Consider the following 576,716-nt stretch of genomic DNA (forward strand, 5'->3'; position numbering starts at 1 on the left):
TGGTCATTTTTAGTAACTGTTTGGTAAATTAACTTGTTAGCAGAGTGAGGCTGTCTGACGATCTGGGGGCACTTTAATGTCATCAGAAAGCCTTTAATATAGGAGTGTAATCTTAATTCCTCATTCAGAGAGTAGCTGTGTTTGGCTCTGTCATGTGCATTACATCAACCTGAGCCCGGCTCTGTTCCAGCCAAACAATCATTTGGATTAATTGTCAAAGAAAATCTCCCATATAGAAGCATGACAGGACTCCCGCCTGCCTGTGTGTGTGTGTGTGTGTGTGTGCCTGTTTGTATGTATATGTGTACTCCGGCGGTAACGCACCAGTTATTTTTCTCTCTGTCACAAATGTGAGGACTTGAGTGGAGTGTGTGAGTTGTGTTTGAAAGGTGGTAAACCTGCTGAGGCTCTTTAATTTCCCCCCTCTTCACCGGCATGAGGGATGGTTCAAAGGGTGACTCTCTGACAGGGCATGTGATCGCTCCTCCGTCCTTTATCTGCCTCCCCACATTAGCACGTAAATGAGGCTGCACTTTGGGTTTTGGGAGCTGAAGCGTGCTCAGTGTAAACAGGAGTTGTACTGTTATCGTTATTGGACAGATTTCTGACATCCTAACACCTCCATTTCATTAACATTCAAAAGGGCTGGGATTTTGACACTGCCTCTGTTTATACAGATTTCTGAATACTTTGCAGCAGGGATTGTGTACAAAATACTGTATCTCCACTGTTGAGTTGAGCTACACACTTCCATATTGGCAACCCTAAACATTGTGGTGCAGACGGATGATTTGGGGGTTTAGGTGCTAATGTTTCTTTACTATATCGCCACTTAAGAGGCTGTAGTCAGACTCTAAAGACAGTTTGGATGAAATGATGACAGGGAAAGAGCTTTTAGCCTAAAATGGATCCAATATTGTATGTCTAATTAGCTACAGTGCCATATTTCAATGCGGCTTGCATATCGGTGTTGATGTGTATGCTAGAGTGTGTTCTCAGGCCTACAGTGGGGTGACTGCAGGGTCCTGAAACTCCATTGTGATTCGAGCAGAGCTTATCGCATGGGAGAGAACTGGCAGCCTCTTAAAAGGTATTATATGTGCTCTCGTTCTCCTTCCCTCTGTCTGACAGGAGCCCTTGGGATGAAAGGGAAAAGCAGTGGAAAAAGAGACATCGGTTCCCGACATGGGGAAGTCTTTGTTTCTATTCTCTCCATCCCAAGTCTCTCCAGGAATCCTAATTTCCACCATTCACCTACCTATCGGCAGATAAAAGCTGGTTGAAGGGGGGGATTTCCTCAATTGAGACAGCTTGTAACCAGTCTGCATAAGGGGGGGAGCCGCACAAAGCTCTGGAGTGAGAGGAGGTTGGAGCACAGATTTCAAATCGCTTTGAATTCGAACACACTGGTGAGCGAGTTGTTCTAAAGGACATTTTCACAGAGGCTGATCTGAAACCTGGCTGGGAATCTCCTGAGCCCAGAGTTTGGATAAGAACGGTGACACACGACATGAGAATCTCCACCGATCCTGAATATTCCCAAAGAAGCGGAAAAAAAGCGGAGACGTCGTCGTCGTCGACACCGGGTTGTTAGAGGCTGAGCGCGCCACAGCCTTGTTTCCCCATTATGTTGGTTTCTTGAAACCACTCTTATTAAGGCTGTTTTCTTTTTTGGGGGGATGGTCCTTAGATGGTGATGTCCAAGTTCAGGCAATGCCAGGCCTGGCAGCTGACGTCCTTAATGCGGCTGCTTGGCATTAGAATGAGGGAGGGTAAAGTCCATGCCAGTCTCTGGGGAGTGGGAGGTGTTAACTTCTAATGGCTTTCTCTGCCACAGCTCTGACATCTGCAGGGCTCCCAGCAAAAGAGAGTGAGGCCTTTTTGAAAAATTAATGGAGCTGAATGCATCTCACAGCAAGGAGAGGGCTGGATTAATCAGCACATTAAGGGCTAGCTCCGGATTGGAAATAATTATTGGAGCTGACAAGGTGCAGAGGTGCCAGTGCCAGCTCCTTTCAGGAATGCATTTTAAAAAGCAGTTTAAAAAGCCTTCAGATGTTGGCATTATCTTGCGTGACCAAATTAGGAGCAAATGAGAAAAGTTTATCTGGCATTTTGGAGTATTGAAAGAGCTTAGGCTTTATAAATTATACAGTGTGTGTTTGTGTGTGTGTCAGCGTGTGTGTGTGTGCACGCAAAAAGGGTGCAGATGTGTTTTCTGCAAGTGGGGGGAAGGGATGCAGGCAATGAGAATTATGGGTAAATCCTTTTTCACCAAAAAGAAAAAAAAACATAGGTTTCAGATTAAAAGTGGGTGGTTTGTTTTTTTTCTTTTTTCTAGAGGGACTGCACAAAACTTTAAGGGGGATTAATATAAATGGGTGCTTGAAACTATCATACTGTTTGTGCAAATGAAAAGTGGATGTCTTAACACCCTGAAAGAGCCCAGACGGTAAACTGATTACTGTTGACCACCCATGAAAAGCATGAAGAAGGGGGAGAAGAGAAATGATTTAATAAGCGCCATGTTTTTCTGCCTTTCAGAAATAATCCGCTATAATTTTTCCAGGGGAAGTGATTGGGCGTGCGTTACAGTCATCATTAATATTCTCTACGTTTCAGACATCATTTGGCAGATAATAGCAGCTCCCATCGTGAACAGAATCAAGGTGATGCAAGCCAAATCCAAGATATTTCTGCCAAAATATAAATTATTGCGTTTGTTTTTCATTCGTGGACGTTTGTGCAGAGTAAATCTTCTTATATTTTTTTTTTAAAGGGGCGATTAGTTGAAGTTGTAATGTTGCATTCAGTGGAAATCAGGACTGTCGTGATAAGAATCTGACACCTGTCAGTGAGCATTGGTGAAAATCTAAATCCTCGTGTGATAAATTGTTGTTTTTATCAGATTGCTGCAAGAGTTTCACCAGCTGGACAAAACAACAAATTATTTACAGACGAGCTAACACAAAGCTAATTACATTTAGCTCCGCGGCCGCACCTTGTGGCTCCTATGTATTCGACACATTTTAAACAATGTTAGGAACGGTCAGTGATCTGAGTCTTTCTTTGGACTGTTCTGCATTACATGAATACGGCTCTGCCCTGAAAGCAAACAGAATACGACCAAATGGATTAACAGTAATAATGTTTACATCTTCACGGCGATATGAAGACAACACCTTTGAAGAGAGGCGGTCCACAACATCAAAAGAAACTCGGTGAGGAATGCCAAATGTTTGGCCGACCGTTTGATCTTTAAAGCCCCCCCCCTCCTCTCGATCAGATATGTAACCTTGGATAGAGATCTCCATTATGGCTGTTATTCTCTTTTAACTGCGGCCACTCTCCAGGTAATGGCGACGTACTCAATGACAAATTGGAGGGGGCTGAGTGGCAGCTATCACCTTTACAATCTCTGTTCCAGCGCAACGAGAGAGTCGCAAACTTCAGGCAGCAGCACAAACTTTAACACTGTGAATGAGCGATTACCTCAGCCCGGTTGTCGATGTAATTCTGTTGTCTCCTCCGTCCTCGCCGGTGTAATTACACAAAGCATGACTAAAGTCAAACCCCAGAAAATAGGTGGATTTGCAGATGCAATCAGGGTTGTGATATACTCAATTCAAGGGATACAAATTTGATTTAACTATTTCCAGGGGTGATGTATGGAAAAAGATATTTACTGAAAAGACACGTAAATTGAAAAAATAAATGGGAAAGAGATCATCTTAATTACCTTGAAATTAGACTCATATTCCATGGTGCTGATATCAGAAATTGACATAGGTGAGAGATTTCAGTTGTTTATCCACCAGTTGAGTTGGTGATTGCCATAGATTGCATATTACAGTTTGTATTTTCATACAGCGTGTCAGTGAAATTGTGTTTGTTTCAAGATGTAGTAGATTATCAAACCAAAGGTGTGGAAGAATTACACAACAGTATTGCTTAATATTGAATATCCAAATCGTTTCCAACATAAATGTGTGTGTCCGTCTGTGTGTGTCTGTGTGTGCGTGTGCAGCCTGTGGGTGTGATGGTTAAGCTTTTTTACATTCATGAAATCCAACAGGATATTTACCACCTGTAAATGCTTACATTTACGTGAACCTCTAATTTCCCCAAATCCATGTGTGTATGATTGTATTTCTGAGACCGCACCTCGGCTCCCATGCAGCGCCTCGGGGGCCGAGGCAGAGTCTGCTGCACTCCGTAACACCGAAACCACTGAAACTAAAGCAAACCCGGACTCACGCCTTGTCTCTTTATTACGGTACTTATAAAGAATCACAGTGGAAGTGCTCGGACTGCTTCGGCACAGACGGATCAGATCCCCTGTTTACAGGTGGTGTCTGTGTCGAGGTGTTTAACTGTGTTCAAATTGAGTCTGAAATAAGTCAAATCAAATGAAAGTCTGTCTGTCTGTCAGTGGGAGCCTGATGCTTCCAGAAATGAATTATACCTTAAGGAAATGACAAACTTCACAAAAGTGGGCGTTTCAGAAAGAAGTGGAGCTTGTCATTACTGCCTCTCCCACCTATTACCCCCCCACCCCCACCCACCTCCTCCTCCACCACCACCACCACCACCTCTGTCTACAGAGCAACTCATCTCTGCCCCGCGGCCGCAGCCTCAGGCGCGGCATTCTGGGTAGCGTTTGAACACACCTCTGTCTCCTCTGTTCAAAAGCTGCAAAAGATCCAGGGAATATTTATGAATCCCTTTTGATATATGTATTTTTGCATATTGTAGAGTCTTGTTTCTTTTTCTCCTACTTCATCTACACTTAAAACAAAAGGCCGTCGTCTTTCAGTTAAAGTGTCCTCGGCCCCGTGTTTACACATCACCTGCAGTGGTCCGCCTCCATCCTCCACTAGGTAACATCCCAGACCCAAAAAGGTTATCCGTAGCAGAGGAAATAGGGAATAACAACACAATTGCAGACATTTAAGGGCTATTATCTATAGTGGAGTGAGTGAGAAAATAGTTTTAATGATATTCAGCCACTTTTACACCATCTACATTGCAGTTCTCAGCTTTAATAATGCCCCTCTAACTCAGTCGCATCTCCTCTTCTGTGATCGCAAGTCTTGTTTTTTGAACATTTATTTTTATGTTAAAAAAGAAAAATGACAAAAAGGTGTATGTGCATGCAAACAGCAAAAAAAAAAAAAATCAGTGTGATCCTCATAATAGCCTGCAATTAAACTTTCTTCAAGCTGCCAAAAGAGATTTCATGAAGGTCAAGGGTCCTAGACTGGCAGCATGGGTGCCGCGAGGGTGCTGATGGTACAGTATGGTGGCGAGCAGAGCTGTGATAAAGGGCAGCTGCCAGCGATTTAATGAGGGAGCAGGGGATGCGGCCCCCCACCACAACTCATCGCCACTTAATGGCACCACTAATCCCTGCAGAGACGGTGCAGTACACACAATTGGTCTGCCCTCCATGTGGCAGAAAAAAAAAAATATCCCAGCAACACTTTCTCACACCCAGCATCACCAGTTAGCTGTTCACAGTCACTAAGAAATGGTTTCCCTCTTTCAAAGAAACATTGACAGAAGAAAAACAGGATGAGCCCTTTTTTTTTCTTTCAGGTGGAGGAAAAAAAAAAAAAAAAACACGGAACGTTGTTTCTCGCCGAACGCCGCCGCTTCATCCAGTTTATAACCTCAAGAAGTGTCTTGCTTGGTGTAAAGGGCCAGAGGGTGTAAAGATCTACCCATTATTTTTCACCGCAAGACTCTCCGGTGTTTGACTTGCTGTTGGCCACATGCTGCTAAACTACGGTGGCGACCAAAGCGCTAGCGTCAAGGGTTAAGACGGATCCATCACTGGCCTTTGGTTTCTTTAAAGCCACCTTAAATGAAATGTGAAATGTGATCTATGAGCTGCCGGTTCACTTGTTTTTCACAACACTGTGCTATTATAAAGAGGATGGTTCCACGACCTGTTAGCCGTGCCAGCAGTCCTGCCCCTACATCTATTCAACAAGAGCCGTCGCTAAAACACCAGCGCGTGGTGCGCGCGTACGGACCGGGGGGAACTCCTGGAGTTCACTCATCAAACACGGTGATTCCTGCTTTGTTTATATATGGCACCAGCAATTTCCCCCCTGTCTATATTTGAACAGATTCTCATTAGAATAGCCGAGAGAGAAGAAGAAAAAGAAGCGGGGAGTATGTGGCGCCGCTCGACCGCACGTCCAACACACATCGCCCTCCTCAAAACTCTTCGCAGTTGCACAGGCGAACACATGGAAATTGATTTGCAAGTGAAATTCGAAAGCATGAAAATCCAAACCACACTCCACAAAAACATTCCACATATGAGCTCGGTGGTCTTGGACGAAGAGGGAGCGCTCGCTCGCTCGCTCGCTCGCACCGTCACAGATCCGCAGAGGTATCGGCTGTAATGCGTCCAGCAGGAACGTCAAAGCAAAAAGCAAAAAAAAAAAAAAAAGCGTGTTTCACTTTGTAAAACATCTCAGGATGTTAACATGAGCGCGTGCGATTAACATGACTCATTTAGAGTATACGCATGTAGAACACAATCAATTTCATTCCCAGCTGGAAGCTCGCCTTGTTTTCTGCAGAGAGAGATACTTATTCCCCTTGTCTGGATAATAATTTACAGATTTGCTGTCTCACAGAATACACTCATTCTTCGACTTAAGTTGATACTTTAGTCTCAGTGGGACTCCAGGGCAGCGGAAACAAAATCTTTATGATTCTCTTACTCCTCCATATGTTTTTGTTTATGAGCAGCTACCTCTGCCTGGGAATTCACCCCGTCATGTTGTGACACCGAGGGCATATTCCTCATAGTTGGGAGGGATATGCCCATACATGTGGTGCTGCTGCCCACCTGCCCCACACAAGCAACCCCCTCAACCCCCCCCCCCCCCCCACAGTCTATACGCATAACGCACACGCTCACACAATCCCTCCCTCAGCACTCGCGTCCAGATGTGCCGTGCTCCCGGCGTGGTCTGAGCTGCCAGATGAGGAAAGAGCATTACCCTGGCAAAGAGCAGGAAAGGCCAGATGAAACAGACAGAGGAGGAGGAGGAGGGGATTAATGCTCTCCTACCATATTTATTGGGAACCTTGTGTTTGCAGCCGCTCGCCACATTCTGCATAACAGGGCCCATTACGCATTAACAAACTGGCTCCTTAATAAAGAACAGACGCCGTTCTAATCCAACAAAAATTCATCCCGCACCTGCTTGGAGAAAGTGTTTCTAACTTTGACACCATCCCGAGATGAGACGGTGCGTCGACTCCTCGCAGCAGTAAATAATGAGTGTTTATGGTATCATGGAGGCAGAGCTCACCACTCTGGATCTCCGGTGTTTTTTTTACGGCGCAAAGGGGGAAAAGCAAGGAGCTGAACAAACATCTTGGCCTTTTATAAGTTAAAAACAAAAAAAAGCTCTCGATGGCACTGATGAATCTTTATCATGCATGAAAGGAGGATGCAGGGCCAAAGAGGGCAAACCTCAAGGGGTGGTGTTTCATATTTCTCTCCAAGAGGATTATGGGGTTGGGAGGTGGGGGGGGGTGTTTGTACACAGACACTTCTAAAAATCCAAAAAAATCAGGCTACAGTGAATCAAATGTGGAGTGGTGGAGAGATGTTTCTTTCTTTTGTTTTGTAGCGATATTGTAATTGGTTCGCAGAAAAGAAAAAAAAAGAGAAGAAAATATGAGGCCCAGACTGTCTGAGGACACAACACAACTCAATTCACAGCTGCTTTACAGACAGACATGTGTCATTACATTATTTCTCACCCTCAAAATATGCAGTTAATTTGCATTTGGAAAAGATTTAGTGGTGAAAAGACAAATCAATGTAATCTTTATCCCCTGGCAGGGAAGGGAGTGCATGTGATGAGCCACCAGTGGAAACAGAAATGGACTTGAAGCTCTCGCCGCTGTTGCCCCCATCATCTTTGACAAATGGAGCAGCGATAGAAAGGCCTCTTTGAGTGAGTTGTAACTTTCGGCAGCCCCTCGCAGGTGTGGGTGATCTTTCATCCTCCCAGCCCTCCTCCTCCTCCTCCCTCTCCTCCCTCCTCCCCCTCCCTCACTCCTCCTCCTCCTCCTCGGCGTCCTATCTCTGGCCTCCATCAAAAGTGAACGTGCTGCCCCAGGTTCAGATTAACTCCACTCTGACAGACCAAAGGCCTCCCCCCTCCTCCTGCCCCTTTCCACCTCAACTCACACATATCCTACAACAGGGGAAATTAGGGCTAGTTTAGCAGATCTTACAGCACCACTAAACGCCGCCCCAGATCGCTCACTGATTGCTTGGCTCAATCCATTGTGTCCCCCTCACCACCTCCACTCCCCTTCGCTTATCTTTGCCTTTGGCCAAAAGCAGCTTCTCTACTCTGAACCCACCTCCCCACACACACACATACACACACACACACACAATCCTCCCTCCAGCTTGTCCAGAGAAAATATATAACTAACTTATTGTGAACAGTCTCTTAGCGGGGTCAATAGATAATATCAGTTCACAATGTTGCCATGTCACAATGTTTGCTTTGTGGTTTTCCAGAAAAACATACTCAGAGTTAATGTTTCTTTTAATTGTGGATAAAAACAGTCGCGTTTATGACAAAACTGTGAGAGCTCCTTTTAGAGGTTATTATCCCCGCTTCATCCCAGTAGGAACCTGGACCTTGGATCCCTCTGAGCTCATCGGTTATACCCAAACCCTGGATAGACAGGAGGGATGTGGCAGCTCAATTCTTCAAATTAAATCTCACAAGACGTGTATCATTTAAAGGCTTCTTTAAGTATTACTCTTTGCAGCAATTATGGATGATCAACCTTTGTGGCAGAATGCTTAAACGCCTGTGGTTGGGTGAGCCCTGTCATTTGTCTCTCTTGTCAGTTTCCTGTTTTCCTGAGCAACTCCCCTGACCTGGCTGGCAGGCCCGCCTGCCCCCAAGACCACTTTCCCTTTCCTCATTCTGCGTCGGGCCGGCAGGGAAGAAGAAGAAGAAGAAGAGAGAGGGAGGAAGGGAGGAAGGGAGGGGAAGAGGTAAGGGTGAAAGAAGAAGGAGGGGTTGGGGTGGGGGGGTCTAACTTAATCTGGCCCACTGCTCAGGTCAGTGAGCTGCTTACCGGGTCTATCCAAACATAGGGGCTTGTTTTGCTAAAGCTGTGGAAAGAAGAAGTACCCTCTTAAATCAATGCTTTACTTAGAGCTGTGCACATGCAAGGTTGTTATGCGTGAAACCACAGGAGGCAGAGCTGGCACACAACCAGCAGCGTGCTCCTCTCCTTCGTACTCCCCTCACCATGAAGGCAAAGAAAAAAGAAAACTCTCCTCTGTCCACGGCCAAAAACTTTTTCAACATCACAGGCTGTATTGCTTTTTTTTTTTTTTTTTACAGCACAGCTGAAGTCTGTGCAACAATTTCCCTACGACCGCTGTGGTGCACTAAAATGCAGCAGCCTTTACATGTAGGCCTTACACAGCGTGTGCTCTTCCTATGACAAAGGAGAATTGCTCTGTAAAACGCATCCAGCTGTGTGTACTTATCCTTTTTCTCTTGACATATTTTCACCAAAACGTCCAGCCCTGATCTAATCATGATGCTGCAGAGAGAGAGAGAGAGAGAGCGGACTCACAGCTCACATGTATATGTTTGTTGTGCGCAGGCTGGAGCAGTTTGACTTTTTTTTTTTTTTTTTTTTTTTTACTCCTGCTCTCTTCAGGTATCATATGATCTAAAGAGGAATGTAGAAATCAGCCAGATTTATTGTTCCTCTTTGACTGAGCGTTTGCGAAGGGGAAGGAGAGAAATGTTTCCTCCAGCTTGAGGAGGCATTTAAAGCATCTTTGAAGTAGCTGTAAGCAGGGCAGGGCACTAAACTGCCTTGTTACAGAGAAGACCAGATGCATTGCACACCACAGAGGTGAATTGTCATTGAGATTGCATTTTTATGAGCGGCCCGAAGGCGCTCCTCTCAAACGGACGCGAGGTTCTTTTTGCTCTCAGCGAGGCGGGGCGTCGCGAAGTCATGGTGTCTGAGGAGGAATTCACTTTATGTTGTGTTTCTTCTGCAGTTACAACTCAAACACCTGTGCCAGGTATGTTCCCCTCCAAAAAAAAACAGCACATTTAGCGCGGCAGCTAACGTGAACACAGCATACAGGTTACCTGGGGCTTCAGACAAACATGGCCACTGGTAAAAGGCTCTTGTTGTGACTGTAAACAAAGGCTCTAATTCACCATAATGGTTCTGTGGGTCCAGTGCTCTGGGAGATGCAATGGCCAGTCTCAGTAGCTTAATTATCTTTCTAATTTGTATTAGCACTGGCTATCCTCTCAGGGATAATTATGTATCTAGTGTGTGAGCGAGCTTAATGAGGTTAACTTAAGTCTTTACATGGAATAAAGGTTCAGTCACCTTATAGAAGAAAAAAAAAAAAAGCTCTCCTGCTGCTGATTATGGTGTTTTTTTCCTCCTCCTCCTATGGACATGAAGTGTGGTGAGTCCCTCTGGAGTGCAGAGGTAAAGTGAACTTATTCCCAGTGGTCACACAAAGCGAAGGAGACACTTAGAAGTTAGTTTGTGGTTGTGGTGGAGGGACGGTCGGTTTAATCAGTAGAGAATAGCAGCTCGCGCTGACCTGCTGTAGATAAAAATCAAAGAATGTTCCTATCAGATCAATATAACCCCCACCCCACCCTCCTCTTTTCCCTCCTCTGACATTTTCAAGAAATCTCAGCACTTCTACCAGCCGAAAGTCGCTGTGCACCCGAGTGAATCATGTTTAGCAGGTATTGATAAGGCTGATAAGAGCTCTAGCTTTCCTCTCGATATCATCTGAATTCCCAAAGTCCTGTGATCATGTGCCATTTCCCTCTCAGTGGATGATATACTGCGCAGCCCTGGTGAAAAAAAAGAAAATAAGACTACATATTTTCTCTTATGACTAAGTGTAAATCCACAGCTAAAGAGCCCTCATTTATTTGCAGCACCCCTCCCATTTCTGCTTGCTCAGTACTTAGCTGTTTTTTACTGCAGGTTAGGAAGGGAAACCATCTTATCTGTGACTGGGGGGATTTATTAGTGCGAAAAAGATAATTGCTATTCATAGGCCACTGGGGGCTGATTTACAACCACTAATATTTTGGATTCCTAGAGCCGTTTTTCATCTTTTTTATCTCCAGCCCTGCCTGCAGCGTGGAGGGGAGAGAGGTCATGATGGACGGTGAGGGATGGGCGGAGCGAAAAAAAAAAAAAAAAAAGCCTCCACTCGGAGCAATTTGGCCGAAGACTAATGTGTGAGGAAGCAGCCTACATTAAAAGGCCTCGTCCACGTAGGTCTGCCTGGAGCTGACAAACACCTGTTCTACTTAACCTGTAATGAGTCCACAACACAGATCCGTCTTGTCCGCTCTGTGTCTGTGAGAGCCACGCTGAGAAAACAAAAAGAAAATGGCAATAAAGGGGAAAAAATCTGGAACGATATTGCTTCAAAATCTCTTCCATTATGTTTGACCATATTAAAAAAGAAAAAAAGATCTGGAATGACCACATCAAAAGCTATAAATTGAACATTACTCGTTTGCTGTTTCCCCCCTCTGGCCTTTAACTCGCAAAACTGGCTTGTGACTTTACAGTGAAAACATGACTTGTCCTCATAAAGGTCATACCTTGGTTATGTTGATTATATTACCTGAGAGACAGGTAGCATTTTTTTTATTTTTTTTTTATAGAGTTTGGGAAGAGTTGGTTGCAGGCGAAACAGGAAATGAAGAGTTTTGGGCCTGTCTGTCCACGCTGATCCTCCAGCTAACCGGGAGGCAGCAGGGGCTTGAGTGCAAGCACTCAGATGTGAGGTCATGGGTTCAAAGCCCAGGTGTTGTGCCTTGCAGCAGGACACTTCCCAGTCTAAACAGTGTAAATGATTTTAGAGAATGTAGAGGTTAACCCGAGATCAAAGAGATCCACCTCTGAAGAGGCTCCTTCTACTGTATCTGTCAAAGACATCGGTTTGTCAACACACTAATCTGTGTCCTGTCTGGTGGCTCTGCTCTTTTGTTTTTACTGTGCTCGATATTAGCCTCTGAATACGGCAGATTATTGTAAATTGAAGTAAATCACACTACTGTTCTGGTGAGCAAATTCAATTCAAGATAAGTTCAATTTAAAGTTAAACAGTTATCATTCAATTTTCAATTTGTTGTCCAAATGAGATGAGCACGTCGGTGGATGTAAACTGTGATATTACAGCGGAAGAGAACAAAAAAAAAAAAAAGGAAAAAAAAGCACGCTGCCGGAGAACCCCAGCTACTTCCTTTTGATTCCCATTTCATTGATTTAATTTCTCATCCTTAAGAGATGTCACTTTGTCTGGAAATGTATTCATCCTGCATATGCGTCTCTTAATAACGCTAATCTTTCTGCCAGAGCAGAAATCTCATGGAGGGATAATCTGAGATAAATATAGTTAATTGAGGCCAGGTGAACTTTCTTTATCAGCAGCGCAGTCAACCAATCTGAAGTAAATGTGATAATTAGAACGGAGATGTCTTCACCGAGAACAGAGCGCGGTCCTGTCCCGCAGCCATTTCCCTCAAATTATATCTGATTTCACAACACATCAGAAATCTATATCAAATTAGTGGGCTAACGAACGCAGTAATGTTTCCCATAGACATGAGTAAACACGATAATCTGGAAGCAATAGGAAAGAAATACATCTGCTGCAATTGTCTCTCAGCTCGTATGTGTTTATTGAACGACTCCAAAACCCTAACCATGAATTATTCTAATACAACTAATGCAGCAAACAGGATCGTAATGGAGTGAAAAACGAGCGCTCCTCCCTCCTTCCACTTTGCTGGGGAGGTATGAAAGGGTGCTCTCTTTGGCCATACATGCAGCCTGTGCTCCGCTGAGCCTGACCACCATTAACACCCCTGAGGAACCATGTCCTAATTACTCATTCAGCTTGACAGAATCTCCTTAATTACAAACTTCATTAGCCTGCAGGACTTTGTTTTTCTCCAGAAAAGGAGGGAGCAGGGGACAGCTCGGGCCAAGGTGCAGAGGAGGCGAGGGGTAGGTGCTTTAGCACCTTATTCCTCCATGCATTTCTTTTTTCTCTCTCGTTTTTTTCACAGGAGATGTTAAGACCTCAGTCAGAGATCTAATTAGATTCACAGTGAGAATCAGACACCTTTTAACTAGCCTCTGGAGTCCCTCTAAAAGGACAGTGAGATCCAGGCTAAGAGAGGCACAGAGAATTAAATGGACCTACTACTGCCTTTCATGTGTGAAGTGGTCTGACTTGCCATGTCCTCACCTCCAAATACAAAATAACCTGCAGCACTTACACACCCTGCTGCCATTATACCTCACTTATAAACACATAGGACAGGCGGTGGGGGGAGGGGAGGACAAAGGCTGCGACAAGACCATGTGCAACGGCAATTGGACTTGAAAAGACATATTGCAATTACCTCGTTTATATATATATATATTTATATATATTTCATACGCAGTGTTGCACCTGATTCTTCTCACCGCTGCTCCATTTATCTGACGAGAGCGTTGTGAAGATCACCGCGCATCACATGGCTTCACAGTCGCGTCACATGTGTTACTTTGCGTTTAAAGTTCATGTATTCACACCACATGTAATTATATGGTAAAATGGACTGCACTTATATAGCGCCTTTGTAGTCCAGCATCCACTCAGAGCTGCTTCGCCACGTCCGTCTCATTCGCCAGCGTTCAAAAAACACCAACGGCATCCGAGGCGGGGGGTTCGGCGTCTTGCTCAAGGACACTTCAGCGGGAGCAGGGGATCAAACCGGGAACCAGAACGATTACTGGACGGGCCGCTCCTGCCTCCTGAGCCACGACGCCCACCTTAAGCAATTATATGGTAGACGGCGCTGCGGCTGGAGAAGTAATCATTTCACCTTAAGCTTACATAAACCCAAGAAGTTATGCTTGTTATTAATTAGAGGCTCTTGGAAACTCCACTTGAAATGGTTAGACAATGTTAGCATCCCTCTCCTCCAATGGCTAAGCTCTGCAATGTGCAGCAAGAACATTATGAGTGAATGAGAGTGAATGATTAGCAAGTATAATTTGGGTTTGTTTCTCTGCTGAAGGTGCTAAGGTGTTCATTGTCCCATAATACATGTCACAACCTGAATTACTGCTACCAATCATTTACACCGTCTGTCAAGCAGTGCTCCAAGTCTCTCTCTCTCACACACATACACAGACAGCCCACGTTTCTGCTCAGAGCAAACAGCTAAATGTCGTCTCCTCTGCTTCTAAATGCTTAAACATGTCAGTGTTTAGATGTCATACACATCAGCGCTGTGTTTTTTCCCTCTCTCTCCCCCCACTGTAACACATTTTGAACACATGGCTGCATTTTCTTTTATACAAACTTGCACCGTCAATAGAAACCAGTGACAAACGTTGGACCTCCTCTTCCTTTTTTCTTTTTTTTTCAACCCTCACATTCTGCGTATTACTTCCACGTTTTGCATCCAGCTTGTGCTTTTTTGTCGCAGCTGGAGTTGGAGCTTTCAGTCCTCGGGCTGATGAGACCAAAACCACTTTTCTTTTAGTATTTATGCTGAGCATCCAGTCAAAATGTTCTTAGCCACAACCCGGGACATCGCAGCAGCTTTTTTTTTTCCAGCAGGAAGAGCAGAGACACCCACCAGCTTCCCCCCAAAATGCGTATGCACACATAACTGGAGACACACACTCACACACACATCCCCCCACAGAAAATATTGTTTGTGAATATTAGTCATGTTAAAACCAACTTCAAGCGTCTGTTAGGCGGCTGGCGGCGGGGTATTATGACAGCACTGACCAGAGAATTGGCTCAGCTCGGCATCGATGCCACAAATAACTTGAGTGTTGTATGAAAAGCTAATGAGAGCTGGCGTGAGAGTTTGGTCAGCGTTCATGAGGACGCTGCACGAGGCTGAGCAGGAACTCAGAGTGTCAAGAAATCCCTGCTGGTGTGTAATGGACGTTGTCTCTTGTAAATGTACAAGTTAATTGTCAATCTCATGTTTGTACAAAATAGAAATGATTTAAACCGCTGGTCACTTATAAATACGTATGTATCTGTTATTATTTTTAAATAGTTCCATTCGACTCACAGGCTACTTCTCCTTTTTTTATCATACTTTTTAAAATATGTCCTGTCAACACATATTCACATTATCCCCAGAGTTATTCATCCTATGTTGATTATTATTATTATTTCACAATCTAATGAAATGTATGATTTAAGGGGGATGAAAATAGCAGAGTAGCACAACTTATTGATATATACATATACATATATACATACAGTGTTGCCCATAAAGTTAGAATGAAATATTTTTAAACCTCTTCTCATGAAATTGTGATATTCTTGATAGATAAAGTTATTATCTTCTCAAAACTTTATTGATAAGTCTCTTCCAAACATATCACTGTGAACATAAAACCACTATTACCTTGTGTATTCAGGCTTAAACAGAATCATTCCAACTTTATAGGCAACTGTGTATGTTATTATTATACAGGTGTTGCACTGCTTTTTATTAGCTCTCTTGTTGAGTTTTGTTTTATTTTGAAGGCCCATCTGGTACCTTAGGCTAATACTTTGTTTCTGTTATCATACTGTTTGTCATCAGTCCATGCACGACGTCCCTATAAAACTAAACATTCAGATGAACATGTGCAGACAGTCCACTGCTGCTTTACATATGTTCACTGTTTTTATTGGGGCAAAGACTGCAGGTTGATGTCACCTGTCAGTAACTTGTAGTTAATTACACACAAACATTCATGTAACGAATAGTTTTAAAACAAGAACTAATTGAATGTTTGGGTCACATCATTTAAACTAATGCAAGCAACATGTCGTTCTAATAATACGTTTAGTGGGGGAAAAAACCATTCCAAGAACAAAATAATGAGGATACACACACTGATCAGCCATGACATGAAACAGGTGATTGGTTTTCATGTTGTGACTGATCTGTGTGTTTTTCTTTTTTGACTGAAGCTGTGGAAAATAATTGAAAATACAAATTAAGTTTCAAATTAAATGCCTAATGATTCAGAATGAACAACAGGCCATGGACGTACACCAGTCGGCCGCAACAATGGAACAATAAAAGCCGTTTTAATGTGGTGGCTGATCGGCGTACATGAGGCTATAAATACGTATTATTCACTCATGTGGGGTTTGTTTTACTTTAATGCTTCAATTTTTCATCACCAATCTATTTTAAAGCTCTTAATGAAAAATCCAAAGATGTAAAATTGCATTTGAAATGTGTGTCACAAGCAGAGTTGACTCACATGTTGAAACAGAATAAGGAAAAGTGATGCACCATCCATTATCCCAGTGCACACAGGCTGCTGTCCAACACGTCCACCGCCACTATTTTATGCCGCCTCTCTTTTCTTTTCCAGACTCTAAGCACTCCACTGCTGTCAGGCTCAGCCAACAGAAACCTGATAGTTGATGTTTTTTGGGGGGCAGATTTTTTTTTCTCTTTTTTCTCCCTCCCAGCGACCAAGAGGGGGAGACATAGTGAAAAGTTCAGTACGGGTGCAGAGCAGGGACAAGAAGAACAGGTGCCCACAGTTTCACCTGTCTGCTCAATAACCCAAACAGCAGCGGCCATGGTATGGTATTCCAGTGGAGCTGCGTAATCGCCGACACATTTGCAGCAGGAACGGCAGAAGGGGAAAAAAGTGGAGCGAGGCCCGATCTGTAGACGGGGGGGGGGAGTTCAGTTCATTGGACACTAAACATGAACAGGAGAATTAGTTCGACACAAGAGCAGAGCAGCTTCACCGACGAGCAGCAGGTTGTTTAAGATCTGCTGTTATTGTGAACCAGTACCACGTCCAGATAGACCATATCAGTGCTGATGATGTGGGAGGGGACTCGCAGGTCAAGAGACACAAAATAGTTCAGCAGGCACATGTGATATATTTAGTGAGGCCATTGTTTGTTTTATTTAGGGAGCGAATTGAGGATTTTCCAAACTGCGGGGCCCCTGAGGTATTTTATCAGGTGTACAGTCCACCATATGTTACACATTAGTGCGCTGAGGGGAATGCTGGTTGCAGATACAACCTATAAAAAAAAAAGTTTGCAGTTTTGGACCTTCAGAGCAGCAGAGGACAGGGGGGTCGACAGTTGCTCTTTTCAGAGCTTGGTGGATATGTGGGAAACACTTATATGCAAATGAAACTGCATCACATTACAGCCCAAATTCCCCCTCTATCAGTAAAGAAAATAAACCGTAGGAATCCACGGCATCTGGGCGAGAGAGCGCGTGCAGGAACATCGGCGCGTTGAAAATAGATGTTTACTGCTAAAAGCCAATGGAAATGATAAGTGAGAAAACAGCTAATAATAAAGGGCTGCAAACTTTTCCTCCTGAACTGAGCCGTGCCTGTGCAGGAGCGGTCACGGCCTCGCAGCGGGCCGGGGCGGTGGGTCGGGGGGGTGGGCCGGGTTCAGGCAGATGCTGGAGGTGTCTGCGGACTGTGTGTGTGTGTGCACGGCATTGTGGGATGGAGGCCAGAGGAGAAGCCTGACAGAGGGAGAAAGAGGCGTCTGTGCAGGTGGAAAGAAGTTGGGGTTTCACTGTTTTCTGAGTCGCCCGCCTCACTATGAATATTCCAGCGTGAGACGGCCATTTGTCATTTTGTCGGCCTGTGACATCTGTGTGTGTGTGTTTGTGTGTGTGTGTGTGTGTGTGTGTGTGTGTGTGTGTGTGTGTGTGTGTGTGTGTGTGTGTGGTGACCTCAGTGACCTCAGCGATCAACAGCTAATGAAGCACCCAGAGCCTACTGAGTGGAGCTGTGCATGGGTCTGTCAGAGAGCAGCTTGTAATGTGGCTCTTGGCTTCGCTCATCTATTAACAATCACATTTTGGTGCCAGGCTTGTTTGTATGTGTGTGTGTGTTTGTATGTGTTTGTATGTGTGTGTGTGTTACTCTGCTCTAAATTCATTAATAGTGATGGGGAATTTAAAAAAAGGACAGTTACAATGGCAAAATAAAGTATTACACATAAATGTAACTTCACATTTTACTGCAGCGATTTGTCATTAAACTCATCATTCTAGTTAATATATTGCCTATAATCTATTGCCCGGTCCAATTCAGTTACGAGTTAAACGCAGACGATTGGAGTCATTGAACGCAGCAGGCCCGACGAGGAGACGATTGTCAGTGTGCGTAATCCTACACTTAAACGCACCATGCTCTTTAAAACCATCTGAATTAGAAATTGATTCTTATCCGCAAACAACAAAACGAACGTGCCATTATAAGTGTCCTGGCGCGTGCGCAGTGGAGGAAGTCAGTTAGTGCTGACTGGACCCGATGGTAAATATAAAAATCGCTGCATTTGGAGAAAAAAAAAAACATAACATAATCATGAGCGCGCATCGCTGCAGCACACGCCTCCTCCCTCGTTATCAATAATAAAGAGAGAAACTGAATCCGAGGCTCGGATGTTTAATTTATTATTATGTAAGCTATTTGAAGGCTGATTGTATGGTAATTGCTCATTAGTCTTGTATATTTATCGCTGCACCTTATGTCAAGGCCAAGGGAGCTGTGTAGGCTCCGGTCTCCCGTTTCAGGGATCGGTTTCAGGGGGCGGGCTTGTGGAGCAGGACAGATCAGGTGTGTGTCGGGGGGTCCGGCCCACAGGTGGCCGCCCACAGACAGGTAGAGAGAGGAGAGAGAGGAGAGATAGAGAGATGAGGCCTCGGACAAACCAGCCTAAGCCCCCTTTTCAGGAGCCACTTCTCCCGATCAATTATTGACTTTGAGGGCTAATGCGGAGCCTGTCTTCCGCCTGCTCCCTCCCTCAGCCTGCTCACATTAGTGGTGTCAGCGGACCTAATTATACCTACTAATTGCAGATTAGAGGTTTTGGGTCAGTGGGGTCACTTGATAGGACCGACTACTCTTTTCAATGACGGATAATCATTTCAGTTGCAGGCTAAATGTTTAATGCAGCGCGGCTTCCGTCCAAAAAAGAAAAAAAATGTTCAAAACCGGCTCGGTCGTGAAAATTGAAGGGAAAAATAATCGTGTTTATTAATCAAAAAAAAAAAAAAAAAGACTGTCGTGATGCATCATGCAGAGTTTGGACGGAGAGAGCTGAAGTTTAGATAAGAGGGTCAGCAAAGGTCCTCCACAGCTGGCCCTGAACGCACCACAGGAGCGACTGGAGGAAGGATCTGATATATGAGGGCCCACTTCACATCATAACACACACACACATACACACACACACGCTGTTTGAATTCTGTCCAAACCAATTATATTCATGTGACCTTAGTCTCAAATTGCGCCTGATCGTCCTTTAATAGGATGTGAAGAGACGAGCGCGCGGAATTTTTAAGACGCAAAGAATTAATGTAAATATCACAGCAGGCACGCGCAGTGTCATTTATTTCATTATTAGCATAATATTATTATTTATTTATTATTATTATTTCGATTATTTAGAACCGTCCTAATTTTGATAAGTTCTAAATCAAATAAATTACACCTATCTGCAATTCTTATTAGCATTATAATAATCATTATTTAAAATATAGTGACGTCAGTGTGCTTCCATTTGAAATTGTTTGCAGTAGTTTAATATTCAGTACTTTAATATCCAGTCTTTATGACACCGGTCTTTTACATTTCTATATTAGATTTTTCCTTTTTTTGTATCTTAATCTGTGCGCAAAAAAAAATATTTCATATAATTTCTTCCAATAAGCAGTGACCGTCCATGGTTTTAAAGAGGAGTCTGTCCAGGTTGAAATCAAACGCATGTGAATGCATCAGACTGTGCAGGCTCTAATGAGAAGCCCGTCCTGTCTCCTGTGTGTCCATACAGGCGCACAGAGGGGGGGAGAATGCGCCAAATTTGTTTGCGGCGGATCAAGGCTCACCGCCTCCACTGCACTTTCTTTATCTTAATTCCAACTTGAAAAGATATAATTATCTAGTTTGAACAGGACTGCTATCAAATCCTTCTTTATAGGCAGGGAAGGGAAAAGCTCGAGTGGATTGTGAAGCTCTGAGCCGCTCGGTGTTGCCCGAGATAGGAGTAATGAAGTTGTGGAGTCCGGAGATACAAAGGGCATTAACCTCATTAGCATGAAACCTTTTCTTCTAACTATTGTGGGACCCTTTCAGTCCTCTAATCCCCCCTATTTCAAAGCTGGGTTTGTAATAAAGCTTTTAGGTTTTTTTTTTTTTTTTTCAAAGCTAATGGTATTCTCTAAAGATTTTTATTGCTGTTATAATCTATGGGCCGATTAAGAATTCCCTATATGCCCCCTCCCTAAATCTAAAGCACAAAAAAACAGCTCTCTCTCTCTCTCTCTCTCTCTCTCTCTTTTTTTTTTTTTTTTTTTTACTTTATGAAACAATTAAACAAACACGTGCACCTTGCACCAGAAAACACTCAAGTTGTGTTTGTCGTGGCGTGCAGCAGGAAAAAAAAAAGAAAAAGACAAAAATCATAATCCAGTTTAAATTTGTCTGATTTAAAACTGAGCTGCATTGTTTTTTTTGCTGTTGGTTTGTTTGTTTGTGCGTAAATAGAGAAGCACTTCCTGCTGCACAGAGCATGTTTGTGCAGCGTGGAGCCTACAGCAGCTCCTACAGCTCCTACAGCCCCTCTGCCTCAGCCCTGCAGCAGCAGCAGCAGCAGCAGCAGCACCAGCAGCAGCAGCAGCAGTGATGGAGCCTACAAGACAAGATTTTAAACAAAGATCCCATTTTGCGGCGCACTGCAACCTTCCCTTATCGCGTCGTGAGGGGTAGTCAGATTGTACTAAATTATGTCCAACCAAGCCCCCCCTCCCCTCCGGATCCGTGGATTAAGAGATTAAAGTGGACCACTGGGCAATGCACACCCCCCCTCCTCCTCCCTCCTCTCACACACCCCATCCCACCCCACCCCATATTACTCGCATGATAATTGCCCAAACTGATTTGCACCTTCACAAAAGCTCGCAGAGAGTCTTTGTAGCCGGAGCGGAGCAGAGGCTGCAGCCGCCGTCCACTCCACTCCACAGGGACACGGAGGACAGGACAGACAGGACAGCGCTGCCTGCATGTGTCCAGTGTCTGAGACATTAGTGGAGGCCTCATCCCTCCCTGTGTAATCACAAGTCTATACTTTTACTGCGCGCAACATATTGATAAAACTTTATTGACAAAATATTGACAATTACATACTTCTTGGAAGTATACTTTGTGTTAAAATTGTAGCAAACTTAACACAAACACAAAAATTATTTACATTCTGTAAAAGAGGGTTTTTTAACAGAAACATTAACTTTTAGCATTTCTGTACATGGAATACGCTCAGTGCTTGAAGTTTTTTTTTTTTCTTTTTGTTGGTTTTTATTTTTCATCAATTCTTGATTTTTAGTCCTTCGTGGCAACTTTGAGTGGAGGGTCAGGTCCTGACAGAGGCTGCGTGGGGCCACAGCGACACATTGTAAAGCTTTAGGTTAGAGGAATGTCCTGATGCCTTCGCTTTAACTCCTGTACCTGTCTGTGGTCAGATTTCACTTTTTTTAGAAAGAGGAAATTTTTTTTTTCTTCAATCGAAATTCACTTTTTGTTTCTCTTTTCTTTAAAAAACACTAGAACGCAGCACCGCTACTTCATATGTTTTCACAATCACTTTTACACGAGAATCATTAATTAAAGACTGCACACTTTGTAAAAAGGAAGAAGCACGACATCTCTCAGTTTTGAAAATAGAGTTAAAAACAAAATTGAATTTTTTTTTTCTTGGTTTGAGGAAAAAAAAAAAAAAACTTGTCAAATTAAAACAACTACCAGGAAAAAACTATACCATGCAATTCAAGTTTTACAAAAAAGCTGTTTGGTGTTTTGGTATCTGGAGTGGAAACGTTTTTTTTTTTTTTCATTTAAAAGAAAAAAAAAACTTCTGTGCAAACGTCCAATATGGATTGGAGAGAAAAAGAATAGGTTGGTGGTGGGGGGGTTGTAGTGGTGGTCGGTTGGTGCAGGTAGATGGACTGAGACACTGTCAGTCACATTTCCCCGGGTCGTTTGGATTGACAGACCCGCTGGTGACAGCAGGGCCACCGGGCGGGTTTCTCTCACCCTCAGCTGCCGATCTCCGGAGATCTGAAATGTGACATTGGCTTTTTACCCTCTCATTGTCTCTACACGGCTCCTTTATCCATGTCCTCCTTCACACAGACGCTCATATAGTCTCTGTTGTTGTTGCTGTTGTTTTTAATCGTCCGAGGTGACATCGATTTCCTCCGGACTCGACTGTTTAGTCGCCAGTCTCCACCGGTTTATGTGATGCGATCCTTTCTTCTTCTGCTGAGACTCCGAGCCCTCCTCCTCCAACTTCTGCCGCTTGAACTTCGTCCTCCGGTTCTGAAACCACACTTTTACCTGCAGGAGGGGGGGAAAGGAAGAAAAGAAAAGAAAGGAAAAAAAGAAACTGGATCAGTGTCACCAGATAAAACGGGATTGGCCAGTGCGTAAAAGGCGCACATTGTTTGGAGAGCAGGGCTGAACACAGGCTGCAGCGGTGCAGAGGAAATAAAAAGAGACAGTGTGACCTGCAGTTGATCATCACAGAGCAAACAAATATCAATCAAACTATAATCAATAACATTCTCGGGAAGAAAAACATAAATACACATATTTAATTAATGCAATTATGACTGTTACTCCAATAGCCTGTATAATATTAACTTATGGCAGAAATGGTGAACTCAGCTCACGAGGTCAGTTTGGTTGTTTAAAAATAAAACGGTGCAGTGGTAACCCATGGCATCCCATAATATGCTTTTTAAAAAATTAAAAAAACGAAACAAACTGAAGGCAAAGAGCCGTAATTAACTAAAACACGTTTTATTTACAGTCCCACAAACACGTGATCGTGTAGAAACTTTTGTCGCCTCACATAAAGTAGGTCAGAGGATTTTTTTTTTTTTTGTATTATTATTTATAAAAAATCACAATAGCAGCAGCTATTTGTACCCGCGTGCACGTGCTTAAATGGAATAAATGGATGTAATCCATGTGACATATTGAACATCTATTTTCACGCGCTGTCTCCTGAATGGACTCCGGCTCCGTGGGGAGTTAACAACATCTTAAATCGATAAATTGTCTTGCTCGTGCTTTTGTCGCCCTTCAGCCTCTTTAACCGTGAACTGGGAGGCCGAGGTGCGTTTAATCAGCCACAAGCGGGTTAATTGAAGGAGGTGACGCTTCATTTCTCCCTTCAGCTCCTCCAAAAGGCCCCGGCGACCTGAAGCAGCCGCGGCGGACAAAAGGCAGCGGGGGCTGACGGGCTGCGGCAGCATCTTAAATATGGCAGGAGGATCCACTGAACCCGCCTCGCTCTTTTGTATCGTCTCTCCCATAAAATGGTTAACTGGTTAATTTGCCCTCCATTTTGAAAGGCAACATTCTCCCCCCAAAACAAAGTAATTCAACCCCTCCTGAAATGAGGTTAGGCCTGCACAATGACGGTGGAGCGGCTCCAGCACAAAGCCTCCGTCCTCGTCTGACAACACGCATCCACAGAGCTGCTATGGACTAACTAGTGTGTGTGCGTGCGCGTGTGTGATTATTTTTTAAATGATGGTTTTTCACACGACGCAGGTCCTCTTTGTTTTCGTGCGTCACTATCCGAGCGGCCGCGGGTTAAACGGCTCCTGACGCACGGTGCCACGTCCAGGGAGAAAACTACTACACCGCATGTATACATATATAGGCCTGTGTGTGTGAGAGAGAGTGTGTGTTTATGTCTGCAATCCACTGCACCAGCCATGATGTGAGAAATACATGTTTATGATAGCAATAAAAAATAACACTGAAAAGTCCAAGGTGGCCTGAACATCACACAACAGCCTGAGAAGCAGCAGTGGAATTAAAAAAAATAACAATCAAAGAATGGAAATGTGAGCAGCGCTGCTGCTGCTGCTGCGTTCAGGGGAAATAAGGAGAAGCAGCGTTTCTTACCTGAGTTTCTGTGAGGCTAAGGCTGTGGGCGAGCTGTTTTCTCTCTGCTCCCACCACGTAATGGTTTTTCTCAAACGCGTGTTCAAGCCGCAGGAGTTGCGAAGGTGAAAATGCTGTCCGGATTCTTTTGGGCTTTCTGGCCAGCGCGTTGTGCAAAAGGAAACTCTCTGGACTCGTTTCATTTCCTGGAGACGAGCACAAAACGAGGGTCTGTCAGGATCTCCTGTCTCTCTCTTCATTCTTTTATATAAATCAACATTTCCACAACAAACAGCAAACAGCAGGCCTGCGCACTGCCATCACACCCTGTGACTGTCTGAGGACCAGACTGTAAATAAAGGGAGGGGGGGTGAGGGGTGGGGGGGTCATCTGTCTATATTTCACTTATTGATTATGGTAGATTTCTGCTTCTAACATTAGTGCAGTGCAGGCAGCGCGTTAAGGAGAGAAAACAAAGCAGAGGTTTAATCCTGGGCCTAATTCAATTAGCTCCAAACAACAGGCTTTGTAAACAAAATGACAGGTAAAATCCAGACAGCATCAGGAGCGTTCAATAAACAACAGCTGGATACTAAAAGAAAAATTAATTTACAACACACTCCTGTAAAATGTCATGAATAAACTTCAATTTATCAGAAAAAAACAAACAAATAATAATTAAGAAATACAACAAAATGAGCAAATAAGGCATAAAATAATCTAGTAATTTTCTAAGGGTCCAAACAGCTCGAATGACGAGTCCGTTCAATTAATACAATTAAAATGAGCCCAGATGTGAATTAACAATAGAACCGTCCACCTCACTTCATTCTCTCTTTAAAATAAAAATGTGTCTGTACAGTCAACAAATTAAACTGATGAGCAGCAAAAATACATTATTTTCATTTTTATGCATAAACATGTCTGATTGTCACTGGTCTATTTTTTTTTTTTTTTTTTTAGCTCAGACACAACAGACTCTCAGAGAACAGCCCTGTCTTTCCTCTGTATTATTCTACTGTTTTATAAATGTCAGAGTTAAAGCAGTTCTCCTGTCTGAGTGAAATAATCCCTGAAATCAGTGTGTTTCGGCCTGAGTCGCTGCTGCTGCTGCTGCTTCACACAGTTTTAATTGCAGCAGCTCTGAGCTGATGGACACAGACACAGTCTGCCTCCACTCTGCTGCCGCTCCGTGCGTAAAAGTGAACCAAGCACTCCGATCGCTTACCTTGAAATCTGTGTCCCAAGTACCTATATCTGTGTAATAACCAGGGGTAGAAAGTGGAGGGGTCCCTTTGCTGGCTGGCGAAAAGAGGGTGCGGACTGTGTGAGGAGGAAAGCGGATGAGCGCCCAGCGCGTGCGGCGGGGGCACCGAATGCACCGGGACGGCGGAGTTCTGCTGATGAGAGACCGCCTCGGCGAACACCAAGTCCGGGTTAGAGTAGACGCCCCTGCCGCCGGAGTGAAAGCCGTTGAGGAAGGGGTTCATCTGGCCGGAGTTTGCATAGCTGAGAGCCGCTGGCCGGATGGGCTCCTCGGAGCGGGACACCGGTATAGGATTATCCTTCGCCACTAAAGACTCTATAGTAAAACACCTCTTGGGTGTAGGTTGAAACATGGTCTGATAGTCCAGATTCCCCAGTTTAAGTTAAAGTCGTCGTGTGCGCTCTCGCTCAAAAAATACTCCACACCCAAGAAAGAGCGAAAGTTTGTACGCAGTAAATAAGTTGGGAAAAAAGGCGGCAGCGCCGAGAAAGGCCAAATAAAAAGTGGTCGGCTACTCCCAGACTAATCCATGGATGTGATCGTTTTCCTCGCCAGGTTCGTGCAGGCAGATTTGTTAGTTCATGAGCCTAATTAGCGCTGCAGTCCCATAAACAGCTTCCTCTGAAAGCTGTAATGGCATGGTGATTGGTCGCTGCCGCTGCTGCTCGCCTTAAGGTGGAGAAGGGGAAGACGCTTAAAAAGTGCGTCAATGGGAAGCAGGGGCGCGGAGAGGCGGACTCGAACGCGCAACACGGAACGGATTCGTCCAGAGAGGAGCCCCCCGCGCGCGCGCGTACACACGTACACACACAGATAGGCTACACACAAACACACACGTACACACACACACACACACACACACACACACGCGCACATATCTCCAGGACATTTAACAGACTGAAGCAGTATAGGCTAGAAAAGCTCAAGGTAGCTGCTTATTTGTATTTAAGGCCTATGACAGGTTCAAACTGATTTATACACACATATATACATATACTTATATTTAGATATTTACATTTATATATATATATAGTGTGTGTGTGTGTGTGTGTTGGTACCAGCAAGTGATTATTTTTAATGATGCACAACAATGTTGCGCAAACACCAGCTCAGCTCCATTAAAGTGTGTTTGCAGCTCTCTCGGGCCTGGTTCGGTTCTGCTCCGGCTGCTCCTCTCTCTGGATTTCTGTGGGAGGAAAAAAAAAGCTCCTTGTTTCGTTTTGTGCTCGGCTTCATTCGTCTGCAGCTTCTATCGGGTGGTTCAAGTTAAACAGTGATGGATGAGATGTCTGGGAGACACTAGAGACACAAACAAGCTTGAGCACAAAAAAAAAGAGAAAAGATTTAGAGCTTTGACGCAGCGTGAGGACTGACAGAGTCTCCAGAACTCCCTGACACCTTCAGCCGCTGTGTGTCACACCTGTCCGCGGCTAAACGCTCAGGTGTGCCGCCGGAGCCGCCTGTCAGCCCCCGCTCTGTGTGTGGATCGGTGAGTGGGAGCAGCTGCAGCCGTGGCCGCTCACCGTGGGGCCTGCTGCCTGCTACAGGAGCCAGAGGTCCACCATCCACTCACTGCGACCTGACGCCGAGGCGGCTCAGAGACGATCAGCTGCTCCTCTGGCTCTCAGCTGCTGCTCCACAAGTTCCACTGCTTCATCACTGATGTCTCACTTTATTTTTGTTTTTTTTGTTTTGAGGGAAAGTTCACATGAGGCGATTTGAACTGTAGATGCAGGACATTATTGAATTTTACAATGTGAATACTCTCAAAACGCATTCAAAATGTATTATTATTATTATTATTATTATTATTATTTAATGATTCATAATGGCGTTATTATTATTTATTATTAATGTTGTTATTATTATTATGCTTATCATTGTTATTATTATATTCAATCATGTTAAGTAATAATAGGCTAATAATAATGTTATAATTGTGAATGTTATTGTCGTCGCTGGCTGGTAGGCAGCTATAGGATAAAACATGTCTGTGTTCTCTTATGGACCACGTCAGCTTTTATTGTGGCGGGTAGATTAAGGCTATGGAATAAAATACAAGCGAAATAATAACAGGAGCTCATCAGTGTGTCACCAACAGCTGTACAACAATACGCACCGCTTTCTGACGTTTAAAACATGTCTGAATGCAGTCTATAGGCTTTGAGTTTTATTCTTTTTTATTATGAATAATATTATTATCGCTGCGAGGAATCATTACGAGTTTTATTTGAACTTATTTAGTTCAGTGGAAATAGTCTTTTATTTTGTAATGCCAAATAATGAACGTCAGTTAGTGTCTTGTCCTATAATAAATATTATCATAATCATTATCATTATTCTTATTCTATTTATTTTTGTTGTAAATCGCAGTTATGTTACAGATATCTGTAGTGAGAAAAACATATTTTCTAGGAAATTATTTCTGATTGGATGAGGATTTGTTTTGTCATCATCATCATCATCATCAGTGTTATTATTTTGAGTCCCTGCAGCAGAGTGATGCTGGTTTGCTAATTGACAACACTGACCACTGTGTCCATGTTAATATTTGAGCCCTTGAGTTTTACACCGAGTTAAATAACTGCTCATCATGGACACGGACCAACAGGCTCTGGCTGCTCTCTCCGGTGCTCTGCTCCTCTACACGGTGCTTCATCGACCTCTAGCGGCGGCACCACGGCACCGGCACGCACTGTCCCAGGGGCTGGGGGTCAGAGCCGCTTCAGGGGGAGACCCAGCACGTCCTCAACAAACAAAATGTGGAACTATTTAGTTCAGAGCTTCTCAATGTGGGTGGGGTCTTTGAGAGGGCTCCAGCATGAAGGGGGATAATTAATTCTCGCTATTTCATCCACAAAACAATGACAGAAGGTCGTGACTGTTTGGATCATGAGGAATCTTTAGAGATGGCCCTCGAGGTCTAGATCGGGTCAGTTTAAAGGCCCCTGATGAAAAATTAGGGAAAGTAAGCACTGATTTAGTTTCACTGGAGCTGATACAAGCAACTCACACCACACACAGTCAGAGTTATCCAGAGTTCACTCAGACTTATCTGGATGCAGCATGTTGGTCGAGTGCCCCACCCTTACACCTCAAAGTTAATGACACAATTACACATCCACAGAAAGTGTCTCTGGCATGCACACCGTCCTGGGTCCCCTAAGGGCCCCTCCCAACCAGGGAGCCACTGTCTTAAAACAATGTTAAATGGTGATGATGTGGTGGTACGGACGAGTTGAGTCAGAGGTGGTGAGCAAACATCTTTATTAATAAAGGCTTTACCTGTACACATGCAATCTGCTTAGAGAACGCTGATTGCTGCAAGATAGAAGCACACTGGATACTGAGTGGGATCAATTGAATACTCTAATACACATCAAAATGGAAATGTCCACTATGGCCATAACAAGCAGCATCTGAAACATTAGATGAAGAGCAGAGATCAATGTAGCACATGACAAATGCCGTTACAAGAGATGGAGATCTGCGTCTTAATATAATATCTATGCAAAGGTTAATTATTGAAAAGAGGCAGTTGGTGATACACTGAGTTTGCATTGAATGTTGGAGCAGGTTCATTGGTTATCGGTTGAAATCGGTTTCGCTTCATCGTTTAAACCTGAAACACTCCTAACCACTGGGGGCAGTCATGTTTCCATGAATGATCTGCATTAGGACTAAGTGCACACAAGTTCATTGGCCGATGGTGTTTGAGGAGGTGGAGCCTCCGGTTCAGAACTGCTCAAAGTAAAGATAAAACAAATCCCAGGAAAGCTACGGTCTACAAAGATTTCATTCAAAAGAACAACGCAGATGAGTATCATGAGCTTGGAGCCAATATTTTATCACTGTGGCTGAATGATACTTTATTAATTAATTTTTTTTTTTATCCCAAAACCAATTTGTCATCATCTGAGCCAATTAAGATGTGGAGGCTGTTGCTCAGCGGCGGACGGTGGTCCAGCCGTCGTCATCTGTCTCCTCCTTCTTGGGGCGGCGAGGCACCTCAGTACGCCAACCACCCTTCTCCCCTTCGCCCTCGCGCTCCTTCTCCCGCTCTCTGGGCTGTTCCCGCACCTCCCGCTTCTCTTCGCCTGCTCGACGCCAAGAGCCTCCTGAGGAAACAAAGAAGCTCGTTAGAAACACGTTGACTTTACAAGCACGACTTCAGTTTGCTGGTTTTTCCTGGCACCTGCTGCAGCAGTGAGTGAGCTGGTGAACGCTGACCTCTGCTGGCCGGGGGGGAAATGACAGACAGGAAGACTGATACCTGCTGCCATGTTTGGATCCGACTCTCGCTACCCTGAGTGTCGGCCTCAGTCTTATTACTGAAGTTTTTGTTCAGTCATTCAGCTGCATGTCACTGAAGTCTTTATCAGCTTTTAATCAAGTTTCTATTCTGCGTTGTCGTTGTCGTTTCTAGACCCTGCTCTGCTCACCTTCTTCAGGCTCTCTGGGTGGGGGTCTGTTTTCACGGTCATCTCTTGGGGTATCTCTTGGGGTATCTCTCGGGGTATCTCTTTCGCGGCGTTCAGGGCGGCGTTCCTCACGATCGCGGCGATCTTCGCGGTCGTCCTCTTTGCGAGAGTCTCTCCAGCCGCTTCCTCCTTCCTCTGCACCCGCTCTCCTCCAGTTGTTTCCCTCCTCTCTGTGAAAGACACAGACACACATTAACCACCGTCTCCTGACAAGGACAGGAGACTCTCCGTACATAGGTCTTCTCTCCGGCGCACCTGGGTGGTGGACGACGGTCTCTCTGTCTTTCCTCTCCTTCACCATCATCGTCATCATCCTCGCGGCCGCCGCGGGGAGGTCCCCAGCTGTCCTCTCGGGCCTTCTCGCGTTCACGCCAGCCACCTGCAACAGACACATTCGCTCATCATCCTGTCCGACATTGAGCTCCATCGCTTCACCAGCCGATGAATGGCTACAGGCTTACCAGGTCTGCCCAGGGGTTTCCATGGTTTCGCATCATCACCACCACGGCGTGGCCCATCATCCATACCTCTCCTTCCACCTCTGTCGTCATCTCCTCCTCTCCTGGGGCCCCAGTCGTCATCAGCCCCGCGTCTGGGAACCCTGTCCTCCATGCCTCTGCGAGGACCATCATCGAAGCCACGGCGAGGAGCGCGGTCATCATCGAAGCCACGGCGAGGAGCACGGTCGTCGTCAAAGCCACGCCTGGAGCCACGGTCGTCGTCAAAGCCACGCCTGGGAGCGCGGTCGTCGTCAAAGCCACGCCTGGGACCGCGGTCGTCATCTCCACCCCTCCTCATTGGACGGTCATCATCAAAGCCTCTACGTGGACCACGGTCATCATCCATCCCTCTGCGCGGAGGACGGTCATCATCAGCAGCGCGGCGTGGGGCTCTGTCATCTGCTCCCCTGCGGGGGGCTTCTCCTCGCCTGAAGGCCGGATCCTTCTCCTCTCCGTCCTCGGTGCCCTCCTGTCTCCAGTCCCTGGAGGGAGAGAGCGAGCACAGGTATCGTTACAGTGACCGTTTTAATGGAGTCGATAATAAAATACAGCACGAGGCCGAGTTGCCAACACACACCTGTCAGGTACGGGACGACGCCATTCTGAGTCGCCTCCCTCGGTGCGCTTCCTCCATCCTCCTCCTCCCCCCTCCTCCTTCTCAGGCCAGTCCTGAGGAGGCAACACATCATTACATCAGGATCATTTAGAGATTGGTGGACGACGTTATCCGTTCTTACCACTAATGTCAAATGTGAGGTTACCCTGATTAAAAGCTTTGCACTTTTTATGTTAAATGTTTTAACTTCAAGTCCGTTTCTCTGCACTAAAATCAAATGTACAGTATTTAAAGGGATAGTTCAACATTTTAGCAAATTTCCCAATTGCCATAATCCCTACAGTCAATGGGGGGTAGGTACATTACCTTTATTGTCAGTGCATGTTGTTTTGAGATCTGCGGGGCAGAGATGCGAGCTGCTCAGTGAACACAATGGAGGTGAATGGTACAGGTCCCCTGTCCCTCATCAAACTCATCAAATACACAATCATATCGTGGTGAATGTGCAGGTCACAACTTGTCCACGAGAGTGTTTAGCGAGTTGTTGGATTGTGTATTTGATGAGGGACAGGGGACCTGTACCATTCACCTCCATTGTGTTCACTGAGCAGCTTGCGTCTCTGCCCCGCAGATCTCAAAACAACACGCACCTATAATTAAAGGTAATGAACCTATGCCTATGACTATCAGGATTATGGCAATAGACGAAATTGCCAAAATGATGAACTATCCCTTTAATGACACAATAACTTGGTGTCTGATAGACGGGCTCCATTGTTGCACAACATTTATAAACTAAACATTTAAATTCTTCCAGTCTGGAGGTTCACTCTCATTTCATTTCCCCTTGAAAACCATATATCAATTGACTGTGACCCTTTAATTAAAAGCAGACTCACTTCTGCCTTGGAGGACGACCTCTCCTCTGGTGGGCCCTTCCTCTCCTCCTCACGGCGGCGCTCTCGCTCCTCGATCTCCTGCTGACGAGCTCGCTGCTTGCGTTCCTGCTCCTCCAGCTTGCGCAGACGCTCCTGGTACTCCCTCTCCTCCTCCTCCCTCTGCTCTTGTTCCACGCGTTCACGCTCCTCGCGCTCTGTAACGAAAGGAAGAAAATAATGAGCCATGTTCGAAACCATGGTGTCTCTGTCAGAGTGAGAGCTGCAACGTTTCTGCTCCGATTAAAAAAAAAAGAAAGCAGGGTACAGCTCACCTGGAGTAGCTGCCACAATCAGAAAATAACAAAAACACTCTCCTACATGTAACACCATCTTCTCTTTATTCACTTCATGTACCATGTGAAAGCCCTTTAACCAAATGAAAATGTATTGCTGGGCAGCAAACTCCACTTCCCTCTGTAGTGCTAAAGTCCCTGACAACAACTATTCAAACCACCGCCAACATTCCCACCACAGTTTCCTTCATTTCCTTGTTGGTTGTAAATGTCTGTTTTCTGTGGCACATGCGATGCTGCTCCTCTTTCATCGTGACAGCTCCTGTGTCCCAGTGCACATGTGCAAACTGAAATTTATTACCTTTCTTCAGCTGCTCCTCGTGGATACGCTGAGCCTCCTCCTCTTTGTTGCGGTAGAAGGTGTTGCGCCTGTCCTCTTTGCGCTGTCTCTTCCTTTCTTCCATACGCTTCTTCCTCTCCTCCACCAGACGCTCCTGGAAGGCTTTCAGTTTTTCCTTGGGGGACAGAACAGGCAACATGAAACCACTGCTCCAGCAGTAAACACTCAGCTTTACTTGATGGAGGGGCTGAGAGGTCCTACCTCGTAAATGAAGCTACGAGCAGCCGTGATTTTAGACAAAAAGTTTTCTTTGTCCTCCATCATCCTGGACATGCGCTTCTTGTGCTCCAGAGCCTTTTCACGTTCAACTTTCATGTTACTGATCTACAACAAAAGGGGAAAATAAATTATAAATAAATTGAAAGTAAATTCTTTCACTGCATACTCATTTAAAAGGCTTGAATTCCCTTGATTTGTGTGTTTACATACCCTCTCCTCCTCCTGGAGCTCCCACAGTTCCATGTCCTTGACACGCTGCTCCTCATACGCCTGTTTGATGAGCGGAATCTCCTCGAGTCGTTTGGCTCTCTCAAAGTAGTCAATCTGGAGAGTGATGAAAGTCGGTGTCATATTCAAATTCCCATCTTGGTAAGAGATGTTCAACAATGTCATCTCACTCAGTTACCTTCTTCTCCTGGTTCTTCAAACGCTCCTGAAGTTCCTTCTTCTCCTTCTCCAGCTGCTCCACCTGCTTGGCCATGATGAAGTCAGGATCCAGCTCCTCCAGGTCCTGAACAAAACACACTTGTTAGTCTCATCACTACGGCCTATTTCTGCAACAGGGAGTTCAACCGAAGTTTATTTTGGCTGCATTCCTACCTCGATATCAATATCCTTGAAGGCCTTGGCTCCGAGTTCGGTCTTCTTGATCTGCTCCAGTCGTTCACGGACCGTCTTCTTCTTGATTTGTTCATGCTCCTGCATGATGCGCTCCTTCTCCCTCTCTTTGGCCTCTTGGCGCAGACGCTCCTCCTCAGCCTTGCGGACCTTCTGCATCTCCGCTTCCCGCTGCTCCAGCTCTTCCTTTTCACGCTGAATGTTCAGGCTCTCCAGGCGCTCCTTACGCTCTTCAATGGTCTGTCTACGAGCCAGGATACGCTGGTGATCCTTGCGGGAATTTTTCTGATAGGCAGCAATGGCCAGTTGGCTCTGCTCGTCACGCTCTTGCTGATGAAGGAGGAGAGAAAAAAAAACATAAAAATGAAGTTAAGAGTAGAAGAATAATTCAGAATGCTTTCCAGGATTTTAATAAGCACAGCTATACATACATGTGCTAGTTAATAACGTAATAACTTGACCAGGTGGTTCTGGTCTCTGTGCGTCTACACACAGTTAGCAGCTGACTCACCAGGATGGAGGCAGGCCTGATGACATGGATGGCCTTGGCCAAAGAAGCAGACATGGCAGTCAGCTGGTTCCTTATCTGCGCTGAGGGCATGTTCTGCAGGAAAGGACCAACTGGAGCGTCCTCTTTGGTCGAGTAGTTCAGGTCCGAGCCGAAGCTCAGAGTCCGAGAGCTGTGGTCAATTCGCACCTAGAAGATAAAAAAGAAACATTAGACACTTTTTACTCCATCTTTGTTACTTTAACAACATTATTGTTGGACAATCAATGGTTTTTAATCATAGCAACTCCTCGTGTTGACTTTACCTGTAGATCACAGTGACGGGCAGCATCCACAATGGAGCGCTCCAGCTGGAAGGCATCCACAAAAGGAACCAGGGAGGCCAGACGGCTGAACTCGATGCTTTGATAGATCTGTGCCACCTAAATTAACAGATATAGGACCATTTGGATAATGATTTAGCGCTGTTACAGAGTAGATGGGATTTTGTAGAGCAGCCCAGGAAAACTGAAAAGTAAAAATACAAACCTGTTGCAGAAGCCTCAGGATGGTGTTGCTCTGCAGGTGAGGAACATACTGCTGGAGATCAGACTCCTTCTCAGCCTGGTCTCTCACCCAGTTCAACACCTGGTGGGAGAGTATGTGTTAATGTACAACCGACATGGGTAGCTTCTTTAAATGTAATTCAATGGATGTTACAAACTAAACACTATGTACTTCTTCATTATCAAGTGTGTCTGACAGAGGATGCTCAAGTCTTTTACCTTGGTCACTCTTCCGCTCAGCTTCAGAGGATGAAAGTCCACCTCCAGCCAGTTGTACAGTTCTTTCACTTCAGGTACGACGTACTGCAGCAAGTTAAATCTCACCTAGAATGAAGACATGAAAACATACATTTGTCAATCATCAAATATTCTTATCAGTAGTTTCACAAGGTCTAGTAACATCAAACATTTAATTTGTTTTTGGTATTTATTCAAAAACAATGTTCAAGGCAGTCTTGAAACCTACAACATTCAAAAGCTCCTTTATCGTGCTCATTATGTACCATGTCATTGATGAGGCTCTGGCGAGTTGGTGGAGACTGGAGGCCCAGGAGCGTTGCCAGCCTGCGGTGTTTCTCCACAATGATGCCATCCATGTCCAGCAGCCGAGCAATGTCAGTACGCTCAGGGGTGATGGGGATGGACAGTGTGGCCAGGAGGACTCTGGTGGACATCCTGAAGATGGAAAACATTATTGGTCATTTCATCCCAACCAGAGTTAACAAATGTACACGTCTCTACAGGTAATAATTAAGATACCTCTGCATCTCATCTTGGGTCAGATTCTTGCGCATCTCCCTGGACAGGTGGTAGAGCCGGTGGAGGGTGCAGGAGTGGAAAAGAGCATTCCCAGATTTCCAGAACACAGTGGACACCTTGTTGTAGTAGTTGGCCATCAGCTGGGGCTTAGGAGGCTTCTTGGAAAGAGCAAACAGGCCATGGATGTCCTCAACCGCCTTGAAGGCTTCCTGGAAATGATAAAAAGACTCACGTCAGTGCCACCATGCATCACCAATTTAAATAAGCAAAAAGAACAGAAAAGTAGGGACGCTGACCTGGAGCTAAATATTCTGTTGATTTTCATTAATAACATGTGATCAGTAGATAAGAATTGAAGCTTCTGATCGCTTGTGATTAATAGTGTAGAGTCTGTGGGTGAGAGAAGCGCTGTGTGCTGTGTAGTTCCGACTCCCACCTTGTTCAAGTCTTTATAAATAAACCATGCTGGCCGTGTAGCACATTTACAAAGAGTGTGAGACTGATTGTATGCCATCTGAATGCATACCAAGACTGATCTGTACCAGCCATGAATCAGCTGATCGTAAGAGTATCATAAATGTGTTCAACTATTCTACAAGTCTAGGACTAAATTAGAGAGACTAAAACATTCAAACACAACCATCTTCTAAAAGTTTTAAGCGTTGGCTGGACAGACCTGCCAGAGCTCCATGCTTATGGCGCTGTCCAACTGCACCAGACGTGTCTCCAGGTGCATAGACTGGCTCTCGGGGTTGTTCAGGTTGATGGCGGTGCTCTGGTTGTGGTGGCGCTGGATCTGCCCCAGATGCATACGCAGGTTGTCACACAGCTTGCGGAACTCAGCCTTGCGGGTGTACTGGAGGCAGAACTTGAATGCTGCAGAAAAGATTAACAGACATAATTAACATAATTTAGTGTGCTGTAATCAATTTATAATTCAGAGTAAATACATTTCTTATTTAATCATGCTATTGTATAATTTTCCCAGAATGAGGTAGATATTACATTAAAGTTAAAGATGCATGTGTAATAATCCCTTTTTTTGATTAAGGTGCCACTTTTTCAGCCCCGTGTCACATTTTACATAATCTAATAACATTTTCCTGCATGATAATATTTGTGAAAGCAACTCGTGCATAAATATGAAATCAGACGATGAGAAAAAACAAAGGAAAACTTCACTTAATACACTGAGCGTGAGTAACTACCTTGCTGGGCGATGTCATGGTACAGACGCTCCACCTTGGAGTTGTTTCGGAGCAGGTCCAGGCACTGGCGGTAGGACTCCCACAGAAACTTCACCCATGGAGTGAGCAGCAGGCGATCGGTACGATCCTGAGTGTCCTCTCCACTCACAGCGCTCAGCAGCACGCTAAGGTAACAGCACACACATTAACACTTTACCACAATACTAAAAGTGCATCACAATAAATTTGAATATCATGGAAAAGTTTATTTATGTCAATAATTCAATTAAAAAAGTTAAACTAATACATTATATAGATCCATTACACACAGAAAGAAAACATTTCACGTCTTTATTTAATTTATTTTCATTGTAATGATTATGGCTTACATTTAATGAAGACGAAATTTTAGAATCTCAAAAAAAATTGAATGTTACAAAAGACCAATTAAAAAAAGCATTTTTAATATGGAAATGTTGGCCCTCTGAAATACGTTGATCTATCAATACTTGGTTGGGGCTGTTTGACTTGAACTACTGCAATTTGACTTTTTCATGATAGTCTAATTTATTGAGATACACCTGTATTTGTCACCTATTGCAACTTGTGATTGGTCACCCAATTATTCAATTCAACAATGAGTTTGACTTGTAAAACAGATTAAAGACCGTCCACCAGCAGCAGCTGAATTTCTGAATGACTTTGTGGTCCTCACCTCTCAGGGGTCTGGATGTTGTCCAGATCCTCGATGTCCAGGACCATCTGCTGGGACTCCCCCTTGGCAGTTTCAGTCTTCTCCTCTGCCAGCTTCAGGTAAGCCCTAACCACATCCTCCAGAGACTTGATGTTCACCTGAGAGCAGAAGCAGCTGGTTACACTTGAACTCCCAAACAACTATCTGATTTATACAAACATCCCAGATTTCTCCTCACACACCTGTTGACAGATGTTCTTGTACTGGTAGAGACCCTCCTTGGCCAGGTGACTCTTGCGTAGATCCACGCAGAGCTCCAGGTACTTGAGCATGATGGGCTCGTGGATCTTCTGCCATGTTCGATGTTTTTTGCTCTTGATGACATCGTACAAAACGTCCAAAGCAGGCTGCTTCTTGCCAACCTCCAAAAACTCTGTATGAACACATTAATAAGACACAAGTCAGAGATTACACACACACACACACACACACACACACACACACACACACATGTATTACAGAGCCGTTAGCAGCTCGCACCGTCACAGATCGTTGTTAGCTAATTCACTTGACACAGTTAGGCCCGGGATGGTGTTTGATGATCGTTACATTGACACAGCTGTTCATTTGACAGATGCGAACAGACAATGTAAATATCGCTACAATACAATCAAACTGAGTAACGCTCAGCTAGTAGACGGCCGCGTCTCTGAAATGTATCTAATCATGTAAGTTACGTGTGTCGGTGCCACGAAAATGGCCTACCCGGCTAGCTAGTACTACAGCTAGCTGAGAGAAAGCGACACGGCAGCCCCGCCATTGAAGCCAGTGTTAGCAGCTAGCCGGGTTAGCTGCCCCGCCAGGCGACGAGCCAGTCGGCGGCTAACGGTGCAGCTAACCGTTAGCATCGGCGTGAGACCGTCCGTGAACGGCGCCGCCGGCTCGGTACCGTTACTCACCGTTGGCTCGCTTCAGAGCGTTCTCCGGCCGCTGGAAGTAGGCCGGCATGTTGGTAGCGTGCTAGGGAAACTCCAACTGGGCTGACTAGGGTGATTTTGACAAATTTCACCAGTCCATCCAAGCCACGCACTCACCCACGGCAACGGTGCTGGCTGAGAAAGGAAGAACCTCGTGAGCGGCCTAGCTAGGGTTGCCAGTTGCGTCTCGCGCCATCCCTCTATCCAAAAAGTTGAGCGCAAGGATACGTAGGGCTGTCTGTGGCTACAACAGTACATCATCATCATTATCATCATCATCACGCCACGTTTACACCTGAGAAGAACAACTGCAGACTGTTGTGTAACATCTGTATGAGTTTATGTGCTTGAAGTATCTGACCTACTTTTTGCTGGGGCAACTATCCATTATTATTATTATTATTATTATTAAATATACAGTATAGACTAAATAGTCTATGGAATATAAGTTATTATGTTTATATGATATCATAGAACTACTCTGAATATCCTTATCTTATAAGATAATTGGGAATAAATGTAGCATTACAGAACGAAACCCCAAAACATATACCTCTCAAAATGGGGCTTTTTAACAAACCTGGCAACTCTGGGTGGATAAAGTTCCCGTATGCGCCCCAGGGATGGTGCGTTCAAGTACGAACGTAAGGTGCAGGTTTGATGCATAACTACACGGTCAAAACAATTCTTTACAACTATTGAAAACAGCAATTCAGCAGACTTGAATTGTGCTTTGGGGAAGTTTCCTTAGTTGTAAATGGCCATGGCATTAAATGGAAACACATTCTTTTACAAACTTAAAAGAGTCTTTCTGTGGTATTTTGACGGTCAGTTACACGGGAGATGGAGAGAAGTGAATCACGTAACACAATTTACGCTTTGTTGAAGAGGGTGTTTTCTTGTATAAATCTCCATATCGGTGCCATTGAACGCAGCACCAGCCCTGGAGTATCGCCAGCTGTGATTGGCTGTGAGCAGCGCTGTCTCCTCCCGCACAAACCTCCAGTCCCGGAAGAAGGAAGAGGTTTCGCCGAGCAGGGAGAGTGTGTTGACAGCAGGACCCACACACACCCAGGCCACTGACCGGTGTCAACTCATCCTCTGCCTCCCTCAGACTGTCCGGGATCGGGTTTGACTTCTGGACGCTGCAGGAGCCGTCGAGGTACTTCACGGCCCCGGCAGAGTGCAGGGAGGAAGGTGGTCGGTGGCTTCGGACTGTCCAGTTAACTTGTGTTTGTGAACTCCTCCAGGTATGGGATATGGCTGCAACTGAGACGCAGCTGATGTTAAGCGTCGGACTGATCGGTAAGTTTTCGGCTCTCGTGTGTTTTTCTCGGCTCTCGGCGGGTTTGGAAACAAATCTGCCGCCCGAGACTTCCTGCAGGAGAATCACATGATGACAGTGTGACCCATCATTGGTTTATTGCTCCTGCATGTTTGGCCTCTGTGTGGATGAAGGGGCTGCTTAAAAAGCATCACACAGACCCTATGTGATGGGGATTTGGTCCCTCATACTGGGAGCAGATAGTTGATGTCGGTGTTATCTTGTCCGTGCAGAGAAAGATGTGAATGGAGACACGCTGTGGGTGTGGTGTTATCCCTCTGTGGGCTCGGACCTGAGACAAGTCCTGCTCAGCAAGTGCTGCCTGACCCAGGATGGCCGGGACTTCCACACCTTTGTGTTTGGCCAGTTCTGTCGGACCTGGTACTACATCACCACAGTGGAGGTTCAGGAGCCTACAGCTCTAAACAAGGTACAGCATCCTTAATGTATCATTTGTTTCCCCTATCTATCTATCTATCTATCTATCTATCTATCTATCTATCTATCTATCTATCTATCTATCTATCTATCGATAAGCAAATATGGTGTACTCACTTCACAACAACATAAAGCAGCAAATCCTTCATTTGATATGTTGGGACAAGCAATTCTTTGGTGTCATTCTTTGATAAATTACTTTAATAGCTACTTAATTAACAGTGGACTAATGGAGGGTTGTCTCTCTTTAAGGTCACTCATTTTTCAATAGTCGTCACAGCTAAAGACTTCAACCCTGAGAAGTACGCTGCCCTGAGCAGAATCCTCTGCAGGTAACGGAGTCGTTTATGACTGACACATGAACACTGTACTGGGGGACAGTGCCTTTTTAGTCATGCGCTGTGGTTTCCATCTGTTATTCAGGATGTACATCAAACACGGCAGCCCGGTGAAGATGATGGAGGCTTACATCACCGTTCTCACCAAAGGAATTTGTCAGAGTGATGAAAACGGCTCGTTCCTCATCAAAGACTACGATGTTCGGAAGGCGTACCTGGCCGGTTCAGTCAAAGGTAGACGCCTCAGCTGTACGGAGGAACAGTGTCTTGTAGTTTGGACACTGTTGCCTGATTTCACTTGAATCCTGAATGCTGTAGATGATCAGATTTATTGTTATACCAAAACTGAGACAAATTGATCTGTGACGATTTTGGAATCGCTTCAGTCATTTTCAACCAGTATAATACTGCTGATTAACTAACTAATGAGCAGCTTTTGAGATGCAAATACTTCCTGCTGTCTCTCTTAATATACAGAAGTAACTGGACATCTTTTGGTTTGGAACATGAAATCAGCTCACATCAGAGTTTCACATTTCAAATACTTAATAATTATTTATTAATCAAAGAACTAATCAGCAGATGAACTGACAGTAAAAAGCCTGATATTATATTCCCATAGCTGAGGCTTGTGAATGTCGACTATCACTTAAGTCACAGATTATTTCTAAAATGTCTCACTGTCTTAAATAATTGCAATCAAAAAATCAACGCATTGTCATTTTAGCTTCAAATAAGTCCAGGATTAGTTTCTATCCAAATAGCTGTGATTCATTTCCTGGCAGTCAAACAACTGAATTGTTTAAATGTGTCAAACCATCAACCATCGGATTAACATTTGCTAAATCCATTTTAACATGGAGATAGTGAGCAACCTTTTGTTTTTATTTTGTAATATATAAATTAGAAAATTCAGCCAATGAGTTTTCTCTCCTCTTTGCCTGTGGTGTCGATGGTTTTACCATCTGACGCTGAGAGAAAAACGACTGAAAGTGCTTCATAAAATTTTAAAACTCAGAACACAACCCAGATTCCTTGAGAGATGAAAGTGGGTCGTCTGGTTGACTTCCATGTCTCCGCTCTGTCTCAGATGTGGTGTCTCAGTTCGGTATGGAGACCATCATCCTCTACACTGCTCTCATGCTGAAGAGGAGGATCGTCGTCCATCACCCTCGTATTGAAGCGCTGTTGGAGTTCACACGGTAAAAACTGAGACTTGATTTCAAAATATTAGGGTTCAGATCTTTATTATAATTTGTTGGTAGAGATTAATATCACAGCTCTTCACCCGTCTCCCTCCAGAGTGCTTCCGGCTCTGACGTGGCACAGGAAAGACTGGTCCATCCTGCACCCGTACGTTCACCTGACAGACACTGAGCTGGAGGACTTGAAGAAATGCCCCGGTGAGGCCGCCTCCTGCTTTATTTACCCCGTTCAACAGAAAAACCGCAGCGGAGAGCCTTCTCCTCGCGCCGCCATCTGCACTGTGATCTCACTGTGGGGAAATGAATTATTCATGCTCTGTTATGTTTGTTGTCTCCACAGGGTATGTAGCAGGATTTGTAGATCCAGAAGTGAGCAACAGATCAGACTTGTTTGATGTGTACGTGAACCTCCCTGACAGTGTCATCACAATATCCCAGAGCGCCAAAGGTACAGCGTGTAGAAAGAGACAGCCATACACTTCTAGGAGCGACAGGGCGGGACCGGGTTTCTCTCAGACTCACTCCTCTGCTTCCCTTCCACAGAGGCCATGGCCATGGGGAAGTTACACAAGGACATCGGCCTCCTCATCGTCCAGTCTGCGGAGGACGTCGAGAGGTCGGACGGTCAGGTGATCAAGGTGAGGACACGCCCCCAACGCCAGCACTGTCTGGTCCTGTCCCATTTCTCCACACTTGGACGTGCACTTGGTTAACACACACACTTTGGTGGCATTTTGCTATGTGGGATGTACATTTGCTTATAGTGTGAAAGCACGTATTAAAGAGATACTTCACACAAAATCAATAATTCACCAATTTTCTACTCACCGTCATGCCAATGAAGGGTTTGGAGACCTTTCAGAGTTATCAAAACGCTTTTGGAGCTCCAGGGGGGGTCCGACTGGCTGGCAATGGATTTTCATATAATGGCGGCGGATAGAGCTCACTTTTGAATCGTCCAAAACACACACTATGAAACCTTCAAATACCTCCATACTGCTCGTCTGCACTGACCCAAGTGTCCTGAAGCCACCACATGAAAAAGTTGTTTTAATGACTCCAAAAGTTCTCCAAACCCTTTGTTGGTATGACAGTGAGTAGAAAATTGGTGAATTATCTGATTTTGGGTGAAGTATCCCTTTAAGTAACCAAGTTTGCGGGGATATTTAAAAGCAGTCGGGACATACTTGACAAGTGCGGCCTTTCATCTGAGTGCCACTGCGCACAGTAGAGCGCAACTCTATTGAATGTTAGAGTGAGAATTTGTTAAATTATATGAAGTATTTGAAGGTTCGGCATCTTCTTGTCAACAAAGTGGAACCGCTCTGCATGCACAACTGGGTACACTGGGAGCTGGCACGAACCTAAACCAGCCAGATTTGTAATTCAGAACGTGACCAAGCTTTGAGCAGACTCCATCAGGAGTCTCTGCTCACATATTTTCATCTGTTCTCGTAAGGAACTCCATCATGACAGAAGAAACAGTGCAGCACCAGTTTTAATAAACAGTGTTGCTGTATCACAGTCTCATCTACTCAAAAAGTGTCGCTATGCGCAAGATTCAAATCATAAATGTGGAAGCCAAACTCCGTAAGTAAAAAACAAACAAACATAGGATTAAACAGCATGATGTAAAAACATAGCAAGTCATAATTAATAAAGAAAATGCCATAATTATATTATAAAAGGTCAAAATTATGAGATGTAAAAGTAAACTTATAAGTAAAGACAAAAAACTTGAAATAGAAAAATATGAGATAAAAGAATATATAATATGAGATTAAAAAGCTATAGTTTGATAATTTGAGATAGAAAGTAGAATTTATTTCGGTGGCATTTCCCAAACATGGCTTGTGCCTCCTTGTGATGGCAGACTCCACCAGCTGGTGCATTGTGGGATTTATATTTGGCTAAATGCTGCTCAAATGTGGTCTTAATGAAATTCTGGGTAAAGTGCAAATCAAGAGCACTGCACTTGGAGAAATGGGACACAATTGCACACTTAGACTAAGCACATGAATGTACACACCAAGTGCACATAACAGGACAGGGCCTCGTTGTCTCGACTCTAACGTGACGTCCACACTTTGCTCCGCAGGACATCTCTGTGAAGACCAAGGAGATCCTCGCCAACCTGGTCGCCCTGGCCGACGAGTGCGAAGGCTCTAAGATCACTCTGGAGGGTTTACAGCAGCGTCACTTCCCTCCAGCCACCGAGAACTTCCTCTTTCAATTGGCAGCTGCCGAGCAACTGCTGAGGATATGAACTGGTTTTCAGACTCTGTGCCGTCAGCAGCTGTGGGCGCCGACCGGGCTGCTCCCTTCACGTTGGAATAATCACCGTTCTCTGAAAGGCTTGTGCACAAGACGCTCTCTCGTGACCCAGGAAAGCGTCACTAGCATCCAATTTCAGCTTACTCTGTTGTGCTAATGAGACGCTACTCATCTTGTACCAATACGAGGGCGTGTGACGATATTTGATATTTTTCTTTTTACCGGTAAATCCCACGGAAAGACTGAAACAAACAAGTGTTGGAGTCTGTGGAGTCAGAGCCTGAGTAGAGTTTCTTCCTGCTCCGGCTGAAATGTTTTGAGTGAGTCGCCTAAAACACAGTCCTGCTGCTGTTAATACTCACTGCAGATAGTCTCCAACAAATCTGCTGTTTACTACTGCCTGAGTAGTGTTAGAAAAAACATGATTTATAATAAATTCAACTTAATATGTGACTTGATTTCCAGTGAATCGGTGAGTTTGGGTTGAAGCACCACGTCACAGCATTGATTTTGGTCTTTTCATGGTTTTTATTGACAAAAAGATAAATACATGACAATGATAGCCTTATCCTTTAACATTAGAGCTTGTGGACAATAAGCAGCTGCCGTATTTGTCTCACACGTTGTAAAATTGATAACAAATAAGCCGGTGCTTTTTCAAGCTGGTACGTCCACATGTTAGCCTCCACTCCTCAGTGCACAGCTGCACTAACTTTGTTCTCGGTCTGAATTGACTCACTGTTAAGAGTCAGACCCAGATGTTTGTGTGGTAACAGCAGCTGGAAACGACTCAGATGTGATAGAAACTTGTAATTGAGTTAGATGATAGAAACTGCGTTGTACGTGGTGATGAGATCTTAACCGCACAACATGTGGGTCTTTTTAAACTGTTTGTATTTTACTAATGACTTCAGTGTCACACGACTGAAATATAAACTAATTGTGTTATCAGGGTTTGTTTTTTTAAAACAGTGTTTATAAAACAATCAAACAAGCAAAAAACTAAAAAGTTACTCATCAACCTGCAGCTGATCAAATAATGCCTGATGCCTCTGTTCCATAGTGATTTATTTTGCATTATGCAGCTCTGTCCATTCAGGTTTTTTTGTTTTTTTTAATAAGTAATGTTGTTTCACTGTCCAATGCATTTTCCACCACGTTACCAAAAGGTTGTCTCTGACAGTGCAATACATAGAAATGCTCTTGTAAGATTTAAAACTAAATGTATTTTCATGAATTGACATAATGTTTCCTATCTACAAAAATATCTATAATATTCCAATTAAATAAATTTATCAGAAACTATCTTCAGGTTCCTGGGAATGTTTTTTTAAACCAAATATTCCACGTGAAACTCTGAGAAAACGCTGCATTTCATTTTTGGATTGTGTATTTTCATGCCCGGTGTTAATTTGTTATCTATGTGTGACGGCTCCTCAGAGTCCTCTGTGATAGAATAACTGTCCGTCCACGGCCACAGCCTGTAGCTCCTCCTCCAACTGTTCCCTCTTTATCTGTAAAACAAGGTCCGTGTCAGTTGAGTTCATTGCTATGGAAACAAACATCACAGCAGAGCGGAGGATCCTGGACCTTACCGTCCCGAGTTGTGGAAAGAGGCTGAACGACACGGGGATCATCAGGCCCAGAACAAATGCTACGCTCATGTGACGGAGGGGAGCGACCAGCAAAGAGTTCCTCTGGAAAAGTTTCATTCTGTGGAGAAAAACCCAGGTTTGACCAGCAGGTGTGATTTGGTTCAGTTGAACAGAACTAAATCTTAAACTAACTTACCTCTTTAAAAGCAAAACCAGCAGATTAGGAACAGCGGCGGTCGTTCCAAACAGCGCCGCTCTGGACAACCCAGTTTCCCACACAGCCTGAGGGAAAAAGAAAAACGATGAAACACTCCCAGTTTTCAATCAGAAGATTTATTTTTTCGTTTATTTTGTTCACCTTCTCTCCTGCAGCTTTAGACATGCCGACAGGATTTCCATTGGAATCAAACACTTGGATCCCTGTCTCTGACTCTTCACTTCTCACAGTGGACACGTTGAAGAAGGCCAGAGCAGCTGAAGACAAGAATACAACATGTTGGTGTAAAAAGTCACATTTATCACTTCTGTGTCCTCCTTGATGACTTATTGTTCAATCATAGGGAAAGTTAAAGCAGAAGTGAGTGATCCGGTCGTTTTCGCTAATGCTGCGTTCCAGGCAGGCTTTTGAAATCATAAATTACAGCTTCAAGTCACAACTTACGACTTTGTAGCGTTCCAGGCAACCCACTCGTGTTTTTCCGACCTGTTTTACCGGTGAAAGTCACTATAACGGCCACTCGTAACTTCCGACCGGTGAACTCGTACCAGATCGAACTGGTACCACTTCACGGTCGGAAAAATACGAGTTTCCTTGAACCCACCATAACAGTCCTCGTCGCTACGTCACCACATTCACGGCGTTCCTTGGCTGCACACACAGCCCTGCATGCCGTTCTCTCTCCTCATTGGATAAAAACTGTAGGATACGATAAATGTTTTCTCCTCGACTCAGAGCAGAGCAGAGGGACTGAGAGACCCGTGTTTCAGTCCAAACACTCTATGTAAGTGATTGCTGTCGGAAGATATAACTATTTAAGACTTATATTAACACAAATATATCACTCACTTCTGCTTTAAGCATTTTAAATCCAGAATAATGACCCAACCTGAGAGTGGGATTGGTAATATGGACCTGAAGAAGGTCTGGACCGGTGGACTCCTGACACCAAGTCGGTTAATGAAAATCTGAGGCAGGGCCTGAAACAGAGGACGTGTTAGGAAGAGTGCAGCTGAAACGTGACAGTCAGCGGTGAAGAGTTGGCAGCATCAGCACACACACACACACACCCCGGCACATGTGGAGTAGGACACTGTTCCAACGATCAGCAGCAGCTGCTTCATAGACGTCCTCTTCCCCTGGTGGTCAGAGATAAAGACAGACAGAGAGGGAGGACGTCACACCACAGGCGCAAGATTAATGGAGGACACAAGGACATGGGTCCTGTCCAGGGGAGACATTAGGATCTTATCACTTAGTATCTCTGTCGTGTCACTTTGTCGTTACCTGCTCCGATGAGGAGTTTCTGTTTGTGTGGTTGAAGCCAGCGTAGTAGCTCTGCAGCAAAAACTGAAAGGATGATTTTGGTATCATTAATATAATAGTTCATAGTGTTATTGACATGTGGTATGTTTTTATCAATATGATCAATAACAGGTCTCACCTGCCAGAACAGAGCTGGTTTGACTGTGCTATGAGGTACAAGGCTGGCAACCACCTGAAAGAATGAAGATTTTAACAACAATAGTATAAATAATATCAATAATAAAGTGTAATTGAATGTTATCATACTGTATTATTATAAATATTTATTGGATATTGATTCACATTGAGTCACATACCAATGGTGCCGATACTGGCAATAAAGCTATAATGAAAAAGAAAAAAAGCAGGGGTGTCAGGATGTATTTTTCAGGTTGTTTCACTCACAGACACACATACACACACAAGTTATAAAAATCTAATTTGGGATGTTTAAAGATTTATTTCAGTGCTTCTAGAGTTGCAACTAAACCCACAAAGCAGCCGCAGCAGCAGATTTCTTATCATAACTAATTAAATGAATTATAGTTTGACTTTGATTTTTAAATATTGTTAATACTATTAGTTCACTCACTGCCACTAAGGTTTCTCTTAGATCACAATTATGTACTCATTTAAATTACATGGTATTGATATTTTATACTGCCTAAAGAAGGCTTAGTGAAAGTTAACCTCTCTCCGTACCTGGGGGGCGGAAAGCTAGTGGAAGAACAGCTCCAGAATCAGCGTGGACGGACGCCTGAACACACAGAGACAATCAGAAGCTCATCCAAACACAACTGTTGTTTCACTGAATCAAAGGCAGCAGTCGTTGGATAAAAAGATACAGTGATATTTGCAGGGGAAGTTCCAGAAATCATGATTGCAAAGATTTTGCTGTTGTTTTTATATTTTCAATGTTTGATTGAGCACTTACAAGAGCGAGAGTCGGACGAGGGCCATCCTAGACAGGGAGGAATAAACAGGTCTAAATTCAATCTGGAGAGAAGCTTCTAAATCAGCTGACAAGTAAAAAACATCATCTGACCTTTTCACTTTTCTCCCCAGCTCCAAGAAGAGAGTGGGATGTCTGTATTTCAGCCTGAGGAAAAGCAGCAGCAGCATTGGTCAGGCATCAGACATGTTCCTCTGGTGACCCAGTGTCACAACACTGCAGTGTCTGCTACTTACATCAGAGGAGAGCAGCACAGTCGGCTCAAGCAGATTGAACCAGATCTGAACTCGGCTGAGAAAAGACTGAGAGACAAGGCGCAGGTCGACAACCACAGAGGAAGATCTGAGTTATAAACATTCATTCATTTACAGCTCAGATTCATTTTAAGTTATTAGATGTGATAGATTAAGTCCTCTTTCTTCACTCATCAGGATGCTGTGCAGCTCACTCACCTGTCCCTGGCTTTTCCAGTACAGCAGATTAGGATCCATCACAACAACCGACACATTCACCAAGATTAGATTATAAATATATAGATTAAATATGTCAAAATCTCACCACTACACTTCACATGGATCTCATGCTTTTGAGGTCAAGTTCTATTTAGAAACTACTTCCGTGTTTAACCACGTGTTCAGTTGTAGGCGGGTTTGTGCTACATTCATGTACATAGGATTTTTTTTACGCTGCAATGAATGGTTTGTAATTTTTTGACCAAAAATAAATAAAGTAAAAACAACAAAAACTGACGTATATATGCAGTGCTCCAATAACCTTTTAGTAATTGGACATTTTGTTATTCTGTGTTTTTATTTATTTTTATTTTAACCTGACAAAAATTCCCCGTGCAGATCGTGACACCTGAAGGTAGCAGCTCGTCACAGCTTGTTTTGTTTTTGGATTAAAATTTACACAGTAACAGATCTCTACCAGTGTTCACATGCATAAAGTCAAGTTGACAGTTCAACATACGAGTTAATATTTTGTATTGATATATTTTAAAGAGATTTGCGTGGAACACGTGCGTAAATGACGCAATAATCTTATCCAACAGCCCTCCTCTGACATAATCCAAGATGGCAGCCACCATGGGAAGACTACTTAGGACCTCTGTAAGTACAACTTCATACAACACTTTCTCCGATGCAGTGTAGAGTATTTATTGTTGTTTAATAAACATGGATGGACCGGTCCCGATAGCTTGTATTGATGAATGATTGGCTCGCGCACCGAGGCGCTGTCGTGTCGTCAGTGTCGCACATTGAATTGAACTGAACTGAAGCTGCGACACCGACCTGTGGTCACTGTGGGTCACTGGAAACACTGTCACACTGACAGGAGCTTCGTTATAATATACAGATGTGTTTTAAGTTTTTATTTTTTTCATTTAAATGTAGTTTCATGTTATTATGTAACTTTTAATGGGGAAAAAAAAAACCCAACTCTGCTTCTGTGTTCACACTGATGTGAAAAAGAAAAAACGGGTTGTTTATTTAAATTTGTGTCTAGCAGAGACACAATGCACCATTCACGTTGTAATACTGTGGCAGGGGACACAGCAGGAAAAACACAGGTGATTTCAATTAAATCACTAATTGAACGGGAAACTCCACACAGTAGGCCTCAGTCAGGAAACTTATGGTGCGTTCCAGGCAGGCTTTTGTAAGTCACGACTTCAAGTCACCATTACGAAACTCGGTGTTTTATATTTATGTTTTATATTTATGTCTTGATGTGTGAGTTTTGTGTGAAATGTCTTTTAATACTAAAATTACTTAAGTTAATTTGCACATTTCAAAAAAATATCAAATGGGTCATTCCATGAAATCGGTAACTTTTGCGTCCCCAAGAAGTAATCAGTCATAAAATTATAACAACAAATTAATATGTAATTTAAAAATATAACATTACGTCTTCTCTCCTTACTATATAACATCAAATTTAAGTCAATTAAATATAATTTTAAATAATTAAAATTACTTTTATGCTGATGAGGGTGAGGTTTTTGGCCTGTCCCTCACTGTTGTTGTTGTATGTCAACAGGACTTTTAATATGTAAAATGTTGGCAAAATGTTAAAATGTTCATATATTGTTTCAAGTATGATATTATTGCAAAACAGTGTTTTTGGTAATAATATATATTAATTATTATAAATATTTACCAATTTATCGGTGTCCCCTGATTTTATGTCAACCCTGTTACCCTAACCAAAAAACCCTAGAAAAACAAAGTTATATCCCAGATTTGACATGATTGACAGGAGGTTGCATCATCTCTTACCCAGGATGCTAACAGCTCAGTAACAAGTAACTTTCTCTCATCTCTGATGTGCTATTTTTTGATGTTTTTTCAAGGGTGGACCGGGGGGGACAAGCATACAACGTCAACCCTGTTACCACTTTTTAACATATAACATAACATATAACATATAACATATAAATCTAAACAATTTTCTATTTCTCATAATATAATCAATATCTACAGGTAATTACCTTTCAAAGTACACAGTTTGCCCTTTAGCTAGCATTTATTTCAGCTAGAAATGGGCAAATTAGCTTGAAATAGTCAACCCTGTTACCTTTGCAGTGCAGACAATAGAATGTGTGTCCTGTCATCTGTTACTCTTGTCAACCCTGTTACCATAACTTCAACCCTGTTGTCATTAATTTGATAAAAATGTTTTAAAAAATTGAATTTCAACTGTTACCATTATAATTAGAACTATATAGACTATATATAGAAAATATTCTCAATAATCTCTAATTAGAAATACTGTATATTGTAAAGTTTATGTCGGTAACAGGGTTGACAAGATTAGGAAAACATTAAAACTGTAATAAAATATTAAATTCCACAGCCTGAGATGGCACAACATAATTTCTTGTCATTTTAAACTTTCTTTGATTCCTGGCTACTTAAAAAATTAAATATAGTTTAAATTTTAACTTTTCAAAGTTGAAAAGTTACCGATTTCATGGAATGACCAAAATAATAACTTTGAATTTGAACTCAGCCTTAGAGTGGGGCTGTGGTCTGTGAAATAAATTAAGACAAACGTGCTGCAGACAGGTCTGCTCTGGAGGAGATGGGTTAAAGATTGGTAGATGGATTGGTTGTATTCGACATGTTCCAGGAGGAAAAGCTCAGGTGTAAGAAATCCAGTCAGTGATGTGTGGATGTAGCTGTTTGAGTGTCAGGGTCACGGTGCTGTGATGAGGGACAGGGCCGTTGTGTTATCAGTAACATCTGTCTTTTCTTCTGTTATGTGTCAACGTGCTGCAGCTTGTTCAGTCACACAGTTGTGACACAGATCTTTTGTATTTTTGTCCTTTTTTTTATCTTTGAAAAACCCACATCAGAAAACAGCCCGTGCACATACAGGCTCAGACAGAGCGTATTGTTACAGTGTGTTTGTGCTGTGACTGACTTTTGAACCCTAGAGAGCAGTGCAGTATCACTTATATTGGAGCTTCACTTCTCACATGTGTAAAGTGGAAAGATGGTGACTTGTCATGTGGAGACTGTGGACACGACGGGACTGCAGAGGTCAAACCACCTCAGAGCCTGTCGTCATTCTGTTGATGATCAGTGTTGATGAGGTGGAGGGTTCAAATATTTAGAAACCTTTTTGATTGCACTATTTTTTTTTAAATCAATGCAGAACATGTATCTAATCAGGGAGCTGGTGTCTTTTTTTTTTCTTTTTTTTTTTTTTATTGGCAACCAGAGAGTCAGAAATAATAAATCACGATCAAATTAATCATAATAATTACCAATATACATTTTTCAATTTTTATAAATTAAAAAGTGAGAGGAAAGGAAAACAAAACAAAAACATAACACGATGAAAAACATCAAAAACTAAACAAGCAGGGGAGCTGGTGTCTTTGATGATAAAGTGAAAGTACTTAAGAGACTAAAATTTTAATACGTGCACAAGGTCTCAGAACAATTACAGACTTACTGAACTGTTGTGACAGATGCAGGTGGAACAGAGGATCAGCAAAACTGACATGAATTATGCTTTTGCATACACAAAGTTTTTTTGTTTTTTTTTAATTATTATTAAATTGCATTTCTTCAGTGATATTCAGTTTGTTTTCAGTGTCACCATCATGATTAGACAAAGAATCCCACTTATTGAAAGCATGTCATTAATTTGTGACCCAGCCTGGTTCAGCCTGTTGACAGATGTTTACTGTCTCGTCTGCAGCTCAAAGCACAGCCGCACATTTGTAAAGATCCTCTAACCAGCTCAGCCTTGAACATCTTGCACCTCGTGACCTTTGCTCACTAGACTCTGAAGTGGCAGCAGTCAAAGTAAACCATTTAAAATAATAAAGGACATTTTTCTTTTCATGGAGGATGAATTTGAATCCTTCAAACACGGGGGAGTAAATATCCTTGAATTCATATCTCAGCTTTTAAACTGCAGCAGATTTTTAACCGTTTCAGTCTCCAGTCTCGAAGACACAGGTAGTTTCCCCTTTGAAAATAAGTGTGATTAAATTAACCAACCATGTGAATTGCTGCTCCTTCAGGCCGGAGTTGCAGCTGCTGGGCTGAGAGTCACAGCAGCCTGTCAGCATGGAGCAGTGAGAGCTGCCGGCGCTGCTGCACTACAGAGAGCCAGCCTCTCCACCAGTGAGTACCAGTGAAATAAATATCACAGCATGAATAATACATGTCACAATAAGGTGAAAACACACAGTCACCTGGTGAGTGTCTGTTTTGAATGTCACTCTAAATCATTAGTCCTTTGATTTGAAATTTGTAGTTTTCAGTCATTTTCCACGGCCTCATGGTTCGACTCCAACAGAACACACAGATCAGCCACAACATGTAAACCACCCACCTGTTTCAATGTTAAACCTGATCTGTATATGTGTAATGTGAGAAAAAAAATCATGTTCAACATTTTTTGTTTGTTTCTTTTCATGTGTCAGAATAATTCAGAGCACAGAAATCTGTCTGCAGATCACACCACTGATCACTGTGTTACTGACTACATGTCTCCTCAGTGTCAATAGCTGGCTGTTAGAATTTGACTGATATGCTGAATATGGTTTTCAATTAAAAATGAGAATTTACAGTTACACAAACTGGCTCAAACGTGAAGAAAACATATGAATAAACAGTGCCTGACTTTTCTATCAGGCTCTTGCAGATGGACCCCTGCCGTCACTCAGCCTGCTCCTGACTTTAAGGCCACAGCTGTCCACAACGGGGAGTTTAAGGAGATGAGCCTTGCTGATTTCAAGGGCAAATACCTGGTCCTGTTCTTCTACCCTCTGGATTTGTGAGTCGGGATTCTGTTGTGACAATCAAGTGAATAATGTTGACTTTCCTAAGCTTTAGATTGGATATACATCAATGTGATGTGTGTTAATGTGTGTCTGCAGCACCTTCGTCTGCCCGACAGAGATCATCTCATTCAGCGACAAGGCCAGCGAGTTCCACGACGTCAACTGTGAGGTGGTGGGTGTGTCTGTGGACTCCCACTTCACCCACTTGGCGTGGATCAACACCCCACGCAAGGTATACATCCTCATTCAATCATTACCCAGGAACACACACACAGTGCAAGGTTCAGTCTTTGAAGTGAGCCATGAATTAAACTTTATTAAAATAGAGATCCTGCCAGCAGCATGTTCCTCTGGTGTCTCCTCACTGCTTCCTAATGCTGAAATAAATGCTAAATGTTCATTTTGTCAGACTGGAGGTTTGGGCCACATCCACATCCCGCTGCTGGCAGACCTCACCAAGCAGATCTCCAGAGACTATGGGGTGCTGCTGGAGGGTCCGGGCATCGCACTGAGGTAGGTCCCTGATGTGCTCCATCAGGAAACTGCCATGGGAATTCAACACATGTCAGAGTTTAATCTAATATAATGTTTTTGTTGGACCAGACAAACAAACCATAAAGTACTTGCCACTTTACTACTACCTCCACGACTGCTGCTGTCTCTACTCACCATCTGAGACAAATAGACAGTTTATGCTCTTTTTCTCATGCTTCTACAGGACTGTTTAAGTTTTGTCAAAAGCCAATATTCTGCTTGTTGTTAAATCGTATTTGCCAACCATGTCTCTGTCCAGTCCAGATGTTGCCATAAGAGCTTTTTCTGGACTTCCATGGTGGCTGTGTAATAATCGTACAGTCACAGCCTCAGCAGCAGGACTGTATTTTGAAGGATTTTGTTAAAACCACTTTTTCTGATATGAGCACAGTGCAATGATTAGGTAGCTACAGTTTTGAGAGGATCCAGGCATGGGCTTCATTGAGATAATGTATATGTAATTACATTTCTTGGTACAGTAAGAATATTTTTGTGAAGCAAGTCAGTGAAAATAGAGAATGAGTAGGAGTAGGCGAAAAAATTGTTGGACTTTTTCAAATGTCTACTGCTTCAGCATACAGTACTTTCACCTAGAGACGCCATTTAAACCTTAAAATGTAGACACAAGTCTCATCTATTGATGTAGTATTCCCTGTTGGTTGTAGGTTGTGTAGTTTTTGATCAATCACTGATTATGATCATTTTTAAAGAAATGTTGAGATTATAATGGGTTCAGGCTAGAATGGGAGAAGTTGTTTTTCTCTTTACGCTGCTCCCAGCCACAAATTACACTCTATATGATTTTTCCACAGTTGTACACAAACCTATTATCTTTCTCACAATGGGCTTGAAAAAAAAACCCAGATCGACTTACAGAATTTGATTTATGAGCCAGTCCCACCCTGCCAATTAACTCGCATGGGTTTCCAAAATATTCAGCCTACTCTAGAAACACCAAAAACATGTCCATGTGTTCAGGAAGGCCTCTGTCCACTCAGCCAGCTTCTTTTTCTGATAGGATCTACTGTTGTGTCACAATAAACCCAAATGTGAGACCATCACAGAGGTAGAAAATCCCTGCCTCTACCTGGGGTCTGTCTATCGTCGTGGTAACCCCCTCATATTGCCTTGGCAACCTCTGAGCTACAAGTACAAGTGCAATCACCATGGCAACCTCTGAGGGCAGGCTGACACACAGGTGTTTTAGACAGACAGAAATAAGGTTAGGGAGCCGTCATGAAACGTCAGCCGTTAGCTAAATGTTGGCAGTTTGGCAACATTTCAGTTTTTGCAAGTTTAAAACATGCCTGGTGAGAGACAGCCACTCACTGTCAGCTGACACCACCACATCAGGTGAGTGAGGACATAGGCTACTGTCCTGTACCTGACATACAGTAGCCAATAGCACGCTGAGCAGGTACTCACTCACTTGGCTGTAGGTCATGTACCTAAACACCAAATACCTGCTGTAAAGTATGTAGGCTACATACACACAAACACATGCTACACACCGTATATGGCGGCTCCATAATGCCAGTGTTCAGAGAGAGATGATCACATGTCTGTACAATATGTGACTCTTGATCAGGCCGTGGGTTTGATTCCCAGGTTGACCCTGTACGCTGTACAATGATGGAGCCACAGACTGAAGCCTCGGTTGTTTGCTCTCTCTCTGTTCTTGTGCATATTAATTAGCCTGTCAATGATTTTATACATTTGAGGGAAAATTTTAAACATCCTTTTTACAATGTCTGTGTCTGTCTTTGATTTGTCTTTATTTTAAAGGTAATTGATAAAGATGTGTGTTATAATGTTTTTGTTACGCCCGTCCTTCAGGGGTCTGTTCCTCATTGATCCAACCGGTGTGGTGAAGCACATGAGTGTGAACGACCTCCCAGTGGGCCGCTGCGTAGAAGAAACCCTTCGCCTGGTGAAGGCGTTCCAGTTTGTGGAGACCCACGGTGAGGTGTGTCCGGCCAGCTGGACCCCCGAGTCCCCGACGGTGAGTTCACTGGACACTTTTCAATCCCTACACATCTTCATGATCACACCTGCCTCAATGTATTTCACAGAAGTCATTCAGTGGAGTGTGTAGAAACTGCTGTGCTCCAGCTACATCAGTCATCTGAGGCAGAGCAGACCTCATCATGTAACTGTTTTGTTTTTCAGATCAAACCGACCCCAGAAGGATCCAAGGAGTACTTTGAAAAAGTCAACTGACAGTTCACATCGCTCCCAGCTACAACAGCACAAACCTAAAAATAAATGAAACACTCTTAGTACATCAAAGTTGTATTTACTCAAGCACTGCTTAATACATCAATAAAGCTATTCTTCATAAATGGCTTTTTTATGAGCAGGACTGTGTGGTGTTCATATTGTAAGCAGAGGTTCAAGCTACTTGACCTGACACTCATTCACGGCTCCAAGTGATTCACTGAATCACCTCGGCTTCCTCGACTCTCAAGAGGAGTGAGGTCATGTTTGATGGCTCTTTGGTATGAAGGATGGGGATAGAGTTGTACTTAACGAGAAACATTCCTTTTAATCACTGTGCCCAAATATCATCCACCAATAAACCTGAGCAGGAGCCAACAGGGGGAGACTTCATCACTTGGCTGAGCAATGTAGATCAGAAATGAGCAGATCCATAATATCTACTACAGACTGTAAACTGTACAGATACAGTGTCTTATTAAATCAGCTTCAAATATTTACCCTCAAAGTCCAAACCACACTTAACAACCCCTGTACATAAACATGTTTATTTTCTCTTTTTACAGCAAGTTAATATGCAGGTTCAAAATGTCTGATCAGACATTGGTACACAACATGAGGTGCCAAAATCAACTTCAGTGGGGGAGAACTGGAAGTTAGAAAAAAAAGGCATTGCCACTTCTCATACAAGTAGGGTACGTACTGTATTTACACAAAATGGAAAAAAGCATTTGAAACACTCCGCAGCACTGTGGTTATGAAAACATCTAGTTTTTAAGTGTACATAAACTTCACTTTGTACAGTGTTTGCAGAAACAAAGCAATTGCCTCATTCCTTCTGACATTCACAAATGATGTTTCAGGTTAGGCAACAGAAAGAACATGAAGGGAAATGGCTTACCAGGAGATGTAGAGCCTTTTAAAGCTTTAAATAATATATGAAATCAAAAAAAGAAGAGTGTCCATAAGCAGATCTACCGATCATCAAAAATGTACCTCTACATTTCGAGACTGAGAAGATGCTCACAATCAGAGCCAAAGAAAAAAAAAAAAAAGATGACAACGCTGACTGAAGTGAGAACTTGATGATCAGATGGTTTGGTGAAAACTTCATGCAATTTCAGGCAAGATGTAACAGCGCCACCAGCCCCACCCCAAGCACCAAACAAAGAAAAAAAACAAACCTTTTTTTGTTGTTTTGAACTGAATGATTCATTTAAAAAAAAACACCCTGTAGTAAATCTGTACAACGAAAATACATTTGGGATCTACATCTAAAGGTACATTATTAAGGTTATATACACTGCCCCCCATCCATATATTATCTTTACAAGTAGACTTCATTCAAACCCAAACATTAAGAAAACATAAGACTAACCGGGAAATGGGATCACATCAAACATCCATTTAAAAATCGGGTCTTACTGCACCTCAACCATTGATCAGTCCCTCTGTTCTCATCTGCACAGTAAACTACAGCAGGACTAAAATCATCAACTGGATGGATTGCTACTGTAACAGGGAATTAAGAATCGTTGAAATGGGGGGGAATGATTCTCGAGTGACAACAGCTTTCCATATCATTTTGCAGTGGAAGTAGATCTGAACAAACTACTGTGTAATAACGATAATAATTCGAGTGACTTCAAGAATACAAAATAGAAATCAAGTCAGAACACGGGCACAAACCCAACTCTCCAATATTCTGACACAATAGAACAAAGGCTTTCAATACACTTAGGCCTCTTCACTGAAGAGAGCTACACTATACCATCAATAAACATTTATGTTCTCTGGTCTCAGGTGGGACTGGGTTGGAAAAGAGAAGCCATGTCAGCCATAAACATTTGCCCCAACGTTGGTTTGAAAGCAACTGATAAAAACAGAACCTTGTGTTTTGATATCTCTCGCCTGATTCGCTCTTGTTCACTTTGAGTCGCTGTGTTTGAATTCATTCAGAAAAATGGAAAAAACTACATGTGAGATTCTCACAATCTCTTTGCAAGAAAGAAAAGTAATAAAGGATGACTTGTGCCCGCCGTCGTAGGCAAATCCGTTAATTCCCTGTGTTTCTGATTCGCCCATTAGTCAGTCAATTTTCACATTTGTGTAGATCTTCCTCACGAAGGCACTTGTTCCCATGTATCCGACGGCACCTGCAAGACAAATGTGTGGCGTGAGTTTCCCCATTGGTTGGACCGGCAACTCTCACAGCGCTCTCACTCTGCAGGTAAATCCATCACAGGGCGAGATGATTGCTAGAGGAAGCCTCAGTGAGGGCGAGCAGAGCACAGCACATCCTACATCTTCAGAATGAGAAGTCAGACACTCAACCAACCCAGAGGGCAGCTACTGCAGATTAGAGAGAGACTCCACAGAAGGAGCTTTAAGGTACATGGCTGACAGCCTTGGCTCATTATTCTTCAGCATGAAGGATGAGTCGGGCTCGCAGCTACTGAGGAAAAGTCTATACGAGTGCGGTTAAAGCTAAAGAGCTGACGAGGAGGCTGAAGAGCCACTTGTACGAACATATTCACTCTTCTGAGACATGTACGTGTGCATTGCCACATCCATCTTTATTTTTTTTTTGCAGCTAGAATTTACACCCACTCCTCCTGCAGGACTAATGGACAGATCTGTGGACACACGTGGACTGTGAGTCAGGATGCAGAGCTCGTTGCCCACTGAACCCTGGCTCACTGTTGTGAACTGGTCAATGAATAAACTATAGACTGCTTTGGATAATAATATTATACTGATATGACTTTATCTATACCTGTCTGAAATAATGTGATGCCTAACGCCTTACAGTACCACTGTCTCCAAACAGTCAAGTTGAAGTTTACACATTTAAGTTTGTAGGAATTTGATTTACAGAAAACTGTATTGTTGCTGCGACAACAACATGTTTCAATATTTGACCTCTGGCCTTTTGGATTTTTTACAATTTTTTTTATCCGAGACGTCTGCGTGAGGTTTTTTCATAAATTCTTGACGTGTGGCTAAAACTGTTGTTGCTGGTCAGTGACCTGGATTCATCCTGGATGGACCAATTACAATTTGTTGGTTTAAGGTCAAAGGTCAAGGCCACTGTGTCTGACCAAAACACAAATCTGGCCATAACTCAAGATTTTCTGTCAGATTTGGTGTATTAAGTCTTAGTACCTTTTATTATTAGATTCCTTTGATGTTTTTCTATATACGGAGGCTGTGTTTGTTTCACCAAGTGGTTTTTACCTTTGTGTATTTTAAGACGGAATCATTCATATAAAAACAAGTCCAGACAGATATGATGTAAACTGTAACTCGATAGACTGGTGGAGATAATTGTTTAAAGATGTTAATGAACATTGGACTGAACACAGTGCTGCATTAACATCGCCTAAGCTAATAGGTGCTACTCCTCCAGTTAAACAGGTATTATAATTGCACACTGGTATGAATGTTCTCATGTCTTTGCATCAGGTTCAGTCTCTGTAATCTCTTAGTTTCCTGTTCAATAACTGATCACACTGACAGATGTTAAAGTATCTTATTTTGTCGGTGAACAATCAAACTAACAGATGGACTTGTGGCAAAACAAATAATGACTTCTCAGAGAGTTTCTTCAGTGTCAGAGCTACAGTGTGTAAATGGACTCACCGCACATGATTCCCAGGGCAGTGCTGAACACGGCCATGTAACCAAAGTAGAAGGACGTCTGGAACAGCCCGTACATCCTGAGACACATCAGCATGAAACCACATGTCAGAAATGGATCCCACTCTTCCCACTCTTCTGACATAAATATTAAAATGTTTTTGCCAGTGTGTGTGTGTGTGTGTGTGTGTGTGTGTGTGTGTGTGTGTGTGTGTGTGTGGTAATGGAGGAAGGAGACTCACTTAGTTTTGAAGAAATAGTAGTAAAAGGAGTACATGTAAACATAAACAGCAGTGGATGCAGCAGAGAGGAAGCTTGTCCATTGCCTGCAAAAGAGGGACACAGAGAAGTGTATGAACTTCATGACTGTCATTTGCGCGATCTGTACGAAACAAGTTGTTATTGTACCGGGCGATGAACTCACCATCTGTAATCCTCAGCGTTGAGCAGGAAGTATGTACACACGATGGTGACGCACACAGTCACGATGCACAGGATGACCAGGACCAGCATCATGAAGCCGTACACGTAGTAGATTTTGTAGGCCCAGAAAGATGTGAAGATGAAGTACCTGAAGAGGGAGGACAGTGAACGTGTCAGCTACGAAGCCAGTTTAGTGGGTTAGCGAGCTATGTTGAGTCTAAAGCCAGGCTTCCTTGTACTACAAAGGTGGCTCTCTTTTAACCTGGCTAGATCAACATGCTTTCAGAGTTTCATCTTCATCTTCAGCTATAAAAGCGCAGCTGTTTCACAATTTAACTCATTTAGAGCTGGCGTCACCTTTACTTTGAAAGTCCAGTGGAGCTGGATCAGAATCCAGCATTTGCACAGAGGGAGAGATCGCACTGTTCAGCTACTGACTTGTTGAGCTGAGCGTCATTAGGTCATTATATTAGGATATGTAGCTTTTATATACATTCTATGGAGACCACTGAAAAAAGTTGCGTTTAGCTCACTTGGTAGAGCTGCTGCTCCATGTTGAGGCGACAGTCCTCAATGCAGGTTCGAATCCCGCATCGGGCAGCCCTTTCCTGCATGTCATTCCCCCCCTCTACCTCCCCATTTCCTGTCTCTCTCTCGACTGCGCTATCAGTTAAAGGCAATAAAAAGCCCCAAAAATATACTTTAAAAAAATAATAATAATGATTTCACTCTGATGTGGTGTGTCTACGCTATTCACTGTACAGAGACAACATGAGATTTGCTTGTAGAGCACCTAAAAAACCCACTGTAACCTATTTTGATACGCACACCCAACCTTGCTTTCAATAAAACACATGCATTCTATAATCAAAAGTTAAAATAGGCTATATGAAAACAACATAAAAAACTATTTAAAAATGACAGTTGTTGTTGGAAAATGCTTCATATTTAAAAGTAGCGCAATGTTCAGCTGTCAGAAATTAAAAGCAGCCTCCTCTCTTCATATTTGCAGCGACACTGTTGCTTTTGGCTGTGATCAGGCTTTTTTGTATCGCTCATACTCTCTCGATTAAAACAATCTGCTCCTCTTGGCTGAGGCTGTTGTCACTCCATTTTTTGAAAGTAGAATCATATGAAGCCAAATGCCTCCTTTGATGTGAACGCGCACAGAGCATAAAGCTGAGAACCGGACTTAACAAGCCAAGTTGATAACCACCGTCGTAGTACTGTGTTAACTCTGACCGGGGCTTGAGGTTTTGTTGAGCTGGAACATGAACACAAAGCCTGGCTATGTTGAGCCTCCTTCGTAGTACAGGCCTCATGTTGCAGAGATCAGCTTACAGCGTGCAAATCCACCAGTGTCACTGCGAGCACTTACATTTCAATGAAGATGGAGCCGAACGGAAGGATTCCTCCGAGGCAGACGATGACAGCGGGCTCCATGAACCTGAGCGATCACAAAGATTCAACATGTCAGTATGATTTTATACATTCAAAGTGTTTACATCAGACTCCCTCCTCCGGGGGCGCGGATACATGACTCGTTGTGTTATGCTAGTGGAAAAAGAAAAGGCAGACACACACAGAGTGTAAATTCAAGCAAAGTCTGACAGTGGCCTTAAGTCACATCTACCATTTCCTGCTGGCAGCCGGCCACAGTGTTTGGCAGAAGGTTGTAAATGTTAATACACTCGCAGCTTATTGCTTCGCTATTTGTCATTACTCAAAGAGTTTGTGCAGACAGCAAGAAACCTCTTGTGCTTCAGACCTGACATGCAACACTTGAACACGGTCCCTACAAACACATTGGATTCATTTTGCTCCCTCGCTGCCACTGCCCGGCCATTACGCTTCCCTTTTGCAGCAGTAAATACACTGTACGCCAAGATGCTCGAATGGAAACTATTACTTAATCAACATGCTTTGAGCATATTGACATTAATTTGTGTCATTTATTTTTTTTACACCTCACATTATTGTAAACTGTAGAATTTGTAGAATCTGTCTTGTCTATGACAGTGGTTCTCAAACTTTTTTTTTTTTTTTTTTTACATCAAGGACCCCTAAATTGAAACAAATTAGACCACAGACCCCCATTGGACAAAATTTTGAAGCAAACACCAGAAATACACAAATATGTGTTCCAAGACTGAATAATGACGTGACTTGACTGACTCCAAACTGAGCCGCCTGTGGACCACACCTACCATTTCTTCTCTGGGATGGGTCGCGGCACGGCGTTCACTCGGCAGGGGAAGTTTGGCTGCCCCGACAAATTCCTCCCCAAAATTGTTCCCACGAGGTTTAGCGGCAGAATGACAAAGAAGCAAATACAGCAAACGGCGACCTACGGGACAGACAAGCAGAAATGATTGATATTCAGCTGGGAGGTCTGTGTTTACAGCCAACATCCAGAGTGTTTCCCCCCCACCACCGCCCCCGTCATTTATCTCAGCTGTCCCTCTGTTGTGTCACAGGGATGTTTTATCATCAGCTCAGTGTCTTTTAATAAACTGTGGAAACTGTCGGGAGGTGCTGGATCTCCTGGGAGCCAGATTATTGTTGTGATGCTCTTGATCCAGAGGTAGGTACACACACCAAAAACAATGCACGCCAAATTAGAGGGAAAACAAATACAGACAGGCTGGTGATTGTTATCAGGCGACCTTCAGGTTTGGCCAGAACAAATTAAAACAGTCCCAGGCGAAAACTGGCAGCAGTTGACTCAGGACGTTCAGAACTGTTGTTTTTAGGGGGATGCTGTTGTGTCAGACTCACCATGGTACCGAACGGGATGGCTCTGGAGGCGTGGTAGTAGATAGCGATGAAGTTAATGAAGAAGGCGGTCCCGCACACCATGGCTGGGATCAAGAAGGCCCCGATGAACATTTGTTTAATCCATCTTCTGCCTGTTGTAAGTGAAACAAACCACACAGCGTTACGTATCAAGGAAAGCAGACAAAGAGAACGATAGATACACAAGGTTTTTATTTTTTTTATTACCTCCTTGTTTTGCATACAAACTTCCCCCAAAGTAGCCATTGACAGGGGAGGTTGCAGCGTACACAAAAATGGCTGTGCTCAGCATGGATCCTCTCCTGCAGAGAAAAATAATGGAAGTGAGGTCCCTTCTCCCTCAGAGTCTGGTCCTTAGCAGACTGTTCATATTTCCAGTGTTTTCTCTGATTTGAACATCATTTTATGTTTTTAAACAAACATTTCAACCTCAACTTTTCATTTTTACAGACACAGACTTCTGTCTTTGTGAGGAGACTGAACGGATGGGACACACTTGTTTGTGACTTTTGAAATTAAAAATCAGTGAACACCAAGCATTCATAGATGTATTAACATAGATAAGTACAAGACAACATCCATTGCAAGTGAGAGCGTGCTGAGCTCTCAGGGTCACCACAGCCAGCTGAAGTCACAAGGACCAGCAATAATGTCTCTGCTCTGAAAGGACAACAGTCCTGCTCAGTCCTGGCAGTAACACGCATCTCAGGTGATCCAGTCACAACAGCTACGAGGACGTCATTCCACGCCTGACATTAGAAATGCATCTCCACGTGCGTCTCGTAGGAAACACTTGCGATTGGATCTCACTTGCCTCTTTATATGCAAATAAACATGTAGGCTATGCGTTGTTTCCAGTCAGAGTGACTATGACAGATGTACAATGTTTTTTGAAAGAGAGAGAGAGAAAGGGGAAAGCGAGGCAAGGACAAGCAGAGGAAATATTTGCACTGCTCAGTGCTCACAGCTCTACAATAAAATAAGGTTTTACTCATTAGGAATTACACGAGCTTCGCATGTGGTCTGAGTGACTGGATCTCAAATGTGTCCTTAAATGCGTCTTGGGTGTGTTCACACCTGAACTTAACACTGAACACAAGTGATCACTTGTAATAAACATTAATACCACATCACAACAGGGCGAATAACTCGAACTGGTCCTCACAAAGATAGAAGCACAAGTACACATCAACACACATTTTCTGTCCCTCCTGGCGTCTTCTAGGGACCAAACCAATCTGTGGTTAAAACACTAAACATTGATGTGTGTGACTTCTTCATATTTTATCCGGACATTTACCACAATCCTCCTAAATCTGATTATTGAGCTTTACTTTCAACAGTTTCACTTAACACACCCATATGTGGGGAATCAAATTGAGCACTGAGATGGTAGATAAAGATAATTCAGAGAAGACAAAATATCTAACCCCACCCAACAATTATAATTTTAAGTTTGCTGCCAGTTACTCACTCTGTGTACAGATCCTCAACCATAGCGACGAGGATGACGATGAGGGAGACGGAGAAGATCTGGCAGCCAGAGCCGATGAGGGAAGAGAAGATCAGCGGGTGGCTTGACGGCCGGAACACATCGCCATGTACCTGTTTCCACCCGTACTCATCTCCCAGGTCTCTGTCCTGTTGGTGCAGTGGTATCAGAATATATGAGGGAAAAGATCTATATTGATCTTATATTGAGAGAAAAAACGCTGATGACTAAACTTAGAAGATAAATCTTCTTTACTCTCCCGCACGCTCCAAAATCGTTGTGAGAAAACAAAAACTTACCATGTCATCCATTTCCTCCTCTTTGCTGTATCTGGCGTAATCCTTTCGTAGTGTCCTCATCAGAATCATGGATACCAGACCCACCAAGAAAATGACCATCATGAAGGAGTTGAAGATGGAGAACCAGTGAATCTAGAAGAAAAACATAACAGTTACTATTTTTAAAAAAATCAATAACCGGTTCAACACAGGGTCAGGAAACAAGCTTTTCCATCCACAGGCTGTAGCTCCCTCTGGCACAAAGGCAGCAACAGCTACCCAATTAACTGTGAGTTACCAGGTCAGTAACACTGTACCTGAAATGCAACAAGGCTCGACCTGAAACCTCTGAAACATCACACACAGGTGTGCTGTTTCCACATGCCAGTGGTTTCTTCCTGGCTGACACGATATAACACAAATATCTAGAAGCCAGTTGTTTAACATCCAGCTCACCCTGTGCTGGAAGAAGGATGGGTCGAGGTACTTGTCGAATCTGTCCTCAAACTTCACATCTGACTTCTTCCACTTCACCTGTGACAGAAAAATTGATTCAGGTTCATATCAAAGACATAAGATGAGCTATGACCTGAAACAAAGGGACCATTCAGTACTCACAGAGTAAGACATCGCAATTCTTGTGTTGGGCACAAGCCTGACTTTCCCCTCGCTGGTCAGATTTACATCAACGATTCTGTTGCCGTTGAAGCCAATCTCCAGTTTCTTGTACGTCCACAGGTAATGATCTTCTCCATTTTCATCTGCCTCGCCAACAATACCTTTAAAAAAAGAAAAAGAAAAAAGCAAGTTAGAGAGCAGGTCCTTACAGGAATGGTCATGTAGGCAGGTACAAACACAGAGCCTTTGGTTTCATGAAATTTATAATCAAAACAAATAATCAGGATGTGTAAATGCCAAATAAAAGGTCACTTACTACACTGCTCATTAATTTTCTAACAGCATCATTTATATTCATCTGTTATACACAGCTTTAAGGCTTCAACCCTTGTCAAAGTTTGTCCCGGTGGGCCACGGTAAGCAATCTCTTACTCTAAAGCAAATCACTTTGCAAAGCAATCACTCTGAATCAACTCCCAACTGGCTGCCCATTATTCTAGTTTGCACAAAAACCTGCAAATTTATACCTCTCCTTCTTCACTACATGGTTACTTGAAAAAAAGACTGTCAATACAAAGATTTTGTGTTGTTCTCTTGTGGCAGCATGTACCGTAAAAGAAGCGGCCACTTAAAAAAAAAACAAGCGGCTAAAGAGAGGGTTTTCCACAAAGCCCGAAATCTAGTCCTGCCTCTGCTACTGAATATCACTCTGTCTGTTATAGCATTGGTGACGAGTGGAGTAAAATGCGTTTCTGGTGGCATACATTAGGAACACCTTGCTGAGATTGATTGAGTCCTAATAGAAAAGGACGGCAATAAACCCTCATTTCATGAAGGTTACACTGTAATTTTTAGTTTTACAGATGTTAACTCAATTGTATGGTTATTTTTGGGGCTACAGCTTATGGTGTTGTTTAACCGTAGTGCATATTGTGCTTATAAGGCGTTTCTATTGTTTCGTCCACTACATTTACATCAGTGAGGGTGGGCTAATAACAGATAAACCTCTCTTTGAAATTCAATATCATTGATCAGAACTACAAATACATTAGTCTCTGTAGTTTACCAACCACAGGAAGGTGGGCTGAGCCTAATTTAAAACAATGTAGTAGAGAGTGCTACAAAGTGTGATGTGGTCAGAAGGCAATGAACAAGAGATCTGCTGCTACTGAGCTCCGGGTTTCCTATGATAGGCCCAGTTAAGCATGTCACTGCCTCATACCTGAAGCTCATTGGTTCAGTGATGACGCTGACAACCCGGACATGAGGTTAAAGTCTATATTTATCTATGATCATTAAGGTATAAGCAGGTAACATAACAAGGGGAGCTGTCTGTGTAAATGTGCGTGCCCCACCTACCGCCTACAACAGAAGTTTACAGAGTTACGTTTGAGCAAATGTAGGAGCGGCACTGCAGGAGAAAACTGCTACTAAGTCTGTGAGAGATCATACTCACAGCTTCTTATAGTGATAGTCTCAAGAAGGGTCTAATGACAGTGACTCATTAATAACCTGCTTAATCTGGAACAACAGAGGAGCACTCACTGCCAAGGTTGGCATCAGAGCTCCTTTACACATGTGACTGTACCAACTCTACAAGTTGTAGAATTGGTATTGGTCACAGAATTGAAGGTGTTACCGCCATGTCAAGATGATGTCATAATGTATCAATACTTTTTTAATAGCGAAGAAAGTCCATCAGAAATACAAGTTATTCTAACTATCTATTTATAGTGGTTTCTCAGCAGTATAACAACCAGATGAGGTGACTCAATTGAGAATGAATCTGAAGATAACCACAGAGTACTTTGGTTTTTAAAGGACTCTGAGCAAAAAATATGCTGAATATGCTGGATTCATAGTGACTGAAGGCCTTTCAGTAAGCTGTCTGACACATGATATAGTGTATTGTCTACTCTCAGCCCTAGTAGGTTGGCCAAGGATGAATGGACACACCCACCCACAGATAAGAACTAGTTAAACGTGTCCAATATTAAATAAACAGATAGACAACTTTGATACACAAGACACCACTGTCACCGCAAACATTTGTAACTCGGAGATTAGCTATCTAAATATATAATAAAGAGACGGGAAGATACAGATACTGTATTTGTTTTTCTTTAGAAGTAAATGAAGCATCTCTTACCCCAGATGGGCAGGTCGTCTATGTACATTTGGTACCAGTAGTGATTCTTTATGGCATAGACGAAGGCGTCCCGCTTGGCCTTGTCCAGGTCAATTTCACAGTAAGTTGTCTGCATGGCTTCCTCTGCGTGGATTGAGAACACAACATTGTCTCCGTTAGATTACGACAACATGGCGTGCAGAGGAGGAGACATTCAGACATTCATGTGTGCTCAACAGGTGAAAGTCAGAGTAGAATACCTTTGAACTTTATGTCCAGGCCACTGAACTCCAGCTCCACTCCCTGCAGAGCTTCACCAAGTGTTTCATGGTAATGACTGATGGTCTTCTTCGAGCCCGCGCAGAAGGGCAAAGAGAAGTACTTGTATGTCTCCTGTCGGTTGTGGTAAGGCCCAACTGTGTTCATCCATAAAACTACCTCCTCCTTCTCTGTGTACTGCAAAAGGAAAATCAGGGGCTCCTAAGTGAAAGTCCAGGAATGCAACACCAGTTCTGCTGGTCTTACTGGTTTCCTATAGTGGTATATGGAAATAGCCTTCAACTTGAAAATAACGTTGCTACCTACGGTTTCACACCCACATTAGTAAAAACACAGCAACAGCAACATTTTGCATTTAGACAATTATGACTTTGAAACAAACATTGTTATCACATTCATACTTCTGCTGGTAAATGAGTATTCAAATTCATTCAAAGAGATTGAAATGCAACAGTTTTAATCATCACTGCATCAATGTAACACCTCAGAAAGTGTGATGGTTAGCTGCGCTGCAGTATGTTTGGTTGCAGCCAAAGAAGTTCACTTCAATGCTGTAATGCTATCCGTTGCAGCCAATTTAAACAGCTATTACGCATGAGATAGCTGGTGTATGTGAACAACACAATGTCACCCGGCTCATTAGGTGGTTAACCAAATATAACCGGGACGTCTGGCTCTCACCAAAGACAGAAAGACAGAGGAAACACCGACAGGCCCTGGCGTTTAACCGGTGTTTCGACATTAATGCATCGTCGGCTGATAAATCAGCTATCGCATTCGTGACTTCGGGTCTAAATCGTTTTAAAGGATTTCTTCCAGGCTACAATGTGTGCATGTTATTTACGCTGGTGGTTTTATATTCGTTAAACTAACTAAAGCGAGAGCCTAACTTCAGTGCAGTTTCCGCCGGTGAAGAGCAGTGTGGAAGACGTGCTAGCTGGCTGGCTAGCTAGCAGGCAAACGTTAGCCGTAAGCACATAGGCCGATAAGTGGTGACAAGTTAGCCAGCTAATTGAATACCCGTGTGTTTGGAAGCTCACCGAGTGTCAATAAAAGACCCCACAGGCCCGACCTGGCACCGTGTCATGTCTCTAACTGTGTTTTCTCGTGTGCTGCTAGCCGCCGCAGCTACAGTTAGCAGGTTACACAGAGCACAAACGTCCATTATTTCCAAGGCTCCCCCTTCTCAATCGGCCTCTCAAAGGCTGTCTTACCGTGTGTTCATGTTCGTCTGCGTCGACAGGTAATAACGAGCCCAATATAGCGAGATATACCGCCGCTGCCACCTTCCACCGGGAAGATCCCATTATTTCTGGACAAAGTAAGCAGAAAGATTTGGGATGTTAGCTTTGCAGGGCTATCCCACCTTCTTCCTGGTTGTATGACAGAGGCAATTTTTAGGGATGCTCTCTCGTACGCATATGGCGTAAGCGCTTTCATGACCGCTCACCGCTCGCACACGGGATTGGCCGGATCGGATCACGTGGCCCGAAGAGTCCAGTCGGCGCGGAAAGCGGTGAATGAAACGGTGAATAAAGAAACTCTGTCAGCGCATCGTCCGCAACCTTCAGCCACGTCATCCGACTGCCAAGACCGGAGCTTCGGCTCAGCTCTGACAGAGCTGCTGCATGAAACACGATCCCCGCGCAACACAAACGGCCCTATTCACTGTCTGATGAGTCTCCGAATGGCCACAAAGTTATCTCCACAATATCTCACTTCTCATGCACTGACATGTGTAGTTCTGTGCATTGACAACCAAGCCAGTCTTCCATTTTCTGGAAGGATCTCAGTTTCATGACCCCCTGAGTAGCCTATCATACTTTCAACCTCAGGTTAAGACTTCACATGAAAGTCTCACAGATGGCTATTTAGAAAGCATACTTATGAAACCGCTGGAGGTTTCACTTTGTAATTCATTAACAAAGTCGACTGTAGAATAAAATGGCATGTAGTCTTTTAAAGACAATGCAATACTTCAGTTTTCTGACTCTTTGGATATATCATTCTACAAAAATCAAGTTAGTGTCAGTATCCAGTAAATAAATGTACAGGTGTATCAGTGCAAAAATGAAATCAGAAGGCATCATTGAAGGTTATATCATCCGTTGTTCTGGAAAGAACAAATAATAGACTATGCTTTAATTACCATTTAAAGGTAGAAGATGTTTATTAAGACAAAAAATGAAAAAATCAGCCAAAGATTTCCTTATACAGAAGAAAACAGGCTTGTCAACAAGTGACTCCATCAATATTTGTTGTATACATACAATGTGTGTTCATGGAAGAACACAAAATCTTCAAGGCAACGTTAAAAGTGCATTAATTAATCTTAGCTATTTTATAGTCAATCTATTAATGTGATGTGCGTTTTCATGTAGCACAAAATGCAAGACTGACATGAAATGTTTATAAACTGCAATAACATATGAACTGAGATTCTGTAAACTTGTCTGAATGAATTACAGTATATTCTATAGATGAGCTACAGAAAAAACACACTAACAAGTTCAGAGGACAAATGCTTTCAGGATGTTCTCCTTGTAATACTCTGAAATGTTTATGACACCCAGACATGTGAAACCAAGGATTAACAAACTCATCATGTAATGTAAATGAGCATTGCCCCCAGCCAACAACTCCCAGCAGAGGGCACCTACTGTAGCAATGTCGCTCATCTTTTAAAAAGAAATTCAATCAGTTTTTTAAATTATAAAAAGTTATCTCTGGTTCTGTTCGGAATAAATTACCATTTACAATTTACAGATCTAAAACCCAGCAGGTAACAAGAAATTCATCTTAACAGATTTAAAAACAAAGTTTGCCATCTTTTAGCCTGCACGGCTTTAGCATTTGTTCTTATAATAAAAGATGTTCAATACAAACCTTATGCACCTCAGATACACAAAACACATTTGCAGCAGTTAAGACAAAGTAAAACACTGAAATTAAAATCAGCCTGTGAGGTGTGGCACGCTTTCCAGCTTCAGTCATCTCTCTCACATTACAAAGACATCACAAACTTCCTGCAGAGGAGAAATCACAAGTTTAAATGTATATGTTTAGGTAACAAAGCAGGATATTTGACAGACAGAGTTACATAATCATAAGTATTATGTTTGAAATGTTTTCTTACTTTATGATGTCAGGCAGATGGGGGTCTCTGTATAAGCCGTTGTGCAGGTAGCCCAGAGAACCGTCAAAAGACACCAGCTTGACTCGCTCTGCATTCTGGGCGCGCACTGCTACCTCATACATCTGGGAGAGAAAGGCAAAGAAATTTCAGGCCTGCTTAAACAAAAAGTTATCCTCGAGAGGACATCTAATCAGGTAGAGCTGTAAAGAAAATGCTGCCTCAGTTTACACTGGATTAGGTGCACCTCTGTTACCTGCTGAGCAACCTGAATGGGAACCAAGTGATCGTCCTCTGAATGAAGAAAAAGTATTGGGCTTCTCATTTTCTTCAGACTGCAGAAACACAAAAAGACAAATGACATCACTGTATTGTACTGCTAGTAACAGCATTTATTACTGGTCAGTAGTAATCAATTTTTATTAAAACCTACTTTTCTTCAGTAGGAAAGACAACCTTGTTTTCTGCCCATGGCTCTGGGAAAAAGTACCCACTGCCAGGAAATGTCCAGTAATACTTCAAACAGAAAGACACAAGACATTGTTTGCAGTGTAGCCTCAGCCACATGAAATAAACAAATCCAATATCATAAATGGTTAAGTTAGATGAGTCTACCCAAGTAAAAGGATGAACTGGAATGCGTTGTCGAGCACTATTGAATGCACCTTCCAGGATCACACCATCAAAAGTCACACCTGGAGGTAAGAGGAAATAGTTGTTATTTTCAGATCTTGGAATTATTTCCTCTTATTTCTATTTGGCCAATTTCACCAGTGTAAAAACCTACCATGTTCAATCAGTTTCACTGCAGTGTTCGTGGCCACCCTGCACAGAGGTAACAACAGACACATCTTCACTTCCTCCATTGTGTGTACAAAAACAGTTATTAACAATAATTGTATTATTTTCTCTCTAGACGATTTAATGTAGCTGAAGGCTAATTTCAACATTTCCTGTCATAAAATGTCAGTATGTACTCACTGCTGTCAGTTGTATAATATAGCTGAAAATTACATCATTTATTATGCGAACATGAATAAAAAAAAGTAGCTAATTACAACTATTCTAATACCTGTAAGTGATTTTTCATTTACAGTACTTATTCTACAGACTGTATTATTGACTATGGTGAGATCAGTTTGCAGTTTGTGTCAGAATCTGGTTCTAACACACTGTGATTTTGTTTTACCATGTACATCCGTGTATTTGCATGCTCCCATTGTTAGCCATGCCATTGATAATATGTAAAACAAGTCTGTAGACCAGACTAGAAAAAGTGACATTAAAGTTCACCATTTCAAAAAACAATTAAAACAGTTTCAGAGTTTGCACAGAGATATAACACAGTTAAACCATGGTTACTTAGGTCTCATGAAGCCATATCAAAAATGGCTTTTTCCTGTTTACAATAAAGAATATTTTCCGAGTTAATAATAATAATTTCAATGAGACCTCAGCTTTTGATGGACCTGAGTCATTTTACTTGTGTAGGAGTGTGTCTACTTCAGTAAAATGTCACAGATAGGAAGTTGTTTCATGCTCACCCAGTGCCAAGAGAGTGTCCCCAGATAACGACCAGACTGTTTCCACTGCGTGCTTTGACCCAGTTGTACAAGTGGAGTACATCAGTGGTCAGGCCGGCCTCTGTCGGCTCCCCGGTGGAATCTCCAAAACCTGCCAAAGTTTCTCTTATCAGCTACAGCTCATTGTCAGATCACTGGGCTGCTTCACTCTGCCACAAGGTGGCAGTCACTCAGAGGAAAACCTGCTCTAGATTCTGACCTAAAGCTGAACTGCTGTCTTTTAACTGCTGTACAAAAAACAACTTATCAAGCACTACCGCCCAACTCTACAGCGATCATTTGCCTGCAAATGATATTAAATCAATGCGAGAAGGTTGTTTATTACAATCAATAAGAGGAGAAGAAGGAGATGTGGAAAACATGTTCAAAGGAAAAGTCATAAATCTTAATTTGCACCAACCTCTGTAGTCAGGCACCAGCACGTGGTAACCAAGTGCACTCAATACCTGTTGACACATAATGCTTATTTGTCATCAGAATGGCTGCTGAGACTTTCATATCTTTATTACACCGCCATAAGATTAATATGTTTGTGTTGGTGATCACTCACTTTTGCCACTCCAACCCGGTGATGGGCTGCCCTGTTGGAACGATTCATAAACAACACAAGTGCCAATAAATTAGCGTTTCTCCAAAACAATAAAAGAACAAATATGTGTAGTGGTGTGGAATTTCTACTCTTTGCTTCTCCAGCAGCCAAACATAATACCGATGCATTATTTATCATACCTGGTGCCTGTGTTCCCATGAAGATATATGAAAACTGGACTTCCGTCGCTTAAAGTGTTCTGGTACCATGCCAGGTCTTTCCCTTGTGCTTCTTTCCACTGACTTTCTGGGACAGTGTGCCTTGAACAGTTCAAAACAACAAACCACCTCAGAGACACAACTGATAATTAGATCATTAAAAAACAGGTATTGTCCTTCTCTTATAGCCTTATAACCTAAGCTTGAAAAAGGAGAAAAAAGTTGCCTAATACCCACCATACACCAAGGGAGATTCCTTCCTCTGATGTTAAGTACATGTTGATGGTGTGATTAAGGGAGAGATCAGCAGGTCGGCTGAGGTCAGCGAAAAACGGCAACCTGACTACAAACAAGAAAAGAGAAGAGGTGGGCTGCTTTCCTTTTTTTTATGCGCAACCCGAGGATTTACAGTACTTCCAGGAGACAGACAGGATATTCACTTACTTCTGTGAGTGTAAACAAGGTGCTGGATTAATTCTGGGAGTATTCTCAGCGAGATAGGCACCAAAATGAAAATAACAGAGGCTGCCAGTAAGCCTCTCTTCAACCACCATCGGGACCTGAAAGCAGGCAGAGACAGAAATAAAACAATGAGACTACTGACTATCTGATCATCATAATCAGATCTTGTCAGTCGAGGCTGAGAGCCCTCTAGGGGAGCTTGAACAACGACAATCTTCATATGGTCCCAAAGAGTATCTCAAATGTTTGTTCTAAATTTAACAATTAAGCCAAATAAGAAGCAACTACAGTGAAATGATTGACAGAGTAAAGACAGAATTATTTACCTACAATACTTAAATGCTCAGTTTAAATGCTGACATTAAAATAGCAAATTGGCCCATTGCCATAATCCATATACTGTAGTCATAGCAGTAGGTTCGTTACCTTTAATTGTCGGTGCAAGCTATTTTTAGAATGGCGGAGCAGAGCCGCGAGCTGCTCAGAGCTACACTACGGAGGCTCATGGGATTTCTTGGTTTCCCTCCAATCCATCAACTCCAAAACGCTCTCGCTCTTGTGCAGGTCACAAGTTGTGACCTGCACATTCACCACGCTATGAGATAACTCAATGTTACAAGATGGAGTTATGTATTTGATGAGTTTGATGAGGGAAACCAAGAAATCCCATTAGCCTCCATAACGTAGCTCCAAGCAGCTCACGGCTCTGCTCCGCCATTCTAAAAATAGCTTGCACCGACAAATAAAGGTAACGAACCTACTGCTATGACTATAGGGATTATGGCAATGGGCCAATTTGCCAAAATGTTGAACTATCCCTTTAACTCCTGTCCAATATAAACAAAAGTCATCATACCTAATCAACACCAGAAACAGGAAAAGTTTCACTGTTGACTTTTCTTTTCTCTCCTTTTACATCTGACCTCAACTCCACCTCTGTTTTATTTCAGCTGCAGACGATGAATCAGCAGCTCAGGTCAGTGTCATCAGGGGAGAGGAGGGTGATGGATTGTTGAGTGACTTTGTTGAACCACCTGTACCTGTAGCTGCGCGCAGGTAAAACTTCAGAAAAACAAGGCCCCTGGGACCGGGGGGTGCAGCCGATCTGTATGTGAATGCACACTCTCCCCTGTGTCGGCATGAACAGAGCAGCTCGCCACAGGTTGGACCAGTGTGTGTTTGCAGCATTAAGATGGAAACATTAATGTGGGAGAGTAGATTTTAATAACCTAATAAGAATAGCAGGCTGTCCTTGGAGTCAATCTTGGCTCCCTGAAGGCAACAGCAGAATAGAGGATGCTATTCAGACTATTGCTAATTAATGGACAATACATCCCACCCCCTCCATTAACACTCTAATCAGCCAGAAGAGCCCTTTTAGTCAAAGACTGATTTCTCCACGCTGCTGGAGGGGAACCATAAAGGAGGTCGTTTATTCCAGCAGCCATCAGACTGTCGCCTCATCCCTCAAGAGTTAATACTTAGACTTTAATGTTCACTCCCAAATCTATTCTACAAGAGAGTGAGAAACATCTTATATGAGACCTGTGATGAATGCACCGCTGCAGTGTGATGTAATGCAACCTGTGGTTTACTGGACAGCCTCAGGTTCACTGCAGAACTAAACAGGTGTCTGCTCCAAGTTACACTATAACTTCACATTTGCCCCATTAACAAACACTCTCAGTTACACATCACAGTAGTGTTGTAGTACTCGAGACCGGTCTTACCACATTTTCAAGGTCTTGGTCTTGTCTCGGTCTAGCTGGACTTGGGACTTTTTCTCACGACCAGTCAAGACAACAGCTGCAGTGACTTTTGTTTTAAACCACAAATGTGTCTCTGTCACTTGCTCACTTTGGTTCATTCGATAACTCTAAGATACAGTAATTCAATTGTTCTACCAAAGAGTATGCTTGTGTACCATCTGAAAAACTTGGTTGGTTCTGTGCTGTTCAAGTCAGTTTAATCCAAACTTTGTTTCAATTAAATATTGCATAGATTTTTATATAAAATCATAATTTATTTTTTGCTGTGGAATAGTATCAAGTCACAATTTTATTATCAGTACTGAAGAGAGTAATGGTCTTTAGTCTCGCATTGGTTTGGTCTTGGTCTTGACTACGTCATAGCAAAGTGTCACCCAGGTAACGTCACTATTAACGTTACTAATAACATTATAACGATTAAACAAAATGCTAAGATAACTAATATAATTTCAAGAGGTGTAACTTAAAAAGGAAGTTAGTGGTAAAACGGACACTAAATTCAGACCCATAATAACGTTACAACAAAATGATAATTGAAACACACGACTGCCCAGCTGTGTTTATTTTGACCGTTACAGCCGATGGTTTGACAGTTGGTCGGTCAGGTAACGTTAACGTTAACGTTAAGCTAGCTACCGTAACTTACTCAGTCTCTGGCTGCCCCTGGGCTGAGTCCTCAGCCCCGGCCCTCTGAGCTTCACTGGGCCCGGGGGATGGATCAGTCTGCCCGACGGCCCTTCTCTTCATCGTGCAGGTTATTGTAGTTCACAAGTAAAAACGTGATAACTGATAGATGAGCAGCAGGCTCCCTGATGATACTTGGTTAACGGCTAAAGTTTGACCAAAGTCCAGTTAAGTCAGGAGGGGGCGGTACCTGGAGTTTTTAAGGTGGCGCCGCTAAACTCACGTAAAGCACAATAGACGGTGCATATGACGCCACCTTAAACATCGTACACTGACAGTGCAATGATTTAATCATACAAATATACAGTGCAATACCTTCTGCTGTGATTATAATTAAGTTGTATTTATTTAAAATCAAGTATTTCATGAAAATGTATATATTTCTTTTCAAACATCATATATATATATTTAGAAAAAAAAATCAACAAATAAGACACATAGTACATAATAGATTAAAAACATTTAGAAACTTCTCAGCAACAATCACTGCCAGAGTGAGAGGACTGCTGTACCAGTGTCAGAGCCTGAGCATTTATAAGAGGTAGAGCTGTGGCTTATTAAAGGAGCAACCAGAGCAAATGAGTCACCGAAAAGGTTGATGAGTAGGAAAATTATATGAATCATATCCGATGGCCTATGAAGTCACCAGATCTCAACCAAATTGGGATTTTGGAGTGACGTGTTCGACAGCGCTGTCTAGCACCATCATCAAAATACCACATAAAACCACTTAACATTGGCATTTACTTCGCTTAATTTGTCATCCATCCATGTATTTTGTTCAGATTTTGTCTGGGAGACTTAGACACACACACTTCCACTACAGTCACACACACACACATACTGACCAACATGCTATTAGCAGCAACAACACACTGGGGTACACAGCAGCCACCTCATTTCACTCCTTCGATAAATGCACCATAGGTGAGCAATACATGACCAATTTTACTGCCAGACGTTGACAGATCATTTGAGCAGACACATACTTTATGTGCAACAACGTCACTCAGACAATAATAATTTCAGGTGACCAAGATGCCGAACATCACTATTTCTGATGAATTACACATCATCTGTCTCCTACATCAAATTATTACGTTTAGTGGCAAACCGTTATGTCTATAAGGATGCGTCACTTTGGGAGCATCCACTGAGCGTCTGGTAGCTCTTTTTTTTTTATTACAGGGAGCAATATGTTTCAGATCTCTGGGAACAGTAAGGTGTCGGAAATAAAGCGCAATATAAACCTCCATGGGGAAAAACAGTGAGAGAACTGTCTGGGAGGTTAACATGAGCAGTGATTAAAGCATCAAGCCTGACATGTTTTGGCTAAAACAACAGCAGCATGCTCATTTTATAATTTTGTTATGCAATTAATACTTCACTTCTACTTTGCTGCACAGATTTAAAAAAAATCACCATGGGAGAGAAATCCAGATATCTAATTATTTTTTCATCAAAAGAGGCTCTGATTGAATAAAATCTGAATAAAAAGGATACTTGAGAGGACAAAAGACACCAGGGCTGGCCGCCAAACTTCATCCATACAAACACTGCGCAGGGTAGAAACACTGCCACAGGGACAGATGATCTTTAGGACACGAAAATGCAGAAATGATTGCGACATCAAATATGTCGACAAAATAAATACAATGATGGATGGTGGTGCAGCTGACCACTTCAAGAACCCTCTGGGCCTGGCGTTAAGAGGGAGCCAACAGAGAGGACACTGGCTGTAGGGGAACCTGCTGGCAGCTGATGGGTCAGGTACACACCAAACGTCACCTAAAAATCCACAGAATAACAGGAGAAGAGGTTGTTCTTTTCATCCACATCCAAATCACAAACCTCGACCACCACACAAACACACACACACACACACACACACACACACACACACACACACACACACACACACAAATGTTTTTCACTGACCTTCCCACTGCGGTATGCAGACAGGGACATCAGTGGCTCTTTTGTTTTGATCCCAGTTTCCTGGTCTACTCCAACCATCTGGCACCTTCTACACTGACCTGCCACCTTTCCGTTAATCACACAGGGAGCACATTCATTTTTCAGAAATCCGCTTTTAATGCATCTGAAGATTTCATCATTTATCTCAAAGTGTCAGCTCACCACGAATTGAGTGTTGCCAATAATCAAGTGTGACCAATTATCTTCCTCAAATGGTTCTACTCCAGTGATGACTAAATTGGCTCGGAAGCGGCTAATGACATTCTGTGTGTCAAGGAGCTGATCGCCCTCAGAATAGTCTTGCCTGAGAAAAGGGAATGTGGAAATTGCATGTTAGTTTGCCACCCTGCGTAAATTATTTCCTGTAATGTAAATGACCAGGCGTCGACACATCCTGGTGTGTTTCTCCGGAGCATTGCTGATTTTGAATAACTCATTATGTGTTCGAACCTGCTGCTCATTTCTTTCTGAATGAGCTCCACGCTGGCACGGCTGATCATGAGATACTGAGCCTCATTCACCAGGGAGAGGGATGTGGAGGTGGCAGCTAGAAGGGAAAGACTTTATATTACTCCAGTGATTTATTTGTTTTCAGCAAAACATTCTGATCTCCCATTTGAACAATGTGTCTCCCCAAAGAGTCTACAAATTGAGTTTCTACTGTAATACAGATGGAGAAAAACTTCAGTAGATTTTATCATTGTTGATCAAAACGTTCCACAATCTAACATACATGAATTACAGGTGAGTGATGGTTGGCAAACTCCATCTGTCGAGGCAGATAGTGTAATTCACAATTCAACAATTTATTCATTGATTTTCGCTATTGTAACCACAAAGCATTACTTTCAGCAATGCTTTAGCCATTGTTTTACTATAGTAACCATTCAGCCATTAGCTGTAGGCATTTTTAAATTATTAAAGTTTCTAGTCACAAAGGGTCCATTGGATGATGGGAACTGCTGCTGTAAGTCATATATTATATCACACTACCTGATATAGTTTCTACCCTGAATTTTTCCTTTTCTTCTCCATAACAAAGCAAGGCTTTCAAAATAGTAACTTGCAAAGGCAGAAAAAGATTATTTCTAAATTCCAAGTTGCCACTGAAAGGGAAGGCAAGGTCACCTCATCGCCATAGAAGGTGTCAGTCTGACCTTGCATTGCTAAAACAGTGAACTCCAGGGAAAAAGGAAGAAGAGCCCACAAAACAGGTACAATACCTTCACTAGGCCTCTTCTTGTCTCGGGTGAAATAAGGACTTTGTCTTATCAAGCGGCATGGCTGTCCAAGGAAGTCTGAGAGCCATGATGCAGCCTCATCCCCACAGTCGACAGTTTCCACCCTGTGGGGAGGAGGAGGATTATATTCAGGAGGCCCTGGGGGAAATCTACTGAGTTTGATGTTGCTTACTATTTGGTGCGACATCTAATCCAAGAATCACTGGATGAACAGTTTTTTTTTTTCTCCTGTGACTCGTCATGTGGGTATCCGTCAGAGAACATTAATGTCATTTCTTGGTCATTGTTTGTTTGCTTTTTCATTTTAAAATGGTAAAAAGAAAAGAAAAGAAGAAAAAACAGGATTCCAATGAAATTGAGAGAGCGAGGCCACATAAAGTCATCCACTGTAGAAATATATAGTGTCAACAACAATAGAGTGAGAGAAGGCATTGATATGTGTGAAAAATATGGAACAAATGATATGTGTGACAGTATTTCCTGCAGCTGCTACTTTTAGATGTTTTAACATTGCCGGCTCACCTGTCACCACAAACTTTACTCTGACACACCCGGTAGCTTGGATGCTTTTGAGTGTTGTTTTCCAAGGGAACAGAAATGGTATCCATCCCTGCAGGGCCACAGAAATAAAATCATTTCACAAAGAGAATTCAGAGCAGGAAAAAAAAAATGAGTGACTGGAATTTTGTTTGGTTAAGTGGTGTTTTTATTTTCAGTGTGCCACTGTCAGACTGCCTGACCTGATGCCTGCAGGAGCAATTTGTTTGAGGGCAGGTGGACTTGTGGGCGAATGAGACATAAACGTGTCTCTCTCTTCTGACTCAGGCACACGCCGTTTCCATTCACCACCATCCAGCCTCTGTCATATAGTAAACCCAGCGGTCCCACTGGCCAGTCGTGGACCTGCATGAAGAGCAGCACAGAGTCGAAATCAAAACAGAGAGAGGGAACAAAACAGAAGAGGCAGAGACACAGAACCGAGATGGAGAGATAGTGTTGTGTTGTGCTCAAACCTCATATGCTGCACATGATTTGATGGGATATATGTAGATATTGGTGAGAGTATAAGCCTCCCCGTGGCTGTTTGGGTTTTGCTGCCCAAATCCGTTCAGTGATGCTGCTGTGGGTTTCCTCTCATCTACTTTACATATTTCTCCATTAGTCTTTTTGATACGAGGATCCTCATTTGAGCCCTGCGGTGCCGTAATTGTTGTTTTAAGCATCTGCAGCCTCTCTTGGTCCACTGTGAGGGGTTTCTCTACAAAGCACTCTGCAACAAAGTTCAGGAACTTTTGACAGTCTTCAAATGTCGACATGTAGCCAAAGGACACACGAACAGATCCGGTCGGCTGGCCGTCCACCAGGTCGATGCTGTCTCCACAGACGTGGCCGGCCTTGAAGAGGAGGAGACAATTTTTGTATTTTACCTATCCATGCCCTTAACAGACTCTGACATTTTTCCTATCCCTTGATCTCATACCTGCAGGTTTCTCTTCATCTGCTGATTGGTGAGCCCGAGAAAGGACTGACAGGCCCCGGTGTTGCAAAAGCAGCCAGTGCGCACGTGAATATTGTAGAGACAGGCCATTCTGTCCACCTGAGGAAAACACGGTAATTGCCAGAATATTCAAAAGCGCTGCCTATGCATAAACATGCAGTGATGAAACTCTTGTGAAATAGAAATAAGTCCTTGAATGTACCTGAGAATACCCAATTATGTGTCCATGAGAATCCATGAGATTGAAGTTTAGGATTGGCCCCTGTGTGCCTGGACTCTCAAACTGGCCTTCAGTGTAGATTTGAGCCACTGGTCGCCTGTTGCCATGGCAAAGACTTGACAGCAGCATGTAAGTGTAGCGTGCCAAGCCGAACGTGTGCTGTTGGATGTTGTGCATGCCCCCTGAAGGCAGAAAGGGATAAAGATGAGGATGCTGTTGATGTTCACCTGAAGCAGCGTATCACTACAAACAACATGTGCATTATGACTCTAAAAGAGGTTCTGAAAGTTTTTCTATGAATCGGCATGCTGTTAAAATACCTGTGATCTTATGAAGAGCATCAAAACTGTGATTTAGAGCAATAATGTCCAAGAAAGAGACAGTCCCATCTTCAAATCTGTATCAGGGAGAGAGGAAACACTGCATTTTTAGAATAAGGTTGCAGGAGCTATAAAGCATCTGTGAGCTCAGAGAATATCTAGGATTTGGCAGGCTTGTACAGTACTTCACCTGTCAGAAATGTTTGCTGAATGCACATAATAATCTTCCCCAGAAAGGTAAGCTGCTGCTGTGCCTCCTCCAAAATAAGTCTTTTTTAGTATGCCTGCTGCGGCGTTCCGGACAAGAAGGGCCCCCAGCCCTGTAGGGAAGCCAAACATCTTGTAGAAGGAGATGGGAATGAAATCAGCGGGGCAGTCCTGTAGGTTTAAAGGGGAGCAGCTGACATGAGAGGCAGCATCCAGCAGCACGAGCCAGCGGCCTCTGCGGTCACATGCTGGGTAAAGGCGTCTCGCCTGGATGCCTCTCACATGGCTAAGGGGATACTTCCTCCCAGAGAAGTTGCTCTGCGCCGGGTAGCAGAAGAGATGCGGTGTATGGCAAATAACATCTCCACCCCCAGCCACATCCTTTGCCCTGCTTTCCACCTCCTGCGGGGAGACAGGCAGCGCGACCACTCCTCGGCTAGAAGTCAGCCCTCTTATGCCGACTACAGAGGTATGGCAGTCAGTGAGATAGCAGAAGTGGCTCCCCTCCTCGCCTTCAGTCCGCCGCCTCCAGGGAAAGCTCTCGGCCACTAATTTGAGAGCGGCTGTACATCCAGAAGTGAAAATAACAGAGTACTCCTCAGGGGGGGCGTTAAAATGCTGCAATACCCTGTAAGAAAATGTTCCGTTTTTTTACACATTCAAACCATCAAAGTACCATTCAAAGTACTCACAGGGCCCATCACGAAGCCATGAATGGACTTTACCTGTATCTGACCCTCTCTATGGTGTCATGTGTCAGTCGACTGCTGGGGTTATGGCTGTGAGGGTTTCCTACAGGGGGCAATAACAAGACTTATTAAAATGCTCTCAATTTAATGGCTAAATGAAAATTAAGAGGGCACATAAAATAACACTTAATATGACTCTTCTCTCACCATAAACGTTCCTTGAGATGTCCAAGCTGTAGTCCCTGACCAGACACTCTGGGAACAGAGTAGTTCCCGCATGATCCAGATATGTTATTCCTGTTTACAGTATAAATAAAAACAGAAGAGAGAGAGAGAGAGAGCAGCCATTACAGCAGCTGTCAGCGGTCCTGTCCTGTCACTGTGTGCTCTGGGATGTTCACAATCGTTACCTTTAATCCGTGTGAACTCTTGCCGGATCACTTCCTCCAGGTCCGCCCCGTAGCCGTACTGACTCCAGACCTGCTGGAAACTTTCAAAAGTGCACAGTGTTTGGAAGTCCATCGATCACAGCGCACACCGCGGGACTGCTGCTCCTACAGACATTTCAACACAGAGACACACACGCATAGACACACACACAGCACCGTGAAGTCCTCATTGACATGTTGCTGGGTCCGAGTTTGAGTCTACTAGTCCCCGGTCCGTCTGGAGGAGGGGGCGGTCACACAGCCGTGTTGACAGGAGAGGTTGTAACTAAAGTCTCTGTCGGTGAGTGACTCTCAGCTGGGAGGAAACCACAGAGTCTGTTGCTCAATAGTCCAAACTCTGCTGCTAAAGTTAAAGCGTTACAGTCATGTGACAAGTTAGTGCCAGTGTTATCTTGTCTCCCCCTGCTGTCAAGCTAGCTGGCTAAAGTTATTTTAAATATTAGTAATCTACGGTGGCCCAGAGGGTTCAATTCAACGCAATATAACCTTTTCCAGTAAAAAGACAGACAGAAAGGTGCTATAAAGTCAGGAAAGTCATCACTTTGACAGCTCAACACAGGAACATAAAAAACAGCTAACGTTACGGACCATGCTAAAAACTAATGCTAAGCTAACCGTGCATATGTAGCTAATATCGACGTTATGATAAACCAAACAAACTGAACTTATTTTAAAACACCACTAACAGCCCCAGTTGGCTCCGTCAATTTTGTGTCCCTGAAAACACTTTTTTTTCAGGTTCATGTGTTGTCAAATTGCATACTTGAGCCCTCGGGCCACCACACTATGAAGAATTATTTCACTCTTCCTGAGGCTGTGGACATGTTGATAAAAATGCAAATATTGGTAATATTATTTATTTATTCCTGATAGCCTACTGTGCTGCACCTATGTATTCAGTCTAGTTGTGATCTTTAGCAATACACATATGACCACTCCAGATGAAAACTCATACAGAGTTTGCAAAGTTGCAAAATTGATTAGTGGAAATGTGACCCATATAATGTAGGCTACTATTAATATAATCTATACTAAATACTGATAGACTTACACACTGTGTTTGTAAATGTAATCTATTGCTATGTATAGTATTCTATATTGGTTTTGTCATGTCAATGTAGGCTAGTTGAACTCAAAATTCAACATTCCAAGTAATTATACCAACATGAACGTTTCAGTGGTCCTCATTTTAAAACCGCTGCTCCTGGTCCCAGAGTAAGTAAGTAGGTTAAAGAATGTACTTCATCATTAACTAGGCTAATTCATTAATTCACATTCAATGCTTTAAGTTACCATTGAAATCATACTGAAACCCTGTGAAGTTAGAAAAAAGGGAGGGGGTGGTGTCTACAGAAGTCTGAGAGACATTAAAAGCTAACAGCAGCTGGGGATTAAAGAAACAAATTATTATTATAACAATAAAGCGTTTGCAAATATAACCTTTCATCTAGGTTGTGTTTCCGAACCTGCTGTAACTACATCATCAAGCCTCAGTGATCACATCACACAGCAACCCCCTCTACTTGTAATCCACATTTATCCTCATTGACACACAAGGTACACCGAGGAGAAGTCTAAATTAGTATGGGTATTGTTCAACATCTTATTAAAAATATTGATTAGTTCACATTATTCCAGTATAATGGTTACTTAATGTCAAGCTGCTAGGCCTGCTGTGTTATTTAAGACATAATCAGATAATGATGAAAAAAGCACGAGTATACACTTGAATTTTACATTTACCACTCTTTAAAATTGGGTAAATAATTATAACTCATTTAGGATGCGGCTAATTTGAAATCTACCCTATGAACAGTAACAGTAGCTGATTACACCAACCAGTCTCAGTTATCCCATTACATATCATCCTTGACGCTTTAATCTCATCGACATACAGACTATGTGAAGGAGGGAAAATTAGTCACAAGTGATTGGCATAAAACGCATGATCATCTCATCAGCTCTGAAAGCAGAGACACAACAACAGTCACACACTGGTCAGATACCATGTCCCCAACGGCTTTGTCATGCTTCTTCTGACTCTGTTTGCATGTAGGACACAGAAAGACACACTGTTGTAGAAGTTTCATTATACTTTTATGAACTTTTATTGACCTTTATTCCATCACCTCAAATCCTAACGCGACCCAGTCTTAACCCTGAAAAATCTCTTTAAAGATGAAGAATACCCACACTTAAAGGGATTACCCTCATCTGTCTGTTTTCATGAAGACATCCAGCCATCTAAGTCACATAAATAAAACTTGGGAGTTGTATTGAAATTGTTGTTGAGATGTGAATGTAATGTGGCCGGCTGCTTAGATGTCTGATAGACAGCCATGAGGCTCACAGCAGCCATCATTGTCTCCGTGCAACGCACTGAATAGTAATTAAATATGCCACTTATGCTTCACTGATTCATTTCCTTCACAATTTCGAAGCTCAGCTGAATACATTTTTCAGTGCAGAAGGGCTGTATTGTATCCAGTATGGCCTCATTACGAGGGCAGAAGGGCTTGGTGTGGGGGAGGGCTGAGGCTGTGAGGGGAGGGGGGGGAGAAGCACCCCACGAAGACATTGTGTTTAACATCACTAAATAACTCAAACGCCACATTGTCCTTCCCAGCCCTCAATTAGTCGGGTTCCTTGTACAAAGCACCGATTTCATACAGGGCGATTTATTTTTAGAGAAAATCCGGCCCTGTGCAGGCAGGAAGCTCTCTGAAAATCTAATGAAGAACACAGCAGTCATGCAGAGTTGTTAGTCACAGAGCAACATTGGTTAACAAAGCTCCCCTTCAGTGTCTCCGTGTGTGTTTCTGATGACTGCAAAAGGCTAGACCTTCCCGGTTTTTTCTGTTGTGTTGGTGGCTGTAACTGTAGCTTGCTCTATCTCTGCTGGACAGTGTCCAGGCAAAGTGCCTCTCTGCCCTGCCCTCAGGCCTCTCCAGCTCGTGGATCTCCGTGCGGAGGAACACCTCTTTGGTGGCTGTGACAGGGAGAATTAGGCAAGAGATGCGGGTTCACTTGCCCTGCGTAGGGGCTTATCTTGGGCTAAGCTGAGGGACTAATAGCAAAGCCAGCCTCCGCTCCAGCCAGTCTGAGGGCACAGGGAGCCATCTGTCCACTCCGTGGATCACTAACAAAGGGGGCAAACATTGAAGACGGACCACAAAGTAAAAGGCTGTTCATTTTGGATATATCAGAAATAAAGAAGAGGAGCAAGTCTTCTGCATATAAGGTCAGTACTTCATACTAAACATGCATTACGGGCCTTTCGCTAAGAAAGAGATGGGTCAGACTGGTCAGCTTCTGTCCACTCTGTTGCTATACAGGACTGCAGAAATGTTGGGGTTTAGCCAGTTGGGAAGTTCAAGTGTAACTTTTAATACAACTTTCTTGTTTGCTTCTCTACGCTTAAAGGGAGCTGAACTAGGTGAGGCTCTGTTTTAATAAACCACTCCTGACTCCCATTAGGTTGAGTTCATTTGATCTGGTTGTTTTTCAGCAGTGTAGTAAATGCATTTTGTTGCGCTCGTAAATTCAGAGATCGGTTGGGCTAGAATTAATATTGCATTAAACCAGACATGTGATGAATCTCCAATACTGTAACCCTTGTGTTGAGGGAGGAATGCCATGCTGCAAGGCCCCATGCTTATAGTCTAATATGTGCTGCTTAGGCTTACAAATAGCTATAAATAGAATTAAATAAATAAATACATATGGATAGAACATTAGTTTAGATTTGAGAGGCAATTACATTTTTTTCTTTATGTCAAATATAAAATATTTGGCAATATATATATAGATTTTCTTAAATTAATGTCTGTTGAAATTCATTGCTCTTTAAGCACTATTGTATGTAATAATGTAAAATACAATAATCCTCAGTAGGTTAGAAATTCTTTGTGCCTCAAATTTGAATATATTTTCAAATGAAACTCCTCAAGTAATCCACTTAGACATTGTTCCCCAGTTCCCTCAAGGATTAATGCCCTGTTTTTTTATTGTCTGAAACACATTGCTGCCTGTCAGTGCTGTGGGAGCTGGGTTCCTGTAGATTATCTGTTTTATCATGTGCACTCTGTGGGTGCTGTTGTGCACCAGTGTTTTGTTCGGAAGTCTTGAGTGGGCGCTGACATGCTAGAGGTGACAGAAATAGGTCAAAAGGGTCTTAGCATTAACTAAACAAATCCTGGCCTATAGGATTAGACAGAGATGTTTCTGTTTATTTGATGTACTCACTGTAACTTTATAATGATACACGGGGAAAAGAATAGCTGTGGGTCTTGTTAGCGGAGAGACACTCTCCACTTATTCACAATATTGTCTGGATTAAGTCCTTCAGCTCAGTCTGGTATTATCAACACTGGAATGTGCTAGAACAATCTCTTATTGTAAACTCAGTTGATGGGAAGCCATGTTTTATTTACCCATGAGATGCTGCCACATGTCATGCGATAGCTACTGACAATTGTCCTATTATCAGAGTTAGCATTCTGGAGGCAAATTCACTCATTTTTGGTCTTTCGTGTGGAATGGCGGCAGAGAGTTTTTTATTTATTGATTTGTGTGAGTATGGAAGCTGGGGTATGTGGGAGGGTCAAAGGTCATGCATTAGTTCGAAATTTTGTGAAATAGGCTATGAGTGTTTTTACATCTTTCCCTCTGTCACTAGCCTTTATGCTAAGCTAAGCTAACTGGCTGCCTTTAGCTCCATTCTTTATGAGATTGGTATCTTTTTGTCTAACTCCCCCCCACGGAGGGGATGAGTGTATTTCCCACAATGCTGATAATAAAATATGTCATAGCATTAAAACCCTGGAGTTGGATTGAATTAAACTCTGGATTAACTGGAAATACGTCACACACACTCACCAATGGTGATCCGCCACCATGGTCCCTCCTCCCTTTGACATATAGGTTGGCCAAGGTTTCAGAAAGTAAATTTACCATTTGCATGGAGCCAACATGGTCAGCTGCTCAGTTGGTCCAAAATCCAAAGAGCCCTTTGATAAACTGCACTGTAGGCTATGTAATAAATGGTAAAAGCATAATCAGAATCATGATGATCGAATATAAACAAGGTAACCTTGGTCCTTTATATTTAAACTCCATAGGCCCCGTTGTCTATTATATGGTGCAGCTGCATAGCCTTTTTATGTTCTGCAAATACGACCAATTGGATACGCGGCCACAACAGAGCCGACATTGTGTGGTGTGCTGAGATATTAAGAGACAGTCACACACACATCACTTGATCTTCAGGCCTCCACGGCACCAGTGGCTTCCTTAGTATCTTATCTAATCCGAGGGAGTCACACAACTTGTATTTAGCCGGAACTAAAGACACCGTCCCATGTGAAGATTGCACCTACTGATAGGCTTATCTTCCCCCGCTCACAAGCACACGATCAGAAGACAAACAACAATGGTCTACAACTCTTCAGACAGCATCAGCCCACTGATAAATTCTTTAATAATATTTAAAAAAAAGACAATCGGCTCCTTTTAGCAGCATAAAAGCCACTGTTCCAACTTTGCAGTATTTTCCACTTTACATTTTCCATACTTAAAGTAATGATCCATAACATTTTCAAATAGAGATCTCTTTTATCGCCGCCGCTGCAGCAGCAGACTGATTTAACAATGATGATGCCTGCTCACATGAAAGCTTTTACACTTGCAGTGTCTGGTAGCTGTTTCCCAGGGAAGTCACATTGAGCATGGGAAATGATACATTTAACATTCACCGTGGTATGACTGTAAAATACAGAAGAAGAGCACTTAGCATGTCAAAGATAAGGCCGCAAGTTTATTTAAACTTTTGAATGAAATGCTTTCCACACGTAAGGCTTGGCTTCATCATAAAATTCATTAAAACACTCTTAGATCTTGTGGAGAACACCTCTTCAGCTTTACAGATAATATCCGTAACCACCTGAACTACAGGAAAACCACTTATAATGCACAGGGACCTGTCTAAAACGATTTCTTTCTCTTTGCAGAGTGTTTACTGTAAAAGCTCGGAGAACAGAGAGGATGTCTGACAAGGAGGAAATGGCTACAGATACGAGTCTCAACGTTACACTGACGCTGAGGCTGCTAATGCATGGAAAGGTAATTGACAGATGTGGTATTTGTAGTAATAGCCTAATCATCTGGTAATAGCATGCCGTTGCTGTTAAAAGGATTACATCCTGTTCTAAATGTGAAGAGCTGCTAACCGAAAATCTTGTGTGTTGCCACTTGTGTGTTCATGCGTTGTTATCTTTTCATTCACAGGAAGTCGGCAGCATAATTGGGAAGGTAGATTAATTTTACGATCCATCAGAATTTATTTATTCACGTCTGCTTTTCTTCTGGTTGTCTACTTTTCCTCTCCTCATAAACCTAATCAAGCCCCTTGTTTTATCATTTCTTACATGGTTCCAGAAAGGAGAAACAGTAAAGAAGATGAGAGAGGAGGTGAGAATTCACTTTGGCGTCCGTAATATGGAATCATATAGAATTTAATGTGCTCTGGCAGATCAATTACAACCAATCAAAGCTGGAAATATTGTGGGTGTGTGTTTCCAGAGTGGCGCTCGCATCAACATATCAGAGGGATCGTCTCCTGAGAGAATAGTCACGATCACAGGACCCACAGAGGGCATCTTCAGAGCTTTCTCCATGATCGCTCAGAAGTTTGAGGAGGTACAGCAGACACATTTACAAATAACTCTACTTCAATGTTAAAGGTCCCATATTTTACGATTTTCAGATGTTTTATATAAAGTTTTGATATTCATAAGAGGAATTATTTGGGGTTTCAAGGATTCAACTGTTTTTTGAATTAGCTAATGAAAATATAGCAGATTTCAGCTAAACGCTCAGAAACCAAATTGTGCAAAGTCCAACTGCGCTGGAGCAAGGCTGAGATTGGGGACTCCTTTTTTTTTTTTAAAGCTGTGATTACAGGCTGTATGAATTTCTATGTAGACTGAGGCTTTGATACTTTTACAGTATTAATATTGGACCTAAGCCTGATCTACAAACAAAAGAGACATGGAAATCTAATAATGAACTTTTAAATCACTATTAAAACTTGTTTTTCACAAGAATTTTTTGAAGTTCTTGTCTGAAGTCTGAGGGGCAGTGAATGCACATTTTACCAGTCTTGCAGAAAAAAAAAGACTTGTCAAATAAAGCTGATGTTCTTATAGACTGTGCTTTCAACAAACACAATATTTTTGAATCCCCCCTTAGGACATTACTGCAGCAATGACAAACAGCAATGTGACAAGCAAACCACCTGTGACACTTCGTCTGGTCTTCCCAGGGAGCCAGTGTGGTTCACTGATTGGCAAAGGAGGCTCAAAGATCAAAGAGATCAGAGAAGTAAGTGTCCTTTTCCTTTTTATTTCTTTAAAATTTTCTATCAGGAAGTTGTTTTGTTGCACCCAAGCAAGGACAGAAAACGTCCTCCGCAGGATGCTGACACCTCAACTTTCAAACACTCCGGTGAAACTTTTTGTATTCACCTCTGCGTTGAAATGCGTGTGTTTTTTCGGTCGCCGCTCATGAAAATCCCACTGATTATGCCTGTAAAGATCAGAGGGGGCTGAATACTCGTACTGAATGGACAATATTTGTGTGCACCTCTTCAAATATTGGAGCACACATTGCTATTTGGCTTGCAGCTGCTCCCTGCATGTCAAAATGTGTTTGGGGGTAATTTGTGGGTGCTTGAAACAGCATTTCAATTTGGGTGAGGGTGCGCTCTTTTCGACAATAAATAGCCTTTGTTTCTTCTGTTGTCTGGCGATGTTAAGACCACAGGCGCTCAGGTTCAGGTGGCAGGAGACATGCTGCCGGACTCTACGGAGAGAGCTGTCACAATCTCCGGCACTCCACAGGCCATCACTCAGTGTGTACGACACATCTGTTCTGTCATGCTGGAGGTAAGCACTGTCAGACAGCAGATCTTCACATTTAGCAGCTCTACTTCAGTGTCATGTGTGCCTTGTTTATTTAGGGTATTGTTAAAGGTATTCAGTTGCACATTTAGGATATTCAACCTGAGCAGAATAATGATTTAGCCAGCCACCTGGTATCCATCACTTAGAGCTTTAACTCTGTCAGCTGTCATCTCTCGGAGCTAACTATTTGAACAGTTTTTTCATTACTTTGATTTTGAGATTTGAATCTGAAGTTCAAAGTTACTTTTCAGCAAATGTATGTACATACAGTATCTTGTATGTAATGTATGTTACATGAATACCCTTACCGAACCCTGTCAGTACATGTTGATATTACATTAACACTAATGTTTGAGCACCAGTTGGGATACAACTAAATACAACTAAAATGGGTTCCTTTATATCTGCATCCTTTGTCCAATATACATTTTAAAAATAATGCTAAATCTACAATTTCCTATGTACATGTGTATTGACAGTTGTAGCAAATAGGCTCCTTGGTCCAAGGTTTCACTGACAGTGAATGGGATATAAAAAGATTGTACAAATGACATAAAAAAGCATATAAAATGCCTCAGTGCCAGAGTCCTAGCTGTTGCAGTGTATAAAATATTTCTTCCTTTTTGCTGTGTGTCTGTAGTCTCCACCGAAAGGGGCCACTATTCCCTACCGTCCCAAGGCCATACCTGCAGGAGCCCATGCAGTATTAGCACCACAGCACCCTGCACAAGTAAGTAGACACACAGGGGCTATTAAGATGTCATTTTAGCCTTTTAGTAAGAGGCATAACAATTGAATAGGCTCCTTATTGTGTGGGATCTCAGAGTCACACCACTAGAGGGACACATCTGTGTAATGTTGTGAGCAGAAAGATGAGGTAATGATGTTATTAAAAAGTATCAAGCCAAGCCGTAATGTGCCAGTGATATGAATAACAGCCATTTACATTAATAATCCCCCTGTAGTGTGAAATCTGAAAGATGTCGTGACTAAAGCTCATGTTTTCCATGAGCTGGCTAACCGCTGTCCTGAATTTGGCACAGTCTGTTCTGACCTATCAGACATCTGTTTATGTTATTGGATTTCTGGCCATGGTCAAAGAGGGGGAAAAAACAGCAGATGACATTTAGATAAAAATTCCATCAAATCCATACACATCAGAGCTATGGAAAAGAGAGCGATTTTAGGTTTTCAGAAATGCAGTCACTGCACTGAGGTTCCTCTTCACGCTCTGTGATGAACTCACATTTGAAGTGACATGTTTCAGCATGTCTGCATCGCTCAGTCACATCACCACGTCTCTTCTCTCACTCTGTCCAGGCCTTTGCGATTCCAGGGCAGTATGCTTTTGCGCATCAAGATGTAAGTATGTTTATTTGAGTGACTGACGTGAGCCCTATTGACCTACTCCTGCCCACTCCCTCCGAGCCACCACTACTCCCTCTGTGTACCCTACTCTGCAAAAATGAAACTTCAGTAATCTGTTGACATTACTAACTCTAACAAACGGTAGCAGCATGCATTGATTGAAATGAAACCTGAGATCTTAAAAGAGTTCATGATCAGTTGTAGCTCTGTAGCCTGAGAGATGTGACTGTATTTTCAGATGACTAGCTCGAGAAGCCGGCATGCGTTTTTCTGAAGGAAATGAATCTCTTCACACTGACACCATCTGTGATGTTTGTGAACTTCACGTTGGCTCTGTATTGTAGCTGTCAGCTCCTCTGAAATAATCCAGTTTGATTGGTTAGCTCTAACTTCCTTCCTACCCTGCAGTTGACCAAGCTTCACCAGTTGGCTATGCAGCATATCCCCCTCCCTTCCCTTGGGCAGAGCAACCCTACCTTCCCTGGTACGTACCCACGGCTCCCCAGGGAAGTCCATCTATCCCTCTGTCTTCACTCCTCTTTGAATCACACCATAAAAACATCCCTGTCACTTCAAAAAGAATCAAGGATGTCTCCATTGTTTCAGACTTGCTCACAGGTATTTGTAGAAGATGGCTCTTACACACATCATAAAGGACATGCTGTCTTTTACATTGATGTTTGAAATAAAATAAAAGAGAAAAGATTAATGAAAAGATAGTGTTGTTGTAAGGGTTAAGCCTACAAACGAGCTTATTATCAACAATCTTGGAAGTTAGAGACTGAAATATTCATTATCCAAAAGAGTAGGTGACAGATTGAAGCAGACTGTACGATTCAAGATAGGGAATACAAAAGGAAAAGCAAGAGTCTTGTCTGAGAGGGAAATGTGAAAAATGACAGAAAATATTTACATTTTAGTAAATATTTGATCATTTTTCACAATTTCTCACATCCTCCCAAAATTTCAGCTCCATTTGCCCCAGTTCCCTCTTCCAAAATAAAACAGATCCTAATCTCTTGACCCCCATCCTTCACCTCTGCAGCATTTCTCCTCCAAATCTAACATTGTCTTGGCCAGACCATCCCTGTCCTCAACCACCCCATCTACTCATATACCACAACTAACTAAGAACAAAACATTACAGCATTATGATTACATTGACTGGACTGGTGTGATAAAACTCATGAAACATGCTAATTTTTAATGGGAAACCTAGCTCATATTATGATAGTAATGTGTATAGAATGTGTGTAGGATATGCAAATCCAGCGTAGGAAGATTTCTCAGCCATATGTCATTTTCATGTCCCTAATTTAGCAGTGTATCTGTTGTAAACTAGACAAAGTAGGGCAGCTTGTCATGCCGTGAAAGTGGAAGCCATTAGCACCATACTGTTGTTAGCGTTCCTTGTCCTACTTTGCAGGATTGGATGCATCTGCCCCCACAAGTTCACAAGAGCTGGCAATACCTAATGATGTAAGTGCCACATTGTTTGTGTTCCTCCAGCACTAAAACTCACACTGATAATCCTCATGCCACTGACTTCATTAACACGTTCTAGGAGGACAGCTGTAATATGGAATTTATGGACATCAGTGTCTCCCTTAATAAGCTGCAAAGACAGATTTATACCGTTTCTCTAACTCAAATTATTTTGATGTTAGTATCATAGTGCTAGCAATGGCGGAACTAGCTTGTTGTAGCTTGAAAGAGACAAAAAAATTATATGTAGGCTACATGTAAGTGTTTCCAAGGCTTTATAGAAATCAACATAGCTATTCTATTTGAGCCTAAGGTAAAAATGTACTTTGGCCTTACGTAAGATTTGTTTAATAAATATGACTCACATTAGCATGTTTTACATTTATTTAGAATTACACATTCTTCTATGTAACCTCTGTCATAAAGTGATAGCACGATTAGCCTACTGTATGTCTGCATGGTAAATATCATGGTGGAGCCAGCAGTTTTCAGCATAACGTAACGTAATGCAACGCAACGCAGTTTTTGAATCCGCACTAAGACTGAAGTGTAAAAGCTATTAAAGGAGGGAGAGATGATGTGTTAACTTTTATACAAAGCTACCTACAGCATTTCCCCTTATTTCCAGTCTTTGTGCTAATATAAGCTAAGTGCCTGCTGGTGGCAACTTCATATTTAGTCTTTAGCCATGAGAGTGGCATTAATCTTCTCATTTAACTTTCAGCAAAAAAACAAAAAAAACAAACAGTTTTACAATAACAGGAAGCTAGCAGCATACACTATCTTCAGATTACACTCAATTTGATTTCATAATTACAGGATTGTTTCAGTAACATGGCTTTAATGCAATGCAATAGAAATATGGCAGTTCCTACCAGATGCTGCTTTGAAATCTAATTCCTGAAAAAACATGGAAACATGAACTTGTCTTGTTATTCATGTTTCTCCACTTCTAGTTTATTGGCTGCATAATTGGAAGACAAGGCAGCAAGATCAATGAGATTCGTCAAGTCTCTGGAGCTCACATCAAAATTGCGAGCGCCATTGATGGCTCAGCCATGCGCCAAGTCACGATCACGGGCTCACCAGCCAGCATCAGCGTGGCCCAGTACCTCATCAACGCCAGGTAAGACATTACGCAGGGCAGCCACGTCCAGCAGGTCTTCACATCACAGCCTGATGATAAGAAAACCAAACACCAAGCTATTGTATGAGGGCAGAGTTATTGTGCTCAGGGTGAGGCTGGATTTGTTCCATCTCACTGCTCCGTTCTCTTGACTGCATTAAAATCCTTATTGTCTCTGCTTTTTAACACATTCCTTCTTTGATTCTTATGTTTTCTCCTCTTTTTCACCTCCCTTCTCCTTTGTCTGGCCCATTCTTCCCTGTTTCATTTTTCACTCTCCTCTCTTTAACCCCTCACTGTCTCAACCCCCCCCCCCCCCCCTCCCCTTCCCTTCCTCTGAACATCACGACCTGCAGCTTAGAGATGGCTAAATACACCATGCAGGCCGTTTCCTCAGCGACCCCAGTTGACCTCAACATCAGCTTCTCTCAGTCTCCCACTGCCTCCACTGCTGCTACCTCTATGGCCGTCCTGGCGGCCACCAACCCAACCCCAACCACCATTAACGTCCACTCTCCTTCCACCTTATCAACCATCCAAAACCCACACTACGCCGTCCCCGTTTCCAGTCTTCTTGGCATGAAAACTCTCCCTGTCCTGGCTGTCCACCCAGCAGCCGCTTCCAGCCTAGCACAGGGTTTATCCCCTTATGCCGCAAAAATGTCAACCTCCGGCGTCAAAAAATCAGATCGGCAGAAGTTTGCTCCGTATTGATGTCTGCTTTTTTTTTAAAGTCTAGTCAGTGTAGCTGACTGGTAAGATACTATTAAAATGTCAATTTAACATGAAGGCTACACCTTACACCAGTGTGTGGAAGTTTTGCCAGTGTAGCACTTGTTTTCCATAAATCAGGAGGATATTAAAACGTGCTGAAAGGATGGGCGTATCAAAGCAAACATGTCCTCATTAATTAAACAGGCAGCAGAGGTGAATATTAACTCAGCGCATTATCTCACGGACATGCATAACAATTAATGTGGGTAACTCAGGCTTGTATTAGTATCTTAGAAAAACATATTTTTTCAAATGGATTCATGTCACAGAGCTTTATATGAAGACTTACACCACGAGATGTGTTTTCCATGATGCAAATAATGACTTAGTTTTCTATCTGTGTAACTAGTTTACAATCAGTTTTTGTTAGAGAATGCAAATAGAATTTTAAAACGTGGTGCTTTGTTGGCAGCAGGCTGGTAATTTGTTTGTCTTTTACAATAGAAGTCAGTATGTTAAGTATTTTTGCTCCACTCTTCTGTCATATTTTCCCCCTTTTCCTTCACTATAGGCTCTCATCAGTGCTAACAGGCTTGGGTGTCCTGTAGTAGCGCTGCACTGTTGCAGTTCTGATGGGATTATCCTAAAGCCACATTGGATTCTAGTGGATTTCACTCTACACATTAATCCTGTAGAGCGGGACCGGCCTAACTAACTCATTTATTGTTCCTGTACACCGACGTGTTTCTTGTTTATTCTCCAACCTAAATGAGTGGAGCGCTTCAACTTTCAGCATCTGAAATGGACGCTGAGCAATTACTGTACTGAATGATTTATTCATGTGTTTCTGGTGTGGATCTACTCCCCCCAAACAACGCAGATTTGTTATATTTGCTGATGAAATGACTTTGAAATAAATGGGACTTTTTATGAATGAAGATTTGTTGTTTTGTTCTAATTTTGTCGATGAAGGAAATTTCTTGCATTTTTTGCTTAATTCTCATATACAAACATCAGCTCTGAGGATAAATGCATTGTTTACACAATTGCTGGCTTTTTCACATCAGCAATTTCACAGAGAAAAATCTCCATAGTCCCAAAAACATTGGCAAAATGGTTAAACGTCCCATATTTTACTCTTCTCCTGTGTTTTATGGGACGTGTCGATCCATAAGAAGATACATTTGTGGTTTATATCTCCTCTTTGAGGCTTCTATCTGGACTTCTAGTAACAACAGGTCGTTGTCAGCAAATCAGAGCCAATTGATTGACCTGATAGGTGATGATTGCTTTGTTGTGACATCACAAAGTTACAGAATAGCTTGTTTCATGAACACAGGCTGTGCAATTCTCCATGGAGTATGGCCACTAAGCTACTGTCACATTAATAGCTATAGAAATGAGACATGGAAACATCACTTTATGGGACAAACAGAAAATCCATAACTGAATTCATAACAAACTGTGGAACATTTCTCCAAGTTGCCTGGCCTGTAGAAACCCAAAGACTAGACACAGCATAGTGTGAGACTCAAAGCAAAGCAAACAGATTTTTCTCAATATTCTGGTTGTATTTCTCCATTGAGAAAAATGTGGTCTTAACAGCATGTGCATGTAAAAACGTAAAAACAGCAGTGAAGCTGAAATACAGACAACAACAGTTGAAAGTTTGCAGCACACAGATGTATAGTGATTTTGGCAGGTGTACAAAGAAGGTCCTGTGCAGACAGGTTGGTGGTGTTGTGGATGTAGTTTGTTGATGACAGAGGGCACAAAGCTCCTGCCCAAACAAACTTTTCCCTTCTGTACTCTCCTGAAAAACAGAAGAAAACTTGGCCTAACCTCACAGTAAATATTCAACACAGGCTGTGGCAGAAATTCTCACAGGTCCAGAAAAAGAACGACTAAACTCCAGACGTCCACTCAAGCATACAGCTAATGGGCAGGTAGGGTACAGTCCAGTCACTGCTTGTACTCCCCTGTCCCGCTTTACCCCTGCCCCCTCTGTGAAGCTGACTTCACCACAATCCCCCCCAACCACCCTCCCCCCTCTCACTGTAAAAACCAGGAGGTGGGCACTTCTGTTCTGCCTGATCAGTGGAGTATGGGGTAGCCAGCCACGTGGGCCATTTCCACAGCAGGTCTGGAAATGCTGAAGTGGAGATAATCAATAGTTAATGGGGGCAGAAATGCAATGACAGTGAAGAATGACATTTCAACCTCGGGGAAAGTGTAGCAGCAGAGAACAGTGCTACATGTATGCTTATGTGTGTGCCCAGGGCAGTCATGAGTTCACAGCCAACCTCTAATGCTATATTAATGATTTCCTTTTTCAACCTGACACAGGCAGGAGTCAGGGTGCCATTTTGGGAGCGTGCTGCCATCCTGCAGTTTTGAAAAGCAATTTGGAGGTAAATAAGTAAATAAATACACAATTTTTGTAGGGGGGGTGCATAACTACTTGAAAGATTGTGGCAAATTGCGAGGCAGGGCTGTCTCTCAATCCCTGATGAAAAATCACTGCAATACTCCTCTAGGGACACCCTTGCATGACTTTGGTGACTGTTTTATCTTTTACGTTTTCCACAGGATTTCTACTATCCAATGTAAAGCCTAACTCTGTAGGGAACAGGCTTTGGCTATACCCACTGATTTTTTTTTGTACCAAAGTATATACTTATGCTTCTTTAATAGCAGTGAAGTCCTTAAAGCAGAAGTAAGTGATATATTTGTGTTAATATAAGTCTTAAATAGTTATATCTTCCAACAGCAATCACTTACATAGAGTGTTTGGACCGAAACACGGGTCTGTCAGTCACTCTCTGCTCTGAGCCGAGGAGAAAACATTTATCGTATCCTACAGTTTTTATCCAATGAGGAGAGAGAGCGGCATGCAGGGCTGTGTGTGCAGCCAAGGGACGCCGTGAATGTGGTGACGTAGGGACGAGGACTGTTATGGTGCGTTCAAGGCAGCCCGTAACTCGTGTTTTTCCGACCTGTGAAGTTGTACCAGTTCGATCTGGTACGAGTTCACGGGTCGGAAGTTACGAGTGGCCGTTATAGTGACTTTCACAGGTAAAACAGGTCGGAAAAACACGAGTGGGTTGCCTGGCACGCTACAAAGTCGTAAGTTGTGACTTGAAGCTGTAATTTACGGTTTCAAAAGCCGGCCTGGAACGCAGCATTAGCCAAAACGACCGGATCGCTTACTTCTGCTTTAATCAGCCGTGCTCTGGCTGCTTGTGTGAATGCAGGCCTGGAGACACTGATGCACTCAATATTGCTTTCTGTTCCTGTTCATTTGGGGTTTTAGCTCCCTGAGGGGAGTTTACATTCTAACTGTGGTGCAAGAGGTAAGGGCAGCAACACCACTTTATTAAATATAGCCTTGACCATTGCAAACAAAAGTCATACATTCAAAATTAACCAGGAAAGTAAAAGTAAAATGCACCTGAAGTGCGAAGGCAGAGAAAGTGCAGGCAAAGTGGTCTCTGTCAGAGTTATAATCTATATTATAACTGAATTACAATTACTGATGCATTAATATATAATGGAGCTGGGAAAGGTGGAGCTCATTCTAATTTATTTCATATATTATCGGGTGGTTTAATTTATTGCGTGATTATGCATCATATTTTATTTTCTCATTATTAAGTTCCTTACTATTCAGTGGTTGCTGAGTTCTGCACACTGCTCCAGACTCAGATATCTCAACAACTATACAGGATGAATTACTGTGACATTTTGAAAAGATTATTATGGTCTAAATATAACGAATAGTAATGACATTAAAGATCCCCTGATTTTTTTTTCATTTTTACAGCACCATAATCTGGTGGAAATTTGTCCAAATATGCTTTATGGCTGAGGTAAAGTAGACCTACATCATCAATGCCTGTGGCTATTTTTCATCACTGTTTTTTATGACACACATTTTTTGAATAGTTTATGTAAAAAAAAATAAAAGTTGGTGATTTATTATGTTTAGTTTACTAGTTCAATAATAATAAAAGAAATCGTACATAAAAGCATTTCTCTTCCTGGGAGTGAAGAGATGTCAACCTTCATTTCACTGAGTGAGACACAGAGTGTAATTGAACAGTAAATAGTTGGAATAAACTATGAACATTTCATAATTAAAACAAATGAGACCTTTTATTCACTTATGGTCAAAATGGTGGGCGGATGATGGATGCTGACAGTGTGTGTGACAGTGCGCACAATGAGTGTGTGTGTGTGTGTGTGTGTGTGTGTGTGTGTGTGTGTGTGTGTGTGTGTGTGTGTGTGTGTGTGTGTGTGTGTGTGTGTGTGTGTGTTTTAATATCCTTCTCTTTTACCTGAATACTCTGGGCTGCTCAGGAGCTGGCAGGTTGTCCAGTTTGACCACTGGCTCACCCAGTCTGCATGTTGAGATGCCCAGATCGCCCTTGATGAGTGTGTGTTTGGATGGTTCATGCATTGTGCAGCGCTTTGAGAGGTCGATGAGACCAGAAGAGTGCAATATAATTGCTGTCCATTTCCCATTTAGTATTGCACATCGAGTCTGGGTGTCACAAGGTTATGGTTTGATTCAGGGTCAGGGTGATGACGGATGAAACAAGTCTCTCTCTCTGTGTGTGTGTGTGTGTGTGTGTGTCTGTGTGTGTGTGTGTGTGTGTGTGTGTGTGTGTGTGTGTGTGTGTGTGTGTGTGGTGGGGGGGGGGGGGGGGGGGGGCTGCCGTGGGACTCGGTGTTCCTAAAATCCTGGCTCTGGCCCTGCACAGCCTTGTTGGACGTTACTCAGGTGGCCCGTAACACTGACACTTTTCTGGCTGCATTTTTAATTCCCCTGCTTGTATAATTCGCTTCGCTCTTTTCTCATTCGGCAACAAATTATCCAGGGAGCGCGCCGTGTCACCGAGACGACTTCCTAATTCGAGATAATGAAGTAAAGTCGTTAATCACAGCGGTGCGCGAACCTCGTGAACCGACCTGCGAATCATCCATTGGGCTAATTGACTGCCTGTTGTTCCCGTGCTTTGCTCCATCTAGTGGCCTCTCGGCTCAACGTGGCGTCGGGGCACTGCTGCCCCCCCCCTCCCCTCCCCTCCCATCCCTCTGCCTCCTCCTCCCCCTCCTCCTCCGGTTTATTAAATTATTTATTTCTGGTCACCGTGAGAAATAAAGTGCCAGTACAGAGCAGCAGCAACATCAGCAGCAGCAGCAGCAGCAGCAGCAGCGGCAGCAGCGCGGCAGTTGCGAACAGAGCCGGAGCGCTCTCACTCTGTGTGGCGATTAAAGTTGAGCTGATGACCTGCGAGCATCCTCCGAGGAAACTGTGCATTTGAGCGGCTTAACGAGCGTCAGTTTCCATCTCCTCACCACAGATCATTTGTTGCTGTCTTACTAGCTCCGCTGTCCAACAGTCCGAAGGCTGAGTGAAGCCGGCGCACTGACGGATACGGACAGACTCCCGAGGATCACAGGTGAATTATATCAGTGTTGCTGCGTGCGTGCGTGCGTGCGTGCGTGCATGTGAGTGTGTGTGGGAGTCTGCAGTGTTTTTTATTCGTGCGTTGTTGCACTAGATTGCTTGCACGCTCAGGTTTCTCATCAACTTTGGGAATGAGCTGCTTTTCGTGTGAGATTTCACTCACTCAAGGTTACAGTAAAGCCACTGTGTCTGGCTGGGAATTAAACAGCATCCATCACCTTGTGCCTTTGTGAGCTTGATGTGGGAAAACTAATGCAGAAAAAGGCTGTTGCACCTGTGGAAGCTGCACGTGAACCAGTGTTAAGTGAACTGTATTGGTGTCTGGATGCTATAAGAGGAGCGAGGACGGTCTAAGAGGCATCAGAGGGGATTTCAGAGGCTGCACAAAGACTCAGTCTGCTTACACACACTTGAGGATGCAACAACCAGTAAACACAGCCTCAAACAGTGGACCAGGCTGCCTAACACAGTATACAATGCATGCATCATTAAATTATTTCAGTTTTCTTGCAAAGTAGGAGCTTGCATGGTGACAGGGTGTTGAAAGAAAATGGTTTTCTCTTTGCTGCTTTTTTTTTTGGGGGGGGGGGGGATGTCTGTTGTTTTATCAGTCATAGAGAGACTGGTGATATTTATCCACACTTTTCTTTAAATGTCAATACATATCTGGGTGTGAGACACACAAGACTCAAAGAGGCTATATCATCATCATCATCACCACCACCACCACCACCATCACCATCATCTTTTCATCTTCTCTCCTCGCTGTAATGTGGTTTCTGCCTCAGACTTCTCCTGGCAGCCTTTGTTTAGGAGCGAATTCTCACCTTGCACATAATGTTAAGATTTTATGACAGTTTTGCAAGGGCCCTTGGTTTTGCATTTCATGTTTAGGCCAACTTTCTTTTGATTTGGGTCACTCGTAGGATTTACAGTCGGAGGATAAAATTCAATTAGACAGCCCTGCAGCAATCTTTACTCACTGGCAGATGGCTTAATACTTCTGGATCCTGCCTGAGTGTCCCTTATTGCTGTAACTGGATTTCATCATTTCAAGCTGTTTATGTGTATAAATATGAGTTTTTAAACGTGGCATCATTATTTCAATACTTTCTTTGCCCTGTCAGATCCAAGCCCACTAGCCTCCACTGTCTAAACATTTCACATCTCGTCCTCCGTGATCTGCTTTGTCATAAATTGAAGTAGACCTCAAAGTAAATTGTTGCACTCCCCCATGTGTTGTCGATGGCATGTTGGGATGCTGGAACGGTGTAAGTAGGAGAATATAATGTGCAATAAATGCAGGGCAAACAGCGGTGAGGGCATATTGTCAGTCTGAGTTAATTCCAGTCCTGAGGAGATGGTTTTCCTCTCAGTGACATCCAGTTTGATTTTTACAGAGGGACAACGCAGGAGTTGTTTTCTTCTCTCCAAGACAATGTGGATGTGATGTGTGCTTGTTTTTGGAGGTTCATTGTCGGACCCTGTACATCATGCACGGCCTTAAACAGAAATCAAAACACGAAGGGTGCTGTGAGCCTCGCTGCTGCTACATCAGTTTTTTTATTTGGATCAAATTGACAAATTTGCCTATTTATTCTTTTAAATGCAACTCCTTTATATGAAGAGCAAATGATAATTAGAAATAAACAAATAAACAAAAAGAAAAAACCATCCCAGCATGAGTGTGGAAAATTCCTGGAGATGAGAGCACTGCCACAGTACATTTGGCCCTATTTATAGCGTTATTGTGAGTGAAACAGCTATTAACCTCCCTGAAAGAAACCTGTCTGAGTGACATCAGACAAGACAGCAAGAGGCAGGACAACCTAAACACATCTGAAGCGCCTCACTGTTTATTTTTGAAGCCATGCCAATTCAATCTGTGTGAATAATAGTATCTTATTAGTCAAGGTGGAGCTAAAATCTGACTCTAAGCTCAGGTTGTTGTGTCATGACTTATGGGCTCTGTTCTCTCTGCTTGATAATGAAAATGACAATAATTTATGAGTCATAAATCAATGCGATGGTGAGCATCATTGAACCGTGAAGTAACAGCCAGGTCGAGTATTTGCTTGATTAATCATTGTTGCTGCACCTCAGTGGTCAAGTCGGCTGTGTTCAATGGCCTGAGATGTAAACAGAACTTTGGCCTTTGACGGACGGATTCATATCTACGGTGATGATAATGACTGAACCCGCTCCTGCTGCCAAACACTGAGGCTAATGTTGACTCCATTCTCCCCAGCACACGAAGCAACAGCAACATTTAAATGTCAGTGGAAAGTGGAAACGATTTTCTGTGTGCAGAAAATCAAGCTGTAGAGCTTCCTGAAGCAGGAACAGGTCACATTTAAGGAGGAGGGGAGGAGACTTCTAATGTATGGTCCAGTTTATATCACAGTCTGCCCAGTGAGGACAGCTGCTTTGTGACGTAAACTGTTACACTGGAAGTGGATTTTGTGCCAGAATCAAATATCAGTAAAACTCACTTCATTCATACTTAAATATACCAATTATTATTTATAGTTCTTACGCAGAAATATAAATCCACACTGAGTTCTGTGTTTGAAAGCATGAGGAAAAATACACAGTGGTAAAAATAAGTGTAAACTTTAATTGCCCATTTCAATTGGAGAACCATCGACACAGAGGTCAAGACTTTAATAATTGCTTTGTTCTCTTTAAATATTTCTTCTGACCTTTTTTTAAACCTCATCAAGAGAAGAGTGTCTGTCGCTTTTCTAAGGAGTCGTATAGGCTGTGCATGGAAAAATTTACATTAATTTACTTCCTCTTTTTGCCAAAAAAAGTCCAGTATATCTGATATATATATGTATAAAGACATTATTATTTAAGCTCAGTTATACTTTTATAACTCCAATAAGGGTTTTAACCACAGCTACAGAGCATATTAAAATATTTTTGCTACTGTTTGTTTTAGTATGTGTTATACTATTTATTGGTATCACAAGGGTTGGTCCTGGTCTATGAAGATGTTTTTTAATATTGTATTTCATGGAAATCAGCCGCCACAGCTATTGAGTCTCCCTGCTAGTTGACCTGTTAGACCAGAGGTCTGAACTGACAACTTTCACATCCCTGGTCTGGGCGCTAACTGACCAGACAGCAGGTCAGCTCAGTGGTGGTGGAGTTGGAAAAGGAAACTCACTTGATATCAACTTTGAATAAATGAGCCGCGTTTTATTTTATTTTATTTTTTTTGTAGTAATATATTCAAGAGTGTGTATTTGTGTGTGTGTGTGTGTGTGTGTGTGTGTGCGTGCGTGTGTGTGTGTGTGTGTGTAGTCATAATAAATCACCAGCTTATGTTTGCATCATTATTTATTCATTAAAAATCAATTTAAAACACATTTTGCAATACATTATAGCTACATGGAAGGCTTGGTTTCAGAGGAGTTATTTTGATGGCTGTTTACAGGTTTCTGTCCTGTTGATACAACTTTCTTGGTCAATGGTCACCAATTATGATGTAATACAAATTGGAAAGTGTTGCGTTTTAAAATTTGTAAAAGTTTTTCCATTCTATTTTTTTTTTATAATTGGAGGAGGACTTACATGCCATTTTAGCACTTTATGGGCCTTGATAATTGTTCTCACCATTTCAGTATTTGGAGCCATGCCGAGACCTGTCACCAGTCAAATAACAAGGAAACCACAATACCACTTAACTGTGCACAGTGGAAAAGGGTGACTGTTCTTCAAGACAAAAATATATATACAGCCATTTTCCCCAGCATTAATTAGTGTTTGTTTTCCAGAGATAATTATCTGGAGCTGACAAGTTTTAATTGAGAGTTTTTCCACTTACATAGCTAATTTTGTTTGCTCTGAAGTGGGTGTTCAGATGTGTCAGAAGTGTGAATGAACTCAGTGATTCTGGCTTATATAACATCTAGTATGCCGTTGATTGATGGCTGCAACTAGTAGTTAGTGTGAGGCTTCTGGGCTGTTTCAGATTACACCTGTGTAGAGTTTATGAGTGTGAGTGTGTCTTATTTGAGCAGTGCTGCTAAAAACACAGAGTTTCTATGTGAAGTCTAGGTCCTTAAAGAGATTTTACAGAACCATGGTTGTAGTTTATCACATACTATATGCTCATTACGCTCAAATTAATACAATTTGTCTGGTTAACAGTCCATAACACAAGATTTTACCTAATGCTTCAGAGATATAAATTATAGTAAGACATGGTATATGTGAGTATAGTTGTAGGTTCTTTTGGTGTTGTTGTTTTGTTTTTCTGCCAGAATGTCTTTTAAAGTATAGCAGTGAAACAAAAGAAACAACAACAACAACAACAACAACAAAAACAAAAACAAAACACAGAATCCTCTGCGGGGCTGTGGGCCAAAGATAAATCCATGACCTTTCACCAAATGGCTTATGCAACACCATCGATGTGAGGAAGTTGCTATCCTTTGAACTTGAGTGGTAAGAAGAAGTATCCACATTGGCATCTTGAAAGTGTTCACTGGGATGGGCCCATTATACCAAAAAGGACTTATTTGTGTTCCTGTCTAGCCTTTAAAATCCCATGACATTTGACACACATTATGCTGTGTGGCTGAGAATTAATTAGACAGACATTTAGAAACAATGTGATCTGTATTAAAGATGGCATTAAGATGCAATGAATGTAGCAAATGATTTAATTTGCACATCCAGAGAATAAACATGAGGTTCTAAAGAATAAAATGCACAGCTGGTGTTATTGTGTATTTTTCTTATTGTTAAAAGCCATGAAAGGACTACTATAACCAACACTTTGTCAAACCAACAAGTCGGTCTCTCTGTACTTTTCAAGTTTACTCTTACTGAAGACATAATTCTTGTAAAACAGGTCACATATTTTAGTTTTCAAGAGGGCTCTTTATTTCAAAGAAACAGCGGGATATTGCAGTTTCTAATGATTATTTAGCCAAACATGAGTAACTAGTGCATTTTTGAGTGGACTATTTTCAGTCATGGATTCATTCATCTGGTGTAGTGAATATTAAACACCAACATCTATCCAACACCAATGTAAGTTATTTGTTTAGCATTAAGTTGACTTATTGTTTTTTGGTGCTGTTCAGCACAGGCAATAAATGAACAGTAGCTTAAACATCAACAAGATATTTGAGCTAGATAATAGATAGCTTATTGTGCTAGCCTATTTCAGTTTGCATTACCCCTACTTTGTTATATGTCAATTTGTTTAAAGAATAAAACGTTACATTTATTTACAGCAGCAGAAGCGGGTTGGCATCCAGAGTGAAGTCTGTAGATAAATTTAGATAAAAAAAAAAAAAAAAATGCTAGAAAAATCTTTCCAAGTGGTAGCCTATTTGTAAATTTGAATGTGACTTTTAGCGTTAGCATTGAACAATGTTTAGAGAAGAATAAAATGTTCATCCTCAAACATCCTCAGAAGTGGAAGTATTGCTGGTACCTTTATTGTCACGTTCTGATCTGTAGCCACTGGCATTCCCTGAAGAAACAGCACTGCTGGGAGGATGTATTTTATAACCACCACTGTGAACACGATCATGGCTGAAACTCTTGTCAGCCAACCATGACCACCACCTGCTCTACATTCAAAGCCATGGTGGTGGTTAAAAGCACCGTTAAGTTTAGGGAAATAAAACACATTGTGTCTGACGTCGAACTTAACTCTGTTTAACACCAGGACACAAATTAACCCTATGTTGCAAACATAACTATCAAAAAGTGTAATAATGTGGGGTGCTGTGGGCCGCAGTGAGTTGAGCAGGCTATAGTCCTCACTGCAGTCGGCCCTGGATTGAATCCCGCATCGGGTGGCCCTTTACTGCATTTCATTCCCCCTCTATCTGCCTCCCCATTTCCTGTGTCTCTCAACTGTGCAAATACTTCACTGCAAGACTGGATATTCTGGCTGAAAATAAAAAAAATCTGTCAACATTTAACCAATATGTTAAGGATGTTTAGGATAAATTAACATGTCCTCATTATGTTCAGAAAATGTCCACTTAAGTTTCGCTCAAATTGTGTTTGCTGTTGCATCAAGTTGTATAGAAGATTCTAGGAGACAGGGTTCACTTCTCAGTATAGCTGTAGCCTACCACACACTGCACTGTAACTAACAACCCTGTTACATTTGGAAGTGACTCACCATAACCTACAGTGTGTGTGTGTTCACTGTAATGAGGGAAGGTGTTGCAAGTACACCGGTGTCTTACTGATGTGTTTTTGGACAATAATAGAGCTTCATGGCACAGGAGTAAGATGTATCAGGCCCTGATACAAAAAACACCTGTTACTGTACTAAGATCATGGTGTTGCTGCCTGGTTGTGATTTTCTTATTGAATCTGTTGACAGTGATAAAAATACATATCTATGGGCAGACTTTATCTTGTAATATGCTGCGGTGCCACGGCTAGTTTGTGCCCACTTGACAACCCACCTGAGAGCCACCCAGAGCTGCAGTCTGACGGAGAGCACGGCAGCGGTATCTGTGTGACAGCTCGTAACAGCTGTTAAGGTGGAGAGGTGAAGCTGAGAAAAGCCAAATGAGGTCCTTTTACTAATGAGGCTTGGTCTCATCTCTCTCCCTCTCTCCTTCTCTCCCTCTCTCAGCTGCAGCAACATTATCGGTATGCACCTCGTTCTGCTTCCTCTCAGTTCCACAGCAGCTCCGAGGATTCTGCCTCAAACATAGCAATTCGGCTAAAACACCGCTCAAATACCAGTGGTGTGCCAGAAGTCAATTTCAATCTTTTCTCCCTCAGAGTGGATCAGAATTCAGAAATATCAGAATGTATAAATCAAAACATAGAGAGGGACTTTGGCTCCGCAGTTGATTTTAAAGACTGATTTTATAGAATTAGTGGCCCAACATGACGTCTGCTCTGGCTCTGTATCACCACACGCCTAATCATGTTTGCTTCCTGTTTACTTAGTGCTCGGTTGCTTATCACCTCCTGTTTAGTGCCTCTAATTGCTCTGTTTGAAATTAGCCATGTTCATTGAAGTTGACAAATTAATCAATATGGTGAGCTACTCTTAACCAAGCCCAGACAGGACTTTACAGTTAATTGAAGTGTCAGTCAATACGACGTAATCTCACCTCCCTTTCAAAAGAAGCTATAAATGTCAACACAACTGAAGCCTGTTAAACGGAGCTCGGCGGCGACACCAAACATTTGGAGTGAGGGAAATGAATGGAAGTAGGCCACCACACGCAGCAAAGCATCATAGAAAGGCATTTGAATTTCAAGACGCCGCAGTAAATCAAGTTAAGCAAGAGAATAAAACAAAAACATTGACTAGGGCTTTTTCAAAAAATGTGCAGCCTCTGCAACGTCTGCTGTTGAGGCTGGGATTTCACTCGCTTGAGCTGCTGTATATTGACTCCTCAGAAGTGTAAAGAAAGTGATGTGCTTTTATTTTGATTAATGGAAAACAATGAGAAATTTATTGGACCTCCTTTACAGGAGGTTTTGATGCATATTCGGCTCATGGCAGAGGCTTCGGCAGATCTGACCACATCTTGAAATTGATACGGCCACTTCTGTCAGCTATAGTAAATTCATCTTCCCAGACTAGAATTATGTTCTATTTTCAGATCAATTTCTGGTTTCGTACAGTTGTCTGTGATTCATTTGAATAAAGCAGACATTGATCCCGGTGCTTTGTTCCGTAGAAGGAGCAGGAGTTTAAGAGTGTTAGATTCAGGTCCCTCTTTGGTGATTTTCCTCTTACTCTGTCACTGCTGTGACCAATTGATGCGGGGAAGTATTACAGTATGAAGCAGTATTGATTTCCTAACACAGCCCTATGAATAGTCCCTGTCCTGAGGATCCAATTCACTGCTCCTACAGCCCTGCGTCACACTCAGTGGGATGTTTGCTTGACATGATTGAACAGTGCTCTGAAGTGGCCTGAATTTCTCTCACCGTTCTACTAAATGAGACAAACGCCACACCCGGGATGGGAAGTGACAAAATACTGAGCACATAACCCCAGTTTAATTTTCTCTTTCCAGATGGACTGGCTCACACCTGAGATGTGAAGTGTGTTATGTGAGCCAAGGTGTTTTCCCACCTCGCTGGTGGTGGGGAGAGATGCTGCACTTCGTTGCCATGACAGCGGAAGTTCTCTTTGTTCTTGGGTTCCTGATGAGCGGCGCCCAGTGTAATCCCATAGCGACCTTACCAGTGAGCCGAGAACGTCTGGAAAGGGTGTTGACCCAAGCCAGGGAGGACAAACATCAGGACAAGCAGGCCCCCGAGGAGCTGCTGGGGTACGGCGCTCAGCAGCGGCCGGAGGAAATCAATACTTTGGGACCCAACAGGACCGTTGCGAGGCAGGCCAGGCCGGGCCTCGGCTCCGAGGCACAGGGATCTAAGGACGGGAAGTCCCAGGATCTATGGAGTGAACAGGACAGCCTGAACCAAATAGACGAGGGTCCCACCAGTGACGTCACCCTCTCCCTGGACGCTATCGACGAGTATGCCTACCCGGACTACAGGGGGAAAGGCTGCATGGACGAGAGCGGCTTTGTGTTTGCCATCGGAGAGCAGTTCACCCCGGGCCCCTCGACGTGCCCTTGCCTCTGCACGGACGAGGGCCCTCTGTGCAGCAAGCCAGAATGTCCCAAGGTTCACCCTCGCTGTATTAAAGTGGACACTAGCCAATGCTGCCCGCAGTGCAAGGAGAAAAAGAACTACTGCGAGTTCCGGGGCAAGATCTACGCCTCGCTTGAAGAGTTTAAGGTGAGCCCATTAACTGCATTCACTCATTTTTTGACATGCTCAAACTTGAAAGAAGTGCTGACAGAACACTCCTCGCCATTCAATGGAGTTTATCACAGACGCTACACAGAAACTAGTTACCTTGCCTTGCAGCATGCAAGCGAGCAGGCAGGCAGATTTATAATGGCAAAGGTCAGCACTTGTCTTTTTTTTCTCACACAACGCCGGCGTATTACCAGAGGCTGAATTTAGCAGTGCAGCTTCAGCAGAGTGTTTCCATATTCAGTCTGTTGATACACATGGTGGAATTAGAGTTATAGTAATGTTACAACTCGGCGGAGCATGATGCCACATGTGGGTGTTTGGTAAGACACTACTCACACACACACACACACACACACACACACACACACACACACACACACACACACACACACACACACACACACACACACACACACACACACACACACACACACACACACACACACACACACACACACACACACACACAGCCAAATCTCTAATGTTTCATCTTCTGACACTTCTCTGAAGAGCTCGACCCCAGGATTACACCACAACCGCGGCGTTATGTGTCTTATGAGATGGTACATTTAACAGTGCCTAAAGCCTCTCTGTATGGTGGTGAGTGTCTCAGCAGGAGGTTAGGGCTAATATGGAGTTTCTTCTTCTAACACATGGTGTTACTGACGGCTCTGTGTCAAGTCTTTTCTGTGGGAAATCTACAGGAATATATATTTCTCAAGCAGCATACGTCAGCCTTTGTACTGCAAGGTGGGGGCGTGGAGGGGGTGGGGGCAGCTTTGAAACTAAGCAACAGGCAGGTTTTACGCTTGATTGCTAAGTTCTGGAGCACTGTACTAAGTGCTGCCTCGCTCCATTTTTCAAAGTAGAGTGCTGTGCGGAGGCGCGAGCCTCTACTATCCGCAACAACACGGGTAGAATTAACCTTTGCTCTCTTGTTAAGACTAAAGGTGCACGGATTTATGCAAGCCTTGGCTAAATGAAGCCTTTGATCGGAAATGTAGGAACTGCGTATTCCAAACATATACAATCAGTCCCAGCCCTTGTCCCTCATTTATTCTATTTCAAGACACGCAGGAACACTTGGATAACCGACTTATTTCTATCTCTTCCTGTTCATGCAGAAAGAAAATGGGAAGCATCTTTCTTTTGTTTCCCATTCCTATTGATTTCTCCATATCGGCTGATTGGATAGTGGAGCTGTGGAGAGACAGAACAGTGGAAAAAGAGAGGCAGACACAGAGACACACAAAGAGCCAGAGACTAAGATAGCAAGAAATTAATTAAGCGGATAGTTTGTTTTCTCTCAACACAGTGTCTCCATGTGTGTATCTGTGTGTGAACTGTTTCTAAGGGTGTTAATTACTTATTTCTTCTCTCGTATCCAGGTGTCTCCATGTGAGAAGTGCCGGTGCGAGCCAAGCGGGGAGGTGCTGTGTTCGGTGGCAGCCTGCCCTCAGACGGAGTGCGTGGACCCAGAGTACGAGCCGGATCAGTGCTGTCCCATCTGCAAGAGCGGTGAGTAGAAGTCAAGAGGATTCCACTATAACCAGTCTGCTCGTGGTGGCTGCTGGGTACCTACGGCTCCACCATGGCGGCGTCAGTGTAAAGTGTATTTGATTTGCTCAAGGGCACCTCAGCAGGAGATACGAGGGCAAGGTAGCACAAATCATTTCGCTGACACAAAGAACGCAGCGTGCTGCACTGCAGTGTTTGCAGTCCGCTTCTATATCAGATTGCATATTTGTAACAATAGAAGTAATGAGATCCAAGTCACACCAACAAATGTGGTTAATTAGTCACGAGTTGTGGAAAAAGAAACATTTACTGGTGTCTTAATGTCATATAATTACTTAGTTTATCTGATGAGGGCTGCGGCGTATGTTCCAAATCCGTCAGTGCTGTCTGTTTGAGATTTGAGGTCTGCTCGGGTTTTTCGCTGTGAGGGGCCGTGAGCGTATGATCCTATTGGTTTGAGAGCTCTGGCCCATCTGAGAAGGAATTCAATGGCTCAGAGTCGATTATCTGAAGTTGTTTCGGATGATTCCAGACAGCATGTCCTAGATTATGTCCCCTTGTTTTCTTGGTGTGACTCTAATGCAACATGGCAATGTCAGCAACATTGCTTCCTTCAGCAAAAAGAATGATGACTTGCGATATGTATCTCTGACTTGGAATCTTAAAGCGGTGCAGGCTGTATGCTATAAACAAGAGCAAGCAATCTGCATGAAGAGAAAGAAAAGCATCACTGTGACAAGAGTCAAGATAGACAGTGCACTCCACATTAAAATGCTTCGTCTGTATGAGCCACTTATTAGACGACAGAGCAGCTAATATCGTTTTTGGGGTAAAACTGCAAGAGAGATGCTGTGATATTTCATGCTGTCTGTTCAAACAGAACATTTATACATTAAATGATGAGCACAAGATAATTAGAAATAAGAGATTGTTCGAGTGAAATTACAAAACCTGCTGCATTTGCATAGAAATTCCTCCGCAAAAGAAAGAAAATATATCAAGAGGATAATTCGACTGGATGAAATAAACAATATGTCCACACAACACCTACAGCACTTTCTTCACCATCTGCTTAGTTCATTATAATTACACCCAGAATATCACATTAGTATAATTCATGGATCATTTTAGGCTCATAAAACATTATAGACATAAGCATTTAAGTGTAATGAACGTTTGTGACTGGTTATCAATCAAAGGTTGTCCCACTCAAATTAAAACCCTGTCCAGAGATAACGAGTTGAAAACATTGGCAGTCATGAAGCGTTACATGCTCTATTAATATTTGCCTGCTGTAATCTTGGGGAATACACACTGGTCCTTTGTTCCCTTTTTGCTGTTCACCCACTTTTTATATATGCACATATTGATCATGCTGAGACTGCTTTGCGCCAAGTTTTGGGCAGTGCTCCATATTTCCCCCCTGTGCAATGCCCAGTGGACTTGCTGTGGGTTGCATTCGCAGTCACATCAGTCAAGGAGACAGATGTAGATACAGTGCAGTCCGTGCAGGGATGTGGCAGACTTGAGGAGAACATGCATCTGCAGTCAAAAGTCCCACCAAATCCACGGGCTCATTCAGCCGGTGAGGATTTTCAGTTTTAGGGCGGCATCAGTCCCTATTACCATAAGATTACCACACATTACCATTCTGCAAACAGAGCTCACTAAGTCTAAGAGGCTAAGTTACCTGACCACAACTAACACTCACAGTCTGCGCTAGAAATACTTGAATTATTCTACTCCCATGGGATTCTGTGGTTAAAGGGGCATTACGCTGACTTTACGCATTAAGATGAGTTTACTGACATTGAGCAGGAGGCTACTACTCAGCCTGTGAAACCCGTTGTGTGATGTCTTGTGTGGCTGCGGAAGAGCTGTCTAAACCTGTGCTATAAAGTTAGGGCCTGCACTTTGAAATCTGTCTGCTTTTATCAGTCAGACAGTCTTTAGTAAGAGTTGCAAAATGAGAGCAGCTGCCGGTTCCCACTTCAAATCTCTATTTTCAAGTTTTTCTTTTAATGATATCCTCAGTGTACCTCACCAAAGAAATGTGGAGCCTTCTGGGAAATGTAACAATACCATGGGGGTTGTGTTATGGCTATTAGTTTGAGTTATTTTATCATTGTTTCTAAGTGTGTTTTCTGTCAGTGTGGCATCGCAGATGGCTCTTAATACTATAACAACCATGAGCCTTGGCAACTGTTGCTGTGGTGGAGAAGCCAAGAACAGGCTCAAATCAAACTGGTCTTAAATTAAAAACACTTTGTTGTAGAGTGTTTGAACAAAATGCTCTGCCATAGGTTCCTAAGTTATATAAAAAAGGGGCCGAAATCAAAAAATAAATTAATTTAAAGCAGAAGTAAGCGATCCGGTCGTTTTGGCTAACTTCTTGTCAGCTGATGGAGTTAGCAGTCCCCGCCCTCGTCCCTACGTCACCACATTCATGCGCATCCCTTGGCTGCACACACAGCCCTTCATGCCGTTCTCTCTCCTCATTGGATAAAGGTTGTAGGATACAAGGAAGTATACAAGACGTTTTCTCCTCGGCTTACAGCAGAGCAGAGTGACTGACAGACCCGTGTTTCAGACCAAACACTCCATGTAAGTGATTGCTGTCGGAAGATATAACTATTTAAGTCCTATATTAACACAAACATTCCGCTTACTTCTGCTTTAAACTCCAAAATGGATTTCAAGTTTCTCAGCACCACAATCTTTGGTTTATTCTCACTTTTAGTGTTGTGCATCACACGATCACCAGATGTGGTCCAGTGAAGGGGCTGCATCCAGTTTTTTTTCTTCAAAAACAGTTTTAGAGGGATAGTGCAACATTTTGGCAAATTGGCCCATTGCCATAATCCCTATAGTTTTAGGAGTAGGTTCGTTACCTTTAATAGTCAGTGCAAGCTATTTTAGAATGGCAGAGTAGAGCGGCGAGCTGCTCAGAGCTACGCTACGGAGGCTAATGGGATTTCCTGGTTTCCCTCATCAAACTCATCAAATACACGACCCAACAACTCCAAAACGCTCTCGTGGACAAGTTGTAACCTGCACATTCACCACGCTATGAGATAATAACGGAAAGTTATGAGACAGAGTTGTTTTCGAGGTAAATTCATGCAAAGCAGCTGATGCGCAATTTGCCAAAATGTTGAACTATCCCTTAAACAGTTGCACCATTAGCTGTTCACCTGAACTAAACACTGGTTATGTACTATATTCTACAGGATCCAGCTGTTGGAGCCTTTGTCACACATTTCAGGGCTGTATATTGTACAGTATATTGAAGAGGGCTTTAGAGCAGAGTGCAGTCTTTTACTAGAATGACCAACAATCGTTTTAATTCTGTCTCATGAGCCTCCTCACATTTATGTAAATTAAAAACTAGATTTCTCCATTGCCCCTTTAGCTGGCTCCTGTTATTTCCTCTCACACATACACCTGCATGGCACTTAGCTATAATAAGGAGTGTGCTGCTACATCGTCATGCACCCTGTGTCAACTCGGTCTCAGCCGCTTTTGGAGTAATCAACAGGAGCACAGTGGTATTTAGAAAAAAGCAGAAATAGCCTTTAGCAGCATTTACGCCTGATTTGTGCAGCAGTCACTGGGTTTTTAAAGCTGCAGTAGGTGAGATTTTCACTTCAATAATAAATAATCCTTGTCATTTCTCTGCCTCCGCTTGGCTTTTCTCATATCCAGAATTACTGTGAATATCAGAGCTCAAACTTTTAATTGGATTTGAACATCTTTGTATCAGAATGTGTTTAACAATCTGCTCTTGGACAGGGAGTGTGTCTGGCTCTGATTTGATGAACAGAGCTGGCAGGCTGGTCAATGTGCAAACACGAGGTGTAAACAGGCTCTGCAATCACCAGACATCTTTGTGAGCGTCACCTTCCACCTGCTGGAGAAAATGGAGGTGTCTGTCAGGGTATAATACATCACATACATGACACTCTGAGGACTTAATTATCCATTCATTTCATGCAAAACACCTCAAGGTAAACAACAAGAAAAAAAACAGTCAGGACCTGGCAGAACCTCCTCCGCCTGACAGGGCAAAGAGACAGTGTATCTGTCCTCAGTGGACAGGATGCAGAAAATATATTTCATAAATAAAAGGTCCAACATTAATTCATATCTTGTAGGGGAGCGGGCCTTATGAATATGATGATGAATATTTTTATTATATACCACAGACTCTTATGAAATCACTTAATCATGCATACCCACAACATATTTAACCTAACTTAATGTAATCCACACCATGTAACCATGTTTTCCAGGTCACTGTAGTTTCCATGTCACTACTTGTTACTCATGTTTTTCACCAATTAAAAAAAGAAGTATGCAGGGGACGCCTTGTTAAACTATTAACCTAATGGAAGACACATGAAGGAGACACAAACATAAGTAAAAGAGACATCACCCTAAACCACACCACTGATCTTCCTTCAGCTTGTGTCAACATCAAAATGATTATACATTGAATTTCACTTTGTCTTTTATTCATGATGAGTCTTTGCCAGGGTTTTACAGACGCCGTGATTTAAATGATGAGGATCAATGATTGTCAACTCCCACCTCACCACTGTTGATCATGCAGCACTCAATATGAGACGGTGCCGCCGTGGTGACTCGCTGATGAAATACTGATGATGTAAAATAAGGTTACTGGAGGTCGTAGGAGAGTTCCTCCTCTTGTTCTGTTGTTTGTCTTGTCTACAGATGTTGTTTGAGGTGCAAGACAGATGTTAAGACCTCCCAGGAACTCAAAGTGCCACATCAAAGCTCAGCTCATTAATGGGAACGAATTAAATACTCAACCAGATGTGTCGTGCTCCCGTCAAAGGATAGTGTGTCATGGAGTTTAGGAGTGTGAACATAAAAGTAAGAGAAAAAAAAAACAAGAAAGCAGAGAAAAAGACAGAAAATGGAATAAATGAGCTGAAAGACTGAAGCAGCAATCTGTAGAGAAAAACTGAGCTGTATAGTAGCTTCTCATTCAACAAGTCATCCCTGCTGTCTTTTACCCTCATTTCCCAGCTAACAGTCCTCTTTACCATTTTTCTCACTATTGATATAAATCACAATGAAGTATTTCAATGTTTGATAAGTTCATCAATTATGCACAGGCATTATCTTGGCCTTTTCAGGCATGCAAAATCAATGCTTATGGCAGAGCACCCTGTCTCAGATGTGTTATTCAGCTTGTACGCAAGGAGACACTTGGGGAAGAGCCAGGGGAGGAAGATGAAAGTGAGAGGTATCGCTTACATCCACCGCAGACAGTTGTTCATGAATATCAAAGAACAGCTGTGAATGGAGGCAGGTTCTCATCATTTTTTACTCATTATCTTAAAGCAGTGGAACACATTGCAATTAAATAGTTTCATACCCCCTGAAGTTTGCGACTATCATTTGCTTGCCACCATAAAGTTTAATTAAACAATATTGATTCACCCAAAGAACACCTAGTCAATACAAGTCAAAGAGGAAAGATAGAAAAACATGTCCTCTACTTGAGTTTTTCTTTATCCTGCTTTCCTTGAAATGTTTATTCTCCTTCTTTGACATATAGGTGTAAAAGATATGGAAGTGTTTGTTAAATTATAAGCCAAGTTTTCTCTCTCTTGCAGCATCTGCTTTTGAAGAATGCTCAGGAAATAAAATAAAAAAAATCAATGCAGGAGAAGCCTCTCTCCTTGGCACCTCGGCCGTAGCTCCCTCCCTCTTGTCCTTTGCTCTTGCAGGGTATCGCCTTGGCAACGCATGAGGAAACAAGCGGTGCTCTTCAAGACTTGAACATTAGGGTCAACACTAATCTGGGGGGGATGTGATAAACAGTCTGAACTGGGGCCAAAATCACTTCAAATGGAGCAACACGAGACATGGTAGCCTGGTTGCCAAGAGGGATGCAGACTCATTTAAATTAAGAGAAGCATGATTCATAGAGCCTTTTAAGACGTGACAGGTTTTTTCTAAAGAGAAACACAATCATAAAAAAAAAACACGAATGAAAAGGAAGTTGTTTATATGAATGTGAAATGGTGTGATTGGTCCATCTGAAGCAGCCTCCATCTCACCCTGACAACACAGATAAGGAGTCGGTCCTGCCAATGAATACAAAAATTAGCGCCTGTTTTTTATTCTCTGACAGACTCTTTGCGAAGCCTCCCAGCCCTTAGTTACTGTTGCTACTCCTGTCAAGCTTTGCGACATTTCATGTAGCTTACACTAATGATGTTGCAAATTTACCAGTACTTATTCTTTCAAATAGTCGATCTTCAGTTTCAGCCTGAAAAGTCCATGTGTGGTGTGATAATAACACAGATCTGGGTTCTATATTCATATTGTGAAATTATCTAAGACTCAGTCTACAGAGAAATACACACACAGCCTGTAGGAACCTTAAAACCAACCATCAGGACTTCTGTGACTTTGTGATGTCACAACAGAGCAGATAAGCCCCGCCCACCTAGACCCAACATACTACCTGATGAAATTTATGTTGTCTAAAATATGCTATATTTGCTTGTAATCTGTTATATCTTCTATATCTTTCTGAGAGCATTCACAAAACACCCAGCCATGAATATGGTATCTTCTTACGGAATGACACTTTAAACACCTGAAGAGTGTAAAATATGGGACATTTTTTAAAAAGTAGGTTCTTAGTTTTAGATCTGTCACTCACAGGCTTCAGCTTGTTCAGAATGCCAACTGACTCTTTAATGTTTCCTTGGGTTGCTTTAAAAATTAAAACATAAACCCACCCAGATCTACTAATATTCAACACATGTAAGAGTTGAGTTACATCAAAGGACAGAGACGAGGTAGTGGTTGGATTTCACCGGGACAAGCGTCTCCTCAACAAAGCAGCACAGAAATTTCCGACTCCTTCCTTTTGAAGATTTCATGATTGCAGTCTGTTTCCATTTCAGTCATCATTTCATAATGCTAGAACCAGCCCAAGCTGTAATCCCATAGACACCTGTTTGAGTGTAGCATTTATTGTTACAGGACGATATTATTTTAGCGCATGTATTCTTAATGTGTTGCAATGTATTTTTCAATGTATTTTTCTTGAAGCTTGTGGAGATCCTAAGGATAACATCAGTTGTTCTCTCCAGCGGTGCATTAGTGAGCAGAGACTTAACACGAATCTGTGTCCATCTTCACAAAGGTGTGTGTATTGGTTGGTCCTAAATGCGATTGGCAGCATCAAAGGAGTATTGTGAAGGATATTCATTTCTTGCCACAGGTGCCAGAAGAGATGAAAGATTTTTTTTTTTATCACATAGTAAAAAGCTTCCAGTGGTGTCTATAATAGCACATAATGGAGGAACATGGACAAAGTCTTTGTTAATCTTGTGGAGGCCTTGTGCTCTTGCAGGCTTCATTTTACTCCAGTCTGTGATAGTAAACCCACCACGGTTTCTAAAGAGGTAAATCTGCAGCTCATGAAACTCTGTTGGTAGCATCTACAGTATAAATTTACATTCATCTTAGTATAAGTTGGACAAATATTCCATGTAATCAGATTTTCCTGTCAGATTTATTATTCCTTTGTCTGGTTGTGGAAAAACAAATGCATCAGGGAAATGGTTTTGAGTCTCAGTCCACTTTCAATCAGTAGCAGGATGCTTGTTGAAGACTAGAGCTCCAAATTAATTCTCATTGACTGTTACACTATGTACAATACCAGAGCATCTGAGTTAGGATGTGGTGGAGAGTCTATGCTTCATTACAAATGTTAAGATATCGGTCCCATTTCACCTGTTGATAAAAGATTATCCATGAACCTGCTGAATACGTGATTTGCTAACTAAAAATGTCCTATATCTAACTCCTATATCTTTCATGCTCTTTCAGACTATTTGACAAAGAAACTGCTGAAGTGAATGGAAACACTTAATTCATATATGAATTCGATCCAAAAACGTTGCAGACTATTATCTCCCAAAAACCCTTGACATGTGGCTGCTGCCAGAAACAGGAGCTTTTGGCTTCCTGTCATTACATGCACCAGATGCCCTTGTTACACAAAACTGACAGCCCCTGGTAAGATCATAAATAAGATCCTAAAATATTACATTCTCGTTAGTGACATGACTTGGAGAACTACTGAGGAAGTCAAGAGTCTATTTATTAGGGGATGTAACCCTCCACCTGAATGAATAACCAGACGGATTACACACAGCACAGATTCATTAGGAATAAAAGATGCATTCGTTCACAAACTGAACCAGGAGACATTTGAAGTTTAATTTTCACACCATAAAACAACAGTAGCTACATCATCAAACACATTACATTTTTATGTGCTTGGCAAACGCAAATACTTTGTATCCTTCCACACCTGCACTCACCAGCGTTGTTGGGTCAGCTGTTATCTGTAATGTCAATGTCGATGACGTTATAAACCAGCAAATTGGTCGGTGTGAGGCCAGAGGGCGACTGCTTCCCATGGGATAACAATTTGGCAGTGACATCATGATGGCTTCATCTGATTGGGTAATTATTCCCTTTTTTTTCATCAAGGCTTGCCAACTTCAACCTGGCCTCCTCTGAGACATGACATTTATCTGGAGAAGGCATTTACAGCTCATGGCCACTGTGGTTTCACGACATATGCACACATGATTTTAGAGAGGCAGCTGTTTGTCTGAGAATGAGAATTGGGAAGAGGAAGGACGGCAGCTACAGAGCAGAATATTTACTGAGCCTGAGACTCGTTATTAAAATGACAACTGCAGTCTGAAAAGCAGGGGACGTCTGGCTTCCCTCTGCCACACCACTGATGCTCATAAAGTCTGTTGTTTTGTAATATGGAACCATCTGCACTTTGGTGGAAAAACTGGGAAAGATCCTAAAAACGATCTCTCTCAGAAAATCAGAAAAATCTAAAATCTTAAAATGCAGAGAAACCATGTGACAGACAATCAACGTCATACAATTTGCAATAACACTGCAGATTTAAACCTTCCTTGAACAATGGCTTATGTTATGTTGTGAGCGCTGTTTGCTCATTTGTGCTGTTGCGGTTAAATCTCACGATCTGTGTGAGCTCATCAGCCTAATTGACATACCTGAGCAGACAGCTGGTGGCCCTGCTACATATCTGCTGCTGTTTCCTCGTCCCCTCTGACTGCTCCCGGTCATGGTTTTAAAGCAAAGCCTGAGAAACTGCCTGCTATTATATGGCTACATAAATTATATAATACAAAGGAAAAAGGCTGAGGTTAAAGCTGCATGTTCCTGAACCTGCAAAAACTAGATATACTGTTAAATGTATTTCCTACACCTTTGCTCTAGGTTATAGACAGACAACCCTCCAAACTACATAATCTAATAGACTATTGCTGCTATTAGAGCCTATGTTGCTAAATTACAATTGGCTAATCCCTGTTTGGGAGTATGTGTTTTAGGAATGGTTAATTAAACGAAACAGCACAATTATTTCTTCTTATCCTGTTCTCAGAACAACAAGTACGGCAACGACAACCAGCAATGAATTCAGTCTGTTGTTACATTTTACACATTGACTGTAATTCATGATGTAATCACGAATAATAATAACCAGGCCTAAGTGTGTGCTGATTTCATTTAAGCTGGAAAGCAAAAGTAGGACATTTTGCATCATTTAATAAATTCACAAAAGGTTAAAATGAGTTTTTCCCCATCTTTCACCCTTTCGAGTCACACCGCTACGGTTTATTATCTAAAGGCCATTTGCCCGTTGTGTTGTGGATGTAGTTATGTTAACAACAGAGAAAGGTCTCCAGAATGAAGGTAATGGTTTGTCACATTATGTCTTAACAATTAGAGTACCGCTGCGTCAATGAATGGTTTTGGGCTCTGCTCTGCTCGTTAGAGGTTATTTTCTAAATTTTCCCCTGAATAAAAGTCACTGTTAATGAGACATTCAAATTCATTTTTCACAACACAGATACATAGAGTAACAAAACAAATCAAATTAAACTCTATAGTGACGTCAAAGCTGTTTACGAGTTTTTAGTACTGTAAATGAAGGTCTTCCAGTAAAGAACCATCACCTGGACACCGCTGTGCAGACTGGCGAGGGGGTTTGTGGCTTTGTTCCTGTGAAGGACATCGGTTATGACAGTCGTGCTACTTGTGTGTGCAGCCGGGTTGTTCAGATGATCAGTGGGCGCAGTAGCTGGAGACAGCATATGCAAACAAACAGTCACATGAGGTGGCACTTTCATAAAAACAAAAGAAAAACCTGGCATGTGCAGCTTGTACTGTATGTGAGGCTGGTCATATCTGAAAGGCTGAACCCGCTTCACTTAAAATCTCTGCAACAAATTATTCATATTGTTCTTAAATCATAGTCCCCCCCCCCTTAAAAAAAAAAGAACGTTCTCCTGCTTCCTGGCTTCGGAAGGCAAGGTCATTTTTATTCTGCATTTATAATGCAAATGTACTCAAAAAATGCATTAAGATGAGTGATTTCTGCTATTCTTCTTTTTCCATTACCTTATAATGGAGCTCTGCAAGTTTATAACATTTCAGAATTAAGGGGTGTGATGATTGGGATGTGTCCTCGATTCCCCGTCTATTATCTAGGCGCTGCCACGGAGCCAAAGCCACAGGTGCTAATGGCTATCTTTTTCACACACTGCCCATGCCAACTTCTAACACGCTGTAGTGACAGTTTGAGTCCAACTGCTCATGCACATGCACAGTCCATTTGTTTCTGCCTCTTCGGGTGTCGCTGGAAAGCTCTTGTGAAGCCTGATGTGCCTATAAAAATCTCTTCCTGCCACCGAGAGCGAGAGGCAGAGAAAGACAGAGAGTGATGACAAGATGGGGATATATTATATTAATGAAGCAATGACAAAAAGGTGGGTGTGATATGAATGGCAGAATAATAGGGCCATGGCAATGAGTAAGCACAGTGGCGCCGAATCCATGCATAAATTAACACAAGCGAGTGTCATGCAACCGTGAATGTCTGGCTGACAGGCTGTGGTTTTAATCCCAGCTCCAGGAGGAAGTAGTTATGATTTATTTTGTAAAGTGCGTGATTATTTTTCACATTTTTCTCTACCAGGATATCCTTGACATATGCGTCTTTTATTCGACACACTGTGTTCTAAATGCTGCTAATGATGATGAATCAGTAGCGACAGCAGCGTGGGACATAGGATGAGTTGTTATTCAGATAGGGTGTGTGCGTGTGTGTGTGTTCATCTGAGGACTTATAAATGTGTTAGGGTTGACATTTTGACAGGCCTCGGCAAACTGTTCGCATTGATTGATGTGCCAGCACGCTCCTTCTGGTGTGCTGCCGTCCAATGAAATGCAGTGGCTGCAGCTGAAACACTCACCATTTATCAGGATCTTAATTATACAACAGAGTGGCTCAAGACCTTGTTAGTCTAAGGGAAATAGCCATTGTTATGCTACGCCTGATGTTGTGGAACAATTCCCTCAGTGTTTATATTTTGCCATGCAGCTTGAGAGATAATGGATGATTTATGAGGACTTTTTTTTTCCAGCCAGTGGTTGAAGAGAAAAGCTTTCCCATCACACCTAGTACCAAAGAACATATTTCTGTAGGTGACACAGGGAGCACGTTTATGTTTGCTATTGTGGGTTCAGCCACTGGATTTCTGGTGCACACAGTGTCACATGAAAGGAAGCAACAAAATAAGCCAGGCTCCAGTGGTGGCTCCTTTTTTTTTTATTGCAACTCTCTGGGCTACATACAGAGCTGTGGTTTTTTCTTTTTTTTCTTTTTTTTTACCTAACATCAACATTTTCATTAGTGAGCCAATTTCCTCTATAGTAATGAGAAAAATAACAGTCCCATAGCTGCTTAATTTTGTTGTTATGCTCAAATCCACTGTGCATTCCCACAGTGAAGTCCACTAAAATGTATGCTTTACTCCGTGGCTTAAGGAACAATCTAATGTGCACACCTCAAAGTGAGTCTAAATGAAAACAAAAATGCTTTGGTTGAAGGTTTGAATCCCAGAACGAGACAGTAGAGGATAGAAACTTGTCCCTCCAGACCCTGAGAATTCACTGTAATCACTGTAATCCCAGGATTCATGTCTTCCCTGATGGGAGCGCTACATAAACTGTAAGTGGCCGCCCGGTGGTTTGATAAGCAGATACAAAGCCGGCTGATAATTCATGGCACCTTTAAAGAGACCCCGGTGAAAACTCATTCACTCCATTAAATGTGATGAGTATCAGTGTCATCCTGAATAAATTCCTGTCACAACTGAACACTGACACCAGCAGCAGAAACCGGTTCATAAATCCTGACGCGAGTGTATCTATTATATTTCTGTGCCCCTTACATTCACATAACCAGAACGCCTATTTTGGGAAGGAATCAATGAAAGCCCAGATGTGAGAGCCCATTTTCCACTGAGAGAAATGAAATGAAGGGCAGCACATTCAGTCTCTTGTGTTCATTATCTTTTTTTTTTTTGGACTGACTGACTGTGTTCAAGCTCACTGAGATGTCATGAAACCCTTAAAGAAACGAAATAGGACGACTAACCATGCTGAACTCCACATGGAGATTTGGTCACTGCAGCAGATATGACATCTAAAAAGCAGCAATAAAAGAATAACTTAAGTCCTGTCCTACTTTCCAATAAGCTTGTGTCCCACTGGCCTTTGTTCCACGCTGTACTTTCATAGAAGTCTTGCAGTGTGGGTCCTCGACTAGAATAACAAACACTGAAGCCTTGTTATTGATGATTACAACATAACATTATAAAATGTGTATGATAACCTTTGTTGTTTCGTTGGCCAGTAGTAGCTGTAGTTTATCTTAGAGGAGCAGGAACAACGTGTTTGAGATTATCTTGTGGAAACACCAACAAAAGAAGCAGAGAAATTCACGGGGGATCAACCTAAACTACAAATCTAACCTGAATGGTTACTGTAGTTTTGTGTTCAGTGCTCAGCGTAATAGAAACAACCAGAACAAAGATAAAATGTCGAGCACTAACCTTTGGTAAAATTTAAAATTCAGAGAACAAGCTGAAATGGAAAACTTATTTGTGGCAGCAGATGCAGTGAGCTAACTAGCTTGTGAGCTAATTGGTGGGTCTAAAGGCTAATTAACAAGTTAACTGCGTATGCTGCACAATTCAAAATACATATTTTTTTTTAATATCTAAGTTTAGCTCCTATAAGCTAATTTGCCATGCTCAAACACATGGCAGCAAAATCCCAGAGTGTATAATTGGGCTAATTAGAGATTTACTTGTTCATATGAGGTGGTAATTTATGCACTTATCCAGGTTTATATATTCAAGGTTGTATCATAATAAATCACTCCTCTATTTACAACTCCCTATTAGAGGAGTGTGTCCAAAAACAACATTGCACACTGTTATTGATGAGTGTGCTGGTGCACTGTTTTTCTGTCTTGCAGCACAATGCATGATGGGATATATTGCTTGGCTGTTGGATACTGTGAGTCAAATTCTCACTATGCATCCAGACAGCACTAGAAAACTGTGAACTCTCTGTAGTGGAGTACAAACATCAAGTTTGTAGTATTGGTTACTAAGTGAATATGAAGGGAAAATGTGTTCCCCAGCATTTATTTAAATATTTGCAGTACTCCATTAATCTGGGTCAAACACATTGATTCACACCATGTATTGATATGCTGAGCATTAGCATATTTAAAATATGAAATGCTGATATTATCGTATGTTTTTATGATAATATTGTGAAGGCAAATGTTAAACCTTATGGATCTTCTGTTTATCAGGAAATGCAGTCGCCACATCCATCAAGTGTGATTGTTTCTTGTTGTGTGGTTTTTGTTCAGATACAGTAACAGACTCTCTCACTCTTATCTCACAAAGGAAAAACACAATAAATCATTAATGATGAACTTGACTTGATAGCATATTTATTTGAATATTTTTGTCTAACATAATAACATCATTGTCATGAATTCTCCACTATGAATTCTAACTATGTAACTTTATGCAAGAAAAACTTGTAATTCAGCTGTAATTCAAGTGCTGCTTATCCAGAAATATATTGTCACTGACTGGGTTTATAAGTAAAGACCATGACTTCCTATCAGCACAACGGTTGTTGCGGTTCATAAATCACCTGCGTCCAGACTGACAAGGGTGTCAGTCTGGACGCAATTCATGGAATTTTAAACTGATTGGGATCCTTCAGGCAGGACAAAAGGCATGTGACATTGAATTGTGTGTTCAGACCTCAAACTGCACTTTTACACACTGAACACTGTCCTTGCTGGATCTAGCACAATAAATGTATGCAGTCATGGGTCTATCAGTGGAAAATGTCACAGAGGAGTGCAACCTTAACGCGGGCGTTTCTTTACTCTTGTCTTCTCAGCTTCCTGTTACTACTCCAGCACCATCTGTGCTGTATCTGAGATTTTCAACAATGAATTAATTCACAGGAGCAAAACAAATCAGACATTTTCAGTGCTCAGAGCTGACCTCAATAACGTGACACAATGCCAACAGCACAAAGGAGACGTATTAAAAATATATTAAGTCAGTCTGAACCAGTTTTTCTTGTACCACCCACAGGGCCAAATTGCTACGCGGACACAGCAGTCATACCGGCCGGCAGAGAGGTGAAGATTGACGAGTGCACAATCTGCTACTGCACATACGAGGAGGGCACATGGCAGATTGAGCGTCAGGCCACCTGCAGTAAGAATGAGTGCCAGCGGAGCTAGAGACTGGCACGTCGAAGGGGGACATTGGCATGTAACACCAGTGCCAACCCACATGTAAACTCTCGGCCTTTCACACAGTCTACTGGACATCAGGGTCGGACAGCGGCCCTCCAGCATTTCACCATTTATACTCTAGTCACTCCTGCATTACAAAAAAAAATGCTTTTATGAAAGTTTATAATCCACACACAGAATATCTATTTATCTATGTATTAAATTATTTATGAATATATACATATAGGGGTCATTAATGCTGAACTAGTGAAAAATATTTTTTATAGCCTCTGTATTTTAATAAGCAATGTATTGGACCAGAGGTCAATAAAACAACAGAATGTATAGAACACACACAGCTGTCTTTGGAGGTGAAAACCTCAATGTCTCGACATGTGGTGTCATTCAACAAACCCTGACACCTGCCCCTCTACCACCAAAGTGCAGACTAGACTTTGTGCGATCAATGTCAGAGTGATGGGTAAAGATTTGCTGTGCAGGGCGATAAAGTGCAGAGTTAAAAACAAAATGAGAAACAGAGGGAAATTCAAGAGGACTTGACTGTTCCTGATTTCTTTTTTTCTTTTCTTTTTTTTGGATGTTCAAATGTGTTTTTGATTTGAAAGTGCTTTTTTGTATATCTCTTGGTACTGTGTGTTCATGTTTCAAATAAATGCCAATCTGTGCTCGGTAAATGCTTAAGTGATCCTTCTCAGCTGAAGATCTTCAGTGGTTAGTCTTTCGCTGAAAGGCTGGCGTTTTACATTTTCTGGCTTCTAATTGCATAAAATGTTCACCATTTCAATTGAATCATCAAATAACACCGAGATGGAAAGATCGACCCAGATCCTTCCCTCGGAATAAATGATTTGACATTTCCGTTATCACAGGTAACCTTTGAGTGTGACAAAGTCGAACAAATCAACTCTTTAGATGCAAGCATTTTTCTGTTTTGAAGTACCAGGATGAGCGCTGTTTGTAGGAAAGCTACAGGTAAATATTTAATGAGTTGTCAAGAGGGATATTAACTTATTTAGTAATGCTGTGGTTTCATTTCCAGTAGCTATATGCATAACAATATAAACAAGAGAGAATACAGACTCTGCATAGTTGCCTCTGGGTTTTTGACTCCATTAATAAAGACTGGACACTCCGAGGTCATTGATCCCAATTTGCTTGCAAAATTTAAAAACTAAAAGGTCATGTGGCTGGTGGCATATTTCCCCTGGTCTTACAACTTTAATTTGAGGATGAGGACTAATGAATGAGTTTATCTTGCAGAGCCGTGGGCCCTATTGACCAGCAGATCAAAAATGATGATTGATAATTAAAGCCCAGGTTGTGAGCGCTGAAGTGCAGGGTTGTGATAACTGGATGCAGATGTTGTGTTCCTGTTATCTTTTGCATTACCAGCATGGCGCTCTCTGTGTCACCCTTTGCAATGTGCTGGCCATGCCGCAAAACTCTTTGATCAACGGGATGCCAGACAACGATGCTGCATCTCCAGCAGTGAAACGTGCCTGTCAGCCAGCCGGCGGGATTGAGGTAAATAAGCCTAAATGCATGTACATGCTACGTGACAGGCTTCTCTCAGAGCAGCGGGGGAGTGGTGGCACAGATCTATTAAGGGTTTCTGGTCAGACTGTAAGGGTCGGTCTTCTCAAACCAGACTCATTCTTTTCAAGGAAAAAAAAGGACCTGTGCTTGTGCATACAAGTGATAAATGAATGTCCACCAATTCACATTTTTTATATGAAAAACTCATTTTCATATTCCTTCTTCTCCCCCACCCCCTCAGTTTTCTTCTGTTTAGAAGTATTACTGCTGTGTCATTGCTATATTCTCTCATTATACAAGCCAATACTCCATTACGGCTGGTTTTCCAAACAGCCCTATACCTGCTGTGGATCTGCCTGTTAAGTAAGGAATCTGACGCTATCTGTCATCCACATCTGCACAGTCCAGGTCATTAATGCTCACAATTGGCTTTAGATCAGTGCATATTCCAGCAGTTATTCAAGATCTCCTCTGTCTGTGATTGGACAGACGAGAGCCGTGATTAAGCCTGCCTATAAAGTCTACTCAATAGAAACGAGGCCGGGTCTTTTAGTTTGACATAAAACTCCCAGTAGTAGTAAACATCGAAAATCCTTCAAAGACAGGCCATTAATTGGGCACATCTGTTGGAGAGGCCCATGTGAGATTCCACTGCTCCCCAATCCTGCAACTATGTAATTAAGCTTCTGCCCTGTTGTGGACAATGTGTACTGCTGCACTGAGAGGAGATGAGTTCATATTAAAATAGGTGATGAAATTCATTATTCATTTATAGCAATCGGCCAGCTCTGTCATTTGAAATGAAAACATCATAAGCTTTGAGAAACCCTCCGGCCAAAAGAGGAAACTTTAAAGCACCATCAGCACGCAGTTTCACAGCAGGACCTCTATTAAGTTACAAACACGAAACCAAAGTGCTCCACAGCTTTCGGCCCGAAATGACAGATGAAAACTAAACTATACCCCTTTGTTAATGCCTGTAATACATGAATTAATGAATTAATGTAGTCCCATTTATCCTTATCCACGTTCCTTATCCAATTTAATCTTAAAGGAGTTATGTTAGTTTTTCTATTGCTACAGAGCTAATATTTGCATTTAAACCTGTTTACTCAACAGTATGGAGGGAAATTCAGAAGTTCAGCAAACATGACACCAAAAGCTGCCTGCAGCAGCAGAAAGTAACCTTCATGTTTGCTTCTGTTGCTGTTATTTTCATCTATCTTGTCGTCAGCATGCTATCCAGCTAGGCCCAGTCTGTTGGTCAGTCCTGTTCCAAAATCCAATTGCATTTGCTTTTGAAAAGTAGTGCTGCTCAGTTTTAATCAACCACATTTATCTGATGCCAGGAGACAGTTTAAAGGACACACTGAGTTTACAACTCACAAATACACAAAAAGAACAACCAGTCCAAGATAAACTATACACATTAAAACAATGACAGTGAGGATTAAATGAATGAATAACACCAGTGCAAAGGGGTTTATTATGTCTGGGTTCTAATAGTTAAATGTTTTACACCAGTGCAAAAAAGAAATGACAGAAAAAATAGAGTGTGAAACAAAAGCTGTGATATTATAATCAGAATGCTGATAAGATGTAATAATGACATGATAAAACTTCTGTACACTATTAACTCAACAGTGGCTGTTCATGCTAACATTGGCTAACTTACAGATAGCACCTTTAAACTTAAGCATGTTACTGTAGTAAATTTGGATGCAAGTTTAAGAGTTTTGCATCATCACAGATATTATTTGGAGCGAGATTGCTAGATTACCAGGGTTGATGTCTTCAACTCATTTCCTGATCTTTTACACCACAAACTTCTTAAGTTAAGTAACAGCCCTCTGTAAAACTCAAGACTGAGGTTTTGTGAAAACCAAGAACACACCAAGAACAGGAAGTGATAATTAGAAGAATGTTTGTTTCAGACTTGTAAAGATTCAAATATAATGTTTCTAAAATGGTAGTGTAGTAGTTTGCAGGCATTTGGACCATTATCAAGCTCAAACAAGACAAATAATTGATGTGAAATTACCTCACAACACATTACAGTATGATTTGGATGATTAAACGTGGTTCAGCAACATTAAACCTGAGGGTTGTTATTTTCAACATTCACAGGGTCATCTTCAAAGTCTAACAGCTAACAAAGCACAAACTCGCTGGATGAATGAAATGGCCTCATAACAGCTATCTAATATCACCTGTTAAAATTAAGTAGATGATATTATCGGAATCAATAATCATAACATCAAAAGCAGGTCATTTTAACCTTCATTATCTCAGAATCAAGGATTATAACACAGTCTGTGCTCTGATGTTCACACTTCATCCAAAGTCTGCTCAGCATAGTAATTAGAAATATGAATATATATTTTATAGTCATATTTCTTCACGGAGGAGGCTCTGAGGCGTCTGCTTTGTTTTATTATGTTCTCCAAAAAATATGAACTTATAATATACTATTGTTCTGTCTTGAGGCACAAACACATTCATGATTTTGCAAGGGCACACTAACCTAAAAACATGTTACTGAGTTGTAAGAAAGTTTGAGAGAAACAGAGACACAAAGTGTTGCTATAATAGTAACTCACTCCCACATCATCCTGCGTGTGTGTGTGTGCACGGTGCGGCGGTGCCAGTGGAGCAGCCAGAGTGGAAGTAACAGAGCTACAATCACAGATGTGCAGGTATTCCTCACTTTCCCCGATGGTCTAAAAAACTCGCTTTGGCTTCTATCTAACCTGTGCTGGGAGGCGTCTGCTTGTCTTCTCAGCTTCCTGTTACTGCTCCTATCTTCCCTTTCCTCGACTGCCCCTGGAACACATCCCACCAAAAGTAGGGACATCTGGTCAGCCTATTTTATTTTAATTTGTACCTCAGCCATTCCTACTTAACACCTGTGCATTTAAAAGTTAACCTAATAGAAACACTTAATGTAGTTAACCTTGAATTAGCACATTCTGAGACTTTTCAAGATGACGTCAGTCCACGAATCTGTCTTACATTTAAATAACACAGTGCTCAAAAACAGGATTTTAAATAGCTGACTTTACCCCCATGGCTGTCTTACTTTTATGGATATGTAGAATTATGGATTTCTCACACGTTCCTCCCTCTTTGGAAACTTTGACATTTTTTAGCAAATCATTTATTTAACGTTGCAATTAGTTTACTACACATGCTGCAGGGAGATACTGAGCAGAAAATTCCCAAGTTCTTCAAAAGCCACTTGATAAAGTATTTTAATAATACTGACTGAAATTTGTAATTTGTAATTTGCCTCATTGAATCTTTTGAAATTCTAATAAGTCTCCGCTCATTGTTTAATTAAATTATTATGTCATTTTCAATTTTCAAGAAATAGAAACACAAGCACTTTCACAAGCGTGGTAGGATTCACTATGAATGTTTTTGCAGCACTGACTGAACACTTCAGAGTTGAGAGTAAAAAGCTGCTATTTGAGTGAAGCTTTAGATCAAAACACTTCAGTGTCAACTTCAATCTAAAGTTTTGAAAGCACAGGTTTACTTTCATGATTTTTCATAGAAAATGTAAGCCTAAGTTAATGGCACTATCACTCTGCAGTCTAATGAAATGCATCAAACGCTTTGTGAGACAACGATATGACAGAGATGGAAATGCTCTACAATACAGGCAAGTAAAGAACGGTTCAAAGTGCTGACTACGTGTCTGCATCTACACTGAGCACTACATTAGGAGTTCACTTATCCATAACGCTGTAACGACCTACCTTCCCATTCATTAGCAGCGAGTAATTATGCCGGATTTTGCTCTTTATCGCACATCTATCTCTAGACATGAAGACCTAGATGACAGCTTAGGGTTATGAATATTTGATGTTGCATTTGCAGCATTTATTTCAATTTCTGAGGCAGAACTGAGCTTTTAACCGGGATTACTTTAAATAAAAGCCGGCTCGTTATCTGTTAGCGCATTTAAACTTCCTGGTTAATATGGGACTGTTATCAAAAGCGCAGTTCATTAGTAGATTTCCAATTCTTCTCTTCACAGAGCCGGGCCCTTTGAATTTCTGCTGTGAGAATACAGATTTTAAATACCAGCCCTCTGTTTCTCTCCTGGCGACTATTCGTCTGAATTCCTCTGTTGAGAACATTAATTTCACTGGACAGCTGCTAAATGTTGGTAAAATGCTTTGAGGATTCTATTTGCACCTTCTGAAATGATTTCTAAGCACATCACCTCAGATCCATTAAATCCAGCTTTGAATCTCTTGACAGTTCTGCGAGTGTTCCTTGGAGCCACATGTAACATTCCCATGTGATTACGACGCTCCTTGATCAATCTGAGTGAATCACTTCATGATTGAGCGCCTGAGTCTCCAGAGTCTGGAGCCTGAAATTGTCCTTTATAGATTTGGTATTATATCTCCAACACTCCTCCTCTGCCATTAACCAGACATTCACATTTTCAATTTCACCCCTCTGCCTTGTCTTGCCTCCAGATGAGGGTGATACTCACTGTTAAAGGCTTGAATTGTCTTGCCCATTCATACATCTGTGGAGCACATCTGACCCGGCGACAGATCTGGTTCGATTAACTACAGCTGAGTTTTAAGGAGACAGGATACCGGAGCCAAACAACTAACTTTGCTTTGGTGTTAAAAAGCGATTTTCAGCCTGGTAGAAAGCAAATCCCCTATTTTCTCTAAATGACACAGGGTGGATAGAGGACTTCAGCCTCAATCTGGCCCTATCCATCACAGGCTGTTATGGGCCAGGTAGGTGAGTGATAAGGCTTAGAGCATTTTGGAGGACAGCGTTTCAGCATTTCATCCACAACAGGCAGTCTACGTCAATGTGACCTGCTTGCTGAACACTTTTCAAGGGGGGGGGGGGTTCAATTCAGTGGAGGACTGCTGAGCCTGGCGCATCTGCATAAGTTGCTGTCAGACTGGAGATAGTATTGTGGATTGTTAGGTTATCATAAAGGAAGCAGCTTTTGTCTCAGCTCTGCAGAATACTAAGCTTCTTGTATTTCGCAATACAACTTTCATCCCCCCAGTATTTCTCTTTTGTTTTCCCTCTAGCTCGTGCATGGTAATTCATCATCCAGGTCCTGATACACACTGTGTGAGTGTCCAGCCAGTGTGTTAGCGTCTGGCTCACATGCTGCTCAGCTCTCTCCAGGGATATCTTTGTGTATGAAAAGTGAAAGGAGACCTCAATGCACACAACCCTGCGGAATTTGTTTTTTCCTCCATGTCCTCTCAGAGAACATGAAACACCCAACTTGGCAGAGAGGAAATGGAGGTTGAGGCTGTGGCTTCTTTACTATGTTTAAGTTTCAAAAGCAGGTAATTTCACTTTGGTCAAAGGGAATGGAAACAGCCGAGGTGGGCGCTGTGGTGTGTGGTTTAATAATGGAAACCGAGGTCTTCAGGGACAAGTCCATCTCTCTGAGCAACAGGGAAAGTCCATTACCCCCAGTGTTTCTATGCGTAATGCAACGTCTTATTCGTAATTGAAAATCAGAGGTGTGTTACTGCACACAGATCGGATCTAAAGCTGAGAAGTGGAGTGGTGTCCTGCGGTCGCTGTCAGACACCTCCAGACAGAGCCAGAAATATCTTTAAAAGTAGAAACGAACTAAAACCGAGCTTCTGTCTGACCATTTTTTGTTTTTTATCCGATGTGCCCATATCCCCGTGAGGTGAACCCTTCATCAACACCATCCTTCAGGATTTTAAAGTGGATGTTAAGTGACACGACAGAAAAGTGAATATTACAATTGTATCTATTTTTAGGTTGGTTTGCTGAAGTTTGCTTTCCTCGCTGCAACGTGGAGTGGCAGGAGCTCGACCCATAAATCATTTACACATACACTAGCTTTTGGCAGTTTAAGTGTTTATCCCTTACTTTTGCTCTCTACGCTACATATTCATCTATTTATTGCAGCCTTTTCAACTGTGTTTTACTTTACTATTTATCCATATATTGTAATGAATTGTGTCACCTTATCTTGTACAAATGTGAATAGTAACAGCTGAAAAAATAATGTCAATTTCATTGATAAAGGGATAAAAATATTTCATTATTTAAGAAGACCTTTTCAGAGATGAACCAGTTAACTTCAAGATTCTCTGCTATAATGAAGTCTTGACTTTTCTCCAACATGCTGTGCTGGAACAGATTGTGTTCCTACACACCTAAACATTGTCTGCTGGACAATGCTGCATTGCAGGAAGTAAGTAGTGCTGTCAGAGCGGCCAGACAAAGGCAACAGGCAGAGAAAGTCTGACTTGTTGGTCTGAGGTTGATCCTGCAGCGAGATGATGACCCCATAAACATACCTCCAGGCTGTGTCAGTGCTACCTGCCAGAAAAGAGCGAGACGGCGGCTTGGCATGATGGAGGAGCAGCGGGGACTCCTGACTCTGCAGACGAGCTGGTGTGAGATGAACTGGACAGGAGGTGAAAGCAAAGCAGCCGAGTGCAACATGTTTGCAGAAACTTCTGCAACGGTGAACTCTGTGAGTGAACTTTCTCCACAATATCTCCATGCAGGAACGAAAAGAGTTTGGCCGTTGTCCAAGTCACACATTTTTAATTAGATTAAAGTTCAACAAAAAGAATCCTTTTTTTATATGCTCTAAGCTTTAATCACAGAGTACACCCAGACTTTACACTACATACATTTTAATAACAACTGGAAAACTCAAGGTTCTCTAAAAGTCTTGACCAGTAAGTAATTACTTCAACTGTTGACTTTGGGCCAATTATTTCAAAGTTCATCCTGCACTTTTACAATAGCTGCCTGTTTTAAATTATCTTCTTGCTAACATGCTTTCACGCTGTCTCTTTGACAACACACAGCAATTTGTAATCCTGATTGGATGTTTATTTCCCCCCCCAGGAACCAGCATATGAATGTATATTTATACTCAAATCACACTTTCTATCGCTTTTAATTAGCTGAGATACAGCACAGTTGTTGCATGCATCCCGCGTCTCCAACAGCAGCTGGACTCCATGATTACATGTTGGTTAATGTGTTTCCATGCATGTTAAATGGTTTACAATGTTGGTTTTAAACTCTGACAAATAAGGCAAACCTTTGTCATTTCAGTCGTTTGCCTAATTGCCTGCTTGTTGATTATTCCTGAACAGCGTGTTTATTTGCATTTATCTTTGGATCATTATTTTTCCCTCTCATACTTAATGGTCTTCCATTTTCGGAAGCTCCTGGGTGTGCTTCCATGTAAACTAATTAATTACTGTAATGATGTGAGACCTGAAAAGGTGACTCACAGTACAGTGAGAGTTGTTTTCCCCTCCACTAGTTATTCCCTGTGCACCCACTGCCTTTCTATCCCAAAAGAGGACAGCGCCTGTTATTCCAACTTACACATGATTTACAGCTGCTTGTGTATCTGCTGTGGTCAACATATTCATCACTGAAAGTGACATTGCATTATGCTGACTCTCCCCTGGGGAATGTTAACATTAAACATCATGCTCATGCAGCATCATGATAGCCCAGAGGGTGCTTTGCGGGGGAAGAGTGTGTGTGAAAACTTCCATATTAAAAGCATTATAAAGAGCAGATTTTTCACTCCCACCTCCCTCATGAAAAATGTACAGCGGCATATTCATTACTTCATTGAGCTAACTGAGTGTGACAAGCGGAGAGCTGCAGCAACCGAGGGCAGGAAAGCAGCACTACAATAAAGCCTTTGGCCACTCTCTGAGGACATGGCTACCCCCGCTGCTCATGGGAGCTTTGTCTCTCCACTCTGTTTGGATTTTTCCAAATGGGTGAGAGTGCCGCACACAGCATGAGACAGAGTTCACTTCAGCCAATTTGCCCTCTAATCTAATGCATGCGTGGTCATCAGGCAGTAATCAATTCACTGCTTTTACAGTGTGATGAATATGACCCATGAGCTCTGACTTAGGGCCTTATGCTATAATACGGTCATGCATTTTCATCACTTTACAACACATACAGACAGAGGCGGCTGCATTAAGACACACATGGGGCTCTACACACGACATAAACTGTGTATCATGCACAAAGAAATATACCGGGTGTGACTTTTGAGATGTAGCCTCACACGTATCTGCAGGTGCATCGACGCCTTTATAATGTGAATAATTGCAAACATTAATAATTGTTGTGCTGTTTCCATTTATCTGTGTAATTTCTTGAAGTGCTGATTCCCTAACTGTTTGTGATGAATGATGCTGTCTGTCTGTCTGTGCTTTGGAGCGTCCTTTCTTCACTCTTGGATGATCCATTCCCTGTGCCTGGCAGCCATATCTCCTCCTGGCCCTGCCTGTCTGATCCCAGGGTGTCATCCTGGGTCACCCTCAGCGCTGTTGTCTGATTAACAAAAATAATGTCCTGCCCAGAGCAGCATCAGCCCATATTGTCTTCAGCCACAACACTCCACATGTGACTTTGCTGTGATGACCCTCCACAGCAGCCGCAGCCGCAGCGGCAGCAGCAGCAGCGGCGGCAGCAACAGTAGCTGCAGCAACAATGCCTCTTAATCCAGAGCAACAGTTTCTTTCAGATGAATGCAGCCTGCGCAAATTAGTTGCTGCTGCACTATAGCCCGGCACCATGGGCGAGATGTGAGATTTAAATAATTTCTGAGGCTGTGGAGGAGTCTAGAGAATGGCAGACAAGCTGAGTAATAACACAGGATTCAGCAACAAGGGCTGCTCCAATGGTAATGACTCCTCACTCCAGAAATATCTGGTTTCCTGCAAGAAATACAGTCGAGTTCAGTATTTCAACAACAACAACAAAAACCCTGGAGTAATTGGGATACAAAGCATGGAGGTTTTTTTTTCAAATTTTGGTATATGGAGGAATTTCGGAAATACAAATAATTAATGGACTCCAAATGCAATAAATCATGTGGACCTCTGGACCTATATAACATCATTTATTAGAATGACTTTTTACACTCAGCACAGCTCTCTTGAGACCTCATGAGATTGATGCAACAAATTCTGTGGTTTTTTTTGTTTTGTTTTTTTTCCATCTGGAGAGCGATTTCAAGAGGGGCCAACATCAGATCCTCACAAGTGTCATTCCTGCTCCTCTTTTGCGGAGGAACATTGTGTGGGAGTCGGGCATATTCACCACTCAGCTATCAGAATAACTCTAATTAGGCTATTTTTAACACATCCTTTTCAACACGCTCTTGGCTGTTTACATTTGCTAATGACAGCCTGAGTAAAAATCATCTATCAGTTAGCATCACCGTCATCATCACTAACACGCTACCATTAATTCTCTACCAAGAAAAATGCCACCTAACCAGGGCGTTTTCACTATTTATATAAACCATGCATGTGTAGCAGCAGTCTGCATATAGATTTATGGTGCCTATACATTTGCGCATTAGATTTCCGCCAGCTAATTAATAGGCACTGAGGCACATAGTATTTGGTGTTGTTTTTGCTCCAGTGACTTAAGACAGCTCTTTCATGCACCAGATTACACCCTTTGTAAAAACATTATTATTATTTTTTGCATCCATGATTTACATATTTTTCATTTAGTTTATTGTCAACCATAAAAACACAGTGTACATTTGAGGTTTCCCTGTCAACAAACACCACGCCTGCTTATGAAAATACCTTGTTTACCCAACATCCACAAAGAAAAGTCATTTTAATATTCCTGCAGGGGGTTGAAAGTGTGTCTGAGGTATTCAACACTGTGTTTATGGTCACCTTGTTGTATGGTAATGGTATTTTAAGCTCATAATGGATCACTATAATTTTACAACAAGGACTTATATTTTATGCTGTGATATTTGTTAGCTGTCATCTAATTCATAAGGGACCGAGCAGCATAGACGGGCTGTTTCGATTGTTGCCATCTGGCAATTTCAGGCTCCACTACTCCATCTAGTGGCCAGTTAGCTGAAAACCAGGAATCTGCAAACTTCTACACATAAAGCGTCGCTTTTTTCATTCTTGTTCTTTTTTTTTCATTTGAAGCAATCAACAATTTCTTAACGATCAGAGGAAGTAATGTAGCAATCTCTCTGGAGGGTCAGTCCGCTGAACCCTGAGGCGAGGCCAAGCCTCCTCATTATTATTTGCCACAAAAACCCATTTGTGAGGAGTAATATTCCAGAGACAATAGGCGCCTCTGACCACTGGCAAAACATTTATATTTGGTTACTGTTATAAATGAGTAGTGCAGGTTGCTGAGATGTAGCAGCTCAAAGGAGACATTATTAATCCTGAATGTTCCCCTGGGGTGAAACATTGTGTGTGGCGTCCAAAATAGATACCAAGGGATGATTATTAGATGTTCATTATTAAAGTATGGAATCACCGTTTGCACATAAATGTTGTCCTCAGTTATGAGTAGCTGCACACCTCCGCAGCCAGCAGGTCACGACCTCGCTGCATGTCAGTAATGTGAACAGCAGCCAACAAAGACAGTCTCTGGGCAACAGGCGCTCGCTGGATTATTATGCCTGACAGCAGATCTATGACCTGGTCTGTCTCCACCACACACAGACACACTCACATAGACATATACACATAGATACACACACTTTCTACATAGTTTCTCCACTAGCAACACTGATGGTGCATTTGGATCCTTCAAGCTTTTCACTTTTCATCAGGCAGCTGAACTCCAGCTTGAACTGGATTGATAAAAGAGGGAGACCTGCAAACTCTTTTTGTTACAGCCCAAAATTCATCTGATGACTGTGTATCCCCGAGTTTAGAGTACAAGAAACACACCTGCTAGTAACTTTGTGGCATGTGTCAAGAAGAAACACTTAAGTTCCCTACTGAGTATTTTCACTCCTTGATAATGAATGATGAACAAAGCATAATGAGCATGCGATGCAGATTAGACAGTTGAAGTTGATGTCAGACTGTTTCTGCTGCAGACTGGAGAGGAGTAGATTATGTCTGATGAGTCAGGCTGACTGAAATGTTCATTTATAATCATGGAATTATTCAACAGTGAGAGGATCATTGTTCTAATCAAAGACTTCACAGGTTTTAATTTTTATTTCCATTTCTGGTCCCAGCGACTGAGCATGTTATTCTGAGCTGCAGTGGTGAAGAGTAAAAGCATCATCACTGTCAGGAATCCTGTCACATTAAAGAATATGTTCAATTATATGCAGCTATAACACATGGAAAGACTCCAACAGCGAAATGATTTCACTAATTCGTGAAAAAAAAAGAAAAAAGAAAATCCCTCACTCACTTTATTATCACCACTTAATTAAGTCTTTTGTTCCCGTCAGAATCCTCTAGGAAAGAGGCTCAGTTTTTCCCAGTGATCTGATTGGTCAGTATCTTTATCCTCTGAGGTTAACCCAGGTCAGAAGTTCAGGTCAACCCAATTAGAAGTGAACCGCCGCTGTAGGACCGAAAAGCCAGAATTAAACCCAAAGTTATAACCTCAAATCCTGTTTTGCTGCACAGGCCTCAGGAGTGCTAGTTGGAATCTGCATCTCTAGGCAAAACACTGGGTAATTATTCTGCCATTTGCAGTCTGCTGTGTGCTTTTTACTTGATGGGTACTTGATACACAATTCACAGAGAGTGGGAGGAACGAGGGGTCAACAGGGACGCATGGCTGATTTTTGCTGCAGGGGCTCCTCAGGAATCTGGCATTGAGAGCAAGTACTACTGTACTGTGCGGAGTTGTAGTTCTTATAATTTTCCTTTATCCAAGAGAATATATCATTGTTCTGTCATCTTAAGGTTCAACTAGTCCTGTTAAAGTTCAGTCAGACTCACAGAGGACATTTGCCAAAGAAGTAGCACACTGCAGGCCCCCTGATAAACACACTTGTGTTCCCTATTGAAGTGCATTTCAAAAGATTGTTTAGTTAGGTAGCGTTCATACTCAATATTTGTACCCTGTAAACATAAACCCTGATAGATGTTTATTCGATTACATTTTTCCTTTTCTTTAACTCTTCAAGTATAAAAACACACACTGATTTATACATTCAATCTATAGGAGACAAAACAAACATTTGGCTGAAGTAAAGCTGGACTGCTTTCTGGTGGATGTCAGAACACATTTTAAATCTATGAACACACACCTCCCTTCAGGTATCACCACACATCAGCCAGCTGTTACGTGGGCAGATAGCCATTTTCAAAAACACAATCGAGCTTTATTATTTTGTTCCTCAGTCAGCTAATTGAGGTAATCATAATTACCTTGATATACATCATTGTGGTTTACAGCACTCACTTGCAGCTAAGAGTTTAAAGTGCTGTTTCAACAAATGGAGGCTTGATTGATGTCTGTATATAAGCAGCAGATATGTGGGAGGAGAGTGGTGAACAGTATGTTGTTTACTGATGCCTTATAACATCAAACTGTCTGATGGACTCATTCACTTAGGACGTCTGGACTTTTGTCCTTACTTTGGGGATGGTAATTCCAGTCTGCTGCTCAGTCAGTCCTCCACTTTAGTCCAGACTAAAATATCTCAACTTCGATGGAGTGGGTTGGTAGTATTAACTTTGGTTCAGACATTCATGATACCAAGAGGTCAAATCCTGTTGATTGGACTTAAATGTGTTGTCACAGAACAATCTCACATCTCTGTCTTGGAAACTGTTGGAGACAGCTGCTTTGGAAACAAATAAATACTGAACCATCTGTGTAACGCCATGTGTATGAAGCTGACTTTAACCCATCAGGTCAACGATAGAGAAGGAAAGTGGCGAAGAAAACTACAGTGGCCCTGCAGGCTCTGCAAGGTATCCAGAAAAACAACTTCACTAACATGTCAACACATGCACCATAAAAACTCACAACATGACATAAGTGTTTGTTTCTGGGGACACAAAAACGTGATGGACCCAGAAAAAAGATTAATTTTAGGCTAACAGTACGTATAAACAATAAAATCTGAATAATGTGACGTTACAATAAACCAAACAAACTCTGATATATGAGCTGTGTAATAACCCGATTCATGTGATATGACAGTGTTGACAATATTCAGAACTGCCTGCACAGTTTTCATCAGAGTATTTCAGATTAATAATACCACATCTTTTATTTTAATGGTCAGCATGTCAACACTGTCCAAAGTAAATGCATTTTCCTCCACAGCCAAGTGATTTCAGTGTAATGAACCTAAAGTACTGTATCTGCAAGTTCCACAGTTGCAGCTTGCCATTACGCGAAGTGCAGCTACTACAGTACATATGCAGCTGCTGCAGGTTAATCACAGCTTCACAGGTGTCAGACTATATTGATTTTACTGTACTACTGTCATTCATCTTTCTGTTGTTGTCTATTTGTGGTTGTGCATGGCAGATCACCATTCCTCTGTTCATGATACTACGGTTTGTGCTATTGTATGTGTCTGTTACAGGGTATGTGTCATGCTCTTGTCTACTACAATGAATAAAGTTTAAGTTGAAGATAGTTCTCTGTATTATCTAGGATCACCTATTTTTTGCCCCATGCACGCGTCATAAAAGACATGGCAACAGAGCGGTGGCCGGGGCTGACGTCAGAGCTGCAGACCTGTCCACCTGCTCTTTGAGTTCACCCGAAGAAAAACCCGTCTTTTGGAAAGGTGGGGCTCTTGAACAGACCCCTGGAAAACTTCTAGAAACTTCCCCTTGAAACAAAAGAAAACTTGGCCTTAGATTGCCCCCCTCCCCCCATGGAGGAGCCCCTGTCGATTTCTTTTCAGGTAGAAGAACATGTTGCACATACAGCACTAAATGAAAGTAACCCTTTGAATTGTGAAGATAAAACATTGACATAATGTTAGTGGTGCTGTTAGGAAAACACAGTTTGACTGATACTCGATGTTTTTCTCTGTTTCAAATTTATATACAACAGTTTCCTGGGGCAGGTGTGGAGTGTGTATTGACTCGAAAACACTGTTATTTTTGCTTGACTGCACCAAACACTCCACATTTAGCTTCAGATATATTTAGTTAACAAACTCCTCTAAGTGCAGCAGGAGATCGATAAATGTAATAAGTGAATAAAAGTTTAACTTAATCCACAGTGCACAGTCTTGGAGCTTATTTTGCATGAGAGACGTCACTTAAATCATTTTCACCACAGCTGTGTTGTAGTGTGATTTGGTGTTCTCACTTTAATGTAGAAGATAGGAGGGGTGTGTCATTATTTATTTATGTATGAGAGATGGAAACTCCTTTTCCCTATTTTACCCATGCGGCCCTGCTCTTATTTTATAGCCTATATTTTAATAAATTATACTGCCAGATTTCCTCAGTGGCTGTTTGTCTCAGATAACTTGAACTCATTATAAACTTTGAACTAGTAAAGGACAAAATGTTTTCTCCTACTTTCTCCACACTGTGCCCTGGAGTCAAAACAGTGTCAGTCTGTCTTTGGCTATGTGCAGCCATGACAACTTGCTGTGAGTAATTCTTATGAATATCAATGAATTATTTGAGAACAAAAATGGAGCTGATGGAATTACTGAGTCACGAGGCAAGCTTTAGTGATAAATGTATTAAAACAGACGTCCACTTGCTGTTACTACTCAGATCTAAAGGAGTTTTAATTTTTCTGCTGATGGTTGTCGAAACAATTAAACAAGTCGTCATTAAATACTGAGCAATCAGATCAGTTGCTTTCAATAGACTGTGAGTCTCAAAATTAGTTAAACACTGTAACAAGATGCCTGTGCTGTGTTCGGTGCAGTTGGTGTAGATAAAGTTACACGCTGCACTAAACATTAACATTTACATCCTCTGTTTCAGCCTGTTTTTATTGTTATCTTTTGTAATCTCCTCTCAGGTGGCTTTCACAATGAACGCGCTGATGCTGAGAGGCCTCCTGATGTCCAGGAGGAAAATAAAAGACCTCTGTCTCCTCCACCCCAGCAGTTTCCATTACCATCTTTTAGGGTGGAGGAGCAACTGTCCTGCTGCTCCTTCCCCTCCTTTCTACTCTGCTTCCTTTGCTACTCATTTTTAGGCTCTACATCTTTTCCCCCCTGCTTCCCTGCTTCCTGCTGCCCATGCACTCCCCCATTGCTGCTCCTCTTTCCACCACGCTAGTCCGGGAGGGGAGGGGCCAGGCCTAGAGCAAATCATGAACCTCGAATGAGAAGGCAATGTGAGAGCTGGGTCACTGTGCCCAGAGTAGGGGAACCAAGAACCTATAGGATCCTGACCTGAGAATGGAGCTTGCTGGTGCGTATATGGTGGCTGGACTTTGATCCACTGGGCCCAGTTGGCCCACATTATTTGGCTAAAAAGCCCAAAAGCTACATGGATCCGTCATTCTGAGGACTGACCTCCTGCAGTGCTGTGGGGATACTCACGACCAACACGGTGTTTGAGGGTTTCCCCGTGTAACAAGAGGGTTACCTCCATGTGGTTAAAGCAGAAGTAAGTGGTCCGGTCGTTTTCGCTAATGCTGCGTTCCAGGCAGGCTTTTGAAATCGTAAATTACAGCTTCAAGTCACAACTTACGACTTTGTAGCGTTCCAGGCAACCCACTCGTGTTTTTCCGACCTGTTTTACCGGTGAAAGTCACTATAACGGCCACTCGTAACTTCCGACCGGTGAACTCATACCAGATCGAACTGGTACGACTTCACGGTCGGAAAAATACGAGTTTCCTTGAACGCACCATAACAGTCCTCGTCCCTACGTCACCACGTCACCACATTCACGGCATCCCTTGGCTGCACACACAGCCCTGCATGCCGTTCTCTCTCCTCATTGGATAAAAACTGTAGGATACGATAAATGTTTTCTCTTCGGCTCAGAGCAGAGCAGAGGGACTGACAGACCCGTGTTTCGGTCCAAACACTCTATGTAAGTGATTGCTGTCGGAAGATATAACTATTTAAGACTTATATTAACACAAATATATCACTTACTTCTGCTTTAAGTGCCATGGAGGGGAAGCCTCTGACTGTTGTGTGAGCCTATACACACCAAACAACATGTACATTCATTGTTATCATTAATTATCTACTTTAGTAACAATTCTTACCAGAGTACAGTTAAAGCAGAAGTTAGTGATCCGGTCGTTTTGGCTAATGCTGCGTTCCAGGCAGGCTTTTGAAACCGTAAATTACAGCTTCAAGTCACGACTTACGACTTTGTAGCGTTCCAGGCAACCCACTCGTGTTTTTCCGACCTATTTTACCTGTGAAAGTCACTATAACGGCCACTCGTAACTTCCGACCCGTGAACTCGTACCAGATCGAACTGGTACGACTTCACAGGTCGGAAAAACACGAGTTACGGGCTGCCTTGAACGCACCATAACGTCTTGTCAGCCGATGGAGTTAGCAGCCCCCGCCCTCGTCCCTACGTCACCACATTCAGGCGCATCCCTTGGCTGCACACACAGCCCTTCATGCCGTTCTCTCTCCTCATTGGATAAAACTTGTAGGATACGAGAAAAGTTTTCTCCTCGGCTTACAGCAGAGCAGAGTGACTGAGAGACCCGTGTTTCGGTCCAAACACTCTATGTAAGTGATTTCTGTCGGAAGATAGAACTATTTAAGACTTATATTAACACAAAAATATCGCTTACTTCTGCTTTAATCATGAATTGCCTTTAATATTGGCTACAAACAGTGTTACACTTGTCAATAAATGTATTATCACTTTTGATTTTATTCCTCTGTCTCACTAACAATTTATTGCTCTGTCTTTGTGCCTCCTGACCTGCTTCTGTAAACTCTGGATGGAAAAGGTGAGTGTGAGTCCCTGTGTTAAAAGACTAAAATCACATTTTCTGGTCACCCGAAGGAAATTATTTGCTGCCTATAGCCTTAAAAGTACTTGAATCCTTGGATTTTAGTGTAGGCTAAGGTACAATTGTGAATCATCAGCAAAGAAGAGACAGATGAGGAGACTGTTTGAGATTTCAACCCATATCACCACAGTTTAAGATGAGTTAAAAGAACGTAATGATCCACAGTGTTGAATGCAGCAGTAGCATCTGATAAAAAACAGAATGGTATTCCCAGTGGGTGCCAATGGTTGATACTTAACTAAACATTTATCACTGAGATTATGATTTTTGAGAAACGGCATGTTTAAACCATGCAGGGACAGCGCCAGAGGCAAGAACTGATATAGAATGCTGAGCCTCATTAAGTCATCAGTATCCTTTATGACAGGGGAGGGCATAACGTCAGGGGGAGGCTGTGCATGACCATGTGCCTAGAAAGAAACTGCTTCAATAAATTAAGGGTAGCTGGGCCAGCAGTAATTCCTGTATTGCAAATTGCCATTATGATTTTAATTGACAGTTATTTCATTGTTTTTCTCATTACTATGTAATTGCTACATCATTAACAACCTGGTGACTGGAGGGATTACTGGATCGACGTTCTAGTTAAACTTGTGAGGATGGTCTCTGCATGAAAAGCACAAAAGATTGAAGCAGGAATTAAAAAAAAGTGTTAACAAACGACTAACAGAATTAGGGTTAATATATATACATTGTGCTTTTGCTTCTAATGGAGGCAAATCCATACTGTGCAGAAAATACTGCAAGTTGTATCTGATTCAATTTGGGACTGTTTGTTGTTTCTTAAGTTCATTATGACTAGCCTAGCATTAGCGCTCTTCCATTAGCTGCTTAGCTGCTCTGTGACTTACAGTGTGTAAACAGTGACACTAACCACATTCACAGACTTGATTGACTTTGTTGGGGATTTCAACTTAATTTCCCAAAGATCCCAAACGTAGATGGGGTTGGGGTTTTCTATGGAAAAAGGTCAGATTTAACCCCAGGAAATGTAGGTGCTAGGAGTCACCGTATAGGACTCATGGATGCTTTTTTGTCATCATACAGATGTGTTTTCTGGTGCTCTCCACAGTGGGGCACTTCCTCACTCTGAATGGTTGCCACTGGACTGCCTTCAACTTTGATGCCGACACTGGTCAAATCCTGGCGCCAACTGTTTGCTGCCAACAGACACTGGCTCACATAGAAAATGGCCGACTCCCAGGCACTTTAGACATTCTCAACGCTTTCCCCACGCAGATTTACAAGGGCTCGACCTGACAGCCGCAGGCATCAATGAACATCTATTATCCAGGAACGAGAGAGGCATTAATAAGCAAAAGCTTAAAATCAATTTTAATTTTCCTCTGAGGATGGCATCCCTTCTGAGCTGTTAAACATTTAAGATACTCTTCCACACCCCAGAGGTCAGAACAGATTGACATTTGATTGTTTCCTTTTCATGATGAGGCTAAACAAAGTTCACCTCCCACATTCATTGCCCACACACAGTGTCAGTTTGCTTGGAGGGTTGTTGAGAGTGAATAAGTTTGATTTTGTGCCCCAGTGATGTCATCAGGGAACAGTGTGTCCTCTTGTTGTGTTAATTACTGCTCAATGAAATCATGCAGATGAACTGTAGCTTCAGTTGAAGCCGCAGGGAAGGATAAGCTCTCTATTTAATAAGCTGTCTAGTATACTTTGTGCAACAACGGCGTCTGTTTAGGAATTCAAATTAAAGCACATATCTATTGAATCAAGTTAATCAAGTACACTCAAGGTACTTGCCTCAGATATGTAATGGCCAGTATTCCCCTTTCATTTGCAGGTGTTATGAGGAAATTGGTTGAAATACTGAGGTACCCGAAACATGCACCAGAAATAACCCTGGAAAAAACGGCTAACCCAGTGTGTGGGAAGCTTATTACATGAGCAAATGCCTGTGACTGAATGAGTGAATTACACCATTGATCAGCTGGTAAAATGTTGAGCTTTTGTCATTGTTGCACCTTCACAAAGATCTGTCTCGAATTGTATCACATCCTCAGCAGGTGTTAACAGTTGATCTAAAACAGTTTTCAAATGTAACTCATATTCTTATAGTGACCAGCACCTTCATCTACTTTGACTTCAGAAGGAAACATGTTGCTGTAGTGAGTGTATTGTCTCTCTCTTTCTGGTTGCCATGGTGTTTTCCTGTTTTATGCATTGACACGCTTTTCACATATGCTAATTTTCCTTAACTTTGTGGTTACTGATGGCTTCTCTCCCTCCCTCTGTCTTATGGCAAGTTATTCCCCTGCCTCCTTTAGTGATAATGGTGCATGTAATAAAAGTAGTTTGTTTGCCTAATGGAGACATGGTTCTGTGAATTGGAATTGTAACTCTGCTTCCTTGGCAGCTCCTGAACCATCAGGAAGCTGAACATGGCTGGATGTCTGCCTGTAACAAGAGGCACAGCCAGGCCTTGGCACTTTTTTTTCTTCGGCCCTTGATGCTCAGACACATCAACACATTACACTGTTGTTTTTCTCATGTTCTAGCTCTTATCAAATCACTATCCAGAGACTTTTGACTCTGATCCACAGCATTTTACATAATGAACGAGGGGACAGAGGCATATGGTTGCGTGGGTTGCCTTGTTGGTGATATGATAAGGTCACGGTGTCATTACATAGAAAATGTGCCTGCTTCACACCAGATTAGACTCTAGCCCTGGGCATAGCCCTAAAATCACAGCTCGGCCCACAGTCCATCCTTACCCTGGGTTTTTACCTTGTCTTGTTTGTTTTTTCTCCAGATGTCTGCTCTTTTGGTTCACACTCATTCCCACCATGTTGGAAATTTTTAATAGCTAATTACCCTGAAAAGAATATAAGATGGTGGAAAATAAATATTTTACACAGAACCAGTTAATTACTTCTGTGCTGAAATAATTAACCTCATGGATGGTTTTCAACAAAGTAATTTACTATTGAGACAGGTCAATCTAATTGAGTTACCTGAAAGTAATTACTGTAAACAGAAATAGCACACCGTTATTATCATTCAATGAATTTGTTTGACATTGTTTGTTTTTACAGTACTTTGTCTAATTCAAAACTCTGTTCCGCCTCAGGAATTTATTTACCATTGCTCTCCAAGACACAGACTCAGTGGACATAACAACTGATGTATTTGTCCATTTAATTCCATATTTCTGGCACCTTTTTACTCTTTTACTGCATCTCAGCCCTGTTGGAGTTGGAGCGTCAGGTGTGTTATATGCCAGCAGAATTATCTCAAGTCTCTAGCTTCAGGCAGAGATTAGCAGCCTGCTCGAGATCTGGTAAGGTCACTTCTTTGCAAAGCTGCAGTCGCAGATGTTTCAGTTTTTTAACTTGTAGTCTTCAGCACCAGTTGATGCTGACTCAAGCCAGAGTTAAACTTCTCTAGGCTGCATGTAGGCGAGAGGGCAAGAGGGTTGTTTGGATATGTTTGTACAGTTTGTCAGATTTCTCACAACTTCCTCTGCAGCCACAAAATGCTTTATTTGACTTTCTTCACAGTACTTCCTAAGTCCTGTTAACAGACTGTGATAGTATGTAAAATCAGTCCTATTTTGAAGAAGTGCAGTAGCGTCAGCATCTCTTTTTTGAAGGAATGGTAAATTGCCTTCACTTTAATAGTCTTATTGGGTATTTAAGGTGCTTAACACTACAAACCGCATTCACCTATTAATATACGCTGTATCTTCCATACATACATTGCTTTTATCTCTGTCACAAATCAGGAGCAATATGTATGGGGTTCAGCACGGACACTGGACAAGAGGAGCTGGGAATCAAACCACAACCTGGACCACCTGAGGTGAAATCCCTATTGTATTATTTGGGGGGTAACAATGCGAGAGTTGCAGGTTAAAGGGATATTTCAACATTTTGGCAAATTTGCTTATTGCCACGATCAAAAAGCCACTCATAGCCACAAATAATGCTCAGAACAGCACCAAACATCATCAACAGCACAAACAGGGTCCCATCCCATATTGAAAAGAGACGAAAACAACTCACCCACTCTCCTTCAGACTCCAGTTATACGTTATGCAGCAACTTTCTGCGTCCAGCATCGTCCAGAGTCCAGACACTGACAAAACACGTACGAGTCCGACTGGCAGCACAAACATTGAGTTTCAGTGGCCACTGCAGTGACCACAGCCTGACCACTTGATTTCCCCCAGCACCGGACTCCACCAGCAGCTCTCCCTCTTTCACTTTTCTTCTCCATTTCCTTCAGCTCATCTTCAGTAAATTGGTCTCAAACTGGGGATGCCTATCGAAATGAAACCAGTCGTCCTTGTTGTTGTCAAACTGCATAAACTCAGCCGTGCTGTCCTGCCGCGGCTGCGTTCCAAAAACAGGTTGAATTTCCCTCGCTCACTTGCCCTCAGCCCTTGCTATGACGTCACACAGAGGCCACTTGGAGAGTGGAGGGAAAGTGGGCGGGGGAGGAGTAGAAGAGGTAAACGGAACGCACCTGCCCTCGTTCACTAACAGCTGGGACAAACACTGGTCGACCACATGTCGTAGGTGTAGCGCTGTACTGCCTCTTAAAGGGGGGGTTTGGCCGGTTTATGGTGAAAATTCAATAGGCTACTCTATAATATCAATATAGCCTACTACTCTTTCTCTCTGTCTGTCACTGATGATGAGCTCTGCTTCATCATCAGACCAATCCTGATTAAAATTCCTTATTAAACTACACATCAACTCAGGCACAGCAACTATGTGAATATGAAACGTCAGATTAAAAAGGCTCCTTAGACACGTTTTTTTTTGTGACAAATAAGTTTGCCTATTATATATCTCTACTAGCCTACCACTTGTAAATTGTTTGTTCTGACATGTCACTGCGAAACTATTGAATTGAATATTTAACTGACCCCTTTCATTTATTTTCTTCTTTGGTGGTAAACACACAACTGGTGCTTGAGGTTCATTATCGCCACCGCATGGACGTATTTTTCGTGCACCACTGCAATGCATTGTGGGAGATATACAGCTCTGGAGTGACCATCGATGTTGACTTGATCACTCAGCCCTCAAGGGTCGATCTCACCAAGTTCACTTCAGCTGTTTGGAGAAATGGAACAGCCCTTATGATGGCGGCGGGGATTCCCCCGAGGGCAAGTGCTGAGGGCAAGTGAACGAGGGCGACTCAACCCGCTTTTGGAACGCAGTTACAGGCGGCCGGTCTCTTCCGGCATCAAACGTCGTCCTGATCTCGCGTGTGACGTCACGTCTAATCTCGCGCTTGTTTACGTGATTTTCTCCCGCAAATATCTAAAGTTAGAAATGCCACTCGATAATAACTTGTAAACTGATAGGCAAGATACATAGGAACTTTGGCTGCATCGAATGGAGTAGCTTAATGCACACACATTTTCATCCTTGAACTGCGGGATTTACTACTTCACTCGGTAACGTTAATCGCCTCCACGCCAGCTGACTACCTGTAACCATGGCAGTAACAAGCAGACATCACAGAAGGGACCACACGGCTGAGTTTATGGAGTTTGAGAACAACGACGGCCGGTTTCATTTCTATGGGCGCCCCTATCAGTTTGAGACCGAGTTTAAGACAAGCTGAAGGAAATTGAGGAGAAAGTGAAAGAGGGAGAGATGCGGTGGAGACTATGTGCTGGACCTGGGGGATTCAAGTGGTCAGTGGTCACTGCCTGCCAGTCGGACTCACTATGCTGGATATGGAAAGTTGCTGCATTCGTATAACTGGAGGAGAGTGGGTGAGTTGTTTTCGTCTCTTTTCAATAGAAACCAGGCAAAGCTAACAGATGTTTGATGCCTTGTATTATGTGCTGGGACCCTTTTTGTACTTTTGATGACGTTTGGTGCTGTTCTGAGCATTATTTGTGGCTATGAGTGGCTTTTTGATGGCGGTTTGCGCGTGGAGAAAAAGACTTGCTAAAGTTGCTACAACTAGAGAAGCTAGCGGTCAGCAGACTTCATTTCTTGAGGGGGGTCTAACTCGGTGTCATGGTGCGTTGGACCATGAGTTAGATTTACGCCGGAATATCCCTTTAAGGAGTAGGTTCATTACCTTAATTAGTAGGTTCAATACCTTTAATTGTCGGTGCAAGCTATTTTTAGATCGATGGGGCAGAGACGCTAGCTCAGCGAACTCAACGGAGTCTCATAGTAGGCTATTTGTACATTTGCATCATCAAACTAAATACACAATCCAACAACTCCAAAAACGCTCTCGTGAACAAGTTGTGACCTGCACATACTCAGAACTACTTTTGCTTTTGAAATCACTCCGCCCAGCAGCCATGCTGGAAATGTAGTTCTGGCTATGCATTTGCCTTGAAAACAACTCTGTCTTGTAATGTACTTCAGACCAACAATATCACCAGTCAGTGTGTGTTTATGTGGAAGACTAGAAGAGACTAAATCCTGTGTAAAGATAATTTTGTTCTATTGCTCTCCATGTCTGTTGGATCTGAGGGCAACACACTACACACAGCTTGCAATGATAAGAAAATCCCATCATTCACTGCATGTTTTCAACAACCAGCAACAACTCCACTTACATTTAATTAGAAATAAGTTTAATAGTGAACCACTGTGACCTCCACTCCTCCTTATCTCCAGCTAAAGTGGATGTCCAAGGTCAAGTCCAATTCCTCTGAACATGTGACCACAAATGTCTTGGTCCTTGACCTATCCTGATGTGTTCGCTCTCATGTATCTGCAGCGGCATAATCATCTCTGAGAACAGGGATAACACCGACAAAATGGATAAAGATCTTTAACTGGCGACCTTGAAGACGACCATCATGCTCCCAAACACCCACACCACAGTCAGAAGCACTTTTATCACTCTTTCTTTTTTACATGAAATATTTTGCACTTGATTCTTAGCTGAAGCTGCTTCCTTTGAAGTTGGTGATATTCAGCCTCATTGAACACACTCTGATATATTAAGTGTAAAAAACACAACCTTCCCTGGTTATACAGACAGACAGCCCTGCCGACGCTCAGCGCGCTGCTGATGCTGCAGTCTCTGTCCCTGCTCTCTCCAGTCCTGCATGCTCCGCTGGGCTCTGTCACTCCTCACAGTAACTTTTATGAAGCCACTTAAGCAGTAAAATAAATCATTACCTCAAGTTTGCCGCTGAGTGGGCCAATCTCTGAAGTGTCATATCAGTCATTAATTTGTTATTCAAGGATTCAGAGCAAACACTTTGTAATTTATCTTCTTTATGTTTTTTTCCTTTTTTTTCTTTCTTTTTGGAGTCTCTTTATATTCTGTTGTGTCCGCAGAGGTTTATTCTCTCCTGCCACCACTCATGTCCTCAATACACATCATTTTAACTGTGTTGAGGAAATAGGAGAAGAGTTATCACAAATGTCCACTGGAGGGCGATCTAATGCACTCCACTGACTTCTAGTTCTGCTCCATACAGATGTGCCCATATTTTACTGCTATTCCTTTGAAAAACACCATTGATAACAACAATTAAGTGGGTTATACTTGCACTTACTCTGATGAAGGAACACGTAATGAAAAAAAAACTGCAGTAATATAAACAAGAATACATGGTATCTGTGTATTTCATAGGAAATAAGAGAGAAACGAGATGATTGTAGCATGAAAAATGAGCATGAAAGATGATTTCAGCTATAAAATAAAACTAAACTTAACTAAAAATATTTCTTTCTGTCATCCTTCCTTAGTGCATGTTCCTTATTTGAGCAGTGTTACTTTGAAGCTGTGTAGGTGTTTGTTCTAGCTATTTGTGGATCTTGTAGTTTTTGGAACAGTGGGCAGGTGAAATTGGTCAGTTGGTAACAGTGAAACAATGGATGTAATTTCCAAAGACAGACAGGAAAGGGAAATCTTTGGAAAATTGGGAAGAAAATGACAAAGTTAATATGAGGGCAAATTAATTTAAAGGATATTTACCAATGGATCTCTGGTCTGTTCATTTAGAGTCTTAAAGTTTAAACACACAGCTCTTCTGAGATGAAGTCAGTTTACAGGACTGAAAGTGATACGTGTTTTAGAGCAAACATCCCTCCGCTCTGGGAGTGCTGGCTGTCTGTTAAGGAGGCAGAAACCTGTTTCCTAGTTGGGCCTCAGTTGAGCGAACTTTACCGGCTTTTGGAGCAGGCAACTCCAGATGGCTGAATCCAGAGCAGGTCGTGGTAATCGTGGTTTTTCACAACCCAGATCCATTTTCCTGGTGCCCAACACCCCCTGAGATCTGTTTCCTCTGCTGATTAGGCTGGCCGCCCATATTTTTTCCCCAAAACAGAGAAAAGACAAGCACTTGGATTGATTAACTGTCTGCTGCAACGGTCAGACGTCCTCGGGATTTCTGCTTGCCAGAACTCTCTCCTCACACAAGTGCTTAAGCCTTATGGGTATTTGTAGTCGTCTTAGTCACCAAACCTTTCACACAGTCTGATGTTTATTTCACCTAAAAATATTTAGAATCTAATGACTCATTATAATAATTACAAATTTTTATATGGAGGCAGCAGAGGGTCTTGTTAAAAGAGGTGACCACCACGACCCCTGTAACCTCTTCCTGAAACCTGCACTTCCTGTCTCACACACAAACACACAAGACATTATAGACAAAGCCGACGAGAAAGTTTTGAAGGAGTAGGCCTCCTTTTTATGCCATCCAATCTGTTTATATGAATACGTCTATAATGATGTGATGTCAGTGACTGATTCGGAGTGAGTTGGAGAATAATGAGATGCCCCATTATCATAATTTCCCTGATTTAGATGAGTGGTTTTCTAACTCTGGGTAGTGAGCGCTTGCATTGTCCTTTTAAACATTCACTCTCTCACCGACTCGCTCACTCGCCCACTGTGTGTGTGTATGTGTGTATGTTAGAGCTCACACACTCTGTTTCTGTCATGAAGGGCAATGGAAAGGATGAATCAACCAAATACTGAGGAAAATAGGGATTTTTCTGCATTAGTCTTACACATTTAAACCATGGTGACTGTATCAGATCCAATACTGTGGTATTAACCCAAGTTCATTTTCTCAGGAAGCGCCCTCACCACCACACATCACACAGAGCTGTTGCTGTGACTCTAATGCAGATCAACATTATTAAGTGTCTACCAGCTACAGCTTCATGTCTGTGGTTTGTGCACCCTCACGCTAAGACAGGAAATAGGGATGAGCTGGTTTTCCTGTTTCTCTTCATCTATAGTTTCTTTAGATTTACATTCACCAGGATTTATATTTAAATGTCATCACCACCACTCTAACCTATATCACTTTTATCTTACATTAACTGTCATTAAAATTGTACTGTGATGATTTATTATTGCCACTTCCAGAAAGCTAGAGGGAGAAAAAAGCAGAGATGAATACACCCTGAGGTTCTGTCTTTTTGGTAAACCTCCAAAAATATTGGACCATGCATACAAATATTCCACAATGCAACTTTTTTATTAGAGGACACTCAGAGCTATGAAGACACTGTGTGGCTGTTTTTGCAGGCTGTTTAGAACTCATTTAGCAAGTAAAGCAAAGATAATCCATTATATTACTTCTTGTCACTTCATTTTCATCGCACAGCACAGAAGCAAAATTTAAAATCCCCTCGAACCTGTTCCTCAGTGTTCCTTGGATTAAACACAACAGGATGAAGCTGTTGTCACTTATTATACTACACAATAAACACCCAGAGGATCTTAAATGTGCTGCAACTCTGGCTATTGTTCAAAATTGCCTGAAGACATTTATACACCTGTTCTTTTAACTGCTGCTTATCACTGTGACTCTTAACACATATTTTATGTTAATTGTTTTACAGTCTTTTATCTTTGTATTATTCTCTGCTCGGCCCTGAGTATATTCATGTGAAGCACTTGCCTGTGTATGAAATATACTATATAAATAAACTTACCCTTAAGAGACGTTCACACATAGGAGACCTTCGTTCTGGAGGTATTCATTTATATAGTGACCGATAACAGCTGGCTTATCCCAACACAGAGTGACATTGCAGAGGTTGTATCCTCACAGTGAGGCCATGAACGGTGGTGAACACATCCTCCAAGTCTCAACAGACCCAGGACACTTCCACAGGAAATGGAAGCTGATGGGTAACGTTAGCGAGCCGGTTACAGGAGAGCTTCGGTGTTATCAGGAGCTGTGTTTCTCCTCCTTGATGGACGCTATCAGTCTCTGAGTCTCCAGCTCCACCGTGGTGATATCAACCTTCTGCTAAGACAACCATCAAAATGACTCCTGAACTGTCAGGGTGATGGAGCATTACTAGGCTTTTAGACTTCAGAGTTGTGAACAGCACCAGCGTACACAGTATTTGACTGATCCTCTACACTGCAGTGAATCCATCCAGTATGCTCTTTGTGTTGGGTAAATATATAACTGAACTGCTCTTTTGGCGATTGACATCAGTTAATGAGCTGGACAACTTTCACCTGAAGCCGAAATTAAGAAAGTCAGCATTCATTATAAACCACAACCCAAATGAGACGGGGACCAGATTTAGCAGCAATTAACTAATTATGCCTCTGATCATTATTTCATCAATAGAGGAAGATGTTTTAGACACATAGAAAATATAGTTTGATAATTTGGGAAATAAGTTTTGCCAAGCATTAGATGAGACGATTGATACGACTCATTCAGAGCTGGAAGCCATAGCGAGCAGCTGGTTATCTGAGCTTACGGAGAGGCTGAAGCAGGGAACTAGCCCGCTCGGCCTTATTCAAAGAGTCACGACAGAAGACATCTAGATTAGCAGTCCTCAAACCAGGGTTGACATATTCTTCTTGACCAGACTGGAAATTAGTATCAAATGAATCAAATTGTCTGTGACAAACATGTTTACAGTTTGGTTCAGTAAGATAACTTTCGTCAATGTATGTAATTGTTATGGTATTTTGAAACCTAAATATTAAAAAAAAAAAGTAAAATTAAGGCATTAAACAAACTACCATGGTCACAACTTTAAAGCCTTTCAATCTACATGTGTGTTACTCCAGGAACAGACTGTCTGCTTCTAATGGGACATATCTCTGATTCTGCCACTGTCCCACATGCAGCTGCTATATGGTTTAAAAATACATAATATTTCATGTCATTTTCATATGCAGAACAACCCTTGATACAGACACCTACTGTATAGCAGAAGTTGTCTGTACGTTGCCGGGTACTACTGTATGACATCAACAGATTATTCCTCAGTCTATTTATACTGAGATACACGTGTAAAATTGGTGCAATGCTGAATTTCTGATCACATGACACAGTGACCATGCATGTACTCTGTAATTAAAACCAAAACCTCCTGGTCCTGGTCCTGGCCGTAAAGGTGGACAGGTGAGTAGATCAGTTTTCATGTTCAGCATAATTGTAAAGTCTCCTTCAGGCAGCTGTTGGCACCTTTTTAAGAGATGTAAAAGCTTAAAGAAATCAGGATTTTTATTTTATTTTGCAGAATAAAAGACAACATGTCTCGATCTGGTGTTAATCACTGATCAAAAATTCATTTTTCAAAAGTGTATTTACAGTAAATGAAACCCAAGCATTTAAGGTAACAGGAAATGCTAACATGCTAACTAAGGTTATAGGACTAATCTCTGCAGAACTCTGTTGTAGAGTCAGGGAGTTTTTTCACAAAATCAGCAGCCAGTGTATTTTGATCTTCTATAATGAAGAAGATAAAATACGTTTGCATCCTGCTTGTTGCCATCACAAACAATGTGTCCTCTCTCAGTTTATATTTTTTAGGTAATTCATATTTAGTTTCTTCCTGGAGTCCCTTAAATTCATAAACAATACTTCAATCTATGAAAACAGACAATACACACCCACAGCATTCTTACTCACAATTAGATAATTCATAACACAATCCCCTATGACTCACAACAATCAACACAAAACTACATAGAATTGCTTTGTCATTTCTTAATATAAGGAAACTTTCCACAGTTAAAAATGATAGATAAATAAAAGTGGGCTGACATAGAAACTATCTCCATTTCTATTTCAGAGAATTTAAAATTGTTATAAACAATAATTTCATAACATTTATGCTATTATACTATATATATGCTCTATAGCTATGCTCTATACTATATATAGATGCTCCTCCTTCTTGTGTAAACAAGTGCAATCTTAACCTTTTAAAGCATATTGTACTATTTTCTGATGCCAAATGAATTCTAATGAATTCCAGTCTCATTATCCTAGTTTAATGATTGGCCTATAGGACAAATACAATGGATCAAGCTGATAGTGGATTTTAAGAGCAGCTATACTGCTGGTTCACAAGGTAATTATTGCACGTTGTGACTTTAACATTTGAAGAGGACATCGAACTGTATTTTCCAAAACGTTAAGCTGTTGTTTCAAAAACAGGTATTGTCCCTAAGATGCTCATTGCTGTTGTGTGTGTAAGACCTATAACAGCGAGTACTCTGCCCATAGCAATCATAACTCTATTTGCTAAAAAAGCCCCCCACCCAACCGCCCCCACCGCCCCCCTCCCCGTCCTCCTCAGATTTTCCAGCCTGTGGTCTGAATCTCATCACCGGCTCCTTTTCAAAACAGCCTCACAAACATCATGATTGATTCAGCCACTATCCTCCAGGATCTCTCAATGCCTGCCTGGGCTGCAGATTAATTTCCTTTTCCTCATCTTAATTTTTACTCATCGCCGCTCTATAAAAAGGCTAAATGTCAAGCATGCCTGACTCCTTCTAGTGACACGTCTATTCCAGCAGATAATTACCATAAGGAAATTGATGCTTTAGTGTGCAGAGGGGAATTTAATTTACTCTGACATCCTCACAGCATAATGCATTCCTAAAGAAAGAGAGTTTTTCAGTTTGCAATTGACTTTTTAGATAAATTGGACTATTTAATGTGATTATCAGTCTTGAACGTCTTTGACTTATTAAGGTGTTGAAACCAATTAAGGGTTACATGCTGCTCATGCTTCCAAATGTGAAACAGTGAATACTGCTTAAAGATCCATGAAATAAGAACCAGCCAGAGCCCATTGTTCGCTAGTCGACCAGCCACGTTGCCTGATGATGTTTTGAGACTTGCCAGGTAATGATATTAATTACAGCAACATGGTTTGCTGCAGGTTGTGGATTAACCCGAGGGAGCACGGGGGTTGTGTGTGTAGTTTGATTTGGAGTTGTGGTTTGCAGCCCGTACATGAAATATAATCGTAAATGCTGCAGAATTGAGTAATCTTAGAGAAACTTTGAAGCTATCTGCAGAAATCCGCTTTAATTTGCAAGCATTTCCACATGACTAATAACAATTTACAGGCTTTGTAGAGCTCAGACATCAGGATGATTATCAACAACTCAGCCCGGGGTGAGTATTGATCCAACTTTTGCTGCAACTTCTCTAAAATCTTGTCTGAATCATTGTCCGTAGACAACACACAGAGAGCTGCTGTGTCACTGGAGAGGACAGTAAACAGTAGGGAAGACCCTCGTCATGACTGGACACCTCTGTGTTCGCTGATAGCGCCGAGTCACATCGCGGTCCCAGCATTCCCTCCGTGTGGCCTCAGGGGTGAACCCATCCTGCAGCTTCTCTTCACACCTGCAAGTGTCAGAGCAGTGCACCCTCACACTTTAGAGACGAAGCGGCGTCGGCCCGCGAGGCTTTGAGGAAGTCAGCGAGAGTTGCTGCAATCCATATTCTGGCCGTGAAGACACAGCAGGCCGCAGCGCTCCTGCCCAAAGTTCCTCCTTTTGCAACCAACTGCCTGAAAGTTGTGCTTCTTAGGAGATAAGAGCAGCCTCCCACGAAAGGTGACTCAGCAATCCAAAACACACACAGCCTCTCCTGAGATAAGGGCGCTGTGTGGGGCCTGATGACAGCGGGATACTGGGAAAAAACAGTCACAAGCAGAGAAAACACTGGAGTGTAACCAACCACCACTCATTCAAAGAAACTTGAGTGTATATAAACTCCACCAGCGAGGTGTAGAGAGGGAGCAGCATGAATACTCTCAATACTCTCAGCTTTAAGTTAAAATACAGTAATTATGGCAGCGATCCACTCCAGCGGGTACTTATATGAGGTAATAATGACAGGACGCATTTGAGAATGAGAGGTGACTTATTTTAGACAAACTAGAGGTGTAAGTCATTATTTATTTAGAATCTTCATCAATATTAATCCACAATTTATATTTCTTTTAATAAGTTCAGACAATATACAGGGCACCAATCATTGTCTGGATTCAACTACAATATTGCACAAGAAGCTGACAGTCAGATTGGCAGTGTGAGGAAATTGGAAAGTAGTTATTAAAGATTTTAAAGGGTCTGTATAGTGATATGTGGCCGCTGCTGTCTCAACACTATCAGTGTGAATGATGGGACATGAGAGGGAGCTGTGTTGTTGCAGCCTATCCAGAAATATGTAGACAGTCTTAGGCTTAGAGGGTTGACTCATTTAAATATGCTGTTGTGTATCACTTTCAAGTCACCTGTAAGCACTTTTTCACTCTCTAGTGTTAAAGCGTCACATTGATGGAAGCATCTGAAACTAAAATATCTCTGATGGGTTTGGACTCACAGTGTTGGTTTGTACACTCCTGCGCACAAAACCAGAGGGAAAACCACATTTCTGTGACATAGTGCATATCTGCACGACGATCATCTGCAGGACTGAGCCTCTGACTCAGGGAGGCTGCCCTCACTCTGCATACAGCCTCAACCATGAAGTCTAAAAGAGTAAAAAAAAATGTTTTGGAAAAAAAAAAATTAAAGATGCTCAGGTTCAGGTACTACAGGAACCTGATTGTGGACACCTGCTGATGTGAGCGGCTGGGACTGGAGGCTCTGACTCTAAAGGAGCAGTAAAGACTGTAGTGTGAGAGAGAGAAAAAACCCTCATTATATGGAGAAGAGAAGGGCTGTGTTAATTTCATGGACTGCTTCAGTGTGCCAGAACAGGTGACAGAAGGGGAGCTGTCCAATATGCAAGTGAGGAGTCCCCCTCATCAGCTTCCTCACCGAGAATGAAATAAATAAACAATGAACGGTCCACTCTCCTCGCGCGCCTCATCCCATCTCATGCATGGCTGCCAGTAATGGTCTACTGGGTGTCAGCTTTTATTGGCACGGCACAAAGCAAGTGCCAAGGGCTCGGTGACTCGACTCCCCGCTGCAGACTCGGCCTGTGGATAAAAGCAAGCAAAATGCCTCAGCCGAGCTCAGAGACATAGTCATGTTGGGCTGGAACGAGGAAGTGCAGTGGAGAGGGGAGGGACTCAGGGCGCAGCTCCATGGGGCCGCCGCGGCGCTGCGACCTTCTGCACATGGAGCCGGGGAGAGTTGGAAGAACTTCATACTGCAAACTCAAGGAATAGCAGGTAAAGTGACCTCCACCGCGCTTTTTCAGCTCCACACTCATCTCGAACCCCGGGTCGAGACCTGTAGACCCGGGGCAGCTCGCTCTACACTCTGATTTTACGGGAGACATTTGCACCTGACTGGAAAAAAAGAGACTCCTTGTAGTTTCGGTGCAGGTGCTGCAGCATCAGATCCCGCTTGGTGCGTGTAGTTTTCTGTTGATAAATGATATATAACGGGTTAGTGAGGTATTCATAATTAATTACAGAAAGATTTTTTTTTTTTTACCGCGTTATTTCTCTGTGAGTCATTTAAGAAAAAATAATGGGATGTTCCCCATTTTCCATGTGTCTTTTTCTTCTGGGAACACATGGATCATTTATTTCACAGTGGATTACACTTATATAAAAATACTTTTCTAATTTCTAACCTCTCTTATTAATTATCTACGTTTTGCGCTTTTGATTTCAAACTGTTTAACACATTTTTACCCTCCTGTCAAAGCACCTGTTGCAACAGATGTGCGCACTCAATTAACTCCACATAGTTTTTACATTTTAACATTATACGTCGCATTAAAAAACTTTTCATTTAATTTATCGAGGGCCAAAAAAATAAAAATAAAAAATAAAATTCCTCAAAGCGAATGTGAAAATATATCAGCGCTGCTTAAACAGGAAATCAGTACGCATCGACCAACGCTCCTTAACGTCTCAAATAAATCAATAATCGATAAATCTAATAGTTTTTCCATACCGTTCTACGCTTTGTTTTCACATGTTCGAGCCACAGTCTCAGATGTTTAACGTCTGAGCGTGTGAAGGTAGAAAACACACACACACGCACACACATGTAGGCAGGACTGAAGAAACTTTTTACACAGAGGTGGAAAGTTGCTCATCAACGCCCAGACGCACAAACTCTGGAGGAAATTAATTGTTTGCTTCGTGTTAATGCGGCTAAAACCTAAAGTTCCTGTTCTAGACTCTGTGTCTGTGTAGAAAAATAGGCAAAGTCCCACTGTGGTTTAAAGATATTAATCAGCTCAAGAATCAATTTAACGTTTTTAATGACAGTATCTCAACAGAAACTGTGTGTGTGGGTTTGTGGGGAAGTCATCTCATTTTAAAATGTGAGACAATGAGACTGTGTAGGTTAGTGTGTGTGTGTGTGTGTGTGTGTGCTTCATAAGAACATTTAAATCAACTGGTATTTTTGGATGAATTTGAACTATTTAAATGAATCATTTACTCAGTAATTTCACAAAAATCTGATTTAAATGCAACTGTTCGACAAAAAACTAACACTTCCTAGAAAAGTAAGTTTGATTCCAGACGTTAAAAAGTTGGAAATGGAGCCGAGTACCTGCACAAACAGGAGCTGCTCGTGGCTCAGTTGGAAGGAGAAGTGCTGAAAGTGCTGCAAATCTGTCTGCACATAGGCTATCTTTCTTGTCAGTAGAAACAGAAGTAGGAGGGAGGGGGGCAGAGGAAGACAGACAGTTATTAAAATGATTGTACTGTCTCTGTCTGAATAGCAGAGTAGTGAAGTGTGTCAGATGCAAATGAAGGAAACTTCTCCTCAGCGCACCTTTGCTCACCCCTCACCCCCTCGCCGGGGCTCCACGCAGCTCAGCCGCTCAACGCTATATATCTACCCACTTACACCCATACACTTCATGAATTACTGATGAGAATCTCCATGTGCACAGGAACAAAGGTGACCATGTAGCACTCTGCTTGGCAGTGTAGGACAATTTCTTCTCCAAATAGTTGATAAGAAGCTGCCACAGCTTCATCACTGCTCCTGTAAAACCTACGGCTGTGAGAATCATTCAGTTACTAATTCACATGTTTTCATTCTCCCTCAGTCACTTTGTTTAGTAACAGTCTGAAGGGAAAACTTTTATGAAGTACATTGTTCGTGGATGAAGTTGGAAACACTTCTTTCTATCTATCTATCTATCTATCTATCTATCTATCTATCTATCTATCTATCTATCTATCTATCTATCTATCTATCTATCTATCTATCTATCTATCTATCTATCTATCTATCTATCTATCTATCTATCTATCTATGTAGTACTGCATTTAAAGGCTGTAACATATGTTATTGCTGCCAAAATGAAAGTTATCAAAATTAGGAAAGTCTATAATTTTTTTTTATCGCCGGCCTCTTTAGTCTTAGGTCACATAGGCTTTTGTGTTTTAATATTAAATTATACATATTAAGATCAATAAATACATATTAAAGGTAAAAAAAAACAACAAAAAAAACACACTATGTTGCGTGCATAATTACAGTTTTAAAATGAGTAAAGTTTTTATTACATAAGTTTAATCTATTTCTAACAGAAACACTTAATATTTTTTTTGTTATTTTTCTATACTTCAGGGTCTCTGATAGGCTAGCCTACTGTTAATTTTAAACGTGTATAAAGTTTGCTGGTGTGCGTACACAGCAGAGTCTGAGCCTCCAGACTGAGCTGGTGTGGTCCTCAGTAATCTGTTAACGGTTTCGTTGTTTCTCATCTCCACCCTGCTCCCTGGTGTAGCTTCTGCGCTTCACTATGAGCAGACGCCTCTAACTCCCTCCCAACCCCCCACCTCCACCTCACACACACACACACACTCACACACACACATGCAAACACACACACACACACACACATAGGAGAAGGACCGAGAATTCTGTCAACCCACAAGCCTCTTCCTGCCTCTCCTCACTTGACGTACTCAGACCAAAACTTTTCCAGTCCCCCCTTCGCTCTGTGTCACACTCTCACAAGTCTTTTCTCTGACTTCCACCTCACTGGCTCAGAGGTTCCACCTGCCCCCAGTTCACACACACGCCAACACACCTGGTCACAACCAGGACATGAGCAATAATCCTGCTGATTTCATCATTTCAGTGTGACTGGATCACATGAAGGAGAAAAAGCTCACAGCTGGTTAGTTGGATGTATGTTTTGAGCAGTTCAGCACCTATGTTTGGTAATAACCCATCATGTAATACTTACTGTAGAGTCCCAGAGTCTAAAGATGGAGGTACCGTACAATTAAAAACGAGAGAGGAAGCATTTTTTAAAAACGTGACGGATAGTAAAATTAAAAGGGCATGAATGCAGCAGCACTTTCTCGAGCAGAATAGCTACTTCCTGAATATTCTACGTGCACCTTACTTTCCACATGCCTACGCAAGTGGGTTGTGGCTGAATGTAGGAACTCTCTTTTTTATTTCTGTCGAAGCCCCCCCACCAACACATCCGTGTTTCCCCTCTCAACCATCTGCCCAGAAAAAAAAAAAGGCACATGAGAATAAACCTCCCTCTGTACCCGACCTCCAAAACTCCAGATGCTGAGGAACGGCGCTGCGGAGTCAGAGCTCGGCGCAGTAACACGCGACACCCCTGTGTTGTGCTGAACAAATCATCTGCACCAGTGACCTTTGCCCCTCCCTCCCTCCCTCCTCTCCTCTCCCTTCCCCTTTGCCCTTGCATCCTGGGTGTCTCGCAGGCCGCCGAGCTCCTGACTTGACTCCGCAGAATATTGTGCGTTGCGACACAGCCGGCCCGGTCGCTTCCCACTATTTGTTCCAAATGTGTGGAGCCATCTGTCAGTAAAACAGGAAGGCCTAGGTTCCCCTTCTCCCTTGGGCTCGTTTCGCTATTTTCGGGAGCTTCACTTCTCCCTGTGTGGCTGCTTGGACTGGGCAGCGGCCCCACCGAGGGCTTCTTGAAGTGGCGGAGCTGGGGCTGAGGCTGTCGGGCCCATCTGCTGCAGGCTTGAGGGCCATCCATTATTAATGGGGCCACGAGCACTGGTGACTCCTCAGATATTCAGCCCTGGCCGGAGGATTGCTTCTGGACTCGGCTGCCTCGTCTTGCTTAAAAAAAAAAGAAAAAAATTAATAAATAAAAAGAACTTCTCTGTCCTTTGGCCTGCTTTTCTCTTTCTTTTCTTCTCTCTGCACCGTCCTGTTGCTTACTGACTTCTTGCCCTCCCTTTGCCATCCACTTCCCCGCCTGCATCTCCATCTCGCTCTCGCCTCTTCTCCGTTCATCTTCTTCTTCTCCTCTGACTTTCTCTCCCCCCCTTCTTTGTCTCTGATTGCGGCTTGCATGCGTCTGTGCTCAGGCCGCGGGCTCAGCGATGCATGCTCAGTAAATTAGAGAGAACACGAGCACCGATCAGCTGGGCACGGCAAACACCCGCATCCTCGGTGACCTGGGGGCCAGTTAATTTTCTGCTTAATTTTGCGGCAGTCAGTTTGCATTTTTGGATGATTACGTGGCAGGAAATTAACAATAAATAACAAATGTGGTCTGAAAGCTCATTCCCGGCGAAGTCTCGCTCACCAATGCTGGGCCCCATCAGCCGGAGCCGAGCCACTTTCCAAGCTCAGTCTCTCTGTCAGACTTGTAATGAAAATGTCTGTAATTCTTTGTAATGTAATGTGGGGGACAGTGGTGTGTGCGCGGCTGTGACAAGAGCGATCTCGCCGAGGTGACGGAGTCATGCCGAGAAGTACACCTTTTACTCCACTCTAGCTTTTTATAATGTTGTTTTCTCAGCCTGGACTTGATTAAACTTACACACAAATACATCTCCATCTCTCTCCCATTAGAGTACTTGCACCGCATGGAGACAGAGGAAGCCCAGGAAATGGCCCAGATGCCAGGTAAAAGACTTCAGCATGATTGAGCCATTGAGTGCGGAGAGTAGATACAATAGGCCCCGCAGACGGCCTCTCACACCCACCTGGGGGTAATTTTGCCTCTGCTGAATGAAACATGTCGAGGGGTTGCGTGGTGAGTGACGAGCGTTTGCTGGTGTGTGTGTGTGTGTGTGTGTGTGTGTGTATGTGTGTGTCTCCCCAGGCAGGGACAGCCCCCCTGCCAACGAAGCGTCCGAAGAGGCAGAGGAGGCCATGGCCGTCCCAGAGGACCTGTCAGCCGGCTCCGCCCACCAGCAGAACAACAGAGGGGACAAAGGTAACGAAACGAACGCACCCACGGCCCAGTCAGAACATCAGTGTGAATTAGTCTGAGCGTGTGAGAGCGCTGCATTATATCTAGAGAGTATCCCATGAAGCAGCAATGAAAGTGAGTCAAAAAACCACAGCGGTGGCTTTTCCCAGCACTAATGCATTCACTCCTAAAGCAAGTCAGAGTAAAACACTTACATGAAACTAGTGTCAGCATCAAAAGACTAACACACATATATTTAAAAAAGCATAAAACTGTTTTCATAATCCCATCCGTGCATATCCAGTGGGAGAAATTTGCCGTTCCAAATCCCCTGGAAAAATTAATTTAAAGCTGCAAAGAGACACATTTAGGTCATTGGCAGAAAAGGTAAAAAAAAAAGAAAAAAAAACTCTTTGATCCATGGTGTGTCGTTAATAAGCCGAATCTTAAGGAATAGCTAATGTGGCCTTGATTTGAGTTTGTGAACATCAAGCCAGGGAATATCATGGTGAAAATAAGGATGAAGCAGGCAGGAGGGGAGGGGGCTCACAGCAGTGTGTCAATTTATCTCCAGTCCTCCAACATGGGTAGCTCAGTCTTTATTGGTCATTTAAGACATGACATCAAAACCACACACACAGATACATACAAATAAATTAAGTATTTTGTTATGTATGAGATAAATCATTTCTTACTTTCAAGCACATTAATATGTCTAAACCGAATCCGAATTTACTGAATAAATTATTCAATCTGTATCCAAAACAACAAAGATATGAGAAATATAGAGTTATAAAACAAGTCTGAGGAAATTCTTGTAGACTTTACATCTTGTTTTCATCCTCACAAATGGTTTCACATGATGGTAAGGAAAGGAAACAAAAACAACAAACAAACCAACAAACAAGAGAAAATGCACGATAAGTCAAGTTGGACCATCCTATCAGTGTTTTTCCACTTATTCCGGATAACGGCAAAGATAAGCAACGCAGTCGAAAATAAAATATGAGAGGAAACTGAAATAGGATGTGTAAGAGTTTCCTAAGAAGAACTTGCCATCAGACAGTTTCAACACTCCAGGAGATAAAGAGTTCAGGAACAGGGCCAAGCTGAAGAGAGATCAGTGCATCGCTACACCACATAGGTCACACACCTGCACACATACACACACACACACACACACAGATCGAGAAACGCTCTGTTTGACTTCACAACTGTTGAGTTGTCATGCAGGAATATGTGAACACTTGGTGTGAAGCGGCGTTAGGCAGCGTGCGTGCGTGGTTTGGCCTCATCTCAGGCGACTGATGGACGTTTAGTACAATCTGGGAAAAAGGGAAACAGCAATAACAGACGATTAAATGTTTAACTTTCATTCGCGGCGGCAGGTAAAGACAGTAAAGAGGGCATGGCCAGCAGCGCGGACTGTTCAGCCCCTGCTCAGTGTGTGTGTGTGTGTGTGTGTGTGTGTGTGTGTGTGTGTGTGTGTGTGTACATGTGTCTATATAGGGAGAGAGTAAAAGAGCCCAAAGAGCGAAAGAAGGGAAGTGCAAGTATCTGGTACATCTATGCATCGCTGCCTCTGTGATAAAAGCCAGAATGAGTTATAATTATCACCCAGGATCATGTGCTGCTCAGTTCTCTGTAATGAAAAAGGCAAAAAGGCAGGGGGGTGGGGGGTGGGGGTGGGGGGGCTATATGTGGGACATGGGACCTCAAAGTATCGAGAGCTCTAAACCTCAAAACCTGGGTTGTTTCCTGTAGAAAATAAGTCTTCACAGCCCGGGATCGTCATTGTTGCTGCGCATTCACGATGTTGCAATCGGCACATACATGACTCCTGAAGCCTGAGCTTCATATGTCAGAGTGAACACACCGTTCTTCCACTTTCTTTCTTCTTCAAAAACAGTTACCGCTGCTGTTCAGTAGATTTGGATTAAGCACATTTCAGCGTCTTACGCGGCCCTCAACTGAAATAAAGTCACAAGATGGTCTTCACGACATCCCAGCTGAAGCATTTCTCTTTCACTTTCAGTGATTCAGACAGAGCCTTTGCTATTTCAGAGACATGAGACTGAGAGGGAGACTGAGCTGTCTAGTTCCCGAAAATATGGAGGCGAGTTTTTTTTTTCTTACTTTTTTTTTTTTTTTTTGTAAGTGTGAGGGGAAAAGCAGGCTGTTTTTGGTGTTCCTGCAAGTCGTGTTGAGTGTGCTGCTGGCGTGGTTTAACACATGTGGTTCCACTACCTTGCACATAGGGTTATTTTCAGGCAGTGAGAGCAGCACAAGTCAGTAACAGGAACCTCCAGCCGGCTCCCTGTGTCTCCCCACTGCACTAACTAACACTCAGACTCGCTCAGTAGCTGCTACTGATGCAGCTTCATTATTTTTATTTTTTTTAGGTTGCAGCTTTTTTAGAAAGGTATACCAGTATTTGTTTATCACCATCGTCCTCTTCCACCTGTAATCCGAGGATGAGATCCAGATCATCTGGTCATAACAATTTTATTGCGACCTGCTTGTTTGTCTACTGTGATCTGACAGTTGCTTCCCAAAAAGAGCTAATCAGGATGTGTGACCGTGACAAACATGACATAAAGTAAAAAGCCTTCTTCTTCCTACTCCCAGTTTAGTCACAACTTCCCCAAATCCATGAGAAGTGTTCATGGTTCCCTTCTGTCTGCTACAGCCGGCTGATAACCCGAGAGCCTCGCTGCTCAACAGATGTTTCAGGAACTGACGACTGCACATAAAGATACAGGTTTTTAGTGCATTGTTTCAACTCCTCACTTTTCTTAAATCATCCAGAATAAGCAAAACGGCTCATGTGCAGTGTGCATCACACCGCCGACAGTGGTTGATGAATGGATTTTCTTTCAGTGGCTGCAGCTCCACGTGCAGAGCAATGCCTCTCGGTAATACTAAGCAAGGCAAAAGTATGATTAAGCCTTTGTGTTGATTTACATAATTTTACAACTTTCCACTGACATTAGAAAGGTGCATAAGTTATCCAGAAAATGTGGCAGTCTCTGGTGTTGTGGCTAAAACCATGAATTAAATAAGGACGGTTGAAGTGGTGTGCTCTGTGTAGTTTTGCTTTCGAACTCTGTGATATGCAAATAGCCCCGAATCCGATCACTCGCCCTGAAAAGTCCCTATAGTTTAATTTTTTCTTTTCTGACACTGACATCACCATTAATGCACAACACTGAAAAACCTTGGTGGTTGAAGTGAGAGACTCATACACATGTTTTGCAGCATGTGCAACGTAAAATCTTCAAAAAGGAAGAAAAAAAAAGAAAAAGAGGATTTGGGCATAAGTGCAATTGTCTTTCACCTTTGGTGCAACAGCACACGTGCACGACTTAACTGCAGTTCACAAAATGTCACGATAGGTGTAAATATGTCCTATCAGCCAGGGGAGCACTGCTCTAGTTGCATGGAGATACGCTGTGTGTAGTAGCAAAATTATTTAGAAAAATAGTAAAACATTTTTTACAGAAAAAAAAAACAATGCTTAAAGTAAAAGATAAAAAATAATACGCAGTAGCAGGTAACAGAAACTGACAAACAGCTGAAGTAGCAAACTGAAGGCAATGAACAGGCAGGTAAAATAAATAATATTCAGTGTGTTTAATGTTTAAAATAGTGAGCTTAAAGTTAACTAGAGTTAACATGGAATATTATTAGACAGCTGAGGATAAATTAATTAAATATTTGGCTAAAGATAAAACATTAATAGTTCAAGTGTGCAGTCAAATTAAGGGAAAATGAATTTCCTAAAAGTCATATAGAAACAAAGCAAACCACTTGATTTCTTATGAGGACTGTGGGGACAACTAGGAAAACCACTGCCTCAATTTATATACGTTAATGCACGTATCAACAGAGCATGTGATTGCATAAGGGGTTTTGTTTTGACATTTGCTAGATTTCCGTTGCAATGCTTTGCTATCTGTGTTGCATTTTACATTTTAGTTGCACACGCAGCGTGCGGGATGACAGCCTGCGCCAAAACTCATCGTCATCATTTGCTCTTAAACAGAATTAGAAGCTTTTTTGTTGCTACACAGCGAGGCCTTTTCCTTCTCTTTGCGTGCCTGTGTTTGTCTTATCTCATCTGCTCGGCAGAAAAGACCAGAGAGAGGTCGTGTCCAAAAAAAGCTTGAGCAGATGAGGAGATTGTTTCTCCTGTGAGAGAAAATAAGAAAAAATCTTGTGTGGAGATGAATGATCAGATTATGCGACTTTGATCGGAAAAGCGGTGGTGAACATCAGCGTGTTAGTTGTGAGGCGATGCTCCTCCTCCTGCTTTCAGTGGGAAACCTCCTGTACATCAGGGGATTTAGCCTCAGTGAAAATGAGACCAAAAAAAAAAAAAAACAGCAAACAAACAAACAAAACTGTTTCAGTTACAGGCTGTTTTACAATTCCTTTCCCGTGCTTCCCTTTCTGTCACTTCTCCATAATTCTTGGTATTTCAGTTAGACAGGCCCTCTTTCTGAAGCTTCCCCTTTTCCATAGATTCCTATATTTCATGATTTCCACTTCTTCCTCTTCGGTTGTACAAACAGAGGTAGAGGCATGGGGAAATCAGGCTGCCACCATGACATGAAAACCACACTCTGGGACTTGCAAGATCAGTCAGTTCCCTTAAATGTTTCTAAAGTTCACTGGTGGGAAAACAAGGAGCTGGTATTTTAACACACAGGGGCACTTCTCTTTTCTGAGCACTTTGGGAACACCGCATTAGAGACAATGGATGCTTTTCCACATATCAGAGCTGCCACTCATCAGTCACACAGCCTTTACTTTCTGTTCTGCAAAAAACTGGAAGCGTCAAATGTAAGACAGATCACGACCCCTGTAAATGAACAAGATGGTGAATAGGCTCTCTGTGCATGTGTGTGTTCATCTGTGTGTGTGTGTGCGTGTGTTCATCGCACTCTGTTGCTCTGATGCACACCGCTGTCGTCCCTAGTTTCGCACTGCTTCCTGTGTCTCTGTTTCCTGTTTATCTTGCTGTCATTTGTTTCAGCAAAAAAAAAAAAAAAAAGTGTGATAGTGTGAGATGATGTGTGTGTTTCTTCATCTCTCATCACTGACGTCCTCACACAGTCGACACGCTGTTCCACCTGTGCATCCTTATGAAATCCGCTGCGATGCTTCGAGAGAAATAAGCTGCAGCAGCTGTGTACAGTTTTAAATGTGTCGGCTGTGGGACGATCTTATCTGATGCTTGGTGACTTGTCACAGGCCGAAAAAATGCCTGAAACAGGAGGAGGGGAAGGCTTTCGAAGTTTCGATGCAGCATCCTAGTTAAAACGTGAAATGTTGTGTTAAAGGAGGGCTGTCAGTACGAAGCTGTTGGTGTCCTAGTTTATATCACGGCGCAGTTTCAGTGCGGTTACGACAGAGGAAAGGAGGGGATGAAGAAAAGTATCCTGGCTGAAATACGTTGCTGAGTGAAGTCAGACAAAGACAGGACGTTAATGAGTTTCAAAGTTCAGTTTGAGAGCTGCAAATGATTGTTTGAAGTCTCTATAAAATGAGTCAGTAACCATGTAATTTATGAATAATGAATGAATAATACGTGTCTCATTCAAACAAAAGAAAGTGCAGGTGAGATAAAAACAAAACCAAAGTGTATCAAAGTATCTCATCAAAATAAAAGGCAGATAATAAGAGTAAGAACACATTTTAATCATAAAAGAATCACACAAGATTTAGAATAATTGTATATAACAATGATAATGACTATAAAGCAAAATGAAAAAAAAGGTTCATCTATATAGCAAAACAAATTCACATGCATTGTCACTTATTATTCTCATGTCACAGTATCAATCTTGCCCATCTTCAATATATAACATCATGAAAGAAAGCATGCTCGTATTCTAAACCGTGGCCCCCCCCCTTGCCCTCTTTTCCAGCCTGTAACATTAAAGTTGAGGCTCGCAGTGATGAGGAGAATGGGCTGGCCTGTGACATGAATGGCGTGGAGGAGGAAGAGTGTGCGGAAGACTTGCGCGTGATCGATGCCTCGGGGGCCAAGGTGAACGGCTCACAGCCGAGCCCCGAAGCCAAGGCCTTCTCCTCGGCCGGCGGTATCCGGCTGCCCAACGGGAAGCTCAAGTGCGATATCTGTGGGATAGTTTGCATTGGCCCCAATGTGTTGATGGTGCACAAGCGAAGCCACACTGGTAAGCCACCTGCAATACTTCTTGCCCTTCCTTTGCACCCATGTTCACTGTCAATATGAAATAGGTGTCTGTGCCTCCTCAATAGACTTAGAGCAGCTTATCTGGAAAACATGGAGATCTCAGATTTCACTATATTTTGACATTAACACAAACAGTCTCACAGTAGCAGCCCTGCCTACACATAACTATTAAACTTACTTGTAGGAATCCCACTGCAGAGCCTGCCCTTATATTTTCACACCTTCATACCCAGTTGTAGTTGGCTGTATGCATGTAGACCCTCCTATCGTGCGTGAAATAGACTCTGAGAATACCATTAGCATTCATTATTGTTCATCTAAATGACTCTGAATCACCACATGACAAGCAACAGCAACTGATCAAATTATTGTGCGATAAAGTAGCAGAGCCGATCTTGGTCGAAAAAAAAAAGATAGAGTCAGAGAAAAAAAAACACCCTCAGTTGAGAAACAGGATATCTGCTGCAATTAATGGGTATCTCCATAAAGTGACAATTATCTGGCTATTAAAAGTTTTTCAAATTTCAAAATTGATATTCTATTGTAATGAAGCCAAACCAGTGGTGGGGAACATTTTTGAAAAAGGCACTTAACTGTCAAGCTTTAGAAACTAATGAAACTCAAAATGGAAGAAAGGAACACTAGACTAATGTAAATGCAAAAGAAAGTACAATAAAGGATATAATGAAGTGCCTCCTATTTAAATAGAAAATATTCTGTGGTGAGTCTTTCCTCCTGAAATGCATTTTTAATGAATTTCCTTTTTTATATATTTTTGCTGCTTCACTGGTGACTCTTATTTTATGGGGGGCCTTTGAGAAAAAAAAAAAAAAAAGCCATATTAAAACGTTCTCACAGAATGCCACAACAGTCGGAGAGAGGCTGGATATTGGTTTATTCCAGAGGCGCTGATCAGGAAGACTGGCTCTCAACACAAAGTGTTTCCTTCGCTTTATTCAAATGAGGCTGAATTTGCATTGTGATGTGCCGCTCTTATTTTAGAGACGAAGAAGAGTAAAAAATGAGATTTTCAGATCAAATTGACCTAGGCAATGGTGCATTACGGAACTGGCAGGCTGAGTCTGAAAGGCTCTTGTTCGATCAGAGTGCCAGAAGTCGGTGGGGCAGGGGGAGCATGGAGAGATGGAGTGTCACTCTGCTGTGAAACCCTCCCACAGGCTGCTGGATGGCTCTCTGCCCCGGAGACGCTCCATCATCCAGCTTGTTCTGGCGCTCGGGATGCTTGTAATGCAGTGACCCCACATTCCCACAGCCGCAGCCTGCTTCATCTCCACGTAGACGAGACAAAGACTGCGCCTTTTATTGTTGTCAGAGCAGGGATCAAACATGGTGAGATTAGGGAGTACAGGAAAAAGCCTTAAGAGCATGAATGCAAAAAGAAAAAAAGAAAATTGGGTGCCAGTAAACAACATACGTTACTATTTTTCTGTTCTTTTTCTGTGTGCCATCTGCATCTTTACAGTACGGTGTGTGTCTGTTGTGTTTCTCGTCCCACAGGAGAACGTCCGTTCCAGTGCAGCCAGTGCGGCGCCTCCTTCACCCAGAAGGGAAACCTGCTGCGCCACATCAAGCTCCATTCAGGGGAGAAACCCTTCAAATGTCACCTGTGCAGCTACGCCTGTCGCAGGAGGGACGCCCTCACCGGCCATTTACGCACCCACTCGGGTGAGTACGTAAAGGTCACACACACACACACATACACAAACGTCTGCACTCATAGTAATTCGAGGAACACTGGGTGGAAGCCTTTACAAAAAAGCATGACATGTTCTGCAGTGCATACAGCGAGAGCCCAGGGCTATATAAGGGGAAGTTGACAGGGTGTAGATATGGTGTCACTTTTTTTTTTTTGCAAATGCTTTGCAGAAGTATGTGTTAATGAAATGTTTTGGGTGTAAACAGTACGGTTACAAAGCCTGCTCTGAATAGTTTAGCTGAAAAGTAAAAGGTTAAGGTGCTGAATTTAAGATTAATTTGCAGATTTCAAAGCATTAACAAACGACAATGCAAATGGAGGTTGCATGAGCAAGTTCACATGCACAGGTGACTGAACTGAATTAAATTAAACACAAAGGCTGCGTGGAATTGAAATCAAATAGTGACAGTACGATATTAACATCGGGGAGATTATTATTCCTCTTCTATCAACTCTAACCTTCCTTTTCCTAAAACAGAACTATTTTTTTGTTTTAAACAAATCCCATGAAAAGGCTTACAATAGTCCGTTTTGACTTCCCTACTTTAACACTCACCCCTGAGCTCATTGTTTCTATGTAAATCTTTGAAAGCAGGTCACAACAGCAGGTTTTTTTTTTAAAGGATCATTTCCTAAAACAGTCATGAACTGTAGATTTTAACCAACGCTGCATACTCATTTTGATCTGAGCATGGATGACACCCGCATGATCTATGTGGTAGAAATGACAGAGCCTGTGATAAGACATCGTGTCATGCAGCTGGACAAGAACGGAGCTCTGTGGCTCTGTGGGCTGAGCAGCAGAAATAGCTCTCATCCAGGGCTGTAGCTGGAGTTTCTGAGGTCAAGCCCTCACCAGGACCCCCACCTTTAGATTTTACTGCAAATTTAACCCAGCATTAGATTTGAGGGGGAATGATCAGTCCTTTTATTAGGGTATCATGAACAGTGTATTGTGTCTGTTCTATCTAGTTTGTTGACATGAAGATAAAAATAAAATGAACATTTTGGTCCAATGAAGGAATTGAGAATTAGAGTTATAAAATAACCCCATTGTTTTTGTGTTTGTAAAATCCCCTCAACTTGCTTCCCAAATTCCCCAAAAAATACATAAGGCCCAACCCTGTTCATGTCATCCCATGAAATATAAGAATCTTCTCATGAAGTTTATCCACTGGACTTTCCAGAGATCGTCTGAGGGCAGCGTGGGCGGGAAGGCCGGGGCTTTTCCGTGGGTGTCCTGTAGGTGTCGCTCTGAGCCCTGTTCATGCAAAACACCCAGTCTCTCTTCTAGTTATACAAATCAGAGTGGAAATGTAAAATCCATCACTTCCTCTGTTTTTCCATGGAAAGGCCTGTAGAACTATTGGGTGGCACATGATTGTGTAACTACTCTAAATGTATTTATTTATAAACTAAAGTGGGTTATCACTCAATATCAGTCAGTACACAGAATATTCCACTGCTCTATTTGCTGATAATGTGGTTTCTTTCTTTCTTTCTTTCTTTCTTTCTTTCTTTCTTTCTTTCTTTCTTTCTTTCTTTCTTTCTTTCTTTCTTTCTTTTCTTTTTTTTTTTTGCAGTTGGAAAACCCCATAAGTGTGCATACTGTGGGCGGAGCTATAAGCAGCGCAGTTCTCTTGAGGAGCACAAGGAGCGCTGTCACAACTACCTCCAGTGCATGGGGCTACAGAACAGCATCTACACAGGTTGGTGGCTCGTGAGACGCTCGCTGCGCTTTCATCCAAATCTGATGACCTACTTTACCCAGTGTGCAGGACTCTGTCTGCACGTGACAGCAGCGTACCATGCTGACAATGCTGCAGTTAGTCAACACCCCGACAAATCACATCAAATCCATGTCATTTCCATTTGGTTACAAGCTCCTATATAGCCTCTGCTTCCATGAATGAACTGAACACACTGTAGAAAGAAAAAATATATTCATGTATATTGTGTAATGCCTTGAAACACATCTACATTGATCTGTGAGCATGAACAGATACTATATTTACAGACCAAGTGCTTCACATGTGTCAGAATAGTCCACTCTGCTCTGTGAGGAAAGTACCATCAGGCATGTGTGACCATGCAGCAGTTCATCGCTTTAAAGGCAACAAACAAACAAACTACTTTGACTCTGAAATCTACTTTTCTGTCTTGCTTTCCAGTAGTAAAGGAAGAAAGCAACCAGAATGAGCAGAGGGAAGACATAAGCCAGACGGGATCTGACAGAGCCTTGGTGCTAGACAGACTAGCTAATAATGTAGCTAAACGTAAGAGCACTATGCCACAGAAGTTTGTGGGTAAGGGCTAAAATCTGCTTCCTTTGTGATACATGCAATGTTGCTACTTTATGCTGAAAAAAGACGTGTAATCGCTGCACCTATGAACGCTGCTGTGTGTTTTTGTGTTAATTTATTTGAGCATTTTACTTTGCTGCCTTGGCTCTGCAGAGTGCATGCACTGTATCAGGTTTTTGCACTTCAGCCTGATCAGGAACTGTTGTGTAATCTCTGTTAAGAGTTTGTTTTAATGTTTTTAATGTTTTGTTTCAATGTCCTGGATATTAAGTTTATTAGAATTAGGAGAAACCTCACTATAAATAAGGCGGAGATACATTTTCTAAATGCTGAGGGAAATGCTAGTTTAAATAGACCAGAAGGAACAAGGACAGTGAGTCATTTCAGACTCAGCTCAGTGTGAAGAGAGTGAAACCACAGAGTGTCAGTGAAGTATAACCTGCACACGTGTCTCCTGTATTCCAGGTGACAAACGTCTATCCGACCTCTCCTACGACGGCGGAGCAAGTGAGCTGATTCAGCCCCACGTCATCGACCAGGCCATCAACAGCGCCATCAGCTACCTGGGGGCCGAGTCGCTCCGGCCTCTGGTCCAGACCTCCCCGGCCTCCTCCTCCGATGTGGGCCTCGGCTCCTTGTTCCCTCTCCACAAGCCGGTGTCTGACGGCCACACGGGGGCGGGCCACAACCTGTCGGCCAAGGACAGTGCGGCGGAGAACCTGCTGCTGCTCTCCAACTCCAAGTCCGCCTCCAGCGAGAAGGACGGCTCGCCCAGCCACAGCGGCCAGGACTCCACCGACACCGAGAGCAACAACGAGGATCGTCCGGGCGGGGCGGCCCCCGGCCTCATCTACCTGACCAATCACATCACCTCGGGCGTGAGGAATGGCGTGCTCCCCCTAGTGAAGGAGGAGCAGCAGAGGCAGTTCGAGGCCATCCGGGCCAGCATGGAGATGGCCTCCGAGGGCTTCAAGGTGGTGACGGCGGACGGGGAGCAGGTGAGAGCGTACCGGTGCGAACACTGCCGCGTTCTCTTCCTGGACCACGTCATGTACACCATTCACATGGGCTGCCACGGCTTCAGAGACCCCTTCGAGTGCAACCTCTGCGGCCACCGGAGTCAAGACCGATACGAGTTCTCCTCTCACATAACACGAGGGGAGCATCGCTTCTGAGCCTCGCCACACATGTATATACACACAGATGCACACACACATACAGTTGTGCTCATAAGTTTACATACCCTGGAAGATTTTGTAACTGTATACCATTCTTTAAGGAAAACATGAGTGAGGCAAAACAGATTTCTCTTATTTTTAATGGGGTTCAAATTAAACAAAAAAAAATTGATCATAAGAGAGTCTGACCAACAAATTTTTGATGGTACCAGACCGTGGCTTGGTATCAACAGAACCCCTCAATTTCCACTTTTATGAGAGCTTGAACACGGCTGATTGGCATTCTCAAATCTCTGGATATCTTTTTATATCCTTTTTCTGTTTTATAAAGTTAAACAATCTTCTCCCTCAGGACTTTTGACAGTTATTTTGCTTTCCCCACGGCTCAGAATCCAGCAAAGTCAGTGCAGCAATGGATGAAATGTGCAGGTGTTTGTCAAGAGCCCAGAATCTCATTGACTTTTTAGAAACAGACACTAATACAAGCATCAAGTTACAGGCATGGACCGTTACCCTGAGTAGCCATTTAAACCAGTCTGTGTCAATCTGTGTGTTTATTATCAAGGTAAAACTTTGAGGGTATGTCAACTTTTGATCAGGGCCATTTAAGTGGTTGCACTTATCATTATGATTTAAAAAGATGAAACACAATTGTGTGATAGTAAATGGCTTTGCCCAGCCACTAACTCTGAATGGTTTTGTTGCATTATCAATTATATTTTCTGAAATATAGCCAGTATTTCACAAATTCTGCCAGGGTATGTAAACTTTTGAGCACAACTGTACATATACATACACACACACATACATACATTCATTTGTAAATATGGGGAAAAAAATCCCCACACACTCACTCTTACAGACGAGCACCTGAAACAATGCATAGAGAAACAAAATGTAAAATACACTGTTGATGTCTGAAAGTTGTGTTTTTTTATACAAAGTATGCATGTTTGTTGAGCACAGATAAATGTATACAGTTATTACAGATTCCAAATACCATCATCAAAATAAAGACCAGACTCATTTGTCTTTTTTTTTTTTTTGAGAAACAAAATATCGTCGAGTATGTCGACCCAGCTGAGGCACTGTGTCATGTATTAACAGTCGCCACATGTATAAAATGTATAAATGTGACTTTTCTTTTGGTAAATGAAGCAGCAACTTCTTTTTTCTATGTTTGAAATAGAGAGGATTTTCATCCATTCACTTAAACATTTCTGTAGTGAAGTGTCAGTAAAAGATTCTGCAGCTGTTTTTAGCGCAGGACCAAACCTACTTTAATGTCAGCAATCATTAAGAACGTAACAATCAGTGTAGATAACCTCACAAAGTTACAACCTGTTGTATTTGTATCAACCTACATATTATTTATATCACATTTACACTCCTGTCTGTTTTTTTGTATTTATTATAATGATTGTTGTTTGTCTGTAGGTTAGTTTTTTTTTTTGTTTTTTTTTTAGTTGCATCTTTTTCTGTTCAACTGTACTTGTGTACATGTATGTATTTGAGGTAAAAACATGACTGCTGCTCATTCTGGCCTTTTTGTTTTATACCTGATGGCTGAGAAATTCTTCACTCAAAATGAGCCATCTGAAGGGAGCTTTATGCTTGCAAAATATCAATAAAGGATATTTTATATATGCACAAAGTGTGTCATGTATTTTTTTGTCAGTGGTGATCGGATGTAGAAATAAGAGGAGGGCAGCTAAATTATTACTTTTTACCCTTATACTGTATTTACCTGCAGATATTTCCGAGCCAGTGCATGTTGTTAATAGTAGAGTTTTTCTTAACTGGATCGTATTATTTGAAAAGTAGAGTTTATCCAAAGTTTTACTGTATCACTTTCCCTTTTGAAGGAATATGGAGATTTGATTTGACGCTCTCAAACCTTCGGAAATAATTAAGTTTAGACGTCAGTCCTGCCTGTCAAGGAAGAGTCCAGACTGAGTGAATGACTGGCATTTGTGTTTTAACACAAAAACACTGAATTCACTCAAACAACATTTACAGTTAGAGAGTAATAAATAGACACCTCTCTATGTATTATAGTTAGTTAAATATGTAATTTATTCTGTGTTTTGGGAAAAATTCATTACGCTGTAAAACCATCATATTTTTAATTTACTGAGGGTGGGAGATAGCACACCAACATACCACAGTGGCAACTGTGTGCACAGAGACCACAGAGACCCTCATGTTACACACACACACACACACACCAGCCTGCTGACATATGCACACGTCCAGGACCTGAAGAGTCCGGCTGGTCCTCAGAGGAGCGAGCTGGGACAGAGAGGATCAGCCACTGGAGCAGAAGGCCCGGCCCGTCTGGAGAGGCCCAGTCAGAGCCGCCGTAGGAGCTCAGCGGCGATGTGCGGCGACAGCCTCGTCCAGATGGCTGCTGTGTGATTTAGCAGAAACGGGAAGCAGCTGTGGCCAGCGCCGAGTCCCCCACGCTTGACTGGGACCCAACAGGGGAGGGAGGACATTTGCATGAGAGGGATAATCTGGCCAACCAACTATGGCCCTGCCAGGATCCCAGATCTCACTTCCCCTTTCAGCCAGATGACTGAAACAGTCCTTAAAGAATCACACTCAACCAAATGCAATTGTCAACAGGATCCAAGAAGATGTCACTGTTTGGGGTTTTTCTTCTCTGTCCCTTCACATGACTGAATCTCATTATTGGACAAACACAGCCTTTGTGTTCAGGTGTATTAGTCATCATATAGTTCCACCACAGCAATTTTCCCTGTGGATTTCTCAGTTTGTGTGATTTAATATAAGTCAAAGGCCCGGAGAGGTTTTACAATAAAGAAAAAAAAAAAGAATTTAGATTTCACGGCAGAATTTTGTTTAATTCTATAACTCAGTTAATGAACACAGAGCTCCTCATATTGACCCATAGACGTTTCTGGCAAATTTTCTGTTATGACAGACAATGAAGTTTTCTGATTCTGATCTATTAATTAGTAATTCTTAGTAGCTTTTACGCTTTATAACATGTAACTCATGGTTGGTTGGTGACAGTAGCCTGCTGTATACCACCAGTCAAACTAACTCATCAAGTGCTGATAAGTCACTCACTAAAAACTGCAAACACACTCCGATCACATGTTGCACATGTAGTTTTCCAAAATAAAGTCACAGCTGACTGTGGATCACATGCTGTGTCATTTCCCTCATGTGCCAGAAGGAAATCTGATGTTAATGCATACATTACACAACTATGAAAACAAATAATTACAGGATGTAGTAGGCCCTATAGGCTAAATAAATGAAATGAGGATCAGTAGTTTATTATCAAGGTTTGACTTAATGAGATCTTGTAATGTTATATTCATTATTGTTAATTAGACTTTTACTTGGAGCTCCTTGAATACAGGATATTTATTTGTAATTGATTATCTTTATATTTTACACTTTTACAATAATTAAAGTGAGTATTTCTCTCAACGCTGTCTGCTCCTGACCTCTGAATAAAACACACAATATTCAAATCAGGCAACATTAAGCATTTCTAATAAATCACTATCTCCAGGTCAGTGTTTTGAATACCAAGAATTTAGGTGGTGAACGTGTTTTCTTTTTCACACTGAATGCACAGTGTGATGTGTCTGTCCGTGACCACGCGACAGCCCCAGATGTAACCACTGCTGTACAGCCACCATCAAATTGAGCTACAAGCTGACACCATATGGCTCAGTTCTCAGTGTGTACTCTATGGACTCTATGGATCTTGCCAGCACCAGAGGAATTCTGTGCATCTGTCCCGGTCCAGCTGTGAGGAGTCCCCGTGTTCGAAGACGACGGGGGGGCGGGGGTGTGCGACTCCTCTCACTGCTGGCTAATTCAACAAAGTTTCAATACAGTGGCCAACCGCGCACGTCTGAAATATTTATCAGGGACTTGACAAAAAGATGAAAAATAAATGAAAGTCTTTTTTCATGGTCTTCCAGATTTTCAAAGATTGTGTCATGAAATTTACATGAGAAGTTCATTTCATGTGTGTACAATCTGTAATGGTCCTCTTCAGTAATAGCGTGTGTGTGACCAGTGAGGCATACAACCAGAAAAACATCAACACTGTTGACCAGAACTAGTACTGGACAATAAAACAAGTTTCTTGTCCCGACAACCTCAGATATTAAGTGGAGCGACAGTTAAACATGTGAACTTCAGCACCAACTATGAACCCATGTGCATCATTACTGCAATTATGGAGCTCATAGTTGTTTTCTAATAGAAGGGATGTGTTGCAGTAACAGATTTTCCTGTTGAGTCCACTGCTGTCTTAATCACTAACAGGAAGGGAGGCTGAGCAAAAGTGAAGTTTTCAGGTTTCTTTAAGCAGAGACCCAGGATACTCTGTGTGTTGCCCAACTTCCAGGGACACGATTAGCACACAGCCTCAGGAGCATTTCAGCACAGCCAGACCTACAGCTAAATGTTGTAGAGACATGCAAAAATAAAACTCTTAACTGCGGATTAGATGAGAGAGAGGACGGAGTGTGGAGAGAGACTGGAGGCACTTAAATATTCATTTTATTAGGAAAGAAATCACAATTTTGCAAATATTATTCATTAATTGAAACAAACTAAAACATTGACACAGCTTATGTTATACAGATGATTAATTATGCTCAGTGTTCATCCTACAAGTATCATGCAGATGTTATTTAAACAGAGATCATTGTTTCATCTGGAACACAACATGGTGCCTGACGCAAATAACTATAACATTAATGTCTAAACAAAACAGTGCAGCTTTTGCAAACCTTTGAAAATTATATGAATGCATCGTGTAAATTTCTGACATTCATTTTTTTGTTCTCTCATCACAAAGATCTGTGTGAATAAAAATATCTACAACGAGGTCATAGCTGCATTTCAGATGTTTTCAGGGATGAAAAGTTTCAACAATCAAGTTGCAACAGATGGATCAAATAAGAAACACAGACTGGTTGTAAAGCAAGAGTCTACATGTGGATACAGTGGGGTGGACAAAATAACAGCAACACCTGCTCAGTTTGATGCAGATCCTTGCATTTAGAAAACCATCTCTGTGAAATCGGAGCGATGCTGTGTTTGTTTTATGAGCACCACAGAAAATATTTTTTATATTTTTTCTTCTCAAATCTCTTCAAAATAACATCCATAACATGAACAGAGGTAGAGGAATAACCAGGGCTGGGGGTGGGCTGAGTTTAACGGCCACATCCAAAAGTCTGGTTCCATTCTTCATACAGCTCCAGATCTTTGGACGAGACGCTGGGCCGCACCGTCCTCAGGGCCTCCTGGAAGTCGGCGTACAGGATCGGCCGCACCTGATCTGCAGTGATGGTGGCGATGTCGCTAAGCTGGATGCTGCGGATGGGCCCCAGCGCCGCCTCCCGACACAGCTGAGTCATGTCGGCGCCGGAGAAGCCCTGCGTCGCCGCCACCACGCTCTCCAGCTCCTGCTCCCTCAGCTGGTTCTTCTCTCGAGCCATGAGGTTGGACACGATCTGCTGTCGGGCGGCTGCTTCCGGCAGGGGGATGTACAGCCTCTTCGCCAGGCGTCGACGCGCGGCCTCGTCTATCTCCTGAGGCCGGTTGGTGGCGCCCACCACCAGGATGCGGTCCTCGGCCGCGGTGGCCGCCCCATCCAGCTGCACCAGGAACTCCGTCTTTATCCTGCGTGATGAGTCGTGCTCCCCGTCCGTCCTCTGCGACAACAGAGAGTCGATCTCGTCGATGAAAATGACAGCGGGCTGGTGGCACCGGGCGATGGCGAACAGGGCTCGCACCATTTTTTCTCCTTCGCCCACCCACTTGGATGTGAGCGACGAGGCGCTGATGCTGAAGAAGGTGGCACCTGATTGACAGGCGATACACTTTCCTATCAGAGTCTTACCGGTTCCCGGGGGCCCGAACAGCAGGATGCCTTTCGGCGGACCGCGGAGGCCGGTGAAGATGTCGGGTCGCAGCATGGGCCAAACCACGATTTCCTTTATGGTGGTCTTGGCAAACTCCAGACCTGCGATGTCGTCCCAGGCCACAGGAGGCCCGTGGTCCATGATCTCACTCATGATCAGCTCGATTATCTTCGGCTCAAAGTTTTTCAGGCGCTCGTCCAGGATCTGAGGCTCCTCGGCTCCACGGCTCGGCCGACCATCCTCCTCCTCCTGCCGCGGAATAGGTGACACGAATTTAGAGAACGTGCCTCGAGGCCTGTTGGCGCCCAGGGATTTTTTCATAGTCGCTGCCATCCCAGGGGGCTGGCCTCTCTGCGGCTGATGGGAATGTTTTTTATGCTGGTCGACGATGAACTGCTCACGAGCCGTTTTGAAATTGCGTCCAGCTCGCGGGTCAGCGGCTGCTTGGCCTCCGTATTGCCCCCTGCCATCGTCCCCTCCATCTGTGCTGTAGAAATTCTTCCGTTTAGATGGATTATTGGTGGGGAAGGAGGAGTGGTAGTTTTGTGTGCCACCTGCAGGGCCTGGGTTTCCCTGCGGAGGAACTGAGGGAGGATAACTAAACACAGACTGTGGTCGGGCTGGAGGTCGGGATAAAGAGTTTGGATTAACTGAGATCCCCTCGGAGCCTCTTGGCCACGCTGCAGAAATATTAGCAGAGGTACTGGCACTGTTGTTAATCTCCGTTTTAGGTTGTGGTGGTGCTTTAGGTCTAAACACTGGAGCCTCTGACCTGACTCCGGTGAAGGGAGCAGGCATGGGGCTGCTCTCCTGTCCCACAGATATGTTAACATCTGCTGGTGCCACAAGGGAGCCTCCTCCCCCCGTCTCGGCCTGAATCATCTTCTGCACGCAGGGCAGCTCCAGCACACTCTCCATTGTCAGGGATGACTCCCATTTGTCGCTGTAGTTCCTCTGACTGCGGGCCAGATGCAGTGCACTCTCTGCATAGTTGTTAAGCCCTGTGCGGGGGTCATCCGAGTCCAACACTGCGGCGTAGCGCTCCGTGTAGGTCCTGAGCAGGCTGGCCGTGCCGGCCTGAGAGAGCTGGGAGCTTGCCCATGCATACTGAATGGAGAGGATGTGGGCCCGGTAGGCATCGGCCGTCTGTTCAGGTGTACAGTTGCCAGATGAAATGTCAAAGGACCTCCTCTGCCATTCGTCCAGGTGTGCTCCACTCATGCCTGGCCTGCTCCAGCCTGGTGAAGGAGAGGGGACAAAAGTTATTAAAAATACATGACCTCAGTAAAAGCCAGGGCACACATCACTTCATCCCTAGCCCACACACACACAAACAAGTTACACCTTATTACATTCTTGGAAAACGTCAGATTGCTCTCTTCAAAGGCCGTGTATCTCCCTGTCAGACAATAAACTGAATGTATGAGGATATTCCTCTCCTCACTAAATGACACGAAAGTTCATTTTAATAGTTATGCAACTGTGTTAGAGGCAAGTTCACAATCACAGCGGCTGCAGTGTGTTTAAGTTAATTACTGAATCGACTGACAGGGGGAAGCCATCATTACATGCTGTGATAAAACCAGCCAGTGGACGGTGTTTACTGAAAATACACCGCATCACCACCACACAACAGGACACAATAGTGAGGACGAGGGGCGACACTTACTATCGGTGATATCCTCTTATCTGTCTCGATATTAGGCCTACACACAGTACGTGGGTGCTGTGCTATAAACACGCTGACACGCTCACTTGTTGACATAAACACGGTTGCCTTGTTTCTTCTCGCGGTTTTCGCTGTTCCCGCCACCTGTTCCTTCCTCAACAAGTACGACTTCCTGTCACGTCCCAATTCGTTCTTAGAAAACCTAAATGAGTTTCTCCGCTCCTCTTTCACCAAATGTAGACACGCACTCACACACTGGTCTGGCTGTAGCCGTGGGTCAACGATCAATGTCGACTTCTGGTGGAAAAGAAGAGAAGAATTAGAGACCACAGCTAGAGATCCTAACTTAATAGAAAGTATCGGAACTGGGCCCACAACCGGTCACAACTAGGGAGTGTTTCATTTATCCCCCCGGTTCGCCCAGAGGCCCGTCACTGCCTACTAATGTGTTATTATACTGCTTTATAGTCGATGTAAAAGTCATTTATTATTTAAAATAATTAATAATAAAGTTAACGGGAGTCTTCCTTTGAGTAAAAACATATTTCTTAAATTAAAACTTGTTTTCTCCGGGTTATGTTTTCGACACCGCTCGGGTCCTTACTGCTAACTTTGTAGTGAGGTCTACGTCGCCATCTTGTGGTCACACAGCACAAACAAACCTGAAACAAACGTAATGTTTAAATGTCCTCTCGAGTGCATTGCATTCTGGGTATTGTAGTGTGTATGTTGGCGAAATGTAATGGGACTCTAAATTTCAACTTCATCTATCTGTAAGCAATTGTACTTGTGCGTGAATTATATTCATATGTGTGTATTTATCTACTTATACCGTGGATGTGAAACAGTTAAATATCGATTATCCGTGGTGTCAGTGTAGCTGTAAACTACATTAACCATAACCGGTGGGGTTATGTTTGTGCCGTCGACAGTGGATGACAGCGGCCGCTAAGCTTCAAAGAATAAAGCACACGCCGCCGCTGGAAAAAACAGGCTGCGTTTGTGACATTGTGCAGCTAACGGGCTAGTCAATAAGCTGCCTCCTATATTACTCATTTATATCTCTGTCCCTGCGGAGGGATAGCGGGAAAGTTTCCTGGATAGCCGTCCTCGGTGCTCGCAGCCCGTTAGCTGTAGCTAAAGCGGAGACGGGATGTAAATTAATCCAGACGGGACCAGCCCCAGGAGCCGGCAGCAGCAGCAGCAGCAGTCAGTCAGTCACACCCTTGTCTGGGGACAGCGGAGGAGCCGTGACCGCTGGGCAACATGAAATTGATATTCTTCACATGTTATGCTCTTTTATACAAATCCGCGTTAGCCTCTGACTGCTGAGCTGGAGTTTGGGAGGAACCAGTGTGTGAGTTGACTGGGAAGTGTGGACTGGATATAACTGACTCATCATCATGGCACGGACAGAGGAGATAACCCTGCACAGTCTCTCTGCTGCAGTGCCAACCGGACAGCCCCACAACTAGCCAGACAGCTGAATTACTGACACATTCAGTCGTTTTCTTTTATTAGTATCGTTATTATTACTACAGTGTAACGCCTCGCAGGCACATCGGCATTATTATGACTGCCCCCATGTACACCTTTGTCACCCGGGACGACAACAGCACTGTTTATGCAGAAGTTTCCAAAATCTTGGTGTCGACAGGGAAATGGAAAAGACTGAAAAGAGACAATCCTAGATTCAACCTAATGCTCGGTGAGCGGAACAGACTGCCCTTTGGACGACTAGGTGAGTTAAGAGTATTTTCCTTATTATTCCGGTTGATGCTGACAGCCGACACAAAAGTCTGTATGTATGAGTGTGCTATATTTGGAGTCCGCCCACTCGGGATGAGGCAGCTGCCGTGACGGTGCAGGGATGCAACATCCAACATCCTGTGGAAAATTTGTGTCTTTTATGCAAAAGGCCTGCGTGATCACATCAGAGCAGATTTTAAACTGACCTCACTTGTACCCCACAGGTCATGAACCAGGGCTGGTGCAGCTGGTGAATTACTACAGAGGAGCAGACAAGCTTTGCAGGAAGGCGTCCTTGGTCAAGTATGCATCTGCCTTGCTAGAAGGAACAATCTATATGTTTGGTTTCCCCATCATTTATGTTACTAATGCACATATACATAATTTAAGGGGAATTGCATTAGCTGACCATTTTTCTTCTCCACCACCAGGCTAATAAAGACCAGTCCAGAGCTGTCCGACTCCTCTAACTGGTTCCCAGAGTCCTACATCATCTATCCCACTAACCTCAACACTCCGGTTGCTCCAGCAACAAATGGCATCAGCCATCTGAAGAACAACCCCAAGACGGATGAGCGGGAAGTTTTCCTGGCCTCTTACCACTCTAAAAAAGAGAGTGGGGAGGGTACTGTGTGGATAGCCAAGTCCTCTGCTGGAGCCAAAGGTATAAAAGCTATAAAATCCAAGATAGCAGTAAGCATGGGACATTTTCCCTTGCGTGTCTTTATTTTATTATGTAACTATATTTACTTGAATCACAGAGATAACATCCTTGTCTCTGAGCTCCTGAGCAACAATTTCAACAATGTGAGGTATGTGGTAACTTGACATATTTGTTTTAATTGCAACAGGTGCTGGTATTTTGATATCCCACGATGCTAATCAGCTGCTGGAGTACATTGATAATCAGGGACAGGTTCATGTCATTCAGAAATATCTGGAGAAACCTTTACTTCTGGAGCCGGGACACCGGAAGTTCGACATCAGGTGAGTCTTTGAAGTTGAATACGAACCTACAGAGTGCATGTCAGTCTTATCTAGATTTTGTAACTGTATGGTTTATGTCCTACTGATACTAGGAGCTGGGTACTAGTGGACCATCAGTACAACATCTATTTATACCGGGAGGGTGTACTGAGGACGTCCTCAGAGCCCTACAACAGCTCTGACCTCCAGGACATGACCAGCCACCTGACCAACCACTGCATCCAGAAGGAGCACTCCCAGAACTACGGACGATATGAGGAGGGGAACGAGATGTTCTTCGATGAGTTCAGGCTGTATCTGCTCAACACTCACAATGTCACCCTGGAGACCACCATATTACCTCAGATCAAGCAGATCATAAAGTAGGTCCTTAACGTTTTGTTCATTCATATTTCAGTAGCAGAAAAAGTAGTATATTCAACAAAATAAACCCCAACACGTACCATATATTTAATTTCTTTTATTTTTTATTTTATTGTTTATTTGACGAGGACAATGCATATTAATGAACAATTAGTGACATGCACATCACGTCATGTAAATGCCGGATTTAGCTCAAAGCTAATTTCCATCCGTAGTCCTCAAAGACGGACAGACATACCATACAAAAAGATAACAATAGGAAGCTACCTATAAGTATAAGAAAAAACATAGTATTAGCAGCAGTTACAACAATAAGAAAACAGATAGCAATCTGCATAAATATAAGAGAGGACTGAGAGTACTAGCAGCAGTTACAGCAGTAAAAAATAAGAAAACAGACAACAATGCCATGCAGCGCTGCATGCATTGTTATCTGCATAAATATAAGAGAAAACAGAATATTAGCAGCAGTTTCACTACAAGTTTGTAATAGGCCTCAACACACATGCTATATTTTCTTACTATATTCATTGGGGCCTTTCATTTCCCAGCCTCTTACCATTACCTGCATAACCCTGACACCAAGGCTTAGCCTTCAACCTGCCATTAAGCATCATGTGGTCCAGCATTTAGGTTCCCATAAAGCTCAGACCCCACAAGTGGGTGGTCTCCTGACTTTCAGACCCCATGAATATTGTAAAATAAGGCCCCAGACACACACACTGAGGTCTCAAACCAGGTTCTCCATAGCCTGAGATCACTGTCCGAACTCTGAACCACTTAGAACCACTCCAATGTACATTATACATGTAATGTGGTTAGTAAAAGGTCAGTTGGTCCTTTACCCTCGGTTAATAACATTTTACCGATCAGGCCATGGTTTATAAACCAAGACCCCCCATTACGAGTCAGCTTCCTGTATACATGTCACGTGGGTTTCTGCATGGCCACGCCTTTTTTAGGAGACTAGCAGCAGCCTTGAGTGTATTGACTCCAATGGGAAAATTGAACGTGAACACAGATTATCGTTGATTCTTTCGCCCCACCGTCACTTAAGTAAATTTTGGACTCATTTTTCACAAGACACATCTCTTCTGAACATTTTCAGACAGACACATCAGGTGAAAATGAACTTTGACCATACCCATTTAGGAGACAGGAAGTGTAACCATTTCTATCATTGGAGCAGCCTCTCATGGGGTATCTTCGTAAATAGAGTATCTTTGCTCAGGCTCAGGTGTACATTTGTTTTTTTTACCTTCAAAATGCTAACATTAGCATTATGGACATGTTAGCATAGCAAATACACAACAATATAAAAATTACAAAATTATAGGACTGTGTAATTAAAATAAAATGTACCACATCTTCTTCAGTTCATTGTTTATGCCAAGATAACAGACATGTGCAGTAATATGATGCTATTTAAATATTCTGAGTATTAATTAATTGTAGTGAACGTGAACAAGTTGTTCTGACAAGATGAGGTTTTGAGATAAGAAAAAAATAATAATCAAGAGACAGTTAAAAAAATTAATTTGATTACTTGATGGAACAAAAATTCTAATCAGCATCTCATCAGATCAGTCGAGGACGACTGTCTCGAAACTCTTTTAACACAGCTTCACCTGCTCACTCATATTAATGAAGTGTACCACAGTAGAAATATGGGAACATGCATCACAATAACACCAGTAACAGCACAATAACACCTCTGTCAAAGTGCATGATGGGAACAAAAAATCAGCAATAACTAAGCCCAGGAACCCGGATGTAATCGGCTGTATCATGTGTTTTGTGTGGAGTGAAGGTGTAGAAACTGATGTTACTCTGTGGTTTCACAGGAGCTGTCTGTCATGTATTGAGCCGGCAATCAGCACTAAGCACCTGTCCTACCAGAGCTTCCAGCTCTTTGGGTTTGATTTCATGGTGGACGAGAGCTTCAAAGTTTGGCTTATTGAGATCAACGGAGCTCCAGCCTGTGCACAGTCAGTAACGTCCTGCAAATCATTCATGTTTAAAATCTGTCTTTGTCTTCAATCCATGTCATTTGAACAAATCTGTATCCATCCCTAGGAAACTATACTCAGAGCTGTGTCAAGGTATCGTGGAAGTGGCCATTTCCAGTGTCTTCACCCTGAACAGCAGCAGTGACTCCTCATCTGCTTCCTCCTCTCCTTATTCCTCCTCGCCGTCCTCCACTTTCTCCACCAACTCCTGCTCCTCTCCCAAACTGAGGGGCCCTCTTCACGTGGGCCCTTTCACTCGACTGTAAGATCACGCACAAATACTTCCCCCACACATCTCATCCAAACTAGAAGCTTCCTCATGCTCTGTCTTCACTCCTAAACTACAACTGAGAAGTAGCACACGCCAGCAAGCCAAGCCTTTAACCGAAAAACCTTGCCTGTTCACGCCTGGAAAGGAGTCTCTCTTTACACGGAAACCACCGGACTGTAGGGACAATCTCTGCTCCCCCCTCCTCACCATTCATCTTATGAATAAGAGGCTGTCGACGAACTGGTCAACAAACTTAGTGGGAGTTTCTGAATGAGGACAGACGCGCTTCCATCTCAGCTCCACCGCCACCAGTTTTCTCCCCAAGCAGATTAATGGAGGTCTGAAGGATGCAGAGATGCTCCAAGTGAGACTGTAGTGCCTTACATTTCCAGCCACGCCCCCTTAAGAGGACTGCCAGTTAGCTTGCTCTGTTACGTGACTTGTACTTGTTCTATAAGCCTTTGCACTGTTGCTCAATGCGGTCATAACCCGTCCACAGGAGTTAGCATCAAACAGATCCGTTGATACTGGAGACTTTACGGAATTTATTTTCTCATCGAACAATGTTACTCCTCTTTTTTTTCATCACTTTTTATAGCTCACCTGCAGCCATCAGTCTCCATTCATTGGAATGAGGAATGCTAACAGTGATGAACAAGTTAAAGGGCCGACATGCTTTCACTTCTTTCTTATATATTAGCAGATACAGTATACTAACTCTCTGATGAGCTAAACAGTTAAGATGTCGAGGTTTTCCTTGAACAACAACATTCCTCTAACTCAATCATGTGGACACGACAAGTTATTAACACTGAGGGCAGCAGGGTGGTATAAGTGAGCAAAGAGACCACTGTCCTGCTCAAAAAAAAAATCTAGTTTACATCACTCCCAATAAGCTGTGTCCCTGACCTCTGACCTCTCTATAGCGGAGAGGCACAGACAAAACAACTCCCTCAGTGAGATCAGTGAATTGTTAGCTGACATTATTCTGCTCTCAAACAAATTCATCATGACGTTAAGTCGATCTGAGGTTTTATTTGTCATTTGAAGAGAGCATGTTCCTGTGACAGCATGTAGTCGTGTGCATCCTCATAAACGAAGCACCTTTTGGCCCCAGTCGCAGCGGCAGAGCTGCCCTCATGTTCCGTGTTTGATTTCCGGTTTATGAAAAGATAGACTTAATTGTAAAGTGTTGTCAATAAGTGTGTGGATTACGATTTTTGAATTGTCGAAAATGAAAGTAGAGTAGACTGTACAAAATGTGTTATCGTTTATTAAGAATACAAAGTGTGTTATCGATTGTTAAAACCAAGAACCCTGTGAAACAAAATTGACTCGACCCAATGAACATTTGTTTGAAAGAGCTGATGGAGACCAGAGGCACACACCGCTCTGCATCAGGCTTCTCGCTCTGGTCTTGTAAACATGCTGTGTGTTAAAGGTCTTCATCGAGTCACTGCTTCTTCTTCAGTTGCAATGCTTTCTCACTTTTGTTTCATGGGGTTTTATGAATATTTTTAGTTCTTCACTTTTATTTTCCACTGAATCTTTGTGAATAGCTGAGACCTGAGGTGTAACTGTCCAAGCTGACTTTATGTCACTGTTGATTTCTTTCTTTTTTCTTTTCTTTTTTTTCTAGAGAGGAGTGTTTAGATCTTCCTTAGATATGAAGCAGTCTGTTAGCACGCAGAGTAGTTGAACCTTTACTGTTGTGTATCCAGGGGCTCGTTTTAAACAGAGTAGGTCATTAGTCTCTCTCTCATCATGTTTGAATCCCTGCTGTTCCTCCTTATTTAACCTCAGTTGAAATGTGTGATGCTTTGAGATACATTAAGGGACACCATAAGAGCATTTATCTTTGTTTTTTAAATCACTGTGTATTTGTGTTTACAAGATGACTCTGAAGAACGAAGGACGTGTGAGTGGCTGAAGGTCAGAAAGACGAGAGGTTACAGGGCAGTTACTCCGAGTTGTTGTATTCCCAGTAACTAAGAACACACAGAGCCCTGTTGTAGCTGAAATTATGTTTGGAAAAGTTTGGAAAGATAATGTAGACAAGTAGGGAAAATGGATTTTTGGGGCATGATTGTGTTGGTTAATTGGTTACAATTGTTTGATAGCTGATTTTGGAAACGTCAATGGCAAACTGTCAGTATTTTTTAATGAAATATCTTGGGAAATGTCTTTACATCAAAGGGACGGGTGCCTTAGAGGGAATTGCATATTGATACAAAAAAAAAGTAAAAAAAAAAAAAAAAAAAGCAATGGACCTCCAGCATTTCAATGCACCTTCATATGTTTGTTGTACTGAAGTGAATTTGCTTCATTCATTTCTAGACCTCTTTTGAATCCAATGATGTCTTCAGAGTTTCTTTGCACATCTGGTTCATTTTATCATTGTTTTTTTTATCATGTTTCATAATTTTCCTCATCTTTACCAAAGATCAGATTCCTGCTGTAAAATGTTTTGTAGTCAAAATAATGTGGACATTATCGCATCAACCGGCCTATGGGATCTTAAAGCAAGTATCATATTCAGAGGGATGTCTGTACTGTGCTTTTGTTAGGTGATGTTTTACCCAAAATCTTGCATGAACATTTGTCTTTATCAGAAACAGTGTTGCTAGAGTAAAAAAAAAGACAATTATCAAGCCTCTGTCACGTGTGTATTTCTTAACTACATAGTCGACTTCCCACAGATCAAAGTGATTATCCATCCTCTCATTGAAGCCTGGTAAGACACAGAAACAAGAGTGTGTGACTGACGCATTTAAATGAAACGACTCAGTTCTACATGATTTAATACCATTTTCTTATCAAGAACATATATGCTAAACGTTTTGACATATTACAAATGTATGAAATTATGTTATCTGTAGAAAACTGTCCTTATACTCAGGCTACCTGGTTTCCCTGGCTCCTCGCTACAATCCAAAGACATGTACATTAGGACAATTGATGACTCTGATGTGTGTGAGGTTGTTTGTCTCTATATGTCAGCCCTGTGATTGGGGACCTGTCCATATACCCTGCTCTTGTTCAGTGTCAGCAGGGACTGGTTCCCAACCCCCTTGAGACCTGTGTTATCTAATGGGTGGATGCTAAGGCAAGGCAAGGCAAGGGAGGGATCCCTCACTCAGGACTGGTAGACGTGCAATGTTGTATAGTTACAGACAAGAACACACACAATCAGAGCTGAACTGAGACCTGCTCCAACTGAGACAAAGGGTGATTGTAGGAGAATGTCTGTTCGTTTACAACATGGTCATGGAAAAACAGCATGGAAATGGAATCAAGGCAGCTTCTGGTGAGCAGGCTAGGTCATATACGGCAGAGAGAGCAGACCAGTGATGGGAGCACTGGAGAGCAGGCTGGTCCATGAGCAGGCCAGGGTGTGCAGGCCGGTTTAACAGCAGGGGAAAGGAGGCAGATGGTGCAGAGGGATGGAGATCTGGAGAGATCTGTGGAAACACAGAGAGAGTGCACCAAGGCCAAACTACAAGGTGCAACAAATAATGACAGTTTGGAGAGGAGAGGAGTTGAGACTGTATCTCCCAGTCTTTGTCGCCCACCCTGCAGGTCATTATCAGTATCAGTGCAACAGTCAGCTGAAAAACAGATTACATAAATCAGCATTGGTACATTTTGATTTTGCATTCACTATGAGACGGATAGAGACACTGACTTATACCACCACCACCACCACCACCACCACCACAAGGTGGCAGCAGCGCCAGCAGCAGAGAGGCGACCTGCCACTGAAGCGCAGGGTGAAGAAGAGGAAGAATCTACTTCCTGTGTCACCATGCACATGTGGTAAACAAGCATATGTGTTCCCGGCGCTGCAAGCATGGACTACTCAACAAAGTGGAGTCATTTACCCAAAGCTCCGAGTCTGAAGAACCTGACACACGGAGGGTTTGGGACCCTGAAGGAGGACCAGCACGCCGCCGTCCAGGACCTGACCAAAGCCCACATCGAGTCGTTTGACCAGGCCGTGACTGAGGGACTGAGCCGCGTCGTACAGGTCTGGTAAACTCCTGCACTCACACAGTTAAGTTAGTGCAACTGTGTCTTGTGAGAAATACACCAAACTATGTATCAGTTAAACATCCTACACTGCTGAAACCCTCGTCTCTAAAGCTGATAACGTTAGTTGAAAACACAGCTAGTTTTTAGTTAGTTAGTTAGGTAGTTAATTAGTTTTAGACTTTGACACCCAAAGTACAGGAGTTCATGAGCAGAGTTTGCTGTTGGATAAATGAGTTAATATCAGTCAGTATCCTCGTCATCAGTAATACCAAACCAACTATGTGTATTTTTGCCCTTTGTTTGAAAAGTTAACTTACAACTATTTAGGAAATGCCTGTTATATCATATCTCATATTCAAACCTTCAGTAGACTTGAGTTATCACCTGTCTCCCTCTATTGCTCTCTAAAACTGCCCATGTCAGATCTACAGTGTGACCTTGGTGCTCACACTATGATGATGGAGGTGATTTCCTGTCTCTTTCATTTGCAGAGTGTTTCTGTTCACTAGTTTTTTTGTTTGTTTATTTTTGTATATAGAAAGTCGGGGTGTAAAACCATATATCCACTGAGATACTGTCATATGTCATGACATCATTTTGTATTGATTGGTTGAAGTACTTTATTGTTATTTTATCAATGGTTTAGATCAGGGGTCCTAAATGTTTTTCAGGCCCCCAAACTGATGGAGGGAGCAGAGACCCACTACTAGCTATATTTAAAAAAGAATTATGTGTCATTAAACTGGGCCCAGTACAGTATAAACGTAGCTTCAGTGCCATGTCATGTGTAAACATACCTTGTTATTTTGCATTGAATAATACACAAGTTCATATATTCATGTTTTTTCTAAGCGTGTAAAGGTACAGTGAGTAGAGGGACGTCCCTCTGACATTATAAACAGAGCCTATGACCCCCCTGCAGCATCTCCTGTTGAAGACCTCTGGTTTAGATGAATTCCTCTGTTCCGAAAACTATTATGATGAGGAACAATATGGCATTGTGTGTTCTTTATACCAAAGATAAACCGTTTTTGTTTATACTATGAGAGTGTTTCAAACCTCTCTAAAACCTAATCTATCAGCTCACTTGTAGTGTCCCAATATATCACTACATCATGTTTCATGTTGCCCGGCCACCCCCACCCTTGGGGATGTGTATCATATGGTCAAATTCATGCCAATTCACAGTCCTAATATTGAGATATGCCACATCTCTCCTCAGGCCATCCCTCCCCTGGAGTTCACCGTGAAAAATGACAGGATCAGTCTCGCTTTTGTGGATGCGACCATCTACAACCCAGTGGTGGCCAAAGGGAACATCTGCAAGGATACAAGGGTGTTTCCTGCAGAGTGCAGAGGCAGAAGATGCACATACAAAGGAAAAATTGTGGTAAGACTGAGATTCAGGTGCAACCTCATATTTTTTTTCCCTTCCACCTCTCACCTGACTTTTACTGTGTGACCTGGCTGTGGCTCAGGATGTAGAAAGATTCTCCATATGTCAGCGGTTTGATTCCTGGCTCCTGCAGTTCACATTTAGAACTGCCCATACAGAAGTAAAGTATAAGAATAAGTCCAAGAAGAAGTGTATTCCTTTTACCATTTACATGTAAACCACCAGCCAGTTCTGTACATACAGTACAAGTGGTAAACAACAGCTTCAATCAGTTGTGTATCTAAACAACATTTGAGAAAACAGAATAAGAGATTTACAGTTCTTTAACTTGGTCCTTTGTTTACCATCTCAGGCTGACATCAGCTGGGCCATCAATGGAGTCCCCAAAGGGATGATCAAACAGTCCCTTGGCCAGGTGCCGATCATGGTCAAGTCCAAGCTGTGCAACCTCCATGGTATGTCCCCCAAGGAGCTCGTCGAACACCACGAAGAAGCAGAGGTAAGACGCACATCTGTAACAGCTGCAAGACAAACAGAAACATTACATCCATGGTATTTTAACTCCTTCTCATATATTCACAGGAAATGGGAGGTTACTTCATTGTGAATGGAAATGAGAAGGTTATCCGCATGCTGATCATGCCGAGGAGGAACTATCCCATCGCCATGGCGAGACCTAAATGGAAGAGCAGGGGCCAGGGATACACTCAGTATGGTATGTACAGTATACATATCAGATCATGTATGGAAACAGTGAAAGTTTTACATACTGTACATGTGGGACATAACAAAAGTGGTTGTGTAATAATATGAGTCTTGGCTCATCATCCCTCTCTTTCTTCTTACAGGTATTTCTATGCGTTGTGTGAAGGAGGAGCACACAGCCATCAACATGAACCTTCATTATCTGGAAAATGGGACTGTGATGCTGAACTTCATCTACCAGAAAGAGCTCTTCTTCCTCCCACTAGGCTTCGCACTCAAGGTAGGGTTAGGGTTAATGTATTTAATGATTGAAGCGGTCTTCAGCAGGAACAGAAGGGCAGCAGAATACCTCAAGAAATTGGGTCACTGTGGGCCACTCATGGACACATTATATATCCTCACAGTCACCATCTTTCTCACTCTATCTATCTATCTATCTATCTATCTATCTGGAACATTTAATTTATTTCAGTTCAACTCAAATAGTGAAACTGTTATATGTAGATTCATTACACAGACAGACATAGTTCATGTCTTTATTTATTTTAATGACTATGGCTTAGATTTAATGAAAACCCCAAATTCAGTATCTCAGAAAATGTGATTATTGTGGAAGAGTTCACTATTCTAAACTAATGGTGTCATATTCCAACCAGCTAATAAATAATAATCAATTCTAAAGAACTCAAAACACCTGCAAAGGTTTCCTGGGCCTTTTAAATGGTCTTTAGTCTGGTTCAGTAGGCTGCACTATCATTGGGAAGACTACTGACCTGACATTTGTATTCTAATTTATTGAGATGTGACTGTCTTCTGAATAAAAGTCAACTAATTATTAGACATATCACTGAAAAGAATAATACAGATAAAATTTTGCGGCTCAGAAGGTGCTGTCTGATGACAGTACTACAGATCATTTTCTGTGCTGCTGTGTCCTCCAGGCCTTGGTGAACTTCACAGACTTCCAGATCTACCAGGAGCTGATCAAAGGCCGTGAGGACAATTCCTTCTACAAGAGCTGCGCGTCAGAGATGTTGCGCATCGTCTCAGAGGAGGACTGCCCCACCCGCGCCAAGGTGCTCAATTACCTCGGAGAGCGCTTCAGGGTTAAAATGAACCTTCCCGAGTGGTACACCAACGAGCAGTGCGCCAACTTCCTGCTGGAGTAAGTTGTTACGGCAGACGGCTGTGACGGCGTTATAAATGTGCAACCAGAAATGAAAGACGATTATGGCATCTATGGCAACATTTCCTAAAGCGAGTTGTGTTTCTGTTTTTATCAGCGAGTGCATCTGCATCCACCTGAAGTCAGACGTGGAGAAGTTCTATCTGCTTTGTCTGATGACGAGGAAGCTTTTCACGTTTGCCAAGCAGGAGTGTATGGAGGAGAACCCTGACAGCATCATGTGTCAGGAGGTGCTCACTCCCGGTCAGCTCTACCTCATGTTTATGAAGGCAAGTGTTTTCAGACCAACATTTAACAGTTGTTCCCAACCTTTTTTTTATGCTCATGACCCCGTTCTGACATCACAAATTTCTGGCGAGCCGTCAATCAAGATGCACCAGCTCAGATATTTTTATATGCTGCATTTTATTTTTATCTTTATATTCGAGAAAGTTGTTTAAGAGTGTGTGTGGTGTTTTCAATCATGATTTTAAAAAGAATAATAATTAGTTAAAAAGATATTTTTATCAGTCATTTTTTTTAAATCAAGTACTTGACATCTTTGTTTTTCTTTTGTCTTTGCTGCTGATCAGAATGAAGTAAACATTAAATGAGCAATAGATTTAATCCCAGAAATACATACAATTTTGCAGTGAGAAAGTCTATTTTTTCCACAAAACTTGAATCTCAGTGGGCATAGCTTTGTTTATTAATAATGATAATAATAATAGGTCTAATAATAAATGACTAAACATTGGATGTTTACACACTGTTTCTTCCTATAAATCTTCTTATAATTATTTTTTTCTTTGTGATTTAACCCATAAAATCTCATCACAGGAGAGACTGACTGCCTGGCTGGTGTCTGTGAAGTTGGCCTTTGACAAAAAAAGCAGCAAACTCATTGGTTTTCAGGCTGAAAACATAATGAAGATATTCAACCTGGGCACTGATTTGACCAGACCTTTTGAATACCTGCTGGCCACAGGGAACCTCAACTCCAAGACGGGTACGACCACATGAGCTGTGCATGTGAACCTGTTGTGGTGTGAAAAGGGAGTTGTTGATCTATTATAAAGCAAATCTGGTCCCCTCTGCCCCCCAGGTCTCGGTATGCTGCAGAGCACAGGCCTGTGCGTCGTGGCCGACAAGCTCAACTTCATCCGCTACCTGTCCCACTTCCGCTGCGTGCACAGAGGAGCAGCGTTCGCCAAGATGAGGACCACGTCTGTCCGTAAGCTGCTGCCTGAGTCCTGGGGCTTCCTGTGTCCCGTCCACACTCCGGACGGAGAGCCCTGCGGTCTGATGAACCACATGACAGCCAGCTGTGAGATAGTGGCACCGACTCTACCCACTGTATCAATGCCTGCTCTGCTCTGTTCTCTTGGTGAGCTCTTACTTTACTTTTGTTAAGCTGTGATGCAAAAATTACACTTTTTTTGAAAGGTTATGAATCACATCAGTGGACTTAGTGACGTGTTTTAAGGTGATTTCTGTCTCTGGTGCCTCAGGTGTTACTCCCATGGATGGAACTCCTGGTCTAGCCTATGCAGACTGCTACCCTGTTGTCCTGGATGGGGCTGTTGTCGGCTGGCTGGAGGCTGATTTAGCCCCGGTTGTGGTGGACTCACTGCGCAGGTTCAAGGTATGATAATAAAATATTTATATTACATTTGTGTGTGTGCTGGAAACTAACTTTTAAATCAAAGGGAGGCGATACAGGTCGACAAACACGCACCAGCAGACTCTTGCACAGTTTCTTTTCCCCCAAAGCCATTCAGTCTCTCAACAAATACACACAGTTATTCTTCAACTCCAGACTTATCCACTCATATCATGAATATATAACCACTTACAAGCACTATACCCCATGTAACCTGTCATGTTTGTGTTTGTTTCCTTATCTTCTATTAACCTACCTCGTTCTTTGTTTTTATGTTGAAGAGTGTTGTTATGAGTTTCCTGTTGTTATGATGTCTGATGATTGTATATGTGTATCCTAGAATACCACTGTAATGGGAAGTTGCCATTTCATTTTATTTTAAATGTAGTGACAATAAAGACATCGTATCTTTAATACCATTAGGTGCTGAGAGATAAGAAGATCCCTCCCTGGACTGAGATCGTTCTGGTTCCCAGAACAGGCAAGGCCAGCTTGTACCCAGGCCTGTTCCTCTTCACAACACCCACTCGCATGGTGCGGCCCGTGCGCAATTTAGCTCTTGGAAAGGAAGAGTTAATTGGGACTTTTGAACAAGTACGTAGTAAACTGCGATTTTACAAAGATATAATAATCAGACCTTTATCTGAAGCAGACAACTGAAAGGTTAATTTAATCACGTGCCTCTCGCTGCAGCTCTACATCAATGTGGGCATCTTGGAGGATGAGATCGAGCCGGGAGTGACCACACATCAGGAGCTTTTCCCTCACAGTATGTTGAGCGTGGTGGCTAACTTCATCCCCTACTCGGACCACAACCAGAGTCCTAGGAACATGTACCAGTGTCAGATGGGTAAGTCTGAGACCACCAGTAGTGACCCCACACTCACGGATGACCAGAGTCCTTACATAGTGTTTGTCAGAGATTTGACCTGTTGTCATTGCAGGTAAACAGACGATGGGTTTCCCCCTGCACTCGTTCATGGATCGCTCAGACAACAAGCTGTACCGCCTCCAGACCCCACAGAGCCCACTGGTCAGGCCCCACATGTACGACCACTACAACCTGGACAACTACCCCAGCGGCACAAACGCCATTGTGGCCGTCATATCTTATACAGGCTACGACATGGAAGACGCAATGGTACAGTAAACACAATATGTCATCCCCCCACCCACCTCCCACTAACAAGTCTTTAAAGGGATAGTTCAACATTTTGGCAAATTGACCCATTGCCATAATCCCTATAGTCATAGCAGTAGGTTTGTTACCTTTAATTGTCGGTGCAAGCTATTTTTAGAACAGCGGAGCAGAGCCACAAGCTGCTCAGAGCTATGCTACAGAGGCTAATGGGATTTCTTGGTTTCCCTCATCAAACTCATCAAATACACAATCCAACAACTCCAAAACGCTCTGGTGGACAAGTTGTGACCTGCACATTCACCACGCTATGAGATAATAACGGAACGTTACGAGACAGAGTTGTTTTCGAGGTAAATTCCAAGAAATCCTGTGAGCCTCTGTAGCGTAGCTTGAGCAGCTTGCGGCTCTGGTCCGCCGTTCTAAAAATAGCTTGCACCGACAATTAAAGGTAACAAACCTACTGCTATGACTATAGGGATTATGGCAATGGGCCAAAATGTTGAACTATCTCGACACTTTTCCTAGATTGTGAACAAGTCATCATGGGAGAGAGGCTTTGCTCATGGAAGCATCTACAAGACTGAGCTGGTGGATCTGGCAGACAAAGTGAGAGGAGAAGACAGCGTGGTGTTTGGGACCAAGTCAGGTGAGGTGAGTGGAAAACTGGACGCTGATGGGCTGCCCCACATCGGATCAACACTGAAGTATGGAGACCCGTTCTACAGCTATATCAACCTCAACACCGGCCAGACCTACACCACCTACTACAAGTAAGTGTCAATATTTGTGTTAATGTTCTTTATTCTTTGTCTGTGTCACTTTCTAATCATGAAATATTGATTTTGCTTTGATAATTATCTATGTAGAAAAATTCTATAACCACATTCAGAAATTAAATTCTGTGTGCTAACAAATGACACTCATTATGCCCCTCCTCTATTTTCTCCTAGGAACCAAGAGGCCTGTGTAGTCGACAACGTAAAGGTCTGCAGCAACGACACTGGCTCAGGCAACTTTAAACGCGTCTGCATCACCGTACGAATACCACGAAACCCCACCATCGGTGACAAGTTCGCCAGTCGCCACGGTCAGAAGGGCATCCTGAGCCGCCTGTGGCCGGCCGAGGACATGCCTTTCACGGAGAGCGGCATGTCTCCCGACATCCTGTTCAACCCTCACGGCTTTCCCTCCCGCATGACCATCGGGATGCTGATCGAGAGCATGGCCGGCAAGTCCGGCTCCCTGCACGGCCTCAGCCACGACGCCACGCCCTTCACCTTCTCCGAGGAGAGCTCCGCACTGGAATATTTTGGTAAAATGCTGCGGGCCGGCGGGTACAACTACTACGGCACGGAGCGGCTCTACAGCGGGATGAGCGGTCGGGAGCTAGAGGCAGACATCTTCATCGGCGTCGTCTACTACCAGCGTCTGCGTCACATGGTCTCTGACAAGTTTCAGGTGAGGACCACGGGGGCGCGAGACAAGGTGACCAACCAGCCCGTGGGAGGGAGGAACGTCCAGGGAGGCATCCGCTTCGGAGAGATGGAGCGGGACGCCCTGCTGGCACACGGCTCCTCCTTCCTGCTTCACGATCGACTCTTCAACTGCTCGGACCGATCGGTAGCTCAGGTGTGCGTCGACTGCGGCAGCCTCCTCTCCCCTCTGTTAGAGAAACCACCTCCCAACTGGTCGACCACACGCCATCGAAAAACAGTGTGCAGCCTGTGTGGCAAGAGCGACTCTATTGACTCGGTGTCGGTTCCTTATGTCTTCCGCTACTTTGTAGCCGAGCTCGCTGCGATGAACATCAAAGTCAAGTTAGATGTTAAATGAGGATACATGCTGTAAGTATGGCTGTGTAAATCAGAAGGACTGCATAAACTATGCATATTAACCATGCTGCAAAGGACAACTTGTACAGCCGTGATGTGTGTAAGAACCTGCTTTATTATCACAGAGATTGAGAATATGACAGATTAGCAGTATATGATGGAATGAATGTAGTGACTTGTTCTGAGGTGTGAAAATAACCCAAAGGTCTTTTGTATAGTCATTCTTAGTGTTGAATAAAAAACAATCTACTTTACCAGTGTTGTCTGCTGATTCTGATGGTGGGGGAAGTATTCAGATGTATTCTTTAGCAAGACCTTGAAGTATGAACTCCTGCTTTAAGATCCTAGTAACATCAGCCTTAACCACCAAAACAAGTACATTTACCTAGTAATTTTATAATGTGATTGGGTCATAACATGCTGTATGATAAAGATATGCTTTTGTAACATTACAAAATACAGAAATGTGGAAGAAAACTGTTATTAAAGTATGAAGATTTAAAAACAAGATCATTACAGTTGAGTTTGGCTTCAGTCTGTTTCTCTTCTTCGTGACTAACTTCTTTGTGACTATCGCTCCAGCTTTGGAGAAGACCCATGAAGTTTAGAGGGATTGTAAAAACCCCACCCTGAACTCAAATACGTAATGAAGCTTCATTTGGGGAGTCATGTGATTTTTAGCATGGTGAAGCGAGGCATAGAAACATCTTGCCGTGATACTTCTGCTTTGAAAGATCAATACTGTGTCGAACCATCTGTTTTAAGCAAAACATCTCTAGATTTAAGTATGTAAGATCACAAAACCTTACATTGAACAGTAAGTAGTGTGTAGAGGAATTAAAGGAACATTTCGCCCAATTGAAGGAGTTCAAGTGTGAAGAAGAGAATGGAAACGATTAAGTACAGTATTTAAGAAGATTTACTTTCCACCACTAAGTGAAGAGCTGAGTGTCCACTATTGAATTTCATTGTCCAAACTCCATGGAGATTGAAATTATAAAAACATATGAAATCTAGCGCAGAATAATTTAAAATAAAAACGTACCCCTGCTCAATAAGATATTTAAACATATACACGATTAAAAATGTCCACAAATCCCACATGAGATGCTCACAGGTCTCACAGTTGTCCTTACTCCAGCTGTGCCAGAACATGTGGCAGGTCTAACACAGTGGGAATGGTGTAGTGTGGTTTCACTGAGCCATCTGGCACAGGACATCCTGCACTGCTGATCCAAACTGTAGCCCGTACTCTGGCGTTCAGGCCCCCCTCAATGTCTGTGTCCAGAGAGTCTCCGACCATAATGCAGTCCTGGGCCTCCACCCCCAGCATGTTGAAACACAGTGTGAAGATGGAGAGGAAAGGTTTCTGCTCTGCGTGTTCTCCACCAATCACAACGGCATCGAAGAACTCCTCGCACCCGACCGCCTCCACTTTCTCCCTCTGGGTCTGAGTTTCCCCGTTGGTCAGCAACAGCAGCTTGTATCTGCTGCGTAGTTCTTTCAGGAGGTCGCTGATTGGAGGGGACAGGCTGAGAAGTTCCAGGCGACTGTTTTTCCACAGGTTGTAGCACTGAGCGGCCAGAGATGGTGGGGAGCCACTGCCCACGGCCTCCTGGATGCTCTCCTCCCAGTGACCCACTCGCACGTTGTCTATGGATCTGCCTGCTGCAGGGTCAAAACTCTCATGTAGTAGCTTCTGCTTGAACTTGTCACAAATGCTGCGGATGGTGTCGTCATCGATGCCCAGCGTTGTCTCCAAAAGTTCACTGGTCTGCAAGTCACACAATAGATCATAAAATTAATTTCACTATAACGGTTGTAAACAAATCAAACACAAGTGTGCACAAGAAAACTTTGACATGCCCCAGGCACAGCAATACACAGACTGGTGTAAATAATGTGATGAACAATGAATGGCTGAATTGTACCACAAAGTTTCAGTGGCAAGGCCCTGGTATGTGCATGGTGGATCAGAGCAGAGACGGTCTAACGCACAAACATGCCATTAATTCAGAAAACAATTTCATCAATTTGACAATGCATGTGAGCAAAACTCTGATGTACACTTCTGTTGTGTTGTCATGTTATAATACTGCTGAAATTGTTTTCTGGAGTTGCAGTAAGTTGAGCCCTCAGGGCCTCCGTAGTGACAGCTGCTTTGGTCCTTCAATGCTTTATTACGACTAGAGGCTGTTACGTAAACTGAATGGAGCAAATTCATGTGGTTAGTTAGTCTGTTAATTAGTTACACCGGTTACACCTGTGCATTTCCTGTTACCGCAAACCAATATGTCTGCTATAAAAACAGACACGACTTCCAACCCACAGATACAGATTAGAAGAACTTTAAATATGCTTTAAAGTCCCTCAAACATGAAATGGCACAACAGTAACAGTAAAGCGCCATTGTAAAGCAACCAAACGCTTGGTTTTGTATGAGAGTACAAACTAAGAGCGGCTAATGGGCTTTTGTTTGTAAAATAGAGGCGGAAGTTATAAACATGGACACCAACTTTTAACACTACACGAGGAGGAATTATCCACATTAATCACCTTCTGTATCGCTGCTCCACCTGCTCGACCTGTCTCTATCAGTGTGTTGTCCAAGTCAAACAGAATCGCCTTCACAGTTTGTCCGTCCATGGCCGGAGGAGCTCACTATCACCAAAGATATTCAATATGCTATCACTATCACTTGTCAAATCAGTCTTGCCGGTGGTTTGAACAGGAAGCACTGCCGGGTACACTGCATGCTGGGAGTTGTAGTTCTCATAAATAGCCAGTGTTTGAAAATTAAATACTCTAGGGGGCGCCAGTCGATAACAATACAGGGATTTTATTTTATTTCATTTTTATTTTTTTCAAACAGTTAGCCTACTCTCTTTGAGCTCAGGCCACTTGGTGTAGCTGGCTATAATAAATAACCAAAAATGTATGAAAACTATGAGAATATAAAAATTCAAAACGCAGACAATAAATTACAACATAATATGGGCATATGAATATGGGATCTAAGGGTGCTGGGATGTAGGAAAGAGGTTGATCTGTGTTTTTTTTCACACTTTCCCCACATTCACTTCATTCCTCTCATTTATAAAACAGACATTCATGTAAAACACATTATAGGCCTATGTAGGCTACTAGGCTAATTGTTTATACTTTGTACATACATTGAATAATAAATGCTAAATCTAAGGTAGATAATTAGATGCTAAATATAAATATTATATGTTAAATCTAGAAATGTTAAATGAAGGGCTGTAAAATGTATTGAATGGTTTGTTAAGAAAAGAAATTAACACCAAATCCGTTCAAAAAATAATTTCCAGGACTGAATTAATGCTTGGTGAATAGACTTTAAAATTAGAGACAGATTTGTAGATTTTGATACTACAGGACAGGTGAAGACTACAGTCAGGTGGAGCAGAATATTACACAAACACAGCTGATTATAACAGCACCCCCTTGTGGACACTGTGTCAGGTTCAGTGTCTGTGTAGTGGGTGAAATCTGCCAGTCTCTGTGTCTCTTTCTTTTTGCTGCAAGTGTCGTGTACAAAAAGTGAAAGATATCTTTTAACAGGGTCACCTACACTTTGATTAGATATGATGGAACAGCAAAATGGTGTATGTTTGCAGAGTCAGGTTGTTGTCAATCAAAACAAAGGTCACAGAGGTGCAACTTAAAAACAAGTTAACTGCTGCCTTATGTGCTTACAGTGGTTATGTAACATAAAATCAGTACAGTTTATAGATATGAAAGAAGAAACCCAGCTCCAGTACCTGGTGGGCTCTGTCCATGGTGCTGATACAACTTATATTAAACCCTATACAGATTACAGTGATAAAGTGTTCATCGATTGTACATTTAGTTTAAGTTTAGCCCATGAATGATGGATTTGAAGACTATGAATACAGTTTTGTGATGTATTTTGAATGTAGTTCGCTTCCACACATTCAACTCATTTTCCTCAGGTCTGGCACAATCACATATGCACAACATGTGTGACTGTATAAACTGAGTATTACAACTAAATGCCTTTATTCACCACGTTAATCTAAAAAATAATAATCAAAAAAGCCCCTACAGACTACACAGCCATGGGGTGGGACCAGGTTTAGGGAAAGAACAAAGCACATGATGTATACTCACTCCCCTTTACACTCAAAGCAGCATTTTAGGCCAGCTGCTATAACCACAAAATTAAGTCAGATTGTAAATGTTGTCAGATAGTGTTGAATTTAACAAGCACAGCACAACTCCTCATTTGTCACTAATTTTCTGCCTTAAAATGGGTTAAAATAACTTAAAGCGGCAAAAATCTCCTAGAAAACATTGATTTGACTTGTGAAGAACCTAAATTAATCATTTCCCTTGTGAATAAATAAATGTGTACATGTGAAAGTGTCTTCAAGTGGTTAGTCTAGGGTGATTGTTGTATCTCGCTCTGCTTCATGCTGCAGGCGACAGGCTTGTTCAGGGAAGCAACCACTCCTTTAACTGTGCTCTGCTATTTGCAGATTTTTTACATAATCAGAAGAAAGTTGCTCACAGAATGATGGAAACTGATAAAAAATTATAATATGAGTTGGTTTCACTGCCTCTGAAATGTGTGTGACCTGCCACCTCAGGTGTCACCAATCATTATGCAACATAACAGCTATTTCTTACCAGTTTAACTCCAACAGTGTCTGGTGATAGAGAGCAACCCTCTTGTTTTGCCTCTTTCTTTCTTTTTTTTTTTTTTTTAGCATTTCTTTTGTTGTCCTGGAGTTAGCATGCTAATAATGTATATACAGTGAGGGTAAGCCTTGTAAATAAAGAGCTATTGATGCCAATGTAGGCTATGCATAGCAAAACTCACAAAAGGTCTTTGTTATATCGTTAATACTGAGTTAAATTTAACATTTAGACTTAGCATTTAATGATAGGACTGAAACATGATACTACTCTGGTTTAACATTGACATTCAGATTTACACATATACATTGCATATACATATATTATATAAAAATTACTTTCTGTCTCAAATGTGCGACGGAATTTTCAAAATTTATCAGCTGGAATATTGTAATCCGGTTTAAGAAACATGTTGCCCAACATTTATATTCATTTTGTGAGCAGATGTGGCCCTCATGGAGCAGATGGCCTTATTTGACTCCTTTATTACGCTGGTGTTCAGGCATCACGCCTCATTTTCCATCATGAAAAGGTTTTCCATTCATTGGTGACTGAACTGTGAAAGCTGTTTCTATTACTCAGCAAAATTATTTTTAGAGAAGTAACAATCAAAATGAGCGTGAAACAATCAGTGTCATCACTTGTCAAATTAACTGGCCTACGTGACTCTTGACCATGGATATTGCCAATTTAAACACATATTCCGTGACACACACTCTTTCAAAATCAAAACATACCTCAACTCTTATGCAACCCGTCCTTTAACTCGCTCTCTCATCTGGCAATAAGCCAGAGGTTCACACGCAATAGTGTGCAGGCCTGTTGCATTACTGTACCAAACCAAATCAGAAATCACAACAATCCTTTCTCGCATTACCTGCAAGGATACTGGTTCCAGAGCAGGTGTTTGAGCCTCCAACAGAAGCCTGACCTAATTATCTCAATTACCTTTGACAAAATACGTCAAAGATAAACTATAAATCAAGGGATGGTGGGAGAGGCTTAACCTGCTATTATCTTTCAGAACAAACAACACTCGCTGCTTGCATGCAAACGAGGAATAAACTTGTTTAAATTAGAGACGTGCAGCCTTTTTTTGTAAACTTGCACTCACTCTCAGAGAGGGAAGAGAAACATAAACAGTGGATATGTGAAGAGCAAGCATACACGAGGAAGATGGAAATCCCCCTCTGATGTGCAGGAAAAGAAAAAAAGAAGAAAAAAATAGATGACTTCCCCGACAGTGCATGTGTGACTCCGCATGCATCTGAAGGACCGGTAGGGCCTGGTGTCTTTGTCTGCACGACACCATTCCTCTTTTATCTGTGTGGGTGGTCGTGCCAGTACATAGTCACACGCAGAGGCGCCGTTTGTGAACAGGCAAGGCAGGCAACTGCTTGGGGCCCCGAGCCATTAGGGGGCCCCCGAGGGACGGGGCCTGAGGGCAGTTTTATCGACAGAAATATCTCAAAATGCGCTACCCGCAGTGACCGCACCCCCCTCCCCGTATCGTCGTATAGCGTCGATTTGCAATGACATCTCAGTAGGAAACCCCCCTAACGGGGCCCCATGTCATTCTCCGGACCTGATCTCATCTAACGTCAACCTGTATGATGCACCAGCACCTTATCACCGGGAGTTTCTAAAGAAGCCGAGGGAAAAAGAAGAGCCCACCTGGGAGCAAGACGAGAAGAAAAAAGAGACTGAAGTAAAAATGAATGCAAGACAGTGGTGGTAAGTGGAGCAGAGTGTAACGTGAACAGTAAATAACTGTTATGCTAATAGTCTAATGTTAGCTTCAGACCAGTGGTGACCAGTTAGCGAGTGGGACTGCACTGGAGTGAGGGACTCGGTGCGTGCGGTTCTGGTGCTCCACTCGGATACGGTCGTTAACCCTCATAGCTCCCTAAGCTTTCTGAAGGGGTAGCGAGTTACCTTTAACTCTTTGACTGCCAGCCATTCTCACAGCAGCTTCCTCCAGCTTGCCAGGCTTTTTCCAGCTTTTTGACTGATTTCCGTAGACCCACCATATATTATGTACTGTTACTACATACACATTCAACCCATCAAAGGAAAGATGAGGGTCTCTAGTTTCCAGCAAAAAAAACTGTTTGTTTCTATCTTGTTCCAGTCTTGTGAAATTTGCGGTTGAATATAGGTTACTTTAGCCCAAAATGCCATTTTGGCACCAAAATCTTGAGAAAAAGAGGTTTTTGTGTCGGCTGTCATTTTCAGGTGAACCAGTACAATTGGCTCCTTTATATTTTGCTTTAGTGATGCCTCAACATCTGTACAGTTGTTCTCTTGTAAACAACAACTAAATCAACACTGACAAATGACTTTTGATGACAACAGACAAAATATTTAGCTACTGACACACACTACTGCAGCCTTTTTTCCTTCTTTTCTTTGAGTTACAACTTTTTCTTTCCTTTTTTTTAGTGTGTGTGCGTACGTGACGTGTGCATGTGCATGTACGTGTGCGTGTGTGTGTGTCTGTGTGTGTGTGTGTGTGTGTGTGTGTGTGCGCGTGTGCGCGGATCAGTTCGACAGGTTTTTGTAGCCGAAACACGGCGCTTTAGATCAGATCCAGCTTCCTCTGGTCAGCAGGCAGCGGTCTCACTCACTCTCTCTGTCTCTCACACACATCTACACACACACATCTACACACAGCCTACAGCTCTGGCTGACGTGCCCCCTGAACTCAGCCACAGACAGTCTTTGCTCACAACAGACACTCCCACCATCTTTACCTCTCCTCTCGTTACGTTCGCCGGCGCCGTCCGTTCCTCATCCACACTAGATCGGGGATTTTCAAGCTGCTATCTGAGTGATTTCTCGCAAAATCTGGCGACTTTCCAAACGCTCTTGACGACTAACGACGAGCGATCAACGGGGTTGTTGTTACTAACGTGTGTGCGTTGTATCACGGAGCTGCACGGAGCTTCAACGAGCTGCCGAGCCGCCATGAGCCCCGCCGCCGCCCCCGAAGCTCTCACCGGCGGCCAGAGTCACGGAGCGGCGCCGCTGCAGTCAGACACCCGCACCGCTCCGTGAGGGGGGAAAAACACGCCATATTTTTTATATCTCTCAATCCAAATGTGTTTTTCTGCACTTTATTTTGATGATACAAGTCTGATCTTCACAGAGGAGTAGGGCAAGACATTCAACATGGCGTTGCCATTAAAAAAACGCTAAGACGAGTTATCTCGTCTTTGGCAGACTACGCTTGGATTCGCTAAGACGAGATAACTCGTCTTTGGCAGTGAAAGAGTTAATGTTGTAACTTTTTTTCTATTAATGCAAATTGCATAAAACTTGGTCAAGATGTGTATTTAGGGTTGACCCATGATATTCTAGAAGATGGGTTGTCTAACTCATTTTCAAAGGTCTCTAAAAAAAATACACCTCATTTACTCCTTAGTGCCAATCCGTGCCACATTGACTTACATTGAAAACGACCTTTCTATAATCTAATGCCATCTCAGTATAAATTTTCAGAATAAAATTTTTTCACCTCACACACTTGCTCAACACTTCAATGGTGCAGTTTGAACTGTTTTCCATGACATAGAACAATTTTCTCAAAAAGGGCCATGCTTTTTATCTCAGTGACAAAAAAACCCATAGACTTCAATGTTATTTCAGCAAATCAGTGTCTTTCAAAACTTGAAAAATGCTCAAATGTTTATACCACATCCAATGAAGCAAAAAATATTTTTTCTTCTTTCATGTGAGGTTATTTGAGTGTGAAAGGGTCTCAAATTTGTAATTCTGGTGTTTGTTTGTTTTTCAAGCACTTTTATCAGTCAGATCACATGCATAAAAGACAGCTAATTATTTAGGTCAGTCTTTTGCAAGGGAATTTAGTTCCCTCTCTGTAATGCACTGCCATTCCAGTTCAAATTAGATTTTTTCCCAATTTTTTTTGCATTTTATCTTGAAACAACTTCTCATTGAGCTTTTTAAATTGTGGTTGCTATGATCTAATGTTTTTGCATACCCAGTAATGGCCTGCCACCTACAGGCCATTTTTGCGAAAAAAACAGGATTGGATTACAGAACTGATAAATCAGCTGTGTGTGTGTGTGCATACGTGAATGTGTGCGTGCACGTGTGCGTGTGTGTGTGGGTGTATATATGTGTGTGTGAGAGAGTGTTTTCGCGCGCGTGCGTGTGTCGTGCGTGCATTTCTGTGCGTTTAGGCTCCATGATAGGTCCTCTGCCTGTGTGTGTGTGTGTGTGTGTGTGTGTGTGTGTGTGTGTGTGTGTGTGTGTGTGTGTGTGTGTGTGTGTGTGTGTGCGCGCGCGCGCCCGTGTGCGCGTTCACACATTCAAGCTGTAAACAGCACACCTCCGAGCCGTGGTTGGCTCTCACAAAGCGGGGTGGAGTGGTGCCCTAGCCCGCGGACACTCTGGCTTCACGCCGGTGCCTAGTGGAAGTTATCCATCGTCACGGTGTATCTCCCAGGCAGCCCCGCCACCAGGCCGAGGAACGCCCGCTTCCCCTGCTCTCTCTCTGGGGGCGAAGCTCCTGGTGCTCCCCTCCCTGGAGCGGAAGATTCCCGCGAGGAGCAGCAGTCACTGTCCGACCAGCGCCTTCATTTCAACGGCGTCAGTCTGCTGCCAGCCCGCTGTCTCCGCTCGCCCTGGAGGTTAGTGTTGTTGACGTTTTTTTTTCGGATGTCCTCCGTGAAAAAAATATAAAGGCGTCCTCGTGGTCATTAACCTCCAGGGCGAGCGGAGGCACGCGGACTGGCAGCAGACTGACGCTGTTGTCTTCCGCTCGAGGGGGGAAAGCACAAGAGCCTCTCCCCGGAGAGAGAGCAGGGGAAGCGGGCGGTGCTCTGCCTGGCCGCGGTGGCGGGGCTGCCTGAGGGCTACACCGTAACAACGGATAACTTTTCCACAAGTCTGGGGCTGGGGGGCTGGGGCTGGGGGGCGAGCTGCTCTCGCGGAGGCTCGCGTGTGTCGGCACAATCAGGAGGAACCGGGCGACTCGTCCTCAGCAGCTCCGCGGGGAAAAGACCGAAATCCCCGGGGAGCTGCTGAGGAGGAGTCGGCCGGTCACCAGCTCCGTCTTCGGTTTCACCGACCACTCAGCAACCCTTTGCCGCGCCTGCGCTGCGGTTTCTCCGCTGGAAGAAGCCGCCGCAGCCCCCCCACCCGAGCCCTACTTCACACACACACACACACACACACACACACACACACACACACACACACACACACACACACACACACACACACACACACACACACACACACACACACACACACACACACACACAGTGCTTTTGCTAATGTTAAATAAATTGTAATTTCTTTATTTCTGCTGTAACACAAAAAATAAAGATGCAACAAAAAAAAAATTTATACCATTTTTTAACACTTCAGGGCTCTGATAATCATGCACAAAAAAATTTAATTTTGCATTAATCATATTTATTTTAACCTAATTTTCAGTTTTTGCAAGTTGGAGCATAGTGTAGGCAAACTGGAATTTAAAGGGTTAAAATTTTGAAACTGATTGATTTTTTGCTATTGGTGGTTAGGCCAGAAGTCAGTGATGACAGCCATAAAAATTTTTTTTAACTTTTTATTTTTAGATAACATTTACAGGCCATTAACTGACAGTGGCCAGTCCGTGCCCTTAAGAAGCTTAACGTAACTTTTTTTTAAAAACCGCTGTAACACAAAAAATAAAGATGCAACAAAAAACATTTTTATACCATTTTTTAACACTCCAGGGCTCTGATAATCATGCACAAAAAAATTAGATTTTGCATTAATCATATTTATTTTAACCTAATTTTCAGTTTTTGCAAGTTGGAGCATAGTGTAGGCAAACTGGAATTTAAAGGGTTAAAATTTTGAAACTGATTGATTTTTTGCTATTGGTGGTTAGGCCAGAAGTCAGTGATGACAGCCATAAAAAATTTTTTTTAACTTTTCATTTATAGATAACATTTACAGGCCATTAACTGACAGTGGCCAGTCCGTGCCCTTAAGAAGCTTAACGTAACTTTTTTTTAAAAACCGCTGTAACACAAAAAATAAAGATGCAACAAAAAACATTTTTATACCATTTTTTAACACTCCAGGGCTCTGATAATCATGCCCAAAAAAATTTGATTTTGCATTAATCATATTTATTTTAACCTAATTTTCAGTTTTTGCAAGTTGGAGCATAGTGTAGGCAAACTGGAATTTAAAGGGTTAAAATTTTGAAACTGATTGATTTTTTGCTATTGGTGGTTAGGCCAGAAGTCAGTGATGACAGCCATAAAAAAAAAATTGTAACTTTTCATTTATAGATAACATTTACAGGCCATTAACTGACAGTGGCCAGTCCGTGCCCTTAAGAAGCTTAACGTAACTTTTTCTTAAGGAGCTATGAGGGTTAAGTGACAAAAAAAAGAAGAAAAAAAAGAGCAAGATTAACTTAACGTTATCTGCTGGCCTCCTTGGCAGCAAGTAACAACACTATTAACTTGCTAGCTAGCAGGGTGACATATGTTACAGTATTGAAGTGAGTAGCCTATTATTATTATTATAATAATATGAAAGTGTAATCTATTGGTGCTATGAAAGCTATGCCCAAGGAAAACATTTAAAAATCACTCTCTTATCTCTCCTCAGGATTATTATTTAGGTTTCTGACAGCAGCAAATCAGAAGGACAAAGTGCCTCCTCCCAGTGCTGACAGTGAAAACTGTAAGTGTATATTGTTATAAAGAATCTTTAGAGGGCATGGTATATCAATTAAAGTAAAACTGTCTTTTGTTTTTTTGTCATATCAGTTGAACGTACACCTCCAGTGAGACAGCAACACCTGCCCATCATGAAGACGACATGTCACCAGCTTACACCATAACTGGACATTTGGAATAAAAAAAGTTTAAATTTCATAAATTTTTTGTTGGTGTTCGATTATTTATAAAATTATGGTGATAAACACTGGTTGGAGGGCCCCCTGGGGATTTTTGCTTAGGGCCCCAGCAGACTCTAAAATCGCCTCTGGTCACACGCTATCTCTCAGCTGGGCACAGATCCCCCGGAAAGGTCAATTATCAAAGTGTCGTTCCACCAAACACCTTACAGCCTCTTAACAGCTGGAAGGTAACACTTTGAATCTGCATTATTTTCCCGTTTGTTAAAGCACTTTAGCATCACCTTATATGTTTGTGTGACCTTCCCTCAGTTCTGTATAACTATGTTGAAGCTCTGCGGGTATGTGCATGGATACAGGGGACAGACTTTTGGATGGCCAAGTGTAAGTCAAAGGGCTATGTGAGCCTTTAGGCCATCCGACCAATTAGTAAATTACTTGGGATTCAGTTGACTGGGTTGCTCCTGTAGGTTTTAATTAAAGGCAGGAAAGCTTGAAGTGATAGTTCGGATTATTTGGGCACTTATCTGTAGTCAGTGTTTTACCTGTGGTAGACAGAGATTTAGTATGCCACTTTAAAATGCCCACAAAAATGGTGTCAGTTGAAGTGTAAGCTTTATTTTGGAACTTTGGAATCACTACACATGAGCACATACACTGTATTCCTCTGCAAATAAACTGTTTAAGTCAGAAACAGCCAAGCGTAGATGTGCTTGTGCACAGGAATTGGGAAGTTCAACGGCTGAGTTCCAGAGAAAAGCTTAGGAAGGAAGAGCAGTGAAAATATTCAAAATATAGCACACACAAATGGATGTTGACTTTTTTTGTGGCTACATTATGTTTTTTTTTGTTTTGTTTTTTGCAGACCCATTCCAGAGCAGCTCATCACTCAGCTTCTGTGCTGGTGCTCCAGCTGCAAGGTATAGGCTAGTTAATAACCTAACTAACTATACCTTGCTTAGGCCCATGTCAAATAACCTCAACTATCACTTTAAGAGAATGGAGCTCTCTGTTACATTGGTAAGAAACGAGCTGTACGTGACACTAGAAATGAGCAGGTCACTTACAAATCAAGATATGAGGATTCCCTCAGGTATAGCTCGTCATCCGTGCCATCCTTGACCGGGTGACACCAAATTCTTTATCTGCAGTCTTTAAGCTGTTCTCAAATATTGAACATTCTTCACATAATGAGAGATAAAGATCAAATATTCAGACGATGGAGCTGCGATAGAAACGGCAATAACTGGAACTCAGCTGTCCTTTCTTTGTCAAGATGCTCCCATCAAGCCTGGTTTCTGATACAAAGACAAACTCCAGCCACACACACGCACACACATAGATGTGAGATTTTATCGAGGCCAGGGGAATGTATGAACTACAGTCTAAATAGAGAAACACTGGTGTGCCTAATGGCACTTGTCATGGTAACAGGGGGAGTCTGGCAACCTGCACGTACACACAAACAAAAACAATCTGATCTGGGGCAGGATGGTGCCGCTTCAGCTGGTTATGTAATGCTGCATGATGAAGGAGCGATACGCTTTTCTGTAAAGCTTATATAAAGTGTATGTTAGAGGCCTTCAGAAACCTCTCGCTCACTGACACACCAGTGTCATCATGACACTATTACACCATGACTATCTGTTACTTCTCTCAGTGATGATTGCCCATACATTAAAATTAATTGAATGACTTTTCTTCAGTAGGCCTTTTGTGTGTGGAGCAGTATTATGCATCATCCGATGTATGCGTTCGCTGAATATTGTTGCACTTAAAAGACTAAACCAAGTTGTCTGGCAGCTTGCCAGAGCTCCCTGCATGCGTTGTGTGCTGATACACCTGAGTTCTCCTGACCGGCCACTGAACCAGTGCAGCAGCAGGGAGGGAGGCAAAGTATGTGTGGTCACTGGAGTAAAGCTGAGAGTAACTGGACCCTGGACCCCGAGGAATATTCAGAAGGAGAGTGTGTTAACTTGTACCACTTACACTGTGTTTGTTTTGGGTAAAGGTTGTTTTGGGTAAAGGTTGAGCCTCCTACGTACAGTACGAAGGTTAATTTTCCTCCATTGTGTAGCTCTGAGCAGCTCACGGCTCTGCTCCGCCGTTCTAAAAACAGGTTGCACAGGTTGGAAGTAAATCCAAGTGTGTATGAGTCAGTGTGACGGGAGCAGCATACTATATGTGTGCAACAGAAATGTCTGTTAAAATGAAAATGATTTATCTTTAATACTTTAAAAACAACAGTCTGTTGATGAGTTTCTTTTGTCATCTATCAGCCCCTTTTATCTTTATTACATGGAGATACATTGAGCGTTCAGTCTGAGATGAAAGCGATTTATGACTCAGAGTAAATTCATTTGGTCTAACTCATAAAGAAACTAAAGGAATCAGCAATAAAACATATTGTGTGAAGGTAACTTTCTTTTAGAGCTGACTCATCATGAGGTATGAGTAGCCTGGAGTAAATCAAAGTATGTGTGTGTGTGTGGGTGTGTGTGTAGCTTGCTAACCCACAGGAGTTACACAGATTCTACATCACACCACTGTATCCCAAAGGTGCAATTTTCAGGCTGACTGGACGAGCCTGAGATGGGACGTGCTGAGACAGGTGAGTGGATGAGGTGTACCAGAGGCTTTGATGCTTCTCCCTGACACACGCGAGGCAAACCACAACACAGACCCAACTCGCTGTTACCATGTCAGCAGCACTGTGAGAAGCAATGTCATTTCTTATCAAAACATATTATATGTCAGGCTGCTGAGAGCCAACCCGGTTGTGTTAACATGTGCAGAAGAAGGTTCGCTTCGAGGAACTGTCTCGGGTCCTGGTTTCACACTTTGGATTGACATGAATGATGAAACCAAAAAGCACATGAATGGAGGATGAAACAAAAAGTCCAGTTGACTGGTGGCCAACAAGCCGTCAGTGGAATTTTGTAAATGATCTGCGGCTCATACTTCCGTGTGAGATTTTGAAACTGACATCATGGGTTTGCACACAACATTTGGTTTGGAAAAACCCTGGAGGGACATTCAGAAAATTGAGACATTTCAATCAAGTGATAGCATCAAGTGTCAGATAATTACTCATACAAAGTTACAAAGCACCGCTCTCTTTTCACTTTGCTGCTTTTATGCTTTTCATATAAACTGAATAAACAAATAAAAGTTTATGAGCTTTCGACGTGTTACTGTGGATCCTCTAAATCTAAAAGTAGCCTTTTCATTGTCATTAATTAATCAAATAGTATAATATTTACTAACTGAAAAACTGTCTAGGTATTTGAAATGATTGTTCCTATTCAGAGGAAAGTGGAATAATCATTTTTTTCTGGAAAAAATGACACAAAACACCAACTGAAAACATCACAGAATTGATAAGTAATTACAAATCATGTCCATCTTTCTTCTATGGCCAAAAAGGAGAGAGAAAGATATTCTACCATTTTTCACAGATGATTTCTATCAGCTGCTATTTGTTTGAGCCATTTTGTTTGCTTTAAAAACTGTCAGATACTCTATTGGATATAAGTCAGGGTAGGGTACATACTTTGCCAGGTTATATTTGTTTCTTGTGTCTCTTCTATATATTCTTGTGTGATTTCTTTTTTTTGCAGTGTGTTTGGAGGTTATCTCTCCTGCTAAGTTTCTTCAGACTGGGAATCATCTTTACATTCAGAGTCACACAAACCCACAAACTTGTTTGTTTGTATGTCTGTCAAATGTTTTGTTGTTTTTGTTTGGGACCTAATTCCCTTGTCTTATCTATTTCGTCTTGTTCTTTTTCGTCAATGTGGTAGTCTATGTGCCCTAGTGTCTTTCCATGTGTTGTGTGTTGTCTTCCTTGTTTTTAAATCCATGTTGTCTACCATCAAACAGGACCACAATGGAAATAAGCCTTTGGGCTTTATTGTGTTTTAATCCTTTTGAACACTTGTTTAACGTTGTTCAATAAAGTTAAAAAAAAAAAAAAAAAAAAACTTCCACCAATAGGTATGGAAGTATATGTGCACCTTTATTGGCAATTGGCAATCCAATTGGCAAAATGGCAATTCAGTGTTTATTTTGTCATGTAATTTTAAAATGTTTTTGGCAATTGACAATTTAATGTACAAAGTGGCAATGCAATCTCCAATACAGTTTTGATAATCAGGAATTAAAACTGAATTATCAAATGTCATATGGCATATGGCACCATGGTGCACTCACTGTGGTTGTCCCTGGCTACACGCTGGACCCCATCTGATCCCAACACATCTATTTTGGTTTCATTTGACCAAAGAATGAGCTGCCAACATTCAACAGGCTTCTTGTATTGTGTATGTTGAGGACAACTTCACAGATGTAAACGTCCTTTGCTCCGACTGATCAGTCAAACATCAGATTTGCCAGAAGCGCAAACCGCCTATTTTCCAATAAAAGGTTGAGTCACATTTCTAAGGACAGCTTCTGTTATTAACTTTACGGCTCTTCCTATTCCTCCTCAATGCTGCAGCTGTTCTTCCCCTAATGCTCCAGTATGGTTTCTGTTTTCAGACGGTTCCTCGCCATGTGGAGTTTTTCTGCATTGGACACAATTGGGCCGAAGTTGAGGAAGCTGCAGAGCTCCCAGTTTTATTTTACGACCTTGTTTGTGAAATTAGCTTTAATTGGAAATCACAGGTGTGATCACATTTGTTTCATATGGGGGCTACACTTTCAATGGGATGTTACCTGTTTGTTTTTAATTGTACAAATAATCAAATGCAATACACAATTTAAATATGCAATTTTTGAATTTGTTTTGAATAACATTATGATATAACATTTCATTATAGTTATAGCACAGAGGTCTGAGAAGGGGAAAGGTCACTTGCCTAATACATGCAATGCTATTAAACTGGCTAAAATGGGAAACCTGTCTTTGTTCTAATGAGGTTGGTAGCCACTGGTCTTTTTTTTCTTCTTTTTTTTAACCCTACCATCTGCTCATGGTTAACACTTGATATTTCTGCAAATTTCACCTCAAGGATGTGAAAACAAACCCAATCAAGCCCCTTTCCTTATCCTCCCCTGATTGGATCATGATGTGTGACGCCAAAATTCAGGGAGTGAAGAGAACAGATGGTGTGTAGCTTCTGGTCTCTGACACTTTCCATTTGAAGGCTTTTTTCCCCCTTCGTCAGGGAGGAGTGTTGATGACATGACATGCCCCGTGTCAATGGCAGAGGTTTAAGAGAAGCTTCCAGATGGAGGGTCTGGTACTGACGTGGAGGAGACATGACTCCATATGGATTCTGTGTGTCATTCTTGCCTCTCCTTGTATGTGTGTTCACCGTGAGATCATCCACCTCCAACATACTGACCTCATTTGAGAGTCTAGAAGAAGAAAACTTTTTCTTTCTCCACAGGCTATGTCACATCAGATTTTTTTTCTGTTTATGTCTACTGATGCCAGTTCATATGAGTGTGATCTGAAATATTCTGCACCTACTTTAGATTTAAGGATTTTGTCTATTTTAGTCTTTAGTCGTAGTCTAAAATGGTCAAAAAAAGAAATGATGCTGATATAGTCAGTCTTACTGACCTTGATGTTCTCCATTTTAATGCCATAGCCTAACTGTCTTTGTTGTTCTGTATTAGTTTATACACCCATAAATGTGTATAACAATGACATAATGGTACAATTTACTATATGAAGCACAGTGGAGCATGGTCATCAGTAATGTGCTTGTGGTCATGATCATATACATCCATCACCCTAAAGGGAGTTGGAAAACTCTTTTTAGCAGTGAGTGTATGGCTTATGATATTACATAACAGGATCAAGAATATTTAGTTTCCATGGCAATGGCAGAAAGCATGCTCCAAACTATACTAACCAAGTAGGAGATGTATGACTTCAGCACACACAGTGAGGATAAAGCTGTTAGTGTGACTTGAGGATACTCTTACATCTAATGACTCAGTGTTACGCTGATGGGAGTGCTAGTGAATATTACATTCCACACTGAACATCCTGGGGGTCTTTTCTCAAGGCCTCATGAGAGATGAGGCAGGATGTCAGATACAGATAAGGGCTGGTGACAGACAGCCAAAAGGGAGACTGATAGTCAGACCCTTCTTTTATCTCACCTGGCTGAGAAGAAGGAGACCCCTGACCAGGCCCGCAGAGGCTCAAGGGGACCTTTGTAGTCAGAACAGCACGGCTGCAGAGATGGACAACAAAGAGGCTCTCTCTACAGGCCAGCAGCATCTTCTCATCAGAAACATGTGCTCCGAGGACAGCTACACCTGTGCCTCTCTGCTGTCTGTTCATGATGTGGGTGTTTATCTGCTCTTATACGGCTGAGGGAGATCAAATGATCAGCCCTGCCATGGCCCACTGAGTTTGCACATCACAATATGGTAATGATAATAAACTTACAGCCTGTGGTCCTCGAGCAGAGTATGTAACTATAGTCTTATAGGATGGCACAAAGTCTTGAGTGGGGTGGAAACATGATATAAAACAAATAGTTCAAAAAGTTACCTTTTCTGGAGAGTCATTACAGATGGATTGGAATGTTACTATGTTTTATAACAAAAATGTATCCATGTTATTATAGTGTACAATTTGACCATATGAGTCCTCTTAGTTTTAGCTTCTTTCAGCTTCTTGTTTTGGTTTTACTGTTCGGTTTTACTGGCTCAGCATCAGTGTCACCAAACTTTGTGAACAAATTTTTTTAATTCTGATTTTAGCTGTTTTTTTTAAACATATAGGTTGTTTTTTTGGGGGTTAAATGTTAAAGCAGAAGTAAGGGGAATATTTGTGTTAATATAAGTCTTAAATAGTTATATCTTCCAACAGCAATCACTTATATAGAGTGTTTGGTCTGAAACATGGGTCTGTCAGTCACTCTGCTCTGCTGTAAACCGAGGAGAAAACTTTCCTTGTATCCTACAACCTACAACAATTTATCCAATGAGGAGAGAGAACGGCATAAAGGGGCGGTCCTCTCTGTGTGTGCAGCCAAGGGATGCGCGTGAATGTGGTGACGTAGGGACGAGGGCGATGACTGCTAACTCCATCGGCTGAAAGGAAGTTAGCCAAAACGACCGGATCACTTACTTCTGCTTTAAATAAACTCTTTGGCTAACACAAGCGTTTTATGTTTTACATGCGTTCATTTAATTAGAACAAGTGCCTAAATGAGACTTCAGAGGTTGTTGGTGACTTAAACGTCATCACGTTGAACATGAAAACCACACAGACCCACCTTCGCAGTCTTACTGTTTAACAGGGAACGCTTAGACAGAGGAGATAACAGCAAAATCTCTACTCTACAGGTTGGAAGTTCAGCAGTGGGGACTTTGTAGTGCAGCTGTAGTGCAGTTCATTTGTTGCCTGACATGAGCTTTACTTCTGATTGCATTGAAACATTAAAAATCATAAAGGTTATCTTGCTGAACAAAATGTGTAAGTAGCATAATATTAAATTTGTTGATGTAATAGCCTATTAGTAAATAAGTGAGAAGAGTGGGGATGTTTTTTTTTTTTTAAACTTCAGTTAATTTACTTCAGTTTACAACTTTTGAGTTTATAAAAGTAAAACAAAACATTTCCTCTCCATGTGACTTAGTTTAGTCTAATTGTAAGTACTGTATAAACACAGACAACCTGCATCAACATTACCACTGATTTCTGAGAAGTTGTGCCACTGTTTGGTTTTAACCTGAGGACACATAAAGTACGTGTTAAAAAAATGATTTTCAGGACATTTTCCATGACTGAGCAATGGTGAGTAAGCTGATGATGATGTGTTGGGACATGGGTTTGTGAGGGCTGGTGTGGTGTAATAGTGAGCTGATGATAACCCAAGCTATGGTTACATTCCTGGAAGGATGTTAGTGACTCAAACTGGCTCGCACGAGGAACATTGTGTTTGGAGCACAGATAATTGTTGGGTCTTGTTGCCTAATCCTGCCACAGGATTATCATTCTCATGACATGTGTGCGTTATACAGTAAATATGTATGTTGTATCAGGTTGAACTACCACTCTGTCCTGCTGCGCTCCACCTGCAGTCTTCAGCATACCACAAAAACCAATGCGGGTTAATACTTACCTGTAGGCTGTCTTATTTATTAGGCCATTTAATCTTATTTTAGGCTTTAAGGTGATCTCGTTTTACTTGTTTTGACCTCAGTAGATGTATGATGAAGATAAATCCTGAGATTGTTTTTTTAACTTTAATTAGACACAACTGTGTTTTATCTAAACCTCCTCTGATTACTTTGATTAGGTGCAACTGTATCTGCTTCACAGCCTGCTCTCAGGTCAGCTCCAGCCACTCTGTTGATACAACCATCTACATGGATGCACATACATTTGAAACTTTGAAACCTGTTTCTTTCTTTCTTTTTTTTTTTTTCAAAATCCTAAATCCGAAACCAGGAAGCTGTAAATGGGTTTGATAAAAGGAGACAGACAAAATGGCACCATACTGTTGTTTACTGTACCTGTAATGACGCTGACTTTCCAGAACAACATCAAAGCAAGAAAACTGAGCCAACTGTGCAAACACAATGGCAGCCACCAGCGAATACATCAGCGTTAAAAATAGAAATGTGGCAATATCACGTACTTCTCAGGTAGACCATCAATTTTTTTTTTAAGGAAATAAGTCAGCTGGTACGTGAGGGTGGATGGGATGTGCAGACTGGGAACACAATGAGTTTTATTTTATCACATTACGGAGGAGGTTTATTCTTCCTTAGCAGGTTCCAGTTGAGGTGCGTTGTTTTATTCCCCAGGGTGGGACTGAGATCGCTTTAATACACCTAAATGCTTGTAAAAACACATGGTGATGACATTGTTGTATAAGGGTATAGAGTCACGTCGTACTCTACTGAGCCCCATTCAGATCTATTGGCCAACAAGATAATTTAGCTGTTTAATGAAAAAAACAATATACATGATATTGTAACACGTAGCCTAATTTACCTGCTGATTTAGTGCATTTTCCTTCCTTTTATCGAAGGAAGGAGAAAAGTAGCAGCTGTTGACATCAATTAGCAACGAGTAAACACATGAAAACAAAGGTCTGTCACTAAGTTGTATGGAAAGTGTTAAATTCAGCACACATATGTCAACACTGAGAGGGACTGGCAGGGCTTACACAACACAATGGGAGGCTGTCAGTGCCACCATCAGCAGTCCGGTAATTACCGAACACTTATTCCAGTTGTACTGTAAGAGGAGCCCGGGCTCGAGTATCACCAAAGAGGCCTTGATCAAAGAGATCACGCTTAAGTGGTGACTCTCAGTGAAGCAGCACAAATCTCAGCATTTGGAAATGAAATGAGGCTGGATTATGGTTAACCGTGGTGTAAACCCAGCACAGACAAAACACAAGTCAACAAATGTTTTTCCCAGGTAAAGAAGAAGCAGAAGGTAGCTAAAAAATAAATAAATAAAAAAACTACCTTGACAAGAGCTGGATTTGTGATTTATGATTAACAAAATCCAAGACGTCATCATGTCAGTCCAGTCTTCCTGATAATGTTGCATAATCCTACACTTGGGTGGATGGGTGTGTGGCTTCCGTTCAAACATGTATTCACTGTTTCTTTTGTTTATGGGACGTATTGGTGATTTGGGGGTAAATAAAGTAAAATCTGACTTGTTACACTTTTAAGATATTTTGTTTTATCTTCAGATATCAGGTCACGCTGGAGAGAAGTTCACCCTGTAATACCTTTGATTCTTTCAGTACACAATTTATATATTAAATATTAATAACAATATAATAATATTTAAAAGTAGGACTTTTACATCATAGTTAAACTGGTATAAACACAATTTCCCCCTAACTTTACTATATCACGTAATCGTAAATCCACTCTATCACGGCTCTGATATATTACAGCTGTATCGTAAATACACAGATGGCAGTCAACAAACCTCATGAATGAACTTCTCCATGCTGTGCCACCAGTCTTAAACTAACAATGATGACTGCTCATCTTATATAAATCTCATTTAAAATAACCCTTTGCCTGTGTTGTCATGTAGTCTTAAGGCAACATTCACCCTCAGTGTATTATTTGAATGCCTAAAATGTATGCATATAGTGTTACAAGGTGTGATTTGAAAGGTGACACTGTCTTATCCAGGCTTATATATCTCAGGCGCTGTGTTTCAGTGCTTAGTGTCGACAATAAACTGTAAAATAAAAGTGACTTTGATAATGAGCACACCATCAAGGTGTGTCTGTCAAGAGCCTGTCAAGAGTGTGTGAAAGGAATCAGTCACAGCACAGTGTTGCACAAGATCTTTACAACTCACCGTGTCTGTGAGTCTTTTAGATAAATGATGTGACAGTGCCATAAAAACACAGTTCCAGTCACATCCACCTCTACTTTCACTTTGCTGTGCAAGTGCTTCCTTGAGTCAGTGCAACGCTCTCCCTGTAAAAGATTCATCTCATTTTTCTGTTATGCTGTCACCCTCCCGAAACACCCCCCCCTCCAGCTCCGTCCCACTACGTTGGAGCTTTTCAACAAAATCTTGATATCCATGCCAGCTCACCATTTATCTGATGCAACAGACTCTAATAGCTACTTCTGAGAGATTCTTCATTCGATACTGCGCTGCGCTGCAAATCCTCCCCTCCCTCGCTCGATCTTTCCGTGAGAAGACGGTGCAGCAGAGAGTTGTCAGGGCAGAGCCACCACACGTGATGGTTGTACTATTACAATAACTCCTGACAGCTCATCTTACCACTGAACACCCTCATCTGCTCCCATTTACTGAGCAGCCAGGGTTCGGTCGTGAAAACAGGAAGCTGAATAACATCAACATCAACCACAACAATGCTACAAGTATGCATTTTGCAGTCTCTGCAAACCATCCAGTGGTGTATTGAACAGGCTAATATCTGTTGATGTAGAGCAATGCCTAATGTTTCCAGTGGGTGTGTTTACATCCATAAATGTGTGCCTGTGTGATTACAGAGCATCGCATGCTTCTGCCGCTACAACCCCGTCCATCCAGTTTGGGTTGTTCCATTCAGCCTGACACGCACTCTCCATTACCTGGTGACAAACAGGAATGTAAACTACAAAGAATGTCAGTGCAAAAAAAAAAAAGACAGAGTCAGACTGAACACCAACACTTTTATGAATGGAAAAAGCCTTACTCACATACCATTCATAAATCCACCTGAACCTACATGAATCGTGTGCCTGAATAAACTGAGTCTGGGCTGCACAGAGGGACAAATTCAACAAACTACAGAGCTGTGAATTCAATGCACCTCTCAAGCTAAGACACGTAGCCTGCTCTGCTCACACATACTGTATGAAGACTGAGTTGCAATGGCTATTTTCTTCCCTCCGCCCCGCTTATGCACTGCAAATCTACTTGCCAGCTGAATGTGTGTCCTGTCCATAGGAGCCAATCCAAACACGGAGAGGAAGCATATGTTCCTGTAGCTTGTAAAAGTTATCTGAGGCTGTCAGTGCACATCAAAGCCCTGCTGAGACAGAAGTAATCCAGAGTGACAGGCCAGCCTCTCACCTCTCAGCCAGAGCACCACAGCCATGACAGCACTATTTTTTTTTCCAATCTTAAGTCGGAGAAACAAAACAGTCCCACACGATCCGCACAGTGCTTTGTACACCTTGTTAGCACCTTGGCAACCACGGTGCCTGGCGTTAACCCTGGGATTGGATGTATGGGAAAGTTGCAGACAACTCCAAAAAATCACAGAACTATAAACGAAGGGTTGGATTTTCAGTTGATAGACCACAATGCATCGGGGCCGTGAGACCGTATTGTACAAACAGTGAGCAGTTGGCGGTCCGTCTGTCAATCCAGACAAGAGGAAAGGACCCAGTCCAACCACATGAAGAACTACCAACGCTGGGATCTAATTAGAGTTCAGTCTGAGTTATTAGAGCGTGTCGACCGTGGGACACACCCAAACTCAGGCTGAGGACATCTGACCACAATTAGACCTGTCAACTTTTGTGTTGTAGGTCAGTGGCGTGCACAGACTTTTTGAAGGGCAGGGGCAAAAGAAAAAAAGGGCACATACAGCGCATCCTCGCCACTGAAGAGGGCACTTTAGCACGCGTTTTGGCTCCCAAGAGGGCACTTTAGCACAGTCAGGGGGGCGGCCGCAAAGATGTAAACATTTTGTTGGAGAAGTGCTGTTCCAATTTACATTGACCCCTGACAGATACTGACCGTCAAAGTTTAAATGGAGACATTTTTTAACAAGTGAAAATGCAAAAGCTACAAAAAAGAAGAAAAAAACTAGAGGACTGAATTTTGCAGCTTTGATAGATCCACTAGCTATTTGTTAGTGTTCTGCGTCCTGTTTGTTCCATAAAATTCACCTTTGTTTTTTATTAAAATATGTTTTTTTTAAGATGTCATGCATGGAGCACTCAGGATTAGAGCAAACCAAAACGATAAAGTCCAATTACAAAAGCAGAAAAGCTTAAAGATGCTAAAATGGTTTGTAACTAAAAAAATCAGGCGATGACGCTCATTAATTCTTGTTAATTCTCTCCTTTTACAAATGCTCATTTGATCAATTATTATTGTCAAAATATTTGTGCGCAGTTCAGTGTTCAACTGATGAAGTCTCAAAGTGTTGAAAAGCGACCATTGTTGCACCACACCAGTGCCCTTGGACAAAATGGTTCACTGCTCATGCTCCCTTGCCCCCCAAATCCTTCACTGCTTTTCAGATTGGTTGTCCAAGTGTGCTTGGATCTCCGCTGTCACCTTTATCTGCAACATGTTGCAGAGCTGTGACATTCTGACAATGTTGTGGCAACATGATGAGAACGTCATGCCTGAGAGATCTGTCGCCACAGTCTCTCAGTCAGCTTGGAGTCTGTTTTTGTGTGTGAGACCGTTTCCTCCCGACACAACGGGGGACCGCCACGCTTTATGGGTTATTTACTTGGCGGCGGTTCTTTTGTCGTGCCGGGGGCCAAACCACCACCATTCTTCTATCACAGCCATCTGGGGCCAAGGGTCTGAAGCTGAGCTCTGGAATTCGAAGGCCTGATGATTAAATTGCTAAAGACTCAGATAATGAGCAAAAATAAATCTCCACCGAAACACGGATCTCGATAATTAACACTCGCTCATTTAAATCTGCTTAGTTTCCTACTTGTGTGATATTTCCTGCAGTAAAATGCCAACCTGTGTCTAAATATAACCAAGACTGCACAAACTCACGTCTGACGAGTTTAGAAGCCGCACGTCATTGTTTGTATGCAGGTGATTATTTTTAACCAGTCATTAAAGAAAGTGTGCCGTCCAAAATAAACATGCATGTAATGGTGTGACGTGGGTCCCTCTCCTTCTGTGCTTCATATGGGTCCATTCAGCTGATCATAGGACACACACCTGTATTGTCTTTATATGTGTAAAATAAGAGTCTCACAAGTGACTAAATGGTTTGTACTGCCAAAATATGCTCTGACAAAATTCCTTTACGGCAGACGTAAATCACTGTTGACTATCTATATGACAGCTAGTAGCCTAACACCCTCTCTGATACCAGTGACATAGATAAATCAGTGAGCAGCCACATAAGGAAGCTCCATGTTGCTAAATTCAGCATGGTTCTATATATACTGTACATATCAAATAGATACTTTTAAACACACACTATATTCAATAAGTGACAGTTTCTCTCCAACAGTCACATCATTTTGGACCAAAATGAACCAAATAAGAACAGAAAACTCTGTAACCTTTGTGTGTGTGTGTGTGTGTGTGTGTGTGTGCGTGCGTGTGTGTGTGTGTGCAGTTGGTTTTCAGCTCAGATGATAAGGTGGCCTATGTTTTGCTGTGTGTCTCTCTCTGTATTCCTCCACCCTTCCTTCTCTCAATAGAATCAGATCCGCTGGGACTCTTATTTTATTTCTGTCAGGGGTTTTTAGTCGTTGGTGGGGGAAGAGGGATGTGGGTGGAGAGGAAGTAGTTTGTTTCCACTGTAGGTTATAGAAACATATTATGCAGTGGTATTTATTTCTCTTGGTAGCTCTTTTTTTTTTTTAGGGTAGAGTACCACCCATGTCTGTCTTTGAGCCCTCTTAATAAGATGCCATCGTTTTGGAGAATAATGAATAAATTGAAAAATTAATTTTTTTTTTATTTAGACACGCATGTGAAATATTATATAACCGTGCAAAATAGATGAGAGATGCAGAATGAGATGTACAACTGCAAAATTAAATTGGAGAACAGATGCATTTTTAAATAAATTATTTAATAAGTATTTATTGTAGCCTATATATCTCAGGAAAATTGTGACAAACAAATGATTTCTATTCCTGTATGGATGTGCATCTAACATAGAAAATCTTGCTGCTTCTATTTTTTTTTTTTGACACTGTACCTTATTTGTACTTGCACAGAGTCTATTAAATGTTTTTCACCTAATCTCAGACTCTGACTCATCCTCAGTAAACACTGTCAACACTTACTCTCAGTGCAGTGATAACATACTGGTACAACAGCCATTTACCTTCTGCTTCTTCTCAATGGTTTGTCCATAAAAACATAAACATGCAACACAGAAATGTGCGAACACTTTTTCAAAACTGCTGATGATGTAGAAAGCGCTAATAGTTATGTTCCAAACTTAGAAAGTTAAGTTGTTTTATGGGTAAATGTATTGAAACCTGCAGCTCTACATGGATGACTATTAAAATAAAGACAAAAGAGAAGTATTCCTCAATTGGCTAATTGCATAATAATGACAATATGATAATTATAATAATGGCAAATATAGTTGTGTAAAATCACCAAACTCTATTTAACTCGTATTTTCACACTGGAGCACATTTTGTCGATTGATGATCCCTAATTCTTCTTTTCCTGAACCATTAATAAATCAGTACGGTTGATAAAGGAAGAGGATTAAATTAACCAGAAAACAAAACAAAACAAACAAACAAAAACAACAACAACAAAACAATAAACCCCATGACTAAATGTGCCTACATATGACTACAACAACATATCAGCAGCAACCACAGGCCCAAAGGAAATACCAATCCCCCAGTGAAACAATAAGCTCAGATCGCACATTTCAGAGCCTGAGAGGACTCATATGGGACTATTAGAGAAGGGGGGGGGGGGGGGGGGGCACTGTACCGTACACAACTGCATTGTGCTTCAGCTGATGGTGAAATTAAAGTGTCATCTGTAACTGTCTGTGGATTTTGACCATCAGACGACATTTATTACAAACCAGTTAAGCCTCCTGCAGTCACACTGGTTTTTGGAACAATCCAGTCCTCAGTTGGTTTCCATTAATGTCAGCCAATAACAATCTGTCAGCAGACGGTTAAAGCTTATGGTTCTAAATGTCATGTTATTAAAAGACAGTTTCAGTGCAGACTGATGTGAAAAGTGTCGACTCAGTGGATTAGTCAAATGGAGAAACTGAAGATCTGTTTTAAAATTCTAAGTAATCTTAATTATACTGTGCATAATATGTTATTAACAATACATACATAGTGATGTGTGTGGTACGTTTCTAAACAGATAATAACGGAAAGGTCAATGAGCCTCAGTGAGTGACAATAGAGTAGATTAATGAGGGTCATAAAACTTCCATAAAACCGAGTATGATTTTTAAAAATGCTTCAGTGATTCCAAATCAGCCCAATCTCACAACGTTTTATAACATACAAGGTGAAATACCTGTTCATGCAGCGTCTCTCCAGTTTCATTATCATGACAAGTATTTGGGTAAATCCAGTCGCACTTCCAGCGGAGTGCTTCAGGAGAACAGAAGAAATGCACCAGAGGTGAGACAACAGTGAGGTCAGCAGTTAGAAACTTCCTTTGGGTTGCTGTAACTCTATCAGGACTCTGTGGAGCTGCGTTCATCCAAAACACTAAGGGTTGAAGTACTGTAGATGATTCTGTTTTTCCCATTGTTGTCGTCAAGAATTCATCCTGAAGAAACCTCAGCTGAGTGTCAGCGCTTGGTTCAAAGAGCCACTGAAGACCTGGGAGCAGCTGAAGAGCATCTCTGGGCACCGAGGACTGCGATGAGAGTATGCCAGAGCATCGGACAGTAAAGTCTCACTGAACTCCTGGTGATGATCGTCCTCTGAAATCCTGCACAGGATCCCTGTTTCTGTGGCGATCAAACATTTAACAATAAAAATAACAGTTGTCTTTACAGTAGTCGCCATGTAAACAAATGCATCCGCTTTCTTGGAGGACTCACATCAGATCATCCCACAGTTGTGGCTGGGCATTTTATAGACCCTTTGTTTTCACATGACTGGCAAAATAAGTCACAGTTTAATGCTTCAGAGGACTGATGCTGGATTTGTTTGGGCTTTTCCAGCCATGAAGACACAAACATAAGACAACAATTTGTAATGTGATACAAAGACCCGCTGAGCTACTGAATAACGGGTTTGTTTACATGCAGAAAGCAGAAACAGAAAGCCTGTTTCAGACAGGGGGGTGTGGAGACCTGTGCCCTTATGAGGCAGTGAAGATAGAAAGTGTTGTAGGATGCTGGATGTTTGGAGGCCAAACTGTAAGCATCATGCTGACTCGCCTGAGAAAAAAAACAAACTCAGTAGTGAACAAAAGTTAATGATGTTTAATGTTTTGTTCAGCGGGATGATTTTCAAAGAGCTGATGTCAGGCTGTAAATGAATGACACAGTGATGTGATGCCAGTGTGGTCTCATTCAGACACTCGTTGGAAACCAACCTTTAAGAGGAACTATGCGAAATTTGCACCTTAATTAAACAACTTTAGAGTAATCGTAGGCTTAATGGTTAAGGTAATTATTACAGGGAGAATGGAGGCTCTCTGCCTTCCACCTAGAGTCTCTTGGCCAAAAACCAACATTGTAAGAGCCTTCCAGATCTCATCTCGTGAGAAACACGGACTGCTTTACGGCGCCCTGACACAAACACGCCCAGTAATCTGGGTAAACCTCGGTAGACATAGCTCAAGGGATTGCCTTCTCGCCGGCTTCCTTGAAAAGCACATGGCCGGGGGGGAGGGAGGAGGGTTAGCTATGAGTTTTTACGACAGTGAAAATATGCAAACTGTAGGGGGAGTTCTGCAGAGTAAAAAGTGACCAAAACAGAGAAAAAGGGGCCGGACTTGAGTAGTTCCCCTTTAAATAAATCAGAAATGTACTAATTCTACTAATTTTTTTGTGGAATGAAACATGAACATGTCTTGTATGATACCACAGACCTTACTTCAGTGACCTAACCAAAAACACCTTCCAATCATCCAGAGACTTTTGGATTGCTTACTTAGTTTTAAGACAAATTCCTGCCTCAACGACTAGGTACTATTAATGGGGGACATTATAGGTGAATAAGGTAAAATTTTTAACTAACAGACCACCATGAAACTTCCCAAGTTTATCACTCACATTAAGACAAATATTTTTTGTTTTACAAGTTTTGTCAAATTTTATGTTTAAATATGGAAATGAGGCAATATCTAAATAAATATGCACTAATTTGCATACATTTCCAGAACCGAAATCTGAACACTGGATAAAGCCCCTTTCAAAATTCTTGTTTTATTTTGTTGACATATTAGAGTCAGAAGTTTTTACAGATGGGATTTTGGATATTTCTTTTTATCACTTTGTAAATGAGAACATACTGTCACCAACCCTAAAAAAAAATCTAATTCCGCCATGTTTTTAGGAATAAAATGTTGTATAAATCAGGCTTTGAATGATATATCAATATTCCCGTCTGTAAAAAAAAAAACCTTCAGAATATAGACAGGAATAAAACTGGAAGGTTTGGTTTAAGTGCTGCTGAAGTGGAGATTTCGGGCTCAGAGGAGGAAAAAGTAATTTTGAGGAAACAGCCTTTAAAGACTTGTATTGTAAAATTACATAGATTGTTAATGTAAATCGTACTTTTACGATATCATACCTGACATGACATGGGTCAGACAACAGGCACAGTATGTCACAGTAGCATGCTAACTTTTGGTAAATTTAGGAGAAATCTACTGATGAAAGAGAGAAAATTAAAGCAGAAGTGAGTGATATATTTGTGTTAATATAAGTCTTAAATAGTTATATCTTCCGACAGCAATCACTTACATAGAGTGTTTGGACTGAAACACGGGTCTCTCAGTCCCTCTGCTCTGCTCTGAGCCGAAGAGAAAACATTTATCGTATCCTACAGTTTTTATCCAATGAGGAGAGAGAACGGCATGCAGGGCTGTGTGTGCAGCCAAGGAACGCCGTGAATGTGGTGACGTAGCGACGAGGACTGTTATGGTGCGTTCAAGGAAACTCGTATTTTTCCGACCGTGAAGTGGTACCAGTTCGATCTGGTACGAGTTCACCGGTCGGAAGTTACGAGTGGCCGTTATAGTGACTTTCACCGGTAAAACAGGTCGGAGAAACACGAGTGGGTTGCCTGGAACGCTACAAAGTCGTAAATTGTGACTTGAAGCTGTAATTTACGATTTCAAAAGCCTGCCTGGAACGCAGCATTAGCGAAAACGACCGGATCACTCACTTCTGCTTTAAGTAAAATAACCACCTTAATGTGGATTTTCTACCATTTCTATTGACTTTCTGAAAGTATACATGTTAAGGAAGAAAAATTGCCCAAAATCTCAAAATTGATCAGTGCATGAAAAAACAGTGTTTTTGGCTGTAGTGTCTCGCCTTATGTGGAGTTTTGAAGGTTCATCCATACTGTAGCTGGGATTTAAAGTTTGGATGTCAGTGCCTCTGCTGCTGTAAATCTATAAGGTCGTGACACAAAGCTTTTTATGTTGCAAGACAGATAGGTGGTATATACATAGGTTGTATATACCATGGAGAGAGTGGACAGAGAGCTGGATGGACGAAGGGACAGAATGACATTTGATCCGATGCATACAGTGACAGCACGTGTGTTCATCTCTCTCGTGCTCTGTTTAGATAAATAAACACAAATCGCTACAGGGCCCAACTCGTCATATAGTGACGAACAGGCAGCAGCTGCAGCGACAATCACACACCTAATATGTGTGTGCCGCCCATGATCCAGTGGATTAATAGAGAGCTCAAGTGGGACACACGGATATAAACGCTCTGACCACTGACCAGAGGGATCAAAGACGGGTGAAGGCAGCGGTGACGTGTCTCAGTCCGGGACCGGGACTGAGAGACGGAGCTGAGCAGCCAGGTGAGAGGAGAGGAGAGGAGAGGAGAGGAAAAGAGAGGAGCGCACTGCAGGACAGACGTGCCCCGTGCGTAACGGCGCGTAAAAGACCTTTAACACGGCTGAAAAACTGTTACAAAATTACCCAGACGTGAGGAAATGCAGAGATGTAAGATCATGGGGCTCTAGTAGGCATCAAATCAATAAACGCATAAGTTTTGGCAAAGTTGTATCAGTTAGTACATGGTTTTCAGACGTGGTAAATAAAGACGCAAAAACAGCCACCGCAATCTCTTCCTGGTTTGGTAAATCACATTGCACGCGCTAAATAAATCTATTTGCATCTACTCCTCCCAGTATTTTGCACGTTCTGGCTGAAACGCCCATATTTACATATTCATCAAGGCAAACACGCTAAATGGATCGCACGTGCTATTCTGCCCGTGTGAGGGACGCAATCCTCGGTGCGTCCGGTTAGTAGATCAGGTTCCACATGTGTTTGCGCGTGCAATCACGTTTGCACACGTTTTAATACACGCAAACCTTTAGTAAATCCGGCCCTAAGTAATCTAAGTTTTGCCCATGAGCTCTCTGCTGAGCTAATTACTGATCATCAGGCTCCTGCTTTCTGCTTGTATGAATCTTCCTGCTAAACAGACGCAGCAGAAACTCTGCCTGGGACAAGACACAGCACCTTGCGTGACTTCCACCTCTGCAGGCCGCAGCCTATCGTGCATGACTGTCCGTCATCATTACTTTCTTCTAAAAACACCAAAGACAGGCCCAGGGAGGGGGTCACAGAGGAGAGGCTTAGCCTCCCTTTGAGCACTGCTTCACCTCTGACCTCTCACAGGAGGAAAGAGATAAACACAAGGGGGGAGACCACTAAGCTTCAGTGACTTTTAATGACAGACCTGGTTTGGGTTAGAATAGCAACACTGTCATCCTGCAGAGACTAGATAAGATTAGGCCTCATCAGGGAAGTGGCAGCCTCTGGTGCTGGGTTTCTCTCTGCATTCACTGGTGTTAGAGAGACCAATGTGTGTTTTGTGTTTGAGATGGAATTTGCATTAATATATAGACATTATGTGCTAACACCACATATGAGTGATGGCTTTCAAGGTCAATGGGTTCAAAGTTTCCTGCAAGAAGCGACCATTAACAAGTATACTGCAGCTTAGAGCTGCATTGGCCAAATGCAGTTTGGGACAAAACTCACTAAGAGCGTAAACGTGTCTGATCAAACTTGTCATCAACATTCATTTTCACATAGTTCTCAATTATTCCATTCACACAGTACTCCGCAGATACAAAACCCCTACGCCTTCATTAAAAGCTATTCTGATTCTATTCACTGGTAATTTTCCATGGGCTTCTGGTCAGTCTGTTCAATTAGACCGATAAAAACAAAGACTGACGACAACAGTTACAAGGGTAGAAGCGGGCAAGGCTTTTTTAGCTGGCGTGGATTCGAAAAGCGCAGTCATGCGACATAACAAGTAATAAGCCTCCCATTCTTCCCAAAGAAGTAACAACAGTTCAGCTGGACTCCACAGACCCCTGAAAAGATTTTCCTCCAGTAAGACAAAAAAATCCGACATGCACGCCGATTCAGAATTCAGGGGGAAAATGCCCTTTTAGTGTGAGAATGGAGGAGAGACGCCTTCACGGGCTGCTGACTACGCTTTGGCAAGGGCCTCCGTAGCACTTGGCCGGACAAAAAAAGACCATACAGATAGAGGTACCTCAATGAGCGCCCAGTTAATCTGCAAGGTCATTAGGATACTTGAAACACTCATTAGCATCATTCTCATGAACTTAGATAGAGGCGCTGTGAGGCTTTTTTCAGTGTCGGTAAAGAAAAGGAAAAAAAAAAACAGAGGATTTGTGAACTCCTGGGAAATATCTGGGGGTTGGGGGGGCAGTTTGACATTCGGAGTCACCGCATTCATTCAATCGTAATGAGGCGCTCGCGGTTGGACCAAAGCAAAGGGTTTGCCCCAGTGCTCAACTCTCCCTGACTCATCGCCAAGCCAGATGACAGTTTGGTTTGGTGGTAGTCAGACCAATCATACGGCGGCAGGTTGATTCATCTCTAATGGAAAATAATTAACAAGATGGGGCCATATACGGACAATCCTGATGTGTGTGTCTGTGTGTGTTTCTCTGTTTCTGCATGTGTGTACTCTGCTAATTGTCTCTACATACATTTTCCTGGTAAATGTCACAAATTGTTAAAGTGGAGAAGAAACTGAATTCCTGAGGCACAGACTGTAACAGTGTCGTATCAGGCTGAATACTGAGCTGTGCTATTTGTCAACTCATTATATACATGTTGTTGCGACCTTGTTATATATGTTCCTGATGGTTCAGGTCTAATTTTGTGCATTCATCTGATTTTTTTTACACTTCCCAGCAGCAGAACAAAGAGGTGCTCATGCCGGTATTTACTGTACAGTCCCACTTACCAAGCCATTTTCTAGTTCAGGTTACTTTAACTTATTTCCACTCTGATGGGCTCTATTTATAATGTGGTTTCTTGCTTGGAGCAGTTGGTGGTGAATGTCGCTTAAAGGGATAGTTCACCCAAAATTCAAATTTCACTCATTTTATACTCACCCTCATGTCGACTAAGGGTTGGGAGAAGTTTCAGAGTCATCCGTGCCTTCTCAGAGTTACAGGGGGGCTCCGCGATTTGCACTGACATCTAGTTCACGGCTCCGCCACACAGGCAGAACCGTGAACTGAGACACTGGGAGCTTTCGCTACAAACAAGCTTAAAACATAGACTTATTTAATTTTTTTGGGACAATTTCTCATGTCGGGGCTTCAATACAAGAGGGACATTACAGACGAGCAGTATGGAGGTATTTGGATATTTTTTGGTGTGTCTTTTTGGACGAATAAAAGTGAGCCCTGTTTGCGACCGTCATATGGACGCCGAGCCCCCCTGTAACTCCAAAAAGGCACGGAGGACTCTGAAACTTCTCCCAGCCCTTAGTTGACATGAGGGTGAGTAGATAATGAGTGAAATTTGAATTTTGGGTGAACTATCAATGTAATTCCTCACTTCAGGGTAGTATGGACAAAGATATTCAATAAATGGTTTATAAACCTGTACTGTATGTCACCACACAGCTGAGTCATGCCTCAGCAAGGAGATGGTCCATCTGAGCTATTTTACTAAAAGCAGCCTCCAACTACTAGATCTGGCATCACTGTGAAACCAAAATGTATCCAGATGAAACATGGTAAAAGACCCTGAGGAACTACAGGGGAACTTCAGAGCCAGGGAACAATTACCTTTAGATCTCTAACTGAAAGTAAAACCCCTGGCATTAGACACGTGATCAACTGCATAGAGTAACTGAAAAAGTACACCATTAACGCCGTTAAATGATTTTGCATTTTAGTCCATAGTCCATTTTTAAGTCTTTCCTCAAAATGTATTGATTTCTTAAACAATTATAAGTGTTTTTAATTTAGTGTATTCACATATTTTGCCATATACTATTTCACTCTTAATTGAAAAGCACTTTGTATTTAGAAAATGCTTAATAAATTAAGTGTATTATTACTATTATTAATAATAATAATACAATTATTGTTATTATTATTATTATTATTATTATTATTATTATTATTATTATATTAATATTATCTGACTAAGTATGCCACCCAGCTCTGGGCCCAGGCCATGGTTCTGGGGGGTCTCCCATCATGCATCATGGAGCCTATCTAAACTCTGTCATTGAGCCTTTTGCTCCTTCTGGGCCACTGTGTTCCTCCAAAGAATGTCGCCTGGCTCTGGCATTACTTCACACGCTCTCAGCTCATCGTCCAGGCCGTTCTGCTCCGTGGTCCCTGACGGTGGATCAAGCTGCTAAAGTCTATCATAGCAGGCACTGCCTCTCTCTCTTTAAACATCTGTTGAAGACTATTCAGAGCACCTTCTCTCTAAGACCTCTAACACCCTGATTTATGCAAATATCACTTACTATGCACTCTCTCACTTCACCGATGTAAGTTCTTTCACTTTGGACTTCAGTGCAACAATCAAATTAAAATGTCTTTAATGCAAAATCTCAACATATTAAACCAGTAGTTCCCAACCTTTTGATATATGTCATATTTTGATATGACAAATTTCTGGCGACCCCGCGATCATGTGACTGTACGCGATTGCAGCTGTCAATCAAGATGTGCCAGCTCAGATATTTTTATATGCTGCATTTTATTTGAACTCGATTTATATTCAAGAAAGTGAAAGTATAGAATACAATTGTTTAAGATTGTGTGTGGTGTTTTTAATCATAATTTTATAAAGAATAATAATTAGTTTAAAAAAAAACGCACGTGGGGTCCTGACCCCAAGGTTGAAAAACACTGTATTAAACAAACAGACTAATGTTTGTTGTAAAATTAAAGGGTAAAAAACACAAGTACTTCAGTTTTGTCTTCACAAATGTCTCCTAACTTATTACAGTGTGGTTGATCAAATATCACTGGCAGATCAGGACCTTTCCAAAACTTTGAGGTTTGAGCGTGTTCGCAGCTCTGTTCTGTGCCGAGCCGAGCACACAGAAGGCAGACCTGTATTTAGTGAAGTTGTCAGAGGCTTTCTCTTCAGTTGTCACCCCAGTGATGAAGCACATGTGCGTGACTGCTCTGCACCTTTGGAATAGCCTGGGGCCGCCCCATCCGTTGCTCTGTTTTCCCCACAAGTTCACAGCACTGATTCAAAGAGGGAGATAAGCCCTGTAAGTGCTGTAGACAGCGTGCAGGTCCTGTGCTTGCTTCTACTGTCTCCAGACAAAAATCAAATAAGTAAAGGCCTGTTTCGCATATTATTCCTGTTTGTATATGACATAACTTCTTGAAACAGTTTACTTTGTTTTGTTTTTTTTCCCTGTATGAAACTATGCACTGAATGTGCAAAATGTTTCTTGGAAACAGATGAGATCGCTACAGTTACAGTTACATTGCAGAGTTCCAGCCTGGCAGGGCTGCCAGGCTGGAACTCTGCAATGTAACTGTGCCTTTAGTGTGTGAGCAAATCATCACCTGTACACACCTTCCTGAGCTCCTCCCTGACCTCCATGCTCACTCACACGCGATGAGCAATTGAGCTGTCAGTCAAGCAGGAAAGGAAACTGGTGTTGAAACTGAACTTATGCTCACGGTGAGGAGCTTTGGGGGCCCAAGGCAGAGGCCACTGTGTGGGCCCATTTACCCCACAGGTTGTTCTGCAGGTAGTCACCTCACTGCACCTTTGAGGGGGATTACCTCAAAGGATCGGCATCCAAACACCAACATATGTGGGGGGCTATATTTAGTAGAAACAGAGCATAGTACTGATTCAATGCATGAAACGCCTCTGAAAACTATAAATGTTAAAGCAATTAGACAAAGGTGAATATATTCATGTGCATCCTTGTGACATTATGTGTGACTGTGGCTTTGCTAAAAAAATCCTGCTACAGTTTATCCCAGATTAAACAGCTGACAAATAAATAAAAATGTTACAACAAAACTGCCTGGAAAATAATTTTGAATAATTTGAATTTAAACTTAGAGATCTCTAGACAACACAAAGACTAGATGAGATTACAAGTGTTATTATTATTATTATTATTATTATTATTACTACATTATTATTATTAATAATAATAATAATAATAATAATAATAATAGTAGTAATAATAATTATTATCATAATTTTAATTATTTCTTCCCGCTTTCTAGGTTAATCAGTTTTTTTTTTATATACATATATAAATCTAACAGTCAAGATTAATAAATTGTCGCCATTCAAGCTAATGGTATGTGGCCCTTTAACAAAACAGTTAAACCAAAGACTGAGAAACAAAAGGCAGTCTTATGACCATGGGATGTTCAGGATCACTAGTCTCATAACCGACCACACACACACACACACACACACACACACACACACACACACACACACACACACACACACACACACACACACACACACACACACACACACACATACACACCAATAGGGGGAACAGGGGACCTGTCGGGCCAAGCTGCCAAGAGGGGTCTTATGTTTACACTTATTTTGAAAAAACAAACATGGAATATAAAATTTACTTTTAAGGTGTTTTACCATAATATTACTGAAAATGTGACTTTTAATTATTTTTAAAGAAATTGCCAAGAGGGGACTTGGATCTCTGAGCGACATTTACCTATCAAAGAGTGGACCTCCACATACTGCAGTGGAGCTGTCTGCACCCATTCATTCACCTAACGACCCATTCATTCACCTAATGAGTCCTTGTTCACAACAATGACTTTCTCAGTTTCTTTCAAAAATGGATAATATAACTTTAGAGTTATCATTACTTATTTTAAAGTCTCTGTAGTACAAATTGTATATAAATATATAATCATGGCCACATTTGAGAGTGAATATTTTTTATTGAATTGCATGCAGTTCAGAAGTAACATGACTGCAGCACTAATATCAAGTTCTGCAGTATAAGCAACAACATTTACTTTAAACCGGCTTTAATATAGATTAATTATTTTTTCTTAACAAAGATAATTTGCTCGTCCGTCTTTACTCATCCATAAATGCGTTGCCTCTGTCATTCTTAGCAGTCCAAGAGGGGATCTACTATCATCTCAATTTTAAATGGTCAAAATGCTCTAGACATTTGGTTTCAACCAATTAATAGGAAATAGGAATGCATTTTATTTATTGTTTTGCATTGCAGAAAAAAGGTCCACACTTGGTTCATATGGAATGACAGGGGTCCACTGTTGGCTGGTACATAATGACACAGGTTCCCACTTAGTTAGCATGGAGTGACATTCACACTCCATCATGTATGAATATGAAAGAAATAAGCAAAAGTGATCATTCTTAAGATATTTGTTTTTCATCAAAACTTAACACAAACATTTCTAATAAAGTAGCACTAATAATGTTTTCATTATTTTTAAATGTAGGGTGTACTACTGCAACACACATTTCTACAGTCTATTAATTTTTCCCCTACAAGAGTTTTATACTCCTTGACTGCATTTTTGTTATAGGAAAAAATATTTGAATTAAAACTAAGGGTTTTAGGTCATTTTAATGTACTTGCATCATGAATCTGTATTTATGAGGATGTATTTTATTTACTGTTTTACATTACAGAAAAAGGTCCACACTTGGTTTATATGGAATGACAGAGGTCCACTGTTGGTTGGTACGGAGTGACACACACACTCCAGCATGGGTGGATAAGCAGAAATTAGATAAATTGCTAAGTTTTAAGATACATTTTTAATCTAAATTTAATACAAACATTTGTAACTATTAATACACACAACACACACACACAAACACATGCAAACACACATATTTAAACTAAAGTAGCACTGGTGAAGTTGTCATTGTAGTTTTTTTAAAACATGGGGTGTGCTGTGAAAACTCAATGGCAACCTATCAAGATACTTAAGGGAATATTTCAGTTATTGACATTTATGGCTCAACAATAAAACATGTATGGGAAAATAAAGGAGGCGCTGGGGGGTCATCAGTTTGTCTGAGATACAAGGGATAATTCTTCTAGAGGATGGATTAACCTCACTAAGTAATATACCACTGCAACACACCTTTCTACAGTCTGTCAAGTTTTTGACTTAATGAAGTTTCATACTCCTTGACTGCATTGTTGTCATGGGAAAACTACTTTAAATAACTAAACTCAGGATTCAACATGCAGGGGCGCAGATAGGTTTTTGAAACTGGGGGGGACAAAGCTGTCAGCAACACCCCCCCCCATCTGCCTCTGGCCTTGCCGTCCCGTCTCCTGTCCATCCTTCTTCTGACCCTCCTTCTCTCTCTCTTTCTTCTGTCCCTCCCTCTTCTCCCTCTCTCCCTTCTGCCTCTTCAAGCTGTAGATCTAATGCACAACTGCTGCTACCCTCCAGTGGATCGCTTTCAGTTTCACCTCCCTCACTGCCATCTTCAGGAACTACCTGCAGGCCAGGACCATGACAACATTTTAACATAGCATAAACAAACATTATAACTGCTTTAAGGCATTAGCGCCATTGGCAGTAATTTAACATGGGCATACCTACAGGCTACCACAGAGGCTACCAGTCCCAGGAGCCATATCTCTACTAGAGATTATAAGATTCCATATGCCAATATAATGTGTTGCTATGGTGGCCAAACTTCCTGTCTGCATAAATGAGCCTGTCAACCAACATCACAGTACAAGCATTTTATTTTAATAAGCTTAAAATAATAAAATATATGTTATTTTGTGTAGTGCATTTTTGTCTATAATGGTTAGTAATGCCTACAAAGTTCAATTCTGGACTCTAAAAAATAATTAACTGTGTCTGTAAGGCGAGATAATAACAAGCTAACAGGCTCAGTCATTCAAATTCAATGGAGGTGATGTATGACAACAACACAATAATTGTGTTAAATACTGATTCACCTTAAATGGAACACATTGCGCTGAGTGTTAGTAACTAAAATAACAGTTCACGGTTTAAAATGATGACGTTAGCAATCGCTGTTGAAACTGTAACCTAACAACTTAGAGTCTAGACCATTAGGCTTGGCAATATCACGGATTCAAGCAGGCCTACACATTTCCAGAAGACCCCAGAAAGCTGCAATGGACGATTTAATTGATAATAAATAAATGCATAAAGGTTTCCCCCTCCCCTCCCCCTTGTGAAATTGGTCTCTCTTCCTCTATTCTCACTCTGTGTCTCTACTACGATTTTACTTCCACGGCGAGATTTCTTTGAACAGACAGACTACCAACAAAAATTGCAAGGTGATATGATAACGTTTATGATAACACACAGTTTACTTACAGTTGATGCTTTTTGAAAAAACGATGCAATCGTTTTCTGCTTTTTGGGTTTGGCTGGCCTCATCTTGCATGCCGTTTTGTTGTTGGTAGTTCTAGGTTATGGGGTCCTAAACTAGGAGCTGTCCCACTGATGCCTGTCATATGCGTTCTGGGTAACTATGGTAACCAGGCTTGAGACGACGCAGCCTACCCAGCTCAACAACCGAATACAGGAGTGTAATACCGTTTCTCGCCACATAGCCCATACGCGTCCAGAGAGGCGCTATTTCGCATTTTTTTGGCATTTTTTTGCATTTCGAGATTTTTCTCTCCATAAAAGTGAGGGGGACGGATCCAAGTGAATCAGAATCTGGGGGTGTCGAGTCCCACCTGTCCCACCCTCTATCTGCGCCCTTGTCAACATGGTCTGATGGCCCAGAGCCACAACGTGTTATTCTGTAGTCACCTAATGTCCCATATAGATGAAGCTCTGTGGTGGCCACCTATTGTCACTCTTCTACTTTTTAACAGCACATGGTTTCAATCAATTTTAATGTACTTGCATTCTAAATCTATATTAATAGGGATGCATTTTACTTATTGTTTTACATTGCAGAAAAAAAGGTCCACACTTGGTTTATATGGAATGACAGGGGTCCACTCTTGGTTGGTGCATAATGATACAAGTGCCCACTTAGTTAGCATGGAGTGACATACACACTCCATCATGTATGAATAAGAAAGAAATAAGCAAAAGTGATCATCCGTAAGAGAAATGTTTCATCACAGCTCCACGTTACACTTGTTCCAGGCTCTGCCCGTCGTTTTTCTCTAGAAATAGAAACCTTTTCCAACTTTTTTTTTTATCTCTGTGTAGCGATCGCACTCGTCTTCTCCTTCTATTTCACTTCTTGCTCTGATCTACAGTCTCATTCGTTCTACACATCCCAGAAACCCCAAAATTACTCACAGTGTGGGCGACAGCGTCCCCATTTACCAGCCGCAGAAAACTGCGTTTGACGTATACAGTATGTACGTCAATGGCACTCAATGAGTTAAGTGGGAGGTACACAATAAATCTAATTCTAATCAAATTTATTTTGAAAACAAATAGTAGAATGGCAATCTGATTCAGTGATTAATTTGTTACACATTTGGGTTGCTTCCTAATGATTTTTTGATGTTTTAGTACCCAGCTAAACACAACAACAAGTGTGTATATTCCTTACTATCTACATTATGTATGTGCCTTGTAGGCACTTTACTTGCAAGTGTGTGTATGCAGTGTTTTATAAATCTGAATATTTTTTGTCACATCACATCTACCCCGACACTTTAGAGCGCTTCTGTCTCGACGCCGTGTTTGCCTTCGTTCTGACCTGAACACGGCATGTGTTGTTTGGGTTAGAAACATGCACATTTGCAAAGGAAAAAAAGCAAAATAGATTAGCGGAATCATTAAGCATGCACGCACATAATCCCAAGGAAATTATCACGTGGGAACCAGTTCTGAAGAGGAACCGGTTCTCAATTCCCACCCATAAGCCGTTTTCCCACTAAAATTAGCGGGTCGACGCGGGTTTTTTAAACGCGGGTCGACCCGCTAACAATCGGCATTTGGCCCCTTTCCCATTGACCAAAATGAGCCGAGTCTGACCCCCCGCTGAGGGATCAGACAGAGCATAAACCAGTCGCCCCGCTCTCATCCGCGGTGCAAGAGACACACACAGTCCTGCCACAGCCGCCCGCCGCGGAGTGTCCGTCCGCCGAGGCAGACTCTCTGGCTGGCTGACCTGGAGCACCAGGACCGCGGAGGACAGAGAGTCTGCTGCGGCCGGATGACGGACCTCCGCGGCACAACACGTCAGTTAAACAGACTGTCGCTTCTTTTCTTTTCTTTTCTTTTTTTCTATCGTTTTTGGTCAGTGTTCTCTGATGTTTTGATCCCAGTCTCGGATGAGAGCAGAGCGGAGCAGAGCTTTGTTTTGGTGATATGAGACGCGACCGGCGCGATGACGTAGCGTCACGTAACGTTCAGTGTCATCACGTAAATTAGCGGGTTGACGCGGGTCTGGCGTTCCCACTGCAAGCAGAGCCGAGCCGATTAAAGGCGATTTTAACCCGCGTCGCTTGCCGAGTCGTTTGACCCGCGTCGACGCGAGTCGACTCGGCTCGGTGCGCCTTTCCCACTGCCACCAAAAGCCGATTGTTAGCGGGTTTAAACGGGTTTTTTGGCCAGTGGGAAAGGGGTATTAGACTTCAGTCTATGATGTGGACACAAAAGCATTCCTCTACATTTAAGTAGTGAAGTCATCAACACTCATGTATTTCACAGATCCTAAATCCTGGTACACACATAAAGATTCTCTAAATTTCAACCAACTTTTTTATCTGTGAAAGACCCCACACGTGAAGATAAAAAATCTGTGATTGAACAGTTTTGATTGTATTGTGTGTGGTGTGCTGTGATATTCCAAACACAACAAGATTTTTCAGAGTCGTGACCCTCCGGTCAGAAAACTCAGAAAGAGATCAGTATTGTTGTAGCTACTCTTTCGGGTCTATTTCCGGAATGGACAATGAGAGTGATGTAATTTTTTAAAATGAAAGCGGGACACTTCAGCCTTTACAACGATACCATCTGTGTGTGTCTGTGGCTTCGGAGGCCGAGCAGTAAAGCGGCTGTGAGCGGCGGTCACATGATCATTTAAACATGGCTGCTCTATTGCTGGCTGTTGCTGGCTATGATCGCTACCGTCTTTGCTATCGGCTATCAGGAAATCTCCCGTGTATGCGTGAATGTCTGTGTGAACCTCATGTATTGCCAGGGCTGCACCGTGGCTCTCTGTGGGATTACCGGTGTTGTGTCGAGAAGTGGCTTGCCGCGAGCAGCATGCAGAGCTTGGCACTTCTCAGCACAACACCAGCTTTCCACATGCAAGATGACTTTTGATTTGTAAATATTGAACATGTTTAATATTTACGATTATCAATTCAGCGCCGAACGTTTTCTGAGGCGATTGTTGTGAGAATTTTGACTCTTAACACACCACACACTACAAGAGAATCTCATAAAATAATCTTAAAACCTTAGGATAATCGGCCGATTTTTGTCTTTGGTCGGAAGGGGGAAGATCGGGGCAAAATCAGCCCGATTATCTTTATGTGTGTGGTAGGCTTAACTCTACCTCCACTCTCCACTCTAAATGTGGAACTGGCTGAGAAGTGAGTGAGGGCTTTAAATCTGTGCCAGACGACTTGTGTCAGTCCTTGACCGTCGGGAGTGTGGGGGATGGTTTCTTGTAGCTGACGATGGTCGTTAGCAACTCTGAAGGGCCACCTGGAAAAGACTATCATCCCTCAGCCAAGATCTTATATCCAAATCAGACTAACAGACAGTGGAATTCCCCAGTCCTAGGTTGGCCATGTGCTACACACCTATGGACTTCTGTGGCAACTGTAAAGAGTGGGTGTCCCAGCAATAATCCACCCTGTCAAGTCTTTGATGAGTTTTGTAAAGGTGTGTGATGCCTTGTGATCAGTATAATATTTTGTCAGCCTTTATATGGTCAACCATGGTGTGCCAGTAGAAATGTTTCTGAAATTAGGATTTATCAGATTTCCAGAGATACAGGGGATAAATCAGCTATAGTGGATGGAATAACTCCAAAATGCCCACTGTTGAACTACTGCAACACACATTTTTACTTACCAAACTATTAGCTCTACTGGAGTTCATGTATACCTGTCTGCATATTTTTGGTCCACAACAAAAGTTAAAACTAAAACTAAATTTGTGTTCTTTTTCCTTCTGTATATTACACACTGTATCACATAGTCATACACATCTATAGATGAAATTGGTGTATGAATTGAAACCTAATTTAAAGTTGTCAAAAGGTACAGGATTGGCACAGGGTCAGAGAGTTTATATTAAGTGGGAAGTACACAATAAAAGCTGTATTCAGTTCACACTGGTGCTCAGCAGAAATGGGTCTGGTTGCTTTCAGGATGTGTGGATTGTACATTCAACAATCCCATATTACCTTATTCATAGCATCTGAAGTGGATTATAAACAAATTCAATTAATTGTGTTCAGAAGATGGTAAAACGTTATCTAATTTATTTATATTTTTAAGTAATTCATTTGTTATCTATTTTGGTTGTTTCCAAATGATTTTCTTTCGTTTCAGTACCCAGCTAAACACAAGTGTGTATATTCCTTATTATCTAGGTATAACCTTGTGCATGTTGAAGTAAGAAATGTGACTTCATTACATTTACACACAGTTTTCTAAGTAGAGTTGAACATTTTTAATGGGGTTTCAGTCTATGATGTGGGCACAAAACATTCCTCTACATTGAAGTAGTTAAGTCACCAGCACTCATGTATTTCACAGGTCCTAACTTTAAGGTAGAGTTGTTGAACTGGGATCTGAGAAGTGAGTGAATGGAGTGAGAGCGGAGTGAGTGCCAGATGACCTGTGTCAGTCCTTGAATGTGGGCAGTGTGGGGGATGGTTTGTCGTAGCTGACGATGGTCGTTAGGTATTTTCAGGTTGGGCTTCAGAGTTTCTACCTTCTTTCAGCCAACATCTTATATCCAAATCAGACCGACTGAGACACAGGTATTCCCAGGTCTTAGGTTGGCCATGTGCTACTACGCACCTATGGCCTTTGGTGATTCAACTTCTGTGGCAACTGTAAAGAGTGGGTGTACCAGCAATATTCCATTTTGTCTAAAGAATTGTCAGTTCTTTGATGAGTTTTGTGAAGGTGTGTAATTACCTGTTATAATATTCTGTGACAGGGCCTTTATATGAGCCACCATTGTCTGCTAGTAGTAATGCTGTCTGAGAACAACAATTAACATGGAATAAGAAATTTGGATTCATCAGATTGTCATGGATACAGGGAATATGTCAGTGTGTAGACGGAATAACCCCCCAAAAAACCCTGTTAAACTACTCATTAAAAGGTATTTAGAAAATCAAGGGAAATAAAGGAACGCATAAATATAAAAACACATGCAAAGCCTTACAAAGCCTTGTAAAGGACAATTAGGACACAGCAAGAACTATATTCCTCAGACACGGTCCACACCACTGTCAACTTTTTTTTATTTGTGTTGCAGCAGTTCAACATTGAGCTATTTGGGGTTATTCCATCCACACAATGCCTTATCCCTTGTATCTTTGGCAATCTGATGAATCCTAATTTCTTGTGCCATGTTAAGTAAGATGTTGTTCCCAGACAACATTTCTGGCAGAGAATGGTAGCTCATAAAAATGCTCTGTGACTCTATATTGCATGTACCCATGTTTCAGTCAGTCTGTTTTGAATGTAAGTAAGTGGAGTGAAATGCACACTCCATCATGTATGAATAAGAAAGAAATAAGCAAAAGTGATCATCCTTAAGAGAAATTTTTCATCAAAACTTAACACAAACATTTCTAATAAAGTAGCTCAGATAAATACAGTGGGGCCAGGCCGTTAAGTGCTTTAAAAACAAACATTAAAAGTTTAAAATCAATTCTGTAAGGGACAGGGAGCCAGTGAAGGGAGTTAAGAACAGGAGTAATGTGCTCACATCTATTAGTGTTAGTTAAAAGACGGGCAGCAGCGTTTTGGACAAGTTGGAGGCGACTGAGCGAAGACTGGGAGATGCCAACATAAAGTGCATTGCAATAGTCCAATCTAGAACTGAAACATTTTGACTGTGTGAATGTGTATGGCAATAGTTTAACATAGGGATCCTCTCAATGAATTATCCCTTGTATCTCTGACAAACTGATACTCCCCCATTCCCTCTGTATTTTCCCATATCAAATTGTTGTATATCAGTACCTCTTTGATGGTTTACTTGTAATATATCATCGTAGGTTGCCATTGAGTTTTCACAGTACATCCCACATAAAAAAACACAACATTACCGTTGCTACTTCATTATAAATGTTTGTATTAAGTTTTGATGAAAGTTTTGAGCTTTTGAGGTTAATCCATCCTCTAGAAGAATTATCCCTTGTATCTCAGACAAACTGATGACCCCCCAGCTCCTCTTTTATTTTCCCATACATGTTTTATTGTTGAGCCATAAATGTCAATAACTGAAATATTCCCTTAAGTATCATGGAAGGTTGCCATTGAGTTTTCACAGTAACTAACCCTAACCCCATGTTTAAAAACAAAACTACAATTACCAGTGCTACTTAAAGCAGAAGTGAGTGATCCGGTCGTTTTCGCTAATGCTGCGTTCCAGGCAGGCTTTTGAAATCGTAAATTACAGCTTCAAGTCACAACTTACGACTTTGTAGCGTTCCAGGCAACCCACTCGTGTTTTTCCGACCTGTTTTACCTGTGAAAGTCACTATAACGGCCACTCGTAACTTCTGACCGGTGAACTCGTACCAGATCGAACTGGTACCACTTCACAGGTCGGAAAAATACGAGTTTCCTTGAACGCACCAAAACAGTCCTCGTCCCTACGTCGCCACATTCACGGCGTTCCTTGGCTGCACACACAGCCCTGCATGCCGTTCTCTCTCCTCATTGGATAAAAACTGTAGGATACGATAAATGTTTTCTCTTCGGCTCAGAGCAGAGCAGAGGGGCTGAGAGACCCGTGTTTCAGACCAAACACTCTATGTAAGTGATTGCTGTCGGAAGATATAACTATTTAAGACTTATATTAACACAAATATATCACTCACTTCTGCTTTAAGTTGAAATATGTGTGTTTGCATGTGTTTGTGTGTGTTGTGTGTATTAATAGTTACAAATGTTTGTATTAAATTTAGATTTAAAATGTATCTTAAAACTCAGCAATTTCTCTCCTTTCTGCTTTGCTGGAGTGTGTATGTCACTCCGCACCAACCAACAGTGGACCCCTGTCATTCCATATAAACCAAGTGTGGACCTTTTTCTGTAATGTAAAACAGTAAATAAAATACATCCTCATAAATACAGATTCATGATGCAAGTACATTAAAATGACCTAAAACCCTGAGTTTTAATTCAAATATTTTTCCTATAACAACAATGCAGTCATGGAGTATAAAACTCTTGTAGGGGAAAAAATAATAGACTGTAGATATGTGTGTTACAGTAGTACACCCTACATTTAAAAATAATTACAACATTATTGGTGCTACTTTATTAGAAATGTTTGTGTTAAGTTTTGATGAAAAATTTCTCTTACGGATGATCACTTTTGCTTATTTCTTTCTTATTCATACATGATGGAGTGTGTATTTCACTCCATGCTAACTAAGTGGGCACTTGTATCATTATGCACCAACCAACAGTGGACCCCTGTCATTCCATATAAACCAAGTGTGGACCTTTTTCTAAAACGTAAATCAACAAATAATTCCTATACAGATTTATGACGCAAATACATTACATTTTATTGAAATCACATGCATTTAAAAAGTAAAAGTCTGACAATAGGTGCCCCCAACAGGGCTTTATCTATATGAGATGTACGTGGCCAAAAAGTAACTTTTTGTGGCTCTGAGCCATCAGGCCATGTCAAACTGTGTTTTCCCATGACAATAATGCAGTTAAGTAGTATAAAACACCAGTACAGTGAAAAATTAATAGACTGTAGAAATGTGTCTGGCAATAGTTTAACATAGGGACTTTGTGAGATTAATCCTCTCAATGAATTATCCCTTGTATCTCTGACAAACTGATGATCTCCCAAACCCTCTGTATTTTCCCCAAAGATAACAAATTGCCGTGCCAATACTTTAATATCAGTTACTCTTTGATGGTTTACTTCTACATAATATATCATCATAGGTTGCCATTGAGTTTTCTGTAATATAAAACAGTAAATAAAATACATCCTTATGAATACAGATTTATGATGCAAGTACATTAAGATTACCCTAAATCCTAAAACCCTCTCTTAAAAAATGAATAGACTGTAGAAATGTGTGTTGCAGTAGTACATCCTACATTTTAAAAATATTTACAACATTATTGGTGTTACTCATTATACATTTTTGTGTTAAGTTTTGATGAAAGTTTTCTCTTAAAAACTATCACTTCACACTCACATGATGGAGTGTGTATGTCACTCTATGCTAACTAAGTGGGGTCGTGTGTCATTATGCACCAACCAACAGTGGACCCCTGTCATTCCATATAAACCAAGTGTGGACCTTTTTCTGCAATGTAAGTCAACTAATAATTCCTATACAGATTGAGAACACATGTATATTGTAAAATTGAAACCCTGTGCTTAAAAAAACTGGACAAGCAACAATAGCAAGGTCAATTATTTTTAATGTTTAATCAGAATTCAACAGAAATGATCTAAATTACCATTTTATTTAAAATTTTGTTATGGGTGATCAATTTTTTCAATATTTTAAAATGTCTATTATACCTAATACAGTGTTGAGTTTAAACTTAAGACATCCATGAAAACAGAACCTTTATATTTTGTTACAAAGAATAACAAATTATGTTTCAAGGTACTGGTTTGTTCACTAAGGAGCCTGTTTGATAGCCTCTCTACAGTCTGAAAGGCTGCCGGGGCTGCAAGTCGTTCACACTATGGAGGAGTGTAAGAAACGACGTGTGTGAATGAGTCGTTAAAAACCCTGCTCCAGCCTGCCGGGGCACTGCTGAATATGGTATTTTACACACACACACACTCAGGTCCCCTCTTGGCTAAAGTTAAAAAAATTAACCAGAAGGTTTTTCACATGATTTTTAGTTGATTTAAAGCATGTCCAAGAGGGGACCTAAAAAAAGTCCCCTGTTGGCTGCTTGGTCCCCTGTTGGTGAATGTGTAACGACGCCGATGTCCCCTCTTAGATAGGTACAACAGTGCACACACACACACACACACACACACACACACACACACACACACACACACACACACACACACACACACACACACACACACACACACACACACACACACACACACACACACACACACAATTTTCTACCATGGCCTTCTCCCCAAGGGGAAAAAAACGCAGCAAGAAATAATGTAATAACATTATTAAAAAATTATCACTTGTTTGAAAATACACTTACAAATAGCTTGTTGGATTTTCCTATGTGGAGTAAAAGGCAGAGGGACCTGTCGGGGTTCGGTCTAATAACTGGTGCTGCAGTAAAGAGGCTGGGGTCAGTTGTTCATTCACCAGCTTGTTTCCACCCTCACTGATCCATTCACTGCTGGAATAAAGCAAGATCACACCGTCATCTTATCAGAGGTTCGTCAGGGGATCATCAGACTCAGTAAGTGTCTCTGTGCTCTTCGTTCTTTCTTTTTTCTCTCTGTAGCCTATTTCAAAATATGTTTTTAATCAGAATTAAAACAGGAAGGATTTTAAACAAAAAATTATGGAATTGAACATTTTTTATATTAATTTTGTTTTATTTGTAATTGAAATAGCCATTACTGTAAGACACCCTATTTGATGATTCAGGGGAATGAAAAAGTAATGACTCATAACAGGCCACCTTAAGAGTCGAACACGAGCCTGATTAAACCTGGATATACTGTGTTTCTATAGCTACATCATAGCAATGTTTTCATCGTCTGATTTAAACATAATTAGAAAACTGTGGCAAGTCAGTGTTTTATACTGACAAATAAGGATTCTTTAGTCTATTACTTTTTTATTTTTCATATAGGCCTAGGCTATATATGTCAGATTAGTCTCCTCTACTTGGGATACAACCATACAATTGGAATCATTAAATTGATGCTTTAAACATAAAAATTGTAAGCTAATATATTTTAACCACAATTAAACTGCGAGGTGATACATCCACTGTGGCGGCAGATCGTGTTGAAACTAGAAGAAGCAGCTTAGACTGTTGAGGGTCAGAGGGTCATCATCACCCGGTTCATTCAGAACCGCTGTCCGCGGTGCTGAAGCTGGATCCCCGAATCACGACCAGACCGGACCAGACCAGCAGGAGCCGGGCGGAGGACGGAGACCCGAACTTAGACTCAATGAAAGGCGCGTTCAAACTGCTCGATGAGCCAAAACAAGCGGCCGAGGCAACTCAGGCTGCTGGGTTTATCCGCCACAGCAGCAGAGAGGGAAACAGCAATTATCTCCCCAGAAAACAACAAACACAAACACATATCAACCAGTCCTGATCGATAGAGGCGCGTCGCCTGCTGCTGCTGTACCAGGATCAGTGCAGAGCAACACAGAGGTGTGAGGAGTCCTGTCCTGCAGGACGGAGCGCAGTTGGTTAATTAGGGGAGTTAATGAGCTGCTGCAGCGCGAGCGTCGCCTCCTCCTGGTGGCTTCATGGGAAAACACAACCTCACACAACTTCAGACTCAGAGGAAACACAGCACACACAGCTTCAATTAACAGATGTCTGTTGTTCTAAAAAAACAAAACAAAAAAAAAACACACACACACAACAAAACTAAATGAATAAGAGGCTGGGGGTTTATTAAGCCCCATTTATTACACAGTTATAACATAGAAATAAGCCCCCGCAGTCCCACCGTGTTGGATGCATGTGTGTCTGTTTCTCTCACACATTTAACACTGTGCATGATGGAGTGTTTTAAAAGCTGCACTCAGCTAACCCTCTCCACGGTGGGCTCCATCCTCTAATAACGCAGCTACCTCTTGTTTGTTAAAATGGTACAACAAGACGTCAAACCTGCGTCAGAGCTCCTGTTATTAGTGGATGTTGCCTGTATAATTTATGTTAAAAACTTTGAACTGCGGTGACTTGTGAGGAGTATTAACTCCCCTCGGGCAGCGGCACACGTTCTTACAAGTGCTTTGACTCCGAGCCCCGAAGAGGAAGCCATAAAAATAATGAAAATAAACAAGGTTAACAAACGCTCAAGCTGATATACAGAAAATAATATTATTATTATTATTGTTAGCCTATTATTATTATTATTATTATTATTATTATTATTATTATTATTATTATTATTATTATTATTATTATTATTATTATTATTATTATTATTATTATTATCATCAGTAGTGGAAGCCTAGAGTAGACAATTAGGCATAGTTACTATCTAGTCTATTTTGCTTTACCACACATAACAAACAGACAAATAGGCTATATAAATATTTGTCTGTTTGTTGTGTGTTTGTTATTTGTAGTAAAGCACAATAGACTAGATATATAAACAAAAACAAAAAATATTCTGACACACACCACGCATAAACAAAAACAAACGAAAAAGAAAACAGAGACTCTGACACCTTTACTTCTACTTATTGAGTCGGAGTTGAAACGCTTCCTTCACAATAACGTGCGCAGCCTGTAAATTGGGTGAGGGAGGGAGGCAGCGGGGGGTGGGGTGGGGTGGTGTGGGGGAGGAGTTGGTGGTGGTGGGAGTGTGTGGGGTGACACCCTTCACAACGAAACTGCCCCCTGTAGCAGGGCTCGGGCGCTCACAGGCGCTGACGTGATGCTGTGGATAAATAACTTGACGCGGCACCGCGCGGCTTCACAGCATGGAGAGCAGGGAGCACAACACACTCACACTCACACACACTCACTGACGCTGTATGTGGATGCACAACAGGCTGCTCACTGTGGATGGACGATCTGCTGCTCAGAGAGGATTTTTTTTTTAGACTAATAAACTGATATGTCTCAGAGTTCAGATGTAGCGCGCGCACACTTATATATGAGTTTGGATTTGAAGTTTGTTTGTTTTTGTTTTTGGACATAAAATAAGTGGCATTAAATATTCTGGATGAACCGTAAAGACTGGGATTTTTTTTGGTGAACCAAGAACATGACTGGGTATTTAATCACCTCATTATTTATTTCATTTCATTTTATTCTATTCATTTAATTTACAATTTATTTCACAAGCATTTGATACCTTTAATTATACGTGCGCTTAATTGTAACAGCCCTTCACTGTCACCTTCCTCCTGCAGGATCTCCATCATGACTGTGATACTGCGAGGGCTCGACCCTGGGACTCCCAGCGCGCTGCTGGTGACCTGTGTGACTCTGTTGTTCTCCCTCCACCTGTGGCGGTGGCTCCGGCAGCCGTCCTGCTCCGGGCCGCCCGGTCCTTTCTCCTGGCCGGTCATCGGCAACGCTGCGCAACTTGGCAACGCGCCGCACTTGTATTTTGCGCGCATGGTGAAGAAATACGGCAACGTGTTTCAGATCAGACTGGGCAACCGGACCGTGGTGGTGCTGAACGGGGACTCCATCAGACAGGCGCTGATAAAGCAGGGGCCGGACTTTGCCGGCAGACCGGACTTCACCTCTTTCCAATACATCTCCAACGGGAACAGCCTCGCGTTTGGCACCTCCACGGACTGGTGGAAGGTGCATCGCAAAGTGGCGCAGTCCACCGTGCGGATGTTTTCCACCGGGAACCAAAACACCAAAAAGACCTTTGAGCATCACGTCATGAGCGAGATCAAGGAGCTGCTGCGGCTGTTCTTGAGCAAAACCGAGCAGCAGCAGTATTTCCATCCCATGACCTATCTGGTGGTGTCCACGGCCAACATAATGACCGCGGTGTGTTTTGGGAAGAGGTACACTTACGACGACGAGGAGTTCCTGGAGGTGGTGGGCAGGAACGACCAGTTCACCCAGACAGTGGGAGCGGGGAGCATCGTGGACGTGATGCCCTGGCTCCAGTACTTCCCCAACCCCATCAAAACCATATTTGACAACTTCAAGAAGCTCAACGTGGAGTTTTACATGTTCATCCGAGATAAAGTCATGGAGCACAGAAAAACAATCGAGTCCAGCACCATCAGGGACATGACAGATGCTTTAATTCTGGGACTGGAGCAACTCCGAGATAAAACAGGAGAGACAGCGACGAAGGACTACGTGAGCTCCACTGTGGGGGATATATTTGGAGCAAGTCAAGACACTCTGTCAACTGCAGAGCAGTGGATCGTCATCATACTTGTCAAGTAAGCACCTTTTTCCTCATCATGTTCATGTCCTGGCCTTCCAGATCTATAAATAATAGCCCATGTTAATTGAATTGGGAAATAGCACAAGACAATAAATCAAGAATGAGCCCTCATCCTGCTGCCGGGTTGAGGAAGTTCAGAAGCGCCTGTCTTATGTAACAATGTAGTACAAAGAGGTGAGACTACACAGCAGCAGAGAGTGGATCAGGTGCCCAGTCAAAGTTTCACTGTATAAATGGCAGGATCTTTGCCAGATTTGACACCAGCTCATTTTCTAATCCTGTTTGATTGTTTGATCCAATCAGGGGTCCTGCTAAAAACAGACAGCTGCAATTCAACAGCCTGAGCTATATGATTCTGCAGAACAATGTGAAAAGTTGGCTGATGAGGGGGCGAGTAATTAGATTTTTAGATAAACCAAATCTCTACATGTCTGCTCCCTTACTGCTTTAGCTGAGATGAGTGTGTAAATCACCTAAAACTGTGTTTTCCAACCTTGGGGTCGGGACCCCATGTGGGGTCGCCTGGGATTCAAATTGGGTCAAAAAATGTACTGATAAAAATATATTTTTAACTGATTATTATTCTTTAAAAAAAAACACACACAATCTTAATCAACTGTATTCTATTCTTCCACTTTCTCGAATATAAATCAAGTTCAAATAAAATGCAGCATATAAAAATATCTGAGCCGACGCATCTTGATTGACGGCCGCAATCACATGACTGCACATGATCAGGGGGTTGCCAAAAATTTGTGATGTCAAAATAAAAAAGTTGGGAAGCACTGACCTAAAACATGCCCACCTGTCGATGCAGGTTTCCTGAGATGCAGGTGCGTCTCCAGCAGGAGGTGGACAGGGTGGTGGACCGCAGCCGCCTGCCCTCCATCGAGGACCAGCCGCGGCTCCCGTACGTCATGGCCTTCATCTACGAGGTGATGCGCTTCACCAGCTTCGTCCCGCTCACCATCCCCCACTCCACCACCGCCGACACCTCCGTCATGGGCTACGCCATACCAAAGAACACCGTCGTCTTCATCAACCAGTGGTCCATCAACCACGACCCGACCATATGGTCCGAGCCGGAGACCTTTAACCCCGAGCGTTTTCTGAACCAGGACGGAGCGCTGAACAAGGACCTGACCAGCACCGTGCTCATCTTCTCCCTGGGGAAGCGGCGCTGCATCGGCGAGGAGCTGTCCAAGCTGGAGCTGTTCCTCTTCACCTCCGTCATCACCCACCAGTGCAACATCACCTCGAACCCGGCCACCGCCATCACACTGGACTACAACTACGGTCTGACTTTAAAACCTCTACCCTTCTCTATAGCGGTGTCTCTGCGTGAACATTCGACGCTGCTGGACGAAGCCACAGGGCCGCACGTTGGGGAGGAGGTCAAGGGTGAGGCTCACCAGACTGAATGACATAGAAACTATATGACAATAACGAAAAAATGAAGGCTGAAACACAAAAGACTTATGGACTGAAGCTCACGTTTGTGGGCTGAAAACTATTTATAAGCTGAAATCTCAGGCTCGATTCTTACTCTTTACACACCGTTTTAATTGCTGAACATGACAGTGAGTTGAAAGCGACTGATCACTGACTTATTTGTAGGTGTTATGGTGCCAGACAGAAACAGATGTCAGGTCTGTCTCACAGGGGGAGGCATGCAGCGCGTGTGCGTGCAACGTCTCACACACCTTCAGCAGTTCACCTCGGATGAATCTCTTTGAACGTCAGACAGAATCTGACCGACCACTTAGCAATCAGCATCATCTTTTGATTCATGGAGGTGGGGAAGTGTGTGTGTGTGTGTGTGTGTGGGGGGGGGGGGGGACGACGACCAGAAAACAGCCTCAAACTGACCTCAGTACAAGCAACACTGACAGCAGTCAGAGCTGCTGCGAATGTATTGGCACGAATCATCATGTAGTCGTGCTCTGTCAAATATATATTTTAAAAAATAATGTATTTTCAGGAATCTTGTTAATTTGGCTGCAATTTTTTATCACTACTTGATTTTTTCTTTTTTGCAAAATCCCTTTTTTAACAACACGACAAACTCCACCAAACAAAAATAAGTAATATTTGAAGGCCAACAATTAAAACTGGAGTTTTTTATGTGACAAACGCAATGTAGCCTACCATCTACAGTCAGTCAATAAGCTCATGGAGTACTTCAGCCCTTCAGCCTGACGTCTTCTAACACAGAACATTCAGTACTAATGTCTAGTTTGTCTTTGTATAGTGTAAAATGTAGTTACTCAGGATTCAGGCTCTTTAAAGACATGTTATTAATATATAGTGAACCCTACTGTAGATGCTGTTTGAAAGGACAAGGCAAAGGAGTGAAAAGGGTACACCCCACCTGCTGCAAGTACTGTTTGTGTCTATGAACTGCTGTCCAATGCACATTATGGAAAGATGGATTATAAATCAGTGTTATTTTATCTCTTATATTTTGTTTTGCTGTGTCTCTCACAGAGATGTTGTTGTTTAAGTCTGAATGTTGTAGGATGCTGCTTTATGGAAAATCTTTTTTTTCAGCCCATCATGTAATTCCAGTGCTCAAGATGCCAGTAACCATTACTAGTATACTACTTAATTATATTATTATATTACAGAAATATCCATGTATTTGGGACAACTGGGGTAACCTATTTTTTTTGTAGACTCATCTTACTGCTGTCTCAGCATGGGAGGCTGATGCACTGATTGTTAAGTCTTGGATTTGAGCATTTGTTGACTTCTAACTTGATTTTTTTGGAATAACATAAATCAGGTTAATCTTCAAACTAACATGTGACTTAAAGTAACAAACCTAATACATTATACATGTATAAGGAGCCAAAAGAAAGAAAAAAATCCTGGCGGCTGGACAATCCTCATAAAACTTTACCACAGCCGACCTATTTCTAAAAAAGTAGTGCATAGAGATAACATGTTGATTTCCACACAGTGGTGTTGTCAGTCTGATCCAATCCAACATGATGAGGGTCAATAAATAGCTCAAATCCAACAGCACAGTATCTTTACCTCAAACGCTTCTTTTTAATAGAGCTGTACACAACTTAGTTGAGTGAGACATGGCTATAGCATTACAGTACTCTAAGCTCTGGACTACACATTACTGCGGCTGTGATGTTGCTCTTCTGAGTGTTCCTTCAACCAGCTTGCTTGAAAATTGTTATAAATATTGTACCATATAATAAACAGACACTTTAACTTTTCTTTATCTTATGACGTTTCCTTCATAACAAACTGGTTTAAGAGGAAGAATTACTGCCCTGTAGTGGCAGTTCAATCCTGTGATGCATTATAGCTATTGGTATACTGTATATAGCTAAAAGCGAGTAAGATTTTGGGTTTGACCAAAACTCGACAGTCGTGGCTCCAAAGAAAATTCCTCCTGTCTGAGTAAAGGTTGAAACAAGGCCGTTGTCAAGGTCATGTGGCCAAAGGCAGCCTGGAATAAAAGTCCGACAACGTGACTGCTGCTGTGCGTGAGTTACATCTAAGCACCCAACAGCAATGCAGCACAAAATGACACAGCAATCAACCGTTGATAAGCTTGATTGTTTCATTGTAGTGCAGATGGGTGACGCACACTGTTTACAATTCATTCTTGTATTGACTTGTGTGATTCAGTACATATTATCATTGTCTATATGAAATGTTGCATGTAAAAGTATTTGATCCATGTCGCAGTGTCAACCTTCTGAAACCTCAGTCTGTAGATGCCTGAAGATTTGACACCAATGCGACTCCTTCATGCTGATCAGGCTGAGCTGATTAACACAGTATTTTACACAGTCTCATCATGGACCACTTAAAAAAAAAAAAAAAAATCAACAAACTCTTGGCATGTGACCAGGTCAGGTGGGAACAAAAGGGAAGTGTTTGGGAGATCCCTTTCCCTGCACAGTGTTTTATCTCACCCTGCCAGAACATCCTGTTCTCGATCAACGGGAGGCTTGCAGCCAGCCAGCCAGACAACTTTTTGGAGTGCGTGACAAATTCAGATAAAACTACAGTAGATGATTACAGATACGGCCCCCTCCACGCTCCCTTTCTCCCTTTTTTGCCAATACAATATTAAAACCGAAGACTAAATAGTGCCAGTGAAGTCATGGGTGGCAGCGTTCCAAGCATAATCTAATGGGAAGGAAAACAACAAGTTTACTTTTCCACCTCCTTGGTGAGGTCAGACTGACAGACCATCAAACACAAACTAACTAAATCCTGCAGAGAAGCTGATAATGTCTTCGTTAAAACGCCTGTTTCACTGGGATATAATGACTTGTAATATCAACCTTTAGGAGTTACTGCTTTTGTTGCGTTTCTGAAAATGATTGACATGAAACACAAGTGAGGTCAAAACCCAGTGGCTATACGGTTGGACCGTAATGTTGGAAATAGAGGAACACAACTGTAAACAAATGACATCATTCCTGGTGTCAGCTGCGTTCAGCTCCTTATCAGTTTGCTTCTCTCTCACGTACGCAGTGAGTGACAACTTTGTCCTCATTTACTCTCAGGTCCCTTAACTCCATCACTCACTCAGTCACAGACAGGGGTGTTGATAAGACTATAGGGAATTTAATAAAGGCGATGAAGCGTATATTTTATCATAATGAGAGAAGCTGATTTTGATTTAACACAATATTGAACTAACGGCGGCAGACAGTGCTTCAGATGTGGAAGTTGCTGCACTGAACCAAGAAATTCGACATGAAAACCAAATGCTGCAGGTGCCTTCCGCAAGTTTTCTGGACACGTATCATAAGAAGGGCTGTGGTGGAACAACCCAGCTGGGAGAGATCAAATATTGCACGTACAAGTGGTAAGACGCATCCTATGTCATCACAGCTTAGACCTGTCAAGTTCGCATTAACGAGATTAGTGCGAATCACTCGCATCCTGCATTGGCTGAGGATAAAACGTGGACAGAGGCGCACAACAAGACCCTTCTGCTGCTGAGCAGGAGTTGTGTAACTTAGACATAACTGAGCTTACGGCTGTGAATGGAGGGATACGTGGAGATCTGAATGAATGTTAGCAAGATTGTACAGATGTGGTATTCAGAGAGATGGTTGCTGGCTGCTGGGCTGATAGGAGTTTGGGAATAAAAGAACAGCAGCTCTGAAATGTCAGGTCAACACTGTTCACTGAATCCTGAATCCAAGTTCAGATGATCAACACGGAGCTAAGATCAAGACCAGAGCGGAGAGGTGGATGGAGAGGTGGGGTCCTGATACCTGCATTATTACATAATTGTAAGGACACTTATTGTGAAAGACAGACTACAGCATCTACCTGCCTCTTCTGTCTGGAATTTGAACTACGCAAGAAAGAGGACTTATAGCACAAGGTTCTGTTTTGTACGCCACCATGTATAGACATCAAGATTAGATGCAATCACACAGACATTCTATATGATGCCAGGGGATATATGTAAAACATGGAGGGTTTCCTTCACATTTAAGAAAAAACAGCTGCAAGTGATTTGTGTGGTTGTGTCAACTGAGGTTTTTGATTTAAGTGCACAGGAGGCTAATAAAAATCAGTCTTCATGACTGTATAAACAAACACCTGTGCTCATTTGGGAGGCACCTACTTAGAGTGGGAAAAAAAATGCTGTAACATGACTAGACTGGCGAGACATTGGCCTGAATCTGATCCAGTACCTAATTCCCGATTGGCCTGGCACAAAATGTACAGTCTGGGGAAAAGGGAATGGATGTCTTAAAACTTTATACTCATGCAGGAGCCTGCTGTCTGGTGCATTTTTTTGTTGACTTTGGATCCGTATCAATTTAGTTTAAAACAAAAATCACTGTTAAACTTAATTAGAAGTTACATAAAGTTTTTTTTTTTTGGAGAATGTGTTACTCAGCAGCAATAAAACATGTGCACAAACAAGTTTAGGAACTTAAACAAGCAAAACAAATGACAAAATGCCAATTCCTATTAGGATTGCACAGATTTAATTATAGACCATAGTACCATTAATCATCCGGTACACGCAGCCTATGATAGTTTTCAGTATAATCTCTATGTAGTGTATCAGATGTGATATACAGTAATCTTGATGAATATTTCACTTGCTTTGGCATTTGAAAGCAAAAAAAACAAAAAAAAACAGCAAATACATTCATTGTGTTGGTAGAAAATATGTAAAGTGACAAATAAAAACTGTTTTGTAATTTTGCAGATACAATTAAAACACAGTATTAAATAGAGTTAACCAGAGTGTAAATTAATTTAAAAAAAAAATCCCATAGTAAACAAAACTAAAAGTTTCACACAATATATTCAAGTCTAAAATCCACCACCCACAACAAACATCACATAAGAATTAGGAATGGCTTATATTAAATAATCAAACATTACTTTTAGATTTTAGAGGCATTACATTGCCCAGGAATGTTTTTACATGCACCAACACATCATGCTACAGCTACAAGTCGTCCTCCACTGTTTCATCCACTACAGTTTTACTTTAGAGCCATCAGTCCAAATGCAAATGAGAAAAAAAAAATCACACAATTTGCTCTCAGTAAATGAGGGAAAAAAATCACACAATTTGCTCTCAGTTTCTCCTTCAATGGCTCCGTTTACATGCTCATCAGTCAGGTCCCTTTAAAAACACACTCATCCAATCACGTTGTTTGTTCTTCAGTGGACTAATGAGGCCTGAGCATCAGAATTTGTTAATCCAGGTATGAAAAATGAATCACTGTGTGGATGTTTTTAACATTAACTGAAACATGAGTAAAATCTTAACTGAACCTAAACTGGGATAATTGGATGTTGTATATATGAATGGTAACAGGAGCCTTTTTTATAAACATTACACTTATTTAAAATTTGAGTGGTGTGCTTAGGACGGCGCTCTCTGTCTCAATGAAAACGAGTCATGTTGCACAGATTTCAGACAAAATGAAACGTCTGAAAATTATATGGTTTTAGGAAAAAGAAACCTTCCTGACAGGCTTCAACAGGAATTAAAAAGTGGATTTTGCTTGAAAACGTAGAGCTACAGGTCCACTGATCCTTTATGGGATCTTTGCTAAACCCTTCTAAATTTGGTGAACATGCAGAAGAAAATGTTAACCCCAGGAGTCAGTCTCACGTTCTGACCCAGGGTCAGCTGGGATTTAAAAAAAGAAAGAAAGAGGAAAGACACATTAGGTCATTTAAGTAAAACTGTGATCAATTCATGTGTAAAAATCCTCATAGTTTGGACTAGAAAAATTCGGAGAGGGTTGTTGTTCGGTGCGTTCAGAAACAATTCAGACTTTTTCACATGTACTGTTTCATTGCAGCCTTTTGCTAAAATAAAAACACAGTGTTGCCACATCGGCCAACTGACACAACAGATGGAGGTACAGTGAATCATTTTAGCCTCATCCATCTACTACGCAACACAGCTCGACACACTCCTGTGAGACCTTATACCCTCAGGTGTGTGTCCAGTCACCAGAATGTACCACAGGTGGACTCCAGTTTAGGGATAGTTCAACATTTTGGCAAATTGGCCCATTACCATAATCCCTATAGCCTTAGGAGTAGGTTTGTTACCTTTAATTGTCGGTGCAAGTTTGTTCTTAGAACTGTGGAGAAGAGCTGCAAGCTGCTCAGAGCTACGCTACGGAGGCTAATGGGATTTCTTGGTTTTCCTCATCAAACTCAAATACACAATCCAACAACTCCAAAACACTCTCGTGGACAAGTTGTGACCTGCACATTCATCGCACTATGAGATAATAATGGAGAGTTGTTTTCGAGATAAATTTATGCAAAACCGCTGATGTGTGTTCCCGTCGGGGGCAGTTTTTCGGCAAGCAGTCCCATTGGCAATGGGCTAATTTGCCAAAATGTTGAACTATCCCTTCAAGGTGTAGAAACATCTCTACAATGATCCAGCAGAAACAGAAGGTACCTGAGTTAAATAAAGAGTCTGTATACTTGAATCAAAATGTGATGTTTCAGTTTTTCCATTATAACAAATTAGCAAAAGTCACTAAAATGTTGTTTGTCCTTATGGGGGGTTGAAATCTGAAAATGAGTTTTATGCAACATATTAAAATGTCTGGAAGAGGTCTGAATATCATGTTAATATGATGACATGATTATAACATGATTCTCCGTCGAGCACAGACGCTGGTGTGAATGTCGGCAGAGTTCGTCCAGTGGTCACGGCATTCCAAGATCTTTGTTTGGGTGCACCATTGTCTGATGTGCTTTTGTTATTGCCACTTGGATTTTGTGGTGGGAGACACAACAAAAAACAGGACGGAAGAGGAAGGAACAGCCAGTCCCATGGGACGCCGTCGCAAAGAAAGTGACAGGTCTTTGTTGTCAAGGAAACTCAGAGCAATCAGATTTCAGAGAGAAAGTTTGCTACACACTGCGGTACAGAAAGGTAAACAGAAATACCAACAATCACAGCGATGACTGATTCATAATTAATCCAATTTCTGCAAAACTAAAATCAATCTCAAAAGACTTGTTGGTGATAGACTTGATTATTTGAGGGAGGGAAAAGAAATTGTTGCTGATTTAATACAACCAGGCATGTGAGGTTTGTTTTTATCATTATTAAAATTCCATTATTAAAATTTACTAGCAACACAACATGAGAATAAAAGTCTGATTTAAAGGTTCACAGGATGTTCTGACTATAGGAGCCTGTTGCTCCCATTGGTGATAAAATGCCACGTAACACCTCCCTCCACTCACAGAGTGAATTAATATGATGGCCTCTCACACACACACACACACGCGCACACACACACGGAAAAAGAACTTCAAACAGAATGTGTACTACTACGCCTTGTCGTCGTCACACTCCGAGCGCTGGGCAGAGTAAATCCAGCTCCTTTTGTGCCTCTTCATCCTGAGGAAAAACATTTATTTAAAATACAATGTAACTGCTCACACATCCAGTCAATGAGCCAAACAGAAGGAGGAGCAGTGATGAAGTGTACCTCTTTGGAGACGGCGCTCATTGAACAAGCAGCTTCATACATCTTCCGAGCCTTTTCCCTCTGTCCCAGGTCTTTGTAGCACTGTCAACCAGAACAACAACTGTCTGTCACTGTCATTGTTTAGTCCCTTGCAGGTTAGACAACTGTGATGTAAAGTTTCTGGTACTGACCTTGGCTAGAAAAACATAGTTGAGTTTAGAATATCCTGGTTGGATCTCCTCAACCTGAAGAAGAAGAAGAAAAAAAAAAAAAAATGTCGGTGGTTAAATTTATTGACTCTTCCTCCTCTGCGTGGGCCCCGATTGACAAGTACAGATAACCACAGGTCACAGGCTGAGGATCTGCTGCAAACTCACAGGATGTATTTGTTTGGAGCATGTTGTAACAGGACTCAAAACAGGCCTCAAATCAAGTTAATGAGAGACACACAAGACACGAGGAGGAGAAGCACAGAGAAACACTGTTATCTCCTATATAAACATTTGAAATGTGGGAACACAGATTAAACCTTTAAGTGTAACAGGTTAAACAATCAGAGCAGCTCGCAGGAAACCACAAACTGTGTGAAAATAAACACATCAAATCCCCTATCAGTTCCTTGTTTGGTGTGATTCTTCTCTAGTTTTTCTAGATTAAGTGCTTGAAAGATCATCGATTGACACTGAAATCCTTCAGTCCCAGTAGACGGTGACACAGGAGAGGAATTTTACTCCTGTCTCAGTCCCATGACCGGGTCAATCATTCCTGTGACCTGTCCATCCCGTCACATTTGGGTGGTGGTCGATGATGCGGCATGTGACCAGTGTCCATGCAGAGACTCATGTCGTTTGGGGTGGAGACTGTAAACGTGGGTTATCCTCTGTAACTCCAGTTTACAGATCTCCCCTCAACGCCTCATAATGCAGATTATCGGCAGCTGCAGAACTGGTGGCTTCACACAGAGAAGCCCACAGCGCAGACAGGTGTGTGGGCAACACTGTGGGAGCTGCACCACCTGTTGCAGTCCACACACACACACACACACACACACACACACACACTGCACCTGTCAGGTGGCAGCCAATCAGCGACCGGAGCAGAGACGAGAGAATAAAAAAGACCTGAGAAAAACATGGCAAGCATAGAGTTCAAATACTTAGTATGTGCATATATATATATATATATACATATATAATATGTAACATATACATATACATACAGATTTGACCAACGCTTACACAATGTTTTCTGGTTTGTACGAATCATTGTGTCTCACCCCTTTTTACTTTTGTGCAATTTTAATGTATATGTGTATGTATTTTGTGTGTGTGTGTGTGTGTGTGTGTGGATGACAAAGAAAAAAGGAAAATACCTTCAGAAAATTCTTCAGTGCATCTTCAATTGTAGCACTTGGAGGTTCTCCAAATAACGTGGCAGCCACTTTCCTCTCAAGCCATGATAACTGAGCCACCTGAAAACAACCAGACATCTGAAGTTGAAAGACAACTCTGCAAACGAGATTGACAGTGGATGAACAGCAGGTTGATTGAAAAGAAGGAAACTTGTAGGCCTGTTGCACATGTAGCGCGTGTGCTTTGTTTCTCAGCTGCGGCCACACCCGACAGCGACGTAACCAATGATCCTGGAGTGAGCCGACATGTCAGACCACTGGAGGTCAGCAAAAACAAGACTTCAGGTGGTGTCAGCTTACTCCTCAAGATGTTAATGGGCAGCTGTGAATAACAAAGACCATCAACTTCTGATTCCTAAAAAACATCCACATCGCATTGGATTTCCAAAGGCAAAACAACAATCTCTCAGGTCCTGTTGAAGCATGCTGCCGCCAAATCTAGAGCTAGAATGGAGGTTTTATACTTAAGCTAATTATGTCTCTGAGCAACTGACCGTAAAATAAAGTGCTTCAGCAGCTAACGGAAACAAAGTTGATGGATTGGTAACGTATCGTTTTTTCTAAGCCATAAAAACAACATTTCCAGACTGCGGCTTCTCCCACTTCTCATTACCACCAGTTTTCTGTGCATTGATACTTCTCCTCTGACACCTTTTCTTTTTCGCAGAAGATGATAATGGCCAGAAGAAGACCTGGGTCAAACATGTAATGTTCCCCACTCACACCATTCACCAGAGCCACGTCTAATTGCAGGTGTAGTGTTGCTCTGGCGTCATCACGTGATCTTTCAAACAGAACCGCTGGCTGAATGCGAACAGTGGATCATTGTTGAACATCAATGCGCTACAGAGAGACCATAAAACTCAACCCTTGAAAATATCAGGTGTTACTGCTCAAATGAGATTTGCATAGTAGCACACGCTCTCTCTCTCTCTCTGGTACCAACAGCACAGGTGAGGTGAGCTTCATACCTTTCAGGAACATAGCTTGTCATGTTGTGTGATAAATGGCTCAATATCGGTAAACCTGTATATCCAAATAGCACCAAATTACCGACGTGCAATAACAATGGCAGGGATTAAAAGACTGTGTAGGAAAAAGTAACATCCAATTAAAAATGTAATGGCCTCAAACATAAATGTAAACACAAAAAAGAAAAGATTAGGGATAAAAAAGACTAGGGATTAAAAGACTAGCAGACAAGATGACGGTAAAAGAGTCGTGAGTTGCATAAAAGAACAACTGCCACTTCGCCTGAGAGAGCATGAACAGGAGCAGGAAGAAAAATATTGCCACAGTTCAATATTATAATGGAAATCGGGGAATTTCAAACAGTGGGAATGAATGGGGGGAAATCGTGGGTGGGTTAGCAAACATGTCAGCCGGTCTGCCAGCGCGAGGAGAGAGAGAGACAAACGTGTTGTGTGTTTGGACTGGGTCACGTACAGCGTAGCACCAGCGGCCCAGCAGGTAGTAGGACAGCGGGTCCTGTGGCTTCAGCTCGATGGCTTTATCCAGGTGATCCTGAAGGAGACAGACAGACAGACAGAGAAGACAGACAGGGAAGATGATTTTCAATGTTGATTCATGACACGGCTGCTGTTTCACTGCCTTCTGTTCTGACCTGATCTGTCCTGCTTCACCAACCCACAAGTATTTCACAAACACCTCACACACGCGATCTCGCAGAGACCACACACTCCAGGTTGTCACGCATCCACCCACCCTCCTTCCCTCCCTCCCTCCCTCCCTCATTCTTTTCCATTCTCCCTCTCTCTGCGATTCAGTTTTTTTTCTGCGTCTTCCCTCTCCAGCGGTCTATCTCTCTCTTTCACCTGTCAAGAGTTTTGCAGGTACACACAGTGTTTGGTGGAAGCTGCTGACAGAAGATAAAATGCTACGTGCTGTTGTTCCACACACTGTCTTATGCAACTGAAAAGACTATAGGAGTGGCTTGAGTGATTGGAGGACCTATACCCTCCAGTCAGAGTGCAGGGTAGAGGCCTTCTCTACATGAATGAAGAACGGACAAATACAATAGTGCAAGCGTTTCATTAAATACGTTTCAGAATGTGCACTAGAAAACTGCAACAACAAGTACTTACCTTGAAGATGTATCCATTCTTTATCTTGTTCTGTACCGTGTCGTATTCTGCCATGATCCCACACATGATGGCGTACCTGTGCAGAGACCACATGTTGATGTCTGCAGGTTAGAATGTCTGACTCATCATCTGCAGCTTTTACAAATCCTCACAAAGTCTGAGAGGAAAAACTGGGAATAAATGTAAATAATGAAAGTATGTTATGTTAAAAACTGCCTTTGTTGTTTTAAAATATGTATGTTGCATTTTAAAGCTGGTTTTCAGTTTTTAAACCACACAGGGATGAACACACACCTTTCACTTTGAAACAGCCGACACTATTGACTTTCCTGACATCAGAGCTGGTTGTTATGTTTTTCAGTTCTACTTTCCATATAAATTCCATAAAATAAATTCAGCTAAAAGTGAATTTAATTTTTAATATGCAATTTCTCATTATACAGACCTGTGCGGTGTACTGTACAAAAATCTAACATTTTTGAAACCAACAGCACTCCAGTAAACACACCGTCTTGAGACAGCCGCTCTACAGGTGTGCGGACGTTTGTCTTTGTGTCCTTTGTACAATGTTTTCCATCTCTTTTTGTGTTTTACAAAGACCAAACTATGAATGGCTTTGAAGAAAGGCTGTCTGACTGAGTGTGCTATGATCTTTATATCTAAATCATCACTGTGTTATTCCTTTTTCTAGGGCAGACAGTTTTTTGTCCCATTTTCAAGTGCGGTGGCTGCTTGGACAGGCAGTAAGCACTTGTACCTTAGGAAGTGGACCATCATGTGTTGGCGATCAGACGCCCATCACCAGGGAAACTCATCACTATTCTTTAACCAAGCAACTTGAAACTCTGACCTTGTTTGACAAGATCCCTTCTGACCTTCTTTTGCCACATCATTAAAGCACAGACAGAATCAATGTCAGTGGAAAAGTTAGAAGAGAAATCATTATTCTTATTGCACCATTTGTTCACCAATGATGATTATTTTTCTCAGCTGTTAGCACAATATTAAAAACCCATTTAAGTCAAGTCGAGACGACATAAGCTAAATATGAACTTTAAGATTTACATTAACAGCAACAGGCCAAGTACAGAAGTCCTTTAGTTAGATTTTGCACCGCCTTTTAGTCACACCGCCTTTTCTCTGGGTCACTAACGATGAAGTCGCTGAAAAACCACAACACTCAATGTTCCTTAACAAGGATCCTCATTAGACAACATCAGCAGAGATAAGCTGCTCCGCCTTACTCCCTCTCCCTCTAATTAATACGCCAGCGGACAGGTGGAGGGGAAACAAGGAGCGATCTCGGCTTCGGGATCTGGAAGTCAGCATGACGCTGAGGGTTTGGAGAGGAGAGGAGAGGGCTGATCAAAGACTTTTCACCGCGAGGCTGCTTTAATCCTGCTGGTACTCTGTCAAACACTGCCGAGTGACATAAACACCTTTTTATTCAAAGGATCAGTGTGTGCAGAGGTCATCTGACAGTGCAGTCAGACATGGTGGTGCTGATGCTAGATGGAATCTGCGACTGTAAGTGTGCGCTCTAAGATGTCTGGTATGTGTGAATGGATTTTTTTTTTTTTTTTCCCCAATGGTGCAACATTTGGCAGTGGGCTTCTGGTCTCTGTTGTCACTCTCAACCATGTCTGACTCTGGATAGTGATCAGGCAGAACATACCGACACAAATTACAGTACCGAGGAAAAAGAGGAAGAAAAAACAGAGTGAGATGTGATCAACTGTGAAAGAGTACAAATTATGCTACATGAATACATAGTGATTAAAAATGAAGATTAGATTTGATAAATTGATGTTTCATTCTGACACGTATAAAACTGTGATTAGAACACAACGTACGAACACAAAACAAAATCACACACTCACCCACACGATTCAGTGGATTGCAATTGGGTGAGACATCATACAAACATCAATCTTTGTGCTAACCACCGTCACAGTGGAAGGTGTGGAAAATGAACAGTGATAAAACAAGTGCTAACCACATCAGTGCGGAGCGCCCCAAATGGTCTACGCAAAGCAAACAGCAGCAGATGAATTGTATGTTCCTCCAACTAAAAAGATCAGTGTTTATTTTCTCAAGGTAGCGCAGGGCGCGGCGGTTCTGCCGCTGGTTGGCGCTCGATGAGTGGAGAGCTCCACAACATCACAGGAGCAGAGATGCTATCTTTCTGTAGTTGTGCTGCTTGGCTTCCAATCAAAACAGACGTCTGGATGTAAAGGCTTTGAGCAAATCCATCACCGGTAACTAAATAACTTCTGTGAGGAGATGGAGCCACGACACAGCTGCTTCACACTTGGCCACAGCATTTTACTCTAATTTTGACTTTTACGCCATTGGGTGGATTACCATGACATTTTGTACAGACAGTCAAAGGAAAGAAACTTATCACTGAGGTCGTCATTGGCTTGTCTGGGAAAGCAAACAACAATACATGACCATGGAATCTGATAATAGAGGCATTCGAGTCCCCCTCAGGAAAAAATGTAAAAACCTCCACTTTCCATAGCTACTGCACGATCGTCATTAAATCTTCACCCTGTACAGTACTTTGATCTATGGGTACTGCTCATTGTATTCCGCCTCATCTATACCCAGTGATGGGAAAAATGGTGTTATAAAATAACGAGTACCGGTAATCAAAAAAGTTACTGTTTCCCTGTTATAACGCCATTACCGTTACTGACAATAAAATGCGCTGTTACTTGACTTAAGAAGTCCTGTTTCAAAATAACACACTCGTTAAAGTATAGCCTACATTATAAACATTTTATTTTCAGTCCATCAACTAGTCGGAAAAAGCTGATCACCTGGAACTAACCAAGTGTCGCAGAGCCTACCTGTGCAGAGGAGTACTTCCTGGTTATTAGTTAGTTTTATAATGTAGTAATACAGTAACTAACCTAGTTGCTTTTTCGGGAAAGTAACAAGTAACTATAACTAATTAATTTTTAAAAGTAACGTGCCCAACACTGTCTCTACCATACCATTGTCTATCCACCTTTTTCCGAACGTCAGAAACGTAAGGCGGTTTTGCTCTTCTGGTGGAATTTTCTGTTCACGTTTCCATCATGGTTTCGGTAGTCGCGGTAAATGAATGCATGGATTTTTTGGGGGGATCATCACACCAGCTTTTAACAATGGATATCACACAAATTGACATCCGTGTTAAAAGCTAGCATTAATAGATCCATGCGTTTAACGCAACTATGACAATGACTGAAAACCATGGAAACGTAATCGTACAATTCCACCGGAAATGCAAAACCGGCTTCCGGTTTTGACCATAGATGATGTTCGGAAACTTGTGGATATCAGCAAAAGTTAGCATGCTAACATGCTAAACAAAGAGGGAAAAGATGGTAAACATTACCTGCCGAACATCAGTATGATGCTTGAGCAGCTTGTTGATACTTGTTAGGTAATTTAATACCTGATACAATGACTTGATTGATGGATTAATCAAGGAAATTCATCTGCAAATATGTACCAATATAAACCATCATCAGTTGCAGCTTTACGCAACATCATCTTTTAATTATACATATCTGAACATGATGAATTATAGCAGTATAAATGATAACACACATTTCTAACCATTATTATACAACATACTCTTTCCTTTCTTGAAATCACCCATAATGCTTGTTAATCAAAGACATCCATCATGACTTCAGCTTGCTACAATCTTGGGTAATTACTACTAAATACTAACCAGTTAGTCATTCCTCCAGCAGCATGCAGAGAAACGCTGATGTGATTAAACTGAATAAACCTGAGTGAGATGAGGAAAACAACCAGAGCAGCATACCACGGAGGAATAGTAATCATAACTGAGACTGAACATTATCCAGGTGAGGGCTGTGGGACACATTGCTCAACATTCTGGCTACCCCAACACACATTTTCACTTCCCTCGCACTGGCCAGCTGTAACATTATTCAGCATGTGGCAATTCTGGCAGTGCCTCCTGAGAAGTATGTAAACCCACGAGCGCCAGAGACAGAACTACTCATGATAACGTTGGATCACATCATCCTGGGTTTCTGTAGTCTATTTCTAATTGCCAAAGTGGTTCAAGATGAAGCCTTTGTGTACCATGCGGGAGATGGCGAGTGTTATTTTGAGCGTTATGCAACGCTTCTATTGTCACAGGCCTTCGGAGGTAGGGGTGGGGAGAGGTAAGGAGAGGGCGCGAATGAGGTGACGGGATGTGAAGGTGTTAGTCTAGTAGGAAGGAGGGGTCCCAATGTCCCCGAGACAAACATTTTTGAAACATGGTTTTTTAGGACCCTTAAGGTGTCTACTTAAGATTTTTGCTTGTTGCCCGGGACAACTAATGTCCCATGGGTGTTTTTTGGCGGCCATTTTGAATTTATGTCCGCACGAATGGCGAAAACGCCAATTTTCATAACTCCTAAACCAGACATCATACAAAGACAAATGAACACACTTTTTCTGATAATTTTAACACCAGAAATCAAATGAAAAGGTCACCGAGATGATAAAACCACTCTTTATCAGAGAAAAATGAACTCCAAGTAGTATTTTTGTATAAATTACTCAAAAAAAGTTCGGAAATGTTTTTTCAGTCCATAATTTCTCCCTTTTAATAACTCCGGTTGGTGTTGTCTTTTAGACCGATAGAAAGCCGGATTAGTCACGTTTCCAACGAGGTACAACTTGTAAGGATTGTGCATTCATGGAATGCGCAACAAAGCTAAACGTGTGGGAGCGACCAATTTAGAATTCTGAGAATTTCACACCAATAAAACGCCATTTTTAAACCAGACATCACACAAAGACGAATGAACACACTTTTTCTGATAATATTGACACCAGGAATCAAATGGAAAGGTCACCGAGATGGTAAAACCACTCTTTATCAGAGAAAAATAAACTCTAAGTAATATTATAGCAAATAATAGCTACTACCTAATTGACAGCTAAAACAGGTTCAGGGTTCCTATACGCAAGTATGGAAAGTATGAAAATCAGTGACGGCTGGTATCAATGGGCTAGTGGGGCTAAGCCCTCCCTGCATTACACAACAAAAGATGAGGAAAAAATATTATATATAGCCTATATTATATTCTCTAAATAACATACAAAAGATTGTTCTAAGTCTTAGTAAAATCGGAACTGGCAACAATATTAAATAGTTTCAAGAAAAACACAGGATATCTCTAAATGGGCTAATTTTAATCAGCCCCAGCTCACCGAGTCTGCTCCGGTCTGCTCTCATTCATTTTCCGACTGTGGATGATTGACAGGTCTCATGTCCCGCCCTCGCCATTGACCGACTGTTGGGGCTAATTTCATTCAGCCCACAGGCCGATCGGTTCTGACCAATCAGCAGCGGGCTGACGCAGGGTCAGTGATTGACAGGCGTCATGTCCCGCCCCCTTGGTTCACTTGTCATTGGGGCTAATTTCATTTAGCCCAACACCGCTGTTTTCAGACCAATGACAGGAACCGGAGGAAAAGTTGTGTTGTTGTGGGAGGGAGAAGACAGAAACAGCGGCACTAGGCGCTAGCATCACAGGTAGCTACTTTACTGCTCTAAACTGTCTTTGCTAACATGAACGAAGTGGAGAATCTAGTTCCTAAACTCACTGGGAGCACCAGACTTAAATGACATGGCGATAACAGACCAGAAAGGCCGTTGATATGAGCTGCATATATCGTCTTTTTTTTTTTTTTTTAATTGAGCAATATCGTCGGGTGTGTGTGCGTGCGTGCGTGTGTGTGTAGGTGTTTGTGTGTGTGGGCGTGCGTGCGTGCGTGCGTGTGTGTGTGTGTGTGTGCGTGCGTGAGAGAGAGAGAGAGAGAGAGAGAGACTGTGTGTATGTGTGAGATAACCAGGTGAAGTTTTTTTTTTTTTTTTTGGACTAGACCCTTCTAGCCTACTTAATGCAGTGTGTAGGCCTAGTTAGTTGCTATACTTTTGTGAGATGGGATAACCCTAACTTTTAGCTGTGTTAACCATTTAATGGGTATAATTTATTTATTAGCCCACCCAACAAATTTGATCACCAGCCGCCACTGATGAAAATATATGGAATTTGATTCCCAGGCCTGGAAAAGTATGGAAAATTTAAACTATTATATTTATCTTAAAGCAGAAGTGAGTGATATATTTGTGTTAATATAAGTCTTAAATAGTTCTATCTTCCGACAGCAATCACTTACATAGAGTGTTTGGACTGAAACACGGGTCTGTCAGTCACTCTGCTCTGCTCTGAGCCGAAGAGAAAACATTTATCGTATCCTACAGTTTTTATCCAATGAGGAGAGAGAACGGCATGCAGGGCTGTGTGTGCAACCAAGGAACGCCGTGAATGTGGTGACGTAGCGACGAGGACTGTTATGGTGCGTTCAAGGAAACTCGTATTTTTCCGACCGTGAAGTCGTACCAGTTCGATCTGGTACGAGTTCACCGGTCGGAAGTTACGAGTGGCCGTTATAGTGACTTTCACCGGTAAAACAGGTCGGAAAAACACGAGTGGGTTGCCTGGAACGCTACAAAGTCGTGACTTGAAGCTGTAATTTAAGATTTCAAAAGCCTGCCTGGAACGCAGCATTAGCGAAAACGACCGGACCACTCACTTCTGCTTTAATACATATCTTGGTCTTATCTAAAGTTGGGTTAATCTGTCAAAAAATACGTCATGAAGAGGAAAAAAAAACATATATAAGTCGCACTGGTCTATAAGTCGCATTTATTTTTTTTAACATTTAATTAACAGTCTGGTCTCATAACTGCCATGGCTTTGTGTACACAAACAAATAAAGGCCAGCACCAAATAGCCTACTACAGGCCAGGTCAAAAAAAGAAAGAAAAACAACTCTGTCAACTGGAACAAACTGGTGAGGATATGATCAGAAACTCTTTGTGGACTGTCTGTGAAGATTGACGGGAGTGAAGCCGACCTCTCCTCTGCTTCAGAGAGGGACAGCCTTGCACTGTCGGACCTTGGTCTCTGCTCCGTGTCGGAGCCCGGTCGGGACTGGAGCAGAGACCAAAGACGGACCGCAGAACACGCTGTGAAAATACTCTGAATTGACTTGAATGGGAGTGAAGCGCTACAGTGCAACGGAGACAGAGACCCAGGTCCGACAGCGCAGCGAGGAGAACAGCACATGAGGAAGATGAAGATGAGCTACTGAATGAGGAAGAATTTAGAAATAAAAGCCTCCCTGCCCTCTTGTGGTCATAGATGACATAGTGTATATTTTTGATGTATAGGCCTAAGTCGTTTTAGGTCGCATGGCCAGCCAAACTACTAAAAAAAGCACAACTTACAGTCTGGAAAATATGGTAGCTATAGTTACTATCTCCTGGAAATTACTTGGTGACATCCATTTTGGCAGGGAGGGAGGCAGGTGAGCAAAGTCCACTCTTGACTTGCAGTAATTGTTCTCCTCATTGCCCAGAAAGAGTTTGAAGTTGGCTTCATCTGGTCTAGTATCTGCAGGCAGATTTCTCCAAATGTATGAGGTAGAGTTGTGAGAGCATGAAAGAGGGCATTCCCATCTTGGATGAAGATGACATCCTTGGGGTTAGGGTACTACTTCATCAGTGTTTTCATCTAAGAGGAAGGCAACATGCTGGCTTTGTTGGTCTTGGCAAAGAACCCTTTTCTAATGACTCCTACCAACAAGACTCCATCAAGGGACAGGAAAGGCTGGTGTATGGCTTCTCTGAGAAGTTTATAGTGCAGGGTACAGCTACAAAGAAGCCCCAGGACTTCAAACTCTTTCTGGGCAATGTGGAGAACAAGAAGCAGCTCTGCCAGTTGATGCTCAAGGTCTGGGGGAGTAAGGGGGCAGCATCTTGGCTGATGAAGTGCGAAACAGCTACTCTCATCATGGAGGGAAGAGCTCATCAGCTAATATCATCAGGAGGAAGTAAGTTCATTGGTCCATACCTAGGAAAGGTCACCTTTTTCTGCCAAGCTATCGTATCATGTATTTTGTGCTATTTCAGGTTGTGGTCACTGAGATCCATGCTCCCCGCTCTAACCAGGAGGAGCCTGCCAGCCGGGTGGTCCTCTACCCACGTCATGCTATCAAGCTGGGTGTATTGGCCGCTTGATTTCATTTTATTTTCTGAGGTGCTTATGGGAGGGGATAAAGGGGACGGTGGGCACAGCCAGAGAGTGAAGCGCAGGTGATATAGATTGAGTACTGATTTTTGTCTTTGTTCAGAATCAGCAGGAGCGTCACGCCACATCTTTTGATCGTGAGTTAACATTTTTGAGATTTAAGTCTGCAATAGTGAGGACCCCAGACACTGACATCTTTGTCATCCTCCTTCACCACGCTCACACCATCAACTTCACTGTCTTCGTTGACATTGGTACGGACAAGCACCATCAGCTGACCAACGTGACAGAACAATTTACAAGTCACATAGTAAACTATCACAACTATCACAATTAGTCTGGAGCTTTTCAATTAAAGCAGAAGTAAGTGGAATGTTTGTGTTAGTATAAGTCTTAAATAGTTGTATCTTCCGACAGCAATCACTTCTATAGAGTGTTTGGTCTGAAACACGGGTCTGTCAGTCACTCTGCTCTGCTGTAAGCCGAGGAGAAAACTTTACTTGTATCCTACAACCTTTATCCAATGAGGAGAGAGAACGGCATAAAGGGCTGTGTGTGCAGCCAAGGGATGCGCGTGAATGTGGTGACGTAGGGACGAGGACCAATAGATCCATGACGAGGGCGGGAGCTGCTAACTCCATCGGCTGACAAGAAGTTAGCCAAAACGACCAGATCGCTTACTTCTGCTTTAAGGTAAAAATGTAGCATAGCCATGGGAGAAATCCTGTTTAGCTCCTCTTTAAGGGCAGAGGCAAGGTGGCCCCACTCAAAAAGCTCCAAAAGAACTCCAAATTCCAAAGGGCCTTCAGGTTGGTGGATTATTATTTTATATTTTTGAATGGTATTTGGTACACTTAAAAGGGAAAACCTATTATCCCAACAATCTTTTTACAGTCAGCTGGGCGATAAGTCGAAGGTCAAACCAGAGGTGCAGGAGCAGCTGGAGGGCTTCACATGTCTGATGTATGGCCAATCACATCTAACATCTGTGAACCTGGCCAGGACGAAGATCCGAAAGAAAATAATGGGCAAATTGGACAGATTGATGATGAGATAATGGCCATACTTTCCATACTTTTTACAGAACCTAATTTCCAGACGTCTCTCTGTAAAAAATTCAAATAATTTGTGACATTTGAGTAATTAGATGTGTATGATGTAAATAAGTTATGCAATTAATCGATTGTTTTCATTATTCTGAATTTGTATACAATTAGGCCTATGTCACCAAATAATTTCCAGGAGATTGTAGAAAGGTACAGTAGCGCCGCATACTAAATAATTAACCCAAATAACTAAGACCAAACCCAGATAAGCATTAAGAGATAAATATATTTCCATATAATAGTTTCCATTTTCCATACTTTTCCAGACCTGGGAATGTATATAATCAAATTCCATATATTTTCATACTTTCCATACTTGCGTATAGGAACCCTGAACTTGTTTTAGCTGTCAATTAGGTAGTAGCTATTATTTGCTATAATATTACTTAGAGTTTATTTTTCTCTGATAAAGAGTGGTTTTACCATCTCGGTGACCTTTCCATTTGATTCCTGGTGTCAATATTATCAGAAAAAGTGTGTTCATTCGTCTTTGTATCATGTCTGGTTTAGGAGAAATTCTAAGAATTCTATTGGTCGCTCCAACACGTATAGTTTTGTCGCCCATTCCATGAATGCACAACCCTTACAAGTTGTACCTCGTTGGAAAGGTGAGTAATCAGGCTTTCCATCGGTTTAAAAGACAGCACCAACCGGAGTTATCAAAAGGGAGAAATTATGGACTGAAAAAACATTTCCCAACCCATTTCCGAACTTTTTTTGAGTAATATATGCTAAAATAATACACAAGAGTTAATTTTTCTCTGATAAAGAGTGGTTCTACCGTCTCAGTGACCTTTTCATTTGATTTCTGGTGTCAAAATAATCAGAAATAGTGTGTTCATTCGTCTTTGTGTGATGTCTGGTTTAAAAATGGCGTTTTATTGGTGTGAAATTCTCAGAATTCTAAATTGGTCGCTCCCATACGTTTAGCTTTGTTGCGCATTCCATGAATGCACAATCCTTACAAGTTGTACCTCGTTGGAAACGTGACTAATCCGGCTTTCTATCGGTCTAAAAGACAACACCAACCGGAGTTATTAAAAGGGAGAAATTATGGACTGAAAAAACATTTCCGAACTTTTTTTGAGTAATTTATACAAAAATACTACTTGGAGTTCATTTTTCTCTGATAAAGAGTGGTTTTATCATCTCGGTGACCTTTTCATTTGATTTCTGGTGTTAAAATTATCAGAAAAAGTGTGTTCATTTGTCTTTGTATGATGTCTGGTTTAGGAGTTATGAAAATTGGCGTTTTCGCCATTCGTGCGGACATAAATTCAAAATGGCCGCCAAAAAACACCCATGGGACATTAGTTGTCCCGGGCAACAAGCAAAAATCTTAAGTAGACACCTTAAGGGTCCTAAAAAACCATGTTTCAAAAATGTTTGTCTCGGGGACATTGGGACCCCTCCTTCCTACTAGACTATGTAGGGAGGTGTGTCTAGTCTCAGGTGCCTGCTGCTGTTAATCCTTTCCTTTCTTCTCTGAGTTGAAATACTATCTCTCCTCGACTGTCTAAGGCAAGAGAGGGGAAGTATCAAGAGGAGGAGGAAAGGTGGGCGGCACCAAAACATGACAAAGTGGAAGATGAGAGAAGGACAGAACACTTGAATGCACAAGGTTTGTCCACGTTTTTGTTTTGTTTTGAACCGTGGCTCAGTGAAATCCCCCACTCTACTGGGCAAAAACAAAAGGGCCTAAGTGTCAGCTGCTTGGTGGAAACAGCAGATTGATTTCATCCTTCAAATCCAAACATAGAGAGCTCATTCAAAAACAAAGAGGGCCAGGGCAGGCCTCCATGCTAAAACTTGTACAGAAACAGGAGGAGGAACTTGAGGAATTCAAGGACAATTTGTGTGAGACAATGTGTGGGAGTGTGTGAAGTGTGCTGATATACTTAGTCCCTGACAGAACCAGCCGATAGTGTTTTTCTTTGCAATGGGAGGTGGGATTTGTGGCCGTGTGTCAAGTGCTCCCACAGCGAGGTCTGAAGTTCACACACACACACACAGGGTTTCCACAGCTACTGGGAACAGAGCACAATGCTGCCACGGCGACACTAACGATGACTGCGGCAAACAGAGGCACGTGTTTGAAATTAAAGTTGTCTTTGTGGAGGTCAAAGTGACCCTACGCCCCCTCCCTCCCCGCTTCACCCCTCCGCCCCCTCCTCCTCCTCTGACTGGCACTGCCACAGGCTCGCTGCTTAATCCATGGGCCTTTGTACCATCAGAGAGGCCCTATAGTCAGGGATTTCCACAGGCTGGATTCACACGGCGGGATCACTGAGAACGCACTTATAAACAAAGCCGGAGATACAAGAATGCAATCACATCTCCCGGCCGTCAGCACGCGCAGATTATACAAATAGGCCTCACACACTTACTGTCACGAAAGCACCGCGTGTCAACCCGGTGCAGGTATACGTATTAGTATATAATAGGTATATGTATACTCTCCTCTGTCACACACGCACACACATTCAAACACACCTCACGCTGCAGTATGTCCCCACACTGTCCACACATCAGCTCTCTTTTGTGAAGTGGTTTACCAGAAAGCTCTGTGGCAGACACGGCTGACACGTTACCGGACCGCTACTAAAAGACTGAAACCTGAGAGAGAGGAGAGTTGGACGTGTCTGCTCTGCCATGCACAAGGGAGGGGGGAATTAAAAACTTGATCAGGTGACACGGTGTGGAGAGGTGCAGAGATGCTGATTGTATCCATCCGAGTGGTGCTCTTTGAATAAGTCAAGTGCCTCCATACACGGCCGACTTCAAAAGAGTTCTTTGCCCGCCTCTTCCCCGGGGAGAAGACATGCGGTGCATGACAGAGAGGGAAAGTACGTGCAGTCTCCTGTGAGGTGATAACTGTCGGATATCGTGCTCATTCATCGCTTTGCGTCTTCAAACGGCCCGGTGTGCCAGCTCAGAGGGGGATGCCAGGTGGAAGCTGCGGGAACGTGTTACTTCCAGCCGCACATCGGCAGTTCGCAGGAGGTTAAAGTTTTAGGTTATGTGTCGTCATCCCTGGCTCCTTGTAACAGTCTTTCTCTCCGGGCACTGACGTGGTTATACAAACAAATACAAACCCACAGAACAAGCTGCACGGCTCTTCAAACTGTGATTTAATATAAACTTTTGCGAATGCGTTCAACGCACTGGACAAGGGTTGATACCGATACCAGCACCAATATCAATGTGTCTGTATGATGCACAGATTAAAAGACATGTGATAAATATATCTGTTTCATAAAGAACCCTTTTGGACTGAGTTTAGATGAACTGAAATATTCAATATTTAGTTCCCTGACATTCTGCTGCATACCTGCAAAGATGATAAATCTACTTTATTATAAAAAAACCTGATCAGTCAGAGGCGATGATCCTCTGAGGTCCTTCAGGTGACCTAAAGGCTGCCCCTCCTCCTACAGACAGTCAAGTCCAGAGCTCATTTCTTAAAGCAACACTATGTCATTTTTCAACCTTAAAATAATGTTTTGTAGACTCATTTAAGTTGTAGAAAAACAGGATGAATCGTGCCGCCGCTGCAGCCTGAGCGGGGTCGTGCTGGCTGCAACTGCACTATGTGATTTTCCTGATCGGGTAGTATAGGGAGGAACACAGCGCCACCGTGGTGCTGGTACACCCGCAGCTCCGCTAAGCTCGGAGACCGAAATCCCATTAGCCTCCGTAGCGTAGCTCTGAGCAGCTCGCGGCTCTGCTCCACCGTTCCAAAAACAGCTTGCACCGACAATTACAGGTAACAAACCTACTTCTAAAACTATAGGGATTATGGCAATGGGACAATTTGCCAAAATGTTGAACTATCCCTTTAATATAAGTTCCTGGCCTTGTTCGAAATCACTCACTAGTTCACTACTCCCTACTCACTATATAGGGAAGCCTATATAGTGGACTATAGTGAGCTTACTGGTAAAAAAGAAAAAAATACTACTCTGCCGCACAGTACATTACGTTATTACTTTTGCATCATTAAAACATTGCAGATCAATGCCGACTGCATCATGACCACAATGTGTGACTGTAATGCATTATGGTATATACATACTGACCATCAGTTGTACACTACTTTGAGTCCACTGTAATTCTCACTAAACATTCGTACAGCACTAAAAAATGGCGTAGTGAGTGATTTTGGACACAGCTCCTGACAGTCACACAGGATACAGCAGCTGTGTTCCCTCCTTGTCTGCTGCATTTGGAGATTAGACTTTTTGTCTGTCAGCACATTTAGACATATTTCTTTGCATAATTGAGTCTCACATTTCCGGAGGATCAGCTCCAGAAGTTGTGAACCGTTACAGGGTTTCAATCTTTCAGAGAGACCCTGTTTGTTAACCAACACCTGTGACTTGCCGTGCAAGGTACAGATACAACAGAGCAGGTTTGTTGAGACGGTCGTCCTCACCCAACCAGATCAGCTGTCACGCAATGATCTCGATGAAAACGCTTCAGGTCATTGGAGTTCGACAGCTTCAATGTGAGAATAAAGATGAATGAAAAACAAATAATTTGGAGAGGATTTTAGTTTTGGCTCCAAATTTGAAATGGTTAATAGATTGTAAACATCGGATCCCTAGTACAGAATTGTCAATTGAAGATATTCTACAAACTTCACATATTTGACTCAGTCACAGACACAGTCATTGTTATGCTGATGCTGTAATTACGAAGAGTAATACCAGTTCAATTTCCTTCTGTTGCCCAAATATTGTGAGTTTTTTAACCAAAAACCAAAAACACTGGCTAAGGCCTCTTTTACATTTGGTTTAGATTCATACCTTTGAATTCTACGATGAGGTTTCTATAGGTGTCTGTTTTGTTTGGTTGCCTGTATTGAATAAAACAAATGTAAAAAGCAATTTGACACCTGGTAATTAAAACTGGTTTGACACTATAGAATATGTGTCATCCAAGTTGACACTTCTTCATTCCTGCCTTTCGAGGATTTTAGCCAGCGTTGTACTGTACTACTGTACCGTGAGGACAGAGGGTGAGTCAGCAGGCCAAGCTTCATTCAGGGTTGGCCCGACAGCTGCTGGTTTAGCCCAGCCCTCTGTTGACGTTGTTTACTGTTGTGTTAATTAACCGTTAATGTGTTGGTTATACTGCATGCACATTTTAGTTTTGTCCTTATCGTTTCTATCCTTGCACATGTGTTTTGTTTTAAAAAAAAAAGCCTTTATAAAACTGTATTGTGGATTTTTTACACTTCAAAAAAAAAAATCAGCATCCAGTCGAACATCCTCACTGACCCTCTGTTAGGACGTTTCTATAAGTAGTTTCAGTGGCAGAGCAGGAACTAACTGGCAGCCCGTCTAAACAGCATCTGCCAAAATGTGACGAGCTGGGCGGCATTGAGGAAAACAGGTGACAAGTTTTCTCACGGCATCGGTACACTAAGTAAACAGTTACCTCAGACATAAACTTCCTTGCAACACTGCCTGGCACCGTCCCCAGTCTCTGCCTCCTCCCTTCTCAAAGCGCGGCTTTACCTACTTTGCCCTGTCCATTCAACTTAGGCTGCGTTTCTGCTCAGTTTAAGAATCTTACAAATTCCATTAGTGGATATAGGATTAAGCATTAAGCTTTTTTAAAGCTGTTGGTCTTAATTAACTAAACAAACACGGCCTTCTATTTCACTTAATGTCTCCGGTGCTGCGGTATGCGCATGAGCTAATAATTACTCCCTAACGAACAGAGCAAACAGGGCTGCTGGCTCCAACAGGCCATGTGGGTCTGTTTTCCAGCAGAAATCTTCACACGCATGTACACAGAAAATAACCACATGATCTCAATCACCCTGGACACTAAACTGAGAGGGAGCAATTAATGGAAACAAACAGGTAAACTTTGGAAACTATTAGTGTCATACACACAAGCAAACGCAAAGCTGTTTTTAAGGTATGCAGTTCATATATCCAGGCCTGGACATGAGTTAAACAAACTTTGAATCTTTTTTTTTTTTTTTTTGAAGCTGTATTTGTAGCAGCGCAACGCTGATCTGGGAGCTGCATCTGGTGCAATCTTCATCTCTCTACTGCAGCCAGGGAGTCCATGTATTATCGGCAGTCAAGTTTTGACATGAGCGGTGTTTTCAGGAGGGGAATGCACAACTGGGGCCTGCACAAATACGAACGGGATTCATGCCATCAGGCCAGCTCTGCACAACTAATTAAAAGCAAGGGTTTTTTTTTTCTCTGAGTCATACAGCGACTAGGGAGGTATACACCCGGAGAAGACGTTCTCTTCAATATACCTGGGCGTCACCTAGGGCTGCAGAATTTCCCTTAAATTAAAAGTCAGAGTTATACAAAACAACATTTAGAGGGAACATTATTAGCCAGTAAAGACGATCCACTAGCTGCAACCAAAAAAAGCTTTTAAAGATAATTTTTCAGTAATTCCAGCACCAGAAATCAAAGAATAGGCCTCAACCACAGGAAACACATGCAATTGTTATGGGCTGGACACAAACCAACAATGCCTTGGCACCACGTGTATCACCTGTGTAACCTCAAGCACTAAAGCTGTACAGCTCGTGACACAACCGCCAAACATACAGGAACAACAACTGCTATACCAGACAACCATTAATCAGGAGTTATCCCGGTGTAGCCATCACGCTACCTGAGCGGAGCTAACCTCGGCTGTGTTTACATTCCTGGAAGTGGCTGTGATGCTATCACATGGATGAATGAGTGATGTTTGGGAGGTAAGCTAGTGATTATTTCACAAACAAGGATGTCTGCAAAGCGTGAAGCGGTGCACTTTTCTTTGGCCCACGGAATAAATGAACACAATGTACATTTTAAATCACTCTGACATCTTCCCCCCTGTGGGCTTTCTCAGAGTTTCCTCTTGATTCATTCAAGTTACGTTTGTTACACTGCCCAAAGAAATACCAGAGTCAAACAAACAGTCAAACAGTGAGGAGCAGCTGCTCCAGGCACTGGCAGGGATGTCACTCAAAAGCACAGCCCCCCCCCTCCTCTGGGGAAAGTACCTACTTTATGTTTTCACAATGACTATTTTCAGGAATTGGCGATTCTATGATGTGGCTCAATGACAGCCAGTCGCATGCCATCAAACTGTATCTTCATGTGTTAATTGTCACACTGTAATGAAAACAACAAAAAGCAGCTATTCAATGGAAGGAGAGAAACAGATCAAACCTACCACTGATGGCTTTCAGCACACGTAGGGTTCAGGCTCACGGCCTCCTCACCGACTTTCTTCCCTAAGAGGAAAAAAAAGATAAGACAACAGGTCATGATGCAGCTCAATTAACTTCACATGACAAAATATATATTAAATATGTATATTTTGGGGGCATTTTTTGCCTTTATTTCATAGTACAGTTGAGAGAGACAGGAAATGGGGAGGCAGAGAGAGGGGGAAAGACATGCGGTAAAGGGCCGCCCGATGCAGGATTCGAACCGGGCCGACTGCAACGAGGACTATAGCCTCTGCATATGGGGCGCCTGCTCAACCCACTACGCCACACAGTGCATGACAAAAGAAGAGAGAGCGGATTAGTGGAGTCAAAGTCTGTGCTGCCTGAGAAAACACAACAGGATATACTGTACATAAATCAAGAAACATCACCAGGCGCTGGATTAACGCAATAAAAACCAGAAGTGAGATGGAACACGATACAGGAAGAGAGCTCAGCTTTAAACCCTTCATCACTCAGTGGAAAGTGTCTCATTCCATCTGGTCTATTAATACCTGGATGAATGTTAAATATGATGCCGCGCTGCTTTAAATATCCGTCCGTCTAACACTGTCAACTGCTTTGACAAAGGTGTCGCTGCAGTCGGCACCTTGCCAGCTCTGATCAGAGGCTCACTGATGAGGAAGGATCACGGAGAAACAGGTCGGTCCAGTCTGAACTTCAGAACTGAGCCACAAAACAAAAAAAAAGCATTGAAGATCTACCGTGCAAGGTGTTGGGAGTGAAATACAAGACAAGAAGAGGAAGTCATTGTTACCCTGCATTTAAAGGGCCTCCGTCACAAATCTGTGTCAGACTGTACAATATTGACTTTGAGGTGTATCAGGTGAACAGATGCAGCTACACAAGAAACCAGATTTGGTCGTATACCTCTGGAGCTCCTACATATAAAAAACTAAAAAACAAACTAGTTTTGAAGAACATCATTATGTCAAATCATTTAGATAAGAAATGTTATCACTTTATTATATGAGATGTTTGTGTTAAATTGTGTCATAATTGAATTCTTGGGTTATGGCCATAACATTATGATCTTCACCTTTGACTGCTCAAGTCTAATCAATTCATCCTTCGGTCTAAGTGAACTTTTTATTCAAATTAGAGAAAAGCTCTGTTCCTGAGAGATTGCATTCAGGAGAATTGATGGATAACACTAGAAAAAATACTGAACCGATCTAAAGTAAGTTCTTAGTAAATGCAGCAGTGTCTGTCTGTTCATGCTGTTTTCTGATAGACTGGTTTGGTTTTGGACACTAGATATACTCACAAATGGCAACTTTCACCTGGAACAGCCCAAAATAGGACAGTGTAAAAGTCACATGATTCACACTGATACAAAGACGTTGAAATGACAGGATTTAGAGTCTAACTGTGAATCAATAGACAACTCTAACCTGCCGATAAATGTCAGTCATCTAGTATCGAGACACCAGTGATGGTTAACAAAGACTTTTCTAGATGCGTCTCATTCATCTGGCATCAGCAGTATGCTACTATGAGAGTTATATTTATATAATTGAGTCACACTATTATGATCTATTAGAACTGGATCAGAGTGTTTTTTCCACATAAACGGATGACGGTACACCACTTACACCGCATCCATTGTCGACTGCCCCAAAGGCTGATTTCGGTCAAACCTTGCAAAACACAGTTCCTTGCCAATTCATGGTCGGCCAGCGACTCAAACCAACCGACTCAGATCATTCCCAGATGAAACTCCGACATCTGAGGCTGGTCCTGCTGTGGTTATGACATCACAGCACCTCATATCCTGGCTGGGATGGCCGGCAAATGAGGCATAAAACAAGGTTTGGTGAATTACCAGTTTCTGCGTGGGTCTTCTTCTCCTCCTGAGTGGAGCTGACGTCATGAACATCGCAGTAAGCTCGGGTTAGCCGCCACAGAAACGGTGAGTTCTGTCCAAACTGCAGAAGTACATCAAAGCGTGAGGACACGGCTGCAGTGACATAAAACATGTGTGGAGTGAATACAAAGAGATCACACCTCCTCTCTCTGCTCCAGGAGGATTTTGAGGCTTTCCCTTTTGTCAGACTCGGCGCCCTGATGCAAGCGGTCGATCCTCTCGAGAAGGACGCACAGCTTGTCCTCGGGCTGCTCTTCGTCCCTCTCTTCTTCTGCATCGCTTTCCTCCTCTTCCTCCGAGTCTGTCAGTGCAGTCATGTACCTGGAAACACAAAACAACACAGGGAAGAATGTGTCAGTTTTAGCGGCAATTATTTTGTTTGCTGTAGATTATAGGTTATGCTTACGTTTTTACAATCACACCGCACATAGTTTTTTTTTTCAAGGTGAAAATGAATTGCCAATTATCTCTGTGTCTGATTTGCTGCCAACTGAATTTATGTGTCTGTCTTGTGTAAAAATGTATGTTTATTTTAGTCTCCCTTGAAAAACAGATCATTGAAATTACCTGTTTGAATGAAGTATTTATTAGAAAGAAAATAATTACTAGAAAGCTGAACTCAGACACTGATGGGGTCCAATCACCAGCCCAGACTGTCTCCATCCCCCTCATGCAGGAACGTTGCCTCGGGACTCACGATCTGCCAGTTTCCCTGAGTTACAAGACAACGGCCTGCGTCCCAGCGCTCCATCTAAATCTAAAATCATGTCCTACTTGACAAGGGGGGAATGAAAACACCTCAGCTGAGAAATGTCTGTGGATCAATCAAAATCCCGTCTTAATGAGCGTTTTTTTTTTTACGAGGCCGTTCCTTTGCCAGGAGCTGATTATAAAGGATCAATCTTCACCGCCTGTTTACACCCAAATGGCACCAGGTTTGTTTACATAAGTGGGTCACTTAATTGTTTATAAATGCTGGCTGTTAAGAAACTCCTGACTTCTTACCGTGGATAGCTGAAGGCTTTTACATGAACACGGGGAGACTTGTTTGTCAGGGTGAGGCACGCAACGCTCGCATTAGATGCTTTATGGTCGCCTTTCAACTACTGTAGCTGTATGAACCAACACCCCGAGCTAACACTTAAGAAGCAGCCGTAAAACAAAATAGCTATATTAACAGCACTGGTAGCAATGAAAGACGCAGACATGAGTGAAAATATGAAAAAAAAAAAAAATTAAAGCCTCTGTGGAGTGTCAGCAGCCGCTGCGTGCATGCGTGTGCGTCATCGGCGGTTGAGGGGAATATTTTGGGCTATGAGCCACAGTTCTGACGGGATGTGTCAGAGCGGGCCACAGACAGAAACACCACAGACCCAGCAGGTGCCTTGTGCTGGAGGCTGCTTCCTGACTCCACCCACAACACACAAACATACACACACACACACACACACACACACACACCTTTAGCCAAGAGTGCCGTGATTACAGGAGTGATATGAGGGCACAGGAGCTGCTGAGATTTCACTCGTCACAGCTCAAAGTCAACAACACAAACAGAGCAGCAGCAGCAGCAGCAGCGTGCAGAGATGAAGAGCATCTGATGAATTCTCTGTTATAATAATGGATTGAATATATTCATTAACAGCTACACTGTCTACACCGCCGTTCCGTACAGGGTCTGGAGCCAATCCCAGCTGTGGTAGACCGAGGGCGGGGAGGTGTTCAGTCTATCACAGGGCCGACGTATAGAGACATACACACACCAACATTCACGCCAACGGGCAATCGACCCAGTGTGTGCATGTTTTTGGACTGTGTGAGGTGTGAGGAAGCCAAAGAACCCACACAGACACAAGGAGAACATGCAAACTCCACCCAGGAGGCCCCAAGGCCTGGGAATCAAACCCAGAGGATAGGCGAGAGTGTTAACCGTCGCACCGCAATCAATTTCTTTAATTAAAAATAAATTGCATTACTACGTGCCAGTGAAAAGTGACACACTGAAATAGAGTTATCACCTCTCGGCTCTACAGAGCTTATTGTTTCAGATTCACGCCTCCACACTTTGTGTTTTACTTCAGTCTCCCTGTTCTCACCACTGTGCTGAGAATAAAAGGAGAAGATTGGACTTACATTTGCAAGATAGTCAGATACATGCCCCTCAACTGATACAGATGATACTGTGAATAATTTAGCTCAAAATATGACAGTCACATAAAAAACTACTATAATCTAATCTATTTGTATTTCTGTATGAAACGATTTGTTCATGCTGCCCTCAGGTGGACAAAACTTTAGTCATTACCCGATTTGAGGAAACCAACATAACTTTTTTTTTTTAACATTACACAGCAACTAGTGTTACCGTGGCTTTAAGAAAACAATGGTAAAATGTGATAATGTCACAGAACTGAAAAAGGAAACGTCAGTTAGATATTAACATCTTTAACATCTACCTACCTAATTAGTAAACAGCAGCTGACATTAGCCACTAGCTACTGGTCTTATTACATCAAGTAAGGCTGCTGTGGCAAGACCCCGAGTCCAATAAGGAAGAGAGGTGTTTTCTATTGCTTATTAATTTGACTTTTTAAGAGAGATGAATATCAAAAGTTCAAATGTTACATAGTCTGGCTACACATACAGCATGCACTTTGTTGGACTGAACTTCTTCACACTCAGTGGTTTAGCAGCAAATGGAGAATAACCAGAGCTGTGCTAGAAACCAGATTTTACTTTATCTTCATTTTAATCTCCATCGGTTTTTGTACCATCATTTTGGGATAGCGCTCCAAAGCCTTTCCACAACCTCGCTCTCTGCGCTAACCCCTGAGTAAACCCTAAAACCTGCAGGCAAGGCTCAAAGCATTTATTGGCCAATACACCCCAGCTTTAAAAAAAAATCTGAATGGGTGTGCTGCAGTGTTTACTCTGACTGTTGTGGTCGTCCTTTTTTTGTCTGGTCGCACCGTATTACAGAGCAATAAACAGGCCTGCCACTAAAGTAGCAAGATGGTCTCATTATTGGACTTTGTGTCATTCATTCATCCCTAATTCATTCATTCATCCTTTTGTTCTTTTATTCATTCAGCAGTCCGTTTTCCCTCCCTGCAGTTATTTACTCAGTGGAGCTGGAGAGACAGGCAGCTCAGTACTGAGTGATCAGCGCATTCCTGTCACGCCATTCCACGGCTCATGAATCACTTGAGTTGAAAGAAAAAAGAAACTAAGGATCTATTTGTATTACTGTGTGTGTTTATATAATGTATATAAGTTTGCGCAGGAACCATTATTATCCTTGCAATGTCTCTTGAAGTGCACGGCTCTGAAAGAACAAGTTTAAATACTGTCAACTTTATTTCAACACCGTCTAAGGTACATAATATACCAGCAGGCCCTCCTATGACTCACACATGACAAGAAATGAAATTATTTTCTGCAGGCAAAATCAAGGGCAGGGCCGGAAAAAAACATTTAATACCTGTTCTTACATGCAAAAAAATTAACTAAATTGGGGAAAAAAATTACAAGAACATTCACAAGCTGATGAAGGAGATGCTTATTAGTATAAATAAAGTCCTTTGGCTTTTTTCACTGGTGATTGAACACAACAAGAGATTTCCACAAGAGCTCCAACTAATGACATTTTTTCACTATAGTGGTAATTTAAACTATTCAGAGTTATTAAATTGAATTATTCAGTCAGTCATAAGTGTTATATAAAATATGTGCTTGCAAACCAGACGCTTTCTTTTACAAAAGTACCTCTGTAATCGTATTATGTTAAAAATGTTTGTTTTCCGTTTTTATTGTCCCCAAGGCATCAACTAATGGGGATCCATATTAAATAATAAATAATAAACTGAAAAATTATCTTTAAATTACTGTTTTTACCCAGAAAAAGGTAAAAAAAAAAAAAAAACACAAAGATATTAGGTGCCCTCCAACAACGGGCTGGTGCCACTGTAACATCAGGTTCTATCCTCCACTTTGCGTTCAGCTAAAAGAAAGCAGGGCAGCATCATCGGCCCACACTTTCAGCCTCACACCTTCACACTCACCATGTACAGTTAAAGACTGTAAAGCTTCAAGTTTTGTTTTGAACAGGCTGTGTGCTCACTGAGTGAGATCAGCCTTTCAGTACACAGACCCAAAGGGCCAATGACGGAATCTCTCAATAGGGCTTAAGCAATGGCAGTCTCCTCGGTTACACTGTTCAAAACAAACCCAAGTTACCATCCCAACACCACCGGGCCTCGGAACATGCAGCCTGTCTTATTCAGTGTGTGGAGCTGTGGTGGAGCACCAATGAAAGCCCACTCCTCAACAATGGCCGCCGGACTGGACAGAGGCCCGTTGTTTATTCTTGACGCCTGGACAGGGATTGACTCAGTAGAGTTTAACTTTCACTTTCAGCTGCTGAGCCACCTGCTGACAACAACACGACTGGGTTTCTAACTATACCCTGCACTGTGGTGTTACAGCAATACAGGTGGAAAATAGACGTGGGTTGGAAAACAACCCGTCATTTGTTTTTTACAGACACCACAAGTCAAAAATGAGTACAACCATTCATCTTGTCTGTTTATGCTGCCATAAGTAGATCTTCTCTTTGTTCTTAAAATAGTCGTAGGAGGAAACAAGTTTGGAAAATGAGGTTCGTGCGTAGTTGTATAAAAAGGACACTTTGACCTGGACTCTACCAAAAGTCAGAAGTAAATCTGAACAGGAGGCAAGATGACACCAACCCTGAAAGAATGAAATTCAAGAAGTTTCTAAGAAACAGAAAAGGAAAGTAATGGTAATGTTTCCTGATCTCATCATAAATTTGACAAGGAACACTTGCGAAATCACACATCTGCAGCTGAACACAATGACCACTCTCGTGGATTCATCACTAAGAGTGACTGCATCAGGGCAAAAGCAGAAGCATCCACAGATTCATGTTTCTGCAAAAAGAGTTTAAAGGTCCTGTGTTATATAAAATGAGATGTCCATGTCTTCTTTGATTATAACACAGGTCCATGTTTTATATCAATACTGTGAAAGTATCAAAGCCTCAGTCCACGGAGAAACACACACAGTCTGTATTAAAACCAACCATCAGGACAGCTGTAACGTTGTGATGTCACAACATTGCAGTCATCATCCAACCTTGCAGGGTTTGGTTTGGCGTTATACCTGAAACCTGTTCTATTTTTATTTGATGACTCAGAAAACACTCAGCCAATCAGAAAAGACATTTAGCCGGTTTTCTCACTACCCAGTTTTAAAAAAAAAGTGTAAAATATGTGACATTTATCGCAAACGTGATGCTGAACTGTGGGGGGCGGTCGGAGACTGGTCGGGTCGACTGGAGGCACGACAGACAGGTGAAAGTGTCTGCTCTATACACTGTCCTCTTAAAACTCAACTCCATGAATATGTTTACTTGGCTGAGTGCCTTGTATGAATCTGAGGATTTTAATATGAATGACTTAGATGCAGACAGCTGCAGAGCAACATGTACCATGACGTCACGGGTAAGACAGACTAAAGCTTTTAATCACAATGCAGACAATGAGCGCTTTTCTCTTTTTCTAAACATTTCTGCGTGCGTTGACCAGGCTTGCCCCATCCCTAAACAAAAGTGCTTCTTAAATCTGCTTAAATCAACAACTATCCAGTGTCATAAATGCAATTTTTTTGGACCAGGAAGAAAGAAGAGGTAATGTCCTTGAGCTACAGCGACGTGATGTGAATAATAAACTTAGTGGGAACTGTTCAGGGAATTACAAGTTCCTACAAGACACCTTTAAATGAGGCCCTTGACAGCTTGGCACATGGACAGGGTGATTGATGGGTCTGGTTACCTGGAGAGAGGTAGCTCTAAAAACGCTGTTGTGACATATAAAGAGTCAATGGAGTAAACATCTGGAGCTTTTAACGTGCCAGTGGCTGGGTCTACATGTTCCCAATTATGATAGACACAACCCTGCCCCATAATTTTGACATCATGTCACACTAATTGTTCAGTTACCGGAGAGAATTATCATCATCTCAGACTCAGACTGGAACTGGACTGTTATACCAACACTGGTCACACTTGAAAATATTACGTAAACACACATTTACAAAGATAAATAAAACGAATAACATGTGTATCTTAGATTAGTCTGCTACAGCTAGAATAAACATGTCAGCACGAAATGTTAGAAAACCATTAAGCAGTTGAAAGTTATGAAAATGATGATCATGATGTGCATCTGTTATGATTTGCAGCACAGCTGGCTGCAAGAAGATTTGTGGAAGGCCCCGTTTATATGTGCATGATGCCCCCTGTTGGAAATCTGTCGCCCCACTAATGGCAATATTTACATTAGCGCAGAAATATTTGAAATCTGAAAATAAATCTTTTTACTGGTGATATATTCAATCAGATGAACACTAATTCTGTGAACATGTAAACTCCTAAGACTTTTTTTTCATACACATGTCTATGCTGCTTTCTGCACTTTGCACTTTTCATATTGCACTTTATTATTACTCCACAATATCATAGGCTACCTCAGACTTTCTTATTGCTTGGAAAATGTCTCTTGTCTGTATATCTTGTGTTTATGTAATTATTGTTGATGTCTGTGTTCACTTTTATGTTATATGTGTGTGGTAAACGTGTGTTGAATGTTAATTTGCACATTTGGAGTTTGGAGAAATGCAATTCCGATCCCCTGTGTAATGACATACATACTGTGATTGATTGACAATAAAGTTCAAATCAAATCAAATCACTGCTACTAAAACTGAGAGCATGCAAACCCTACATTTTGCACCAAGCAATAAATTCTGCTATTCTATTCATAAAGATTTAAGACTTCCACAAATCGGACAGACACCAAGAAGCTTTAAGTGGATGTGAGGATTAGGGGTGTAGCTGTCTCCTTTGGGAGAACACCACCGTCTCCCTAAGGGGCTGGAATTTCTTCACTGAGCTATGCCCACTAACCCCCACACCCTCTGCTCATGCAAATAACAGAGCGGCATGAAAGGCTCTTTAATTACGGGAGGTGTGTGCGTGATGTGATTTCTTTTCAAGCATAATAACCTGAGCTGTAATTAAAAGCATTTGATGCAGCCAACAACTGTCACTCAAAAACACTGTGAACCACATCTGTTGTCTCGCACCTCCACCTGCTCCTCCTCTAGCCAGCCAGGCGGAGCGATGGTAACATGTTATGGATGATCTGAATGTATATCATAAAAGAAGACCCACCTATGAGCCATCTTACTTCCAATGGTAACAAATGTACAACGGGAAATATTGTCAGGGCATTAACACAGCATGAAAAACAGTTACTGCTGGAAAGGTAACTGTTAAACTTTTCGTCTCCATGTGCTACAATCAAGTTTAAAAGACAAAAACCAGGAAAACAGCACTCAAAAAGATAAGATATGTCCACATGCATCAAATTTATCTCAAGGATCTTACATGTTACATAACAACTGATGTTGGAGTCTTTCCTGGAAAAACATAAACAAAAAGAAGAAGAATGCGGACGCAGATGACAAAAGACAACACTGATAAGTGGATGTTGAGTTGGCCCACCTAATGTTGTTGTAGTTGTAAAAAAAAAAGACAAAAACAATTGATTAATGATTGTGAGGACAGTAACAGAGGTGGGGAGGAGCCACACAGCTCTTAGTGAACACCTAAAACCTGTGTGGTTAAAGTGAGAGCAGCTGCACTCTGTGTTTTGAAGACTTGTTGGCACTTCTCACGCTCTACTTCCTACACAATTAAAGCAGTGGTCAATCCAAGATAAGTACGCGGATGACAGAAGATCTCCATCCCAGACCTCCTGTGCTACAGCAACCAGACTCGGCGCTGAGTCGCGTGTTGAGAATAAACATAATCCCGTCCAAGAAAAACTGGAGTCTGCTTGGCTGCTGAAAACATTAAACCCTCGGCTTAATCATCAGCATTTAACTGTTGATATTTTGTTTTTATAAGATGAGATTTTAAATGGCAGTCCATTCAAAAGGAACACATCTGTTGTTTATGCTCTCTAAGGTTGGCGGGAGTTCAAGGCATTTGGCTGAAGGTGGAGGTGGATGACTGGGCATGCAGTGCTTGATTAGTCTGCTGTTCTCTGCAGCACCTGAGGCAGACACACACACTGGCACAGCCGTAATTTACTGCGTGAAACTAGCAGGCAAGTTTAGCGAAGAAAGTAGGAGGTCCGTAGATTTGGATCAGCACACTGATCAATGGAACATGTATAAATTAACCTGAAATCAACTTTGAGTTTGACAACTGATGACATATTTATCTGCTGTTTATCTGCCCTGTGTTTTCCTGAGGGGATTTACGTTTTTAAATAAAGTTTATGGCTGATTCTAATATATATTTTCCTAAACTAACATACACACACATAGATTTATAATATGATATTAAGAATGTAAGTAAGATTAAAAAAGGCAGATGTCTTGCAGCCATTTAAAAACATGTAACATCTGCCCAGCTGTTGTCAAGTGAGTCTCAGTCTGTCTACAATATTACAGTCCCTGCTTCTACACAATGAAAACTATATTTATCTGATAATATAATATGTGATGGGCCAGACCCTAAACTTTAAGCTGGCCTTAAATACTCTTCCTTATTTTCTGGCACATATATAATATATTTCCCACACCTAGGGCTATTTATTTTAAAGACTAAATCCATGGTTTTGCTACACAGTAAGCAGACACATCCTGCTGTAATCGTTTTGCTGCTCGTGCTGGCTGCTCTCATATTCTACTCTCAAACATGTACAGAGGGATTTAAGAAGTTGTCATTTCCAATCAATCAGTTTGATAGTTCAGGCAGCGCTCACATGAGCTGGGTGCCCTCCCTGATCCTTGGCCTTCAGAGGTTCAGCCAATCAGAAGACAGTGAGGCTCAACAGCCAAATATGAGCTAAATCATCATTTACAGAAACTATCTTCTTCAATATTTACACACAAACACAAAATAATTTAATTTACTTTGGTATGAATTAGTGTTACGTTTAAGTCATCAACCTCTGTGAAAACCAAATTCTTTATCTTGTCAGTTACTTATGGAGAATATGATACAAAACACTATTCTGTGTGCTTACCATACAAATATACAGTTATTACTGATGATAGATACTACAGCCTTTCTAATTCATCAGAAAGCTGTGTATCAGCAGCTACTGCAGTTACATACTACTGGTGTTGTACCAGCACTATGCTGCAATTCTGACACAGTGGCCAACAAGTCACATGACTTGACTTGGACTTGGGATTCAGAAAGATGTTTGCCAGACAAATAAACTGCAGCACAACTAAGAATAATAGTTCCTAATTTTTCCAGAAATGTAATAATTACTTGGAAAAGTTACAATTTACAGCCTAAAGTTGAAACCAATGTGTGTATTTGAACACCCTCAGAGTGACAGATATACCATTTCCCCCTATTTATGTGTGTGGGCAAGAACCAAGTGCACATGCATTATAGGTCTAAAGTGGAAGGTAGTTGTAGACAGGGGAGGTAGTTAACTCTCATTGGTATGAATGGACTGTAATGTTGGGATCGTACCTTTTGCTACTTGGAACAGTGTGTGATCGGTGTGATGGTCTGTACAGCTGTCTTAGCCAAAGGTGATCGGGCAAATTAATAATTGTCATGGGTGAAACCATCCAAAATACGTCTGGTCAAAGGTTTAAGTTTCCACACAGGGAGATTAATATTTGATCAACAAAAAGAAAAAACCGGAACAGCAGGTACGTGTGTGTGATACTGAAGCTAACTAAAGTTCTCTGTGGTTCAGAGCTTTTAAAACACTCACCCTCCTTCGCTCTCTGCTTCCTCTGAACTCCGACCCCCAGCTGCAGCGGCAGCGATGGTGGCTGCAGCTCTTTTCCTCCGTGTTGGCGTGGTCCTGTGTAGAGGACTGGCTCGCCGTGCTTCCTCACGTCCCCTCAGCTCCTCCCGGACTTGGTCCTGCAGCGTTGGCAGAGCGTTCTTCAGCGCCTTCATCTCATCCTTTAGCTCCGACACGCACTGGATCAGGGCCTCCAGGCGCTCCAGCACCTCAGCCTGACCCGTTGGCAGACCTGCACCATCCACCAGCATGACGGCGGTCCCCTGTTCATTGGTGCGGTTGAGGTAGAACGCCGGGCATGAGGCTCTTCGTTTTGACCTTACGCCCTGGTAATACGCCACAGCCAAACTGATACCAGCCACTCCAGCCAGGGCTCCCAGAACCAGCACCTTGCTGTCCGCCTGTGCCATCCTGCCGGTCTGCAAAGAAATATAAAAAAATGTTTTAGATCACTGGCTTAATGAGCTTTTTGCTGCATTTCCGTAAAGGGATAGTTTAACATTTTGGCAAATTGGCCCATTGCCATAATCCCTATAGTCAGCAGGAGTAGGTTTGTTACCTGTAATTGTCGGTGCAAGCTATTTTTAGAACGGCAGAGCAGATCCGCAAGCTGCTCAGATCAACGCTGGGGAGTTGTTTTGAGGCAAATGCAGAGACTGCTTGCCGAAAAACTGCCCCCGACAGGAACATGCATCAAATGTTTTGCATGAATTTACCTCAAAAAGAACTCTGTCTCGTCCCGTTATTATCTCATCACGTGGTGAATGTGCACGTCACAAATTGACCACGAGAGCGTTTTGGGGTTGTTGGATTGTGAATTTGATGCGTTTGATGAGGGAAACCAAGAAATCCCATTAGCCTCCGTAGCGTAGCTCTGAGCAGCTTGTGGCTCTGCTCCGCCGTCCTAAAAATAGCTTGCACTGACTATTAAAGGCAACAAACCTACTCCTAAAACTATAGGGATAATGGCAATGAGCAAATTTGCCAAAATGTTGAACTATCTCTTTAACAAGATGACAGAGATAAGTTTACACAGTTACACTCATGGTTTAGATATTAAGATGAGATATGCAGCTCTGGGGATTTCTCAGCCTCTAACATTTATACCATTACCAGGTTCTTTCTAAGTGAGACAAAACAACCACCAAAAGGCTGACTGAGTCTCTTTACTCTGTCAGATGAGTTTTCTGTTTCCCAGTCATGGCACATGGCCACAGACAAAACACACACACTCATATACACACAAATACAGCAGCAAGAGAGAGTGAGCTGTAGCCACTGAACCTCCTCCTGAGAAACTTCGGTTGGTGACTGTGTGTTTTAAAAATAGCTGCAGGTGAGAGGTGTGTGTGTCTACAGTGACTGTGTCTGTAAGACAACAGCTCCAAGGGAGTAAATGACTATTCCCTTGTTTACACAGAAAGAGCATGCAGCAAAGTACAGGTCCCTAATGACATACAGTAGATCTGATCTGAGATGTTTTTATTTTATATGTTTTAAATAGCATCATCATCATAATATATATTTTTCTATACTGTTTTATGTCTAGTCAGCCATATTTGCAGTATTTAGATAATCTGTACTCTTTAACCAACATGTTTCGGCTTGTGCCCGTGTCAGCTGGGGTCAGAAGTACACAGTGCTTTGTTTATTTGGGCCAGCTGATAGAAACACTCCGTATTGACTGATCAGTGATCAGTTATTTGAGTGACGTTTTCTGTCATAGTTCGATACAATATTTTAGTGCCGTGGTCGTCATTGCTAAGTGCCAAGTGCATGTTTGAGGTTTCATTTCAAATACATTGGTAGCCGAATAACAGGACCAGCAATATTGTGGTTAGATAATGACCTGCAATCAGTTTCTCACTGGCTGATTAGAGCTGTAGGTATCTAAGTTATTGACCTCACTCCTTACACACTGGTTTAAATACACTGCAGAGACAACAGACTGTAACCAGTCTGGTAACTCAAGGAGAAACACAGGGACACAGTAACATGACTTCTCTAGTACATCTCTTATCTATGTTTGGACATCATTCTGTGTGTGTGTCCTCCAAATGTTTGTTTGTCAGGAACATGGTATTCACAGCAGGAGACACTGGTAACACAACAGGAGGTGTATGACTCGTTAGTAAACCTGTGTGAGGTGCCCATACCCTTTAGCATCAACATTTTGGGCATTTAATCTCCTCTTCACTGTAATTAACTCTACGAGAACGAAGACCTCTATTAGACAAATGAGTTTAGGACAATTCATTTATCTGTAGCATACTGTTTACAAGGAGCTACGTTAAATGTGGCTGCACTTACTACTAGCTTAGATAATTGGATCAACACCTAATCACCAAGAGAGCAGGTTAGCCAACAGCCAAACAGCAGCTTTGTAAAGCCTCGACACTCCGACAAATTCAACCACTGACTGGGACTGACACCTCCCTAGTCCTGTGTAATAGTAGGTTTCAAAAACATTATCATATACTTATTTTAATTAGCTGCTAATGACGAAGTCCTGCTGCTAGCTGAAGGTCGCCAGACATCAACTGTCACATAAACAAAGTTAGTCGCCATGTTTAAGCGGTTAAAACGCACCAGGTCGCTCATACAAAAGACGTGAACGCAGCAGCCGTGTACAGCCGTAATTAATTTTTAAATATCAACAAAGCTGACAGTTTCACAGACCTTACAGCTCAGGTGAAGAAGAAGGAGGCACTTCTCGGCTCCACTGCTCTCTGGTGTAACCCTCAAAACATTCCGTACGAGCTCAGGCGCCACGAACAAACGTTCCGGGCTTTATCTGCGCCGACCTCACACAGAAAACTAGACTGACTGACTGACTGACTGCAGGTTGACAGTCCAAATATTTGACCCGAGTTGATTCAAACCTAACCCCCATTGTTACAAGTCAAGAGAAAAGAACATAGATCAGGTTGCCAGGTTTCACGTGTGTTTTTGATCTTTTTCTCTCTTTTTTTCTATGTCTCTCAGTGCATGAAACAGTTCAAGTATCAGCGAACTGAACAAGTCGATTAATTGAAGAAGAAAACATACACTCATACACACAGTAGGCTACTGTATATGTGTTGTATATCTGAAACATGAAAGATTATAACGACCTACAGCTATAGGACCAAAAATGGTTCACAAATGTGTGAAGTTCACACTGTGAACTCGTTTTTAATCTACATAGCCTACTGCCACTGAGCATTTTGGCCATGATGAAGAGCTCCTATGACCTGCAGTGGCTAAGAAAATTACAACTAAGGTGACAAAGTGCATACATGATGAATGCTGGAATGCCGGGCTTTATTTACGGCAACTTTACATTGAAAACTACTGAGTGACTGACTGCAGCTTGCCCTCAAACACAGTCGATGAGTCCAAATATTGGACCAAAGCTTATCCAAACTTAAACCACATTGTTACAAGTGAAGACAAAATAACATTCAAATTAGATTAGGTTGTCAGGTTCTATGTGTGTTTTTGACCTTATAGATTTCTGACTTATTTACTGCTGTTGCTTGTCACACACTTTGTAGAAGCAATATAATATCCTAATACTTTAATACTTATGATATGAAATGAGTATCAGGTCAGAAATGTTTCTTATTGCCTCAAAGTGTTTTTGATCTTGGGGACAAAACACCATCCTCACAATTGAATAACACACTGCAATATGTAGGCTACATTACAATGTTGCTATTGCTTTTATGTTGCATTTGACACTTTTAACCATTGTAGATTGTTTGCACAGTGACAGTCGACATAACAGTTATCTGGGTTGCCTTTCTTTTCATTCCTTATCATCACAACACATGAGAGAAGAATGAGTGGCCAAAGTTCAGTTCAGTTCACTGTTGTCTAAAACTACTGGGAGTCATTGATTATTTTTTGTTCTTTTAGGAGTTTCACACGAAGGAGAATGCTTCCTGAAACTCATCGTGTGCTGGCCATCTTCCGTCTTATATTATTATCTTGCATAATATAGTTACTACAAATTCATCTCAAACTCATAAACATTATTCTATAATGAGAAGATCAAACAGACTCACCTCTGTGATTTGCTCCTCTCCTCTCTGCAGTGAACTTTGTGTGCACCAGGATTTAAAAAGTTACTGAACACATGAATTATCACATCAACCTTGGACCTGCAGTCAGCGAACATGGCACTGTCCTTACTGGGTTTTATTCAAGTGTTACAAATGGCATTTGCGGTATAGGGGATTGTTGGCATTGGGATTTTCCTTATTTTACAAGACTAAAACCCCACTTAAGATGCAACTCAACATTTACTTTGCAGTTGTTTTGCTTTCTTTTGAAATAGTTTTGTCAAATGCTCGTGTTTTTGTTTTCTCATGTTATCTTTCTCATCTACAAATACAGACAAAGTCATGATAATTGGTTTGGGAACGTTACCTTGGAAAAAAAAATATATAACAACAATATACAGTTTGATGACCTCAGGACTTACATTTACAATACAATTTTATTTGTATAGAACCAAATCATAATAAACATTATTTCAAGGCACTTTTCAGGGTGAAGTCACAACCTTATAGAGAAACCAAACTGTTTCCTTGATGACAGAGGAAAGAAAACTCCCTGGGAACAGGGGGAGACCTTCAACAGAAGTGGGCTCAGGGTGGGGATGGGGGTGGGTAGCGGAGGAGAAAGGCAGTGTGGGAGGGAGAGAGAAACCATCAACAGCTATAGATACTGTTGATTGTTAGTTGTCACAGTGAAAGTAATGTTAAGTAAGTGACTTCCGAGCAGTATGTCAGAACAAGACCCTAAAACTGTGGGTGGGTTCATTTACATGTTTAGAAAAGCCAGTTGGGTCTTGTTGCATGATAAATGCACGTCTGCAGCTGTCAACATCTACATGGATGTTAAAATCACCTGTAATGACTTTATCTGTTATGAGAACTCTGCTAAAAGGTCTGACATTTAGTGGTATTCAGAGTAAGGGGCAGGTGGATGATATGTGCTTTTACACTTTCTTTCATGTTTGACTTGGCAGTGGGACATGAACTCTCCAAATAAAAGGGAAAAAGCCATACTTACTTAGGGTAAGAGGGAGTTCCCTTGCATAATATGATGTGGGGATCGCTACGTGCAGTTTCTTCCCTGCTCCCTGAACACAGTATTGTTCGCCAGCCCACAGCCTGCATTCTGCCTGCACAGAGAACAAAAAGCCCACCTGAAACCAGGAGGCATGGCAGCGTAAAAAAAAAGAAAGAAAGAAAGAAAAAAAAGTTTGCGGCCCTGGGTTGGCCCTGCAGACATAGATATGGTGATAAGGGAGGCGCATCCAGCCGTGGCCTTGCTCCCATCAGGTCAAAGCCAGCAGATAAGAAGATATTGTCAACACTGTCGTTTTATCCACCCACCACACATCTGCCCGGGCTCTCATACCACAGGGGAAGAAATGAAAGAAGCCTCAGATTTGCCTTTGTGTGCAGAAATAAGCCCATTACACTTGTCAAACAATACATAGGAGGAGAATCAGGGTGAAATAAGGCATCACTATCAGGCAGAGTGTGAAGCCCAATTGTTCCTTGTCAGTACTGCAAGAGTGTTTTTTATGCTCGTGTGTGTGAGACGCCAGCCTCAGCAGGAGGAAAAATAACTTCTGTATCAGTTATGTTTATAGATAGTTTAAAAACTCATTCAGCCATAAAGATGTGGCAAGTGTTGCGTAACAGAATGCACAATATCACTCAACTTTGTGTTCCTGAGGAATTGGGGAAGTCCAGCCCGCCTGCTCTGTTGATGTCTATCACAGCTGCAGGCACTCACTGTTCTTATCCCTGGGTCTACCAAGATGTTGCTGTATTAGTGCGTGTCGCCAAGGAAACCAGAACTGTAACAAAGTCCATATAAAATTGTGAAAACCCACCGACAGCAACTGTTATGACTGAAAACAGTCACATTTGGGCTCCTGTGGGCAATTTCCATAGAGCTCTGAAGCTTAGTGGAGAAGTGCAGTTTATAATGTGTCATTGCACTAAGTGAACAAGCATGGTAGAAACTGGCTTACACATGGTGGCAGGGCAACAGAGGTGGGTACTCAGTCTTTTATGGGGGTGTCAGGGAGAGAGTTTATTGAATCTATTTTTCTGATATTTAAGAAATGCTGGAAATACCAGTATCGCTCTCCTTTACAAATAAGTTCATTAAAATTCTAGGTCTGCTAGTGGGACAGCTGTAGTACCTGTCAGGCTGGTTAGTTTGATCCTGGTGTCAGGCAAGTTGTCCAGGAAAGTTTTCATTTTCACTTTTCATTTGACTGTGGTCATTAGCTGGAATTTCAAAATACTCCTACTCTCTGAGGTGAGATCAATTTTAGTATTAATTTAATATGTCAGCACTGCCACATACAGCTTGGTATCTTAGTTCGTATAGCTAATCAGCCAGTAACGGGAAGTGTATCCATGCCACAGTTATTAAACCAGCAGCACCGAGGTCTTACCTCAATAAATTTCCCACCTCATTGCCCATTTTTGCACCGCAGGCCCTGCCAAGGTGACGATGGTGGAGCATCTCACTCAAAGCTTCAAACTGCTCCTCAGAAAGCTGCAGCCGACAGTGACAGAGGCTACATCTGTATAGCCTGATGCATCAGCCGCTTATTTCATTACATTTCATATAGCGTCTGAACACGAGCCGTAGAGATTCGTTTGCTTCCGGGAGGCGGTTGCTTCCGTTTGCTTCGACTAATCGCTGCTGCTTGGCGGTGACGTATGCTAAAAACGTCTTTGCCCTCCAAAAAAATCGTCAAACATGCTTCTTGTTCTGGCTTTAAGTCTTCAATATCCGGAATAGTTTCAAGCACAGAGCGTATAGCTTCGCCATCGACATCCATCTCGTCAACTGTTTACCGCAGCTTGGGAACTACACCGGTATTTAAGTTTGGGCGCTTCAGTTCAACGTCATCGCCCGTCATCGCCACATCTGCTCGCTGATTGGTCCTACCATTTTGGCGGACGGAGCAAACCGAAACGCATTGCTAGTTTCCTGACTACATGGTTGAGGCAAATGAAATTCGCCGGAACCAGTAGGCGGCGCCAGCCTGGCTAACATCTGTATGTCCACATAGTTTAAACCAGGTCAGAATCGAATGAACTTCAAAATCATTGAGTCGGCTTTGTGAAGCAGCTAACACACTGTGATCTGTTCATATTCACAACTTGTCTGAAGCAGTTCAAGTATCAGCAAACTGCAAGTATTCATTGAAAAAGAGGCTGGACAAGAATTAGATTATAAGAAAACAGCTCATTAGTTGGATGTGATGTTCTCAATAACACACTCACACTCATGCACACATATGTCCTGTATATCTGAAACATGAAAGATTATATCTGCCTATATGCTTATATTATAGGACCAAAAATGGTTCACTTACGTGTGAATGTTTTTCATCTACACACTGCCTTACAATCCTACACAGAGGATTTTGGCCATGATGAAGAGCGCCCGTCATCAGTAGGCTATGATATGAACTAGTATGACCTGCAGTTGCTAAAAGAATTACTAAGGTGACAGAGTGGTGATGAATGCTGGGAAAATGTAAGGCGCCGGGCAGATAACATCAGGGACCTCTGAGTGACTCTTGACTTTGTGTTTTAATGAGGTCTTCCTTCCTCTCTATCCTCCTCTGTATGTATAATTAGTCATGCAAACTGACATGATGCATTCCTCCAAAGTCAGATATACATCACTTACACAACTAAGTGGTAGATTAAAAAAAAGAAAGAAAAGAAATCTTTGCCCATCACAATAATAATAATAAAAAACACGTTATTTTTCGAAAACCGGAGCAGTCAGTTGGTAAGAACACATGGTTCTCTGACAAAACTTTAAAAATAACACAAATACATTCCTGGCCTTGCACTTTGGTCAACCCTCCCTGTCCTCTCCCACTACTAAATAAACACACCAGTTTATAACATTTAACTCTTCTAAAAGGTATGAATGCTCTCACAAAATTTAGCCTGCTTGAAAAATAAACCATATATTCTTCTTCTATAGGAAATCCTAATTTACACATAGGCAAACTTCACATTGAAGATGTTAGTAGTATGTAGTATCAGTCATAGATAGAGCACAAACATCTGCCTTTTAGTCAACAGCAGAACATGGCCAGCAGGTGGCGCCTAAAGAATTAATATTGAGACGCTCTTGTAGGGATGTGAGAAGCTCTCTGAACACAGGTAGCTCTTTCAACAGGTTGCATTACAAGCAGAGATGTCGCTTGTTGTCCTCAGCATATTCTCTGCAGTCTGATGGAACCAAGTCACTGGTCTGCAACGGCTGAGACACAACAGCTCTTTGTGGTTCTGCGTGTAATGAGCCAAAGATCAAGATAATCTGCTCTTAAACACAGTCTGCGCTTTATGTCGACAGCTCCAGACTTATTACCCAGGCTGCATCACTGCATGTGAATGTGAGGAAATCCTGAGTCATGTCTATCTCAGTAGTTACACTATGTCTCTCTGCTCAGGTAAATCAGAAAACATGATAATGAGGCATTACCGAGTGCCAAACAAGACACCGTTTGTTGCAACATCACTGTTCATGTTTGTAAAATCTATTTTGAATTGCTTTGCATGGACCCATTGATATAAATAGAGTGGAAAATAGAGCAGAATGACACAGTACAATTCAGCGGCACCACAAACTCAAGACATGACTATAGGAAGCTGAATCAACACTTCTCTGAAAGTGGAGCATCATAACCTCCATGGAGGTGATCTCTAATATTAGACTGCATCTGCGTCGTTGTTCCTATAAGGCACTGGCAACTCAGTGTCTCTACAAGCTCTGTTCCTCCAATATCTTTAATGAGAAAATCATGGCTCTGGCTTAGTAGTGGCTTAGTGTCCATAATAATAATAATTATAATAATAATGTAATTTGCCTATACTCTATTGTTTGTATTTTTTTGTTTTGTTTTTAAAATGTTTTTTTTACGTTCATTCATTCATTCATAATAATAATAATAATAATACTTGAGTACTCACTCTTTGGTGGTGGTGAATCTGCAGTTGGAACAAAGGATCTCCTGGACCTCCCAATATAAAGAAAGTGCCGTATGAGTATCTGTGTGAATGGATAAATGTATGATGCTAAAAAAAAAAAAAAAGACCTATATGGGGAAAATTTGTATTTGATCCCCTGCTGATTTTTGTCCTCATTTCACTTGATCAAATGCAAAATAATTTGTCGCATTTATTAATTCTGGAATTTTTTGTTGTTGTTGTTGTTGATATTCTGTCTCTCTCTGTTAAAATTAAATTACCACAAAAACTGTAGACCGCCCATTTCTTTGTGGGGGAGCAAATCAGCAGGGGATCAAATACTTGTTTTCCCCACTCTATACATGCAATCCATTACTGATGTCAGTAAGTACTAACAAGAAGAATGATACACAGGCACAGTGGCACTTTGAGCAACAGTTAAAGGTCCAGTGTGTAATAACTGGCAAGAATTTGTTGGACATTTTTGAAAAAAAGTGTATAATCACTATTAAAATAAAATTTGTTTCGTAGCCTTATAATGATTCTTTTATATATACATATAGCAAGGGTCTTGCTATAGAGAATGTTGCAGTCTTGCGCCACCATGTTTGTATGGCAGACCAGAGTAGGAGACAGCAGACATATCGTAAAATGGTTTCGATCTTCATCTCATCGCTCTATGCTCCTGAAATACTCCCAGTCATCCCAGTCCTGGTAAACACATTTTCTTGTCCTCAGAGGTCACGGTCACTTCGAGGGGTCAGGAGGGGTGAGTGCGGGCGAGTGAGTGAGCGCTGCAATCTAGAATCTGAACGCTAGATGTCACGGTTTTCCCCCCATTTTACACACTGGACCTTTAATGCTCATGCTGCTAATTAGCGCAAAAGACAAAAATACTTGATGTTGATGGTTTTTTCTATTTGACATGATAATGATGTTAGAGAGAAACACACTGTTTCGAATGTGTGTTGCTGAGACAGACCGACATTGCCGACCATAGAGCAACGCAGCTGACATGTCTGATGAAGGTCTTTGTCTCGGGGTTCCCAAAAACTGTTGCACCTTACAACAGACATGAAATGAAAAAGTGTGAGTTATAGAGAGAAAGACAAGTTATTCAGTGTCTGTAGTGGTCTCAGGAGACATCGCTGTAGAACATCCTTCAGCTTCAAAGAGAAGTGGATTGTTGGTTCTTTCTTCGGTTTCTTTTGATCAATATTTAATGGTTTCTCAAAGGGGGGAAACAGTACGTGTACAGAAAATAAAAGGGAATTCAGTGAATTCACTAGTAAAACAGAAAATCACCTTATGGCCGTCATGCCACAAGACATCACAGAATGTGCTGCTTTTAATGCTCATCAGTCAGTCGTGAAATATCTTTTCCTGATGGGAAAAGTCGGTACAGTTCAGAGGCTAATTTACAGGGGAGCTGGCAGTGGAGAGAGCTGATTGGCCTCCGAGGAACAGACAAAGGTGAAGTCATTCTCATAAAGCAAAATGTAGAGAGGTTGTGTCTCCATGTTCAGAGAGTTCAGTGGTAGGTGGAGAAGATGGTTTATTGTCCACGAAGGCACAGATTTGTATTGTCTGAGACCAGTGAGACTTTACTGAGGAAACTTCATTTTAAAACATGAGCTGGAAAAAGTTGCTGGAAGAGAATTATGAGAGTTAGAAATTGCTAAATTGAATTCCACCAATTCGAAACAGACATTTCTCCTGATGACAGTGCAGGTATAAAAATGTTCTTGTATATCAAGTATCACTGACAGCAGTTGACAGTGATGTGCAGCCATTGTGTGATGATTTGTATTGAAGAGTACTAAAGAGATGAGACTGAGGCATCAGTGCTGGAGTGGGTCCAGATGGGGCTTCAGAGAACAAAGAATTACAGTAACTACATCAGAGCCTCATCAAGAAATTACCAGATACTTGACTATAATGGGATAACCACTTTACTATTGAGTGACCATGTCGACCATGTCAAGATGAATCAGAATCTGATTTTTAAAAATGAGGCAGAAGCAGAAAGAGATAATTAGGCCAGAAGGAGAAGTTAAGGGAAGATGGGTACAAGGATAAACATGCAATCAAGGCTGTAGAGCAGTCATGAATGAACTCAACAATGACAACAAACAGTCTCTTGTGTGATAGCCTTGTGTTTTGTGGACCCGTCCTTCCTCCTAAACCTCCGCCTGACGTAATTCTACGTCATTTAACTTCCTCCCGTCATAATTACTACAGACACCAGAGGAGACCTAACAGTAAAACAAAACTACAGGTGGTAATAAGATGTTTACCCAGACAACATGTGGGCTTCTTCTTTTTTTAAAGCACTTTATTTATAACTTTTTTTCAGGTTACAGAGCACTAAACAACAAATCAACTCTGCTCACCCACCCCTCACAAGGCCAAAGAGGGAAAAAAAGATACATAAATGAATAAATAAAATGAAAAATAAAAAAGCTATATAATATATGTATTTACAACCTAAAAAAAACAAAAAAAAAAATTCCATATTCCTACACCTGCACACTCGTAACTATGTGGATGAGCATGTGGGCTTCTTAGACCTGTAATAGTGTCTACCCAGAGACTTTGTCCCATACACAATCAGATGAGATTAAAAGTATGAATTGGTTTTCCACAGTCACAAATCATGACCGTGAAAGCCACTAGTTCCAATAAAAAGTCTCATACATAGGTTATTTTTGTATGTTCTTCCTGTCATCTTGAATCATTGCTACTCATTGCAGTTTAGGAGTTACCCTTACGCCACTCATAATAAATCATAGCTATATTATAATAACTGACTTCCTCATTGGGGCGGAAAATGACTACACCACATGCCAAAATTACAGTTACGTTATCACGGTGAATCATAAACAGTACAAACTTAAATAATGTAGCTTTGACTTGGGTGGTGCTTCCTACAAGGTGTTAGGTCTGTGTTTTTTCTGGCAGTGAATGTGGTTTCCAGGAGCAGGTGGTAGTGGTGATAAGGGCCAAGTGATTCAACCATTGTTACATTTACAGTATAAGACTAGAGGTTAGCATACAGAGTAGACATACACACTACAGTCAAATACTACATCATAATGTAGTATACCCAGACTGTATGGGCTTGTGGGTTAGTAACCTAACTGAAGTAGATGAAAACAAGTGACAGAGATGAACAGTTAACTTGTGTTTGTTCCTAACTTGAGGAACCAGTCTGATGCTGAACTTGCAACATTTATTTTAGACCAACAAGCAAAAAGATGATAATACTCATTTTGCATGTAGCGATAATTATAGATTTTCAAAATATGAGTCATATTCCTATCACATTTTCATTCCTATCAAGTTGATTGATATCTTGGAGTGTGGTGACACTGCAAAAAAAGAGAAAGTCCAACAACGCAAAAAGAACTCAAGGATGTAAACAACCCCCGTGTGAGCCACTTACAGTATCTTCCATATAAGGCATTGTGGTGCATGAACACTGTTGTGCAGTGTAAAAGCAACAACTTGTTGGGTGGGTGTGCTGACTTTTGCTTTTTATCTCCAATTAAAGTGGTTTATATCATCTGGCTAAACTGTTTATTTTGTCACATCCTGTCTGATTATCTGTCTTGCCCTGTCAGACTTCACTACTGTGATGATCCTGAATGCCCCCCCCCCCGTCAGTTACTGTGGTGAGTAATGTGAGCATAACTGATAGAAACAAAGGCCAAAACAACAACTGTAAAATCCAAGTTTGAATAAACTGGAATTACGTTTTAAACATGAGTGCCGGTGATTCTCCGGCCAACATTATTGTAAAGTGCAGCCGGGTGCCTTTGTTTTGGCGATGCCGCGGTCCCGTAAATCAGCTTAAAAAAACGGTATGGTAAGAGGCACTGAAAAAACAAGACAAACAGTAAACAATGCATCTCCTCCCATCCTCGCCTGAAGCTTCAATCTCTCATGTTTTTCTCTCTCAGGCTTTATTTGTGTGGTTGCTGAGTGAAAGCCACCACAGTGGCAGAGAGGCCCAGAATAGCCGATGGGTGGGGAAGGCCAGCGGACTTGCATGTGGGCTGCTGAGCTGTGTGCTCTGTAGTGTCTCTAAACCATCCGCTGGCCGGTGGAATGGAGGCTTCCTCATGCATGCCAGTGGTCAGAGCCGGGCCTACACACCCTCAACTATTTCTGTCCTCTTCTCTCGCTCTTTCTCATTTTCTCCTTTCCCTCTTTCTTGTCCTCCGTCTCTCCCTTTCTCACGTACAGCTGCCTCTTAGAGTTAGAAAATGTTTGTAAATGCAGTGGAGGCAAAAAGGGAGATGGGGGAAGGAAGAAAACTGAGTTTGAGAGCGAAAACAGTTAAATTCATATTACCCTCTCGCCTAATTTCCATTCTATAATGCTCCTGTCTGAACACAAGTTTATAATATATCTTCTGTTTTCCCACTTCTCTATAATTTATTATGCTTTAAATGACTTTTTGGCAAAGGCATTTGACTTATTTGTTCCACATACTGCCTCTTTTGAACCATGCTTGTTTTATTTTTGGCTGCTATGCAGTAATATAATACTGGTGACACAAGAATATATCTATTTTTTGCCCTCGTCGTAAACCGCAGACAGGAAGGAAATGCTTAAATGCAAATGAAAGAAATAATCGATGCAATGACTTACATGGATGATGCTATTTCAGGATTTACAAAATGTAAGCAGTACGGGAAAAGGGATAAACACACCCCATGGTGCTGTTAATCATGGTACTAGTCATCAGTGTGAAACGCACGTCTAACGATAACACTAACATTCCTGTGCTGATCACACAATTATGTGGAGCTGATTAAGCCTAATGCAATGACTAATGAATGTTTAGCTACCTCCAGGCAGGGCAGTATAATCTGAAAGAAATGTGAAACATTCCTTTTGTTTGGTATCTGAATGCGTCGGCGAACTGCACCGCTGGGAAATATAAATTCAGAACGATGTAATGACAGGCTGTCGGAGAATTCCTCGGCCGTACAGAGAGGGGTATTGTTTTAGGGAGGCCTTAAGTTAACATTTGTTATTCTCCAGCTTTCTTTGCTGACTTAAATGTGCAGCATTCAGCAACACAAAGGGCCATATGAGTGAAATATTGTCTGTTTGTCCAGATGCATTCCAGGCACCTGGTGAAGCACAAACACACACACACTCACTGTAGAAGAATGCGTCTGCCGAACATTGTATAAAACTGAAACTGCTGCTGTATCTCTCAAATACCCCTCACTCCCTCAGTCTCCCTCCATCTATCCCACTCTCACACTTCCAGACCTTTAGTGGGCTGGAACCGCGCCAGACGCCTACTGTATTTCTCCACTGTGCGTACATGACTTACTGAAGAGGGCCACGCTTTGTGGTTTAGTGACCTAAATTGCCCACACTGTCAAACTTAACACACTTCAAAACCAAGAGATGTAAAGAAATCCTCTCGTTTTCCATCCTCCCATAATGCACCCCAGTCTTGTCTTCGCGTCTCAGCTCAGACACTTCTGTCTGTATCAGCGGCTCAAGCCTCTGATTGACGGCTACCCTTGGCTCCACAAAGTAAGAGATAAGCAGCCCCAGATGGGACAGGTCGGATGTGTCTGCCTACATGATTTAGGCCTGAGTCTGGGACAGTGGAGGGGACTTGTGCTGAGCCTGCACCCCCACCCCCAGCCCATGTCAAATACATACCACATGGGAGAGGTGTAGATCGCCATTTGATCTGCCCTGTTGGGGAATCAGGATATCCAGGCGGGGCTGGTGTGTCTCTCAGCCTCTGTATGACCCAACCATTATAGGGTCAGTGATGCTTCATCTAAAATAAATGGCTGCTCATTATACCACAGAAGAAAGCTGATGGGAAACTTTTTCTATGACCCTGCTCACTGTTATGGTTGGGAGGTTGCTTTACATTGTGCTGCAGTGAATTAGCCTAAGTTGAAAAATGACTACCGTGGCAAAGATGTTGAGTGATGGCTGAGTAACTGAGGCAGATGGTATCATGTAAGAATAAGTGTGTTTGTCTGACCTGCTGGAATGAAAGGTTAAGAGATCAGGTCCATTATTTTGTAGTAAAATATAATGGATAACAAGTCGGTGTCAGAGTTAACTGAGAGAGAAAACAAGACGGGGGTTGACCTCAGCAGCTCTAAAACAGGCTACCAGACACAGAACAAAACAACAGCCACTTACAATTAATTACATATATTATGGAGGGGATGCCTTAAAGATAAGACACATTATTTGAGCCATTTCAATCCAATTTTAATGCCTCTCTAATTGTCCAGAAACATTTACTTCTCAACATCAGCTTAACTGGTGTTTATGGAGTTTGTGTGTTTTTCATGATGGATTTCAGTGATATTATTGTTTTAGCCTGTGAGTTGCTTACAGGAAAGAGGAGGACCAAACATACAGAAAGAAAAGACCTGTTCACCCTTGTGTGTGAGCAGTGGATGTTTACCTGGTAAAGTGCAGAAATATAGAGGAGAGTATAGGCCTATTACACACAGTATAAAAGAACAAAACGCTATTGCCTGTTGAGGTCTGGAAAGTGGCTCTTCAGGCGAGAAATCAGGTTTAAAGTGAGTGCCAACATATAATTTTTAGTTCTACATCCTGCCTCACTCTGTCTATGGTCCTTTCCCTGTTAAAAGTGCTCCAACATGACACCTCATATACGTAGGTGTTTCATTTGTTCTAGCTGTAAATGCAAATAAATGCTAACTTGGACTAAAGCACAGTCTAGATAAGGATGATGATGATGCAGTTTTAAAGGCATTTGGTCCAAAACCAATCAAAACTGTGACCTGATGTTGCAAAAATGGTTATGACTTGGACATGTCTGTTAAGTAATGATAAGTGAATCCTTGGCACATCCAATTATGGTTATAAAAACCATAAATTACAGCAACATAAGAATTTTTATTTATACTACAAGCCTTGACTTTATGTGAAGTTATTCGCCTGAATCTGGGTCAGAGTCTCCCACTTTCATTAACTAAACCTTTAATCCAGAATATTGGATGTTTATGGGCAACATTAAATCTTGACCTCAGTGGAAATTATTCTGAAACTACTAATTTGTTCAGTGGCAAGCTCTTTGAAAGATGCATTTGTCAGTTAATTATCAGCTTAGCTTTGATAGTCTCGGTGTTGATGCTGAACACAGTTTGTGTCCAAGCTATCAAATGCCCTTCCTTTCACATGATCAGCTCTTTTGTGGCCTCTCAGTGCCTCGGTCATTCGCACACGCTCAGTTTCACCGCACACGCTTGGTGTCCGTACACGCTCACTGGCTCTGAATACAATAAAGGCCGTGGTATCCCTGGTATTTGTCTAGCCCCCGCAGCAGCTCCCTCTTTGACACATGCTAGAGTTTCTGAGGAACAGGCCATTATTACAGGCCTCTGCACAATCCTTCCTGAGCTAATTTCTGTATTTGAGTTGAGAAATTCAGGGTTCTGTGTGTGGCATGTATTGATGTTACATAAAGTGAAGGGTCATTTTGTGAAGCTGAACAGAGCCTGAGAGGAAATATCAGTGGACTTCATTTAGTTGGACAGAGTAAGTGAGGAGGTGTTGAGTTAACATACCTGCAGTGTTTTCCTCCTCTGCTGACAGGCTCAGACAGGTCGCCTCTGTACTACCACTGTCAGCTTTTAAACTACAGTTTCAGCTTTATGTAACAGTATTTTCACATGGTAGCTGAGAAGTTGCTTTACACTCGTTACACCTAGGCTTAATTTACCTTCTATCCTTCAAAGGAATAATGCTTATTTTAACAGAATTCAAAGCTTAAAGCTGCATCAATCAAGATTTTAAAGGTGACAGTAGATCACATCTGTATATGTGACAGGGCTGGATTGTAATTTGAAAATTGTTTATCTTCTTTTTTTGGTTTTGTGGCAACCTCTGAGGCCGAAAAGTGGAGCCAACAGCAGGGCCCCAAATGGCCACATGAGAACGGCTCCATGAGAATGGAGTTACTCCTCATGGATCCCTGTGTTAAATGTCAAACTTTGCAGCAGAAATAAACATGTTTCAGCCTGTCTCCTACTTCTTGAAAATCACACTTTTTATGATAACCGGGCAAGTGAATAAAACTCTTTATTGCAGCCTAAAGTTATGCATTACTGAAGGTATGGATGCTTTGAGTGACAGGTATCAGCACGCACCAGCAAGTCTGATCTCCACACGTTCCCCACCTCTTTGCCCATTTTTGGATTAATAAGGAGTTGGAAGGAGTCAGGCACTGCCATGATAGCAGCTCTTCAGAAACCTCTGGGTGATGATGGCTCAGAGGCTACGTCCATCTCCATTTACTAAGTCTATGGTTTTACGGCCTGCAATTTGACAGTCATGTCAACTCAATCTCATTCCCTGTCAGAGCAGGCAGATGTTTTGAGATACAATCCTCCCACACACTGCACATTACCTGTCTAGCACCAATGGCAGACAGACAAAATTAGCGGAGCGTTAGCAGCTAAAGAGCCAGACCGGAGCACAGCTAAAAGGAGAGTGAATGTCAAAGGCCAGATGCATGAATCCAAATGAATGTAATGACACATCAGGAAGTTATATAGGCTAACTTGAGTATAGGCTACTAAAAGGACAATTCCGGGCATATTCAACCTGGGGCTATTATAGTTTCCTAACATTTTAGGTCTAAAAGAATGAATCTGAAGATTTCCTTTTTAATGTCTCCTGTTATGCAGTAGTTCTGCCTGTCCCCGCATCACCACAGCAGCGTATAATGAGAGCAGACCAATCTTACGCTGTTTAGGCTGTTTACATCCCACCAAACCGCTCCCCACCCCCCCCACAGACAACATCAGATGGCCATTCAAACATACACCGAGGGGTTTGTTTACTTCAAGAAATCCAACATGTTTGTAAACAGAGCTGTAATACAAAGTCTCTGTGACTTTGTGATGTCACATCAAAGCAGTCACAAAGCCCCGCCCACCTGAACCCACCATCCAACCTCGCAGGATTTGGTTTCTCCGAAGTATCTTAGAGAATCTTCTGTATTTTTCATTTGATCCCTCACCATTTGTCAGTCAAATGGTAGACTCTGAACTTCTCAAATAAATGATGTAAAATATGGGACCTCTAAAACTGTACCATTTCCCATTTAATGTGGCTGTGGTGATGCTCACTGTAAAAACACCAGAAGACCCTAATCAAATCTTCTGGGGAAAAAAAGATAAGCAAAAGATTAATTGGATCCATTTAGTAAAAACAGCAGTTGCACGCTGAGTTACACTCACTGTTTATAAGAATGAAATTCTGAAATTAAAACTGTTGAGATAAACAGTAGAGCAGATGGTGTCTGGGTATCTTTAAAAATCCTGGCTCAGAGTCTTCCCATGCCTTTCTGCCTTTCCGTGCTCAGCACTGTTTTGGAACCAATCATACGCTTTACTGCGGGATGCGTGCCATAAATGAGCAACAATGCCCGCGAAATCCTCAAGAATGCGTTTCTTATTTCAAATAACACAATTAAGCAATTTTATAAGAACTATGAATGCAATCAACTCAATCAAAGTGTTTCTAACTCAGCAGCTGGAAGCCGCCAACGCTTCTAATGAACTGAGCTTTTGGAGATAATCTCACCAGATGTTACAAAGTACATTCGTGTTGCTGGAAAATGAAACCACACATACTTGTATCTAAAGCAGATGAAAGGCAGCCAATACACACTCTCTCTGATCATGTGCAGTGATGTAAAGCATGTCCAGAGGTCATAAATACTCATTATTATTATTATTATTACTGGCATTATCAGTTCTGCTAAATGAAATCAGAGGCATAATTCTGTTGCTGCTCTTGCTTCCAGGGGCAACAACATGTGTGTGTATGTGTATCAACTGGACACAAGACAATTTGAAGTGTCAGCAACAAACAAACTTTTTCTTGCTTCATCCATGGAATGTTATTTACTCAACGTACAGATAAGACTTTCATAAACTAAACTGGAGCGACAACTGGATTCCCAGTGGACGTCCAAGTACGCATGAAGAAAAACAGGAAGTAATCATTCAATCAGATTGGAGGTAACCTCACAACAATGGGTTTCTGTGGAGGTCAACCTCTTCCCGAGCTTGTTGTGTCGATAGTAAAGCAACGGTGAATAATTTTCCTCTTCATAAGAGACACCACTGGAAACGTCACCGTCTGGATTGTTGCTCAATAATTGCATCCAAACATCAGTTTATCTCCTCACATGAGAAGTCATTATACAACCACTGCTCTGCGCATACTCCAAATTCCTGCATGGTGGAGCATGTTCCAGAGCTTTCAACATTTTTCTAACAAGAAACAGACTCTGCAAGGGGGCCAAGGAATAAATCACAGATCTGCTAAGGACACTGTACGTACAGTACACGCTGTCCCTAAAGCTATCTAAAGATCTGCAGCAGCACAACATGCAACATCAGTGACCGGCGCTGGAGCTAATATCCTCCTCCTGGCCCATGATGTGAAAACAGCTCAGGTTCAGGCCTCCTGCTGAACTCAGCTTAACTCCCTCTGGTGTCCCACTCTGCTCACCCATCTACGATATGGGCAGGGGCAGCCTGCCAGTTCGCATGCACGTAATAGTGCTTTGGTTGTGGACGGAGCAGGATGTAAGCTGGTGGAAAGGGACGACCACAAGCTGATTGCGAGAGGGTGGCCTGTGGCACTGCTACCGGAATTCCAGTGGGAAGACTCACTCCTGACCCACTGGTGTATCGCTTGCTCTCCTTCCAAGGATGTGAGCCAGACATCAACACACGAGTGTGGATGTGGTCGGATAGTCTAATTGTAGAAGAGAGTTTGTCTCTACAAGGTTAAGAAAAAAAAAACATCTCCCCTCGGATACTCTTACACTGTCATCAGTCTGAGATGTTCGGTGCTCTCGGTTACTTTGTGATGAAGTGTTACATTAACTAAAATTCACTCATGCAGTTATCCTCAAAGTTTGTCTGTTTCCATCTCCCAGAGCACTTGTTCCAATTTGCAGCAATCAGCCGTGGTTTGTCCATGGACATCACGTCAGCGTGGACATGCACAATAGTCCTAATTGGGGGTAATAACATTAATGAGTGAGTATTGGCAAGTTCTTTTCCCATTAGAACAATGAATCATGTCTCTTATTAAACACGCAACATGATTGTGGAAGCATTCTTGTCTTTTCAGACCATCAGTGGTGAAGTAGTGAGCTTGGCAGCTTAAGGCTGTATGGTTATGGGGGGAATAAAACGCAGTGAAACAAAATGTAAACACAAACTGGAGCTTTTTCATATGTCATGGGGAATGTATTAGAAAACAGGTGCTTAAATACACAGAGCAATATTACCATCAATTTGTAATGTTCCTGGTCTCCAGATGAAAAGTAGTGTAATATTCATCTTCCTTGTGGCTTTTAGTTTTCACCAGCACCTGGGGAAGTTCTCTCTCTAGCTACTTAGATATTTGCAGCTGGCTAGTTAACATTTCCTGTGGGCCTTTTGCCTCTGGATACACAATGTGTAGTTGTTTAAAATCCTGGTTGTTAAATACTGTATGCTTAAACAGCTGCCTGTTGCTTTTAAGATGCAAGAGATAAAACCAAGATACTGGGCTGAGAGAGGCTAAAAAACTCTGAAACGCTGGGCAGAGATGGACTGTGAAGTCAAGTGACATTGTGTGATTATTGGTCAGAATGAGTGACCGCCTTTACATTATTGTTAAGTGCAGCTTTATATCATATTTATATATAAAGAAACATATCCCCCTCCAATCTAATCAGAGGGTCGGTACTTCAACCCCCATCTCCCCCCAGCCCACATGTTGAAGTGTTCTTGGGCAAGACACCAAACCCCAAACTGTTGGCTGAGTGTGTGTGTGTGTATGGATGTGATGTATGTATGTGTGTGTGAGTGAATGGGTGTATGTGAAGCACTTTGAATGGTCTCTAGTAGAAAAGTATGGAAAGGCCGTTACCATTAAAAAACAATACATAATCTGTGTTATTGCTGGAAACACATAGACGGTATATCTTAATAGTGTGTCACGTCATCGACATTTGACCAATTACTCATAAAAGCAGCTATTTTTTTGAATCATTGTTGAAGTGTTTAAAGGCGTCAAACCTACTGGAAGTCAATGTACTATCTTCATAAAGAATTTGAACACATGGCAAAGACATTACTGTCAACAATACCTGCATTGTATTGCTGCATTGCAAACACTTTTAAACCTTGACCTCTTGCTGTCCTCGCTCTTGAACTCTACCTCTCACCTTTTCGCCAAGTTTGTTCAGTTCCTTAAATAGACACAAAAGCCGAGGTGCTACCTATGGTGTGTGTGGTCTGCTGTAATTTAGGATGGTGCATCGCCCACGCGCACACACACAAAAACATCTTGGGATACGGCCACAGAGCAAGACAGTGTTTAGACTACCCACAATCCCCTCCTCCCTGCACACCTCCCGCCCTCAGAAACACTGGCCTGTGCCCTCAGAGTCGGGCCCCTCCCTGCCTCTGCCTGTGCGGCTGAGTGAGAACATTGTGAAACGTTCACTGTCAGGGTGAAAATGAATGTGCACATGACGACCTACAGTGAAATAGTGCAACCTCCAGCGAGCGCTCTGATAAGAATATAAACGGAGCAGTCGTAGACGAGCCTGTCAACATGCGGCGTCAAGTCTCCAGCGGTTTACAATGTATATTGAATACGTGTGCTGCACATTTTATTCATTATAGTGTTATTAAAAGCTGTGAAAAACATTGACGAACGCCACTGAAACTCTCTCCCGAGACTCACAGTCAGGGAGGAATGTCCCCATATACATCTTTATTTTTCTATACGTGCTCCCTTTGGAAACTAACCTCTGCAGTGCCCTCCCAAGATTTAATCATAAAAAGCAAGAACTCAGCTTGGCCCTGAACAAAAAATGGCTGATACACTATACGTCTCATGGCTGCAATTATTATTGCATCCACAACGTATTTTCCCATATCATCTTTCCGCGTTGGTCACATGATGGATGGGTTACAGGACACAAAGACTGAGCAAACTTCCACCGCAGCATCACAAGGATCTCCAGCAGCAGTCTGTGGAAAGATAGTTGTGTGAGTGTTTGATATTCCCCATCTCGGTGACACAGAGTGATAATGATGTATAGCTGACTTCATAATGGGTGTGAACACACGAGTCGTAGCAGCTGGAGGAGGAAGGGTGGAGTGCGTCAACTCAGTGAGGTGTTAACATGAGATTAAAATTAAATCTGTGAGAAAGGCAGCAGTCATCAGCCACACTTAGTGTACGCATGTTGCATCTCCTGAGATGCAGTAAATACACAGTATGTTGGGGGATAAGTACAGTACAGTATGCCTCTTCAATTCCTGTTTTTGTTTTCCGGTTGATTTACTTCAGCAGGCAAGGGGAGGCTTGTTTACCTGCCCTGAGTTGAGGGAGTGCTGTGTTGGAGAGAAGTGACCTCAGTGGAACAGCTTAGACAGGACACCTAAACACTTTAGAGAAGCCTCACTCAGAAAGCTCTCCTTGTGTCCAGGGTGAAGACGTGGGGCCGCGGCAGCCCAGGACAAATTAGCCTTGAACTGGAATAAAAAATAAGACTAATTCCTCCCAAAACACAACCCAAACACACAACCTGTGATGGAAAGCTAAAAGAGGATGACAAGCATAATCCTGGCAAACACGTGTCCAACAACACTCAGTTCAGTGTTTTCAACAGAATTCAGCATACAGCGGGTTTAGGCTGCTGCCTCTGGTCTGGAGAAAGAATATTTGGGAATAGAGGAGGAAAAAAATCACTTGAGCAGAGTAGTGGCCTCACCAAGGAAAATGAAACACTCTGTGTAGGTTTGGTAAAACATTTTTAAAACCCTTTTTTCTTCTTTTTTGCCACCATTTTCTTGAATGTACCAACTTAATGGCTTAAAGTCCACACTTCCTGTTGTGTTCCTTGCTTGATTCTTTGGGGCAGTTTATGACAAAGAGAGGTTTCTTAACTTAGCTTTACTTTACTTTACTTTACTTTACTTTACTTTACTTCATTACACCCAGTTCACGGCTCTGCCGGTGTCAGTGCAAATCGCGCAAGATTTGCACTGACACCGGCAGAGCCGTGAACTGAGACACTGGGTGCTTACAAACAAGCTTAGAATATAGAATTATTTAATTTTTTCGGAACAATTTCTCATGTCGGTGCTTCAATACAAGAGGGACAGTACAGACAAGCAGGATGGAGGTATTTGGATGTTTTTTAGTGTGTCTTTTTGGACAAAGAAAAGTGAGCCCCATTTGCAACCATGCAGTGCTGCACGAAGCCCCGCTGTAACTTCAAAAAGGCACGGAGGACATTGAAACTTCTCCCAGCCCTTAGTCAACATGAGGGTGAGTAGAAAATGAGTGAAATTTGAATTTTGGGTGAACTATCCCTTTAAATGATATTTCACATTTTACCAAGATTAATGTGGTACTTTTTAAATGGTTCCACATTTTAGACTTTTCTTGTAATTTCTTGTGCATGATGACAGCCGCAAGGAGATATATGGCTGGATGGTGGTTCCAGGTGGGCGGAGCTTGTGACTTTACAAAGTTACAAAAGTCCAAAGAACTTGCTCACTTTCTAAATATAGGCTGTGTGATTTCCCTGTGGATTGAGGCTTTGATAATTTCGTGATCTCGGTGCCGTCATCACACTGTCATAACTCACAAGACTCTTCCAGGGTTCCCACATGTCCTGGAAAATAGTTGACCGTGTTTCTCTTATTTGAGGGCAAATATTATGTTCAGGATCATGTTGACGTTTAAATGATAGGCTCTTTTGTAGATGACAGTCTTTACAATAGGCTGCTATCGGTTTTGTTTATCAATACTGTGAACACACCCTGAAATCACATCACAATTGTGAGTTGTGTCCTTTAAATGCACACAGGCCTCTGCTGGGTGTTACGTGTGGTAGTTTTATTAGGTTTAAAGACAAACATATTTTTCCCAACTTGTTTACACTGTTTAATAATAGGTGAGCATGTTTTGGTTCACCGCTTGCTGGTTATTCTGCCTGTAGCTACAGGATTAAGGTTTGTGATTCAACTTGTGCAAATTAAGCAAAGGTCTCAAATAGTGTTCATGGCTCAGAGTTGGATAATAATAAATGGGAAGATGGAAATATCATAATAATCATAAGTTATATTGACGTAGCACTTGTTTGGCACTAATTTATCATAATTAAATCAATTTGTCATAATCTAAGGATCAATTAGACATGTAAGATATGATGTCATAATTACATACAGCCATGTATACATTACATTAAATCGTTAATTAGATTTCTACCGATAGGGAACGTATGGTGAGTGGCATCCTGACTGTCACATGAGCCAGATCATCACTGAAAATATCTGAACCTGAAAAAGTCCTGGAACAAAGAATGGGAATCCTGATAGTTCATATTATGAGTTACTGAGCCTTTCCTTCTATGACAGGTTGACTTTCCGGCTTTTAAGAGGCTTAATAGATTGAGGACGTCCTGCCAAAGGATTTTAATAGAAAAGAAACAGCTGTCTAACAGTGGCATGTTTACAGATATGCTGATTAATGTGCTTTGTCTTTTTAAATAAGTAAATGAAATGATTTATTGGCCTTTTATAAAGTCATTATCTCCAACTTCTAAATCCCTTTATACTTGTTATGCCTGATTAGGACGTGGTGCCAGATTTTCTACAGAAGTTATCACTGACTTTAATTTCCCATCCCACTACTACATTCAGCAATTCATCTTGTCGGGGGGGGGGGGTGGGGGTTACTTACAGTTTCCTTTTAGGGCAGAGGCTCTGGATTTTCCAAGGTTTAACGGTCTTCTTAAATGAGAAGACAGTGTTGTGTGTTCTACTTAAAGATCATGTGCCGGCCACATGGACGCCGCGATGACATCACCCCCGGGGCGACACGACAACACCAACGCTTAAAAAGGCTTCATTCACAACTGCTGTTTAAGCGGTGCTAACTAACGCCTGTGCGAGTTAAATAGAAGGTGTCTCAGCAACTGAGAGCTGTCCACAAACAGACACACAACAACCCCACGTTCATTTCAGTGTAAGGCTTTGCAAAGCGTTAAATATGGGTGTGTTACTGCAGTGGTGCATCCATCACATGGAGCAGGGTGAAGCGGGGAGAAGTGGATTAAGGAGAACGGGGAGGAGGAGAGGGAGTGCGTGGTGTTTGCAGAGGGATGTGCTGCTTCATGAGCTGGACCAGGCAGGATTATTGTTACAGTGCTACTGTGGCTTGTGAGGACATGCATTCACCCCTTTTCTTACCCACACACACACACACACACACACACACACACACACACACACACACACACACACACACACACACACACACACACACACACATACAAAGACACAATGATTGAGCCACAGCCGCTCCTCCCCCCACATTTATCTTCTTTTCCCTTTTGTAACAACACTGTATGAGCAGAAACACACACACACACACACACCTTTCCCCTGCCTCCTGCTTCCCCAAACCTCTTTGGGTAGGGGGCAAAAGTGTGACATCACCTCAGAGCTGTATCGGTTACCAAGGTGATGGGATTTTTCTATTTAATATAAGAATAGAGCCAGAAAGAAGAAAAAAAAGGGGGGGATGCACAGGCAAGGCTCACCACGTCCTTGACTGGAGGGCATCAGGTTAGAACCCTCACACACACACACACACACACACACACACACACACACACACACACACACACACACACACACACACACACACACACACACACACACACACACACACACACACACACATCCCATGTCTCTGTCTGTGCATTTAAAATCATTAGGGAAGAGACACTGAGGAATTCTGCTGCAGCTTCCCACGTGCTACATTATCCTGCTTGTAAATGTCGTCTGCATGTGCTGCAGCGCTGCAGCATTCTGCAGTAGTTAGTCAATTTGCACACTGTCGCAGAGGCTCGGAGGAAATAAAGCACTGTGCACGAATGAGATGTATGTGAAGCGATGTCTCAGAGTTACAGTTTGGGATAATAGAGGGAGGGTATGGGTGTGCACATGCGATAGACAGATAAGGAAAGGCTCAAAAGAGACAGAGGGAGAGTCCAGTCAAGTGTCTGCCAGCTGCAGGCTGCATTTACAGAATGGCTCTTATCAGATGTGGGCAGTCGCAAAGTCAGACAGGGGGAGGGAAAGAGAGCACGCATGCACGCACGCACACACACACTCATTCCCACATCATGAAGGATTGTTACAGAGAGGAGAGTCCCATGAGGCATCAGCCTGTCTCTGCACAGTGCTAATTTCTTCAGAGCGGAGCTTGTGATCACTCATCACCGCAGCTCCACCAAGGAACAGGAAGCCAGGAGGATCCTCAAACACCACAGAGCTGCTTAAAACAAAAATCAGAGCTGTGGGTATAGGAGAGAGAAAACAGACATGCACAGGTGCTGCTAGAGAGAGAGAGAGAGAGAGAGAGAGAGAGAGGAGCGAGAACAGAGAGGGAGAGAGAGAGGAAGAAGAGGGGGGAGTGAGAGGGGAGGTGTAGGAGGAGACTTGACTCGCTTCAGAGGGGAATAGGAGCCGGAGAGCAATTCCAAAACAGCTGTCCGGCAGACGTCCCAGTCGACAGAAGTGCAGCCTCGAGGCAGAGACAGGAGGCAGGGCAGTGTCAACAAGCCACAGGAGCAGCAGCATAGCAGCCACTGAACATACACACACACACACACACACACACACACAGACACACACACTCACCAACCTGGGGCTGCAGCAGTCAGGAGAACACCGGCCATACCTGGGCAGGACGGAGATCTGCAGGGTCATCAGAGTATCTGAGGTGAGTCAGAGTGTTTCACTTTATTCTCTTTTTTGCTCAGTGGTCTGCGTCAGTGAGTGGATGAATGCTGCTGCAGTTTACCTGCTGTCATGTAAGTGCAGTGGAGTTGCATAGGGAGTCTTTGTGAGCGTCTGTCTGGAGGAGAACAGGATTTTGCTTAGTAACAGCTAAAACGTGCGAAAGAGTGCGCGGTAAAACTCAGCTCATACAGTTCTCACACATGTAACACAAGAGCTGAACTGTTAAGAGCAACATGATATCCCGCCCGCTTTCCAAGAGAGACATTTTTAGTCCGGCTACACGCTTTAGGCATGTTCCTCTGAAACGCAGAGTTGGCTTTGCCTTTATCACCCAAGGGGGGAGAGGACTTGGAGGTTTTTTTTTTTATGGGTTCACTGGGAGGAAAGAACTATTTCTTTTCTGCCAGTATGTGTTGACATTCCCTTCATGTTTCATACGCTTTGATTCGGCTTCCTGCTCATCTCTGCCAAGGATAACTCTGGCAAGTGCCGGCAGTGCTTGCGGGTGGCACAGGGGGAGCAAGAAAGAAAGACAGAATAAATACTCCACCCTGCTACTCCACCACCAGGCCCCCGAAAGTAAGGCCTTTGCCTATAATTGAGGTTTTTTTTTTTTACATAACAAAAAAGCTCAGTCTATTCTTTAAAGCTGCTATTACCTTCTGTGGCTTGTGCTTTTTATAACAACCCCCAAAGAGAGGGTCTTTCTGCTATTCAAAGACATGTCAGACCACTGTTTGGTGTTTGAGGAGCATTTGGAAACTTTCAAAGAAGTTTTTGCTTTGTGGACACAGTCAGAGGAATTTATCTGCTACACGCTGATGATGTTGCGCTGACCGCCACCGCTGCAGGAGTGCAGAATAGCATGCTATTTTTTGTCAACAGCGCTGATGCCCCTGTCAGCGCAGCCATGCCATCACCGGAGGAGGATTTAGGTGATGCACAGTTTCTATTTTAAAGAACGGCAAAGTCATGCACAGCCCAGGTCGTTTTTTTTTTTTTCTTCGAACAGTTGCTCCATCTGGGCGTCCCTCATCAGCAGCTCTGCAGCAGTTCTGCTAATACAGAGCCGTGAAGCATCATCAAACCGGAGCGTTTTGTTTAGACTGCACCGACTCTAAGAATATACTGACCCAGTTGTATCGCACGTGAGTTTTTAAGTGTCCAGAAATACACCAGACCAATCACAAGTCCTCCATGTCATTACCAGATACCACCGTCCCACTTTTATCTGACCTCACACTCAAACTTTCATCAACTTGCTCCTTCTCCTACATCCCTCACCCCCTCCCCACTTATATCCAAACCCTCCGAGCACGAACCGATGAGGTACAGCTCCATTTTTAAAGAGGCTGGAGCGGCTCCAGGTCCCATCATGCCCAGACAGATAGCATGTTGCTGACCTGATGACACAGTGGCTTCATCCCGCAGCTCCCATTATGACTGGACCGGCTGCTGTGTTAAGCATTACTGAAAAGAAGGCGCCATCAGATCCTCACTTCCCCCCCCCCAGAGGTGTAAATGAAACCTGCGACTGCATTCTGCAGTGGCGGCGGCAGTGGGCATCGGCGCCAAGGCTTGGGCTGCGAAACACGTGGCACGCCGTCTCTTTTTTTTGGAGCAGCTCCAAAAAGGAGGGTGTGAATCTGGCCTTGGCTGTGACATATACCAGAATACACCTGCTCGACTATTAACAGCCTGCAGAGACACAAGTGGATTCATTTGGGTTAGCAGGCCAGGAAGAGTCCACAGTCCTGAGCTATTGTAATGGATTAATTTCCTCTTCAGCCAGCACAAGCTTATCTGACACTGCTAAGACTCTAGAGATTCTCCACATACACTCAATCAATGCTAATTCCTTCAATCTCTCATTAAACCAACCGCAGCAGATCCCCTGAAAGACGGACATGGGGATGTTGTTCTCCTCATACTTTGGCCTCTGGAATTCCAGTCATGTTTGCCATATAGGCCAAACTGAGCACCAGCGGGATGGCTGACATGAAGGTCAGACCTTCAGGCTTTCACCACACCAGCTGACTCCTCATGGGCCACAAGTGTTGACCTTGGCTGGGATGTACAGCAGATGTCCCCCTGCGAGAGTTGAGAGACTTGGATTGCTCATCTGCTGGAGGATTTCCTATAAGTTCTGTTCATGCTATTGATTTCAACCGGTATTATCATCTATTATAAATGCAGGGGGGGTGTGGAGAGCAGAGGCGAGGCAGATATAATTAATGCCACCAGGGCAGGCCGATAATCAATAGGTATGTTTGATAGGGAGTGTTTGAGCAGCAGTGACCTTCTATTCTTAGGAACAGCAGTGAAACAAAAGTTGATGCGGATATAGATATCTGTACTCTGAGCTCACAGGAAGCAGCTTTTGGCTTACTGGTGCATTTGTTTCACTTCCTATCCAAGACCGAGTTTCCCACTGCAGCGAGCATCAGCTGTCAAGGTCAGAGAGGACTGAGGAGAGTGACTTTGGGAAAAAAGAAAACACAAGTGGGAGGAAAAGAGATGGAGGTGAAAAATAAGAAAAAAAAACCTTGAGCTAAACAAGTCAGGGATTTTGCTTCACTCCCCTCCCTCCCTTCATCAAACACTGCAGTACTTCCCCCCTCCCCTTCCCTTTCTCCCCCCATCTCTGTTAACAAACAAACACCGCTCTCCTTCGCACACATGGCGTGCATTCAAACCTGCTATCTCTCACGAGCGCAGTCAGGCACCTCGCGCAAACACTCACGCCGGCACTCGGATATACACAAGGACCCTTGGAGAGCGTTGTTGCCATTCAACACACTCACTCACACATGTTCTGCATCTTTCGGTTGTTTGTCAGGGCTATAAATAGCAACCCCCCCACCCACCCCCCTCTCTCTTGCAGAGTTTTCTGCGTGACAGGTTGTAATGGCATCTCCCCAAAAGTGAGAATATCTCATCTCGTCGTGCGCAGTTTGATGAAGCCGCGGCTTCTCGTGAGGAGGATGCTGATGCTGTGACACTTCTTCAGACTCCATGTTGGAAAACAGCGTCGGTTGCGTCGGTGGTCTCCTCTCCTCTCTGCTGTTTGGCTTCAGATACGCAGCAAGTGTCTGTCTCTCTGGCTCCACACTAATGTGCCTGCTGAATAAACATAGCCTACTTAAAGTGTCTCTGATAAGGCTGATGCAGTGCGTCTCTATGGGGTCGGTTGCAGCAGGAATGTGGATGTTTTCTTAGTGAAACCTTTTCTTTTTTTTTTGGGTGGACTTGACCGCCCAGGCACTTTTGTGCAGCGGTGCACTCTGTCAGACGGTCACTGCTGACAGACCTCTCATAAGTAAATATGTCTATAAATGGGCAAGCTCTCTCCTCACGGTTGCTCTCTCCCGCCCCCCCACCCACCCTCATCAGACACACACTGTCAACTCCCTGCCTCCACACACTGTTTTTCCCCCTCTCCTTGGTTGCTATGTCATTTCAAACGGTCAAACCAATTCTCTCCTCTTTTTCACTTCCTACAATGAGCCAACTGTTACTAGAGACATTCTTTTTTCTTTTGTTTGGAATAGAAAGGCTTGGGATGCAATCAGACACCTTTCATCAAATCCCGTACCCACCTGATAATGTTTATCCACCCTGACATACAGTGTAACCTTAGTTGTATCTTAGCACTTATTAAACTTGGAGTTAACCCCTCTGCCTGTCAAAGCCGAATCAATTCGCAATCTGCATCACCTTCTCTCTCAAAATCCACTTGCTCTGAAGCCCCTCGCTCTATCTCCCTCACACAATCCCCCCCCTAAACCCCTTAAACCCCTTTCCCCCCCTCTCTCCTCCACCCTTCTCCCCCCCATGGCCCATCTCTCTATCTCTGTGCGTGTCTGAGCGGTAGCCCGCTCCTAAAACAGGCTGCCCTGCTCTGATCCTACTAAAGTCCTCCTTGTGCTGCTCCTCTCCCAATCTGCGGTCCAGCTGTTCCACATTAGCACATCCAGAGATGTGGAGGCCAAAGGAGGCTCATGTGTGGAAATGTGAATAGAGCAGCAAAAAAGAAAAAAAAAACCTTAGACCCGGGCCTCATCCTCCTCCTCTGCTCTGGCTCCTCGACTCGCCAGATGCAAGGAAAGGATGAGGATGTTTTTTTTTTTCTTGTACGATCCAAAGTTTATTTCTGGGACTTGTGTTGATGACCAGATTTCTTTCTCAGGAAGTCAGGCCAGGAGTTTTTCTTCCAGTAGCAGCACTCAAAGAAACCTTTGTGGAAATGTGTCAGTGTTGTAGAAGAGATGCTGATGTGTTTTTTATCTGTCTTTGATTTCAGAGTGGTGGCCATTTGACGACCCTACGCCGCTGGAGTCTCGTTTCCTGATCAATGCTGCCATTGCTGAAATTATTTTTGGACTCCTGTTTGACCAGCGTGCTGCCGAGAATGTAACTGGAGCTCGGTCCCTGGGGAACTGTAACGTCCAGAACTTATAGAGCATTTCTGACCTTCCTATCCTGCGTATCTGAGCTCTGTGTCCACGGTTACAGCCATGCCGGCGAAAGCGCCCATATACCTGAAACCTACCAATACCAAGAAGGGGAAGAAATGTCGGCTCAGAGACATTTTGTCCCCAGACATGATCAGTCCACCGCTCGGGGACTTTCGCCACACAATCCACATAGGCAGAGGCGGGGAGAGGGACGCCTTCGGAGACATGTCTTTCCTACAGGGGAAGTATGAGCTCCTCCCGGGGAAGGGAGACGTCCACCCTCAGTACGGCATCCAGGGTGAGTTTCTGAGAGCGAACAGCACGGGTGACGCTTCCTTTGCCGAAACTCCGTCTCCAGTACTGAAGAACGCCATCTCCCTCCCAACCATCGGCGGCTGCCAGGCCCTCACCCTCCCCCTCATCTCCTCCACCGTGTTCTCCATGCCGCCTGAGCCACTGGAGGACATCATGGGGCCTGCGGCTTCCATGAAAGCAGACAGCACTGAGGAGGTAGAGATGCTGCAGATGGACGCTCTGCTGCGCTCTATGGACGTCTTCGGCAGCGAGCCTTCCTCCCCCTCCTTCCAGGATATCCAGTCCAAGCCTGACGTCCTCTTGGATCTGCTGGAAAACACAGATAAATCCACCTCCAAGGCGGTTGCCAAGGCTAACAAAATAAACAAGGGTGAAAGCAGATTTGACAAGCCGTCATCCTATTGCATCAACGGCCACGGCAACAGCGGCTACAAAGCCAACGGAAGCCTGAACAGCAACACGAGCAGCGACAGCTTTGACAGCTTTAGCGGTAAAGGGGACTTCCAGAGCAAGATCTGCAACAGCAGCGCAAGTCTCAACGGCAACGGCAACGGCAACTGCAACGGTTACGGACACTTTGACAGTGACATTACCCTGGGCTTGAAGCAGGAGCTCTCCAAGTGTAACGGAGAGTGGGTGGATAGAGACAGTGGGGTGGAGGAGGGCCGCATCTGTGATTTTGAGTTTGAGTTTTCCAAGGAGAAGAGCACATCACAGGATTCCCTCACCCAGATCACGGGGTCATTCCTCTCCCTCGAACTAGATCTGGGCCCATCCATCCTGGACGAAGTGCTCAACATAATGGATAAACCCGCAGCAAAGAGCAGGCCTTGAGCTGCGCAGAGGCCCCAGGAGGAGAAAGGGAATTTTTAAAACTATAGCCATGAAGAGAGAAAGACTCACGAAGCAATCAAAATGGTGTCTGGATATATCATTAAGATGGAAATGAGCTATGATAGACAGAGCTACTTATGTTTTTATTGTCAAAACATATAACTATTCTAGCTTCTATGGAGTGTTGATTCTTCTTCTTCTATTTTATTTTATTTTATTTCTTGGTTTGCCATGCCAGCCGCATGTTTAGGATGCATGTGATAGTGAGTTACAGCTAAAACACAGCCATCGTGCCTTTGAGCCTTTGATTTTAAATGATAGATTTGTGTTATGTTGACTTCCATGTTAAGATAACTCTGAGGTCCTTTGCTTTTTTTTTTTTTTTTACACTCTCAGACTCTCTATGAACATATATCATTGTGTGACTTTAAGCGTGTTTAACAAAGCACTATTTTGTTTGTCACATAATCCCTTTGCCACATTGACTATTTCCGCCAACAGAACACTATGCATATTTGTGTTTTTAAGAATTGTAACACAAATAAATTCATTTTGTCCGATATTTGGCCAATTTCTTTGTGGGACATGTGTGTGCACACGCCTGAGCGGAGATCAATTTTCCAAAAGAGGATTAAATGAAGTAACTCAGGAAATCTGAATAATACGGGGGAAAGTTGAGGCAGAGGAGGGAAAAGACAAACATGAAAGATACCAAGGAGAGTGGGACCTGCAGATTGACAGAAAGAAGGGCAGAATGGATTTATTTTCTTGCCTCTGACATTCCTCACATTCTGCCTCCCTGCCCTGCAGTGGGAGCACCGGTGAGCCTTCATCTGCCCAACCAGGCGCCTGCTCCATTTGTTTGCGTGTAGATAGGACAGCCAGGGAAGGGGGGTTGGGTGGGGGGGGGGGTAGGGGGTCTTTGACATTCCCTGCATTCCAGCCATGGAGCACAAGTGTCCAGGACCAGACATAAATCAGCTGTTTCAAGAGAGGAAGGGAGGGCTTGGGTCTCAGAGAGCCACACTATCCATCAGAGTGAATGTACAGAGAGATGAGGCTATAAAATACTGTGCTTACAACCCGCAGGCAAACTTTGGCCAGTGCTGAGCGACAGATGAGCCCTCCGCTTTTCTGTCTGTTTACAACACAGATCTGTTGACCCAGCAGTGTTGAAGAAACAGCCTGAATGATCAGGGCAACACACGCAGCCTCTTGAACTCAGCCACCCCATGATCCTCTGTCCCTGTGGGCCCCCCCAGCGTAGACGCGACGGGTAAGTCCTGACAAGATCCCCTGGCCTGGAGGATTACAGCAGGCTTCCCCAAAACATCCACGTGCCACTTTGTCATGTTTGTGCAGGGAAAACAAGACAATCTCCACTCTCATATGCAAATAATTGGGTTCGTTTTCCACGTCTGTCGCTGAGCGGGCCCATGTGTGGCATACCTCTCCGAAATCCCTCAAAGGCCTCAGAATGTCCGTAAACAACCGCAACCGGCCCGGCTGAGGCATCTGAAGCCGCTGTAAAACCAGATGTTAGAGAGGACATGAAAATTTCCCCCCCAATGCAAGAAAACCCATGTCATGGCAGATGCCCCAGCCATTTGGAAAATCCCAGCATTAGCGCTGAAGAGTTTGCATGTGCTGAGTTGAAGCATGCAACCTCTGAGGATGAGTAATGAAAACCTTTGCTGTCAAGGTAATTACTATACTTATATATGTGCAATGGTACATCACTAAGTCAATGACAGCCTTCATTTTGACAGGCGTGGACCCCAAGCAAACTCCTTTGGTTTACAAAAGAACTTGCAACCGCAGCACTGTGAAAGGGTTGTGTAACATATCACAAGTATTTCTGTAGAAATGCCAAAGCTCTTGGACACAAAATACCAGGAAATACCAGTGTTTTATGAAATCCAAGACAAGTATTCAACATATGTTATACCCCGAACACTGCTCCGTGCTGTTATTGGGCCCTCTAACATGAAATAGAGTGAATAGTTTTGTTTGTTTGATTGACCGGTTGACATTGTGCCCTTGTTTTATGAAGTTTTATCTTATGTAAGATTGATGTTTCTATTTTTTTTTTCAATCACAAACATCTGTATTTGAATTGCACAACTCGTGTGTTGGCTACCGGCAGACGCACAATGTCTTGTCTTGTTTCTGGCTTCAGTTTTCTCCGGGAGCCTGAGGACAGAAGAGAAACTACCAGAGACAGGAGACAGAGCTGTTTCTCATTACCACTGGGGCCATGGTGGAAGCTTTAACCTGAAGAGACCTCAGCTCCTCTGACTGTCTCTGATAGTCCATGTTAACACCACAAAGATGCTGCAACTGCAACACAGTCAGTCAGCTCATTGTGACGCCCACAAACTAAAGACAAAACAATATTCCACTTGTTCTACCAGTGGGACACAGCATAGTTTAGCTCGCCTCGGTGTTTCTCAGTTGGCTTGAAATCCTCTTGAGATGAATTAGATGAAAAATGACTTTTTAAATCTTTTGTTAACATATTTTTCCAGGCAAACTGGTGTTACTGGAAACAGAACGACTGCCAAAATTGGTGACGTTAGCTGAAAGAGGGATGTTACACGGGTGTCGCCACAGCCTGCTGCCTTGTAATTTCCAAACCTGTTGCTTTCTTAACAGAAACAGAAAAAAAAACTATCTGCTGAATCCATGCCTGTTTGACTTGTTTTTGTGTGGTGGTGAAAAACATGAGAAAAAGACAGGAATTTAAACAACTTTTGCATGTTAGCGTGGTCTTGTTTATGCTAACTATAGCTACACATGCTGTGAGACAAGCAATCAGCTAAAACACAAATAACAGAAAACACAAAAAAGGCTGTTTCCTCACACATTTCACTCCTGTGTTACAAGGCAAATCATACGAGAACATTTCATGAGCGTTCCCCCAGCCCATCGGTGATCCAGGGGAATCAGCTCCTCGGTTTCCTGGGCTAAGGTGAAGCTGTCAGTTCACAGATGAATAAGCTTTGGCCCAGAGGCCACCAGTGCCAAAGAAAGCACAGCTCAGACCCAGCAAAATTTTCCACCCAACCTCCACAACACAGCTACATAATGTGCACACTGTCTTTCACAGAGGCGCGTTGGTGAACGAGCTCCCTCATAGACGGACTTGAGCCGTGTCAGGCGGATGAGAGGGGAAACTTTAATAAGACGTTTCCCCCGCTCACCGGCCCAAGATGGAGACAGCAGAGATGTGAGCGGCAGGATAAAGCTCCTCTTGTCCTCACCTGCTGTAAATGTTCCCCGGCACGAAATGAGCCCCGACTCAGATACAGCACTTTCCATCCAGCCGACAGACCGGGCAGGAGGAAATATCTGAGGTATGAGCGCAGTGTTTCTCAAAAATGTTTTTCTTAAATATTTCTCCTGCTTGCCGGAGAGATATCATTCTTTGTTGATACATACTCCAAACTGAATGCCATGACTATGATAGCTGAGGCCTCAGTAGTAGAAGTTTCTGGAGAACATTTACTTTGGGATGCCGAGCATGAAGCTTGGACTCAAGTGTTCTGCAGATTTGCTGATTTAGCAGCGCGGAGCTGCAGCTCCCTTTCAAAAGACAACAACTGCAGAGAGCAAAGAGAGAGAGCTTATTCTCAGGGCCGAATAAAACGAGCCCGAGCAGGGGTTGATGCTGTGCAGATACGAGTGAGCTCACATGCAGTTAGGTCTGGCAGGCGGCATATACCTCAGGCTCACTGCTCTGTTGACTGTTGTTTGGCTGACTGTAACCATGGCGAGTCGAGTTTGTATCTTCAGCACGTGAGCTGAGAGAGGATGAGCGTGAAACAGAGCAGTGTCACCTCAGAGGGCACCAGAATACTTCTGAGACAAAACACAGGCCCAGTTAATTGTGGTGCCAGGCTATGTGGAGCAAAACAAGAGCTACTGTACGCTCAGTCATGGGCTTCATGTATCTCTAATGTGTGGGGTGATTTTGCAGTTTTTCCCGCTGGGCAGTAATCAGTGTAATAACTGGTCTTCAGAAAGTGTTCATGCATGTAAAGCTTCATTTAAAGCTATTAAGTGTGATTTGAAGAGCGATTTACAATGTTACTTGCTGACTATTTTGTATGTGTATACAGTGAAAATTGGTATAATTTAGTGTTAAACACAAGAGACCACGTGATGTTTGTGTGTATGACATTTGTTCTTTAGCATGATTTATCAGGATCAAAGTTAAAACTGTTTTAATACCATTACAGGCATCATATTGTAATATATTCGTATAAATCAGTTCTAGGTTCTATATTAATACTGTGAAAATATCAAAGCCTCAGTCCACAGGGAAATGCACACACAGTATTCAGAAACTGAGCCTCAAAAAACATCCATCAGGAATTATGTGACTTTGTGATGTCACAAGAACGCAGTAACCACTCTCAACCAGATCAAGCCCTGCCCACCTGGACCAACCATCTAACCTTGGAGGATTTGGTTTAGCTTTTCCATTTACAAAGTTAAGAAGATGGACTGGGGATGTGTAACTGACCTTTATGAGTGAGTATGTGGACTATTGATACTTTTGCCAGAGTACTTCCACACTTACGCTTGCAGTTTAAGTGCATAAACAAGTGCAACAACATGCAGCACCCAGTACAGTACATGCAGAACTAAAAATGGACAACAAGTTGGGTGTAAAATGATTCACCAGTCACAGAAGGGAGCGTTCACCAATATATGTTGTAGAGGAAGGAGGACACATTGTCGGTGCAGCCTGATTTCCATGTCAAATGACATGCGGGGCACACCCAGGAAAGAAAAACGTTCTCTTTCAAGTGGGCAAAGCCGTCCGCAGGCGGGTGACAATCGTGGTCACGTGTCATGATCATCATTTGCATTTGACTGGGACAACACTTCCCTGTTGGAATTCACACACTGCACCTGTGAGTAGACTGTGTACACAGTGTACCTGTGAGTGATGAGTGTATCCGATTTGAGACGCAGTGGTTCTGCCTCGTGTGGAATAGAAATCATCATGCCTGACACCAATGCCAATTGAGATTTAAAAATCAGCTGTAGATATAGAAGTAGATAAATAAAAATTTAAAAAGTATCTTATGTCATAGATTGCAGTACAGTGCAATTAGCAGATAGACTCTAGATACTGTATGTTACTCTGTTAGGTTCAGCCTGCACTCAGTGACATTCGCTGTCCTCCTGTCAGCTTTATGATAAATACTGCAAGGGAGTTCTGAGACATGGGGCTTAGCACAAAGACTCTGCTCCTCATTTAAATCGGCTTAATTTACAACAACCCCTACACCGCAAACAATCCATGAATTATTCATATTGATTCATGTTTGTTCCAGCTTGGGAAGAATGGGACTGTGACTGAGCCTGGTGGGATGGGTCAGCGATGTATGCTGTGTGTATGTGGGCTCTCCTTCTAAGGCAGCATGAGGGAATGAAACCAAATTCAGAGATCATGTGAGTCTTTCTAAGATCATCCTCGTCTATATTTCGTCTCTTTTCAAATGGCACGCCACCCAACTTAGGGCAGCAACTGCTCTCCTTCCTCCACAAACCTATATTCACCCATAGGAGATATTTATATATTAGCTCTTTGCTTTACTGCATTTCCTCCAGACTACCCTCTGGGAATTCCTCTAATGCCATGCAGAGGGAGGGGTGTGAAGGGGGGGACAGACTTAGGGGTGTCTCCCCTTATAGATGTGGGTGACATCATTTACCCTGTTTTCCTTTCGCAGGTCAACAACATCTCTGTACCCAGTCACCTTCTGGGATCCATTAATGAGGCCAGGTCGCAGAGCTGCCCTGGGAGTGGTGTTTATTGGTGGATGGACACCTCTCCAAAAAATAGCTCCAAGGTCATTAAAAAGCAAAACTTGATTCTGTGCTATGTTACTTCTTTCACATAAGTAGAAAGTATACTCTGTATAGTCTGTTTACAAACCCCTTATTTTATATACTACTGTATGTTGGCTAATTTCCATTTTTATCTCTTAAAGATGTCCTCCAATGAAAATCAGCTTAACTTTGTTAATATTTCCCCATGGTGTTTTTTTCCCCGCTACAATACATGATATCAAATAATATCATGGGTGAAATAAGCAGTCAGCGCTATGACGGCGTGTTTCCATCTTGGAACCGCAGTGACCTTATAATGGCCTCGTAAAAACCGATTCAGACAACCAGTTTTATATGAGCGAGAGTTAGCATTAGCCTGTCAGCCACAGCCAGTTGAGAGCTACAGTAAATGAGATTCTTACTGTGCTAATTCTTGTAGATCCACCTACTGGTCTCAGACTGCTTATCTGAGTCTGACTTGATGGTGTCTCCTCTTTCACCTGGAGCTCTTGGATGCAGCAGGTGGTGGGCAGGGCTCCAGATTTTCTCAGTGAGGAAGCAAAGATAAGTGTTGGCAACAGTTTTCTAGTTCTATTATCTTCACTTTTAGCGTGGGAAAACTGTGTGAAGCAAAATGTTCAGTTGTTTTGCCTGGTTTAAAAACATGCCCGCTATCAGCACTGAAACACAGTAAATGAGCTGCTTTTTACAGCTGCTGTCAGAAACTCTCGATATCGCCGACTCTGATTTCAGCTTGGAGGCCGACATGAATGTTTCACTGTAATTATGATCTAAAAATATGACTTGATTCTTATTTGGCGTAAAAAAAAAATGAGAGTGGTATTTATCTCCTCATCTCCTGGACAGACACTTTTATATTTTCCAAGTTGTTAAACTATTGCTGTAAAAATTACATCCCTCAGCTGCTCTGCTGACAATGAACAGGGGAGTGACTGTGCTGATTCATAGTCTGGTGCACCCTGATGAGCGTTATTTAGTGCTTTTAGTTTTCCAAAAGTTCCTTTGTAAAGCTTGTAGCTTCGAGGAAGCAAAACGATTTCCCACTGCCAGAAAACTACCTTGGCTCAGTCCAGTTGCATCTGGTCTCTTGATAACAAAGTTGAATTCCTGACCTTTAATTCCGCAGGACTGAGGATGACTCAATGCTGAACTGTCCAAGCTGCAGCAGTAGCAGCATAAATGTTTGTGTGTAGAATGAACTCTTTCCTAACGTGTGATTTATTTGTATTTGTTTTTATTTTGTATTGTATTGTAAAGCTATAATGTGAGTCCTACCTGTCACAGTTGGAGAAAGTGAAACCATGAAACTAACAAGTGTTCAGGTCAGAGCACTACATTCATGTTGTTATGGCCGTCAAGCCCTCAGGATTCTGCCTTTTAAGGTAAGACCCCACTCTGTTTCTCCTTATCCCCTTGCAGGGCTTGATCCCTGTGTCTCCCGGGGGGCTCACTGGGTGCCCCCGAGGCTCCTTTTATAAGTTGTCACCAGCCAGTCATGCGATCACATCTGCAGGAAATTTCCGAGCAGGTTCTTTTTTCCTAAGACCCTAAAAAAAAAAAGCAGCTGGCAGCCATTCATTTTACGCTTTGTTTGGGGGAGCTTTTACACTTCAGGTTTGCACAGTTGAATTACGGCCGTGCAGTAAAGTGGAACAACACGAAGCACAGACAGAAAGGTAGAGAGCAAAACACAGATCTTCAAAAAGAGTTATGAATGAGTGTTGATGATATTCTCATGGTGCTGTGACCTCTGTCCTGCTCTCAAGAGCTGCATTGTGCTTCCACCTGAAACACGCCACGCTGCGTCTGCAAAATTCATCTCATTTCCATTTGACACCGTGGGGAGTAAAGCAATATAACAGCTTATACTTCAGCCCCTTTCACTGGATTGTCAATCATCCGCGAGGACCGAGGCGCCCTGGCTCTCTTCATAACCCCCATCAACAGTGAGAATGTCTTGGACAGAGCTCCGGTATGCATCCGGATCAACATTAAAACGACTACCAAGAGTTTTAACATTTGACAATACAATAGGAGTCAATGTCTGGATGAGGATATCTCAGAGGATGTCTCAATAACTCAAAGCAAAATGTCATCTTTTCTCCAAATATTTCCCTATAAAAATATACCATTAAACCTCTTCTCTATAGGCCTGTGATTCAAGTTATCACCTCGCTCAGAAGAAAATCAATAAATCCAGTGAGCCCTCTACAGGCGAGTGGCGCCATAAGGCTGAATAACATACATGCAAATGTTATTTCGGAGCCTCCGCTTTCCCAGTTACCTCAGGTTAACTTCGCTGGTGATCTGCGTGACTTCTTCTACATTAGTTGCACAACAGCCTCATTAATCCCACACATCAACTCTTACATAACTGACCTTTCCCAGGGATCACAGGTCAATGGGTCTTCGTTTTCTTGCAACTGCATGGGGAAAATACCAAGTCTCCCAGATGCAAAGTTGTTTTTTTGTTTTCTTTTTTAGCTGTCAGTGGGTTTGAAGGACACAGCATTATGTAAGGAATAACCCGAACCCAGAGACGGATCATTGAGGTCAAAGTTACTGACCTCTGTGGACCTGAGTGGCCCTGCTGCCCTTCTGTCCATACACTCATATGTCAAGTTGATGAATTATTGATAAGTAATCAGATAAGGAGTCCCACACACAGAGGCAGGGATGAATATGTCGTTTTGTAGTGATCACAAACTTAAAAATAGATCTGGACACAATTAACACAGAGATGCTGTGAAATAACGATAGTCCTGAAACTACTACTGAGTTTATTGCACAGGATGATTCCAGAGACAAATTATTTCGTATTATTTTACATTGCATCCAAATTTGTGCAGATATCAATCATTGGTTCTATATTCACATGGTCAGAGGTTAAATGATCCTGGGAAAATGTCTCTGCTACCCTTCCTCCCTGCTGAGGATTCTGACACACACAGACACCTTCCACTTATAGTAACTCTGGATATGAAATTTGAAAATATGAACTCAACCAAATGTTTGAGTCACTTTGTGTAAAACTGATAGAAAAACCTACGAGACCTGCAGAAAACATACACCACAGTATAGTTACAATAAATGGTGAGCAGCGCCCTCTGCTGTCCACTGGCATAACCTGCTCTTTAACAACCTGAGGGCCAGACTCATTTAACAAAAGGGCTTTAACGATCATAGATTTAATTTTATTAAGAGGATTTTTTTTCCTTTCTCAGAATGAAGCCGGTCTCCAGACTACCCAGATTTGTCTTGACTGGAACATTCCTCGCTTATGAATGTCAAACACAATTAGGGTTGAAGGTGTCCTCAGTTGACCTGAGTCCAATATCTCCTTTGTGTGGAGAGAGTAACATGCGTCACGGTGGTTAAGATTTGCGGTAGATAATCGGCCTGTTAAACCCCGTCATGAGCTGTCACTATATTGTCAAACTGTCTTGACTTGTGAATGGACGTGTTTGAGCGATCAAAGCCATGTGGACGACAATATGCATCAACATTTTTGTGCTTTAACAAAGCAGAGGGTCTTAAGCTGATTGTGGCACCTCCAGAGTCGCACAACTCCTCATCCTTCATAGCAGGGTCGGGTCAGAGGTGAGCCCGGGAGCAGAACACCCAGAGCACACTGTGAACTGCTGCGGTGGTTATGTGGCCGATGAAACAGGAAGATAAGACTGAACTGCATAACATGGTGTCGACGGTAAAGACCTTCACATGAAGATGATATAATGACACCCTTCTCTCAGATATATTTCAACAGGCCTGTGCAGGTGAGCTGAAATGAATGAAATGTTCGCTCTAAAGCTCTTTCGCAAAACTAATGTTTTACTAATGACAGTATCTGGTTGGCACTTCCCTCCGAGGGCAGGGAGAGGAAGAATGAAAATGACTCAACTATTTTGTGGTCTGGCCTGATCCCAAGAGCCCAAGTCCTTTGCATGCAACCTTGCTAATTCGTCCGGCTGGCTAACGACCTGCTTGCGTGCCAGTCGATCATTAGCGTCCCGTCAGAAGCGGTCACCCAACATGTCACATGGCCACCGGTCACTCTGCTCAGGGCCGGCTGCTGGGGGCCGAGCAGGAGCAGCCGTGCCAGGGAGAGAATGAAATAAATGAGCAACGACAAGCTGCTAACAAGAGCAACAGAGATGGACATTTATATGATTTCTGAACAGATAAACAACTCATTTGTGATTCTAGACTAAAGCCACCTGGAGAGTTTAGAGGAAAACGCTGACTGGACTGGATGTTATCACAGTTATCACAGAGAAGCTTCCTATTGATTAAATAAGTATACACAATATAATATAACTGATTTTACACAATTACAAATTAATAAATGCATATTTTGACCAGTTGCCCATTTACTTAGACTTTCTTTTTTCTTTCTTATAAAAATTAAGTGTTTGGTGATGGTAGGTTTCATTGCTTGAGCTTCTGAGATCAACCACAAATACTGTCAATGCCATGAACAAAATTTTACTCTTAAAGCAGAAGTAAGCGATCCGGTCGTTTTGGCTAATGCTGCGTTCCAGGCAGGCTTTTGAAACCGTAAATTACAGCTTCAAGTCACAACTTACGACTTTGTAGCGTTCCAGGCAACCCACTCGTGTTTTTCCGACCTGTTTTACCTGTGAAAGTCACTATAACGGCCACTCGTAACTTCCGCCCCGTGAACTCGTACCAGATCGAACTGGTACGAGTTCACAGGTCGGAAAAACACGAGTTACGAGTTGCCTTGAACGCACCATAACAGTCCTCGTCCCTACGTCACCGCATTCACGCGCATCCCTTGGATGCACACACAGCCCTTCATGCCGTTCTCTCTCCTCATTGGATAAAAACTGTAGGATACGAGAAAAGTTTTCTCCTCGGCTCAGAGCAGAGCAGAGTGACTGAGAGACCCGTGTTTCGGTCCAAACACTCTATGTAAGTGATTGCTGTCGGAAGATAGAACTATTTAAGACTTATATTAACACAAAAATATTGCTTACTTCTGCTTTAATGCTGAAAGGTTTAATGCAAATAAAATTACTTTAAGAAAGTAAATCAAATTTAATCAAGTCAAACTGAATAAACTAGAATAAATGTAATCGATTTCAAAGCACACCCATAGATATGTCAAGGTGTCAGCCGCTTCAAACCACCAGTGGTAAATGTAGGTGTATTTAGATGAACTGACACTTAAAACCTATGATCCACTACATCTACTTATTATTCTTCCTGAAAAGATAGTGCTCGTAAAGGGTTGTGTTTTTGAAATATCACAAACAAAGAGAGAAAAATACAGTAAATGTGAAATATTGATAAGTAAGAGCTGTTTTTATGTGTTTGTGTGTTTTTGATTTTGCATCATTCCTCTGTTTGCAGTGTTTTCCATTTGCGGTGTGTTTGCCTTTGTTGGCAGTCGTAGTGCATTGTTTGAATAAAGGCTCTAAGTGTAATCAAACATTGATAATTACATGGTGTGTTAAAGTCAGTCAGTCAGTCAGTCAGTCAGTCCGTCAACTGCACTTGTAATGATAAGCTCTACAGGCCTGACAGGTCTTTGTTTGTAAATGTTAATACACTTAATTTATGGGTTTTGGTCCAGATGCCCTGAGGCTCTTTTTCTAAGGGTCGACAGTGAAGCAGTCAACAGATGAATTAAAGAGGCAAAAAGACTCCAGGCCTCAGGCCTCCAGTCAACTCCAATTGTATTCATCATCAGGTTAGAGAGGGAGCTCCTGTGAGGTAAAAACCTAATGGCAGCAAGAGAAGTCCTCACATTTCACATCAGTGTGCCATAAGGCTCAGCAGCAGAGGCAGATTTAAAAAGACAAAGGTTGTGAATTGATTATTTCCACTGTGTTTGTCACTTCAACAGAACATATTGTAAAGCTTCTCTCTAAATTGGAGGAAGAGCGGAAACAGGGCCAGTGGAATGATTAGTTGTGACGCGTGTCTGATTATTCACTGTGTTGTTTTGTAATGTCTGAGGCCACTGGGTGGCATCCTGCCATCACTGACTCCAGCTGATCATGTCTTTGTGCTGGTGTGAAACCACAGGGAGCTGAACTTTGTCTCCACATGGCTCGTAACACCAACAGTTAATAAGTGCACAGGACTGCGTGCATGACTTGTTTTGGGTTTGTGGTTTTATTCAAAAAATGGAGGTACTAATTTCTCTGGATAAAAGATGGCATGAATAAAACTTTTAAAAAGTTATATTTGAAACATTACATGACCAGTTTGTTGAAGGAATTTATTCATTAATCATCACCTGAGATACAAGCTATAACACTTTAATGGTGTCCAGTGGAAACAATAGAAACGTTTCACATTCACTCTACTCTGAACTCTATCAAACATGCTGAGTGTATTACCTTCCTCATCAAACATTTGCACAATATATTTAGGTAAATATTCTAAATATTCTTTTAGAAGACTTTGTCTTCACTGTCCTGATTGGCGCATTGCTACATCTGTGTTCCAAGTCAGGGGCTACATCTTATGGAGGCTGTACTTCAAGGCAATAAATGTGTCCTTTTTCTCTTAGGCTCCAACAGGTGAACTCCTCCTGACCCTAGTTATCCCAAGATTCATTGCACACCCGTTACCAAACAATGCAAAGAGCAACCAAACAGCCACAGGATTCGACTTTTACAGGTAAAACTGGATTTCAGTGCAGGTGAACAGCTGACAGAACAACTGGTTCTTAAAACTTCAAAGGGTTTTGTGAAAAAATTAGATGTTGTCAAGATTTCAGGGCGACAAGAAAAGAGCTTTGTGATGCAACAATAACGGGAAGCACAGCTGGTTGGGAATTCAAAGTGGAAATCTTCTATCCTCCTTTGCAGACCTTTATGGACTCCTCCATAGGATGCAACTCCTATACTGGGACACACCCAGTATGTAGCCTACTGTTTACAACAAATGAGACGGATTAGACTCAAAATGAAGCAGCAACCACTTGTGACATTTCGTCACAGGTTGAAGGCCGTAGCGTAGCGTGGACATGATGGTTTGCAGCTCTATGAACGAGTGATTATTTGAGGGATTTTACGATATGTAACAAGACTTTTTCCAAACAAACCCCAAAAAAGCAACAGAAGAAGAAAGATTCCTCCTGTTCTTCCTGGGGGAAACTCGTGTTAAAACCTTTTCCACCCACAGGAAGATACAAAACATAAACATGAGATCATCATTGCTCAGATACCGAAGTTATTCTAGCGAAAACAACATTCTCACCAGGGCGCAGTTATTTCATAGTGTGTCATTAAACGGCATCACACACGCCCGTGGCTTTATTTTCAAATGGAAGTGCACGTTATAATTATAAAGATAGAAAGATATAAAGCACCCTGTGTTTGTATTAAGAGAGAGGGGCCCCCGGCTGAAAATTATGAGGGAATATTCCAGCAGCTTAATCCTTGCATGCTAACTGATCCGTTAAAGCCCTAAAATGATCCGATCCAAGTCAGCTTTCCTAAATTACATAAACCTTATTAGAAGAGTTTAACAACTCAGAAAGTGGAGCAGTCACAATACAGCTGCCATATGACTGAAATCTCATTGCTGATGATGTCGTTTTTAAAAAATCTCATCTGTAATCTCATATTAAAACCCTTTGTTTCATGTTTCAAGTTGCACTGACTTAGCAAGCCATGTGGAAAGTTTTTGTTTGGTCTTAAGTGGTCACGGTTCACAGTCCGTGCCTTACAGAAAGTTTACGTGTCGTGTGTTCATGAGCTTCAGGTCGGTTTGTTGATCGCGGTAGCGCTACATAATGAAAAGTGATTTCAGGCAACGCATTAGAGAAGCTGAACTAAACTTGACAATTTCGCTTGAAAAGTTCTAGTGACTGTCACTGGGAGTCATAATGTGTTTCCTGTCAATTCGTCTCCAAATGAACAGACAAGTTAAGCTGCTTGTTTCAAGACGATGAGATCAAGGGAAAGCTCTTCAAAGCAGACTGAGACGTCAAACAGGCCGTGTTAGTGTTTGAAGTGTTGGCTGCTGTCAGCATGGAAATTTATATGAATTTTAAAGCTGCCAAAAGGGAGTTAATGTATCACACTGAGAAAACCTTCACATAAAGCTGCATAGCGTTGATTATTTAACCTCATGTGCCATCTAGTGTTCAAATATAAATGGTGCAGCGGTGGGTGTGCAGCAGGCGTTAGGTTAAATTCCAAATACATAGAGAGCAGTGTGTTGATTTTTTTCTAAGTACAGTTTATTAGGATGCCTGAACACCTTTAAATACATTTATTTGACCAATAAAGTGTTTTCAGTTGGAATCAAGAGGAAACAACATTGTAACCAAACTTGTTTGATAGCTGTTGTTATAGACTAAGAAATACAAAGTGTCCTCACATGAAGGTTCACTCCCTGGTGGTGTGAGTGATTGACTCAGTAGCTTGTGTAACAGGACGAGGAGTGGTTGTGTTGCTTTGTGTGGTGGTTCTGTGGTTTTGTGATTTTGTCGTCATTTTCAACTTTTCGTGACAACATCCACTTGCCTTGTTATCTTGCTGATTGGGAGTAAAGTCAGGTGTGTGGTGTCTGACTGCCCTCTGTAGCCTTGCATACAAATAACCACAGATCAATAATGACACAGCAAAGGTTACATGAGCTCAGACAGCAGCACAGTGCAGTGTTGGATGAAATAATGGGACATTAGTGAAGGGGCTTGTCGGATGTGCAGAGGGAGGTCGTTCCATAGTTTGGGACCGGCAGCAGAAAAGGCTCTATCCCCTCTTAGACCTCAGTACGTCCAGGAGCGTATAGGACAAGAGCCGCTGGGACCAAACACCATCACTTCTGTTGATGGGCTGTACAGCATGCATGTATTTGTACAATGTTTTCCTATTTCATATAAGTGCAGTGCAACATGGGTGTTGGTGTAATGAATCTCATGGAAGTCACTCAAGGAATACTGGAATGGATTTTTCATACGCTTGTTTCTACAGTATTATCGAGTATCGAGTTCTAGCCTCTTGATCTTATCACTGTTTCTGAAGATCTGGTTCACAATATCCTGATAAATATTTAAGAGAAAAAAGCCCATCCACTGAAGATTTATATCAGAGCGGATGGACTCATTACTGTATAACCATACAACAAGAGTGGGTCAAGTAAGTAAAGAAATGTTTCGCTTTATTGTTCAGTAGATCTCAGAGATGATTAAATACAGTCACTTTAAAAACTGGTCTAAAGAGAAAACTTTTTTTGCTGAAGGTCTCTCCTCTTGTTTGGGTACCATTTGATATTCAGTGGTACTTTTTAGGTCACTGGTTGAAACCTCTGCCACAACATTACTGAGCTTTATATCTAGAACAATTATCATCTGTGGGATTCAAAATCCTCTGACCAGCCCTATAAACTACAGTTAATCAGTCCTATCAATTAACTGTGCGCTGCTGGTACCATAATGTTTTATATAAGTCAACATTTTAACCATTTAACACAGCACACATAAAATAAACCAAACATCTCTTGAGAAAGTCTCACAGAGTTTATACACAACATGACAACAGAAACCAGACGCTGCACCATTCCTATTTCAGCAAAGCACACGAGTCAAAGTTCAACTAGGATGTTCCCTGTGACAAACACACGAGCAGCCAATAGAAACAAGACATCTAGCCAGGCTCAGAGAGTAAGCTGAAAGTAGACCTGAAACCCAGTCACTATGGGAACGGAGCTTCTTCACAAGCCTCAAGTCCCAATGCTGCTCTCTGAACCTGAGGAGCTCCACAGCTTCCTCTGTGCTGCTCTACTTCTTCATATTATCAGCGGTGCTATTGCTATCCTCTTACAAATATGAAGTATCTTTCTTGCTACCAACAACACACTGTAAAAAGTGGGAGCTTCCAGGTTAGACAGGTCACATGTTATTACTCGCATGAGCCGTAGCCACTGATAAGGGCAGCGTGCACCGTGAGCACAGAGAGGAGGAGTGACGCAAACAGATAAAGGACTGCTCCCGGCTGACACTATAGACATAATGCAAATAGCATACGACATGTTCCAGACGTATACGTGATTAGATCTCTACATTGCAGAGAAGAAACAGAGCACATACAATTAAAAGTACAATGAAATCCTCAGTGCTAGTCAACTTTGACATTTTAAATACCTTAATGTAAAAAGTCAAAGCCCAGTTGGGAATAACCATGACCTTCTGTTAGCAATGGGTAATTATAAATGCATTGAAGTGATTAAATGCCTCACTGTATGGCTTCACCCTGTGGTATCTCAGACAGCTGTGGCATCATCTGCACTGCTTTATGAAAGGTCATTAGACATATAACCCATTCACTATAGGATGGGAGGTAATGGCATTAACCATCAGGCTTAATTCAATTAAATGGTTTTTAAAGAGCTGGCAGGAGGCGGGAGAGAGCGTGTTGAAACCCCATCACTGCAAGGTCATCCATCAACATGTGTATCCGTGGCAACAATGAGACTGTGGCATTACATCCGCCCCCAACTCACACCTCTTTCCAGTCTGGCTAGGTTTCCCAGCTCACACCTTCCCAGCTGTCCAACGACAAGCCTGGTGTTATAAATCACACGGTGCGGAAAATCAAACATCATGATGCATCATTATGCATCGTTACTGATGAATTAATAAGTGAAGTTTATTTTTCATATAATTTATGTATTTCATCCTTATCATGTTTCAAGTCATATGGTCATGTTTACTTTACACTCTTAACCGAAGGTGCGGCGCTTGAGGAATCACTATTGCATTAATGCATCATATAACAAGGAAGCAGTGCCAGCCTCCTGAAACGTAACTAATAAACATATGATTTACCTCAGTGATTTCAAACGTTTGTCTTGTCCAGAGCCTCCTGATCATCGCCATAGCGAACTTTACAGAGATCTATTTTCAGGAAAAACCGAACGGCTGCCCTTTCATCTGTGTGTGACAGTTTGTTTAAATAAGCGAAAGGGTTAGCGCACTTCATAAGAACATCTTGTCAGATCAAAAAGCTTTTTGAAACCGCCCTGCCTCTCCACCCTTCAATGTAGGTGAGAACCATTTCTGAGAGTTTTTGGATCTGACACTCACACCCTCTTCACACCGATTGGCCAGCTGAGCGGAGGCAAGACAGAAGCCAGTGATTTGACCTTCTCAGTAAAACTCTCCTTTTTCATTCTTTTTCTTCTTTCACTCTCAACAACTGTTATTTTTCAAGTTCAACTCTATGAATGTATTTTTAGAGAAATGTGAAAATGTGCAATATGTAATTCTCATCTTCTCTCTCCAGCTTTTCCACGGCCACTCAGGAAAAAGATAAAGACAGGATTTCTTCATTGCTCTTCTTCATGGTTGATCAAGTCGAACAAACAAGTCATGAATGAGTGTAGTCTGTGAAAAACCATGTGTGCATGCTAGAAGAGGCTTCAGGCAGCACACACCAGGAGAGTCAAATCAAATAGAAGAGAAAGGAGAAAGAGTGCAGAGGGCAGTGATGATGAACTGTCCTGTGTCGACTCGGCTTCAACTAGGAAGAGAAACTTTGTAAAGAGTGGAACTTGTAGATTATAGACTTGGAAAATCTAAACCTTTCACCTCAAAATATCTGCAGCTGTAAGGCTGTGTATCATACACCCCAAATTAAATCCCTTTTATAAAACAATCAAAGCATTTCAAGATCTTTTCTCATCTCTTAACTCTATTAAAGTAGAATGAATCATGCTCTCTGTGAAACTATGTGCAATAAATGTTTGTTATTTCTGCAGATGAAATGACAGTACCCTGAATGAAATGACCCAGGCTGTAAAATACTGTCATTTTACTCGTTTCACACCTGTGTTATCAAGCACACAGCAAGCAAACACAGTGCAATGTGCTGAATGCACTTTCCCTGGATGCCTCTTCAGAGAATCATCCAACTTTACCCGCTGGATGAGATTTTATTGCCTGACAGGTGGGAGCGGGAATGTGGGTGGAATTACTGATATTTGTCGACACCAGTGAGGCTCTGCTCTGTCATAGTGGCCAGCTGCCACCCCCCAGGAAAAAAAGCAATCAAAGGGAGTCCCTCAGAGCGAGCAGCTGAGATTCTCTGAAGCGCTGACAGGATGAGTCCAACACAGAAAAACTGCCAGGCAGAGTATTTGGAAAGCATTGATCCTACCTGGGTGTGATGATGATGTGTTTTATTCACATCCAAATGATCACTTTGATAACAGGCACAACTCCAATAGTAAAGAAGAGGAACTATCCAGGATTTTTATCCTAACCATGCTACATTTCTACTTTAATTTAACAGCTTTGGAGTAATTGTGATGGCTAAATAAATGACTTGTAACTTGTTTCAGGGAGAACGGAGGCTCTCTGCCTTCCACAGAGAGTGGCAAAAACCAACCTTGCAAGATCAGTGCCGCCGACCCAGTGTCACGTAACTCATAATCTCTTATTTATGACAGATAAGACTACACAAATACACATTGTAACATTGTGTATGATAAATAACTTTATCCACCTTTCCATGGATTGCATTCTCGCCGGCTGCATTAAAAATAAATGCACATGGCCGGGAGGAGGGTTAGCAAAACAGTGGAAAAGGGACTGAAGTTGCATAGTTCCCCTTTAAGTACTCTAAAATGGATGATGTGGAAGAATTAAAAAAAGAAAAGAAAACAAGACCAGCAGATGACTGATTCAGTGTTAAACCCTCACTAATCCTGAGACACTTAAACATAGAGATGCAGCAGCTTTATGAGGTAAACACCATGAGGTCTGCTTACAGTTTTTCTCAGTCGCTTTGGTACATTTCTCAGATCAGAACTGAAATTTCCAAAAGTACTTGTTCAATCTTCACATCATTGTGTCACTTGTGCACAACAAAAAAACAGTTTCTTCTTTCTTTGAACAAGTTGCAAATGCAAATGATATACAATTATCTGCTGTTTCCTACATTATCAATTGCTTTTGTCATGTTGATCAAAATGTATTATAATGCGCCGTCTATAGTTCTTTACATTTCCATTAGACTGTTTTTTCTAAATCTGTCCTGAATTGGTAAATTGCTCCTAGGTGAATCTTGACTGTCTCTAACGAAGGGAAATGTGCATTAGATCAACCAATGATCAACCAGTTTTCTGAAATGGCTCAAAGGTGCATCTCATCAACTGGCAAGTCAGAGCATAACACAGTCAGTACGTTTACATGCAGAGCTTAATCGAGCTATGCTCAAAATTCAATTTTGGCGTCAAGTCGGACTTCTGTCCTTGTCTCAATATACATGCAACTGAAAAAACCGAATAACTGATGGGTCCGCCCCCTCATGCGGCGTCACCCGTTGCTTCAGCGGGTTAATACGCCGCCTGTCCTGTTGACTTTTCTGTCACCTGGTAAAAAACTGAATATGAACAACTTATAGCCTAAGCTTAATAATAAATTCTCAACTGCAGTTCCCGACCAGACGCGCCAGTCTGGGCTGGATGCGCCCTGAGAATAGGATACGGGCTTCCTTTTTCATCTCTCTCTCTCTCTCTTTTAAAAAAATAAAAAATAAAACACTCTTGCTGGTTGCGCTGTGTGAAATGCATTGAATCGGCGCTGATGTTGGGTTTTTTTCTTTACTTTGCCGGGTTCGGGCGGCTTCTCTGCTCCACTTGGTGCCGTCTCTTACTGTTGTGGAGCATGCGCACATGCATTGTCCAGTTATACTCCGACTAAGGTGTTTACATGACGGAGAAAACCGAATTCCAATCGCATTATCTGGGTGTCTTAATCGGAGTTCTCAACTCCGATTTCAGTCGGACTGAGGTGTTTACATGCACTTCAGTTGTCCAGTTATAGTCGGATTAAGGCAATAATTCAGTTTTTTCAAGTGTCATGTAAACGTACTGAGTGTTACAATGTCTGACCATGGAAGGACAAGGAATTGGACTACAACACTGCATGTACAGTTTTCCTTAAGGATATTGTCCTATGTTCACATTTCTACTTTTGTTTTTTTGTTTTTTTCTTTGTGCTATGCAGTGTTGTCTTTTCCTTTCTGTATCACAATGACATGGTCTGTCACTAAATTACAGTACAAACAGTAAAAGCCTAAATGTAAATCTTGTCCAGTCTCTTGCAATCAATCTCCCACATACACTAAAGTGTAACTTACAATTTACAATAATTCTCATCAAAACTTTAGCCATCACATCACATTACATCAGAACATCCCTCCAGAGTACACTGTTGTACTGACAACATGACCAAGCAATTTGACTGTGTTATCCGTACATAATGACGCAAGGACTTGTCATTGTGATGGCACTGAGATTAAGAGATCATTGACACAGATATTTACTTATGAGAGATGAACAGACTGGCTTTTCCATGGTGTTTTACTATTTGTACGAATTGTTTTGCAAATGTCGAGGATGATTCGAGAAATGTACCAAAGCAAGTGAGAAAAACTGGTAAACACTTCTGTTGACTAATCCAATCTCTTTCCTTTGGAGAAAATACTAAGGAATCTTAATGTAGATGCTTCATTGCCTGAAGGAGTTCCTTAATATGATTCAATATGACGCACTCTTATTTCATGTTGAGCTATCCCCTCGAGGTCCGGGCCCTAGTGAGCAAGATTTGTATGTTTTACAGTCAATTACTGTGTTGCCTCGTGTGTTGTGTTTGTCCTGCGTGTTAGCACTACAGACTGCTCTCATCTGATGAGTTACGGGTGCTTTAATCTTGCCTTTTCCGTGGTGGGAAAAGACCACACCAATGTGCTGTCTGTGTCTCTGGTATAATATTCACATGCTCTTTGAGAGGCAGAGTAACATGTAATGACATCAAAGTGCTCTCATGTCCCTGGAAGAGCTGTCTGGGATTTGAGCGAGGGGCTGCACCTGAGGGATGTGTGATGTGATGGCAAAAACATGGACAATCAATTACCTAAACTGCTTTTCAAAACCCCATTTGTGCAGCCACGACGAATCCCCATCTATCCACCAGAGGCTTAGCTTCTACTACTCGAGCTTTCATGGCAGCAGGGGAGAAAAAAAAAAAAAAGAGAGAGATGACAGATGGCACAAACCGCTGGGATAGTGTGCACAAGGTTAGACGGTGACACAGATACCCCGCCCAGCCTTCACCGCTCTCCCAACTGAGGCTACATCGCCATTCTCCACGGCTGTGACGCATTTAAGAGGTGACCTCCTGAGCGGCGTGGGCCTGGGCCGCACAACCCATGCGTTTTGGGGCACTTCAGGGCGGCACTCAGGGAGATTTACACACCTCGGATAAATTAAGGGACAAGAAACATGTCTGTTGCCTGAGGCGCCATCATCAGCCTGTCAGCTGAGTGCTAAATCCAGCCAAGTGGACAGGAATTGACCAAGAAACACACGCAGCAAAAAACAGACTGTGATGTCAGAGTTGAGCAGCAGTCATTTGGAGTAACTTATAATATGAGCTACACGTTTGCAGAGGAGCTGCAGCATCCTTGGTTCTACATCTGCATCTAGATGAGATGCGTTCAGGCACAGTAAAACTGAAGGATAAAAATATGGGTCCCGTTTCATGTGTATGGTAAAGCTTTCACGTGGCCTGAGTAGACAGCAGGATGGATTAAAAACAGTAGACGATGAAACATGAGGCTGCAACATGTCCTGGACAGATGGTGTGGAGACAGTTCAGAAACATTTCACAGCATGAAATGAAATGGAGACAGAAACAGACTGCAGATCTCTTTGAGATTAAGTCCAGAAGAGACATATAGACTCATGGGAAATTTCTCTTTCCCAATAGTTCAGCAAAAAAGGAAATTCAGTCATTAGTGATTCACCCTCATGCTGATGAATGAGTAGTTTTTTATTCCTCAAAGTGCATCCGGGGACCCGAGAGGCTGGTTAGTAGTCCAACGAAATCCTTATGAGAGTCAATAGCGCCCGACACAAAAAGGTCCATAAAACTGCACAAAAAACATTTAATATTCCTCCACACTGCTCGTCCGCTGCAATCCATGTGTCCTAAACGGATATAGTCCAGAGTTTACTCGAAACAACATCATTTAGGACATTTTTACAGCCTAAACTGTCCTGTATTGAATATGCCTGCATGTGGCACACTCTCGTGTTCACGCCATGCCCGCGAACGTGACCAGACTTGCCTAAATGACGTTGTTTCGGGTAAACTCTGGACTATATCCCTTCAGGACACTTGGATTGCCGCGGACGAGCGGTGTGGAGGAATATTTCAAGGTGTGTCGGGCCCTATTACTCTGATATAAAGTTTTCGTTGGAGCATGAGGGTGAGTCCCTAATGACTGAATTTCACTTTTTGGTGAACTGTTCCTTTAAAGCATGTCTTGTCCTACAGTGTCTCAGGCTGTGACATCATAACTCACCTCCGACTGGTGACAACACCTTTCTCAAACCAAGACATCTTTAAACCGTTACCTGGACAAAGCAAAGACAATGTATTTTATCTACAATAAATCTCCTCAGGTTTGTGGGCAGTTGTGATAATGACCCATGTATCTTTTCTGCTGGTTTTACACACATGAGTCGTGAGAGCAGCATCACAGCAGTCAGCTGCAGCTCTGCTCCACCACAGTACTGAGTGAGTCCAGCTGCATTCAGGCACAACACAGGATCTCAAGAAGATTCAAAAGCATGAACGAGTGTCCCAGAACAACCCCCCTCTGTACCTACACCCACACACGCAGCACCGGGCTCTGAAATAAGCTGCTGACACACTTTGACAATTGTTTACTAACCCCATACCAGGCTTTACAACCAGTAACCAGGAACCAGTAAAATCTAATAATTAATTTTAGCCAAATTTATAGACAATCTGCAAGAGAAAACTCATCCACCATTATTATGCAAACATTAGGTGATGGTACAAAGCTAAAGATGAACAGCTCATAGTGTTATACCTCCAGGCGGCTGCAGAAGAACAGGATAGCGGATAGCGCACCCACAGGATTTGACTAAAAAAGCTGAAACCTCGAATGCTAAAAGAAAACATGGTGGAAAAATTATTTCACACATTGGGAATGTTATAGTCTCGTCTTCAGTCTACACAGACCTGATGGGTTTTTTTCTAAAGGTGTGAAACAGTACATGTACAGACTGAGAGCAGCATTTGTTGTCCCAAAAATGGCTCCACTTCAAAGGAAAGCAAATGGTACATTCAAGGCTTTTTTTCGTACATCTTCAGGTTTTTTACTCTGATCATAAAAGCCCTTCACTCTCAAGGTCCAGCACTTCTTAAAAACACACCTTGCTTCCAGTAAAATTACACGTGCTAAGTGAAATCTGTCAAGTCCTCAAAAAATTCAAGCACTGGATGATGACTCAGACTGTCATTATAAAGCCCTGGCCCGCCTGGACTGCACCGCGATTGTCACACACCTCATTTAAATGCAGCACGAGGAGCCGCAGAGCGCGCGGCGTACATGCTGGACTGTAAAGCCGAAGGAGGAAGACATATCTCAGATATGACGCAAATCAGAGGAAGTCTGGTGGTTGCATCTATCCCTGCTTTTAATCACAGCAGCCTTCTGAACATTGTTAGGGGTGACTTTAAAAGCTGAGCTGGAGATGGCAATCAATGGTACTTTTTTTTTTTTTTAAATCCCAGACTCTCACAAGAGAAAAAGCAGGACACATACAAATTAAACTTCTGGCTCCCATGGTAACCACTACTCTAATTGTCCTGCCTTGCTCATTCTTTGTCTCTGAGTGTTTTTGTAAAGAAATTGTAGTCCATTTGCTGAAACCATGTTGATACATTTATAGTTTCAATGTTACAGTGAGCTTAAATAAATATATTTTTCTCAAGGTGTCTCAGCAGCAGCAGGACAGCTCCTCATACAACCTTTAAAGCCTTAATGGTGAAATATGAAACATGTTAAGAGATATGAAATATCTCAGCTGACTTGTGACTGACTGCCTGGAGTTATCTCAGTCGGCCATTTCCCTGTTATCGTAAGTGTTATTTCCATCTGCCAGTCTCTCTCTCTCTCTCCCACACCTCCTCCACAGACATCACACTGCCACAATATTTCATCTGTGAATTACATTAGTCCCGTGCATCAAGACAGTTCAATCTGTATTACAGTTTTATGATGCCAAACTGATGTACACGTCCATATGATTAAACCAAGGGGAGAGAAAATAAACAGACATTAACCCCGTCGGCCCCAGTGCTAACGATGTGACTGTGGCTGTTCATCTGACTCCAAATGTCTCTTATTAGTCTGGAAGATTAATAAATGTCTGATGTTTAAATTCAAATGGTTAGACTGTATTGCATGGTATTGCCCTGCCATCACTGCATGAGTCTGTGAATGGGTGAACAGGAAGAAAATGGTAAAGATTTGAATAACAGCACTAGATAAATGCTACATTCAAATGTTATGATGGATTATATATGTGTTAGGGTTTAGGGTTTGTTTATTCTCTCCTAAGTGCATATACCTTTAAATATCTGTTACTAACTAAAACTGCTTTGTTAGCCAATCTGACTACAAAGGGGGTGGATGATTGTCAGTGTCTGCGAAGTGAATAATTAAGATTTTCTCCCTCCACTAAAGCAGTTGTTCAGTGTTTTTAGGAAATGTGCTTATTCACTCTCTTACAGATGATGAGTATCTCTCAGACTCTCATGACTCTGACTAAAATGACGCCGGAGACGGAGAAACTTTGCTTAGCTCAGCGTAAAGTGTGTGAACAGGAAGAAACTGGCTCTGACCACAACAATTGGCCTCAAACAGCACCTCTTACATTTAATCTGTATGAATTCTGAAGGTGTAAAAACAAACAAACAACAACAATAGTTTGATTTTACTGGGGGATGGGCCTATGTTTTGAATTCAGTGGTGAAACATGGCCCCCAACTCTGGGCCAATAAGACCATGGGACCACAAACAATCAAACAAAGCAATAGAAACCATCTTCAACCAAATATAGCTTCTGCAGTGTTCTGATCATATTTTGCTCAAATTAAATTATCACGAGACCTCACCCTCTGCCAGAACAACAGAACTGACAGATGTAAACAAACCCAGGAGGAGCGGATTCATTCAGATGTGAAAAGTCATTAGGTTGTTGTTACCACGTGAACTGACAGAAAATACTTACAGTCGAAGGGAGAGGATGCTTGACGCTGTCTGGTAACAGTGCCATTTTTTGTTGCTATGTGCTGTGTTGGTATGGGTAACGTATGTTGTTTATTGATTGATTGATTGATTGATTGATTGATTGATTGATTGATTGATTGATTGATTGATTGATTGATTGATTGATTGATTGATTGATTGACTGACTGATTGATGTATATTTTATGAAGCTGTGTACTGTAGCAGTACAGGTTATTGATCGCTCGATTTTTATTCCTTGTTTGTTTGATTGTTTTTATTGTCAAACTGCAGACCACCTGTGAAGCCCACAACGAATTTCCCCACGGGGACAATTAAAGTATATTGAATTGAATTGAACACTGTGGATCCAGATGAATTGGTTCGTGGTGACGGACACGGAAAATTTAGTTGAAAACAGGAGCGGAGAAGCGGCATCTAATCGCACCAGCATTTACTCAACCGGAACCGGAAATAATGACAAATTTACTGAAGGGGTTCTTAAAAACAAGCAACAAAGCAATTTTCTTTTTTTGTCAAGCCTTCTCATGTGCAGTGTGCAATGGCAGGTGGTAAATTTTCCTCTAAGTATTCTTGAAAATCCGGAAGATTAAATTATTGCACCCACAACTTAACAAAATATGGTTGGCTAAGACACCTGTCAATATCAAATACATGTCCACATGTGAATTAGGCCTTACAGCTACTGAAGGTCATGCCTGCCAGGAGGTGTCACGATTCAATTGTCACGATTCAATTCACCCAGATTCCATCAGAAGAAAAATTGTGATTGGTCCATTCCCCCATTCTGCAGCTAATATTAACCCATTGTTTGCCAAGACAAGTTTATAACAATAATCTAGAAATGATCAATGGCCACTGGAGTCTTAAAATACCCAACTTTACAGTAGAAATAAACATATGCAGCTGCAAAAAAGTTTTCGGCACTCCAGCTAATTTCTGTAGGCTACAGGGGGTGAGATAACAAGTCATCTGCTTACATTTCACTAAGGCTTAACCTCAGGCACATTTTGAAGTAGCTGGTAGCGTTTTTTTTTGCTAATTTGTGTCACATGACCTCTTGGGTGGACAGGCTTTGGATCGTGGGGTTGGGGCTTGGGTGGGCAGTGGATGTTGAAACTTTATGTGGTGTTTTTGTGTGTGTCGCGGCTGTATTGTGCAGCACTGTGCTGTCAATCCACCTGAGAAGAAAATACAAGAAAAGAAAAGAAAGAATTGATCCAAAAAAACAACAAGAGCCATTTGTTCACATCACCACAGAGCTCTCTTCTATGAGAAGCAGAACACTTGCAAACTCCCAGTGGGCTGAATGAGTATAACATTTCTTATGAAAGTGGCTCTACAAATTTGCTTTGACATGTAATGTCCAACATGGAAGATGGATTTGGGTGAAGAGAAAAACAAGCGATGAATTTACAGTGACTCACTATCAGAAAAATACTCAACAGGAATTCCATTAGAGAGAGGCATTGAGCGGAAAGCAACAGACCTCCAGAGACGTGAAAAACAATTTTAATGGATTACTTCTAAAGCAAGTTAATAAAAGCATATTCATGTCTAGGCGGCGGTGGTGGTGGTGGTTCTCAGTCAAAACAAAGAGCGTGAAAATTAGGGTTCAGTTAAATAGCTTTCTTTTGGGTGTCAACACTGTGTTCAGTCATCGTTCATTGGTATTCATGCTGTAATTGTATTTTTAAGAGCCAGAACCGTTCACACTTTAGATGGAAAAAGAATAATAAACGTAGTAATTCTGGTCTGTGTTTTCTATTGTAGTGGGATTTTTTTATCATAGGGAAATGGATTTTGAGAGGCACGTAACATTCAGACTATTATTATGCCTCTTTTATCTTTTCAGTGTATTTCAGTCTTGTGACGGAGGATTTTCTGCTTTGGCTAAAGGTGGTGAAAGTGGGTGATGTGCTTTAAATAAGAGAGCAGTGTTCCAGTCCTGCTTTGAAGACTGAAAAAATCCCTTTAATGGTCTGTCACCGGCCTGACAGGAGAACTTTGGGGGGAGATGAGATCGTTTAGTCAGAGCCGGGCTGATTGGTCTCTGCTGGGGATTCAGCTGAATAGAGGTGATTCAGAAGGAGTAATGGGTTCAACAGCACAGGTCACAGGTTCACACAGAGTTGAGGGACAGTTAGTGGAACCGACTGGACTGATAGTTCAAGAGGAAATGTTATTAAACCTTCCAGCTGCACTTGACCACCGTCTAGAGCAGTGAAAGGATGAGACACTTTCCTAAAGGTATAAAGGTCAAAAAAGGATAAAAAATAAAGGGTAGAACGACAAAAACTTCTAACTTCGATTATAGCCTCCACATACTAAATTGGGGGAATTCGCCTAAACTGCCTCAAGAAAAAAAAACAGGGACCAAAATGACATAGTGGAAGAACAAACACCCAAGAAGCTGGACAGTGCTTAGAAACAAATTGTTCCTGGGAAGATCCCAAGAAGTGCACACACACAGGCTGTTGCGGTTTGAGTGTCACATTAACCTGTCACCTTCAGTACCCTGGACAGTGCCGCAGAGGAGCCGCGGAGAGGCCGCGCGCTGCGCGTCTGCGCTCAGAGCTTATTAGGACCTGATGTGCGCCACCTGCGAGACGCCACTGAGAGAAAGCCACTCTCGCCACATAGAACTTTTCCCCCTACCCTTTCCCCTGATTTTATCGTTGTTAAAGTATAGAAAATAAAGTAACCAAGTTTTTTACCTGCAACCTTCGACTCCTCCTATATCCGCACCTTACATTTGGTGCCGAAACCCGGGAGAAGAAACGGAAAGAATGCATGACAGCTGAAGACGCGGACAATAGGACAAAGCAACAATGTCGAACCTGCAAAGACAAAAGAAACTAAGGGGAGCAGTACGGGCCGCTACGACACGACTCTTGGACAAGATTGATCGGGAGGTTGGAAAAGAGGATCCCAGCATGGATTTGCTGGACGAATACTTGGAACATCTGACGGCGAGAGAAAGAGCTTTATTGGATAGTGACCATGACATTGAAGTGGAGACAGCAGAGGATGATTTGGAAGATGAGGTTAGTTCAGCCTTTGAATACATGGACCGAATCATGTCAAGAAAGAACAGGATAAAACGCATCCTGAGAAATACAGACGACAATGAGAGCGCAGCTTCAGTGACTTCCCAATATTCAAACAATGAGGTGAGAAGATTTCCAGCAGTCAAGTTGCCAAAATTGGTCATGGAGAAGTTTTCCGGAGATGTCAGTAAGTGGCAAAGTTTTTGGAGCCAGTTTGAGACAGCAGTTGACAAGAATGCAAGTCTAACCAAGTCTGATAAATTTACATATTTGAAATCGTTTTTATATGGCACAGCAGCTAATGTAGTTATGGGCCTTTCTTTATCAGACGAAAATTATGACAATGCAAAGAAAATGCTTATCAGCCGTTTTGGGCGTAAAGATCTCATCATAAATGCACATATGAATAAGCTATTAAATCTGGCACCAGTAAAAAAGGCCTGGGACGTCGCAGCTTTACGCAGGCTATATGATGACATCGAGATACAAGTGCGCAGTTTAAGCTCAATGGGAGTAGTCTCTGACAGTTATGGCAATTTGCTCTGTCCTATTCTCATGAAGATGATACCAGAAGAAATGGCTTTGCAGTTCACCCGTCAAAACGGTAGTGAAAGAGATGATGCAAATAATGACAACACGTTCAGTGTCCAAAGCCTGATGACGTTCTTCCAAAAGGAGGTTGAAAGTCGTGAAAGAACAGCTAATCTCACCCAGAATGTGCAACAACCAGATAAAGAGAAACAATGGGAAAAGTCCTATGCGGAGAAAAGGATACCGGAAAAAAGGAGATCTTACACAGCCTCTACAGCCTCGTTCCACGCTGTCAGCGTCAGAGATGAGCCAAGGTGCGTATTCTGTGGAGGAAACAATCATAGATCTAAGAACTGTACAGAACTGACTCTTGAACTGAGGAGAGAAAAATTAAGAAAAGAAGGAAAGTGTTTTGTGTGTTTAGGTAGCAGACATATAGCGCGTAATTGTAAGACGCAGGGAATTACCTGTGAAGAATGTGGACGAAGACACCACAAAGTAGTCTGCCCTCAATTATCCAATCGACAAGAAAAACACACAGAAGAGAGACAAGAAAACACACAGCAACTTGCCCGAAATCTTACAACAGATGCAGTGATAGCAAGTGCAGCTCCCAGTAGTTCTATGAGTAGTACAGTTTTACTCCAAACAGCTACCGTTTGGATAGACGCACCCACTCAAAGTCAGGTGGCTAGATGTCTTTTGGATGGAGGTAGCTCACGTAGTTTTATTCGAGAAGACATATCCAGAGCACTTAACCTGCCAGTAATAGGTAAAGAAACACTGAATGTTTTTGTATTTGGCTCCAAAACACCTCAAAGACTGATGTGCAAGAAGGTGAAGGTGCGTTTAAGGAACATCAGAAATAATCAGAGCATCGAAGTTCAGCTCCTGGAGACGCCCAAGGTGAGCTCTTCAATTATTAAAATGGCAAGTGAAACGATAAGAAATGATTTGGAGTCAAAGGGAATGCCTATGGCGGATGTTCCCGTGAGAGGAATGGAATCAGAAGAACTGGGAGTCCTAATTGGAGGAGACCAGTACTGGAGAATTGTCACTGGCAAAATGGAAAAGCTGGAAGACGGACTTGTTGCGCTGGAGAGTGTGTTTGGATGGCTTGTGCAAGGAGAAGTCACCACACTGAATATTGTCACCGAAGCTGTTGACGTTGAACTGCTGCATGTCTGTGTGGAGGAAGACCAAGCGCTCTCCAACCAGTTGCGCAGTTTTTGGGAACTGGAGTCACTCGGAATAGGTAAGGAAGAGTTACATTCCGAGACAGATGAAACAGTTCTGAAAAGATTTGAAGAAACTGTGAAGTTTGTTGACGGCAGATACGAAGTCAGACTGCCCTGGAAAAATGAGCATGTAACTATGTCTTCAAATTATGTTACAGCTAAAAGCAGATTTGATAATCTAATGAGAAGGCTTAAAATTAATCCAACTCTTTTTGAAAGATATGACGCTGTTATCCAAAACTATTTAAAAGAAGATATAGTGGAAATAGTCAATGATAATGTGACAAATGACCCAGTGTACTATTTACCACATCATCCAGTCATAAAAGAAGACAGAACTACGACAAAATTAAGAGTTGTATTCGATGCCTCCTCTCATGAGAAATTTAGCTGCTCATTAAACGAATGTCTGCTTATAGGTCCAAATTTAAATCCTGACCTTTTGAACATTCTGATCAAATTCAGACAATATCCAGTAGCTGTAATGGCAGATATTAAGTCAGCCTTTCTGCAAATCTCCCTCGACAAAAGAGACAGAGACGCACTGCGATTTCTCTGGACAGATGACAAGCTGATGTCGCAAAAGGAGATAAAGGTGAAAACACTCAGGATGACCAGAGTCCCGTTTGGAGTGTCATCGAGTCCTTTTCTGTTGGCAACTACTGTACGTCACCATCTGAAACAACACAAAGAAGAAAATCCTGAAGTCGCACGGACAATAAAAGAATGTCTTTATGTGGATGATTTCATAAGTGGAGCCGACAACAGTGACGCAGCGGAAGAGCTGTGCGTAAAGGCCAGAGAAATCATGGCAAGTGCGGGGATGGATCTTTGTAAGTGGAAAACAAACAGTCCTGAACTTCAACAAAAATGGTCACAGGAACAACAGGAACAAGGGAAGGATTCCACTCCATTAAAGGTCCTGGGCCTCGTCTGGAAAAGTGAAACGGATGAATTCGTCTTTGAAATGGCGGAGGTGATGAATTATGTCAAGGATAAAAAACTCACAAAAAGAGCAGTACTCTCAACAGCGTCAAGAATATTCGATCCCATTGGCTTCTTGTCTCCATTTATTATCAGAGCAAAAATCATGTTTCAAGAAATGTGGGAAAGAGGCTTGGATTGGGATGAAGAGCTGCCGACGGATTTGGCCGCATGCTGGAAGGAATGGTGCGAGGAACTGCAAGATGTGAGTAAAGTGTCAATTAACAGACGTTATGATGAACAATTAAACCAGAACAAAAACTCTCAAGAAATGCAAGAAATTCATGTGTTTTGTGACGCTAGTGAACGAGCCTACTGTGCCGCTGCGTATTTACGCACGACTGGACCGGATGGAACGAGCACTGTGAGTTTAATCTCTGCCAAAACTAAAGTGTCTCCACTGAAACGAGTGACTCTGCCCCGACTGGAACTGCTGGGAGCCCTCATCGGCGCCAGACTTGGTAATTATTTGAGTAACATCTTAAGTCTGAATAATGTTAAATGTCATTTCTGGACAGACTCGATGATTACCGTTCATTGGATTAAAAGCACAGCAAAACAATGGAAGCCGTTCGTGGCTAACAGAGTAGCAGAAATCCAGAGTCTTACGCTGCCAGAAAACTGGAGACACTGCAAGGGAAAAGAAAATCCTGCTGATCACGGAACTCGGGGACTCAAATCAGAGGTACTTGCAGTTGACACGCTGTGGTGGAATGGGCCGAGTTGGTTACGCACAGCCGCCGTGACATCTGCGGAGGAAACAAACACGCCTCTACCGACTGGTGAGTGTATCGCTCAAAATCAGATAATAGAAGATGAAGAGGATGTTTGTTCTGTAACTGAGCCCATTCTAAAACTGGAAAATCACAGCAGTTTAAATAAAGTGCTTAGAGTAACTGCGTGGGCAAGGAGATTTGTGCACAATTTGCGCAACACAGAGAAACAGCGAGGGGAGCTCTGCGCTCAGGAGATTGAGGCAGCAGAAAAATACTGGATCAGACTGACACAAATGAAATGTTTCTCCAAGGAAATGAGGCAACTGGACACAAAGAGGGAGTTGGACAGAACATCAAAGGTTCTCACCTTGAAACCCTTTTTGGATGAGGAAAATCTGATGCGAGTTGGAGGACGACTGCAAAAGGCAAATTGGGCTTATGGCCAAAAACATCCATGGATTTTGCCGTCAGAGGATAAGTTTTCTGAGTTGTTAATAAAAAGGTCCCACGATGACGTCATGCACTCTGGTCTACAGGACACCTTGACCCAAGTCAGAGAAAGGTATTGGCTGGTAAGAGGCAGACAGATCACGAAGAAAATTTTGGAAAAATGTTTGATATGTCGTAAAAGTAAGGTTAAAGCTGGCCAACAACCCTTTGCACCATTACCACGTGATCGTATTACAGAGGCTCAGCCATTTGAAGTGGTGGGTGTAGATTTTGCCGGTCCCTTACTTGTTAAACCAGACAGACAGAAAACGTATGTCGCTCTGTTTACATGTGCAGTTACGCGAGCAGTCCATCTGGAGCTAGTCTCTGACTTATCCACAGATGCGTTTTTACTGTCTTTTAGAAGATTTATTGCACGAAGAGGAATCTGCTCTACTATCTATTCTGACAATGCTAAAACTTTTAAGCGAGCAGAACAGGATTTAAAGGAATTGTGGAATGTGATGAAAGGAGAAAATATGAAAAACTTTTTTTCTGGAAGGAAAATCACATGGAAATACATTGTAGAAAGAGCTGCATGGTGGGGCGGGATGTGGGAACGTCTTGTCCGCTCCGTCAAAACCTGCATCAGGAAAGTCCTTGGGAGGGCCTATCTGACGTACTGTATGAGGAGATGCAAACTTTGTTAACAGAAGTGGAAGCAGTGATCAATTCAAGGCCGCTTACCTATTTGCATACTGATTCTGAGGATCCATCACCCCTCACCCCAGCTCATTTTTTGATTGGACAAAGAATAACCACTTTACCCTCTCAGCCTGTTCAGGTCACAGACAACAGGAAGGTGGATGGAGAACAGCTGACGAAGCGCTGGAGTTACCGCCGCAAACTGGTGGGTGAGTTTTGGAACAGATGGAAAACAGAATATCTGATGGAGTTGCGTTCCGCTCACTGTACCAGAAGTGTGAAATCAACTTTATTCAAGGTTGGAGATTTTGTTCTTGTTCATGATGAAAGGCTGCCACGTCACATGTGGAGGATGGGTCGAGTGGAGGAAGTGTTTCAAGGCCGTGATGGAAAAGTAAGATCATGTTCTATTCGTTTACCTTTCAACATTATTCTAAGAAGACCTATTCAACTGCTTTATCATCTGGAAGTGGAGTGATGAACGTGTTAAACGTCCATCGGCCCGGAGTTTGTTGCGGTTTGAGTGTCACATTAACCTGTCACCTTCAGTACCCTGGACAGTGCCGCAGAGGAGCCGCGGAGAGGCCGCGCGCTGCGCGTCTGCGCTCAGAGCTTATTAGGACCTGATGTGCGCCACCTGCGAGACGCCACTGAGAGAAAGCCACTCTCGCCACATAGAACTTTTCCCCCTACCCTTTCCCCTGATTTTATCGTTGTTAAAGTATAGAAAATAAAGTAACCAAGTTTTTTACCTGCAACCTTCGACTCCTCCTATATCCGCACCTTACACAGGCTGTGTAGCAAGTGAGTGTGCACCTCCCTTTTACTCAGGTCCCATATTTCTTCTCCAGCAGGTATCAGTTGCTCTATGCCATTGCACACAGGATAAAACGGGTAGAGGAGAGCAAGCACCAGAGGGAGTACCATACAGCAATGGGTGATGTGCAAAATTAAATGTGATGACGTCAATTGCTGTTGATTCCACGACGGTTTTAATCTCTGCCCTTAATTTCTCATATTGTCCATTTGTACTCCATCCATACAGATTTGACCTATATTATCGGTAAAGTGTCATTCTGACATTGTACCTACAGGTTACAGCTGTAGCACTTGTGTCTACACAGATGTTGCAGAAGCGGGTGCAGCCCACCAGCTTGGTGAAAGTGGTGGTGCATCTGCTGCATGTTTTCTCAGTGTTTTCGATGAATTTTCTCTGTATTGGATTCTATAGATGACTGCACTCAGAGTTACTGTATGAAAAGCCAAATTCAGCAAAACCGGGGGATAGATACAAAAAGTGGAGGACAGATGATATAGTAGTATATGAAGTCTTTTAAAACTCCCTCCAACTTTTCTAGCTTTACAGCTGGTAATTATCCATAAATTAAAAAAAACAGCATGTCTGACACAGGCTGATAATATTTCAAAAGTGCAAAACTGCATATTACAGCCTTTAAAAATGGATGTATAGCTGTGTGACAGATGGTGTGAGCATTGCAGCTGTGTCAGCATGAAAACACTCATCTCCCCTGGAGTGCGGGTGGCTGAATTGGTCACAGTGTTAGGACTGTGACCAGTCCTGCAGCCACCGTGCTCCTGAGCCACAGGGCGGTTGGAGAATTCACTGAGCTTTTGCAGCACATTTGGATATGCTACATGAAGACGGACTCGGCTATCCAGCGCATACAAAGTTGAAGTTTATATATCTGCAGGTCACATCCTCCTTCCCCACAAAAGCAGAGGATGCTCCAATTTTGGACAAGAGTCAAAATGAGAGTGTGGAAGAAACATGGTCACGGCTTCTCGCGCTAAATGTTTTTTTGATGAATGCTTTGCCAGCCTGTCAAATGAATCAGTGTACTTCCTTTGAGATAACAGGCTTTGGCAAAGTAGTGGAGTCCTACTTGTATTACATCTTTAAAGCTGGATTTCTTTCTTTTTTTTCATATACAGTAGGTTCACATAGTGACATATTATTGCATTGCATTCAGCATTATCCCTCAGCTCTGAGCATGTTTAATCTAATTGTTTTGTTTTTCTGATATGAAGATGTTTATAGACTCACTGTCACTTCCTTAACCCCAACTACATGTGCGTTTACAGCTCAGTCCTGCTGCTGCAAGGGGGCCAGTAAATCAGTTACTGCAGTTTTAAATATTTGATGAAATTTAAATGTGGGAAATGCAACTTGAATTCTTTATGGTTTAACCTGAGAGCTGCTTTAGTGTGTGTGTGTGTGTGCTAACACTTGCATGTTTAATGAAAAGGCAACTTTAAAAACAACCAGTGTATGTATATACATTCATGAAATGAACAAACATCACTGATGAAAACAGAGTCTACAACTCCAGCAATCCTTTAACGTGACTGCACACAGGTGGCCAGACACCGGGGGTCAACAGTGGGAGTAATTATGAATGTTTCAGATGGGCAGCAGCAGAGAATCACAACATCCTGAGGGTGAACAGAGCTTCAGCTCATCTGCTTAACACTTCTCAAGTATAGGCTGCTGACAGAGAGGCAGTCTGTATCGATCCACAGGCACCGCGGGCATCAGCTGCCATTCCCTGCAGAGCAAAAGAAAAACCGGCTGGCACCTTCAGCACTAACTCACTCTGTTTACTGCCCATTTCCCTCGGTCGCCCTCTGCCATAAACAGACCCCTCCACATATCACACCATTGATTTAAACCTCATATTACTGACGACTCAGCCAGAAGTTTCAGGGGGTTTTTTTTCTCTCTCGTGTGATCTATATCTAACAGACCAAACTACACTGTCATCACAGCCAACACCACACACCCTGATGTCTCTGGTGTCGTTCACAAACACAGAGTTGTGGTTTGAATGCTAAAAATAAAACGTTCCCTCAACTCACCAAGGTTTTGACATCTTGCATGTGTAGAAACTTTGTGATACAATGGGCAAAGACACTATAAGCAATTGTGTGTGTGTGTGCGTTAGCGTGCGTGTGTACTACAGCAACAATCTCCCTCTCATTTGTCCCGGCAGCGCCTTCCTCTGCCTGTGCAGATTACCACCTCCTCTGGAGTGTGATGAAGGGTGCTGATCATGGCAGGAGGAAAAGAGGGAGAGGGATGAAAGCCAAGCGGCAAATGAGGCTCGACTTCAGCTGAACTCTGAAAAAAAGGGCAGTAATGAATGCAGATGAAAAATCTCCCATGCTCGCGCTGACCACAGCCAGTCACCCACCTACACTGTCAACAACAGCGCTAACAAATGGCACATGATCGAGGCTGAGCTGGCTCGTGCCTTGTTGCCCTGTCGGCTGTGCTGGTACCAGTGTGACCACACTTTGACCAGTATGGATACACATGACTGTAGCTACGCAGCACGTTCAAGCTGCTCAACTAACACATTACATTAAAGGGATAGTTCACCCAAAATTCAAATTTCACTCATTATCTACTCACCCTCATGTCGACTAAGGGCTGGGAGAAGTTTCAGAGTTATCCGTGCCTTCTCTGAGTTACAGCGGGGCTCCATGCAGCACTGCATGTCTGTAAAATAAAATAAATAAAAAATACCTCCATAGTGCTCGTCTGTAATGTCCCTGTTGTATTGAAGCCCCAACATGAGAAATTGTTCCGAAAAAAATTAAATAAGTCTATATTTTAAGCGGAAGCTCCCAGCACTGCTCTTCCTGTCAGTGCAAATCGCGCCAGATTTGGACGGACCAGGAAGACCAGGAAGGACTCTGAAACTTCTCCCAGCCCTTAGTCGACATGAGGGTGAGTAGATAATGAGTGAAATTTGAATTTTGGGTGAACTATCCCTTTAACAACGTTGCAGGACACTTATTCAAGTTGCTCAGTTTATTCTTCATGCTGCGCTCCTGCTGTGTCCTCCTCACTGACCTTGTTCTTGAGATAAATACTCCACTAACACACCCAACCCATCTTATCTTCCACTTTCATACACATGCATGTCTCCTTAATACCAAGACAAATTGCTGAGAGAGCTGCTGAGCACACCGTGGAGTCATTAACAGATAATCTGACCATTTCTCTTAGTCTAACACTGATCACATTCAAGTCGAAGTTTGGACTGTTAATACTCTGGATGCACACGTTCAAGGATGTACAGGCACACCGACATCCGTCCAGAACATTATACATATCTAGTGTCCCAGGAGATTTATGAGCATCCATTCTCATGACTATATTCTCACGTTGCAGTATGGCTGCTCATACTAATGGATGCCATACCGTGGGGCTTTATTTTATTGTAGCAGTCATAGTAGCAGCACTGTGGTTCTCTCAGATTACAATAGACAGTAAACGTTTGTAGCCAGCCATCAGGATAATGAATGGGTTCCAATCAATAGCTTGTCTGAACAAAGCCTCTGAGAGCAGACAGCAACAACGGAGACGCTTATTGATCATACATAAAACAAAGGTAGGTCGTTACCAAAGGAATTGCCATCATGCGACATACATTCTGTCTTTAAATGTCAAATCACTGATTATCCTGCATTAACGAAACGACTGTGCAGATGTTGATGCTTTTACTGCGGCAGAGCTTCGGCAAAATACTGACAAGGAATTTCAGCCTGCAGTTTTAGCTTAAAAACCTCACATCAATGCTGTGTGCTCTGTCTCCCTGACTCATTAAGGTGCAGGTTCAAGATCGCATATTATGAAAAGAACCAGAAAATATCATCTTAGGTGGATAGGAGTAATACAGCAATGTGACACAATACTGACATGGCGGCTGAAATACATGTGTAACTTTTCATAAAAATGAAAACCATTTTAATAGTTATGACTGAGCTGTCACATTCTTCAGAGGCTGCATTCAGAGATGGATTGCGTTCCAGCGGTTTGAACAGACTCATTTCAAAGGCTCCTCCTTAATTGTGACTGAGAAATGCAGCCTCCGTCACCTTATGGCGCTAATTATCCTCAAGATTCACTATATGCATCACAACGCTGACAGTGAGCAGAGGTTTTTGGGCGAGGAAAGTAATGTGTGGCCCTGGTTGCTAGGCAACAGGAGTCGCAATTGATGAAAACAACTGTGAGGGCGTGCACATGGTGATTCAAAGCAAAAATCCTCTGTGGACCCTGTGTCTCATTTCAGTGTGTGATGGCCACGAAGGGCCACACACTTCATGGACCACGTCCTCTCCAAGGGATGTGGCCCCCGAACGCAAGCACAGAATCTTCCTCGTTTCGTAAGAGGACCGCTTAACTAAAGTTTAAGTTAGAGTTTAAAGGAATAGTTTGTCAGTTTGGGAATTACTGTTTTGGAGGTGTGATGATTATCTCCCTTTATTCCCCATGTTTTCTTGCAGTTTCCCGCCTCTCTTGTGTGTGTAGTTTTTCCTGCGGGGCGTTGCTCTCCTGGATGCATCAGTTAACCTGTGCACCTGTTCATGATCTCATCAAATCTGCTCCAATATTTAAAGCAGAAGTGAGTGATATATTTGTGTTAAAGCAGAAGTGAGTGGTCCGGTCGTTTTCGCTAATGCTGCGTTCCAGGCAGGCTTTTGAAATCGTAAATTACAGCTTCAAGTCACAACTTACGACTTTGTAGCGTTCCAGGCAACCCACTCGTGTTTTTCCGACCTGTTTTACCGGTGAAAGTCACTATAACGGCCACTCGTAACTTCCGACCGGTGAACTCGTACCAGATCGAACTGGTACCACTTCACGGTCGGAAAAATACGAGTTTCCTTGAACGCACCGTAACAGTCCTCGTCGCTACGTCACCACATTCACGGCGTTCCTTGGCTGCACACACAGCCCTGCATGCCGTTCTCTCTCCTCATTGGATAAAAACTGTAGGATACGATAAATGTTTTCTCTTCGGCTCAGAGCAGAGCAGAGGGACTGAGAGACCCGTGTTTCGGTCCAAACACTCTATGTAAGTGATTGCTGTCGGAAGATATAACTATTTAAGACTTATATTAACACAAATATAAGTCTTAAATAGTTATATCTTCCGACAGCAATCACTTACATAGAGTGTTTGGACTGAAACACGGGTCTCTCAGTCCCTCTGCTCTGCTCTGAGCCGAAGAGAAAACATTTATCGTATCCTACAGTTTTTATCCAATGAGGAGAGAGAACGGCATGCAGGGCTGTGTGTGCAGCCAAGGAACGCCGTGAATGTGGTGACGTAGCGACGAGGACTGTTATGGTGCGTTCAAGGAAACTCGTATTTTTCCGACCGTGAAGTGGTACCAGTTCGATCTGGTACGAGTTCACCGGTCGGAAGTTACGAGTGGCGTTATAGTGACTTTCACCGGTAAAACAGGTCGGAAAAACACGAGTGGGTTGCCTGGAACGCTACAAAGTCGTAAATTGTGACTTGAAGCTGTAATTTACGATTTCAAAAGCCTGCCTGGAACGCAGCATTAGCGAAAACGACCGGACCACTCACTTCTGCTTTAAGTTTCTCCTCAGAGTCTTGATCAGATTCATCAGCTCACACTAGTGGTTCATCTGCTCCTACGAGCACAAGTTAACCACCAAGTCGTGTCTGTGCATCCAGCCACATCCTCATCTGTTTGAACTGTAGTTCACCATAATATTAAAACTATTTGAGTTTATGTTATGAACTTTTTTGTTCACTCTTTTTTTTTCTGCGTTGCTTTTGTATAGAGACGTGATCATTTGATCTGATGCTCAACAAGAAAGACAAAAATAATTCCCAAATTGTTGTACTTTCCATAGTTCTTTATTTGAAAAATGACTGGTACTTAATAATACAGTATTTCATTACAAACGTAGGACATGTTGCAAGAAATTCAGAAATGATATTTGTCCATTGGTTTGAAAAAAAAAAAAGAAATACTACATGTATCAAAACAAGACATTATCTACATCTGAAAAAACCTCTGTCACATTTCAAATGTTGAATAAAAACAAAACAAGGAACTGAGCTCTGCAATATTTTAATCAATCATCACAATATTATTATTATTATGCTATTACAGTAACTGGCTGTAAATTTGTCTGTGAGGTCAGCAGATATCATTTATCACATCAGTGTCATCCTCTCAGTCACAGTAAAGGGAGCGCGGCTCCAGTTAGGTACTTTACTTGGTATGCAAAGTAGATTAGAAAAGTGAGTGGTGCAGGTCAGATTTAAATGTGCAGAGAAGATGGCAGATACTTTGAATAATTATACTGTTGGAGATGCTCTTCTAGATTTTCTTGAGCGAAGCTGGGACACGATTTTCCTTTTAGAAATGGCTAATGACTGGTATTCTGATTCTGGTCAAAAATGTCCAAACAAAAAAAACATTTGTGATTATACATGCTTTTACTAACATTATAGTCATGAAAAGTGTGTTTCCATGGCAACATATCACATTTCTTCACTAAAAGGATCCTAATTAGTTGTTTCAGTCCTAACCTGCAGCCAGTGGGTCACCAGTGGCAGTTTCTGCCCCAGACAACAGGGTCACATCCCAAATGAGAGGAAACAGGTTAATAGCTCAGTGTCAGAGCAGCTTTAATTCCAGCTTCCACTCGTCCTGTGATCATTGTGCATTAGCCATCCACACACCAGAGAAATTAAATGGTTCCCAGCAAATCTTATTTTCACCCACTTCTTGTCTAAATACCCTCCTAATGCTAGACATTTGTAATCTCCTGACTCTGTGGCTCCTCTTATCTGCACAGCAGCTGCACTCAACGCGTCAGTGGTTCCAGTTCACCGTTGATGGCATTTCCCTGTAAACCCTCCCGTGGAACAGACTGTGCTGCCTCACTTGGCCCATGCCGCCTGATACTGAGTGTCTGCTCTGAAACGGCTGTGCGCTTGGCAAATTGGGGATTTGTAGCATCACTTCAAAAAAATTCCCAGTGGATCTTTGTGCTCTGGTTCTCCCTACAGAGGGAAGTATTTCTTAACATTAATAGTTTTTAGTAGAAGAAAAAACATGCACCTGTTTTTTTACACAAAGGCTCTAAGAAATGAGCTGGCCTATAAAAAATGTCTTGTTGACCTCATTAAAGAGCCTCTGTGATGTTACCCATAGGTTTAGCTCAATGTGCTTCATTTCCATCTTGGCAGTGCCCAACTAGAGGAGGGGCTACTTTGGAGCTTGAGACATGGAGATAATGCTAGAATAAAAATACTTTATAATAATAACACCTGTAGCAACACTACATGGGTGTTAGTGCAGTATTTTCCTGTTTACCCCACTCCCCTCTGTGTTTGTGTTGTCCTTTTCTGTGGGCGGTGCTGATCTTCACCTGCATCATCTACACGCTGTGCATCAACTCATCAGCTCCTCCTTTGTCTACAGGAGAAGAGCCCGGCCTGTCCCGCCTCTCCTCGCCAGTTCGTCGTTCGCCTCACCGCCTTGCAACCTTGCCACTGCGCCCAGCCAGCCCTGCCTTAATTCACCTGCACTTCGTGAAGAAGTCGTGATACTGTTCTGCCCACTGTTCTGCCCACTTCCGGGGCAAAGCAAAGCTTGTCAGCTTCCGGGGCGCTCCTTTGTGTGCGACCCACTACAGCCCGCTCGTACCGTTTTGTTTGTTTGTTTGTTTTTATGTATGTTACATGTATCAAGCATCTCTGAGTGCAGTGTGCATGAGTTTTTTCAACGCTGGTGGTAAAAGATGTGGAACCTGGGATGGACTATGCAACTCATTGTATTCCTTTTCGCCCTCACGCTGGTTTGCAGCGCGTGTCAAGGGGCAAATCCCATTCAGCAGCATGGCGACCGAGTCGTCTTGAGCAGAGAACTTCTCTTGTCTCTGCGCTTCTCATCTGGGGGCGAAAGACCGACTGATCTGCCAGCGGAGTTTTTTGTGCCCCTCCACTTTGTCCGGAATCCCCCCCGGCGGCCACCGCGGAGGAAAAGGGGCAGGAGAGGAGGTATCAAGCGCAGAGTTAAAAAGCTCTGCCTGGATGACCGACGCCGATTACCCCCCCTACCCTCAGTCTTCCTATCCAACGCGCAGTCTTTGAGGCGCAACATACAGTAGATGAACTGGAGGCCCTGGCAATATCGAGACGGGATATTAAAGAATGCTGCCTACTTGGGATCACCGAGACGTGGCTCAACGAGAACGACCTGGATAACGAGATGGCGCTGACAGGATTCGGCGTTCCCATCAGACTGGACCGCTCCCGTGATGTGACGGGGAAGTGTCGGGGTGGAGGTGTTTGCTTCTACGTAAATCAGAGGTATTGCAAATCTATTCATGTGCGGGAGAGAATTTGCACCCCCGACGTTGAATTACTTACCATCTCTCTACGTCCCTTCTATTTACCGAGGGAGTTCCCCCAACTTTTTTTCACTCTGCTGTACTGTCATCCCCGAGCAAACGCCACTGCAGCTACACAAGTGATTATGGAGCTATCTCACAGACTGGACACAATTTGCAGTGACGCTCCCAAATTTTATTTGGGGGACATGAACCACGTCCGTTTGGATAAAGTCCTGCGGACATATGAACAATATGTGACTTGTCCAACCACACAAAAGTTCACTACACTTGATTTGTGCTATGGCAACGTTAAGGAAGGTTATAAGTCTATCCTCATGCCTGGTTTGGGGGCCTCATATCACAATAGCATCCTCCTTGTGCCAACCTATGTTCCATGCATCAGACGCCAGGAGAGAAAGATAAAAACAGTTAAATTATGGACTGATGACAATATCTCTTCCCTTCAAGCTTGTCTGGAGTGCACAGATTGGCAATGTTTTTTAGATGGATGTGGTGACAACTTAGATGAACTTGCTGACACGGTCTCATCTTATGTTACTTTTTGTGTGGACTCTGTTATCCCAGTGAAAAATGTTGTTGTTTTCCCAAATAATAAGCCATGGGTAACAAAAGACCTCAAGTCCGTTATTAATAAGAAAAAAAGGCCTTCTTCCTGGGGGATCCTTATGAGATCAAAGCAGCATCCAGAGAAGTTAGAGCTGAAATAGGCAAAGCCAAAAGTAAGTACAGGGAAAGAATTGAAAAACAATATACAAATGGGGATCTTAGGTCAGCCTGGAACGGGATCAAATCTATGGCTGCAATCAACCAGTATGGTACTGAGTCCAGTCAGTTAATCAGTATTGATGGTGTTAAAGATGACTGTTTACCTGATGCTTTTAACACATTCTTCCTTCGTTTTGAAAGGTCTGATCTTAACAGTGAAGTCTCTAGGTTAAAGAACACCTTGACTCCTAGGAGCGACATTTTGATATGCAATGAACAAGTCATGGTTTTATTTAAAAAAACAAAAAAGAGAAAGGCCTCTGGTCCTGATTCTATCTGTGGTCGTACACTCCACCACTGTGCCGAACAACTCAGTGGTATCTTCACCCTCCTTTTCCAGTTGTGCATTGATAGCTGTATGCTCCCTTCAATTTGGAAATCTTCTTTTATAATTCCCATTCCTAAGGTCAGCAAACCCAGAGAATTAAAGGACTTTAGACCTGTGGCGCTTACCTCTCTGGTGGCAAAAAACCTAGAGAAAATCATAAAAGAGGAAGTCCTCACTCTGGTTGAGGGCAAACTTGACCCACTTCAGTTCGCATATCAAACAAACAAAGGTGTGGACGATGCCAAAATATTTATCTTAGACAAAATTTTTAAACACTTGGAGAAACCCAAAACTCATGCTAGACTGCTATTTGCAGACTTTTCATCAGCTTTTAACAAGATGCAGCCATACATTTTAATTGAGAGGCTGGCTGCCTATTTTAACTTGCCGGATCAGCTTTTAACTTTGTTCTTAAATTTTTTAACTAACAGGACACAGCAGGTTTTAGTAAATAGTAATTTATCTAATATCATGGTGTCCAGTACAGGGTCTCCACAAGGCTGTGTCCTCTCTCCTTTGCTTTTTATCTTATACACGGACAGCTGCAGGTCCACAAAAGAGGACAGTTTTCTGGTAAAATTTTCAGATGACACCGCTGTACTGTCTCTTCTGCGAGATGCAGAGTTTGACCATGGTCATGTACTCACTGAGTTTGCCAAGTGGTGCAATGATAGTTTCCTGGATTTAAATGTCTCTAAGACAAAGGAACTTATCATTGACTTCAGGAGAAACAGGCCAATTGTCAAAGCAAGCAGGATTCACAGTGAGGATGTAGAAGTTGTAAATTCTTACAAATATCTGGGCACGATGTTTGACTCTCAGCTGAGGTTCGACATCAACACTGAGACGGTGGTCAAATGTGCCCAGCAGAGAATCTATTTGTTGCGCAGGATTAACTCCTTCGGAGTCTCTAAAGTTATTCTTCACACTGCATATTTATCATTTATCGAGAGCCTCCTCACCTTTTCCTTCATTTGCTGGTTCAACAATCTAACGGTAAAAGATAGGAAATGTTTGAACAGTATTGTAAAAGTGTGTTCTAACATTATTGGCATTAGGTTGTGTGACTTGAACTCTCTTTGGGAGAAACGTGTCTTACAAAGAGCCAAAAGCATTATGAATCATGATCATGTTCTCAAAAATGAATTTGCACTTATGCCGTCAGGCCGGCGCTATGCGCTGCCTCCCAGAAAGACCAAGGGGGCAGTTGTCGGTCTGAGAAGTGAAGCTCACTTCCGCGTTCAAAAAACTGCAATCCCCCCGGCTTCCTCTGGGGGCTGGTGTCAGAAGGGAGCATTCCCCATAAACCCCCATGTTAAAATCGCCGATTTTACATCCTCAATAAACATGTTAAAAGCCTGGTGTCAGAACGTTTTTTTTTCTCAATCGATAGTTTCTACCCCCGCACACACTCTGAGGGGGGTGAATTTTTTTTTAACTCTACCGTTTTACTGTTATTGGGTTAAAACGCTGGCCAATTAGGGCGCGGAAACGTTGAGTGACAGGTCCGAGCAGCTCCGTGGACAGCTGCTTCGAGGCCAGTGGGCGGGTTCTCGGCCGGCCAATCCAACATGGCGCTGTCCAGGCCGCCATATTTGAGTCACAAAAACGACTCCCCAAAACCAATGGGTGACGTCACGGACGCTACGTCCATTCTTTTTACAGTCTACGAGAAAGACCAATAGATATGGCAGGTCATTTGTTCCCTCAGCAGTCGTGCTGTTAAATGCTGAGTTGACTATGTGAATCCTTCTTATTTATATGTATGTATACATATCAGTGGCGGCTGGTGACTGAAAAAATTAGGGAGGACAGGAGGAACACCAGTCCACGGCCTCATTTTATTTTATAGCACTACTTCTCCCTACTTTATTATATTCAATGAAAATTAAACAGTAAAACAATGTCTTACAAGATTTCTTAAAAACAACATAATTTTATTAAATCTTACTGTTTTCAGATTAACACAGGCCTAATGAAAAAGACAGAGCCATGATCTTGGATGTGGGATGTAAAAAAAAAAAAAAAAGCAGGCCAGTGTTCAACACCTGTAAATGCCACAGTGGGGATTTACACCCTCTGATTTAAAAAGGAAAAACAAAAACCATGAAAATCTGTAATTATTAATAACAAAACAAAGTGTTCCACTCAAATTACATACATATTTGGCTTTTACCTCTTAGATATAGCTATGCTTTTACCTGAGCTGATGGCGGAGAAAAAAAAAAAAAGTCCGGTCGTGTCTTTGTTTACCCTCCAGCTGCCCAGGTCACGTAACTGAAAACTATTAACAATCTCTCTGACTGCTTCTCTCTGATATCTCCTAACAGTTTATCCAGAAATCTGCTGATATTTCCTTTCAAATCGATGCCAATATCTCTGAAAACTCCGTATTTCTTGTGCTAGGAGCAGCATAAGCAGCACGGCTGGGAGTGAAAGTTTGGCGCACATAGCAACAGTAACCAAGGGGGGTTGGAGAACTGTCATTGGACCAACCTGCTGTCAATCTTGTGTTCTGATTGCTGATTGGTACAGAAGAGCCTCCTCCGTCATGACGTCATTTTACGTGTCTTAGCCAATCACAGGTCAGGATGAAGACATCCTAAATGCATTGAGTCAATGGAAGAAGATCCCGCCCCGAGGCCAGTTAGGGAGGTAAAAATCTTGCCACCTCCGTAGAGCCCCCACCTTCCTGCTCCCTGCTCCTCACACAGCCTGCTCTGTCTCCTGAGCCTGCTGGCGGCGCAGTTGAGCCGTTTTAAGTGGATTTTCTTCCAAAAAACAAACTTTTTTTATGATAAAATACATATATAATATTTTATAAATTATACTGAGATTTGGTAATGATTTATTTCAACCAGTTACTCTTTCTTAAATAAAAAATAAATTTTCCTTTTGCCTCTCAAAAATAGAGGAGGACCAACCTCCTCTGCCTCAATGGACCAGCCTCCTCTGATACATATATATATTTATATATATTATCTTCATAGAAATACATATACATATATTTTTTTACCTCTTATTCTTATTCTTAACATTGTTACTTTTTTATTCTCCTAAGATTGCACTTGACCGTCATTGCCTTGTGTGTTACGAGTTTTATTTATACTTTTAGATATGAGTTACATTTGTACATTCCTATGTTCCATCATGCTACCTCTGACATGTGTGTTAGGCTGTGTGTGACTGACTGTATGTGTATGGTGGATTGTAGAAACTGAATTGCCCTGCGGGGATTAATAAAGTCTTCTGTTACTGTTACTGTTACAACACTATGGTCAACAGGTTGGACTAGTCATAAACATCAATAAAACTATAATCATGGCTATCAACATTAATACGCCAACACATACAAAAATAGAGGAGCAGAGCTTGGAAAATACAGATCACTTCACTTACCTTAGAAGTAGGCTATAATCCATCATGATGGTAGCCTGACAAGCTAGACTATATCACTAAAATGTATAGTCTGGAAACGACCGGTAGACCTCGGCTCAATCCAGGGGGCGGGATGAAGGCTGTCTTTCAAACTGCCTCTGCACGCAATAGGGTAGCGCTACGACCAATCAGAGCAAAGAGCAGGATGTCGTTAGCCTGACAAGCCAATTAAAATGTATGTCGCCATTGCGTTAAGCCCGCCCAACGACTCTCTAAACAGATAGAGCGCTGTGATTGGTGAACACAATCGCTGTTCGAGACTCAAAAAGTTCCTATGGCTCGTTTCTAGACCCACCTACGGAGCAAATATTTTTGCTGCCGCTAGGGTGCGTCTAGATTTCTAGGCTATCATGATGGAGGAACAAGCCAGGATATTAAAAACCGGATCAACAAAGCACGTACAGCCTTCATAAAACTTGAGCAAATCTGGAAATAAAGCCAATACAAAACAAAAACAAAACTAAGGATATACCAAAGCTGCGTACTGTCGACGCTACTGTACGGTGCAGAATGCTGGAAGACCACAGAAAGTGACATACACAAACTATCCACTTTTCACACATCATGCCTGCACAAAATCCTACATATTCTGGCCCAAGACCATCTCAAACAATAAACTTCTCAACATTACCCAACAAGATAACATGTACAATATAATCACTAGGCGAAGATGGTCCTGGATTGGTCATGTCCTCAGGATGGACACCAATGCTATCCCAATAGTCACTCTACATTGGACCCCAGAAGGCAAAAGAAAGAAAGGGAGGCCTAAAATGACATGGCGTAGGACTATAGAGAAGGAACTACAACAGCACCACCAGAGCTGGGGAACCATCGAGAAGATGGCCAAAGACAGACAGAAGTGGAGGGACTTTGTTGCTGCCCTATGCGCCATCCGGCGTAATGGGGATAAGTAAGTAAGTAAAACTGTTCCAACACCTGAGTTTTTCCTCTCAACTATTTTTTGCTGCACAGTTGAGAATAAACCGAAACTCAGAACTGCATTTTTCTGGTCTGCATTTGTGGGTCCTGTTCAGCAGTTAGCGTCATTAGTGCAGCTATGAGGTTGACCCAAGGTTAATTCATTTGTTGGCTAATTAACTGATGCCAGCTAATTAGTGCTAATGTTCAAACAACACTTGGCCTCAAAGCCACATCACAACCAACCAACCAAACCAGCACCATTGTCAGGTACAAACATTAGCAAGGATGAGGGGACACTGGGGCAACCAATCAGCTGGACCCCTCTGTCACTCAAAATTACCATGAGCTCAATCATTCATAACTTTAAGCCTTGATAAACTTTAAATGGGCAATGCATCTAAAAATTTAAACATAGCTGCCATGAAATGGGAAATTACCCAATTTTGTACCATGTTTTTTTGTAATGTTTAACCTTTTATGAGTCTATGGGAACTGTCTCACTCTGCCTCAAGTGGTCATTTGAGGAGCTGCAGTCTCTGGCACAGTGGTGTTATGAAACCCCTCCTGTTAATGACACTATCATGAGCTGTGCATTTAATCCTCCATCTGTCCTATATACTGCAGCATGAGAGGGATTGCCAAAGTATATGGCAAGACCACCCACCACAAAACACCATCATGATGGGGAACAGAGCACAACATTGATCTTGTCACAGTTTCTGTTGCTCAGAATAATTTGCTTATGTGGGAGGGCAGTCAACCTCCGCTATGTTTAAAACCACTGTGGGAGTCAAGCAGCTGCTAGTGGCTGTAAATTTAAAATCATTTGTGCTCAAGCCAGCAGGGAATTATGCTCTCACTTTCCAATCACAGGAAATCCGTTTTTCCAGTGGTGACAAACACCATTATGGTATCATTGTGAATACAGATGTTGGTGCGATGTCACATCATAAATATGCATAATTTACCATTTAAACTAGAAACCATTATCGCATTTTATGCATTTTGCACACACACAGGCATCAGATATGACCGGACTTAATAATGCGATTGCATCTGGAAGGTCAAACACAGCTTTCACTATAGTAATTCACAGTAATTAGTTTCACAGCAAATGATGCTTCGCTGACTACAAATAAGGTGTGGTACTTCATAATTGTATCCCAAGGTAATGGTTCACAGGTTTGACATGTACCACAGAGATAGGTACACTGAAACACCATGTCATCTATAATAGATGAAAGCATCAACAGAGCACAGTTGTGTCACCTTAAATAAGACTTCGCCAGTGTGCAGTTAGCAGGAAGGGAAGCGGGTAGACACAAGTGTGAGTCGTATCATGTGTAATAAGAGTGTCAAAAAGATTGAAAATAAAGAGGTGAACTGGTTCGTGAAAAAAAAAATGGCATGACAGAACCGGAGCAGCTTTAATCTGAACAATGTTGTTATAGAAATCTGAGGGAGTCAGACTGATGGTTAACGTAGGGGTTATCATAGGAAACAGGAAATACATTTTAAAGAATACACAACTATAATGATAATATTAAGCACCCAATTGATGAGTTTAACAATAAAGCACAGAAATAAATGGAAGATGCTCACAATGTGTACTTTAAAGGAACAGTGTGACATTTTGGGAAGTATATGCCCGTTTGACATTTTACCCAGAGGCAAATCGGGGGATCAGTGGAAATGTCAGCTTTAGCCTCATTGCATTAAATTGGTTCGAACTGTAAATAGCTTAGCTTTAAGACAGGAATCAGACAGAAACAGTTTTACTAGATTAATCAAAGAAAAAACGAGACAAAAACGGCACAGCTGTAGGGTACTAGTGTTAAACGGCTTGAATATTAGCATGCTAGCAGTGTGACAGTGACAGTGCAAAAACACACTGAGTATAGTCGGAGGGTACCATAACACAAAATATCTTATCTTACATATTTTGGATGTTATATTTAGTATTAGTCGTTTTAGAGTATTTGGAACAATTTAAAATTTTAACCTGGCTGAGACTGTTAAAATTATTACAGTTCATCCTAAGGGAAACACTGAATTCGCTACCAAATTTCTCAACAATCCATGCTGATAAGTTAATGGGACATTTTACTGAGGAAAAACATCCACCTCATTTGCTGCGTGAACAGACAACATCAAATTCAGTAGAGTTCTTCTTCGTAGGAACATATAATATGTCAGCAACAACAGCACTATATTTCCGAGCAGTTAATGATCGTTGGCATATAAAGTGGTGGACAGAAACACAAAGGTAATACGATTTCTTTCTTTAGAGCCATTTTGAATAATAGTAAGTCTTCCACCTACGTATTGCCCACTCAATTGTCATTTTCTAAAAGGTCAGTCTAAGGAAAGTTTGAATGCTTCTAGAGCCAGTTCTTAAGTTTCTCCCTGCATCTGGTAACCCATGATTGTCAAGAACATTACTACGACATGCTAAGTGTATGTCAACCAGGAGCACAATGTAATGGGGTTTTCAAAGGTATACGGCACCAATGGCTCCTGTTGCTTCCTCCTCACATGGCATTGTGTCTGATGAAGATCAAAAGGTCAATGGCACTCTGAGAGAAAGCTGTGGAGCTATAACGAGCACTTTGGAAGCACCTGCACGTGTCCATCCTCTGTTCCTACAGGAGGCACCACACCAGCCTCAGTCAACTGATGACTGACTCTTACTGCAAAGGGAACTTTTCTTGTTCTTTTTCCTACTGACAATCAACAGGTTTGCTTCAGCCCAGGTAACATAATTGGGTCTCCTCACATAGCAGGCTACATATACTTGACAGCAAATGACATTCAATTATTACCTTTAGGGTAATTTCTCTTTCCAGTTATGTTTTTGAACATATGATAATTGCTCAGTGATGGACTGAACAGCTAACTCTGTGGCTGTGTGTGTTGAAAAAACAGACCAAACATGATTCAGATTCAGCTCGTGGTTTAAAGAGGCAGCCTGAAGCACCAGCAGAGAGCAATGCGCTGCTGTGGAAGAGGTCAGCTGGTGCACAGATTGTGTTGTTCCCCCCAGGTAGGAACAGGTGTCTCCAGTCTCCATGCTCAGTTACAGTAACCAGCTGCTGCCTTCAGCTTCATATTTATCATACAGGCATGATGTGAGACATCTTCTTATCTCTTAAACAGGTTGAATTTCATTTTAAATAACTGCTATTAGTTTTTATTATGTCAGCACCTTTCATAGGTTTCCAACACAGTTTCATGCATAAGACTTTGATGAAAGCAGTAAATAAAGAATGACCTGCCTAGACACTACAGTCACCTTGTAGCTGGTATTGATAATGTTTTTAATCAGGATTTTTTTTTAAATCATCTTGGTGTTTTAATATTTTAAATGAGTTGAAGTTTGCTGATTCAACCCTCCAGCACCGATCACTTAGTGTCTGTGCTGAAATCGCCAGAGGAAAGTTACATATTTGAGCTTAAAGGAAAAGCACGCTCTCTTGATGTAACAGTGCAATGAGTAAATTCAGGTAGATGGATGGGTGAGTGGATGACAGAACATCAGCAGCACGGAGGATCATTAAGGCACAGCATGCTTCCCCTCAGGTAGCCTGAAGCCTGCTGGCAGAACATGACAGATTGATGTGGAGCTAGATTATCTTCTTTCAAGCTCAAATTGATTCTGCATTTTTTTTTTTGTGGTACAGTGAAAGAAGTGACCCCCCCGACAGAAACTAAGGCTGAATCAGTGGGGATGTAGAGTCAGGCCAACGTGAGGAGAATATCTAAGTAGGTTATAAAATGAGCAGAACTTAGGGGGATTATCCATTTCATTAATACACTCGAAAAAGGAAGCATGTGCAGGGGCAAATTAAGAGTCAATGCATTTCCAAGGTCAAGAACACTGACCTCCATGATCACCACTTGCCATAACTCTCTGCCTTTATCTTAAACATATAACTGCACAGCATGGACGGGCAATTTCCAGCACAAACGGTCTGAACATAAAGAGAATCCATGATCCCTTTAAAGACTTTCACTCAGACTGCTGTGCAGCTGTGACAGTGAGCAGGGTTTAAATTCAGTCCAGACCGGCGGAGTCACAGCAAGACGCACACACCTGCTGTGAGCGACCAGCACAGCAAATCACAGCCAACTCATTTCCTACACTATAGTCATCCATCACATCCCCTCACATCAATCCGACAGAACAGTTCCCTAACATACAGTATCTTCTCACCCAGATTCGCATTTAATGCAAATTACATGTAAATAAATGTTACCCTGTTTATTCCTGTGCATCTGGTCTGTTCTACACACAACTGCAACGATTCTGTGTTGTTCTCTGAGTGCGGACAAAACTTGTGTGACAGGCAAAACTCTGACTGACTATGATCCACGATGGGATGTTGATGGAGGAAACGTGACTTGATCTGTATTTTACCTTGCAATAGACTTTGCTATGGATAAATGAAATAAAATATAAATCTGACAGGAGAAAAGTAAAAAATGTATAGCCTCTTGTCAGCAATGATAAAGTAAGATTGCATCCCTGTTAACTTCTCATCAAATTGTGTAAAATGCCATCATAATGAGTGTGTCTTCAGGTATGTGCCAACCTTGACCTTTGACTTTTGACCACCTACATCCGATCAGCTCATCCTTGAGTCCAAATAAATGTTTCTACCAAATTTATAGAAAGCCCCTCAAGGTGTTACTGAGATACAGCGTTCATGAAATGGACTGACAAGCTGAAAACATAATATTCCTGTGACCATCCTGGTAGAGCATAAGGCTTAGGCTATATTAGTCCCAGGTTCAAATCCAGTCCACGGCATTCTACTGCATGTCTCCATCTCTGTGAGTAAATGGTGTTTTGCACGTTTGCATATTTTGCACCTTTTTTCTTCCTGTCTTTGATTCTCTGTCTGCAAACTTTAGTTTTTTGCAGTAACCTCATTCCCTCAAAGCGATCAATGATTGAAACGCCACAGCTGAGCCAAGGTGTGTTTTGATGATGTGTTGATATTTTGGAAGGGACATAAAACTCCTCTGGCTCCTGTAAATGATTAGTATGAATCAGTCACTTCCATGTGACCGTGGCTGGGGCCGGGGCTGCTCTTACGTGTGTGATTGCCGGTTGCGAGAAATTGGCTGTCACCTGGCTGAAAGGTCGGACAGCCGGCAGCAGGCTTTCAACAGCTGTAATCAAAGGAAAGAAAGAACAGGGGGGGATTTGAGAGTCAAAGCCTGTGAAAAAATAAAGTTTTTTATCTGTTGAGTTTCATGTAAGAGGCCACTCACTCTGAGATATCAAACGCTACGCACATATGTTTGAATGAATGAGTTGGGAAGAGATAGGTCTCAGTCACAATGGACCAATCTCCTGGCAAGAAACGCACACATCTCTTGATGCGAACATCAAAGATGCATCAAAACCGCCTCCTTTAGGGTCTTACTCCTCACAGATGTGCAGAAGACCAGATTCCCCATCAGGAAACTGATTCCTAATGAGGTTGGAAGACTTCAAACAAGGCTCTGACGCAGCCCTGCTCCCTCAAAGACGACGGGTATTGCATTAAAGATGAGACGAGCCGATCGTCGTATACCTGCCTCTTCGTCTTCCACTTGGTGTTTCCACACACACTCAGAGCTCCAGAGTCAGCGGTTTAACCCAGCTCTCTGTTTCATTGATAAGATTCATGCGAGCAGATGATTCAAGTGCCCTCAGCCACCTTTGTTTAACAGCGTTACGTAACGTAGAACACAAGACAAACATGACCAACATAAACACGAGACGGATGCAGACTCACTGCTGAATTGATTTCTGGTTACATCACTGCTGCTGAACTTTACCCATTAATCAACAGCCTGTATTGACGCTCGTGGCGGACTGAAATTCACTGACTGAAGCCTGCATGCATATAGATTTCAGAGAGATTTCCAGCTGGGCGACTGTACTGTAGATGGTTCAATTAAAGGCAAGTCAAGTGTAACAGCAATATTAGAAAAGATGCCCCGAGACTCACAGGTTCACTTTCTGGAGGAAAATAAAGTAGCTGTTGGAGGCGAGGGCTTCCTGATCAATTATTTAAGGCATTAATCTATATTACTTTTTATTTTAATAAATATCAAATTTGCCAGAGTCAGAGTCTGAAGGTCAAGGCGATGATCTTTTGGAGCACCAGAGGAAATTACCTGGACAGAAATGAGATCTTGACACACAGCACATGACACTTGAATGTTACTGCTTTAATTTTAAGCTTCACTTCACCCTTTGTGTTTCTTTCTATGTTTATTCTGTTGTGTATTGTGTCACGTTGTTGTTGTGTATTCATTATTCATCTCTTTCTTATCTGTTGTTTTTATTCAGAATGGATGGGTGCACAGTTATAAGACAAAACTCAGACACCTGCAGCATCACAATTTGCAGTGAAGCTACATCCATTGGATTTGCTTTTAGCGTCGACAGAATAGGCTGTTTAAATGACTTATTTAACAGATAGATTTCAGTAAGTTACAGTTTAGCACAAGCTGAGCTGCTGCACTACAGAAAGTCTTAGCTAGTGATGCAGTGAAGGCTGGAGGGAGAATAAAGAGGGAACCAGCAGAAAGTTTGTTCCTTTTACAGAGTAGTCAGGACTCGGGCACCGTGGAGGGATTATTAGACAAAGAGCTGCTGGCAGCTGACCGGTTTGTGCCTACATGTCACTCAGAACCACAAATATCAACTAATGATGTAGAAAAGTCAGAAAAAACATCAAAGTCTGGAGGATCTGAGGCGACCATGAGTCTGAGACATTTCAGTGTGCCTGCAGCCACACTGCAGCAAGGCTTAACGTCGTGAAGGTGATGAAGGACTGAGGACTGAGCACATTTTTTTTTAACAAAGTCGGTGTAAGGTTATCGACTGTGTGCAAGATTTTAGGTTCTTTCACAGCAGCTGCATCATGAGGAAAAGTAGGTCAAGAACACAAAGTTGTTTGACTCACATGCACCACCACCATGACTCAACAACAGAGCCCCACAAACACAAACTCAGCTTATGAAATCAACCATGGTAGCAATAGAGTTTCCTAAAATATCACTGGTCCCAAAGATCATTTCTAAAATTACATTTTGATTTGATTCAGGACACCAATTTCCTCATTCAGGGACATTCTGAAAAAGACCAGTTAATTTGCACTAAGCATTGAGTATAAAAGTTTTTTTGAAACTGGTCCATTCATTCAGAAATAGTGCTGACCCTGATGGAGCTTCTGTTTAAGGTATCACTTCTTATTTAGTTCCCAGCTGTCAATCATCCATACTTCAGTTCCCACAAAGTCAGACTGAGTTGCAGTTATTTCAAGAGAATTTTTATCCCACCCTGATTTTTCCTGAAATAGAAATGAGACTGTAAAATCCCTTTTCTCTCCGTTTCAGGCTTCTGCTGGTGTCCCATAAGGACTCTTGTGTGAGATGCACTGTGAGACTTGATGCACGCTGTTTGCCACACTGATCTACATCCACTGTGCATCATCAAAACTCAGCCAATGAATACTGTAGAGCTGCAGCATTAGCGTCGTGCTGCTGACGAATTAGGACGAGGCTCGGATTAACGCTTTGAAAACTTTGCTTCGTGTGTGCTCCTCACGTTTTTCTATAAAAATCTGAAATAAAGCACACCGCTGAATTATTTACTGGCAGCTGCAGTTATGGAGTCGGAGAGGGAATATAATTTTCTCAGGCCAATGCCCGGGCAGAGATAAAGGGATCAGTTCCAGGAAACACAAGAAACCTACCCAGGATATAAATATTCATAAGGACTGGGCCATACTGGCATGTCAGCGATCTGACCACTGTTTGTCCTGGGAGACAAAGGTCTGGCTCACAGTGCACACAAGTACAACACACACACTTAAAGATCAAGGCTACAGCAGAAGCAGGAGTGGTGTTCATGTTTTCCACTGAGAAATGATAAGTAGAGTAGTGTATTTCAGTCATCATTGAGGCCTTTAATAACATAGATGGATATCATATCACTCCCATTGAAGAGTTGGTGTGACTGGCATCAAACCTGTGTAGCCTCTCCTCCTTCATCACTGCAGCAGCATCTAATTCATTTGTCTCTTTGAAGTTTGGTAGCAAAGGAGCCATACAGGAAACACATCAATGGTTTTTAAAGGAAACTGAGGAGGTAAATTGGTATCAGAGTTAATTGTTCTCACCCGTCTGACCTCAGTCCACCTTAAACCTGGCATTAGCTGCAGGTCCGTTCTCACTCGGAGCAGATTAGCTGGACAGTGATGATGGCACAGGGAGGATCGGATGGCCATTGACACTGCCACCTCCCTCTGACCGTGTTATCTGGTTTCACCCCCCACACACACACGCACACACAGGTTTTCAGGCCCTGCTGGGATCTGCAGGACGAGGATGGAAGTTCTTTCATCATCAATCATCAGCTTCACCATGGGGCCAGACTGTCATATCAAATAGCAGACTGTTTTAGACTGTTTAGACTGCAGGCGTTTAGCTCACTTGGTAGAGCTGCCGCCACATGTTGAGGCTATAGTCCTTACTGCGGCCCTGGTTCGAATCCCGCATCGGGCAGCCCTTTCCTGCATGTCATTCCCCCCCTCTCTGCCTCCCCATTTCCTGTCTCTCTCACTACTGTGTTGTCAATTAAAGGCAATAAAATATACTTTAAAAAATTGCAGACTGTTGCTCATTCTAGCTGTCTGAGGCTTTAATATATTGAGCCGACAGCGACGGCGACCTCCCAGTTTTAAAGTTCATTTCACCCATAGGGATATATTTCATTTGACTCTGCTTGTATTTCTCTTGTTTTTGTCTGCATGCATCTGGGTTTATAATGAAAATTCATTCAAAGTGACAACAATCACCAGTCAGTCTACAGTGTTGGCACAGTTCTACATGCTAATGCAGAATATGAAGTTTGCCCTTACAATGGTCACGCCCACCTGAGATAAATCCATAAGTGTCCTTGTTTGCAGTGTGGCATTTACACACTACCATAATTTTTTGTTTTTAGTCTGCTTGATGCATCACTGTTTACTGTGTAGGATACTGATGTGACTGTGACTACATAAATGGGTGAAATGTGTGTACGCGCCGCGGAGCGATATGAGGAGGGGCTCCTATATGTGCTGTGAAGGTGTGTAGGGGGCAGTCGGCTGGAAGATTAGATGGATGGCAATATTTTATTTTATTTTATTTTATCTAGTTCTGTAACTGACATGATGGCAAACTGTATGTTCTGTGTCTTTGTTGAAAAACAATAAAAAATTTGTTAAAAAAAAAAAAGAATATGAAGTTTGCACCGAAACATTAATACGTGGAATGAGATATTCAATGAGCAGCATCTGTGTCAATACCTGTCCTCCTCCAGTCACTGTGTGGCATTTACTTGACTTTTAAAGCTGCAGAGCATCATCTCACTGTCACCATGATTTCCAATCGACTGCCTCATACAGTACTTCCCCCCGGGTTCCCAGCTAAAGAGGAGATACAGAGTTATTATATCGTCTGACACTGATGTACACTAATCCTGGATTGTGCCGTCCCAGCACTCTGCTGGTTCCCATCTCTTCTGCTGTGACCTTTTGTCTTGTGATGCCTCAGTGCTGCGTCCCCAATATGGTTTTGCTCCTTGTGAGAAGACTATAAATGACAATCTGCTGATGCCTGAAAGCAAAAAGTAAAAATTCTGATTCAAACTAGATTCTGCAAATTAAGTAGAACTTAATACCCAGTAGTGTTTTAGAGCTTAATAAGATATGATATTAATGCGTTTTCCTAGCTCCACAGTTTTAGATCAGAGAAAATCTTCCCAATTCTCTGCCATATCCTGTATCTATAACGATGAACAGTGACTTGTGGCTGATATTTTGCACTTATTTATTATGTGTATCTATGTGGATGTGTGTCACAAGTGTAGGCCTGGAGACACTGTCTTCAGAGTGAACCATCAGAGACCTGGTGTAAGCTAACTTTCTAATGTTTGCTACAAAAAAGCAAAGTTAGAGGATGTGGAGATTGAGCAGCTCCACTGTTGTGAGGGGACTGTGCTCAGACGACCTCTGATAGAGCTGGACTGAGTAACAAAAAGGTACAATGCATGTATTTGATGTATTTGCAATAGTTCTAATCTGTGGACTGGTCACCATTGACAGGTAACAAAAAAAAAGTTGCAAGTGGGCTGACAAATCTTTTTTTTTCCTTTCATACATTCTCATCACTGTCAGTGTTACTTCACCCAGATGTCAAGCAGCAAGTTTTTAACAGCAGCCAAATACAGACAGACAGGAAACTAGTATGTTGAAAGGGAAAAAAAGGCAACACAAAGCCAGACGCAGACAAACCAACAAAGGCCAATGAGAAAACACTGAGGTAAAATACACGAGGGAGAAACAAAACACAGGTGGAGCATCAAACACAGTGAGACAGACACATGAGGTAATCACAGGGGGGAGGACAGGAAGACAAGACAGTGAACTTTAAAATAAAACGGGACAAACAGGAAACAAGAGACAAACCATGATCATTGATGACTCATAAAATGAAGTAGTTCACATTCATGTTGCACTATGAGTTCACAGTTCCAGAAATGAACTAGTTCACATTTGTTCTGTTTGTTTTTTCTGTAAATAAACATTCTATCTGCTATGTTGATAGCAGAATGTTGATATGCATTCTGCCATACAACACTCACTGGTAATCACATGATTCAAGCTATTATTCATCTTGAGTAATGTCAAACCACCTCTTTGTCAGTAACAGAAGGAAATAACAAACCAAAACTGCAGGACAATGACGATGATGAGCGTAATTTGATGAGCGTAATTTGTTAAAAAATGTGGAAAAACCTGTTGTTTTTTTTCATCCGCCTCCACTTGTTTGCTCATAAAACAGTTTCAAGCACTCAGTATTGCATGACAAAGAAGCAGGCCTTACTGCAGCTAAAGCCTCTGTGAAATTAAAAAATGAAACAAAAGTCAGACAATGTCACTACTCCATCTATGCTCTATAAAATGTAAAACTGGAACACGAAATGAGATATCCTAAAAGGAACTCAGGTACACACCTTGATCAGAATACTGTTTTATACAAAATAAGGTAAATAGTCGGATTACTGTCCTCCATATAAACATAGTCAAAGATTCAAGAGATAATGATGAATCAAGTGGCCTCTCTCTTTCAGTTCAGCCCTCACTGCTCAACAACACAATGTAACAAGTGAATGGGCTTTCATCTCCCTGGTAGCTACCACATTCACATGCAGATGCCATATTTTTAGACCATGCTTATCTTGGGGTTAACATAAAAAATAAAAGTCAGACCTTTGAGAGCTCTGTGAATTGCCAACTGGGCAATTAACAGTAAATACTGATCAGCAAACACCCACTCACTGTCTGTATAGGGAAAGGAGTCTGAGACTGCAAGGTATTAAGTGCAGCGTGTAAATACGCAGCTCATCCAATGTGTAAATATAATTGCACATAAATATAGGCTTATTATGAGTTTATGTGGTTGAAATAGTGAAATGGCCCTCGCTGCAGGCTGCTTCTTCCTCCTCACAGGGCATTGTGTCTGCTGACTTGCCATACAACACACTCACTGTTAATCACATGATTCAAGCTATTATTCATCTTGAGTAATGTCAAACCACCTCTTTGTCAGTAACAGAAGGAAATAACAAACCCAAACTGCAGGACAATGACCTTTAATGATCATACTCTGCTGAGAAAAGGGTTTTTCTCTAATAAAAGAACATTGGTCTGTGCCTCATATCCTTCATCCTTATCTGTGACAGCAATGAGAAACCATTTGAGTTGAGAAAAATGGAACAAAAGTACCCGACCCCTGAGGTAGATTAAAACTAACGTGCCATTTGGGAAAATGTGTCAATCAAGGAGGAGTGTGTGTGTGTGTGTGTCCTTGGAGAGATGTGAGGTATCTCTTCGGCCTAATGTGGTCTGTCACACAGCCAGCAGCGGAGGCCAGAGCTGGAGCAAGTGGAGAAGTGAGAAAATGTGACACTTGCAATACAATCAAGGATTTACTCAGATAGCAGAAGAGGAAGTCCACACATCAGCAGCTGCCAATATTCAACACGCTGATCATCGTAATTGTTGTTATCATGGTACTCTCATGTCTGTTCGCTAATTATGAAGCTAAAAAAGATACATTGACTTAGTTTTGCACACAGAGAGAAAGAAGGTGTAGATGACACTAGATTGACTGTGTCCAGAGTCTGTTGGAACTGACTGACTGACTGATGATAGTTCCACCACTCCTCATATCTATCTATCTATCTATCTATCTATCTATCTATCTATCTATCTATCTATCTATCTATCTATCTATCTATCTATCTATCTATCTATCTATCTATCTATCTATCTATCTATCTATCAGCTGAGTGCTGAGCCACAATCTGTTTACCAGCTGCTTGAGAGCTGCATCAAAGTAGGTGAGTACCTCCATTACAACAGATAAACTCTCACTGTGCCATTATAACTGATGGTGGACAAGGAACTGAAAGTAAGACAGGCAAGAGAGGGAGAAGTGGTCAGAAATACTATGACTAACTCTACAACAGGGGGAATTATATGTGGAAACCTTACAAGAAAGTAAATGAAAAGTGCATCAAGTAAATAAAAGTCAATAGTAACAGCTCGTAGACTGTGCTCCGCCATGTCATCTGGGCTCAGACTTTTTCCCAGCAAATTAATAAGAAAATAAAGAATAAACGTGTAGGAACATGTTGTACAATCTTAAGGTCATATTTTTTCTTCACTCAAAATACTTTTTTTCACACTTGTACCATCCATAAACTGTCATATTATCCTCAACTCCATCAAATCTGTGCTACTGCTGACAGCTCTCTTGTCTCTGCCCTTGGTTCCCTCTTGTTTTCTTTAGTTTGAATAATCCAACAAAATGTTTTTATTTTCTAATTTAAGGTGTACGCTTCATCTTGTGTATTTCATCGACTTTATCATATTTAACCTTTTGATTTCCTCACTTTGTATTTCATTACCCAATGATTATTATCTAATGAACCACATCGGCAGATTTTCCTGTGATTTGCAAGACAAAATGGTTTCGTTTATATTCAGCTACTGTCAAATGCCGATATTGTAACTATGACAAGAAGGCCTCTCTGCTATTGTGCCGAAACATTAGACCAGCAGTTACCATACCCTTAAGGCCTGCATTAAAGCAATTATAAGATAATAAAACAATAAGTGCAATCAGTGCCACAGATTATAATAATATCCTTTTTTACGATGTTTCCTCAAAATTGCTGTGTCCGCAAATGGACTCATCTTTTACAAGTTCCCTTGGGCAGTGCGAAGCACAGTGGCGCTCTAAGTGCTTTAGAGGCAAATTAGCACATCTGCAGGACATAAAGTTATTCAGATGGACATTAATTATGCAAATGAATTGTGAAATTGCAATAAATTGATTTTAAATGGCCACGGCTTCTCAGGGGAGCCTCCTCCAGAATCACCGCATTTAGATTTTTGGCCTCTGCTCGCAACAGCCGCCTCCACTGCTTCATTTGAATTTGCAAATGACTTCTGGTAGATTAAGTCTTTAAGGGATGCTTATTATAATAATGTGCACATGCCTGTGTGTGTTATGGGCATCAGGGCAATAAATGTGATGAAGAGGACCACCGACTGAATCAGCATTTCTCACTGTGACAGTAAAGGACATTGAAGATGACTTACAGGGTTGCTGGCAGTGGCATGTTTCAGAGTGAGGTGGCAGGACGCCATGGACCGAGCCGTTAGCTGCACAACGATGACGACTGCAAAGAAGTTAGCCTGAGATATACACAAACACCCTAATTCTTGCGACAGATTTATAAAGCTGAGATTATCCAGCGGTGAGCTGAGGAGACAGGCTGATAGAGTTAGACAGAAAAATAGACAGCTGACACTGACAGGTCCTGTCTGGTGTCTGTCTGCTGAATGCCTTTAATATTCCTTAAACCCTCGTATCAAGAGAGCATCCGCAAAAACAACTAACAAACAACAAACAAAATTGATGACACTTTAGCATTTCGGCAAACACGGCCACTGCTGCGTGAGTCAATAAATGTCTACATTTGAGCAGGAGGAAAGGAAGAGGAGGAGACATTGTATTCCGTGTGGACTGCAAAGCAGGACTGTGCAAAAAGAGAAAAAAAGACTACAAAGATGTCAGGGACATCAGAAAGAAAGCAGAAAAAACATTTGTCTGTCTTTTGAGCGCTGACTTGTGCTCCAAAGAGAGTTCAACAAAAGAGAGAAACATGCACAAAAGCCAGAGTTGGTGCACCGACATTACAGCTTCAAACTATGTCTGTGAAGTCAGATGTAGGTCAGCAGACGTGTGTGTTTGTGTTTGTGTGCGTGTCTGTGTGTGTGTGTGCGTGTGGACAGAAAAAGTGAGAAAAATCTATTCCATCACTTTGATACACAACACAAAAGTATCTCAAAGGCCCCAGAAAAGACAGCATGAGGCGAGGAAACTAAAGCTGGGTGTTTACACAGACACTGGATCAGTTACATAAACATTTGTGAAGGAAATAACAGCAAGCTGCACTGTAGTGAGCTGTCTGTGGAATATACAGACAACGTTCACTGTCTGTATCCATTATTCTTCTTATTTTATTAAGTATGTTTCATTTTGAACCTGACAAAAGTTGTTGAAAAGTAGTTTATATGATCTATGGTTATCTTTCTAGTTAATTTAGCATCAAGGAAGTGTAATACGTTTACATTTTTCTCATATTGAGACAAAATATAAACATAAATATATACTAATACTGTATATATATTGATTTGACTGCAAATTTTTGAATTTCTTTCATCCTTTTGCCAGCATCTACAAGGAAACAATTGCCTATTCACACATAGGCTAGATGCTGCCTGAGCCATAACATTAAAATTCTGACTTCACATTCACATTTTTGGCCTTGAAACAAACTTTAATCCAACAATCGATCTTATTTTAGTCGTGTTTCGGTCTCCAGGGAAATATTTGGAACTTTAGCTTCTAAATGCTTTATCTATTTAAGTATTTAACAGGGAACATTCACATCATTACATACAGATAAGAAGTGGAACAGATAAGGTGTGCACAGCATCTAGTTGAAGCTAAATTGAGGTCCCTGGTTTAGCTTTTCAGTAGTGCTCTTTTATCATGGAGTGTGTGTGTGTGTGTGTGTGTGTGTGTGTGTGTGTGTGTGTGTGTGTGTGTGTGTGTGTGTGTGTGTGTGTGTGTGTGTGTGTGTGTGTGTGTGTGTGTGTGTGTGTGTGTGTGTGTGTGTGGTGAAGACTCTGATGGGATGTAATTGAAAGTCACAGCATCCACATTTGAGCTGCTTTGAAAGATATAAATGGTCTCATCAAACAAAAACAGTTTATGTGTGACACTGATCTCAAACTTCCTGAATGATTAAACACAATACCGGCAACCATTGTTATCTGTGTTTTGATGCCAGCTGAACCACGAAAATTAGCTAAAGAAATATTCTTCAACATAACCTACAACTGCACATTCAGGTATTGTGTGGGTTCGTCGTTTATGAGTCACGTTTTTGACATCACAGATTCATTTTGTCCATCATTTCCACAAAGATTTTGATTAATGCAGCTTCAAATTACCTCTGCATGCCTCTGCCAGCTCCTGACAACACTAGGCAGCCTCAGACGCACAAGCTGAAACACCAGACACAAGCCTGACAATGAGACCTTTTTGGATCCATGCCTCCTCTGAGGAGGGGAAACCTCCAGGGGTGGAAAACAGATCCGACGCTTCCAAGAATACTTCCACTGCTCCTCTGTGGCCGTGAGAACAGCAGAGACCTGAGTGTCACTGATATCCTTATTATATGCCCCTCACTATGGCATGTTAATACATGTTGGTTTACATTTTTCACACTTCAGCTCTGACGTAGTATTTTATTCACACATACACACTGTGTGTTATCTCATTACTGCGAGAGCAAGATATGGTTTACTGTAATGAATTATTCATAGCTCAACAAAGATGCATCACAAAGGTTAGCGTGTTAATCTGAAACCTGCTCTTTTGAATCCCTTTAAAAGATTATTGCCTGAATTCAACTGGCATCATTGCCTGCAATAATTAAGTTGCTTTTTGCATGGGCAGAATTTGGGCCAGCAGTCTGTGGCTCACTGTGATTAGAGTTGAATTCTGGCTGCCCTTATAGCTGACTTGAGTCTTGCAAAACATTAAAAAAAAGTAATTAAGAGAAACATTTTTCACATTCTCTCACTACAGTCTAATGATGCTCAGGGGCATACAGTGCCAGTGTTTATGTATCTCTATTCTTCAATCATTATATAAATGTAGAGACTTCATGGTTCATCCAGCAACAATAAAACTTTGCAGATAGTATTGTTTACATCTATATTTCGTGAATCCTGGAATTACCTTGGATGCATCCTGAACATGTCAGCAGCAAAGACGCTGCAGGACTGACACATTCACACGTTTTTGTTTCTCAGACAGACAGAGGAGCTGCTTTGGCAAATTCTTGAAGACACTGAAGTGACAGTGAGGAGGAATGATGAAGAATGTCTCCGCCGCCAAACAGCGAGTGTGATAATGGCAATGACAGTCGCTGCTGTCATGAAAGAGAAAGGTACTCGTACATTTCAAGAATTAACTATAGCTTCATGAAATTAAAAAAAACAAGTCAAAATCAAGCTGCAAGCCTGAAAACACACAAGTATTTTAGCCACTTCAAAGGCTACTGCACATGCTGTGTACAGCACAAACATCCCCTGTCCTCAACTCCCCAAGTTCACATTCTCCTCATTGTTACGTAATCCCTCTGAAAGAGCAGGGACATCATGACACAGCCACATGCAGTATTGCTACTTAACATTTAAAAAGTTTTTTTTTTAATAGAGAGAGCTGGCGCCAGCTGCTATATAGGAATAAATTTAGTCATATGTAAGTCAGGAGGCTCTTACAGCGCAACCTCCGATAATGATAGTGCTCTGTGGGAGTGGGAGGTAAATTAGTCTGGGTCTGCTATGGAGATTTTAAACACCCAGTTCTGTAAATTACAGGCAATTGTGAAGTACAAAAAAATAATTTCCTCGTTTTCTAAGAGTTAGATGATAAGCTATGATGCTATAGTGCTATTGAGGCCATTAGCTAAGAACTGACCTAAAATTTAGTTTGAGCCAACATTCATTCTTCTATACTGCTTATCCTCACTTAGGGCGAGAGGCGAGGTAGCACCCTGGACAGGTCGCCAGTCAATCACAGGGCTGACAACCATTCACACGTTTGGGCAATTTAGCATCACCAGTTGACCTAGACCTGTATGTTTGGTCTGTGGGAGGAAGCCGGACCGAGTAGCCTACCTGGAGAGAATCCACACATGCACAAGGAGAACATGCAAACGCCACACAGAAGGGCCCTAGAACCCTCTTGCTGTGAGGTGACAGTGCTAACCACTGCCCCCAGTTAGGTATTACGGTATTGGTATTGCTTAAGGTATTATAGCTTTGAATACAGTACTTCTTCCTGTTTCTGCACAGACTCAAAAGACAAACTCTAAACTGCCAGCAAGCTAATCTTGGGGGGGGGGGCATACAGAACAACTACTGCACTAATTTACACTAATTACACTGCACCAATTACACTGCACTGCTGGCGTACAACGTGTAAAAACCATGATATGACCCAAACACTACTCAAATAAACAACTAAACATCAAACTTCATGAAGCACACCTCTGTGTGGACCCAGTCGCCACATTTCTGGCTCTTATACTACTGTAACTTACGCAAAACACATTAGTTACCGCTCATATGAAAGAGCCGGCTACAAAGATTGGAACGATAGCACCCTCGGTTACACAGAAGCACGGCAGAGAGAGAAGCCAAACACGAGCAAAGTTGAGCTAACACAGACACTGCTTGCCCAAAACATAGTTGTAAATTTCCTCTTACCTTCGCTGTTTTGCCGTGAATGTTTGTTTTATGGGTAAATCCCATAGGTAAATCCACAATATGTCCAGTTTGAACTTTGACCGGTGTTACATCTAAATCGGTCCGGCCGGCTTTAGGAGCCGGGGAACCTTTACGAGCGCCGCACACAACAGCCCGCCCTGCACGTCACACATTTCAGGATTCTGCTGATTCTGATTGGCTCATGGGAAGAATTCTGATTCTGATTGGCTTCCAGTACTGTCAATCAATCGATCCGCTGCAGATAGAGCCAGGCGAAACTGCACCCAAATAAGCTGAATGTCTCTGGCTGCTCTCAGTGCAGCTTTACACAGAGAGGGCCTAGAAAGTAGTTGTTATTTCGTCCCGGTTCATTCTTTTTCTGTTAGTTTATGCGAATTGTGTGAAAATAAAGATTTTGGTTTATAGTGGCAGGTGGTTCCAAGCTGTGCCAAAAATGGACATTTTGGAAAGCTCGCCAGGATATTTTGTAGTAAAATGAAAAAAAAAATCATTTGCTTGAGGGTTTGAGCTTCAGCAGCAAAGGACACTCATCCAAAATATGATTTTTTTTTTTTTTTTTTGAGGGGGGGGGGGGGGGGGGGGGGGGGGGGGGGCGAACATTACATTTATTAATTTTTTGCCGTGTGTCATCTTCATTTACTCTTCACCAGTAACACATATATTGAAATTTACACATCTCAGCAATTTCTCAAATGTTTCCCTTTACTATGACACCAAAAGTATTCAAATACTAGACCTTGTGGTTGCAGAGATATACTCATTTTATTATGGATATGCAATTTTCGAGAAAAGGCCTAGAAAATAGCCTTGGTTTTTATAACGTACAATGAGCACATTTTAATTTTTCATCCATTAATTACATCGGCACTGAGCTACGCCCCCTTATGCCTTTTATTTGGAGCAAGGTTAACCTGCAAGCTTGTTTCTGTATATTTATCCGCTTGTGCTCTAACAGATGCCAGTCGACTGAGGCCTTAATGTCTCTCTTGATCTCAATCTCTGTTGGTTTGTTTTACCCATATTTATGCTAAGCTAAGCTAACTGTCTTCTATTTCAAACTTCATAATCATCTTGCAGACAGCATAGCACTGCTTTTCTCTTTTAACTCCTGTCAAGAGAGGGAACACGTTATTTCTGTCATGTTGAACTATTTCTTTCAACCCCACTCTCCTGGTCTGTCTTTCAAAAGCTTCACTGATCCTTGACTGCATGGAAATGATTCACTCCCTTGTTCTGTCTCTCTCTGGCGCAGGTCTTTGCATTTTTCCATTTGAGATAAGGACTATGCTTTTAATTTCCACTAAAGGATCAACCTTTACAACTACAAATGCCTCCCCAGCAAGAATGTAATATGAAAGTCGTCAAATTAACACCTTTATTTTAGCCTGCAGCTGTTTGGTCATGCCTGAAAGTGGTTCAAATGATTAGGTGAGCTGACTGAAGCCTGAATATCACCTCTTCTCCTGAGCTGCACAGCACAACACTGTTCACAAGAGACAGAGGTGCTATTTACTCAGTGAACCACTGCAGCATGACAGGGGAGTATCAGAAAAGCCATAATGATATTGAATTATGCGTGGATATGTGTGTGTGGTGGTGCTGGGACTTGTACAGAGCTTTGTCACGTCTGGAGCGCTGATGTTTGTGACAGTAAAAAGCCAATCGGAGCCAGTTCACAGTAGAGTGAGTGTAATGCTATCATAATTGCATCTCAGGGGGGCACAGCGGTGGATGCTTGTGGTATGCAAGTATCTTTTGCTAAAGAGTGAAGGCTTGTATCCTCAGAGATTACCCCCAGAAACACCACTCAGTAGAACCTTTGTGTTCATTGCCTCTTCTTAAAATGAGAGAACAACAAGTAAATGGAAGAAGATGGAAAAATACACAGAGAGAAAGCTCTTGACCTTGCTTCAGGAAAGTGAAAAGCATCTTCCTCCTATTCTCTTAGAGATAATGCAAAGGGTATAGAAACTGTGTAAAGAAACATGAAAGAATGACGCCACCACAGAGCATATTATAGGCCTGGATTTGAATGGCTTTTTGTCAATTAAACCTGTTCAATATCTGACATTTACCGCACATATTGTAGGGGATATCTTAATGACACTGACCTATTTATGAATTGGATTTAACTATTTATCTCGGTATGAACAATACCTCTACGGATCACTGGTGATGTAACGGTGTTCCACTTCAACAGCGTTAATGTACTGATGTTCTTCAGAGAGGTCGATTTTAGCATAAGAAAGCAACGTGATGTGTATTTCAGGAAAATGAACCACTGACGTTGGAGCTTATTGTTTGCTTACATAACATCCAATTTGAACAAATTTCATTAGTGCCAGCAAATGTATACAAACAAGTTTCTACATTTAAGTTATGATAACAAATACAAATTGGAACTATTTTCTATGCTCTCTGTGTTTGAAAGAAGGAGAAATCCATAGGAAGAAAACAGAGGCAATTTTTATATAGGTAATAAACCTCTCTATAATTATAATTCTTGCTACATGTTAGACCATGTGAAAATTAATCACAGATATTTTAAATACAAATTTCACTATGGGTATTTCATGTATGTTAAACATAGCTTATATCTTCATATATCGAAAGAGAGTAAAAATATTTCCTTATTGGTTACACACATCAGGGAGATATGTATGTTATATTGTCTGAACGTCTGGCACCTGAGGAGTGTGAAGTTTAACCTGAATGAAACACCTTCAAACTATGAATGAGCAGCACTGGTGAACGAGTGGGTGAACTGCAGCATCTAATTAACTGTGTGTCATGCGCATCCTCATCGCTCACTCTCATCCTCTTCATTATTCCTAGGAAATCTGCTATTTTGAATCAACCTGTAGGCTCAGGCAAATGAGGTCACAAACAAACAGTGTCGCTGCAGGAATCCAACATTTCAAGAGGGTGACATTTCTCTGTGGACAAAACCAGAATGACTGGTGAAGGAGGGTACTTCAAAATGTCAGAGGAGGTATATAGACACACATCTAAGTCCACAGTGTTGCCGTGTTGGCATCATTTGGTGCCTGGTGCACGTGAAACTAAAGACTGATTAGTATGGGAGCCACTTCACTGGATCGCTACAGATCTTCACACAGAGGCTCCCTGTGATTAAAGTCTACCTTTGGTTCTTTAAATGCACTTCTTGCTTCAGTCACTCTCAGGTCCCTCTGTCCCTGACCTGTCTCAGTAATAATGGCAATTAGTACAGGCCAGAGCTGGGGATAGTCTTCCACATATCACAAAATAATTAGGTTTAAGCTCCACAGTGTAGCTGAGCTGTGACAAAAAGACTACATGTTTCTTCCACTGTCAGCAGACTGACAGCTTGCTCCTATAGATCTTATTCCCTGTATTGTAACTGAAATGTTGTGTCTAAATCTAAAAATGATGAATGAAACATGAGATCAACGAGTCTGTTTACGGTATATAAAGAAAAGCATCTTAACATTTAAAAACATATTTTAAAATAGATTACATATATATTCCTGTGAGCAGTGAGTTGGTTAAAGCAGGAGAGGTATGAATAAAAACGCATCACTGTCTTGATTGTTGAATTGAAGAATGAATCATTTGCAAAAGTCTTAGTCAGACTGAGACAGGAGATTATTCAGAGACTTTGATTTCAAAATAAAAGTCTGAAAGATTCATGATCAGCAACAACATGAATACCTAAGAATTGCTTGTAGATATATTCATGTTTTATATTAAAGAGCACTCTCAAAGAAACTCCATTCCCTTCTGCCCCTCCTGAGTGCGCCACTATTCAAACACTGCTTTTCATATCCTACAATCAGATTTAGGTCCATCATGAAAGATGTAGGTCAAAATACGTTTTATTTTGAATGTTTAGCCGGAAACGTGACGTTTACAATCTGTCTGTCTTGACATTGGTACATTGACCCACTTTCAGCAAACATCAGTCTCTGGGTGGTTCAAATTAGCGGCGCGGGGAGCGCGTGGAAGAGCGGCGTGGCGCCGACAGTCTCCAGTGTCCGGGACGCGCGCTGGTAACACCGCGCGCTGCACAATGCTGCAAACCAAGTTTTTATCCGCGCAATGAATCCTTTCAACGAAACCAGAGTGGAGAGAAGTACTGAACATTATATTTTCGCAGTTGGCACCTACAAACTTCTCGCTTTTACCATCGGGACGATTGGAGTATTCGGTTTCTGTAATAACGTTGTTGTTCTGTTACTCTACTGTAAATTCAAGAGGCTTCGGACACCAACCAATCTGTTACTGGTTAATATAAGTTTGAGTGATTTGCTGGTGTCTCTCATCGGAATAAACTTTACCTTTGCTTCGTGCGTCAAAGGCAGATGGATCTGGAGCCAGGCAACATGCATCTGGGACGGCTTCAGCAACAGCTTATTTGGTGAGAGAAATACAACGAGGAAAATATTTTTTTCCCCACACTGGCGTTTATTTCACTTCTATCAATACTGTTCACAAAGTTTTTGTTTTTTTACCCGAATAGTTCATTTATTAAGTTATTATTACACACTTGGCAAACATTTTACACAGACACCATAATTAACTATGGAGCCAAATATATTAAGTATAATAATGTATAGCAGAGTAGACTCTATCTCATAATAAAGAAGGATATTTCACTTAGGAATTATTTCTGTAAAAAGCATGTACATTGTGAAAGAAATGCAGTTGTAAAATATGTTGAGACATTTTCTGTTTGCTCTTCTTTTCACTTTCTGTGAGCATGTGAAGATGGTTAAAATTCAGAGTGGGTTAGAAACTGTTTACTGACCCTTTGTCTCCTCCCATGATGAGCTGCAGTGATACATAACGACCTTGAAGGGCTTTCATTTCTATGTTTTTCCTCCTCTCATCAGACAGCACAGTATATTGCTTTTATTTAAATGTACAGTGGGCATATTCTGCAGGTCATGGCTTCATGCGGAGGAATGTTTCTGTCACCTCTATTGTGCTTACAGCTGAAATTTCTCTGTAACACAAACTGTGCATTTATTACCAGCTCAGCAGTGAGGTGTGAATTAACAGTGGGGTCGGTCTCCGGGTCCCACCCCTGTAGGAATTACAGCTCAGGAGGCTAGATGGGTGATAATTAGCTCATTAGTGCAAAACCTGAAAGCTTCATGCTGCTTTATCAGCAAACTAAACAGAGATGATGCAGGGGATGGCTGCCCTCCCCTTTTCTCTATCATCTTTCTGTCCTTTCATTGACATTGGCTTCTCAGCACATGATCTAAAGAACACGTTTACTGTACCTGCCTCTGTCATGTGGCAACACTGCAGCAGTGACTTTGTTAATGTGGCATTAAAAATATGATGTCACACTCATGAGAATTTCAAACCAAAAGCATGTAAAGTTGGCTTTTCATAGCCATAATTTTTAATAAAATTTTTCATCCAAGGTGTGCAGTATAACCCAAGGTCATACAATTATCCATGGCATGATTTGGTGTCAACATCACAATCCTTGGCTCACAGCACCTGCTGTTAAAAGCACTGTGATATACGACTCCCTGCCGTCACAGGATGCCCTGTAAAAATTGAGGATTTTAAATCTCAGAGCACCGCCAGTGTCCTCTGGTACTCTGTACTTGATCATGCCATCATCTTGTTATCCAGCGGAGGTTGGTGTCAGTGTGACCGCGCACACACACACACACCACAGGGCTGCAGTAATAAGCCCTGGCAGTTCTGTTAATGCATGTCCCTGCTACTCAAACCCGAGCCCCGTAAGTCACTGTCAAGTGTGTTTGTAAGATGTGTGTCTATTTATTGACGCTGTTCCAGTGTGAACACAGAGGATTATAAATGATAGATTTGAAAAAGGGCACTGGGGTATGTAATTGGATTGATTTATGCGTTATGTGAGTGTGCGTGATTGTGTATTGATAGAAAATCAATTGTAGTTTCATGACTGTGGGATGCAGACATGCTCTTTAGGTTGGATCTATTTTTAAACAGAACAAAGTGATGCACAAGATGACCGTGAGAGCATTCGAATAGGAGACGTCTGCAGCCTTCAAGCCCAACAACCGTGATACGTTTTTGTAGAAAAGGCCAGGCTGCACGATGCAGATACAGGTCTTAAAGGTGTGCGTGTGGGAGGCAGGAGTCTTTCTGTGAGTTTAATGTGATTCACCACAAAATGTTCGAGTCTGAGGTTCACTTCCAAGATGTTCTGAATCCTGTTTATACAGACCATGATGAAACATGTTCAATCTAAAAAGACGCTGAGTAGCCGTTGACCCAGATCCTGCAGTGAGCGCTCTTGCCTTACTCAGCGTTGACTGTCTGTCTCTCCCTCTGCTGACAGGCATTGTTTCCATCATGACTCTGGCCGCCCTGGCCTATGAGCGCTACATCCGGGTTGTCCATGCCCAGGTTGTGGACTTCCCCTGGGCGTGGCGGGCCATCGGCCACATCTGGCTGTACTCCCTGGCCTGGACGGGGGCTCCTTTGCTGGGGTGGAACCGCTACACCCTGGAGATCCACCAGCTGGGCTGCTCGCTGGACTGGGCATCAAAGGACCCGAATGATGCCTCTTTCATCCTCTTCTTCCTCCTGGCCTGTTTCTTTGTGCCTGTGGGCATCATGATCTACTGCTATGGGAACATCCTTTATACAGTGCAAATGGTAAGACATTCAGATCTACTAGCTGTGTTTGGTTTTTAGCAAAGGGAATTAATTATGAATGAGTTAGGCTACTGAACAGATGGGCTGCTGATTGAGGATGCTCGGAAGGAAACATTAAACACCACTGTTATACACAACAGTGTTATATATTGGTATTATTAGGGCTGAAATGAATTAATATTTTTGTTTGATGATTAATCTTCAGATTATTTTAAAAGTTAAGAATTAATCCTTTGGTTTATAAAACATCAACAAAATGTGAATAATATCCACTTAGAGAAATTAATCAAATCGGCTACAGGTTGGCACTTTAAAGTTCCCATTTATAGTTTTCCAGTTTACCACTGTAAGTCTTTATAACTATCAGAAGTTGTGTTTGTGATTTTAAGCACTCAAAAATGATCCCAGACAGTGTAGTTTTACATTTTCTTTCTCAAGTTTTTCTCAGTGAACCAATCAGAAGAGAGAGAGAGCAAACTGTGTCAGATCTTGGCTCATCACAAAGTTCAGTCCTCCTCTTTCAGTGCTCACACTTCAGCTCAGCTGACACTGTCTTTCACTTTACACACCCAAACTGACAATCGTGTGTTTCTGGACTTTCACTTCAACACACTTCCACGTCAATCAGTCACATTCGCGTTGACTGACGGTTCAACTCCTTTCAGCTTTCACTTCAAATTCACTCAGGTGACACTCCACTGCTTCCACCGCCGCTTCTACCAAAATGTAATTTAGTATTTCAGCTATTTCAGATTATATCTGTGAATAACGTAGCAATGGCCACACATTCTTTTTCTTAATTTAAATCTTTTCTAATATCAGATGTGAAATGAAGTATGAAATGAATAGTTATTCCTTTTAGTAGGGACTTTTCAGACTTTTCATTTTAATTTGTCCTAATGAAAAGTAAGTCATTGACCTTCACCGGCCAAGTGCTGCCTTTCACTCCTTTTTCATTGAATACTTTATTATCATAACATATGTCTGTGCCTTCAGCGCTTGTTCTATACAGTGAAAATGGTTTGAAAGCTCATTGTTGGTTGTGGCTGTGCTGAGCTGCAGCCTTTAAATGCCAATGATGTTATCAGTCCCAGGAGACAGCCTGCTAATAAAGGACAGTCGGGCTGGCTGTGAGGAGGAGAGTTAAGCATTTGTGTTTAATGAGAAAACACTGGAGAAGTGCCCTTGTAACCAGAAAAAAAAGAAAACCAGGAAATCTGTGTCTGTATCATCTTCATCTGTCAGGCAGCTGGTCACTGAGTGTTTGCACAGCAAAGAATGTAAGCAAACATGTAAATGAGAGACACAGTGAAATTATAATCAAATGACCCAGATGTCTGCCTGCATCACAATCGGCTGCAGCTGCTGTCTCTACTTCCTCGTAGGAAGTGTGAGCTGCTACTTCCTCACAGCCTCTAGCTGGAGCACCACAGAAACTCTCAGCCCCTCTCCCAACTCCCCGAGCACTTCAGAGGCCTGAGAGGACTCATCATACGTCACAGCATTTTGGGAGATGCTATGAAAATCTTCAAAGAGAAGTTCTCTGAACCCTACAGAGTATTGGCTTGATAGAAAAAGAAAAGACAAGAGGGGAGCTTGGCCTGCTTTTGCAGAGTGGGAACATCTCACCATAGACATCTGAAAAACTGGAGAACAGAAGAACATTAACATGGAAATAGATTATGTCTCCATAAGAAATGTGGAACATAAATACAAACAGTCTTTGTGAATCCATGAATAAAAATAGGAGCTTGCAATGATTCAATCAGCTGCTGTAGACTGTCCTTGTCCTGAGGGAGTCTGGAAAATAACAATATGCCTTATCATCTCATCTCTTTAGCTCAAGGCTGTAATGTAATATACAGTGTCAGGCACCCACACTGTTTTTGAGTTATTGCATCGTTGCCTGCCAGCTGTGCTGCCAAATGTATGGAAGTAATGCTGCATGCTGTTAATAGGTCTTTAATAGACACATTGTCAATGGTAAAGCTGCTTATTAATGATTGAAATGAAAACTATATCTAACTTTTGAAAGAAAATCTTTTCACTGTCAGACTTTTTTTTAATTGGCATGAAGGCACCATTTCTCAGTGCACTCACATTATTGCTCCTCTTTACTTGTGTTACGTGTTAGCGTATTATCCAATCATTGCTACGCTGCTGTTCAACAAGAGCCACAGTTCTGATTTGTAATAAATGGTACACAAGGAGAGGAGAGGTTCAAATTCAGGTTCAAAGATTTTACATTTCTTTTTCCTTTGATTTGTTTGGACTCTTTCACACTCATTTTCCTTTTTAAAAGCTGCAGAATTGCAGCGTTTTCAGGGCACTAAAAACTAATTACAAATTGGCATGATGCTGCTGTAATCCTCACAAATGCTTTATAATTATTTTGGGACGACATAAAAACCTTGCACAATACAAACATTCAGACAAGCAGAGTTTTGGCATGGGATTAAGGTTTTTATTCCCAATTTTCTCTCCTCCTGACAGCTCTTTCTCTCTCTCTCTCCTCTTTGTTGTAGCTTCGATCCATCCAGGACCTCCAGACGGTTCAAATCATCAAGATCTTGCGGTATGAGAAGAAGGTCGCTGTTATGTTTCTCCTCATGATCTCCTGCTTCCTGGTGTGTTGGACGCCCTACGCTGTTGTGTCCATGCTGGAAGCCTTTGGCAGGAAAAGCATGGTCTCTCCCACTCTGGCAATCATCCCCTCCTTCTTTGCCAAGTCCAGCACAGCCTACAATCCCCTCATCTACGTCTTCATGAGCAGAAAGGTGTGTAGTTGTGAGGTTGTGAAATTTTTATATGTTTCAAAGAGGGAACTATCAATTCTTGGTCAACTTTAGGACCTATACATCTGTGCCTGCCTCTTTAGTGTGGTGCTGATGAGAGTGAAGTCAGTGATCCATGTTTCACTGGAGCGTTCTGATTGGCTGCCTCCTGTGGGTTAGGTCGATTTTCTGCCCCCCTCCAGTGACCACAGCTGAACTTTGAATTAAATGTGGGCAATTGGAGCAAATCAATGGTATCTCAAATAGGCCTGATGGTTTGCCAGCCTCGGTTAGTCGGGGGGAAAAAACAGAGGATTTGGTGCAGCAACTATTATTTTAGCGACCATTTGTTGAAGCATCTTTGACATACAATGTGCTAGATAGGCTAGTATTTATTTAGAGGTAAAATATTTCATATAATCAGCATCATAGAATGAACCTATTATGTGTGTAGGAGTGAAATTGTCACTTACACCAGTCCTAGTTTACTGGCATCCGTAGAGGCTGATATCTCGTGTGTATCCTGTTTGACAGACAAATGAGTGAGGACAGGGTGCTATTTCATCCCTCTGTTAAATACCACCCTTTTATCTTTTCCCTCTGCGTCTCCTCCTCCACCTCCTCCTCCTCCTCATCCTCTCACAGTTCCGGCGCTGTTTGCTGCAGCTGCTGTGTTCGCGGCTCTCCTGGCTGCAGCGTAGCCTCAAAGAGCGCCCCCTGGCTCCGGTCCAACGCCGCCCCATCCGGCCTATCGTCATGTCCAACGCGTGCGGCAGCAGGGACAGACCTAAAAAAAGGGTGACCTTCAGCTCCTCCTCCATCGTCTTCATCATCACCAGCGACGACCTCCACCAATTCGACGTGACCTCCAAGACCGGGAGTTCCTCAGGGGTCAATGTCATTCAAGTGAGGCCACTGTGAACCTCAAGGACTGGACTTTTCACCCAACACTCAGTATGCCTTAGGACATAACATGCAATTGCAAGCCAAAATAACCCTGTCTGACCTCCTCAGATGTTTCTACATCTACTGACACTTACAGATTTGTTACCAAGCAATTGTAAATATTCCACTGTCAACCCGAGATCTCAGCAAAATCTGTTTCCTGACAGTTGATGTGACATCCTCATCCAACATCAGTTGTGGTAACAACACTCATACATGATGATGTAGTTAACAATTATGTTTCTCTTAGAAAAAGAGTCACATTTGTTTGTCAAATATGCCACTTAGTATATGTGACGACTGTAGAAGTGTGTCGAGCGTTTAGAGGCCAGTGGTGTCACGGACCTGAGTTTGGATTTATATGTGTTGTTTTGGTTGGTACCCAACTGCAATTGTGTAAAATGGAAAATGTTCCTTATCCACAAACCATTATACACAAACTGACATTACTGTGTATGGATTCAATAAAGAGGATCATATTTTAAGCTACAGAGCTTGCATACCTTATCTTATTTCAGTCTAAGCCTCTATCATGAGAGCAGTCGCTGTGAAATTACACACTTTGGTGGAATTATGTGTATGTGAGAAGTACAGGAGTGTAATTAGATAAGAGGAGATGAGATGGGGACCTTGGTGTGGCCCGCTAAAATGCCCCCTTCACAACCTTCTGGGCTGTGAGTTATAAATAGACTTGATGAACGGATTTCCATAGCTGGTAATTCAATGAGGATGTGTGACTGAGTGAGTCAATGGTGTTTATTTTTATACTGTTTGGTTAAAAGAACAGCATGGCATTATGGGAAATATGTGCATTTGCTTTCTTGCCAGGGGTTGTAAGAGAAAAATTGATCATATCTGTACCTATGTTAAATATGAAGCAAACGGCAGGAGAGAGTTAGCTTAGCTTAGCATTAAAACTGGAAATGGGGAAGGCAGGTTCTGACTAAGATTTAACTATAATTATACACATTATTGACATTCAGTAATTTACATGTTGTGTCTCAATCTGGACAAAAGCATGGGTATAAAAATAACTAGCAAGATGATAGCTGAGTGGTCAGTGCACAATGCCTAATCAAATGTACCTGATTTACTGCATTTCCCCTTAGTGTCCAATCTAATATGTAATCTAATAGGCGAAAATGTGTTAACTGATTGATAATGTGATTCAGACAGAAATGGTGTTAAGCCATTTCTCCCAATAGGCTAATCTGCAAACTTCTACATTCATATCCAGTGGACAGACATGAATGAAGCGTATACACATTCTTAGATACCTCTTGGTAAGAAAATGAATGCTATTTCCCCAAATATGAAAATATTTTCTCTAATAAGATGAAAAGCCCTATAAACCCCCACGACACAGGAGCTGTTCAGCAACAAACAGCAGATAGACATAGTTAGTGAAGAGCTCATCAACCTGGTGTCTTAAAAATAAGGATGGATATGGTTAGCGAACAGGTTCACCACATCAACTTAACAGTGTGAGAGATGTGGTCACAAACATGGTCTACAAAATGATTAATTACAGGTTTAAGGTTTTATTTGCGGTATCAATATGAACTCAAATACATGTAGGCTTAACAAGATCATGATACTGATCCTAGGTTTAATGCTGACATCCTGTTTTCAAAGTCATGATGATGACATGGAAACAATCAAAGCTTAAGATTGATAAAGCTCTGGAGACCTTCAGTCAAACCATTATTAGTTACGCACTGATACAATGTAAAATTGTAAAATTACATTATCAATCATTATGATGGATATATCATTTACCAGGTTCATTATTTAGCTACATTCATTTGCCTGGCAGAGCCTTCATTAAAATCTTATACCTAATTAAACTCAAGACCCCCTGAATTGCTTTTAGTGTTTAACACTCCGGTTTTAACTCGTCTGTCAGATCAGAGAGCCACAGCTCCAGACGTCCGCAGGGCCAGAAGCCTGTTCCACATTTTCTCAGCAGGGATGAGGAGCTTGTTGATATCAGGAGGATTTTTAATGAGTAGGTATGAGCCTCCCAAAACAGCTCCTGTTGCACTGAACAACAGGCCACGGTTTATCACCTGTGAAATAAATTACACACAAACACACACATATAGCTATCAATCCTCTTGGCAGAGTCATGCCCACAAACCAATTTGTTCCTTACACTTTTTCACGATAAGCTTTGAAAATTAATCCATCTTGAGGCACAGTCTCTCAAAATTGAGAAAAAAAACTTATCATGCTGTACTACATTATCATAGGTTATTTTGCAGAAAGGAACTGAGATGTTACTGTAAATTCAACATACTGACAAGTTAAAGCTAAATGCCAACAGCAGCATGCTAACATTCCTACACATCCCGATGATGACCAGGTATTAGTGCAAAGCAGCAGTATTAGGAATAAATTCTGTTATTAAATCCTAATTAGTTATTAAACATCTAACCCACTGATCACACTGAATAATAATATGTGATATTGTAACTTATTTGATAGATGTGTTTTATTCATAACTTTGATGGTAGGTTTACTGTCTCATAACATTCTTACAGTACATAAAGATTCATTGTTATTCACTTTATCATCCCAATACTTGGCGGAGACACAGACAGTGCCCTCCCTGCACCAGATCTCTATCTTTTAATATTGCATTCTTTTATTATTTATATCTGTGCTACTGTATAGCTACTCCATGCAGTGTTTGTCTCCCCCCGCCCCTCTACAGAGGTCATTTTGCCCTTTGCCCAAACATCCCTACGGGTTTAAACTCTTTACAAGGCTGTGAAAATCCCCACCGCCCATCTGACAGCGGTACATTAGCACATACACAACCAGGACAGGTCACCTCTGACAGCTCAACACAGTGCCAAGAGCTAACTGTCTCCTACAGCCAAGCAAGAGGGAATCAAGAGCATTTCTTGGTGCAGCAAAGTTTTTTTTGTGATAGAATGAATCAAATGTTTCTAAAAGGGGAAGTATTCACCCACTGAGAGTTACAGCCGCCTTCCATGCTTGCTGCTGATAACAGTGAAACTTCAAAAGAGCCCTGAATTACAACACTAAAATGTTCAAAGGTGTGAAATATCCCCAAAAGAATTAGTGTATTGCAGGAAAAAAAAGATGATACTAAAGTGTCTTACTTTGTTTTGCCAATGCCAGCGCTCCACGGCTTTATGGTATCTTGTCCTAGTGAAAGTGACCTAGAGACGGCGAGGTGAAGGACAGGGGATGATACAGATCTTGTGGTAGACAAAGCAAAGTGACAATAACAACTTTCTTTATTAGGACGCTCACCATTGTGTAAAGAGGAACTATTGTCTTTGGCATGATGAAGTGAAGGATGTTGTCCACATGTTTTCTGAAAATGAACCATTTGGAGTTGACGTGCGCTCGCATCTGCAAAACAAAACAGTGCATGTGTCAGTGACGGGAACCATCTGTACTTCACGTTGTGATTGTGTTAAATAGTTTTTACAGCTGCATCCAAAATGCCACACAGTCTCCTCCATTGTTGAGGGCATGGATGCAGTAGAAGGGGATTAAGTTAACACAAAGTGATGTGGCTGCTTCAAAGAGCTATCAGATGTCTGTGAAGATTTGCCAACAGTGCCAAGGCCAGTTTCTGCCTTTTTGACTGCATGCATTTGAAAGGGAAGGTGATTAGGTAGATGTGCATCTGAGCTGTCAGACATGAGGACAATATAAATATCTATCTGACATCGAGTCCCTCTGAACAAACTTTCTATACAACTCTTGTACAAACAGCAGAGGTGGAGTCTACATTTGCTGATGTAGTATCTGGAAGTTCAGTGTTGTGCTGTAACTCTTGTAACTTTTCACTCAAAGTGAGCAGCAGCAGCAGAGAAGAAGCAGCTGATTTGATGCTGAATGATGGATGGACCTCGGCCTGTTTCCTAAATAAAACACCTGCTGGGTCTGGATAAAATCGAAAATATTATGAGTCTTTCAGCTGTGACGGCTACATCCACTTCCACAGTCAGTGAGGCGTGATTTACCGTGAGTGGACAGGTCATAAATTACACGAGAAACAAGATTTAAGAGGGGAATACTGTACTTCTTATTCCACTTTTTACTGCATTTCTTTCACAGCTATAGTTTTTACTTTTGAAAAGAAAAGTCAAAGTACAAAGTAAAAAGAACTGTAGAAAAAGTCGGAGGAACTTTCTTATCATATATCTTTAAGTAGTAAACAAAGCACTGACATATTGCAAACATTATCAGTGCACAAAAATACCAAGCAACTTTAGCATTCATTTGGACCAATGTGAAATGCTGAACTGCCTTGACCAGTTAGTCACCAGCTTTGTCTGTCTGCTGTCTGGTGCTGTACAGGTTGTGTGCAATGGGTATTTATTTGGTTTAAAAAAAAAACAGTGGGTGTTGAGAGGTCACATGATGGAAAAACTAAACAATGAGCGTAAAGAAGCTAAAACACTGAACAGGGGAACTGCAGAGCGTGGTGATGATTCTCTGTTTGTAAAAGAAAAAAGATGAGCAGCTTTCAGTTCATCTGATCCACTATTGTTGTATGAATATCAATGCAGCTGTTTTAAGTGAACTCATTATACTCGTACAGCCATACTGGAGTACTTTATTACTTTGACATTGTAACAGCCTAAGTAAGAGGTAAATAAAAGAGTAGTTGCAGTCACTGCCAGTTTCTAATAGACAAATAGAATACAGTTTAGTTGGACGTCTGACAGCTGAGTGAAAATTGAGTAAAAAGAGTATAATATGGGACCTTTAACACTATTTTAATAGCTGTGATATTGCATAAAGATAAATTAAAGCGTGAGGATAAATGAATGAATATGCATTACTTCAACGTAGTTGTACATGGCCAGGTCTGCAATTGCGTGGTCGTCTGGAACCCGCACTTTGGTGTACTCAGGCAGTACAACACCTGCACAGACACACAAAGGGAAACCATGTCAGGCATTATCGGTCCATCATCTGCATCTGGTTTAATGTTTTTATGCATTTTGAAAGCAACTTACTCAAATCCTCATTGAACTGATCCAATACTTCGTCAAAGACAATGCAGTCCTCGAAGCCCTGTAAAGCATGAACAGATAAATAAGTCTCTTTTAATATTTTTATTTTCCTGACTTTTCTCTGTTCCCTGTAGTTTACTGATACTTACAGCATTCATCCCCTGTCCGTAAAAAGGCACCACTGCATGGGCTGCATCGCCCATAAGGACGCATTTGTCGTTAATGTGATACGGGGTGCACTTGACAGACACCATGGCCTGCGCAGGCAATCGGAAATAATCCGTCTTGAGTGCATCACTGCAAGACACAAATGGAAATAAAACAATTACAAATCCAGGGAGTGATTCATCAGAACATCAGATTAGGGTATTTGCTGTCTCCAAAGGCATCTGTCACGTGTGAATAAGCTAAAACATCCTCACTGTGTTTACACTGGTAAAAGTTCAAGCACTAAACGTCAGAAAGGAAAAGCGTGCGTCCAGCTGTTTAGGCCTGAGCACTCCAAATACAATCAACCTAGGCCGGAAATGAATTAACTGAAAGCCTGGAGGGGTTTCAACAGCTCATGCCTCCCTTATCTGTTCGTCACCCATAACATATGGTTCATCTCTAATTAAAACCGCACCGCACAAAGCCATGTAACCGTGTGTCTGCAATTTCACACTTCACAGATCATGGCTGTGGATGTGGCTGGAGTCATCGAGATGATGGGAAATGAAAGTGATTTGGAGATGGCCAGGCAGGTAGAATGAAGAGATAAAGGTTAAGAGGAAGAGAGGAGGAAACAAGCAACAGAGTGTGTTGGGGGAGGTGGGGGCTTACACTCCTATCAGTGGTATGGTGTCAGGGAAGTATTTCTGGAAAAACTCAATGACTTCATCTCCTGTGGTGATCTTCTCAAACTCCTCAAAGGGCATGAAGAGGGTACAGGTAAACGTCTTGTCCTGAAATGGAAAATTATTAAAAAAAAAAAAAAAGAATGAACACAGTGATGCACAGTGAGCTTGAATGGAGCCTTCTGCACTTACACAGAGATGTGACACTAATGAAAGAGTAACACTACGAGAGGCTTCACAAGATACAAAACCGTTCCAGGAATAGCAGCATTAGATATCCATTAAGGGAACTGCGTTGATGGTCATGTGTGGCTATTTTCTAACTGCCATGTGAGCAGCTCTGTAAAAAGTACCACATTAATATATACATGATTGAAACCTGGAAAAAAAACAACTTAAAAAAAAACAGGCTTCATACTGTATGTTAGGCAAGCAATTAGGAAGATAATATAGCAAGAAAAAGTTAAATTGAAATGAGCTGGTACAACACTAAAGGCATGTGAGACACATGTTGAAATAAAGATGAATAAAATCTGTCATGTCAAAGTTTCAGATTCAGATTCAGATTCTGAATGCTTTCTTTGTCCCAGAAGACCAATACAGTTCTTACAGTCACTATACTTAACAAGACAAATATATATATATACTGTATATATTCTCAGACAAGGGAGCACAGTATGCTGCAAGTAGGGAATAAAAAAATAAAATATGCAAATAAACTGGAGTTAAAAACCAACTTCAAGAAAAATAAAAACCGTCAGGTAAATAAGTAAAGTGCCCAAGTTTGTTGCTCTGAACTAGAGTAAAGTGAAGTATATTGTGGGAAACCTACTTTGCATTCAGCAGCTTAATGGCAGAGCGAATTAATGACCTGGAGTAGAAGTTTTGCTGTCTTTTGTTTTGTACAGTTTTGGTCACATAAATGACATAGCCTACTATTCTGTGATGAAATATTGAGAACAAAGGTCACTTTCTTATCTACTTCTAAAGCTTTTAAAGCCACATCCTCTTTTAGGGTACTACACTCCAGGAGATACGGCCTTCCTCCACACCACTACTCCACCACCAGCCACATGCTGTTGACTCCACCATCTGCTTCCTCAGCACAAACCCAGATTCATCAGACCAAGCTCTATTTCCCAGTCCTCAGCTGTCCAGTGGTCTGTGTCCAGGAGAGGAACCTGCTGTTGGAGCTCGTCCACCTCAAGGTTGATTCGTCCTGAGCTGCTTTTTCTGTTTCTGAATCACTGGCGACTCTCTATTTCTCCAGCCATTAACTCCACTAAACTGCGTAGAAATTCTAGACCCAGCTGTGTGTGAAAATCCCAGGAAAACCACAGTATCAGAAACACTGCACTGAGGTCACATTTCTGTTTGTTCCGAAATTTGATGTGAACATTAACAGGAACCTCTGTGTCTGTCTGCGTTGCTCTGCTGCCACATGATTGGCTGACAAGGTAATTACAGTAATAAACAGGCAGACAGCTGTTCACAATTAGGTGCTCAGTGAGTGTGTATTTTATTATTTGTTAGTTTTACGCAGCAGGTCTCAGAATCCTCCTTGAACTCGTCACAGGACCGTCCGTCCTCCTCGGTGCTGACGTAACAGCCCAACTCCACCCAGCGCAAGTGATGGATGAAAGTGCACTGAGGTTGTGGGCGTGTCATTATCTGCCCATCTGAGCAGGTGCTATCCATCAACATCACAAAGTCCTCCCTCAGGACCTTTTAGCACTGTCTCTGTTTCCATGGCACCCACAGCAGCAGGGATACTTTTGTGTGTACTGTGTGTGTGTTTTTTTTTTCCAGCCCTAATGCTTTCCTGGGAACTAGGGCAGTGTCTGACAGTGTGAATGCACTTCAAAGTCAGCTGCCTTAACCTGGCCTCAGTGAAGAGAGCAAAAAAAAAGTGTTGTGCTGCGTCAGCCATGCAGAAAAATCATTGTGGGATTAAGAAGGACAGGAGGGACAGAGGGGGTGGGGGGTCAGAGACAGCTGCTGTGTTAAATCCAGGATGAACCTCGGGAGCTGAGACGTTTTACAAATGATTCGTGATGGTTGAGGCTCTACTGTAAATTAGGCCAATTAACTCTATGGGGACACCACAGAGGTCAATCATGCACTGAAATTACGCTTTTGACCGCGACAGTAAGTGATTGCCAAATTATATGACGTATTATCCTCACAAAGGGACATCCTATTATATTGTCCTGTTCCAATCGTAGTGTGAAAAACTGTGAAAAACACAAGAGAAAGGCCATTTCTTTAAAATCACACTCACCAAGTTTGGCAGCGCAATCATCATGAATGTGTTCCGTGGCCAGATGTGCAGATAATTTGGCTTCATGGCAAACTGGGGATGATGATGATGACGACGATGACGGTGATGATGAAAGTGGGACAAACAAAAAGGACAGTTATGTATATTGTGAGTCTGACACTGGCAGCGTCTCGCCACCCACTCTAAACAGAAGTGACTGTGCAGAGTACTCACCTCTCCATCGATGGGTGGCATGGTGAGCTCCATGTAGCCATGGGGGATGTAGGTCTGGCTGTAGTTGAAGCGGCTGCGACGGAGGAACTGCTTGCGGATGGCAGAGAAAGCGCCGTCACAGCCGACGATCAGGTCGACCTTGATTTGATCCTCGGAGCCGTCTGACCTGAGGAACAAACCAGAAACTTCAATAAACTGACTTTCGTTTAGATGTAAGATAAACAACTTAGCTTTACAAGTCTCTTAATTTAGTAGGTCAGTGCTTTTTTTATGCTTCGCCCAGGGAGATTTAATATTAAACAAATAAGCAGTCTACACATTCATCAAGCAAAGGCAACAGACATTCATTACACCTCTGGGAAACAATTTCCTGCCCACCTAGCCCCTGTCAAAAGTCTTCCTCAATAATTACATATTAAACTGTAGTCAGTGGCTGTGTGCTTTGGGTTTGATTCACACTGAGAGCTGTGTGTTTGAGCTTCATCATGCAAATAGAAGATTTTGAAAGCATCTTTCCCTCTGATTTTTTTTTTTTTTGGCTTTCCGACATTCACAGTGGAAAATTGGGCCACTGACAATTTGTATTCTTGCTGTACATCTTGCTGCATCTTTCGTATTCATATGGATGTTACAGCGAATGGTATTAGGGCTAATTTGGCTCGGAGCCATGGTGATCGTGACGATGACGTCTCTGACAACTACAAACACACAGTACTGTTTGGTGCGTCTGCTGATGGTGTTGAAGTGCTGCTTCAGGCAGCAGGCAGCAGTCTTCCCAACATCCCCAGACACAGTCTGATGTGCCATATGGAAATGATTCTTGTCATGGTGCCTACAGTTACATGGGACTTAAATGTTGGCTGTGAGATCTGACGCTGTTCATGGGCCAATACACATTCATGACCCATGTTGATGCATCTGTAATTTCAGTATAAAGTACATTAGAAATGTTCTTAGCACCCTATGCTCTATCTAGAGACACTTGCAGCCCAAATATTGACTTTATAGTGGTCACAAAGCTTATTCCACATTTCAGTGTTTCAGATGCCAACAAACATTGTCAATATTTCACGAGCATCCTCATAGCAGTGGAGGAAACACACACTAAACACACATGCTGCTGTGGCTAATAACTGAAATGTTCATTTTGGAAGTGTGTAGCCTACATGTACATGTGTGAATTAAAATGTCTTAGAGTTGAATAAGCCTGTCCCGCTGACATTCACACTGGCTACATATCAACATTTCAATGTTATTCTGACAATTTTAGCAAAGTTAAATCATTTTTAGTTCAATAACCAGCTATTTTGACATTTTCACAAAATTACAGTTGTATGAGAATACAAAATGTGCATGCACAATAATCTAACACCATCTGGTTTCTCAATTACAGTGTCGGTGCTTTTGCCCTGCACCTGCTGATTTCACATTGTGCCTGTGCAACAGCTTTCTCCACCTAACTCAAAGACTGACAGATAACAAAATCAAACAGTGTTCTGGGATATTCTAAGACCTCATCAACATGTTATTATACATACAGCATTATGGTAGCTGGTGTTTCATTATAGCTCTGACCATAAGAACAAAGGAGGTTGTGTACATCTTTTTCATGCTGATGGCTATCTCAGAACATTTCCTGGCTACTATGGGAGGAAACTGGCTATCACAGTGGCATCAGGCTCTCCATGTACATTTAATTTTGCAAGCCAGAGAGAGCAAATATGAGCTGTCACTCACAGTTCACCTACAGGCATAGGAGGGACATATGTCCTGAATGTGGGGGATGCTCACCAGGGTGACTTTTAGATTCGAGGCACACTCCCAGTAAAAACTGATGAAGTTAAAGCGCATTAAAATGTGTGTTCAGTGCAGCAAAAGCAGCACAGTGACTCATTCTGATGCACATTCTCAACTGGGTGCAGGTCAGACCACCAGGCATACGAAATAAATAAATAAACAGAGGAGACAACAGACATATAAAATGGATTTTTTACACATTTCAGATAAGGCTGAATTCAATTAAGTTGAGTTTGTGTTGCTGCATGCTGTGTTAATAATTCACTGCTTGGGTTCGCTTATTCTGATGACTAAAGAGCTGGAGGTGTTTCAGTGTTAATTGGGTTGTAAATTTCTGTGTCACATTTACCTCAAGGACAACCAAACAAGGCTTCAAAGGCAACATGTTTATCGCCATCACACACCTCAGGCACTTAACATGTACAAGGCCACATGTGTTTACATGCAGGAACAAAGAAGGGAAATGATCAATAAAGTTAAGAATTTAAAGCGGATTAACCCTCCATATATTATCAAGGCCGTTGTATAGGGGAGAAAGGTGATGATATCCGTCATTTCTTTTTCAATCATCTGTTGGTACGGGAATCTTGCCAACAAAAACAGAAACTCCTTACGGAGTATTTTGCGGGTGGCATCTAAGGTAGCGGGGGTGAAATTTAGGCTTCTTGATGAGATTTTTAACATTCAGTTGCTGAATGTCCCCGGTTTGAATCCCGCGTCGGGCAGCCCTTTCCTGCATGTCATTCCCCCTCTCTCTGCCTCCCCCTTTCCTGTCTATCTACACTGTGTGCTATCAAATAAAGGCAAAAACACCAAAAAAATATACTTTCAAAAAACCCCAGTAGTCTAATTTTTGTATGACTGATTTATTCTGCATAAGACCCTGACTAATACTCATAGTAATGCTGCATTAGCATCAAAACAAAGTAGGCCAAATAAAAAATTATAATATATACGTAGTCTAAGAAAAAAAAGTGGAAAAGTCAGGGGGCAGGGGCCCACTATAGTATTCTTTCAGGGGGCCCAGAATTCCTAGCAACGGCCCTGCATATTATATATGTGTGTGTTTGTGTGAGTGCTGTGAGTGCATGGGGGAGCACGTGTAAGATCGGTAACTATTTACCTGACAAAGGTCATTAGCCCTGTGTCAGCGCTCCAGTCCTGCAGTTTGTGGTCGAAGTTCAGCTTTGTGTTTGGATACGTCTCTGCTTCTGTGGGAGTAAAATGTTACAAAAACAGCTTATATCACAGTCGCAAGCATGACATAACAGCAGTTTAATATGACATGTAACATCCTGTTAGAATATATACAGGAAACTTTCACAACTCTAATAAAAAAAGGACACTGATTGTCCGCGAGCAGTTAAATCAATGCCCTGCTGAGGGAAGAGTGACCTTATGCTGATTAGCACACATCTCCTGCACTGCGTGACACAGCAGTCGGTGTAGCTGGTTTTGTGAAAACTCATGTTCGGGCTGTCACACTTTCCAAAATCTCTTTATCTCAGTGTTCACTCCAGGAGTCTGGATCGGCTCTGATAAGAGCGACAGCCTCACAATCAGCCAAGCAACCTCTCTTTCAGCACACACAGCCAATCTAATTAAAGACAGAAACCATTCTGTCACACATTATCTCCAAGCATACACAGAGGCACTTCATTAAACATTAGGCAAAATCCTTTTTAGCCTGAAAAGACTGCCTGACGTTGCCTGATGCACACATACAGATGAAAAGACCATAACGCTAACACACATGGAGTGTCTGCCGCGGATAAGGCTCAGCGCACTGCAAACAGCCTAATTTAGAAGGAGTGGTGGGATGAAAGAATCTGTCTCTCAACTTACTAGCCTTGTGCAGAGTTGAAGAATTAAGCATTATTATTGATATATAAAAATATATGTAGAATATGTATGAATTGACTGTAAGATATTCTCTTTGCAAAAATGAATCACAACCCTTTCATGATACCATAACTTTTAGAAAAACACCATCTTCATCATCATGTTAAATTAGCACCAGTTAACTGCTGCAGGCTTATTTGGTCTGATATGAGTAGGCCTGTCTTATAGCAGCTAATGTGAGCTACAGTTAGATGACTGCAGGTGGACTGGACACTGAACTTTACTGACCCTGCTGCTGTGGACAGAACCACTCACTCTATCACCTGGTGGCTCATATAACAGACGCTGTGGTTGACTATGTAGGGAAGGTTGGGACACAGAGCTGAACAGTCCATAACTGGAGACAAAAGTTTTCTTATTATGATGTTATTTCTTTTGTTTTTGTTCTTTTTAGCTAAATCTTTAACAGGTTAAATTAAAGTCCTGTTAGAAGGTGGTAACATACCCATTCAATCTCTATAGTGTATATGTTTCACATTGCGCTGCTGCAGCATTAATGTTCATCTGCTGGCATTACATTCATATTTGTGATATGTTGCAGGTCTTACTTAGTAGAATTTCCACTAATAACTACAGACTGTTATAAATGGTCATCAGAGTATATAGTCAGGGGAGTATGTATGTAGAGTCATGTACAAGGTGCTTCTCTGAAAAGGGCTGAAACTCTTTCTGAGTCTAAAGTTGCACTCTTTTCTTGTGACAATGCATCATTTGATGACTGTAATTTGGTTATTTAAGCACATTATATTGTTGTCCAGGGGCAATACTCAAAAACTATTATGTCTAAATTAATGAACACTCTTAATGTTCTTACCTGATAGCAGCTCTTTGTTCAGATTGGCTCGGTCTACTGACAGGATGTACTGGAAGGAGAACAGTCTGTATCACAGTGCAGTTCTACAAGTAGCCTACTACTGGGGCTTCACACTTCATTTAAATGGGAACATGAAGCATTTTATACTCTCTCCTTAGTCTCCCCACATTCATGAGTCTACACGCTTTCACTCTCCAGCATTTTTGTCTTAAGTACCTTTCAGATTAAGATTATCTGCCAAACTGGAGCAGTGTAATTAAAAAATATATATTTTCAGACAAACTAATGAAAAATACAAATAACATGGACACATTTATTTATGACGCAAAAACCTAATTTTAGTTGGATTTATGTTGTTATGTGTCTGTGACTAAGTTGTCGTCACTTCTGCTGATTATCATTGAGTGCATCCTGAGTCACTTCACACATCTGTTTGTGTTTACATAATTGTGTTTCTTTGTATCTCTCTACAAGTCTAGCAAGCAGAAAAATGAATTTTTAATGTGCAGACTATGAGGCAATTCTTACAGTATGTTTACTAACAGCCAAACATTTGTAACACTGAAGCACTAGAATATTTATGTTTGCATGTTGCAGAAAGTGGTAGCCATAAATCATACTAAAGAAAGTAGTAAAGAATATTGGAAATAATATTGGTGACTGTATTATTGCTGTCTACCAATCCATTGTTGCATTGTTACCTAAAACTTTTTCTTTCCCTCTTTTTTTTTCTCTAGAATAAATGTCTGTGCACGTTAGCCTTACCTGGCCTTTCTTGCCATAAGGGATTGGGGACTGTTTCCCACTCGGTGAATGGATCATTCGTGCATGCATGGGAATTCCTTGGGAAACAATCTGAGAAAAAAACACAGATGATCAGCACTGACATGTATTACCATTTGGGAGAAATAGTTATTAATAAATGCCTAATTTGCATTGCTTAAAAAAAAAAAAAAAAAAAAAAAAAAGCAAGAGATTTGGAGTTATGACTCATGGCGTACTATGCCATGCACAGTCCAGCTGGTCCATTGCCAAGTCTGTGTCTGACTTCCTAAGTATATGTGAAAACCTTGTAATGCAGGTCTTGTTTTGTCAGGCTGAAAAGTCATGCAAGTGTAAGAAAAGGTTCTGATGCAGAGTTCTCAGGCATGAATAACATGCTCTGAGCAGCAAATGTTAACTAACAAAAAGGACGTGAGGACCTGAAATGGCAGAATAAAGATCTTGATTGGACTGCAAGCAAAGAAAGCGTGATGATTCCCCTGAGGCTTCATCATATATTTAATTATTGCATTATTAAAAATCAAGCTGAACAAGTAAAGGTGTCCACCTGTGTGTCTTAACTTTTATTCAAGAGGACGTAAGGTTTCATGAGGAGGAATAATAGATGATTTACACAAGTATATGTTACCAGTTTGTTTGCTTGATGCATTTTATAGATCAAGTCCTCTAGGATAAAGCTAATTAACGTACCTTCTCCTCCATCCCGACATGTTTCAGTGCTTGCCGACCTCTGTGAGACAAAGCCAAGTTGATGCTTCTCCCCTTCACAATTTTGGCTCGTCGGATATCTGACCAAAATCATACGAGATGTTTCTGAAAGGGCGGTTATTGGAAAAGCAACACATCCATTCATCTGTGTGTGTTTGTGTGTAGACTTTAAAAAGAGCTTTGAGTACTACCTTCTCTACTTTCAAAGACTTCCACATCAAAGCCTCTTTTGGCAAAGAAGCAGGCATTCAGTGCCCCAACCTAGAAGGTGAAAGGGAATATGGACATTCCTTTGAAAGTCAGAATGACCTTTAACATATACAATATTAAGTCAGGCTGCAGAACCACTCTCAAACACCCCAATGCCTCACATTTAAAGCAAATGCACTTCTTTTACCATACTGTACAAAAAAGAAGGTTCCCCTTGGTAATATATTAACAGTCAACCTTATATGAGTCAAGTTTAGGAAAGAAAAAAATCTGTAGTGATTGAACATTTCACTTTCATTTTCATCTTACCAAACCACCGCCCACCACTGCCACTTTTTTCTTGGTTGGTCTTCCAGCTGACTCCTCCATTGTCCTGACGTCTCTGTGGTGTCTGACCCTCTCACTGCAGAGTGCAAAGTGATTTACAGAAGTCGCAGCTAGAGGTTTAAAAGAGGAGGAGCAGAGTGAATCTCATGAATGTAGTTCTCTGTTCCCCTTTCAGAGTAAATAGTAGGGAGAGATAACACGACTGTCCAAACAGCGGTTGACAACTCACTCTGCTGTCTTGTCTTCAACCTGCAGGGAAAAAACAGGTTCAACAGTCCAAAAGTTACAATGACTTGCTCAAATTGAGAAAGATTTTTTTTTTTTTTTTTGAAGAAGAAGAAGAAGAAGAAGAAAGAAAGAAAAACTGTCCAGTGTCTACATAAATACATGATTCTTGTTATAACAGCAGATGTATTTTAGTTGTAAAAAGTGTAATGGATTAGCCTACTGCTCTGTCTCAGGTAATCTCAGTGTCATATAATATGCAAGTAAAGACATCTGTCGCCATCTAGTGGCTGCGTGCTGTCTGACTGGACACTGTTGTATCAGAGCAACATTTCTTTTTCTAATCTTCCTGTATTACTCAGGGTTGGGCTTGATAGATTGTTCAGCATATTATCATTAGGCCTATATCCATACAAATCTGCCATTGTGATATTTGGAAAACTTAAATAAAAATAGCAGCCCACAGAAAATATTGGAGCCTTACTTGGATTAAAGCCGTCTTGTGATATTAGTTGGTTCCTTTCTAAGTGTATGGCCGATTCATCTCCACTTCTGTCTTTTGATTTGGTTGTCGATAGGCTCCTGGGTTCCACAGGTCTACATTTCTTATTTTGTGTCCTCAGTAGCAGAGGCAGTTGATGTGATGTGTGTTTGGTGGTTTTCCAGGTTTCATAGAGTAAAACTGATTTTACACTTGAGTTAAAAAAAAAAAATCTGATTTTGCTGTTTTTGGAGAGCTGGCGGAGTATTCTGAAGGCATGTCTTGCTTTGCTTTGCTTATCCTCAGCTCCTCCATCTGTGCTGATGTACTAACTACCCAGGTAGACAGATAAATAAGGTGAAACGCCCCATACTTAGGCTACTGCAGGAAGTGATAGGCCTACTTTAAATAGGCTAAATTATGCATTATAACATGTGCAAGCCAAACAAATAAACAACAGAGGCAAAATGGACAGCATGGCTCCTACACACTAGTTTCAGTGTCTCTCTACTACTACATCATTTAACACTATCTGACCTCACCAACTCTGAATATTTTAGTTGTAATTTCTTGATGAATTCAATGAATTCCACCGCATTAAATAAAGTGAGAGGCAAATAGCTCAACAGCTGCAACAGGCACTAGGCTAGAGAAGGGTAAATGTCATTTTTATTTGTTGTCAGTCTTGTTTAGAGAGTGTTGAGAAGACAGATTACATTCGCTAGTACAATTCATTCGTTCATTCACAGCACAGCGCAGTTTGTTTAGTAGCCTATGTTATTTCTGACTTTCGGTTTAATTGACACTTCAGTGGTCCCACCTGTCTCTACGTGTGAATGCGCAGGACAAAAGCTTTGTAACACGATCTGATACGCTGAACGTGAATTGTAATCCACACGCAGGCCTTTTAATCGATAAAAGAATCAATGACACAACGCAATTTTCTGAAACCGGCGTGGCAGTCTTCCGTTTGCCAGCCGGTTCAACTTTAGGCATATATTTAACAAATCAATTTCGTTGTGATTACGTTAATCAATCATTAAATGAATTGCAGCTTTGGTAACGTATCGTGTTAAAGTACGCCCTGTTCCGCGGTCGATTGCTTGAGTCTACTCAAAGATGGCGCTGTAAAAGCCAAGGTTTGTTTTCCATGGGTTCAAAGTATGTTTAAGTGCATTAACCAAGCGGCCCAGCATACGAGATATATCCAGTCAGCAAGTACCGGTTTCCATTTTAACCAAGTTTTTAGGTAAGTGTTGTCATAAAAATCCTGAAACATTTGGTTTAAAAGCAAAGGAACTATGTTCACGCAAATAGCAAGTTAGCTAACTGCCGGACAACGTTAGCAGCTCAGCCGTTAAAGCCGGTTTGTTGACGAGCTGTAACTGTTAGCTCTGTTGCTACACACGGTTGGAGCCGAAGCCGTCTGAGGGCAGCACCTACACACATGACTGCTACATTATAGTGTACCTTACAATATAGATGGATTGCCGTAAATGTCATCACGCAATTAAACAAGCCAGCCCGACTGCCATTTGTGTACTTGTTAACTTTTCCGGAGCGTAAGCTGCTAACGTAGCAACAAGCTAATGCTAGTTTCCCCATCAGTGAGTGGGGTTAATTCATGTCCTGTAGCTAGCGAGTGGAGACAGCTAATCTCTGTGATATTCACGGAAACGCATTTGTATACGTATTTTTGATTAACCAACGAACATCGAATTGGTCGCGTATTTATTTGCTTTTTATTGTGCGTTTCTCGAACTTTCTTGTTTATCCGCCTTTTTCCACATAAAGGCTGCAAGTCAAAGAGGTTACATGCGTGATATAAAATCACAATACGGTTCAACAGCATCACAAACTGCAGCATCCAAAATTACCATCACCTCCTGTAGAACAACACAAATCTAATATTAGAAGCCCTAAGGCTGTGTTAGACTGCATTAATTCTATAGATCATCCTAATAAACTGCCAATATAATACATTATACTCAGCATCTTATTGTACACACAAATGTCACCTATGATTTTGACTTGAAAACATGCTGTGCCCTTTTTAGAAAACTCCCTTGCACCAAGCTGGACTAAAATTTGACTGTACATTTGATTCCCCCTCTCTGCAGGCTGGTGTCATCCCTGCCGCTCAGAATGACCGATCCGGCTGTGGACAGGGTGGTTAGTGACATAATTCGCTCTCCTGAGGACAAACGGGTTTACAGAGGCCTAGAGTTTACTAATGGCCTGAAGGCTATGCTCATCAGTGACCCAACCACAGACAAATCCTCAGCTGCTTTGGATGTCCAAATAGGTGAGGGTCTCTTTCCACCAGGACTGTCTCTTCAGGTTGTCATGTATTTTTCTCATGGGGCTTTCCCCCTTACATGGAAATGTGTGTGTATTTTTCTCAGATTGCACAGACTTACCTCAATGCTGCTGGTCAAACTGTTGTCCTTTTGATTTCGATAAACAATTCTGATTTCTGTTGTCCATCATTTTTTCTATAAATACATTATCAAACATGATATTGGTGTACACGGACCTGTTCTCATTAACAGTATATATTAAAAAAAAGGGGACCCAGCTTTAAAAATGTTTTAACTCCTCTCAGACTAAGGTTGATATTTATTGTAGGAGGAGGCTGGTTAAAAAATGTTTTAACTCCTCTCAGACTAAGGTTGATAGTAATTTAACCAGCCTCCTCCTACAATAAATATCACAAACAAGTTTTTTTACTTCCTTGAGCTCTGACTCAGAGTGGCAAAGTTGAAGAGAGAGAAAGTAAGCCGAGATGTTTGTATTAAAGTGTTCTGACCATGATTTACATAGGAGAACCTTGCATTTGAGTCATATGGCCAAGATAACTTATAATGTAATTCTGTGTATAGAAATGTAGCCACTGTGCCATTGTGTAAATGCAGTGTCTGGCCAACCAACTTAGAAAACTCCATAATATTTTGTCCAAGAACTGTCATGAGTAAAGAGCTGCTGCTTAATTGACATTCATATTTGGTGACCATTTTCTTTTGTTAAATTCGCAGGTTCATTATCAGACCCGGGGAATATCTCTGGTCTGGCTCACTTCTGTGAGCACATGCTGTTCCTGGGAACAAAGAAGTATCCCAAGGAGAATGAGTACAGCCAGTTTCTCAGCGAGCATGCCGGAAGCTCCAATGCCTTTACCAGTGGAGAGCATACCAACTACTACTTTGACGTGTCCCATGAGCACTTGCAAGGAGCGCTAGACAGGTAATTTCCTATTCGTGATAGGGTTTCGCCCTGAACTGAAAGTAATTCAACCTCAGAGATCTCACTTGTGTGTCATATGAGTGTGCTCTGTTTTTACTTAGTAATTACTCTTCTTACTTCAGCAGCTGCTATAATTTGTTTTAGTGCCTCAATACAAATAGTTTCCTGCAAATACATAATCTGTAAATTGACTTGAAAATAACTGCTAGTCAGCTAATCAGACTCAGTTGGTCTCTAATATTTTGTCCATCACGTTTACAAACATGAAACACCTTTTATCCGGTTAAGGTAGGTGACATCTGTTTGGCTCAGTCAGTATACATTTCTCCCCATGGGAGTCCAGGTGTTAATCCAGGAGAGCTGCCATGGCCATTGTCTTTGCTTACAAGACTCGGTTTCATTGTGCTTTGTTTTGTAACCATCAGCACAGTCCCTGCTCCCCTGAAGCCAGAAACCTCAGCACAGGGTGAGACTGATGTACACAGCAGGGGGCTCTGCTCACGTGTCTGCTGTGGTGGTTTGGAGAGGACAGTCAGGCCATGTCAGAATTTAACCTATAGGGATAAGCTTACCTACTTATAAATGAATGATAGTCTAGAGAGCATCTGTTTCTGGCACTAGCTAATTGTTCCCCAGTGCCTGTGAATGGTAAAGAAGCCATCTGGACTTTAGTGGTGGGAAAGGACACAGCAGAGTATGTTGAAATATTGATGTTGTTATCTCTTTAAAAAGATAGAGGAACACTGTGTCCTGAAGAGATCGTATATGTCATTAGCTGGAGCCTTATTTTAACCATACCTGAACTGTGCTTGCTTTATTGTAGACAATTAGCACATGCTAATTTGTAATCAATTATCTTTCCACCCGAACCTATTTATTTTATTACTACAGTATTTGAGGGTGAATTTATCTGAGAATGACGCCAACAAACGCGTCCATGGTATGATCACATTTGCGAGCAAAGGTTGTAGTTTGATTGTTTTATGAGAGCTAAATCATTTATTTTATACGAGCACCCAGGCGTACATTAATGGTCTTAGGTGTGGCTTGTTGCTGTCTGTTGCATGAATCTTCAAATCTGCAGCAAAAACTGACCTAGGGTGTGAATGTAAAAACATTCAAATGTGTGTGTTCTTAACCTTTTCTGATTTGCATGGCAGTTGCTCTCATAATGGACTAATGCAAATGGAGTTTCCTCCCTGCCTCATATGTTTGTTGTACAGATGACTGACATTCAACAGAAAATATAAACAGAAGTTTAAATTTCAAAATCTTAAAAATTAAAAAGCTCCAAGTGTTATTGTTTTACATGTAATAGTGATTCCACATATTATGACAGTAAGTAAGCCATCACTTTATGTTTTCTGTAGGTTTGCCCAGTTCTTCCTGTGCCCGCTGTTTGATGAGAGCTGTAAGGATCGTGAGGTGAATGCTGTGGACTCGGAGCATGAGAAGAACCTAATGAATGACGCCTGGAGACTGTTTCAGTTGGAGAAGGCCACTGGCAACCCAAACCACCCCTTCAGTAAATTTGGAACAGGTAGAAACGTGTTCACGTGATCCCATTAGTCATTGTGACTTTCTGCTCATTACATCTTGTGTCAATATTGTGTCATGTCTGCGTCAGTCTGTCTCTTTGTTACCATATAGTGTTTGAACAATGATAAAACACTAGTTGTATAATATTTGACTATATGGAGTTCATATTGTAACCACCCATGTATTTTTGAAGACAGGTTAGATTTATTGTTGGTTTTGGTCATTCAGTCCATCGATTAACCCACTGTAATTAATGTTGAATATTTTAGGCACCATATGAATTTGTGAAACACAAGAACATAATATTCCAAAGCAACAGAGACAAAAATATCTCATTTAATCTCTTCATCATAATAACTCATTCATTCATTTCATTTCATACATTTGTCCTGATTTACTCAGTTGATATTAAACTGCAGCCTCTGGTAGCCAAAGAAGAGTTGACTGTGTTTAACTGAAATGTCAGATTAGAGTGACATGGACTTGGTGTACCTCCAAACTCAGTATAACCACCTGATGGCAGTCTTGAATTATATAACATTGATTCCATTCAAGAATAGAAGAGGATCAGGCAGGCCTGAAAGTCGTGTGCTCCTCTCAAACCAACACGGTCTTCTCCAGACTGATGCTTTGTTTCAAATCTCAACAAGTCTAAACCGCTGGTGCTTGATTTGCCTGAGACATGTTGCATGTTAGCTTCAGTATTTTGAGATGATGTTAATTCATAGATGGGCGGTAGTTGACAGGCTTTTCAAAGACCTCAGGAAACATGATCACAACTCAGGTTGTTTTGATTTTTTGTTTGTTTCTTTTACTATTAAAGTAATGCAGTTCTCAAGATGATGATTTTTCTGTGGCTTAGTCCTTCACCCTCTAAAAGAGGAACATTCTTTTTTTTTCACCATGTTAGTCCTCTCGTTCACCATCGGGTCAACACATTGCTCATGTTTTATTCAAACTTGGTAATTGCAGTTGGAAAATGATAAGACCTTGAAGACCAACAGTGACTTGTAATTCTAATTCATTGCCACTGAATATTTTTAAATGATGAACGTGAAATTATTCACACATAAATGTCTGATGGCCTCCTGAATTTCTCTTACAGGCAACAAACTCACTCTTGAAACGAGACCATCCAAAGATGGGGTTGACATTCGTCAAGAGCTCCTGACATTTCATTCTACATACTACTCTTCAAACCTCATGGGACTTTGTGTGTTGGGAAGAGGTAAGAGCACATGGCCCACTAAATGTAACGTTACATTTTGCTAAACCTCACTGTTCCTTTACAGCAGTGAAGACAACAAAGAGGAACAAAGACTGCAAGTCATGTCTAACTTTTTGTACTTGGCATCCATCATATTATTTTGGTTTAGGTACACCATGACATTTTCAATTGTGGTGGTTTACCATGCTTTGGTACAAAAACAAATGAGACCATTCTACCTAATGCAGGTTAGAGCATCTCTTGAAGGTTAATCCATAAACGGAAAGTACTACACCACCCGTTTCCAAATCTGCATGTTTGTCTGGTCTTTTTTGCTGGACACAGTTATATACAACATCTATTTTTAAAACTTTCTCTTCCCACTGACCTTTTTCTACTGTTACCTTTTTGTAATACTGTGTCATTGTGAGAAGGTCTGAAAACTTCTGCTTCCTCTGTGGTGGAATAACAGTGTTCTCTTCCTGTTTTGCAATCAATGTTTTGTGCTTTTTGGACAGGAAAACATATTTTCCAATAAGCTCAACAGACATTTCATGGTATAAGATAAAGTTTATGTTGGACATGATTGTCAAAGATGATCTCAATTGTTTATGATAATGATATAACCAACATGCAGTATCCTAACATCACATTAGATCATAACCAGTATGAGATTTTGGTGTTTATGTAATTAACCCAAAGCACCCTGAGGATGGTGTTTGCACAGTTATTTATACAGTTATTTTACTACTGTAAGTGTCACTGGTTTGTGTCATCCCAGATGAAATGTCATGTTTTAAAACACAACTCCATCATTCATCTGAATTCTAAGTGACACAGTTGGACAGAGGTGCTTACAAGAACACGTGGTTATGATTTCCTCACCTACTGGAGGTCTTGTGAAAATTCTTGTGCTCCTATTGGTGAAAAAATATTGTTGTGGTTCTGAAACGGCTGTGAGAATCCTGGAATTTGCCTGTAATATTTTTTTTCTCTTCTCTTACCCACAGAATCATTAGACGAGTTGACTGCCATGGTGGTTAACCTGTTTGGAGAAGTGGAAAACAAGAGTGTGCCTATCCCAGAATTCCCTGAGCACCCCTTCCAGGAGGAACACCTTAGAGTGAGTTGCTTACTTATAACCTTCAAGAGTTTTTGTACTTGTTTACATTTGTAGTCTCCCATTTTAAGCTGTCAAATTCAAAACAGTTTTTTCTGACAAACTTCGTTTTTTAATGATCTTTTGTTCATCTTTTGTCACAGCAATTCTACAAAGTGGTGCCTATCAAAGACATCAGGAACCTGTATGTGACCTTCCCTATTCCAGACCTGCAGAAGTACTACAAGTCCAATCCAGGACATTACCTGGGACATCTGATCGGCCACGAAGGACCTGGAAGTCTGCTGTCTGAGCTAAAATCCAAGGGTAGGACATACATTTGGAGCATATACAGGCCTTTTGTTTGGTTGTAATTATACTCTATGTTCTTTTATTAAAATAGGAAAAAAAAGAATGAGAACAAAAATGAAGAAACATACTTCTGTGTTTGAAAACAATGGAAAACACAAAGAAAAAATCATTAGTCACCATATGGGACTTTTGTAATTCAGAATGACTTCCAGTTTTCACAGTGGACTATCAACCTTCAAAAAAAGTTAACTTCTCCAACATAAAATTAAAGAAATCTCCTTGTGACCAAATGATTAATTATAAAATCACATTTCAGGCTGGGTGAACACGCTTGTAGGAGGACAGAAGGAAGGAGCCAGGGGATTCATGTTCTTCATCATCAATGTGGACTTGACTGAGGAAGGCCTCTGTAAGCAGCACCACTGACTGCACAAGTCGATTCACTGTTTGCACAACATTTCTGGCTTATGGTTATGATCTCTGTGTGTTGTTATTGTACACATGTGGGCGGTAGAGATTCATTGAGGCGTGGTTTGTCTGTTAATGCAGTGCACGTTGAGGACATCATTTTCCACATGTTCCAGTACATCCAGAAACTGCGCACTGAGGGGCCTCAGGCGTGGGTGTTTGACGAGTGCAAGGTAATTAATGTTGTCTATTCAGCGACATATCAGACAGAGGGGCAGGACGATCTTGACCCACTTATTCTGCTTAGTTGGAAAACTAATGGAGCAACAGAGGCTGCAGGATTCAAACCTGTCAGCTATATTCTTCACCTCTTGTGATAAATGTAGCTTTGTTAAATGAGGCGGGCCAGTATTCCTATTTTAAGTGTAAAAACATCCCTTCTGAGCCATTCCTCTGTCTAGAATCTGTTTTCAAAGTGTCATTTGTATATCACTGTTGAGACTTCACCTGCGACTCCTCCTTCCCCATCTCTCCTGTAGGATTTGAACAAAGTGGCCTTCAGGTTCAAGGACAAGGAGAGACCCCGTGGCTACACCTCCAAAGTGGCTGGTTTACTACACGTAAGTCCCTCTCCCATCTGCAAAGGTTGTTTCCATGGAGAGGCGATGCAGCTCAATTGCGTCTGTGCCTGCTGTCGTCATCATGCTGTCTGCTGCTGCTGTCGACTGCATTGAGAGAAAAGAGGTTTTCCAGCGGCACAGTTGCAGTTGGGCTGTTATACTGTACATTTATTTACTGACTTCACTAATTCTGTGATTGTGGTAGCAAGGCTCATTGACTTAAGTACCTAATGGTCACCGCTCTACAAATTACAGACATTTTCTTTCAGCAGGTTTGGCAATGTAAATTATAGGCCTCTATATGCCAACACAAACAATGTAGGGCACATTTCTTCTTAAATTCGTTCTTCAAAGAACTTGCAGGCATCTTTACAGCTGTTAAATTATGAAATTGAGATCAGTGCCACAAAATGATAAGAGCTTTAACAACAATAATGTTTCATCGACAGAGTCCCCTCCAGTTCAAGAGTTTCAATACTTAAGCCCTAAAAAAAATGGAATTGATTTCTAAGCCTGTTTTACATTTAATCCCTCTTGTCTAGCAGCACAATCCTCTATGTCTCTGCTCTCTGTTTCAGTACTACCCTCTTGAAGAGGTTCTGGCAGCAGAGTACCTTTTAGAGGACTTCAGACCAGATCTGATCGAGATGGTGCTGGATAAGCTGAGACCAGAACATGTCAGGTCAGTGGGAGAACAACTTTCCTTGTTCAGTCCTGATGCTTTGTAAGAGGGTTGTAATGTGTCCAGAAATGTGGCCATGGCTAACAACAGCAGACTCCACAATGCATAATAACACCCAAAACAGTAAGTGAAGTGTCCAAGTGATCAATATGATTTACTGTAAAGAATGTTATATAAACAGTTTGCAATGTACATATACTGACTAGTTTTAATGTCATTGTGCTACTAATTGATAAATATGCAGTATGTAGTGCTAATGTGCATGAAATGATGCCTGCTGTGACTTCTGTTGCGTCTTTATAACTTTATAGTTGTGCTTACAGATATTGAGTGATGTTTGTTGTGTGCCTGCTGTGACAAAGTGCTGTTGGTCTTCTTTGATATTTTAGATGAAAAAGCTTTTCAATTTTTTTCCATGAAAGTGAATGCCAGACAACCTCCCAGATTTAATTATCTCTGCAGCCTCAAAGGTTCAGTTTAATATGAGATGGATACAGTGTGGAGGGGTGCTGAATTGGAAATAGTGGTATATTAAATGACTTTTATAGGTTATACTTGTTATGTTCTTTAAAATGTAGGCCTGTCAAATCATGGTTGAATTTGATGACAATTGATTAATTGCTATTTGTTTAAGCACAGTGTTATAAGTGGTTGTTTCGTTTAAAATCATAAGATACATAACACATTTTCAGCTCTAAACATCTTTACTTATAATAGGCAAATTAATTGTTCATGGAAATTATCATTATTTGGACCTACATTTTGTCCTTTTGTAGAACTACTGAAGGGTTGAGGCATTTTTATTTAGGAAATGGCCCTTTAAAAGACTTGTCTATTTGCCTGTGTGACTTTATTTTCAGCTTTGTGACAAGATGTCCTAATGTGGGGGAGCGAGTCGGCTTGTTTTGTGGCAGTAGCCCAGTCTTTACTGCTGCAGCCCAGCCTGGAGTCTTTTATAAAACTCTCACTGAGTGTAGCTGTAACACTACATCATTTGATGGGATCACACTGTTGTGTCAAGCATAGTGCAGATGTGACCGGTCTATTCCTTAAAGCTTACCAAGGAGGAGATTGCATGCACTCATTGGCTGACCCTACACATTTTCTTGCCAGTCTCTTCCTTTTACTAAAGTGGATATTTAACCTTGGGGTGTCGCCAGTACTACTTAGCATTCAAAACAATCTTCCCTCATGTTTTAATCTCACTCATGCAGCTTTAAAAGAAGTTTTAGCAAGTTTTTATTATTGCACTGCTAGAAATGTATTTTAAGCACTCTTGGTGATAATGCATATTAGTCGATATATATAGGTTAATCTACTGTAGGTATTTTTGTTCATTAATAATATTAACGTACTACCAGTCAAACATGCACTCTGAATAAGGGGTGTATTTAATCATTTGTCAAAACAATTAAACATTACTATCCTTATCCTCAACATGTGGCACCAGAAATAGGCCTACTAGTTGGTTTAAGTAATTGCCAATATTTCAGTTAATTTCAATCAATGGACAGACAGCAGCTCTCCTCTCCCTCCTGGTATATAACCTGCTGTTGCTAGTACAGTACAGATAGCTAGGCTTGGGCACATATTCAAGTATAAGCAATGTCATGATGTTTCCCACCATATGCAGTATGATATTGTGGCAAATGACACAATTTCAATGGAAACATAAAATACAAAACCAACTGGCAAACCAACACAACAGTGTTTACCATAGATTATATGATCAATGAAAGGAACCACAGCTCATTACAGCATTTCTGACCAATTGCAGAGTGATTTTGTACCATGAAACATTTGAATTTCCATGTAATTAACAGTGAAATCAGTTAGGAATGTCCCATCAAAACGCAGCGTACCGTGGGCTCTAGCTGTGCCAGCATGTACTGTACAGCAAAATAATTCGGATCTCTACCTCAACCATGTTTCTAAATAGAGAACGAACATAAAAGCATTTGCATCTTTTATGGTGGAGTGGCCAGAGACTGACAGTACCTAATAGGCTTTGACAGAGAGAGGTTTTTGTATTCATATAATGTGAACTGCTTTTCTCTTTCTTCTTTTCCCAGAGTTGCAGTGGTGTCAAAGTCATTTGAAGGGCAAACAGACAAGACAGAGGAATGGTATGGCACGCAGTACAAACAGGAAGCCATCTCTGAAGAGTCCATCAAGGTAATTAGCTGCAGTCATAGTGCTCTATCAAATCACTCTTTCTGTTTTTCTGCTTTGCTGTGAGTGTTTGAGTACTGCTCAGGTTTTGTTCGACACTGCCTGCTGATTGCACGCCTGTCCTTCAGAAATGGGGGAATGCAGACCTCAACGGCAAGTTCAAATTACCCATGAAAAATGAGTTCATCCCCACAAACTTTGAGATCTACCCTCTGGAGAAAGACTCTCCATCAGTTCCCACTTTAATCAAGGTGAGTGTTTTCACTGTGCTGCGCCATCATCAAAGTATTGTCATACTTCATTACCTAAAGGCACAGGCCCCGCTTAACTGCATATTGTTACAAATCTGTAATGCTTTCATATGGTAATAATGTATTGCTGTCTTGTTATTGAGACATAAAAATGTGTAGCACCGTTGTTGCTATCGTTTCAAGATCAGAGGAAGTCAGCTAAGCTAACAATAGTGTTCATATTTCATTATGTGAAGGATAGCTCCCTGTGCTTTTTCTTTTATTGCTGAAATACCATGTTCTAATCACGGATATCAAAGTACCGTTTGTTGAATGAATGTGAATAAGTAATTGCGCACTGTCAGTTTGTGGTGTGTAGCTGCAGTTATCTTTGCACAGAATGAGCTTTTAATGAATATAAAATGCAGAACTAAGTGTATGTGTGTGTGTGGTTATTTCCTAGGACACTGCCATGAGCAAGGTGTGGTTCAAGCAGGATGACAAGTTCTTTCTGCCCAAAGCGTGCCTGAACTTCGAGTTCTTCAGGTGAGTTAATATTCATGAACCATTGTACTTAATGTGAAATTTTGGCCTCAATGTTCTAACCAGTAAGTAGTCTCTCAGCCTTTTTAGATGCGAAGATATTAATATTGAAAGTAATTGGCTGTTCAATGATAAAAATAGCTATAAATATTTTATAAGAGTGCTGAAGGAAGTGTTAATTTACCCTTAATGGAAGGTAATTGATCAGGTTGTTGTATGAGTCAGTGTGTTACATGCGGTAGACTAATCAGTTGGCACAGGGGCAGAGTGATGGACTGCTGTGGACAGGGGCAACAGAAAAAACACACATTGGCTACCAAAGACAGTTTGAGTATTTGCTGTACAACAACACTACTGTTTACCTATGCCTATAATTTTGTTACACAACAGATCAGCAGACATACAGGGCTGTTAGACGGCAATATAAAGCAGTGAAACATTGATAATACAGCAAGCATTAGACTGATGTTGTTTTTTTAAGGTGTGTTTTCAATAAAGTTAAAGTCCTACCCTGACTAATACGCTGAATTCATACAGCCCCACATCAAATAACCCAAAGTATCACAACTTCTGTAGGTAGACCAGATCAGAAAAGATTGTGACTCTCATCTGTTAAGACAAGAATATGAAAGTAGGAGTACAACATATATCCAAACGGCAACCATTCAGTTAGGAAGAAGACAGATTACAGGACCTAAGATAATTCTCAGCTAGTGTAGAGGAATTTAATTAATCAGGAGGCCACAATGTTTCTAAACACACACTATGTGATTGGGTGTATTATCAATTTTTTGGCAATATTCAGCAACTGAAACACTGAACCCTTCTGGGTGTGTTGTCTGTCAGACTGTGAGTAATAGGTTTGCGACATCGTGTGACAAACTGGATGTTTGAACAACTTGAATGTTACACCTCTGCAATTAATTTTAATTAGTCATTTTGCCTGAGGTATCTTCATCTCTTACCGTGTGAAAGTGTAGAGCACTATTACTGCACTTCACATCTGTGCTTTGTTTGACCATTTCCTCTACAGCCCGTTTGCGTATGTGGACCCATTGCATTGTAACATGGCATATTTATATCTGGAGCTCCTCAAGGACTCCCTCAACGAGTATGCATATGCAGCCGAACTAGCTGGCTTGAACTATGACCTCCAAAATACCGTCTATGGGATGTATGTAAGTATTCAAAAAACCTCCCCATTGCCCACATGCCACATCCCAGACCTTGCCCCCCCCCCCACTACCCTTTATCATCCACTGACTGGGCCAGTGTGGCTCAGCCAGGCCTGGGTTGACAGGTTCATTTGGCCATATCTATGGTTAGATTGGAGAGTTTTATCACACATAATGATACAATTAATGATAACAACTGCACACATTTTCAGCAACCTACCATTATTGTCTGTATTATGAAGATGATTAACCATCTAAGACTTATCTCATGTGGTAAATCTCACCTACGCAGCTTAAGCTAATTATACACAAAAACCTTCCCACCTAGACCTGGCCGGTCCCAGTCCAGTCTCTGCTCTGTCTGCATCTTGCTCTTCATCCTTCATCGATCCTTGCTCCCTACTTGTTCACCCATCTTTCACAAAACCCTACTGACTGCTGAGGGGGTGTTCCATGTCCCCACGCTCTCAGACGTACGAGGTGTCGTCATCTCTCTCTCTTTTTAGACGTAGTAGGGTTTATAACACGCGTGAGCAGAAGCGGCGTCCGACCAGTGGCGGTGAATTTGTAATTCAAAGGTTGATGTAAAAACAGTGGTAGCTTATGTCGTCGGTTGAATAATTTTTTTCCAGTCTTACTGGACGGAAAGCTGGTCACAAGGCTGCATATACATACTCTTCTGATCATTCTTCTCATACTTGCGTTGTGTTTATTTTTGGGTGTTGCTCTAACAACGCCCTACATTCCATCCAACATGTCATTTGTTTTTTCTTTTTTTCTGTTTTTCCCTTCCATTAGTCGCTACCTATATGCAGACCCCCTGCACTGCAACATGACCTACTTGTTACTCAGGTTACTGAAGGATGATTTAAAAGAGTATACATATGCAGCCCGTCTGGCCGGGCTGGTGTATGGCGTAGCCTCAGGGATGAATGCCATCCTCGTAAGTAAGCCGTTTGAACTGTGGAGGGAAGTGGGGGCTGCCAGTCAAGGGTCCACTCTTAGGGCTGCGACAGAGTGCAAGTGGCTTGGCTTCTACACTGATTATGTGAAGTGCTGTGTGTCGTTTGTCTAACTTGAGGGATTTAGGGGAACCTCTGCCTGCTGCCGTGTCCTCTGCAACTTCATAATGTTACTGGAGGGCTTGATACAATCGTGTGGAAATGTCACCGTCAGCTGCTATATTGAAATTTACTGGAATTATATTAGGGAATTATATCTCTTTATTATTACTTTGACAGCTCAAATGAAGAGTTGTCACAAGGCTTTTTAATTTTCAAGATTGGTGTTCTTTAAACCAATTTCTTAAATTAATTTGAATTAATTTTTCAGATTCATTAATTTGATGGTGTTCCATTTTTGGCAAGAAAAAGGGACACATTTTAAAGCTTTGTGCAGTCTTGCAGTGTGCGGCGAACCCTGTCCGCTTCAGTCAAGGACGTATGAGTAGCTGATATTACAGATTCACTTCCAACGTTCACTTGGGGTAATATATTCAGCCCATGAACATGCAGCAGAGAGCAGAAGAAGAAATACTAGATGGCACAATTTTACTTCCTCTGTGTAATTCTTTTTTTGGTCCTCTGGCTGCCATTCTCTCACTTCTATTGTGTTCATGTCATACAGGTAGTGTATGAATTGCAAGACACAAGGAATAAAGCCCGAACGATGCAAATTCTCCGACATATTTATAGTCGCGTTTCTGCTGATGCGAGTGCAGGAAGGACGATGGAAGTGAATCTGTATCCAGGAGGTTTGATGCACATAGAGAGGAGCGACTTTTCCAAATCAGACGCCTCTTTGTTTCTCCCGATTTATCAGCGGTGCAGTTAGTTTAACTGTGTGTCAAGTAACAACCTCCCCATGATTGAAAATAATCTGCAGTTGTGGTGTTTTGTTCTATTCTTTCCTACTTTCTTACTTCCTCCCTAACACTCTGCACCATTCTTTATATGACCCAGTAACCTGCATTCATTAACTACCTCTCCCCAGTAAAGTCATGGTTTGTGGTGTGTCCTTATAGACTGCTCCTCTACACACTGTCTGTGCGGCTGTGCTGGGTGTAATTGATTTGAGTCAGCAGTACTGGCATGGCTGGCTGGCCTTTTTGTCAAGGTTAATGATGTTAGGAGAGATTACTTTTAACAGGTGTCACCACGGGGACTAAGCGACAGGGAGAGGCCAGGAATGGGATGAGTCTGAGAGTGCAGCCATGTAGCTGGTGGTTTTTGCTGAATCATGAAGGGCCAGAAGGTGTAGATGACATTGCGAAGTGGAGGCTTTAAATAACTTTGACTGTTCTTTCCCATTTTTAAAAAACACACTTGAATAAGTATAAGAAACCCCGTCAGCAACCTCTTAGGTTCGCACTGTCTTCCCGAGGGCCTGTAGTCATAGTGGTTTGAACTGCTAGGAAGTGATGCTTCCCTATTATCCCAGTTTTTTTGTTGTTTATGCCCAAACACATTGTAATATAAAAAGACAAGTATAAATGATATTTATATGTACACACTATATTCAGCTATTGACAGGCATCTTTCTTTTCTTTTCTTTTTTAATTCATCCACTTCTTTAGTTTCTTTACTGCAGCATGTTCAGCAAATAGAGCTGTTGTTATACAGCATGTGTTGTAGTGGTGGTGACTCATCATAGGGTGGGGTGGGGTGTGATGGGATTGTCTTGACAAGCCTTTGGTTAGCTAGCAATTACAGCACTTAGCCACACATTTTTAATACGTAGATCGGAACCTTCAGATCAATAAATAAAACCACAGTATTGTGTGTGTGAGTGTGTGAGTGTGTGAGTGAACAGCACTGATCGCGCCACCTCATCTGTCTGTTTACTGACAATGCACCACCTGTCCTCTGTCTGCTGCAGCTGTCTGTTAAAGGTTACAATGACAAACAGCACATCCTGCTGAAGAAGATCATCGAGAAGATGGCCACGTTTGAGATAGACGAGAGGCGCTTCGACATCATCAAAGAAGCGGTAAGCCCCGCCTGCAACCCCACCATCAGTTATGATGAGTCACAATGGATCAAAAAATTAAACCTGTCTAAAACCTTTATTTTTCCCTACATCATAAGTAAAGTGGAAATAGTGGTTACTGCCTTCCTGCACTACTTTTCACACCAGTGTTGACTCGCAGTTTCAGTTCATGAAGTGCTGATGTTGAACTGACATGGCCTCCTCTCCCTCCCTCCCTCCCTCCCTCCCTCCCTGCAGTACATGAGGTCTTTGAATAACTTCAGAGCCGAGCAGCCTCACCAGCACGCCATGTACTACCTCCGTCTTCTAATGACTGAGGTTGCTTGGACCAAAGATGAGCTGAGAGAGGCCCTGGATGGTGAGACGCTGCTCTTAATCTCTCTCTTTCTCTCTATACTTCTCTCTCAAAGTCCCAGTCCTCGTGCTTATTAGCCCCTTTTCTGCTGTTGGCCAAACAGAGTTCACTGAAATGCAGAATAAACGCAGAGTGAATCCCTTCTTTAGGCTGGAAGTGAACAAATGAAGCCCGGCGTATATAGCAGGATGAGTTTATTAGTTGAAAGCCAGTAAGAAATAGCCTTGAGTTCCTGGATTGAAAGTGTAAGGTGTTTTGGTTTAATGTTGTGCCGCTCTTTCCCCTCCTCTCATCTAAGCTCCTGTCTTCTCTTCGCTCGTCCTCCTTTAAATCCTCATTTGAATGCTGAGGCTGTTCTCCAGCAGATGCCTCCCTAGCTGCAGTCTTTCCTCTCTGCAGCACCAGTCTGGAACCTGAAGGGCAGATTGTTGTATTTTTACCACAGAGCTTACACAAACTCTCCTCGGATTCACATGAGACTCAATTAACCTGCAGGGTCGAGGCCTGTAGCCCGGTCACCAGGGCCTCCAATTACCACAGCTTCTTCCCTTATCAGTGTCCCCTTACCCTCTCCATGTCCCCTGTCTGGGGTCTACAGGACATTTTTCAGTCTCTTGTTTCCTATGTGTGTTTGTGTGTCCTTATTCTGTGTGTGTTGGTGCTGCTGTGGACAAACAATCATTTATATAAATTGTGTGTGTGTGTGCCTATGTCTGGGTGTGCATCCCTGTTCATCCCTGTAGCTCATCCCTGAATCTGGGTCAGACGTTGCTTGAATTCAGATTGGCCGGCCCGCGCTGAGACACACTTGATTTTTGTTACATGTGTAAGTGAGCGTACAAGTTGTGTTTGACCGGGTTCGTATGATAATGGAACATGCGACCTCCTTCGTCCTGTGCGTGATGGGAATGCAGGACGGTGAAAGTGCAGCACGCAGCAGTTATTCTGTTGCTCTTTCTGATTCACTCTTGGGAAATTGCTCCTTGATTGATGGCTGTTGTCTCTGATCTGTATTCCAGATGTAACGCTCCCACGCCTCAAGGCCTTCATACCTCAGCTATTGTCACGGTTACATATTGAAACCCTTCTCCATGGCAACATCACCAAGGAGGTTTGTTTGGCATCTTTGTGTTTTTTTTTTTTTGTGTGTGTCTTTTTTTGACTGCCAGCTGGGGGAATTTGAATTTTGTTACCTCTTTGTTTAAGTAGATTTCTCAATTCACAGTAGTGCAGCTTCCCTCTCATATCATTTTTTTTAAACACACAATGGCAACAAGTAGTAAAACATTTTTAATTACTTGCAATTTGGCATAAGGTTGTCTTCAAATATAGTCTGATCCTGTAGACAATTATAAACATTTTTTGTTGCAACTTTTCTGTGCTAAACAACGCTACGAGTTGTTGGCTGTACATCTCTGTAGCATTATAATGTTCATGCTTCATCTATAATGGTATGTTGTTTCTGCCTGTCTGGTGCTCAGTAGAATTTGGTTGTGCTGAGGACAATGACCATACTCATCAACGTAGGTCTACTACGGCCCTCTGACTTTAAAGGGATAGTTCAACATTTTGGCATTGCCATAATCCCTATAGTTTTAGGAGTAGGTCATAGCAGTAGGTTCATTATCTTTAATTGTCGGTGCAAGCTATTTTTAGAACGGTGGAGCAGAGCCGTGAGCTGCTCAGAGCTACGCTATAGAGGCTAATGGAATTTATTGGTTTCCCTCATCAAACTCATCAAAGACACAATCCAACAACTCCAAAACACTATTGTGGGCAAGTTGTGACCTGCACATTCACCATGCTATGAGATAATAACGGAACGTTACGAGACAGAGTTGTTTTTGAGGTAAATTCAGAGACTGCTTGCTGAAAAACTGCTCCAGACGGGAATCAGTGATTTTGCACGAATTTACCTCGAAAACAACTTAGGCAACACTGAGTGACAACTTTAAAAGGGATAGTTCAACATTTTGGCTGAGTGACTCCAACTTTAAAAGGGATAGTTCAACATTTTGGCAGTCAGGCCAGACCTTCATCCAATAGAGACCCTGTGGAGCAACCTAGAGAGCTGCTCATATCAAACATCCTGAGAACATGTCTGAGCTGAGCTGACATGTTTTAATACTGATCTAAAAATCCTCCTGATGCAAGAATGAAGATTGTAATTAATTGTGTTTTATCAAGCACATTGTTTGTGTTTACTAACAACGTGAAGGAAGATTAGATCACATTTAATGACGGTAGTAAACAAGGTTATTTGTATATTCTTTATATTTAAAAAAAAACACGTCAAAAATTGGCTCTTTACCTTCAGTAACTTCTCACAAGATCCAGAGAACAAGTGAGACATTAACCGAGGTCCCAGCTGTCACAGCAACCATCATACACCTTGTAATGACGACAGCGTCACAGTCTGGTGGAGAGAGAATTAGATTGAGCCGTGGGCGCAATGATCCATTTCGTCATCACGGAGCTACAATGGAGACCTGCTTGTAACAGCAGAGCAGGAACTGACTGTGTAGTCGGTGGCCTTGTAATATGAGGCTGTGTGATACATGAGGAAGGAATTTCAGTAAAGAAAAAAAACCCTATTAGCGGGTGGGAAAAGGTCACCTCAAACATTGATTAAAAAAAGTTACTGTGGTTGGGGCTTAAATGACTTCCTTGTTGTTTGGTAGCAAACGGGCACAAATATCTCCCAGCACATTAAAATGATGTAACTTTATTTTACAACTTACATCCGCATCGACGGAGCCAAGATTTAAAGGATTTACAGCCTCTGTCATCGAAATAACAACAAACATTTTCCATTTTGAGGCTTCGTGGTTAAATCTGATGCTGAGAAACCCAAATAACTATTTTCACTCTCCCATTTCCTGCCAAAAAAAGAACAAAAATACTGAAGGTTTCTTCATCCAGAGCGTAGACTTGGTCAAACAGAATTTTAAATCACATCCAGCTCCTCTTGTGATGTGGTACAACCAAGGCCTCAGCAGATGCATCACAATTGCTGCAAGTGAAACAAAAACTTATCTGCATGGCAAGTGAAACACAGGGGAAACTGTCCATGTGTAATAAATCGAACCACACCGAGTCTGTAGCTGTAGGTTAAAAGCAATGCAGTACCCATGTTATAATCCACCTACCGGGCTGCAAGAGGGGAAAGGTTCAATGTCAAGCAAAGTAAATTCTGCTCATGTGGAACTCGGAGCTTAATGCAGCTTGTTAGGAAATGTCAGAAGCAATTCTGGAGAATGAACGTAGAAACCGACTAAAACCTGGAGCCAAGTTAAAGGAAAATGTGCATAACAGAAAAGTAAATTACAAATAAAACATTAGGGCTCAGTACTATTCAATGTTATTCAGAGAATTTTCCTGGGGTAACAGTGTTTTTTAGGTTTTTGTGGACTAAAACGTTTTGCTTTCCTTCCCTCCCTCCTGTAATCTCTCCAGTCTGCTCTTGGCATGATGCAAATGGTGGAGGACACACTCATTCAGCACGCTCACACAAAGCCCCTCCTCCCCAGCCAGCTGATTCGCTACAGAGAGGTGCAGGTTCCAGACGGTAGGTCCTCTGCTCTCCCTTACACCACACGCACACACACACTTCACCATCGTCCACCAGTCATGCCTGTCTCCACGGTGACCACACAGAAGGGCCCTCACCCAGCGCTCCTGCCCCTCGTCATCGGTGATGCTGCCTCGTGTTTGTAAAGACTTGATTAAATTCAACATCCCTCATTTCCCCTCAGAGGAACATAACAGTCAGTGAGTGGAAATGGACGTCATTGGGCGAAACACACACACACACACACACACACACACACACACACACACACACACACACACACACACACACACACACACACACACACACACACACAGCACTCCCCTCTGCAGTTCAAGGATGAACGCAGACGTGAAAAGCAAAGCACCTGCGCCGCCTTTCATTACATTAGGAAAAATCGAGTGACGCGGGGAGGAAAAGCAGAGCGGTGCAGGGGCCACCTGGAGACATCCTGTGTTTCACCGAGGGATATTTTCCAGGCCTGGCTCCAGGCTGCCAGTCAGACACAGAGCAGGAGCACCAGAGAAAGGACGTAAAGGATGTAGATGCGAAATTGGCTCCTGAAATGAGCGACTGGCTGACAGTTCGTCCAGGAAACGCATTATGACTCTGAGAGGCTGAGAGCTTTAGCGAGTCACAGAGTTCACATGAATCTGTGGCCGTTTATTCATTAATCTTGTAGTAAAACACCATGTGAGCTGATCAACAGGGTTTTTAATAACAGCACAAACACTAGAAAACAACTAAGCTTCTTAATCTTTTCTGTCGCAGTGGCAAATGAACAAAATACTGACATCTGTAATTTAAATAGTCAATGATTCATAGGGCACTTGAAGTTATTACATAACTATTCTCCACTAAAGTGACTAAATATGACTTGACAGCCGTGCACCTACATTACTCCAACTGTTTCCAGCCAATTTGGGAGAAAAGAAAAACATGTGATTTCAATCATTAGGGTTAATTCTATTTGGTCACCTGTCAGTGACATCATATCCTCTGTGCACATGGGCGTGTGTTGTGGTTCCCTGCCAGAAGCTTTCAGAAATTTATTTTACTCAGTTTTAAGCTAGCTTCTTAATAAAAACTTTTTACACAATGATTGTTTTCAACCATATATTTTAACTGGATGAAAGACAGATCTTAGATTATCAGAGGGAAAGGCAGCGAAGGAGACTTCCTGTGTTCAACGAAAAGCTTTGGCAAGTCGCAGATAAAAAATTTTTTTTTTAAGTCTCTCAGGCCTCTGGAGATAATTTGGCTGCCAGTAAAAACTTGCTAAACGTCTGCTTCATGAGTTATTTATATAACAATTGAAACAAAGGTAAGCAGCGGGCCCAGCTCCCGCTCCACAGTGTTGTTGAACTCTGACTTCTAGTGTTTGATTTGGAGAGGAGGAGGAGACTTCTGTGGATAATTGACACTGAATGAATCAACTGCCGTCGCCCTAAGCCTCTCCTGGTTTGAAGACGTCAACTCGTATGATCCCATGCCATTTCATGACATCACCCGACGCCGTGCTGTTGTCATTGTTTTGATTGAGAGGGCCAGAAGTTGCATACCGCGTGTTGGACGCACAAAGCTGCAGTTTCAGCTCTCATTATGCAGTGTGAAGTGTTTGGCGGTTCTTGTGCCGCACCGACAGCGTGATGTTGAACACTTAACTTGCTGTGACAAGACAAAGTTCACACAGACACACAAGCTTCAAATTTCCACAGTTCACATAAGTGCTTTGATTAATCAAAGCTTTTATCTGTTCTCTTTTATGTTTCTGAAGTAAAGTGAAGTAAAGTTTTGACATGTTGTGAAGAGTGAGGGGGGGGGCTGTGGACATGACACTTCCACACTCTGCACTCAGAGAGTGCTCAGTCAGCATGTGCATATACCCACCTGCATTACCTACCCTGAACTTGTCCTCCATTCAAAGTGAGCTCGGACCCAAACAAGCCGAAGCCGAGTACAAAGGCAGCCCAGTTCTCCCCCACGCTAGAAGGGACGGCTCCTCTGAAAGCAAACATCAAGCACAATATAAAGCTAGAGGAGACCGATTTGAAGCCACTCAGCAAAAAAGCACGTTGCTGGCCTTCAGCAGAATGTCTCTGCCTTTCTGGAGAGTGTCACCACTGTCCTCTGTGTGAACTCCTCCTGCTTCACTGTGTTGCGCTCAATCTATGCCTCTAAGCAAAGTGCGGTGGATCCACTGCAGTTACTTTACACAGATTTGATTACATTTTTGACAGACCTGATTACGCGCACGGGAATGGATTATATGGAGGTGTACGGCTAAGCCGGTGAAAATTCATTTCAGTTAAGGGATCACTGTGGATTTTGGGTTCATGAGAAGGATTCAGGCTGAAACTACTTGAGCTTTGTTTTTGCTCAGTCACGGCATCACATGCTAAGCGCAGCTCTCATCTCATGAAGGCCCAGTCACGTTTAACAGAATCCTGTGAACTTTTACTGCCTCTATAATCTAAATTAAATCTGCACGGGCGTAAGTGAAAAGAATTAAACTGCTCATGTTATATTATTCTGTCTTACGTTATCTGGTCATGTTTAAAAACCGGAGGGAAGGACTTTTCATTAATTTTGCAGATATAAAAATGACTGAACTATTTAAAATTACATGGCTTGAATATTCTGATTACTTACTCTATCAAAAGTGTATCTATTTTAAAAAGTGGGATTCTTGTTTGTTTGTTTTAGGAGCTCCACCCTTTGTGTGTTACATTGTATGTTATGTTATACAGAAAACCTGAATAAACATCCCTGTGTTCCCCTCAGGTGGCTGGTACGTTTACCAGCAGAGGAACGAGGTGCACAACAACTGTGGCATTGAGATCTACTACCAGACAGACATGCAGACCACCCACGACAACATGCTGCTGGAGCTGTTCTGTCAGATCATCTCCGAGCCCTGCTTCAACACACTGAGAACCAAAGAGCAGCTGGGTGAGCCCAAAATATCACACCCGATGTCGTGCTAACACCGTTTCCCAACCTAGTTTGTAAGCGCTAATGACGGCAGAATGACTGCCACTACTTATTCAGGCATTTTTCACTTTAAAATGGAGTGCGGCTTTAATCTGCATTCAGTAATTAGAAATAGCTTTGTAAAGAACAGACTGTGTGGAAGTTCAGTTTTCTAGGTGCTGTCAACCATGATGATGATTAATAATTGTAGGAATGAATGGATTGTGCCTGGGCTCTGTAATAACAGTGCCAAACCTCATATTAATATCAAGGCAAATGGAGTGGGGAACACATTTCATAAAACCCTTCTTGTTAAATGCTTTTTTAAACATTTAAGAGGCTCATGAATATGAGTGTGATTGTGAAATTAATAGTTCAGAGCAAATTGTTGGGTTTTTTTCTTCTTTTTGTCTTCAGCAGCTCATGTGTCTTCCTGCTGAGCTCTTGCGTTATCTTCTCTCTGTTCTACCAGGCTACATCGTGTTCAGCGGACCCCGGCGGGCCAACGGAGTCCAGGGGCTGCGCTTCATCATGCAGTCGGAGAAGGCGCCCCACTACCTGGAGAGCCGCGTGGAGGCTTTCCTCTGCACCATGGAGAAGTCCGTGGAGGAGATGAGCGACGAGGCCTTCCAGAAACACATCCAGGCCCTGGCCATCCGCCGCCTGGACAAGCCCAAGAAGCTGTCTGCTGAGTGCGCCAAGTACTGGGGAGAGATCATCTCTCAGCAGTACAATTTTGACAGAGGTGAGGCCTCCATGCAGCCCACTCCACCACTAACTCTCATGTTCAGCTCTCAGGCCAACAACTGCACCTTTTTATTTATTTTTTTTGAATATATTCTAAAACCTTTCCTGGTTTAGCAGCCCCTCACAAAGAGCTTGTGTTACACGCAAAGTCAAATATAAGTTTACAGGTGTTATCAATATTTGGTCGGTCCCAGAGGTGAGCGGGATGTTGCTTAGAGCTGCACAAATTAGAATCGATCAAGGCCTGAAATAATCTGCAGCCGTAGCACACCTCTCTGTTGCAGCACTCTCCTGAGTGCCATAATGGATTGTAATGGGCCTGATTCACTGGTAATCTGCCTAAAGCCCTGAGTGATGGCAACACTGACAGTCTGCCAAGGGCGTGGTGGAGATTACTGATACCAGCAGCGATGGAGGGGAGGGAGCAGAGTCAGGAGGGCGAGGGCAGCTAACACTTGATGCCAAGGGCGCAGAGAAAACATGCAACACACACCGTCAGTCAGAGCGTTCAGTCTGTTTGGTATCTGTGAGATAGAGCTGCTGTTATAAACGCTTCACTTTTGCACGATCCTGTCACTTTTCACATTTTTCACAAAAAGGCTTTTATTGGATGTGTTGGTTAAATCTGTGATTGTTTTTCCATCAAGATTAGCCGCAGAGACTCAATTTGAAAAGTCTGCGTTCACTAGCAACATTACACAACAATAAACAGAACTGAGTTTCAGTAAAATAATATTTGAAATGGACTCCAGCCTCATATATCAGAGCTCTCTTCAAACATATGAAAATACTAATATTTAACACTGGTGCTTTCACTTGTGGTGTTATGCAGCTAAAACTGACCAGCTTTCTTTCTGATTGGTCTCTCGGCTCCGCAAGTTTATTTTTAAACCTCGGCGACATGAACTGAAAGTGTTGGTGCAGTGTGGACAGCGGGCCGTGATATATGGGCTGAAATGTGCTGTGTAGTCCAGAGCTCAGCAGTGACGAGTGTGAAACTGATGATGCTAACACTCGTGTTTGCTCTCTTGCAGATAACATTGAAGTTGCATATCTGAAGACTTTGACAAAGGAAAACGTAATGCAGTTCTACAGAGTGAGTACATCTCTACGGCTCCTGAACATGTGACAGCGAGAGACGCACATCACCATCACACCGTCTTTGTTCTGTTTTTCACACCAAGTGGACATTACAATATTGAACGCATCTGAGAGTAGAGGTACACTGGACGACCTGGGACTATAAAAGTAGCTGGTTTAAATCCCTGGGGGGCGGAGTCTAAACTGCTCACCAGAAACGCACCACAGTGGCACACTGCTAGTGTGTGTGTGTGTGTGTGAGTGTTTACTCACACACACAGAGGTCAAATTTAGAGTAGTGGTGAAAGAATTAACTTAACCAGACAAATCTGAACCTGATCTTATTTAATATGGAAACATGAAAACAGTGAACAGAGATGAAATGACTCCCTGGGTGCAGTTACTGCACAAACTGCCACAGTTTTATTTGAGCAGCCTTAAATTATGACACTCATTGACTTTAATTGTGGTACTTTGTGGCCGCGGTTAATGCTGTATTGACAGCAGAGGTGTCATTAGGAGGCAGCTACACACATTACAGCAATAACCCAACATTTAATGACATGGAAGGGTCATTAAATATTTCAAAGGTCCATCAGTCATCGTTAGAGGCTCGTCTGAACCGTCTAATGAGAGGTGATTTAGTGGAGATAAAATTAGCACCGACACAGTCCCAAACTAAACTTCTAAATCTGTGTTTATGTCACTTTTGACCGACTTTGACGTAGAAGTGATTAGTGTAGACTGACGAGTCGACACAACATCTGGCTGCTGTGAGTTTTTATTTGAAACATTTGAGTTAAGTGCTGCAGCTCTGTGTCAGACTGTTTGTCGTTTGAGTTCCTCCTTGACCTTGGAAATGGCATCAACAGGAGAATCGAACCACAAGGTGCATTTAGGAGCTGCTGCGTTGTCCACTTTTTTTTTCCTGTGCACTTAAGCTTTTAAAGGGGAGAAAAAGTCCTTAAAGTTGAAACATTATGTGAATCTAAGCAATATTTATAATTCAGCACAGTGAGGCATAGACATCTGCTGATGAAGACTCTCCAGAATACAAAAAAAAGTACATAGCATCATGAGTGCATGAGCTTAATCTCAAGGCGCCGTCGTTGTACATTATGTAAAAAAAATTTCATGTATTTTCATAATAAAAGGATAGATACACATTGACAATAGTTAATTGTGGTGCTACACAGAACAGTACCAGTTTTTCACATGTGACAATAGGACAGTGTTTTTCAACCTTGGGGTCGGGACCCCATGTTGGGTCGCCTCAAATTCAAATGGGGTTGCCTGAAATGTCTTGTAATTGATTAAAAAAAAATTACTGATAAAAATATTTTTTTTATATACTTTCACTTTCTCCAATATAAATTGAGTTCAAATGAAATGCAACGTATAATTATAATAGCTGAGCTGGCGCATCTTGATTGACGGGGTCGCCAGAAATTCGTTATGTCAAAATGGGGTCACGAACCGAAAAAGGTTGGGAACCACTGCAATAGGACATAGATAATGGCACAGTGACAGATTAGCACTAGGTCAACTTCTAGACATGAAATCGGCAATAGGTTGCCAGGTTTTAATAAAGATTTGGTAACACTTTACTTGAAGGTATCGTCATAAGAGTGACATGACACTGTCATAAGAGCGACATGACAAAGTCATGAACGTGTCATAAACATTATGTCAATGTCATAACGTTGTCAATAAATGTAATTCGGTTAACCCTAACCCTGACCCTAACCCTACAAAAACCGAATGACACTTAATGACAACGTTATGACATTGACATAATGTTTATGACACGTTCATGACGGTGTCATGTCACTCTTTTTACAGTCTCATGTCACTCTTATGACGATACCTTCAAGTAAAGTGTAACCAAAGATTTCCTCTTTAGCAGACATCCTATTGCATTGGTGCCTGATTTTTCTCCAAATGTAAACATTTGACTATAGAGAGAGTTAATGATTCCAGTTGGTGTAAAAGTGATGCAGATTTTGAGGTGAGAAAAATGGAAGATGAAATGAAGTGTGACAGTTTCTCCGTGATGTGTAGAATCATGTTGAACAGATGTATTGATCAGCAGCACAGTCAAATATGATCAGAGCCTCGATCACATCAGTGACTGTGTGATGCTTACGTTTCTAATGAAACGGCAGCATCATACAGAGTCTGTGTGTGTGCGTGGACACACACATGGTTTGAGTGGATTCAGTGTGCCCTCCCAGCCTTCATCTCCTCCTGCCTCCTGCTTCTATTCATAGCTGTGGAGGTGACACTGACACAGGGCGCTCACAGCATATCAGCTGCCGTAATGACAGCCAGCCAGCCTGTTTCAAGGGGGATAACGGGCCGCAGACACACGGCCGCTCCAAGAATTGGCATTATCTGAGCCCGGCAGAAACCATTACAGGCCCCATGCAGAATAAACCTAATGCATTTCTAATGTCATATCGGCTGCAATCATTTCTCCACCCCCACCCACCCCCCGCTCCTTGGTCACCAGCGTCTACGCTGTCTGACTGCAGATGAGCCGAATCTTCAGTCTCATATAATCCTCCATCCAGAGATGGTGATGGGGCCCGACTGTGGAGCCAAGTCTCCACGGGGCCGTCGCCACTGATCCCTGACTCAGTGAGAAAAACGTGGCCACAGCGCCGCGGCCACACTGAACGCAGGAGTGAGAACACACCGATGAGTCATCACACAAACTGTTTCTGAAGCCGTCAGCTGTTTGTTCTCCTGAAACTACACGTGGGATGTAGAATAATGAATAAAAGTCTAAATCCTGGTCAGAGAGCACAATCCTGTCACGACCAAACAACAACATCACCTGTCACGCTGCTCATCACCCACCTGTCTGTCTGTGTATGTCTCTGCAGGACCGGCTGATGGTCGACGCCCCCAAGAGACACAAGGTGTCCGTACACGTCCTGTCCAGAGAGATGGACTCCTGTGAGTATCCTGACTCTCACACACACACACCTTGCTCGCTGACACACAGGTGAAGTGACACTGTGTATGTTCACAGGTCCAATAGTGGGAGAGTTCCCGGCTCAGAATGATGTCAACCTGGCTCCTGCCCCCTCCCTGCCACAGGTAACCATCACGTTCATCCCCACAGCCGCCACGTGTTCACTTCACTGTTCAGACTGTTGGAAAATGTAACATGACGTCAGTGAACTCCTTTTCTTTTGTACCAAGACGTCACAGAGAAGTAAAAGATGATTTTTAGGAGCTGGGCTCTCTCAGACTGACCTTTATGTTGGAGAAAACACTTCTTGTCGTCTGATGAGACTTGACGTGCGTCTCTGTACAAGATGTCACAGGTTTTTAAAGCCTAGAGACATTCTGTATTTGACTTGTCAAAAGAGCAGAGTAAAATCAGCAATTAAATGATGACACTGAGCAGTTAGCTGTGTGTCTAAAGCGGCCCTCTTAGTCTGAGCCAGTCACACTCTTTCTTGTCTTTTTGGCTAACGACACACACACTGCTGATACACAGCACCAAGTGTGGGTTAATCCGCATCTGAAAATAGTCCTGAATAAATTCACTCTTTCTGCTTATTTAAGCGTTTGTTCAAAACTACAGTCCCCAGCTGTAATGAGATGAATAATGAAATATGTTCAGTATAAAACTAAACATTTTTAAAGGGATATTTTAACATTTTGGCAAATTGGCATTGCCATAATCCCTATAGTCATAGCAGTAGGTTCGTTACCTTTAATTGTCCGTGCAAGCTATTTTTAGAACGGCGGGGCAGAGCCGCAAGCTGTACAGAGCTACGCTACGGAGGTTCATGGGATTTCTTGGTTTCCCTCATCAAATGCATCAAATTCCTCAACAAACTCATCAAGCTGTGACCTGCATATTCACCACGCTATGAGATAATAACAGAATGTTAGGAGACAAAGTTGTTTTTGAGGTAAATTCATGATGCATGTTCCCGTCAGGGCAGTTTTTCAGCGTCTCTGCATTTGCCTCGAAGACAACTCTGTCTCGTAACGTTTCGTTATTATCTCATAGCGTGGTGAATGTGCAGGTCACAACTTGTCCACCAGAATGTTTTGGAGTTGTTGGATTGTGTTTTTGATGAGTTTGATGAGGGAAACCAAGAAATTCCATGAGCCTCCGTAACATAGCTCTGAGCAGCTCGCGGCTCTGCTCCGCCATTCTAAAAATAGCTTGCACCAAAAGGTAATGCGCCTACTGCTAAAACTATAGGGATTATGGCAATGGGCCAATTTGCCAAAATGTTGAACTGTCCCTTTAACCCTCAGTGGGAGCCAGTTCACCTGGTGGGAGAGTCAACAGACAGTAATGACGTTTCTAGAAGTTTAGAAGAAGTGATTCACGCCGAGTGAAAACAGAACAAAACATTTAGGAGGAGCGTTTTTCAGCAGCTGTTGCAGATTAGAGCAAAACAAAAGTTATGAAGTCCTGGTGGTGTTGAGTAGTTACCATGGAAACAGTGTGCATGCATCACTTTTTTTCCTTTTTTCTTTTTTAACTATTGCATGTTGCGGTTTAGAGCACGAGCGTGGACTCTGCTTCATCTGCCCACTCTTGTGTGTTCCCACCTCAGCCCACGCTGGTCCAGGACATGACGGAGTTCAAGAGGAGCCTCCCCCTCTTCCCTCTGGCCAAACCTCACATCAACTTCATGGCTGCCAAACTGTGAGCGAGTCCGGCCGCTCAACCAGCAGCAGCAGCAGCAGCAGTGGGATGGGGGGGGTGGGGGAGTCGGGGGAGGGGAGCGGCCGCCAGGGGACCCAGCTCGGTCTCCCACCTACACCCCCCCACCCTCCTCCTCCTCCTCCTCCCGTCAGGAAGACTCTAATCTGACTGAGCCTGCATGAGTGTGTGCGCGTGTGCATGTGGATGCGAGTGAATGTGTGTGCGTGTGCGTGTACACGTGTGGCAGGCTGGAGCCACTTAGAAGAGATGCTTGGAAACAAAATGCGTGTAATTTAAAAACACAGTTAGCCGTGGTCGTGGACATAGCAGTGATAACGATAGAGGTCTCACCAGACTCACCTCATGTTCAAAGTCTCCGAAAACGGAGACCGCAACACTCACACGCATCACAATACTGTGTTAGGTTGTTGTAGAGGAAATAGAAACAACCTGGGAAAAAAGCAAAAAAAAAGCAGAGGGCCAGATCCCTTTAAATGAGTTGAGTATTCTGCAGAAGCTTCACACTAGGAGGCGTTTTATTTGAATTATTCAGACGTGCTGCTTGGAGGACGGACAGCGGGTTTATTGTGATGTGCTGTGTGGGCTGTAGAAGGAGACGACAGTAGCTCCATGAAGCTCTCTCTTTTTATTTGTCCGACTGATTTGTTTTGCCATGTAACTCTCCTGGAAAAAAAAAAATGTAATCGCAAAAGACGCACTCAGTTCAAACGCAACATTTTATTCAAATTTATGCATTTCTGAAGAATATCTGCCTTATAATTATGGTTTTAATCCTCGCTGCTTATGAATTATTTTTCTTTTGCTTGTACAACTGGTAAAATGTTGGGACCCTTTGAGGAGCTGTTTTTAAATTGCTAATCACAGAGAGACCGTGCCCATGGAAAAGGAGTTTTTATTTTTTATTGCATTTTACAGTAGTGTGTGATTCAGACATCTCAGGGGAACCTCCATGCTGTTTTTGTTTGTTTTTTGGGTTCTTTTACATGAAAGTTTATTGGTGAACGATTAAAACACAAACCACTTTTATCAGTGCGTCATCACATCATTTGTTTGTTCACGTAACTCAGTGTGATCAAACACTTTTTAGGTCTCTATGTTAGTTTTTTTTTTTTTTTTCTGTGACAGCGGCTGTAGAGACCGACAGGGAGTCGTCGTCCTCTTGTGTCTGCATGTGAGACGTTCTGCAGCTTGTGCCTTTCCAGGGGTGGTGGGGGGTCCATGACTTTGTATCTGCACCGAGCTGCTCCTGCTCTGATCTGACAACCTCCCGCCCCCCCCCCCTCTCACTAAAACAGCTGGACTGTGCACTGGCTCTTACAGGTGTAGATTTAAAAACACAGAGCAGCTCGCCTGTTCCTCGACAAGGAGACGTGACAAGTCTGAAGGTTAGAGAAAAGCTCCGGACTGGATTTCTTTCTGAAAATACATTTATATATGCACTTCTCTCAAAGCAATAACTTCAGTGGTGTAGAACAGTGTACGGCAGACAGAGACGTAGCCCAGAGGAGCCGGAGCCTCACTGGTCCCAGGCTCCTGAACCAATGAGACGACTGCGTCTCTTCTGCACAGACAGTGATGTCAGAGCCGTGTAAGCGTGACCTGCTCTCAGGTGCTAATTTAAATTTAAAAAAAAAACACACACACTGCTGGTAGAGCTGCCAAAACTCAGAGTTAGGACTTTGTTCCCCCTCTTTCCTCCTCCACAGCTGCTCTCAGGTCTAGCTCATCGCTCGCTCACTCCTCATGCTGTAAAGATTTCAGGTTAGAAAAGTCGTGAGGCAGAACCTGGAGGATTTTAGCTGCATCTAAAGCTTCTTCAATGTTTTCCAGCATTTTACTACGTCACATCAAAACGAGTTCTCTCTTTTAATTTCACTTTCAAACGAGACCACGTGTCATAAACTGCTACAGTACTGTGTTAAAAGGCAAAGTCCCAAAGACCAGCAGCAGCAGCAGCAGCAGCAGCAGCAGGTGGTCTCACTCCCACAGAATCATGCAGTGTTCAGAGAAAATAAAAATGGCAGCATCACATATCAGGCTTGGATGGGCCATGCACTGTTTACCTTGTGAAGTACCTAGTGATGGGTTTACATTTAGAAAATCAGAAGCTTTGTTTCCTTTTTTTTAATTTCTGGATGTCTTTGGCAACACAGGCCTGTGATTGGCTAGGTGATTTCATGGGCTGAAAATAAGAGTGCTGATGTTTGAGTTTCTTTTTTCATTGTCTCCTGTGTGTTTCTAATTAATAAACTGAATGGAACCAGGTGTTTGTATTTTCCCTTCTGTACAATCTCAACACACATTTTTTTTGGAAAAATACCTTTATTCACAGAAGTGGTACCAGTTAAACTCCAAGTCAGAAGCAACTTCTGTACAACACAGTTCACACTTCAAACGTCTCTTGTGGCAGAGCGGAGACTTGGCGGTGAATGTGCTGGGGAAGCTGTGGTTTGCAGATGGGAGGAGGACATCTGTAAAGCAGGCACAGTTTGACATGTGCAGGTTCAATATTCCAAGTGCTCGGCGACGCGTCCGTCACATACTACAGGTTCTCATGTTTCCTGAGGGGCAGAAAACAGCAAAACAAACTGCAATATTTGCCACATGACACTGATAGTCACAATATGCTCTCAATGATTTACAACCCATTTAATATCATGTTGTGCAACATTAAAGAGTCAGTTCACTGAGATATGAAGAAGACAGGTTTTCTCTTGGCTCTAATGCAGAATAACTTCCATATAAATATTTGAAATAAATTAATTAATCCAAATGAGTTTGGTGAAACTGTGTTTTCATTTTTGTTTTCAGTGACATTCACCTCTAGTTTCGAGGTGGAAGCAGAAATGAAACCTCATTTGGATGAAGTGAGAAAACATGACATGTCATTTCAGTGAACTGACCCTTTAATTTCCATAGAGTCTTGCCAAAATGTCAGCTGCTCCAATGACTCATTTCAAATTTCCACTAGCGACAACAGTCAGAGCTGAGCTGCACGTCACACTCAGGCAACACGACAGTCCCATCACATGTTTGGGAGAAGAGAGAAAAAAAAAGGAATTGTGTTTTTAAATACAGAAGAGTTCGAGTCCCATCAGCATCGTTTCCCTCAGTAAAAAGTGCTACATCCAACATCGTGTGCCAGTCACTGAAGCTTTGAAAAAAAAAAAGGTTTCCCAGTGCGACAGCGAGCTCCGAGAGGACTACGACATCCACACGGCCGGTGGAGACGGTGTCATGGCAACAGGCTGCAGGAGCTCAGACTAACCTTCAGTGCTGCGATGAGGCGATGAGCTTTTAAACACACCACAAAGAGCTTGTTTAAAAATGGAGATAAAGCTACAGACATGAACACTGCCAAGGCATGTGAGAGAGAAAATAAAACACACACACACACCTCTACTTTAACTTCTGATCTGTGGTCAGTTTGTTGGTTTTTCATAGCGTAGCTTTAAGATTAAACCTCAACAGTCACGACACGTTTCCCTCTGGTTTATGTACTGCATCATGACTCACAACTGTTAAACACATTTTATTGATTTATCATTAATACATTCCATACACTAAACATTGATCCTCATTCAATATAAAGCCCCCACAGAGGGGGCCTCTCAAATCTGCAAAATAAACATTATAAAACAATCATTTATTAATATTATAAAACTTTATAATTACACATGCCCTGCACTTTTTTTTTCTTCTTTAAAATACAGTTAAGTTTACAGCAAGTATTAGTAATGTGACGGTGACACATCCACCCCGCGCAAGTTCTGAGGTGTGTGTTAATGTGAGTGTGACTGCAAACATGCTCCGGTCTGTGTCCACCAGTCTGTCCATGAGTCTGTCCCGTCTTCACCCAACCAAAGCGCCAGAGGATTAAAAACAATGCGTGGTGGTGGTGAGGGTGGCGGCGGTGTGTGTGGGGGGGTCGTTGCATTGAATGTCAGCTCCAGAAGGGGGAGGGGGGTGAGAGGGGTGAGGAGTAGGTAGATACTGATCCTAAGTCTGTTTCACCAGCACTTCCTGTTCGGGAGAGGTGGTGGGGTTAAATGGCATGTTCATCTCCTCCTCCCCACCCTCACCCCGTCAGCGGAGGGAAGGGGGTGTGTGTGTGTGTGGGTCTGTGCCTCCTCAGGCTTCCTCCTGCTCGGGGAAGTTGAGGATCTTGCGGTGGGCTTGCCTCAGGTACTGCTGCTGTTTGAAGTACACCTTAAACGCTCCCTTGATGGCCACGAATGCGATGCCGCCCTGTGGGAGAGAGAGAGAGAGAAAGAGCGTTAAAAGACACTTGAAAGATTTTTCCTCGGCTCACTGCTTCAGAGAGATCCTCCCTCATTTCCACGCTGACATCCCATAAACAGACAGGAGATCCTTCCTTATACCTCCTGTCCAACTGTGACCTGGAAATATTAAAGATCAACTCTAGACGGCTGTTTGACTTCAGCGGTGAAATAAGTTACAAGCAGCAGCTGCTGGACGTCTCCTGTCCTATTGGCTGAACATTGTGACGTCACAGTGAGGCTGACCTCTGGATACAAAATGTGACCTCAAGCATTTTAACCTCGACAGACACTGGAGGTCATCTGTCATAATCAGTGTGAATTAGTGAGTTTTTTTGAGGTCACTGTGACCTTTGACCACTGACCACTAAACTTTAATCAGTTCACGCTTCAGTCCCTGTGAATCTTTGTGCTGAATGTGAGCTTCTGTCCAGGTCTGACTGACACAGGTCTTTGACTGACTCACAGGCAGAGACCTGGGGTCAGTCAGACCTGGACAGAAGCTCACATGTTTTAAAAAACCTTCTAAACACAGTCTGGTGTTGTGTGAACAGGATTATTAAAGAACCGTCAAACTCTGATGACATCCACAACCTTTGAATGATGAATGACGCTTCACACTTTTCTTTCTAAAACAGTCGTCAAGCTGAGACAGCGTCCACTCAGCCAGCAGCTGCCCGTCCGTCACTCAGAGCTCAGTGTGTGAGGACACGGTGTTCGGCCTGGGTCACCTGACACACTCCGGTTACACCTGTCCTGAGCAGCAGTGAGTGAGGGGGCGGGGCCACGGCTACCACAGAGGAGTCATTTCATTCACTGACACTAGCTTGGTTCAAACAGAGGAGACGGTTCCACTCAAAGTCTCTGAGGTTTGTTTCTTTTGTAGCTGCTGGTTCATGTCTGTGAACCCACCAGGATGGTCCTCTGCAGGTTGGAGTTGACACTGCTGAACATCAGCTTCCCCACGATGGTGGCGATGGTGGGAAAGACCAGGGCGCCACAGAGGATCCGCGTGGCTGACACGTGGTCGGCCAGGGGGCTGGCCTCAGCCGGGATCCGGGGAACTGGGCAGCCGATCCCTGTAGAGACACAGGACACACACATGGGTTTAGCCCTGAGTGTTCTCACACCAGCTCATCGGTCACACACAGTGATGGGAATAATGGCCTTACTTTTTTTAGTAACGAGTAGTCAAATAGTATATAGTTTCCTCCGTTATAACGCTGTTAACGTTACTGACAATAAAATGCGCCATTACTTGTCTCAAGACGTCCCGTCACAAAATAATACACCCATTGAAGTGTACGTTACATACACATTATTTTCAGTCCAACAACTAGTTGGAAAAAAGCCGTTTATCTGGAACTAACCAACTCACTCAGTATTCCTCCGCACAGATACGTCGTGGAGCCTGCCTGTGTGTGCGGAGTTGGTTAGTTCCAGATAAACAGGAGCTTAGGGCTGCTATGCTTAAAGGGTTGGTTCCAAGTAATTTGAATTACTACATTATAAATGTAACTAATATGTCAGTTACTTTTTGAGGAAAGTAACTAGTAACTATAACTTATTACCATGCCCAACACTTGTCACAGAACTTCTGCACGACCGTTACTCTTGTATGTTGAAGTCAGCAGAGCCTCCAGTACCAGGGTGAACTGATGGACGATGATATTAATTATTCTTTTTTTGACTTGTTAATGTCAAGATATTTGACTTATGATTTGTTTTCTAGTATTAAATCAATACTAAATTTAATTTTCCCTCCACATATTAATTTGTTCATATGTAAATAAAATGGCTTATAACCATCGCAACACACAACACTCCGATCAGCTAAAGAGGCACTTATGTTGTGTAGGAGTTGCAGAGTCAGAGAGACACATTATTTGTGATACCAGTATTGTTGTACAGTTTCATTACACAGTGTGAGTGTGTGTGCTGACCTGGCAGGATGCTGTTGAGGATCTGCAGCTTGTTGGAGTACTTCCTCCACAGACGCAGGACGTAGTCCTCCCAGCGGATCATCTTGCCGAGGATGAGCATGACGGGGATGGTGGGCAGGCCGATGAGCAGGAAGAGGGGGTCGGCCCGCTCCATGACGTCCAGGCCCTCCTTATGGCCCACCACCTGCCAGCACAGAGCACAGTGGGGATGGAAAACTTTATTTATACAGCACAGGTTCAACTGCGTACAAGAGAGAAACATTAAAAAAAAAAAAAAAACACAACACACACAGGAGACAGACACCAGACAGCAGCCGGTCATCACCCAGAGCGACCTTTGAAATGACACACCTGCTTCAAGCAGAAGTGTGTGTTCAGATGTTTCCAGAAGCAGACTCAGCTGATCTAATGAGGGTCTGGTTGTGTTTGGCACACGGGGCGGCCAACAGGTTTGGGCTGGATGACCTGTGTGGCCACTCAGCGGTGTTAAGGGTTTAGTAACTAGGAAGTGTAGGCAGGGGGGAGCAGCTAATCCAAGTAGTGCCGTTGCAAGTGATTAAAAGAATCTTATAGTCAATCCTGAACTGCACTAGAAGCCAAAGCAGGAGTGATGTGAGGTCATTGACCACTTCTCTTTCATAACTGAGCTGCTGCAGATGAGTCAGAGCAGAGAGAGTCCAGACCGAGGGGCCACACAAGTCACAATGGGACTAGATGAAGAAATGAACAGTACAGTCTTTGCCATGTTTCTCATGGCTGAAAAAAGAATCAAACTACTGAGGGTCAAATATCTCACAGATTCCTAGAATATGATATGATGAGGCGACAGACAGCAGTGAGGACGACTGGGCTGATGGTAAAATATCAAGGTGGCAGGAGGACAGGTGCAGATGAGAAATTATGTTAATCAGGTTGTGCATGGTAATGAGAGCAAATTGGATCAGTACATTTGGAGCTGCACTAGAAAAGAGAGAAGAGATGAACTAGGACACAACATTGGATCTGATGCTGCTGATCTTGTAGACAAAAAATGATAAATACAAAAAAAAAAGAATGAAAAAACAAAAAAGGCTCTTTAAACATGAGGGTTGTGTCTTTTTGGGCTCATCCCTGCAGCTCCACAGAGCATCATTTATCTGGGGGCGATGGTTTGGCGGCTGCTATTGACCCGGTTGGATCAGGTGCAACAAACACTATGAAAATCAATGAGCAGCTGGTTCCAGTCAGAGGTACAGCTACAGGACTTACACTGTGCTCTACGTGGCATTTACACAGACTGCAGCTCAGTTATTAGTAAAACCTTCTCATTCTCTGCAGCTCAGCTCCTACTCCAGTCCCCTATACTGAGACCTGCTCACTTCATCTTGGTCAGTTAAGTCACAGTTTAATATTTCTGGACTTCTGGGAATGTTGTCCCATCAAACAAGAAGGACAACATCCTGAGCCAGTAGGAGATGATGAGACAGGATACAAGAAGCAGGAGGAGGCTGCAGTTTCAGGACCACATTACTAGAACCTTGTTTTTTGTAACTCTACGTCATAAAACAAATATACCGTATTTGGGTAGTGTCATTTCTCATTTAATACTAGAAACCATTTTTAAATATCTAAAACAACACTAAGACTACTTCTGACCTTCACTGATTTGCTGGCACTATTCTGAAAAACCAAGGTCCTAGAAATGCTGGACAGAAAGGAGCCATAGAGGATTGTGACTTGACCAGCGCTTCATCTAACGACATGCACATGGAAACAAAAACTCAACACAGAAATACATGCATGAGTTACAAAACTACTTTTGAGGATGATTTTTAAGCCACAGAGACCAGACTTTGATAGTGAAGTGAAGTGAAACCTCTCAGGAGGGTTCATGGGTCTGACCTGCATGACGGTGACGGCTCCGTAGGTGACAGCAGTCCAGTAGATGGAGCCCACCATGATACCGGCAGCTGCAAAGGGTCCGGCCTTAGAGATGAGCCGGTCTGCCAGGTCCAGCACATAGACCACGGGACCTGATGGGGGAAACGGCACAAATTAGATTTTTTGTTGATCTTAAAGTTACATTCATCAGAAATTACTTCGGTATAAAACACAGGCCTGCAACCAATTTGTTTCCATAATTGATTAGTCCGCTGATTGTTTTTCTGATTAATCATTTGTCCAAAACCCAAAGATAATCTACTACTATAATAGATAACAAATAATTTGGGAGAAAACAAGAGTTTTGGCCTATTTGTTTCAAAATTAAACAATCGTGGAATTTCCAATTTACTAATATAGCTGGTTATTTTCTGATGGTTGACAAATTGTTCCAGCTTTGGTTAAGTGGTTATTAAATGTGCATTGATGCCAGAATTGCCTGTTTCCGAGGTGGCAAACTCTTGTCCCTTCAGAAATACTTGTTATCTTGTGTTTTATTCTCTCCAATTTGTCAAATATAATCATGTGGAACAACAGAGCACAACACGGGAATTAGAGTGACAGAGAAACATTTTGTCACTATACAAATACAACTGTGTCAGTGAACGTCTCACCACTCCCATATGCTGCCCATATTCCAATAGTTTGTAGAGGACTGCTTATGAGGGGACAGTAAAGCTGTAAAGTGTAAGGTAGTATGACACTCAGCTAATGAACAGTGAGTGTTTGTACAGCAGGGGTCATGAGACTCCTGCTGCTAAAACCACTGGAACAAGAAACTCATATAAACTCAACACAATATTCATCTATAAGGACTGTTCCTAAGGTGTACTCATCTTTATGGAAACGGTCAAGCTGACAGGTCACATGACACTAGAATAACCAGACACTTTCCTTTGCTGTCTACAGCCTGGACTACCTGTATTACAATAACAGTGAGAGAGCAGGAGACACAAGGAAGCGCACGCTGAGTAAACATCATGTGATCACATAGCTTTCCAGTCCCATAGGAAAAATGACAACAATGCAGTCAAGTCAAAGTACAGTTTCTTCTTTAGCCTGAGACTGAGACATGTGAGGTATGGTGCACACCTTGTGGTGTATTGACAGAGAGGGAGGCGGCTCTCAGGTCAGTTCCACCTAGATTAAAAATAACTGGGCTGCTTCTTGACAAGCATGTAATAAGGATTAATCTGAAGTCCAAGCCTGCCTTCGGAGCATTCACTTCCCTTGTCTGGTGTCAGGAGCAGGGCCCCAAAAAAGGACCCCGCTCCAGCTTTCCAGGCTGACTCCAGGGAAATCATGCAATATTTACAGGAAGGCAACCTGATTTCCTCACTCAGACAGACCCATCCACATCCTATTAATAACCAGCCCAGCAGTGAGTGGGAGGAGAGCGGGGTGGGGATGCTACCGAAGGGACTAAGCACAGAACACTGGGTCTGGATGTGATGCAGTGAAACTGTGTAAACTCTGCAAGGTCCACAGCACACAGCAGTCTGGCTTTTCAGGCCCTGAAAACCTATTTTCTGAAATACCTTCTGGCTGTAATCTGTGATGTCCTACATACACAAAATGCTCTGCCAAAGTTTGAACACTTTTGGGTATTTCACAGTAGAGACGACCAACCACAAAGCACAGAGGTCCATAGTTACGGTCAATTTTCCATTCGCATACGGAGTTCATAGTGATAACAGAGGCAGATACACCACTACAATACTTATCTTTTACACAATTAGTCCTTGATAAACAATTAGAAGCAAAAATCAGATCATTTCTAGGACCGGGTGCCACACGGTTTACAAATACTACTACTGGATGAGCAGTTTGTTACCAGGGATTTAACGGCTTCATGTAAGTATTTAATTAAATGCTCCTCAGAAGTGACACAATAAGTGTCTTCAGCCATAAGCTTGTTAGCCTTATTTACGAACATTTTGAAATTTACAGGAATGATTTGAGGCCTAAAAATCACAGTTTTAGAGGAAAAGAATATCATCTTTTTCTTCTAAATATGCTATCATTTTGTTTTTTTTGTGTGGCGTACAGAGCGACGCATGTATGGTGCAGAAAAAGCAGTATTCATAGAGTTTAGAGTGAGTGGGAAAAGTCTAGTTACACTAACCTAACTGGTCTTCTGGTCACAGCGAATGTTAGCTTCGTCAGTTGTTTCAGATACACAACACTCATAGTGGACAGTTAGTGGGTGTAAATATTTAGTAGCAGCTAATCTGTCTATAAAGAGTACCGGTAGCTTGTCTGGTGAAACCTGTTTTTAATTTAGTCGAGCATAAACCTCAGGACCTTAGAACTCGGCCAAGTGTGAAATGTGGAGCTATTTGCATCAACTGTTCAGAAGTTCAAAGATTGTCTTCAAAAAATAAATATAATTGAACAGTAAGTGTTAAGTTTGAGCCGTTGAAGCATTGCACTTTATACATCTGATGAATTATCCCAAGAAACAGTATTGCTTATTTCTAAAAAGAAAAGTGGTGCAAGGGTCAGCCAACGTGCCGTCTCGTCTCTTGGGCAGAGTGACATTTATAATCACATTTTATAAATAGTGATTTTGACACATCTTGCGGAGTTGGGTAATAAAGCTGTGAAAATGGCATTAAAACAGTGCTGAGTCACTGGTCATTGTGAAAACAGTGCTTGGTTCAAGAACACTTCCCCCTCTGGCCGTGTCAGCAGTGGATTGATAAATATATTATGATGTTCATTGACGCTACAAGGCAAGTAAAAAACACATCGCCCTTGTAGTGCAGAGAGCTTCTGTCACCGAAAGTAAAGGACGGCTGTGCTGCAGCTGGACCCAGGTGCCAAGCCATCTCCAGTCACGGTGGACAGTTATTCCAAGCACCTCCACGGATACATTTTCATAAGCCTGCGGAGGAAACCAGCGCGGTGAGACCGAACTGTAACATCTGACTACAACGTTTACATTAGCCTACATATCGAGGGTAAAAAGAGCAGCAGCTTTCTAAAATAATTCTGAGGATCCATGGTTATTTGGGGGGTTTGGGGTTTGAACATAAGACAGACTTTATTAAGCTGTTTGTTCAGCCGGGCCACCAGGAGGCTGTTACCCATAAGTGCTCGCCACAAGTTGTATACAATCCAGCCAGTGTTAGCTGTACACCTGAGTACATTCACTGCTCATGCTAAAGGTCTGCAGCCTTGACTTGTTGAGGAAAGAACCCAAAGCAAGCAGGATCTATTCGGCACTTTTAAAGCTACTTAACTCACAACGGAAATATCCCACTTTTATTTCTAAAGTAGTTATAAACACAGTGGCTCTCTCTCGTCTCCTGCCAGCCATTTGATGCCTTCCAGCGCTTCCCTTTACTGCACCTGAGTTTCCCGACCAGATTGATCTTGCGATGCTTGAGCGCATTAATATGGCATATTTTGATGACAGCGTTGGAATCTCTTCCGCTTTCTCCCTGCCTAAGCATTACGCCATCGCGGCTGGAGAGAACTGGGTCGCCCTTAATGGCCACTGGCAGGACGGAGAGCTGAGCAATTCATTTCAGCCACTGGCAGCAGATTCCATAATTAAGATAATTAAAAGGGAGGGAGAGGGGAAAGTGAAGGAGTGAGGGGGAAAAGTGCAAGTGCAGTTCTTCGGTAGTGGGCATGCACGCTGGCACACTGTTCCAGCTGGCTTGTTTACTCTCTCTAGGCAGAGAGTCCATAAAGAAGAAGGAGCAGCAAGGACACACTGTCCTCGGAGTTGTATTGCCAGCCAAATTAGCATGATAGGCTGGCTTTGGCTCCGCAGCAGGTGCTGGTGGGAATATTGCCAGGATGGCATATAGCTATCCTGCTCTTCGTGAGCTGCAGCGTTGCTGGCTGCTCTCTCTCCTGCGCCATAAGACAGTGAAAACAATCAGAGCCTGGGTTAATAGAAAAGGTGATCTGTGGCTCCAAAACAACCCCCTATCTGATCTGGTGGCAGGCAGGGGGTCCCACAGTGGGCAAATTGTGAGTAATGCCTGTCAAGCCTGTTGAAATGAGCTGGCCTCAGCAGCAACCCTGAGAAAATAACTGCTGGTGCAGCTTCTCCACGCTGATCCCTGTCTCTACCTGTCCACAGCTTTGCTGCCATCACCCAGACTGAAAGCTGTCATCACAGTGTTGTCACCAAGCTGTGAAATTGCTATTATGCTGAGAGCTAATTAAAGCTGCTGCAAATACCACAGTGTGTGAAGCCTGGCCAGTGAAATACTATTCAAGAAGGGAAACACATCTCTGTGCATTAAATGAAAGATGGCACAGCAGCTGGCTGTCTGAACGACACACACACAAATCATAAATATAAAATTAAAAAGGTACCGCTGTGTGTACTGTATAACCATAGTACCGAAAGCACGACTGGAATAAAAGATAGAAAGGAAGACTGCAGCAATGATGCAGCAAAACAGACAAGGCTGTACTCCTCTTTGTCTACTTCAATGCTGTGCTAATGCTCAGCACATCCTGAAGTTAGGGATGGGAACTCCTTAGATGGCACATAGAGAATCTAAACTGAGACACTGGGGTATGTATTATCCTGGATTTCTGAAAAACAGTCACTATTCATCAAGTGGAAATCAAAATATAATGAACTATTAGAGGGCTCATTTGCATTCTGTGCAAAAACTGAATGCAGATGTGAGATCTTTTTCTTGATGTTTGGTTCAAATGTTGTCATGGTGGTTGAGCTCTGAGAACCCTGTGGGTTGCTCGAGGATGAATGTTTTAAAATTACAGCAAGAAATGGAAATTCAAATCAGACTCGAGCAAAACAATCACGATGTGGTAAAATCCATCTATGTGGTAGACCAACTAAGAAACTCAAATGCATTTTGACAGCATGCAGCGCCAAAGATGCAAAATGAGCAGATCAGACGGCGGTGTTTGCATGGAGTACCCGGGCAGGAAAGGATCCCGTCTGAGGCACATCCTGTTTATAATCTGGAGATGTCGCCGTCGCCGAGCAGAGTTCTAATGATGTGTGAAATGTGATGTTGAAGTCATAGGCAAACACTGGAGGACAGCTGTGATTTCATGGATTCATCAGCAGAGCGCCAACGTCACTCCTCTCATCTCCTTTCAGCCTTTGATGAGCTGCTCCGTCAGCTCCTCCCATGACCCACTTTCACTACCAGTCCTCTCTTCCCAGACACATCCAGCATCCCTGCACAGCTCCATCACCACCTCTGTCTGACACTTGCTAATGGGATTAAGAAAAAGGCACTTTTCCCTGTAGTGGGAGTGCCTATCGGGTACACTCAACAAGCTCTGTGCATTCAGCAAACCGCTGCTCCACTTCCTGCCTAGTTACATCAGTGACATTCAGCTGGTACGAGGACAATTTACCTAAAATTTATCTAAAGAACATTATGGTGAGAAATCACCTCAAAAGTTTTATGTTTTATGTTTACCTCTTAAATGAAAACAGACATTTAAAGTGACACGCTCTCTCTCATTACTTCATTTCCAGGCAGTGCACTCTTCTGTCCATTAACAAATGAATGGAAACTAGAAGTACCTCTGCCGACCAGTCAAAATGCAGTTAACATCATGTCTGTGGAGACTTAATGTATGCAGTTAAGATATTTAATAAGGTGTATTGTGTAGTGCATTTTCAGAACAGTGAAGTTGACCTTTTGGATATAAACGGGTGTATGAAATATTGTCTAATATGGGTTTGGTTTCCTGATGTGCTTGTCATACATATAGAAGAATGAAAAACACAAAAACATAATGCCTCCAGCTATGGCAGAAAAAAGCATTAAAAAATTAAGCTTGCTCTCAACTCTCTCGAGTACATCTCTCCTCCTGAGCTGCACTACCTTCCAGATTTAGACCTCACTAATCAAATCCTAATTTATGTGGTATAGATATCCCACCGACTCCCCGGCCTTATCAGACACTTCTCGCACTTAAGAATATAAACTGAAGTTTTCCCTTCAACAGGCTTCCAGTTAAATGTGCAGTGCTTCAACCACATCCTCACACTCGCCTACACTTGAAGGAAACCAAAGAGGGTTCCTCATGCCTAAATCAAAGGTAACACACGGCTCTGGTTGCTCTGAGGAAGTTCCCTTTCAAAATAAACCACTGGCCCATCCATCACAATGCTCCATTGCCGTTGGCCAATTTGGCCAAACCACTTGAGGATCTGCACAGATGACAAACAAACACAAACATGGGAGTGGGCATCAGGAGCTGATGAGCTTCAGGTTAAACATTTTAAATTCTGACCTACAAATCCTTTTTATAACCGCCTGTTATAAAAATAAGAGCTGGCCAAGAATAACTAACCACAAACACATAATGATGTGGCACACTGTAAGAAAACACTGATGCAATGTGTCTAAATCATGACTTCAAAAGCTACTGTGTGAAACAGAGACTTGATTCATGATGTGTCCTGAAGCCAGAGCATGTGAGTGAGACTCTAACATTAGATAAGACAAACATGTTTGTGTATCCCGCTTTGAAAGACCTCAGACTGAAATAGAATTAATTTACATCCAGTTTAGCTTGAGTTTGAATATTGTTCCTAAAAAATATTTGATTAGTTTCTGCATAGACATACATTCAATTAAATTACATTGGCAAAGATCTAATTTCAGTGGACTTTGAAATTGGTTTCTTAAGTCTTCCTGTAAGCACCATAATTCTTTATGTAGTTTTGTGTACAGAGAAATAACACAGCACAGACTGCACGAGGAAGGAACGTCATCCAGTGTATCCGAGTTCGACGTAATAGTCAGTACATACTTCTCTTGCCATGTTGCTTGGCAACCAGTCAGGCATAGCTTCAATGCAATTTCACTGAATCACATCACATCGTCTTTGTGCTTCCTTCATTGGTATCGATTAATTCAGAGTTATTCTTTACCTGCAGTGAAAACACTTGGGTGGCAAAATACTGAACAACCCACTCCATTTATATCGCAAACCTACCAAACAAGCCTATGAATTAATCATCACTACTTTCAATAATCTGTACAGCTGGAGACATTTCTACTGAACACTTACATTAACAATGGCTGAAAATAGAAACAGCTGAATAGAACATATACTGTGTATAAATATATACAGACATAATGTCCATGACTGGGTCTCTAGTGTCTATTATTGCAATAAACATTAAATATAGTATGGCGTAGACCTGCTCTATCCTTGTTGCAGAAATCAAAACTGACTTGACTATGTTTTTGAATTGACGTAAATGTCCTAGATCTTAATCACATCATGTAGACATCGGGGCAGAGATCACAGTGTGGTTAGGCCTGATCCTAACACTTTGTGCTGAGTGCAGCTGCAGAGCTGTCAGCCTGGGTGATACTGAAACCTCCTTGTTCAACAAAACACACTTTTAAATTTGTCTTCCTGTTAGACTGCAACTCAGCTGTTTAAAAGATCAAATCATTTTCATGAAGAAATAAGACCTAAACCAAAAACACTGACTTTGAGTGTCTCGGTCAGACGTGCATTGATTTGGCACGACTCTGTGTTACAAGGATTTTAAAAAACCTCATAGGAACTTTTTCAAATCCAGATATTAGGTGGAAGCTTTCTCAGATAATACAAAGCTTTTTTTATTTGTGAGCCAAACAATGTGACATTTTAATGATGTTTTAATGACTTATAATTACCACGTAAAACATTTAAACAATTATGTGAGTTATCAGGGCCTGCTGGGCTGTTCTGCTGGGTCTTATATTTTCTGATAAAACACTAATTGACAGGCCTATCGGGATTGGTGGGCCAATTAATATGAAAAAAAAGGGAAAGAGGCAGACAGACACATTAGCAAATAGGCAGCAAACAGCCAAGTGTTCAGTAATCAGCTCTCACAGGGAGACAAACATACACAGCTTATTTACTGAAGAGGAGGAAGTGTCTAAAGAAGCTGAGCTCAAACCCTCTGCTTATAGCACCAAAGTGACTGACAGTGCAGGCTTGGTCACTATAAATAAACATGAACCTGTTTACCAGCCAGGCCAGGCCTCCTGCAGACATTGTCTTGAGGCCAGCTCCTGTCTCAAATTGCAACATCTCTCTCTTTGAGGTTGAAAGGCAAGTAGCCCAGTGGCTGATAGGTAACCAAGTCACAAGTGTGAACTCTTAACCTTCATTTGTTCAATCTTCATGTTTAGCAGGAAAAATGAACTACGGGATTAAACCAATATTAGTATGTCTACTGTGTAATATATTTCTCAAAAACAGAGGGATGACGAAGCGTGTTGTTGTCTTATAGATGTATGAAGGGCTCTGAGACAGAGAGAAACGGAGTAATGGGCAGAATCTGGCCAAATAAGAATGGCAGCATGTGTTGTATTTAGATGAGTCATAGCTGGTGTTTGGGAACAATTGAAGCCCTCGTCACTCTGACGTGTTGGGATAATTGAGGCAGTCACTTCTCTGAACTGCTGCTGGTCAATCAGCCAGGAGCCGGGCTGTACAACAAGCGAGCGCCCTTCTGTTCCTCATCAGGCTGAAAGGAAATGTTTACCCAGATCACCACGGAACCTGCGCTGGCTCCCGAGTAAATAAACATGCACTCAGGCAAGACAAACTGAATAGCTCTCAGAGATTTTGGGTACAGTTACAGGCAACAGCTATTAAGAGTGCCCTCAAAGAGGCGCTTCAGCGGGCTGTTCACATGGAAATTTGTTCTATAATGCTGCCTCAATGTTGACAGCTTGTGAAAAATGAGAGCTGTAATGACATTTTGAAGGCCCAGTAAATTAAATTCAAACTTATGAGTTAGAAAGGTTATGGCACTTTGTCAGTACATTATTGTAGTATGGATGGCAAGCGGCAGACAGACCGTCTTCTTAGTACCATACCATGGTACAGGACACTCAACATTGCAGGTCTGGGAGTTTTATCATTCAGATTTCTGTAAATACTTTTGAATTATGTTATAATAATTATTGATTATAATTAACTTGAGTCCCTTTTCAGTAATGGACCTGGTGGATCTACTATTCCTCTCCCCATCAGTTTTATCCCTTGTGAGATGCAACCTACCCAGTTTGGGAAAGACGATGAGGTATTCTGCGTTGCATTGTGGGCAAGCCACGCGTGCCGTACTGTTGCCCCGCTGCTTCTCATCCACCCAACGCTGCAGACAGGCCTGGTGAACCCACTTGGTGGAACCGCGGCAGTGACACGGACGCACCCACTCTGCCGTGCGGTCGTCCTCGTCTGTTGCAAAGCACACCCAGCAGCTCCTGAAAACAAACACACACACACAGGTTAGATGAAGTAGTGACTGTTCGTGTGTTTTTAGAAATCAAATCATAACCTTATCCACAGATTAGACAATACAATAGGTAGGTTAGCCCAAGAGTCAGGTAGCATGTGACTTTGGACTCTATTTCAAGTAAAGGGTAAGCTTTATTACGTAAACATAGCTGTAGAGAACCAGTTTCACTATGTTCACAATCGTTCTGTAAAGATGAAATAGGTCCATGGGTATTAGGAAGCATCTGAGGACAAAGAAAAGTCTAAAACCATCTTAAGCCACTGAGGCACGTGTGTGAGTTTGTTTGTGCATGTTGATGAGAGGAGAGAGTGAAAGGGAGGAAGTGAGACTAATATAATCTTTTCATGTCTCCTTTGAGTGAAAAGCATGGAATCAGCAGGTCCGTCACTTCAAACACGAACATAAGGTTTGTGCTTGAATCAAGTTTATTTGGGAAAACGCTGCTGAAGCCATTTTTCACCTGTTCCCAGAATAAAGATGGAGGCAGTGATCAAAGTCTCTAAAATGACTCCAGACTAAATGGCCTAGATGGAACACACACGCACACAAAATCACTCTGGGTCGGTGACTCTGCATGAACTCGGCCAAGATCGATACATAAACCCTATAGGCAAACAAGCTGTAATGCTGACTGCTTGTCAAGCATATCTGACAGCACTGCAGGAAGTGTTCAATGCACAAACACACACCGGGACAAACCAACAGGCCCTTCATCCTGCCATCTGGACTCAAGGGGAGAGATTTCCAAGGGATTAGTTTTTAGATCACATCACAATGTCAGATTCTACTTGTTATTAGAAAAAAAAATCAATACTGTGCTTTAAACAATAAATGCTAAAGGGGGACAACCTGCACCTTATGTGTGCACTGTTTCGAATGGCTAAGTTTTTGCTTTGCCTGTGGTTTGAGCTGCATCCCTCTGACATTGCCTGTAGAATTAATCACACTGCAAACTCAAACCTAAATTCACCAGGGCATCCCTGTGAGCGTGAACACAATATTCTGATAACCGCTGCTTGGATGTGCAAGCAGGGAGAGCAGAGAACAGGATGCGGACAAACTGAGGACAGAGTCTCCCTTTTGGGTGACATCCAGACAAATGCCTCATTCTGGCCTCAAGCCAAACCATATTAAACTCCCCCTCTCCTCTCCCTGCTGCTCACAAGTATCCCGACACATCCTCTGCCTCTCCTCCCTTTGGCGTAAACCGTTCTTAAATTAGAAAGAGATATGAGGCAGGAGGAGTCCACCTCCTCCAACTTGTGCCTCCTCACAAGAACAGAGCCATTAAATGTTTAGCCTGTCTGCTGCACTTTATTCCAATTAATTGGTCTGGTTTTCTCGAACAATACACACCCCTCCCCCTCCCCCATCTGATATCCAAGTTCCTTGACCTTACAACAGTACATCTCCAACTGTGACATTATATTACTTTTCCATAATTTATAAGCAGAGTGTGACTGGCTAGAGAGTTCATCACCCCTGTGTGTGTCTGACTGCATGTGGCCAAGTTCAATAATCTAGTTATGCTCTCATTTTAGCTGCTGTATACTAATCATATTAGTCATAGGTTAGATGTGAATAATTGGTGTGAGAAAACCAGCAACACCAGATCATGACTAGCACAGCTTAGCTCCCAAACTATGAGATCTATTGCTTCTCATCAAATTAGAAACAAATAAAAACAAAATTTTCTCTGATAGTTAATACGACGACGATCCAAATGGTGAAGATTTTCACGTTGAGCTGAGCTCGAGACGAGCCTGTTGCTAGGAGGATCTGCTGTGTCAGAAGCCAACAGCTGCCTTCGACCCAATTGCAGCCTGACTATCCGTGTGTGACATTTACGTTCTCATTTTCATAATTACACTGAACCTTGAACAGCTGGCATTTCACTGGATGAATGAAACAATGATTAGTCTACACACGCCTCCCATAAACCCCTGGCAAAATTTCAATGTGGGGGGAGACTGTTATAGAGCTGTTTGTTTTTCCTCTCAGGCTATGATTATGTACATTTTGGGCCATTATTTAGATGAAGACATTTGTGCTATTTAATCCATGAGAAAAAAGCCTGGCAGGTTATTACTCATAGAGTGGATAGGTTAGAGCAAGCACCCCATCCACCATTAATACACTTTGGAGAGAAGATTTGCTCCATCATGAAATCTACACTTACATTCAGGTTTAAATTGAGCCGCTGCATAATAGTCATGCAATAGGTTGGTTTAAAACTGGGCTTAAGATGGATTGAGAGGTACAACATGGGCCAGTGCTTCTCTGACAGGATTTGGACTACCGGTACTTGCTACCTGACAGTGTCAGACTGGATGACATGTACCTACAGTTTGGTGTTACATTTCCTGTTTTTAACAGGTGACAGATATGCATGGAATGGAGGAAACACGGATCCCCTTTTACTCCCACTAGGAAGTAGGAAACAGTTCTTTGGAGATTCAAATAATTGGAAATATTCAAGAGCAGTGTGATCTACAGATCTAATTTCTAAATGTAGTCCAAGAAGTCCCATAACCCTTAAATGTGATTCCTGAGTATGGAAACGTTCTGGGGGTTTTACTGGAAATCGTTACGCCTGTACAAAATTGTTCACCATAAAGTCACAAAATTATCCACGGCCTGTGATTGTAACCATTCTTCCATTTTCCCCTGATGTCCCGGGGTTGCGAGTATTGGCACATCAGTCACCTGTTCCATTCACATCTTGATTTGCCTTGATATCTTATGGGAGGACAGTTCGTCTGCATGTCTGTGATACACAGACGCAGACCTCAGAAAAGATGGTTTCAATCCAGTTTTACTGCTCCATGCCTTGCTCGTATTTCCGACTGAGTCATGACTCAATGAGACAGAAGCATCTGTCAGTGCCAGAAAACAACCTCAACACTGCCTCTGCTGAACAGGAGCAAAAACCAACTGAAATGATTTTGAGGGCTGTTGGTCGGTCACTTCAATATTAAGTCTTCCAGGTGCCCATCTCTAGCAGCGGCCTCAGTAGCTGACTCAGCAAATCCCCACAGTACACTGTGTGTGGACACTGAAAGCCTCCTGCTCCCACAGCTGAATAATGGATGTCAAATCTGCAGCCTTCTGTCATCATCATGCTGAGGTCTAGGTGTGCTCTGTTGCTAGGGCCATGGGGGAGTAGAGGGGGGTCCTCTGTGAAAGACACTGGATGACCAACTGGGATTATTTGCTCGGGTTGCTGCCCGCTTGATTTTCCAATACTCCTCCGATGCTGAATAAAACATGACGATGCAGGAGAGGAGCGCTCGGGTCGAGGCGCTCAAGTAACACAGCCGGCTGAAGGGCCGAGGTGGGCACATGAGCCGAGTCCGAGCTTGACAGAAACGTTCAGCTTCTATTCACGCTCCTGTCGACTGTCCTCATAAAAATCTGCCTGTAACTGCGCACCCCCCCCCCTCCCCTCCCCTCCCCTCTGTGCTTCTGACAGGTACGTGAGCCTCCACCATATTTAGAGCTGTCACACTGCATCTAAACACATTTTTTGCACCTCAAAGCTGGCAAAGGCTAATGGGAAAATATATACATCCAATGTCCACTGTCCACTGAGGGGCTTAATATCCCAATAAAGTGGGGATGAGCAGCTGAGATGAGCACTGGACAGATGTCTCCAGAGGAGCACGACAGCAGAGAACAAAAGCCAGCACTCCCTTAGATTCACTGGCTCCTGTTGCTGTAACCCGGCCCCGCAGCATGACAGGACCCAATACAGCAGCACCGAAACGCTATCCTCTGTGAGAAACTTTAATCTCTGTCTCTATGTCACCTCAGCCCTGTTTAACAGAACACTGGGTCAGATAAGCCTACGCTGCACATGTACAAAATGGTTTCCTGCATAGAGAAAGCCTGTGCGGTATATGACATGGAAACTGGCACAAGACACGAAACAAAGAAGCGTAACAAAACTGTGGCAAAACAATGTTTACAAGAATCCGCCACCGATTGAGTTGATGACACAAGCTTATCCGGTGCAGCCAATACTTCGCTGGTGATTGTACATTGTGTTCACAAAATATGTTTACATATTTAGACACACACACACACACAAAAAAAACGATGGATACATAACACTGAGAGACACCATTATACCTAGCACAATAACCCTGGTAGTGCTGAACAAGGTTTGGAAGGCTTCCATCAAAACGTCCTTCAAGAACATGAGATCTGATGATGGCGACTTGCCTGAACTTCACTGAAGCAAGGTGACCTGCCGTCCACACTGCTTATTTACATGTTCAACAGGCAAACTTGAGAGGGGCTTTGCTGTTTCCACAATGAGCTTTAATCCACCTAATGCTAACCAACTGCTTTTGAAACTTCAAGGGCAGGCGAGCAGCAGTGTGTATTATCCTTTTTATTTTGCCAGTTATTTTGAAAAACCTCCAAGCTGCCAGGATCAAAAGAATGTGCTGCAGCGAAGGACGGTAGATCCTTCCTGTAAAGCTAGGCCAACATCATGTGTTCCACTTCGGCCGTGAATGGGATTTTGACAATCTGAGAAAGTGCAGGACTGTATCATAAAGTCACACAGGCTCGGGAGGGGAAGGGGAGGGGGTCTGATGAGCTCTGGAGGCATACAGGATGTGAGGGTGATTGACTCGATGTATAGGACGAGTGTGGCCGCACGGCTACTTTCTCATCATCTCACAAGTCAAGCTCACGTTCAATTAAGAAGTGCAAAGCCACGCCACAAAGGTGCCTTTCACTCTGAAGAGGTCATGTGACTGTGGGAATACTGGAGGCCCAGGAGCACAAAGGCAGGGCAAAGGAGTGCCGGTTTCTGGCCTACAAACATAAAGGTTAAGAACTAGGGCGGTCTGCTACTAACTCACTTGTTTGTATCAGTTAAACAACAAACCTGGCTGGAACAAGTAGTATCACTCTACTTAAAGTCTAAGATTAGTAACTGATGTGTCAGCATCTGGTGAAAAGAAGACAGATGAACTGGTGAGCTTCTGTTGCCACACAGACCTCTCAAACGTTATATATCCCTGGTGTTTGTGTCTGTGCAAAATTGTGCAACTGAACACCACAACATGAACGCCACAGTGTCTAAAAACACCTTAATGACAGTCTCAACAAATAATGTCCTGCAGCTACATTGTGACAATTCAGAAATAACAGCACTTAAGATTCATGGAACCGACAAATAAACATGACTCAGTGTGTTTGTGTTGCTCACTGACAGGTAAATGTTTGTCCACTAATACAAGAGCCTCCCACCTCTATTACAACATCCAACCACTTCATAATAAATCTGTGTACTTCTGCTACCTGTAGTACCACAGTACTAGGCACTATGACCTTTGTATCATATTAACGTGTGCACAGTCCAGGCAAAGGCGTTTGTTTACGCTTTGACCGGCCCACGAGTGGCTGGCGTCCAAAGTTAAGAAGGTGGATTACAATCCTTTAATCCAAAACTTCCTGTTTAGGCAAATCTCTCACTTTATATGGGCCTCACTTCCACTTAGATATAACTATAAATCTATTGTGTTGTATGTTGATTAATGTTCACACTTTTAAAGCTATGAAGGGTCAAGTAGCACTTAGAAGAGGTTTGAGATACAACCCTGAGTTTAGGGCCAACAATGCAACAGGCTGGCCTTCAGACTTGTGGTTTAAATAACTCAAGTCTGCTAGCTAAAACAGCTAGCTTAGGACATGTCATTTGGGGTGAGCTGATGCCAAGCCCAGTACCATGCAAAACAGCTTCTTTTTTTTTTTAACAAGCTGCTGACAGCTATTGATTTCTGAATAGAATATGTCCATTACATTGTTTATGAGAAAATGTTGTCAAGTTTATGCAGCTGTTTTTGGGAGCTAACAGACACAGACAAGAAAAGATACAAGGTAGGATTTCCCAAAAACTTGATGATATTCTGACCATGACACTTGGTGCTTCGATATTTATCGATTTAATATTAAATCGATGAATGAAAAAAAAATTAAATTACTTATTTTTGCCCTGATAGGCAAAAAGAAACAGACATTTAATGTGTCTTTCCAATTAAGAATAAAAAGAATGTTTTGTTTAACATATTGGCAAAGCAGAATTTGAGGAAACTATGATAAGAAAGGTCCATCAACACAGGCTGATAAACACATGTACTGTACAGAGGAACTATGATAAAATAATATTTTGAGTTTGCATTTAACAGGAAAATTCATATCACTGTCCCCACACCTCTAAGTACTAAATTTGTGCCAAATCATAACCACTGGGCTTGACCCTGACGTCAGTCATTAACCCTTACACATACAGCACATATTTATAAGCCCATTCACACAACAGCGATCTGAACAACAAAAGCAGACAAGAGAAGAATAAAACAGGCAGGTTGTGTGTGAGCCAATAAAAAGGTCAGGCTGTGGATTGAAATGTGTCTCCTACATCTATTTGTGAAACACTGCATTGCAGGGGCAGCTGGCTGCTTGTAGCAGGCCAGATAAGAGCCTGTGGAGCCTTATGTTTGTCAGTGATAGAGGCTGGGTACACAACCATGGGCAAGGGGACATGACATACATCTTCCTGCTATCAGCTCCTCAAACACAGTCAGGGTTATTGCCTCTACCACACACCCATAGCACGCAGCTAAGGCACATTTCACAAAGCTCACATGCCCTTCCTTTCTTTCTGCTACATTTCCATGTGCTTGGGAAATGGTTTCAAAGTCCAAAGTTCAATATTGACAGAAAGTGCTGCGTCAAATTCCTACGAATGCCTCTTAGTACACACTGCACAAGCTATCTAATGCTGGTAACTATCTTGAGGGGAAACGACACACCGATGTGCTTGGACCTGATGTTGCAGTATCCACTCACCAGCACTCTCACATGGAAAGTTCTGGTCACATAAGTAGCATGACGACATGTGGCAAAGAGCCAGCATGACTTTGTCCCACTTAACACTTATTATATATTTTATTATTACTACACGAAAGTAGGTAGCCTGGTCACATACGAAACATGTTTCATGTATCTATTTCTGAGTTAAAAACAAGACAGTTTTGCTCACTTGGAAATGCTATCTTATTCTGCAGTACTTGTTGTGTGTGGACACAGTTGTACTTTTTCACTTCTGTGTATCCCCTTGATCAAGCAGATTCACTTAGCTTGTTCCACAACTTCATTATGAAAATAAAAACCATATGCAGAGTAAAATACTGGATTGACGGCTTCAATTTAATTGATTGCCACTTCCTAATTCATAAATTTAGTGAGATCTAATACAGTATGTAGCTAATTGACCATATTCAGAGTGTCGCCATCTTTCCTTATGTCATTACGCGGGGTGGGTAAACAAACCGTATAACTGCTGTGTCCCTGGCAGCAAGACGTACAAACGTTGCAAGTCTGACAAACTGTTTTCCAATATCTCAATATTAATAATATCTTCAATATTTCGTAAAGTAAAACAACATTTGGGTTCAACTGATTTGAATTAAGTTAGCCAGCATTAGCTGGAACTGCTAATGTTAACGGTAACATTATGTGACGGCATTGAATCTTCCCACCCCGAGTGATGACGTAGAGCAAAGATGGCGACGTTGTGAACATGGCAAATTTTTCAAAACCATAAAAATCTCTGGTGGCTATACAGAAATAACTGAACAGTTCAAATCATCATTTTGGGTTTTTAAAAACTTGCTAAAAGTCCTGTTATACAAAACAGAGCTAAAACAACTCTGCATCAGAAAACTATCTTTTTGTTTTTGTAAATCAAAACTAAAATCATGTTTGGTTTAGACTGCAGATGATAACGGGTTCCAATTTAGTGTTTTGAATTTTGGTGGCGCAGTAACCCTTTTGTTTACATTTGATCAGCAAATGAGACTTTCACTATACTCATAAACCCCAACACCACACACACGGGCAATCATCCTCAGCTGGACTCTGGTAGGTGAAAACTTTCTGTTCCATAGCCTACAAGTGGTCGAGACCGTTTAATCCTTGTTATAAAATGGCAGCTCAGTTGGAAGTGTTTTTTCCTAGTTAAACAACTGCATGACTGGTAAAAAGTGATCTGATAAAGCAATTACAAATCCTAAATGTTCAGTGATCACTGAGTCACCTTTGAACAAAGATGTGCTCAGCAACTTCCAGCCACTCTAATTTAATGCAATCTAGAAAGTAAGTTGTTCCGTCTCTACATCCGATAGCTGTTTTTTTTCCAATTTCACCATCATATAAAACTGATCAAACTATGTGATTACACAGAAGGCCGTAAGGAAAAAAACGTAAACATACATTATCCAAATCTACCTTTAGTCACACTGGCCCTCATTTATGAAACTTGCGTACACCAAAAAAATGGGTGTACACCAAATTCACCGCAAGGATCGGCATTTATTAATCTGAGCGTGAGCGTACGGTACGCACAAATCTCACGCCAGCTCTGACCAGGTGTACGCACTTTTGGAACCAGCGTAGAACATGCAGGAAGGAGTGCTGCTGTGTCAGAACGATTATTAAACCATAGTCTAATAATGCAGCGATGTGGACCACATGTTGTTGTTGTTTATATTGATAAAAAGATTTTAAAAAAGTAGCCCAAAAAAAATGATACCACCGGTCCGTGTTGAAAATTTAACTCGACTTTTATTTTGAGCAACTGAGATGAATTAAAAACCACGATGTGACAGATGCTCATTAATCAGCTGTGTAAACAGAAACAGTCAATGACAGACAGACCTGTTATTGTAGATCACACACACAAACTTCCAACATCTGCAGCACCAGAGCATGACCGGACGGCTCCTCAGTCTCTCTCTCTGCTGGACACCGGAGCGGGGGGGGGCTCCGCTACCTGTCCAGGTGCAGCTGATCTCCGCGGCGGAGTGTTTTTTTTTTTTTCCCGTCACCGGGACCTGTCAGCGGGAGATCGAGCCGGTGTTTCACATCCCTCCATCAGCCGAACCATGCTGCCAGCGGTGCTGATGGTCATAAAGTCGCGTTCGCAGCAGTAATATATGATTCCTCCTCAATCACTTGTGTTTAGTAAACTGCAGGAGCGTTTCATGAGGTCGCTGGGTTTCCTGACGTGGTCGGTGACACGTGCGTCTGCAGCCTCCATCCACCGGGATGATGCTTATCAATCACAAAATCTATCAATCTATCAATGTCCAGATATTTAATGTTGCCGCCCTCTCCCTGTTCAACGCGGTAATGTCGGTAAAGTCTCTTCTTGGCCGTCTTCCGTGTCTCCATGTCGTAAAAGGGGCAGGGCGACGCCTCTAAAGCAGGAATATATCGGGGCGTGACATTTAAATTACGCTCGTTTTCAGCCGCCGGATTTATCACCTCCACGCCGGTTCTACGCCGAAATCAGCAGCGTACACACTTTTAGTGAATCACACGTGACACTTGGCGTACACTGATATTTACACCAGAATCTACGCCAGATCCTGCGCAAGTTTGATAAATGAGGGCCAGTATGCTGAGCCACGCTCTAATGAGAAATGACCACAAACACAGTATTTGACTGCAAAACATACAGTATGTAGCTGCAATGATCCAAATACACGTGACATGATCTCAGTTCCATGCTTTATGACCCTAGCTCAGCTAACTTTTGTCCCTCCGTGTGCAACACCATCACTTTATAAAGCAGCATGAGAAAGATTTGCATCCAAATATGTAAACACCAAACACTTCTGCCAAAGCAACAAATGAAGCCAAACAATCATCATCATAACAATAATGTGCTGAATGCGAGTTAAATTTGTTGTCTAAAAGTTGGCTGCTGGCTATCACAAATAAAAAGACACTGCCTTTCAGACATGAATCTGAGGTTGCACTGTCTGTGTTGTGTCTGCTATAACTGCCAAAGTGACAAGCTACAGCTACGAGCAAGGTTCAGACACTGCTCCGAGGGAACTGCCCCAACATCCCAAAAGAAATATACTCAGGGTGTGCAATTCTGGCTGAACATAATTCTGCACCCTTCTATTAGATCATGAAAATGTTGACTGCAGTTCTGCATTGTGCTAAGCAAAGCCTCAGTCTACCGAGAGCGATGTCCAACATTTCAGTGTCAGGGGACACGTCTGAGCTTCTTATGTCAGAAGAAAATATTATCGCTGCAATATTTTCCAGTGGTTTTCAAAGGGAATTAGCTTCTATGTGTGTATTGGACAGCCATCACATCTGTTTTCTATGTTCACTGCTCTTGTGGATTCTTGCGTCTTGGTGCTTGTTGCTTTTTAAGCACGCACAGTAAACAATTAGCATCCCGTTGTTGTTGTTCCTCATTTAGCCTACCACCCAAAAAAAAAAAAAAAAAAATCCTCACTCCAAGCAGGTGATGGCTAATGATACCAGCTAATACTTTCAATTCTTCCAAAAAGGTGTCAGCAATCTTTGTTCAGGTGTACAGCAACAAAAAGTATGTGAACCCTGTTTTTTTGTTTTTTTGCACTGATCGGTCATAAGATTATCTTCATCTAAATGACAAACTGATAGATAAGATCACTGTGCTGGTGTTTAAAGTAAGTGACCCTCTGGTTTGCTGGTTGCAAATAAGCACCTACAGCTGCTAATCAGATCTATATAATGGTCAAGATCATTCTACATCTACAGAAAAATGCTTCAGCTCAAACATATTCTCATGGCTTCCAGTGTGAGAATCTCTACGGCTCTGACAAGGCCTCTCCAGCAGCTGGATTTCCTTTATTTCAAGTCAATCTGCAGTTGAAATGTATTCTTAGCATCACTGTTGCCACCATTGCTCAACATACTGAGCTTCAGCAGGTGGACAGCCCTTATGACATCATCCTCTAAATTACCTTGATATACTGAGGATTTTAGTTTCACTTCCATGAAGTTGAAACACAGCTCCAAGTCATGACACTCCCTCCACCATAAAACACTACTCTACTACCTCCTTAACAGTTCAACATCAGTACGATCGCAATAGATTTGTGGAGTGTCAAGTTTCTTTTTGATAAATTTAATTTAGCTTCCTCTCTGGTGTCTGTGACATAAAATCATGCTCCATGCAAGCATGATGATCACAGATGTTAAACAGCTCAAATTATCCTCATAAGACTACAGCTGTTACACTGCTGTTCTTTATTATATTATTGATCAATCTGCTTTGTGCTTTAGCTTGACACCCACTTCTAGCAACATTAGTCACAGCACTAAATCGTCACCATTTATAGACTCCAACTGTGTGGACTGATGAATATCTCAACTCTTCAACATGACTTCAACTGCGCTTAGTGCAAAATCAACTATTTGTGATCATAACCATGAACTTGTTCATAATCATGCCTGTAACGTGGATGATATCATTCATGATATCATTTTTGGACAAATCTACACATACATGGAGGCAATTCCATTCTTGCCACTGTTAATCTTGCCACTATTAATCTTCATAATAAACACTTCATGCTCACAATTCAAACATTCTTCATCATAACTGCAGCGTTACTTGTTGTTGGCTACTCTATGAATGGGTGAGGTTATACAACACATACCCACGTGAATGAAAGTGAACTTGCCATAGAAATGATATCTTGTTTCTTTTCAGCAGATGATATGATGTTCTCTCTTAATGTCATATTGATTGTTAACCATGTACGTGACAATTTCAGAAATTTCACCAAGCACAGCCTGCTCGTCATCTGAGGGTCAAGAGGTAACAGGCCAGGAGAGTGGGAGAGGTGAAGCTGACATTATGACCTTTGGTTAATTCACGAATAAATGTAAGTAAAATACACATACAATGTTATGGTGAATACATTCAAACTGATAGAGAGGCATTACAATCACTGCACGTAGTGTTAATGTAAGGACAGTAGTGGAGGACGTCCTATATCAACACTACTAGGCTATATGGTGACAAGCTAACGTCAATCTTTGACAACTGTGTTTAAAGCCATAAGTGGGAATAAAATGACAATCACGTCAAATGGTCAATGCGTTTCAGACTGTCTTTGATAAAGCATAACTTCACTTTCCCAATTTCTCTCTCCCGTAATGTTTTTTACGTAAAGCTACGTAGCTGCCGTTAGCATGTTAGCCTTAAACTTGGACTCACCTGTCCAAATTCTGTTGCATTACCACTGCACCCTGTTCCGCCATTATCGCGAAGTAGTCAAAAAACAAAACAAAACACTAAAATGCTTTCTTCTCGGTGTTGGAGATTAACTGCGTTACGAATAAAACATTAAAAATGGCACGCCTGTTAATTTGCTGCAGCTAGGCTTGGACTAAAATCACTTGCTAGGCCTTTGTGTTGACACGGCGCGTCAGCTGCAAATGAGCCAATTTCTTAGCATAAAACTACTCCTGCTCGGTCATGGCAGTCTAAAGACCATCTATCTGCGCCTGGACTTCACAACCTCAGGTAAAAATCCTCTTTACAGCGGCTACGGCCTCGTTTGTCACTAATTTCATCGCATTGGCGTGACCGTTTGACTCCATTGACTGGCCGTCTCTGAGGTAACGTAAAATAGCACGGCTGTGCGCGTGTACGTCATCAAAACAAGGACAGCGCCGCAAAGGGCATCATGGGAAATGTAGTCTAATGACGATTCCCTCCCTCTTATGGCTAAAAACATCAACTTAATGTTCTGAATCCACTGCGAACAGATGTGCCAAAGGGAGGCCACGGCACTTTGGAGACACAGCCATCATGAAGATGCACATATGGCTACAGAACACCTCTAATTGTGGTAAGACGTTTTTATAGGCTACACTGTTTCTGTCAAACTGTATGCTCCAAGGCATCTCTGCTTGTCCTTAGCCTACTTCACTGTTACAGTCAGTTTTATGAGGCTATATTTCAAGCTTCTCTTGAAATAGATGTGAGTAGGCTAATTTTAATACACATTTGTTATGTATTGCTGTCTTGCATATAGGCTAAAACACAGGCTGGATGAATGCACCTGTATGGAGGAGAGAAACAGAAAGAAAGAAAGAAAGAAAGAAAGAAAGAAAGAAAGAAAGAAAGAAAGAAAGAAAAGTGCTACTTTCAGCCACAGCTATTTTTATTGCTTGTAACTTTACCACACCACATAGGCTATTTGAAACTGATATAAACTAATGTATGTAGGCTACACACAGGTGTGATTGTGTGTGTTTGTGTGTGTGTGTGTATATGTGTGTGTGTGGGGGGGGGGGGGGGGGGGGGCGTGCGTGCGTGCGTGCGCATGTGTGTATAACATAGATAGGCTGCAAATTGTGTTGACCAGCCACTGCAGAGTGAAAAACTACAACTCCCTACAGCCTCCTCGGCATCATCCATGCGCCGCAGTCAATCAGCTGTTGAGGCAACTGCTGACTATCTCGGCACAAGGGTAGCTCGTTTGTCATATCTAAACCCAGACGAGGCAAACAGAAATATTTTTACTTACAGAGTCACAAAAAGGTGAACGATAAAGGTAATTCAAACTTGACGTCAGGCAGAGAAGCTGCAGCGCTTGTGTGTGTGCATGCTGTTTTGTCGTTTGTGTGGAGGGGACACATATGGATTAAAGGGGGATTTCAAGGTAGAGACAGCTTCATGAAATGTGTTGGATACCTCGATCGGCGCGATAACCGGGTACCTGAAGGGTCAGGGTTTTGGCCGTGTGTTTGGTGAAGGTGCCGGGTGAGGTGAGCCGTTGTTGGCTGCTCATTGTGCTGCTTTGATGACCTTGGAAGCGCAGCTCTTGGAGGAGAAAACACGGATTAACTGGTGGGGTGTGTGCAATGCAGACGCTATTGCGATTACCTTGAAAGTCCACTTTGTATCCCTGCCATCATACTGCTGAAATTATCCTGCATGTCATCTGGCAGTGTTATTTTCAAAGTCTAATGCATCCATGATATTTAAAGGCCGCAGTGTAGGCTGCGTGTTAGCTCTCTTTGCAGCCAGGTTCCGACCAACAGTCCGGAGGTGTCTCATCGTGGATTTTTAATTTAACACATTTTTAACCTTGGATGATCTGACAGTGTGCCATAGCCTATGGTTCTGCCTTGCATAGCCTGCGCTCCAGATGACAGTGTGCTCAATTGTTCAGTGCCTACTTGCAGTGATCGAGCATATTGTGCTCTATTTACATTCTACATTGTCCTGTTCACTGCTATGTCGTTTTTGGAAATGTGGCAACCTTATAAATGCAGAATTGTCGTAATAATGGGCTGATTTGAATGTGTCCTTGTTAGTTTTGCTCCTGCAGGGCGCTGTCTCGCATATTCAAAGTATATGGAGATCATTTTGCATGAAAGGTTCAATATAATCTCTCAAATTGAATAAAGGACACCGAGTAGAGTTTTGACTGATGTTCCACCATTGGCTTTTATTATAGGATCGTTATCTCAAAATTCAAGTAGTATGGGCTTCATCTTGTAGCTATAATGTAAATGCCAAACCCGTGGTTGTGTCAATGCGGACCTCAGACAGACTGAGCCCCTCTTTGCGCTATAATAAAATCTCTTACTATAAATCATATTATTTCTGCAGGGACTGATATGTAGGCTACTGCACACGCAGTCACCAGTCACTTTTATCTTCTTTATTAAAGTACCATAGTCTCGTACACTGTGCTGAATTATGATAAGAGCGGTACAGGTTTTATTAGAAGGGATCTGTTTCGCCGGGTAGGACGAGAGCTCTTTGCGGTATGATGAAGTGGCTCAGGTGCGTCACTTTCTGCTGCGTAAAAACAGCCGAGTGCGCCTTTTTTGGGAATAATATTAGTTGAAAAAAAAAGACTGTAGTCGTGAGTGTCGAAGTGCCTGAGTCAAGGAAGAGCTATATTTTAACCTTGTTGAAGGACAGCTGTATTTACTGACGTATGTAAATGAATATAGGGGAGGTCCTTGGGCAGAAAACACACACTGAATCAGTTTCACATTGCAGCTCCGGAGTTCCTGCGTGGAAGGAAAAACGAGACGTGGCGAAATCTGGTGAATATCTGACTGCAGCGTAGGCTATGCTCCGTGTATAATTTGTGGGATTTGTGAATCACTCTGGTGTAGTCTTGGGAAGTGTGTTTTTTCCTCCTCTTTTTCGGCTAAATGGGTGATCACGCATTCGCTTTGCAGTTGCCTGGTCCCTCTAACATCATATCCTTGTCGGAGTTGTCCCAGTTCATCAGATACTACAGCAGCCCAGCGAGCCCGGTGTATGATCTCCTGAATTACAACAATAATAATAACTCCCCGTCTCTGTTTCCCCCCGTTTCAGCTCAGCAAACCATGCAGGATGATTTACTGATGGACAAAAACAAAGCCCAGCCTCACCATCAGCAAGATCCGACGCAAGTAGACCCTCCTCCCTCCACCCCGACCCCGTCATCGGAGCCCACTTCTTCTTCATCGGAGTCGGAGAGTCCGTCGACCGGGAGCAACCAAGCGGCTTCAGCGCTGAACATCAGCAGCAAAGACAAAGTGCCGATGGAATCGCCGATCCTGCCCGGGTTGAGCTTCCACCACCAGCCGCAGGAGACTGGCGGCCCCCTTTCCTCTCCTTCCTCCTCGTTTGGAAGCACTTGGTCCACGGGAACCACGAACGCCGTGGACGATAGCTTTTTCCAAGGAATACCCTCGGTGAACGGGACGATGCTTTTCCAGAACTTCCCCCACCACGTCAACCCGGTCTTCGGGGGTAATTTCTCCCCGCAGATCGGTCTGGCCCCCCAGTCCCAACAGCATCAACAGCAAGCCCAGCAGCAGCAGCAGCAGCAGCAGCAGCAGCCCCAGCAGCCCCAACAGAGGAGATCCCCTGTCAGCCCCAGTCAAGGCCCCTTCCCCCAGAGAAACGCTTATCAGACCCTCATAAATAACAGCAAGGGGCCGTCTTCTTCTGCTTCATCGTCCGCTTGGAATAACCACCAGAACGCCGCTTGGAGCACAGCCTCCAACCCCTGGAGCGGGATGCAGGCAGGCAGGGACCCGCGCAGACCGGTGGGCGTCGGGGTAGGGGTAGGGGTCGGAGTCGGTGTCGGGGTGCCGTCACCCCTGAACCCCATCTCGCCCATGAAAAAGCCCTATACCAGCAATGTTATAGCACCCCCCAAATTCCCAAGACCTGGTCCCCTCGCCCCCAAGCCCTGGATGGAGGACAGCGCCTTCAGGACTGACAACAGCAACAACATACTGCCTTTCCAGGTAAATCCAGTCCCAGTATAAGAGCAGGCCCAGGCCTATATCTGTGTGGCTCTAGCGTTTTAACATGCTGATCATAGCTGTCACTTCTATCCTGGTTGTCGACCTCTTTAAAAAATACAATTTCTTCGATATCTCCTGTATAAATATGAAAAAAAACACAAGTGAGTGACATAGAAATAGGACAAATGAGCTTAGCCTAGGATAAGGTCACCCTGAACTCATCACTACCACGGATTTGCAATGGTTCCATATAATATAGCTAGTGATTAATATTATATTGATTCCATATGGAAGTTGCAGTTCAATCCCTTTATTGCACGAATCAAAACCGATGTTAATACAATTTCCATTTTTCCACACAGTCAGTAGCCTATAGGTTTCCATTTGAACGCACGCAGGCATTATAGGCTAAAGCCTATAGCCATGTTAAGTCGATTTCAGTAATTCCGAATTAAAAACTGTATTTCAAATGTGCAGATATACCGAAGATGTGTCAAATGGCTCAGATGGATTGACAAATGGCCATCGGCTTCTACCGGTAGCTGTCAACATTTGTAGGCTTGTGTGTTGTGGAGGTCAAATAAATCGAATGACACAGTGAGTCCTTGAATTATAACCATCGATCATGGCTATTTTTCCGCATTCAAAGACAAACACACTTAGTCAGCCCCTAGAAAGTGTCGCTTTGCACGGTTTACTGCACTAAATGGTTAAATTTCCTCTGCCAGCTCACTCTCCGTGGGATTTAAAAGGACACATGACGCATTCAGGTGCTCCTCGTAACCCTCTCAATTCAGTTTGACAGACCTGTAGCCGACAGTAGCCTAGCCCTATATGCACACTGCATATCCGGTTTGACAAATGATGTTATTTTAATTGATAGAGCTTAGTATAATTGCTTACCACGAAGTTATAGGTCAAGTTATAAATTATAAGACGGAGAGTTAATACAGAAAGAATGATGGCTGCATTGTAAATAGGAGAAAACACGAGTCATGGCGTTTATCTATCTGTCTTGTTATTAAAATACACCTACGTGGAGTAATAGTAGTAGCAACAACAAATAATGACATGATTATAATAATAATAATAATTAAAGCCGCAAGCGGCGATGACGGGCCCTCGCTCACCCATGCGACCGCGGGGCCTGAGGCATGCCTGGGCTGCAATGTTTTGTTCATCCACCAGGTGGCGCTAAGCAGTTGTGGGCGGGTGCGTTCAGGGGCGGCCCCTCATCACTCATGTGAAGTTTGGAGTGAATCGGACAAAGCATGAGGGAGTTATGAGCAGTTAATGGTTCGTCCACTAGGGGGCAGTAATGGGATGCGTGCAGGTGTGTTCAGGGTCAGTCCCTCATCACACATGTGAAGTTTCGTGGATATCGGACAATGTTGATGTAAAATATGCCACTTCCTGTTTCCACTAGGGGGCGAATGAGTGAGATTGCCTATGAGCATATTAAGACGTTGAGGTCGTGACCCTGGACCTGTGTACCAATTTTCATGTTGATACGAGTTCATTAAAGCCATCAAAAAGCCAAACGTATGTTCATGGCGAGGAATCGTAGCCACGCCCCCACACGGACGCCATTACTCGTAGCTTCACAGCGTTCATGATGTAGCTTCACCACCTTAGTCTGCATGTTTTAGAAGTGGAATGAAGTTGATGGGGTCAACTATGTGCCATCAGCACACGTTAAGGTAAAACCTGGCCACTTCCTGTTACCACCGGGGGGCGCTATCAGTGACGTAGGAAATTAATATATGGGGACGTTCAGGGCGGAGCCGTCATCATGTCCAGCAAGTTTGAAGCTGATCAGATAAAGTATGTGGGTGTGATAGCTGTTCGAAGGTGAAATGGCGAGCAAACGAAAAGTCGCCAAAATCCTCAAGGCCCCAGAAGCCACGCCCTTTGACCTAGAGACCTGCGGAGCACAACTTTTGATCAGAGTGGCATCTCGGTGGTCTCTAGCCAATTTGAAGTCAATCGGACAAAATCCCTAGGAGGAGATAGATCAAACAGGTCAAAAATTCAAATCAAAATGGCCGACTTCCTGTTGTGATTTCACCATGACATAAGAGGCTTTTTTGTGCGTCTTGCCATGTTCTATAAGCCCACCAAATTTCATGCGTCTAGGTGACACACAAAGGCGGGGCTGATGTTTTGAAATTTTCTAGGGGGCGCTATTTAGCCATTTGGCCACGCCCATTTCCAACGACTTTAAAATATCAAATTTTTCGCCAGTCCTGATGTGCATGCCAAAATTTACGCGTTTTGGGGCATGTTGAAGCCTCCAAAAATGCGATCCTTTTGAGAGAAAAAGAATGAAAGAAAGAATAATAATAAACATAGCAGAAACAATAGGGCTTTCGCTGGGCGACAGCAGTCGCCGCTCGGGCCCTAATAATAATAATAATAATAATAATAATAATAATACTGTTATTATTTCTGTTGGTTTTTTGTGGGTATTAATGTCACTATTAGCCTATAAAACAAACATGATTTATGGTTATGTGGTCTATACTCTTCTTATCTCGGGGGATTTTATTGATTTTTTCCCCTATTCTCAACAGTAACTTGTTTATTTGCGTTTTCCTTGTAACTGCAGTGTTTTCGACAGTCCTTGAAAGCAACATCCGTCCTCGCAGTTGATTGGCTTGCGATTCGATAGTGGGCGGAGTTTGACCCTGGGATGGAAATGAGCGCAGGTCCAAAATACACACTGAACCACTGAAATAAGAAGTCGACATCAACCTTTTGAATTTCGACTTAAAATATTAACCTGAATTCAAACATGAACACAACACAAGTGTGTGTGTCTCTGCTGTGGAGTCTACATTTCAACATAATAGGCCAAGAATGAAATTGTTTCCACTCTAAGAAAAACAGAAAGTTATAACCTGGCACTGTAGCACAACAACAGTTTTCTCTATAGGTTCATCCCATGTGTCCAGACATGTTGTCAGAGGGAACTGTCTGTTTATTAAATGAATAGACATTTATAAGCTTCATTTGCACCAAAAATATGTCAACTGGGAACTGTATGGTATGATATATCAAAATAGAAATACATAAACATGACAAGACCGGTTTGTCCTCACTAGCACTATACTAGACAACATGTCTGTTCTAATGTATGTCAGCAGGCAGTCCTTCCCTGAACGACACGTCTCTCTAACATGAGCCGTCGTAATACTGTATGGCTTCTTCTCATGGCTAGTCATGTGTTCTCCCCATGTTTAGCTATGCTCCCTGACAAACAAGCCAACACAGAAAATAAGCCATGTGAATACTCCCCCTTAAGTCACCGGCTTACTTAAAAAGGAGCACTTGTTCACTCGGTCAAAACAAGGACCCAGGAGGACGGAGAGTGGGCCCAAGTGTTAACCTGTTATGCTACTGCAGAGAGAGAGAGAGAGAGAGAGAGAGGAGTATTAGCCTACATGTGCAGACGAGACACAGGGTGAAATTCCAGCTGGGTTGAAACGTATAGCCTTTTCAGGAGATAATGATTGAATGTGTGTCAGTCAGGTCAGGCCCTCCACGGCTTTATTACTCAGTTTCCTCTGCCGAGAAACCTCGATCTGTGTTTTCGTGACTTGGCCAGCTCACAGCTCCAGTTATCACCAAGGGACAAGGTCAAGGGGCCACATGTCATGCGGTATAGAGCCGTCTGTTTGTCGAAGTGAAACTCTGGCAAATAACAGGGATGGGGTACGACAGCCCTGCGCTCGCACGTGCTCAAGTGTTGCCAGATGAAACAAAGCAGAAGATGTCGACAACTTATTTCACTGACTTTTATTTCAGTAATCATTTTTCAAGCGTACACCTTTCCCTCAGACTTGCCATCACATTCACCCTATTAAAAATGTAAGTCATATATAAGGAAAATGCAATTTGTTGAAAATTGTCATTGCATCAATTGAGGGCTATACCACTGTTATTAGTGATGCCCATTCATAACTTTTGGATTTTCCATATATCCTGACTTTTTTCCGTGTAAATAATAATCAAAAAACACAAATATAGAATCTCAAATTTCCCATTAAAACAAAATATAGGCTAATTCAATCTTTCGTTAGAACTTTCCTGCCTGTTAGATCATCTTGTTTTTTAAACATAATGAATGCCCATGTCTTTGTAAAGCAGGACATGAGGATGATAGAGTTGAAATTAGCATGAATTTCTATGACAATTTTTTGACAAATGTTAGGCTGCGAAACATAAATAATGTCACTTTGCTGAAGGTGATGTCTTAGAATGTGTTTTTATACTCTTCTGTACTGTTTTAAAGGGCTCACATGCCTTAATAATGCAATACTGTCTCTAGTTCACACATAGCTGCCGAACAATTACTCCCATAATTGGAGAAGAGTTGTCACCAGGATGCAAGGTCATGGTGCCACATGTCAACCGACCTGTTTACTGAAGTGAAACTTAAAGGCAAATTGCTGAGCTGAGCAGCAGGCGGGGTGCACACAGTGTCATGTGGACAGCTGGTGACAGGTGTAGTTGTTGTCATTCTGGAGATCTCCCTCTGTATTCCTAGGATGCCGCAGAAGAGACGCAGGGTGAAACGTTGGGTCCTGCGTATGTGCTCATACTCGCCTGCCGCCGGCTGCTGCTTAAAGGCAGAGGAATGTGCGGAATGCAACTTATCATGTCAGTGTGAGGCTTAAGACACAAAGTCACATGAGCTTCTCAGGAGATACCTTAATTTGAAATGGTGGTAGTGGTGACTTTTTGTGTGTGTGGTCTTCTGTTATCTTAATTGTTTGGTATCAGATCGAGAGGTTTAAAGTTAGAAGGCAGACTGACAGGTGGATATCACAGTCAAATGCTGTCTGATGGTCATGCAAAACGGAGGAGCCATCACAGGTCTGAAGGTGGAACCAGTCTGAATTACATAAGAAACTTCATGTGGTTCATCTTGTTCCCTGTGCTGTATATGTGATATAGGTTAGAAATGAAAGGCAGCTAACTTCTGGAGGTGCCAGGGAACAGAGTGCATGTCAGCTCTTGCATTCATTACTTAATCATTCACTCAATTAACATGAAAATGATGAACAGACTAGCAAATATCATTTTTCCCACCAGCTTTTAGACTTTAAAATTTGTCATTGCTCCATATTAAAAGTTGAATATTGCTGTTGAAGAGTCGACTCAAGCAATTGGAAGATGTAGTCCTCTAGACTAAACAATTCATCAATTAAAAAAGATCCACATAATGAAAATAGTCTTCTAATGCTAAAAATAAATGCATCCCAAGGTTGTATATCTGGTGTGGATTTGAGTAGGCTTTGTGGGAACACCATTTTTTATGAATCACTACTGTTGAAATGTGGACAGGGATGTGCATTTGTCGCAGTTATTTAGGGCCTATATCTCTTGGGCTGTTTGTCAATCAATCTAGAGTCGGTGTGCCTGTCAATCATCCATTGAGAGCGTGACGTTTGCGTGTTCCAGGACTGGCCTGGACGTATCAACGACGCGACCCGAGCCATCGCTGCCATTATCACTTGAGGGAGGAGGGAGGGGGGGATAAATTCTGTCCCCACTGGAGATAAAAATAATCCAGCAGTGGCAGCGATATATAGAGCAGAGAGGGGAGGGAGGGGGACAAATAAACTACATTTACTTTCAAGCACCATTATCGCTAAAGGAGGCAGAGGAATAACTTACCATAAGGCAGAGGGAGGGAGAGAAGCCATCAGTAATTGCTAAGTTAAAGAAACCAGCAGATCTGGAAAACGTGTAAACAACAGAAAAACAGCAACCAGACATGAGACAATACACTTACTGCAGCAAGTCAGCTTAGCAACAGAAGCCTTGTGAACAAATATAGGGTTTCTGTCCACTGAAATGCCGCAGGCCTTTTTAATTTGAAACAGTTATAGCGAGTGTTGGGTTTGTAATAGTATGTTTAGGACTGGGAAGTATGGCTGATAAATGAATCCATCTTGGATCTGTTGTTAATACGTCTACATCCACATCATCTCAGGCACGGCTGTAGCACTGGCCTGCATGCGGCTAGTCCAGCCAAAAAAGAATTCACCTTTTATAGTTTATCAAGGAAAAAGAACAAAAAATGATAAATTTACCAACTGTTTGTGAACCTGGCAGCCTTTAATCTTACTGAACAGACTAGATTAATTAAAAACAGGTAACTCAGCCATATCTTAAATGTCTGTTTCTTATCACGATCTCCCTCGTAAATGCATCCTTCAATCATGTTAATGGGTCATGAGGAAAGATGAGCTCCAATGTAGTCGGAGCAGGTCAGCTTGAACCTGCACACCCCACAATGGAAAACTTATGTGATGTGTTAAACAGTGAAGTCTGTTTGGGACTTTTGGATATACCACCTCTGTAGGTCATTTGACTACTGTGAGCTCTCCGACCCCCACATGTGTCAGAGAGGAGGGGAGGGCGAGGAAACTAAAAGCTCAGCATTTTAAGTGTTTACCATTTGTACCAAGTGGGCAGATTTTTATCTACGTGGTGCTGTCGGGTCCAGAGTGGGGGGAATAACACTTTTGAATGCTCAGCCGAATGGGCAACAATAGCTGTGGTGTGCAAACAATGTGGCCCCGGCTCGGGCAGCGGACACAGGACACAGCTGCCAAGGCTGCAGCCTCCAGCTCCGGCTTGGCGATCTTGGCCTTTACCTTTGGCACACATGTCATTCTAATAAATTCATTCAATCTCGGCGGGCCGCTTTAACCTTGAGGTGTTTGATGTGGCACTGACTGTCCAGTCCCAGACTCAAGACGACCGACCTGCTTCACAGCATCAGGGAAGTTAGTGTGGAAAGGTTTCGTAATTCACCCGTGCTGAAATACCCATCGAATGACAGTGTTACTGCCGCAGCACAAACACAACATTAGTGCCTCATCACAGCCACAGCAGCCAAACTGAAACTCCGAGGCCAGATTCAAAAGCAGCTACATCAGGTGGAACTGATCTCCTGTCAGATGGGTTTGACAAACAGGAATCTGACTAACATTTTCAAGGTTCTCATAACAGCTTTACACAATCTCTAGCTATTATTTCATGAAATATAATACTGATAAAACATTTTTTACAGTTTCATACAAATGCAGATTTCTTGTTTTAAAGAGGAACTATGCAGGATTTTTACCTTAAAGCAGAAGTAAGCGATCCGGTCGTTTCGGCTAACTTCTTGTCAGCCGATGGAGTTAGCAGTCCCCGCCCTCGTCCCTACGTCACCACATTCACGCGCATCCCTTGGCTGCACACACAGAGAGGACCGCCCCTTTATGCCGTTCTCTCTCTTCATTGGATAAAGGTTGTAGGATACAAGGAACGTTTTCTCCTCGGCTTACAGCAGAGCAGAGTGACTGACAGACCCGTGTTTCAGACCAAACACTCTATGTAAGTGATTGCTGTCGGAAGATAGAACTATTTAAGACTTATATCAACACAAATATTCTGTTTACTTCTGCTTCAACTATGCTACATTTTTACCTTAATCAAACAGCTTTAGAGTAATTGTGATGGTTAAATAAATGACTTGTAACTTGTACCAGGGAGAATGGAGGCTCTCTGCCTTCCAGCTAGCGTCTCTTGGCTAAAAACCAACCTTGCAAGATCAGAGCCTCTGATCGGTGTCCCAGCTCTAGTCTAGCACACTGTGACTCAAACGCGCCCCGTAACCCGCAATCTCTTGTTTATGACAGATTAGACTACACAGATAACGTGTATTATGATATATAACGTTATCCATATTGCTTTCTCGCCAGCCTCATTGAAAACAAATGCACATGGCCGGGAGGAGGGTTAGTAAAACAAACTTGCATAGTTCCCCTTTAATAATCAATTGTTTTAGAGAAAAACCTTGTCTGCCATTATCATACAGATATTAACAGGTAATATGGCAGCTTTGAGTCCAACTAATGATTCTGGGATTCCCTAGTGTGCACCGGCTGCTGAAGGTTCAAGTTGTTCATCTGTATTCACAACGAAAAATGTATAACCTCTGTAACTTGGGCTATTATGATACAGTGGGAACTCCTCCACACGGTCACAAACATGTACGCACTCACAGTGACATCAGTGTTTAGCAGTCCAAGATAGAAATGAGTGTGAGGTGTGTGTAACGCCTCCAAATGCCTTCAAGTGTTAACAGCAACTTGTAGGCTACCTTAAGGCAAACATGAATAACCCTGTAAACCCTCTGTAGAGACTCCAAGGTCGTTCCAACTGTTTCTTCATTGACGTACATTAATACGGGTCCAGGAAATCACTATGATTAATATCATGGCTAAACCAACAAGCAGTCATGTTTGAGAATACTTAAATGATCAGTACTTTGCTTTTGACATTTGTTAGAGTGACTAAAGTGAGAATTACTTCATCCATTACAAGAAAGGCCTAGGAGAAACTTTTCATCTCAATTGCCCCACTGTTACAGTACTCTCCACCCACAGTTGACGGTTAAGAAATTCTCTTCTTAATGATATGAGTCCAGACAGATGAGGCCCCCGAGGGCAGAATCCTGTCTGTTCTTTCGCTGTCACTCTTTGATGTGAAAAGCCTCAAGGATTCATATCTCCTTTTCAATATCAACTCCATTCAGCATCATCCCCAGGGCTGACACATGCCATATATCTTTTTTTTTTCTAACTGTAACATTCAATCTCTCATACCTAATTTATATTAGTCTAGGTTAGCTAAGAATGCATCCCACCCAGCCTTGCTGTTGCTTTGTGCAAGTTGTTGCCTGTGATCTGCCCTTGAGCAAGGTAACCAAGGCTAAATGAGCAAGTTCAAGTTTGGAGGTTTTAAAGCATCATGTTGTCCTTCATCCACGAGTTTCATAACTGTTCCTACTGTTTTTGATTAGGTAATTATTTCATTTTATGTTTATTTTGTAATATGTAACATTTATGTTCAATTTGAATCATATTTTATGTTTATGTTATGCACAATATCTACACGACTATAAAAGCTGTAATTTAGATAATGTGTTTTTAATGTACAGCATATACTGTGTATAAATGTACACTGCTAATGCTGAATGTACTTTGCATATGCCATAGCTGATAGTTGCTAGAATTGCAGAAGCAATAGAAGTCAATTGTATGCCTATATATAGTTCAATCAGTTGCCAGGAGCTTTACATTCAATACGACACCTTTTGACCTCCTTCCAAAACAAAAGAGAACTTTTACCAGGAAAAATAATGGAGGAAAGTTCAGAGGAGGGATCCTTTTTCCAAGAATGTCATGTAATAGATGTCATGTGTCCTTATTGTCCATACTATTTCCTTCCCTGACTCTGATCCTAACCCTTTTCCTGTTTTGCTGTGTTGCAGGACCGGAATCGGCCCTTTGATGCTTTTAGCTTGCACTCTTTGGAGAATTCCTTAATGGATATGATAAGGACTGACCATGACAAAGGTAAACCACACCCTGCCGGTGGCCCACCAATGACTATCGCTGATATTATATGGAGGAATCATTTTGCAGGTTAGGAATATTCATACGTCCATGCGTACCGTACTTGGGTTGTTTTTTTTGTTTTTTTGCCTTTTTTTTTTTCTTTTTTACCTTTTTTTTCTCTTTTGCTTCATGGGCATAAACCATCTCTGGGTACATTTGTTTTTTTCCTTTGCTCTAATTACCAATCTGTCAATCAATCCAGGAAGGATCACCCTGTTCTTTTTTTAAACTGAAATTAATTAACATGATGAGCCTTACCTGCAAAATCTCACATCATTTCTGTTTGTGTATGTGCGTGTGTGTGTGTGTCTGTCTGTGTGTGCATTTGCGGACTTAATGCATTTTCTTTCGCTGTTTCTTCTGCCTTGCTTCTCAGCTTTTAACTGATTGGAACAAATGGATTCAGTGAGCGTTGCCACACGACTTGTGCTTTTAACTGTGGAGTGATTGAATGTATTTGTGGTTTACACTGTTGTTGTTATTAAGTGGCACGGTTACCTCAAAGCGGATTTCGGATATCATATTTGGGAGATTTATGTTGTGTGTGATTGTTGGTGTAGACGTGCCAAGACAGACTCACAACGTCAAGATCAAATCAGTGTTTCTAAGCAACCTGAATACATAGAAACAGTTTTTTCCTCCGCAGCGAAATGCAGATTCGGATCAAAATAAATTGCTGTCATGCTGTTTTATCCCCGGGGAAGTATAGAGAATTTATCAAATCATGAAAACAATGTTAAGAAATCTCTCTCGCTGTCGTTTTAAGGCCATCCAATGTATGTCAGGCATTCTAAGCCAATATTTTTGTAGCAGAGGTCACGTGTCTATTGTAAAAACTCCTGTCTCCCAGATGGGGCCCTGTCAGGTTGAGTGTAGGTTTTTCATGCTCTCCCATCCTCCCATCTTAACAATGGAAAGACTGGTGGGAGGGGTATATAATGAGCAGAGCACGTCGCTTTCTCATGCTTAGGGTCTGTTTTCCCAATCTTGTTACAGAGAGCATTGTTACAGCAGAGTGGTTATCCTGGACCGACTTTACTGGAAAGGTGTTGTAATGTCCTGCAGGGCTTCCCTTGAGATTGTTTATCGAAACACGACAGAGACAGTGGAGATACAAAAGAGGAGGCCGGGTGGACTCGGCTGTCCAGTCCTGTATCTTTATTTTGTTTTTTATCCCTCTTGTCAGGGTGTTTACATCATGACGCTGCAGTAACAAACAGGACGCCTACAGTACTCGCTGTCTGAGAAAGACCTTGTGTTTTGACCAGGTCGACTTGTCTGCTCTATGGTCTGCATGCAAAAACCTTATCAGGTCATTTAGGTCACACCTCGTCAGTTAGATTAGTCGGGTTTGGTCGAGCCGGGTTCAGGTTAGCCTGATTATATTTTGACTTAACTCCATTGTGTTTCTATTAAATTATATGATGTTTGGTTTTAGCCTCACACACCCCAAATGTTGATTTTGTTCACTGTTTTCTGTGTAAAGCACTTTGGTCAACTTGGTTGTTTTTAAATGTGCTCTATAAATAAATAAATTGGATTGGATTGGATTGGAACGTTGCAGCAAAGACGACAGAGCATCTTGTGCTGTGGTTCTAAAGTAGTTTGTTGTAGAGGAAGTGACATAGACCCATCAGAGTTTCCATAGGCCAAGATGAGTTTGATCCCATTGTAAGTCAATGGCATAAGTCCATTTTAGAACAAGGAAGCAGTTGTGGAAACACGTTGTGGGAAAGATGGGAAGATGTGGGAAAATATCCATTGTACAGACAAATTGATGTTGATACTTGAATGTAAAAACATGACTGCTTTACTGCTGTTTTTGTTGTTGGGATGTTACGTAGGAATTCATAAATCTAGTCAGTAATCCTCAACTGAAACTACTCCTCTTTTGACCAGATACCGACCTGGACAAGTTAATGCCTATCTTCTTTTTCATCCAAGTGGTTTCTGGAGCCAACTTCTGCATCCCACTTTGAAGATACTACCCACCACCAGTCAAAACTAATTATCCCAGTAGACCCAGTTGTGCATCCCCAACTGGAACGGGTCCCACCCACATCCATCCCATCGCAGACATTTCTCGCATACTTCTCATTGTGACCAGAATAGTTGTTTTTCCTTGAGTGTTTTATGAGTGTGTGTGTGTGTGTGTTTCTTAGAGGAGGAGTGCTTGAACTGTAATGCGAATGAGAATCTGTAGGTTTTCTAAAGGGAGTGTGAGGTGACCCCACCCACACCCTGGTCCCTCTCTGTCAAGACGGGGAAGGGGAGTCGGCTGCTTTTTTCTGAGCACTTGTTTGGAGAAGAGTCTGCCTCAAACTGTGTGTTTGTGTTTGTCATAGAGGACACTCCATTGTTACAACGCTCTCAAACTTTTTAAAAGCTCTTTCTCCTGGATGAGGGGAACAGGGCCGCAGGGACGTCGTCTGAACAGTCTCCATTTCGGCGCTGCTTCACACACACACTGGTCTGCATGTAGGTGGTGAACTGGGTCAGCTGAGCTCACGTGTGGAGAGCCGGGCACCCCCGTACTAACACTCACATAAGAGATTCTCCCTTCGGCCTGGAAAAACACCACCAGTTTGACAACAGCCACCAACCGCTGCTGCCAGCACTGCTGTCACACACACACACACACACACACATTCAAATTATTTCTGACACACAAATGAACTGCGATATTTCATGCAAAACACTCACACATGGTTTCAGGCTGTCACTCATCCCATTGTCACTCACAAAGACGAATCGGCACACATGATACTTTGTCTGCAGTATGCACACACACACACACACACACACACACACACTTCTGATGTTATCACTAACCACTTGAGATACTAACAAGTGTTAATACATCCCCTAAGCCCCCCCCCCCCCCCCCCCCCCCCCCCTCCAAACACAATGTCTCCCTGAACACACTCACATTGCCTCAGCTGGTCTGACTCACATGATCTTTCTCATGTGTCAGTTACAATTTGCATTGTCTCATTGAACTTCATTAGCTTTAATATCACTGTAAGCCCATTGGCTGTGACTTTTTTTTAAAACAGTAATCTAGTGCTTGTTTATTTTCTAGCTGGGAGTTAAATTTAAAGAGACAACTCTTGAGTTTGTACAGTTAATGATAAGTAAATGACAGTGAGCTTAGCCTAGCATTTTATTTATGCATTTATTTGATTAGGACAATGCACATTAATCAACAACATGTCAGCGAAAAGCATCAATATAAGTATGCCGGAAATTTCATCCGTTGTCCTAAGACAGGTATCATAAAACATACAGACATTACACCATGACAATTAGATAAAACATGTAGAAATTTTACAAAAAATAAGTCCTGCTACACATCAAATTTAAAAGTCCATACACAAAGTAGAAACGACGAACAGGTTACCCATTAAGCAGGTCTGGGTTGTTTTCAACCACTGTTAAAGGGTCTTTTTTTAAAGGTGGTGAGCTAGTCTAGCCTGTTCTGTGTCCAAATCACTCATTCACTACTTCATGTAGCCCAATAGTGACTGACAGTGACGAACAACAACAGTTTGGAAAACCTCATGTGTGTGTTTATGTCATGAAGGATCACCACATATATTACACAATGCATCATGAAACATAGTGTACAAGCAATATGTAACATCATGTAGCCTATTGCATTCACACTGAAAGACATTGCTGCAGAAATGAATGAGTCATATCTGTAAGTGTTTCTTCATTCATGATATACAGTAGTCCTCTATCTAATACTGGCAGGATAGTGCAGGAAAGAGTCAATGAGTGAGTGATTTTGGACACAACCATGAAATGTACAATTAAAAAAATGTTCACAATCTATGCTGACTCTCTCCTAGCGCCGAGCTGTACCTAAAAGGTATTTTGTGTTACAGAGACATGTCAGTTACAGACATGTCAGTGATGTCAATCTTCTTCCATCCAACAAGTACATAAGCATATTTCCTGAAATGTCAAACGTTTCTTCATTGTCGAGCCTAAAGCAACACCTGCAGACTTTTTATGGCGTGGCGGAAATGTATTTGAGAACTTACTTGAATATTTGAATAATTCATTATCTCGGCACAATGCCTCAACCTGCCGTTTGCTCTGAACAATGCTAACTCACTTTACACAAGCAGTCATCCATTGATTTTACAGTCTGTCTGTGTTGTGTTTGGTCGTCACCTGTCGTGTATTGGTAACAGTCTGCATGAAGTAGTACTGTTGTAATAGATAGTGGAGTCCAGTTCTGAATGCAGTCAGGAGGCGAGGGAGAGCAAACACTGGTGCTGTTTGACTTAATGCGTTTGTTGACAAGAGCATTGGTCAGTGGATAAGAGTTGACACACAGGGTTTTTTTTATCAGGAGGAAAACAAGGATTGCACACGCAGTACAGGTCAAATGAGTAACAGTGAGATTAGGCAATGCTTCAATGATATGAAAGGTTGGGTATAACTTTCTTGAAACTTCTGCATAGATACAGCACAGCCTTTGCTCTTTATGTCTCTACTCACAGTAAAGTTGTGGTTTAAAGGTCTCCAGGAAGTTTTCATTTAGTATAAAGGTTAAAAGATAAGTTTTTTAGTTAAAAGTTCAGACCAAGAAAAGAAACTTAAATTGGTCCTTTAAGGAGCACAGTTGTCTAGAAGGGGAACTCTGTGAACTGCAGGTACAGACAGGGGTCAGAGCAGCTTAACTTGAGGTTAAAGGTCAATATTTGGTTGGGTTGAAGTTTGTCTGACAAGTTGGACTTGACCCTTTAACTTTTCAACCCAGGTAGTTGACAACACTTGAGATGATCTCAGCAGTTGAGGGATGCCCCCCTGTACTTTAAACAGCCAGTAATGACTGAATGGAGATAAGATGATGTGTTCGTTGGCCATGTTAAATGTTATATTGCACCTTGCTTCCAATAAACTCCTGTCAGAGTGCTATGTTTTGTTATGGTGGAAAATTCATGACTCCTGCAAGCATGACTGAGCTAATCCAGTCCAGGCAACAAAACAAGTCTGGGCTTGTTTTGTCTGTTAAAATCACGGTTTGTTCAGATCTCACAAACCATGAAAGCGTTACTATCTCTGCCAAGTTGTGCATCAGGCTTAACTAGATTCTGGAAATCCTCTTATTGTTATATGCAAGCCATTTAACAGTTTTATGATTATCACTTTTATGAAACATTAAATGAGAGTGGGAGGTTGTCGTGGTTTGGGATTTAATCCTGGGAGTGTGTCTTGACCATTTGTCTTTTAAACTGTACCCAGTTTTGTATAGTTTCACATGTTGTGGTGTGATAGCCGAAGAAACCTTAGCTCTGTTGTAATTGTCTTGGTCAAGGGTTGTTGGGTTCAGCCTGGGCTGGTATGAAGTGGAGGAAGTTGGACACACACAGCTCTGATCAGGTTTTCTCACAGAAGCAGCCATCCCTCTCAATCTTTCCAGCCTGAGTGTGTGCAGAACACATGTCCCTCTGTGGGTATTGTCATGGTTCCTACTCCTTTCTGTTTATGTTGTGTTGGTAATTGAAGGTTTCTTTGGCAGGATTGCAGCTCTGGGGCACCCTGCTGCTAGATTGCTTTTTTTTTTGTTTTTTTTTCACCGTGGCTAACATTTCCACACTTCGTTGTTGGTGCACTCGCTCTCCTCTCATAACTTTTGTTCGAAGCTTTCTCCCAGAGATGTTATTGGGGGCTTAAATATGTGCTATAATGTGGACCAGAGGGAGCAAAACGTGACCCAAAGCAGTTGAGACGAGCACCAGGTGGGATGCAGTCGGAGGTATTCAGCCACGTGGAGTCTAGTGAAAATTTAACCACTTTGGAGCTTGAAGCACTGGTGCAGCCTTCAGTACGTTTGGATATATAGACCAAAGGTCCAAAACCTATCTTTTCCAGGCACCTCAGAACCAGAGAGGACCACATGGGGTGAACCAGCTTGCGTTCACACTATTTTAAGTGGAACCAAAGTGGTACTTGTACTGCTTTCTCGGTTTTTTTTTTAATTATTTTAATTCTGTAGTGTCCAAATCTCCACTTAACATTTAATTTCTTTAGAAGACCACTGCAATTTTTTCTCCAGTTTGTAGTTGCTGCCATCGTCCGGCTCGTCTTCCCAGCCTAGAATCTGGCACGCCCACTGATGATGTCACGGTTCGCAGGGAAGAACCAAGTATTTTTTATTCCCAGAGCCAACTTTTCAGGTTGCGAACCTGTTATCTTTGTGGTTTGAATGCGCCGGTCGCTTCAAAATTGGGTTCGGGATCTGGAATCACCACAGAGTCCCGCCAGTGTGAAACCTTTATTGGTGTGTCTGACAATGTATCGGTGAGTTTAGATGGAGGTTGTCGATCAGTAGCGGTGACCCAGCGGCTCGTCAGTTGATGAGATTTATATTGTGCTCACATTTTAGAAATCTGGAGACTGGAGACCTTTGTTCTGATTTGAATTTTTTGAGGCGCTTTGCCCTTGAGCCAAAAAAAAAAAAAAGTTAATCAGAGAGCGGTATTGTTATTAATCATTTTTGGCCTCAGTGTTTCCTGTTGTTGAAAGCAGTTGATAAGATGTCTGAAGACTGCTTAAAGTTATACAGCTGATATTGATTTTAAACTCATTTCTCCTGGTTTCTTGCAGTCTTAGTCAGACTGCTTTGCTTAAACCCCAGAGGCCTCGTGCTCCCCCTCCATGATTGCTTTGGAGCACCCCCATAGGGGCACACCAGATCCCACTGGCTGCGTCCTCCTAGCTATAGCCTATACTCCTCATTCCACTTGAACCAGAGCGGTCACACTGAGGTCACTGTCCAGTCTGCATGTTGTCAGGCAAGTGAAAGGGAGGTGCTGTTGGATCCGTGCCTAAGGAAGCGGATGGTGTGTCTCTCCTGAGCGCTGCTGCTGCTGCTGCTGCTGCTGCTGCTGCTGCTGTGAAGCCATCACGGGGAGGTTGAGAATAGCTCAGGCTCTCGGTGAGGAAATGTCACCAGAACAGCAGCAGCAGCAACTCAGGCCCCCCCACTCAGGCCCTGCCACTCAACTCCTGGGGGGAAGCAGATGGCACATGCCCAGAGCTATTTAAAGGCTCCAGGAGGGCAACTGTCCCCCTCTATTACCCCAAATGACTAATGTAGATAAAAAGGCGACTCACTCAGACCACAGTGGTCACTTTGACTGTGATTGTTTTCAGTGGATCGTATTCGTCCTCAGTTATGAGCACTCTTCTTTTTTCCATTTAACCAAATGCTATGTTTCTAGATCAGTGTTTTTCAACCTTAGGGTCGGGACCCCAGGTTGGGTCGCCTGAAATTCAGATGGGGTCACCTGAAATGTCTAGTAATTGGAAAAAAAATTACTGATGAGCTCTAATGGTTTTACTGAAATAATGATTTAAAGGGTAGGGATTTATAAGCTGGATAGCTTCAGCCTACACCTTTTCAATCTATATACGAACTAGTTGAACTTAAGGATTGTATTATGGAAGGCTGACTGATGATTGATGCTCAACTGTAAATTTGTGCACAAGATAGAATAAACAAACTACTACTACTTTTTTAAATGATGATTAAAAACACCACAACTGTGTTCTATACTTTCACTTTTGTGATGTCAAAATGGGGTCACGAACCAAAAAAGGTTGGGAACCACTGTTCTAAAAAGTGCACATGTTGCCGTAGAGCTGTCAGGGTTTGTCTCTCAAGGACACTTCAGCCAGGGAGACATGTGGGCTTTTAAACCCTCTAATTTGGTTGGCAGACTAACAAACAGACCACCCACATGTTTACCAATTCACAATTCCGTGGATCTATCCCTGGGATCTGTTGAACTTGGAGGAAAGCCTGGTGGGACTATCACATACAAGGCCGGTGAGACGGAGCAGTGGACGACTGGAGAACTTTCCGGGGAGTTGCAAAATCCCTGAGTGACGGTACATATTATGGGATTTGACTCCTTTCGGCTGCATCTAATCTTCAGCCAGTGCAATTTTCTCCTGATCGTTGCGAAGAGAATGTGACACTAGGCCACAAATCCATAAGTCACAACAGTTCACGTGTTCATGCAAATGTTTGCATGAATGTCTGGGCTTGTGACACTCCGCTTGCCCCTGAGCCCTATTGTTGCCTGGATTGTGATTGGCCAAGAGGAGTGTGGAAATCCACATCTGTGGAGCTGCAGTATCGACACCCCCCCCGCGCCCCCTACCCGCTCCTGCCTCTCCGGTTTTTCAGTCAGGTCTAACTGCTGCTTCCACTCTTGTTTACAAGCCAGGAAGAGGCCCCACTGGTGTCCCCACTATCTGTCTTCTGTGGGCCGGTTTTGAAACTCTTTTTTTTTTTTTGACATGTCATCATTGTTTGCGCCACAGCGGCTTTCAACATGAAGCCGACTGGTCTCTCAAAGTCCACGTTACACATAGAGGAAATCTGTGCTATCCACTGCAAGTTACCCCCCTTAACCTTTGCCCCCCATCAGCAACCCAGTGTTAACACTGAAGCCGTCGCTGTACTCAGACTGAGGAGTGTCTGCTTGACACTGATGTGTAAGAGGCATCCAAGTGAAAACGTTGCTTCACCTGGCTCTTAAGTCGGCTGCTGTTGAGTAAAAAAAGCCGGTGTAGGTGTATTTTGACAGAGGACTCATTTTTAAGTGGGAAGGGATAAAGGGCGTGCCTCTGCGGCTGCCACTGCAAATAATGTTGACAGCGAGGCGGCAGCAGTCTGTCCTAAAGCAGGTGGGATATTTCTGCCTCAGCTTAAAGTGTATTAGTCTTGTTGTAGATGATGGGGACGGATAATCAGGACGAGTTCCATTTAGATGTCGGACAGCACCCTTCTCCCCAGGACGGCACCGACAGATGGGCCCTTGTTACATGCACACAATGTCGCCATAGCAGAATGCACGCTCTGTTGAATTCCTAGCGTTATAGCTGCCTTTTGTTTGTGTGTGTGTGTGTGTGTCTGTGTATGCGTGTGTGAGAAATGTGACAACAAAGGAATGTGTGTGCCTCCACCTCACTTTTCACATTTGTAATCCGTGGTCATGTTTTTTTTTTCTGCCATCGTGTCACGTTGGGTAAATGTGTTGTTTGTTCATGTCATGTTAAACATTTGGTCAGGGCCGGCGTCTGCTCGCGGCCGACAGTAGGATACAAGATTAAATGACTGTCTGTCAACAGGCTGGCTTTTATCAGTCACTTCCATGTTTTTCCCTCTTTTGTAAAATCTTTTCTTTCTTTTTTTCTTTTTTGTCTTTCGCAGGACGCATGGGCCTCAATTTTCATCATCCCGGAGCAGACCACATAATGCCATTGAATAGTAAGTCACATTTCACCAGGAGTACAAATAATCCTCCTTTTGGACTTGTTTCAGATTTACTGATGTGTTGCCGCTGCTTATTGTCCTGTTTGTGTGTGGTTTTTTTTGTTTTTGTTTTTTGTTTTTAAATGGGAAGTTATCTGTGGTGTGTTCCTATGACCAAACACATGACCACACAGGCCCACGTCAATACGCACGGGGGGGCACACCTGCCTACCCTTTGCTAAGGCCTGGATTCCCTGACACCGTAAACCTTGGACGGTCCTCTTCGCACTGGCAGTTGACCTGTGAATAGCACTTCCAAAAATACCCCGACATGTAAGACTAGACCCCCCCACCCCCCACCCCCTCCTGCCAGCAGCCAGCAGATGACCAACAGTGACAGGAGACGAGCCAGAGAGAGAAATCAGGTCTTTATCCCACGTGGTGCAACACGGATGCCACAAAGTTTTCCAGGTCAGACTTTTGCCCTTCTGAGAGATCTTTATTTGTCTCCGGACGAGGTCAAGGATATGATTTTTTTTTCCGCAGGGCTTGATTTTTCCCCTTAGTTCAGCTCAGGCCAGTCATGTTTCCCATCCCTTTTTGCTCATCAAAACATCAAGGAATAGTCTGAAGCGACTGGTGATCAGACCAGATCAGCAAAAGGCCCAGTTTCCTGTCTGGACATGTCCAGTTGACCTACAGGGTGACAGACACGGGGGGGAAAAGGCAAGAGGACGTCTAATATATATAAAAAGTTTCCCCGGTGAAGCAGTTTCCCACTGTCACAGCTTGACAACACTGGCGCTCGGTCCGTCCTCATTTTGTTCTTTTCATCGTTCATATCCTTGGGAGAACGTGTCTCAGATTGATGTTAAACTGTTGTGTCGTGGGACCGCGCTCAGGCAAGCACGGATCTGCCCAGAATCTTCTGAGTCTGTCAGAGCTGGCTCACTCTGTTGTAGCCTGTGATGTTTGTAGACAGGGGAGCTTTGGTTTTTCGACTTTAAAGTGTTTTTTTTTTCCCCTCTGCGTTTCTTCTTCATTTTTGTCCCATTAGCTCTGCGGCTTCGTGCTGCGAGAACCAGCGCAGACTCTGACGGTGATGGTAACTCGAAGCACTTGAAGTAAAGAAGAAAGGGTGGAGTAACCAGAGCTCCTCAATCCACTTTTATTGGTGGTGCTCACTCGACAGTTTAGTGGAGGTGTGTGCGAGGCTTTGAAAGCGAGTAGAGCAGGAGACATCAAACTCATCGTGCCCAAAGGAATCGCCCAGTTTCCTGAACATTTCTTCTCTCTCTCTCTCTCTCACTCTCTCTCTCTCTCTCTCTCTCTCTCTCTCTCTCTCTCTCTCTCTCTCTCTCTCACACACACACACACACAACTTGAAGTTGGTACTTTTTCGTAACCCTCACTTTTCTCCTTCCTCCGCTCCCTCACACAGTCGTATTGTATTCCCTCTCACTGGGGCATCCGACAGTTTCCCAGCGAAACGTTTTCTTCATTTGGCCCCGGTTGCTAGGTGACTTTGTTTCTGCCAAGGCCAGACGGTGAGAGTGCAAAGCTGCACACAGACTGCCCAGGCTTTTTTTTTTTTTTTTTTTTTTCTTGGATTGGATTGGATTGGAGAGCCAGATCTCTTTTAATGAAAACATAGCAAGAGAGAAGAGGCTCAGAGACAATGTATTCCCTGAGAGAAGCCAGAGGGCCAAGGCACACAATGGGGGCTCTCACAATGCAAAGGCCCATATTGGTTTTTGAGGCAATGAGTCTGCTTTGTGACTGATGAGTGTTAGAGGAGCAGGCGGATCTGTTTAGTACTGTGTTGCCCCTCCTGCTGTTTGTTGGAATTTGCACCGTCTTCAGACACATGTTGCCTCCCCTGTGGTCCGCATTCACAGCACAGCGAGCTGTCATTCGTGACAACATGTCACAGATTAGGGAAACACTCAAACACAGCCCCTGACACCACATGTGCTGTTTCTGGACATAAGTAAGGCCAGAGCTTTTAAACGCGTCCTACGGTTTCAATCGAAGTTCACACGGAAGAAGATTGGTTTTCATCAACTGAATGGAAAAGAGAAAAGAGGTCTGCATGAAAAGGATCTTTAATGCAATCTCAGTTGTCCACCTATTAGCTTTCAAGTGAATTTCCCGTCATCCTTTGGTGACAGATCATTTTCTCATGTGATTAGTAGCTGGAACGACCACGAGACGAAGTTTAAACCCTCATTTTCTGAAAAGACAATAGATTATTGTGATTAAGAGTTTTATTCTCCAGAGCTTTTGAATACATCTTCTGGTGTTTTCCAGCACACACAGTCTGCTCAGTTCTCATGGTGTGACTTCAGTGTGGATTTATATCTTGTACAAACAGGTGGTTGTATGTTGCAGAGAAGACCGCAGGACCTGTTGAAAGTGTGACCTTGAGATATCGAGAAGAAAATAAACAACAGAATTCGAGAGCCTTTCTGGAGGTTTTCATCCAGTCTCGTGCAGATGGAAACTGCTCCGGTTGTCGAGGACATTGTGTCACATGAAAACGTTCAGTGGTTTATGGGCGAGTGGATCGTGAAATACGACGGAAAGCTCCGCAGAAAGCTGCACAATTGTGTCCAAAATTACCACATTGTCTCTGGATGGTCCGAGGCCACATCTGAGAGACGTTTACAGATGACACCAGTAAAATTCACAGCTGTTATCTTCCTCTTTTTTTTTTTTTCTCGAGGTCATGTGAGTGAGTCACTGCAATGAAATGAGCGTTAAAAACCTGAATGAGATAAGATGGAGATCGGGAACACGTGACCAGCTGATTAGATAGAAGTGATCGCACCGCTGTACTTTCTTTCGCCTTGCCGTAGATTCGGATCTGTGCAGCTCTGACATCATAGCCTGCACACCACCACCACCACCACCACCACCACTCCTCCTCTCTGCATGTTACCCCCCCACCTCATCCCCCTCTTCCCAGAGCCCTGAGGCTGCCCCCCTACCTACCTCCACACTCTCCTTATCCTGTGGGAAGTTTCCACTCGCACCTGGCCTGCCATAGCTGACCTGAGAGCAGCTTTTTTTTTTTTTTTTTTTAATATTTCACCAAGGCCATGATAATGACTAACCTGCTCTACCTTCAGCCCTGCATGCACTCTGCTTTATGGCCTCATTTGTGAATATGCACCTGAAGATTAGCACGATCGCCAGCCCATCACAGCTTCATTAAGCTGAGATGACAATCTCCGGCTGCGGGGCGTTGGATTATGCTGCTGAATATCTCGGCCGTTTCCGTGGCTAAACGTCACCCACCCCCCCCACATACACACACATACACAAACACTCACACACAGACACGTCCTGTGCAGCATCTGCATGCGTCTGTTGCCAGGGCAGGTGCGGCAGGTTTACTGTGGGGTGTTGCCAGGCTGTAATAATCACCCTCCTCCTCCCGGTGCCGAAGCTTAGGTGTGGCCATCTGTGGTTTCACTGTTGCCTTTTAGAGATGTTCCTGGTTTTTAGTTTATTTCCACGAAACCCATGTCTCTGTATCTCTTTTCCTACCCTTGTTCCTGCCCCAACCCTCTGTCTCCGTCCTTGTGTCTCTCTCCCTCCCTCCCCTTCCTTCCTTCCTTCCTCCCTCCCTTACCCCCCCCCCCCCCCCCCACTATGCTGACAAGCAGCCCGGAGCTATGGCCGCAGAAGAGGTAACGTGTGGCATTTTCTCTGGGGTTCTGCTTGCCATGCCGGCCGTGTCTCTCTAAAGGCTGAGGGGGGTCTTATAGTGTGGTGTCACTCTCTGCTTTTCATCTGTGCTGTGACTGAATGAAATCATATTAATTTTTTCGACACACCGTTTTCCCATGTTGTGCATATAATCAAAGACGGGGACGAGGGTCCGCCAAATCTGTCGATATTTTTTGCTTGATGGTGAAAGGGGGGGAAAAAAACGGTCTGCCATTTTTTCTTTTTCCTCCATTCTGAGTCAGTGTGCTACCTTTTACATTTCTATAAACACCAGCGCACATTAGTGATAATGTATGGTGAATGCGTCCTGGTACAACATGGATGCACTTACCTTTTTTTTTCCTGCGGCATGGTTCTTCCACCAAATCGAAACTTGGATCCCTTCAAATGTTAGAGCCGAGTTTGGTTTCCAGTGAACTGTCATAAAGGAGCACACTGACTCAGAAGTGATTCATCATCTGGATGGCAAGGATGGGTGCTTCCAATGTGGCTCATCCCTAAATTTGTTGTGCTTCTTAACTAATTGTGTCTTTCTCTAGCAAGGAGGAAAGCTGCTGTGTGACAGTTGTAAGACCACTACAATACTGGGCTGGGTTTTTTTTTTTTTTCTTTAATTGTGGTATGGTGCTCTGAATAATGTCTGAATCATCTTGCTATGTGAAAATGATATTTCTTACCACATTTATAAAAAGGTCAAATATCATCTGTGTTAAAGAAAGAGAGACACATGCGGCTACACATTTAAACAATTAGCACCGCCTTCAGAAAATTCACTAAGACCAGAGGAAACCAGCCACAGGCCTGATATGTCCAACTGAAAACACTCACACAACCATCTCATTACTGGCCAATCAGCTGTCATCATGTGCTGCAGCTCAGTGCATTGACCACACTGTTAATGTTATGACGATGAGGAGCAGGAGGAGTCACAAGCAAGATCCCAAGATGGTCAAATTTATGTGGACAACTGGATGTTTCACTCCAATGTGATTGCTGAGCAACACATTATATGCCTCACACATCGATATGCTGCTTTAACAACACTGTCCACAAGAATTTGGAACCAAGGAAAGATTTTATGTTCATGACTAGGAGAGGTTTCAATTTAATAAAAAAAAAAAAAAAAGACAATGCAGTTGTGGCTTCAAATCACCACACCAAATGAAAATGTGATAACCTGTAAATTGATATCATGTTGATGACCAGTCGAATGTTATTCAGAGATTTTTTTGTTATGATCTGATCAGGTTTGTTTGGCCTCAGCGCTGGAGGCGTCATGTTTCCAGACATCATGTGTCCTTTTCTCATGAATGTGATACCATGGCAACACCCTGAGGGGGAAAAAAAACAGTCATGTGGAGTTACAGATGAACCGAGGTCAAAGGTCAAAGTCCCTGTGACCTCACAAAACACATTTTAGTCATAACTCACACAATAACTCTCACAATAATTATGACAGGATAAGATAGTGAGGTGATTAGAGTTTATATCCAAAAGGTCAAAGGTCACTGTGACACTCTCACTCAGTGCTGTAAGTCAGGAAATGGAGATTGTTGTGGCGTAGGTACAGGATAATTGTAGTTTAGCAGTTGGATGGAGGCTGAGGAAAGCCAAACGATCATCTCACGTCGTTGAAAAACCACATTTAATCAGAATTGTGATTGAAACCTCAATATCCCAACCGGTTGTGTTTTCCAGATGTGATTAATCCCCTCTGTCTCTCGTACCCTCTCTCCCTTCTTACTTCACACTCTCACACCTCTCTGTCCTCCACCCCCGTTATCCCTGTCCGTCTCCCTGGTGTCCGTCTTTCTCTTTTTCCTCTCCTCCCAGGCCGTTCCTGTCTCTTTCCCTTTGAAGATGGTTTCCTCGACGACGGCCACGGCGACCCCTCCTTGACCCCAGGCCTGAACTCGCCAACCCGCTGTCAGAACGGAGAGAGGATGGAGCGCTACTCCAGGAAGGTCTTTGTCGGAGGCCTTCCCCCTGACATAGATGAAGGTAAACAAAAGGACACGCAGCTGGAGGCCTCTCAGTGCAATCTCTCTGTCTATTAATAGTCACACAGGCCTATTTGAGGCCGCTTTAAAAGCACCTTGACTCTTATTGTCAAAGATAATTCATTTTCACACCATATAGTCAGTAAAAGTTGTTGAAATGCTGGGTTTGCTGTACAGTTTTAAAGTTTTACAGCAACGACTCAGACTTTCGACAGTCAGAGTTAAAGTTAAAAGAGTAATTTGACATAATGCTTATTTGCTTCTTTGCCAGCAGTGCGCTGAGCATAGCAGAAAATTTGGGAAATGAATGGAAACTGCCCCCAGCCAGAAAAATAGTCTGGCACAGCGCCTTTAGTTAAAACCACGTGCCATTTTTATGATGCTGTGGTTGTTATCTGGATTAAAACAAGACACAACACTGTTACCTTTAAGCAGAGCCAGGTTTGCTGCTCCCCCTGTTTCCAGCCTTTGTGCTAAGCTAACCAGCTGCCATTTGAGGAGTCTTGATCTTTTCATTAAACTATTTTCCAAAAACTGAAGTATTATTCCGAGGGCACGGAGACCTCCTTGTAAGGTGATAAAGATTTTCATCTAGATTTCTGTGAACTTGTAATAAACATTTTTTAGTTTTGCTGTGCAGTTTGAATCCTTTACACTAATGAGACCAATAATCAATAGCAACATACACTGCCTGTCCCAAAAACAAAAGTCACACACTCTAATATTTCGTTGGACTGCCTTTAGCTTTGATTATGGCATGCATTTGCTATGGCATCGTTTCGATGAGCTTCTGTAATGTCACAACATTTATTTCCATCCAGAGTTGCATTCATTTTTCAAAGATTCTCAGTGGGTTAAGGTCTGGACTCTGTGGTCGCATTGGACCACATTTCTTCCTTGAAGATGTTTCCCCACTATCCTTCTAGTTTTTAATAATGCGTTGGACAGTTTTTAACCCAATTTTAGTAATCTCAGCAATCTCCTTGGATGTTTTATTTGCTTGATGCCAATAATTTGACCTTTCTGAAACAGATTAACATCTTTTCCACAACCACAGGATGTGTCTTCCAACATGGTTGTTGAAGAAACAAGACGGCATCAGTTAGGGATAAATAGGGCTCTTACCTATTAGCTTAGTTAAATCCAGCAGGACTTTTTGACAGTGAAACTGCCATTTAGTGACCGGAGCCACAGTCATTTCTGATTTTGCATGTACAATAGACTGTATGCCCTCAGAGGAATGTCAATAAAACTGAAACTATAAAAACATATTTGAAAACGTCTTTGCAAACCCACTTGCAATGTTGTAGTCTAAAGTCTGTGAGCAGTTATGTTATAGACCTGTAATTGTTTCCACAGGCTCTGGAGCATGTCCCAGAGTTTAAGGTTAATATGGACTGTTTACTTTCAACTGCGTCGACACAGGTGAACGAGCACATGAGCGGATGGATGCACGATACGTGCCCTTAGCCGGCTGAAAGATTCATGAGTTTCCACAGCACGAGTCGGCCCCGGCGCAGACTGGATGCGCCCCGGCCAGTGTTCCTGTTTAATGCAGTGGCTACTACTGCAGCAGGAACATGGCAGAAAATAGAAACGGTGCCTGTCTCAGCACCGACTGCGGCTCCACATACAGTCCCTCATATGCATATTGTATGAAAAGACATGAATGTTATCTTATCATGTCTTGAACAAATCAGTCATGTCAGTTTTTTTTCCCCCCTCTGCTGCTCTTTTCATTCTCACAGATGAAATCACCAACAGTTTCCGTCGCTACGGGCACCTGGTGGTCGACTGGCCCCACAAAGCCGAGAGCAAATCCTACTTCCCACCTAAAGGTAACAAACGTTTCTCACACCATAATCTGTGTTTTTTTCCCATTACATCAAAGTCTACACCAATAAATATCACCTGGGGGGCGCATCTCCATCACAGAGTTTTATAAAGAATCGTATTACCCAGAATCCGTGGCTCATGCTGGGAAAGCACGGAGGTGTCTGTTTATCTGAGTAACCCCCTGTGGCGCTCTCACAGAAGGACTCACACCGTGTGTAACGACTCCAGAAACCTGCCACCGGGAGTTCTGACCTGAGAAGTGTTTGTTTGAGCGAGCCCCGTGAGGCGCGTCAGGGTTTTTTCACCGGTCCGCGCGGCCTCTCAGGTGTCGTTTCTGGGCAGGTGATGAGAGCAGCGCCTCCCTGCTCCGAGCCCCCTCCATCAGTCCCTCTGGCCCAGGGAGCTGCCGTGTGTCATATTAGGGAAGCTATTATGGACACTGTGGAAATAACTGACATTCCATAGGCAGATGGTAATATGCTACATCTGGAGGACCTGCTAAAATCCCTGCCAGTTTCTCCCCCACTCTCAATTTTCAACATCCTTTTTTTCTTTTCCTTTTTTTTTTTTTTTTTAGCTCAGGAGGATTATTTTGAATAGACTGGGCTCTACTAATATCCAAAGCCAAGAGGAAAAATGCAGCATCCTTTTAGGGGAATGAATGGTGGCTGGCGGACGCCGCCATGTAAGGGGAGGAGACGTGGGACTAGTGATTTGTGTTGAATTTATCTCTCACTCTAATTTAACCCGCCTGCACTCCCAAACTCCAAGGGAAACTGCAAAAATATCCTGTTTATATCACTCTCTCCATATTAACCGGCAGCCTGGACGGACGCCCGGTGACAGAGTTCTTAGCGCTAATAGCTCCAGGGGTTGAGAGCAAGTGCATATCTGCATGTGTATGTGTGAGCGTGTCCTCCTGTTGTGTGGACCGTGTAACGGGGGCCGATTTACAAATGTGGGATTCACATCAAGAGGTCAGCGGCCTCTCCTTGCGTTAAACGTCCTTCCAAGCTTGACCGAATGGAAGATAGTCGTCACTTTCCGTCCTGCTTCACATTTAACTGCTGGCAGCGAGCGTCTGGACAGTTATGAAAGTGTTTTGGTTTCGAGATGACTCACGTTGTGGCTCAGTCAGACTTGAGGGGCAGGGTAAGTCTCTGCTCAGAGAGGACCAGAGGAGGTAGGAACTAGCTGTGCTCATTTTGCTCGTATTTTTTAATCAATTTTTTTTTTCCATAATCCGTCTGCAGTGCTCTTTATGTCTTTGACGCAAGAGGTTAAGCAATTCTTCATAAGCTTTATGATATTGATTTCATGATTTATAGTGAGAACAAGGGAGGGTGCTCAAACTTGTTCTTATTAGATTTTTTTTTAATTCTGAGTTTGTTCGATTCACTATTATATTAGGTCAAAGGGTGGGGATCAAAGTAAAGACTCATTAGGGACTCAATACCTGTGACTGGAACAAGACCTTCCATTTTGTTATGATTATCGTAAATTTGGCAATTTCTAATTACACTCTCAATGTGCAATTTATATTATGAGATCATATGAATGTCTAGACAGGGTTGTATTTTAAATTCTTAACTATTACTGTGAGATTGTCCAGGTAGGTCTTTCTTAATAAATCAAGGGGAGGGTCTGTAAAATATCACATCAGGGACTGAACCATAAAAGTTCAGCCCTTTTCATGTCATTTTTGCGCAGGCCCTAATGTACCATGATATTGCTTTTTCTTCGTACACTGCTGATATATTACAGCAGTTGTAACATTTTATAACAAAGCCGCCTCCACAGTAACACTCAGTGACTCCACTGGAGCTAACTCTTGCACAGTGGAGCAGTTTAACGCTGCTGTATGTAGCCAGGATGTTCATGTATGAGCAGCTGGCAGTAACATTAAAGCTCCATACAGTATAAAGGTAGATGTGTAGTGTGATTATAAATCAGATAATGCTGTGAAAGTATCAAAGCCTCAGTTCACAGAGAAATGCACACGGCCCGTATTCAGAAAATGAACCTTAAAACCTGCCATCAGGACTTATGTAACTTTGTGATGTCACAACAAAGCAGCCACCAAGCCCCGCCCACCTGAACCCACCATCCAGCCGCCCAGGAGTTGGTTTCTCTGAGTGTTTTTACCTGAAATCTGTTATACTTTTTATTTGATCACTCAAAAACAGTCACCCAGTCAAAGGATCAGACCCTCCTCTCTTCCTATGAAAACACTTTTTAAAACAAAAGACACAGTGTCCCAAAATATGGGACCTTTTACTTCTTTTTATAGATAGAGGATATTACTTGCATTTATCAGGTGGTCAGAAACACTGAATGGCTGGATTTGTAAATTGGCAGCTGCTTGCTGCGGAGACAAGACGTCAATGCTGCGTTTAATATCTCGTTCCAATACCCACAAATGACCAAAACTGAATGAGAACAGCTTTAAATGACATCATCGTAAACACTGTATCCTCCCTAATAACAGAAAAGAAAGGATGACCAATATGCTGCGGTCACTGCGATGGTGTCACTCACACCCTCCCCTGTCGCCTGCTGTCGTTAACTGTTGTTCGCAATAAGCTTGAAATGTGAGGGGGGCTATTTCTGTCTGTGATTGGAAGAGAGGGAAGAGGAGGAGGCGATGCTGTCTGTCCGCAGGAGGCTGAGCGCCGGGGGCTGTAAACTGCTACAAATGCTAACGCTCACGTCAGACTGCAGTAACAGTGTGTCACACTCGTCTGCAGGCTTCAAAAGGTTATAACTGAAGTTTGCTTTTTGACTGCAGCCGGTCATCATCAGCGTTATTTATTTATTTTAATAATGTCATGAGGCAAAATGCGCATTTGAAACAGAAGTCAGTGTTTGCTCTTCTTTTCCGTTGAACGTGAACGCAGCAGGGCTGGAGGAGCAGCAGCGGGGAGGTGCTGCAGGGCCAGCCGTCGCAGTGTGACGTCCTGCTGCATTTTTATCGGGGCCTCACTTTGTCTTTCCTCCCTCTTGTTGGATCATATCCAGTGAGTTAGTCCCTCAAATTGAGGTGATTAGCGATGCTTGGTTTGACTGATTCTATGACTGACTCCTCTTCAATTGCTCCCAGCCCTCGGGGGCTGTGTTTGTTGGGAGGAGAGCAGATGCTTGTGTCTCCCTCCAGCCATCCTGCCAAATCCTCCAAGTCGTCGTCTTCTTCTCTTTCTCACTCTCGTCGTGTGAGCCGCTGACAGCAGTCGCTCTGTTTACATACAGCAGGTCTCTCTCTCCCTCCCTACTCTCGCAGGATATATAGCACACATGGAGGTTTGGCTTTCACGGAAGCCTTCTCTCTTATGGAGCAGCTCGTAAAACCTTCTTTTTTTTAGCAGGTTTGCTCTTTTGTGGGGTCCCATGTTTCTCTGATGTGTTGCTCAGAGGGGGGCCGACCCATGTGGAGTAAACCTGCAGTCAGTTTCAGAAGCGTGAAAAGATAAGCCTGAATTTAAATGTCACTATTAAAGCCAGAGAGATGTGACTGTGCTCGCTCACTTTATCGAGTCATCGTGGATTGGATTTCTGCAAAGTCAGCACACCGTTAACTTGATGAGGTAATGGAGAGAGGGGGATCTCGGAGTTTGACATAGCAGGGACAATTTAGACAACATCTGCTCCAAAAACCAAACTCCAAGCTCCAACTCAACTGGACACTGTCACTCAACAGGATATTATTAGATTTAACCGTCTTTGACATTTGGAAAACAAACGTGTACCAAACAAATAGCCAGCAGGCCCAAGGTCATGGGGTGATCAGTCTGGTCAAAGTCAATATCAGATATTGTGGTGGTGTGTTTGTTTTGAACTGTGACGTATTTAGTTTGATTGACAGGATTAGTTTAGCACATAATTGCCATCTTTAAAAAACGTCCTGCTCAACTTAGCTTAGCGTACAGTGTGGCAGGCAGCAGGGGCGAGACAGTGAGTCTGTTTTATCCATCTGGTTCCCAGCAAGTCTTAAACCAACTAATTAAACTAATAAACATGTTGTCTCATTTAATCTTGATAGAAACTGAAATGTAAACATGACATGTTGTTGTTGTGTGGAAGATCACAAAGACGGCTAGGTTAGCATGGCGCTAGCCCGGCCTTAGCAGCCCGGCACATAACCCAGATTACATTTACAAGAGTGCTCACAGGTGTTAATTAGTGAGCTTTAGAGACGCTGGTTGCCAGATTCTGTTACTTTCTGGCAGTTTCCCCCCACTTTCACACTGTGAACGGACGAGATGTGGTCTCAAACTATCCCATCAATACCCGCCTCACCTTTACCCCAGTAAAGCACGGCCTCATATTAATTTTAGGTAGCTGTTTGTGGTTAAGTGGTAACAATTAGTGAGTTAATGCGTCTGTTTTTACAGTCCTAATTGTCATCAGGTTGCCGTTGAGGTAACTGTTTCTCTCCCCTCTGAGTCAAAGTGTTGGCCCCTGCTACAGGAAAAGACTCTCTGCTGCATGAGCTCATCGCTTTTTCGCCTGCGCGCCCCACGAGGCGCTCTCCTGCCTATAGTTTGTCCGTAAACACTCGCTCTTTCAGGATGGAAAAATGCTGCGGACGTATTCCTCTCCCTCCCCGGACGGCGCTGGCAGCTCAGCAGCAAAGTCCTATAAATCTGAGGCACGAGCCACTGCAGATCTGCGCTCTCCTCCCGTGGTGTAAGCCTCTGCACTGCGCAATGCTGATGGAAACAGAGACAGAGCCCAGCACCGTTCAGACTAAATATCAGAGCGGTAACGTGGCACGGCGCCCTACGGACTCTGCTCTTTAGGCTTTTTACAGTTCCATATAACACACCTGTGAGATGGGATCATGACAAGCACCCTATTATTAAGTGATGTAGAACATTTCTAGCATCTTATTCCAGTGAAATTGAACTAATACACCGCCGCCAAAACTCTGCATGACTGTAAAAGTCTTAAAGTGAAGCACTGATCTCGTTATTAATTTTAAATGACAGGTTTAAATGATGTAACAGAGGGTAGTGCAGCAACGTCACAGTTAAGGTCAGTGTGATATTGAGTGTGAGATGTGTAGACGACCTGAGTCTGTTGCTCTCCAGGTCTGTTGCATCAGTTGTGTAACTTTTCTCACAGTGGCAGGCAGCTCTGCGTCTGTCTCTGCCTTTATATCCCGACTCCTCCTTCTCCACATCCACTCCCATGGATTTCCAGCCTCTCTGTTTGTAAGGCAGTCATTCATGCTCTCCTTCCTTCCCCTTCCACCTTTTCTCACTTTTTTCTCTCTTTCCATGTGTCTCGCTCCTCTCCCCCTCCTCTTCGCCTCTCTCTCTCTCTCTCTCTGCCCCTATCCTGCCCTGGGTCATGGAACACACTGTTCCCTCCTTCAGACTTCTATGAGCCGCTGCTAGCTCTGCCTTTTCATGCCGTTTGTGTGTGTGTGCGTGCGCAAGACTGCAGTTGTTTTTCCTCTGAGGGGGGATGTCAGTGCTAAACCACATGATTTCTCCCAATGACAAACCCTCTTTATGTAACCCAGCAACATGGAGACAGGGGTCTTATGTCGGGTGATGACGAGGCACGTGGAGGAAGATGATGATGCACAAAATCCTCTTTGTGTGGAGTCTAATTGTGTGTTTCTTGCGGTGGGTCTGGAGAGGAACTGAGGAACAAACACACGGAGATGAGTTGGTCACTTAAAGCAGCTGATTGTGATTAGTTTTGCTCTGTGAATATTTAGCCTCGGCCGCGGTGGGACAGCTTGTTAGTTGTTAGTGAAAACATTAAAGCTTCACTGAGGTTGTTAGTCTGTGCAGGCCTCATAATAAGAACCACTAAAACCTTTAATTAGAAAGGGACCGGTTATAGCCTATTGCACGACACTCAATATATTATAAGGATATTCTTTATAGCGGATGTGTTAGCACGGAACACACAGTATAATATAGATCCTAAAGCGATGCTGTTTATGTGATGTTACTAAGTGATTGTGCGTCAGTCTTTGTCAGGACATGTGCACCTGCTTCTTTTCTTACCTTCATTGTTCCCATTACAACACCATTCATTCTCTCCTGTTTCTATTCATATACCTCTCTACTATGTTCCTATTCCTATTCAGAGTCCTGCTCCTGTTCTCATTCCCGATCATATTCATATTCAAATTCAAATTCCCATTCCTGTTCCCTTTCATATTCCCATACCTATTCATATTCAAATCAAAGTGTGACAGGATTTTTCATCTTGGGCCTTATTCTCATTTTCAGGGATTTGCCTGAAGTCATCACAGTGGCAGCACCGAGTGTCAGCAAAGTGATTAAAGTGGACAGAATTATGAATGATATAAAATCAGGATCTTCACTCTATTCATATAACTACCCAATTTTTTTTGTATCCGTCAGTCTTTCATTTATTTTTGTTTCACAAACATTTTTCCTCCTGAAAATGTAAGGCTCATTATAATTTTTCATATCCAAACTTTATTTCTGCAACAAAACCAGTGATGTGCAGTTTTCAGTATGCTCACACTGGAGAAGCTGGAAGCAGCAAATGTTTGGAGCTTTGTGCTTGAAAAATGCCAGAAACAAAGGTTTCTTGTTTGTTTGATGGCATAAAAATGCTGCTTTAGGAGCCTATTTCTAATCTGCCCTCATACAGTCTTTTCCACATGTGTCACGTGTCAACATTGTCACAGTGAAATGCTGAGGATTCGTCTGTCACCTTGGTGATCTACAGAAACACTATTCAAGTCATTGCAGCTTTAGGCAGGATGCCACGTCATTGTGACAGGGGTACATCACACACATCACACACACACACAGTCACAGACAGACAGTAACCGTCTGTCGGGGCAGCAGCTGTCTGAGGACACACACACACACACACACACTTACGCACCTGCTTTTATCTGCTCCACCTTTGATGCTCGCTGCCTCTTCTTTCTTTTCCTGCTTTTATTCAACCCCCTCCTTCTCTCCAACCCGCCACATCCACAGCTGCACACCCTCTCCCTTCCCCGTTACCCTGACACACACACACACACACACACACACACACACACACACACACACACACACACACACACACACACACACACACACACACACACACACACACACACACACACACACACACACACACACTCAGATGTATCCACATACCACAGTTGACTGGGTCTGTCGAGTCAGGGCTTTTTTTTTTTTTCTCCTCCTTTCCCCTCATCTCATCTGCAGCAGCTCCGCTCAGGAATGTTAAAAACATGACAGTTGCACATTCCTCTGTGCCATTTTCACTCACACATTTGTTGACATAAGCGTTGTGTGTCTGAATTTGTGTGTGCGTGAGTGAGGGCGACACCGAGTTCCTAAACCGCCAGCTTCTGAGGCGACACCGGAACACACATGGCTTTGTAGTCGTCTCCAGAGACACTACAAACGGAGTAATTGGAGGCTGGAGACAGAGTGTACTCCAGTAGAAACAATTCCTTGTGTGTGTGTGTGTGTGTGTGTGTGTGTATATGTGATCATGTGCATTTGTGCATACCTACCGATCCCGCTTGCACTGCTCAGACAGCAGCTCATATTCCCCTGACTCATGGGTGCCACAGGTGGTGCAGGGCTCCTGCTAACATAATCAGAGCAAAGCAGTGATAATTTACACCCAGTTCAGAGATGACTGCGTGTCTGCTGCTTTGTGACAGCACTGAAAATATCCTCACTCTGATCTTTTGGCTGTCAGAAAGTGGATCCGGGCTCTAGATTCTTGTTTCCATCCTCTCTCAGCGCGTTGTGTTCATTTAGTTCAACCCATAAATCAGGCCACTGTTGCTCACAGACCCCTGTAGCAGTGTGTGATGGATGGACCCACAACTCAGTCTCTTCTCTGTGGCTCCCAAAATGACTTAAAGGGATAGCTCAACATTTTGGCAAATTGGCCCATTGCCATAATCGCTTTAGTCATAGCAGTTCGTTACCTTTAATTGTCGGTGCAAGCTATTTTTAGAACGGTGGAGCAGAGCCGCAAGCTGCTCAGAGCTACGCTATGGAGGCTAATGGGATTTCTTGGTTTCCCTTATCAAACTCATCAAATACACAATCCAACAACTCCAAAATGCTCTGGTGGACAAGTTGTGACCTGCACATTCACCACGCTATGAGATAATAACGGAAAGTTATGAGATAGAGTTGTTTTCGAGGTAAATTTATGCAAAACAGCTGATGCGCATTCCTGTCCAGGGCAGTTTTTCAGCAAGCAAGTCTCTGCATTTGCCTCGAAAACAACTCAGTCTCGTGACGTTCCATTATTATCTCATAGCGTGGTGAATGTGCAGGTCACAACTTGTCCACGAGAACGTTTTGGAGTCGTTGGATTGTGTATTTGATGAGTTTGATGGGGGAAACCAAGAAATCCCATTAACCTCCATAGCGTAGCTCTGCAGCTTATGGCTCTGCTCCATCGTTCTAGAAATAGCTTTCACCGACAAATAAAGATAACGAACCTACTGCTATGACTATAGGGATTATGGCAATGGGCCAATTTGCCAAAATGTTGAACTATCCCTTTAATAGCTCATAGCTGTGACCTTGGGTAAGGTCTTTGCTCTGGATGCTGAATAATTGAATAGTACAGAGTGACCGTCTGAATTCCTCTTTCTTTCTGCCTCGAGACATCACCAAACTCCTCTACCACCTGACCCACCTTTCAGAGGAGATCTGCGCCGTGCTAGGCTGATCAATTTTGCATGGTTCCTTTAGGAGCGGGGAGCCGCTCTCAGCCATTTAATCTGCTCGCTGTGGAGCGCCTTACAGAGGCAGATGAGGACAGAGGAACGGGCCACAAGGTCGTTTGCCTGCGTGGAGACGAAGTTGTCTGAAACTATGAATAACAAGGGGGGGAAAGTGTGAGACTCAGTCATGAGATCGTGACTCGTATAATGTAGACGTTGTAGAAAAAAAAACACTCATGTGTATGAGTTCTTAGCCAGGGGGGCAGAGTTTAAAGCGTCACAGTCACAAGGTTGAGTGTTAAATACAGAGGATGTGTTTTTTCTGAAGATGTGTGTTTGTTCTTTTTTTTTTATTATTATCCAGGCTACGCCTTCCTGCTGTTCCAGGAAGAGACCTCTGTCCAGGCCTTGATTGACGCCTGCATCGAGGAGGACGGCAAGCTCTACCTGTGTGTGTCCAGTCCCACCATCAAAGACAAACCGGTGAGTAGCTAGAGAATTAAAGTGTGTCCAAGCTAATTTCTGTCAGTAGAATTTCATGATATATTTAACATAGGAAGAATACATGATATTTCATTGGAAACAATTACATATGGATGAAATTAATTGACTAAACTTAATGTATCGCGCCATGGGTAAGCTGTACAGGTTGAATTTAATTTATACAAACTGTCCCAACATTACTAACAGTACTGTTGGAAATTTGCTGGGACACACTCTAAATGAGTACATTATGTTGACATGTCCACCTGGAACTGCAGCGCCAACGAGAACTGAAGTCTTTCAGACACATTTGACAGGAAGTGTAATTACTGCATCTTGTCCCGCAGGTCCAGATCCGTCCCTGGAACCTGAGCGACAGCGACTTCGTCATGGACGGCTCCCAGCCTCTGGACCCCCGCAAGACCATCTTTGTTGGGGGAGTGCCGCGACCCCTGCGTGCAGGTAACTGAATGGACTGTTTTTTTTCTCTCTCTTTCTCTTTCTTTTTCCAAGATCCCCCCAAAAAAGCCTCTAAATTGGATTCCCTAACATCGACTGGCGTGGAGCGACGAGGCTGGAGGCTGTAATGAAAAGTCCTCCTGTGAGAAAGCAATCCTCTACTTGGGTTTCCAGGACGCGGGCCAAGTGGTCGTCATGTTAAGAATTCATGGTGTAATGGAAGGCTCAGTCTTTCTGTTCTTGGGATAAACATTGCTGGCTTGTCTGCAATGTGACCCCTACTAATTATACCAGCAGATTGAGACTGCCACTGATGAATAGTGCAGGAGGGTCGATTTTTTACGTCGGCTAATAACGGTGTCAATCACAAAAGTTTCTTTTCGTTTTTTTTAAAGATACTGAAGCCTTTCAATTTGAGAACAAAAGCCAACGCTCTGTAGCCGCAGCACTAATCACCACCTCCTCCTTCTCCTTCTCGTCTCTTCCTCCCTTTCCTCTCCACAGTGGAGCTGGCTATGATCATGGACCGGCTGTATGGAGGTGTTTGCTACGCTGGCATCGACACCGACCCGGAGCTCAAATACCCAAAGGGAGCGGGCCGCGTGGCCTTCTCCAATCAGCAGAGCTACATCGCTGCCATCAGCGCTCGCTTCGTTCAGCTGCAGCACAATGACATTGACAAAAGGGTGAGCGGGTTCATGCGCTTCATTCACAATATGCTTCCTCTGAAAGAAAAGCAGCATCCCCACCACAGCTGAGGTTTTCACAGTCACTCCTGTGGCATGCAGCAGAGCCCAACTCTCTCCGTGTATCCCAGCTTTCATTACAGCCGGGGTTCGGGCCAACTGCTCCGCAGCCTACAATAAGGGAAGGCCGGCCCTGCCTGTGTAATCACTGAGGGCCTTTTGGGTGCAGGAGTCCCAACAGATGTTTTCGGCTGCAGACACATAGGGTTGGTTTAATTATAGTAGTTCCCTATACATGCACATCCACGAGGCCGTGCTGCAGCCTGCTTATTTTAGACACGCCGGGCCAAGTGCAGCGGGACGGATCGTGACCAAGAGAGACTGGTTGTCGGCCAGGGAGCCGAGCCTCTTTAGGGCGGGGCGCTCCACCTCAGCTATCACCATCTATCTTCAGTGAAGGAAGGGGTTGGGGTTGGGGGTGGAGGGGGGGGGGTTCTTCTTTGTGGGTGTGTCTTTATTTTGACTGGAAAACAAATGATGGTCACAACAATTCAAAGAAAATGACACTTAAAAACCATAAGGGGGGTGTGAATGAAGACTTCACAAGGCAAATATGTATTTTTTCTAATAGAGGTCAGGAAGAAAAGTTGTGAATGTTGACAGAAATAACAGTGTTAGAGAGTTTGTATTTACTGCAGAGAGCAGGATCGCTGAGAATCCATCAGCTTGACCTCAGAGCGGCGGTTTGGAAGATCCTTGTTATTTCATCTTCTCTTTCTAATTTTCTCTCTGTCTGCTTCGACATGAACTCGCTGCAGAGACCACAGACCAGCTCGTCACCTCCGAGCCGATCTTGGTATTTATTTAATAGCGTGTGCGCCGCTCTCTGCAGCGTTAAGTCGTCGTTGCAGAGTTTTAGCCCGAGAACGCCGGCCTCCCCGCTGTCGGAGGATTCGATAACCTTTCATTTTGTGGCCACACTGTAACAAGGTTAGCATCCGCCCCCTGCTCTCTCATGCACTGAGCCGTCTCCATGGAGACTGAGCTCTCATTTCTTGTCTCCTGGCTTAGTGGTCAAACTCATTTCACCGGCGGACGGGGGAGGATACCTGCCTGGGCTTTATTTCAGACAACCGCGGAGAGATTGGCGTGTCAGGCCGTCGGTTTAGAGGAGCTCACACACCTGGACCCACAAAGCTCTTCATTTCAGCACATTTACATATAAATTGTGTCGGAAGATTAACCCATAAGGACCCACGGTGACACGGGTGTCACACTGCCTTCAAGTGTCCTGGAAAGCCCCTTACACATATTTATGTTGAACTTTTAACTCATAAAGTCCCTAAGTGACATCTACTCAACATCCTGGTGCAGTCACATGACTCTCTGTGAATCTCTCTATCCATGACAACATTTCCAAGATGGTGGCCAGCAGAGTTGGCAAATTTCACAGAGGCCGCTACTTTTAAAAAGCTTGCTTTCTGTCAATAAAATAAGCCACCACCCATTTCACAATGCAAATCCTTTTATAACATGTCCCTTGTTGTATTTAACCTGTTCTGACCTCATTTTTTGAAGAAACTCATATAAAACAACTTAAGAAAATATTGCTGTGACATATACGTCACATCGGGCCTTAGCCTTAAAAAAGTCAGGAAAAATACCATGTGACGCCTATGTCACAATGAGAAAAATGGGAAAGAACTGCTCAATTAAATTAGGTGATTCAGGTATTTTGAATGAATATACTCTATGTTGTTCAATTTAAAACATAATTCAAAAATGTTAACATAAAAATAATGTCAAATTCAATCAATATTTAATAAAATGATATATCAGTCCGGAAATTGAACCACAGATTTAGCAGAGACACTCTTCTCAGTAAATGAACAAGATTTTAGTATCCCATGCTGGTCCCATATTAATGTAATTATGCTTTCTTGCTGTATTTTTTGTAACAAAATAGGATACAGTGTTCAGGATGTACTGACGACCATCAGACGTGCAATAGATGTTGTATACAGAACAACAAATACAGCAAAGAAGAATGAGAGTTTACATAAGAAAATATTAGGAAACAAATAAGAAAAGTTAACACAGTCAAACAGTCATGAACCAGGTTTGAGACAAGGGTTCTGGACTGCTGTACTGATGGGAGAGAGGGTCCCATGTGGTGCATTGTGAGAGAAGGACGTTTTACCCAGCTCAGTTCTGACGAATGGAATATGACCCAACAATCAGTTCTGTGAGTGGGTACCAATGTTTTGTGATTTCATAGTTAACAGAGATGATAAATAAGGAGACAATAACTGTGACAGGGCTTTAAAAATGGATAAAAACCAATGCTGTTTTCCCCTTACTGTCAGAAATGACCAGCCGACATTTTGATAAAGAGTGCCGTGATGAGTATTATATGAATCATTGGAAATGAAATGTAAGGCTGAGTGGTAAACAGCATCCAGGGGAATCAAAGTGGAACTAGCAGCTCTTCCATAGATGTCATCTCCATAGTCTAAAACAGAGAAAAAATAGCGTCTCCAATTTTTTTCCTGTGGTGAGTAGGAAAACGGTGCTTATTTCTGTATAGAAAGCCAAGTATTGTTCTTAGTTTAGCAATGAGGGTGGTGATATGGTGCTTAAAATTAAGACAACTGTCCATCCAGATGCCAAGGTATTTGTAGTTGGAAAGAAAATTGTGGTTGCACAGCTTTTAAGGCTTCAGTAACTGGTTAAAGCCTTCAATATGAGGCAATATTCGCATTTCTATAGTGTTTGCCCTTTTTTGTTGTGAAACTTGTCTTAAAAAGGTGTTAATAGTAACCAGCAAATTTGTAATTTTGATATATGTTATGGAAATGCAAATAAAAGGTCAAATTTGTGTTACAGAGCAAAAGAAAATGTTAAGCCCATTTATTTTCAAGTGAAAATTTAAGATACCAAAAACGCCCGATGTGACATATATGTAACATTCCAGATCTCAGACAATAGGTGGCGCTATTTCAAAAAAAACTTCAAAAATGTGTTCCATGCATTCCACTTGGTCTGTGTTTCACCCCACTTAATTTTCCTTCAAGTATAAATGGGTCTGGGTTCTTATGGGTTAAAATGCTTGAACTGATTTTGTTTGGATGTGAGATTGTGGGGGGATAATAAACTGAGCTCTGCCTCTCCATCTCTCCATCTCTCCCAGGTGGAGGTGAAGCCGTACGTCCTGGACGACCAGATGTGCGACGAGTGCCAGGGGGCGCGCTGCGGGGGGAAGTTCGCCCCCTTCTTCTGTGCCAACGTCACCTGCCTGCAGTACTACTGTGAGTACTGCTGGGCCAGCATCCACTCGCGAGCCGGCCGAGAGTTTCACAAGCCACTGGTGAAGGAAGGGGGCGACCGCCCTCGACACGTGTCCTTCCGCTGGAGCTGAGGGGGGGTCATGAGTCAGCCCTGCCCCTGCCCCCCCACCCCGCCCCACCCTGCCCCACCCCGGTCAACCCACACCTGACCCCCTGGAGAGAAGCTAAAAAGCCCGGGACAGAGCTGCAAACACCGACCCCCCCCCCCCCCCCCCCCCCCCCCTCCCCTCCTCCTCCTCCTCCTGCTCCACCTGCTCCACCCCGCTCCCCACAAACACCTCATGAAAAAAAAAGCAAAAAGGATCCATCAATACACGGGACTGTGTTCATCCCACATGGCTCTGAACTCATTGTGTAGTTGTTCCCCTCTGATGAAGCTTTGTGGGGGGAAGAGAAATGCGAAATCTATCAGCTTAGAATTTGCACTTTGGCACAAAATCTCACGAAACACACACACATGCACACATACACACACACACAGGATGGTATGTTAGACGTCTGGCTACTTTCAGTTCCCCGTTCTGTTGACTGGGCGGTGTGGTACGTCCTGTTGGACCCCCCTCCCCCTCCCTCCCTCCCTTAATGAGACAGAGGTGGGACCATACAAATATTTAAAAAAAAAAAAAGTATATATTTTTTGTTTTGTACCTATCTATACATATATAGATAATTTAATTTTTATGTAAAAGGAGCATGCACTTATTTTCAAAAGCTGTAGTTATATTGCCCCTAGTAAAAAATAATAATTACCAAAGGCAACTGAAATTAATGCATAGAGAAAAGCAAAATAGGTGGCATAAGATGTAGCAAGATTTAACAACTATCCAGTAGTGTGGGCCCGTAACGCCCAGAGTAAAAATAACACGGCTATATTCGCTCACAATTTTGACTCTGAAAATATTAATACCTCATAACGCTCAATCAGATTAGTTTGCTTTCAATTTCTAGGTCTTTATTTTTATAATAACATTATTTTTTAGTGTTATGTAAATGTAATGCTGCAATAGCTTTGCTGCTAAATCCATGGTATAAACACATACCATAAATACTTTATTCAGGCTTAGGGTGTAAAATGATATAGAACTGGTCTAGAGAAGCACCTGGTGTTTTAGAATGACGAGCTGTCCTAGGGGGAGGGGGCGCCCCTAGACGACGATGGCTACCTTTTTTTTTTGTGGGGGTCGGGGTGGGTCGCCCCTAACTGCATGTTTATTTCAATCAGGTTGCTGCATGCAATACACTTTTCAGTATCATGTCTACTATTCGATTCTGCCCATGTTTGCACAACAACACCATAGACGTACGTACGACTCGCACGGAGCTGGACAGACACAGGGAAGTAACTGGTGGAAGGAATCAGGTTCGGGCCGACAGCGGGCCCCCCCGAGTCGGGCCAGGCCAGTGGCCCCCCCAGGTCAGGCTGAACGCCCCTGGGCTAGAGCGCACGGTTCCTGCACAAACAGGCGGTGAACACATCCAGACAACAGGGGAGAAAAAAAGAAAAAAAAACAATCTTAATAATCACAAATCAAATTAAATGTAGGATTAGCATTTAAAACTGTCTATGATAGGTGAAGTACTTTTTTGCAGTGATTGTTGATATAATTGTGCAATTTTTTATACCGTATGTAGTTAGGTCTGAGTATGCCTAGAACTGTGATTCGCTTTAACTGTCGTTTATGTCCGACATAGAAGTCCTGTGAAACTTCATAACTAGTGTATGCACACGTATATATGTTCTCTTGTACACACACTTGCACCAGTAAACACAGAAGCCTCTCGACACACATGAACACACACACACACACACACACATACAGTACAAACACACACGGACACGGACACGGACGGCTGTCTTTCTTACGCACACACACAGGCCTACAAACACCGAGTCTGATCTGAAGAGAAGACGCAACAATGTGAGCTTAAACTGAGAACTGAGGTTTTTTTTTTTTTCTTTTTTTTTTTGGTTTTGTTCTGTTTTGTTTTGTTTTGTTTTGTTTTGTTTGTTTGTTCCACCGCTGACAAAAAAAAAAAGCGCACGTTTACGTCCCAGAATGCAACCAAAGAGCTCACATGTTCGACTTTTACCAGACCACCTAACAACACAGAGCGAGCAGCCCCTCCCCACAGAGGAGGAGGAGGCTGCTCATCCGGCCTCCTGCGGCAGATTAGATGGCGGGGTCGGGGAGGGGCAGTCACTAAGAAGAAGAGGGGGAGGGGGTTGGGGTTGGGGCATGGGGGGGGGAGGGGGGGGTATAAAACGAAATATTGAAGCTACTGGAGACTTGAGCTTGATAAACTGAGCTCTGCACATGCTCTCACTACATGGCTGAGGGTGGGGTTGGGGTCGGGGGGGTCACATCGGGGAGTGTGCAGATGTGCAAGCTGGCGGGAGGGGGGAGGGGGGGGGGGGGTAACCATATTTATCCAGATGTTTTTGTTTCCTGCAAAGCTTGAAGTAATGGACCTGCTTAGAAATTGGTGGACATACTATATAGATATATAGATATATATTTTTTTGTTTTAATGGTGCGCAGTTCAAACAGGATGGGGTGGGACGGGGTGGGACGGGGTTGGGTCGGGTGGGGAGGGAGGGAGGGAGGGTGGGTGGGGGAATTATTTGGGAGCTGATGAATGCATAGAAACTTAAAGTGTTGGCTGCTGACGACAGGGCGGCTCTGGTTTGGCTATGGGGCGGCGGTGGGGGGCGGCGGTGGGGGCACGTTACACTGGTTTTAGCAGTTTAGTGGACAATCTGAATGGGATCTTACACCTGTATTGTTCATCCGGCCCCCCCACCCCCAACCCCAACCCAACCCTCCTCCCCTCTAATTTTTTTTTTTTGTTCATTAGTTGTGATTGTCCCGTGCTGCCCCTCCCCCTCCTTAATCGTTTTAGTCGCAAACTGTTTTTTTTTTTGTTTTTTTTTTGGCTTTAGGATGTTTCGATGTTTCTGTTTGTTTCTTGTCCAAGAAAAAAAAAAACTAACTGAAACTAAGCAGAAGATTTTTTTACTGATAGAAAAACAAACACGAGGCTAACCATGAGTAATAATACGTATCCCTACGAAAGTGAATTCTGGGTGTTTTTGTGACATTTCTTTCCCCACCCAGACAGGTTTTCTATGTTTGTTCCTTCTCTATGATCGATATTTGTTATGCACTACTCTTTGTATCTGAACAGTTTTCGACAGTCAGCAGTTGTTTTTGTTAAAAGACGATAAAAAGACGACAAAGCGTGCTTTCTGACTGACAAGATCTTTTGCAATACCTCAATTTTGAAATATATTAGGAGAGAAACTGATATTTTCTAAGTAAGTTTATTCAGATGAAAAAATATATATTAATTTAATTCTTCGAGAGAAATGATTTAACAGATGGTTGATTTTTTTTTTTTTTTTAATTTTTATCATGCTTATTTCTTTTATTTTAAGAATTTATTTTTTTGAAAAAGACAACCGAAGGAGCTAGAGCTTTATAACTAATATAATGATGTAGTTAGTGAGAGTACAGTCTACTTTATTACAGTGGAGGTGAGGCTGAGTGTCCCATTGGTCAAATTGGACGAAAACATCAAGAGAAGAAACAAAATATCAGGTGCTCAGAAAGAAAACTGAACATATTTCCCACGTTTTTTGTATATTTATAATCAATCATTTACTATGCTGACCAGAGTTGTGAAAGAGATCTTCTGTTCATTATTTTTTTAAGAGAAGTTTTTTATGTTTCCTAACAGTATGTGTCCCTTTTGTTTTGTAAAAAAAATAATAAAAAAAAGCAACGTGACCCTGATTTGTTAGCCTGACATTGCTGGGAGAAAAAAAAACAAAAACAAAACAAACAAACTGAGTGAGAGTTGAGAGTCGGCGGCGAACAGCTGGAGGTAGAGAGACGAGAATGTTCTTTTTAACACAAAACAGACACAAGTGTTTTCACCTGTAACTTGACCGAGAGCCCCCAAGGTGCATCAATTGACTGGTGGCCTTCTATTCACGCAAGACTTGAATTATAGTCCCATTTTTTAAGGCTAAGAACCTTGACTCTTTGTTGTAATGTGCAATACTGTTTGTACTGTTTGTAGAAAAGAAGAAAACAAGAAAAAGAGGCATAAATCTTTATTGCAGAATTATTTTCATTGCGAGCATTGTGATTCACTAAAATCATTTTCTACTGTGTATTTACCTACTCTACCTGCTAGTACCTTCCAGTAGTAATGTAGCCTTTGTACTGAGAAATTTTCATTATTTTTAGAAAGTTTTGCTAAAAAAGAAAAGAATTTAAACATATTTACATATTTTCATTTTTATTTCATATTTTTTTCTTTACAGACTTATTTCTCAACCATTAATAGTTATTTCTGGGGGAGACTTTCATATCTGGTCAATGTCATTAATATTATTTTGTATTTTTACTTGGAATAAATTAATTTTATGATGCTAATTCTTTAAAAGTTTATTTTTTTCGTTTGTTCACTTTTTTCATTTTTTTGAAGCTGAGAAAAAAAAACAACAACTTTGTAATATTGTTACTAAAGTGTCTCGATTCTTGAACTGCTAAGCTTTATGTGTTAACTCGCTGATGTTGCTTACATTAGTGTGAAGAAAAAAAAACTACTCACAAACAACAGGTTGGTGGTTGGTGATGTTAAAGTGATTCGCGATGTAAACAAATGAATGGGCAATAAAATAAAAATGGCAGAATGGAGCATACATGCAGTATGTTGTGATGTAATTGTGGAAGCTGGATGACACCACTGGCCGTTTACATTGCTTCTGCTACTCCAGTACTACTATAACTTCAACTACTACTACTATTACTACTATTACTATTACCACTCGCTCTACTACAATAACTCATCCTCACTTTGTGCAGTGGAGAGCAAAACTTGTCACATGTGAAATATTGCAACAGCACCTGGTAGACGAACAGCCATGTCACACACGTCCTCCTCTTTCCAGTTGACTCGGTCCCTGCAGAGTGCACCAGTGTGATTGTAACTAGGTATGAATGTAAATACGGAGATGCACAGTTTGGGGAGAGCATGTATGGTTTTTTATTGTGCCCTAGTAGGAAATGGTATGACGTTTTTTTTTCTTTTCTTTTTTATTCAAATATTTCTTGTTTGTGTTACTGCTGAAAGTCCCCCTCCTGATCTTCGGCCTTTGGAAACCTTGGGAAACATGTTTATGTGCCACTGCTCACACTTTCTGCACTGAGGTGCTCAAAGGCTTTTTTTTTTTTAAATTCATATTTATTTATGCAATATTAATTTGGGGACAGAAATCACATTTCCCATCTATTATTCTCTCTCCAAGTTAGATAAATTGATCAATACCACTGTCAATACCAGTTTGATTTGTATGAAGCTACTGTAGCAGCAAGTTAGCTAGGGATAGAAGAAGGGGTAACGGCAAACCTGGCTCGGTCTGTTTAGAGGAATGCAAAATGTAATGTATAATATATGGTTTCATATTTCAGCTTTTGTAGAGTCAAGCTACATTTAAATGTTGATTGAGCTTCAGGTTGGCTGTTTCCTGTCTGGCTAAGCTAACTTCACTCATTCAACTCCCACTAAGACAGGAAATAAACATATTTCCCAAAATAAGGGCACCGTTTCTCAACCCGTGGCTGAAGGTCTCTTCCTCTGACCGTCTTCACCTGAAAGACTCATGTGACAATGTTGTGTCTACCACTTTATAAACCAAGTCCCACACTTGTCTCTCTCTCTCCCAGGGCTCAGTATTATCATCATCATCATCATTATCATTATTCACCACCACACAGAGAGTGTTTATCTGTCTCCTGGCCTTTTCTTTCAACTTGTTTTTCTTTCACTTAACAAAAGAATTTATACCTGAACTATAAAAACAAAGTGTATGTGCAAATGAAAAAAAGATTGATTTGGATGATGGCAACCATTTTATATATTCCTCTCTATATACGTATGTATTTCATGTAACTAGACTTGGATAGTAAACTGTATATTCACTTCTGCTTCATGGGCTTTCTCTGGGTAGGTAAACACTGTAGGTCTCGTCATGTTGTGATCTCAAAAAAAGATGAAAAAAAGATTGGTAATGTGCTTTTTTTTGTCTCTGTTTTACAAACATCCTGCTACTTTTTTGAATTTCCTTTTTTAAAATGAAGGCATCTGTGCTTTTATTTTCTAGGTTTTTATTTCCTGACTTGAACACTGGTTCTATCTTGGCGAGGCTTTTGAGACTGTTGACTTAGACCTATGGTTGTCTGAACTTTTTTGCAGTATAACTGTGATTTGGAAACATGGAGCTCGATGCTGCTAATGCTTACTACTGCTTCAGAGTTTGTAGTTCCCACCTTAATTTTTCCTTTTTCTGTACTAATAAGCAAATCTTATTAAACGTAGTTGTATGACGCTGTGAAACCTTGTGGTCTTTTGCATGGCAATCTTTCCCCATCTCTATCCGCCCTGTGCACCAGAGAGCAGCTGACCAGTAGCCTACTAACTCTGCATCACGCCCCTGGCAACTTAACATATTCATCCATTCATGTGTCCTGTGTGAACAGTGGATTCAGTCTGTGGACTGGCAGTAAACTGATGAAGTGTCCATCATGAATGTTCATTAAGGAGTTATTCCAGAGCTTTCACCAAATAACACAAGCTTAGCAGAGAAACTACTATATCTCAGCATTTTATTTTGAAAGTCTGTCTAAAAGCAACATCTTAAAAACTTCAGATATTAAATTCAAGTGTCTTGTATCAAGAATCTACCATTTTAGCTGATTAAATTGCTCACAGGAGACGCAGAAATTCACACCTGACTTCAAGGTGAAAGTCACATGATGCAAATTAATTCCATCTCACTTTCTGAATTTGTAAAGTTTGATCTTGTTGTCCGGAAAATGTATATTGATAGTTTAACTTACACATTTAGCTGTGATTAAATTCAAATATGCTAAATTTTGCAGTGATTATATCACTCAGTTCATTACACAAGGTTTTTGCTTGTAAAATTCCAGTGATTTTCTTGAGCGTTTTAAAGACTTCTGATTAATGCTGGCTTAAAAGTTGCCTGTTTCCAGGATCAAGACTGATCCATATATTTCAGATGAAACAAACTCACCAAGGATCAACTTTATCTCCACTTTGAACCGTCTGCTGCATCCTTCCCGACCCGCAGTGGGTGGCTGTGATGAAACAGAAGCGGTCCAACCTTAATATGTTCCCCTGTGTTGAGAGCTTCACTGACATTTTAAACAGCGTTTGTATTCTTGGATGTGCAACCAAACCACGCCATCTACTGGTCATCGCCAGAAACATACAAAGAAAAAAAAAAATCTGATGTAGTTCAAAGGTCTGTAGAATTTATTACAATTCCACGATCATAAACAAAAAGCAGCAATTACAGAAATATGTACAAGTCTATTATTCTTTTTTTAAAATACTTGTGACAGGTTTCAGGTACCAGTTTCAACTTGGCCCCATGTTCAGTCTCTGTAATGCTGCTTCAAGTGCAGTGCTTTTTCCCAGGCCTTTGTTTTCCCGCTGGACACCACAAAGATCTATTCTCCACCAAAAGCCTTCCAATGGCCACAGGTCATGTGGGCAGATTCTCCTGAAGGGGGTAAAAACTAGCGCCACCTGGAGGATGGGGGGCGGGAGGGGTTGTGTTGTTGAGCACTAACAGTCACCAGTGAGATATAAAAAGCCAGAGCACTGATGACATCCTGTGGTTTTCTCCAGCGGGGCCCGGCGCTCTCGCCCCGTTTTCCCTTTGTCATACAAAAACATGTTTGTATCCATCAGTCGGAGGCGTTGACAGGCGTGTCTGGTGCAGCAGTGCTTTAAGACTCTGTGATGGGGAAGGAGGGAGAGGGGGGGGCAGATAAGAGCGAGGTCCAACTGGGTGTTGGTGTGTGAAGCTGTGTATACTTTGGCAGTGCAACATGAGAGCAGGCAGTGTGCTGTGAGGACAACTACAATTATGACACAGAGCACATCACCACCATCATGACCATACTTTGTTAGTATCCTTGACATGGGTGGGTTTGAAGGAGGAATTATGGGATGCGTGGCAACATTCAGAAACATCTGCAGAGAGTGTTTTAATGCTGTTGCGACAGACCTGTTGATTGTGGAGCACTAAAATAGTTTTAGTTCTTATTTTAGTTATTGCTTTGGGACTTACTGCACTGTAACTAACAGCTATGAGTGACTGTGTAGTTTAGCCTGTGTAAGGTGTTGGGGGTGGGGGGTGGGGGAGGGTCTCCTCAGGTTCTGACCAGGACCTGCTTGGCCAGCACGTGGAGGCAGTGCGGGGCGTTACTGCAGGGAGTGCATGAAGCTGTCCAGGTTGTACTCGGTGTCGTACTGCTGCTGGTCCCACAGCTCTCCCAGGCCGTCCAGCACCGACTTCATCGAGGGCTTCCCTGAGGTCGACGCCGTCTGCTCACCCTTCTCGCCTCTGTCACCCTGAAACACATGTAGACACCAGGGAGTTCAGTCGAACGGGCATGAAGAGCTGTGGGTGTGTGTGTCATTTACAGGGGAATCGCAGAAACCTTCTGTTAGATGAAAACAGTAAAACTCTACCAGGGCTTTTACTCTCAACTGTGTCGTTTGCTCTGTCTCAACCTGCTGCAGGAAACCCTGACCTCATTTACGCCCCTTTTCCACTACACAGTTACAGCTCTACTCTGCTCCACTCGCCTCGGTTTAGGTCCTTTTCCATTACAGCTGAGTATGTCATAGTTCCTCCTCAACGTGGGCGGGTCGTCATATCACGGCGGCTACGGTCGCCTCATCTCGCTCTTTTTTTTTTCGATCTCGTCAGCTCTAAACTCACTCGTCTGCACCTCAATTACAGACCACAGCATAGTTTTCCACAGCAGTCATTTAACTCATTTAAAAGAATAATAATAATAATGATCAGTAAAGATCAGTGGACGCTGTTGCTGTTGTGTTTTTAAAATTAGCGGGTTTGATTCTTGTGTCGGTCATCGCGCTTGCGACTCTTTTCAGGTTACGCTCCGGCCAATCAGTTGACATCACATTGTAGTATTGCTCTGACTTGCTTGGACCCTGGGCTGAGAAGTACCAAGTACCAGGTGCTAGGCGTTAGTGGAAAAGCAAAACAAAAAACGCGTTGAGCCGTGGCGAGTTGAGCCGAGTAGCGCTACTCGGCCCTAGTATGTACTGAATGTCAAATAATGCATGAATGACTTCCTGCACAGTGACAACACGGTGAGGTGATGTGTCCGGTCGGTGCCTCACCTTGTCCAGAGTGAAGAGGTTGAGGAGCTGGTCTGTGCCCATGCTCTGCAGGCTCGTGTTCTCTTGGCTGATGATCGTGTTGGCGATGCTCATCTTGAATTTCTGCAGACCCATTATCTTCTCCTCCAGCGTGCCTCGTGTGATCAGTCTGTACACGTTCACCACCCGTTTCTGCACAGACACAAACACAATGCCGAGTGTTAGCGGCAGCGATGAGACGTGCAGCACAGCCTGCCTCCCTGTGTCCCGTTTCATTTCAGCTCGTTGTGCCTCACTGGTTTCAGACAGAGCAGTAATGTCATACAATCTAAGGCTGTTTAGAGGCTGTATTGAATTATGTATGAAGGAAACAATGATGAACAAGTAACTTCCTTCTCTGGTAGAATCACCTCGGGTTCACTGTCAACTTAATGCAATATTAGTACAGAACAAATGATCCAGATGCAGTTGAGATACCCGGGCTGGGACAGAGCACACAGCGTTTACGTTGTGTTGTTCATATGTGTGTCCTGTGAGCTGCTGTACACTGTGTGTAGCCTACACCAGTACCTGTCCTATCCTATGGGCACGGTCCATGGCCTGCAGGTCCCTCATGGGGTTCCAGTCGTGTTCCACAAACACAACAGTGTCTGCTCCCGTCAGGTTCAGACCCAGACCACCAACATGGGTGGTCAGCAGCAGCACGTCAATAGAGGGGTCGTTGTTAAACCTGAGAGAGACAAAGTCAATGGAAAAGGATCAGATTTTAGTGGAAATTGACACATACAGTTATAGGCAGCGACCTTGACCTCTGACCTAAAACTCAAATTTGTTAAAGAGGAACCATGAAGGATTTTTACCTTAACTATGCTACATTTTGGTGTAATTGTGATGGTTTAATAAATGACATGCAAGTTGTTACAGGGAGAATGGAGGCTTTCTGCCTTCCACCTAGCATCTCTTGCTAGGTGGAAGGCTACTGGCTGAAAAACAACTTCCATAACCCGTAATCTCTTGTTTATGACAGATGAGACTCCACAAATATAGACATCGTAATGCAAATCTGATAAATAACGTTATGTACCGCTCTATTGATTGCCTTCTCGCCAGCTTTGTTATAAACAAATGCACATGGCCAGGAGGAGGGTTAGCAAAACAGAGGAAAAGCAACCAGACTTGCATAGTTCCCCTTTAAATTCTGTAAAATAAAAAAAGAGAGAAGAGGTTTTTAAATGGATCCTCAGACCTGGAGACGATGGAGTGGCGCAGGCCGGCCTGCACGCTGCCGTCCAGCCTCAGGTAGGTGACAGAAGGCAGTTTAGGCTTCAGCAGGTCGTGCTCCACGATGTCCAGCATGCTCTTCAGCTGACAGAAAATGAGCACACGATGCTGGGCCACCACGGCCTCGGGGCCGCCCTCCGATCCTCCGCCTCCACCAAGACCACAGTCCAACAGCAACTGGAAGGCAAAGAAATTGAGGTTCATTAATGCACAGACGCCGTTTCTACTGCTCTCCAGTAGAAAGTGTGTTCAGCCTTAGTTTTCTTTATATTAAATTATTATGTTCAACATTGTCCTGGATGCTGTGAACCATATTCCAAACTGTGGCTCACACACACACACACAAGCAGCAGCGTTGTGGTGTAGCTGCTGAGAAGAACAGGACATTCAGCACTTTACCTGTTTGAGAGCGGAGAGTTTGGGTGCATGCTGAATGTCCCGCAGGCTGGAGTTTTGACTCGCCAGCTGCTCACTGACGCGTTTGTACTCTGGATGCTGTGCAGTCAACACCAAGCTCGGGTGGTTACACAGTTTCCGCAGGTACTGCAGAGCCTGACAGAAGGTATGAGAAGGAGACGTGACGTTAGTATCAACAAATAACACTTGGATTCTGAATCACTCCATAGCTGCTCCAAGTTTTTCCCCAAATCAACATGTATTTCTAAGAGAACACTAGCCTGACAAGCCAGACTATATCATTAAAATGTATAGTCTGGCAACGACCGGTAGACGTCGGCTCAATCCAGGGGGCGGGATGAAGGCTGTCTTTCAAACTGCCTCTGCACGCAATAGGGTAGCGCTTGAGCGCTACGACCAATCAGCGCAAAGAGCAGGATGCCGTTAGCCTGACAAGCCAATTAAAATGTATGTCGTCATCGTGTTAAGCCCGCCCAACGACTCTCTAAACAGATAGAGCGCTGTGATTGGTGAACACAATCGGTGTTCGAGACTCAAAAAGTTCCTATGGCTCGTTTCTAGACCCACCTACGGAGCAAATATTTTTGCTGCCGCTAGGGTGCGTCTAGATTTCTAGGCTAAGAGAACACTACACTTGCATGATCTCTTGAGATGTTTTTGAGAGTTTTGAAGCATTTTTTCATTATACCCAGGGGCAAAGCAAAAAAATGGACACGGAGCGTTGTAAAAGGTTTGACACCAGAAATTATATCTAGGAACTTCAAGGATTAAAACCTGGGTGGACAACCCGCTCAACTAGCTGCTGGAAAGCTACAGGGGGCTTAAACCCCTTTCTTGGGTCATTTTGCTGGCGAAATGATGTAAATGCAAATATTTAGGTACTACAATGGCAAAAATAGTCATACAACTATATAATTTGGCAGAGAGTATCTTGACACATAGGGGGAGGCATGAAAAAAAGATTCTGGGATTTGTTGCAACTCGATTTTAAGATATCACCCTCAACATCCCAAAAAAGACAAAAAAAAAAAAAGTACTGTTCGCCTGACAAATTCTCATGAAAATTATTATTTTTCAGCACTTTATGGAGAATATCTATGCTTAACATGTATATAGAAAACTTCCTTAATTCATAAGCTTCCATTTCAGTCCAAGCTAGCCTTTCTATCTCAAAAGCCCCACTTGCTGTGGCCAATGGTCTTCTCTATCTATCTGTTCACTTTGGGGAGACCAGAAATAGAATGGTTTCTGATCATGCCAGTTAACATGTAGTTTTTCACAATAGGTGTTGAATTGTTTGGAGACAGCCTGTAGCTTTCCAGTAGCTAGTAGAAAGACTATCTTTAGTTCCTAGATATCATTTCTGGTGTTAAACCTTTTACAACGCTCCGTGTCCGTTTTTCAAAAAACTGGGATTTTGCCTCCTGGGTATTAGTGGGTCAGTGTTTTTGTTTGTCTTGAACACAAAGAAAGGAGAGGAGAAAGGCATTCAACCACGAGGACATACTCCAGAGAACCACAAAACTCAAAAATATGTGCACCTGGAAGACGTGGCCTGTGGCCTTCAGTTTGGGCTTTTCCTCCTCCTCTGTAGCCGTGGAGATGCTGTCGTCTACACTGGCCTTGGCTCTGGACTTGGCAAAGTCTTCATACAGCTGAACCTGTGGTTAGTAAGGGCAGAACAGGTTGTTATAACCATTATCCAGCTGTAGCACCTGTGGAAAATAGTCACACTGCTTCCAAAGTTAAATTATCTGAGCATTTATCTCATTTACAATCCATTAAACGTCCAAGGAGGCCTTCAGCCAGACTTCAATATAATTATCTGCTGCAGCTCAATAAAAGGAAACAGTCAGTATAATTACATCCAACAGCAGAAAAAATGCAAAGCTGAGGCACTCAGACAAGAGGTAAAATACGCAGGTCCTTACAATGTTAATAGTGAGGGAGCAGCTGTTGCCTTGGAATTAACCATCAGGTTTGAGTAATTAGGGGCCGTAAATACCTGTAGAGGACTCAGGTTGCAGTAATAGTCCTGAATGATTTTAGGAGGAAGGTCCTGGAGGACATCCTCCTTCATCCTCCTCAACAGGAAGGGCAGCACCTGCCGATGTAGGGCCTCCATCGCCAGGACACCTAGAGGGACAAAACCAATACTACAGTTAACATCCTCAGCCTGTATGGTAGAAATGAGAGGTTAGTCAAGGTAATAATAGACAAGAGCTGACAGACCTGCCTCCTGTTCCCTTGAGGAACTTTTGGCGTCGCGGCTGGCGAGGATCGGTTTACCGTAGCGGGCAGCAAACTGCCGCTCTGTTCCAAGGAAGCCCGGCATGAGGAAGTCAAACAATGACCAGAGCTCTAAGACGTTGTTCTACAGATAGACAGCACAAAACATATTTGTGATTTAAGTGGTGTATACATATGAAGCAAAACCAACAGCTCCAAGAGGGCAATTTTAACTGCGGGCAAAGATGGCGTCTCACCTGAATCGGTGTTCCTGACAAGATGACTCGGAAGTTGGCAGCCAACTGTTTAATAGCTTTGGAAAGTTTGGTTTTCCCGTTCTTGATGACGTGACCCTCGTCAAGAATACAGTAGTTGAATTTGATATTTCTGAAAAAAACAGAAGAGACAGTTTTACATCAGGACACCTTCACCTCAAAACTCAAAAACAAACTTTCGTTATCACTGGAAAAGTACTCACCTAAAAAAGTCTATGTCATTTCGTACAACATCGTAAGAGGCTACAACAAGATTGTGTTTTTTCACTTGGTGTTGCAATCTGAAAAAGTAAATATTTGTTCAGCTTCATCAACACATTTAGGAATACATACAGTCTGCACACAAATTACAACTCTATATCCAAATATTTATCATAATAATTGACCAATTATGCAAATAAAAGCACGACAGTCATTATCTTGCTCTAATTCATAAAGCAATCTGACTAATCCTTACCGCATCCGCTCTGTAGGAGGCCCAGTGTAGTGCAGTGGGTTGAGGTATTCTTTGCTGCAGAACTTGCTCACCTCGTCCACCCAGTGGCCAGTCAGTGTGGGGGGACAGACCACCAGAGAGGGCATGGGGCTGCAGTCTGCAGCCTTCGTCTTGGCGTATTCCTGAGCCCTGAACAGATGCCACAGATGCATCAGTACATGACAGTTCAAACAGAGGGATAAAAATGTGACCAAACCTGAAACAAACTGCTGATATCTAAATGGTCTGACAGGACGGGATGTGGCATTCAAGTCAGCACTGAACAGCACCTTATACAACAATTTATCTTAATGGCGACATGATGTTTTATGAACATGTACGGAACATGTATATTTTAAATGAGAAAATTTGATAATTTTTTTCAACAATGGATCAAATTCAGTAATACACGTATGATTCAAAAAAATCTCATATAGGATCCATTTCTTTTCTTTCAAATTAGTGGGAGAAAAATAATCTGTGGTCCAATTCTGTGATTTAGAAATAGCAGTGGCAATAGGAGTATCGATATTAGACACATAGAGCAGCATAAATGATGAAACATATTTTTTTGTTCAACCCTAAGTGTTCTAAACAAGAAACAGCGATGTGAGAGATTCAATATAGATCGTCAGGTGACAGGAGCAGAGTCCTGACGGTACCAGTGCTGTTTGTACCTGAGGTAGTGATCTCCTGCCAGAATGCAGATGGATTGCAGCGTCTTGCCAAGGCCCATGTCGTCACACAGGATCCCATGGAGCTTGTATTTGTTAAGGAAGGACAGCCAGTTCACTCCGTCCTACAAGATGAAACAAAGACTTCTCTGCTGAGTCGGTTCAGGTTCAGTTGTGGAGGACCTGGCAGTGGTGGTGTGCCGGTCCACCAGTAGCAACAGTGTCTGAATCTTTGAAGCAGGATCTCGGCACTGCTATAATAAAGAAGAGTGATGGCTGGTCTGAGCAGAGCTGCAGGCGACCAACACTTCTAACTTATCTTCATTTGACACACGTTTACATTTACTGCGCCATTAAAACAATGTTATTGGCATCTCTGTTGACTACCTCATTGGCCTGCAGCATTGAAAACAAAACTTAATTCCTGAAACTGACAGATAAACATTAAGTCTTGAGGTGAAGAGACACAAAACACTCAACTGCTCCAGATTTGTTTTTGTTTTTTTAGAACACATGTTATTTCTTCCTTTCCTGCTGGAGGAGGGTGATATTGTGAACTCGGAGAACTGCACACACCTGTTGGTACTTCCTGAGCTCTGCCTTGATGGGCACGGGGATCTTATAGTTCTCCAGTTTTCTGCCATCTAACAGTTGCTCCAGGAAGTGGCGTTCTCTGGCTTTCTGGCGGATGAGGTCGGCAGACATGGCTGGAGGGTCTGGTATGCCCGCCTGGTAGAGAGGAGGAAGAACTATTACCCATTCTGCATTCCTAATGTAAACATTAATATTATTAATTATAATACACCATGTTAGAGGAACAATTTATAGCATACGCTCATGCAACATTAGAATCCAAGCAGAATTGGCATTGTACCAGAAATACGTCATTGTAACAAAACTGTGCCCATATTGAATTGAACTGTAAATCTCACCAAGTTGGGACCTTATAAATGGGAATTAAATGGATCTTCTTCAGTGCTCCTACCTCTAGTGGCAGCAGTCTGATGAGTGTAGCAAAACACTGTGTTGCCATGAAGCGAATGCTATCACTGGGGTCGCTCATTCGGCCCAGAACTGGTACAACCAACAGCACAATGTAGGGTATGATGTCCACATCCAGCTGCTCCATCACACCTGATGAGATGTTGGTCAAGGAAAGTCTTACACTGAAATTATACAGCAACAATTCCTGATTCCCTAATTGGCTTGACCCTAGCAATTGATTAATCAACTCATATTGTTCTAGATACCAGGCATGAAAATGAAGTTAAATTATGTGCCGCTGTGTGAAGGATACAGGCTAAAGCCTCGATGGCTCCTTCCTGTTTGGTGCAGTCATCAATAGCAGCTAGCCAGGGGAGTACGCACTCAAGGAAACTGTTCATGGTCTCCAGCATGGCGATCTTACTCAGCACTCCCACACAGCGAGCCGCCATGTGGCGCACCGCTGTGTACGGGTGCTGCAGGCAGGTGAACAGATGTGGTAGGTGCTCCATTAGCTGCAGTGTCACAAAGAGAGGAGAGGCGTTTGATCAAGGGTCACTCAAGACTTAATGTTCAAGTAGCTGTCCAAGAAGATGACGGATCAGTGCAGGTGCCTTAGTCTTACCAAAGGTTTGAGTTCAGCTGCCATGGCCCCTGCCATGACCTCCAGAACCTGGAGAGAGTTGACCAGTTCCTGAGCTGCAGTGTCTCCCCTCTCCAGCTGGGCCTGCCTATCTAGAACACACAAGAGACACACACACACTGATTCAGCTGGACTCAGTGTGATTGTAGTCTGTACTTGGTTCGACTGAGTATTTGGACAATCTCAGCTTTGATTTGAGTGAGTTGATGTTGATAGAGAAGATCGTGTTGCAGCTCTTTTAAGACCTCCCATATTATAAGAATGCTGTGGGCAGACATGTTTCCTAAAATCAATAGAGCAAGTCATGACCAGAGATCCATAGAAAAACACAGACTAAGCTCCAGTTCAGTAAACATACAGAGAAAACTGGTAGGGATGTAAAATGTATGGGCTGATGAAACAAAAAACAAACAAAAAAAATCAACATCCATCAGAGAGACGGACAGAGGACAGTGTGTTGGGGGCTGCTTTATCCACATGGATCTTTCTATATCGATATTAATCCCATCAAATTAAAGCTGAGACTTGATCTTAAGTGCAGAGCCTGAAAAACATTATAAATGTACAACTGTCCAAATACCTTATGTTCTGGACTGTATACAGTATCCACATCAGTAAACAAATTGGAGATTATCTTGGGGAAGTGAGGTGAACTGAATTGACATACAGATAAAATATATCATCAATACTGATCAGAGACACCTCCACTTCCATCCAGTTGGGATTAAAAAACAGCCGACGTAAACGATCGAGAAAATTAAAGGCTTAAACTGTATTTTGGACCTATATTGCATCGGTTGGCACATTAAAAATTGACAAGCCAATCATAGTTTATTTGAACACTTAAAGGACAACAAGGAGTTTTGGAAAAGCGAAGCGTTTTCACACTACATTTATGAGCCTCCGCGCACCGTGAAATTCTTTGACCGGCGCAAGACGGACTCATGTTTTCATTCATCAAGAATTAAAGTCAGAGGTTCAAAGAGGTTCACATACCGTCGTAGTTCCGACCATAAACAGTGATTCGGCGGCGTTATTCTCATGACTCGCCACGAAACCGAAAGTAAAGAAACGCTGGTCGGCTCGACCAGCATTTCCGCTACCACTAATAATAACAAAATAACGATAGACAAAACAATATATTTATCGAAAATGGGCGCATTAACAAGTGTGGGTAGTGTAGATTAATCCACATTAACGTGAGACTTTTATAACCAAATAGAAACTCCTCGTTGTCCCTTTAATGGAAAAGTATGAGACTTTTTGCACAACACACGAGAAACAGTAGAGCCACAGGGTGAAATTTGGCAGAAATAGTTTTTTCGATGGTGAAACATTCCTGCTGCTTCTCTCTGTTGAAGATTCAAATCTGATTATCACAATCAGCATACCAATGCAGTGATTTGCAGTCACCACTGTCCTCAGCGGCCCCACTGTGTTCTCCCAGAGGTACGGCAGGGACTTGGTGAGGTCTGCGCCAAAGTGCCTGGCAACAGTTGTCACGGAGAACTCTGCCCCTCTTCTCTGAATGAGAAATGGCTTCTTGCTCTAGAAAGAAAAAGAGAGGAGTTAAACAACATGTAAACACACAGCTAAATGTGTAATCATTGTTTTTCAGGAACCCCTTTGTACCTCATCATTATCAGTGCTGATGGTGCTGCCCGGAGGAAGCTCTGTGGAGGGGGTCTTCGGGGCTTTAGGGGCTGGCCCCCTCTTACTAGTGATTGCGAATGCTGCCCTTTGGTGACGGTACAGTGTAATGATACCACGGGTTTTGTTGACCATGTGTTGCATGCCGTCTTTCTCTAACCCACCACCTAGGAGTACCAGACAGGGAGAGAAACATGGTCAGTAGCATGCAAACACTTTGTGTAAAACATAGAGTATCTAGGGGGGCTGCTGTTCTTTTCACATGCAGAGCTCCAAAGCCACCATATGGAGTTTTTACGTCACTTTTAAAGGGATAGTTCAACAGTTTGGCAAATTGGCCCATTGCCATAATCCCTATAGTCAAAGAAGTAGGTTAGTTAACATTAATTGTTGGTGTAAGCTATTTTTAGAACGGCGGAGCAGAGCTGCGAGCTGCTCAGAGCTATGCTACAGAGGCTCATGGTAAATTCATGCAAAACTGCTGATGCACGTTCCTGTTCCTATCAGGGGCAGTTTTTCAGCAAGCAGTCTCTGTCATTTGCCTCGAAAACAACGCTTGTAACGTTCTGTTATTATCTCATAGCGTGGTGAATGTGCAGGTCACAACTTGTCCATGAGAGCCTTTTGGAGTTGTTGGATTGTGTATTTGATGAGTTTGATGAGGGAAACCAAGAAATCCCAAGTAGCCTCCATAGCGTAGCTCTGAGCAGCTCGCCGCTCTGCTCCGCCATTCTACAGATAGCTGGTACCAAAAATTAAAGATAACAAACCTAATCCTATGACTATAGGGATTATGGCAATGGGCCAATTTGCCAAAATGTTGAACTATCCCTTTAAAGGATATCAGTTCAATTCTGCTGTTATATTTTTATTCATTAATTTCACTCAAAGCTACAGCAGCTCTTACCTTTGGCGTTCTCCTGAGTGGGGGGCACGGGGCAGGCGGACGAGGGTGTGACCGACGAGTCCGCGCAGGCTGAGGCACAGAGGTTTTTGATGATCTTGGGGTTGGGGCACGGCGAGCGGCCAGCACACTGCTGCAGCAACTTGGCTATAAAAGATGCAGCGTATCCCTGAATCAGGCTGTTCTCCTCTCGCTTGATGGACTCCATCAGCGGCCTGACCAGCGGGTTGAGCTTGTCAGGAAGCACTTGCAGGTTGATCACCGCGCAGGCTGTGAACATGTGGACGCGCAGATGCAACTGCTGCCATTCTGTGTTGGTCTCCATCACCGTTGACTGAGCCTGCTGTCGTTTGCTGTCCAGTGCCTGCCACTCTTTAGACATCCCATTCAGACTTGCTGTTGACTCTGTAAAGATGGTGGTTACCTAGGGAACAAGTTGAGAGGAGAAGCCGAGTGACTGGAATGGAAACAATATGCCGCAGAGTGCAACATCCATTAACCTCTGGAGCTACGGCGCATCCGCTGGCTATGGAACCGTTAATACCGAAGCTGTATAAGAACATTGATGCAAATTACAGTGGGACAAAATGGAAAACTTGTCATTATAATAGCATCCACATGCTATGGTGGCTTAATGTGATGAGAAAACTTGTTTCATATAGTTACAGTGGAAAGTCTGTTCCAGTGAGTTATGTGATTATATGAACATTTTCCATATTCTTTCAATTCATTTTTTAATAAAATAATTACAACCACTAAGACTCCACTATTTGGTTTGAGAAGCTATGATGAATGTGAAGATATGACATATGGTGTCTGTGGGTTCACATCGCATATGATTCCATTTACCAAATTTCTATCCAGTTCGGGATCTCAGTGGGCAACGACAAACTTAAGCGCTATGTGTATGTGTACATGTGTGGAGTGACTTACCAGCTCATTGGCTTGGTCAATGGTGAAAACGCTACAATTGAGGCGGTCTTGAAGGTCTATGTTAGAGTCCGCTAGCAGTGCAATAAGTTGCTTGCACTCATTCTGCATGCGTGTGAAGGGGATGGCAATCTCATCATAGTACAGCTGCTCAGACAGAATGCCCAGAAGACGAGGCTGCACCATGGTTGACACTACCTGACAATCCTGAGAGAGAAAAATTGGAAAAAGGTAAACAAAGGACACTTGTATCCTCCAAATGCCTGATTCTGATGTGCTCATATTAAATCCAAAAAAGTGTCAAAAACAACTTCTGAGTCCACAATAAACAAAAACTCAGTGCTCAAGCTTTTCACCTTCTGCAGTGCAGCCCACTCACAAAGCACCAGAGCCACAGCTATGCGCTGCAGGGCAGATTTGGAGTTGAGGTGGAAGAGCAACAGTTGGCCTAAAGACTCGGCTGGTCGAATCTCCTGAGACGCAGCATTGAGCTGAGGGTCACAGATACACCTACACAGCGCTCCGAGCAATCTGGATAACAGAGACAAGAAGGGAGAGCAAGGGGAACAGCATCACAGACTGTTTACATCTTTATCAACACTTTATCGAGCTATTTAAATTGAGAGTCACAAGATCAAATGCCAGAACTTTTTTTCCCTTCTTCTGATGCAACAACTAAAACTTACTTGGCACACATGAGGCGAGCTCGCATCACCACATAGTCCCTCGTTGCTGCGTCGTCTGTCACCGTCTCTGCACCTGCTATATATTCCTGAACCGTTTCCTTCACCTGATTGGTCCCTTGACGTGCCTTTGCACCAGCCTTATCCTGTTGCATCAGAACATTTATTATCACACAATTCACAGGGACTAAACATGATGATTTATTATAAATGTCTCTTTTCGGAAGCATCTTATTGTCATCACTAAATTAATATATGTGTGTGAAGAAAAGGGTGTAACCTTGGAGCGAGCTTTCACTTCTAGCAGCATGTTCAGGTCTATAGGAATGTGTGAGGCCTGCATCATGAGACAGAGCCAGGCCCCCATCCATGGACAGCTGGCTGCTACCACATACTGATGCGGGGCCTGAGACAGCAGCTCCATCCACACCTGTACACAAGGACACACATTCACAAAACACAAAATTTTAAAAAGGTCATTGATGTAGAAGAATTGAAAAATGAGACTTTGTCCAATTGGGAAAAGTGGAGTGGAACTGCCAGACATTTCTATCATTTTTTTTTTTTTTTAAACCGTAGTCATTATCTAGATCAACTTATCAGTTTTGCCCTCAGATTAAATCATAATGTGGGTAATGCAACAAACCTTCTGGATCAGTTCCAGGATTTCTTCATTGCTCTCCAGTATGCAGGACTGGAAGATGTGGCGGAGCATGTCTTGTAAGATCGGGTTGATCCACAGTGCACAGCTCTGAAGAACAGAGAGCATAAGCCACATTCAAACTTTGCACTAAATGCAAAACTGGATAAACATATAGTATTTTGATGTAGATAAAAAATCATTTACACATTTTCTATGGCCCATTAAGACAAGATATTAACCAGCAGTCACTTCAGAGATGCTGCTCTCTACTACAGAAATCCTGATTTTATCACCGATGTCTGACAAAAGTCTCTGTACAAATTGTACAAATTGTAACGCAGAGAGGTTTGTGTCTTGCTCACTCAGCATTACTGGTCAGGTGACTCTTCTATGGGTGTGAGCGGATTCTGGGGTCTGTCCAAAAAGTTGATAGATTTGCCACTTGATGCTTTTTAAAAGGGTTTGAGAACTCGATAAACAAGACTGTCATCCTCTTTGCTCATCCGCAGACTGAATGCAAGCAGCTCTCTGCACTGTTAGCCAATACACATGTCAACATTCAAGTGATAAATGTGACAATTTGGGGAAAAAAAAAAACACTGCTTGCTTTAACATGTCAGCTGATCAATGGTGCAAGTTAATGACTCAGCCACAAGGCATTCACCTGGTCTGTATTTCAGGGTTCATACACTTTTTTAGCAATGGTTTTCCATAACTTTTCAATGACTTTTCCATAACCTTTACATGAATTTTCAACCCCCCCCCCCCCCCATCGCGCTCTATTGATTCATCGGTCCTCGGTTTGCCGCCTATCTAAAGCACTTTAGCAGGGGGGTCTGGGGGCACTCCCCCAGAAAAAATCTGTGATTTTTAACACGTAAATGAGGCATTCTGGTGTACTCTGAGGAGAAAATAAAGGTAAAAGACAACATTGCTTCAGATAAAAACAAACAAACAAACAAACAGATTTAATAGTGACTGAGGTTCCTATCATTGTAATGGCAAGAATGGCTGGAGTGTATGAAAGTGAACTCAGAACCAGTTGTGGTTGGAGAGCAAAAACAAAACTCATTTGTTAAATCTTTTGGCTTCAACCAGCCTTTCAAAGGCTGTTTCCTCTTCTTCCACAAAAAGAGCCCTATTCTCATCTCTATATATTAAATATGAAAGGAGGCAACATGGATGAGTTTTAAACATGTCCTAAGATTTTCAGCCAACTATGTTTATACAATATATAAGCCTACATTTTACAGCAGGTAGCACACACACACACACACACACACACACACACACACACACACGTTGCTGTGCTGTGTCTCTCTGTTCCTCTGCTCTCTGGACTGGGCTGCCTGGCTGTTCTTTTGGGCTCATAAAGTGAACATGGACGGCCCAATCCGACCGGACGCGCTGGTTCGTGCCGAGAATATGACTCGGCCTGGTCTGGCCTGGCTGGGACTGGGGCGGATTCGGACCGAGAATAAATTAATTACGGTAGGCACTCCTCGCGCTCATAGACGTTGTAAACACAAATGTAAATGTAAATACACTAACGTCAGCGCGTCATTGCAGCACCACGTCGTACCGGGCCGGTCCACTGACCCACCGGCCCACCGGTAAAACTCCCGGTACTCTCGGTGGCCAGTCCGCCCTGCCGCGAGCCACCACAACTGCAGAAACGCCTCCCCTTTTCCGTGTAAAAAACCACCTGATGTCGTCCATTTTTCCATTTTTCTGATGATTTGGGACCGCTCGGAACGCTAGAGTTCAGATTGTCACCTTGGTTACCTGGCTGTTAGCCAATAAAACACGGAGGAGGATTCTCCGCTTCCACAACACTTCTCTCTGATTGGTCGTGGCGCCGTGCCTGTGTTGCATTCACTGTGACCGGGAAATTACAAAACTACCTTCTCAGTCAATGTGCACTTTCTGTTTAACTCGCTGAATAAGAAATGTTTGGGGCTAGAGCCAGGCGACGCAATTGCGTTACACTATATTAATTTTTTAATAGGCCTATTACACATCCAAAATATTAACCACGCAATATTTCAATGACTTTTCCAAAACTTTACAGAGGATTTTATTTTTCCATAACTTTTCAAGGACCTAGAAATTGCATTTTCAATTTCCATAACTTTTCCAGGTTTTTCATGACCGTACGAACCCTGGTATTTATAGGACTGGCTTGCTGTTACAGCACAGCAAACCATGTGAACACTGGTAATTGGGAAGATAAATGAGCTAGTTTTAAATACTTTGTAAAATCATACATTACATGAATGTCAAGTTTACCTGGTCAGCTTTAGACAGCAGAGTGAAAAGGGTTTCCAGTGCTGCACTCCTCACTGATGATATAGTGTGTCTCAAGAAAGGCCAAACTCGAGGGACCAGGACTGTTAATGACTGCTGCATGCTGGGGTGGATAAGACGGAGCATCAATATAAATTCACAGAGTAAATGAGAGCTTCGTTTGATCTTTATTTACATAAAAGCACACAGTTATACTAATGGGTGACTTTTCAACAATTTCTTCTATTTTTCAGGGAATTTCATTAGTTTAAATCAACACCTGTTGATGGTAGCAGTTAATGTTTTTCTTTTTTTTTTTCTTAACCAACTACTATTACTATTTAACTACTAAGAGTTACATACCCATAACTTAACTGATAACTTGGGAAATTACCACCTAGCTAACTAATATTATGATATTTACAATTGTCAGGGAGCTGGCAGTTCCCCTCAAGAGTAACACACATTTCTTGGAGTCATTATTCAAGAAATCACCAAGTATTATTTTGAGATTTATTATACAAGCTTTGGAGACTGACCTGCACTGTCGGACTTGTGGATAGGTGAGCAGTGATGACAGCAATGTCATGATGCTGTTGGTAGAAGCAGTGAGGTCGTCCAAGTCTAAAAGAGCGTCCCAGAGTGTGTTCACTATAAAGGGTACCTGAGAGACAGAATTTCCCAACTCAATTAAGACCGACGGGAACAACTTCGTGAAGCTGGCACACTACAACGGAGACTGATAATACAGTTGTAAAGAGCACTTGTTTTGCTTCCCTGACCTTATTCGGTAGTAGTTGCACCAGGCCTTCCACCACAGGGATGAGGGATGCGGCTGCCACGGCTCTCACGTCATCATCTAGGTCTTGTAGGCCCACAGTGATGGCAGGGAGCACGCGGGGCAGTAAGATGGCGATTAGGTCCTGAGGAACAGAATGGAAGACGTATGAAGATCACAGATGCATGGCTGATGGATCTCAAAGAACTGCCGCTACAGTGACATCTCTCACAAGGAGCACGCATGCCTCCAGACGGTAAACAAAAGCTTTTTGTCCTACCAGCACACTATTCTTTGTATCAATAACAATATGGTGTTCAAATCAAATGCATTGTAAAACCCTGCTATGCTTATTTAATGGCTCATCATGTACACATAGAACAGGTGGTACCTGTCGGACAGCCAAGGCATATTTGATCCCTAGCAGGCCTCCATGACGGACTTCCCACTGGTCCTCTTTAAGCAGATTCAGCAGGACATCTACCGTCATGGAAACACCGTTTTCATTCATGTGGCGAAGAGCCACGCCAAGCGTCTGTGCACACGTCTCTCTGACAGGAGCCACCACCTGGCAAGGGAGAGAGATAAGGCAGAAATTAATTGGATCATATAAATTTAGCTGAAAAAACCCAATAAAACATATTTGGCAGACGCTGGTTAAGTCGGCCAGTCAGCAAACATTCATATGCCACATGGTGCTGTTTGATACCTATTCCTTACAGTGTGATACAGTCATCATCCTAAGTCTCAGTGGGGAGTTTTGTGTTACCTCTTACATACTATACTAGGCTGTTAACATTTCGAGACTAAATCTACACATCCATTTCCCCTCTTCAGTTTTTAACAGTGTATTCCTGAACTAACTATGTTGCAGTGATAAAATTAATGCCGATAGAACACAAGGGCTAAATACACCATGACGATTAAAAATAGATTTAAAAAATGCAGTCAACTAAAATGTCCCTCAATTTATTCAGCCCGTTAGTTTGTTCTGTTCAGTTACACTGGGCAGGTTTGATCATTTTTTCACCTCTTACATGCAACAAGTGATAGAAACTAAGAACAATTACATAGTTGCTCATTACATGCCATTAACTTATCTCATCTCCCTTCGTAATAATTACACAGTTGGTCAGTAACTTTCCTTCAAACGTCCTGTTTAGTTGTCCAACAACAACAACAACAACAACAAAAAAAACAACCAACCAACCTCATCAGAAACAAAATCCCCAAAGCGGTCCAGAGCGAAGACGCAGAGCAATCGGATGACGAGGTCCTCTATCCACTCCTGATGCTGCCGCACCATCTAAAACAAAACATTGTACATCTCACGTCATGATAATGTTCTCATCGAGATGTTGAAAAACCTGATGAAAAGGTTAATAAATACCTGTTCTACAGTGCTTCCTACTAACTTCCCACCACCAGCCCCATGGGACTTAAGGATTTCTCGAAGACCTGTACCAGCGCCATGGCGAATCTGCAAACAACCACATACAACACAATATAATTTGTGTACATTTATTTTGCAGGAGTTATACTAAAATGTGTCGAAAGTTCTTCCCTTTACCATTTGGGTGTTAGTGAATCTTCCAGAACTGTATGTGTATTACATATCAATAGACATGTGTGTACGGTATGTATGTGTGTAAAAACGCCCAATCAATCAGTTTGGAAGTGATAGGTCTCTCCCTATTTTTTCCCCCCCAGTGTTTACAGTTCCATCATATATTGTTCCTTCGCATGAGTCAAGTTTCACATCAATACATTTTTTTTTACCTCCCATGAAGGATTGAAGAGGTCATTGCAAAGCTCCTCACAGAAGCTCTCCAGAGGCCACTCATGTATCTAAAGACAACACAGTAGAACATCAATTACACATTATACAATTTCCACTGTTTTAATGTTATTAAAGTTGTGGAGAACTTGATATGAACAAGTTGGTCTCACCTCTTCTAAAAGATGGACTTTGGAGTTATCTGGAACGTTGTCAATTAAGACTTTATGCTCCGTTGCCGGTTGGTCAATAACCACATTGGTGGTTTTCCTTCGTTTCTCTTCAGGTTCACCCTCAAAACTGTCGTTACTAAAACACACAGAGTAAAACATTTTATTATCAAAAATCATCAAATTTACATTGAAAGCTCTGTTCCGTCAGGTTGAATTAGATCTGAAGCTTGATGACAGCACATCTGGCTGTACATAAAGAGACAAAGATTGATCCATATGAACAAATAGCAGTACAGTCATCTCTACCTGGTTGTGTCTCGGCAGAGAACTAGATGACAACATCCTGCAACCATAGTTAACATGCAGCCGCACCGTGTGTATGATCATACCTCTTTTCATTTGGATCCACATCTCTGGATCGTTGTTTTGCCACTAGTTTAGCCATCCTCTTGGCCTTATTCTTCTGCCGACTGCTCATGCCTGGCCGGAACTCTGAGTCTATCAACTCAGCAGCTTGAATGGGCTAAAAACAAAACAGCAGATTTGATGATACACGAGTGGACGTATACGAAATTCAAACGCATCATAATACACAACAGTAAAGAAACAATCATTGGACTAAAGTCATTAAACTTAAACATAGCATGAATCTCTTAGTGGTGCATACTGCTTCAAGTAAGTATAAACCTCCCTATGCAGAGCAGCAGAGACTCTTATAGAACAACTGCATTCCCGCTGCCTACTCATGCACAAGTCATCTTATTGTTTTATACTGTCCAGGACTTTTTGCAGGCACAGACTGTCTATTCATGAGGCCCTATACTGCTGGTTCCACAGCAGCTACCTGCCCCACACTGAAGTTTAGAGGATTATCATTTGTGACATATTTGACAGACTACATACCAAAGAGGCAGAAGTATTAGTGTTCACCGTAGTGTATTATTACACTGACAAAACATACAGAGCAATGATAACATGTCACAGCCCTCACCAGTAAAAGGCACACAAACTAAAACTGGATACACAAAAGCAAACCAGGTTTTAATTACCACAGTCTGGGAAAAACTGATTCACCAAACCCACTGTCAAGTCAGAGAAAAGATGACACAATCAATATTACAACAATAAGGCTTTTTGAAGAGCAATCCTGTTCAGACAAGACCCAGTTCTCCAAAGCGAGTGGTGTCCATTAGCAAAAAGTTTTTTGCCTACGCACTTCAAAAGGTCAACAGCAACAGCCTGTGGGTTTTATCCTACCTTTCTGGTCTTTACCTACTACTGTAGTTGGCCAGATAAACTGATTAAAGCCTTGAATCAACATATCACTGCACAAAATATTCAACTGCTCAGACAAACAGCGACAGAGTGTCCTCTTCCTGCTCCAACCTCTGACTAACACCAACCATTTCTGCGCTTAAATGTCCATCCGAGGCTACAGCTTGCAGCATGGACCACCAAAAGACACACTGTGCGTGCTCAAAGAAGCTGCCGAGTCAGAGCTAGGAGTTTAAAATGTGACCCACTACATGGTTGCGGGAGCTGGATCCGGCTGCGGTTTTGCTTCCGTGAGCTCTGGATTGACAGGTATAGTCAAGGTCCTCGTCATTGAACAGCTCCTCTGTGTCCATCCCAATAGCTGCGCCCATGTCCAATCCCAACTTCTTCTGAAGAAGTTTCCGCTGGCGAGCCAGGCGCTCCTTGGGGTCCATCTCAGCTAAAAGACAGGAAGTCAGGGGGAATACAATTTAGAAAGTTTGGAATGAAATGGAGGAAGAATATACTGTATCAGTGAGGAACATTATTTTATACTGTGTGTGTGTGTGTGGGGGGGGGGGGGGGGGGGGGATTGTTATTCTGCAGCTAAATGCACTTAGTGGCAAAATGATTAAAGCTAGTGCTACAAATAAAATACAGGAACAGTATCATAAATATCCCCCAAAGTCACCTGGAAGATGCTAAATTTAGTAAACTTCAACAGAGCAGGGCACCTTGAATGAGCAGTGTAATCAGTTCAGAGAAAAACATCTGCTGGTACAACAAGAGAATGCAGAGAAAGACGTACTGACAAAAAGTTCAAATTCAAATGACCATCCGAAGATATGGATGAGCAGATTTCCTCATACAAATTATATTCAAAGTCATGACTACATAGTCCAGCTGGTTTAGGGCATGGGTACTAAATCCCCACCACTAAACATCGCACCACTGATGTTATCGCCCCTACTCTTCATAATGGAGGAATTAAGATAATAGATTTCCTTTTTAATATTGACACGGAAAGGTTACCTTATACAATTTAAACCAGCAACCTAATTAAGAGATTAGTCTATGATGCATTTCCACTATTTCTACACACACACACCTTAGTGATAAGGCCAGAGAGAATTAAACATTCAAAAGTGTAGTAACATTCCCTGAAGTTGATGCCGACTATGATGCTGCCATTAGTGCAACAAGTCTTTTGCATGTCTGGGCAGAGACAGTAGCAACCTGTCCAAACATCAAGTAAAAGTCCCTTATACATACATACTTATTACACACAACAACAAGAAACAGTTTCAACTGTTTAACTTGTCGTTCACCTGTCCTTGCTCCACATATCATGTATGCTAGAAGCCTAGAGCACATGGGTTAATGATTAAAAAGTAATTATTGGGGTGGATTTAGTTATTTCGGGTCTGCAGGGAAATTATTGTGGTGAAAAAATACATCTAAAGAATTTTTTTTATGATTATGTCTGTTTAACGCTGCAGTGGTCCCGTCTGTTTATTAGCATGTTTTGCTACATTGTGTGTGTGTAGTGATGGGGATTAGTTGGAAAAGTCATGACAGAATCCACTTTAAACCCTGAGCTTCACTCTGTCCTTTATGTTTTTCTTGTCCGTGTAAAAGTGTGACAGTGTGGCTGTTACTACAAACCAGTTTTGTCATCCTGCAGCTCAAACTCTGCCCCAGCAGATCCTAGTAGCGAGGCCCCATGCTTAAGTAGGCGGGAAATGTCAAAGTGGTAAAAACTTAACCGGTCACAGGAGGAGTCCTCCGGTGATAAGTCTTCACAAGACTCTATAGGAAACAAACAAGAATGTCTCATCACTGTACATTCATCCATCTGACAACTTAATGATTCTGAGGCCACTTCAACACTAATGCAGATACATTTGACAGCACGTCTTTTGTCTCCAGCTTGGCCTTTCATCTGGATCAATTTTGAACTATAGAATGGCACAGACCAGAGTTGGCAATTGTGGAGTCATGTCATCTCCACGCCATGTATTTGTTCTGCTCATGCACTAAACCAGCTGAGTCCAATCAGCACAGCCCTTCAGTCAGGAAGGTGAGCTAATTAGTGAATGCACCTGGTTCAGTGACTGAGCAGAACAAATACATGGCATGGAGATGACTTGATGACTCCACAATTCCCATCTCTGGCACAGACAATTGAAATTGCATGCACTGTAGCCAAACCCTGAAAACACAACAGTGCTCTGAACCTTCACATAAACAGTGATACTTCAGGGAAAAGACTACAAATATTTCATACAAACATCTACTGTACATGCTGACTGATGTGCCATGTGTTTACCAGGGTCGCCAAAGTTCAAGAAAGGGAGCTCACCTTCTTTAGGTCTGGGTGCTGGGTCCCACTCGGGAATATTCTTCACTATGGCCTCTACAGCTTGGCCTGCTGCTATACGAGTGTCCCAGTTGGGACTCCTTAGGTAGGTCAACACCTTGTAATTGAAAGAATATAGATTCAAGTTACTGCACATAAAACTTAGACTGAAACTCTGTGACTTATAACGAAAAAGAAAGTATGTTTTTCACTTTGTCTCCCTTTCCATTTGCCTACAGGGACAGTCAAATATACAGTGAATGACACAGAGGCTGCTGAGAAACTGTTAGGAAAGAGGATGAAACGCACACCTTTGATAGGAGGTTATTGAGTTCATGAGGATGGAGTTTGACCACTTCTCCAAGCTGCTGGGCTGCTGCTTTCCTGGTTACTGGTGTTGTTCCGGTATCAAGCAGGATAAACAGACGATCAAGTCTAAAGACAAGTTGCAAAAAAAACAAACATAGCACAAGGTCAACAGAAGTGTTACAGAGGATGCACAGCACACAGCATCACGCCAGCAACTTCCTGGTTCCTCTTCTCTAATTCTCGATACTTGCAGTACAAAGACCATGACTAAAGTTTGAACCTAGTCAGAAAACCAGATTAGATTTGTTTAACATTAATATAATTTGTAGATTTGAAAAGTAAAAACAAATAAGAAACATAAACTGTAACAGGTTGTTCCAAATGCTCGAAATCCAACACGTGAATGCATATGTAAACCCTCATATATAATTAACTGTTTGGCTTTGCACCAAGGTAACCTGTTTAATGACCCTGGTCTTCCACTGAGGTCATTAGCAGTCTATTAATAAAGTGGAGTGGATTAGGGATGTACAGGGTGTGACCCTAGGTACCACTAATACATAAGATGAACTGCAGTTCAACCCACTTCGCTATGCAAAAGACCACTGAGACCACGTGGAGCTATGACAACAATCAAAACGCAAAACACCATCTGAGGCCACGTGAAGAAGAAGAAAAAAAAATACAGTAGCCAGACACAACACTGTTGCATTTTATAATGACGCTAAGTTATCTGCAACTGTGTAAGCATCACTGGCAGGATGCAAACTTGCAACTTCACAAACTGCCGGGTTTAAATTTACATCAAGTCAGACGTGTTCCCGTTTCTCTTATCAAATGTCCTGAACACAGCTAATCAGTGATGGTATGTCATGTTTGCAGACTGACTAGCTTCCCTGACTCAACTTCCGAGTGAAAGTAGTAGTTAACCGGTGTTTAAAGCCAGAGCATCATTACATTTAAACTGGCACTTCGCACCTGCAGCGAGCACAAGCACCAGACTGAGCTCAGTCCGTCTCGGCCTGCAAACTCGGAGCTCGGTACTGACTAAGTTGCAGGGTCTCGTCCGCCTGTTGGCCCACAGGCTGCCGTTAGTCAGCCGCCGTCGCCATGCCATTTCTTTGCCAAATCCAAAGCTAGCAGGTATTAGCAGGTCAGCTAGCTGATTGTTAATGAAAGTCGGCAGGCTGAACCGGGTTGGTGAAAACCCCTTAGTGCAAAACTTACCTCGATACAGCCATGGCCTAAAGATTTATGGCCTTTTAAACTCCCCGCATTCAACAGGCAGCCGGCAATGTGAGGTTGTTTCCCCCCTCCTCTCTCGCTCCGCCGTTTAACGTTTCCAATGCGACAGACAACAGTAGATGAAGTCATCAGCTAGTTAGCAGCTACCGCTAACTAGCCGAGGCCCAGGCTGCTGCTTGTGGCCACCGCGACTGTGTGTCCGCCGAGGAGAGCGACTTCACCACCGATACATGGCTTCAAAGTTGTCCCCTCTTGTCTCTTCGGTATCTTCTCCCATAAAATATCGACAAGTACCGTACGCACATCAATGTATAGCTCCAGCTACCCTTCAGAACTCTTCGCGGATAAATGTTTTAACCTTATAAGATGTAAAGAGTTATTTAGTTGCACGCTGAGGGCGACCCAGAAGACTGTTTTTATATGAGGAGCCATCTTGCATTTATTCCTTCCTCCATAGCAGGCGGACGCTGATTGGCTGGAAGCACTGGGGAGAACCAATCAGAAAGCACGTTAAAAGAGGAAACGAGTGGAGAGAGAAAAAAAAACCCGAAAAGGGATAGTTCCCCCCCCCCACATTGATTTTAGATACATTATTACACATAACGCAACTCTAGTTTATCTTTATTTAAAAACAGTCACGAAAATCTAAAGTTAATTTAACTATCTTGAATGTAAATATATGCCTCTATAAGTCAGATATCATTAATTCATGCTGTCTGAATTATAATACTGGGGCCTATAGGCTACTGTATATAAATAAATAGCCCAAGCTTTAATTGTTTCCCCATTTATTTTTGACCATATTTACATTGCTCACAGATATTCTTGCAGTTGGTTGAAGTCTGAGCTGACCATGGTCCTGAAAACTCAAAGGTTTTTCACCCATTCATAGGCTTGAGTTAAGATGGCAAAGAATGATGTTGAAGAAAACAACACAAGCGGTATTCAGCAAAGATCAATGAAGCTTAGGGTTTCATATACAGTAACTGCTGTTTTGGTAGTGTTTAAGCAAGATTATCCCACACAGACAGTGAATTCAGTGGACAACAGTTAGCGTTGCTGTATTTTACAGTTCCTGGATTTGTTGTAGCTATGCAAGTAAAATATATTGGCAGTTTGAATGTTGTAACAGAATACCCAATGCAAATGTTGAATACAACTGTCAGTCAGTCAGTCAGTCAGTCAGTCATGCGCTTGCCTTGTTTTGACTTTTCTCTTAGAACATTTCCTTGCTCTGTTTGGGATTTTTCCTTGGGGCATGCTTGTCCTCCACATGCATGCACAGGTTTTAAAATACACCTATTTTGCCAGTAAGTGGCAATGGCATTTAAGAAATTATCTAAAACCATTGTTTTTCACAGACAACGGAAGCAAAAAGAAATACTGTAGAGAGCTGGCTGTAGTGTAGTACCTGCGTATGTAAGGTGTTGACTCATGCTTGAAGTGTATAAGCGAACAGTGCAAGGAAGACTGGGAAAAGTATGCATGACTTTATGTGTGACCTTTTCTCAGTCTGTCCTCATAATATTTCACAGTCTTTTAAACTGGGAGACTTTCATATTATAGATTTTATGTCTTTCTCAGAGGTTTACGGACCCCAAAGGAGGAGTCCTATTTTTCTGCCATAAATGTGATGATTGAATATCACAACTGTAATATGACCTCTGTTGTTTGAAGGTTTATTCCCTTTTCCTTCTTGCAGCTGTTGGTTTTATTCAGGGCAAGATTCTTAAATATAACAGTTATAAGGTATGCAAAGCACCCCAAACTATTTGAATTGATAATTATGTAAAATCTGAAACTGTCATACAGTAGGAGGGAGCTCTATGTGCGATTAGTTCACTATTACACAGTGGATGAACACCAAAGGCGAAACAAAAGGCAGGTTTTGAGGTGACAGTGTTCCTATATCTTGTTCACCATCACTATAAGCATCGCTGCACTGACTAACAGCATAGAGTTTGAATTTGAAATGATTTTATCACATAATGAGCATCCTGTCTGTTTGCAGAATGTTGGTTATGAAACATTGTTATGCAATATCTAAAATAAGCACAGGGCTTTGCAGTTTGGAGTACTATGTGCTCACATTTAGATTCCAGTAAATCCTGTTTTTATCTCTTTAGGGTAATGCAAAGCATCATGTATTAAATGTGTTTTATAGAAGAAACCAATATGTTTAGCCCATGCTGTTGTTTTTTTATTTTTCTGTTCATTGTTTTGCTTGTATGTCTAATTGTAACTTGTCCATAACCCAATTGTTTGCAGCGTCTCTGACAGTAAATTATAATTTTCTTGTGTGTGATGAAACTGGCACACCCAAAGAAAACCCACAAGATCTCGGGGAGAACATGCAGTCTCCACACAGAGAGACAGCAGTTGGTTGGTAGACTGAGCACCAACACCTTCTTGCTGGGAGTGAACAGTGGTAACTAGTACTGAGCTGAAGTGCTGCTCTCTATTAACCCCTTTTGTTGTATAGTTCCTCTTGTTCGGGGCCTAAATTCAAGCTGTTGTGTCTTTGTTCCATATGGCACAAATATCCGCAGTGGCTGGGCAAACACTGGCAATGATGCACAAAGGGCATCCTCAGAGTCTTTCTTCTCAATGCTAAAGGCTAATTGACAGCCGCAAACCGGATTAGTTCTGGTCCCAGTTCACTAATTGGCCTGAGTAAAGCATCTTTGGCTAATGATGCCAGATCGCCCCCTGAGTATCGGATACAATGTCTCCAATGCAATGCCACATACACCCTCTTTGTAAAGCATCTCAGTGCTGCTTCATCCGCTTCAGCTTCAGCTCTTAAAGTGCGTTGACTGCTCCCACTGCAAACACTCAATCATGTCCAGCCGCCCTTCACCCCATCAAAGTCAATGAAGAACTTGGCTTTTAATCACCAAGAGGCATCATGTCCCCCCCCTCCCCTCCCTTTGACAAAGCAAGCGGTCCACTTCATCGATGGAGATGACAGAGGGCTATAATTCTGTCTGGCAGCACTGATGTTGAAAAATGTGGCATTTGACTCAGCTGTGACCGCTGAGTAAAAGCAAACCTGGAGCTCTCGGGCCAGTAAAGAGCTCTTCAGGTAGACAGGATGACAATGTGATGAAGTGCTTGTTTGGCCAGATTCTGACCTGCAAAGCTGTCAAAGGACATACAGACACTTCTCTGCCAATGATTTCATTCAGCATCTGGATAGTGTGCTATAGCCCCCATTCTTTATCATATCCACTTTTAGTAGCTATTTCAAAGTTTCCCATTTTGACTTTTGCATCAATGAATCTAGTCAGGGGTCAGAAAACAGAAGGTCTGGCGTTAGTGGTGGTTATGGAAGGACATGATTTGAGTTTTTCCTCAGTGTTTGCTCTTTGCTCTGTTGGTAAATGATCTGTGCTGCAGTATCCTTTAAAGCTCAACAATACCTCAGCCTTCTCCGTTTCACATGGATCATCTTCATCGATCCCTCTGCCTTCAATATTACCCCTATTATTATTTTGCAGAAAATATACTAAAATTGGAACATGTCAATTTTCCAGACATGACTTGAACACAATTCGTTATGTCATTTAAAGCAGTGGGCCCATTATAAAAATCACCATAACATCACCAAAAATCAACATAACAACACTATATATTAATACACATGCTTAATATGGACTGTGGCATGGAGATGTAGCAGCTTGCCTTGCGCATAGCTGAGCTTAATGTCACCTACCACCCTCCTTTCAGCACCTCGCTATAACACAGGAACACTGAGCACACTATTTTAGAACTGACAATGATGCTCACTGTGTCTCAATCTGAACCGACACTGTTTCACCCACTGATGTCACTAAATTGGGCGACAGACTCCAGAAGCAGCTAAAAAAACATGTTCAAAAATAGACAAAGCTTCAGAATCACAATGTGCGTAAATGGTATGATGAGTTTTACTGTTTGTTCAGGTGTCTGAGGCAGAGTTTCCTCATGAATACCTGGAGTGAAGTGGAAAAAGTCAGCCAGAGACGCGTCTGTCATGTAAAATATGGTGGGTTCTGATCACGTTACATGTAAATTATAGCTGCAAAAGTTTTTATGACCATGGTGGTCACAAACAGTATGTTGCTTTGTATTGTGATATATCAGAATCTCATCTGAATATACAGCTGAGACCTCAGTGATGTATTCATGCTGGCTCACATGCCTTGTGAGGCCAAATAGATTACAAAAATTAGAAAAATGATCTTGAGGTAATGTAATGATCATTTAAATCACATTTTCAAAACTCTGAACACAATATATCATTTCTATCTACGCAGTTGCTTATTAACTCTCCTTCAGATGCTGGACAATGTCATTTTTCACCATTTGCCTGACGAGGATGCTTCAGTCCCTGCAGCAGACAATGAGAGGGAAGTCCTGATGTGATCCCTGTGTAATCTGTGACTAAGCTGCCCCATGTAAGACTATTACATTAAAATCACACCAGTGAACTGTACAGTGCTTTCCCGTGGTATTACAAGATAAAGCTTCTTAAATGGAATTACAATGTTAACAAGATATTGCCAACCAACATCACCAACATCATTGTCAACGAAGTAACTAACTAATTAACTAACGGTCACATTCTTGTGAACAGCACATCTCAGTAAGAGGACTTTATTCAAAATAATACAAATGTTCATTTTGGCTGGTTAGAATTTGAGGTCAAAGGTCAAAGGACAATGTCGCTGCATGTGATTTTACAAAACACATTTTTGAAACAAGAAAGAATGACACTATTCAAATGATCTCTGTGAAAAGATCCATTCCCAAGTTTTTTCAGATTCAGTTATTCAATACATTGGTTGTAAGATGTGGTTAGTCTTTGTTTGCAGCTTTGATATATATGTAGCTTTGTGTATCATTTGTTGTCTGTCTCAGTCTCAGCGCCGGAGAGGGGAAACAGGTGTGTGTGAAAGTTATGATGTCAGCAGTCACCAAGGAGGGATAGAGCAGGCGGCAGCTTCCTGTGAGGCTGCCGATTGTTTTATAAAACTTTTTGAGGACTTACTCCTGCACCTGCTGACCTGCCTTCTTTCTTTTGGAACATCCCTTTTAAAGTTTCCAGAGCCCAAAACACAATCATCTGCCCGTTATATTATATGCAGTGGTGACACTATAATCTCTCACAATTCATTATTATATTTCAAATTTATTCATATGACAATAAACTTATTTATCAATATAAGATATTCTCCCACTGTCTACTGATGTACAGTGATAAGTGATTCTTTTTTATTAGACTTTGTATGGATAGGTTTTTGCAAATCAGGATTCACGATGCCCATTAAATTGGAATAAAATATTTTTCTTCTCATGAAATTATTGTGACAATGTGATTTATTCTTTACAGATAAAGTGAATATCTTCTCAAAACTTTATTGATCAGCCTCTTCCAAACATATCATTATGAAAATTGAACCACAATTAACCTTTATGATAGGAAATAAAAAGAGGAATGTGTCTGAAAATAAAATTATTCTGACATTATGGGCAACCGTGTAAAAACATAAAATATATGTGTATGTGTGGTATAATCAGTTACTAGTTTGCTTCTCTTTGTGTAATCCTGCTGATACACCTGTATGTTTTATGCCTTCAGCCAAAATTACATAATCAACACCATTTGTTACAGTTAAAGTGACGTAAATCTTCTTGTTAATCATCTCTATTATTAGCTTTTTTCAAGAGAAAGCATATTTTAGCCCTGACAAAATAGCAGACCTGTGTTGGTATCAGTAATGTACAGAAGTCAGCTGTGGATCAGTCCTCACACCAGTCTCCCTTTGGTTTTTGAACAGACAGACACAAGGTGAGGTTCTCAGGAAGCTGCTTGATAAATCAGACTTATCTGCTGTTTGAGGTCTAGGAGATTGCTTTCTCTGACCATTATGCTCATTTGAGGAGGAAAATCAACCAAAACATTTTTGTCATTGATTATTATGCGGGCGACTGTGTGACTGCGAGGTAGAGTAGGTTGTTCTCTAATCAGAGGATCGATGGTCCAAACCCGGCTCCTCTTGTCCACATGTAGAAGTGTCCTTGTGCAAGATACTAAATCACAGATTGCCTCTGATACTGTATATCATTGGTGTGCCTAGCAAAGCACCGTGTAAATATGTGTGCCAATGGATGGAAGTGACAAATAAATCATGTAAAGCACTATGAGTGGTCGTTAAGTGTAGAAAAGTGCCGTGTAAATGCGAGTCCATTTATTCTGCTGCTTCTCTGCCTTCATCCTCTTAGCTTCCTCACTTTTAATCAGTTAAAAAGCACAACTGCTGCCCCACTCCCAGTCTGGTTAAAGAGACACAGCTCTACCACGGGTCACTAATTCACCACTAATGTTTAACTTTAAACCTCTTGGGGTTGGATGCAGTGTTATGAAAAAAGATAAAGCTAAATCCAGGCTTGCGCCGTCACAGTTATGTGAATACCGCACATAATTACTGTCTTTTTAGAACAGAATATCTTTAATTATATCTTTGTGTTATATAGTTCAATTTACATTATGAACCTATGGACAAACTCAAGTCACAGTCCATCTTTTAGTGGTGTTGCATTACAGATAGCTCAACCTCTGTGCCTCCTCTTCTCAGCACATAGTCTCTATAAATGGCCACTTATCTTCACTTACCTTATCTGTGTTGTTCACAGAGGGGCAATTTTAGATCCCCTTCTGTTTTAGTCTGTGAAGCTGAGTTCAGTCAGGAAGACTATCTTTATGCCTCATCCATTCACAGTTCTATCTCACTCTCTTCCTCCTCCACACCATCCACCTCCAGTCCTAATATCCAGTGCCAGGGCGAGCTCATCAGTCCCCTGCTCATGCAGATCTCAAGCTTTTTCTTCTTCCCATCACTGCCACACAGTCTCACTCTCACTTGTCTTTGCCTGTTTTGCACATGACAAGGAAAGTCACAATAATATTTAAAGGTCAAGATCATAGTGACCTCACAAAATATGATTTTGGTCTTGTGAACACTCCTCAAGGTCATGCCTTAGCATTCAATTTAAAGAGGAACTATGCAAGTCCGGTCCGGTTTTGCTAACCCTCCTCCCGGCCGCGTGCATTTGTTTTCAGTGAAGCCGGCAAAAAAGCAATCAGTAAAGCAGTGGATAATGTTATATATCATATACAAGTTATGATGTGTATATTTGTGTATAAGGTTGGTTTTTGGCCAAACATGGACGCTACATGGGAGGCAGAGAGCCTCCATTCTCCCTCGTAACAAGATTTAACCATCACAGTTACACCTAAACTGTTTGATTAATGTTAAAATTTAGCATATTTGAGATAAAAATCCTGCATAGTTCCTCTTTAACTCAAGGATGAACTGATTAGATTCTGATGGCAAAAGGTCAAAGGTGACCACAGTGACCTCATGAGACAGTGGTTGTTCGTTATTCAAGATTTTATTTTGAAAATTTCACACAAATAGTATTTTAAATGACTCTAAATAACCTGGGGGCAACATGCCGGGTGGTGAGTCTAGTATTACCAAAGTTTCTATTCTACTTTTCTTCTCTGACTTGATGGTCTACTGCTGGTGCCAGGTTTCTGTTGTTTTTGCTGACACCGCTGGCACCAAGACAAACCACTCAAGTTCCTTTCAGAGGTCAGCCTGACGTCACACTGATCATCATCGAAAAGTGGAAAACATTCTGCTCCTTTATAGTGTAACAGATGGATGGGTGGGTGGTGGGTTTTTTTTCACATAAAGTGTTTCAACAACCAAGAAGAACCTGTGAAAACCATTCAACTTCCTCTTTTTTTTTTATCCTGAACTGTGTCTGGAAATGTAAAAAAAAAAAAAGAAAAAGAAAAAGCTCATATGGTTTTGAGATTTGGAGTTTCCCATGCTGCCTCGTAGTTATCACCCTGACTACACACTGACCTCTTTACTGACAACGATTAACACAGAACCACCATGTGTTCTGAAAGGTGTGTGTCTTAGCAGCTGCTCCACAGGAGGACTAGGTCAACAAATTAGATGACTTCATAAATCTCAGTCCACGTACTTGTTTGGCTACTGAGCCGATACCCACAGTGTTTGGGAGGGGGAAGCAGCAAGACAACTTCGGTCCTCATCACTATATTCATCAGTCTGCTTCCTCCTCCACAGGAAGCTCTGCATTTTATATTCCCAGAACGGAAATGCTATTTTAGTAAGTCTGCCACATCATGACATATAAGAATCAGGACTGCATCGGAGGTTTACTGGGACTATAGACCACATTGTTTTATAACAGGAAACTGACTTTAATTAGGGTCCATCAAGACCCTGACCCTGAGTTAATCACAAATCCAGAGTCAGAGGTGGATAAACAAAAAGTTGAAGTGGAAGGAAAACAAAGTCATTTGGGGTTTATGTAACTTTGTGTCTAAAGTTGTCTCTGATGTCCAGGACAGTGGAGACATGTGGTTCACCACGCAGGAACAGTTTTGATGCATGAGAATAAATATTTAGTTTATTCCTTCCCTAGATTTGACCAGCCAGCCAGTCCGGTTTATTAAAGTGGGCATTTCTTTGGCTACCAAAGAACAAACAAACTTATTTAAGTGATTTTTATGATGCTATATTCTGAATACATGAGACACATTGAACACTCTCACTGCTCAAATGCTCTATGACATTACTGAGTTTAGTGTCAGAGCTTATCTTCCTGCATACATTAGCTGTGCAGCCACAGAGATGGGACACATACTGCCCTCTGCAGTACGTCTGTGGTTCGTCACCGGGCTCGTCACCAGGCGTAGGCTGTTCATGATGGATCACTGTGCGTACTGTGTGAACGACACACAGGGAGATCACAGATCACAGACAGTACAGACAATCAGTAATGGGCGGCTGTGTTGTGGGTGGGGGGGATCAGTATCCACCATAGAAACAGAGCAGATTGCTTCTACCGTACACCCAGCAACAAGTAACTGTTATGGTGACAAATTAAAATGAGGCGGCACATTATAAAAGAATGTGTGCAGAGACATATTTAATGAATTCAAAACTTCACTCAGTATTGACTTCAAATGCAGCTCAATCGAATACACTGACCCATCTCCCCTCCTCAGCACCAACTGTTTGTCAGTTGTCAGTCAAATAAGTTAAACTGTCAGGTCGGTTTTACATCAGATCTGCTGTGGGCGACATGCAGCGATCTGCAGCAGCGATCTAATAATCACAGAACTGTTCGATTTTAGAGAACTTTTTCAACAAATAGGAAATATATTGCCTTAAAGGGATAGTTCAACATTTTGGCAAATTGGGCCATTGCCATAATCCGTATAGTTTTAGGAGTAGGTTTGTTACCTTTAGTTGTCGTTGCAAGCTATTTTTAGAATGGCCAAGCCGAGCCGCAAGCTGCTGGAAGCAGATGGGATTTCTCAGCCGTTCTAAAAATAGCTTACACTGACAAATAAAGGTAACAAACCTACTGCTATGACTATAGGGATTGTGGCAATGGGCCAATTTGCTAAAAAATGTTGAACTATCCCTTTAAAGATGAAAATGAACTGAATTAGGTATTTTAAATTTGTTATGTTCCATTGGATGATCTGACACCTACCTGTCACCGATCACAGACTGAGGAGATTCTTCTTCCTCTGGTTTCTAAGCAGATGAATGGATATTTATTTACTGTGGTGTTATCATGTCTGTGTGTCCAGATTTGACTGAATCATGACTCGGAGTTGTCTCTGATGGGAGTTTCAGATGTTCTTATTACAAAATGTTAGTTTCAGATGTTCTTGGTATACAAAATGTTAGTTTCAGATGTTCTTATTACAAAATGTTAGTTTCAGATGTTCCTAGTACAAAATGTTAGTTTCAGATGTTGATATTTGACAACTAATTAAATGATCTGCTCCATCTGACTTTGAGTTTTGAGATCATTATGTGTGATTTGATGTGATATGTGGAAGAATATTGCCAGTAAAAGACACGAGGAGCTCTCAGCCCCTTTTAACAAAGTATCTCAAAGAGTAAAACAGTTGGAGCAGCTATTCTGATGCTTCAGTTCCACATTTATACAGTCCCCCCCCCCCCCCCCCCCCCATTTCAGCTTATTCTCTCCTTTCACTATTTTTGGACAGTTTGCACTTTTCATCGAATAAAAAAATGACAGAAAACAAAGTAAAAGTCAAACGGGGAATGACATGCAATAAAGATGTGCACGGAATGTTGCAGATTGTGGTCAACACCTCAACCTCTTGGGCACCCTTAGTTTCACCATGTTGATTGGCATGTTGCTGCAGTTTTTATTAACTTGCTGTTCTCACTGCTGAGTCGAAAACCAGCAAATACGTCAGATCCAAAATTGCCTCTGGCCTCCATGCCACTGCAGTGGGGACGTTTTGTGTCCGTCGTGTCAGAAACATTAAGTCATCAGGACCATGCAGGACACACGAGGGTCTGTTATTTCAATAAAATATAGTCGGCTGGTTCTGCTATGTCTGCTGCTGTTGTGAACACTGATGATAAGTAAATCAGTTGACAGGGCAGGGCAGGGTATTTTTTGTGACTCGCTGGTCTGTGAGTCAACAATATGCTTGGAGCCCTCTGTGTTTGAGTGGTGGGAGAGGTAGCAGGCCAGATGCTTAACTGAAGTAAATGCAACAAAAGCACTATGTCAAAATGCTCTTTTACGTAATCAATAGGCAGAAACACCCTTTTGTTTAATTAATTAAGATTGATGAGAAGAAATGAGCCAGTCCAGTGGGATCATTTCAACTTGTAAAGACGGAAATAAGCATCTTATATAAAGAACTATTTACTATATATAAAGAAAATACATTAAAGGGCTGTGACCTCATACTCATAGACATACACTAATTATGACCCTATTTAACCTCAATGTTTATAACAATAGAATAAAGAGATTTTCCATGTCCATATGTTAAAAGGGTTTTCTATGGAGTTTTTCCTCAGTTGATGTGAGGGGTCTAAGGGCAGAGGATGTTGTTGTGATGCCATGTAAAGCCCTTTGAGACAAACTGTTTGTAAAAATGGGCTATACAAATAAAATTGCCTTGCCTTGCCATATGGCAGCAAAAAATAAAGCAGCATGAATTGCTCTCCACTGCCCATATCGAACAAGATTCAGCACAATGAATAATTGCCTGGCTTGGCTAAATGTAAAAAAAAAAAAGGTAACACTACTTGCTGGTTTGCTTTATCAGGCGTAATCAGCTAAAACCCCACAAATGCTTGATTATTTTACATCATTATTCATCATTATTTCTATTGCCACCAGTGCAAAACAGAGAATAGTTACATATTGAGCAATTGTTGTTTGGATCAGAAAATAGTACAATATGCTTTAAAATGTTAAGATATTGATGTTAGATGTACTTATTTACACAATAAAGAAGAGCACAGTATGAATATTATGAGATTCTTGTGTATAACAATGTTAAGTTCTCTGAAATGGAAAAGGACACAGGTGCTATGTTTGTATAATTTTTTTATTTTTTGTTTATCTTTTTCTTTGTCATTGAACTGTTAAACGGTTCCTTTCCATTTAGCAAAAAAAAAAAAAGAAATTACAGAGCTTTTGTATGTATTACTTTTGTGTTGGTTGTTGTAAGACATGGGGTTGTGTTATGTGTCATCTTTGAGTAAGAATGCTATGAATGTGAATTGTTGCATCTGTTTTTCATACATTGAAGTATTGTTTATGAAATTTAAGGGACCCGAGGAAGAGTGTCTTTTGTTCTACTGCAGCGGCTGATAAATTAAATAAATAGTTGAAGGTCAACATCACTGTGACATCATAATGTTCTGCACAAACACTCATATTGTAACTCAGGAAGTGAAGACTGTGACTAGATTTCCTTCAACGTGGCTGGTGGGTGGAGACAAACAACCATGTGGTGGTGATTCCAGTTTCCACTTACAAGAAGCTGGATTCCAAGAACCAAAAACAGACTATACACTGCATAACAATAACTTACACAGTAATTAAAGCAATCATATACATGTAATTGAATTGAAGTATATATCCCTCTGAACTGCAGTAGTAGCCTATAAGTAGAATGAAGGGTGTAGCCTGCCCTCGCGGCCTCGCCCTACATCGGCTGGGATTGCTTCAGCCTCTGAAGCCCTTCATGGATAAGCAGTTTGGCTAATGGATGGAATTATAAGATAATATTCAAATCCTGAACCGTATGAAACAAAGACAGTACAGTGAGAAATTAATCTCAGTTCAACTAACACAGATTTGTATTTTATTTAAAACTATCATCATAGAAGTGCACAGCACTGACTGAAATCCTCTGTGTACAGAAGAGCAACAATTACACAAACAAATCGTGACATCTAGAGGAGTATTTTCCTTCCTAGTCTCCTAGACTTACAAATGACACTCAAAGAAAAAAAAAAAAATCAAGGTATAGAAAGCAGACACAAACTGTGCTTTTTTACATCAACCACAAATCCATGTAAATCCCTTTTGTTACTGCCCTTTAAACTTAGCATAGTAGTGGTCATAAAGACTGCAGGCACAAGTTCAAAATGTTCAATACTTCTGAGGTACTTAGGCTTACTTAAATACAAGACTTTTTGGTCTGTAGCTAAATTATACAGTAACACTAGTCAGTACAGTGGTGCAAACACTGCCTTTAGTCAGCGCACAGATACATTCACTCCTCATATCTCAAACATCTTGGGAAAAAAAAAAAAAAAACTCACACAGGCTTTCCACAGAAAATTACAGTATGCATATTGCACATTGCGCACATCTTATGGTTCAAAGTGCTGTACTAATCTCCTCAAGTCTCTTCAAATTAAAAACACTCTTTTTTTCCTTCAGTGTATTCTGTTGTGTTCAAGAGAAGCAGGTCATCACCTCTTTCTTCCCCCCCCCCCCCTCTCCACAGGTGAGGACATCATCTGTCAAAGCACGGCGCAGTGCAGGTGTAGTGCATGCTGACTTGGTAAGCCCTGTTGGTGATGCTGGACTTTGGATCCAGCGAGGCGGTGATGGCCTGGGTGCTGCCGTGCTGGGGGCCGTTGGGAGCCTGCAGGCTGCCGGTGGAGTGGCTGAGGTATGAGGCAGGCCTGTGGTTAGCCTGCTGAGGGAACTGAACACCTGGCCTGTGCAGGTACTGGGCCACAGTGGCTGTCTGGCCTGAACTGTGGTACAGCATCTGCTGTTGCTGCTGCTGTTGCTGGCCGGGCGGCTGGCACTTCTGCTTGTTGGCCTCTTTCACATCACTGTCATGTGCACTGTGTTGGCAAAAAGGACAGAATTGCAGTGTTGATTAATGAAAACATTCAGCACAGCACTGCATTTTTTTTTAACCTTTATTTAATCTCGAGAATCACTGAGAGCAAAGAGTTTGTTATCATAAGTTTTAAACCGACCCAGAGACACAAGTGTCTGTAGTTTTAATGTTAGTTGTAAGTTATTCCAGGTGAATGCTGCAGAAAAACTAAAAGCAGTTCTTCCAAATGAAGTGTTTGTGGAATTTTGAGTGTCAACCAGTTACTTGAGCGAGTTGAGAATGGAGTATTAGACTAATATAACAGGAGGTAATTAGGAGGTAATGTAACAAGGAGGTAATGTAAAAGGTGCATCTTTTATATTAGTCTACCTCCTTGTTATATTAGTATAATCATATTATGATGGCATTTTTCCAATTAAAGCTTTGTAGATAAATTTAAAAAAAGAAAAGAAAATCTTGTTAAGTGTGTACCATGAGCTGTTCAGGTTCCTTCTACTCCTGTTTTTCACTGTGCTAACTGTGTCTATGTACACTGGGAGCTGTCAGCATCCATCTGCATCACTCTCAATCAAGTTCAACTCCTTCTTTATGATTAACGTTGTTGACTACTGTAATTTTTTTTTTTTTTTTAATCAACGCAGATACATACACGAGTAGCTTCTCAGCACACGGTACGAGGGTCTCCCATGTGTAGCCTGTGAGTTGCTGCAGGCGGGGGGGCCACGTAGGGGACAGGTGGAGGATGAGGCGGGAGGCGGCCACACACGCAGCGGCCACCAGTGAGGGGGCAAAACACAAAAACACATGATCTGAGGGAAGAAGAAGAAGAAGAAGAAAAAAATCCACAATCCATGAGAACATGAGGCAGGAAACTGTATTCTTCTACAAAGTAAAAAAAATGCAATAACTTTTTAGTGTGTAGGCTTGAGGCTCACGCCAGAATCTGACTTTTTACCATATAAAATATTATTAGACCATAAAAGGTTTCATGAAAACAGCATATTACATTTTCTGTAACTACAAAACGGAGCTAAAACTAAAACAAATGGCAGTAAGTGCATTCTGGCTGTGGAGCCGGTGGATTTTTGCTTTGTGTTGCTGCCCAGACTCTAGTAACTTTACTCTGGTTTAGTGATTTGTGGGTTGTTGAAGCAGCTGTTGCTCTCGTTGCCTCTCTGCTGCAGAGAAAAAGACAACTGGACAGCTCCAGGAAGGCTGCTAAAGCTAGTTGGTGACATAGCATTGGCTAGCTTTAGTTGAGGCAAAAACTTAATGTAGCCTACTCATTGCTCTTTTCTGTAGCTGAAAATGTATCATTTTTTATGAATCTACATCTTGCTAATTCAGGTGGTTATTCCAACCACATAAATCCAAACATGACAGAACATAAAAACCTAGCTGAAGTTCTGCTAAAGCTAACTAGTGTATCAGAGAGCAGTAGCCTCCCACTCCACAGTTTTTCAATACACTGCATTGCTCTTGCATTTTGCTTTTGCTCTTCTATATTTTCTGAAATAAAACTCCTATATAAAAAAGTAAACCTCTGTATTTTTGCTGTTTTTAACCTTTGTTAATAAATTTGTCTATCCGCTCTAGTTGGCGCTGGGAGTTTTTTTGACTGTATTTTCACTTCATTGTACAGCGGTGTATCACTAAGCTGTGTGATTTCATTTCAGAGATATGGAGGGTGACAGTTGAACATATAGGCCTATTTTCAATTAACTTTTCTCTAACTGACTCAGTTGAACTGCTTTACTAAATACTACAACTAGGGCTTAAATGTCATAAAAATTATAAATTACCTTGCAGGGAAACTTCCAGGAAATAATCTGCATATTTGGCCATGTATAGTTTAGTTTTCTCCAGGCTGGTCATAGGCCAGCCGTCATGGAGGTCTCCCTCGTGCACAGCTATAGACAGGTAGTACTCTATGAAATGGGCGGCTGTGGGGAGGTACAGGTTCCACTGAAAGGTTTCAAGCAGGAGCAGCTCCATGTGTAACAAACCCTGCTTAGTCAGGACCAGGTTCATGGAGCTCATGCAGCCCAGGTTGTTCAGGAGCTCCAGCTTTGGAACCCGATCTTCCCTTTCCTCGAATTTACCTGCAGAAGGGAACACTGGAGGGTCACAACACATCAAAGGTCAGACACTGGGGTGTGATGTCGGTGACACACTTACTGGCTAACAGAAGACATGAGAGCGAGACGATGTGAAGCTGCTGCATTGTGACATCGTATCGGTCCATGAAGAGGTCCAGCAGGTAGACGGCCAGGTGTCTGGCTGCAGGACACAGTCTGAAGCGGTTGCTTACGATGGCGATGAGGTCCGCAAAGTATCGTCTCAAATTCAGCTGAGGGGACTGGCCTTTGTAGGATGGCAACATGAGCTCCTGTCAGAGAACACACTGTAGTTGAGATCTCAGAGCACACTTTATACTCATTTAAGTCTAGATTAGTTACAATCTCTTATAAAAGTAAATATGCACCACACATAATACAACACGTTGAATACAAACACACAAATTAGAGCTAAACTGATCGATTTTCTTGGCCAATATTGGACCATATTGATAGAATATGTAGCCTCGTAGAAAACTGCACTATAGAAATACTTAGAATCTGCCTCACATAATTCTGAGGCATTATCTCCATAATGAAGCTCTGCCCAGCGAGCAATGCCAAGTTTAGTTGCAAACTCCTTTTCTATTATAGCCTATAGCCTACTGCAGGGACAGTTACAAATTTAAAGGATCCTTTATTTAAAATGTTTATATGCATTCATTTGAAAAATAGCCAACATGAGAATATTTTTTATTTCTTTTATCACCCTTTAAAGTTTCCCTTCTGACACACAGACACAGATTTGCAAAAAAAGAAAAGAAAAGAACAAGGTAGCCTACAGAACACTGACACAAATTATTTTTGTTACTGCCCTTTTAACTGAACATTGTAGTGGCCCTAAAAACAGAAAAACTGACACAAGAAAAATGAAATAAGATTTTTTTTTTGATGATGTCCTATTATAAACATTGAACTCATTGTAACTTTTTCCACGTCTGTTTTGGCAGCCATCACACAGGTCATTGTGTCCCACTCACTTTGAAGCGTAGCGACTGGTATATGTCTGCAGCCAGTTGTCCTCTCCACCATTGGTCCTCCAGCTCCATTGAACACGGCGCTTTGGAAACCTGTGGCAGGCAAATACAACCAGCTCATGCTGAAGGTGGAAAAGACACAATGACACACACATACCTCGACACAGTGTCATGCAACATCCACATAACTACAGTTCACGGTAGCGGATCAAGACTCGGTAGGCTACTGTGATCGATCGCCTGTCGATTATTGTAAAACCTGTTAAAGTTGGCGGTTTGAAAGATGAGACTCACCCAAAGAGCACATACAGCGACTGTTCGGGTAGTTTCACTGAAGTAAACTTCAACTCAGACTATCCGAACATGCTTCCCCTCACTCATTGTTGTAGTGTTGTAGGCTCAGCTCAGCACGAGTTCAGCAAACGCTACTGTTGCATTCAAGTGCTATCGGAAACAATCACGGCAAGTTTTGAGCGCGTGAACAACGAGGCCTGTGGGTGAGAAAGAGGCGGAGAAATGAGACCGAGAAAAGCCAGAGTGGTGAACAGCACACAGCCGGAGGGATAAATAGCTCTACATATGTTTTCAAAGCTTTTTTAATACAAAGCTGCGTTCGGTCAAAGGATGACATTTTATGGCGATTTCATAGAAAGTAAAAACAAAAAAAGCACTGCATACAGACTCAATTCGCTGCACGATTATAAACTACGTAAATTAACGGCTTTGTATGCCTACCAGGCCGTTTTAAATAGACAATAAGTAGTGTTAGAGTGAATTTCTGAGGTGAGCGATAATTTTCCGAGTTGCACCTGAAGGCACCCTTTCATTGCTCGGGCTGAGCTTGACACAGGACGCAGCCAATTACAAGTGAGTATAACAACTGTCAATATCCAATCGCTGCACGGCCTTCTGGCAGCCAGATGCAGCCAATATCCAATAACAGCGAATGGAAAGATTATGGCCCAATATCCCAGCAAGGAGAATTAACTGATGGAGGTCTGGGATTTAGTTTAATGAGGACACAATTACTGCTGATTGGGAATGTGATCAGACTTCATATATATTCATGTTATTTCACTGTAACGGTCTGTTGGCATCAGGTTAGGTCCTTGATGTGAAAAAGTCTGAGAATCAAATTGAAGAAAAGATTATTAAAATGTATAATATTTAACTCCCAACATAGGATATTGAAACAAAGTAGGCCACAGCCATGCTGCATGTCGAGATCTAAACAGGATAATACACATAGGAGGTTACAAAGTGATCCTAAGGCACACTCTTATTTGGGCGCAATGCAGTCAATCAGTTTAAATTGGGGCCATTTGATTTGAAATAAAATCTGTGGTAAGGCACTGAACATAGATTATCTTCTACTCATGATTATAAATAGGATCACACTTTAAAAGTAAGAAGAGAAAATTAGATTAATCAGATTTTGTTATGTTCGTATGGATAGATATACCTACTGTAGGTAGATTGAGAAAGATGGTCTGCTTGTTTTTTTGTGTGGTTTTATTTATTTTTGCCGATATTCTCAGTTATCATTTAATAACATCCAGAGAAACTAATTTGTCACTGAAACTGTTTGTCTCTTGTCTTTTACACCGATCCACCTGAGCCCATACACAGTAAGTGAATCTTTCTGTGTATAACATGCATAACTTACCCGTGAATTATGTCATAAATGTATGAAATATAGCACAAAACTCATATATGAGTGGGAGAAAATACGTGTGTGTGTGTGAGTCAAGGCATGTGGCTATATGAGTTACCCTCACACTGCTGTGATGGAAACGTCACCTCTTTTTGGTTCATTTCCTTCCCGCTGGGTCTGGTTTCACCCGCTCAGTCTGACTCTGGCCCCGTCCTAAGACATCGACAATAACAGTATTTGTCTGTAGTTAGTGAAATGTTTTCTCAAACATGCTTCTCCCCAGAAAAGAAGCCATGCATGTTTAATGTTGACAAAATGCTCGGAGTCATTTCAAATTCAAAATGGGTCAGTTTGCCCCAGCAGCGTAGCACAATTCAATTTGACCCAAATACGTAGGTTAAAGCAACATCAAACGTTACACAATGGCTTCCCTGTCCTTCAAGAGAAAAAGGACTTTGATCTGATATGCTACTCCATGTCATCCCCAACAACTCAATTTGGTAATGACAGCTACCAGTATTTTTATATGTCATAAAGGAATAAAGCAATAGCCTACAATATTCAGTAGCTTAGAGTTTATATGGTGTGGTTGCAGCTATAGGGGATGATGTTGTATCTCAAGAAAATGAACTCTATTGAAACCTTTAAAGTAAAATAAATGTAGTTTTGGGTTACTCAATGCCACTTTATACAGACATTTATTGTTATTGACTATAAATTATGCTCTTTTTTATGTTTATTGATGTTTGTTTGGACAGTGACGATCTACTGAATAAGACGTCATAGTTGTTCCATGTTGTGCTTAAATAATAAAGGCAGAGCAGTCCAGAGGTTGTGGCTGTGGTGGCTGGCAGGGGGTGAGTCTTAAGAGGATTGGATTGGTAATTCTATCTGCTCTGTGGTACAAGCTGTTGAAGTGGTGGGTTGTCTTGCTCTAAATGGATTGAAACCGTCTCCCAGAGGAGAGCAGAGGTGTCCCGGGTGGAGGGAACGCTGTCCTTTCTTTGCTTTTGTTCTCCCTGATGTGGTGTGGTCCTTCTCAGGGGAGTAGCAGACAGCCATTGACTTGCTCAGGAGGAGCGTGAACAACCCACTGCTGTTCTCTCTGTGAACAGTCCAGCAGAAATACCAAAGGAGAAGACTTCAACGCTCTGACTCAGTTATTGATATTACATTGGACTGGCGTGTAATGATTCCTGAGTGTTTGCAGAAGGAACCTTATCTTTGCAAGCGAGTGTTTGTGATGCCGAAGATCTTGAATGAGTCATCTGGTGTCTAAGTTTAAATCATTGATTTTTCTGCAGAACATCCCTGGTTCCTTGGCAACTCAAATGCTCATCTTTATCCTGTCTTAGTGTTAGGGTGGTTCTGCAAATTGTTGGCAGCACAACAGTTATTCTGCCCATATAAGATGCATATGATTTAATAGAAAGCCTGCTGAGTCCATCTATTGGCAACATGTGGATGAGGACAGTAGATGAGGACAGTAGTGGGAATAATACTTTGATCAATGAAATATGACGTGAGGTTAAATATGAAAATGACATGCTTCATGATATACACCCGAGAATCTGGATGTAATAAAGTGTCTCACATTTACTGAACTCAAGCCCATGCAGGCAGCTATTTTTATGACTGTTATTGAACTATGGGGAGCAGCACTTCATTGTGTGTGTTTGTGAACTGCTGGACAGACACAAAGGGCATCCTGCCTCTCTCTATCACAGCAGAAGTGAGCTGCAGCTTTACTTACCATATGTTCTGTAGCATATGAGTTTTACATCATTTACTTTACTTGCTTGGATTAATAGGGCACAGGTAGCCTACAACTGAGCATAGAAAATAAAACTCGTTATTAAAAAGAGACCTTTTCCTCATTCAAAATCACTTATATCCTACCTCAGTCTGCCCATAGATTATTAGCTTTTCAAGTTTGTTATTGTGTAATATAGATTTTTGAGGTGTCCACTTATGTCATAATAAGCAAGGAAATGTGCTGTGTGGCCATAGTCGGATATCATACTGCATCAGTTGACCTGTGGACTGTTAAAACATCCTCTGTAGGCTACCTGTCAGTCAGGGTGTGCATGAGATCATGCTGTGCGTGTGTTATGGGAATGGGCTCACCACCCAATCATAACCAAACACCTCACCTCAGACTAACAAAACTTGAATAATTTTGGTTTCGGTTTGTTTCGCTTTAGATGGTGATTTCACACCCAGTCTGCCCAGAGAAAATGTTTGGTGGCAGGACGACAGGTCCCAAATGACAGCAGATATTTAAAGCAGCAGCATGAAAGAGGTTTACAGCCTCCTCACTGTTTACTACATCAGCCTCTCTTGTTAACCTGAGGGCAGTCACTTACCATCATCTCTGGAGGAGTGGTATCACTAGATGGGACAGGCTGAGGCCTAACACCCTAAGAAAAACTGTCATTGCTTCATATTCTGTGGCTAATCTTTGTAAAGTTCTGAGTGTTTTATACCGGGGGTGTCAAACTCATTTTAGTTCAGGGGCCACATACAGCACAATTTGATCGCAAGTGGGCCAGACAAGTAAAATTATAGCATTATAATATGAAAATTCTACATTTTTCTCTTTGTTTTAGTGGAAAGAAGTATAGGTAGCCTAATATTAAGATGTTTACAGAACTATCCTTTCACAAAACATTATGAACAACCTGAAATTTCTCAATAACAATTAGGCCTATATGTGCAATTTCAACAATAGCCTTATGCCTCTTCTGTCTTCGTAATTTTCACACTTGACAAATTCATCCTGCAGGCCGGACCCTATCTGGCAGGCCGACTTTGGCCCACGGGCCGTTTACCCCTGTTTAATAATACTAAAGCACTCATAGCTACTTTAATACAAAAAGCAGAGGAATGTCACACTGAAGGTTCACATTTTTCTCTCTGTGTTCAGTTATTGTTCTACACACTCAAACAAGTTCATTTCCTTTGTGTGATGCAGGAGCCTTTAAGGCTTTAGCCACCAAATCTTATTAATTCTGCACATTATTTAAGTTATATATTATTTTATATTACTAAAATAGTAGCCTAATATTAACATTTTGATATGAGACAAGCCAGTTCACTTGGGTGTTGGCTAGCCTGTAGATTACTGCTGTGGCCTTTTTGTGCCTGTTACATTGTTGACCATCAGTCCACACTGACCCAAACTGTTAATCTGAAAGACAGTTACCAGCTGGTAGTAGACAGTCTTTGTTGTAGGCCTACCAAAACTGAATTGAGATGTAACATTGCAGCGCTTGGTGTCGTTTACATTGCGCTGACAGTGTACTTTATGCTGTTAATGGTCTTCGTCATCCATTACATTCATATTGTAATGTATGTGTTTGCATAAAGACGGGTCGGAGTGGCTGCAGGCCGAGTCGAGAGGCTCAGTGCCTGCATGTGTGTGTCTGTGTGTGTCTCTGTGTGTGTGTGCAGGCACCAGCTACAGGCTAAAGGAGCTCACAGGCTGTAATCCCCGGATGAGACCATCATGGCTGCCACTCGCTGAGCTGTCAAGCTCTCCACAAAAGAAAAGGTAAAAAACCGAGACAACTACATTAAAAACTACGACTGTGTTATTTATCTACAACGCCTGGTGCGTTCAGGTGCAGTAAGAACTCGATGCAATGTTAAAAAGTAGCTCCGGTGTAACTTTGTCGCTTCGCTTTTTATTCTCCAAGTTATTCCGTCTTTTCTAAGCTCTTGTGCGTCACGTTAATTCAAATCACTCAAACGTTATTTCAGTAAACGTAACAGCCGTTAGCTCGGTTACTAGGTAACCACGCGTATTTTCACGCGAAGCTAAACGGAGCTTTAACGGGATCTCAGCGGGAGAGTTCGGTCTGAACTTTGCTGTTCCCGAGGCGTCTCTTACAAAGGCAGTCTCATCACTTTGTTGTGGTCAAATCAAACTACACAATGGCCGCACGACTCGCCGATTATCCCGCTGCTAAAAAAAGTCACAGCCAGCATCTTTCTGCTCTGTTTATCTGTGCATACGTCTGTTTATTGTTGGTTTAAAGTCGTTCCTTCATCACAGCGTGTTGAATAGTGTTATAAGCAGAGTATGAAGTTTGTCCAGTGTGAGCAGGTGAGTTTAGTGTAGTTTCCTGCACCTGGTTGCTGATAAGAATCCAAGTTCCTTGTTGTCTACATGTTGTTGGTGTGGTACATTATTACCTATGCAAAGGCAGGTTGGTGTGCAGCCAGCAACAGGTGGACCTGGAGTAAAATGGCATCAGACTGGGACTGTGTGTGTGGGTTCAGCGTGTAACTACAGTCCAGCACACAGAACATGCTGGGTCTGTTCAAAGCTTTTCATGAACAAAAGTGAATGAAACACACTCGTTGAGTTGTTACATTCATCTTGAAGCTGCATTATTTTTTAGATGTGTGTGTTTTTCCCCCCCTGCACTTTCAGAAAGCTGGAAAAACCATGGATTCAATGGATTCCTCTGCAGCTACCTCCGCTGGAGATAATCAACTGTGTTTTAACAAGAGGACTAGAAACTGGCACAAACGGCTCCACCTCAGGAAGGCCGCCGTTCAGCCCCCAACTATGCAAAGTAAAGATAAGCGTGGACCAAAGAAGATAGCAGGAGAATGGGAGCAGACTAAAGTGTGGCCTTCATCAAAGAGGACCCCCCGGAAAGCACAACAGAGTGAGCACAGGACAAATGACGGCAGGAATACACTTCAGTTCACATGCTCTCAATGCAGGGACAACCTGGAATACGGTCCCAAAGACTTGGTGAGACACTTTGAGGAAAACCACAGGGGGAGCCCACCAGTCTTCCCCTGTCACATGTGTTCTTTTAACACACATGACTTCTCCTGTCTACAGGTTCATCTGTTAACCCACAAGGACACTTTTTCTAGTTGCATAATTTGTAAAGACAGCGTTCAGCGCACATGGCCTGAGTTCAGGGCACACCTGACAAAGTATCACTGCAAAAATGGCAAATACTCATGTGAAACTTGTCAGAGATTCTCCACGGGTGATGTGGAGGTATTTTTAGAACACATGTGTGTGCACGGTTTAAGCCCGGAAGGAGCTAATGCTGATCTATTGCTGCCCACGAAGGACAAGAAACAGTTTGGGCCCAAAACAACCACTCAGACTTTACGTTGTCAGCTCTGTGGCTACGAGGCATCTCAGAAATGGTTGATTACTAAGCACGTTAAAGCTGTCCATGTTTGCCAGAATGGTAATCAGAGGAAGAAGAAGAAGGAGCTTCATTCCATAGCAATGAAACCAAAAGATCCCATCCCAAAAATGAAGCCTAGATTAACAAGAAGTGCAGTTAGGGAAATGTGCTGGCTGACACAGGACTGCCTGTCTCTGCCAGGGAGAGAATTCCTGGATAAATACTGCCATCTGTCAGATCCACAAACAACACTAGAGGAGACTCAACAGTTTTTGATGAAATCTGTCGCCGGGGAAAGTGGCGAGGAGAAATGGACCAAGGCTCTAAAGACTGTTTTGTCGAATGTCCCTCAAGATGTGAATCTTCACCCAAAGTCAGAGAACGGCATCATGTCGGACTCGTCGGATCTCACCGTCCTCACGGTCAAGAACAAGATCACCGTAGCTCAGCACGGTGCCGCTTACGCCAAAAGGTTGAGGAGGATGACCTCGTCGGAGAAAGACACCACGGCGCCCCCTGAAGGTGGCGCCGATGATGCCCGGAGTGTGGTCGACCAGAACGGGTGTCAGTCCAGTGTAAATGATCATATGCCTTCCCCACAGACCGAAACCAAACTACATAATGACATCTTGGTGTCGGCCCAGGCTGAGGCATCGGAGTGCACTCAGATGCAAGAAAACAGAGAGAATCAGGAATTAAAGACTGAAGACACTGAGGAAGATGCTAAAAAACACCAAGAACCCATGCACCAAGACGTGATTGATATCTCCAGTGAGCTGAAGCTGACGAACGAGAGTGCAGAGCAGACACCCGTTCATAGGGTCCCACCAAAAATTAAAAGACCGAAAAGAAGACGGAAAAGAAAGGCAGCGCCCAAGAGAGCAGATAAAAGACCATCAGGACAACCCTTAAAGATAGTGCTGAAGAAGAATCCCGTGAAGGAGAAGCAGTGGGTGTCCCAAAGCTCTTTGTCTCCATCAGGAGCCGGTGCCATGGACGACTGTCCTCACACAACAGTGGAGACGACAGCGCAGCTTCTTCATGATGTGCCGCTCACGGAGGCTCAGCAGAAGAAATGGACCAAAGCTTCCAAGACCGACGCGTGTGATCCCGCCGAAGGAAATCTGCAATCGAACCCAGGAGAAGAACTCATCCCCAGTTGTGCCGCCGCGAGGCCGTCGGGGTCTAAAAATATGGCTGAAAATGAGGCTGGCATGCTGGAAGGCCCGCCGTCGAGCCACCAAGAAACGCGAGATGACTCGGAGAAGTCGCAGCAGTTTGCAGAAACGGAGGCCGACGAGGGAAGTTCAGCTGCTGAGACGGGACGGTCCACCTCGACGACGGGTGAAGTGGAGATGTCCCCCGAGAACGTAGCGCTGCCGCAAACATCAGGCGGCGACCGCGGCGGCGGAATGGACCACCATGTGTCTGACAGTGAGAGGAGCTCAGCAGCTGCTGCAGCGGCTCCTCATTGCAGTTACACACAGTCTGTTTCCCAACCTGTTATTACACCACAGGGTAAGAGTGCAAATTACAGTTTCTACACAGACTTTATGGTTAAAGTTTTAATAAGCAGTGGTAGCCTACTTCATGCATTTTAACATTTTTTTTTTTAACCCTCCTGTTGTCCACCTGGGTCAAGGAAGGAAGGAAGGAAGGAAGGAAGGCAGGAAGGACG

General features: G+C 42.4%; 26 protein-coding genes across 41 annotated transcripts in view; 13 read left to right on the plus strand and 13 right to left on the minus strand.

Moving 5' to 3' along the window:
• Positions 1 to 22,283: 22,283 nt before the first annotated feature.
• On the minus strand, positions 22,284 to 25,682 carry emx2 (empty spiracles homeobox 2; the record flags this gene model as incomplete). Its single annotated transcript, XM_083987927.1, has 3 exons — positions 22,284 to 22,500; positions 24,085 to 24,269; positions 25,292 to 25,682. 3 exons carry the CDS (start codon positions 25,680 to 25,682, stop codon positions 22,333 to 22,335), a joined length of 744 nt encoding a protein of 247 aa, XP_083844053.1. The 3' UTR covers positions 22,284 to 22,332.
• A 2,898-nt stretch (positions 25,683 to 28,580) lies between these two features.
• eif3s10 (eukaryotic translation initiation factor 3, subunit 10 (theta)) lies at positions 28,581 to 38,117 on the minus strand. Of its 2 annotated transcripts, none has more exons than XM_083988459.1 (22): positions 37,928 to 38,117; positions 37,211 to 37,401; positions 36,990 to 37,126; positions 36,296 to 36,459; positions 35,764 to 35,963; positions 35,088 to 35,296; positions 34,832 to 35,003; positions 34,548 to 34,652; positions 34,312 to 34,410; positions 34,089 to 34,205; positions 33,787 to 33,972; positions 33,258 to 33,605; positions 33,064 to 33,168; positions 32,868 to 32,981; positions 32,640 to 32,762; positions 32,400 to 32,553; positions 31,767 to 31,960; positions 30,889 to 30,980; positions 30,339 to 30,793; positions 30,067 to 30,190; positions 29,773 to 29,981; positions 28,581 to 29,448 (listed from the first exon to the last, which is right to left on the minus strand). In XM_083988459.1, exons 1-22 carry the CDS (start codon positions 37,974 to 37,976, stop codon positions 29,276 to 29,278), a joined length of 3,720 nt encoding a protein of 1,239 aa, XP_083844585.1. In that variant the 5' UTR covers positions 37,977 to 38,117; the 3' UTR covers positions 28,581 to 29,275. The 2 variants fall into 2 exon arrangements, with proteins under 2 accessions (XP_083844585.1, XP_083844584.1); XM_083988458.1 differs by having other exon boundaries at positions 30,273 to 30,793.
• An 837-nt stretch (positions 38,118 to 38,954) lies between these two features.
• dennd10 (DENN domain containing 10) lies at positions 38,955 to 43,518 on the plus strand. Its single transcript, XM_083988195.1, has 10 exons — positions 38,955 to 39,107; positions 39,196 to 39,250; positions 39,503 to 39,699; positions 39,960 to 40,039; positions 40,131 to 40,279; positions 41,136 to 41,247; positions 41,348 to 41,448; positions 41,591 to 41,698; positions 41,794 to 41,888; positions 43,349 to 43,518. The coding sequence occupies exons 2-10, from the start codon at positions 39,205 to 39,207 to the stop codon at positions 43,514 to 43,516; spliced, it is 1,056 nt and encodes a 351-aa protein (XP_083844321.1). The 5' UTR covers positions 38,955 to 39,107; positions 39,196 to 39,204; the 3' UTR covers positions 43,517 to 43,518.
• Positions 43,519 to 43,587: 69 nt separating this feature from the next.
• sfxn4 (sideroflexin 4) lies at positions 43,588 to 48,209 on the minus strand. Its single transcript, XM_083988196.1, has 14 exons — positions 48,046 to 48,209; positions 47,830 to 47,895; positions 47,687 to 47,740; positions 47,576 to 47,602; positions 47,344 to 47,398; positions 46,959 to 46,984; positions 46,781 to 46,834; positions 46,624 to 46,686; positions 46,407 to 46,475; positions 46,226 to 46,316; positions 45,478 to 45,593; positions 45,316 to 45,401; positions 45,120 to 45,237; positions 43,588 to 45,038 (listed from the first exon to the last, which is right to left on the minus strand). The coding sequence occupies exons 1-14, from the start codon at positions 48,082 to 48,084 to the stop codon at positions 44,961 to 44,963; spliced, it is 942 nt and encodes a 313-aa protein (XP_083844322.1). The 5' UTR covers positions 48,085 to 48,209; the 3' UTR covers positions 43,588 to 44,960.
• Positions 47,930 to 55,781, plus strand: prdx3 (peroxiredoxin 3). Of its 2 annotated transcripts, XM_083988198.1 has the most exons (8): positions 47,930 to 47,939; positions 48,648 to 48,705; positions 52,137 to 52,239; positions 52,753 to 52,894; positions 52,998 to 53,133; positions 53,311 to 53,414; positions 55,272 to 55,437; positions 55,605 to 55,781. In XM_083988198.1, exons 2-8 carry the CDS (start codon positions 48,670 to 48,672, stop codon positions 55,653 to 55,655), a joined length of 738 nt encoding a protein of 245 aa, XP_083844324.1. In that variant the 5' UTR covers positions 47,930 to 47,939; positions 48,648 to 48,669; the 3' UTR covers positions 55,656 to 55,781. The 2 variants fall into 2 exon arrangements, with proteins under 2 accessions (XP_083844324.1, XP_083844323.1); XM_083988197.1 differs by lacking the exon at positions 47,930 to 47,939 and having other exon boundaries at positions 48,620 to 48,705.
• Positions 55,782 to 56,176: 395 nt separating this feature from the next.
• On the minus strand, positions 56,177 to 68,691 carry tm9sf3 (transmembrane 9 superfamily member 3). Its single transcript, XM_083988055.1, has 15 exons — positions 68,520 to 68,691; positions 67,287 to 67,482; positions 67,048 to 67,170; positions 64,899 to 65,059; positions 64,737 to 64,814; positions 64,302 to 64,433; positions 63,985 to 64,151; positions 62,718 to 62,812; positions 62,493 to 62,623; positions 61,922 to 62,061; positions 61,093 to 61,161; positions 59,716 to 59,862; positions 59,534 to 59,617; positions 59,295 to 59,371; positions 56,177 to 57,808 (listed from the first exon to the last, which is right to left on the minus strand). Exons 1-15 carry the CDS (start codon positions 68,610 to 68,612, stop codon positions 57,741 to 57,743), a joined length of 1,761 nt encoding a protein of 586 aa, XP_083844181.1. The 5' UTR covers positions 68,613 to 68,691; the 3' UTR covers positions 56,177 to 57,740.
• A 760-nt stretch (positions 68,692 to 69,451) lies between these two features.
• On the minus strand, positions 69,452 to 75,819 carry LOC310998372 (lysophosphatidylserine lipase ABHD12). The gene is made up of 13 exons (XM_083988377.1): positions 75,646 to 75,819; positions 73,213 to 73,328; positions 73,006 to 73,111; positions 72,751 to 72,870; positions 72,572 to 72,602; positions 72,422 to 72,467; positions 71,983 to 72,112; positions 71,226 to 71,263; positions 71,054 to 71,133; positions 70,872 to 70,954; positions 70,695 to 70,773; positions 70,442 to 70,563; positions 69,452 to 70,331 (listed from the first exon to the last, which is right to left on the minus strand). The coding sequence occupies exons 1-13, from the start codon at positions 75,744 to 75,746 to the stop codon at positions 70,310 to 70,312; spliced, it is 1,074 nt and encodes a 357-aa protein (XP_083844503.1). The 5' UTR covers positions 75,747 to 75,819; the 3' UTR covers positions 69,452 to 70,309.
• Positions 75,820 to 76,142: 323 nt separating this feature from the next.
• On the minus strand, positions 76,143 to 83,316 carry mocos (molybdenum cofactor sulfurase). Of its 2 annotated transcripts, XM_083988259.1 has the most exons (16): positions 82,246 to 83,316; positions 82,043 to 82,132; positions 81,872 to 81,938; positions 81,130 to 81,774; positions 80,940 to 81,016; positions 80,602 to 80,801; positions 80,382 to 80,498; positions 79,915 to 80,295; positions 79,642 to 79,804; positions 79,424 to 79,511; positions 78,884 to 79,005; positions 78,111 to 78,207; positions 77,823 to 77,964; positions 77,622 to 77,726; positions 77,363 to 77,471; positions 76,143 to 77,277 (listed from the first exon to the last, which is right to left on the minus strand). In XM_083988259.1, the coding sequence occupies exons 1-15, from the start codon at positions 82,355 to 82,357 to the stop codon at positions 77,367 to 77,369; spliced, it is 2,511 nt and encodes an 836-aa protein (XP_083844385.1). In that variant the 5' UTR covers positions 82,358 to 83,316; the 3' UTR covers positions 76,143 to 77,277; positions 77,363 to 77,366. The 2 variants fall into 2 exon arrangements, with proteins under 2 accessions (XP_083844385.1, XP_083844384.1); XM_083988258.1 differs by having other exon boundaries at positions 76,143 to 77,471.
• LOC310998288 (poly(rC)-binding protein 3) lies at positions 82,455 to 95,843 on the plus strand. 2 transcript variants are annotated; one of them, XM_083988261.1, is made up of 13 exons: positions 82,455 to 82,564; positions 88,293 to 88,404; positions 88,570 to 88,593; positions 88,720 to 88,752; positions 88,864 to 88,980; positions 89,533 to 89,664; positions 90,099 to 90,227; positions 90,886 to 90,975; positions 91,566 to 91,607; positions 92,022 to 92,097; positions 93,040 to 93,092; positions 94,055 to 94,224; positions 94,581 to 95,843. In XM_083988261.1, the coding sequence occupies exons 2-13, from the start codon at positions 88,327 to 88,329 to the stop codon at positions 94,936 to 94,938; spliced, it is 1,302 nt and encodes a 433-aa protein (XP_083844387.1). In that variant the 5' UTR covers positions 82,455 to 82,564; positions 88,293 to 88,326; the 3' UTR covers positions 94,939 to 95,843. The 2 variants fall into 2 exon arrangements, with proteins under 2 accessions (XP_083844387.1, XP_083844386.1); XM_083988260.1 differs by lacking the exon at positions 82,455 to 82,564 and adding an exon at positions 84,860 to 85,525.
• A 4,419-nt stretch (positions 95,844 to 100,262) lies between these two features.
• Positions 100,263 to 125,753, plus strand: vwc2 (von Willebrand factor C domain containing 2). Its single transcript, XM_083988568.1, has 4 exons — positions 100,263 to 100,403; positions 108,442 to 109,171; positions 110,584 to 110,713; positions 125,302 to 125,753. Exons 2-4 carry the CDS (start codon positions 108,521 to 108,523, stop codon positions 125,451 to 125,453), a joined length of 933 nt encoding a protein of 310 aa, XP_083844694.1. The 5' UTR covers positions 100,263 to 100,403; positions 108,442 to 108,520; the 3' UTR covers positions 125,454 to 125,753.
• On the minus strand, positions 123,708 to 298,790 carry rmdn2 (regulator of microtubule dynamics 2). Of its 5 annotated transcripts, XR_014596001.1 has the most exons (12): positions 297,758 to 297,877; positions 293,673 to 294,127; positions 283,980 to 284,160; positions 283,798 to 283,900; positions 281,915 to 281,975; positions 265,480 to 265,555; positions 264,821 to 264,898; positions 263,336 to 263,434; positions 262,155 to 262,208; positions 261,985 to 262,065; positions 261,157 to 261,893; positions 123,708 to 123,720 (listed from the first exon to the last, which is right to left on the minus strand). XR_014596001.1 is itself a non-coding variant. In XM_083988566.1 (11 exons), exons 2-11 carry the CDS (start codon positions 294,116 to 294,118, stop codon positions 261,840 to 261,842), a joined length of 1,233 nt encoding a protein of 410 aa, XP_083844692.1. In that variant the 5' UTR covers positions 294,119 to 294,127; positions 298,770 to 298,790; the 3' UTR covers positions 260,166 to 261,839. The 5 variants fall into 5 exon arrangements, 4 of the variants coding, with proteins under 4 accessions (XP_083844692.1, XP_083844690.1, XP_083844691.1 ...); XM_083988566.1 differs by lacking the exons at positions 123,708 to 123,720; positions 297,758 to 297,877 and adding an exon at positions 298,770 to 298,790 and having other exon boundaries at positions 260,166 to 261,893; XM_083988564.1 differs by lacking the exon at positions 123,708 to 123,720 and having other exon boundaries at positions 260,166 to 261,893.
• ikzf1 (IKAROS family zinc finger 1 (Ikaros)) lies at positions 158,903 to 176,284 on the plus strand (the record flags this gene model as incomplete). The annotated part of the gene is given in 9 exon segments (XM_083987650.1): positions 158,903 to 158,962; positions 158,965 to 159,184; positions 163,794 to 163,847; positions 164,047 to 164,160; positions 170,070 to 170,339; positions 171,878 to 172,045; positions 173,660 to 173,785; positions 174,248 to 174,382; positions 174,845 to 176,284. Coding segments are annotated over 9 exon segments (1,857 nt in total). The 3' UTR covers positions 175,555 to 176,284.
• On the minus strand, positions 180,774 to 183,282 carry fignl1 (fidgetin-like 1; the record flags this gene model as incomplete). Its single annotated transcript, XM_083987933.1, has 2 exons — positions 183,154 to 183,282; positions 180,774 to 182,722 (listed from the first exon to the last, which is right to left on the minus strand). Exon 2 carries the CDS (start codon positions 182,703 to 182,705, stop codon positions 180,774 to 180,776), a length of 1,932 nt encoding a protein of 643 aa, XP_083844059.1. The 5' UTR covers positions 182,706 to 182,722; positions 183,154 to 183,282.
• Positions 184,625 to 191,067, plus strand: ttl (tubulin tyrosine ligase). The gene is made up of 7 exons (XM_083987714.1): positions 184,625 to 184,894; positions 185,127 to 185,205; positions 185,334 to 185,566; positions 185,754 to 185,889; positions 185,982 to 186,251; positions 188,097 to 188,240; positions 188,329 to 191,067. Exons 1-7 carry the CDS (start codon positions 184,726 to 184,728, stop codon positions 188,525 to 188,527), a joined length of 1,230 nt encoding a protein of 409 aa, XP_083843840.1. The 5' UTR covers positions 184,625 to 184,725; the 3' UTR covers positions 188,528 to 191,067.
• Positions 192,336 to 201,078, plus strand: polr1b (RNA polymerase I subunit B). The gene is made up of 15 exons (XM_083987678.1): positions 192,336 to 192,559; positions 193,787 to 193,954; positions 194,313 to 194,459; positions 194,543 to 194,675; positions 194,809 to 194,945; positions 195,607 to 195,830; positions 195,949 to 196,120; positions 196,671 to 196,839; positions 196,936 to 197,217; positions 197,342 to 197,475; positions 197,917 to 198,087; positions 198,187 to 198,343; positions 198,438 to 198,634; positions 199,160 to 199,404; positions 199,585 to 201,078. The coding sequence occupies exons 1-15, from the start codon at positions 192,383 to 192,385 to the stop codon at positions 200,465 to 200,467; spliced, it is 3,396 nt and encodes a 1,131-aa protein (XP_083843804.1). The 5' UTR covers positions 192,336 to 192,382; the 3' UTR covers positions 200,468 to 201,078.
• Positions 201,339 to 203,120, minus strand: nanp (N-acetylneuraminic acid phosphatase). Its single transcript, XM_083987935.1, has 2 exons — positions 203,023 to 203,120; positions 201,339 to 202,240 (listed from the first exon to the last, which is right to left on the minus strand). Exons 1-2 carry the CDS (start codon positions 203,110 to 203,112, stop codon positions 201,599 to 201,601), a joined length of 732 nt encoding a protein of 243 aa, XP_083844061.1. The 5' UTR covers positions 203,113 to 203,120; the 3' UTR covers positions 201,339 to 201,598.
• Positions 251,564 to 254,753, plus strand: cyp1b1 (cytochrome P450, family 1, subfamily B, polypeptide 1). Its single transcript, XM_083988130.1, has 3 exons — positions 251,564 to 251,838; positions 251,979 to 252,983; positions 253,806 to 254,753. The coding sequence occupies exons 1-3, from the start codon at positions 251,831 to 251,833 to the stop codon at positions 254,410 to 254,412; spliced, it is 1,620 nt and encodes a 539-aa protein (XP_083844256.1). The 5' UTR covers positions 251,564 to 251,830; the 3' UTR covers positions 254,413 to 254,753.
• A 21,226-nt stretch (positions 298,791 to 320,016) lies between the features above and the next one.
• Positions 320,017 to 326,698, plus strand: cdc42ep3 (CDC42 effector protein (Rho GTPase binding) 3). Of its 3 annotated transcripts, none has more exons than XM_083987590.1 (2): positions 320,017 to 320,584; positions 324,908 to 326,698. In XM_083987590.1, the coding sequence occupies exon 2, from the start codon at positions 325,122 to 325,124 to the stop codon at positions 326,208 to 326,210; it is 1,089 nt and encodes a 362-aa protein (XP_083843716.1). In that variant the 5' UTR covers positions 320,017 to 320,584; positions 324,908 to 325,121; the 3' UTR covers positions 326,211 to 326,698. The 3 variants fall into 3 exon arrangements, with proteins under 3 accessions (XP_083843716.1, XP_083843717.1, XP_083843718.1); XM_083987591.1 differs by lacking the exon at positions 320,017 to 320,584 and adding an exon at positions 321,704 to 321,752; XM_083987592.1 differs by lacking the exon at positions 320,017 to 320,584 and adding an exon at positions 322,587 to 322,747.
• Positions 326,699 to 395,483: 68,785 nt separating this feature from the next.
• opn3 (opsin 3) lies at positions 395,484 to 402,332 on the plus strand. 2 transcript variants are annotated; one of them, XM_083988120.1, is made up of 5 exons: positions 395,484 to 395,625; positions 395,851 to 395,910; positions 397,840 to 398,159; positions 400,685 to 400,936; positions 401,579 to 402,332. In XM_083988120.1, the coding sequence occupies exons 1-5, from the start codon at positions 395,592 to 395,594 to the stop codon at positions 401,852 to 401,854; spliced, it is 942 nt and encodes a 313-aa protein (XP_083844246.1). In that variant the 5' UTR covers positions 395,484 to 395,591; the 3' UTR covers positions 401,855 to 402,332. The 2 variants fall into 2 exon arrangements, with proteins under 2 accessions (XP_083844246.1, XP_083844245.1); XM_083988119.1 differs by having other exon boundaries at positions 395,484 to 395,910.
• A 1,070-nt stretch (positions 402,333 to 403,402) lies between these two features.
• On the minus strand, positions 403,403 to 416,873 carry kmo (kynurenine 3-monooxygenase). The gene is made up of 15 exons (XM_083988049.1): positions 416,738 to 416,873; positions 416,410 to 416,479; positions 416,201 to 416,298; positions 415,493 to 415,582; positions 414,728 to 414,776; positions 413,135 to 413,222; positions 410,215 to 410,380; positions 410,002 to 410,073; positions 407,707 to 407,828; positions 407,034 to 407,181; positions 406,888 to 406,945; positions 406,711 to 406,793; positions 405,164 to 405,265; positions 405,010 to 405,069; positions 403,403 to 403,947 (listed from the first exon to the last, which is right to left on the minus strand). Exons 1-15 carry the CDS (start codon positions 416,795 to 416,797, stop codon positions 403,786 to 403,788), a joined length of 1,428 nt encoding a protein of 475 aa, XP_083844175.1. The 5' UTR covers positions 416,798 to 416,873; the 3' UTR covers positions 403,403 to 403,785.
• A 1,708-nt stretch (positions 416,874 to 418,581) lies between these two features.
• Positions 418,582 to 449,128, plus strand: ide (insulin-degrading enzyme). 4 transcript variants are annotated; one of them, XM_083988156.1, is made up of 25 exons: positions 418,582 to 418,710; positions 419,582 to 419,766; positions 420,497 to 420,704; positions 422,075 to 422,244; positions 423,349 to 423,471; positions 424,461 to 424,573; positions 424,714 to 424,876; positions 425,178 to 425,270; positions 425,411 to 425,502; positions 425,809 to 425,889; positions 426,468 to 426,571; positions 428,644 to 428,746; positions 428,872 to 428,994; positions 429,437 to 429,519; positions 430,550 to 430,694; positions 433,569 to 433,679; positions 433,917 to 434,037; positions 435,054 to 435,145; positions 437,491 to 437,602; positions 440,390 to 440,557; positions 441,051 to 441,323; positions 442,360 to 442,421; positions 445,294 to 445,366; positions 445,443 to 445,510; positions 446,944 to 449,128. In XM_083988156.1, the coding sequence occupies exons 1-25, from the start codon at positions 418,625 to 418,627 to the stop codon at positions 447,091 to 447,093; spliced, it is 3,102 nt and encodes a 1,033-aa protein (XP_083844282.1). In that variant the 5' UTR covers positions 418,582 to 418,624; the 3' UTR covers positions 447,094 to 449,128. The 4 variants fall into 4 exon arrangements, with proteins under 4 accessions (XP_083844282.1, XP_083844283.1, XP_083844281.1 ...); XM_083988157.1 differs by having other exon boundaries at positions 446,998 to 449,128; XM_083988155.1 differs by lacking the exon at positions 430,550 to 430,694 and adding an exon at positions 431,490 to 431,634.
• A 326-nt stretch (positions 449,129 to 449,454) lies between these two features.
• marchf5 (membrane-associated ring finger (C3HC4) 5) lies at positions 449,455 to 477,014 on the minus strand. Its single transcript, XM_083988421.1, has 6 exons — positions 476,619 to 477,014; positions 464,290 to 464,492; positions 455,215 to 455,345; positions 453,334 to 453,517; positions 452,303 to 452,469; positions 449,455 to 451,358 (listed from the first exon to the last, which is right to left on the minus strand). Exons 1-6 carry the CDS (start codon positions 476,660 to 476,662, stop codon positions 451,242 to 451,244), a joined length of 846 nt encoding a protein of 281 aa, XP_083844547.1. The 5' UTR covers positions 476,663 to 477,014; the 3' UTR covers positions 449,455 to 451,241.
• An 811-nt stretch (positions 477,015 to 477,825) lies between these two features.
• On the plus strand, positions 477,826 to 520,847 carry cpeb3 (cytoplasmic polyadenylation element binding protein 3; the record flags this gene model as incomplete). Its single annotated transcript, XM_083987845.1, is given in 12 exon segments — positions 477,826 to 477,876; positions 477,879 to 477,963; positions 479,754 to 480,676; positions 490,014 to 490,167; positions 499,382 to 499,438; positions 503,095 to 503,118; positions 504,992 to 505,159; positions 506,907 to 506,996; positions 516,066 to 516,184; positions 516,532 to 516,646; positions 517,148 to 517,329; positions 520,520 to 520,847. Coding segments are annotated over 12 exon segments (2,196 nt in total). The 3' UTR covers positions 520,748 to 520,847.
• Positions 520,848 to 528,041: 7,194 nt separating this feature from the next.
• On the minus strand, positions 528,042 to 552,298 carry btaf1 (BTAF1 RNA polymerase II, B-TFIID transcription factor-associated). The gene is made up of 38 exons (XM_083988047.1): positions 551,862 to 552,298; positions 550,637 to 550,760; positions 550,329 to 550,443; positions 549,632 to 549,775; positions 548,236 to 548,426; positions 547,102 to 547,235; positions 546,713 to 546,848; positions 546,542 to 546,610; positions 546,153 to 546,242; positions 545,973 to 546,068; positions 545,154 to 545,330; positions 544,767 to 544,907; positions 544,524 to 544,648; positions 543,988 to 544,108; positions 541,702 to 541,806; positions 541,336 to 541,485; positions 541,059 to 541,201; positions 540,729 to 540,903; positions 540,376 to 540,579; positions 539,446 to 539,866; positions 538,521 to 538,705; positions 538,280 to 538,436; positions 536,871 to 536,980; positions 536,559 to 536,760; positions 536,247 to 536,395; positions 535,838 to 535,990; positions 535,265 to 535,386; positions 534,570 to 534,737; positions 534,316 to 534,393; positions 534,095 to 534,224; positions 533,841 to 533,982; positions 533,614 to 533,744; positions 533,150 to 533,269; positions 531,591 to 531,743; positions 531,157 to 531,368; positions 530,481 to 530,640; positions 529,932 to 530,102; positions 528,042 to 529,130 (listed from the first exon to the last, which is right to left on the minus strand). Exons 1-38 carry the CDS (start codon positions 551,873 to 551,875, stop codon positions 528,981 to 528,983), a joined length of 5,568 nt encoding a protein of 1,855 aa, XP_083844173.1. The 5' UTR covers positions 551,876 to 552,298; the 3' UTR covers positions 528,042 to 528,980.
• Positions 552,299 to 564,760: 12,462 nt separating this feature from the next.
• On the minus strand, positions 564,761 to 568,630 carry ccnj (cyclin J). Of its 2 annotated transcripts, none has more exons than XM_083988746.1 (6): positions 568,514 to 568,630; positions 568,223 to 568,312; positions 567,304 to 567,514; positions 566,928 to 567,227; positions 565,775 to 565,934; positions 564,761 to 565,126 (listed from the first exon to the last, which is right to left on the minus strand). In XM_083988746.1, the coding sequence occupies exons 2-6, from the start codon at positions 568,289 to 568,291 to the stop codon at positions 564,787 to 564,789; spliced, it is 1,080 nt and encodes a 359-aa protein (XP_083844872.1). In that variant the 5' UTR covers positions 568,292 to 568,312; positions 568,514 to 568,630; the 3' UTR covers positions 564,761 to 564,786. The 2 variants fall into 2 exon arrangements, with proteins under 2 accessions (XP_083844872.1, XP_083844873.1); XM_083988747.1 differs by having other exon boundaries at positions 568,223 to 568,341.
• Positions 568,631 to 573,326: 4,696 nt separating this feature from the next.
• znf518a (zinc finger protein 518A) overlaps positions 573,327 to 576,716 on the plus strand; it is a 5,862-nt gene continuing 2,472 nt past the window's right edge. The window contains exons 1-2 of the mRNA XM_083987934.1: positions 573,327 to 573,426; positions 574,312 to 576,556. Coding sequence (XP_083844060.1) covers positions 574,327 to 576,556 — 2,230 coding nt within the window. The 5' untranslated portion in view covers positions 573,327 to 573,426; positions 574,312 to 574,326. The remainder of the gene's footprint in view (positions 573,427 to 574,311; positions 576,557 to 576,716) is intronic.

Source organism: Trachurus trachurus, assembly GCF_905171665.1.
Source record: "Trachurus trachurus genome assembly, chromosome: 15".
Lineage (NCBI taxonomy): Eukaryota > Metazoa > Chordata > Actinopteri > Carangiformes > Carangidae > Trachurus > Trachurus trachurus.

Bases quoted from the DNA above. Each gene is read 5' to 3' on its own strand.
- eif3s10 (XM_083988458.1), bottom strand. From the start codon at position 37,976: ATGCCGGCCTACTTCCAGCGGCCGGAGAACGCTCTGAAGCGAGCCAAC. The intron at 32,554-32,639 runs GTAGGACCTCTC...CTGTCCCCCAAG, and splicing joins CTCGTAGCTTCATTTACGAG to GAAAAACTGAAAGCCTTCCA. The intron at 29,449-29,772 runs GTGAGCAGAGCA...TTGTTTCCTCAG, and splicing joins ACCCAGAGAGCCTGAAGAAG to GAGGCTCTTGGCGTCGAGCA.
- dennd10 (XM_083988195.1), top strand. From the start codon at position 39,205: ATGGCTGCAACTGAGACGCAGCTGATGTTAAGCGTCGGACTGATCG. The intron at 39,251-39,502 runs GTAAGTTTTCGG...TTGTCCGTGCAG, and splicing joins GTTAAGCGTCGGACTGATCG to AGAAAGATGTGAATGGAGAC. The intron at 40,040-40,130 runs GTAACGGAGTCG...TCTGTTATTCAG, and splicing joins CTGAGCAGAATCCTCTGCAG to GATGTACATCAAACACGGCA.
- sfxn4 (XM_083988196.1), bottom strand. From the start codon at position 48,084: ATGGATCCTAATCTGCTGTACTGGAAAAGCCAGGGACAG. The intron at 47,896-48,045 runs GTGAGTGAGCTG...CTTGTCTCTCAG, and splicing joins ACTGGAAAAGCCAGGGACAG to TCTTTTCTCAGCCGAGTTCA. The intron at 45,238-45,315 runs GTAAGTTAGTTT...TTTTCTCCACAG, and splicing joins CTGGTTTTGCTTTTAAAGAG to AATGAAACTTTTCCAGAGGA.
- prdx3 (XM_083988198.1), top strand. From the start codon at position 48,670: ATGGCAGCCACCATGGGAAGACTACTTAGGACCTCT. The intron at 53,134-53,310 runs GTATACATCCTC...TCATTTTGTCAG, and splicing joins GGATCAACACCCCACGCAAG to ACTGGAGGTTTGGGCCACAT. The intron at 55,438-55,604 runs GTGAGTTCACTG...TTTGTTTTTCAG, and splicing joins GGACCCCCGAGTCCCCGACG to ATCAAACCGACCCCAGAAGG.
- tm9sf3 (XM_083988055.1), bottom strand. From the start codon at position 68,612: ATGGGATCTTCCCGGTGGAAGGTGGCAGCGGCGGTATATCTCGCTATA. The intron at 64,152-64,301 runs GTAAGTTTTTGT...CTGCACCAACAG, and splicing joins AGGAGGAAATGGATGACATG to GACAGAGACCTGGGAGATGA. The intron at 62,624-62,717 runs GTAATAAAAAAA...CACTTACAACAG, and splicing joins TTTGTATGCAAAACAAGGAG to GCAGAAGATGGATTAAACAA.
- LOC310998372 (XM_083988377.1), bottom strand. From the start codon at position 75,746: ATGAAGAGAAGGGCCGTCGGGCAGACTGATCCATCCCCCGGGCCCAGT. The intron at 73,329-75,645 runs GTAAGTTACGGT...GCCTGCTTTCAG, and splicing joins CAGGGGCAGCCAGAGACTGA to GTCCCGATGGTGGTTGAAGA. The intron at 70,774-70,871 runs GTAGGTTTTAAT...GTGTTTCTGCAG, and splicing joins GTCTTTCCTACTGAAGAAAA to TCTGAAGAAAATGAGAAGCC.
- mocos (XM_083988259.1), bottom strand. From the start codon at position 82,357: ATGGACTTCCAAACACTGTGCACTTTTGAAAGTTTCCAGCAGGTCTGG. The intron at 82,133-82,245 runs GTAACGATTGTG...TACTGTAAACAG, and splicing joins AGAGTTCACACGGATTAAAG to GAATAACATATCTGGATCAT. The intron at 77,965-78,110 runs GTTCGAACACAT...CCCTTTTCTCAG, and splicing joins CAGAAAGAAATGAGCAGCAG to GCAAGACTATTCTGAGGGCG.
- LOC310998288 (XM_083988261.1), top strand. From the start codon at position 88,327: ATGTCTGACAAGGAGGAAATGGCTACAGATACGAGTCTCAACGTTACA. The intron at 88,405-88,569 runs GTAATTGACAGA...TTTCATTCACAG, and splicing joins GGCTGCTAATGCATGGAAAG to GAAGTCGGCAGCATAATTGG. The intron at 88,753-88,863 runs GTGAGAATTCAC...GTGTGTTTCCAG, and splicing joins TAAAGAAGATGAGAGAGGAG to AGTGGCGCTCGCATCAACAT.
- vwc2 (XM_083988568.1), top strand. From the start codon at position 108,521: ATGCTGCACTTCGTTGCCATGACAGCGGAAGTTCTCTTTGTTCTTGGG. The intron at 109,172-110,583 runs GTGAGCCCATTA...TCTCGTATCCAG, and splicing joins CCTCGCTTGAAGAGTTTAAG to GTGTCTCCATGTGAGAAGTG. The intron at 110,714-125,301 runs GTGAGTAGAAGT...TACCACCCACAG, and splicing joins CTGTCCCATCTGCAAGAGCG to GGCCAAATTGCTACGCGGAC.
- ttl (XM_083987714.1), top strand. From the start codon at position 184,726: ATGACTGCCCCCATGTACACCTTTGTCACCCGGGACGACAACAGCACT. The intron at 184,895-185,126 runs GTGAGTTAAGAG...TGTACCCCACAG, and splicing joins ACTGCCCTTTGGACGACTAG to GTCATGAACCAGGGCTGGTG. The intron at 185,567-185,753 runs GTATAAAAGCTA...TAATTGCAACAG, and splicing joins GTCCTCTGCTGGAGCCAAAG to GTGCTGGTATTTTGATATCC.
- polr1b (XM_083987678.1), top strand. From the start codon at position 192,383: ATGGACTACTCAACAAAGTGGAGTCATTTACCCAAAGCTCCGAGTCTG. The intron at 192,560-193,786 runs GTCTGGTAAACT...ATCTCTCCTCAG, and splicing joins GACTGAGCCGCGTCGTACAG to GCCATCCCTCCCCTGGAGTT. The intron at 198,344-198,437 runs GTAAGTCTGAGA...TTGTCATTGCAG, and splicing joins CATGTACCAGTGTCAGATGG to GTAAACAGACGATGGGTTTC.
- nanp (XM_083987935.1), bottom strand. From the start codon at position 203,112: ATGGACGGACAAACTGTGAAGGCGATTCTGTTTGACTTGGACAACACA. The intron at 202,241-203,022 runs GTGATTAATGTG...TGTGACTTGCAG, and splicing joins GTGGAGCAGCGATACAGAAG to ACCAGTGAACTTTTGGAGAC.
- cyp1b1 (XM_083988130.1), top strand. The intron at 252,984-253,805 runs GTAAGCACCTTT...CTGTCGATGCAG, and splicing joins ATCGTCATCATACTTGTCAA to GTTTCCTGAGATGCAGGTGC.
- rmdn2 (XM_083988566.1), bottom strand. From the start codon at position 294,118: ATGGCACAGGCGGACAGCAAGGTGCTGGTTCTGGGAGCCCTGGCTGGA. The intron at 283,901-283,979 runs GTGTGATCTCTT...GTACTTCTGCAG, and splicing joins TCCTGGAGCAGAGAGAGGAG to TTTGGACAGAACTCACCGTT. The intron at 265,556-281,914 runs GTAGGTTTGATC...GTCTCTGCACAG, and splicing joins TGTGCTGAAAGCCATCAGTG to GTACGCCATCATGTGTGGGA.
- cdc42ep3 (XM_083987590.1), top strand. From the start codon at position 325,122: ATGCCGGCGAAAGCGCCCATATACCTGAAACCTACCAATACCAAGAAG.
- opn3 (XM_083988119.1), top strand. From the start codon at position 395,592: ATGAATCCTTTCAACGAAACCAGAGTGGAGAGAAGTACTGAACATTAT. The intron at 398,160-400,684 runs GTAAGACATTCA...TCTTTGTTGTAG, and splicing joins TCCTTTATACAGTGCAAATG to CTTCGATCCATCCAGGACCT. The intron at 400,937-401,578 runs GTGTGTAGTTGT...ATCCTCTCACAG, and splicing joins ACGTCTTCATGAGCAGAAAG to TTCCGGCGCTGTTTGCTGCA.
- kmo (XM_083988049.1), bottom strand. From the start codon at position 416,797: ATGGAGGAGTCAGCTGGAAGACCAACCAAGAAAAAAGTGGCAGTGGTG. The intron at 413,223-414,727 runs GTAAGAACATTA...TTACTCCCACAG, and splicing joins GAACAAAGAGCTGCTATCAG to AAGCAGAGACGTATCCAAAC. The intron at 403,948-405,009 runs GTAAGACACTTT...TTTATTTCACAG, and splicing joins GCTGGCATTGGCAAAACAAA to GTGATAAACCGTGGCCTGTT.
- ide (XM_083988156.1), top strand. From the start codon at position 418,625: ATGTTTAAGTGCATTAACCAAGCGGCCCAGCATACGAGATATATCCAG. The intron at 428,995-429,436 runs GTGAGTGTTTTC...GTTATTTCCTAG, and splicing joins CAGTTCCCACTTTAATCAAG to GACACTGCCATGAGCAAGGT. The intron at 445,511-446,943 runs GTAACCATCACG...GTTGCGGTTTAG, and splicing joins CTGCCCCCTCCCTGCCACAG to AGCACGAGCGTGGACTCTGC.
- marchf5 (XM_083988421.1), bottom strand. From the start codon at position 476,662: ATGGCGGAACAGGGTGCAGTGGTAATGCAACAGAATTTGGACAG. The intron at 464,493-476,618 runs GTGAGTCCAAGT...GTTTGTTTTCAG, and splicing joins ATGCAACAGAATTTGGACAG to GAGCTGCTGGGTGTGCTTTG. The intron at 453,518-455,214 runs GTCAGACCCATG...CTGTGCTGGCAG, and splicing joins GAGCCGTCACCGTCATGCAG to GTGGTGGGCCATAAGGAGGG.
- btaf1 (XM_083988047.1), bottom strand. The intron at 545,331-545,972 runs GTTGGTTGGTTG...CTCCCTTGCCAG, and splicing joins GGGATTTTGTTTCTGATGAG to GTGGTGGCTCCTGTCAGAGA. The intron at 536,761-536,870 runs GTAAGACTAAGG...GTGACACTGCAG, and splicing joins CAGCTGAACTCAAACCTTTG to CTAATGGAGCACCTACCACA.
- ccnj (XM_083988746.1), bottom strand. From the start codon at position 568,291: ATGGAGCTGGAGGACCAATGGTGGAGAGGACAACTGGCTGCAGACATA. The intron at 567,515-568,222 runs GTGAGTGGGACA...GTTCTCTGACAG, and splicing joins ACCAGTCGCTACGCTTCAAA to GAGCTCATGTTGCCATCCTA. The intron at 565,127-565,774 runs GTATGTATCTGC...TTGCCAACACAG, and splicing joins TGTGCTGAGAAGCTACTCGT to TGCACATGACAGTGATGTGA.